Raw genomic sequence first — 576,716 nt, forward strand, 5'->3', positions numbered from 1 at the left:
GTCATACCTGGAGATGCTGTTCTTAACTGTCGGTGGCAAAACATTGGTACCTGCCCCATCCTTTACAAAATGTGGGCTCTTTAAAAAGAAGAAAATGACTGTCGGTAACTGGGATAACTGGTTGGAGCCCACAATGCCCCTGCTATTCTGGTTCTTGCTTCTTCAGGCATTCATTCCTACCCAGTTATTTCCGTGATAATCAATGGCCCACCCATCTTTGAGCTATATGGGTTAAGACAGACAGAATCTTAAAATATGGTGGATGCTTTTGCTCACAAAGGATATTACAATCTTTTTTTCTTGTCAATTTGCTTGAGAGAGATTAATGGTTGAGTGAAGGATGTTCTTTTCCCCTGATGTTTCTTAACATCCATGCAATTGAATAATTATTTTTATATGTATATATACACACACACATAAAGTTCTCTGATTTCCTGTTACTGATGGTTAAAGTAAAAGCAACGTTTATGCTGGATCAAAATCTGAGAAGTTTTACCCTTCAGAGCCTGAAATGTGAGAGAATGCATATACTTAGGCACTTGCTAGTTTTTATTGCTCACAGCCAAATTTTATTGTTCACAGCTTTTTCAAAGAGGAAAATTGAGCTGGGCAACCAGAAATTGTTTTGTAAAATATTTTAACCTATAGTGCGCATAAAAAATAAACTGTGTAGAACTTCTCATGTTATTTGAGCCAGATTTGGTGGGCCTGTTGATTGGGAGTAGTCTCATCCTGCAGGTATTCCAGCTAATTTGCAGGTATTCCAGCTAAATTCAGTACCACTGACTGGGGGGGGAGTTAAGAAAGGATGGAAAATGGTTTATAATTTGTTTTTCTTTTCTCTGTGTATATAACTTTTTTAAGTGATTGAAGCAATTGACTCGCCCTTTGTTACAGTAATAGTTAAGAAGTGTTTTGCTTGGCATCATTATTGTTAAATTTAAAAAAAATGTTCTTTTACCTCTTTACCATTTATATTATGTAGAAGCAAGTACCTTCTAGTATCTGTCGGAAGCCCTAATCATGGGCTCTTATTGTACAAGATGGTGTACAAATAACGAATGCAAAGGTGGCCTGTTTTGAGTGTTTTAGCACCTAGGAGCACAGTTAGGCAAGAGGACTGAGCTGATCTAACAGCTTGCTGCTGAAAGCCAGTTCAGCTCACTGAGCCAGCAGAGAACTGTGCTCTTGTTGTTGCTGAGTTAGGTTTTACCATGGTGGAGGGGGATTAGTGGACCACCAGAACCAGTGCAGGAGAGGAGCAAGAAAAGAGGGAGGAGGACAGGGCGGCCCCTTAGCTGTTTTATTTTTCCTGCATCCCAAGAACTGGGTATGAGCCATCGCAGATGACACGCATGGAAGCACATGCTTAACTCTTGTCAAGATTCTTGTAGCATTTATGGTGACAGAATATTTTAAAGAGGCTTTCTGAAGGCCCGAGGAACTTTTCCCAAGTCTGAGGGACTTGGGAATGAAAGAAAGCTTGATGTTACTTGTCTCATATCCTGGACAAGTCAAAGGCAGGTGCTGGTGCTGAATATAGGCAGGTACAGGGAGAGCTGAAATTGCTGATTATTGGTGTATGCCTGATCTGAGAGGTGAAGCCCACTGGAAAGATATGGAGAAGAGGGCGGCTTGTCCCAAGCGACAGATGGGGAGAAGAAATGTGCAGCATTGGGAGTGAGTTCAGATAGGCAAAGGTGCCTCTGTAAAGGATACAGAAAGGGGTGCGGCCAGAACTGAAAAGTGAGGTGACGGAATCTGCATGAGAGCCCTGGCCACGGCTGGGTAGGGCAGGGCAGGGCGGCCTTCCAGGCCTGGCCTGGGTGCAGAGAAATGAGCCCGGCCCAGCGAAGGCTGGTGTCCAGACTGGGGACCTGGATGATGAGTTAGGGCAGTGATATCGGCTGCGGTGATCAGGGCAGGAGGTAGCAGATAAGTCACTGACTGGTTTGGTGGTGGTTTAGGAGCTCTCTTTGGTACGTGCTGAAGCCTGCCGTCCTGCGGGTGCCAAATGGGCAGAATGCGATTTTAATTTGGGTAAGATAAGAAGCCTGGAAATAGAAAGGTAGATTGCAGACAGGCTGTTACTGTATGCGTACATTCCATGTCTGTTCTTCATGGCATGAGTTCGCCTAACAAGAAGTACAGAGGGAATGACAGATTAAGTGTCCCATTCAGACTCCCACTGGGAACCGGGAGTATGAGGAGGATACACTGAAGGGAGTGGTAAGGAGGCGATGCTGGGAGAGCGGTCTTGGAAACTGAAGGAAAATAAAATATCAGAGGTGATAGTTTTGACAGGATGGAAATGAAGCGATACTGCAGAGATTATGCCAGGAAGTGGCTATTAGGAACTTTGGCAAAGCAGCTGAGTGGGAAGGGGCAGGAGCCAGATAAGAAGGCGTTTAAGACAGGCGCAGAGGAGAACTGCAGGCAGCGGTTAAATCCTGTGCTAGGAGTGAGTGCGGGGATGACGAGCAGAGGAGAAGAGGATTATAACTGAGGAGGCCAAAGCAACCAACTGTGGTTTGGTGTTTGTTTTTAAAAAGTGGATAATGCTTGTCCATAGCTATATTGCAAGTGAGACATTAGGGGTAGCAGATGGGAGGGCATGAGGATGCGGACACAGAAGCAAGCAGAGGGGCCGGGATTAGCGGAGGAAACCTGGAGCAGAAATGTCTGCCCCTGGGCTTGGATGGCGAGGACAGGCGGGCGGGAAGGAGGAGGCCATGCTGGCGGCCTATTGGCAATTTTCTCTGGAAAAACGGGCAGACCTCCGTGTAGAGAAGGAGGAAGGGGGAAGTGCAGCAGAAGGGCGGCTGGGGTTGGGTGCAGGGGGATTGGGTTCCGCTGGCAGAGAGGGGCAGCTTGCGGGGAAGCGTGGCCGGGCCGAAGCGGGAGAGGATGAGCAGGGGAGGAAGGCAGAGCCCGGCGGGGATCTCCGCGAGGAATGGCAGGGCGGCGGGAGGGTAGCGCTGGAGGAAATGGATGCTGGGGGTGAGCCAACATTGTCTGTGCGATAGCAGAGGGTGTCAGAGGAGGAGGAGCGTGAGCTCTGGAGAGTCCCAATGCCCAGATAAATGTAAGGAACGGGAGGGAGCGCCGGGAGCCGGCGGCGGCCGCGGGTGCCATCCACGGGCGGCTGGGAGCGGGGCGCGGCGGGGCGGCCGCCGCACGGAGGGGGAAGACCCGGGGGTGAGGGCAGGGCGAGGCCCCCCCAGCAGCGCCAGGTGAGGCGGGACCCCCGGCCCCCTGCGCGCCCCGGGGCTGGGCCCGCCCGCACGGCGGGGAGCGAGGAGGGGGGAGCGGGGCCGGCCCGGGGGCACCTGCCGCCGCCGGGCCCCGTTCCCGCGCCGCAGGGCGGCGGCTGCCGGCGGCTCCGCAGGGCAGGGGCGCGGGGGCGGGGGGCCGGGCCTGGCCCCCGCCCCGCCGCGCTGTCCCCGCCCCTCGCCCCTCGCAGCCGCCGCGGCCGGCCGGGCGGAGCGCAGCGCAGCGCAGCGCCGCGGGGGCTGCGGGCGCCGCCGCTCACTCCGCGCCGAGCAGAGCCCAGCCGAGCCCAGCCGAGCCGAGCAGGCGGAGCCGCCGCCCGCGCCGCAGAGAGGTAGGGGCGGCCGGGCCGGGGGCGGCCCCGCTGCCCGGGGTGCGGGGTGTGCGTGTGCGCGGCGGCCCGGCGCGGCGCGGGGGTGGCGGGCGGATCCCGCAGCCCCGCCGCAGCCTCTCTGCTCCCGCTCGGCCGGGGCGGGCGGCGGCCCCGGGGCAGCGCGGCCTTCCCTAGCGCCCCGGCGCGGCGCTGCCCCCGGCCGGCTGTCAGGGCGCGGAACCGCCCCGCCCCGCCCTGCGGCGGCCCCGGCCCGGCCCGGCCTCTCCCCGGGGGCCGCGGCCGCCGCCCCTGCCCGCTCTCTGCGCCGGGGCCGCCTCTGCCGCGCAGCCGCACGCCCCGCCGCCCGCCGGCGCTCCCCTTCCAGTATTTTTTTTAATACATATATTGATATTTTTTCTCCTCGGGGCGCGGGGGTGCGGGCGCGGCTGCGGGGCGCCGGCGGGCGGGCGGCCGGTGCGCGGGGGCGGCCCGGCACCGGGGACCGGCGGGCAGGTTCTCGCCGCTGCGGGGCTTTGTGCTGGGCGACCTCGGCGTAATGCCGGCACGGAGCGGCGTCGCCTTTCGCAGCAATTAGATGCGTTGCTTTGATTGCTTTCATCCGCCGCTTTTATAGGTTCTTGTATTCCTTGAGCCGATGCCGGTTGAAAGGCACGATGCGTGGCCCCCGTTGCATTATCTCTTTAAGATAGCTCTTGCAGTTAGAGGGATGCAGGCCTGAGTTAACAAAAAAAAAATATGGCAGACTCCTGCTAGATACTGTAGGACTGCAGCAGCTCTGAAAAATCCTCGTTCATGGCACTGACGTTTTAGGTAGATGGTCCACTGTTAAGGCTGATCCTTTTGCTCTTGGAGCAATAATATAAATTCAGTCGTTCACTCCAGCTTTGTAATTTTGCTGTCTTAATTGTGAGTAAAATCGTGTTCTTGTTTAAAGAAGGTGAGTAGCGATCTGTGTTTCTAGATTGTACTCGCTCGACATTGTCCATAGGTATACGTGCTAAATGTTCAGAACCAGACACAGGATTACTGTAAAAGGAAATAAACATAAACTATCAAGATCTGGAGCATTCAGTACAGCCTTTGACCTTTATTGACAGGATAGAAATATTATGAAACCTGCTATTGAACTGTCTAGCCAGTTCAGAAAAAAACCCCACTGTTACTCAGCCCTATGAATTTATTGTGCTGAAAGACATCTTGGGGAACAATGCTCCCTAGTCTAAGGGGTAGAGAGGCAGGTCATGTAGCATAATTTATTCAAAGAGATACCAGCTATGTGAAAGCGTCAAGGGAGACCGTGACTCCTCAGGCCATTGCAGGAAATCTCTGCTGGATGAAGGACTTGCGTATACTGAGAAGCCTCTGGAGGGAGAGAGAGGAGTTGAGAATGGAATGGGATAAAGAGCCAGGAAGGATGGGTGATGGCAGCTAGATGCGATTTCTGAAGAATTGTTATTCTCTCTTGACGTTCTTTTCTCTCGCTGTTTCTCAGTAAAACAGAAATGGCTGTTGTGATGCCTACATGACTTAGCAGTGGTTGTAGGGCTATGGGGATGCACTAGCAGGCTCGCTAATGTGTCACAACCAGCGCTAGACAGGCAAGAAATAAAATAGGTAGGGAATATTTTGTTACTTCATGCAGTAGCATGAACTTAGTATTAAAAAAGAGGTCAGGTTTTAGAACAGCAGCCTGTTTCATGTTTTTCTGTAATGCAGGTTAAGTACAGTAAATGATATTCGCTAAAGCAGGATGCAGATTTTTCGGTGAAACAGGAGCTTGCAGCAGTTATGTGGCAAAAAGCGTTACGGATGCTGTTTCATCTCTGGTGGCTTGAATCCTGCAGCTTTTGGAATTAACTGTGTGTTACTGAATTCTGCCTGTACACAGAACCGGAACAGAGAAGGGGGCAAAACGCTCATGCTGCATGTATGGAGACCAGAACGCTGCTGCAGGTCTCTCCGACAGCTCCTTTTAAGTAGGCGTACCAAACCATTTTATGAAAGATGTTTTGTTTTTCCTTCGACATTTGTAAAATTTAATCAGTTAAACCCCATTTATTGGGTGGGCCTGTAATGCTCATTTATATTACGTCACTTGACTAAGGATTTGGTTTTAATGCAGGTCAGTTACAGGATTTAATATTCGTAGTTGGATTACTTGTAAAATAAGCGTTGTATTTCATTAGCGAGGAGTACATGGACATATTTTGTGGAACACAGATGAGAAGGTGTATTTATGCAGACGTTTAAGGTTCAGACTGCAAAAGTTGTTTAGACAGTTCATCTCTGTAGGCACCTAAATTCCTTAGTCATCTGATCTGGGCACAAGTTAAAAACCAGTACAATAGTTTATCATTGCCCATTACCCATGAGTCAGCTCCTAAATCTGGTTCAGGCTGGTATCTCTGACCACAGGCCTCCTCCTCACCATTTCATGGTTCTAGGAAGACCTTTGCAAACTGTGGTGCTCAGGCTGCGGGAGCTGGGCAGCCTTATGTCAGATCCAGGAGCCACCAGCAACCTCCTGGTTCTTTTTGACACTCAGCTGAACGAGGGGGTGTGAAGTAGAGCAGTGCAGGTTATTTTCTGTGGTGCATGATGCACACCGTGCTGTGGAACCTTCTGATGAGGTCAGGCCAGTGGTCTGGTCCATGATATAAACTGTGTAGAGCCATACAGGGCTTTTCTGACGTAGGAGCTTGCTCCCGTTCCTGACTGATGTAGCTGGTGAGTTTGCCAGTACGTTGGACCCTTACCTCTGCTTAAGCTCGTGGCAACTTTCCCAAGTTAAACCAGTGGGAATCTGGCCTAGAGATGTTAAATGTGAACATCTAGTTGCCTTCTCTTGATTTCTAGTGTATTTACACTGTAGAAGTTACCTTGTGTTTGATTGTTATCACCGAGTAACGCTCTCCTGCTGAAGTGAGTGTTGGAGCTGAAATGTGTGCACCGTCAAATGGCACCGAGGTATAATCAGTGTTCTGCGGAGACTGCATTGAAGACTGCTTTCCCCAGTGGTCGTGTGGTGGTTTGTTTTTTTTTTTTCTCCTTTCTACATATGGTTTTCATTTGTCAGACTTTTATTATTACTCTTAAAATGATCTGTTGTGAATTTGTTTTTCTAATGAACATGAATACAATGTTGCAGCAGTTACAGCTGGACCTTTGGAGGTTTTGCTTTCCTTTAATGAAAAAAGGGTTACAGAGATAGTACATGTAAGGAATTTTTTATGCCTAGTAGATCTCAACTCATTTAACATCTTTAACAGAGCAATATAGATCAATTCTATATATTTAAGCAGGCAGCTTTTTTCTATTTTGTCCAGCTTTTTTTTTTTTTTCTTTCATATAATTGTTAATCTCGGATACATTTTTTTTTTCTTTCTGTCCATTCCTCATTAAAAAGCCCGGTTTAGCATGAAAAAAAATTTTCGCATGTACTGTTTGCTGATGATTGTGTTCATAACAAATTTTACAGTTGTTTGAGAAAGATGGCTAGGGAGGGTGGAGTGTGTCTGAAAGGGTTATTTCTACTTGCAGTAAAGTGTATGTGGTTGGGAGAAGATATACACCAATTCTATAATCTTTGTGTTCAGGGATTGTGTACATCTTCCTATGGCCAAGGTCACATTAAGGTTGAGGAGTATCTTGAGCTGTTGTGTTTCAGCACCATTAACATTTTAATCAGCCCCTTCTCTGTAAGTTTTTTGGGGTTTTTTTTCTTGTTGAAGGGTGAAAATTTCAGGATGTCCTTACTTTTTCATGTCTTTTCACTTTACTCTTGTTGGTCTCTTAATATATTGCACAAACTTTTTTTTTCTTTCTTCCAAGCTGCATGTTGTTTTAGCACACCAGAAATGTCTTTGGCATGTCACCACTGCCACCAGAAATACATATTATGCTGTTGTGCAGTCATTTTTATTTCGCAATCTTTTGAATGTGCTAAGCATTAGAACTTTAAAAAGAAATGATATGTTGGTTTGATTTATTCAGCAACCCCTCACATCCAGAGGGCAGGAAGAACTGAACAAAAGAGCCACTTGGTGTGAAAATTGTGTGCCAACAGATGCTAACACACACCTGTTAGACACTACGAATAGCCTAGCGGGTCACATCAGTCATGCCGTTGGAACAGGAGAGGTATGCCACTAATACTCTGTTCATAGGTCTAAAAATATGCTGCTATGAAACTGTTCACAGGTAAATGTTCCAAATTAAGTAACTTTTCTGTTTACTGGGGTTCCAGACATAGGCTGTTCTCTTTTAAGAAGAAATGGCCAGATCCTGAAGTTACACCTGCTGAGCAATTTGCCCATGATCTGTGGAATGCATTCAGGAATGATGTTTTTGGATTTTTGTTCAAGTACCCACAGCTGTACACAAGAGGAAACCATTTTTCTTTCTCTGTTAAAGTCATACTGGTTGGAGTTAATTTAGTTGTAAGAACATGAAACAAGAATGCTTCTGCAAGTAATTGGAGTAACTGTGGACTTGCCATTGAAAAATACTCGCAAAGAGAAAGTAGCCAAGGTTGTTGGGTTTTTTTTGGTTTGGTTTATTTTTAAGAAAGGAATAGGGATTGGCTGACAGCTCAGTTTTTTTTGAAGTGACCACTGGGCTTGGTTTTGTTAATCACGACTCAACACAATTGTGAGAGTGGAATGATGCCTGAAATGGGCTTGGGTCAGGGACGGGCAGTCACTAGTCCTCTGTGTAAATGGGTCTATAGGAGGGTGTGTGCAGTATGTCCGGTCTGTGAAGACACCGAAGTTGTATACCTAGTTAAAAAGGTTTCATTCAGCTGGTGGAAGATGTAATCAGAGATGAAGATACGCAGACCTAATGGGCTTTGTTGCCCACATGATTGAATGGCACATTGGTTAATATATTTGAAGTAGCCAACCTAACGAATACAGCGTTTACGCTTCATCTGTGCAGTACCACTATAGAAAGTGGTTGAGTGAGTGGTGGTTGTGATCCTTTCTGGCCTTAGTCCATAGGGGCTACGGACCTTTTGTTCTGACTTCTTTTTTTACGTTTGCCTTGAGATTTCTTAAAACACAGCATCACATTAAGATAATGCCTGTGCTAAAATCTCATGGTTCAGGGCTTCAGTTGGGTGCCTGTAGTGGTCAGGAAGGCTCACCCTCCACCCCAAATTTTGTGGAGCTTTACTTTCTCTTTTTCCACTTTCTTGGGGGCGTTGGTGGCTGGGACGAGGCAGTGAGCTGGGTGGGAGGTGCTCTGGGGTGACGTAGATGCTCCTCTCGGAAGCTTGGCCCTGACGTTTCACGGTTACACTGACTGCCGAATTTGACAGCGGGTGGAAATTTCTCCCAAGCCAGACCAATAGGCACCTTTGGGAGGTCTTTAGTCTTCACTGTGGGACTCGGTCTCCAGTAGTGTTACAGTCCCAAGTACGTGGTTGAGGTCTTCTACAAGGCGTTGTGGGGACTCCTTACCACCAAGCAGTGATCGGGATCTGCATTTTTTGGTTTTGTAAGTCACTGCCGTTTGATCCTGAATTAATCCTGTTGTTCTGTTGATTGATTTATTAGAGAATGGCATGGAGTATCTGCTTTGGATTCTTACTTTTACATGATGAAAGGGAGCCTTGTGTTTCTAAGGGCAAGAAAGCTGTCAGTATATATTGTTTCTTACGGCATGGTGAGTGCTGGCTGACCGGGCAGCTCTAGAGCCTGGGTTACAGTGGGGTTGATTTGTGGTTACTGCAGTCAGTAACGCAGAATAGAAAATTTAGTTTTGTGCAGTATGACCAAATGCTTATTTTTTGCACTCATTGAATCGGTTTTGCTTAGTGCCTAGACACCACAAATACTCCAGCTAATTATAGGAAGTAGCTCCTCTGTTTTTTTTGGTGTAGAAGGGAAAAGGTGCTGCCTGCTGCTGTATCTAAATTAACCTAACGTAGATAAATTTATTTTAACACCCACAGGTTTTAGTTTGGGCGTCTGCATTTGAAAGTGTTGGCTTTTGTCTATAGATAAACTAATTACGAGATTTTTCTTCCCAACGGCTTTTGCTGACTTTTCTCTTAGCAAACAAATATTTAATTAAAGTGTTTAAGGGTGACCTGTAGCCAGTCTCTGCAGATGGAGAGCTCTGCACTGGTGGGTATGTGCTCCAGTATGCTAGTGGCATATACATTTATAGCAGCACTGGAATGCAGCATGAAACTAATCATTCTGGTCTGTGCTTGGAGGAAGCAGCTTTTGCCTCTCGCTAGCAAATTACTGGCCTTGGTGCTTCTAGAAGGGTAATTTGGGCCTCAATCTGCCTTGTGGAAGTCAGTGGGTGTTTTGATAGAGGAGGATCGTTCAGTAGAGCACCCTTTATTAGACCCTGTATCATGTGGGAGTCTAGTGAGGAAGTCAGGAAAGCTAGTCATCTTGTTTCCCGCTCGGCCACAGAAACTGTACAGAGCAGGAAAGCAAGGGAGCTGAGCAGCATACACTGGTTCTGGGCGCCTGAACTTTCAAAAAATACAGGGTCTGCATCTCTTGAAATTGGAACGGTCCTTTGGTCAGCCTGGCTCAGAGGTGATGAGCTGGGGGAAAAAAATAGGCTTTAAGGCACTGTGCTGCAGTTCACCTTAACAGGTGTTCCTTGTCATGTCGGGTCCATAAGCGGTAAAGATAGCCTAGTTAGTTTCGCATTTGCTTTATTTTTGTAACTTAAATTACCGTGGTCTTTTTTCTGGGCGTAATGCTATTATGAATAATTCTCTACAGTTTCAAGATAGTCAAGGGTGAACGGATTAACGGTTAACTTCTTATTTTTACCCTCTTTTTTAGTTTCATGTTCTTACTGTAATTTTAAATACTTTTAGGAGGCCGGATTCTAAGCCTGAGAAAAATCTGGTTGTCTTTGGTGGAGCTATGCTGCTTTGCACCAGTTGAAAATCTGTCTTGCAGTCTTTTAAGTTTTGTTAAAACTAACACTGGAGCATGTTGTATTTTATTCTTTCTGACTTTTTGGCATCAGAGAACCTTTTCCTGATCGTTTTTCTCATTTGAAGGCTGATTGTACTAAGTGACCTCTTGCTGCTTAAAGGGTGGGTCAGTTCATGGTGGGAAAGTCTTAGTCAAAGTGTCTGGGAGATAAGTGGGACTGCATCCCAACAAGTGTTGTGCATTAAATACTGGAATGTGCTGGGGATCTGCCAGGAGATTGGAAGCAGGACTATGCGACAAGCGTGAATGCAGTCACACTCTCCCTAAAATAGTACTCTGGATAACAGGAGATCTGGAAAGTTATCACTTACCTCATTTTAGCACAAATTCTTGCCTAAAAATGGATTATTGACTGAGGGTTCAGAAGGAATTTTTTTTTTTAATTTCTTTTTTTTTTGTAATATATTGCGTTTGCATCTGAAGAATGTTTAGGTCCCTCAAGTCTTTAGCTGAAGGCAGGATAGGACTGCAGGTGAGAATGGAAAAGTTAAAACCATACAAGTGAAGCCCAAACCCCACAATCTCAGCTTAAGGAAAGCTGTTTATATAACATTCATTGTTATCTGAATGAGAAATGGGATGGATTTTTATCTGAGTGTAGGTTAGTAGTAGTGTCTTCAAATGCCTCTTGAACTGTCTGGAAGCATCAAGGTAGAGATAAATGAGTTCAGCAGCCTCAGACATGCCTGGACTGGTTGTCGGTGATGGGATTTTTGCACAAGACACTGGATGCAAGCAATCAGTATTTGGATATTAAAATGAACAGCGGCTTACCACTGCAGACCGTATATGGTTTTATTTAAGGGTAAAAATAAACAAATTTGATTGTTGTCCCTGCGTCAAATTTGTCAACGGAAGAATCTGATTGTGCAGCTTTAGTCGTTGGCATAAGCCATTTAAACTTAAAACCTGTGATGCCTAAATTAGTTTCTTACGGAAAGAGGATGAGTTAGCTTCTAAATGGGATAGTGTGAGGAAAGTGCGGGGGCTGGGGTGGCTGATTGTTTGGAGCAAGGTTGTAATACAGTGAGTCAGCAGGTGGTTTTGTTTAGCCCTGGTGGGAATCTGCTGTAGGAAAGTACAGATTGAAATAACTGTTCCCTGGATGCCTGTTTGCATTGCTGCGGGGACCTGGTCAAGGAACTCAGTAAAAGGAAAAATAAAAGTGGAAATGTTATGGAATAATGAGGTTCAGAACAAAAATTGTGGGCTACTGTAAGTCACGACCTTTTAGTGCATGCGGATTTCAGGACAAGTGATGAGCTGCACTTTTTGAAAGGCAAAGGGATTACTTCATTTGTGGAAAAATACCCGTCAGCTTCTGGTCTGCACTACAAGCCCAGGATCAGTTGAGCTCTTGGGGACCACAAGATGGAACTTGCATTGCGCCTGTGCCAGAACTGAAATCTCTGGGCCCAGTATTTAGGTCCATATGGCCTGTGCTTGGGGAAGAGCAGTTTTATGTCCCCTGTGCCACAGTCCCTGAGCTTCTGCGTGGGGAGGAGGCACAGCCTGCCGTACAGTAGCAGCAGCAGCTGCAAGGCTGATTTATGTTATGCTGGTTTACAACACATCAAGAAAGGAAGGCTGTTGCACCGGCTCAGGATAAAGTGGGGCACAGTGGTTATGCTCCAAGGTTTGTTTTGGGAGAGGATGTGGCATACCAGATACACCCGCCCTGCACCACGAGGGGATTCCCTGACCCCAGCTGGCCCGGTAAGCCAGCTTTGCAGCTTTCCATCGCTGGAGTGTGTAAAGTAGCTTTATTGCTGGTCAGGATCTGGCTCCAAGCAGTGATGCTTGCATAAAACTCAGGTAAAAGGTAAATAGAGGTAAAGTAAAAAAAAAAATACAATGCAATCAAGTCTCACTGAGCTTTGGCTTTTTTGGTTTTGTACGCTTTCAGATTGTTTCTGTGTATTAGGAGGCATAACAAATTCCAGAAATTGCAGAGTTTATGTAAGAGATTTGAATAACAGCTAGCAATAAGTTAAACTGCCTTGAGGAGCTGCAAGATGGGAGAAGTAGGTTTTTTGTAGAGATCTGTTCCCATTGTATGCTAGACAAACAAGAATGAGATGACTTTGAGTTAAACACACACCACAAAGAACGGAAGATATTCTTTAATTCCAGGCAAGTATCAAAGTAACCATAGTGTAGTAATGGTCTATACTCTCTGCCAGATTAGTAAGGAAGCTCCTAACTGTATTCTTCACTTTGTTTAGTAAGAAAAGAGGGACCTCCTATGCTTATTCTTATTACAGTATTATGCTTTTTCTTTCTCTGAGATGCTTAGGAATGGAGGATCTGAATCCCCAATTGTACCAGGTTCTACGTCCCAGCATGTGAAGCTGTGCTGGTTTACATCATCACAGTCTGTCGCTTGAGGTTTTAAATTGTCTTCATATAAGCATACACAGAAGAACATACCTGAGATAATTTTACATCACTGAGTTACATTTCTGAACCATTGGGAAACATAAGGATTGTAAAAAACGTGGAAAGATACCAAAATGTTGGTAACTAACTCTAGGAGCGAAGGAGGATGCTCCCTCTTGGTGGGCAGGTGTGAGTGACAGGGAGCACATAGCTCTTGTCTGTGTTTTTAGTCTAAGTAATCCTAATCGGGCAGTAAATCCTGAGTGAGATTATGCTGCTGGAGCGTGTGTACAAAGATCAGCGTTTAGATACGCGGTAGGGGTATAGCAGGATCTGGAGATGCTTGTTTAGATATTTATTGCTGATAGGCTGAGGTAAACCAGAAGCTTGACTGCTTTAACTGGGATCTTCTTCTAAACAAGTGGAAAAGAAACCTGGTGAAGCCCTGATGATCTGTTTGCCGAAGCAGAGCTGACAGGTGAGGACCACATGGACATACCAGTGATAGGTGGAGCACTGAGTCTGTGGAGGGCATGCCAACCATTTTAGAGATGTTTCTACAGCTGTTGCTGACTAGCAGAAAATAATGTGAATCACTTGGGGTTGCAGTGGCTCAGTTTGCTGTGAGAGTTCAGAGAGTCGCAAAGTTCCTCAGACTCCTGGCGTGGGCCGATGAACCTATATGCCACCTTAGGGGCAATTTGCAGAGCAGTGTGTCCACGTTATCCCAGGGTGCCTTTAACGGTAGTACAGCTGTTTTCATTTTTTACTTCTGGTTGTCATAAGCTGTGGCAGGATGCCAAGGAGCCATGGAAGAGCTTTGGGCCTGAAATTAATTTTCAGCAAACTCGATTAGATTGGCGCCTGTAGCAATCTTAACGTTAGAAGTTTTATGTGTTTTTTGATATAAATGCATCTCCTTTCTGATATTTAGTAGCTTGGCTGTAATATCACTTGATGCTCTGAAGGGAGATAGGAGGGCATGTAAATATATAAAATAAGGACAAAAATAACTTTGTATGTATTTTTAATGTTCTGTTTTGTGGATTGATCAAAACGTTGCAGTTTTAAAAGACAAATGCTTGACAGTAACAAATGTTGAGAAATGGTCACTATGCGGGCAGCATGACTGCTTTATCAGAGGGGAATTTCCAAACTGCATTCCAAGCATGTTATTAAAGGATTAAAGAGATGGGAGATTCACCTTGAGCTAACTGTCCTGAAACTATACTTATGCTTATAATACATATAAATAATTATTATGCAAATATTACTATAATAACAAACCGTATTTTGAATTTGCTTTGTGCCTCACAGTGGTTCACACACTGGTCAGAAGTATTTGCAATATAAACCTGATAGGTCTTGAGGGAGCGTGTGTGTTGGTATTAGATTGTAGCTTTCATGTTTCTCTCTGACCTTTACGACCATGGGTCTGGTTGGGCAAAGGAGCTCAGGACCTGCTGGGTGAGGTGGGCAACGCCATCCTGCTGTGAACTTACTCTTTGTTGTGTAAGATCTGGGTCTTGGACCTCTTGACCATGCAAGAGACAGACTTGCACGCTTAACTTCACAGCATGCTTTGTCTGTGCTTTGTGTTAGTGTGCTGAGATCCCAACCTTTCGAACTCTGGCTGGGTTGCTTTCTCAAGCAATGAGGTGTTTGTGCCAAGGCGCTAACAGTGGCACTGCAGCAGGCTGAGGCTGGGATGTTAGCAAGTCTCTAGTCACAGTTTTTGGAACATGGAGTGTGGTTCCAGTGAACATTCCTGAAGATTTTCGTTGAATTGCTCTTGCAAGTAGCAAACTCATCTTTTTGTTCGTGTCCTAAAAATTGATAATCTTGTTTTCCCAAAACAGAAAGTACTCAAGTTACCTGTATATTGAAAAATATTTGGTGAAATGTACCACTTAATTTCTCTTTCTCTGAGTTGGCCTCAGTGTATAGTAGCAGAAGGAACATTTTATACATAGTCTCCTTCCTTGATTATGTTGTTAAAATTAAGGAAAACTTCCCATTCTTGTTCTCATCGGGAGCAATAAATTCTTGTTCCTTTAAAAAAATCTGTCCATTCTGGTTTTGACTTGCATTAACTACTGCCTGGAATATGCAGGCATTTATCTTCAGAGTACTGGAACTCTTTTCTTCAGTCAACCTGAAGGGCACAGTTTGCCTTTGGGAAGTGCCAAGCAGAAGATTGGTGGGTGCTGAAACTGCAGTGACCGTGGTTTTAGCAGTTCCAGATCTGCTGGCTTTCGGACATAAGTGCCAGGAAAAAACCTGCAGTATTCACTTCAGTGATCCAGACAGTTTTCAAGTCAAGACTTCAGAGTGTATCAGAAATCAGAGGCTAGATGGTTACTGGTTTTTTGGTTCTAAATGCAAACATTTCTTGTGCTGGTACGTGATCCTTGAATACTGGACCTTAGGAATTTGTTCCCCAGGATCACTTAGAAGACGCTTTGCTGTTACTCTGAGAATGAGCTGTCTTGGAGACATGATGTGACTTGCCAGAGAGAGCACCCTGTTTGCTGGCAGGGTGGTTTCTGAATCAGGGGGTTATGGTGGGTTTGGGAGGCTTTGATGCTTTTGAACAGGGTCACGGATGGTTTTTTTCAGATATTTGGAGCCACACAAATGTGGGGTCACAGCAGAAGAAAAGTGCATGAACCTCTGCTTGCCAGGAATCTGTTCAAGATAACTACTGTTAATTTTTACATCTGAAAAATGCTCTGCTGTTAGTGCTGCTTTCAAAAGATGTGATCTTAGAGGTTAAAGCCTAACAGCCTAGTGTCCAAACTTGTTGCAGCCTATTTTGTTCTTAATGATAATACTGTGAAGTAATTCTGTTAACAGCTGGTTCCTGCTTCTGCGGCACTGATACTGTATCAGTGGAGCGACCCAGTAAGTCTTGCCTGGGACTTGAGTTTCTCATACAAGCAAGGAGTGATGAGCCCATTTCCAGAAAAAGTGCCGTGCTAGGGGAATGATGCAGCCTCTGTATTTGGATGACTGGCACTTGGCATGTTTTGTTGTTGATTATTGCTAGTGGAGCCAGGACTCTGACAATGAAGAATTATCCTAGGTCTGTTGGTGCTGAGTTATTTCACTCTGGCCTGAACAAGGGCTCCTGCCGCTGGCAGCCTGGTAGCCATGCAAACCGGCCAGGAAGTACAGTGGGATTGATCTGCGTGGTCCGTAGCATCGTTACTGTTAGCATCGTGTCTGACAGTATGTTCTTTAAAAGTTGCATTTTCCTGGGGGGGAGAAACCAAAGAAGCAAAACTTTCTGGGCTTCTTCCAGAGTTACCGGGTTTAGAATGAAGGCTAAAGGCTATCTGTAGCGTCAACGAAAAGGGGGAGAAGGCTTTGTAATCTGAATATCATAGCAAAAAGAAACCAAACGAAAACCAGAAGAAATGCAGCTGAGAGAATTTTTATACAAGCCTACAGTTGATTTTAGCTATGGAGTTTGAGTTGGTTTTGTTTTTTTTTTGAAATCTTAATTTCAAGGACTGTTGAGGGATGAGGAAGAAAGGAGCTATTGTCTCAGTTAGTCACACTGCAGTATGTGCCTACCTCCGAGCCCTGTTTTTAGCTGTAGCCTGAGGTAACACCTGGCTGGTTTTAGCAGCTGGATGTGCTAAGAATCTGTCATAATTACTAATTTTATGCTTTTGCTGCATTGCATGGTGGTTTCTGTTGGAGACTACGATAAATCTCCCCAACTCCGTTTCCGTGCAGAATCTAAAATGGCATGGAAAGTGCAAGCCTTGTGCACAAAATTGACTGTATCACAGTCTCTTCTTTGATTGCCTCTCACTGTATTACAGTGCCATGATTGTAAGCCATCCATAAAGTCAGTGCATTGCTTAAAATAGGCCATTCCTTTTGCAATTGCTATTACAATTCCAATATTGAAATATTAAGCCTTCTCTATGACATTTCGAATAGCTGTGAATAGACTAATTCTTTCATTGGTTTCACCAGAGAAGTTAGATATTCAGTGTGTCAAAAGTTCTCTCCCAAGGCTGGAGCTATGTAGGACTTGAGCCGAGGCTTCCTCACCCCTGTTTCTTCAGCTCTAATCTGTTGTTACTGTTGAACAAAGAGTACAAGTGAGTGGGAGAAATAAAGAAGCAGGAAATGGATCAAAAGAAAGTGAAGAGTATCTGCAATCACTTGGAGGAAATGAGGGACCAGAAGGAATGCAAACGTGAAAATACAATTTTAAAATAGAAAACTGCATTCACAGAATTTCATCAGGACAAGTCTGATTCTGGCTTTGATGCAAACGGATGTGTAACAGCAGCTTGGGCAGAGGCAGCACCCTCTTCAGTGGGTGTATGAAAGACCTGCCTCCTCTCTGGAGGCTGTGGGTTCAACCCTGTCTGTTTGTGGCAGGAGGACTGAAAACTGTAGCAAGCCACTAATTGCCTTTTGGGAGGCCACTTACAAGGGTAGATGCAATCTGTATGATTGAGCTTGGTGGGAGGATCAAGGGCTTGGCAAGTTCAAATGTGTTCACTTAGTGCTGATTCTCAGCCTACATGCTATAAGAATGCACAAATGAAAGGCAGGTGTTTCCCCCCCCCCCAGTGTTGTTGTACATTAACTAATGTAAAGTTTAATAATAAAATACCATTTCAGCACAATCATTTCCTTAAACTTGCCATCAACAAAAGATGTATTGGAAAAGAGAATTTCCTCTAGGGTGAAATAAAGGACAAACAAACAGCAATGACCATTGCATATTTAATGGGGGGGAAAAATGTACTTGTCATGTGGCTTGAATGTCATCTTAATGATGTTACGAGGCAAGGAAAGGAGCCAAACAATGCACACCTTTTATCATGGAAATGAAGTCCAGAAGGGCTTTCAACAAACACTGTTTAGCCAAAATAAGGGGTTGAATTGTCATCTGCTGTAAAAGAAAATATAATTTGTCCACATAATGCTGTTGGTCCAGGTGAGTGATGGGAGTACTGTTCTTCTAATTGCTTTTGAAGTTCAAAGTGAAGGGAGATCCTTTTTTCTGTTCTGTACTCTATCCTGGCTTCTATGGGTACGGAGGAGACCAGCAGTAATATTTCATTTATCAATTTGACTTCGGTTGAGCCAGCTGCATTTGGCTGAAGATCGCTCTGATGGTGAGCCCTTATAAGCTGCAGTCCTCCTGGGGAAGAAGACTAGAGCAGGATATCTCCCCACAGTCCCCAGCTGGAGCACGTGCTGTGCATTTCCCAGCTGTGTTTCACAAAGGCTTTGCCAGTGTGCCAGGCATTACTGACCTTCTCTGGAACAGGGAAACTAAGGCAGAGAGGGGCCAGCTCATCGCGGCAAGGCTGGGCGTCAGGCCCCAGAGTGTCCAGGGCTCGCCTCAGCCCTCCGCCTGGCCCCACTCCCCAGTGAGTGCAGCACACCCCTGCCCTGCCACTTGGTGCTGCTGGGGCACGGAGGTGGGTGTTTGCTGGCTGGCGTTTGCTCATACTTGGCCAGGGTGGATCCCAGCAAGGCAAAACTGGAATGATTTTGCTCTCTGATGCTATTACATGTGGCGTAACGGGCTTGTCCTGGATTTACCCCAGGAGAAATGCCATTTTGGACTGGGTGACGTGTACTGTCAGATTGTCTGCCGGCGGTAAGTGAAGAGGCACGGTAAATCTCTGTGTCGTCAGTCTGTCTGGCTGCATCGCAGGGGACTCGCAGTACTTCAGCAGTGCTAGCACTTTCCCTCTGTGCCCCAGCAGCTGGCTTTGGAGTTCCCACCTTTAGAGGTGCTCCAAGAAAGGGGAGGTGTCCCTCTGTGTTCTCCCACCTATCCTGGCACCAAGCCATACTTCTCTGGTCACAGCTTTACACTCACCAAACTTGTTCTCTAACCAAAATAAAGCCCAAAGCATGTAAGCCCACAGGGGCGTGATCAAGCCGAGTTGCAGTCACAGGTGAAACACCAGGAAAAAAATCATGATTGGGCCGTACACCTAGCCCACACAGTTTGGTCCTGCTTACAGTGGCCTCTGGTTGCTGTTCAGGGTCTCTAAATTAGCCAGTGATTCTTCTCTTGACCAGATCACCCGTTGATGTAAGTGGAGCCAGTATTACTTAAGCGTGTCTGTTTGCCTCAGATCCCTGAGACCTAACGCTGTGCCCACGTTCATGCTCAGGGTGGCTTTTTTGCCTTGAATATAGACAGCAATGAATCTGTTACTAGTTACTCTGCCTTTAGTAAGCAAGGTAGAATTTAGCATGCCTTTGGAAGGTAACGCTAATGTGTGTGCAGTGTATGTCAGGGGTTTGTGTGTGCGGTGTGTCGTGCAAAGAACTGACTTGCAGGCTGTTGGTTTCCCCTTGTAATGTCTTTACTTGAGTCCTATTAATCACTTTAAATACAAAGATGTTGACGTACTTTTAATGCCATGTTAGCGCTTACTTGGGCAAGCAGTTAAGTGCATTGTTTTATTTCAGCAGCATGCTGAAGAGATTAAATTCTGGACACTGGCAGTGTTATCTGAGCAAAACACGCTCATAGGCTGTAACCGCAGGGCTGGCCTCCCGAATACCTTAATTCTTATTCTTCTCTGTGTTACGTTTTGTTTATCATGGAAGAAGACGACAGCTGAACAGCGTCAGCTCTGGACGGTATACCTTTGCAGGTTGTGCATTTCCATGAGGATGTGATAGCGCGTCCCCGTTGTCAGTGATGGATCCTGATGGCTCCTGTCATGTACCAGCTTCACCATTCTCTGACATCCCCAGCATCTTTTGTCTATTTCAGTTTCATTCAGTTAGACGTTCATTTCTAAATGCTGTTTGCAGAAGTGTGTGGTGGCACGTGTCTCTACAAGCAAGTAGTGGGCCTCATGAGCTTGCCGGTATCTGCCCAAGTTTCTGCAGCGGTCTTGAATTTTTTTAAATGACTTTTGGTGTGTACAAAAGTAGAAGTAGCTGAAATAGCTTGAAGGACCTTGGCTTCAGCGCTCGTTTTTCATTGACATGCACTTAATTTTTTAGCAACGTAAATCAGATCTTGGGAGGCTTATTTTAGGATCAGTTCCCATTCCTTCTTTCCTGAGACTCAGTGGTTCAATGATAGTGAGAAAAGCAGTTTCAGTAAATGGCTGGGCGAGCATGTGTGCTCTGCTACCAAAGGACTCCACATAAATCTTAGACTTGCTCTGCAAAGACATACAAACTGATCCATTAGCCATCTCGGAAAAACTGCTGTGTTTGAAACAAGGCTCTCCCTGGGCTCCTGCACAGCGTGCATTTCAGCTGAGCCGTGGCTTCTAAGCTATTTTTCTGTCTCCCCATTTTTTCTTACTGCAATCTACATGATTGCCATGAAATGCTCTTGTGACGGTCATTTTGCTAGCGCATTTTGCCATTCTGAAATAGCCTCGCTTGTTCTATAAAATTACAAGTATTGGTAAAATACCTGCTTACTTGGTGTGGCCTAAAAACTAAGGCAAGCTGATTCTTGCCAGACTAACAGAGATGTACTTCAAAGGTGGAAACAATGGCCTTTACGATAAATAACTTGATTTTTATGACTGCAACACATTTGACTTTTTCAAATAGCTGAACATCAAGACCAGCTTTGCAAAGGTGAGCAAAATTGAAAATTCTGTGAATAAGAATGCTGATGTTTTTTTCTGGAGAAGAAAAAAATGTATGTATAATGTTGTTTAGATTTGTGGCTGGCTGTCCTCTGTAGGGTTAAATTGCAGGTTCCTTGTTCCTCAACTTGCTCATAAACCACCTTTGATTAAATTAATAGCAGATTCAAACAGGAGGAAGGAGAGGGAGCTGTGCTAGCCTTCATGAAAGAAAATCTGCCCAAGGAGCAGGCAGTCCCAAGCGGTAATTCCTACAGAGCTTCTAAAATATCCCTAGATTTTGCTGATCCAGAACCTCTTTTCTCCTAATCTTTATATGGGTATCTGAAGGCAATTTGTCTGTGTCTTCATTTGTCAATCAGAGTAAAAAAAGTTCGGGTTATGGTAGACATTTGAGCTCCCAGTATGCAGACGGGACAGCCTTCTTACTCTGTGCTGGGGTGCCGAACGGTGCGGAGCAGCAAGTGGTGCAGCAGCCAGCCCTTGAGCTCTGCCCAGAGAAGCGCGGGGCCAGCATGGGCTCACCTGTGCTCAGGTGCCATGTGATCTGAGGGAAAAGCCCTAAATGGGGGGAAGGAAAACAAAACAAAAAAGACAGAAAAAAGCCCTAGCAGCATTCATGGAGCTAGAGAATTCCTGCATAGCCCTGTGACCACCTGATTCTCTTGGGGCCCCTCTTCTCCTGGGGATGTTTGGTGGCCTGGCTTCGAGTGTGTCCACTTTTCCATCTGATTCGCAGAAAATGAAAAATACTGATCGATGTGATTTTTTATTGGTGAAAATCTTTGTGGGAATTACCTGGACTTGTAGAGAAGGTAACAACCCCATTCAGCCTGCTCCAATTCTGCGAGCCTTCAGAAGGCCTCGGCAGGGTGAGAGGTCCTGAAAGCCCCGTGCTGGAGACTCAGCTGCTGTACACTGTAGTGTTCAAGTCAACGAAAGGGGAGCGATGGCAGTTTTGCCTTAGGCTTGGAGCATCGGAGACCCAATTCATTTTGATGGGAGTTGTTGGTGTCTAACACCTGTAAAAATTAGGCTTCTAGCATTACGCTGCAGGTGAGAAAGTTACTCTGGTTTTGAATCTTGGTGCTGTTTTATCTCAAATGAGGTGTATAGAGCATTTGCAGAGATTGTTACTTTGGGGGGTAAAAGCATTACTTTTGATATGTTCTGCTAGCTTTTTTGCTAAAGGGGTGATTATGGGGCTAATTTTTGAATCATCAGTTGAAATGGTTAATTTGTTGTTTGTGTTCTTGGGCTCCCTGTGCAGTAACCGCTGTCTCTCCCCAGATGCTGTTCTGTGAACTCTTGCCAATTCGGAGCGTGTGCACGCGCATCTGTGTGTCAAAGGGGCGCTTGGTATCCAGCAGTTGTGCCTTCTGTTAACACGAGCGAGCCAGGCATAGAGCTTTTCTAGCATCCAGTGGCAAAAGTCAGTAGAGAAAGGTTTTACACTAGTGGGGGTAAAATGATAACATGAGTATCCATTTCTGCAAATCTGCAGCCAGTTACCTTGTTTGTTCATTTACTCCTCTAAACGATTGACTCTCGTTTTGGACAATGATGACTGCTCCTTTTTAGCTAATGAGCTTTCTGCAGTTGGGTCTTTCTCCTGACTGGCACCTGTACGTGAGAGCTTAGACCCTCCCCTCGTGCTGGCTGGAGTGGGAGGTGATACCGTTTGGCATCGGGAGGAGACTGTGAGTAAGGAGTGATTTTTGTGCCATGAAATGACAGCCCTGGTATCTAGTTGGGTACGCCTTGGAGGTAAGGTGATCGCTGGCAACCATTGGCGTGTAGGGAATGTCTGAGGCGCTCTGTAATTTCCTGCTCTCCTGATTCCCCTCCCGCTCTGTAACCCACACCTGTACGACTCTTTGTTCTGGCTTTGGCCAGTTTGGAGAAGTGCCGTGCTTTTCTGCATCTGGTGCTATCGTTCGACACTACAGCTCTCTTAACACAGCAAATCCACCCAGGTATGCATATGCTTAAGGCCATAGAGTTACACCAATGCTGAATGTGACTTGTGATGTTTACAGTAGGTGCCAGAAATGCTTATTCTAAAATATAATAAGCTTCAGGGGAAATGACCTGTTTTAAATCAGTGTCATGTGTTCAGTGTTGCTGTTACCACCATATGTATGGGCTCCCAGCGTTAATGTGGGATTGGACAGTCCCCAGAAATGTGATAGTGATTTGGAGTATCACCCCCTCCTGTATTCCCTGCAATAACATCTTTTAATCTTGTGCTTTGCCAGGGTCCCAAGAGGATCTGATAGCAGCCGCTGGTGAAGTGAGCAGATGAATACAGAGGGCTCTTGTGCTGAGTGCCTTCGTTTTGAAGTTGGAGGCTTTCAGCAGCCTTCAGGAATTCAGAGGTTTTATTTTAAACCAGGATTTCTATCTGGTTTCATCTCTCAGTTAATTTCCCTGTTCTTGCATAAATTCACAGGTCGCAAAAAGATTCTGGAACAGTATAGCACTATACTATTTATGCTGCCTGTATCCATTTTACATTGAAACACATCATGATGGGCTCTGAAAAGCATGCAACAGAATTAGGTTGCAAAACAATCCCTATTTTGTTGTACAGAATGCGTGATAGTTTTGAATGGTATGAAGTTTTAATTGGCATTAAATCTCTGTAAAATACCCAGCATAACTCTTCTGTGCCTGCAATTAATAAGTAACTCAGCCATGTCAAAGTCAAGCAAGCACAAATCCCCCTTCCACACCACACTGTACCATCTGTCTAATCTATCTGTGTCAAATATGGCTTGTTTGGGTCTGTCCTCCTGCAATCTGTTCTGCATAGATTAAGTGAAAATTTCTGGTCAATGAATAATTTTCTCTTGTTTCTAACTCAGGTAATAAACATGTTTTTCCTGCTAGTTTTATAACTTATTTGGTAAACAAGAACGTGGCAGTCAGCACATACATCTTTTTGTCGTGAGTGGCTAGAGTGCTTTTACCGCTACAGCACCTTTGCAGCAGTTAGAGTACAATATTAATGTGAAATATCTGAATGAAGGGGATGTGCTTCAGGCACTTGCAGGGTAGCAAGCACCAAAATGGATAGTGTAGATTCATCTATTGCCTAGATCTTGTTTTCTGTTGATCCACTGCTACCCTGGAAAGGCTTCAATCTGTTTGCCTGGAACTTGCATTAGTTTTGTGGAATGTCAAAAATGAGTATTTGAAAGAACTTACTGTTTCGCTCCTATTTCATTTTGCCAGTCTGTGTGAGCCCTAAGCCATCCCTTCTAAATGCTGCAGGAGTGCAAGTAATAGTATTGCAGTAAGACAAAAATAAACCTTGAATTTTGCAGGTAACCTTTTCTTTTGACATCTTTCCAAAACTGAACTGATGCAATGACATACGTCCTTGTGGATTACAAAGGACACTAATGTGGCTGTAGCTCTACTGGCAGCTCCTGTCGGAGCGAAGGAAGCTCTGATTCGTGCAGTGCTGGCTCTGTGTGCTGTGGGCATTAACATGTGGTTGTATAAATACCGCGCTGTGGCATTGTCTGATGATTTGCCTTCTGCCTCCATCTTCTGCACATGGATGTGATTGTGTTTGAGGCAGAGAATAGCGAAATGTTCAGGGTTCAGAAATCCTTCACTGCTGAGGGCTGTGTAGGAGCGAGCCAGACGTCCCCATGCTGGCAGGCTGCTCCTGCTGCCGCAGTGGGTTGCACCCCCTGCTCTTGAGCAGTGCAGGGTAAGCCTGCGGGAGGGATGCTCAGGAGCTCGGGGTGGCAGTGTGACTCATGCATCTACGTGACTCGCAGGTTGTGTTGGCAAACCGTCAGCTTTGCACCCCAGCGCTGGTGCTCCTGTGCCACATCTGCATTGCCTACAAGTGTCTGCACACCCAGCCTCCGTTCTGGTGTGTGCCAGCTCACTCTTACGGCTTGGGAACTTGACGTTTCTCTCTGGGGCTGTTATTAAAGGCAGCATAGGTGCAGCCTGTGTTCATCATTACCCTCTCAAGAGAACCAGATTGCAGAGTTTTTCCTGAGATGCCTGTTTGGAAAAAGAAGCCAGGGACAATCTAAAAATTCTGCATTTTCACTTATTCATATTTCACATATTCACTTACTCAGTCCCTTACTGCGCTCTTCCTCTCGCCACCTTCCCCAGCGTCATTTATATATTTTTTTTTTTTTAATTTTTTCTTTAACCTTCATTTGCATGTGCTTTTTGTGGAGAGATTCCTGCTCTCAAGACGGCTGAGCCTGATGTGCAGTGCCATCCTGAAGGGAAAGCAAGCTCTAGTCGTTCAGGCATTAAAATGGCTGAATCACTGTGTGGTGAGGCAGTGTGTTAAGATGGAGTCAACCAAGCAGATCATTCTGGAAATAAGAGGGGGCAATTTTGCTGTCACTGTTGAACTTACGAAGCTTCTTTCTGTATGTTGTGTTGACATTGATGCCATCACTAGTAGAAATGCTTTATATAAAATTCTGCCTTCAGTGCTTCATTCTGTCAGGCCATAGTACCAAGTGTTGCACAAGTAGAAACTAACAGCAGTGTCCTCAGGAAAAGAAAGGGCAAAGCAATGACTGTAGGTCTGTTTTAACCTCTTGCTGTCTTTACAGCACAGGGGTTTTCGTGGAGGGTATAATAATTGAAAAGCTAGCATAGTGTAATCCTGAGGTTTATATTAAAGCCTCTTAGTAGTGCATCACACATTTCAAAACCACTCCCATTAATATATTCCCTTCAAGGAATGTACTGATCCAGACGTTTTCTGGTTTTATTATTCCAAATAAGGATGCTTTAATTAATGTTGACCTGATTCGAATAGAGGCTTGACTGATTTAATTTAAAATATTGATCGCAGTGCATTGGCTTGGTTGTGGTTTTGCTTTATTCCTGCAACAGCTACCATCCTTGCTCAAACCTGTGAGTTTAGATCTCACTTTTTCTGTGATGCCCAGAGAAAGAGAGCTTTAACACACGTGTGCTGGGAGGAGGGATTTTGCCCACTTCAGGGTCTTGGAGTATGTCCTGTTCGTTCCTGTCTATCAGTGGTTTTGGTCACGTGCTGTTAATGACGGGGCGCTCTGTTTTGTCGGGGATTGCAGCGTATTGAGCATGCTGCACCTCACGTGAGTAACAGTTGGTCCTGTTGCTGCATCACCTTGTTATTTCTGTCTTTACTGCACGTAGGCATCTTAGTTGTGGCAGGGAAGGATAAATTGCACTGCTTTTTAATAGGGTCTAAAATTCCAAATCAGTAACAAAATGTCTGAAACTTTACACACACTACATTTTCAGGCCAGCTATGTAAAAGTCATTCTGTATTTGAGTTTTCCTCTGTGAGCTGCAGGTGCCCCTGAGCATCTGGTGCCATGTCTGCCTGTCTTAGCCCATTCCCATCCTTCCCGTCAATGCAGGATCAACCTGGTCTTCTCAGTTAAAACACTTCTTGCGCTTTTATGTGTCGTTTCTCGCTTTTACTGTTGGTAGCGGACTCCTGCATGCTGCATCGTGGGTGGAGGGCCACTGAGAAAACGGTGGTCAGGGCTCCAGGAGACATCTGGTAGCGTTACAAGGAGCAATGCCAGCACAACTTGTGAGGTCTCTGGAAGCCTGCAGTAGTGTTGCACTTTCACTAATGAACTGTTATGTTGCATCTTTGGTGAGGAGGAGAGTTGGGCTGTCTCCAGATGCATGCAAGCTACAGTGCTAACATCAAAGCACAGCTGGCTGGTAACGGGGAGAGTTAGAACATTTGATCGCAAATAATGGTTCTATTTTTAAAAAAACACCAAATGACAGTGAATGTAATTTGAAACAAGTGATGGGGTGGATCTGTACAATATGTTAAAATCTATTGCTGGTAGGAGTTGTAAAACTAGTCCCACTGCCTTTAAAACTGTAAAACCAATGGTGGTTTTGATATTCTTCAAAAAAGAACTTTTATGGTCTGTGTTTGGTTTGGTTGTGGGTTTTTTCCTGCTTCTCTTCTCTGTACTCTTATTTGACAATTCTTTGAAAGCTTTACGATTTATTTTTTTGCATTGAAAGTGAAACAATGCTCAGTATTTCCCTTGGGGAAACAAAGCTTTTAGAGCCTGAAAAGACTGCAGAGAGGGTTCTCCTCCGGAGGTTGTTCTTCACCTAAGATGGCTGTCTAGAGTGATGTGTAGGAGAACCAAAAAACAAGAAGATCTGGAAAGCTGCCAAGCTTTTAAAAGAGCTGTATAGTAAACAGTCATTAGGTGGAAAATGATCAGGATTAGCACTTTCTAAATTGCTTCAGGGCTGTTACGGTGTTTCTTTTATACTGTAAATCTGCAGGTGTAAATCTTAAATATGTGAGAATCTTTGCTTTTACTTTTAAAATATAAATAACTTTCTACTATTTTTCTGCAAGTATTCCTTCATAACCATCTCAGTCTTATCCTTAAAAGACCCAGAGAAAAATGAAAAAAACCCTGCCATTATTATTTTCTAAACAATTTCAGAGCCTTTATCTTGATTTTTTATTTTTTTTTTAAATTATGTGAGAGGCAATGCTGCTGTTTCACAGGATAATTTATTAAATTGTATTTGCAGCGTCAAATTCTGTGCTCAGATGTCTTGTGTGACAAAGTGAGTTACTACCTGGGTTATCTCAGGTACGCGTACCAATTTTAAACATGGGATGTAATCACTCATCTCAAGTACAGTGAGCTATGCTCTGGAAGCGTTTGCGTTCCACTCATTGGACTTTATTTCTGCCTTGTAACTAGCCAGATTCTGCGTCTCCCTGCTGGTATCTTTGGGATATAATCCTTCTTGGGGTTAACGTTTAGTATCCATGGTAACTTTTTTTTTTCCTCGCCATTAATTCAAGAAAATGGTATGATGATTGTCTTTTTCTGGATAGGCCCTAAGCTGTTGCCCTAAGCAACAAGAAATAGTCCGGGATTCTTTTTTTCTTCTTCAGTTGATCACATCTATCTCAAGGCAGTCAAGGAATAGAAATAGGTTTATTGTGGCTGAGTGCTCTGTACAGCCCACAGACTGGCTGTACATTACTGTTCTTATTTTTTTACTCTTGTTGCAGGTACATGAAATAAGATAATATTGATGTAATCGCCAATCTGTTCAGTATCCAAGCAAGTGACATATGTCTCTTTCAGTTTCTTTCTTCCTCTGTGGCAATTGCTTCCGATGTTTCCATAACACAAGACAATGAAATGTGCTAAGGTGTTCTGAATTTCAGGGAAAAGATGGTTTTCCATAGGAAACCCTGAATATGCAGGGAGTGTGAATCAAGAAACCGGAGCTATAGTGAAGCTGAGTACTACTATCCATAAAGACTGTGCTGCAGTATTTTTGTCCTTGGAGGCAGTTGGTCAGATGAAAATCTGATGATAAAAGCAAACCATAGAACAGCCACACACGCACCGCACCCCCCGATAAAGTCAATGTAATTCTACTTCACACTTCAGGTTGGAATTTAGAGGAGTGGGCTTAGGTGGTCTGTGCAGGTTCTTAGGGAAGTGGCACTGTTCTCCACGATATCTGAGCCGCTTCTTACACACTTGAAAGAAACAAAATCAAACTGGCTGAGGATTCCAGGCCAGCAGTCCATCTGTTGGAAATGGTAGAAGGCAGCTCAAGAAGCCTTCAAGGAATGGAGTCAGTATGTACTGGAAGCGTTTCCTCCATTTATTCGCAAAGGAGGTGGAGAGAATGGGTCTGAAGCAGCAAATGTTGGCTTGCCGTCACTTCATGATGTAAAATGGAACTTTTCTGTACTCTTCACTACTTATTATTGCTTTTTGCCATCTGAATTCCCTGGGGTAGAAGGAGGAGTCGGCAGACCCTACCAGCATGCTCTCTTCAGTTTCTTTCTGCCCATGTTTAGTAGACATGGGGTGGCTGTACGTGGCATCATGGCATCTGTCACACCAGCCAGTTGGTGAACATGGGAAAACCCTGTAGTTGTCTGTGCTTGTGTAGACAGGGATTGTCAACATTCTTCTTTAAACTTCTTTTGAACCAAAAGTACAATTGTGACTGATAAAGTCTGTTTCAGAGCTGTAGGAAAAACTTAGCCTCTGTAGACTTTTTTCCAACCTTCCAAATTTACCAGATCTACTTTTTTTCAGATGGGAACTGAGTGTCTAAATCTGTAATGAGGTCACAACCTCCATATAATCTGTGTTGCGTAAGCCACATCATCGGAAAGGATGAAATCATTTTTCAGGAAGAGTTTATCAGCAGCCGTGGCCTGTGGGAAAGGTGAAGAGAAATGTCAGGTTATCTGCCCAAGTCAAGGGGGGTTTTGGGCAAGGAGGGGGGGGAGCCTGGATGATGCTTGCTTGGTAGTGCCTAAGCAGAAACGTCAGTGGTCATGTGCATTGGTTTGCAGAGTTGCAACCTTTTCCAGTGATTTATTCTCTTTTTTAAATTCTTGGAAAAACAACGAAGCAAACGTACCTTGTTTTGCCATTTTATGCTGGCGGAAAGAAAGCACTCCTGATGTAATTTGAAATGGCAAAACCATTACATGTCAGTTACGAAAAATGCCAGCGATTTTCTTGTGTTTTTTCTTTCATAGTATTTGCTGTCAGCTGCAGTACTTTCCAGCTTCCAACTATTTTGTAGAATAAATTTAATGAACCAAGGTTCAGAAATCTGGCTGGGACTGGGTTGCTTTTGTAGGCAGCTGAACCTGAGCATTGGCCCCAGTGAGGTTTGGGCATCTGTGTAGTACTGGGGAAGCAGTGGTCCCCAAAGATGTTGAACAGATGATGTTTGCCAGTAAATAGGGCGGGGGGGGGGGGGGGAAGGTGAAAATGGTTAGGTATTTAGAACAGTGTCTTTGGGATGATGAGATATTTTATCATGATTTCTAAATGCTGGGGATTTGGCATGGTGTGTCAGGTTTAGGTTTTGGGACATGAAGTAAGAATGAAATAGTCTGATTGCATTTGAAAGTTGCCAGATAATGAAAACAACCGCCAAGATCTTATTTAAATATGAAATGGCTATCAAGTGGCATTTATGGAACTATGAAGAGAGATCATTACTGAGAGAAGACAAGTGGAGATCAAAAGTTAGTGGTTTTTGAAGGAGGAATTCTAGAATGTTCTTCAAGGATAGCACACATAGTTATCTTATTAGAAACTCAGAAAGCAAACAGGTGATAGAAACAATATGTAAGATACTATCCAGTGGAGAGAACTTCATAAATCTTCAACATCTGTACCCAATTACTTAGCTTCTCAGGACATTTTTTTTTCCTGTAGCGCACATTTCTCACTATGAACTAATAGTACATAATAATAAAGTCTTGGGTGTTTGCCAGCACAAACAGGGTTTTGGCTAACTTTTAGAGTGTTTGTGGAAGTAGAAAAGCAATGCAGCTGTTGGGTTGGATACGTGCCAACTGAGGATCTACTTCCCAGACAAACCCCCTCAAATCAGAATGAAATAATAATCAGATATTTTACATATCATTACTTTATGCGGGTTTTTCTTCAGCTTTTGCTGCTGCTTGTTGTGAGTGTGTGGGATTTGGAGGCAGGTTTTGGGCTTTGCACCTGGTGACCAGTTGAAACCAAGTGATCACAGAAGAAATAAAATGTATCTGCCTGTGGTTTTTACCTGAGTGCTTCAGAACACGGGGTTTGAGACCTTAGTGTGAAAATACTTTGGACAATAGTGCTTTCCCTGTGAGGTCAATGCAAAGAGCCATAAAACTCTTGGACCAAATCATTGATATTTTTTTCTGTTGCCGCAAAGCAGTTTCAATTCCCTGGGTATATAGGGCTAGCAGAGCCGCTGTATGCAAATGAAGCTGTATTTACATGTAGCCAGAAGCTGTTTATAACAAAGTGCCAATAACAGTAGTTAGTTATTTTAAAAGAGCTAAATGTCATTACTTGGTTTATTTGCCTGTTTTACTTGAGAGTATTTAGAACTGTGAATAATGCACACCTCGGAGGAAGGTACCTTTTGCTCTGGGCACTTCTGGGGCAGCCCACGTGCGTGACCCCGGGGAGCCGCGGGTGCTGGGGAGCCCTTCTCCTGACCCTGATGCATGGCAAACATCTCATGCTGGTGGTGTAGCCAGCCAGCCAGCCAAGGCCCAGGCTTGCCGGGGTCAGCTGGGGCAGAGCTGGCTGGGCCGGGCTGGCCGGGGTTGTGCTGCTGCCCGGGGTGCAGCTTCCGTGGCTGGAGGAGCTGTGCTTGCCGGGAGTAGCATCTTGGGGCTAGCAAGGCTGTGGCTGAAACAAAGCCAGGGCCTTGCAGAGTCCCTGGGGCTCGCACGGGCAAAAATGGATTGTGGTGTCTGAGACTGACGAGGTCTTTCAAGTAAAACTCTGTTGTCTTGATCTGGTCTGACACCGTGGCTTTTTACAAAGTTATTTACTAGGCTTTTCTCATGCTGTCCGTAAGTATGAGTACTGATGTGAAGTTTTGGGGAAGAATATTGTGGCAGGCCTTTTAAAGCAGCTGAGGCAACTTGGGTAATTGCAGGAGTACCAGCCCTTTTCACAGAAAGGGCAGAAGCCTACAAGGTGGTACTCTTATGCTTTACCAAGCTGACATGAGAAACCTGGCAAGAGTCATCACTTTGTCATACATAAAATGATAAATATCATCTCTCTCTCACATGAAACAGCATATAAGGATGTGCACTAAAATACCTACACACAGACAGAGCACCTTAACCATATTTGAAACATCAAAGAACCAAACTATTGACCCAAGTTATTTAAGATCCAGCTTTTCTGGGCTTTTGCTCAACATCTATCATATTATTTCCCATGGTTTTAAATTCTGGCCCGCATGCTTTGTCCTCCCAGGATGCATCTCAAATTGTTTGGTCACAAATGTCTTGAATAACAAATTGACTTAATTTAGATGTCATTAAGGCTCTTTAACCTATTTTAAAGAGCAGGGATGCACCGATGACCTACAGGCATGCATTTCAATTAAGGCAGTAATGATATGTATTTCTCCTCCTTGCCTGAAAATGCCCGACTATTTTATCTATCCATCAGATGAAGGTTTAAGGGGAAAGGTTTCTGTTAGTCTTGTTGGGAGTTGGCCAAAAAAATGTGAAGAATGTAGAAAGGAATTAACAGCTGGTGTCCATTTAAAACTTCAATGTGAGCAAATGCAGGCAGTATGCTTAGTTTTACCTGTCGTCTTCCTCTGGTTAGTACCCACTAACCCACTAAAGGTTAGTGTAGAAGTGAGGAGACCCATTTGGATGTGGTGCTCTTAATTCTTCTGCCAAGTGACTAATGAGTGGATGGTGTGTGTTTTGTTACCGCTGGGGAGGATGAGCCACATTTCCTTCTCTTTGGGAATCAGCTGCTCAAGCAGCGTGTGGTTACTTGAACCAGAGATCTTGTTGGCCTGGTAGAATCATGCCATACACTGTCTGAAATTGGTGCTTGGCTTGTATGACGGCTGCTACTTCCCTCTTATGCTGGGGAGGGATCATTTTTTCAAATAGCTTTCAGCAATGTGTCTGGCTTTGCATAGTCAAAAACATGCACGTGCGCAAAGGGGACCTTGTCTCTTGGAGGGGAAATGACTGTGGAGTTTTGAAATAAGTCCTGAGTTCAGTGCTGCAACAGCTGCAGGCAGCGGGTTTGTGCCCGCTGGGCTCTGTGTGTACCCGTCAGGGCTTGCGCCTGCGAGGTTCACACCAGTGAGGATGATGCTGCTGGCTGAAGCAGACACACGCGTGTTGTCGGCATGCCCCGTCCTAGTCCAAGGCCTTGCTGGGGGCACCTGTCATCCCAATGTCTTGGGATAAAAAAATTGTAGGCTCCTTGTAAAGAGAGAAGGAAAACCCATGAACTCTGAGGAAAATACTGTAAAGATGGTACAATACTCTGATAGCTTTCCACTGAAGAGGAGCAGAGGGTGTAGTCAGCTTGAGAGGCTTCGTGTGCAGATGCACTGGGGCACTGCTGTTTCTTCCCAGGTCTTCACTGGTGGGTATGCTGGCCACCTTGTGTTGAAACTGTTACAGTTTGTGCTAATTTGCAGAACAATTTTTAATATGCATGTTTTCAAGTAGGGTGTTTAATATCAAACTGCTGTGCTCTGTTTCTCAGTTCACTTTCCAGTCAGTTCTGAATTCAAAGAAATGCTGGCGTTTCCTAACCAGCAGTCAAGCACTGTCTTCACATTATCTCACCAAAGCAAAAGTTGTCCCATTCTGTTAGTAATTCTGGTTTTATTTTCATTACAAAAGTAACAGCTAGAATTCATATGGTGCTTATAACATACTCTAGTGCTCCACTAAGTTTGGCCATCGAAAGGCAAAGCTTTGCATGATCTTGGCTGTGACTTGGGTTTCAACATCTGAAGGAAATGCTTGTTCAGAGCTGTCTTTGACAAGCCTCCTATGAGACCACCACACCGTCCAAAAAAGAATTCTTTACTAAGGCCAGTTCTTTGTCCAGACCTCACTGAGCTGATTAAGCATCTCTTGTTAAAGTAAAGAGTAAGCACAGCTAGGGAGGTCTCAGGAATCTCTGGTACCTGGGCGAAGTGCAGGTATGAGAGCAGATAGATCATCTCAGCATTGCTGTGGAGTAATTAGTGCTGTCTTCTTAATGAGAGTCGCTGGGTGTTCAGGCTTTGGGGTTGCTCTTTCGTGGGCTGGTGCTGGAGCTTATTGTGCTGCTGAAACCAGCTGTTGCTTTGGCTATGTTGCCTGCTGTTGCCTTACAAAGTGTGTTAGCAAATCTTTCCCCGTTCACGCCCCCAGAATCTGTTTTTTGCTGTTTGTTTGTTTGCTAATTCAAAACCTGCTGACTGTGTAACAGGTTATTTCTTCCACGCTGGCCCTTTAAATTGCTTCCATGCTCTGGCTGTGGAATATCACTAATAAACAAAGCCCAGAACAAAAGCCTACACAACAAAACATCCTTTTCTCCCTAGGCGTCTCCCTGGGTGCGGTTTCCCACCGCTGCTCTGCAGTTCAGAGGCAGAGCCAAAACAGCTCCTTCTCATTCTTCCAGCCCTGGAAGTTGTCATCAGGCAGCCTCCCCCAACCAGCACTTCCGAGGAGGGAGGGGGCCGCCTGTACCCAGTCTGTCTTTCCTGAATTTCTCCTTGGCTGGGAGCAAAGGAGCCTTTCTCTGCCTGTAAACAAAAAGCTCCAATGCAGAGGGGGTTTGTCTAGCTGTAAAGCAGTCTATCTTGGCGTTACTCCCTGGTTTTGTGTCCTCTCCCTCATAGACACACCTGGATTGCCAAGCTGTGAGTGTGCTCAGCCTCCCACAGCTGCATCTTGTTCTGGCTGTGCCTCAACTCAGTGTTGCAGCATGACCCGGGTGGGCGTTGCGTCCTCCTCCTCCCTGTGGGAAGGAAAACTGGGAGCTCACGGGGATCCAGGGGAGGGCAAATGATGCAGAGCCTGGGCAGAGGCTCTGGTTCACTCCTACTCATCTGCAGGTAGAACGTATGTTGCCTGGGCTGGGCAGGGCTGGGACCTGCATGTTACCCTGTTTCTCCCCAGCAAGTAAGCCTGGATGTACATCCAAACCTCTTAGAGCATGGTAGCCTGGGCCTACAGATGTCTGTCTTTCTCTAGCTTGAAGTAGCTGTTAGAGCCTGTTGCATTCTCATTTTGCTCGAGTTCATCAAAGGTCTCAGTGCTTGAAGTGTTGCTTAGGTCAAAAAGTAATTCTTTGCTGCACCCCTTTTTTATTCTGTGCTTTTTACTTCAGCATTCCAGTAGCTGGGCAACAGCACTGGAAAAGAGCATTTTGTATTCTCTGTACAGGCTGTATCTTTGGTCCATGCCCCTGACCTCCAGTGGTTTCAGTCACAAAGTCGCATATGTGCATTTATTAATTGTCAAAGAAGTTGGAAGATATATTAATAAGGTTAGGAAGGGTGGGGTGTGGAAATGGAGAGGGAAAATAGAAGTGCAAGAGAGACAGCAGTTGGCTGGCTAAATCCTCAGGCCTGTTTACTTGGCAGCCCTCCTCCTGTAAGGAGGTCAGAGCTATTGCATCTCAGCTTCCCGGAGAGATGCCACGGGAGGAGGAGTATGCTCGTCCTCTCATTGCAAATGTAATACAGGGCCGTTGCTTCTGCATGAGCCCCTCTTGGTAGGAGAGAGGAGTGAGGCAGAAACCTCCGGCTCCAGCTTTATGATTGAAGAAGACATGTTGTGCAACATCTCTAGTCCCTCTTCCATCCCCAGAAGCTTGGCTGTAGCTCTCTTCATTTGGATTAATATAACGGATGTAAACTTGTATCTATCTATAAATTACATGGTCACACACAGGCAATCACAGTGCTCGTTGAATGATCAGGTGGGTTTTGAGTTTCACACTTTTTCCTAAGGAATATTCCACTGTAGGTTACAGGCTAGCTAGGCACTTCAGCCAGTGCTGTTTCCATGGTGGCTCTCAGCTGTCTGCGATGGGCTGGACACCGCCTGGCACTGCCAGCTTGCTGGAGCACCAGTTCTGGAGCACTGTCGAAATAACCAGTGCTGGTTGCTGAGGGCATTCAGGTTGCCTGGGACTTCCTGCCGAGTTAGGGTTATGGCTAAGGTCAAGGGATTAAGGTTTTTCTGCTGCTCTCCGAGCACAGACAGTGATGCCTTCATCCAAAGAAGAACCAAATCTCTGAGGGGCTTCAGGCAGCGGGCGCGTCTCTGTTTTCAGGCCTTCGCTGACACACAGCTGGTTTCCAAAGCTCAGTGCTCTGTTTCTCGTAAGCTGGGTCATGCGAGAGTAGAGACCAGAAAATGGTAGGCTCCTTTCTGAGGGTAGCTGGGTTTTATTGCAACTCTGCTCTGCATGAGCACTTGAAAAATAGTAGAAAAGACTTTCTGTTTTGTTCCACTGAAGAAAAAGGTAAATACTGCTGTAGACAATTGCCCTACATTTTCACATTGTTTTGGTGAAGGTCAACCGGCAGATAGCCCCTAGAACATGGTAATACTAAATATTGTCCTTTAAATTCTCAGTGACTGTGGAAGGAATTTTTTTAGTAGTTGCTTTGGAAGCCTGCTGATAATTATTGAAATATGTCAGCTTTCGTTCCTGCCAGACCATGAGGAAAAGATGTCCCAGGTATCCTTCACCAGCTTGAAGACCCAACACACTCATCCACGAGTACTTTCAGTTGGACTTTTTAGAGATGTTTGGAATGCACACCTTTGCCTTGCTCCGTGATCAGAATTGAGAAGGCTCAAATGCAGAGACTTTACAACGTTGTTTGAAATCTGAATGCTTCTTTGAAACAAGATCCTATCTACATGCCATATCTCGTAAAATCTGCCGGGGTAGGCGTCCATTCATAATACGGAAACAGCCATCTTTTCACTTCTCTGCCTCTTCTGTTGTAACAATGAAACCTTTGAATTGTGCTAGAGCTAAAATGTGTATCAGAATAAATGTTATCTTGACAGTGAGAGCCTACGTAAGCAAGGTCCTTCTTGTAATTCCAGAAGGGACTGAGCTGACCTGGAGCCTTTTTGGTTTCAACTGCAGTCGATTTCTTCTTGTTGATTTCATTCAACTTACAACTATGATAACCCTTTGGATTATATATGGTGAACATATTGTTAATCCAGCCTACTCATATTTTTAATCACTTTATATTAATTTATTGCTATCAGCAGGTTTTTCCTGTTATGTTAGTTCAGTTATCAAAAATTTCAGGCAATTCCATGGTCAAATTTTTCTCTGTAAGTGTTTTATAGTGAAGTAAGTACATGGGCTGTAAAATTGAAGGGCTCTTGGCTTGCTGACAATCCTGTTCCTCAGAAAAAGTATTGGCATGCCAACTGTTCCTTACAGATGACCCCACAGATCAGGGCGCACAGGTGCACAAGCACGTATTACTTGTCTTGTAAAGCCCTAACAACATTCAGGTTGCTGCTCCAGTCACTGTCCAAAATATGGTCCCTGATTTTGCTGCTCATTTGTCACTTTTCAGTTTGGAAGAGACCAGCTGCATTTGCTTTTGGATGGCCAAGCACCAGAACATGTCTGCAAAGTTAGAACAGTGGATTTGGCATATTTATTTAAAACTTACAAATTGGCACTTGAATATTTTCATGGGGCCTAGGCTTTGCAAAAGGTACCTTCTGGATGGTTACCCTACGCAGAAACACAGCTTTTTCTGAAAGCGGGTGGGAGATCTGTTAACTGGGATGTGGAAGTTAACGAGTGATAGATGCAGGAATGGAGGTGGGGAGAGAAACCATAGAGCACAGCTGATGATCTGGCCCCCCAGGTTTTTTCCAGCTAAGCCATTTGCATAGCAGGACACTCCCAGGTAGTTCAACAGGCTGCCTTTGACTGACTGAGGAAAGACTCTGAGGGTGATGAAAATGGTTTTTAAAAGCAATTGACTGAGAGCTGCACAAGTTGAAATCTGTAGGAGTTTCTTTATTGACTTAATTATAAGCAGAAAATAGGATGACAGGTTTTAGAAAATGCCCAGTTGATGTTCCACCAGACAAGAGGTTTTGGGTGCTGAGTCACATCTCCTTTGGCCACGCTGGATATAAAGGTGGCTTGTGAGATGGAGTGAAGCTGTATTCAATCTATGGGTCTCACTTGAGCAGCCATGGACTAGCTCGTGATGTACTTACTCGAGCTGATCCTTACTCTCACAGAACTAAACTGCCTTTAGCCCTGACTGAGCTTGTGTAAACCTTGCCCAGCAGTGATCATTGAAGGAAAACCATGAGTACATGAGGAAAGAGTACTCTGTGTTTTGCTTAAGAACTGAGTAAGGAGGTGGTATTCTTTAAGCCTGGTACTAGCATTCACAGTATGTGGCGTTTTATTAACACAATCCTCATGCGTGTTGCGTGCCTCTCTGTGTAACTCAGTGCAGACTGTGCCACCATCCAGTCTCTGGATCCCCGTGGACTTTCCCTTTCAGCAGAGATGGAAGAACATTGCTGGCTAGAAGCATGCTGATGGCTGATTACCAGAGCCCTCCCCACCTCCCTCAGCAGCTTGACAAAATGTGTTTTACATTCTTCAGATGATGAGGGGAAAAGGAAGGGCAGTCCCAGAAGGGATCTGGTGCTTACTCCACCCTTAAGTGTTATGTGTGGTAATGTTCAGTTCTGCTTGATTTTTGTACTCCTCTTTATTAACTTGGTTCAAAACCCCACCACTTCTTACCTAAAATGTCTCAGTGTTTTTTGTGGCTTAGTCTTTTCATGGTTTGCATGTAGTTGGTGGAGGGGCATGGGGTTCTCTAGAGGACGGTTCAGAGGCAATATCCAATCTGGGACACTCCACAGGGAGTTACAAGAACCTAGAGAGTCTCACCCCGCAACTCCTATTACGTGTCTGATTCGGATGAAACAAATATGAAGCCCTCCACCCCCTTTCTGGTTTTAGGAAGCTTTTCAAATAACGTTGACACTTTATGGGTAGTATCCTCAGCTCAGTGGAAACTACCTCTGATGACAGAGGACAAATTTGGACCCTACGTGTCAATTAATTTTCTCTAGAGTCTTCAGGAAAAAATGCTGGAATCCAGATTTGCTGGGTAATGGATGAGAAATTGGATGACATTTTGTAGCTTTAAATGTGCAGAGAATCAGTCTAGGTTTTAATGATCCTTGCTGGAACTGAAAGGTTTGAGGCAGAGATGTGGTTCAGGTTTACTAAATAACTTTTTTTTTCCAGTTGTTATTAGTTCCTCTGTGCTCTTGGCTGGGATGCTGGGTGCTTAGTGTTATAAGCACTGCATTTGCTGAACCAGTTTCAATCTTTGTCCTGTGCGTTGCACATGTTGGTCACGGGTGTTCAGCGGTCACCCCTGCTGTAAAAACACTTGGGTTTCCAGTACAGTGAGTTGTATTTTTGTTTACAGTGAAGAGTGCAAACACTTTTTGAAGTTGTTTCAGTGCTTATGTAATATGTACCAGTCTCCCAGCTAGAGCATGATATCCTGGGGACCTCAGAAGAAAAATAAGAGCCTGTAAACCACTCTTAACTCCCTGGTTGCTGCTTTCAAATGATGGGTTATCCGAACTGTGGGAAGTAGACCTTGCTCATGAAGGACAGGCAGCATGATCTTAATGACCTTTGCACACTTTTCCAGCCTGTATTGGGAATAAAGAGGCTTCAGTCTCGCTTTGCTTGTGCATTCCTGAAGCATCTGTGCCCTACATGCTGATTGTGGTGTTTGACTCCCTGGTAGTACAGCCTGTCCGCCCTTTTCTTATGACCTTTCAGGGTGCTTCCAGCTCTCAGCCTCCACATCCTGAGCATGGACAGCCAGAGGAGCTGGCACCAGAAAGTGGGTTGACTCAGGAAGCAAACAGGAAAACAGACAAAACACGTGGAGTACTCTTGGGCTGGAAAATGCAGAAAGTGTGATTCTGCTTCTCGAAAGAAAGATGGGGTGGGGGGCCAGACCTTGCATGCAAGAGAGAGGATATTGGAGTTCAAGGGAGTTAAAGCTTTGCTGTATTAGTACCTTTATTATTTTACAATTGTTTTAGCAGCTGAAGCAAGACAAAATGTCAGCGATTGTGCTGCCCACGCTGCCCTGTGAGGACAGGGGAAGCTTCTGCCTCTGAAAAGCGTGTCGGGGTTCGTACAGCATGAAGCAATGGGCCCCGGGCTGAGCCTGGGGACAGGCTGGAAAGCAGCTTCTGAGGCTTCACGTTAAGTTTTCCTGTCTTTCTAAGCTCTGTGCTCAGGACTTCTATTTTTCAGTTCAGGTGTTATGTAGAGCTCTGAGTTTCTAACTAGTATTTTTTAAATACTTGCAGAATTTGATTTTTAGGTGTGTTTGAATATGTGTGTCATTTTGCATACAGTCTAGAGTTTCTTTAAAGGTGCCCCTATCGACTTGTGGTTGGGCTGGTTTCCTTTCTGTGGAAGCTAAAGTGAGAAACTTGCCCTGATGGGGAGACAAGATGTGGCGGGGTGCTGGGAGCTCAGAAGAATTTCCGTTCTCCAGCTTAAATATGAGTTTAAAGCGACATTTTAAAAAATGTCTGTTAAAAAATGTTAAAAATGTTTGTTGTGCTGCTGTTAGGAGGGAACTGAATATTGCTCAGAACGAGCACGGTTTGGTTACATTGTAACTAGATTTTCCTCCTTTTAGTAATAATAATTACTCTGAAGTGAATTCGTTGCTAAAGAGCTGGACTCATTACCCTGGTCCAAGTCATCAGTAGGAAAGAAGCAGTACACACTAGGAGTGAAAGTATCTGGAGGTGGAAGTCCTGCAGGAAGGGTAATTGAATTTATTTCTGTGCTTGTTCAGCCTTGGTTTCTGAGAGAGCTACCAGAAAGGAGGCGGTTTGTAATTTTGGTTTCTTTGATGTACATGTCTGATATGTAGGAAATGGAGAGAAACCGTTCCCTTTCTTACAGTGATTGTGTTTGTACTTGTCTCTGGACCCGTGTGGTCTAGTAACCAAGAGATGGAAGTGTCTGTATCCCATTTTCTGTCCTCTCAGCCATTCAGTCATATACAATTTATCTTAACTGTCAGAAAAATGGCAATAGGTTGAACTGTGCGTTAGCCAGGGAATAGTCTATTTACATAAGAAATGAGACCATTTGGGGATTGCTGTTCAAAATACATTTTCTTCAATCATAACACCATAAAAACCTCTTGACAATGCTTAGATAGTAAGAGTAACATGAAACCAATTGCAGCTTAGAATGCTTCATGGAAGAATAGTGACTCTTGAAAAAATAATGTTTACTTTAAAGATAAACGTAACGATTAGGAAGTAATTCCAGATGTGTGGTTATGGCAGAATTTTAGTGATTATAGTTTCAGTCTGTTTAGTGAATTACATTATTGCGTTTAAGAGTAGCCAATGGATTTTTTTTAAATGAATTCATTCTTCAAATCGTCTGAATAAAACTGTTTATTTTCTATTATCTAAGAAACAAACAGACCAGAATCTGGTTTATTTATGAAAGTAAATACAAAAGGTCTGACCTCTGGATATTGCCTTTGAAAATCATCTGAGAAAATGCTGTTCCTGGTAGCTGATTCTTTCTTTGAGCCATTTCTTCTTTTGGAAGATAATGCCAAACACCACCCACCCTCAAATTACGCAATATATTTTAAAGAATGCTTTGAAATGAAATGGTTTGATCTCTTTAGTCTCATGAGGTCTTCCAGCGTTCTATCAACTGCAGAAGGCAGTAGTGTGTTACATTTTATGAATGAAGACAGAAGTTTTCAAATTTACAAAACCTTTCTTTCCCCATTGTGGTGGGTCTGTGCTGCCTTGGGGACTTGAAGCAGTTACATGCTATTTATTAGTTCACCTGTGTGGTTGCTTATCCCTGTAGTTGCCGGCTACCAGCTCCAGGGCCCAGGTGCACCCAGTGCTGCATGTAAGAGGGATGTGGACTAGCTGAGAAATCTGAACGCCTGTTCTTTGTATTTAAGCCCTATATAAAGGTCCCGTAACGTAGAGCCTGTGCCTGAATTGCGAATGGTAATGACATTGGGACCTGCTGTTTCTAAAATGGTATGCTTTCTTGTTATTGGTGTGCTTATGTTTATCAAATTCTGAGAATGGGTTGGCTTGGAGTCCTCTGTATTAAGACTGCTCAGGATGACAGCTGAAATTCATGTTACATTTGGCTCTCCACAGAGAACATTGTTTCTTTATTAGATTGGTATTTCAGCTTAAAGCCAGGCCAGGATGTTTAAATTACAAAGGTTGTTCCCGCTGGAGCACAGGCTGTCTTCTGACCCTGTGCTTTCTGCTTGTGCTACATACTCTATAGTGATTTCTTCCAAGGGTGTTAGTGGGTGCTTTGCGCATGAGTGGAGAGCGCTGCAGTAAGCTAATGGCACACAATGCAACTGGCTCCTGCTTTGTGCTGACTACACAGTCAATAAAACAAATGTGTACTCACAAAGTACTTGTTGAAATCATCCTGCAGTGGAGGTCTGACCAGATAAAATTATGCTGCATCTTGAGCAGCAATTATGCAAGTAACATGTCAGGCTTAAGATAAATATGTAAATATACATATGTTACATGTATGTGTATATACACACGCAGAATTTTTTCAGCATATGTCTTTCAATGTAGGGCTAATTTTATGGATGACAGATTACGCTTGAGGTCATTAATAGTGAAAAGCTCCAGAAGAATTCTGAACCATTTTTCCCCATTACTCTCTGGGCAGTTGCAGATGGCACTGGTGTTTCTGTTTGTCAAATAGGGGCATCCGTAACGTAGAAATAAGATTTGCTGTTGTAGCTGAGCCCATCCGCAGGACCTCCACCTCATTGCTGTAGTATGAATACTGGAGGTTTCTGATAGAGCTTGTGTTTATCTTCCCTCTCTGTTCTTGGAGGCTCCAGGGGGTTGTGCTGGGTCAGAGCTGCAGCAGGAGTCTTAAGAGAAATTGTTTTTCAGCAGAGCAGAGGCTTAGCGTGGTGGTTGCACATTATGTAGCTGGGTCTTTCTTTGGAAGAAGGCAGGGCAGCTTATTTCAGTTAGAATTCAGCTCTGTTATCCTCACCTCCCCACAGAAGTGCTTTGCTGCAAGGTACTTATTTTTATCACTGCAGTGTGTGTCTGCTACCTCTCTCTGCTGTTCCTGTGTCATTGAGCTGCATCCCAGAAAAGGGACCTTGATGTCAGCCAGTGAAAGAGACAGTGCTTTTATTTTCAGTGTCTCTACAGAATCACAACAAGTATGTAAGTTTTCTAGCCCTATAGGTGTGCGATAACAGGCCCATTTAATGCTCAATTAAGCTTTATGTGGGATAGATTTTTGCTTGTGTGATGCTCAGGAAGGGTAAAAGAAGAGATAAAGCACAAGTTATAGTTGAAATTGATCCTGATGCATCTAAACACAGATGATACAGAAATAAATGGAATCGATGGCTTGTAGCGTCTATACTAAATTAGCGTGATGCAGCATCCTGGTTTTAGGGTGACTGCTTTAATTTTTATGGTTTGAACTGCTGCTCTTGCAGTGGCACATCATCTCCTCATTGGGCACTGATGAATACTGAAAGCTGAAAAGGTTGAAACTGATGCTGCAGAACAGTCTGATTCCACGCGTTGTTTATACCACAGCTGCTCCATGGATTTAATTGGAATTAACCCTGATTTCTGCCTGTGTACAGGAATCAATGGGAGGTTTTTGGCTAAGCTTGATACTAGATGGGGATCAGCTGGTGAATGCTGTGCAGAAAGGCTTCGAGTGGGACTTAATCCTGTCCTGGTCTGGGCGCCATCCTTTTGTCTGTCGACAGCGGCAGAACGCGGCCGGCAGGGGAAGGGCCTGGCCCTCGCCCGGGCTCCCTGCTGGAAAGCGCCAGCCCAGGCGGCTGCAGCAAAGGAGGGTCGTTCAAAAGGCTTTTCCCAGAGCAAGTTTGCTTCGTGTTCTTTCAGTCTGTTGGCAGCTTACCATAGCTAAAGCGATTTCTTCCCACCTTTTGTGAAGGTTGAATCGCTCGCAAACAGGCTTCGACAGCAGCGTCTTATGTGAGAGCCTCGAGTGCAGCCCGTTTTCTGTTTCAGTGTGAAACGGAGGGATTATTTTTGAAGGAGATAGATGAGAAATCTCATCTGCGGTGGGGAACAGGAGGGTGTCATGTCAACCCAGCCTTTTTATCATAGGCCCCTCTGGGAAGTTAATGCCTCTGAAGTGCGGGAGCAGTGATGGCGCCTAGGCCAGTTTTCCCCCGTGAGCTGGCGCCGTGTCGGCCGCAGGGTGGCTCGGCAGGGCCGCCGCAGCCTCCCGTTCCCGGGGCCGAGGGGGCGGCGGGGCCGAGGGGGCGGCGGGGCCGAGGGGGCGGCGGGGCCGAGGGGGCGGCGGGGCCGAGGGGGCGGCGGGGCCGAGGGGGCGGCGGGGCCGAGGGGGCGGCGGGGCCGAGGGGGCGGCGGGGCCGAGGGGGCGGCGGGGCCGAGGGGGCGGCGGGGCCGAGGGGGCGGCGGGGCGTGCCGGCCCTGCTGCCCGGCGCCGGCAGGTGGCACCAGGTGGCCGCCTGAGGCGGGCCCGCTGGCGGGCTGGGCGCTCCCCGCTGGCCGCGGCGGCGGGGGGCAGGTGAGCTGGGCGCTGCCGGCTCGGCCGCGGCGGGGGATGCACCGGCTCGCTGGCGGCGGGGGCTGGGGGAGCGGGAGCCGCCGACGTCCGTGAGGGAGCGCCCGGCCGGCGCCCCGGGGCTGCCTGCCTGTGGCACGGCGCGGCGGCGGGGGGCGCGCAGGAGCCGCGGCGGGAGCCGGCACACAGGTGGAGCCACACGGCCGGAGCCGTTTCTCACGCACGCTCCCGAGTCTTCCTGTCATGTGACCGCCGCTACTAGAACCTGGCCGTGCCCCATTTCCCAAACATTGAACCGCATTGTTTTAGTAACTACCACGTTTTTGTGAAGGCGGACCGTGTGTTTGCTGTGGGGGGCCGGTGTGAGCGCGGGCGCTGAGGGACGGGCTGAGGGCGGCCCTGGACCCGCCGCTGTGCCCCTCGCTTCAGGGCCTCCAGTGTAGCCGCCGTCTATAACCTCCCTCCTCTTCCCTCAGAGGAGGTGTAAGGCTCTTTTATATTTAGTGCTGATAAGTACATGCAAATTCCAATCAGAAAGTGGTATGAATATGCTAACAGTATCCGGCTGCCTGAAAGAGGAGAACCTCGTGTAAAGGGTTGCGTTGGTGGGCTACCATTTTGTTGCTAGGGAGAGTTCAAAGCGATGCCTCAGATAGTTGTTTTTATCTGGGTTAGTTCATAACTAAATTCCCAGGGTGGCTCACAAAGTCAGCATTTGCATGTGAAGAAAGAAATGTTTCTTCAGATACATGTTAAAAGGCTTCTGCTGGTCAAATGCTTATGTGACTTTTTAAGCATTTGCATTTTTTTCATCAGAATTTACACCGTTTTGTAAAGATGTTGAGGTCTTCTTCACGCTTCAGTTTTTTCGTAGCCGAGTTATCCACGGCTCCATATGGTTTAGCCTATATTCACAGATTTGTAAAACTGACTGGCTGATTTTGAACATAACAGTGGTGAAAGTATTTAACTGCACGTTTCATATGTGTTCCACTTTGTGCAGAGTTGGACATGACAATTCGGGATATGTGTATGCAGCAAAGCTGCTGGCTTGAAATCTTGCTTTTGTGAGGCGCTTCGTTTTTTAAGAGGACTTTGAGCATTCAGTTGCTTTCTGAAGGACTGGTTGGTATCTAACCTGTTCTTGAGCTTGTGCCCGGGCTTCAAGTAAAAGTCATTGGTTTTTGAAACCAGAAGTCTTGAGCTTGAATTTTATCACTTTCTTTCAATATACGTATATTATCTAAATTATTATGTGTGTTTTTCTTTTACAGAGGTTTTTAAGAAGAATCTGATGGTGAGAATAGGTTAAGAAGACTCAGGATGACGACAACAGTAGCAACAGATTATGACAATATTGAAATCCAACAGCAGTACAGCGATGTCAACAACCGCTGGGATGTCGATGACTGGGACAATGAAAATAGTTCTGCTCGACTCTTTGAACGATCCCGCATCAAGGCCCTAGCTGGTAAGCACTGACCACATGAGCGAAACTCTGATGCCGTATGTATGTGACAGTACGGACACTGTCTGTCTTCAGTGCCTGTGCCTTGTCAGTAAACGAGAGCTGGAAATTCTTCTGAGGTCAAGTGCAGCTTGCCTGAACAAGTTTTGAGATTGTTTTGTCCACTGACATTAGTGGGACACGATGGTCTCATGTTGCTTTGCAGGATGTGTTCATATCTGACGTTTTGCAAACACTTGGCTGTTCAGGTTTGCTGTTAAGACTTCTTTACTGTAAGCACAGGACGGAAGAGATTTAATCCAGGACAGAAGAGATTTAATCCAAGCACTTTTTTTTATTACCTAGAAGTTTGTACTGACTCAGTTTCTCACCTCATCAGTCTCATCAGATATTAACCTGTTTGGCTGAATCTTAAATTGTTTTGATTGGGTTTCTGTGAAGGGCTTCAAAATATCTTCGTTTGGAGGTGTTCAGAACATCTCACTTGTCCTGAAATGGAGGAATGTAGTAGGTATAGCTGTCATTTAGTAAATAATGCTGAAACTGGAAATTTTCCTGAGGAAGCAGAGCTTCTGAAATACTTGCTGTCTTCTGCTGAATTACACTCTCATTGGCAGAGAAATTAAATTTGATTGGGTCTTTTTTTTTTTTTAACATTTGATTATTGCATATTAAAGGCTGTACATTAACTAGATTTGTTTATGCAGCAAAGAGATTATGTCATGTCCTCTCAGCTCTGAGGCATTGCCCTGCAAAGAAATTTTTATGCGCTCTGTAAATGATTTCCTGACTCTTATGGTAGCATGCCCACATTCCTGACCTCTGAACAAAATGCCTCAGTAACGTGGGACATACTATAAGCATGGAAACCAGCTCAAAATGTACTGAATTTTCTGCTAGTGAAATTTTAGATACAAGGACAGTTTTAAACCCAACACCTTATCATGTGTTGAAGCAGGTTTGTTAAATTAACCATACTGAGACAGAGGTATCATCTGTTTCATTTGTGATTCTGATGAGACTGATTCCAGAGCGAAGAGTGCCCTTTGGCCTCTTGGTGCCGGCCATGGGGGCGTATTAGATGCAGAAACTTTTACATGTCAGGCACAGGGCAGGATCAGGTTTGGAGCTGAGCAACAGGGAAATAAAGTAGTTCACGCAGGTGGGCAGAGAGCAGATCACATATCTCCTACTGAGGATAGTAATCTTATTGACTTAATGGAACTGCCCATGGAAAGATGTGTGTTAAATTTTTCTATCTTTAGAAGACTTCTAATTACAGCAATTCTCATCACAGTGTGCATTTGAAATTACTGATGAAATGCCTGACCTGGAATGGGGCTGTGCTAAGTGGGGTCAGGAGCAGCCTAGTGATAGATTGGTGGTACACAAGAAGAATCTTGACTTGGGTTCTCTTACAGTTTGATCTTGTTTGAGGAAGCAACTCTATTTTACTCCTGCCACGTTAGTGGTTGCAGGTTATATTCTATTCCTTGGGTGGGCAGTGCTTTTAATACAAAGCTCATTAGCAGCGTTTGGGTCCAAGATCTAGCCTTTGTTGCAGTTGGTTGTTCCACTTAGTTTTATGGCAAGCAGAGGTCCCCACCTGAGTAATGAATAATAAACACGAAACTCTTATTTCAAGGAGAAGTAATGTAAGGAAAGTACTTGAATTATTTAGATAGCCTAAAACAAATACTGATGTCAAATCAAATAATTTTGCTGAAGATTCAATTCAGAGGCATATTTAAACATTTTCCCAGCGTGTTTATTTTTTGTTCTTAATAAGCATTACTCAGTTATTTTAATTTGATGTATTTCATATCTGTAATTCTCTGTTAGTGTTGAGAATGCTGTGTGCTGCCAAAACTTGGCTTAGCGTACTGCACTGCTGCTGCACTGCTTGAGAGCCTAATCATCATGCAGGGAGACAGGAATTAAGAGTGGTTTGTTTGTATTGCAGATCAATATAGTTAAAGGCTGAGCCATGGTACTCCTGGCACCTTTCAATGTATGTTTTTGGATATGCTGTCTGGTGGGCAATCTTCCCTTGCATCTCTCCAGAAAGGCACTTGCAGTTTTTTAACAGCTGCAGCCTGGAGCTGGGAGAGCAATAATCTCAGCCATCGTACTCTTTAAATCGAGACAGGCTCTTTCTGGAAAGGTGTACTCTAATTCAGCTGCTTGTCACAGGATCAGACACGATAATCACTGTGTGAAAATGCCTGTGGCTGGTAATGCACACAAAGCCACATCGGGTGATACCAGGAGGCTCTTCTAGGCTCTAATCCCCACAAATTTGACTTTCTATTGCAGAACTGCTCTCTCCCGGTATTTCACTGCACGCTGAAGCAGAAGGAGTTGTGTACCACCTGCAGGGCCCAGATTTACTGAATAACACTCCAGTCTGACTTAGATGGGCACTGGCTCTTTGTGGGCACGAGCTTCTTCCCACATCTCCAGGATTGGCTATCTTCTGACAACAGCATTTTTCTTTGCTGAGGCCTCCTGGCAACAGCATTTTTCTTTCCCAGGGTCCTAGGTTAGTTGTACCTGAAGGCTGCCTGTGGATGTCCAACTCTTTCAGAATGCCTGCCTTTCATTGAAGTGACAAGATATATCAAAAGACTATCAATGTGTTGCACTCTGCAATGCACATGCGTCAGTATCTTCTTGTCCTAGTATGAAAGGTTTCCAAATGAACAGACCAGGCAGTGGTTCTTTATTCCCTATCTATAAGATGCAACCCGTTGCATTCAAAAGTAGAACAGCCGTGGGCATTTTACACTCCCTGACTAATGGCTATATACTCAATGTGAATCTTCCTGTTAGTGCAAGTATCTTCCGTCCACGTTCTTCAACAAGTTGTGAAGTGTCTCTTCTGTGAAGCTTCCGTCTTGTGTTGATTCTTGTTTACTGTAATTGAAATAAGACTTATCTCCTTTAAGGTAAAGAAAGGTAGAGAGTGACTAGGCAAGAAGTGAGTTCTCTAGCCAGAGTCTGATACTCTGTTTTAGAAAGAATTGTAATGGCATCCATCAAGATGTTGAAATATTTAAACAGCAAAGCATGAGATGGTGGTCAGAGTAGTCTGTGATCAGAAGAGACAACGTATTAGAGAAAAGCTCAGTTACAGCAGGTATGATATAATAGTAGAAAAACACTACTGTCATCACAGCAGCTGGTGAGTGATAATACTAAAGCGGTCTGTATACCACGAAGACCAGAATGTGAAGGATTGTTTCAGATTAAAACAAATAAATGGTCTGGGAACTCAGCTTTCAATCAGAATCCAGATTTGAAGGGGTATGCAGTCAGATTGCTTGCCATTCATGTTGAGCTAACTCACTGTGCAACTGATATGAGAAGAAGGTAACTGATCCCTGCTTCGTAAAGTAAGACACCCCACTGCAGGAAGTAATCTTTCACCTGTCCTTGTTCTCTGTGGTTCTTTGGAAGGTCTTGCTGGAAGACCAGGTAATTCTACCTGCTCTGTAGGAGCTAGAAAGATATCAAATTTGTGCAAAATTCTTCATTCACAAATCCTCAAGTGTTGGATTTCGTCTGTCAAGGACCATTAGCTAACAAGATTTGCTGTGCAGCGCCTTGGTGCGTTGAGCTGTTATGAAAGCCTTAAGAAACAGTTCAGTTGTTCAGCAGAATTTTTCACATTCAGTCTGGGATTGTGACATTCAGATGTACCATGCTTGCTGTCTCAGATGCTGTTTTCAGGTAGCATGAGAATTGTCACCTCCAAAACTTTCCGTTTCTCTAGTTAGCTAATTCTGTGTTAAAAAATGCTTAGCTAAAGTTACCTGCTTTTCTGCTCATTTGTATTTGCTTTTTTGTCCTCTGGGTTCACCCGAGTTGACCAGAAGGTCTGTGACTCAGCTGTCTGGCATATGAATTAAAAAGTTTCAAAGTTTATTAAATAAGAGGTGTATCTTCTCAGCGCAGGGCAGATGAAGCTGTGCATTCTGTTTTCAGCTCCACCTAAATGATTGTGCTTATGTTGGGACACTTGCTAGTGTTGCATGTCACAGTGGTTGTGAACCTTACAGGGGAACGCAGGTAAGGAGACTGCATTCGCTGTGCAGCTTTCCTTACTCATCCCTATTGCACAAATTGAAACCAGGCTTGTAATTCACACCAGTAACTTAAATTCTCATAGATGCAAAAGGGGAAAACCATTGAAATTGTTACTGAAGTTACGCTACTGAAAATTTTTTCTTTTTAATATAGTGGAATAGCTGCTTCTTAAGGATAAAAAAAGACAGAGAAAACTTGCAATGGGAAAGTGCTGAGTACCATATGTAGGGCTAGTTAGCACTTTTGGCCTTGGTATTTGAGCCATTTCTCCCCACAGCTCTGGTGCAAAAAGTCAGCAGAACAGGCCCCCAAAAAAGCAGAAAGTAAGATACTGCCTGTAGTACTCTTTGAGTGTTGTGCACCTGCTTGTCCCTGCTGACTAGTATATCTCTCATAGCAAAGTTTCTGCTGTTTCCCTCTGAGTGCACACTAAAGATACAAAAAAAATCTGCATGGTCAGAATGAGGTTTTGGGTCTGAAATCAATAAAAAAGGACAAAATACAATGATTTAGAGCTGAAGAAGATAAACCTATGGTTTATCCTTGACTTTGAAAGAGCATACTGAGAATAATCTCTTGCAGGTACGTTTCATGAATATCCAGTACTGAGCTATCTGGGACTTAAAAATCAACAGCCTAATTCTAATAACAGCAAGTGGATAAGGGGAGAGGGCCCAGCAGTATGTTGATGCTTGTAAATCAAGTGTGAAGGGCATGTGAAGAATTCACTTGGCACTAAACAAATAAAAACCTTACAGCAGTGAAACTGCAGCTGCATCTTCTCAGCACTGGTGTGGCTGTGCTGGTTCTTAGTCTGTGTTTTTGTTTAGCAGCCGGAGGCCTAATACAGACGTGGTCAGGTGAGCATGAAAGGGCTTATTTTGAAAAATCTTACTTTGCTCAGATAAAAGCTGATTAAATGATTTCAAGAAAAGCTCTTCCAAATGTTGACCTCACCCAATGCTTTGCTTCTGGATTTTACTTCTGCAACAACTTCTCAGCTGCAGGGCCTTACCAGAACCTGTAGGAGGCTGGTGTTAAAAACAGGAGTATCATTCTGTGTGTTTGTGTCATGCGGGCATCAAGAGGAGGGAGCATGGCAGCGGAGAAGCTGCTGTACTTACGCATGTCACCTGCAGTGCTTGCTGTAACTACTGATGAACACTGTGCTCTTATCAGAAAACAAGAAAAAGCTTAACCCATCTGTCACTGCTGATTAATGTGTTAGCTTTTAAAGCTGCTGGTGGAGAACCGTTTCTAAAGCAAATAGCAAAAACCAGGCAATAAATTATATTTTGTTCTTAGCATTTTTATTTCTCAAGTTCATCAGTAGACTGACCAAAAAAAAGTGTCACGGTATGTCTGTGGTGCATAAAGTAACTTTCAAGTAAGCGTGAACAACTTGTATTCAATGATGTCCTATCAAAACTGTGATTTGGTACAGAGATCATCTGTATCTCATCGCTGTGGTAACATGATTTTTGGTATCAGTTATGCATAGTTTCAGGGTTTGCTCACTCTCTTTAGAATCAAACAAATAGTGTGCAAAGTGTGTGGTGGAGGTGTAGGTCAGATTCTTTGTAGTCTGATTAGGTACCAGATCTGTGGTCTAATGTAGCTTCTGGAGCATAGAGCAAAACTGCTGAAAAAAAGTACTGCTGAATGTAGCTTAGGACTTTTCTGGAATCATGCATGCTTGTCTGCTTCATGGGTAGTATCTGTGATCACTTAGTAACAGAGTGATGCATGAAAGTGTTTGCATCCTGGTGAATAACTGTAATCTGGCACACATCGCTCAGGCAGGACAAGTGGAGCTGGAAAAATAGGCTTTTTGCTTCTTTGGAGAGGGAGCAGGATAGGAGCGGTTGCTGGCAGCCTTACTCTGGAAAGTCTGACAGCTGCAGTCATTTTACATCTCTGATTAAATTCTTTCAAGACTAAGCAATATCGAGTTGGACATGTATGCAGGAGAACCCAGCATCTTGCCAGCAAGTAAGCCTGTATTGATCGATCTTTCGATCTCTGAATTCCTGTACATTAAGCTTCTGGACTGGAATACAGGTACCATATCTGTTTCTGGTGGAGAGCTCCAGCCATACGCCAATCTTTATGCACAAAGGGCTGACGCTGTGCTTGGACAGCAGTTCAGTAATTTAGCAAAGTAAGGTACAAGAGAATTCTGCACTGTAGTTACGAAGTGATTAAATATAAAAAGCTGTTTGCACAGAGAGGAAGAAAATAGAAAATTCATACATGTATGCTGGCTCCGTGTGCATACATGCATATGCTTTTAGGATACAAAATACGCATGAGGATAATCTTGAAAGCAGGTAAATCTGCTTTATCATACCTGGGTATTAGATACATTGGCACTGCGCTAACTTTCATAGCGTGCTTCCTTTCTTTCACTGATTTAGGTGAGAACTATGCCTTAATTCCCAGGCTGGCACAGCACAGCTCTCTCCTGTCTATTTTATTTTTCGTTTTGGCATCAGTAAAGAGGAAAAGCACTGAGGGACGTGCTTTTGGCTGCCTGCAACACTGAGATGAGTGAGATGCAGCGTTCTGCACCAGCTCAAGCAGGGAGGGACAGGGTAGGATTTGTGAAGGGGGGTAAAATGCTCTGGCTGCACCAGCTGCTCAAGGAAAGGAACAGTACTCACTGTGAGGTACCCTCCATATAGTCGGTGAGAGCTAAGCCAGGCACAATAGTAGAGCTGGGATAAAATCATGCTGAGGCTGATGATTTTGGAGGAGAGCTACCAGCCAGATTGTCAGCTGGTGTAAGTTGGCATTCTCCCTTGGCTTCTGTGAGACCATACTGACTTACACCAGCTGGAAATCTGACCCATAGCAGCCCATCACGCAAAACCTGAAGACTGAAGAGACTATAATGTTCTTTGCTGTTGGAATCAATGTTTTAGGGACACAATACAGAGAAACTATGAAACCCTTCGTTGAACTGATGACGTTGGTTTTGGATACTTTGCTGACTCATCTTAATGGGAAAGATTTCTTGTTTATAGAAACTTGCCAATAATGGCAATATTTTATTTTTGTTTTAAATTATGCCTTTTATCAAGGATGAGCTTGGCTGTGGATACATTTCAAAACCTGGTCATGAGCCTGTAATCCAAAAGTCTTTCCACAAAAAATGCGTATGTAGAAGAGAATGTTCTCATCTCATGTCTTTAGCATCTAACTAGCGATGTTTCTGCATTTATTTTATTTATTCAGCCAAATCTGCAATGTGCCTCGTGTTTTTCCTTCTATTTGTTGCTTGGATACTGCATGAAAGCACTCCCTGAAGTATAAATAATGTCTAGCAGAGCATACTGCAAAGCGAAATTCAATACAGGATTCAAAAATGTTTACTAATTTCTGTTAACCTTGGAGCACTTCTAATGGGGAAAGATTAGGGATGAAATCATTCTCTCAGATCAGAGCTTTGATTCTTATCTTGAGGTAATATCCTGGAGAGATATAAACCCAGATTGCCTTGAGACAAATTGTCTTGATGCGGTAGAGGCAGAAAAAACAGGAACAGGGATGAGGACCAGACAAGTAGAGAGGGTGATGAAAATCCACTTCCAAGTTCCACTTTTTGAGTTTCTAGCATTCTTTGTAACAGTTTTGAACTCTTCTATTAAGCAATGCAAACGCTACTTTTTTGCCAACCACTTTGTATGTTGTATGATTGGTTTTTGAAGCTTTGCTTCCTTTAAATGTTACTAAGCCTGTAAGGTGGATGGGCGTTAAGCGTAGACAGTATTTGACTACATCTAAGTGCATAATTTCTATGTGTAATATAAAAATGAAACATGTTTTGCTCTGGAATGAGTCTGAGACAGTTAGTACTTGTCAACTGATAACTAAGCTTTTCTGCAGAGACAGGCAATTCCCAGATGGGGAAATTTTGTGGGTGAGATTCGATGAAAGAAGTTTTTTGAAAATAAACAGAGAGATGTGTCTTTTGTGTTGGCTTTAAAAATGAGGCTTTCAGCTCATGTTTTTGCATTAAGTATATTGTTTTTATAAAAAAGCTTCCAACAATTATTTTTTTTCCCCTTACATTTTCCTTCTCTTTCATTTCGTGTGAACTACAGGATCAACACAAACCTGTACCGTTTTGGCTTTTCTGGAACTTTGTTGCTCAGGTATAAGAGGATCTAAAATTCTGTAGGGAGCCCAATTAACTTCAGAAGTTTCTAATTTAGGGGCTCAAGCCTCTCCAGTTATGGAACTGTCAAAATTGAGAGGTATTTTTTCATCCGTCTCCCCTAAACTGACCACATGGAAATGCAGCTGGTCACAATTTGTGAACATTAATACAGTTTATACACTTTCTGTTCTAGCTATGTGAAGCAGGGGAAATAGTTGAAATAAATACTCTGGCTTATGGAGGTTTTTTAAGATTGGTGTGTTCTGCTTGTTGCTTTCACCCAATTACCATTTTGCTCAGGAGTAGATTGAATTTTCATGCTGGAGTGATTATGGTGTAGCAGCAGTGCATCTTCTGTGTTCGTGGTCAAACTGGAAAAAAAGAAGAAAACAGTACAAAAGGATGAAAAGCAAAAGGAGGGTGGGAAGCTCTCTCTTTCCTGCATATAAACATAGATGCAATTCAGATAGAGGAGGAAAGCAGGGAGGGAGAGGCAATGAAAATTCCGGCTTCTAAAAAAACACAATTAAAACTCATAAAGAATTTTCTGGATGAAAATCAAGAAGTGTTTTCATGCCAAAAATTTCACAGGAGGAGGGTATTTTTAGTGTGTACCTGTGCACCACGCATGATTTTAATAGAATTTTTAAGGGTTATTCATCTAAGTCAGGGAGCAAATAGAGTGCATTTCGTAGGCCATGACCAAAACCTGTGAATATATTTACTACAGTTTTTCAGGGATGGCTTCCCTGCTTTGATGAGTTCATGGAGTATGGGAAGCAGCACAGTTCAGAAGAACCCGTTCGGACTGGAATACAAACCAATGCAAACCATGATTTCTTCCAAATATGAGTGCCTCGTGTAGTGCTTTTCTGTGGCTCCCCTGGCAAGCGTTCCGCTGTTGCAGTTAGCAAGGACATACTGTTACAAAAGTAATGTCAACTTTCCTGTTAATCTGGGACTTTTGTAAACTGAAACCTGAAACCATGTGGACCTGACCCAGTTTCAGTAATAAATTGATATTCTGGCCTGGTTTGTGAAAAGATTCCCAAAGGTTTCATGCTGCTTGGGTCATGGACGTCACAACGTACAGGTTTATCTGGAGCCCAGAGCTGGTTTGTGCCTGGGACTTGGTGCGGAGCAGCTGGAAGGCCAGCCTGGGCTTGGCAAAAGGAAAACATGTGAACGGACCATTCTGTATTAAAAATCCTTGTCTCCTACTTTTTAATCTGCCTCTTTCCCTTGCTTATGATTGCGTTGGCTTTCTCAAGCCCATGTGAGTCACAGAGAATATGGCTGGAAGGGACTTGGAGGACCAAATGCCATGGTATTTGCCACTGACCTAGGATCACCTTTAAACAGGAAAAATGGAAATGCTTTCTGAAGTGGAAATGTTACTTAGGAGAAGATCTCTGGTCTTGTTTGTATTTATTTCACCTTCTTCTGAGGCAGTTGCCAAGTATTGCAGGAAATGGCGGGTTTATAAGATGAATGGTTCTTGTTCCCGCTAATACCTGCAGAAGAGGTAATTAAGTTGGCGCGCTAATTTCTGCTTAGTGTGTGGGCTGCTTCTCTCTGTGTTCCAGCATCTTAGATGCAAACTGGAGGGAAAAAAGCTAATTCTTCAGGATTAATGTTATGCAAATTGTCCAATATGATAAAAATAACTATTTCCTATTACATTCTAGAACAATCCACAGAAAACTCAGTCTTTCCTTACTCTGTTGTATATATAGGGAGACATTCTGTGTTTACTGTGTAGACAGGAATATCAGCAGAGAAGTCAAGAAAGGCAAATGTGAGTATGAGTTTTCGGTTCTTAACTGTGGCGCTGAGGGGATGTGTAAGAACTTTACCCTCTTTCAGGAGAAGAGCAAATGTTATGTGATTTCTGTGGTATTTTACATTAATAAATCATCCTTTTTATCTTGTAATTTTTTTCTAGTTAGTCACCAACTAGAGAATTTACAAGAGCAAGTAAGAGTAAAGAGGAAAGACGAGGGTGATGTTTAACCAGACTTGTAATTATTGTAAGCTCTTGTGTGCATTCTGCTTCCCATTAGAAGGATAATTGTCTTTTGTGGAGTTGTAAAATCACATCTATCTTTCAGAACACAACAGTTCAAAGCATGCATTTGTTTTATGGTACCCAGGGAACATTTTGTGTATTGCTTTCTTGGGTTTTCATGCACGCATTAGGTTGAACATGTTTTGAGGGTGGGTCTGTTCTGGGCACGGAGCCCGCTGCACCTACTATCTTCATTGTTGACCCAGTAAAGCCAGCCAATACTGGTTGACTTGATTGATGGAAGATAGTGTGGTTCGATGGGGAATGTCCAGCTATTCTAATTCTAGTGAGGCTGTGTGACCAATATTAGCACTGTGCACCTACTGGTTATTTCCTGCAAGAGAGTTATGAGCTGGGTCCTTGGCCATAAATTTCTTAGAGGGCTTTTTTTCTTATACTTTTCTTGAGGATGTGCTAAAGTTTTTCTTAAGTGATTTCTTTTGGCTGAGGAAAGGAATAGCTTTGTTCCATCTTAGATACATTGATAATTAGGAATTTGGATAGTGATTTTTCCTAGATCTAACATTAGTTTCTTCCTTCGAAACGTGTTTTTTTTTCTTTGTGGTAGGAATGTGTTCACTTAGCAGCAATTTTCAGAGCCAGGTAAAGACAGATCCCAGGACAGATATTTTTCTGTTCTGGGGTAAGCACCTGCTTAACCTCCAGATGTTACTTGTACATTTATAATTAACTTCTTGTTCTCCTTGAGGCTTTGCAAAGCTCTGATCATGGCAACCGAGTCACACTTTGCATTATTGGTAAGTGGATAATCATTTGCGGTTTTATTTACTTTTAACAAGCACACAAGCAATGCAAGCCATCGTTACCAGTCAAGTCCTATGAGAGAGGTACCGCTCAAAGAATGCAAGCAAAAGTTATTTCACAGCTATAGGGGGGAAAAAAGTGAGAACAAAATTGGGGGTGGGAAGCCCCAACAAAACCCCCTACTTCCCTGCTATACTAAACTTAATGTATGATTTGGCCCTTATTTTCCTGCAGTGCTGTAATCAGTGATTAATTACACCATGGAGAATTTCAAACTTTGTTGAACTGATCAGTTACACTTGGACCAGTGCTCAAAAATTATCTGATCTATGGCTTTACAGCATTAATTCCCCTCCATAACATATTATCCAGTCAGTATTGTCAAGGGCTCAGTCAGTTAAAGAGAAACCAAGAAAATTAGTAGAAACCAGGTATAAAAACCATCTTTGTGCATGTGACAGCCATGTGACCAATTTGATGCCTTGCAACATAACAGCAATAAGCAAGTCTTAGGTTTACTAATTTGGAGTCAACAGCAAACGAATGTAGTATTAGGACTGTTGTGACTCAAACAGAAATGCGAACTGGCAGGATGCCCGTTTCTAAGAAGCCCTGCTACATATGGTGTAGCGTTTCACAAATACAGACAGATCCCCATTTTGCTTTGCTCTTTCTACAGAATTACCACCAACCTGTTAAGTGGAGCCTTCGAAATGTATGCCAGAGGCCCAGCAAAGCAGCAGTAATGCTTTGGCAGATGAGTCAGCAGCACCTGGCGATCAGGGCCATCCCCAGGAGCTGACAGGATCATTAACAAAGTCTGTCACATCTGTTGCTTGGGGACCTGTTGTTCAGCCCAAATGCCGAGCTGGACAGCAGCTAAAATGAGGTCAGAATTTCAGAGCGAGTGCTGCCGAGTTCTCCACACTGTGCTAGGGTCTTGTGTCTCTTTTTCAGACCTTGAGCAAAATCAGCTTAGTTCAAGCACTGATTCTTCCCTTTTCCTTTAGCTCACCCCCTGCTCGCTGCGTAGCCTGCAGTGCTCCATACCTGCTGCAAATCCTTCTCTTTTTAAAGTAGCATTTAGTTCGGGCAGGCCAGAACTGGGAGGGACAGAGAGGGGACACGGATAAAAAAATAATCCTCAAACCCTAACTTTTATTCAGTATTTCTTGGGAATCTTAAGCTTACTAGATTCAGTTATTCCACACTGAAAAATCTGAAGTGTAAATTCGTGTATGTGGTGTTAATGTTTTATGACCGGGTGGGGAAAGCCAGTCTGTGTTTTAAATGGGTCAAAGCCAAATGATTAGTTATTAATGTTTTGCTTTTGTAGTATTTTACAGTTTAATATTTTTAATAATGGCCACGTGCGTTAGTTTGTCGCCTGCCAAAGGTGTAGGGAAAGCTTTCAGCTGGGGAGAAGTTCCTGGCTCCTGATTTATGTCCTTCATGGTGTTAAAAATGCTCCAGCTCTCCTGTCAGTCACTTGGACTTTAGTTTTACCTTCTGAGCTCGCACAGCAACACCTGTTTGCTCAAGGTGGGACAGTAATAAGCTGATATGCCTGCAGGTAGGGCCTGGCTGCCTGCCTGCTCTTGAGGGGAAGGGTTTCGTTTAATTATAACATAGGTCAGGCATTACAGGCAAAAGCTGCTGTTGGTAGAAAGCTGCAGGAAAAAAAAATTGGGACGGAAATAAGCCTGTACTTGTGTGCTGGGTAAAACATGCTCCTTGAGCTTTGGGGGCGTTTGCATTTGTATATTAACGGCTTGGTTTACCGAGCTCTGTTTGTGTACATTTTGGAGCCATTTATATTTCTGTGTTGCCCTTCTTCCCTCCCACCCTAGCCTGGAAATCCCATGGCTGCAACTGCAGTGTGTGGGTCCCTGCGTGCTGGAGGGGACAGCTGGCTGTACAAAGATTATCAGGGGAAGGTTTAGCAGGAACAGGGACTCACAGTGCCACATCAGCGCATTGTTGTCTGGAGAGCAGCATCCTGCCTGCTGCGGTGACAAGTGCAGGTGCTTCCTCAGATCCCCTTTTTGCCTTACAAACATGCTTTCGGGGCACGAGCCTGCAGTACCTTGGGGTCCCCTGTACAGCGGTGGTTCAGCAGCCCCTGTGGACAATCGCTTTCATCTCTGACATTGGCAACTCTGGCTTGGGCAGCTGAATAGCCTTTAGTGGCCAAGTGTAGGTAGTGCTGAAAAGATTGAAGGCCAACTTTCAGAAACGTTTTAGGCTCTACTTGAGGTCTGCTGTAGTACTGAAAGTCTCGTGTAAATACAGCTATATTGATCTAAAGGAGTTCACTGAAATACACTAGTAAAAGCCCTTCTGAATCAACATAACAAGCAACTCTGGACTAGGGCTACCTTGTTGCTTTACGTAAAACAGTATAGTTAAAAGCCATAAATATTTTAAGTGTATTTATGACCTCGGGAGCAATGTGCCAGGCATTTTCAACAGTCGGTGTGTTTTTGGAAACCCCAGCTTCAGTTGAGAAGTGTTGACTTCCATCACATCTCCCTAAATTGGAAGCGTTGCTGGTTGGACTTCCTGTAGTTTGTTCCCGGGTGTGTTGGTCACAGCTGGTTGAATTTCCACCTGATGCCTAGCAGGAGCTAGGTCTGCAGCAAGTCAGCGGGGGTGGACTGCACTTCTCCCACAGAAAAGGTCCTCACATAAATTACTATCTGACTAAAACCTTGTGAAACAACAGTATCAAAACAAAGGCAACATTTTGAAATGTTTAATGAGGGGATGGAGTGGGAGGAGAAGAGAACATGGATTCCATTGGAAAGGAATTTGGAAATGCAAGACGAAAAAACATTTGTGTGAACAGCAGTTTTAAAAATGAACAGGCAAATGGTACATACTGAGAATATGAATGTGTAACTGACATTTTCATTTCACTTATGAACGAGTGAGGGCTAGGAGCTCATGCCCCTGAGGGAAAACTGCCATCCTCTGTCTTAATACCACCTGCAGGTACTGACTTCCAGTACCTAGCCCTGCTGCTGTTGTGTGCCTTGATATTACAGCAGGGTATTAAGGTGCTAGTCAGAGGTGAGGCATCTGGGTTTACTTTACAGTCCTCCCCCTCCAGTGCACAGCCCAGACAACCATTACTCTTGCAGTAACACCCAGCACACTGATAAATGGGCAAGGAGCCACATGCATAGGAGATGTCAAAATCCTTGGTATCGACAAGTAACATAAAACGAAGCGACAGGAATTGGCTGTTTAAAGAACCTTTTCACAAAGCTTTTGTTTGTTCCCAGTGTGCTGGAGCGTACATCTCTCCGTGTCCCCTCCTCGTCTGTTTCTGAATACTGAATGAGTGCTTCTGTGTGCGCGTGTTACTTCAAGTGAATAGTCTTGCAGATAAATAAAGTGCCCTCCTTTTCATGTGATAGTAATCTGAGACTTTTCCATTACATGAGGCTCTTAACAAAAGATTGTAATTCCACCAGCTTTGCTCGGGAAAGTACCACCATGTGCTGCGGGACGGCGGGAGCGGCGGGCTGGAGACCCCGCTGCCCCTCTGGCCCCTGGGCCCAGGGCAGCACGGCCTGCCCCAGCGGAGGAGCTTGCAGCGGCATTGCATGAGGCTCCGCTCTTCCCCTGCCCCGCCGCCCCTTCGCCCTTGGTACAGCCTTCGTTTCCTCCACGGTGCTGTATGGTAATCAAGTGACATCAGCTCGCAGCCGGGCGGCTGCTGATTATATTACAAACCAGCAGAAAGGTCTGAGGTGTGCGCGGCTCCTGGGAGCGCTGGCAGGGACGGCAGCGTGTGGCTCCATGCTGCTTTTACTTTGGGCTGAATCGCAGGCTTGCTTTTGATTTAGATTCGCCAGAGCCAGGCAAGCATTTGAAACCAGATTCGAGCACTTGAGAGTTGCCTGTAGTGGAGCGAGGAGGAAAAAAAAACCCCACCACCAAAAAAACCCTCATGGTGCTTTAAGTTTGAATCCATTACAGACAACTTGCCGCCAACCCACACTGCTGGATTTTGAACCGAAGCTGTTATTTACTTAGGGCTCAGTGAGAGCGTTTTCTCTAGGGACCGAAGCCAAACTACTGAAGAAGCTGGGATTTACTCAGATGTACGGTAGAGAAACCTGTGGTTCCTTTATGCTGCAGTTCGTCGTATCCCTGTGTTACCTGTAAATGGAATTACAAAAATCAAGCAGTATGCCCGGGCCGTTGTCCCCAGGATACGCAGCTCAAGTACAGTATAACTATAATCAGTTAGAAGGAAGATTCAAGCAGTTACAAGGTAAGCCCGTGCTTTTTTTTTTTTTTTTTTTTTTTTTGGTAGTTGTTGCTATGATATGATCCCTGTAAACATTTTAGTCTGGGCTTGTTCTTATTGCATCAAGGTGTTAATGAGAGAGGCCAAACGTGGTGCTGTAGGAAAATGTGTGGCTTTTATCTCACTGAAGGTGTCCTGAGTCTTACACAGCATTAGGGTGCGTGTCCCACTCTGAGCCATTCAGCATTACAGATGAGGACTAACCCAAGTCGCTTAGAACAGTAAGGGGGGGAGGGAGGATGTGGTCTTTCTATTTATTTTATCCTTAAATAAAACACACTCATAACTCTGAAAATTCGTCGTAAAATCCTAGCTTTGTTTGGGTGCAGTTTGCAGTGTGAGCCTTTTCTAATTCCCTGCATACTTCCTGTGATGGCGGGTGGCTTAAGTTCTTCAAAGGAAGAACAGTTGCAGAATTTCCAAACAAATTAGTTTGCTCACATTGTAGATCTCTGAGAAAGCATGAACCTACTTTAACATTAGCAGTTTTCCTAATTTTTTATTTCTCGTTTATATTTCTCATTTTAGAGAGAGAGAGTGTCCTTTAATGTCTTCCCATTAAATTCTCTATCTGTGTGAGAAAACCGAGGTTTCTTTTGGGGAATGGTCGTGTCCTTTCTAAAGGGTAGGCCTCTGACCTGTGCTGGAATCCCAAATTATTAGCAGTGCCGTGGAGGAGGATTGTGCCCAGCACCTCTCTAAATCAGACAGGGTAAAACATGCTGTCATTTCTCTGTGTAAGGCTGGTCCCAACGATGAATGAACTCTAGCACTGCAGTTTCAAAATAAAAAAGAATTCTTAACCAAAACCAAATGTCCTTCTCTACATCCGTGTGACTCCTTAAAGAATCCCAGAGAGCAGCCTGAGTACAGTGAAGTCCAGCCCTCCTGTGCATGTTTCTTATTTTACTCTGGTCTGTGCCACAAGTGTGGTCCTGCGGTTCCTGTCAGAGAGGGAGGAAGAGCCTGGTTAGCGCAAAGAATGTTCCTATTTGTTGGCTTAGAGAGGGAGGGGAAAAAAAAAATCTTTCATTCATAATACTTTGTTTATCTTGTGAACGGGTTCACAGTAATGGCTGCATACTGGATGTAATAAGATAAAATGACAGCATCTTAAACACTGGCAACATAGACATTCCTTAGGCAAGGCATGGAAAATCCAGGCTCTGAACTTGCACGAGGGAATATGTTAGAGGCTTTATCTTGGACATCTGTCAGATCTTAAGCTGCAGTACTTGCTTTAAAAAGAACGAGGTAAGTTTGTGGCACAGAAAAAAGAAAAGTGGCTCACACCTCTTTCTTTGCTGGTTAAGTTAGCAGTCTAAAGAAGGCAGATTTTATCATTTTCAGGGTCACTGCTTCAGGAATCCATTATCTGTGTGTTGACATCACATTGAAAGAGGAAAGCAGGCTGCAGTGTAGAAAGCACAGAAAGTGAGTTTTCCCTTCAGTGGAATGCACTGTGTTGACTTAAAAAAAAAAATTTGCAATGCTTTCCCTAAATGTACTGCAATTTCCTCTAACAAAAGAGAGAAAATGCAGTGAATTCACCTGCAATTGTAAGGAAGGACTTGCAGTAGACCATCCCATAGCTGTTTACTTACACTGCAGAGAAGGCAGGCAGGCTTGAAAAATCTTAAGTTCTGCCAATGATCCTGTTCAGGGTGGAGCTTAGGTACAGGAAATGTTTTAAATTATGCACTAGATACTCCGCAAAACGCTAAATGACCTTACAAAATATTGTGTGCAGTAAAGAGGGTGGCTTAACTCTGCCAATGCAGGTGTCTTTCCTTGGATTAATGGCACTTTGAAGAACATCTAAAAAGCCATTGATTTGTAGTTGTAAAATTTTCAGCTGGTTATTGTCCTTTTGCTAGAAGGCACTGGTGAAAACATTGGGAGCTCTGCGGCACTGGGCATTGCTCAGTGCACCTGGACTCAGACCTAGCAAGGATAAGCTGAATATATGTAATATTTTTAAATTACAAATTTATCACCAGTTTTACCTTCTTCACTGTGGAGGTGTACAAACAAGTAAGAGCAGGTATGTTTCAAACCTCCTTAGGTCTGTAGTAAAAGGTACCTTTTGAAGTTTTCCTGCCTTCTTATTTTTGCGTTTCGCCCCTTTATACCTGTGTTTCACCCCTCTTGCCTCCGGTAGGATGGCTCTCTAGAGCAGCCACTAGTATTAGCACCATACAGGCTTACTGTAGCCTCTACTCAAGTTCTTCCCACACTGAATTTGCCCCTTGTTTTTCACAGTTCCTAGAGTTTTCATGTGAATCCACAGCTTTGCACTAGCTTCTAGCAAGGTACTGTTCAGATCTAGTAAAGCTTGGGAGTTTTCCTCAAAAAAAGCACTTAGGAGCATATTGTTTTGACTAAAATAAAGAGAGAAAGTGCTCAGGCCTTGTGCGAAGCAGGAATGTGAATCAGCAATGAGCAGAGAACAACCCTGTCTGATCTCCCCTTTCCCAAGGCAATACCTTAGATTTGCACTGGCAACTTCACATGAGAAGAGGAGCCAAAATGCTAGGGATAAAGCAAGTTCAGATCGTATGTGATCACCTAGGCACTCCTACATTCCACCTCTTTTAAATGCCTCGAAGTGATGATTGTAAGGAAACTAAGTTGTTCAACTTGAGGAGTGTTTAAAGCAGATTTTCCAGCCCTGCCCGACTGAGGTGTGAAGCCAGCACAAGTTGTGGGACTGCGCCAAAGGGACCAGACTGGCTTCTTTTGCACCTGGGAAAGGGGCTGCCTCACAGGAGATCCCAGCTCCTCTTTGCCTTCGTGGGCCAGAGTGAAGCAGGATGTGGCAGAAGACAATGCTGCCTGCGAGTGAATTGAGGCTTTGTGTCAAAAGAAACCTTGAAGTCTTGTGTATGATAATCAAGATGATTAGCGTACTCAGTCCTTGTGCTCGTGAGAATGTCAGGAAAGGTGTGGGGAGAAAAATGCTTTAGCAAGTTCTGTTTCCTTTATTAAGTTTCAGTAAGTTCTTCTTATGTTTGCTCACCTAGTCCTGGAATGATAAGGGAGAGATAGTATCAGCAGTTGCTATCTTCTTAAACCTAGGTGTGGAGTTGTGTTTCTCCTGACCACTTGCTCAGTAGAAAGGGATCTGTTGCAGGGCTGGAGTAGCTCTCTGCAAGTAAAGACAGGACCCCAAAACTTGTTTGTGGCAAATGCATTGCCATGTAGCTTGTGCAGGGTGCGTCAGTGGAGAGAATTTGTCCAGCTCAGCTGAGGAACTAACTGAAAAGCAAACAATATATGTTATAATTGCAAACCAAGGCTGTCACCTGTGCTACATGAACAGGCAGTCTTGTGGATTGGCTTGGCAAGTTTGTAGGAGTTGGCAGGAAGAGGTTAATGCAAGCCAGGAGTTTGGAAGGAGATCCCTGCAGCTGAATCACCTTCCACAGCTAAGGTGGAGGGAAGAGGCCACCAGCCCAGAGAAGCTGCGATCATCACTGCTCGTGAGCTCCTTCTTACCACCTGATTAACAGGACAGAGTGGTATTTATTAAGATTTCTGGCATTTAGTAGCTTGGTGACTTTATTAGTTCCCGCAGTGTCATTGGAAAGTTGGGTCTCAGCTCTAATGCTGTGCCCTAGGTGTGAAATTTCCAGTGGTAATTACAAATGTAAAATCCTGGGGGATGGGGGTGAGCTAGATTTGTGCTCCTGATAAATCCCCAGAGGAAAGCCAGCTTTCAAAGGAGATCTGTGATGTACCCTTCTGTGTGGTACATTTTGATTTTATGTTTTTTTTTAATGTTGCCTTTCAGTTTAGAAACTGTTCATTTTTAGTGGGAACCTTATTTTGTTACTACTTTTGAGCCATGTTAGAAATAGTATGGTTTGAAAAACTTGACACCTAATGTAGTGAGCACTGAAATAAGCCTTTAGGAAAAGTGAGCTGTCTTTCCCAGCAGTTGTTCAAGCCAGCTTTAGATCAACCCCAAACTCTGTTTCACGGAGATGAAAGACTGACTAGCTACACAGCACTACCTGCACCAGAAAACATAATGCGATTGTGTGAGTATCTTGGGAGTCTGGGGCAAACCCCTTGCTCTGATAGCAGTGCTCTTCAGCAGGGGAGCTCCTTGGCTGTGTAATCCTTTGATCTGCAGTGATCCAAATAGGTTTGGTCTGGGTTCCAGTTTGGCATAAAGAGACACACACATGGTTTCTATTTTTAAGTGGTCAATGATAATCGGCTTCGATAATATTGGGATCTGTATGCATAGATTGGTTCCCATCCAGGCTGCAGAACAGCAGGAACATTCTCCTGTTTGTTTTTCTATCTGAAGCAGGGCTTCCCCACAGCTTTTCCTGCCATAACATCTTATCCCCACATCCCTGCCTATGCCCAAGGATAAACATTGCGCTCCCACTGTGAGCTGACAGGTTTGCAGGAGTTGCTGAACTACTGTCTTGTGCTAGGCTGCTGCACCCAGGATCCTCTGAAGTTATATGGGTGACCTTTGAAAAGACAGTTTCAACAGCTGTCTTCCCTGTTGCAAGATTTACTTTTTAAAGGATTTCAGTCTCTTTCTATCGGTGACCTGCATAGCTACAGGCAGTGATTACTGAATGAAGGACATCCTACTTTGCCTACCAAATTGGTCACTGGCACTTCTTGTCATGGTAATTTCTGTTAAAGGTGAAATGCAGGGAAGGCTGAATTTCATTCCAGATGAAATATGTCTGGTTTACATGGGTACTTTTTTTACTTCACCCTCTCAGATCCACTAAAGTGTGCATTTCTGTGACAGCTGGGCCTTTGTTCTTTGCAATGTAAAGATTCCTGCAAACGTATCTGAATCTTAGACTCAGCTTTAGGGCATTTTGGTGAAACTCTTCTCTGTCTAGAAATACTTCAAATTTGCAGGTTATACAGACGTTCTTGCCAACTAATTGAGTGTTTAATTTAGGGGTTTACTTGGAGGAAATGACTGGGCAAGTGTTGTAACTAACATGCCCAGGTTCTTCCTTAAAATGGACATTTGTAGCAAATCACTTGCCTAGGGCTTCTACTTGTCTACTTATAAAACCAACTGGTCAAATTTCAACTCTGCACATCCCCTTGTAGCTCAGAACCAATGCAGAGAATCAGAGTGAGACAAGGCTACTCTGAACCACCTTATAATTTCTGCACTTTCCAGAAGTAAAACCTACAGTTACATTGCAGAAATTTTGAAATGACATGTAGCAGGGCATGGGGAATTTGTTTCATGCCCTTCCTTCGGACAAGGACAGATGACATGAGTACAGTCAGAAGTGAAAGGCATGTTTCAGTGACCATGTGTGTTGTCTGTTAATTTTAATACATGTAAACTATCTATGTGTGTTGTCTGTTAATTTTAATACATGTAAACTATCTATGTGTGTTGTCTGTTAATTTTAATACATGTAAACTATCTAGCTTTGCCTCTGAGCTTTTTAAATGTTTGCCTAGATGATGTATAGCAAACCCATAGAAGAAGGTTTTGCAGAAGGTTCTGGAATAATTTTGTCTGTGAAGGATAAACTTAAAAAACACCCAGTAACTTAAAGTATTCAAACCTTTCACTCCTGTTCTTTCCCAATCCTGCAATTAATAGAACCCCATGAAACTAAATACGAGATTTTGAGGAAAACTTAACAGAAAGGTCTTGTGAAAGACTTTCTTTCAGGATGGACAGTGAGAAATAAAGTTATCTTGTATTTTCCCTGTTTTGAAGGGCTATTCAGGACAGTACGGCAATGCTATCTTTACTGCTAGATAAACTGTTACCATGGCTCAAGATTAAATGACTAAGACATTTCTCATTGTTAGAGGAATAAACCAGGTTTTTATAATCCCATAGCTACTGAAGGCAACGCTTGTCTCCAATTCCTGCTTTCTCTTGCAAAAAGCTCTGAAATTTCTTTTACGTCTTCAAAATTTCCAGAAATTTACTTTTCTGGTTATAGGTTTTGGCACTTCTGAATGTACAGAAGGCAAGTTGAAAGAACAGGGGTAAGGTATTTCTACTTTTACGATCAGTATTGATACAGTTGAGAAAGTAAACATTTAAATTGGATTTGACTCCTCACTGAAATAACGTAAAATTTACAAGTCTAAGCTGTTGCCTTGGGCTTTTTGTAGTCTGTTTTCTTCAGTTTCTGTTTAGATTGTTTGTAATATATATATATTTTTAACTGTGTGTTTAAGAAGCTTAATTTTAAAACAGATCTCTAGGCTCTGGAGCAGAATTTTGTTTAAAAAGGGGCAATTCTGTTACTTTTTGTGGCTCTGAAATTGTGAAGTAAACTAAGCTTGTAAGCAAATATTTTCACATGAGACAGTAAGGTATTTTGAATACCCTGGGGTGATTTGTCGCTGGAGTTAGAACAGTAAAATGATTTGTATGATGTTCTTAACTGGCGTCAGTCCCATAGCTCTGCAAATGTGGAAGCGCAGCTGTTTGTGCTGGGACAGGAACTGGCCCTTTTGTGTTTCTGCACTGGATGTCTCAAATAAGCTAAACATTACAGACCATCCCAACGTTTTGTAGGCATGTTGTAACCATGAAAGAGTACAGGCTCCTATTCCAAATATTTTTGCTATCCAAGAGCCCTATTCAAATTGATTGTGGGTTTTGCCATTAACTTGTGTGGAGAGTGAGGCAATAAAAAAAAAAAAAGACTATGGACTGAGATGAAAGTGGTGATAAAAAGCCAGAACAATGGTAGGCTTTCATTCCTGAGTTTTTCCTTAAATCTGTTTTGTGATTTCCTCCTTTTTCTTCTCCGTTTCTTTTGTCTTTCTGTTTTCTGTTGGATGCATGCTTTGTCTATTAAAGTGGATGAAATGCTACCTAACCTAAGTAGGAATGGTGAAGAAAATAAAATCACAAATATGCAGCATGATTCACAAAATCCCCATTTCCTATTCTCTGTACTAAACTACTCTTCCGTGATATCCCAGCGCAGGATGTGGGGTTTGGTAGGTACACCCCTTCTGCTCGGAGCCTGAATTTCATGTAAGAATTCACTGAAAGAGTATTTGGTTACTAACGGCTCTGAAGGTCTTTTTGTTCCTGTTTAAATTGAACTGAGAAGTATTAAGTAGCAGGGTATGACAATGACATATTTTTTCCTTATGTGAAAATGAATTTATCTTGTTGAATAGACAGGTTTGGGAAAACTGTTAAGCCAAATATTGGGAATTAGTCTCTGTAAACTTTAAAAGCTGTGGCGAAGGAGATAGAATAAGGTCAGGTGGTTTAGAATCTGCTTTGCCCTTCCCACAAAAAAATCGAATCTGGAATTTAGTTTGGAAATTTGTAGCTGTGTCTGGCAGGTAATGGTCCTTTTCCCAGTGTTGTCCAAGTGAAGTGACATAACTCCAAAGATGAAAATTATTTAATAATTAATAGGTAAATAACTCCCCTCCCAACTCAAAATCAGTCCTCTCAAAGTAAAGGGTCAACCATGGGGAAAGTAAGAAACCCATGGATTACTCTGCATTTCAGTAGCTCTGGGATTCAGTGCAACAAGGAAAAGGTGGCAGCCTGGCATGCAGAAGCAGAGGATGATGTGTGCTCCCCACCCGATGCTTTGGGGAGGAGGGCCTTGCTCTTAACTCAGCTTTGAGCATGTAATTTCATTCACGTACAGAACACAGTAGCACCCAAAGTAATTCTGGCTCTACTGTCCTGTGTGATAGCCTGCATGTAATTAAGGAGGGCATGTGAGCTTCAAATTGCTTGCTGCTCCTAAAAATGAAAATGACTGAGTCCTTGTGCTTCTCTCAGAGGAGAAAAGGCAAGAGGGATGGTGAGCACTCGTGCTTGTGACTTTTGATGTGGAGCCTAAGGTCGCGATGGCTGGGAGAACCCACGTTAACACAAAAGGCCTTGTACACTTGCTGCTGGAATGAGGGTATCCCGGGCTGAGAGCCTCCTTTGTTGAAAGAGAACTACTGTAGCCAAACTAATATTAACCAGTCTCGTAGACGTGCTGAATGCCCCACTGTTTGACTTGGAGAGAAGCTTAAAGAAAAAGGCCCTTCAGTTTTTGAGGGGAACAGTACAGTTAAGCAGACACTCAGGCAGTTGCTGTGGCACAGTCTAGGGGCCGCGTTCGTGGCTTTTCAAAGGTCTTGTGAAAGATCTGGCGTTGCCAAGTGGCCTTTTCATGAGATAACTGGAAATGCTGGTAATTCCATGTTCAGTCAAGTTTGTTTTGTTCCTAATGATATGAACTGGAACCCTTGAAAGCACAGGCCCAGTTACATGTACATGACAAAACGTACATTGAACAGGGTCAGTTTTCTGTTTGACATTATATCAGAATGCACGATCCTGCACTGCTTTTAATAACAGTGTATTAAGGCTGGGGGTGTGGAGTGGGCACGAGGTCATGAATTTGGTTTCTTATTTGCAGGTTTTGAATGCTTCCTATGTTAGCAAACAGGAAAAGTATCATCCCAAATGGCATTGCACAGGAATCCTATTTGGTGGCTTGCACAGACTGCAAACATCTCTGCCTTGGCTGTTGTCAGAATGGCCAGGCATATGTTTCTGAGGATTGTTTTGGTTGTTGGGGGTTGGCTTCTTTTTTCTTGTCTGTTTTAGTTCTATCAGAACTGAGTTTTCAGGCAGAATAGCCAGAGAATTACATACCCAAGAGACAGTGAGGAAAGTGTAGTGGCAAGGTACAAAAATTAACTGTATTACCACAGCATTGTAATCACAAGCAAGAGGGGTGGCCTTATGCCTGCAAAGATTAAACAAAACAATGTACTGTTACAGACAGATTTAAGAGGTTTTCTGAATGAAATAAATGCCAGCTTCCCAGATTTTTCTTGGAAAAAAACCCCTATGGTTTAAAAAAGATAGGGAAATTTAACTTAAGGTCTTGGCAAACTCTTCAGAAAATCAGCCAGTATGCGGATCACGCTTCTCAGATAATCTAAACCAAGACAGTCCCATTAAAGGCAATGAAACTGCGCAACAATACAGTGCCAAGGGACTTGCTCGTGGGATTTTCTCTCCCACCTACAGGCCTGCTCCTTCATTCTTCTCAAATGATGACTCTTCTTTGGTTCCCCTATGGTTGGCTTCAGCCTTCCCCTTCCAAAAAATCCCAAAGTCCAGTTCTTAGTGTTCATTTTGTCCAGGCAGTGTTTCCAGTTTTTGAAAACATGATGTGATTGTGATTTGTTTTCAGGAAAAAAGGAAAGTGAAATCATGGCTGTCATCTGTAGTCAACTAACTGTGTTTTACTTTGGGTAACAATTAATTCTGCATCTAGTTTAGTATCTTTCCACAGTTATTTCCAGGGAAACTAGAGTGTTCGGGTGGTGCAGTGGCCATTTCTTTCAGGGTGTGTTCTTCTTTTCAGCTTTTCCAAATTGTCTGGCAATATAATGATAGACACTGCTCTGAAATCACGGATGTGACTAGCTTTTGATTACAATTTAACATGAGTAATAGCTATTATGGAATGGCAATTAAGTAAGGCTCTGAATAAATAGGGGAGGTGTCTAGGAACATCAGATGTTGGTTTCATTCTGAACTTCTGACCTTTCAGTTATTCTTATGCATGGGGAGTTCAATAATTTGTGTTAACCTCTCTGTGTCTCATGTTGTTTAAATAAAAGTAATTCCTTGGGATGGCAGTGTCTGCACCCACAGTGCAGGTGGGTACACCCACTCTCGCCCCCTGTGTCAAGGGGGCTGTGCCATGCCCCTGCACGCCAAAGTTGGAGGCGCTGATGAAAGCCATGGGGTACATGGCAGGTCTTTGGTTAAGTGGATGACGTCTAATTGGATTGAGGCTCTAATCGTGGGCCCAAAGGAGAAGGAAAGGGTGTCAGGCACTGTTTTAGCTGTGGCTGTGGGAACTGCTGTATTTGCTTTCTCAGAGGTGAGTTGTACCCCATTCCCTCTCTCTCTTCACAGGATTTGTTCACCCTGTGGGGTGAGTGTTGCATTTCATCCTCATGGCCTCGCCTGGTAACAGGAAGCTGTGTTTCACTTTTAGCTCAAGGAAGTAATCTTAGAGAATTGGCAGTGCCCGTAGACAATTTCCTGACTGTTCCCTAGGTGGTGTCCTGGCCGCTGTCACTTCCACAGGTGCACTGTTAATCCATCAGCCTCTAATAGCAGATTATGTGCTGGTTGCATCTGGACGTGATTGCCTTAGTCCATACAGAAGGAGTTCACAGAGCAAGATACGGAAATCATGACACATTTTTTCCATAAATCCGCTGCTGCTCACATATTATTAAATGCTTCTCTCTCTGTCTCTGTCCTAAAATCAATATGTTAAGAGTGATGCCTGGTATGGTAAATTATAAACTATATAAAACCTTACTTACTGGAACATTTGCTCCTAACAGGTGAGTTGCACTGATATTTACCAGCACGTCGATGCTAATAATGCTCTGCCACTTGAAAGATGCTTATGTATTCTCTGTGCCTGGGGCCAGCTGTGTTCCAGCCAGTTCCTCACTGCAGATACTCTTTTTTTTTTTTTTTTTTTTCTCCTAAACAAAAAGCAGTTGCAAGTTGTCCTGGAGAACAGACAACACTTAAGGACGCCTAATATGTAAAATCTTTAGCCATGCAGTGTGTCCTGGCAGTGGCATCCTCCATAGGGATGAAACACAGTTCTGCACTGGTTCCAGGAGAGCTGCTGTCTCTGGGCTGGGTATGGCAGGGGTGGGACAAGCAATGCAGGATAATACAGCTGCTGAGAGGGGACTTTTCCCCCATTTTTCCTGAATCACCAGAATGACTAGACAGATTGGTGCAGTCTCTGCAGCACCCGTTTCAGTGGGCTGGGTACGGGGCTGTCCTGTGCCTCTCCTCCAGTCTCCCCGAGTGTGGCTGATCCCAGCTGGTTCCTAGCAGTTGTTAAGTGTCCGTCTGTGAACCACCTAATGCCAGAACACCTTTTGTTTTCTGTGCTACACAAGTCATCTCTCCCTTCTGGTTTAGCTCCTTTGCCATGTTTAAAAACATTTCCGTGGCACCAGCTGCAAGTCACTGTGGACTTCATATTCATAAGTGTATTCGCGGAGCTTTTTCCTGTGCATTAGTCTTGTGCATTTGACTTGGGCTGAAATGTGCCCATAGGTTTGGAGACCTGAAAATCAGAGAGTTGTCATGTCTCAGGCTTTAGGAACACAAATGAGGCACGCACGATCTGTGTAAGATGCCATAAATGCACTTTTATGCCTGTGTACACATGTGTATCTGTGATTTGGCTATGAAGGTGTGTAAGTGGGTATAGACACAAAAATGGTCTTAGTTCAAAGCACCTATTTGCATATGTAAGGCAAATCTGCAATAGTTTTGTTATTTTTGTTATAAAAAAAATAGATTTTGCTTAATCAATACTGGAATTATTTTTTTAATGACATTAATACTACATTAACAGATAATTGGGAGCATTAATCAGAGTACAAAAACTTCTGAAAGCTGTGTTTCCTTTATTAGTTGGCATGTTTCATAGTCTGTTTTTTAAACAAACAACACGTTCACATTTTAAGGGAGGGAAAAGCCCAGAGCATAGAGCCCACATGCAGTGTGATTAAGGAGACATCCGTGAAATTACTTTGAATCAGGAGTGTTTGGGTTGTTCTTATATATTGATTATGCTGAGCTGATGATGTCTGGCACTTAATTTTCTCAGTGTGCTAAAAATTAAAGTGAGTGAAGATAAATTATTGCGAGCTCTCATGGATAACTTCAACAAAAAGCTGCAACTTTGTACCCACGTGGAGCTTTTCGGTTTGTGTAGTCAATGCATTGCACAATCAGTACAACTCACAGGTCCACTTCTAAGACCAGAAAAACAAGTGATGTTTCTGGATGAAGATACAAGCATTGAAAGTATAATTTTACCCAGCTAATTCCTTCAAATTTGCATCACCTTTTAAAACTCAGAGACATCTCTGAGAGTTTGAAACAAAGGGGTTTTTTTTCTGGTACTGCTTTGAAAGTTACCACGTGGGCAGGAAATACTGTGCTGGAAAGGTATCGTTTTTTCCCCACTCTTGCATAACTCCAAAGGCTAAAATGGTTTTGGTTAAATATGCCACATTGTCCCACAAAAGCAGATCAGTAAATGACCTTTGGATTGGAATCAAACAGACCAGCAGGAAAATTTTGAGGTGAGGAATTAGAATGTATGTGCAACTTGTTCCTCAGAAGTCCCTAGAAAACAGGTATGGCATGAAAAGAAAGATTTATTACTTTTTTAATTGCCCTGTGGATTTCTTGAAAAAGAACTTTAATATACTGAGTGACTGATAGGAATGTGTGTGTTAAAGTTTACATTGTGGTTCAGTTTTCTGGAGCTTTTCTTAAGCAAGCAAACAGGTGGAGGCATCAATTCTGCCAGTCTCAAGAGACAACTCCAGGACTTCAGCTGGTGCTTTGCATGATGGGTTTGCAGATTAGAGCCAGAGAAGATTAGGGATTTTTTTTAGCTCTAATGCTTCTTATTAGCAGTTTGTTTCAAATCTCGTTAAAATTCATGCATTTTTAAAACCCCCTTCTTAGAAATAACTGCATGTTGTAAATGCCATAGTTCCTTCAGTTATACAAGTAATTTTTATAGTAAGCTACAATATTTTTATTGCTCTTGCTCATTCAGCTTTCACCTTTGGGATTTAGCTTAGATCTCAGACTTGCTGAACCATTGCCTGGCCTACCTGTGGTGTTTCTGCTTTTAGTCGGCAACCTGTCAGCATAGTGCATCTGACTCTACAATACAGCGTGCAATTAACAATAGTAAATTATTGTGTAACCATGGAAACTGGATGAACTCAACATGTTGTTCATCAAGGCTATGAAATCAACTGCTATTAATCCCTGATCAACACAGTGGTTGTTTAAATACATGTTCTTCCATTTAAAATGTCTGTGATAATGAAAATTATAATTTAACAGCAATTAATTATAATGATAACATCTCTTAGCACAGAGGTTTAATATTTTGAAAGGATTAAATTCATTCATCATAGATTTATTTATTTTCTACTCATGCTTTTCTGTCATTAAAGTGAAATTAGATTTAAACATGAAACAAACAAAGGTTTGGCATTTCTTTCATCTATTCTTCTTTCTGATTGCAATGAGTTTTTAAAGAAGCATGGTCAAAACATACCACAGCTTCGACTTTTCTCTCCGTGTAATGTCTCAACTTGTGCCTGAGATGAAAGAGAAGATCCCAGAGCTCTCTGAAATCCCTCAGTGGGTTTCCATAGGAATACTAGCAGTTCAGTCTTCTGTCCTATTCTTGTTTAAGCTTGCTAAAATTCACAGAATCACAGAATACTTTGAGTTGGACGAGTAGTTTATTTGGTCCAGCACACCAGCTCAAAGCAGAGTCAACTTTAGTGTTAGACCTGGTTGCTTAGGGATTTGGTTTGTTGAGATTTGAATATCCCTGAGGATGGAGATCCCACAGCCTGTGGGGGATCCAGTGTCTGAACACTCTCATGGTAACAGCTTTCTTCTTGGTACCCCATCAGAATTACACAGTCTTGCAGCACCAGCAAGTTGTCTTCTTCCCGAGTGGTGCATGCCTCTCTAGGCTTCTCTCCACAGTGTCTGGGTTTGCTCTGTAAAAGATGGATTTCAGCATCCATTCTGCTGTCTTCACAGTGAATGCTGAGACCTGATGCCCATCCCTTACTGACTCATCTCTGGTTAACAGTTACAATTTCATATTTCCAAATACCCAGATAAGGAGGATCCTAGTCTGGTCACATAGTTGAGTTGTAGAAATAGCAGAGTGCTCGTTGTCTTTTGTGAGTACTGTTGCATTACCTGCAGGAGAGGGAGGAGTACTGAAAGGAAAAGAGAATAACAGAAGTCATAAAGAAAACCAAACCAACTCCTTCTTCCTACGCTTGTTTTTTCTCCTATAGACAAGCGGGAATCCACTGTAAAAATCTTTCATTCTGCTGGGTTTGCTGAAAATGGGAAGAAATAACACGGACCTTATGTAGAGAAGTGCCTGTGCCAAGCCTTCCTCTTACCCTCACTAATGCTGCCAATCAGACAGTGGTTTGGGCAAGTATGGAAAACAACAGCACTACACCCCTGCCTCCCCAGAACCCCCCTGGCACTTCCCTGCATTATGCTCATAATGTTTTTTAAAGGAAACAGCAAAGACCCCACAAGATTGTGTGCACTTGAAATAGTGCAGTGACCTCAGGTTTTCATTGTTCTTCTGTGGGAATTTCGCAGTCAGTGTCCTGGGACAGGCCGATGCTTTTTCCATGCTCCTTTTAACTGAAGTGATTTGTCTTTTACGCAGAGGGAAAAACGGCAGTGAGTGTAAACCACTAGCATCAAATCAGCCATAAGGCATTTGTGTCCTTTAAGTTAAATGCTGACAACGCTGAGGTGGTTTTCATGCTGGTTTTTAAGGGAGGTCCATTTGAACTTTATACTGCACACTTATTAGGCCATAAATTTATTCTTTTATTCAACTGTAATTTTACTATTTTGCTGTAAGGATGGTTTTGTAATATCTTTCTCCAAATGCAGTTTGGGGATCAGGCCTTGGTCCTCTTGAGCATTCTTCTCATAATGGACTTCAACAACGTCAGTAGTTATATTTGAAGCTGGAAGATGGGTGTAGGTGTTTTCAAGAGCAGCACCTAGAAGTGTTAAACCATTTTAATAATCCACTAGAAAGGTTGCATTTCTGTAGCTGCTTTACATTTCATACAAAAGAACAAGAAGTCAGCTGGTGTCCTAGAGTACCAGGGGAAAAAAACTGAATGGTTAATGTTTATGAAACGGGCTGTGTGACGGTGTTTTCCATAGCAAGGAGCTGGTGGTCAATATGTGGGAGATATTTACACAAATTTGTGTTCCAGTTTTCCTCAAGTTAAACAAGCAGTTCACATAGCTCACACCAATGTAAGGAGTGCTGAGCACATATGTTCTCTAAATCTGCTTATATATGTCACTTCTGTCTTCTGAATTAATAATAATAAAAAAAGAAATAGGCTGAGTTCTTCCACCAATTTAATCTGTTAAACCACATAGCTTTTATGTTTCATTTATTTACTGTGGGAGACTGTACAGATGAACATAATCATCCTTCTACATGAATCCGAAGCTGGCTTTCAGGAGGTTTATTTTTGTATTGCTGACACCAAACTGCTATAAACTCTGTGTAAAAATAAAGACAATGAAGGGACCTGCCCTTCCACACCCCGTAATGCTTGGCTGGCTACCGGGCATTGTTCTGTGCATCATTTTATTGTGTGAGTGAGGTTTAGTGACATCAAAGAGAGAAAGCAGCAGAATTGGTTTTTTTCACATGCTGCATTATGTAGCTTTCCCTTTTTTCTTTTCAGAGCATTTTCAGTAGTGAAAGTAGTCACATGCTGTAGCGTTTAATAGAGAAGGGTAGATATTTAATAGGATTTAGAAGCTGGACGGTGCTTCCTAGTAAAAGAGAATGGATTGCTAAACACACCCCTGACTTCTGAACAATAGTGTCTGTGTAGCAGAGTCGGGAAAGCAGCAAGGATTTTGCTCCTAATGAAAATCACCAGCTAAACACAGCATGAACAAAATCGCCTCGTTGCTTTGTCATCTTTAGCATTCGCATTCAGGTTCTTGTCCAAGTCATGTTTGAGCATGTAAAAGCTTTGGCATAATCTCACCGTTTTTGATGGGGAAGTCACTCCACAGATTACTTCATGTCATAAAATAACCGTAACAAATACGTCCTACTTGCATCAAAGCCATCAGCTGCAGTCATTCTTCTATGTTAAACTGTCTGCAAGATTGAAGTAAAAATGGAGATGCCTGGTTTTTTAAAGTTCACCTGTTGTTTCTAAGCATTGGACCCACATGTTTCATGTTTTTTGTCGAAGGTGTGTGTTTGTTTGACTTCCTGCAGGTTTCGTTCTAGGCTGTTGCTTACCTCTGCACATGTGTGTTACAGACTTGTGTTTTCTACAGTAAGCTCCTTCTTGTCCATTTTCGTCAGCCCCCATTTTCAGTCCTGACCCGTTACCTGCAGCTGGAGAAAAGCAGCACAACTGTTCAGTGTTACTGCCTTACTGCTAAAGGGGAGTCATAGGACACTTGAATATTGAAATGAGTTTTATTTCCTTTTTTCTAGAGACACCTAATAGTCCTCCTGAGTGAGTGTTCCTTCCTCCTTCCATAATTTTCTTCCCTGTTGATTGATTCCGATACACTTGAATGTAGACTTTCTGTGCCTGACTGTGCATGCTTAGGCATTGCTTAGGCATTGTTCTCTTGGGCTTCTTACTGCCACGTGTACTGATATAGAGTGTATGGGGACCCTGTGAAAAGGCCATCATTTCGTGTTTACCCGACCAGATGTTTCTCTCCTCAGCTGATGCAGTACAGATACACAGAGATGCTTTTTTTCCCCCTTTGGGTTATATTTAGCGTTGCATCAGTTGACTGATGTGCATTGCCCCACAGCCCTGCAGGCCAGCAGTCCCACGGAGGGTCCCAGCCGAGGGTGTCGCCCCAGTGTGGGGTCCTGCTAGGCTCTCAGGAGCACACAAGCCCCAACCTCAGCGTCCTTCCCCAGCATGGATCGCAGGCCAAGGCTGCTGGTAGTCCCTAGCCTTCCTCTGAGCACGCAGCCCTCAGTTTGGACAGGAAATTTAAGGACCAGGAGCCACTGGTGGTGTTCTTTTCCTCAAGGCAGTTCTAGGGTGACTGAAGGAGCTCTTGCTTGGTCCTGTTGATCTGCTGAGGGGTCTGTGTATAGGGGAGTTATTTTGTATAAGTCTGTGTTCAAGCCTGCCTGAAACAACAGAGATTAGACCTGTATTAGAATTATTTCATGTTCAGAATTGGTTGTCTGCTACTGTAATGTGGTGAAGATTATCACAGTGCATGCATTCATGTTGTTTCCTGATAAAATCTTGTTAGATCACCACATTCTGGTCACAGGAGCTCATCTGCCATTCTGCCAGGCATCTTCCTCAATTGAAAAACTTCCAGGCATGGCTGGAATTTGTGAAGCTGTGAATATTACTGGCTATTTAACTCCATGTCCTTGCATCTATGAGAAAATGTAGAGTGATATCCTGCACCCTGAAAACTTGCAGTAAATGGGAATATCGTCCTGTGAAATGAAGCTCTGTTTTCCTTTTGCATGGTTAACGTAGGTTACGATCTGGGGAGCTCTGGGAAGCTGTGCATAATTGGTTATCAGCAAAAGTGGTGTGCGCCTGGAGCAACGCTCAGCTGATCTTTGTCTGAGTCAGTGTGTTTAGCAATGCTTCACATAGGGTGCACACTGGCTGCATTTGCTATAGTGAAAAATAATAATTTTAACCTGGAAAAATTACTTTCAAAATCAAAAAAGATGTAAACCTGCCGGAGACAGAGCTTTTGAAGTTAGGGATTAAGACTCATCCTTAATTTGTCTTGCTTGAGGTATTACAGGGATCCGCGAACAGTGGTGATGCATAGAGCAAGCTGTGCGCCGCTGGGCTCAGCAGGGAGGATTTCAGTGCTGCTGACGGCTGGGCTGTCCCAAGGCGGCTGCGCTCACACTAAGCGCCCAGCAGCAGCCTTAGACACTTGGTGCTCCTTTCAGCTTGCCTTTTGTGCTCTAATTTCTCCGTTTTCTTCAGTAGCATTTCAGCTCCTCTGAGAGCACCCCCTTTGCTGTTTATCTGACTGGGTGCAGAGGCGTTTGCTGTCCTGGGCTGGCAGGAGCTGTTGGATGCTTGAAGTAGTTTTACCTGCTCTGGGCTGGCAGCAGTGTGCGCCAAACATATTTGCCATTCAGTTTGAAAGAGGTTCAAGGTCAGTTTGTTGAAAATGTGGTTTGACCGGTATGGAAGGGAGCAGATTGACTTCAAGCTGTTTTTAGAAAACAAGCAGCCACACAGGTAACCTTTGCCACAGCAGCAGTTAGTGCTGCAGTCATGCAAAGGGACTGGGGCTGATAACGCTTTCTGGCATGTGGGAGTAGCAAAGGGGTCACGGGGGCCCACGTTCCTCTCAGCCAGCCTCTGCAGCTGTGCGTTTTCCAGGGCAGTTATTAAGACAAATTCACCATTATTCTGGCACAGCCCCATTGAGTTCACTGGAGTGAACTCAGTGGAGTTGAGCGTGTGACCAAGGGGGAATGGTGTATGTGACCCCCCCCACTCCTGCTGTCCCACGCTGGGGATTTGGCAACTGATGCTCTGGTCTTTCAGAAGGTTGACTATGTATTTGTTGGGATTTTTATCTCATCAGATTAGCAGAGGAAGAAATGAGTGACTCTCCACCAGCAGGGAAGGGGCTAGATGCCTGCCTGTGATCCCATCCAGCCCTGGCTTAGGCGCATTTCAGTGTACAAACTCCAGTTTATTTACTAAACTCCTAAACAAAGTCAGTCCTTGGTTTATCACAATCACAGAGCTGGAGTTTGCGAGCCACTGTATGCTAGTCGTATTGTCATGGGGGTTTCCGCATAAAGGAAATTTCCTTCCCAGTGTTGCTTCAAGATAAGTTGGATTCTGTATTATCGATACTGCTGTTAGACCGGCTTCCGTTTTCCTGCTGTGCATGTTCTGCATGTTGCGCATTTCTCTTTACCCTTGGGAAACAAATGTTTTCGCAAGCTGTAGGACACTTGGAGCTCCACCCATATCCTCTAGTTTTAATTAATCTTCAACATCTAAAACTGTGTTTTTGAAAGTATGAAGGACATTTGTCAAAATGATCACTTGAGATCATAATAGTGCTTCAGGGCCTGTCACTGATGTTAAATCCCTGGCATCGTCACTCATGGGTGCAGCTGGCCCATACTGTTTTTGCACAGCACCGCATGTTAAAGGTGTCATAGTTGTGTGCTGTGCTTAGCCGAATTGTCAGAGTGGTAAGCACTGCTTTTCTGTATGTACGTTTCTTTCTCTGAAACATAACCAAAATTCATCGGTTTTAATTCTGTGCATGCTTTAACCTGAAAACCTAGGGCAGAAAAATACAGCTTATCAGTTTGAAAGGGTTGGTAGAAGTGTTGCAAAAACCTCCAGTCATTATGAAACACCATGTAGAAATAATCAGGAGAGGTTTTAACATGACCAGCCCCAGTCACACAACTTTCAAAACGGGCTTGTTTTGCTTTCCCACGTTGTGGGAGCACAACAGGAGTTAATAGGTGCGGGGGCAAGAGCGGCTGTGCCTTCCCCCTTTTGCTGTCTCTATTGCTAATAGTGTCAGTGGGGAATTAGAGAGCCACGCTTCGCCTGTGCCAAGTGCGTGATAAAGGGTGGCCTTCCTGGGTGACCGGCCCATTAGGAGACTGAAAGAGCTGCTGTGTCTCTCTGGTGGCATTTTTCTGAGATAAGTTGCTGGTTGTCCCCAAAAGCTGGCAGTGAGCAGGTGGGAGCCTGGCTCTTGTGCGGTGCTGCAGGGTTTTCCCACGGGGCTGGGTGCTGCACCCGGGCAACCAGGGATCACGCTGCTCTTGGCCATTCTTGCTGTGCATTGGAGGAGAGATGGGAAGAGAACGAAAAGCCATTAATGGCTGCAGCAGTGAAGTTGCTCAGACATGTATGAAGAGCTGACAGTAGGCTCAGCACACGGAATCAGCGCTGAAACCATCGCGGCTGCGGTCTCAGTAGAGATTTTCACACTGTGTTTAGTGGGGCGAGCAGGGTGGGGGGACAGCGCTGCAGAGGATGGGTGGGGATCAGGTGAGAGGAGCAAAGATGAGACCACGTGGGGTGGGTGCGGAGGTTGAGGAGCCAGAAAAACCAACTGAACCCTTCAACCTCTCACCGTAAACAGGAAATTGGGGACCACAGAGAGCAGGGCAGAGGAAACGGGAAGGCTGAGGGGAGAGGCAGCAACTGCGTTTGAGCTAGAGTAAAGAAAACACGTGGAATGGCACCAAGCAACAGCTACCAAAGCACAGAGGGCCTCCAGGTAGATGGGGAGGCTGTGCTCCCATTCCCGTCCTCTTCCTCACTGTTAATTCAGTGCACTTAAGGATTCTGAGGCCACTCAGAAGAAAAGGAGTCACTGGAACTTTCTCAGGGCTTTTCCCTGAAACCCCACTGCCTAAAGAAGGCACATTCACGTCCTCTTTCAGGGTCACCAGTCATGCTGGGGTGGGAAAGCCTTTTTGGAAAAGTGACCCTGGGCCGTGTTGGTGCTGTCTGCAGGAGGGACCCATCTTCCCCCTCCTGGAGGGGCTGCCTGGAGCTGGCTGATCTGCTGAACTTCCTTTGACCTGTTTTCAGCAACAGAAGATCCTAAGCTGGTGTCAGTTAATACAACGGCACCGAAGTTCTCAGAACCTGACTTGGCATGTCACTGCGTCTCCCGCATCACGTCTTTAATCTGTTCAAAATTAGGCACTGACCCTTCCTTCTACTAAGACCACATGGATTTTCTTTTCCCACCCATTACTATTATTATGATCCTAAATTGGGAGGATTGTTGATAACTATAACTTTTGACCAAAGATTTTTTAATGGATGACTTCATTATGATATTTGATAGCTTTTTTGCTTTACATAATATTTTGTATATCCAACTCTATTTTTAGGATCTTATACATCCATATTTGTCTTTGGGATGAATGTAACCACAGGCATGTCTGAATATTGTGCTTCTGTATAGAGACTGCAGAGATTATATAAACTTGCTGAGCTGTTCTGGGGCTTGTTCAAGCTGGTGAATGAAGATGTGGTAATTTCTGTTGGAATTTTCTTTAAAAAGCACCAACTATTGCAAGGCTTCTCTTCTGTGACTCATTTCAAAAAAATACTTCAACTAAAAGCATGTATTACTAGACAAGCAGATATGCAGATACAGCATTCCCAGGAACTTGCTATAAATACTCCATAAAATATATATTCAAGGTTAGTAGACACTATATTTAAATCATTACTTGGATAGACAACTATTTCCACTAGTTGGATGAGCTGGACTTTTTCTGCTTTGATCCAAGTGGAACGAGCTATGTCGTTACACCACTGGTATGAATTGCAAGATGATTAGGAGGCACTGCAGCTTTTGACTGCAAAGATAATACTTATTTTTCTAGTATTGCCTTGCTGCGACAAGATTTGGGCTTTCTGACCGGCTGGCTGTTCTCCTGTTCGCACGGAGCTTATTAGCACAGTGGAGCCCAGCGCTGCTGTGCTGTTCTGGCAGTAAAGGGCACATACATCGTGTAGCACTGTCGGGCTCTGGGGCAGTGTGGGGGCTGAGGTTTGTGCGACCGGGGGGTGCACGTGCTGCTGCTTTTGAAAAACTGCCGTTGGCTCCTCTTGGTGCACTGGAAAGCAAGCTGCAGTTATTGCAGATTTCCTGTTTGCTTCTTATATCACAGCAATCCTCTGCTTCGTACAGAGTGAGGACAAACAAGACTGATCAAACTGTCAGTTCATTGAAAGCGTATTGATGTTCTATCACAAAACCCACCCTTTACATCTTTCCAAGCCCCATTTTTTTAATTTAACACCTTTAGAGATAGGTAAAAGCTGATGCAAATGAGATAGTTTCAGTGCCTTAGCTTTAGTCACATCCTACCACATGGGTAGCAAGAATAAATTCAGAAGTACATGGGAGGAACTGAAATCTTAGGGTGGGGTTTGTGTAATTGGGCAAATTGTCACTGAAAATGCTGGTCTGCTTTCCCACTCCTTGTGAGATTCCACTGTATGATTTCTTTTCTTACCATCTTTTTTATTTTACTTGTTTCCCAACTTTCTATCCTCTTCGGCCTCAGCTTCTTTATCATTCCTTGTCACCAAGATCAGATTTTTGCTGCTGTCCCCAAGGTCCTGCAGGTGTGGAGGCTCTAACTGGTTATGAGCACACTGGGATTGTGCCCCACCACACTGCGCTGCCAGGAAGGGGGACATCCTTCCTTTTGATGGACAGCATCCACTCAAACCCTGGGTAGTCAGATACACACTCTGCGTTGATCTACACAGTCGTTACAGTTTCTGCGTTTCAAACAACGTGCTCAGACTTCAGAACTGGACACGTTAAATTTTGATTTAGGATTTACCAGTCTTCATGTCCTGTTTCTAAATGTGCCAACAACTTTAAAGAGACCAATGGGAGGCTTAGGTGCTCAGCTGCTTGGGAAAGCAGTCCAAGTATGAGCACCTGTGTTTGGACAGATTCGGTCTGTAGTAGTTCCCAGCTCAGCGAAAGGACTTTTTGCTAAAAAGGAAGGGTTTCATCCAAAGCCCTTGGCAAAAGAATTTAACTGCAAAGATGTATAATATTTTCTGTCTGAGATTTCTCGGCTTGGCAGGTAGCTGTTCAGGAGTTTCTGAGTTAATGTGGACCGTAGTGAGCCTGTGCATTAAGAGAGCTCTCATAGCCAGTACTTTAATGTGTAAACAGTTGTGAAAGACTCTGGGAAGGGAAGGTGGAGAGAGCCTATTTTTATATGGCTTTAAATAAATGCAAGTCTACTTAAAAAATGCAGTTATGGAAAAGTTCATCCTGACATTGTGTAAATACAGTTACAAATGTTGAATCTGTAAATAAATATTGTAATGAGAAGGGGGAAAAGTAAATGGGAAGCCTTGGTTTCTACTCTCTTTTGTACCTATCCTAATCCAAAGTGGCTTCTAGTATTTCAGGGGATCTGTTATGGGATCTATTGTGGATTTGTGTGCTTATTTGAGAGCAGAAGTTGGCCTGTTCTTCCAGTGGTGGAAGATAACTCTTAACGAAATTACTGGACGGCTTGATCCATCCAAAGGGGCTTTTACATTGTAGCTCTATAACAGACCTCTTGACACCTTGAGAAAGCTGCTTATCTGAGCAGCAAGTAAGTCTGCAATCCGTAGTGCAGATTTATTCCATAGGTAGTAAAATGTGTAAAATCAGTAAAATTCCCACTGACATTAGAAAATGTCATAAAATAGGAAGATGGATTTTCAGCGTAAAGTCCCAGTTTCCTCAATGATTGTGCTAAGAAGACAAGCCTTACTTTCATTTAATATTAGACATGTTTGAACATGTTGTTTTCATGTAAGTACATAAACCGTGATTTATTTTGAGTAACACTGTGACGTTTTCCTAACAGATGAACGTGAGGCAGTTCAGAAGAAGACTTTCACAAAGTGGGTTAATTCCCATTTGGCACGCGTATCATGCAGAATTACAGATTTGTACACTGACCTTCGTGATGGAAGGATGCTCATCAAACTTCTGGAAGTTCTTTCAGGAGAGAGACTTGTAAGTGTTTATTAATATTTATTGTGTGGTTTTGTTTTGGTTTTGGGTGGTTTTCTGGTGAATCCTTGGCTCAGCTGAAGTATGGCAAAACTGAATACCGAGCACTGCACATGTCTTTGTCATAGAATCATTTAGGTTGGAAAAGACCTTTTAAGATTGTCAAATCCAACTGTTAGCCCAGCGCGGCCAAGCCCGCCACTAAACCATGTCACTAAGCACTGCATCTACATGTGTTTTTAAACACCTTCAGAGATGGTGACTCCACCACCTCCCTGGGCAGCCTGTTCCAATGCTTGACCACCCTTCTGGTGAAGACATTTTCCCTGATACCCGATCTAAACCTCCCCTGGTGCAACTTGAGGCTGTACCCTCTTGTCCTGTCGCTTGTGATCTGGGAGAAGGGACTGACCCCACCTGCCTGCAAACCCCTTTCACATAGTTATAGAGAACAATAAGGTCCCCCCAGGCTAAACAAACCCAGCTCCCTCAGCTGCTTTTTACATATAAAAGAAAAAAAAAAAATGTCTATTGCTTCAATTGGATGGAGACACCATTAAAATATCTTCCTGTTGGTTTCAGTAGGAATCAAAGGAAGTCTCCTTCAGAGGTTCTTTGCTGGTGAGACACTGAGTGCTTCCAGCAGCTCATTCCCTGCTCCTGAATCTGACAGGCACAGAGCACTAAATGTTCTCCAGCCCCTTAGACCATCTCAGTAATGGAGACTTAGATGGGCTGAGGAACGTTCCTGGGCACTGTGGCCAGCTGGCCCATTTCTGTGCTAGTAAACACAGCCGCCGGATGCAGGTGGCTGTGCGCAGGCTGCACGCCGGCCCGAGGCCTGGAGCATCCCGTTTCCCTTCCCCGGAGCGTGCTGGGGGTTGCAGAGGACAGCTGGTTGGAGAGGGCCAAGCTTGCCCTGGGAAGAAGCATTGCAGCAGTTTTAGCTGTGCTGTCATGGCACCCCACTGCTCGGGAATGCCCCTGGATGTAATTGATTTTACTGGGATAGATAAGGCTTGGATTTTCTTTGGTTAGGGGAATATCTAAAATGAATTCAAATAAATGGGTCAAATACTTTCTTTGGGTATCCTGAGAGAGCCCCCTTGATACCAGCACAAGGGAGTGGTGAGTAAGAAAATCCCTGTTGTGAAAAATGCTGCTGTGTGACAGGAAGGCTGGGTGTCAGGAAATGGCTGGGTATCAGTTTTTCCTTCAGTTCCTTAAATGATGGCTGTGCTCTTAACTACCTGATTTAAAGCAATCTTTTCAAATAAATACGGGTCTTTAGCTAAGACCTAAGGCTGCAAGAGGATGCAACTGTATAATCACTTGTCATCAAGCACTCCTATTAATGGAAGCTCCATGGCTTAAGACTCTGGTTAATGAATTGAACATATGGCCCACAGTGTATTGTCTGTACAGTAAGGCAAGAGAGGGAGCTTTCTAAATGCATCTGTGAGGGTAAGGAAGCTCTAACGTGCATAGAAGTACCCTGTGTGGATGAAGGCATTGTGTGGATGGAGGTAACAAATCTCACTGTTTGTCAACTACTATTTGCTCAAAACATGTTTCTCTCTATGCCAAATCATTTACTTCAGTGAGGTATTTGGTTTGACGTGTTCAGTGCAGGTAGCAGATGTTATTCCTACAGGAATAACTGAGACCAGCCATGCCCCATTATTTGAGGATTCAGAAAGCAACCGTGCCACCTCTGTTTAAATCTTCGTATCTGCCTGCCGAGATCTGACTTTTCAGTGTCAAGTAGCGGTGAAGCTCAGACCAGCCACGTGACTCCTGCTGTGTGGTTCATTTACATTTTTCACTCCTGGTTTTGATAAATGCAAACAGAGCTTACTCAGCTGCTTGGGTGGGGAGGGTGCAGGAGCCACCCGGTGAGAATGCTGGGTCTGCACTTGCATCATCATCTGCGTATCACATTGGCAGCTGCCTGCACCATCACAAATTCTTTCGGTAGCTTCCTTATCTCAGGATGGAGGACAGCAGTCTCTGTTTGAACAGTACATTCCACCACACCTTCCTCTGCAAACAAGGATACAGATAACGCAATGCACTAAACCTTGAGACAATTACACACACCAGAAATATTCCAGGAGGATTGGCACGTAGCATCCACTTGCTGATGTTCTCCAGCCTTTTGAAATCTATTTTAGCTAGTATTTATTAGGTTCTGCCATCTCCATGACACACAAACAAATCTAAAGGCAGCATCTTATACAGAGAGCTTGAAATCAAGACAAGAAACATCAATTGGTAAGAAGGCAATAAACAAATGCAGAAACTAGCCTAGATGTTTTTTGTAATATGCTGTGTTTACCGATGCAGTAAAACAAACAGGAATTGTTTTCTTGCTTTTGAAACTGGGATTCAGATTCTGGAGCTGGAGCCGTATGCCTGTGGATCAGAATCTGGGTTTTAAGATACTAATCAGGAAAGCAGGACTGCTCTTTGCTCTCTTAGGCCTCCAGCCTTATTTGCACAAACCCTGCATTTTTCAAAAGCTGTTGTGATTTCTGATGATGAAAACCCAGAGTCCTTGAAGGTGTGTTGGAGGAACTTAAAATGAGAGCATCCAGTGAGAGCAACATCTACATCTTCCTGTCTTTACTCCGCTTGATTCTTAATCCGTGTTTAGTTGAGACCTTACTACATGAGGTCCTGTGTAGAGCACACTGTTTGGAAAGAAATTGATAGCATGCAATAGTAGCACTGAGCGAAGTGGAAAAGAATCCACGCAGAAAAGACAGTTGTGATTTTTTTTGCACACACTGTTAACCAGCTTCTCCCCAACAGAGAAATACAGCTCAGATTTATTTTCAGCATAAGATTAAGCATTTAGCTCAGTTCCTTCCATAACTATATATAAAGGATTAGGAAATTCTTTGCAATTCCTGGATGCTCAAATGTCAAACCATTTAAGCATATTCTCTGTAGTGAGTTCTGTCACATTTTCTGTTGGAAAAGGGAAGATTTTTGATGTAAAACAAATTTTCCTGATAATGTGCTGTGATAATGTGAAGACTGATTTTAGATAAATACAATAAACGATGGATTCACTGGGCTTTCTTTCCCTCTGGTTAACATCTGGATCCATGTTAGCCCAGTAAATGTGAAAGTTATGTCCCGCTGTGTCTCATCTTGAGGCTGTGCAGGGGAGTGGCAGGTACAGCCACACCTTGTACAAGCCGGACTTGGATGCCTCTTCCTCTTTTTGTTGCAGAATGGTGGGTTGAACTGTATGGCCTGCCTGTGGGGCTGGCCAGGTGGCACTGTCATTCTCGTCTGTGCAGAAGTCTGAAGTGCTTTCTCGGACCGTTAATAAACTGCAGTTTGAACAGCCCTAGATGAAACTGCAAATAAGCTGTTACAGCCCTAATAGGGAATTTCTGACCCAGAAAACACACCTAAGTGCTGGAGCACTAAAAAAATAATGTCAGCCTGCCTCTGCTCTGCAGGGAGCAGTGTCCTGCTCAGGTTTACTCTGTGTGCTCTGCTGCTTCACATACAGCCATTGTGTTAGTGGGAGAAAAAATCCTGCCAATAAGCTGGACTCCTCATCGGGGAGCATGTCTTTGTACAGAATGCGGGTGGGAGCGGGCTGTCTCGGGAACTACATAAAACATCTGTTGTGAAGGGTGTTAGCTCTGCCACCTTGGTGCTGTGGAGATTCTGAGAGCACAAAGTTTTAAAAACCATTTTCTGCCCAGTCACTTGAGGCATTAGAGGCAGCGCAGTTACTGCTCAGGTAGGTGAGGAGGGCTGCGTTAAGGGGGCAGGTTCAGGTCTGCCACTGCTGCTTAGAAATGGCCACAGTCACAGTCAGTCCTGTGTTTTGGGATCATCATCATAAAAGTGAGCACACCTGGTAAAGCTGATCTCAGGCTCTCAGGTGTGGCAATGGGCTGGGCTGAGCTGTCCTGGGCCAGGCAGCTCCTCCACCTTCCCCTGCAGCTGGCTGCTCCCTCTCCCGCCCTGGCAACAGCCTTCCTACCCATATATTGCAAGATTAAATTAAACCTGTGGTCCAATTTACCACACTTCTGGGTGACTGATGGTACCAGCGAAAGGATGGATCCTGCATTGTCCCCACCGATAGCGAGGGACCTCCAGCTGGTTTCAGCCAACCATGTAACTTCATTCGTGCTCCCACTCACGCTACACTAGGGCTCTTCACTCGATACAGGCAGCATTTGGGGCGTATGTGCATAGGGTGTGCGTGCCATTTGTGCCTCTTTGGAGGGACTTTTATACCCAGAAGCGGTGGCAGGTTCCTGATTTTCTCCCTTGTGGGGAGTGGTGGGTTGACTTTCTCCACATCGTTACCCAGCCTCTGGAGGAGAACGGTGCTAACTGCAAGCTGAAGTGAAACTAATGACCTCAGGGGTTTATGTGTCCTGAAGGGCATCTTTCTAGCAAGCATTTATACACTGTTACGCAGGCTGCTGTTTCTAGGGTCCATAATATGGCTGGGGCGGAAAGTCTTCCCCTTGAATGCAGTCTGAGGCAGTGATTTTGACTGAGCTGTTTCCGTGGCCAGTTAATTACATTCACTGCAGAAAACAAGGGAATTATGTCAATTAGTAGCTTGGCTGAGTACCTTTGGTAACATCTTAGTGCGCACTGAACGGGCTATTCAGCTATAGTCCTTGTCTGCAGAACAGAGTTGCTATAATTTTATTTAATTTTTTAGTAGACTTCTACATGCTGTTAATATATTCACAGCTTTTTTTGTTTGCACTGGGCCTTCATAAAATTGTGTTACATTGGTGTGGCTGTTTTTTTATTATTATTGTTTCTACTTTCTTTTCCTATGAAGAAATTGTTTGGAATAAATCTCTGTTATTTTCATACTATTTATCCTACTTCAGCTGACTAAAAAAAAACAATGACATTTCTTTCTCAGGGACTTTTATTGAGTAGCTAACAGTCCAAATCTGAGCTGCCTTTTTGGAGAGTATGTATCTATATTTACAGATGCTCTCTGGAGCATTCATTACCAGTTCCCTCTATTGCGTGCATATACCATATGCCCGTTATCTGTTTGTTGCATATCCTTATCTTTACAGAATCTTCTTTTTAAGTGTTGAAGAACTTGTACTGGAGAAAAAAAGCATCTTGGGAAAATGTAATAGGTGTGGCATGAACCTAACAAAATAATTTATCTGCCAGCTAGTGAATGGATATACTAGACAGAAAAAATGAAGAAAGTAAGCAGGCAAAATACTTTGAAAGGAAAATGGAATGGGTGCCTGGTGTATGCGGTCTAGGATGTTGGCATTTCCACCGTGGTTTTGACACATCCTACCATTGTCCGTGTGTAAATGCGCTGTAAGGTGCAAGGAGTGGTTTTGTTCATTGAATTTGAAGAACAAATGCATACAGTGTTGCTGTCCAGGAGTTGACAATGTGAGGACTCACCTGCCTGGACTGAAGAGTTAGCAAACAACTTTCTGGGTTTTTTCCCTTCCATCTACAGTAATACACGTTTCTGTTCTCCCTTCTGCCTTCTAGCCTAAACCAACCAAAGGAAGGATGCGCATCCATTGCCTGGAGAACGTTGATAAAGCCCTCCAGTTCCTGAAAGAGCAAAGAGTGCACCTAGAGAACATGGGATCTCATGATATAGTGGATGGGAATCACAGGCTGACACTTGGCCTTATTTGGACAATTATCCTGAGATTCCAGGTAAAGATGTATACATACACAGATATACACACATTTGAGTTTTCCATACTTGTTTATAACAAACTTCATTGTGCTTTTTAAGAGTGGAATGCTCCCAGGCCCTCCGAGATGATGGGAGTGGAAAGTGCTTAGTGTCTGGCAGGACATGTTCCAGAGCTAAGGGGAGAAGATAAATCAGTCTTCATGGTGCTGCTGATCTGTAGTGGCAGCCAATGGGAGTTTCCTGTGTGGAGAGTCATATGGTTTTATTTTTAAATTGTTAATAAATACTAAGCTCCAGTCACAGACCTATGTGCTCTTGTAGACCTAGGAGGAAATTCTACCCTTGGCTGCTCTTCACCTCTGTGGTGATTATCGATAACCTGGCTGATTTTGCACTGAAGTGAATTAAGGGTGCCCACAGGAATTGTTTTAGTGCCCCAGCTAAAGGCTGAGATTTCTTGTTTTCCAGCAAATTGCTCGTTGGTCTTTGCCCTCAGTTAAAAAAAGCTGGAAATTCTTTTTGCAGAAAGGGTAATAACTTATATAATAAAAATATCATTTATAATAAATAACATAGTAATAAATATTTAATAAATTTAACATTCTCTTACTTTTGGTGTTGCATGGTTGTTTTCCTAATATGAAAGTGTCTGCCTAACTTTCAGTGACAGCGGTGGAACTCTGCTGAAGCTACAATATTCTTTCTAAAAAGCAGTGAACTATATTAATGAAATAGATATATTTGTCCATATGAAGTAAAAAGTGGTTTCCTTCCCCTCCCCCGACCTTTTTTAAAAAAACCTGGATATAACGGCCTAGACTTGAGAATATATGGTTTTTATACTGCTAAGGGCAAACACTATTTTCTCCAAGCTTGAAGTTCCCATGAATTCAACAAACAAAAAATTGTTTGCTCCCATGAAACTCCTGCTTAGCTTTTGCCTGTGGATCCCCTCAGGAGGACCCCTATGTGCTGCACCCCTCAGCTCCTGGATATTCTCAGCTTCCTGCGGGAGACTTCTCGCAGGGTGGAAACCATAATGCGGTATAGGGCAGGGTTTGCCTTGACAATTGGAGATAAATTTTCTTGTGAAGTTTAAACTGTTTAGTCAATGGACTAAACAAAGAGTAATCCTCCAGTAAAATAAGGGCAGATGAAGCTTTCTTTTGACATGAATGCTCTTAAATGAGGAAGAGTGTTCACCTACTTCCACCCGGCCTGTTATTGTAGATTTGTTACTTATATTCTGATCTAATTTCTTTCATCTTTTCAAAAAAGGCAAACAATGTGTTTTCTCAAGAGAAACACTTAATACTTCTGTGTTAATTTTAGATCCAAGACATCAGTGTTGAAACTGAGGACAACAAGGAGAAGAAATCTGCTAAAGATGCTTTGCTTTTGTGGTGCCAGATGAAGACAGCTGGGTGAGTGTGGATTAAGTCATTATTTCTAAAGCTCTTACAGCATTTTGAGTTTTCATTGAAATAAATTCAAGTGGGCAAACACATATCTCTCCTTAAGTAGATTCAACTAAGAAAGGTGAATTGTTGTTTACAAGTTAGAAAATTCTGAGTTTCTTATATTAATGCTGTGTGATAAACATAACAATCTGATAATTTGTGAACATATAGTAATATACTGACTCTTTTTCATCCTATTCTGAAGAAATAATGATGCTTCAGATGTTTGCAACTGGCTTTTCCCTCTTCCCATATATGTGAAAGTATTTCCAAAATGTCTTTCTCTGACAGTAACCTTCTTGCATAATTAAATATCCATTTGTGGAGATTCAGTATGTTTCCCCCATGAAACCTGGAGGTCCCTGTGATGACTTGGGGCACTTCAGCATTGTTCTAGTGGTACTTCATCATCTTCTTCCAAGAAAACTCTATGGTAGTGGTTTGTGAGCACCCTGAAATTTTTGGAGACTTGCCAAATACCCAGATCACCGAACAAATTAATTTTGCATCTGCCTATCCATTTTGGCACAAAGCTGGCTATCATATGTGCTTTGTTTAAAAGTCAGACAGTGATGAGAGTCAGTCCTTGAAGATGCCTGAGGACAGCAGACAGTTTCAAGGAGAACTTAATGTATCACTGCTCCCGTGGTACCTGTAGCCATCAGAAGAGGTTTTGCTCCTCTCTGTTCCTGCAGTTGGTGCAGCTTCTCTCTTGAACTTAATATTTTGAGTACCTGAAAATAATTGTTTGCCAGCAGATGAATCAAGAGCAGGCTTTAGATTTGAAGGGAAACTTCACAGGCTGCAGGTTGGGCAGGAAGTTATAAAACAGTAGCTTCAAGCTTCAAATTACTTTGAAGGACGTTTAGAGCTTTTCTCTGGATTGAATATCAATTACACAGGGTTTATGAGAGTAAGTGAGATGCACTTACCTCTGGTGTCAGTCTGTGACTAGAGAACTGTCATGATGATAGATCGTCGGTCATGGGATGGTAATATCCCACCCTTAGGTTCGCAGTGTACATAGCACTCCTGCAACCAGCTTTCAGTGACAGCGTGCAGAGCTGCAGCAGGGATGCTATATTGATTGTGTTCTCTTTGTTTTGGGTTCTGCCAGTTACCCCAATGTCAACATTCACAACTTTACGACAAGCTGGAGGGATGGGATGGCTTTCAATGCACTAATTCATAAGCACAGGTATGTGTGGGTAAATGTCTTTATGGATTTTGAAAGCTTGGACTGTTGCAATGTGCACTGGGTTTGGCAGTTGCCTTGCAGCTTGATTTTAAAACCTGAAGAGGAGGAAGCTGAAGAATTACTGAGAGTAATTACTGAGAGTTTTACAGCAATCTGCCTTGCTATAGAGCTTTACAGCTCTTGCAGTCACTGTGAGCTCATCTGGGCAACGTTTTCTCACATCACAAGTCAAAACAGGTTGCGTTTAGTTTCAAAAGAATAAATTATATGCGTGATTGTTTTGGTTTGTGACAGACCAGGTTGGAAGAAAACCTGCACTTTACTGAGTGGCCGATGATTGGGTCTGGTTGCCTAGAACTCAGGGGCAGGAGTGGGGAACCATGCACAACAGCAGCCTGGCGGGGAAAGAAATCTCTGCACAGGGATGGCAAAATAGACTGACATAGCTGGGGTTGCTGCTCGTCGGTAAGCTCAGGTGAAGTTACTGGGATGGCTTGCACACTTACATGGGCCTGAGGAGAGATTGTGTGACCGCAACTTTGTTACTTTCTTCTCCAGGGTCACCTTTACTGCTATTAAGCTGTTCTCCGTTTTGTCCCATGGGCTAGGTTCTGCCATGGCACGTGCTAGGCATCACTTCATTCCTTTAATACTGCCACTGAAATACACAGAATCACTGGGCAAGCAAAACCTTGGTAGCATGAGGGGCCAGGTTTTATGAGGATTGCAGATTTTGGTTCATTTGTTCACTTGAGGGTGCCTGCACTGTGCTTTGAGAAATCTAAAGAATTTTCCATCCTGTCTAGGCCTGATCTGATTGATTTTGACAAGCTGAAGAAATCAAATGCACACTACAATCTGCAGAATGCTTTTAACCTTGCAGAGCAACACCTTGGTCTTACTAAGCTCCTGGACCCCGAGGGTAAGAATTCCTGCAGTGTTTCAGCACTTCAGGGCTGTTTTCTCCCACCCTCCTTGTGGAAAGGTTCAGCTTTGTGATAGCTTTTTGTGTTAAAGAGCAGCTGGATGCTGCTGACTCACCTGGTTGATACAGCCAGAGAGAGGAGGAGAGAATGCAAGGTGTCTCCTGCAGAAGACTGAGCAGTAGGAGCAGAGAGCCCTTAATCCTGTGTTTATTTTCCCCTATCTGACAAGATCACTGAACTGGCTGTGTATACACCAGGTCATTCCAGTTAGAGGCATCCTTCTGATCTGCTCTGAGAAACACTCTGTGAGCTGGAAGATGAATAATGTGGATTTCAGCAAATAGTTAGCAGCTTATTTCACAGGCTGTCAGTGAGTTTTAGCCTGTGCTTTTGTGAGAGTGCTGTACATGCTCGTGAATTGAAAGGCGTGCTCACAGTGTTAGGACAAGAAACTTTCTTGTCGCAGGGCAAATAGAGGCTATGTGTTTGGGCAAGTTTCTTCTTGCTTGTTTTCCAGTGCCTCAGAATTGCTGCAGGAAAGGAAATTACTTGTTTTCCATCTGTATCTCTCAGAAGATTTGCCTGGACAGACATAATATTAGGTTTGAATTTCTCTTTCCAAATGCTGATACAGAATTGAAGTTCTCAATTAACAGTACTTCTGTCAACGCACATAGACACTAGAGAAGTTAGGTGGCCGTGCACGAGCTGTGGCAAGGTCTGACTGTAAGGCCCAAAGGCCCCTAACCCACAGACACGTGCTTTAACCACAGGCTGCACTAAGGCGAAGGGATAAAGCAGCACTTCTTAGTGACAGAGTTCAATACTGTACAGCACCAAGTAATCCAGAGCCTATCTAAAGCTGTTGAATTTGTTTCTGATTAGGACATAAATCTTAGGAGCTGCACTGCCACTGAACCTATCTCTCTGACTTCTGAATGCATCCTTGTTGCATTATTAGCTTTGTGGTTTTAACCCATGCACCCTCAGTATGCTAAGACACCTCTTGTTTGATTTGCAGATATCAGTGTTGATCATCCCGATGAAAAGTCAATCATCACCTATGTGGTGACATATTACCACTACTTCTCCAAGATGAAGGCTTTAGCTGTTGAAGGAAAACGTATTGGAAAGGTTTGCAAATTGAAATTAGAAATTTTTATAAAGCAGATGAAATCTTTCAGGGGTTTTTTGGGCGGTGGTTTTTTTTTCCCCCTCTTGGGTATTAGTTTTTAAGAATCCGCTATATGGTAGGTTTTACTTCTTTTCTTGAATGTGTTTAAATATTTCCAGACAACTGTGAGGAGTAATTTCCAGGTGCCTGTATTAGAAAACATTTGGCCAGTGTTTTATTTTTGCTTGTTACTTTGGCATCATTGCTGCTTGCTTTTCCTTTCTCATTAACTGCTCTTCATCCTCTGGGTCCTCTGTCTCTTCTGGAGCCCAGAAAAGTCCCTCATTTAAAAAAATGTGCAGTCATTCTCTGCCCTTTGGCAAAGTTGCCCCCATCTTTACAGCTGGCAGACTGAACATGAATCCTTTTGTAAGCCTCAGCTCTGCCCCCCTATTGCCGTGGGATCATGGGAATTCACTGCTGAAAAATGCAAAGCCCTCATTCCTCAGGGATCCCAGCCCCTGTGGTGCTCGGGAGTGAGTGGTCTGATTCATAAGTCAAGTCTCCCAACAGTTTCTTTTCTGTTGCTTGTTGGATTTAAATGACTGAAGAGTACTGCCTTTGTTACTCATGTTATGTTGTGCTGCTTGTTGCAGGTGCTTGACAATGCCATTGAAACGGAGAAAATGATTGAAAAATACGAATCGCTGGCTTCTGACCTTCTTGAGTGGATTGAGCAAACCATTATCATTCTCAACAATCGCAAATTTGCCAACTCACTAGTTGGTGTGCAACAGCAGCTGCAGGCATTCAACACTTACCGTACAGTAGAGAAACCACCCAAGTAATTTTAATCTTAGCTTAAACCAACAGTGGTCTTGTTTTGTTTAGTCAGTCATTGATTTTCTTAAAAACAAACACATCCAAGTAATTTTAATCTTGGCTTAAGAATTTATTTTTCTGAACAAACCCAGATATATTTCTAATTGGCACTCATCCTTTTTACTCGGGGCCCGTTTGCTTTATGTTATTCAATGTGCAGATAACAACAACAACAAGTGTGTCGCCTGCAGGATCTCAGAGTCATCCTTTTTTACTCGGGGCCCGTTTGCTTTATGTTATTCAATGTGCAGATAACAACAACAACAACAAGTGTGTCGCCTGCAGGATCTCAGAGTCCTGGAAGCTGCCACTTCACTGAGATGCCTGTCTTATGAGTGGTAATAGCATACCATGCTAGCATAGTAATGTCACCGGTCATGCTTGCTAGCAGTGTATAATACCAATACTATTGCTGCTATTAAAAGAACCTTACTGCTTATCCAAAATCAAGAGGAAGTGTGTCTGGCTTTGTAAAACACAGCTATGCTTACTAAAACTGATATAGCCAAGACTGGGCAACTTATTTCTGGAAAGTTTCTTTAACATTGTGATATCAGATCTGTTTATTATTTTTAGTATAAGTTCTAGTGGATAATAATCAAAATCTAAAACATTATGGAGTATCCAGACATCTTCTAGAATTGCAGACTATTCCCTAATGCCTATGGAGTTTATTTCCCAGGCATACGACTCAGGGAAAACAGTGGGAAGAGTTTATTGACTACAGTGGGCTTTAAATAAAACTTCCATTTCTTGTGTTGATAGAGTAAACTAGGACAACACATGTAGTAGAACAAAAAAAATGCAGTCTTCTGTCCCCCAGGGGGGGTTTAAATCTAAACACACAAACAGCTGACTTCTGTGAAGTTTCATTTGCTGTTTGACCCAACTGGTTCCAGGGGACGTGTGGGCTATTTCAATTGCTTCCAGCTTTCACACAAGATAAAGGTGTTTATCTGAATGCTCCATGCATAATGTCAATATTTTAAGGAAGTCTTTATTATACTTCAGTAGCAATGAAAGCTTTATTGTAACTCTGTTCTTTTGCAAAATTTCATTTAGATTTACAGAAAAAGGAAACCTAGAAGTGCTGCTTTTTACCATCCAAAGCAAAATGAGAGCAAACAATCAGAAAGTGTACATGCCAAGGGAGGGCAAACTCATCTCTGACATTAACAAGGTAAACTAAGCCAGCTCCTCCTGTGCAACTCAGGATTTTGTTGTTTTCTTTCAGTCTCTCTCTTGGCATGCTGGGAATAAACATCTTTGCTATCTCCAGCCTTGATGTGGGAAACCATAAGGGGTGGGTGAGTTGGGGTGACCTTTTCTTACAGGTGGCACTAACTGTTCTGAACCAAGTCCCTGGGTATCCTCAGCATCCGTCAGATCTTCTGCACTAGAAAAATGCTCAGTCATTCTGGTTATGGGTCTAGTCACCCTGCCTTGCTCCTCAGCAGTCCTGGCTATTAGAGTTAATTGACAGAAAGCAGCACCATATCTAGGGTACAGTAGCCCTCTCATCCCACTGCCCGCAGTGTGGGAGAGTGAAGGAGGCACCATGACTGATCTTGTGGGTTCCCGCTCGGGGTTTATGCAGCCATTTTTTGTGCTGGTGCAGCTGGCAGAACAGCAGCAGAGCTGACAAGCTCTCTCAAGGATAACAAACAACTCAAAACCGTGAGCTTTCCTCGTTTGTGTTTGATCATGCTTGGCATTCCCAGAGCAGCTGTCGTGGGTGTCTGTGGCCTCGGTCTGCATCCTAGAGAGTAGTAAACTGCACAGCTCTCATGTTTGCATTAACCCCCTGTGCCTGTGAATGCCTGAAATACTTGGGTTTCAGGCAGTTTCGTATCTGTTAGGATTTAGAAGAATTTAGGGTAGTTTGTGTTTAATTGTGGGTATTTTTGTTGTCTGTAAGAAGATCTGAAAGGTGATTAGCTGGCTTTCAGCATGCTGCTTAAGACTTTTATTTTTGTAATACTGATGTCATGCATGTGAATGGCTTTTGACTTTGGGGGAAAAAAGGACTGGTATGCACCAAAAGTAACCAAATTCTGCAGTTTTTTTCTTTTCCAAAGTGGATGTAATGAAGAACAACAGTTGTATGTTGATTTTAGAGGTGAGAAGGGCATGAATCTGTAATTCTTGTTTCCTAAAGGAGGAGGATAGAATCTGCTTATTTGGGAGCAGCACTCAAAAAAAATTTTTTTTGTTTTTAAATTAATCAAATGTTCAAGCCAGGTGGTTTGCTTAGGCTTTGTGGGAGACAAAAAACAAATCAACTTGAGAAAATGCATCTGACATAAACAAGTCTTATACTCCTTGCTCAGAAAATGAATGAATGGATTGAGAACAAATTTGAAGCCACACGCTTATATTGGTAAACAAGGTGTAAGGTCAGCCAGTGCAAACCAGATTTATTGGCATATAAATAAATAAGCTGGTTCTGTGAAACCTGGCTGTAGTGACTTCAGTCCTGATTTCATGCAAAAACATGTGATTTATCATAATCCTGTAAGAATGTGTGTTTAGAAGACCCATGTTTTTTCTCCACATCTTCAGGCCTGGGAAAGACTGGAAAAAGCTGAACATGAAAGAGAACTGGCACTGCGAAATGAGCTCATCAGACAAGAGAAACTGGAACAACTTGCACGCAGATTTGATCGCAAGGCAGCTATGAGAGAAACTTGGCTGAGTGAAAATCAACGTCTCGTTTCTCAGGTGCTGCTTTCAGAAATTGTCTGCATGACTAAAATTGTTCCCATGAGTAATTATAGGCTACAGTTCTTGCACAGAGAACATTTACTCCCCTGTGCCTCCTATTTTAGTGAATTTATGTATATTTGTATTTATTGTATGTGTGTGCAAATATATATTTAGTGTATATCTACTGCATGTCCTATCTTTAATGCATTTGGGTTATACCTTCCTTGAATCTATTAGTCTGTATTCAGAAGATATTGATGTGGAAATAGCCACCCACAGTCAATATCTTCTTTATCTGAATATTTTGGTCAATTCAGTGGAATTAGCGGAGGAATTAATTTTATTTTCTAATAATAGAGATAACTTAAAAGAAATCCAAAGCCCCAGCCTAATCCTGGTGGCCACCATGATTTTTTCCCCAAAGGCAGTAAACAGTATCTCTGGTTTTATCAGTGGTTGTCTGAGTGATTATTAGTGGTTATCAGAAGTGTCTCTTATTCTATTAAGGAAGACTTTTCAGAGCATTTTGAGATCCCAAATTTGCTAACAAGTGTATGCTGTGCAATCAGAGATCAGGAGCAGTAGGTCTTTTCTCCTCAGCAGCCATTACTGAAGAAGCGTCTCTTTCTTTACAGGATAATTTTGGCTTTGACCTTCCAGCGGTAGAGGCTGCAACAAAGAAGCATGAGGCCATTGAAACGGACATTGCAGCATACGAAGAACGAGTCCAGGCCGTGGTTGCGGTTGCAAAGGAGCTTGAGACTGAAAATTACCACGATATCAAACGCATTACTGCGAGAAAGGACAACGTTATACGCCTATGGGAGTATCTCCTGGAGTTGCTCAGGGCACGGAGACAGCGGCTGGAGATGAATCTTGGTCTGCAAAAGATTTTCCAGGAAATGCTGTACATTATGGACTGGATGGATGAGATGAAGGTAAGTGTTAGCCATTTCAGAACGTAGACCAAACGTCTGGAGAGGAGTAGATGTCCTTTTTTGTAAATCTTTTTAAGATTCATTTTGCCCATCTGGTTTAATGGACAAATGCAGAAGATCCACATTCAAGAGCAGTGAACAAATTCCTTATACCTTATGTTGATTTTTTTAAAAGAAAGATTAAAAACAAGTAAGAAAAAAGAACAAGTTCACTCCCATAAAAGGCCACTTTTCAGCTTCACACACGTCTCAAAAGGGCCAGAGGATTTGGTCACAGTGCTTGGGTAGGGATGATGATTTTGGTGAAAGGGATTAAATAATCTCTCTTCACCACAATTTACATGGGGAACAAGTCACCTCTTCACCTCTGTGCTTTAAAAAGGATGAATTTCTTCCTGTCTGTTCTCCTGGGATCTGGGAAGGGAAAGAACCGGGGCTTTGTTCTTGACCATCAGCCAGCAGAACTTGGAAGCTGTCAGAGGAAAGAAAGATGTGTGTAGCTCAGTGGCAGCTCACAGCACCTGGACTGAGTGTTTTTCATTGGTCCTGCTGAGCTAACTTTGCTTCTCATCATCCTAGACGTAAAACTGCATTAAAGAGCAGTCACGTTCTTTATGGCTGCTAGTGACTTTAAAAATACTGGCTCAAATTCATATCATCGATGCCTCTATACATTTGAAATCTCTCCCCATATAGGCCTGGTGTTTCTCTGGACTTCAGTCAGTGTAACAACAGAGCACAGTGTAATGCCTGGAGTCATTAAGAAACAAACAGCTTATGGCCTTCAGCCTGTTTTACTTGTCTTTTACATTTTGATCAGGTGCTTCTGCTGTCTCAAGACTATGGTAAACATTTGTTAGGAGTTGAAGACCTGTTGCAGAAACATGCTCTTGTGGAAGCTGACATTGCGATTCAGGCTGAGAGAGTGAGAGGGGTCAATGCATCTGCTCAGAAGTTTGCCACTGATGGAGAAGGTAACTACCAGCCAACATGTCCTCCTTTTGTCTTAATTACATATGAGGTTATAGAAGAGCCTCATTAGTTCTGCAAGGCACGTTAGGTTAAATTCAGAATCAGAGAATCCAGCTTCATTTGTTCCTCCTTTATTCACTGTGTCAATGATTAATTTGTCCCGGTACCTGCTCAGGAATTCATTGTGGCATTGTGTTTGCATGGGACGTCACGCTTCTAGCCGGCAGCTGCTGTAACTTCATAGCAGTCACTATTAATTCCCTGTCCTGTGTTTCTAATGCAAACAATACAGACTGTTGGACCCAGTCTGATATTTGTTGCCATTTATGCTATATACAAGCAATTCCACTAAACCAGTGTCATTAACTAGAGTAAACGATGTTCATTTTTTGCAGTTGTGTGAGTGAATCTGAGTAGTGAATTTTGTTTCACTGAAGAGAGTCATCAATATCTTTCAGGGGGGAGAGGGGGTTGGCAGCTGTTGTGTCATTATGCAAAGAATAGTGTTTTCTGATCTGTGTTACTGTATGGCGGAGCTTGAATAGTTCACAGTCACTTTCAGGAGACTATGCATTCTTTTGCATAAACTTCACAGATGGAACAAACAGGAGTTAAGAACTCTGTGTATGCTCCAGCTGTAGGGGTGAAAATGATTCAGTCCAAGCTGTAACGTACATTCTCTATCTGAACAGGTTACAAACCGTGCGACCCGCAGGTTATCAGGGACCGTGTTGCTCACATGGAGTTCTGTTACCAAGAGCTGTGCCAGCTCGCAGCTGAGCGCCGGGCCCGCTTGGAGGAGTCCCGGCGCCTCTGGAAATTCTTCTGGGAAATGGCTGAAGAAGAGGGTTGGATCAGGGAGAAGGAACAGATCCTGTCGTCTGATGACTATGGGAAGGACCTAACCAGTGTCGTCCGTCTCTTGAGTAAACATAAGGCGTTTGAAGACGAAATGAGTGGTCGTAGTGGCCACTTTCAGCAGGCAATAAAAGAAGGTGAAGACATGATTGCGGAGGAGCATTTTGGGTCTGAGAAAATCAGAGAAAGAATTAAGGATATCCGGGAGCAATGGGCTAACTTGGAACAGTTATCTGCCATTAGGAAGAAGCGTCTGGAGGAAGCCTCTCTGCTTCACCAGTTCCAGGCTGACGCTGATGACATTGATGCATGGATGTTGGACATCCTCAAAATTGTCTCTAGCAATGATGTTGGCCATGATGAATATTCCACCCAGTCCTTGGTCAAGAAGCACAAAGATGTGGCTGAAGAGATTGCAAGCTACCGGCCGACCATTGACTCGCTTCATGAGCAAGCAAAGGCTCTACCACAGGAACATGCCGGATCTCTGGATGTTCAAGGCAGGTTGTCTGGAATAGAGGAAAGATACAAGGAGGTTGCTGAGCTGACACGGCTGCGTAAACAGGCCTTGCAGGATACCCTTGCCCTTTATAAGATGTTCAGTGAGGCAGATGCTTGTGAGCTTTGGATTGACGAAAAGGAGAAGTGGCTCAATAATATGCAGATTCCAGAGAAGTTGGAGGACCTGGAAGTGATCCAGCACAGGTGAGAATGCCTTACCAGGAACTTTGGGGAATACTGGGTGGAAGCTTTTTTTATGCCCGCTACCTTTCTCAGCTTGCCTGTGGCCCAGGTTCTCTAATGCCTGTGTGATATTTTTTTTTTCCCCCTGCTTCCAGATTTGAAAGCTTAGAACCAGAAATGAACAATCAGGCATCCCGTGTTGCAGTAGTGAACCAAATCGCTAGACAGCTCATGCACAGCGGCCATCCAAGTGAGAAGGAGATCAAAGCACAGCAAGATAAACTCAACACAAGGTAGGCAAAGGCCTCATGCTCGTAAACATGGCACTGGCTGAAACAAGTACTGTGGGGTCACTTGTGTTTCTTATGTTTTTTTAAGATACTCTGATAGTTTTACTTGAAGTATCTTCAAGGTAGGCCTTAAAAGTTTCAGAAGGAAAAAGAGCTGTGTCTTTCAAGTATTTGATTCACATATGGACTTTTGCTATTGAATTCAGTCAGGTCCTGAGTGTATCAGTACCTTGATTTGAGAGCTGGAAATTTACTGTAATGACTATTACGATGGAAAAGAAACCATTCTAACTTCCTGTAAATTCACTTATTTTTAGGCTCCAAAATCAACAAAGAAGAGTACATTTAGTGTGAGAATTAGGTGTAACTAGCAATTTTTCATTTGAGGAAAAAATACTTTTAAGGACTTGGTGTTGCCTAGTACATGTCAAATTCTAATGTATGCCGTAGCTTGGTTAATGGTTGTTTTGCTAAAACTAATGGTGATATGAGAAGGACTGAAAAAACACAAATAGGTTATTTCATGGCTTACCAAGCTCATGTGAGCAACTGCTCACTCAGCAATGTTGCCATATCCTTTTTCCTTATTATATGCAAATCTCAATTTCTCTCCTTTTCTCTCCTCACAAATTTCAGATGGAGCCAATTCAGAGAACTGGTAGATAGGAAGAAGGATGCTTTGCTCTCTGCTCTGAGTATCCAGAACTACCATCTTGAATGTAATGAAACCAAATCCTGGATCAGGGAAAAGACCAAAGTGATCGAATCCACACAAGATCTGGGTAATGATCTAGCTGGAGTGATGGCCCTGCAGAGGAAGCTGACAGGCATGGAACGTGACCTGGTAGCCATTGAAGCCAAGCTAAGCGACCTGCAAAAAGAGGCAGAAAAGTTGGAATCAGAGCATCCTGACCAGGCACAGGCTATTCTTTCACGGCTCGCAGAAATCAACGATGTATGGGAAGAAATGAAGACCACCCTCAAGAACAGAGAGGAGTCGCTCGGAGAGGCAAGCAAACTGCAGCAGTTCTTGAGAGATCTGGATGACTTCCAGTCTTGGCTGTCCAGAACACAGACGGCAATTGCATCCGAAGATATGCCAAACACACTGACAGAGGCTGAGAAGCTGCTCACTCAACATGAGAATATTAAGAATGAAATCAACAATTACGAGGAAGACTATCAGAAAATGAGGGACATGGGTGAGATGGTGACACAAGGGCAAACTGATGCTCAGTACATGTTCTTGCGCCAGCGCCTACAAGCTTTAGACACTGGATGGAATGAGCTTCACAAAATGTGGGAGAACAGGCAAAATCTCCTTTCCCAGTCTCATGCCTACCAGCTGTTTCTCAGAGATACCAAGCAAGCAGAAGCGTTTCTTAATAACCAGGCAAGTAGTCAAGATATACCTTATTTCATTTCTACAGGTTGGCACCATATACTGCAAGCAATTAACAAACAAGGTCGTTTGACAGGAGAACTGTCCTTTCTTAACTATAATGTCTTTTGTATTTTACTTCTAACTGTTCTTGGGAGACATTTCTTTTCATATATGATGCACCTGTTGTTGGAGCGGACAGCCTAGCCTGAGTGTAATACTTTTATCTCTCTGCTTTATGCTTTAATCACAGGAGTATGTTTTGGCACATACGGAAATGCCCACTACCTTGGAAGGAGCAGAAGCTGCTATTAAAAAACAGGAGGATTTCATGACCACAATGGATGCCAATGAAGAAAAGATCAATGCAGTTGTGGAGACTGGCAGGAGGCTAGTTAGTGATGGGAACATTAACTCTGATAAAATCCAGGAGAAAGTGGACTCTATTGATGACAGGTAAGGTCAGAATAATGGCAGAATGTAGCTGTTCATACTTTAATCCCGTTCTCTGAGAGATGACCTTTTACCAAATTCCAAAGGCCAAGTAACATGTTAGAAAATGTCTGTTGCAGACTGTTTTCTTTGTCCTGTGGAAAAACAGAAACTGTAATGTTTCAAAAATGTGCTGGGCTAATCTTAATTAAATACTACTTCTCCCCATTTTCTAGCAACTTACTAGGTAATGAGCTCACTACCCAGAATTTGGCTATATGAATGTTGCTATGTAATTCTTGGCATATTAACAGATTTTATATTACAGTGGAAGCTGTAGCAGTTAGCTATATCTGGTTCCACAAGTCTTATTTTCCTCTGCTACCTCCTAGCTGATTTACTTGTAATCATGTATTCCTGTCCATCCTCTGAGGAAGGAATGTGGCTCTTCTAGAGTGTAATTGGCATGGTATCTACCCCACCCGCTTGGCTTTGATCGCATTTTCCAACTTGTCCAGCCCTTCTGAAATCAGATTAGGAAACACTGGTACAAATCTGCCTTTCATCCTAGAACAAGTCTTTTGCTTTGTCTCTTTAGCTGTGGCATGGATGCTATAGAACATTAAGAGTTCCTTTTTCTTTGAAAACCAAATGTTTGGTCTTGATGACTATGATTCATGGTTCTTTCTGCTTTTGGTTTGAATAATACTGGAGTCTTTCAAGGCACTTTTCAATCATTGGATATCAGAACACAGCAGTAAGCTCATACAGAACTGTTATGTCAAATGTTGCTGACGACCCTTCTGTCAGACTTGCATCCTCCCACAGCCAGTAAGCTCAGTTCCCCAGATGCCTTTATCTCCAAGGAGAAACTGAAGTAGTTCAGAAAATGTGCCTTTCCTGTTTTGGGAAACATGCCCCGCTGTGTATGCACCCACTTCAGCTATGGCTCATGACTTAAAGAAAGGTGGGTATTCTTGTTGCCAGAGCTGGCTGGGGGCCTCTGAGTCCTCTGACAACCTCACCCCAAGGATAGCTCACGTTTTCATCCTCTCTCTAACCAGTTTGACTCTTTAGATCCCAAAGATAATCTGCAAAGGTCAGGGAGAGGAGATTATATGAAGGCAATCAAGGGGAAAGCTAAGAAATTTATTTTCCTTATCTACCCTCTCTGACTTTCGATGACCCCTGGTGTAAGTTTTCCCATCCACTTCATAAGCAGGAGGACTTGATCCTGGCCTTCTGGTCAGGTGTCTTCTTTCTGCAGCTGTGGGAATAGTAAAAGATAACATCCAAGGACACAGTAGCAAACGGTCAGCTGCTTATTGCAGCCCTTTCTGAGGTGGCTGGAGTGGGAGACAGCTTCAGCCTCTGCTCCATGTGCTCTGCAGAGAGGTTCCTGCTGCCCCAGCTGTGGTGCTCTGGTGACTGTTTCCCCCCAGTACAGCTACTCCTTGGTGTCCCCATTGTCCTGTGGCCCTCCAGCCGGCCAGCTGGGCTGTCCTGCCTGTGGGACATGTGCTGGAGTTCCTACTCTAAATGACAGGCAAGTCCTAGAAACTACTTTTTTTAGGCCAGCTTTTTTCCAGCGCATTTCCTCAATTCCAGAGCTATTTATGCAGAGTGCTGCAAAAACCATCCGGTGCACTGCTATTCAGGAAATCCGTGTGATTGCTCTCTGAGTCTGTAAGGCTGATAAGCCTCAAGAACAAAGTCTTAGGGCTGGGTGTAGTGGGAGTGGTAGCAAAGGAAGCCTCTTTGGTTTTGCAAAAAAAAAATTGCTTACCCAACCAAGCTCCACCTGGATGTATAACAAAGGACCAAACCAAACAAGTACAAATATGTGCAGTGGCTCCATACTTCCCATATGGAGCTCTTTGTAGATTTTTAGTATTGTTAATTGTGGTTTTTTACAGTCATGCTTTCAAGCTATTCCAGAGGAGACCCTACTGCCTGTTGGTACAGCAGACAGATCCTGCCTTAAAACCGTTACCGTCTAAATAGACGTGGTAGGCATCAGGCTAAGGAAGGAGAGAAGAGGGCAGAAGCAAAGTGGAGCTGTGCAGTAGGAGATAAACACTTCCATCTTTTAGCGCAGTTCACAGGGAAGAATAAATGAGAATAAGGACATGGAGAAAATGTGAGAAGGAGAAGATGGGTTTGAATAAAGCTTACCACTAGCTAGCTTTTCCAGCTAGGAAACAAGCTGGTCTCCCCCGTGCAACTCTCACTGCTTTGGTGACTTCTGCTGCTGTTTCTGCCAGCTGGGGGAAGTGCTGTCTCCTCCATTTTCTTTCGGAAGAGTGTGAGAGGGCTGCCCTAGTCTGCATGCCTGCACGTGAGATTTAAAGACAGTGGCAGGTCTGACTCAGATTGTGATCTGGGTCTGTTTTTCATCAGCTTTTGCATTTGTGCAACGTTTGCTCAACAGGCAACATAAGTAATTTTTGTTCTTGCCTATTCAGAAAGGAGAGTGCCTCTTGTTTGCTGGAACAACTAAAGAAGCTAAAACTGCCTTGCATATATTTCAGTATTCGTAGCAGGCAGATGCATTCATGCTATGTAAGATTTATTATTCCTGCACAGACTTAGAAACCCACAGGCTTACAGTTAAACCACAAGTGACTTTGTCAGTTTTCAGCATTGTTAGCATTCTCAGGGGCTTCTGGGGAGACAGCATGGGAACGCTGTGGCAAATCTTGGTGCTCTGCCCTTGGATTAATTTGAGTCAGACACCTTCTTGTGCTGAACAGATATCATTTTCCTGTTTTAGATTCTTCGTAATGTTGCCACAGAAGGAAGATGCCCCCACGTTTTAACTGACTGGTACATCCCCTATCCCCTTTTACTGTGTAGATCTCGCTTAGCTTGGACATTTTGGATCTGAGATTGCCTCTTCAGTATATGCGTGGGGAAGCCCCCTTTTAAGGCAGGCCTGGGCCCTGCTATGGTGTAAGTCGTATATGTGATTATTTATGTAAACAGGCATACGAATTCAAAATCATTCTAAATAATTAGAGTCTGTAGAGCAAACTCTTTTGTGCAAGTGTGGGATATTCTTCCACAAACTATTTTAGCAAATGAAAAAGCAGTCATTGACAACCTTAGATGTGACAGGGTCAGAGTTTCTGGCCCTTCTCTGCCATGTGCATCTCAGAAGAGTAGGATTTTAATAGTTAGAACTGCAATCAGCAGTTAAACAGTAAGGTTTGCACTTTTTTCCACCCTTCAGTCATGGCCAAGTGCTTGTAGCCTTCAGCAGAGCTGCAGTCCAGCCTGTCCACCACCCTGACATGCCTGGCTAGCTCAGCTGGGGCCTCTGCACGCATGGCCAGGGAAGCAGGGTGACCAGGCAGCCTCCTTAACACCACACTCTTCTAGTATCTGGGTAAAAAATTGTGTTATGAAGGGGTTCTGTTCTCCAGTCTGTCTGCTTGTTCATTCTACCTAAAGCCCTTCTGACGTACTGGTAGTAGAGGGCAGGAGAAGCTTTCCTAGTGGTAGGGGAAGTTACGCACAGAGAATTCTGAAAACTCTGTCATCGGAGCTTTTAAAGAATTTAGGGAAACATGAACAAGGGATTAATAATGTTTTGATACAGACAGTCTGGGGCAGGAGAGCAGTCTAAAAGACTTCTTTAAGGCCCTTTATTCCCATAAAAAATAACATAAATTCTGTTGTGAAAATAACAGGAATTCCTGCCTGTTCCAGCACTGTCCATCCTCAAAATACTACAACCACATCTTCAAGTATCCAGTTTAAAACTTACTACAGTTCAGACCTGTTCTTTGTCAGAAAACACTCATCTTTCAGTCCCACTCCAGTTCATCTCGGACAGCTGACCAACCTGTTACAGTTAAATAGTTCTGAGTACCAAAAATCATATTTGTTATGCTGAGGGAAAAAAAAAAAAAAAGAAAAATGCTGTGTCATCATCTGTTTGATATCCCTGCATGGTTTCCCTTCGAAGTTCTTGAAGTTAGTATTTCCAGCACTCTCTGGGAGATACTTTTGTTAGTTTTTTTTAAACAATGGAAGAACAACTCTGCTTACTCTTAACTGTATTCAAATAAGTGTCATGAAAAGTCTCCTTTTAATTTTGTAACTTGTGTCCTCTCCAGAATGCATGAGTCTATAATGTAATCTAGCCTTAAAATCTATGAAATCATCGTAATAAAATCACCCAAGCAATCCCTTCCTTCATTTTAGCCAACTGAGTAATGCGCTGTGTTTGCCCAGGCATATAAAAACCAGCCAAGGAAGAGTGGAACCAAACCCAATGATGTTAGCTATATTATAGAGATTTTTCCTAAGGCACAATTTATGCATCCCTTCCTTTGTGCCCTCTGATAACGCCTGTCAAAACTTCAAGACTACCGGGGCTTGGACTCCAGCCTCTTGCTTTGATGGGTACATATGTTTTCCTTGCCATCAGATCTGTAAATCAGTTTTCTTGACCTACAGCTATGTAGATGGTGCTTGCCTGGTTATTCAGAGGAAGCTGTTGAGACAAAAGAGAAGCAATTTGTAGTCCTGTAAAGTCCTGTGAAGGCCTTCAGACCTATTGCTTTTACGTAAAACGTATCCCTAAGTGCTCTGTGTGTTCTAACTGTGCCAGAGAGCTCACTCTGGTAACTTATTGTGGATCAGGAGTCGTGGTGTCTTAATCCAGTTTTTGTCATCAACGTGTAATTTATAGCATTCTAGAATATCATGAGTCTCTGGAGATTTCCAGTAACATGGATTTATTTAGCTATTGCCAGTGTGTAGTGAGATCACATTGTGAATTGCAACCCTTTTAAAAGAATTTCCAACTCTCTATTTATCTCAGGTTATTAAAAACACCAGCAGTATTTCACTTTAACACCCTGTACAGTGAAATCTGAATAGATCTTAACGCAATTAGCAGTAAATAAAAATTATCTTTGCCTTCTCCATCTAAATCGCCTCATAAATAATGAAAGTACCGAAGGACAGGGATAACTACTCCAAATTAAACATCAGTTAAAAATAAGTTCAGAGATACCTTGGGAGTCTGCTCTTCAGACACCATGCCATTTGAAGAACCCACCAAGGCCTTTGGGACTGCCAGCATGACTCACCCATCCTTCAAGGGGCAAACAGTTACGAATTAAAAATAAGTCTTCTAGACTAACCTTTTCTTTTCTTCTGTCTGCTCTTAAACATTTTGGAGAATATGTTCCAATGCGCATAAAGCTTCTATTTGCAGAAACACACCTGTGTGTTGCTTGCGCTGTTTGTTCAGTACAGCATTTGGAAGGTTATGTAAACCACGCCAGCTTTGCTCAGGAGAATGAGGTGCTAAGCTACAGCAGAGGTACATTACGAAGAGCATTACAGCAAGTACACGCTTTGCAAGAGCCACATCACATGCGATCTTATTGTTGCAATTTTGCAGATATTTTTCTTATGGTTTTTGGCAAACAGTCTGAACTTCCCTGTGGTCTTGAAATTATTGGGCCAAACTCTGTACGTAACACTTGTGAAACCCCACTGACTTCAAAATTTTCTCTGTGTATTTAACTGGCCACAAAAACAAGTAGATGCTGAACTTAAGTAAGCACGTTAAATAACACAGCTTCAAAAATGTCCTCCATTTGAAAGGCAATAGAAAACCCACACCACATAATTACTCAATATGTGTATCCCAAAGAGGCTACAGAAAACAAACAGATGAGAGTTTTGCATGAAGTGCTCATTTCAAGGGTTTTTTCTCTGCTTTTTTGACTAGACATAGGAAGAATCGTGAAGCAGCCAGTGAACTTCTGATGAGACTGAAAGATAACAGGGATCTTCAAAAGTTTCTTCAGGATTGCCAAGAGGTAAATTACGTCCTTTCACTTTTACCACTAAAAGCTGCCTCCTGCAGAAAGAGCATTCTTACCCCATATTTTATGGGGACTGGTATACTCAGCATTTTACAGTCAAGTCATGCAGTATTATTTAGTGTAAACAATTAAATACACACACACCCCCCAAACCCTGCAAAAATTAATCTGCAAAAATTCAGTTTTGGGGTTTTTTTTCCCAATCAATTGCATTTCTTTTTGTCGTCTAAGCTGAAGACAGGGGAAATTGACAAAATAAGTGAAGATTTTCTATTGTGGTGTAAATTAATCATGTGGAAAGTGGTGGGATTAGCACTGAACTCGTTAAGGACTTTGTCTGCAGCTGTATATATGTGTGCAGCCTGGTGCAGGAGATTTCAAGTGATTTCTACAAAATGTTAGTCAGAAGAATAGGAGGTTAGGAGTAAGAGGGGAGCAGGATTAAACTGGATCATTTTTAGTGTGTTATTTATCTGATAGTTTGCATGTGTTAAAAATGCAGTACTATAACATTGAAAACAAGAAATCCTTTCCAGATTTTCTAGTGACTTACATGGTCTGTTTACACTGAAGGCAACATTTTAAAGTTAGGAATAATCTTGTTCCTAGCATGAGGAATTAATTGAGTAAATTTCAGGTTATTTCATGCAGTACTGACAGACACTGAAGGGTCTTGCCTGTGACATGCATTAAAAACCATCTATCCTTATCTGAAGCCTGCAAAAAGGGCTGGCTGTGACAGAGCTGTGTGTTTAAATTCGAGAGTTGTTACATTAGCTGCACTTCTTACCCAGCTACAAGAGACTGGAAGTCACTGCAGTATGTCTGAATGGAATTGCCCACAGCTGAGATTTCGTACAAGAAATGAATAGAATGACAGTCATAAACTGGGCAAATGATGTTTACTGCTCGGTTGCCTAGATGCAGTCTATTTTCCTGCATTGTGTAAGTCAACCATAAACTTGGCTTAAATTTCTCCTTCCTTGGTAGTAAAAACATGACAGGTTAGCAAAAATTCTGCTGTTATTAGCAGCAGCTTCTTCCTTCCTCTGTAACATCTCTGGTACAAAAATTCCCCTGGCTCTTGGAGCTCTTCTAGCCACTGTGTCAATGTGGTTGTGTTCCCTAGGATCTGGTTTTTTCCCCTGTATCATTGAAGGAAAAAGGAAAACATAAAAGCTCTGGTGTCTGGCTGCCTGAATGCCTTGCCTCTCAATGGTTTCTCTCCAGCCACTAAAGCGTGGATGTCTCGACTGTACGGTTCAAAGATAGAACTTACAATACCCAAATGTTACAAATTTCTGCAATCCTTTTTGAGAGGACATTAGCCTTGACGATAATTGAATGCTTGTTTTCTGAGAAGACAGCCATAATGAGACTTGGAGTTTGCATTAGGGTGATGACAAAGTGCCTACTGATACCTGTGTTGGGCTGGAGGGGTTGTGCAGTGGAGCACCACTGTCCTGTGAGCTGGAAGGGAGCCAAGGAAGTAGTTCGCCCTTTGCTTTTTCATTAGTGATGACCATGAGGCTGAGAATCATTAGAAAACAAGGTTTGAGCCAGTCTCTGTTTCACCTGGCAGTAATCCTTTGGCCTTCCTGCCTCGCCGCCTTAGGGGTGGCTTCCTGTCCGTCTGTAACTTGAGGAAAGGAAGAGTGTTTTCTGCAGTGTGCTCCTTCCCCAGGACAGCCACTTTCCTCATCAGTCACTTGGTGCTGAAGCATTGTTGTGAGTGTGGCCTCCTGCCCCTCGCCCCTTCCTGCCTCTGGCTCAGGCGAGGCAGTGAGCAGGGTCGGTGGCTCGAGGAGGTGGCAGGATCCTGCTTGGAACAGCAGCTCAGCAATGATAAACCTGTCCTCCCAGTCACAGGCGAGGGAAAGCACAGCAGATTTCCTTGCTTTTAGCAGTCGGATACACTGTCGCAGGCTGATCCTGGGATGCTTCTGGTTTTTGTCTGTTTCTCGCATTCATAAATACGAGTGTGTTAAATGTGCGGAGTGAGTGAAATAAAGAGTGACAGCAGAAAATCCTGAGAAGAGGAGATGTGATAAATTTTGCCATTTAGTTTCCTTTGACTTCCTGCTTTTTCACAGCTCACCTTCAAAGAGATTAAAGCTGATCTTCCCTCTAAGTGCTTAGAAGTCTCAGCACTGTCTGGGCTAATTTCTCTAGGGACGCCAGAGTGAAAGCATTTGGCGAGACTCCACACGTCAGAAGTTTTCTGCCTTGTTCATGGAGTGTGCCGGCAGGTTTTGTCATGCAGCACAGACGTCTGTGAACCTTACACCGCAAGATAGGCTGTGTCAACTTGGGTATTTGCAATGTCTGGGAAGTGCAGCAGCAGCCAGTGCTCTTTCACCTTCCCTTGTTGCTCTGCCAGATTTACAAGGGTTTTGTCTCTGCATTTCTCTTAGTTCATGCCTAGCTTTTATTGCAGAATGTTAACAGTCTTCTGGGAGCTGAGAGCAGAACCAAAAATTCATGGCAGAGGTGCAAAGGATGGGAGGAAGCGTCACAGCTTAGCTCTGCTGACGTTAACAACTGACTTATGGTTTTCTGGACAAATAAATACTCCAAGCATCACTCTGAGGCACTGTTTTAGGAAATTACTGTATTATTTTTTAAATAATTTTTTTCTGCACTGAAGATACTGACTTCCAGTGACTATAGCAGTACAAAACCTAGATTCTAATAGTCACCCCTTAAATGCTTTATTTGCGCTTTGTGTTACCAGAAGGAGCATACCAGCATTGGGAGAGTCAGAAATGAGGGTTCCATCCTGACAGCCACTGGCTGTGTACCAACCATGTATCATCTGTGTCTCGGTTCACCTGTTAATCTCAGTCATCTGTTAGTATGAACCTTTCCTTGGGAAGCACTTTTAAATCCTCAGAAGACCTAATGATGTGACTGAGTAAAAGCAAACAACGAAGGACAAGCAGTGCAATTTGCAGGGTATAGCAGCTGTCTCCTACCCGGAAAGGCAGAAGTAAACCCACTAATTTTGGGTTATGTAGTAATCCTTAACATATCCTTTGATTGTTAAGTAGCACGGCAGCCTGTTATAACTGTAAACTTCACTGCCTACAGAAGTCTTTATTGATGAGCATTTTTCTCTTCAGACTTGATAGCAAGATCAGATGAAGAGTTTCTCTGATTGCTCTGAGGTTTCCCTTGTGACCGCTAAATGGAATTTCTTGCCCTGTATCCTGAGCACAGAGCAGAAAATTGCAAGTCTCACCTGTGCTGTTACTCTGCTTGTCAGGGTGCTGCCCTGGCAGTACGGTGTGTGTTGCTGAAGTGGCATTCTAGAAACAAAGCTTAGATTTGTTTTGACATTTTCCACTTGGGTAGGCGACTCTAAATATGCAGAAAATGAATCTTTTTCGAATTCTATAAACATTCCTATGAATGTGGTTTGTTATCTACACCTAAGGGGTAGATAAAGCAGTTACCCTAGGAGGAAATTTGATGTTGGCTGCTATGATCATTTTCACATTCTGTTTGCCCTTGGTGAATAAGCTATGTTTTTAAGTATTGATTTTCTCTAGTGTTGATCTGGAAATTGTTCTCAGTGCCTTTGTATTTGCAGAAAATCAGAATGGAATCAGTCTTGAGTTTTATATAATGTGAAAAGGAAAGCCTCAAGTACCAAAACCGCACTGGAGATTGGACAAATAAACAAGTTTATTTATGTATACCTATATAGAGGAAAGACTATGGGGAAAAGTGCAAATGCGGTGTAAATTAATGGTACAAAACCATCTCTATTCTTAAGACTTTCAACATGAGTAGAAATACAGAATTTCTCATTCAATGTTTCCCTGAAAAATTTACCTTGGGGCTCTGTTTAATTCTGGAGACTGCCTTTTGTGTGCTACTTCCTTAGTGTGTACTTCTGCAGTGTCCTCAGGAAGTTAGTACGGCTCCACAGGGGCGTGGTGATGACGTTCAAGTCCTGGTCCTGAGTAGCACATTGAGTAATCTTGCAAGGAAAAAGCAGCACAAAAATACTTATTGGTCACAGTGTAAGGCACACGTACCTGTTTCTCTTGCGGTTGAACTGGGTGAAGCCAGTGTGTTTGATTTTGCTCGTCATGGACTTGATTCCTTTCTGCTTGAGTCATGGGTTATTAATACATTGGAGATGGATGTTTAAATTTTACTGTTAAAGAGGTGGATCCTTGACTGAACCTTGAGTAAAAGCAGTCTCTGAATCTCACACAACTCTTCTGTAGAGGCATCTCTTTCTCCTTGATCTGGAGGCATTGTGATACTTCGCATTATTTCACACTACAGATGTTTTCACAAACACCTGTGTATTTTCCTTTTCAGCTCTCACTCTGGATCAATGAAAAGATGCTTACAGCCCAGGATATGTCCTATGATGAGGCTAGGAACCTGCACAGCAAATGGCTGAAGCATCAGGCGTTTATGGCAGAACTTGCATCCAACAAAGAATGGCTGGAGAAGATTGAAAAGGTAACTAAAGAAAGTCTGAAAAGTGCCCTCATCTTTGTCGAAGATGGTTACGCACTATTCTGTTCCTCTGCAGACTGGTTCTTGAATTGTCTCTCCAGCTAAGGCAAAAGGAGAATTCGTTATTTTAGAATAAGTATCTATTATATTGTGTCTCCATCTAACCCATTTCACTCCTCATTGATGTTAAATGTTTTATATCCAAGACATTCTCAAAGAATAGTTATTGGCTAAGTTGCTAATTATTTGTGTAGTACGGCATAACCTAGTTTTCATACCCAAGGGGTAAAAGGGGTGAGTGTGATTTGAGCTGATAAAGTAGAAGTACTTCCTGGGAAATAACTGAATGTGGGTGAGTAACTGAATTTAGCCTCCCATGCTGGTTTTCATTCATTCCAGACTACAATCGGGCTGCCTTTCCCCATGCAAAATTAGTGCATGAGGTAAAGTACAGCCAGTTTTGTGATTAATTAAGATTCACAGCTCTGTATCAAGTTAGTTTGAAGGCTTTAATATGCTGTGATGAGCTGTACTGGTTTTTCCCCCATTTCTCATATGTGCAGCTCTGGAACACTAAGGAGGTCTCGTCTGTAGCTCTGACAGTGGGTTTCTGTTCAGTGTAAGTTAGCTTAATTGCTCGCTTCCTCTCCCACTTTGGCACTCTGTATCCCATTAGAGGCTTTCCTGTGATCTGCAAATAGCAGTACCCTTTAATGGTGTAATTAGAAGGCTGCTCTTAGTACTGGAAGTACTTTTTTAGTGATGCTAATACATCCTCACCCTTAGCCTCTGAAAAAAAATCAGATTGCAGCAAAGTGCCAAAGTTGCATATCGAGGCACAGCCAGCAATCATTGGGTTAATGTTACCAGTGGTCACAGCTATTAAATGTGCTGGGTTGTGAGTAGCATTCACATCTGAAAAGGTTTTGTCTTTTGTCAGCATTGCCCAGATGCAGAGGTAGAAGTATAATTCAAATTAAGAAAATATTGCCAAAACTAATAGAATCTTTGTAAAGGCAAAAAGACGCCTTGAGTCTAAGGGCTCTGCTGGTGCTAGGTACAGGGTTCCTGCTTCCCAAGGGAGGTTGTTCCTCTCTGATGCTAGCTTAGACCCACGGTAAGTGCTGTAACCCGTCGACATAGGCCTCTGCAGTCCCACAGCTCAGGTTTGGTGCCGTGAGCTCCCTCTCCCAGCATTACACTGGATTTTCACCGCTCTCCCACTGAAGTGGCCCACAGAAGCTGGACACAGCTTGTTCAGCTGCAGCTCCCTCCTCCGCTGTCACACAGGCGTGTGGCCTGCTCCACTCCTATCTGAGCAGTGTCCCCAGGAGCTCCCACAAAGGAACATGTAGTGGGGAAGAGAAAGGAGGCGTTGCTTGACCTTCCCATTGCCAAGAAACCCTCTTCCTGGCAACAGACAGACCTGGGAGCTGATGTTCTGGAAGGAGTCACTGGATAATTGGAGATAGAAAATGAGTGGTTGATGCTGCCAGCAGATGAGGAGTCCTGAGTGCTTCCTAATCAGAATAATTTAACTAGCAGTCTGTGAGTGCTCCTGGGGAGGTTCCATTTTGTTGCTCTTTGCTTTGCAGGAGGGAATGCAGCTCATTGCAGAGAAACCAGAGACTGAAGCCGTAGTGAAAGAAAAGCTGACAGGACTCCATCAAATGTGGGAAGAGCTTGAATCCACTACCCAGACCAAGGCTCAGCGTCTCTTTGATGCCAACAAGGCGGAGCTTTTTACCCAGAGTTGTGCTGATTTGGATAAGTGGCTGAATGGTTTGGAGAGTCAAATTCAATCGGATGACTACGGAAAAGATCTCACCAGTGTCAACATCCTGTTGAAGAAGCAGCAGGTAAATGGACCACCAGTTTGCAGAGTGGGCAGACAGCAGATACCTGCACTCAAAGGAATAGAAGGGGGATTCTTTCAGTTTAGAAAATAATTTATTTGCTTTTCTGTCTTCCTGTTATTTCATGTGTCTTTAAGAAGAACCAGAAATATACCCAGAAGGAAAATCAGTTGTAAATTTCTTGATACAATCTCTACCTCGTACTGCCTTCCTTCCCCACGTTAATATCGCTATTCTGTCTCCTGCTGTAGTCCTCCAGTCACTGGTCACTCCCTCTCTGTACGTGGCTGCCTGCCTATAACTCAAACTTGTCCGATGCTGGTCGGTCCCTGATCCCTGCTGTACGGGCAGCAAGGAGTAGCGAGGGCAGCGGGGAGCAATGAAGTTCTTGTGTGCAGTTAGCTGTGCTCCAGAGTTGTTCAGGGTAACTTGTGAATGACTGATAGAAGAGATTCTTCTGTGTTGGCCAGATTCCCCTTGTACACAAGCAGGCATCACTGAGGGATCTCAGTAGGCGGCCCCAGTGGTGAATCTGTATTCAAGCCCTGTTCTTGCAGTATGAATGCTATGGTAATTATTAATGTGGGAAATCCTTACTGACTAGCATCTGTTCTTCCTTCTTATGAAGCTGCTGACGTACCCTAGTTGTATCAGCTGCCTTTACCCCCGTTTTCAGGACCTCTTTGGCATGTTTCTGTTTAGATGTTAGAGAATCAAATGGATGTTCGTAAGAAGGAAATAGAGGAGCTGCAAAGCCAGGCAAGGGCTTTAAGTCAAGAAGGGAAGAGTACAGATGAAGTAGATGGCAAACGCCTTACTGTAGAAAAGAAATTTTTGGAGTTGTTGGAACCTTTGAATGAAAGAAAGGCAAACCTGCTGGCCTCCAAAGAGATCCACCAGTTCAACCGGGATGTGGAAGATGAGATTGTGAGTATAAAAGAAATCCTATTCCCCAGGCAATAGGAAAATGTCACACCTATTGCAGAGCTATCACAGGAAGAAACCCTTTGATCATGGCTTTCAATAGCATGTTTGAGTGATGCTGCTTTTGCATCTTGCATGCACCAGCCTCTCTCTGCTGCCCAAACTGTATCTGGCGTTGCTTGAAATCATGTGTGCTCTTCTTCTTTTACTTCAGTTGTGGGTTGGAGAGAGGATGCCTATAGCTACATCTACTGATCATGGACACAACCTCCAGACTGTGCAGCTACTAATAAAGAAAAATCAGGTAAGTGGTTGCTGTTAGAGCTCATAACTGTTATTTCTTTGACTAATTCAGGAAGGAACAGCTTGGGGTAAAACGGTGGGTGCGATGGTGTGATCACTGGGCAGTGGCATGCTCAGGGAGGGCACAGCTCCAGTTTGTCCATGGGAGCTGATGGCATTTGTTTTGCTGCCCTTCTGGAGTTAAGACCCTGACGACCATTTCTTTTTTGTTTGATGCAGTGTCTCATCAGTCTGCTTTTCTCCTGTGTAGACCCTTCAGAAAGAAATCCAGGGACATCAGCCTCGTATCGATGATATTTTTGAGAGGAGTCAAAACATCATCACAGAGAGTAGCCCTAATGCTGAAGCAATTCAGCAGAGACTTGCAGACTTGCAGCAGCTGTGGAACCTCCTAATTGAGGAGACGGAGAAACGCCACAAGCGCCTAGAGGAGTCTCACAGAGCACAGCAGTATTATTTTGATGCCGCTGAGGCTGAGGCCTGGATGAGTGAGCAGGAGCTCTACATGATGTCAGAAGAGAAAGCCAAGGTGGGCAGCTCCACAGTGACACTATTTTGATTTTAATTGCTTAGCTAGAGGGGGCAGGTGACATAATTTGTGATGTCGCTAATGTAATGGTAACGTAAACAAATCTAATTCTCTTGTGGAACCTCAAGATCATCTCTTCTATCTGTTGTGGCATCTCTGATAGTGGGGGGGATAGGCCTTGCTGTACTGAGTCAGCGAAGCATCCTCAGACTGTGGATGGCAACTGTGTGCCTGCCTTCGCTGTAAGGTCAGAGTTACCAACACAGTCCTGTTAGGTCGAGGATTCTGTTAGTTTTGAATCACTGGGGGCAACACAACACATGGGTCTGTGAAACGGGGCCTGGTGGTCAGTCAGTTGGTGCCAGTAGTCACCAGCTTTTATTCGCAGTGACATCAAATCAGAACAGCATCAGACCATACCAAAGAGTACGAGAACTCCTGTTTTTCAAGGCGGTGTTAGAGTGCTGTATCTTACTTGTGATTTACATAAATGCACTGTGTTCATTGCCCAGATAAAATACAACTCTTTGTTTTGTTTTGTATCAGTATAACACATTCTCTGGGTGTTCATTCTTCAGTTAAAAAGGGTTTATTTTCTTCTTTATATCTAAGCTATGCAGACAGAAGGGAGTATTAATTCAAATAGTTCATCATGGAAAATATTTTAATGAAAAGGCTTATTGACAATACCAGTTAACACTGAGAGTCGGGGGTTGTTTTTCTTAATCATAACAACGCCTAGAAAATTTTGACTGGAATTTCTTCAGGGACTTTGGGGGAGAATCCTTTGGCATGGGCTCTGCAGGATTTCTTTTCTTTGACCCAATCTGTCATTGAAGAGTCTGAGAAGTGATGTGCCTAAAACTGTTCCATTTTTCTGAGCCCTGCACAATCACCAGTGTTGTGTAAACACACAAAGAGCTTCATAGAAGAGGAAATTCAACATGCTCAATGCACAGCTGATGTAATTTTGTTCTGCATCCCAGAGGGGTGGTTGCATTCACTCTTTGACTTGTTATTTTGCTTTCTGTGGATACCATTTGCTGTGAACTCGACTATTAATACACCATTGTCAGAACAACTTGTCTTCAAGCTGTACTTGGGAGCAGTTCTTTATAAATGTTTCTGGCTGCCACTTTTTGCTCACGCACTGAGTTGAACTTGCTGTGTGGTGTCTTCCTCTGGAGTGGGGGGCTTGACTGTCATTTTCTGTCACCATTGCAGGATGAACAGAGTGCAGTGTCCATGCTGAAGAAACACCAGATTTTGGAACAAGCTGTAGAAGACTATGCTGAAACTGTGCACCAGCTTTCGAAGACCAGCAGAACTTTGGTGGCAGATAATCACCCAGAAAGGTATTAACTGCCGTATGTAATTGGGTCACAATTTCTTTTAGTAGCTTGGTCCCTTCATTGGGTCATTCTGACACACAAAGACTGCAGCAAAGAGTAAGTAGCTCAGAACAGCATACAGAGGAAGAGGAGTTCATCCTTACTCAGCTCAAGATGCATGTTGGACCGCATTGATTTGGCCAGAGGCAGGGTCCTGAACAGCTGCCAATTTCTGGATAGTGACACCTTCAGTACAAGTCTGTTGACTGTTTTATACAGGCCAGCAGTGTCAGGTCTGCAGCACTGCTGAACCGTACAGAGGTACAGCAATCCTGAGAGACAAGGGTCCATGTTCACTCTTTCAGCTTATGTCCAGCCCACAGGGTCACAGTCATTTATCCTTCTGTCTTAGCGCAGTGCTCCCCCAGATCTGCCTCCTCCCTTTGAGATTCTGGTAGAATCAGACTGGAATCCGATGCTTTAAGCACATTAACATCTTGGTTTGGGTAAATTTATCTCAGATTCCATAAATGGCTTTCCCTGTGGGAGAATTCAGGAAGCTTAAGAACTGTTTCGCTGTAAGAGCTGCAGCTAAGCGACTAGAATTCTCCGTTGGCTTTGATTGCAAGGCTGATTTGACTGTGAGGCCGATGTATTGAACTGCTCTGCCTTCACAGATGGGAAGATAGGACTGTCTTAGGAAAGGCACACTACCTCTGGTGGAAGATTGTTATTTAACTCAAAAGCACTCTCTTGTGGTCACGATAGCTTCTGATGAGAGTGAATTTCCTGGCTGAGCTGACTGAGTACTGGAATAACATAATCAACTTTACAAGGCAGAGGGAAGGCAATTTGACCTGGCTACATGGCTCAGACAAAATGTAGGCAAAAGAGACGGCAAGTAGAAATACTAATCACTTCTAGAAATACTGAGATTTAGGGAGTAAGAAACCCACGAGTGCTTCTGAACTTTGACACGGAATTCAAATGAAAATGAAATGCTGCTTGCCTCAGCAGCTCCGATCCTGTCTGTAATTTTGGGAGAAGACTCTGGTGTGCTCTGTGGTTAAAGAAATGGGGAGCTTTGTTCCCAGCTTCACTTTCTAACGCCGGAGGGGGTGCCACACGTACAGGGCAGAGTTTTCCAGCTAGTGCAGTCAACTGGGCCAGCAAAAGACTGGTCCAGTACATTTGAGTCAAATTCATGCATGCAGCAGACATACATTCTGTGGATTGAATACCCCAAGTGATTTTTATTCCTTGTAGCTTTCTCCCATTTACTTTTATTTATAAAAGACAAAAAGGACTCAGTGCTCTTTGGTTTTTTTCAGTGAACGCATCAGCATGCGCCAATCCAAAGTGGATAAGCTATATGCAGGCCTGAAGGATCTGGCTGAAGAGAGACGGGGCAAGCTGGATGAGAGACACAGGCTGTTCCAGCTCAACCGCGAGGTGGATGACCTGGAACAATGGATTGCTGAAAGGGAAGTGGTGGCAGGATCCCACGAGCTGGGACAGGATTATGAACATGTAACGGTAAGTTCTTTGGACTGGCTGCAGGTTGACCTTCCTTTTCTGGATGATGCCCACAGTAGATGGTTGATATAAATGGGTGGCTGGCTTGCTTGGTTTGCTCAGATCAGTTTGCGCTTGCAGCACTGCGTGATTTTGGTTTTCTGCATTTCAGATGCTGCAGGAGCGATTCCGAGAGTTTGCCCGAGACACTGGAAACATTGGACAGGAGCGCGTTGATACCGTTAACCACATGGCAGATGAACTCATCAACTCTGGACATTCAGATGCTGCGACAATTGCAGAGTGGAAGGACGGACTTAATGAGGCCTGGGCTGATCTGCTGGAGCTCATTGACACGAGAACACAAATTCTAGCAGCCTCTTATGAACTGCACAAATTTTACCATGATGCCAAGGAGATCTTAGGACGTATTCAAGACAAACATAAGAAACTGCCTGAAGAGCTCGGTAGAGACCAAAACACAGTGGAAACACTACAGAGAATGCACACGACGTTTGAGCATGATATCCAGGCGCTCGGCACCCAGGTGTGTGGCAAGCGAATGGTGCTGTCTGTGGGAATAGGAACGGGAGCTGCAGAGTTCTGCTCCTGCTCTTGGTCCCTCCGTGGCTGGGAGACAGAGTGCTGCCAGCTGCTGTCTATGTGTATTTCTGTGGGAAAAACTTCACCTGCGTCACTTTATCTGTCTTTCTGCTTCTCTGTCATTGCATTACGTTAATTAGTTTATCTAAAATAGACATCCATAAGTGCACAGACTTTTGAATATGTAGGTAATTGTTTAACGTCATTCCGTTTCCTGTCCTTGGTTGAAGAAGAATTTGCAAAGGCAGAGAACTTCTGTATCAGTTTAAAGTAAAGCAGCTCCAGACAGTCTCAGCTTGCTGTGTGCAGAGGAGGAGAGTGGATGGAGAGGCACAAGGGTAACACACTTCAGCTCCTCAGAGGACCTTTTTCTGATTACCTCAGGCAGCAGCACCAGCAGTACACTGTGGCTGATACAATTGGAAAATAGCTTACATTTGAAGGGAAAAGGGTTCATTTGACTTTAACTTGCTGTCTCTTTAGTCAGTTTCTGAAAGATGCTGAACAGATACTAAATCTGTAATTAATTTTTAATATACCAGGGGTAAGAGGAAATACAGGTTTCAGATTTTTCTGTCCTTAACGTTGTTCTTAGGTGTTATGTTAATTGTGCTGGAAACCACCTTAGATTTCCCTGCTTCTTACGCCCTGCTCACCTTGGTGAACAAGACACAGCTATCCTGTCCCATGGAAGGAATGATATTCCAAAGAATACTTGGAGGACAGGTGTAAATATGAAGGGATGTGTCAGTCTGGATGGCGTTTTTTGGTTTGTTTGGGTGTTTTTTTTTTTCAAAAAACACACAAAAAGCCCCTGTCAAACTGTGTTCTGTCAGGCACTTTCTATTTTTCCTTTCTGAGAGGCAAGGGAAGCCTGAAGGCCTACGCAGAGGTTTTCTGGTTTGGCTATGAGTCTGGGCATTCTGACTTAAATATTGTTTTTTATGATGCTTCCTAACAGCAGTCTGAAGAGATTTAAAGTACATAGTCCAGACTAAGATTTTTAAAAGCAGCCAAACTTGATCTAATTCTGAATCTTTTGAAGCTAAAGTATGTTAAATAGAAGGCAGCAGCCACTTGTACAGCACACAAGGGATTCTAAACCAAAAAACAATATTCAGCTGCCAGAATGAGAATTTTGGAAGGGAACAAGTTACTCAAGGAATGGAGGAGTTATGACTGACTGCATTTATCCCCAGTAGGGCAGAAAAGATAGCTTTTATGGCCAAGCTGCCTGCCAGTTCTTGATTATGTTGCAATTTACATATTTGTTTACACTAGAATAAAGGGGATATAGCAAGCATTTGATTTTTCAAGTGTTTTCCTTTCAGAGGCTGTAGATTTAATACATAAAATGGGAGATATTCACAAAACACCAATCCCAGTCTCTCAAAAAGGTAATTATAATCAAAACCTAAATGAAGGAACAAGTAATCATAGCACAGAGCTGTGGTGAAAGCACTTAGGATAACTTTTGGGTGAAACAGCTAGAGCACCGAGATGGATCATTATGTCAGTGGCATGATCTCTGTGCCTGTAGCTAGAAGGCTGTTTAATTTGATGTTTTAAAAATAAGATTAAATTATTAGATGAGCTAATAGACTATTTCCTATCTTGAAAAAGATGTGAAACACTCGAGAAATAGCATTTGATGCAGTGTTTGAAAGAAAAAGAGATTTCTAATAGTAGAAGGATCTTTGAATTTCCAAATTTTCTTCTCTCTGAAGTCATTATCTAGATTTTTGAAAAATCATCTAGCTGGAGTAGTGGTTTTGATAGAGGAGTTCCTGAGTGGCATTGTCACTTGTGAGAGGAAGAAAATTTGATTATGAAAATGGTCTCCTTTTGCCCTGACTTTAAACAGTCACTTAGTATTGGCACCCAGATTTACAGGAGGTTTAGGCAGTGGCAAATCTTTGCGATTTTGGGGGCCCCTTGACCCAGCAGTCTTCTCTAAGAAATAGTCTTACAGGGACATACTGACATAGTAACAGAACAAACCTTTTTAGTATTGACAGGCCAAATATATTCACAGTGACCTTAGAAAGCCATTCAGATGATGAATTGGCAGCTAAAACATCACCATATTTGTAACTTGAAGCATCCAAAAACTAATGTGTTTCTCTTACATCTCGTGCCAGGTGAGACAGCTGCAGGAGGATGCTGCACGCCTTCAGGCTGCCTATGCTGGAGACAAAGCTGATGACATCCAGAAGAGGGAAAACGAGGTCCTAGAAGCGTGGAAGGCACTGCTGGATGCCTGCGAGGGCCGCAGGGTTAGACTGGTGGATACGGGAGACAAATTCCGTTTCTTCAGCATGGTTCGTGATCTCATGCTTTGGATGGAAGACGTTATCCGACAGATAGAAGCCCAAGAAAAGCCCAGGTAATGTGAAGTATCTTGTTCTCCATCAGAAGATAAGGCTGCGGGTCAGCTGAGTGGACGTCTATAAGACTCGGTATCACTGAGCCAGAAATTGAGAGAGAGGCAGTCAGAAGTGAGTGGTGGTGTAGCAGCTTGCTTTTCTGCATCGTTGCCCAGCAGAGGCTGTGCGGGCTACTGAAGTAATTGCAATGTTAAATTGTGTTCAAAGAGATTCTCTCACACACTTGTTTTTATTTGATCTCTGATTCGGACCAGAATGGTGCCTTTCCTACGGAAAGGCTGCTAGCAATCTTGCTTCCTGAACTACAAAGACAATCTAGGAATTAATTTTTTTATCATACAGTTGTGGGTTAGTTTACTAGTTTTGAAATGTAACAACTGTTAGATCTGGAATATGTGTTTCTGAACCATGGATTGGTCATTGTAGGGATGTTTCATCTGTTGAACTACTAATGAACAATCACCAGGGTATCAAAGCCGAAATCGATGCCCGAAATGACAGCTTTACTACCTGCATTGAGCTCGGCAAGTCTCTTCTGGCAAGAAAACACTACGCATCGGAGGAGGTACTGTGCTTCCTGAACATGTAACAGCTGCAGTGCGGCTGGCCTATAGGTTTTGTTTCAGTTGGAGAAACTTGCATTGTTGAATCTACAGATTAATAAGTTGCGTGTTTATAATGACATGCATGACTTCAGGGACTGTTGCACTTATTTGTTATTGTGGAATTAGTGTGTAATTTAACTCTGTGAATTTATGCTGGGTAGCAGAGATGGCACCTAAATTTAAAGTATCATTTTTAGTCCAGGAAATGCAAAGAAGCTGTTGCACGCAGTTCTGCAGAGAGAAGGCTCGTGGATGGCTGTTTGGAAAGGTGACTTCTTTGAACAAGAGGAGAGGTAGCCAGGAGACAACCCGAATTCTGCACAGGGGAACTGGAATGTTACGAAAAGGCCTGCTTAGGGAAAGGGGCAGGAAAAAGTTTCTCTCACAGGGAGTAAATCCAGGCAATGTTAAGAGAAAAATGTATCCAACTGCTTAAGGCCTTGATTTACTTTCTGATTTGTCTAGGCCAGAGGATAGAGGCTTAACCCATGTTTCCTCCTGCCTCCCTTGGTGGAGGGGGAGTAACCAAATGTCATAATGTACTGTCCCCTCAGGGAGGTGGTATCTTCTGTGCCTGCCTTACACACCGGTGCTGTGGAGTATCCTTGGAGAAACATTTCCTCAGGCACTGGGAGGTCTGCTAGCCAGTGTCCACCCTGAGAATAACAAGGGGCTTATGCTGGCATGCCAATGTTGTTAGCACAGGTAGCTGCAATCTTTTTGTAAGTCATGAGCAGCACATTTTGCATTATTAGGTAGAAAAGGGCAGAAGATAAAATGCATGATTGCATCATTTAGATTTGTCCATTATACTCTTTTTCTATCAAATATTCTTGGTGCCATAGTTCTCAACAGATACTGAATGCTTATGCAAATGTGATATTTTAATGCAAATGTCATATTTATTTATACTTTGACAAGAAAAACAGCTGTTGTATTCATGTGTTAAGTCGCTTTCTGACAATCTAGCACAATGGATTTTGTCAGTGCCTTTTGCTGGTGGTAACAGCTTACGCGGTGTGGTCGGGTGAGCCTGCTGTCTGGTGCTTGTGTAACAGTCCTGCATTCTCCTCTTCATCCAGATCAAGGAGAAGCTGCTGCAGCTGACAGAAAAGAGAAAAGAAATGATTGACAAATGGGAAGACAGATGGGAGTGGCTGAGACTGAGTAAGGACATCCTTGGATTTCTTTTGGGCAGAGCCATGTCTAACTTTCTCTTCACTGCATCTTTCTGAGCGTTGACAACTGCAGCTCCTTACTTTTTTATTAACAGTGCTTGAAAGTGTTTGTACAGTAATTGCTTTAAGATTCACACCTATTGATTGTAAAATAATGGAGAATTTGAAACCAGGAAACCTGCACCAAAGGTCTTAGTCTATATGCTCAAACTTAGAGCTAGGTGAGATAGATCTACCATATTTTGCAGGTGTCACATTCCAACCGTGTATCTGCAAAGGATGCACTACTGAAAAATAGGGAGATGTAAAGCCCTGCTACCTCACACGTGTAACGTGCCAGTGTTACCTGAGAGGCTAGGGTGCTGATGAGCAGTTTACTGACAAAAGGTGTACTTTTAAGCGTTGCAGTGTTTTGCAAGTTTTATGCCAGCAGCAACCACCCAGTTCTGATACTCCTAACAAGGTGATCCACATCTCATAAACAGACTGAGGCCTTTGCAGCAGGCAGTTGTCCAGGATCTCAAGACATGTAGTGCAGTGTGGTTGTTTCGTGGGGTTCTGGGCCGCTACGTATACATTCTTTGTTTTTTTCTGAGCCTCAGCAGGCTTTAAGAAATACAATAGCATGGGCAGTTGTCCCTCAGTTTGGGTGTTTGTGCCATGTTACTCTTCAAAATTGCTTGATCCAGTTCACAAAAACAGTGGAAGCTTTTTTTCAGCTGCGAAGACAGAAGGAAGGAAACCTGGGACTGTAGCACTGTAGACAGACACAAAGTACAGAAATACTGCTTGCCACAGGGAACTACAGCCTACAGTCTAGCTGTTCTGTAGGCAGGGCAGTCTGAGGAAGAAAACCAGCAGATAACAGGCTTTCTGCTCTGAAGTTAGTGGAAACAAAAAAGGAAACACTGGACTTGCAAAATGAAATAGTCTGTAGGAGGAGTGAGGGTGAGCTTTAACTTTTTCTTTTTCCCCAAAGCCAAGCCAACAGGATAATCTTCTGTCTTTTAAACGATTAGTGAGCTTAGTTAAGGAAAATACTTAGCCAAATACATTTACTTTTTTGACATTAATGGTGCTGATACCTGTACGTTCTTTGCTCAGTTTTGGAGGTACACCAGTTTTCAAGAGATGCAAGTGTGGCTGAGGCCTGGCTGCTGGGACAGGAACCCTACCTGTCTAGTCGTGAAATAGGTCAAAGTGTTGATGAAGTGGAAAAATTAATTAAGCGGCATGAAGCATTTGAAAAATCTGCAGCTACTTGGGATGAGAGATTTGCAGCGCTGGAAAGACTGACCACGGTGAGTGCTATGGGCGAGAATAACCTGTTTTGGCTTCGTTCTCCTTCATATTGGTGCCAGCTGATTGTTCGGAATAACGCCCAGCATCACCAGCCTAATCTCCATTTGTTGACCAACCTTAGCCAATCACCCAGAGCCTGAAGTTTCATGTTCCAACAATACTAAAACCCTCTCTGGTTAGTTTGAACTCAACAATCTGCAAGGAAAAAACTCAAATGGTAAATGACCTTGGTAGTCAGCAAGAGCTGTCCGGGCCCAGGAGTGATGGTGACCCGGAAGCCAATGCAGGAGCAGAGCAGTTTGCTCCAGCCCTCTGCCATACGGGTTGTGCTGCTAAAAGGGAAGGGGGATTCTGAGTGGAGAAGACACAGATCCATACACTTGAAATTACTTTTGGTTAAAGATGACAGTGCGAGGAGACAGTGGTGAGGGGAGGGGGGTTCAACAAAAATGTTTGTTGTGTTTTGACTGCTGCAGTACAAGGCTCTATTGTCCCCTAGAAAGACATAATAAGCAGAAGAAAAAAAAAGCCCCCAAAAATTTTGAGCACAGCTGCCATGTCAGTAATTAATGTTTGGAGAGCATGTTACCATCTTTGGAGAATAATTTTACTTTAGACATTAAAATTGAAGTGGCTTGATTTTTCACACGCACTGAGTGTCACAGCTGCAGACAAAATGAATTTGATGCTTCTCAGCATCCGCAAAAATCAGGCTGGTTTTATTTAGGTGGTTAATTTCAGGGATTTAGATGTGGAGCACTATTTCTATGTGTGGCAAGCAGACAAGAGGATGTCACTTTTCAATATTCTAATAGCTTGGGCTGCTTTCTTGTTTGTGTTTTTTGTTCTAATAGGATGAATTAGAAAAGAAACTTGGACAGTGGTGAGCTGCTGCCCGGGCACTCCACTTGATGTTAAAGGGTCTGATACTGTATGTCTTTACTGACAAATTCAGTGCAACAAACTTTGCATGATTTTTTAAAGACTGATGCCTTCAAGTTTTATTCCAATTAGCTTTAATTTCCATAATGTTTCAGAAAAATGTACAGAGTAACTTTTAGTTCTAGAAATGCTCCTGCAAAATGTGCAGTGCTTTTAAATGCACAAAATGTTGCATTTCTCAGTTGGAACTTCTGGAAGTACGTCGACAGCAAGAGGAAGAGGAGAGGAAGAGACAGCCGCCCACTCCAGAGCCCAGCCCAAAGGTTGCAGAGGATGCAGACTCCCAGCAGCAATGGTAAGCCCAGGATGCGGGAAGCTGAGCTGCGTGCTTCGTGTGGTTTCTTCAGGCAGAATTCTTGGGCTGAAGAATTACTGTAAAGGGAGAGCCTGGAGCTTGTATGGTTTTGTAATGTGACCCTTTCTAGAAGACTTGTTGGTTTACAGGGGCAGGACCTTTTCCAGACACCTGAATTCACTCCCAAGCTGAATGTTCCAATTATTCATCACGATGCAGTGTTAAAACTGCTGAAGTGTACCTGGCCCTAAAGTAAGAATGCTGGTTTTACACCCCCTATGTTATGAATTAAGATTTCTGAACAGTCATGGCTTTTTTCTTTGATGAGCATCAGTTACAGGTAGAATTCAAGCCGTGTCCATGGAACACTAACATTTATAAAATTACTTATGTGATAGGAGTAGGCTTATTTGTAAGGTAACTGTCAGAAAAGTCTGGGTTGATCTCATGTAACATTGGGGTTATTCAGCTGGGCCTGAGGATTTTAGCAATTTGCTTGAATTTCTGAGGTGTGCAGTGTTCAGTCAAAAGATCTCATTTTGGTGAAAAAGCTGGGTGACTTTCAGGAACTTAATACAATTTCTCTTCTTTTTCTTCTCTCCCAACAGGGATGGGACAAAAGGAGAACAGGTTTCCCAAAATGGTTTGCCATCAGACCAGGAATCTCCACGGGTTAGTTACCGCTCCCAAACCTACCAAAACTACAAAAACTTTATTAGCAGACGGACAGCCAATGACCGGTCGTGGTCTGGACTGTGACATACAGAATCATTTGCAGCAAAAGACACCTTTTTTCAGTATGGTTTACTGGTACTGGTTTAATCTTTTGACTTCAGATTTCCCTGCTGCTTTTCTCTTCCTTCCCATCAGTTGACTTTTATTTAATTAGCAGCCCCTTGGAGATATATTTGCTTCACTTTAATCCTTGTTTATTTGAATCTCCCCACTGACACTCAGTTCCTTTAAGGTGACACATTTATTTCATGTTATTTACTGTGAGTTTTTCATGTCGCTAATAGTATTAAGATTTTCCAGCTAAATCGTCCTTTATATGAGTAATTGAGATTTAATGAGATTACATCATAATGAAGAAGAGAACTAGAATCTGACAGGTATGACGCATCGAGTTATACTAACAGGTTTCAGCACGGCAACATTATTAAATCAGCTGCATTAGCAAGCGAGTTATTTACAAGGCCAAAGATAATACATGCAGGTGAGCTCAGCAGTAAAGGCTGGGAGGGAGGGGAGAGTTGTAACTATCGACAAATAAAAGCCTTAAGGTTAGTTGTGTAACATTCCATGCAGAATGGACTCATTGACTGCAGATAAAAATAAACGTGAAATAAAACATTAAAAACTAGTATCTAGATTTATCTTGGTATTTAGTCCTCATGAAGAGTTGTGATCTTGCTGAACAGCTATTCTGGGGGCCCCGTTTTGCCTTGGTCCTGTCTAATTCACACTACAGCAATTTGATTTATGATATCAGAGAGACAGTGGTAGAAATGAGAGCAGGGTGCGGACCCTTATGGAGAGACTGTGATACTTATCTTTAAAAACTAAATAAAATACATTGGTCTAAGATCCCAGCTCTTTATTTTGTATAGATGGAGGCTGAATGGGCCATGCCTTACTCATTCCTTCTTGATAGGGGATGTCCCAGTGGAGTCAGGATGCATGCCAATAATCCTAATGTGCAGCCATAAAAATACCAGTAAATATGTATATACAGTTAACGCCACACAGTAGTTGAAAACTGCCTTACCTCTCCATAACCTTCCTGCAAAGCCTACTTGTTTCAATTAATGCTTTCAGTGGTGAGAAAAATGACACTTCTTTTTCTTACGATTTTGAACCTCACTCTCTGAGGTGATACTAAGTGCAGGAAGGGCTCCTGGTGGGCTCAGAGTGGTGGAGATTCGAGCTCTTACCCATACTGCAAAGGAAACACCGGCCTCAGTCTAGGGCTCGGGGAGGAAATGCCTTTCAGCATAAGCTTTATCTTTCAAAAAGCCCATCCCAGTAACTTTTGGGTCTGCACACAGACTCTGTCAATGCTGCAGGATGCTGAGCAGTTCTGCCCTTTTCCTTCTTTAATTTAAAGCCTTTTGGCTCATCTGTAATTTTAAGTTGTGAAGTGAGCTGTCTATTGTACATTCTAATGTTTATGGAATTACATATAGTTGTGGCAAGGAACGTGAGGTGGCCTGCAAGCACATCCCAGATCATCATCGTCATCATCTTGTTGGTTGCCACAGCCTTATACATCACCCATGTGCTGCTTTTTTTTTTTTTTTTTTTTTAATACAATGATACATAAAGCATTTCCATGTTAATCTTCACCATCTGCGCTTCAGTCTTTCACGAGACCTTTTTAGCTCGGTTCATTGAATCTTCTGTTGCAATACATCAGATGTGCACAGCTGTGTTATTTCTGATTTGAGGTGCAAGATATGCTGCTGTTGATCAGAATTTCGACTTCTGACAACTAGCTGAGCGGTGCAGCTGAATTGTTCTGTATTGGCTGAGCTTGCAAAGTGAGAAAGGTGATTGAAAGGATGTGCTTCAGTAATTGTACTGCTGCTGTAACTTGTCTTTCCACTTCATGATGCATGTGTTGTTTTTTTTTTCTTTTGTCAGGATAACAACATATAGCTTCTTAATGCCTTTAAAAGTTACAAATTTATGCAAATGATCTGGTGACTACCTACACCAGTGCTGGCTCTCTGTGCCTGTAAGAGTATGACAGTTCTCAGAGCAGTATAGCTGTAGCTTCAGACTCCACCATCTGGGAAGCCTTTAGATGTGTTCTGGCTAAAAAGTAGTATGTAAAAGCATTTTATATAGGTGCACTTTTTTACTTGTATTAGTACACTTTCATATAAAAATTACACTTCTATGATGAAGAAAAATGAATTAAGTTATTGATTAAGGTCATCATTTCAGGCACAAGAAGTGTAAGATTTCACCTATTTATTACAGCCTATGGTACTGGCTTAAAACATTGAAGTGGTACTTATGCCAGAGCAATATACGGGCTGTCATCTCTTTGCATCTGAAAAAGGCAAATAGATCTCTGTTATTCAAGCTGTGGTGCAGAGTCTTAAGTTGGTGAACTGAATATAAAGTTGCTTCATGCACTACGAGAATAGAAGGGATGTCTCCAGTCATTGTCACCAGCTGTCTTGTTGCATGTTACAGTCCTGATTTAAGTATCTCAAGAGTAGTCTTTAGCCACTAAAGCACTTGCAACTAACCTCTCAGTCACGATTAAGAAAACTGAATTCATGTACGTGAGAACTGTTTTGTTGTAACAGTACAGTTTGCTATTAATGTTTGTCCTCCGTTGCGTTGTCTCTGCATGCCCGATGCATGTTTCCATTAAAGTTTGTTTAGCTCCTGTTTTTTCTCTATTTTCATGACACATTCTTCGCATAGCTTTTGATGACTCAGATTCATTTTGCTTGTTTTCTGTTAATTGTAGATAACACATGAAAAGGAAATAAAACCTGAAAGAGCATCAGAAAGGCTTTCGTAGCCCTTTTACAATCAGTAGAGTTGAGTTTTAAGTAGAAGTTACAGGTCTGATTGTGTGATTAAAGTTGGCAGTTATCTTTTAGAAACACAGGGTTGCAAACTGCAGCACTGAATTACAAGTTATTTCCCATAAAAGCATGTTTAGAAGCTGTGCAGTGGCAGCTGTTTTGAAACTGGCCTCTTTTGCTTCAGGTTAGTGGTTATAGGTACCCCAAAACCAGTAATTTCACATCTTTCCGGTATCACTACAGCAAACATGCTACTTTCAGCATCGGTTTAGGTGACAGGTAGTTCTGGGCCATTTATGGAAGTTGTTGAGATAAGGTACGGAGGTCTCTGTAACTCCTGGTTGCTGGTCACAAAGGCTTCATGTGGCTTAGACAGGGATCCAGCCGCTGAGAAGCAGAGTTGGCGGTTCAGGCACTGTCTCTGGTCAGAAAGATTTGCCAAGGGCTCTCCTGTTTCTTGAACGCTGTCTGTTGGCCATTGGTGATCAGCACTGGCGGTGGTTGATTAATTGAGCTTTCTTTGGTGAATCACTGGTTATTTCATTACCTGTGTTATAGTAGCTGTGCTGGCAGTGTTTGGATAATCTTCAGCCTCATCTATTTATTTACCCTCTCCCCCCTTTAACGCAATATTTTTGTTCTGTTTTGAGATTTGGATACAAATAGTGAGGTTTGATGGCTTAGATTTATTAATTGTGAAGAAGCAGCGTCATTGATTTTTACTTCCACTGGATAACAGTGCAGCGTAGATGTTTTCTCTTGCAGACTAGGCTGTAAGGCTACATGTCTTTAGGGACAGAGTGAAAAAACAACTGAATTGGAATGTGAGCTGTGATTCTTTCCCTGTTTTAGTGGTGTAGTGTCTGTACTCTGGAGATTTAGATTGCTTAAAGGCAGTTAACCAATCCTTCCCATATTCATAGCAAGTCGACACTTAGATCTTCCTAGGCCGATGTGTGAGGTACAAAGGTGTGAGGTACAATAACGTATACTTGGCAGGTATAAGAAGTTCTAGCAAATGGTGGCAAAATTTAGTTTGTTGCATAATAATTCGGCTGCTTTTGAATTGTCCAGGCCATGTGCAGAAGTGGGAATGTCTAATTATTGTGCCATTCACAAATACCTGCTTGTCTGCATAAAACCAGTCCAGAACGTTTGTAATCTACTAGAGCATTAGCAGCACTAAGCTTTAGTAACTTGCTAATAATAATAATACTACACACTGGTTGTGTAACTCCTGAGCTGCTACCAACGGCTCTACATGTCAAAGTAATGGTACAAGAAAAAAACACACCAAAACTGGGACCAAGCTGCATTTCAAAAGCTTATAGCCATTAGGATTCCAATTTAAATGATTTTTGGATGAATGGCTCCTGAAGACGTCGACAGCTTGACCAGTCAGAGCTGCTGGAAACATGGCTGCTCTCTAGGCTATCTCGATCACAGTGCGACAGGCAACGCGATCAACAAAGCAAGTGATGGGCAAGGCCTTGGTTCTGTCTTTGTTTGGGGGTAAATAGCTGTGTGATGTTGTGTGACTGTGGTGGTTTTCAGTTCCTTTAACAAAAATCCAATCCACCTAATAACGCAAGTCTGAAAAAGACCTTGATGAATTGACACGTGACCTCATTTCCCTTGTCTTTAAGATCCAATATCCTAACTGGGATGGTGGAGATGAAATGCATGGTGTAATCTTTTCTAATTTCTGCATGTTTTGATTTTGTTGTGTCACTAGGGGAATGGGGAAAGCGGGAAAGGAGCTTTTACAGAAACAATAAATTGCACACATTTTTGTAAATGCTCCTGGGCAATTTTGACATATTTTTCTGCTGACTCACAGTTAATATCTTTTATGGACTTGAAATATCCCAGTAATGCCATAAATGTATTTAAGGTGGCTGATGTGTATAACTTCTACTGTTCCTCTAGGTTTGCAGAAAGTGTGATTGTTACTGTTCCAAACATTTGAGTACTTGGCAACGGAACTGAATGCTCTCATTTTAGGAATAACAATATATAAAAGAATATGAATTGACCAGCAGAGCAAAGCACAGTAAAATTCACACTGATGTTTAGCTGCTCTTATTTTCCCGTCTCTCCACCTATAAAATGGGTACTAATCCATTCATACCTTCTAATTTCCTTGGCCTTCTGTGTCTCCATGGAGTGTGAGAAAGAACTTACTGGCCTGTGTCATTCTCCAGGCAAAGTTTATACACAGCCACATTGTGCAGGGAAACAGATTAACTGCAAGATAACTCAGTGGTGTGAGGCTTCTAGATGAACATTTTTTCCCACTGTTCCTAGGTGGCAGAAACCGCAGAAACAAACGAAATGGTCAATGGAGCTGCAGAGCAGAGGACAAGTTCGAAAGAGTCTAGTCCTGTTCCTTCTCCAACGGCAGACCGCAAAGCCAAGACGGCCATCCAGGCCCAGACTGCTGCTACCCTACCAGCCAAAACACAGGAGATTCCTTCAGCTCAGATGGAGGGCTTCTTACATCGCAAACATGAATGGGAGACGCACAGCAAGAAAGCCTCGAGCAGGTAAAGTACTCAGTGCATAACGCAGATAACGGCGTCCGAACTCACCAGGACATAAGACAGTAGATGTTAGCCCTGCTGCTGTTGTCTTCTCACAGCTCCTAAAGACCTTTCAGGCTTATGCTCCTGTTGTTGTAGGAACTGCATATGCACGACTGAACAGTATATTTGATGAAGTTGCAATCTAAAGATGCGTGGTAGAAAATGCAGCGCTACCCATATTTGGAGGGTGGAAAACTGAGGGGTAAAGATGCCATGAGTTTCCCACTTCACATGATGAATCTGTGGCAGTAGTGGGATTTGATTCCAGATCTCTCAAGTTGTATGTTACTACAAGAAAAGAAAACCACGTAGGTGTGAGAATAGAAATGTGCATATTCTTCTGACATTTTCTGTTTGCACATTAGCACTTCCCACCTACTCTCTAATCTGTTCAGAAGAGAAATGCAGGTGAAGATGATTTGTGTGCCATAGTTGATTCCATTCCTAAGGACCCAGTCCTGCGGTTCTCAAACAGGCAAAATTCTGAGATTCCTGTCTGCACTGGAAAAGCAGACTGGGCTCCTTTGTGACCCAAGAGAGCTCTGCGAAGCAGATTTATGTCTTGTCTGACAAGGAAAATGTTGACTAGCAAGCCAGTGAGCTCCACCAACATCTCTAAGGGTTTGGTAGGAACCGACATACTCGGCACAGCTGAGTGTAGGTTGCAAATGAGTACAGTACTACCATGATTATTTTTTTTGACCTAGGGTTGTTCACACCAGAGGACTACTCTGAAGTAGTGACAGCCACCAATACTAATATCTAGGGACTCCTTATTTCCAGTAATCATTGACTTTTGTAGCTGTATTGGAGAATGAGGCTGATAATGCCAGTAAGACTACTTGTAACAATCAAGTATTTCACATCTGATCCATTTGATAGTTTGCAGCACAATGAGAATTCCTTATACAATAAGGCACCGTCATTAAAAGGTCAATCATTTTCTCTCCCACGTATGCAAACTGCCTAGTCTGCCAAGCAGTCCTCCCACTGCTAGGATATGCTTGTGTGCTATTGCAGAGCGCTGGAAATCTCTATTCCATTTGGCTCACAGTCAGTGCTTTTGTCTTGAAGTTGTGCTTTTATGCGAGAATTCACTGTCTGCAGCTTACAGGACAGCGTAGGATGTATTCACATCCTCAAACTGAATGAGCCTCCACTTCTTATAGAAATAATCGTTTGGATTCTCCAGTTCCGCAAGTAAGAGTATTAGATTGATAAATATTTCTGTTGTTTTCTGTGTCTTGAAGATCATGGCATAATGTGTACTGTGTCATAAACAACCAAGAGATGGGCTTCTACAAGGATTCGAAAGCTGCTGCTTCTGGCATCCCCTACCACAACGAGATTCCTGTCAGCTTGAAAGAAGCAGTCTGTGAAATAGCGGTCGATTATAAAAAGAAAAAGCATGTGTTCAAGCTAAGGTAAACCTGTTGAAACATTTTGCCATCCGTAAAAGCTCTGGTGGGTATGTTCACTGTGTGAATTCATGGGAGGACCCAGCCTAAGAACTGATCATGAATATTAACTGCAGCATCTATTTTTCTGAACAAGCTCTTCCCAACACTGAAACATGGTATATTTATCAAAGGTAGCAAGCACAAAACAGGTTTGAAATAATCAGTGCACTTTATTTATGGCTGGGACAAGACTAGACATGTATGCCTAAAGTTAGGAGCCTGCATTTAAAAATGTTGGTTTTTCAGCTGCTCCTTCTGGAAGTAATTGAAAAGAGCTGAATGTTCGTGGTTCTGCTCTTTTCAAAATCAAGCCCATTGTTTAATTTTTCAGTATGAATGTAGGAGACTGCTGAAGACATGTATCACGTTTTCAGGTCTAGAGCTTAGTTACAGACCATCTAATTTTGAAATACGTGAAGTCCTTTGTGTTCAGAGGTTAAAAAAAAAAAAGGCTTTTTGTTCCAAAATTGTGCGTGTGTTTTACCAATCAATCGTTTAGTGCCAACATTTAATTATTTTTTTTCTATTACACAGCTACTAAATAATTCTGCCAAAGGAGGCTCACTTCATGAACTGATCCGTTTGTGTATTCCAAGATAGAGATTGGGGAGCAGGGGGAGCGTGTAGTTTTATATTGATAGAGGAATCCTCTAGAGATGGTAGAATCCATATCTGGGAAAATTTGCTTTATAGCAAATATATAGGGAAATATATAGCAAATATTTAGGGAAATTAAGCTTTCTTGAAGGACAGGCCTGCAGCTATATGATTCATCCTTTATACTATTTTAAACATCTCTGAATTGATAATGTAAAGATATGCTGTTCCAAATACAAAGTTAAGCAGAAAAATCAATTGCCTTTCTTTTCACAGTACCTTGTCACCTGCATCAGGCCTCTCGGGTAATGGCATGTAGCATATTTTCTTTACTCATTCTGATTAGGAGAGTCCCCAGAGAGTTCACCAGCTTGTCATGGCAAATCTCTCTCTCCCAGCTGAGAGAGGGTACGTTGTGGAACATCTGAGAGGTTCACTTCTGCAATGACTAAGGTCTTCACAGACCTCGTGTGCAGGCACATCTCTCACAGAAATGTCTAGTTGTGATCGCTGGAGAGTACGCTGGAAAAATTTTTCTTTATTTTTTTAAAGAAGAAAGGAAGGAAATATATTTTTCTTAGTATCTGTCTGTGCTGGTATTTTACCATTTAATAATTAGTTTCATTTTGTAAAGAGATTATTTTAAAATTATTTCTTTTGTGGGGGAAGATCAGGAAGCCTGCAACACTGCTCCCACTGACCCTGCCTCCTGTGTTGTTCAGTCTTTTTTTTTAGTTAATATATATCTTCACATACATTGTTAAATGTATCCCAGTTAAACCATCTGAGTCAAATCAGCACAGAAGGAAAAGAGAAAGGAGACTGTGGCATTCAGTGTGAGGAGGCAGCTATTCATAGATAATACACAGTGTAGTTTCTTAGAGTCACTACCACAGTAGTTATGACAGCAGAGCAGCTGCAGAATTTTGCTAGGTTTCCACAAAAGCTGTGAAAACCGGGTGTTGCCTGTGGCTTTTGTCTTTTTGAAGTATTACATAAAGTTTTACACTGTCTTTTGCAAAAAAACCAAAAGATCTGCCTGAAAGAGCAAGTACTGCAACAGCAATCGTCAGCTGCTGAAGATCGCAGCCTCTGCAGTGCCTCCTGACATACTGGAACACATCCACTGTCATAAGCGTGTCTGGAGACCCGAACATGTGGGGTGTGTGGCTGTGTCTGCCTGAGTGCAAGATACCAAACCACGAGTTGTCGGGGTGTATTGGTGCACGTGTGGATGTTACGACTGTCCCGTGCAGTCCCGTGTGTCTCAGTCCGATTACGTACCATAGCTAAGCAAGGAGGAGTTGATGCAGTGTGACTACTGCTAAACTAAATTCGTGATGGTTGTTTTTCTTTACAGACTGACTGATGGCAACGAATACCTCTTCCAAGCCAAAGACGATGTAAGTTTGTTTTTCATATTGTTTATTACAGATGTGGTATCTGATCTTTTGTACAGCAGGAAGAAAATAGCTGCTAAGAGCTCAGGGGTGCGCTTTGATTTCCTGGTCTTTAGTCTTGTGCATACGTGTGCATAATGCGTAGATTCAGCAGCTCCCACTGGCACCACCTGGGCAGCTGGGCTTTTCAGGTGCAGCTTCTAGTAGATGCCTTCTGCCAGTGCGTAACCAGAGGAGTGCCAGATGACGAGTTAGGACGGTGTTTCCTTTCATTTCCCACTTCTGTCTGTTCCCCTTCCACAATGCTGAGTGAATTAGAGAGGGCGCGTGACACGCAGATTGTAACAGCTTTCTGCCTTTGGTGCTTCTTGAAGGAGGAGATGAACACGTGGATTCAGGCCATCACATCAGCTATCTCTTCTGATAAAATCGAAGTGTCCCCGACCACCCAGAGCACTCCAGCCTCCAGCCGTGCCCAGACCCTGCCTGCCAGCGTCACAATAACCAGCGAGTCCAGCCCTGGCAAGCGGGAGAAGGACAAAGAGAAAGACAAAGAGAAAAGATTCAGCCTTTTTGGTAAAAAGAAGTGAACTCCATCTCCACACACTGCACTTCTCTGACCGTTCCAGTGGAATTCCAGCATGCGAGCTCAGAACCAATACGTTACTCTCTGTGCCTCATGTTCCTCAATGTGATTGACATTTTTTTATTTATAGAGCGTTTTAAAATAAAAAGCCAACAAAAAAGAATCTAAAGTTACAAATGTATGAGGTGCATTGGGCAGCTTCTGTAGGAGAGGGAGGACCAGGTTTTGGGGGTTTGTTTTTGTTTTTGTTTTGTTTTTTTTTAATGAAGTTAATGTAGATTAGATCTTAATATTTAAACTGTTCCTCAATTTTGTGAGGCTGTCTTGGAAAATAACCCACTCCTAGTGCTATTGGTATGCAAGGCAGCGGTGCTTTCGAATCTACTGTGCACATCAAAAAACAATGTACAAATTTTCAAAAACGTTTACTTCCATTTAAGGTTGTTATGCTGAGTCTTGACTAGTAGAGCCTCCCATTACAATTCTAACATTTATTAAAATGATAGTGTATTATCTTTGCTGTAACAGAGTGCAGGTATGCATTGACTTACAGACAAACCAGTTATATCCTGGCATTGGTTATTAACACAACCTGAAGCTTTTCTGCATCAAGTACGACAGATAAGAATGTTGGTGTACAAGGTGGATTAGCAGACTGATACAGTTTTAAATAATCTGTAATTTCAAATTTTTTTTTTTTTGCTGAAATACATTATATTGTATGTTTCAGATAATTCTAGTACAAAGTATAATAAGACTAGATGTATAATAAACCCTTTAAAATCATGGATAAGTGTAAAAGTGGAACTGAAGCATTTACTGGAAAAGTAATGTTACTCAAATGGTTACTTGCTTGTCAGCTGCAGCACTGTGTGTTATAATTTTGCTACATTACCTTGCTCTTTGATACATAGTGTGCATTTCTCTGTCACTGTAACTATTGTAATGAAAAATTTCCATCTTACTGCACAATCAAAAATTACATTTAATAGGAATGAACTTTCAATGACTGGGCCTGTAGTCAAGAGTAGTACTGGAACTGGCTTTCAGTTGTATCGAACTGTACCTCTAGACTTTTACCCTATCTGTTAAATATATGCTATGTCATTAAATGCTTTTAAAACTAAATATGCTGGTTAAGTTTCTTATTTCATTTCTGATGATGTTAAACCCTGATTTTGAAAGAGGATCAAAAATAAAGTTATTTTAAAATGTCACCTCTCCTGTGCGCTGAAACTAATGTCTTCAAACGTAATTCCACTTTTTTGTGCAAAAGTTCATGCTGAAATAGTTTTCTCTCTTCCTGCTGTTCTTAGCTTTCCTTTTCCCTTCACTCCCCACTTGCCCTTGCTTTCGTCCTGCCCCCCCAAATTAAGTGCCAAAGAATAGAGAGGGAAGGAATTAAATCAGTTATTTTGTCAAATATTTTGACATAGATATTTTTTGTTTGAAATAAATCCAGCAGAATCAATGGGACTAAGCCATAAGCTAGGGCAATTGAACAACTTACCTGAACATCGTCTCCGCTGGAAGTAAATACCAGTGCACTAGTTTGCAGCAAAATAACATTATTTTGAGTAAGCGTAGTTCTCCAACTTTTTACCTGCCTTTTGCTCAAGTGCTTAAGTCCTCAGTAAATCAGGCAGTAGTTGAACGCTGTGATTTACCGAGGTCTTGTTGTGCTGCCCAGTTTAATTTTACTGGGGTTTGTAATGTCAATTCTTTAAAAAACATACCTCTCTTAAGGTACAGCCGCAGTTGCACTTCTGTGTTGGCATACATTTAACGCAGCTAAGGGGATTCCAAAGCTCACTATTTCCTTGACCTTGTCAACATTTCAAACACTAGCATCTTCTCTGAATTTTCTTTAGCTTTGAATGCCTTCTAGGGAGCTATCTGAAAGGAACAGAGGAGTAGCTCCATTCCTGCCCTAATACATGTTAGAAGTTTTAAAGTCAGTTGAAGTGTGAGGAACCTGGGTTTTAATTTTTTGTGATTATTAAAACACACTCAAGTGTGATTTTAGATGGAAAGCAGATAAACTGCCAACTAATGTGTTTCCAAGTGACACTTTCCTAAACATGTGACCAATGCGGTGTCTTAATTCTTTTCATGGAGTGTACTGTGTTTTCTGGGTGGTTCTTGTTTTCCAAAGCTTTTGGTTATTAAGCAGTGGAATATTCGTGCACATGAGTCTTTACTTCTGTAATATTGTATTGTTACAGTCTAATTATTAGTAAAATGTAGGATAACACCACTAGTCTTGTGAATGTGAAATTTAATACAAGATAAAAAGCTGAGGTTTAACATTAGAAGAGAATATGAAACGTTCTTCTTTAGTTGATTAAAGTACACAAAAATGTTGATGCCTTACCAGATTTGTCACGTCATTTAAGCTATTATGATGAGTAGTTTAACAGATTGATCTTGGTTACCTGTTTTGTTTAACTGTGTAGTGTCTTGGTTGAACATGCCTTCAGAGTTGCTTTTCTTGTTTGTCTTGCCTCTTGCTGCAAGTTGTTCCTGAAAACTATTTGAATAAAAATCCTTTCTGCTTAGGAACTGATTTCAAGTTGCTGAGGAACACGAGTGAATTCTAGTAAGCCTTGCCTGTTTTCCCTTTTGGACCGTAAGGGCGCAGTTTCCGTGCAGAGGGAGTTGGTGGGTCAGGAAGGGCCTCGTCAGACAAAGCCAGGTCAGACAAGTCAGGTCAGTGTGCACAGCCAGTCCTGGCTGCTCTGCTTCGGAAGGGAGAAGGACGGATGATGGACGGTGTGGGCGTGTGGAAGCGGGACTGGAATCGGAGCGGGCGTCACTGCCACCCGAGTTAAGTGTTGCAGAGGTGGCTGTATGACTTTCTGAATGGCACCGCTAACCGTGGTTGGGGCCCCTGATAGATGAAACGTTCTATTCCTCCTTACTGCTGTGCTGAAGAATGAGGATTTAGAGTATAGTTTAACACTCTACTGCAGTTTCCTTCGTTAGTTGTTCTTTTAAGCTAACCCATATTTAAGTTGTTTGTATTTCCTTGGGAAATACGTTGCAAAAGTAATACAGAAGTTGAACCCTAAAATTTTCAAAGAAAAGTCATTAAGGCCAACCACTTCTCAGCTACATGGCTGTCGTTATTAAGAAGAAGAGGAGTCATCCTCTAGTCAGGTCAGTCTGCCTTTTTTTCCTCTTGATGGGAGCCTCACATTGCATCTAAGTTGAGAGACTATCAGAGAGCGGCACCTGAAGGGTCCTTTCCAGGCCCTGACAAATGAAGTGCAACAAGAGGGAAAAAAAAACCCCAAAACTCATTAGCCATAGGAATTAAGCATGTGTTGGGTGGGAGGGTTTTCTTCTAGACTGATGCAAATTGTTAATCCATCTGTCCTGCACAGAGAATATGTTCTGTTGTAGGGTTGTACTCTGTATAAGGAAGATTAATGGTAAAGGAAAAGAAACATACAATTAATCTCTGTTCTTGTGGAATACTGTATTAGATGGTGCTTCACTTCACAGTGTTCTCTTTTTTGAGTTCACTGAGAATGGACTTTAAATGTGGAGGGTCTCTAAGAATATACTTTTGTCATAAATAACTTGCAGGTATGATAGAGTTTTGCTTTTTTTGGTGTTTTTTTTTCCCTACCTTAACTAATCACAGGTGGCTGAATAAATATAGAAGCTTAAATTAACAATGGGTTGAAACAAACATTAGTCCTTTCCATTAAAAAAACCCAAACTATTCAGAAAATCAGGTTGTGCTAAATGACTGACTTAGCATTAAGAATTAAATTACTGAAAAAAGCAGAATTCAGCTTTCTAGTGCTACAGCTCTACCTGTGGACTGAGCAATCGAGGCCACCTGACAACAGGAGGAGCGGGAGCTCTCGGTCTGCAGAAGTGAAGAAGGATTCAGCTTGCTTTTTGATGTCCTGGTATTGAGAAGATATGTTTTGAGGTCAAGCAGAACAAAATTCAGGTAACAAAGCACTGTGTTCTCAATCCATTGGGATCTGAGTTGTCCCGCTGGCTACGGCTGTGCAGGGCCTATTGAGGAGACCCTATTCCACGCTTGAGACTCTTTATTTCCTTCCTTACTACTGATTGTGATTTATCCCCTGTCGTCCAGGGCTTGTTTTCTCTAGGCTTGTGACAGCAATTCAGTGAATATTGTGGTAGATTGCTGTTTTTTGTTTCAAAGGATTTAAAATTATTAAAGTACAAGTAAGGCGAGGCATAAACCAAACCCGTGATGCAGTACTGTAAATGCTGCAGTACATGGGACAACGAGTGAGAATGAAGAGAAATGTATTACAACATAGAGCAATTAAACGCAAAAAGCATAGGAGTTAGGAGGTTTCCCTCTAATTCAGCTTGTACCCTTTGTTGCTGTGCATTCTGACAGCAGCCTGGTGGGGTGAGGCGTCTCATAACGTGCTAAAGCTATCGAAGCAAATCTAGATGAGTCGCATGTGCTGTCACCTGACATCTGAGTCACTCGGTGTAGCCGAGGCAGCGGAGTCGCTTCAGCAAGGCCACGTGGTCACATCTGCAGTGCGTCATAATGCAGCATATGCAGCGTGTGCATGGAGCACGGAGCAGCCGAGAGGAGAGCCGGTACTCGGTCATCGCACCTGCAGCAGGGTCCCAGAGCAAAGGATCAGGAGACCTAAAACAGCCTACTTTGCAATAAAGTGCCAATTTATTCTGTACAGCATGAAATGAAGGATTTTGTGGATAGGTGTGTAACGAATCCTCCCTTGCTGCTTAAGCTCGCCGTGCTGGTTAGTCTGACGACGGTGAACATCGAATCTACAATGCAGTTCAATTACATGTGGTGTTCTATGTTTGAAGTATCATTTACATCATAGATCAAAATAATGAATTTCCCATAATAATCTTTAACTGTTAGATGAGGTGCTGTGGTGGTTCATTGCACTGTAATGGTAGCAATTGTCTGGGCCTACCGTGACTTCTGTTACTAGTTTCTTATTAATGCAGCTATTTTTTTTACTCCCACAGCTAGCTGAGAAAAAAATTCCCTTGTTCACAGCGTGCTGGCATTATCCATGAGAGGTCACCCTGTCCAGAGAGATGCTTAGCTGCAGCAGATCCACTACCGCCCGCACAGTACACCAAGTAGTATTTGTGCACTGGAGGGAATTAAGAGCTTGGATGAAAGATCTCTTAACTTGGAAAAGTCAGATATTGAAAGAGTTATGTAAACTTGTGGCAAGATTTAGTCACATCTCACATGAATCATCGTAGGAAGGAAGCAGAGTCAAGTATGGCAGCCAGAATACTGAAAGGTGAGGAACACCACCATCCTTGCTGCGGCAGGGAAAATTAGACTGTGGTTTCTGTGGGAAGATCAAGATCTCTGCGGTGGTGATAGTGATTTTAAGTCAGTCACTGAGGCTCCATAAAAAGCCTACAGAAAGCCAGCCCCATACGCAGGTCTGGATGAAGGCAGGCAGCAGCCTGCCAGAGGCTGGATCTGCTGCTGGGCCTGGGGTGCCCTGGGCAGGAGGTGCTGTGTTAGCCAGGGGCGGCTCGGGGGGGCTCAGCCAGGCTGCCGCAGGGGCTGGCCGGTCTCTGCGGCCCACCCTGCGCACTCTACCTGCAGACTCTGAGCAGGGATGAGCGCGGTAGACTAAGACAGGTGTTTTTTATTGATCTGCTGTACGTGGCAGTCCTGGACTGCACTTAAGACATGCAGCAAAACAAATGTATTATGGCTGGTCAGAAGGACTTTCTCTCCGGGCTAGGATTTGAAAGGCTCTGCTGTGTCTGATCTTTCAGAAATGAGCTTGCTTTGCATTTGAGGATGGAAAAGACTCATTTTTTTCTTTTCTCTTTTTTTTTTTTTTCCTAACACTGTTTCTGGCCAGATCCTAGCATTTCATCAATGCAAATCAGTATTTCTGCCCACAAAGAGTAAGAGCTTAGAGCCAATTCCCCTGTTATTTATTTTGTAGTTAAATTGTAAAATCACTGAGAGGCATCAATCAGGATTGGATTAATGTAATGCCAGGCAACAAACAGAAATAGATCACAGTTCCTGCTCCTGATCCCTCCCCCCAGGTTCTTATAGATTTTATATAATTTAAATATTTACAGCTCAAATAAGATGTACCTGTTTTGACATACCAATTAATATGCCATCTCTGTGCATCTGCTATACATTCATCCATAAAAATAGGAGTTATAAATGGTATTTTTTGTAGCAAAGATCTAGGGCATAGCACAGATGTTTCTGGGAGGGAAAATCTCAGTGTTTATTGTTAATCAGAGCTCTTAGATATGTATAGAGTGGGCAGGATATATCACAGAGGATTGGAGTTAATTTGAGATCTGGTGCTTTTTGGCATCTTCTGTACAAGGCATGCTTTAAAACAACAACAAAACACCACCACCACAAAAAACCCCAAAGCCCTCAAAAATCCCAGCAGCAGTGAAGGGTCCCTTTAGCAGAGAGCGATTGTGGTACCTGTCATTCAGGTACTACTCATGCAAGATGCTATATTAGGGGATTTTGCATTTAAAACAAAGGAAGTAGTAAATGTCATGAGATGTATGTTCTAGGCTAGGCCAACAGGCTTCTTGCCACTATGAGGAGGAAAAATGGTGCTATTGCAAATTTTTATTTATCTTTTGATTATGTTCTTAAATATATTTTGAAGAGTGATTTTTACAAGAGTTACGTTAAATTGGAAGTGCATTCAGACTACTCTTTTTCAAACATAAATACCTTTCTGTACTGAGGTTCACACTGTCTTGGTTTGTATTCATCCTTCCCAGCCTTCCTCATATTTGTGATACTGAGAACTCCAGAACCCCATTTATGGTTCTTTGCAGCTGCCAATCTAAAATAAAGCATATGTTATTAGGCCTCTAGCTCAAGAATTACATTCAGTTAGATTTATACCTAGTGCTAATGCTGAAAAGATGATGTGAAAGTGTCGGTGATATTGGCGCTGTTCCGAGGCTGAATGGTAGCTTGCAGTATCGAGGAGTGCTTTTAGTGACATGACAGCTCTGAATAGGAAAGCAATAATGCCTTCATGTTTTGTAATTGGAAAATAATACAAAAATACCATGTCACAAAATCCTTGAGAGTACAGATTATAGGAAAATAAGTAAAAACAGCTTAGAGTTCCATGTGTTTAGTTTTAAGGTTTTTCAGAGTGTTGCATCACGACTAGCGTACTTCATTGCTACAATAATGATAATGATTTATAACACAATTTTTTGAAAACAGAGGGTATATTTTTAGTAAAACATGTCTATTGTTTAATCCCCACACACTTTGACAATGCTAAATGGCTCCCCCCCCCCGCCCCCCCCCCCCCAAAAATCAACCACCCATAGTTTTACTGAAGGATGAAATCAGCTTGGCCACCGCTGCTCACAGCAAGATAGCAGCTGTACAAGCAGAGACTTGAAACTAGTTTTTTGTTTGTCCTTGTTGAGTAGGTGAGGAGCCTATTTTTCATCTGTATTAATTTTTTAATCAGAGTTATTCAGTGTCACAGCAAATGTAAAAAAAGAAGGCTAAGATCACACGGAGGTTATTCCATTACATAGTGCTGAGATGAGAGAGGATGAAGAATTCATAATTCATTGGAAGTCTTATTAGATACCCACATCCACTGCTCGACAAAACAATTTTCCACATTCTGATGTTTCAGACCATCAAAAATAAAATAATGAGACTGAAATTTTTCCATAACTACATGAAGATAATTTACGCTGGTTTCCAGCACAAGTGGGTAACGCAACACATGGTTGCTTTAAAGCTGTTCTTGCTTCTGTCCTTCTGAGGCTACACAAAGATTATGAAACACAAAAGAATGTGAGAGGTTATATCAAATTTCTCTTCTAGGAGAAAAAGCACCTGCCTACACGTGGATGGCTGTGGCAGCGTTGTCAGTGGGACCACCCAAGTTCGTTACATGACCTGTTGGGGAGTGGTGAGCAGATTACAAGTCAACAGAACGCTAGCTCTGTTTTATTAGCGGTTTTGTCATCGTTTAGCCCCAGCTGGCAACTAAACCGCACACAGCCACTCGCTTTGCCCCCCTGCAGCGGGGTGGGGAGCGGATCGGAAGGGTGGAGGTGAGAAAGCTCGTGGGTTGACGTAAGGACAGCTTAATAAGTAAGGCAAAAGCCGCACACGCAAGCGAAGCTGCTCCCCACGGGCAGGCAGGTGCTCGGCCATCCCTGGGACAGCCGGGCTCCATCACATGTAGCAGGGACTTGGGAAGGCAAACGCCATCGCTCCGAATGTCCCCCCCTTCCTCCTCCCCCCGGCTTCACGTGCCGAGCGTGAGGCTGTACGGTGTGGGATACCCTGTGGGAGCTGGGGCTGGCCGTGTGCCCCCGCAGCTCCGTGTGCCCCCAGCCTCTGTGTTGGCGGGGTGGGGTGAGGGGCAGGAAAGGCCTTGGCTCTGTGTAATTCTGGCCAGCAGCGACTGAAACATCCCTGGGTTGTCAGCGCTGTTCCAGCACAGATCCAAAACAGCCCTGTAGCCGCTGTCGTGAAGGACATGAATTCTATCCCAGCCCAAACCAGCACCCTTGTGTGGTCCGGGGCATCACAAGGTTCTTCCAAGAATGAATCTGTAAGAAAAGAAGTATCTTAAACCCTAAAGGGTTCCTTTATGATAAAAGTTAAATACATATTCATCATTTTAAATACATTTTCTAAAAAGAAGGCAAGACAGAGGGTTGATTTGGCAATTGCACATTACTGTAATTTTCAGTGTCTAAGTTTATTTCTCTAAATGAGTGGGAGATAATCATAAAGGCACTCAGGAAACTGCTGCACCCTGTATGAATGTGAAATATTTTAAATAGCTCTTAAAACCATTCCAATTACATGCAGAACTGACTTTTAACATCGGTAAACAGCAGCCTTAAAAGTCTTTGCGACTAGGTTCCTCAGGGACTGCTGGAAGAGGGTCTTTTTATACAGGCATGCCAGTCCCGAGGACCTGGCATATTACCAAAGGGAAATGAATGAAAGATCAAAGACTTGTCCCGACAGATTTGAAATGGCAGAGATCAGCACACGAATGTAAATGTATTTGCTGTTTTCTGTGTTATCATTCTGTTTGAAAAGGGCTTTTGCAGTAATGGATTGTGAGCTCGGCCACAACGATCGCCGTGCTGGCAGTCCAGGAGCGCACAGAGCAAGGTGTGTATGTGGCTGCGTGACTGCTGCGATTTGCCCAGCGACCTGCTGGAAAATCCAAGTGAATGCAGCAAAATGTGGACTGCAAAGAAAGGATGGACTCATTTTGTTGTACCTTCGTTTTCCTAAATTCTTGTGAGACTTTTGGATACAATTGCAACAGGAAAAGCAGAAAGATGAGATTTCTCGTGTGCGTTTGCATATGGCCCGTGTAAATACGCAGCACGACTTCTGAGGGAAGGGCTGGGGGCAGGTGCGTTCAGCGTCTGCCGCTCCTTTTCGGCTCGCCGGTGGAAGTGCCTGCGCGAGGTAACCCCACGCACGCCTGCACACGAGCAGCCCCCGCCGCAGGACGCGCCCTCGGCACGGCGGGAACGGCGGCGCGCGGGCGGGCGCGCGTGGCGGGCGCCGGGCGGGAAGGGCTCGCGCCGCTCCCGTTGCAGCCGGGCCGCCGCCAGGGCCACCGCCCGCCGCCAGGGCCACCGCCCGCCGCCAGAGCCCCCGCCCGCCGCCAGAGCCCCCGCCCGCCGCCAGGGCCGTCCCGCCGCCAGAGCCACCGCCCGCCGCCAGGGCCGTCCCGCCGCCAGAGCCACCGCCCGCCGCCAGGGCCACCGCCCGCCGCCAGGGCCACCGCCCGCCGCCAGGGCCGTCCCGCCGCCAGGGCCACCGCCCGCCGCCAGGGCCACCGCCCGCCGCGGCAGAGCCGTCCCGCCGCCAGAGCCACCGCCCGCCGCCTCGCCGCGCGGCGCCCTGGGAGTCGTAGTCTGCGCCCTCGCGCTGGCGCCGCCGTGAGGCGCCGCGGCGGCCCGGCTGAGCCCCGCCGTTGCCGCTCATCGCGCTGAGGGAGCGCCGGCCTGTGGCGCCGCCGCCTCCGGTGCGCACGGGGAAGGGGCGGCTGTCGTCGGGCGGCGGGGGAGCCGCCGCTGCCCGCCCCGCCGGGCTCCAGCTCGCCGAGGCGGAGGCGCGCTCCCGCCTCCCGGCGGTGTCCGGCCCTGAGGCGCCGGGGGTGGCCCGGCTCGCCCGCCCCGGGCGGGGACGTTGCTGCGTCGGCTGGCGAGCGCCAGGCTGATCGCGGTAGGGGCCGGGGGCCGTGAGAGGCGATACCCTCGTGGCGGCTGTGGCTTTGGGCGTGATGCCAGGTTTTACTGTAAGGTTTGCCCCAGGTGTGGAGCGCAATTCACTCGGGGCAGGTGGTGCCGCTTGCGGGTTATGTTGCCTGCGTCCCGGGGAGCGCTGCCGGCGCCGTGGCCGTTTATGTAAGCCGCTATCGACACGCTGCTCTTCGGTTTGGGCAGACAGGGAACGTGAGGCAAGTTGTGTGGGGAAAGGTAAAGGGGTTAGCCTGCTAGCGGGCAGTTGATCCTTCCCTTCTCCCTGGCGCTATGCTGTATGAATGAGCCTTCGGTTTTGCTCCTCTGATTTTAGCGTCCTGTTCCCTGTGGTTGTGGCCGAGTTTCCGGAGGGTTGGGATTGGTTTCTTGTTGAGTGATACTATAAAGCGCTGGATACCTTATCACAAACAACATGCAGCAACCTGACGCAGCTGATAATGACAATACAAATCTTGCTTTAGAAAAAGCAGAAGACAGGAAAGGAAATTTTTCCTTGGTAATATTCCAAAGGATGACAGTAAATAAAAACACAAGCCCCCGCTGCTTCGTGGCAAATTGGAGCGGTTTGTAACTGAAAAATGGGAAACGCAGTACTGTTTTAATCACCTAGTTGCTGTAGACTCCAAAAGAAGGAAGTGTTGGGTTGCTGGGGGATAAGGAAAGGTGGGGTAATATCACCATGTTTATGCTGGATGTTCTATATGAATCCTCTCTTCTCATATTATCTCATACGAGGACTCAGAGCATTGGATCCTGCTGGAAAGGCTTGAAAGACCCTAGACCACTCAGAACTGCCACAGCATGGATCAAACAGTGCCCCCCCCCCCCCGCCCCCCGCCAGAGTAGTCCCTTTGCATTTGAAATACACATGCATTCTGCAATTCAAAACCACGGGTTTTGTGTTTTCTGTCTTTCAGTTTTGACCCAAAGATAGCTATCTTAAAAAGGAGAGCTCCCAGGAAGCTTTTTGCAGGAAGCCAAGAAGGTGCAATACGGGAGATGCAGCAGAGAGCCTTTGGCAGGTGGTGGTGGTGACGCACAGAAGTTACTTTGCCTTCGGAAAGAAAAAGCCCTGTCTGCTGCTGATGTAGGTGTGTTTTTGTGATCTCCCTTCTCCCCCAAGAAGTTGCCTGGGTCGCGCAGCGGCGGGGAAACGGCAGCTGCTCGTCCTGGGCAGCAGCAGCAGCAGCAGCAGATTATGGTGGCAGCGCAGCGGCGAGAGCAGCGGCGGCGGCAGACCTGATCCGCGAATGCGTTTTCCACTTCAGATCGTCGCTCGGAGGTGCCACCTGAAGCTTCTCAGCTGGGCAGGGATCGCTAACGTTTGAGAGCGGAAAACCCTGGAGGGGGAAGGAGTTAAGGGAAGGAGGGGCAGCGCTAGGTTTTGTGTGTGCTTGTGGGGAGAGGGGATTGGTTATCATGGCGGATCGGACAGCTCCTAGATGCCAGCTCCGTCTGGAGTGGGTTTACGGGTACAGGGGTCACCAGTGCCGCAACAACCTGTACTACACGGCAGGCAAAGAGGTGGTTTACTTCGTGGCTGGAGTCGGCGTGGTTTACAACACCAGAGAGCACAGCCAGAAATTCTTCCTCGGGCACAACGATGATATTATCAGGTAAGGGGGCTGACTTTTCTGCTGGTGGGGTGGGGTGGGGTTTAAAGGGAAGGGAGGAGAATGTAGGGCTGGCAGAATACCCCCTCCTTGCTGCATACAGCTCAGCTTGTACCTGTCGTTTCAAAGCAGCTCAGATTTGTTAGCAGCAGGGTCTGTGAAAGCTGAATTTCTAGATACTGTTGATCGTCATCATCTTTGTAGCAAAGCTTCAAAATGTTGCACTAAGAGAGAAGATAAGGTTTTCTATGGCACTGCACCAAAAGGAAAGCACTTTGTTTCGGTGTGGAAATGCACTGGAAAGGTCTTGGTTCAACAGTGCTGCAAAATTGTGGATCCCGCACCTTGACCTTTCCACAGCTGGGACCCTGGCTTACTCATTCTGATGTCTTATAGAAGGCAGGTGTAGCTCACCTTACACTCAGCAAACCTCAGCACAAGTGTGCCAATAATTTGGCACACAGGTCAAACTAATATTTTTTATTATTATTTATTTTATATATTTATATATCTATAAAATCTGGAAAATTTAAATCAAAATCAAGTTTAGCTTTTTGTACTGCAGCCAAAAACTCCCAAGCGTGCTGGTGCAAGATGGCTACAGATGCCCAGGTCTTGCTCCTGGTCTGACCGGTTCTTTGTCTCTTTCTCTTAAATTCTGCCCAAGAAGTGAATTTAATTGATGATGTTGTCCTACTGAAATACTACTTTTGTTGCATCTCACAAAAAAACACAGTAAAAATGTGGTTACAGAGTAAAAAGGTAGCCTTTTAACACATCTGTCCAAAATACAGAAATTTACATCTGTAAAATAGAAAATGAATGTTGTATCTACTACTTTATGACAGAAATCTGAACCTAGAAAATCCTTATAAAGGATGTTGTGTGGTAATGATACTCCTTTGAGCATAGCTAACTGCTGCCCTCCCTATTCACCTAATTCAGCATGAATGAAGTGTTTTCCTGATGATGTGAAACCAGAATAGTCCCAGGTGACTCATGGTGCGGTAGTACTGTGGAAACATCTGCTGAAGTCAGAGTTTTGACACTCAGTAGCAAAATCACATAACTGCCATGTAATCATTCTGGAACCTTGTTTACAGAAAACCATCCACTTTTCCTAGTGAGAGCTTGTGGCTGCTGTGTATCCTCATAGCATTCTTCTCTTTATAATGTATTAAAGCAGTAGCATTTTATGAAGTACGGTGGATGTTTGTAAAAGTTTGTTCTGGTTTCAAAGGTATTATCAGTTCCAAAAGGCTGTTTATATAGACACTCAGCTGCTCCAGACCTTCAGAGAAGAATGAGTATTTTAGCTGTTTATTTTAGGACATCTCATATTAGGTGACTGCTTTTGGCAGCGTCACATTTAGAATGTACCATGGGAATAGAAAGAATATCGGATTCTGATATTTGTACTTCGATACTGCCTATGCCTGTTCTCTTTAAAGAAAACTAGCAACCACCTCTTCAGGCTAGGAGGTGTTTTGAGGGACTCGCTGTATGTCCAACTAATGCTTTGGAAAGATGAGTTTGGTTTCTGATATGCAATGAGATCAAAATTCTGTAGGACAACTGTAGTTTCTATAAAGGATGAAACATTTGGGTCCAGAGAGCATGAGCAGGACCCAAATAACAGTTAATTTCACCTTTTAGTGGCTGAGAAATGTTGCTGTCGCATGGGATTTAAGGAAGTAGAGAATCTCCAAAATACTGCTAGAATATTCTATTGTTTGCAACCATTTGTTTGCCTCCTTTGCTGTTGATGCACTTTGCAGTCCTTATTGATGCGATATCCCATCACTGTAAGCACTTTTAAGTAGATGGTTCCTTGTGTGGTTATGTGGTATGGCTAATAAATGCGGGAATTTAAATTCTCATATTTTCGGCTTCACAGCTCTCATCCAATTGAGATGAATGGGATGAATGTACTTATTCAATTTTTCTGGTTTTGTTGGTATTTGCTTGCCTGAGACCAGCTTCTAAACAGCAGGGCTTACATTCGCAGTCCAACATGTTGTAATTTCTAAAGAGATTTGAAACACCATTTAAAAAAAGAAACCTTGCAGATTTTGCAAAATACCGCAAAATCAGGAAGACTGGAAGACCTTGAAGTGGGAAGATCTTCCCTTCTGAGGACTGCCATTAGCCATTTCTGTGTTGAAAGGTTTCAGTGAATACTATTTTGTGGAAAAAAACCCTAGATGAACCCATAATTCAGAGAGTTGAGAACCTGTGTATTACCTTGAAGTATTTATTAAAATCATGAAAGTGGATATTTGTCCTTGGTGAAAAGGTCAGATGTTCAATGTGTTTTCACAAGATAAATAGTTCTGCCTCTTGTTTTTGTATCAAGATAATGCAGTTGGACATAATTTAGTTTGGCCTAAGGTAGACCAGAATGTATGGGATTAATGGAGAAATACCATTTTTTTTTCCCAAAATTTGTATTTGAAAAACAAGTTCTGTTTGTATAAAGAACTTGACCTATGCACTCAGCTAATAAGGTGGAGGTTCAGAGTACGAACAGGAGAGCTCTGAAGCATCTGTTTTCTGTGCAAAGCCACTGCAAGGTGTTGTGCTTCCAAGTTCTTCCTCCTTTTAACTTCAGGATGAGATGAGGTCCTGAACTACCCGAATTAGCTTTGAAGTGAGCCCTGCTTTGTGGAGGGGTTGGACTGGCTATCCTCCAGAGTTCTCCTTCAACCTAAAGTGTTCTGTGACTCTTTTGTTATTTCCAGCCATATAATACAGTTCTTTTTGCATGTTACTTAGTTCATGCTATTGATTAACAAGTACTGTCGTTATATGTCCTTACTTTGGATCAACACGTAGTTGAAATGAATAGAGTTGGCTCCAGTCTCTGAAGTCTGCCAATGCATTTTGTTTAGAGAATAAAAAGTCATGTCATTTATGAAGTTTACTTTATAATCAGATCATGAAATACACCCTGTTCTTCTCCCTTCCTCTTTAAAAAAAAAATAAAAATTAAAATTTTTGAGTGAAAATCTTTGATTCTTGAGTGCAGCCTGGCAGCTCTGGGGTGGTGATGGTCAGAATGCTCCTCCTTTCTCTGAGCTGTGAGCCCTACAGTTTACCCGACAGTCTGTGTTACAGGCTACAAAGCAATCGTGAAGTGTCTTGCACGGTAGTTCTACATTTGATTGTTCTGGAAAGGTGATCTAGCTGAAGCATCATAGCTAACGTGTAATAGCTAGGTAAAAGCATAGCTATTGCCACGTTTTAATGTGGAAAGTGTCATGTAGCCGTATCGTTGTGCGTGTAACTGATTTTCACTGAATTCAGTCATTCGTGCTTGGCAGGATTAGGTATCAGAAGCTGTAATATTACCATATGGGGATTGTTTCCTTCTTGAGTAAAAATGGCCTTTTGCAGCAGCTCATCATAATGGCTGTTAGGTTGATGTATTAATGAGAATCTTGCAATTCATGCAGTGTCACCACCTTCAATGGAATTCATGCAAGTGTAGGATCTATGTTTAGCATTACCACTTGCAAGACTGGATCGTTAGTTTTGACAGTAATTGAACACTTTCAAAAGAACAGTAGGTTTTCTTACTTCTATAGTATTACTTCTATAGCAGCAAGCAATTAGATCACTCCTCTTTTTTAATCTTGATGAAATATTGAATAGAGGCAGTTCTTTCCTCTAATTTTTCTACAATTTCTGCATGTGAAAGCCAAAAAATCTTGCCATGGAAAACATCAAGAATAAAAATATAACCAGCTGATACACTTTCCAGTATAATTCAAAATACAGTTGATTTTATTTATTTTTACAGAATTCATTTGCAAACAGAGGTTCCTAACTGTGAGAAAATTTTCCAGTGGTGTTATAATAAAGTTATATCATATGACCCTGTTCTTGTAGTTCTAAGAAATTTTGCAGTATTGATCAGTATTCCTGAATATGTCGAAACTTACTGAGAGAACACCTTTGACAGCATATTGAAGACTTCACCTACCTCAGTTTCTTCTGTTATCTGTTGTAGTGTTACACACTTACAGAAGCACATTTTGCATTCCAGTTGCCTTCAGGCAAGTCACTGGTGAGGCAGAGTGCCACAAGAGACCGTTCCCTTTCTCAGATCTCTCTGCAGTGTTTGCTGCCTGGGCATGGTACCTGGAAAGCCATCCTCTTATCTGTGGATACCAAAGCATGTTGTTTGTCTAAGGCTGCTTACAATGTAATAGCAATGTCGGATTTATCGGAATACTGCTGTAAGTATGCTGGGGGGGGATGTTCCACTGTGCTGACAGATTGAGATTAAAAATGTGGATGTGCCAGTGGTGATTAGATTTACTGGGCTGTGAGAGTGACTAGAGGCCTGGTTTGTTCTTTGGAGCGATTGTTTCAGGAGACAGGATGCATATTGGAACATGACTGCACGTTTTCCTGACTTTCTGCAGCTTGGAAAAAAGAAATACGATGCTTGAAGCAATGTCATATATTGTTGGCTGTAGTAAATCAAATTTTGGAGTAAGTAAATTGATGGCAGAGGTATGCAAATCAAAACCTCAGAGTTAAAATATCTAAACTATACTTTAATATTTTTACTTAGAATTGTGTATTATAATATTTCTGGTTATAGGGTCGTGCTTACTTGAAGGGATCTAAAATACTTTGAATTTATGTTTAGTTGCCACCACTTGGATGGTAAATGACAGCACTTGTTTGCTACAGAACGAAGCTCAAGTTGCTGTGGTTATAAGTGCATGGAAGACTGTACTGCTTGTGGCTTGTGCTAAACCTTCACAGAAGGTGGACATACAGGACTTCTGAAATGTAGTGACCTAAAAGATAGCAAAATAGCAATGAAGCAGTCGGAGGTTTTCAACAACAGAAATTCCAGACCTGTTTCTTATGTGAATGCTATGCAAGTTCCTGTGCAAAGCCATTAAAACTTGAAAGGACTTTGGAACAGCTAGGGCGAAGCAGAATGTGAGATCCACGTACACTAAGGTGCTTTGGGAACTGGTTTGAGACAGTAGGTTGTTAAGAGTTTCATATTTGAGAAATTAATCCCCCATAAAAACTCATCTAATCAGCTTATTGCTTCTTTTGCTTTCCATCTCAAAAGAAAAAAGGGGAAAATGCCATTTTTTTCATGAAATTCTGGTGGCCACTTTTTGCTCTGCCTCATTGCTGTGCTGCATTTAGATTTTAAGTCTTTTCTGGGGCATGAGCAGCTATAAATATTTGTTTCTTAAATATCCATATTAATGCATCAGACATGTTGGAATATATAGTTAGAGTATCTTATTGAATGTTATCTTAAAAATGCATAGATGAGTTAAAAGTGTAGAGAAACTCAGCAGGCGTTTGCAGCAATATGTCTGGGAGAACAGCTGTCCTTTAACTGCAGTATTTCAGCAGACCAGTCCACATGAATCCCAGTGGTAGGGGATGGGTCAGGTATGGTAGCAGAAGAATAAGTAAGATCTATTGCTTGTCCAGCCACAGCTCGCTTGCTTGTTTGGACAACTGAAAATATGTTTATTATTAAAAATCACAATTAGAATTTTGAACATTCAAATAATCAAATTGATTTAACTCATTTTCAAAATGGAAAAGAAATTACCATGTCCAACAAAACAGGAAGTACTTGCATTGCTCTGTAGAAAATGTTTGGATCTTTATTATGATTTTAGCTTTTCACAGCTGAAAAAGACAAGTGGTTAAGTCTGTATCAGATAATATATTAAATTTCTTATTGGATTTCCATGAATAAACTCATTAACACGCAGAACTGAGTATCTAGCTTATTAAATATCAGCGTTTTCGTATGTGTTAGTCTTATATTGGTATTTTGCAGTTAGAGATTTCTCTGTCACATTATTTCACCTTACCCCTGCCCCTTCACTGCTTACAGTATCTTAAAAAAATTAAACTTTTTTTTTTTTTTTTTTTTTACACATTTGCTCTGCATTAGCTATCTGCAAGTCTTTGCGGTTTTTATTTTAATTTTATCAGGTAGTGGTGTATAATTGCTGTTTTAACAGGATGAAAACTCATGGAAAACATTTTGATATGAATAACCAAATTATCTTTTTTATTAGAAGTATAGGGGTGGGGGGAACTTAGAGGTTAGTTTTATATTACCATTTTCTACTATAAAAATTCCTGCAAAAGTATACAAATTGTAATTTTTACAGAAGTTTATAAAATGTATCTTGTAGGACAGAAAAGATCAACCTCTATGAACTATTATTTGTATCTTTCTTACTGACTAAATAGATGTCAGATAGATTTACCTAGGCAATTTCCAGACACGCAGTTTCTTCCAAGTCTTGATTAGGATTTTGCAGGAAGAATCATATCTCTCTTTTAACACTTAATGGAAAAATACTATTGTGTATTTCAGCAATTAGGATTAAAAATTCATACTTTTGCCTGTAATAACTTGTTCATAACTGGGTATCTCAAGAAAAAGTTGTGTCTGGTAGGGGCTGCAAGCATCCTTCCAACATATTCACCATGCAGACTGGCAACTAGGATTTTTCAGATGAGGAGGTGCAAGTTGCTGTAGGCCAGGCTTTGGGCTTTTCCTCAAGGACACAAGGCCTGCACTTCCTTTGGTGAAACTAGAAGAGAGAGTGTTTTGGTTTTGTACTGCATTGCAGAAGAAAGCTCTTTTGCTGTAGTATATTTAGGAATAGAAACAGGGTTTTCAGTTTGTGGAGGCTGTTACTTATTTTTTTAAAAAAGTCTTGGATAAGAAGAACTGCAGCAATATTTGTAGGAGTACTTCTGAAACATCTCTGTAGAAGGACAAACTGCTGGCACTGTTTTCAGGTACCATAAATATTCTATGAAGTATCCTCCATGACTTTAGTACTAGGCTTGTGGCTGGCATCTATGTGCTTTCTACAGCTCCAAGGGTTTGAATGTTCCTCTGCAAAAGTAGGAGGGGTGTTAAGGTCTTCAGAAGTTTTCTGCTCACTTGCCTACTGCTCAGGCTTTTAGGAACCTTGGTGAACAGCAAAAATGCCTACTTTTTTTCCCGCTTAAAGTCTCTTCTTTGGAATAGCAGCTTGTTTTTCATGACATGCATTTCCACCCCAAGGACATTTAGTTGTCCAGAGTTTCTGTCTTAACACATGTTGAATTGTTCTTTAGAGGTGGTATTTATAATGGACTTGGAATGAGACCTCCAAAGCTTTAGGTAGGCCTGAACTTAAGGCCAAGTATAAACCATATGTTTATGTCTGTCTTGAAGACTGACGCGATGAACCAACCCATGGGATCTCTAAAGGAGACACCGTTGAACCCTGCTGTGTTTCCGGGGACAGTGGCATTGGGTGCACCCCGGGAAGAACATCACAGTGCTTTTGGCTGGGGTCATTGGTAGTGCAGGGAAAGGGTTATAGGCATTATGCAAATATGCTGGAAAGAAAAGTTACTGGTTTAGTTTTCACCTCACTTCTATGTTATGTTCTGAACAAAATTGTGAAAGTTGTTAAGAGCAACTTAATGATGGTGTATTACTCAAACGAAGCAAGGAGGTGTTGCTGTTTGCGTGACACTGCATAGTGGTGATGTATATAGTGAGTTGTACACTGGCTTTTGCAACCTCCTGAGCTTTTTGCGCTTACCGGTGCAGTCCCACTTACAGCGTAGTGACTCAACTCCACAGTCAGAGATGGACGTGTTGATTCCAAATGTTGGTGTGTTGTGTTGCTATCCACATTCAGATTTCAGAATTCTTGAGGTATTTTGTGTGTACTAATGTGGTTTTAATATAAAATGCATCAAGTTTCTTTAAACAGCCTAACAGTATAATGAACTTTGGTATGCTGTATCTTGGTGATATAATTTCTCTTGATGCTGGCACTGAAGCCTGTTCTTTGTTTTGTGACAGATGGATTGGAATACACTGAACCTATGGTATTGAAATAGAATATGAAATAAACTATACTCTGAGAGAGATATAGCAACCCCTTAATTTTGGTTGCTTGACACTCCTTGTTACAAAAGGTGTTACTGAATTTTTACCGGGAATTTTGAGCACCTTCATTATTTTTAGCAGACCTGCACATTCAAGCAATAATCCTACATGAAAGTTACAGACTAGTAATATAGTTGATGTATAGGCATACTAATATTGATGCATCTACATCAAAATTGGACGTGTATTTATGCAAAACATCTGCTTCCTCATCTTCAGAAATTGTCTTCCATATGCAGGGATAAAAATTGCAAGTGTCACTTACTCTTGTACTGTCTTTAGTAGTAACATTACTTGCAAATATTAATTGCAAAGTAAGGTTATCTATAACAGTTTAGGCCAAGATAAGCTGAACTGAAGAGTTCAGGATACAGTATAATATTTTCCCCGCTCTTTTTTTTTTAAAAGTAATGCTGTTAATTCTAGAAATTATTTAAGTTAACTATAGTAAAAAGAGAGAAACACTAAAATATCCCTTCAGTTTATTACAGCTTTACTTGCAATTAAGGTTAGAGTATTTTTTCCTGTCGCCCTGACTAATCAGACCATACTTCCTTCTATCTTAAGCTGTGTTTAACAAAAGGTTAGTCACTGCCAGCTTCTGTCTGACCAGAAAACATGTTAAATTTCCTTCATTTTTTCTTTCATATCTTTATTTTTTGAATACTATTCATAAAGCATCTCAAGGAACTTCTGGCTTAGTTCTTCAAATGCTGGTGTCTATGATTAAGTAGAAGCTGAGCTTTCTTTTTGGCCTTTTATCTGTCAGAATATAAGAAGGATGATGATATGTATGTGACAAGTTGCACTAACAGGGCCAGCTCTTTGGTCCTGTTTACACTGGTCTTGAGTATGTATTAGTGTGGCTGCATTTAAACAAGATTTTAGCAGTAGGTCTATAGCAGAAACCTGATCCCTCTAGGATTCCGAGATGTTTAGAAATGATACTTTTTTTTTTTTAAAACATTCATTGAAATGCTGTTCAATGAAGCTACTCTTTCTATTAGCAGCTGTAAAACAAGTTTGAAATGTGCAATTATGCTCCTGATCCAAGGTCTTACGCAGGTCCAGTGACTACTGCGTGTGGACTGGCTCCACTACTTTGAGGTTTGCATTTTTTTAAAAATACCTGACAAGAGGAGGAGGCCACAGATGTCTAAAAGGATATTGCATTGAGCCTTTAGGAAAACTGTCTCTTGTTGAAAGAGCCATTTTAAAACTTTTGCTTGTCAGACAGAAGAGACTTGATTACATCTGGGAATTAGATACAACCATCGCAGTTTGACAAGCTGCCTTAAGGATGGGCAGCTCTGTGCTATATTCCTTGTAAGACTGCTTATAATGCAATCCCTCTTTCCCAAGAGGTAAATACTGTCAATGTCTTTTGCCAGAGAGTTCTCTTGGCTGTTTGGTTAAGCATCTGGAGGTGGCCTTGCACTAAACCGTAAGACTGTACCTGTGTTTTCCCTGCGTCTGTGCAGCTGACACCTTCAGTGTGGTTGCCTTAGGGTTGGCTATGTAAGTTGCGTTCCAGCACCTGTAGTCCTGATCTGTGGCATAAGAATGTAATGGTGTTGTACAAATGAGGATCTAACCCAGAATTACTTCTGTCGGACTAATCTTAAAGACATACTCTAGTTTTGGCCTGTAGTGGCTATTTTACGTCTTAATCCAGGAAACAGTTTTTAAAGAATTGCCCCTGAGCTACGTGGTTGTGGAAAACTGCATTTTGCAAAAGGTGCTTAAAGCAGGTAGCCCACTAAAATCACAAACAGGAATATTGCTTTCTCTTCTTAGAAGCATGTTAGTTTAATGTAACACCATAGGTCTGGCAGGTAAGTATCATTAATTGGGTAAACAAGTAATAATTCATTAAACATTTTAAAAAGAAATGTACCCCAGAGAACTTTATTACCTAGTAATAGATACATGTCTTCCTTAAGTGGTATGTTTTCACAAAAGGTTTTACCAGAACTTGTTCAGGTAATGCTGTTTCAGGAAATTTGCTAGATGCATCTCTTTGGATAGAGCCACCTGAAAGAAATAGAAAGGGATTGTGCACTAAAGTTTAACATAGACATGACATTGATAATGATAGAAAAGTTGCTTATCCAGACGCTTGCACAGAGCCTTCCTGGATATTTTTAGAAGATTGAGATTATTGGACATGGGCTCAGGATATGAAACTCTGCTCTTTGACACTCAGTAAGATTTTTGAGTGGTTAATGTTGCTAAATAATGGTGTTAAAAAGAAATGCCACTGTCTTTTGTGCATTGTCACTGTTTTTTAGGTGCATGGCACTTTCCTCCTCTTTATTTCCCACGTCTTCATTTAATGAATTGGTTTCTATACCACATGTCATGCTATTCAGAATGTAATTACAATTGGGGGGGGGGATTCTTTTGGATATGGGACTCTTTTGAACATAGAATTTTGAATATAAATTGTATCACAGATCTCAAAATAAATGTTTCCAATTAATTTCAAATGAAAATTTGATACTTCATATTGTGACTGGAAACTTTAGCAAGGACTAGATTTAAATCAGAGAGCTAATGCTCTTTATTTCTCTTCTATGAAGTGGAGATAGAACACCTTTTTTAAGAAATCTGCACATCTGTGTTAGGTTCATCTCTCTTCCATCCACTTCAGAGGAGCCTCCTTCTCTCTGCCAGAGAAGCTGGGGGATGCTAAGGCTTGCTAGACTAGAGCTGGCTTTTGTGAACATTGCTGGAGCCTGACGTTAGCTACTAGAGCTTTTGGATTCCTCCTTTCTCCTTTGTATATACTCTAAAAAGTTTTGCAATGATAGTTCAAGAAATGGGTCATGGTGTTGCTGGAGTAGGCTGAAGTTCTTTGGGAGCAAATGGGGGGCGGGGGGGGGGAAGCAGTCTGTGTGATGTATTTTTTGAGATGTGACCACTACGTAAGTGACCTTGGGATAAATGGAAAATGGGCTAGCAGCACTGAGGAGGATAGTTAAGATTATTAAGTGAATAGGCCGGTAATAAAGTGGTTATTGAGCAGTTTGTATCCATTTCCTATGCATCAACTTGTGAACTGTACCTCCGGACAGTGTTAAGTTGGCCTAATAGCCAGTAAGGAGTTGGACTTGATGATCCTTATGGGTCCCTTCCAACTCGAGATAGTCTATGATTGCATGTAATAGGTACTGGTAGCCTGCTGCATTCATAAAAAAGTGTTGATGATTAAGGTAAAGGACAACAAAGTGGTTTTGGAATAAGGCTCGTGTTAGCCATAATTGGTTTCTGCATTTTGTTACCTCCTGAACAGCACATCGATCCCATGACTTTCTCTGAATCAAAGAATATACAACTATTGCTTTGTTCCAAGTGAAACTTCCTTAATCTACCCAATAACAAAATTTTTGCCGGTGCATTGTTCACAGTTCAGAAGAGTTCTAAGAAGCAGCTGTGCAGGTGCTGATTACTTTTATTTCAAACTAGAAACTTTAAAACAAGCTGTGTAGGCCATGTGACAGATCTGTGTAAATAGGCTTGCTGTTTACAGGTTTGGTCTTGCAAATCTTTTTGTCTTGGTGGGAGGTTGGTGCAGTCAATACAGTGACAGTGAAAGCTGATGTTTGAGACGGAGGCAGTAGCTGCAAAGTATTTTAGACTAGACTTCTTCTGGTGATAGAGGTCTGGAAAAGCTGATTTCTCTGTAATTGCCACATTTAAAAATATATTATTTTGTAACCTGTGACTAGTGAGGACAACTAGTGTGTAAGATGTATGCATTTATTAATGGTCGTAAACCATTACTTTGGATCCAGCTAAAAGGGTGAAAGCTTTTACATTTCTGCTGTGAAATGTGTTTTGAGAAATAGATGAAAAACGGGAAGAGTTTAATCCACTATATAACTATAGCCATTGAATGTTGATAACTAGATTAATCCATCCAATATCCTCCATAGCCTCTAATTTAAGCTTATACAATGGATCAGTGAACGTACTTCATTCCTTGCAAAGGTAAATATCATTACATCTTTAAAATGTACATACACCTTTCTAAACTAAGGATAGTAATCCTGAGTTCATTTGGCTAAGTGGTAGTTGGTTTTGTTTTTTTTTAATTTCCCTGCATGGTCATATTTCTGGTTCAGTGAAATTAATAATTCAGAAATAGAGCTAAGATGAGAAAATGTTCAGGGATCTGCATCATAAATCCCTGTAAAGGGAAAGACAAGATTAAAAGACAGTAATAAAGCATGCATGCATGTGCACACACACAGAGTGTAAACATTGTTCTAAAAAAACCTGGGGTGTTAAAGAATTTGGAGATGATGAACTCCAGATACTAGCATTTTAATGAAATTTGCATTTAATTAAATCCCTCAAATTCTATCCAAAGATCGAATACGATGAAAACATGTGGGGTTTTATTTTTTGCTGTGACCAAAATGTATCGGGCTGTGTCTGGAATTTTGCCCAGCCAACCAAAAGGGAGATTTTAATTATTGGAAGGGGTAGAGGCACTGAAATACCACAGTTGCATTCTGTTTAATTGAGCAGCATATTTGTATCCCTATTCACTTTATATCACAGCCTTATATCACTAGTATACAGGTTTTGGACTATTCTGGTATTCCTATAGCTTATAGATTGCAAGCTTCTTAGCTGCTCTTGTACCATACTGCTTCAATTAATTATATTTTAGATGATGATGAATTGCCAACAAAATCACTTTTGATACTAAAACATTTCTTGTATGAGTGATGTCCTAGTCTGTATGGCAGCCTAAAATTACTTACTGCCTTTTAAAAATTATTCTTTTATCCTTTTAAGTTTTCTTATATCCTTTTTAAAATTACTTTTCATAAATTCAGGTCTTCTCTGGCAAAACGCAAATAGTTCTATCAAAAAGAAGTGCAGTTTTATCAATAATTACTATCTTAAGGAATAGATATAAAGTGATTTCTTTGAGATAGAACTGAGCTAAGAACTTAGTTTTGAGGTTTTGAGGCATTTGCATTTTTTGTTTTGTTTTCACGTTTACTTTTCTCTAGGTTTCTATCAGATTTTCAGATTTCTAAGTTATATTGCTTCTCTCCTTGTAAGGAGATTAATTTCTTCGAGAGAGAAATAAAATACAGCATGAAAGAATATCGTATCATTTTAGTTATGTTTGCAGAGTGAGTGGAGTGCATGGCGCTAGCTATGCTAGTCTCCTACCAGTTCTTGGCTACTCACCTCCAAGGCATCACCACTGTATTACACAGCTAGGAAGGGGGCAATAAGGAGTTGTTACAAGCAGCCAGCAGTATCATTATAATAGAAGCTATAGAAAATAATTCCTCTCTTCATGTAGCAAGAAAATACAGAAGTTGATAAATGTTGGTACCTTTAAAGGCTTTTAGCAAAATATGACCTATTGTTTTATTGCCTGCTCTGCAGATGTAGAGAAGAATTCTAGAATAGTAGAACTTCAAAAGCACGTAAGGCAACAGCCTCCTACAGTTTTCAACTCTTGCACCAAACTAACAATGTCAGTGTGTATTTTCAATTTTTTTTATTGCAGTATAGATTAATGAATTACTGGAGAAATTATAAATAATAATATAATTATACAGAAAATGCGTGGCTCACATTAACAATAAATGCCAGGAATGGGATATGTTTTTGGAGAGTCCACTGTATTTTTTTGCTTAGGCTTATACTGAAGAATCAGGTATGATATATCTTTTTGCAATAGGTAACTAGCATGGATGCAGTTTAATTCTCAAAATTCCTTGATTAAGAGAGGTTGTTTTGCTCAGGAAACCTGTAAGAGGACAGAAGAGTAAGTAGATATCTGAACTGTATAGAAGGACACATGAAATCTTTAAGAGCTTGTATTTTTCAAAGCTCTGAACTAGCTCTAACTAGTATCTTAAATCAGTAATGAAGACCTGTTTCTTTGTCTGCCCACAATTAAGTCCATTGTTATTTCACACACCTGGCGGTCTGCCATCATATGGTTAAATCTGGATGTCTGCTAAGCCAAACTGAATGCAGTTGATTAGCTTGTTTTATTGAAACTGCATTCCTTTAATCCTAAATTGGGTTCATGCTCAAATAGTCTGTTCAGTTTTAGCTTCTGAGTATCATATGAGTTATTAGCAAAACCCACTTTCTCCGTGTAAGGGGAGAGTGTAATGCTTTGTCTACAGAGGCAGAAGTAAATAGAAAATAAGGATATGAAGAGGAAGATGAATTTAGTTCTTCAGATGAGCCTGACAGTTGTGGCATGAAGCCTGCTGTCTCTCCTACTGTAATGTAGAAGGCAAAAACCGCTGTAACATCCATGATGCCATAAGCTAGAGAAAAAACAGAGTATTAGAAAATGACAAGCAGTAAACCGGATTATAACTGCCTGAAACTACATGCTGCCAGGCAGCTACATAATTGCATGAAACTATTTAGTCTCCCCTGCAGCCCTGAACCAAAAATACAGCAAAAAGGTCTCTGATGAGGTCTGCTCTCTGAGATTTCACAGAAAGCAGAACTCCAGATTCAGAATCTCTGCTTTGAATAGTTTGCTAAGAAGTCAAGAGAAACAATAATAGGCAAGAGAATGAGTCATAGTGCTTATGTAAAAAAAAACCCCAAACAAATATTATGACTTTTTAACTCCTAGTACCAGACTCGAAAAAGAATAATAATAATTTAAAAGGTGTTCTTTGGATAACTGTAATCTCTGTCAAATACAGCACTTAATGGATTTTGGTAGTGTAATAACTTTACAATACCTGCTCTTTCATATTTGTATCTGTGGCTGGCTGCACATCCAATAAGACACAGATAAAATTAATAACTATATGGATAATTAGTAACTGTATATTGTATAAAAAGATGCATGTGTTCTGAATAATAGGGTGTCTTGTATTATGAGGGTCCCTAATGTAGCTGCTCCTACTGAAGAAAAAATAAGCTGAAGTGGTTTGTGTATATCTTCAAAATGTATGATCAGTCATTCACCAGAACATGGAGGTTAGTGAACACTTCCAGTGATACCCTGGTTCCTCAGATATTTAATATTGAAAATTTTATCTACGTATGTAAAGCCTAAATTAACTACATGGCATTACTTTTTATTTGAAACTTACTGTATTTGCATTTTATAACAAATCAAAGCAATCCTGCCAACACTACTTAACTCAAGATAAGTCAGTATCAAGTGAGATAGTGCGTGTAGCCTGAGGGCTTTGAAGAGCGTGTCAAGTATTTATGTAGTTTCTTTCAGTTATTTAGCTTAGGTGCTACTTGAGTCAGGAGCCCAAGTTTATTTGGTTGTCAAAGGACTGTTTCCAGTCAGGCAATTCAAACCTCTACCAAGTTTGTTGCCTAAAATAACCTTAAATAGAGGTACTGAGTGATTTCCCTTCATACTTTTTTTCCCAACTATCCATTTTGTAGCCAGCACAGAAGAGAAGTTACCTGATTCAAAGAACATGCTAAATTTCCAAACTCCCTCTTCGTTTTTTGGATACTTCTCTTACCATTCTGTAGAGTTGCCACAGATGTAATTTGCTTTTCAGCTATTGTGATGGCTCTGTGGGCACCACCCTATGTGCCAACATATGAATTGCTCTGTTAACACAGATGGATCATTTTAAAAGTTTGGAAGTAAATTAGTCTTCAATTTCTAGAAAATACTTGAATTTCCAGGAGTTATTTGTATGCTATGATGGAAACTAGGATGTAGATCTTTAACTGTAAAGTACTAACACAAGTAATCTAAAAATCTTTACCCTTTTTCAAACCAAAAATCTTTATGGTTTACTAATGTAACTCTGCTGAAACTTTCAATAAAAATTTCTGTAGTTCAATTGACACTGAACTTAGCTCTTAATTGCATGATTTTAATATTGATGGTGAAGCTCTTCTCTTTTAAATCATCAGCCTGAAATGTCATTCAAATTAGAGTGTGACAGTGATAAACATAACAACTGCTAGAGATGGTGGAAGTCCTGGTGTGTGTAAATACTTCTGTTTAGCTGTCTATGTTATATGGCTCTTCCTCTGTTTGCTAGCAATGATCGCACTGACTCTATCTGCATGTGATCTCTGCTGTTCTTAGAGTACACTGGTTAAACCAAGTTCAAAACAAGTGAAATCAGCATACTAGATTTTGGGTAAGAGATTTACTTTACAAAATCTGGTGAATACTTGAGTGTGACTAGTCATGTAAGGAGATCTTAGATCTACCTAGAAGATGGGTGACAGCTGTTTATTTTTGTAAATGCCTATCTAAGAATATTTTCAACCTGAACAGATACTATTTTTCTCTGCAAGTTGGCATCATGTGAGATACAATTTTTCTGTAAGAGAGCTGAGAAAACAGTGTCCATTTATCTGAGCAAGGAACGTTTTGACACTTGTGTCTACATCAGTATAATTTTACAATTATATTTCAGTTAAATGTTAGACCTGGTGATGGGTCATAAAATAATTTAAATTAGGAGTAACCATGGTATTTTGTTTTTCAATAGAGGACAGATGAAATCAAATATGAGTACACTGCTGTTAAATAAGACAGCTCTTTAGAAAGTGCTGTGTTTCTTGCTGTATTGAATAGTTATTTGATGGAAGTATTCTGAATGTGCTCTGTTCATAGTGTATTGCATTTCACGCTTTCCCTGTGGTATCCATTATTTTTCATTTTGAATCTATGAGATGCCCTACTGCCTAGAGCTAAATGTTCTTTTACCTCATCATTTAGTTTGTTATGAATTACTTTATACATGGTGACAGTTAAGTGCTCTGCACAGATATTTTTTTTTTTGCCTTCTTCCTCCCTAACAGATACAACTATTTAATCAGCCTCACCCCCTTGAAATGGAGCATTTTCTGCAGTTGTCACAGATTACCATCACTTGCACTATAGTTTCTGTGTACCGATCCCCCTCAATCTTTTGTCAGGATTGCGTTCTGGTTTTTAAGTATTTTTTAATATGTATATGCACACACAAATATCTGTAGTGTGTGTGTGTATATATATATATATGTGGAATGATTATATAATTATGTAGATTTATATAATACATAAATATGTAAAATATACATATTTGCTTTTCAAATGAATTGTTGACTAAATCTTTTACATAAACGTTCAATATTACAAAAAGCCCCACACCTTTCTTCCATGTTACAGCATCATCTGTGCTTTGGATTTATGGACAACTGAGCTGATCATGGCCACAGTCTATGTAATTATGAGTTACCCCTGGCTAAACAGGAATATGTCTCTCCCAGAAAGATGTGTGTTCATACAGCAACAAATTAGGGAATGAGCTTCCCTTCAGCTTTCCAAAAAGTCCATTTCACCATAATTTCAGATCAATAGTGTTAGAACTCTTGACAATGAAATCATACTGATTGTGGCTGCCCCAGATTACTCCTTTAACTTCTAGACACTTCTGTCCTGGTGGTAGTAGTGATGCTGTCCCTTCATTCAATTCAGGAGTGTACTGGACTTCAACCTGGAATTTTTAAGCAGTTGGAACTAAATAGAGATGTTCAATACTGGCAAATCTGAGACTTTTCTGAGTTGTGACAGAATTTTAGGCTCCTAGGAAACGTTACCAGTAAAAAATAAGCTCCTGCAGTGTGACAGGAGGGGGTTTTTTGGTTGTGGTATGTGATAGAAATTAAAAAAAAAAAAAAAAGTGATAGGCACCAAAAAAAGTGACAGTCACAACCATATTAGTTCTTTGTGGATTGATCTACTGGCTTTTACAATGACGTGTCCAAATCTAGTTTATTGGTAATAGCATACATACTCTCTAAATCACAGATAGAAGAGCTTCACTCTATTTCAACATAATTTTAAGGCAAGAGCCTAAGCGATTACATTCTGCTCAGAAGATGATGGGGATTTTTAGCTCTTCATTTCTTTCTGAAGACAGATAATGGTGTTTCACGTGCCATTTCCAGTTATCTTCTGTACTGATTATTCCTGTGGGAATGTTACCATACTCGTTCTAACATGTTGTACTTCAGTGTTTCTTCTGTCTCCATTGAGTCAGTTAGGTAGAACAAGTTTCCTGTTTCCCTTGGCATCCACCACCCCATGTAGAATAGCGTCGATGGAACTGTAACTAAAGTACATTTGTCTCTCTCCTGTTTTGTTCTTGGATTGCTCACGGGTGTGGGACTTCCCAGACTCAATTGTTCATACAATATGCCAACATATTTTACCAATCTTATTTTGAAAATTTTAGCATGTGTCTTTGATCAGCTGTTTCAGAAACCAGTAAAAAAGCCCTGACATATTTAGTTCATAGAAAAACTTGCCAGCATATCATAAGTTTTGAACATAATTTTCTTGTTAGATATGTAATCTTTATTTTTCTTGATTAGTCTTCATTTATATTTTAAAGTATGCTTCCCTTGATTTAATATTTTTTCCCTTTTTTTCTCAAATTTATTATACTTCTTACATTGTTGTAAAAAGAAAGCTTAACTTTGTGAATAACACTTTGTGACAGTGAATAAAAATGAGTGCTTCTGGCTAGCCTTTAGGGAGATGACTTCATAGTTATCAATTAAACTCCCACGCAGCTGCAACAATCTGCTTTGACTGATGACCGAAGTCACCTCCCTAAAGGCTGGCTAAAGGTCTCTCTTCTCTACACTAACTCAGAGACATTCTTTGACAAGTATGTGGAAAGTTTCCTTGCTGTGTTTTCTTTTAGTTCTGTTCAGCTTGCAAGATTACATCCTTTTTTTTTTAAAAAAAAAAAAAGAAAACAGTATCTATTTTCACTCTTCTGTGTTAATCTAAATATTTATGTTATAGTTCCTTCTAGTCAACATAAGACGATACCCCTTGGGTAAACAATAATTTGTTACAAATCTGCATTGTTTCACCAGATCTGTGAGAGTTAACTCTTAGCTGTGTAAATCAGGATCTGTTTCTTTCTCTAAAATGAGGTTCTGTTGTTTGTAATTTTTCTAACACAAGAGAGTGCTGTTGGGTCAAGGGGCAGCTGACCGCTTGTAAAAAAGAGATGAGGCGTTTGGTTCTCCAGCCTTGAGAACAAATAGCATGGTACAGCTTGCATCCACACACTAGCCTGGTTTGCTTCCTCAAAAGAGGTGACAGCAACCAGATCACAGGAAATGTCCGTGCCACGTTTTTTCTTCCAAACCTTGTTCAGGCATTGTATGGGAAAGCACTAAATGCCATGGGCCAAAACTGCTGCAGTTTCAGTGACACAGATCGCAGCGGGTCAGTGCTGAATCCATGTTCTGGCAGTGGTTTATTTGCTAGTATAGACATAGCTATTAACACGGTTTATGCTGAGGGCTTGGCGATTAAATATCCAGCTCTGAATAATAAATCAGGAAATTGCTATTGAAGACCCTTTCTTGGTGGAATGCTAGGGTGGTAGCAGACTTCCATCAGGCCGCAGTACTAGAGGTCCTGGAGGTACAACAAGCCAGGTTGGGTACAGAACTGACAATTAAAACTTGGTCACTTGTAGAAGCTCTCAGGATTGTGCTACACATCTAGATATTTTCGCATTTGTAGAAGTAAGTAAAATAAAGCCCATCAAAGTGTAATCTTTTTCTCTTCTTTGCCCTCATACAAACATAACACAATTGCATGTATCCCTGAAAATTGCCTGCAGTACTGTTATGCAGATTTCCAGGAAGGATGGCTTTCCCAGAAGAGTGCTGCAGAAACTTTTGCTATTAATCTCTCCCACACTTCAGTGGCTGAACCGTTCTGTCCAAGCTATCCAGGCTAGTGTAAAACACAGAAATAATGGCACATATTCCCTGTTCGTTAATATTTTTATTTTCTGTGCATGTCCGTAGTCTCTTGCAGTTTCAGTGTATGTTGCTTACATTCAGTTGTGCACCAGAAACTAGTGACATGTTTACCTTGTTCATCAATAGAAGTGTTTCTCCTGAAGAAGGGACCTTGTTTCTTTTGAGGATTGTTTTCAAAATACTCAAATGAAACCTAAAAGAGATTATCTTTGTATGTAACAAGCTATTTCCATCTGGCTAGGAGGAACTGTGACTCAAATGCGTGCATTATCTGTAAAGAGATTAAACGAAAACTTAAAAGGGGCCTCTTTCTAAGCCTACTATATAGATATGATGATGGTTTTTAAATGAGGAATTGTTGGAAAAATGTATGGCAATCTTCAGGTTTGGGTTTTTTTGTTTAATATTGTTGAACTGCACCAGAAGGGTTATTTAGGTTTGTTCTTGATGCTTATAATATAACCAAATTACAGATTTATTTTGTTGTGGTCAAGAAACCAACAAGGGGTGACATCCTGTTGGACCTCATATTTACAAACAAGAACTGGTCAGGGATGTCACAGTCAGGAGCAGACTTGGCTGCAGCAACCACCAAGGTATTCAGGATCCTGAAAGACAGCAGTGAGGAAATTAAGCAAGATCACAAACCCAGATTTCAGGAGAGCAGACTTGGGCCTTTTCAGGGATCTGCTTAGCAGAATCTCATGTATCAGCATTTGATACATAGTGCTATTGCTCGTCTGTTTTTTGCTTTTAGTTTCGAATCTTTATCTTAAATGTGGAGCACCTCCTTGTTTTTATGTTGTTAGGCCATCATGTATAGTTTAAAATTTGTTTTAAAAAAAGGTCCAGTGAGCCATATTTTCAGCCAAATAGGATAATTTTAGTATTATTAGACTTAAATACAATCATTTCAGTCATTTTTTAATTAAATAAAAAAATATATATTTATCTAATGCCATGTGAAAAAAAAGACACGAAACTTTTTTTTTTTTTAAAAGGTGTGTTCCAGTCAGGTTGTGAAGCTCATTTCCAAAGTAAAAATGCAAATGTTTCTAAATATATTTATGACTTTGCTATGAGATCATAAAACCCAAAGTATATAATTTTAATATTTTAATCATGAATATGAAATAAAACTTTGGCTTACAATTTTTTTTTAATTCTGAGTTGATTACAGATCTTTTTTTACTTATTCTAGCTGCCTGCATAATACAAAAATGAAATCAAATTTATGCAAAATGCATTGAACAAATTAACATATTAAAAATCTAGTTGTTTCTCAACTAGTCTGATATTTTTGCCAGAAAGAGAAGAATGTGGATAATGTGTCACACATCAGTCAGATGTATTAATCTTTTGCTTTCAAAAATACAAATGTAATCAGAAAATATTCATGGCTGTATTTTTGGCTGAACTGCAAGTATATTAGTACTGCAGAGTATAATGTTCCTGGAGATATTTTAAACTAGCTAGCTTAGGTACCACTAGCACGGAACTCAAAAAGGGCAAACTTATCCTTAGTTTTATTATTCTTTCAGTGGCAAATCTGGGAATTCCTCCAATGTACCATTGCTTAAAATACATCTGCTTCCCATTTGATCTATTTGCCTATACTGAGAACACAACACATGAATACCCAAATCAGCTCAGAAGCTGTTTTGCCACACAACATTTTGAAAGCTATACCCTGAGTATGCTGTATCTATGATATATCCCGTAGACCCTGTAGATGCAGTAATTTGAATTAGGTGGATTTATTGTATTAAAATCTTAAATTAAATTTTAATATGCATGTAAAAAGTTATGATTGTATAAACAGTTATTGGTAAAACAGCTTTTCGATTTATTTCACTTGTAGAAGTTGTATTTGCTGTCATACGTTTCTGTTCTGAAGCTAATGAAGAATGAAATCTGTATATAGTTTTTCTAGAGTTGCATATGAAGCTTGGGATGTATTAAGACAACTTATACCTGGTATATCCTTCTCCTTTATGGAATTCTGCATTTATGAATCCAGTGCCAAATAATACATTTGCTTTGTTTCTTGAGAAGAGGTACTAGTCACTCTCATTCAGTTCTTTGATTTGTTCTGGTAAAGTATGAGGCTGTCCACATGATATAAGAATTTAGAGAATTTTAATTGTCATTAAGGTAGACAGCTTGAGGCTTTTTGAACTTTCTTACCCATCATCTCTATTGCTTTTAGCAATACTAATTTATGGTGCCTCCCTGTGTTAGGTCAGAGACATTTGGGAGAAGTAGATTCTGCTGTCATCTGTAGCAGAGGAGCTGGTGAATCTCGGTGGCAGAGACAAGGGATGTCTTTTATACAGTACCCAGACTACGTACAATGGGCTTTCTTAGATACAGACTGCATAGTGACTTGCGTGTGCATACTCTTTATGTTGTATATATGTTATTATGCACATAGACATAGTCCTGATATGCTTTCAAACAGTTATCACATGTTCTTCCTGAATATCGTTAAAATACTATGTTTATGTTAGTATTAACTCCTGATTTTTGGAATTATAATCTCAAGGATAAACTTTTATATCATAGAAGTCTAAGAAGTAATTTGTTTTTCTAGACCTGCTGAACTGCAGTGTCTCATCTGAAAGCACTGCTCATGCCCACATTACCCTGGAAAACAAAAAACATTGTTAGAGCTTATACAGTCTTCTGTGGGATTCCAAAAGGCAATAGCAAAGAAAGATTTTACTTTGATTTGTGTAATTAGTATAAACATTTACAGCTGAAGCTGCTTCTTTCTTTTCCTTGGTTAGACAGTGGGTTGATGGAATAATATAATTGACTTTCTAATGGACTTTCTAGCTCCTCAGGCAGTCTGCTTTTGTATGGACCACCTGTCTACAGTGAACTTGACGTACTGAGTAACTAGTAAAGCCATTTACTTTTTCTCCTTGGTTTCTCTCTTTTTTTAGAAAAGCATGAAAAGTACTTACATAACATGGCAGTAAATGACTTAAAGGAAATAATACTATCAAAAGAAAATACTAAGGGTTAAAAACAAATTAGAAGTGGAATAATTAAAATTTTTTTTAGTAACCATACAAAGTTTATTTGAATATTAAGCATCATAGAATTATTCTAACACATAAAAATGATCAATGAATCAGGAAAGACATAAGAAAATTAAAAGAAACCTACCTTCCTGATTATAATTTTTCTATACAGTTCAGTTTTAAAAATGACATAAGTGAATTTCTGTCTTTCACCAGATACAGGTGTGAGATAAATTTGTTTAAATCACATAGTTTTGGGTTTTACACTGCTATGGCAAAGGGTAATATTTTCATACTATCTTAGTGATTTCTGTAAAGATAAAATCAATGTTTGTACATGTTGAGTGAAGCAAGATTTTTAAGGGCTTTAATGTGTTTATCTAATTCTTACGGTATTTTTAGTTGTTTTAATAGGAAATGTAGGTCTCAGTGACATATGTCAGTGTTAGGTTTGTTTCTGTTAGCCAGTAGCCGAAAATATAACTAAGAAAAACTTGGCAGAATCTGACTTTTAAGTAAATTTGGAAAAATGTCAGTTTATTGAAATACTTTGAGTTACAGTTCTCAGATTGACAAAGGCCACAGGTTATATGGCCTAAATAAAATCACCATTTACCTACAGTTTGTGAAGAAATAACTTTACAGATATATTTGGTATCTGCCCTTGTTTGTAGTGGATATATTTATATGTACTGCCTTCAGGAAGAAAGGCTGCTTCCTTTATTACTGTGATGAAGAGGGAGGCACTAAGCTAACTGTACATCTGTTTTGTTATCTTTTACATAGGCTTTCACAGTCCTTTAACCTTCACAGTGCCTCTCTGTGATGAACAGCTAGAAGGAGGTGAGATAAACCCTTTGCTAGTAAACTTCCATCTAGTTGGCAGCTGTAATGTGGAGCCGGAGAAATTTTGAGTTCACTTCCAGTTTCTGAGAAGAAATGGACCTTGGTAGTCCCACAGATTTCTGTTGCTGCTAGATTAAAGAACTCTTAACATCTTAAGACATTTTCACCTCCAGTCTCCCTGTTCCCAGTTCCTGCATCTAGTGTAACAGTCAGAGATGGAGCAATCACAGCTGAAGTCTTGGTGCCTGTGTCCGAGATCTTCAGAGAATTCCACTAGCAAATAGATGTCTTGATGGTGATTTTCTAAGACATGTGAGTTGGCCATATGTAGGCATATTTTCACAGGTGAAGCAAAACACATACCATGCTTCAGTTTGAGCAACTGAGCTTTGGAAACATTTTCGATTACTGCAGGCAGTGCTATGAGCCAGATTTCTGTTGAAATTGTATCCTTTGATTACTTTTGATTAATAAGGTTTTTATTTCAGTGTAAGACTTCAAAATTATCTTGCTTTACCTAGACATCGGAAAACCTCCACCTGGCAAAGTGAACACCTTAACTATGCTTAGTGTGTAATGTCTGTGTCTCAGGTGCTAGAGATTCCAGTGGGGAAAAGACCTTGACTGTAGAATGAATTCTGTGATATCAAATTTATGTGGACTTGAATTTTAGCTTTTTCTAATGTCTTTATATTGTGTCCTGTGAGGATTTTCTAAAGCAGTTAAGCACACATTTTTCTCAGCTGTGTCTTTCACCTCTACTTCACCTGCTGAACTTGAAAAAACAGAAGTTTCTACTACAGCATGATCAACAAAGATTAGCTGCTTTTTGCAGCAGTTGGCTAATGTAGATACTTCCAGTTCCTGTGTACTGTGCAAGATTCTGCTCTTCATTATACCTAGAGGTCGCTTAGCTTATGGAGGGATAACTGGCTGCAGAATATGGATAGTTGTCATTCAGAAAGTACAAAAGTAAACTTAAATCTAATCTCCACCACAGGAAAATTTTTTATCTCCCTCACTGTGATCTGATGATCCAGAGTACAGTCCTATATTTTTGAAAAGTAACAAAATTTCTAGTCTTACCATCTCACAGAAATGCAAGGCCAAGAAACGTCAGCTGGCAGTGTTCAAAGGAAGAAAATCCATTCTTAGTAGCACTGAAAACTCCCCATAGTTCATGGCACCTAAAAATTAATCTTTTTTCTCCAGCCACGTTTAGTGTCATCACATTTATCATTTCTGTAGACATCTGTAGACATTCTGTGTAAAAAGAATCATCATCTGCTTCTGACTGACTGAATGCAGCTCTGCGTGCATTCGTTTGATATATTATTGAATCAAGCTCTTGCTGTTCTCTACTTCTTTCCATTAAAGTGCTTAAACTCAAAATGTTGTATGACAGCGTTATTGTTAGAAGAATGCCTAAGCAGGATGCATCTGTAACACCATGCGTTCATCGTTCTTCAGGTAAGAACAGTTTCCCAGTTCTGCTTATCAGTTAAAGGCAAACCTATACAAACAATATTGTTATCCCATGTGATTTTTTTAGCAGGAGCCTATGAGTTTTGTCAGATCATACAGATTGTCATAGATGTGAATGCTCAGGGTGAGATGGGATGATGAGATGAAATCTCTTAAAATTAAAGTGGGAGTGATCCAGAAAAGTTATGACACTGGCTGTTTTTTTCTGTGGTCTCAACAGTATTTCCTATTTCTCCTTGACTGTTGTTCTCTGGGCTTTTTCTATTTATTTTTATATCCTTTAAAAAAGATTTTAATATTTTTATAGTCTGTTACATATTTTTATATTTTATGTATTATATATTTATATTTAATTTCAATATATTTTATATTTTTAGTTTTTATATAGTCTTCTATATTTTATTGATTTTGTAAGTCCATCTTGATTCCTCCTTTTGTTAGCTATATCTATTTATCTGTCCTTTTTCCATGATTTTCTTTCTGTTTCCTCTCTCCTTTTTCTCAGGTGTTTCTGCAAACATTTTGACTTGGATTGTGTCTTGGGTGATCTGCATACTTAACACCTATATTCACTGCCGGTTGTTAGCTATACAAAAAATAGAGTAGACCCAGGAAATCCCAAAGCAGTTAATTACTGAATTAGCCTCTGGAAGGAATACCTTCAGCAGTGCTGTCAGGAATAGGACCCATCTGCAGCAGCACTAGTACAACTTGATTGACATCATCATTCTGTGGGCAATTAATTATCACACAGATATTTGCTGTTCATTGTGACCACCAGTTTTAGAGCTGCTGGCTTAACCTTTTGCCTGCATTATGGTCACATGTCTGCATTTGGGAGAAAAGGCACAGCTCCGTTCAGTCCAGTTGTTTCAGCCCTAGAGTGTGATGAAATCAGAAAAATAAGGAGTTTGATTACTAGTAGCAGTGCACAGTTCATGTCATCTGTTTTGACTGCACTTTGAATCTGGTATTTCAACACAGTCAGACTGAAATAGGGTGAACACAGGAAATAAAGGAGGCTACAGCATGTGACAGTGGCTGTGATTTCTTAACTTAAAAATTTTATCTGATGTGTAAATTGCATTTTCAATCACAGTGTTCAGAGTGGCTTTAAAATTCTTTATACCAGATGAACATGAAACTTTTTCTAGTTTCTGTTGAGCAATACTAAATTTACAGCTGTGTGTAATTAGTTTTTCATGTATTGAAAAATCATTGAGTTAACCTGATATCATTTATGTTACTGTTTTTATCTCAACATCATAGACCAAATATCTACTTGATGTTTTACTATGCATTTTATTGCAAAACATTATACATTGTCCATTTAACTGTCATAAAAATTGAACAAAATAGGGTAGGGGGCAAATGAAATGCTGAACTGAAAGTCTTCCCTCTCTCCTGACCCTCCATTTTTGGTCTCCAATTGTAGCATGTTTTTCTTTACAATTGATTTGATTCAGCTCTGTCTTACTGATTTTGTCAAATCACAATGCTTAAGTCAAGAAGTGCCACACATATCTGTCTTGGGTATTTATTTACTCATTCTTTGGCCAAAGCCTTTACAGTCTTGTCACCATTTTTTAGTGATTGCTATGATTTTCAGACTTACATGCCTATAATTTTCAAGCAGAGCAAAGAATGAGGCCATGCAGGAAGAGGTTATCCAGAAATTCTTCAGGTATCTGAAAAGCCTATTCCCTCTCCTTTCTAATTTATGGCTTTGGTAGTTTCCTGCTCTGTTTCTACACCAAAAAAAAAAAAAACAACCAAAAACCCCAGTAAGTTTTATTTCAGACCAGAAAAAGTACTATAGCTGTTCTGGCTAAACCTCGCACATCAATGCAACTTTTTCCAGCTCATGTTTGTTTAGCAGTATCTCCATACTTCTCTCAGCATGGGCCAAGGCCCTCTCTTTCCAGTATAGCTTTATAGCTTTAGGTCTTTCTTGAAAAAATACTCACACCATGCTACATATGAAAAGTTCTGGGAATGTCATAGTTGTGTCATTTTGGGGGTTATTTTCACATGTTGCAGCATGCTGCAATCAGCATTGTGAATGCAAATATGATTGGACTCAAATGGAAACTCTGTGCACTCAGTGAAAGCTGAAGGGGAAAACTGCTATATGGTAGTTTAATTTCAGAATTGCACAGTGGGTTCTGTTTGGTGCAGTGCAGCTAATATGAAATACTGTCTATTTTTCTGATCACTTGTTGCTCAAAAACCACATGAAGACATCAACTGTGGTTTATACTTAGCTTTCAATGTCACTAAATGGGCGTTGGATAAAATCTAGGACTACTTTTCACTGGCAGAAGCTTAGAGTTGCAGAACATACATGAGATATATGTGAAGTAAATATGCATGAGAAAAATATGTCCTTAGAGAACCGTGTGACCTTTGTGTTACTGCAGCCGTGTGTGATGAGGAACCACTGTGCTGCAGTGCCATTCCCTTTTATTGAACCTGCCCAATTTTCGTCTGTGTACAGGTGCATGAGTGTAAATTGGAGCTGGCCTTAATTACAGCGCAGAATAGTTCTGCTCAAAACATTACATTTTAAAGAGTTTGTTTTCTCTTGCTTCTTTTCCCTTCTGTTGTTGGGGAAATCTTAATCATTTGATGAAAAGCAATTTAGTCTTTAAATCTGGACTGACACTGTGACCCTTCTGTAGCTCTGCAGCGCAATCACAAATTCCATGTTCTGCTAGGTTGCTTACACAGCCTTTTGGGCCTGATCTGTCAAGACTTCTAATAAGCACTGAGCAGCTGAACAAATGTTATTGAAATGTGGTGGAATAACTCCGTAGGCTTGAATAAGAAACACTGGCACAGGGAGCAGCTCAGCAGTAATTTCCCCAAAGACAAAGAGGAGTAATTTTAGAGTGGCAGGAATGGTTATAACTTTGCATGCTTTTGTCACCATTCTGCTCCCCCCCGAAGTGAGTTCTGGAAAATAGAAATAAAATCCTTGTCAAAATGCCCCTTGCATTTCCAGGACACTGTAAGTATACTTTAGCATAACAACAACTATTATACTTTAGCATAACGACAGCTATTACTGTGTGTGCTTCAAAGACCTGCATCAAGGCCAGCTGAGCCGAACATCCACCTCATAAATGATTAAACTTAAGACTCAGTTTGTGACCAAGACCAGTTGTGAGCACCAAGCCTAAACCAGTGATTTTCAATCACAGTCTGCATTGACTTCATTCAGAACTGTAGGTGTTTACTTCCTCTGACAAACAGATGGTAGCTGTCTGAGGCAGGCCACCAAATTCAGAAATTGCTGCTGAGAAAGTTAGCCTGTAATGACTTGTTCTAGGTAGGAAGCCAGTGCAGAATGACAAATAAGTGCTCGAACCTCTAGCTGTATCACTCTTCTTCCTACACAGGGAAGATGGAAGGGAAAAGCAAGCAGTGGAATAGTTAGTAAGAACGTAGACCTAAAAAGTGCCTTACTTGCCAGATGATCTTAAAAACATATTTCTGTAGCCATATGCTGTTCTGTGATATATATATATATAAAAGCAAGATATTACCGAATGAAAATCAAGCCAGTAAACTAAGATTTTGTCATTGCCCTTACCCAGTGGTGTTTCCATCAATATTTATATTCTTATTTTTTCAGGACAAACATGTTCTGTACTTGAGTTGTTTGCAACAAGTGTGTGGCAATATTTTGTAAATTTGAAAGTGTTATTACAGCTATATGTTCACATGTGTAAAAAGTAATTCATTTGTATGGGTGTGTGCATTAACTGTGTTATACACACACGGTCTGTGTGTGCATCAGAGCTACCAGGTCACTGTTGTCTGTTCTGGCAGTGAGACCTGCAGCGCACTCGCATAGCCTGTCACCTGCACTGTGGAACGTGCCAGATATAATTGGTTATCCTGGTGTGTGGTCTGCCCGCCAGCTCTTTACTGCATGTGGGGGTCACTGCCTTGCACTGGAAGAGCAAAATTTGGGAGCTGTGTATGTGCATGAGTAGCCATCACTTTCATTATTAAGAGACTGATTTTCCTCAAATAATAGTTGTGGTGTTTATGTTTCAGAAGTAATCTGGGAGGAGATGATATTCAGAATAAGCCTGTCAAATTCCTGGAGTTTTCTTGTCAACACTCCTTTTTGTTTTTACAGCATGATCTAGTGGGGTTTGTGCAGGTTGCTTTGTTCTTGCCTTGTTCCACTTCCCTTTTCCTCACTCCCCTTTCCTTTCTCTTGTTCCCTTGCTCCTGCAGGCCCCCACATTTGCTTCCATTTAACTGCTGATCTTTATTCCGTTGCTCCTTTTCATTAGGCTTCGTTATGTTTTGTGTTCTATTCAGAAATGGGGATCAGGCTGCGTCTTGCCTTACTTTGCTCGTAATACGCTCTGTCTGTACAGTGCATTACAGTCTTCCCTTTGGCCCCAACAGCTGAGGAAAGAAATTAATTTTGTTCTGTGAAATGAGGAATTCCTGAAAGAGCGTTTGTGTTCTTTGCTGACATGTGAAGACAGCTCTGTCCTTAGCACCGCATGAGCAGTGAAATGTAGCTGAAAAGTTCCCTGGTCTTCAGACATGCCTGCTGGTCTCTCAGGATCTTGAAAGTGTCACTCTTTCTGCACTGAGAACTAAGTGGCGGAGCTGAAGGAGGCAGCAAAGTAGAAAATACCTACTGGCACGTAATGGCCTGTTAAGGGGCAAGCTTGGAGCTTCTTGGAAATATTCTTTCTTCAGAGATATTTTTTTGCTGCAGAGAAAAGAAAATCATAGTTGTGTTATTTATCTGTCCGTCATTCAAGCACAGTGCAGTCAGTGCCCCGAGTACTTTGCTACAAGTTTGGCCTAAATTCTGAGGAAAGACTGCTATGTTTGTTCTGCAAAACAGTAGGGTTTGTAGCAGGTTTTGAGCAAGAAAGCATGAATTCTTTCATTAATTTCTGAAGAAAATTAACATATACAGACAGTATCTAAATTGCTATGGAATTTGATTTTAAATTTACCTCACATTTCTCCCCAAGTCTTCATTATCATTGTATAGCACTGTGTTACATAAAACGGCATAATTCTGTAAATGTTTGTCTAAACATGAAAGTTATCCCAAATTTAAAACAGGATGGATTTGAAGTAGGGAATAATTTATCTGTTTCTAACTATCTAGAGTTATTTTAGAACAGCATCAAATTGGCGCGCAGCTTTAGGGTGCACAACAGCCCTAGCACTGGGAATGACATCTTGCATTGTCAAGAGATGGATACAAGTCCATCTAACGCGGTGATTGTCAATGACAGTCTGCATTGACTGGATCCAGAACTCCAGGGGTTTGCTTCCCCTTTCAAAAAGCAGTTCTTGTTTGTCAAGTGGGGCATTCTGGAAACCTAGGTTTAGTTTGTATGAAAAGTGTATTTGCTTGATTTATGCTCACCAAAGGATAGTTAATAGGATGGTTACAAAAAGATTCAATTTAATACAACATTCATTAATACAAAACAAACCATGAAAAATTACACACTCAAAATTTGGAATCATAGAAAAGTTTAGTTTGGAAGGGGCCTCTGGAGATCATCCAGACCACCTTTCTCTTGAGAGCACAGCCTTAGATTAGGTTATCCAGGGTCCTGTCAAGCCAAGTAAGTCTTGAATCTGTTCCAATGGGGGAGATTGTGCCACTTCTCTGGGCAAACTATTCCAATCTTCAATTCTTCTTGTGGCGAAGAATGCTTTTCTTGTATCCAGACAGAATTTCCCATGAAGCAACTTGTGTCTCTTACCTTTTGTCGTCTCACCGTGCATCCTTGTGAAAAGGGTACTCCGCCTTCCCTGTAACTGCTTTTGATGTTCTGGAAGACTGTCATTAAATCCACCCTGAGCCTTCTCTTATCTCCTTGAAACTTCTCTTCCTCAACCGTCATCTGTTCCCTCATCCCTTTTTTGTTCTTCCCAGTCATCTATTCTTTCTACCATCTGTAATCCTCTGGTTCCTTGACTGTGTGCTTTATGAAGCAAAAGTTGTTGTATCCACAGTTTGGGAACAAATTAAATACGGAAATTACAATTTAATATTCAATGTAATATTCAACTATTTGAAGTAGCTTGCATTCCATATCTAAACTTTTCTACTTAGCTCTGTCTGTTTTAAACTTTAAATCTGTATTATATATACATAAGCGTATAGAACCTGTTGCAGAAAAAAGACTTATAGACAAGAAACAAATACTTTCAGTGCCTTGAAGTTCTCATGTGGTTATAAAAGAGAAAGAAAATCTTGGAGCGGAATGTTATTGCAACAGAAATTGCGGAGGTAGTAAGAGTTTACCATCTGGCAGGGCCCCCAGACCAGATGGATCCACTAATGACTTTTATAAAGCATTTCATCAGACCCTGCTGGAACACGACTGGCATCTTTAATTATCCTAAATTAACAGGGTTCCAGCCTTGGATGCTGGATTCATGATTGTTGATCTTGGACGGGAAGGAAAAGGAAATGTTCCCTGAAATCTCTTCTTCCTAACAGAGCTTTTTATTAATGAAGTGTAATGTTAAAATATTACCTAAAGTTTATTGGTTCATCTTAAATGGATTGTTGGCTTAAGAGAAGTGCCTATCAAGGTACTTAAAAGACATTTTTTGCAAACATATCAGAGTGGCTTTGGTATTCACAGTTAGCTTTATGAATACACAAAAGCATTCAGCTGCCCAGAAGAGCAGACTGCCAGGAATCCCCTTGCTTGCTTTAACCTTCCGTGGAAGGAAGGGAACATACATTTCCAAAGCAGTTATCTCTGCTTCTTACTTTACATGTGCATCTGCTCCTGTTAACTGTTGCCACAGAGAGAGGGTCGAGTCTATGGGGAAGTGGCTGCCACTACCAGCGAGCAGTGCCAGCAGCAACTGCTGCTACTTTTATCCTCTCTTGTTTCCACCCCAACTCTTTAGCAAGAGAGCATCCGCTTCCTTTTCCCACAAACCTGGAAAGCAGGGACAAAGTTTCTTGTGAAATTTCTTCTGCCCTTCCTGCTTAGAGCTTGTGGGACTACATCCTGGTCAGCAAGGCTGCCCTTGGTTTTCTGCTTCTTTCCCCTTGGAGCAACCCTTCTCTCAATGCTCATTGATAGTAAACCCTTTGCTAGTGTAATTTGTGGTTTGCTTATGGGAAAAGCACAAGAACTACGCGAATTACATTTAAGAGAAATGCTGATTTTAAGGTGTAAGTCTTGATTTTATTTTCCCATTTTATTTATTTTTGTTATTGGTTACTGGAACTGTTAGGTATTCTCTAAGCTGAGAACAGGTCTGCAAATGTACATACCCTGAGAAGACTGGGCAGACGCTAGCGGATGAGCAAGCAAGGGAGTACAGGCACGGGGAGGTACCATTGTGTGGTAGGGGGTGTGGGAGTGAAGAAATTCATAGCTTACTCAGAGGTGTTAAGTCTTCAGTGGTCCAGCCATTCAGTTTAGTCGAACAGCTCTGTTGTACAATAATGCATCTTGAACAGCTAATCTGCAGACCTGTTGCCTGTGACTTGCAGAAGAATGTCTGGTTGCATGATAAATACTTTTGTTTCTAGATGATCTTCCTGTTGGGAGGAACAGGAAGTAATTCCCTAATAATATTTTTCTATATCATAAATTTATGTTGTTTAAATGCTTAATCTATTCTAATAATCTGTTCATACTGCACTAATACCATAGTATTTCAGTATCTTCCCGTGGCACAAATGGTGACGTGGTATCGTTATAAATGGTATAGATACAGGATAGGATGTTTGCTTAGAAAGGTTGAATAAATGCACCTAACAGTTCAAAACACAAGCATTGAAGTTCATATTCATTTTAAAAGTCAGGGAAGGTCACAAAACCTGTGCCAGCAGGAAATCTTACAGTCCGAAGACAGGAAGTGACCCATGCAGCAGGATATATTTTATAGGTGTACATATACTTTTTATATTTTAACACACAACAGATACTTAAATCATATACGGGTTTCAAATCATCACCAAGATTTGTTCTTGAAATTGGACTCCTTTTCCTTACTCTGTAACCCACTGTTCTGTCTGCCAAAAATAAATGCTTGGTTATCTAACAGCCAGACTGAACGTAGGCAGTTATAGTGCATTGTAAAGGCTGTTAGCAAGAGATGAATGTCCTTAGCGGTTCTGAAAAATCAGACTTCTTATTTAGGTGCCAAAAATTGATATTAGTTCCTAATTTTAGTTCCCCCACTAGTTGACTTCATGCATCAAAAACGATAAAAGAAATAACAGATACATTAAGTACAGGTGTATTTACGTTGTAGGAAATGTGTTCTTGTTTTTAACGTTATATCCTGGAATGGAAATACAAAACATAAAATAGGAAGTTCTAGTATGTGAAAACTGAACTGTGCAAAACAGTGGTAGATGTAATTAAGCTGCAGTTCTGTTCTAGCAGTACGATAGATGAGCCCAATTAATCTTTTCCATCTGGTTCTTAGCATTGAGGGAAAGTATTCTGACTTAATTATAGGTATCACAGCTTAAGTATGGTGGAGTCATCCTTTATTCCCCTTATAGGTTTAGAATTGAGGTGAACTAGTTGACACGCAGTTGTAATGTAGAATCCAATCCTATAAAGGAAAGGAGGAATGCACAAGTGCAGGAGCAGATAAGACAATTTTACTGGGCATTGTGCTGAAATTGTTCTTTTTGCATGAATTGTTCTTTAACATGAAAAACTGAGTACCTATGTTTGTGACACTTCCTTAACTTTTTTGATGAATTCTTCTTAATAATTAGAATTATCTACTCCTGGGATAGAAGACATATTCAGCTTCCCTAAGCAATCTGTTGAATGTCAGTTTATTAATAGGATATTTTTCCTTATTCCATCTGTAGCTCACGTACTCAGACATTGTTCAAATTTGTTTCCTGGATAATAGTGTAAAACTGTCTTTGTATTCATATTACTTTAGGGAGGGTTTTTTATTAATAAAATCCCCAAGTTAGATTTTTTCAAACTAGATCCTCTGGGTTTTGGCAAAGAGAATACCTCAAGGGTTGAAGAGTAGCTTCATAATAGGTCAGAATAATTGCAAACAACAGCTTCTGGTACTGTGTCACTACTGATAGCCTGCATTCCTCATGTTAATGTGCAATGAGGTTTGCTAATTGGTGGCCTTTCGTCTTTTGTGTTACAGTGAAAATCTGGTATGTGTGATGAGCAAAATGGAATTTATTTTTTTTAAAATGATGCTACTGCTCGGTTCCAGAAAATGTATGTAATCTAAGAGAAATGCTCCCAACACAACAAAATGGAAGTCAATACTAGTGTTCATACTTAGGCAGGGGCGAGAGAGGATAGTGTGGGCTGCCTGGTGGAGATTTTCATGTATGAGAGATTGTGAACAGAAACCTAGTTTGCTTCTGCTAATAGAGCCAGCATTAGAGTGCAGCTTGCAGTAACAGATCTCTGTACAAATACTACACAGAATAAAAAAGTTGAGTGTTTAATATGTTTAATAAATGTATAAGAAAGAGTTGGCCAAAACAAGTCTTCTGAATGGTGGTAGTAGAGTTAATCGCTGAAAACCAGGAAACAGTTTCTGAAACATTGGCACCTTTCTTGGATTTAAGTAGTGGAAATAGTGCTTGATGTGAAAGTTCTTGTGCAAAGTACTGTTTCTAATTGGTTGTTAGAGAAAATGAGGTAAACTAATGGTTACAGTAAATTTTATCTCTCCGTAGACAGCAGTAACTTCAAGTAGATCTTAAAATACAGATCATTGTTCTTCAAATGTAGGAGAAACAATTTATTTCTCTGTCTCTTCTGAGGCTACTACCTTTAAACATGTAAAGATAAGAGCATTTCTTGCATGTGTTTTGCATAGTGAAAAATATTCATTAAACAGCCACTGGTCCATATTTCAGAATATTTGAGCTGATGTGTGAAAGGGGAATAAATTGTACAAAATGATCCACTGACTTCATAAAGCTATGAAAGACTAAGATAAAAGCCTGTGTGTTCATTCAGCTTATCAGTCAAAAGTATTAAAAAAAATTCTGGTTATGTTTTCCTTAAGTTTTCTAGTTAAAATATTATTATGTGATAAATTGTATTCAGCACTAGTCATGTTGGTCTACGTAAAACATATTAGGTAAATAATGGGATAAACTGTGTTTTGAAGACAGTCGGTGTGATCATTTCAATAAATCAAAAGGAGCTCATAGTTTTTGAGAATTAAAAAAAATATTACTTTTAAATCTGATTTTTACATTTTATACTACTTTACTGATCCAGAAAGTGTAATTATAACCAACTGTGTTCTATTTCAGCCTTGCAGTTCACCCGGATAAAACTTTAGTAGCTACAGGGCAGGTTGGGAAGGACCCTTACATTTGCATCTGGGATTCCTACCGTGTACAGACTGTGTCTGTTCTTAAGGATGCACATACACATGGAGTTGCCTGCTTAGCTTTCGATTCAGATGGCCAGGTTTGTATATCTTATTTCTCTGTGAAATTTCTCCGTGAAATCTTATTTCTCTTTGAATTTAGTTTGATTTCTGATTCTAGATGATATGCCCATTAAAGTATTTTATGTTTAGGTAGCTGTATGGCTGTAGCACTGAAAGTCCTATTACAATTAATTTTTTAATGCAAGGACTGTAAACATAACTCCTTCAAAGATGATGTTTCTGAGGCAAAAATCATGATGTAGAGGGATTGGGTGTTGGACAAATATCCAGAGAAGAAACGGCCCTCTGGCTCAAATGTATTACCTCCACCACATACTTGTCACCTGCTGTACAAAGAGATCAGTTCCTGGCAAAGTTCTCACAATCCTGCAGCTTTTTTGGCAGAGGAGCTCCAGCGATCTCACTGCTAGGAGAGCTCGTTGGCTGGGGTGTGCAGTCAATTTAATTGAATAATGGGGTTAGGACACAGAGTGTGTGGCTTTGTACAATGTGATTAGATTATATGATATTTTGAGACAAAATTGAAAATATAAGTAAATGGTGGGCTATTCACAGCTAAGCACGTTGATTTCCACACACATACACACACACAGAGGCAAACTGTTTAAAGCATTCAGTTGTGAGTGAAGTAGGACAATAGAGCTACGATTCACATAAACCTGAGAAATATTTCACATTCATAGTTTTATAGATACTTATCTGTGCAATTTTGTTGTTATTGATATCCAAACGAGCTTTCTGCTGTAATGCTGTGGTCATACTTTATAGATGGTTGCTGAAGTATTTTTTGGAATGCTTTGATTAGCTGATACCTGGATTCTTGCACAGATCCTGATTGTTTTTTGTATTTGCTTGTGTACCTCAGATTTACATCCCAATAGGGTGGAACTGCCTTTAGATGATTTTCTTAGAACAGCTGTACTAGATGGTTAGCTGTCTATTGAGAAGTGTGTTATTATCATGTGCCTAGCTACTCTTCCACTGACCCCACAGTGCTTTCACTTTTTACTCTTTCAGAGAACAGAACTGGCCGTGCAATGCATAAAATGTATTCTCACAGGAAACAAAAGTACTTTGGGGGGGGCGGGCATTATCTTGTGTATTTTCAGTTTAAAGATTAGTCTGAAATGAAGGACACCAACATGAGCAATTGCCTTGAACGCCTTTAAAAAGCATTGGGTAACTTGAATTACTGAACAGCAGTATGGATTGCATTTCCCCATTAAAAATTGGAACTAGCTTTCTATTTTAAGCCCAGTTTTCAAATATCTTCCTCCAGTTTTCTTAAAAGTAAAGCCATTTCCTCTGAAATCTCCTGTGCCAATTATAATTAAAGAAAAAGGTGTTTCTGGGAATTGTGGAATAAAAAAATCAACAGAACAAAATTTCTAATGCTATTATATTTTTAAAGACATTGCGTGTTCAGAAATACCTGTTTTTACATTTTTTGCTTATTCTGAACTTTGTAAGACTGGTAGATAAACTTATTTAAGCACCTAATGGGAATAAAGCCTCACAAAAGAGCCTGGTCAGTATGAATTAAAGGTGGAGGCTCTTCTGAAAATCCTGCTGGGTGCTGTGCTGTAATTTAAAACTGAACTTTCTGTGGTGTTGACCTTGCAGAACAGTAACGTTCTGTTTCTGGAAATGCTGGAGAAGTTGCGGTTTGTTCTGGAAATAAAAATTTGCATGGGACGCTTTTATATCTGGAGCAAGACCAATGCTGGAAAACATAAATATGGATAATGTATCTTGGCTTTTTGCTGCTCTTTCTGGCTTTGCAGAAGAAGCTGCTGTGCTGAGCCAAAATCAAAGGGCATGGTAGAAAGACGTTGAGTATTTGGAATTCAGAGCTGCTAGCAGTTCCAGTTTATTTAGTCAGCACACCCAAGAGAGCTGGCATCTTGTGACAGGGCAAAACAGACTCCATACATTGCTTACACCTTTCCTTCTAATGCATATCTTTATTTTATATTGATTATCTATTAATATCCAAGAAAGATTGGTATTTTAGTCCCAAACCACAAATAAATTCAAGTCATGTAAGGTATAGATGCAATAAGAAATGTATTCTTTTCTCTGCTACCTCTGTCAGCTGTCCACTTTCTAAATAAAAGTGGACTGAGGAAAAGCCCAGATAATTCTGCTTCTCTACCTGAGCTGGATCCCTATGGTCAGCTTGGCTTCCTCCCACTGCTGTGCACAGCTTCTAGTTCCAAGGGTAGCTGCTGTGTTGAGCACCACACAGCTCCAGAATGTGGACTTAGTGTGGATCTCAAAATAGTGACACTGCGTCTATATTTTAGCCAAGTTAATTAGCTATGCTTGTACCAGAAACTCTAGGGTGTCTGTTTCAGGCATTCAAATGAATTAGTTCTGAAATATTACTCCCTGCTGGACTTCAGCTGACCCTGCCTGGAGACAGCATAGTAGTTTCTGTGGTGCTTGCCTGGCATAATTTACCACAAACTGGCTAACGGAGAGTAAACAGGGTTTGTTATTTTTTTATACTATATGAAGAAGATCAATATGCAGCTTAAATGAAGGGATAGCTTATATGCTTCCTTTATTTTATGTACCTTCAATATGGCTTTACATTTGGAAACAGATATATTTTGAGTAAATTTTCCATTTTGTATGTTACGTGTAATTATTACTGTATTTTAAAAGTACTGATGGGAGCTGAATATCTTGCAGAACTGTTGCTATTTGAAAATACTTTTTTTTTGGTGGGGGGGCCTTTTTTTGTATGGTCAGGAGGTGACATTTGATGGGAGGCAAGCTGCACTTTGGTCAAATGTTTAATGAATAGCTGTCAGTTTGCCTATGATTAAAAACATCTTTTGTTGAATCGGGAATTAATTGCAGTTTCTCCTTAAATTACTAATACCTACCCTTCACAGAATTACCTACAAGGCTGATGTCTTTTATATTGAAGTATTTCACCAATACCGCACAGTTCAATTTCTGGTCTGAGTTATTCTAGATGAGCCCTTTTGTGTGCTTTCTAAAAATAATACTTTTTTTTTTTAAATGAAGTGAGGAGGGCACTGCCATAATACATACATACACTTCCAAATTTGGCATTAGGTAGCAGTAAGCTTCTTTAGCCAATCTTCTAAATCTGTGTAGATTTAAAAATAATTGTTTAATTATGTGCGTAAACTACTTGGCAGATATTTTCTTCTGGTAGTTCTGTGAATACTCTAAACATAATTCTGTCAACTTCTCTTCCAGAAGGAGGACTTAAAAGGGTGTTTCAACCAAAAAGGAAATTCTGCGTTTATCACTTTTCTGCCAGCAAGAGATCTTCCTCAGTAGACCTATGTTAAAAGAAAATATAAAATATTTCCTAATTTCCCCTAGTACTTTCACTGTCCATCTACCGCCCTAATGGTAATTTCCTGACTGGTAGTTACAGTTCAGATCTGCTGTTGTTCACATTATGAATCTAAAAGATACTGTAAGTACTGCCATGGTTTCCATGGTGAAGAGGGAGAGTATAAAAGAGGTGAGAAAAAGTTGGAATCGGTGAAGGTTCCATGAAAAATATCCTGTGTTTTGATCAGTACATCCAAGCCCCTGGCTAGGTGTAGATTGCTCAAGGACAAGTAAGACTTCTGCTACAACAGTCTTTTCTGAAAGTAAATGTTTCTGTGTTGGTAACTGGCAGGAGCAGGTTTCTTTCCCATATTTGATTTTCTTTTTCCTTCATGACCACACATCTGATAATCAAGCATGTTACCTTTGGTTAAATGTAGATATTCAGTACACATCTGAGATAGAACTCCAGATTTTGAACCTACCTTTATCTGCCATTTCAAAAACTCACATATGGTGAGTCTTTGGGCAGATTTTGTGTTAATGTATCATAATCAAATCTTCCAATTATTTGGTGTCTTGCAAGTTCCTGCAGTAGATTCTCACGCAGTTTGGTTTTTCAAGACCTTGAGTATTTTTATTTCAGTGAATGACAACATAAAAGTAGGCTGGGCTCAGAGATATTTGTGGCATGAATCTGTAATTAGGTTTTTGGGTTTTTTTGTTGGTTTGGTGGGGTTTTGGGTTTTATTTTTTTCTTTTCATTAATACCATGTTGCTTAGTACATTTGCTGGTAAGATATTGGTTGGGTTATGCATTATTCACTAGGCAGAGTTCAGGTATTATATTAGGCATAACGCATGTTGTCAACTCCCATGAAACCAGTCAAAAAAGATATATTTCATTGCTCTGAAATAAAGGAACTGTAACTGTTAAGAAGGCAGTGAAGGATGCATGTGGGCCTACTGCATTTAAACCAGAGCCTTTTGGTGTAGTGGCTGGCCTAAGAAGGAAGACGAACACTATGTTTCTACACTTTAAAATGGTGTGGAAAGGCATGGAGTACCTGGTCTCTGAATTATTTTGCTACAGAATGAAAACCAGAACCTTCTGTTTCTTTATGAATAATGATTTATTATCTCAGTTGTACAGTAGTTGATAGCCTTACTGCAATTAGTATTTTTTCTAATGTAGCATTTCAGAGGAATCTCTGGTAATTATGCTTGTTTTCTTTGCCAGCTCAGTCTTTTGGATTATCATAGACATCTCTAGACTGTAAACAATTTGCCTATTGAAAATTTGAGCCAAAAAATAGTGGACATTTAGTTCAAGGAAATCCAGTTGAAGAGATTCACTTTGCAAGTCATGTTCTTGAAGCAAATCTTGAGGGAAAGGATCTGGTCAATCTGATCTCTGAAGCATATGTCCCTTTGGACCAGATGGTTCATCTGCTGATCTTTGAGGCAAATAGAAAGGTTTCATTTATTGCATGTTCTTGAAGTGCAGGCTTTCCTATAACAGAGCAAAATGCATAGAAGTTTCAGTTGGACTGTTAATTCCTTACGATAAGAAGTTATTAGACAGGACAATGAGAACAAGGGATAGGCAGTATGGACACAACAGATCTGGCTGTTTTTAAGAAGTCATGTTACTGAGCTGCAAGATTGTTTCCCATAGAAACAGCCTCGCCTCTTCCCAAGGGGCAAGTTACTCAGGCATATTCCTTTTAACTAATGCATGTTGGACATATCCATTACATACCCCTATCCACACGCATTGGTATCACATCCATTATGTACACTTGCAGTTATGTACATTTGGCATTGGCTTGGTCTTTGGTACAGATCACAACACCCAGTTGTAACATCTCTGATCTGCAGTCAAAGCTTTCTCACCTAATAAGAAATCCTGGAAATAATATAAAGTTGGACATAATTAGTGCAGTCACTGGAAGGGAAAAAGTCTACAACCTTCACAATAACCGTTGGTCATCTGGGTATGTTGCAGATTTTCCCTTCCATTTTATTTTATCCTTTTTCTTTCTTGCATTATTGAGATTTATAAGTGTTAGAATTATTAGTTATCTTAATTGATGATTAATTAATAATTTTAATAATTTTAGTTACTTTGGTGGTTAATTAATAATTTAAGTTATTTTAATTGGTTTGATATACTAAGCTATGTAAAAGGCAATTATTAAAATTATATCCAGTTCTGATTCTAAAGGTCAACAAAATGAGCATAATGAACAAAATTGTATTTGGAAATAAGAGGGCTTCTATTTCCCCTTCACTTTTATTGTGAGATTAATAAATCAAATGCTAGAATGGTGTGTACCTGAAACAAACACTTCAAGTATTTCATTATAAGGATTGTACTTGAAACATTGGTAACCTGAAATCAATGATCTGATTTTTTAGAAAAGATGAGACATTTCAGTACTTTCTACAGGGAGTAAATGTTAAGCGCAAGTATCATGATGGTGCCTTTGTGATGTAGTTCAAACCCAAGTCACATGTGGGAAAATCAGTTTGTACACCTAATAATCTGAAATACAGTAAAGTGATTTTGGAGTTGTTTTTCTGTTAACTGGATTACTATTGTTTTTCCTTAGCGTTTAGCTTCAGTGGGACTGGATGCCAAAAATACAGTGTGTGTTTGGGACTGGAAGAGAGGAAAACTACTGGCAACAGCCACAGGCCATTCAGACAGGGTAATTGTATGAAGGATTTACTGAATTTTTTCTGGGAGTTGCAAAATTTTATTAAAATAATTTTGGTTTGTATTAGGTTAATGCAAAGATGATTTTGATCATTCTACCTGGCTTTTAAAATACTGAACAAGGTATTTGTTTATTCTCATTATGCCAGATATAGCATGCAGCACTGTGTTAGTAACTGAGGCGCATGATGGATCCTTGAGCTGACTAGTAAGCCTAGGGAGGAAGTACTTTGTAATTGCACACTGATTAGGACGATTTAGTGCTCTTTACATGAGCTGCGAAATGCTATATCAATGGACACAGATAATGTTCCTTCTGAATATGTCAAAAAGACAGTTTATCCTGAGGGAAAGTTTAATTCTCTCTTTTATTTTGCTTAAGAGAGTTACCTGTAGAAGAAACACAATTAGGATAAATATTCCTTTTATATCTATTAACTTCAGGTAAAGGATCATAAACCCAATAAATAGGAGAACTGAACAGGTTTGAGTTTGGAATATTATTCAGGATTAGGAAATGTTTAACAGGTTTAGCATAAGTGGAATACCTCCCCAATATATATAAGCACTAGGATGCAAACATTAAAATAAATTAAGGACATGTTCTGACAATTTTTCTTTTATCCATATTATGATATTATAGCATGTTAGAATGTTATAATATTGAAATAGCATAATGTTTTACTACATGTGATGGAGTATTTATATATGCAAAGCAACAGACTAAACCCTTCTTTACAGTTTGTGCGCACATGCAGTCTATTTGCATCTTCTGTGTCATCTCAATCAATCTGGTAGTTAATTTTTACTTACAGTGTTCACAACAGAACAGAATCTTTGTCCTTATTCGAATTTCTCTTTCAGAACTGATTCACTTCCAAGTTACATCAGTGGAAGTTTTGCTACTGACCTCAGTAGGTACAAGATCAGGTTCTGAATTAGCGGAAGACTCCAGGACAGGCAAGAAGTACTAAGATCTTAGTCCCAGTAGAGTTTCACAACCACAAAAAGGAGATTTTGCACTGAAGAGGGAGTGGGAAAGAATGCATATCTAATTAGGGCACAAATTCTGATGATTTAGCATGCACGCATCATAAAGCATTTCTGGAGTTGAAGTATCTTCTGTGTTCTAACAAGATTCAAACAAAATAGTACTTGAACTATTGTAAATCCTGATGATATCTTTATAAAGAAAACAAGTAGTTTGCAGGAAGGCATTGCTTCCTCGTGTATAAAATGAACGATGGGTAAGCTTAAGATAGTATGGTCCTGTAAGGTGATTGAAATTCTCTTGTGACTTAGCTCCTCAGCTAGCTGTTAAGTATATCAGAAGCAAAATGTCCCATTGTCTTTCTCTACAGACATACATTTCCTGAAGTAATTTATGGTTGTGGTAACCTCACTGTTTTTCAGCTTGGGTGTTGAAAAGCTGAATGCCGGGGGTAAAAAGTCTAAAAATGACATATTGTTGAAAATCTGGGCCAAATTACAAACTTTTTGTTTCCAGTCTTTATACAATATTCTTCATTTGTCATAATCCCATAGGCATAGAATAGACTGTAAGTTTGTTCTGGTAAGCTACGCAGGATCTGATACTTCATTTTTTGATGTGTACTATTAAAAATGTAAATGTAACATTAATCAAAACGAAAAATTCAATTTTAACTCTGTAGATTAGGTCAGATGAACTACATTCACTCATTTTGTCACCATGGTCTTCCATAATCTTGTTAAATTAGACACTGTACCTTTTACCTAAAATAATGAATAAAGATAAATATACTGATCTTTCATCCCTAAAGGAGAAGAACGTTATATTACACTATAATTCCCATTTTATGTGAGACAGTAAGTACCATTTATTCAGTAACACCTTGGAGCTGGGATAGATTGGAAGTGTGAAGGCAGGAATGAGGTGTGTTGACAGAACTGTGTGAGGAAGCCTGCATATTTGCCTTCATCTTTGTTTACAAAGAGTTCCAAATTTACCTAAATATCATTCTTTCCTTTTTAGTAGTACTTTGTACAACAGAGATTATGCCTAAAAATTGGTGGAAGCTAACTGACCTGAAATGCAATTAATGTATAAATCAGCTTATTGTATTTCTTAACAGATATTTGATATTTCCTGGGACCATTATCAACCAAATAGAATCGTCAGCTGTGGAGTAAAACACATAAAGGTAAATAGTTTTTATTGCTTACTTGTTAAAAAGTAAATAAATATCATGAAATAAAATTGTCCTCTTACATGATGTAGGCTTTAAATATAAGATTATATATATTTTTCTTTCTTTACTCTATAAACATTTTAGCAAAACTTTTTGTTTGAAGCCTATTTAGACATTGTGACTGAGGCACAGATCCACTTAACAAGCAAGGAAGGAAGATCATTGGTACAGTTTTTATCATTATATACTTGTAATTTTGGGGTTTTCTGCTTTCTCCATTCCACCTAAATTGTCTCAAAATTGTCTCAGCTGTTAGTGATTTCTCTCAGTTACTGAACAGGTATAGGAGGAACTAAGTTAAAAGAATGAATTGAATGAACTGCTTGCTATTTGGCCTATCATGCTACCAGCATTTGTAGCAGTACCAAAGAGAAGGTATGCAAGACCTGCAGAGATGAACAGATGAAAACTCTAGTGCCCCACTATTTGCTCCTTCTAAGTCACCTTTTCTGGAGTTGTTTTAAATATGAAAATTAATATATACTATAGTTTAGGACACAACATTCTCATGTCTGTGAAAAGCTTAGAAAGTAATCCTTCTGTTTGCCAATATTCCTTGCAGGTTTCTAGTTTTCTTGTGTCTTATCAAAAGCATTCCTAACAGATGGCAATTATTTCACATGACTGGGGTGGGAAGAGCTTTAACTGGAAGTTTAGGAAACCCGTTAATATCTCTAGTTCTGGTTACTGAGAAGCTTGTGCCCTTAAAACCACCGCTGCTTTCAAACTGTGGGTGGTTTTGACAGCAATGATACCATCTGTTGTATTCTGCAAGCTGTTTTCCCAAACCTGTCATTGTTTGGCACCTGTATTCTGTTTAAAATGGCCATAATTACCCTGCACATGCATAATACCAGGCAAAGTAAATACGTATAGAGGCATGCCAAAAGAAAAGAAAAGAAAAAAATAGTGAGGAGGGGAAATGAATCCTCTCCAGTTCCCCTCCAGTGATGCTCAAACAGCAGTCTGTATACTTGCCATTTGTTGTAAGGCTGTGGACATGTGATAATTAACTTGCAACAAAGCAAAAGAACAGCTCTAAAGTAATTGTATGACTGTGAGAATTGGAACTAATGCTTGGGAATAGTGCCATTTATTCCTTTAGTGTTACAGGTCTGTTGGCTTATTTGGCTGAGCAGACATTAGAAGCTGTGGTAAAGCCTAGGAGCTGAGGAATCTCACACTGATCTCAGGATCCTCCCTCCGCCCGTTTCCTAACACTGCTACCCGCTCTCTTGCCCTTCTACAGCTAACCAGAAGTGAGGCGAGTATATGTTTTACTCACAGGATGAAAGCCCTGGGGAAGTATTCCCGCTGTCTTCTCATAAATTGTCTTAAGAGGCAAAGGGAAAATTTAATTGAATTAGAAGTACAGAAGGATCTGAAATAAAAAGTCTTGATCCAAGGATTTGCTGGAATTCAGCTTTATAGGAATTTTATAGGAGTGAGTACAGAGAGGAAGACCTAAGAATTCAGCTTATAGCCATGAAAAGATGTAGGCATATAAAGCAGGAATGAGATAGACATTATGCATCTATGTTAGACATTTCAATATTCCTGTCCAGTCCCTGACAGTATCTCTGCAGTGCACAACAGACCACAGGGCATAGATGCCTTGACTAATAAAGACCTGAGCTGGCAAGTCCATTCAGGACTGTGCTACACCACGTAGATTTACTGTTCTGTTCCTGCGTGTGTCCAGAACGTCCTAGTGCTGGCAGGCCTGAATATTTCAGCATGTCTCTTACAAATCTAATTGAAATGCTTTTTGCCTTCCCAGGAAAGTCTGGTCCTTGAGAGGGAGCTGAGTACATGAACTATCCTCTCTGCTTGATAGAATTAATGTTTATTTTTTAAAAAGGGACTCTGATTCTAAAAGAAATAGTATGGTATTTCTAGCCCACCACTACAGGCACCCTTCCAAGACAAACTTTGTATTGTCTTGACTCTTTTTCTCTTCCCCAGTCAGTCTTACGTTCTTTTTTTGCAGAATGTTACTGTGTCTGTGTAGACGTAGAGAACCTATTACTCTCATAGTTCGAGAGTTGTTTCTTATACAAGCATTTGCAGTCTCCATCCAGTAGATGGTTACTCAGTAAATGTAACTATATTTGAGGGATGTATATCTCTCAGTACACTGGAAAAGGGCAGAGATGTCTACTCCAGGCACATAAATTCTGTAAGATAAAGTATTTTATTACTTCAGAACTACACCTGTATTTTAAGTTTTGCAGGCAAGAAAATTGAGATGTTCCTGGCTTTAAAAGGTGTGCATTCTTACTGACAGATATCACTGAGCAAAACACCGTAAAAGATAGTGAGATAATGAGAAGGGGTAGTGTAGCAATAGCGAGTCAGAACTGTGCCTCACTTTCTCAAACAATTTGCTTATTTTGGTTTATTCTTAGACTTACTGCGTTTACCTGGGGGGTTCCTTGGTTAAGTGGGCAGTTTTGGAGTAATGGGCAGCCTGGTAGGACTACCAGGAGCATGTCTGTCCAGATACTGCTCTGTAAGGATGTACATCTGTGAGATCTGCATACTAATATGAAAAAAACAGAAATTGTGCAGAAATTTTTCCTAATATGCCGTTTACATTTCACAGTTTTGGACATTGTGTGGAAACGCACTGACAGCAAAGAGAGGAATATTTGGTAAAACAGGAGATCTCCAAACTATACTTTGTTTAGCATGTGCAAAAGAAGATATCACGTACTCTGGTGCTTTAAATGGAGACATCTATGTTTGGAAAGGGCTAAACTTAGTCCGCACAATTCAAGGAGCACATAGTGTAAGTTATGGTTTTAATGTCAATTTCTGAAATTATCTTTTTTTGAATTGAAAAACTTCTTGAAGGCTTATCTACAGAGATGTTCTTCTGTTTCAGGTCAGAAGAATGTCTAAGACTGTTTATCAATTAAGAACTTATATGTAATCTTAGATTTGTTTACATGTTGTCAACAGATGCTAGCTGCTGAACTGATACTGACAGGACTGCTGATATTTATAGCATTGATTTAACCAAGCAGACTAAAGTGACCTGTCTAAATCTAAAGTTTTACAGATTGAGTAGCTTCAGTTATGATCAGTTTACTTAAAAATAGTTGGTAATTAAATCATCTTATTTTAAATAGAATTTTATCACTAAAATTCCCAACAAAGAAGACTGACTCCTCATAAAAGCTTCAATGTGGAGTAAACCTGTTTAATCTGTGAATTGCACTCCAGATATATTCCAAAGACAGTTTACTCCAGTTGGCTTTGTAACACCACCACCACCACCCCTCCCAGTTTGGAGCACTTATAATGACAGAGAGAAGGGGGAGTGCATTGGATCGATTTCTAACCAGTCTAATAAATGTGTATCTCTGTTGTTGCTGCAGTAAAGGCACAGTAGGATGGTTTTTTTTTTACTAGTTTCAAATGTATTTGAGAACTACTCCAATTTTGAATATGATTGTGGCTAATGGCATTCTAGCAAGGGGGGGGGGGTGTTGAACAAAAGGAAACAAGTGTATTTTCCTTAGGAGTGATATGAAATCTAACAGTTGTTGCTATAGTTTTCTTCTAGAACCTTTCTAGAAATAGCACTGCAAACAACAGGGTTTTTTTCTGATCTTCCCAAATTAGTTACGTTGATAGTGAATCAAGATTCATAGTAGCTCTTCAAATTAGATCTAAGTGTTCAGGAGACTAATTGTTATTTATAGATATAATCCCTAGTTTGTGAAAGCAGTCAGACTGAAGTCAGTGGGACACCTTACCTGCAGAACTACTGTGTACTTGCCAGGTTGTGGTTATGTGCAACTGCAATAACGTGGGAATATCTTTGGCAAACGGTAAACCCCGGTAGTATGTTTGCAGAATTCTGTTTGCAGGATTTTATTTAGATTCATTAGAATGATTAAATACAATCTCTTTCTATATAATGTGTTCTGTTTCATCATTAGAAATTATGGGGTTTGCATAGCTAACGTGCATTCGCTTGCCCAATTCCTAATCTCCATGTAATTGATTATTAGAAATGTTCATTTATTAAGACAATGAACAAGGCCATTTTGAAAACAGTTGTTCATTGTATTAATTTCCATGCAGTTCGACATGTCTCATAACTGAGAAATGTTCCTAATAAAATACTGAATCAGCAGGCATTCCATGAGCTATTCCAATGTAGTACAGCATACTCATCATAATGAGGTGTTTTCAAAAATGAAGAAGGAATTCAAACTGTAATAGAAACTTGTCTTTCAACAAAGAGAATGAATTGACACTCTTTCAGTTCCTGTCAGATTCCAATGATGTCTGAATTCATGAAAGAATGTCTCAATCGTCTCTGCACCTGTAAGAATATTCGTATTGCTTGTTTGCTTGTTTTTGTTTATTCTGGGTAGCTATTTATTTTAAGTGTTCCATTATTTATTTAACAGTCCTTATAATAGTATTAACTAAACTAAATTTAAAGTTCTGCAAATAGGCTATATCACTGCTATTTGTACAAAAATTTCTACATAAATCACTGAAGTGGGAGCACTTGAAATAAAAGTATCCCCCTGTGTTTGCTGGTTTGCTTTCTGGATGGACAACATTTTGCTGCCTAGCAGTTTCTAGACTTTAACAAGAGTCTGTTCAAAAACATTTGGTTTGTGTGTTTAAATCAATTGTAAAGAACTTTAAAACTTGTTATACTGTTGGTTAACAGGCTGGAATTTTTAGTATGTATGCTTGTGAGGAAGGTTTTGCCACTGGAGGGAGAGATGGTTGCATTCGGTTATGGGACACTGAATTCAAACCAATTACTAAAATTGATCTCAGGGAGACTGAACAAGGATACAAAGGTAATGAGTTATTACTTTAATGGTTTTTCACACATCTAGATAATGGATTATGACACAATTTAATCTGAAGCATTAATGTATCTGCATACTGCTGATTTTCTTAATGACTGTATTTACTTTTGAGATCTGTATTCCCCTTTTTTCTCTGACAATGATGTAGCCTGAAGAGAAGGGGTTTCCATGTTTTGTACTATAAACAGAGGGATGCTTATAGTTGCAGCTCCCCACCATGCAAATAAAAGAAGATAAGTAAAACTAATTAATCACAAAACAATAGGAGAATGAAGTTGGCCAACCTTTAACTTAATTAATTGCAATTTGTTTAACTAATTGAGATTTCTGGAACCTGATATTCAAAGATGCTGACCATCTTAGCGCTCTATTAGGTTCATTTGGAATGGTAGCACCTGGCATATTTAATAGAGAGAATGTTATTAAATTCTTGACCATCATATGCTTCCTATGAGCTTAGTCATCATTTCATTTAATGATTAGACTCTCGGAGCACTTATAACCTCCATAGATCATAATGCATGCTTTATCAAGACCTTAGTCTTCTGGGAATTCTACTCTTGCATTTGGATTGAGAGTATAGCAGTCTGTTGGCTGGTTTGAAGCAAGCTTTATACGCTTTTGGCAGCCAACTTTGTAATGGCTAGCGTTAATTTCCCCTGCTTCTTGGCTTGTGTTTTCAGACCTAGTCTTCATACTAAAATTGCCATTGAAATAGTCAAGAGGCCACTAAGAAGGAAAAAATTTTCTTTCTCAGTTCTGGATATTTTGGCCTGTGATCTAGTAATGAGCTAGTTATGTTTATTTTTCATCTTAAACCAAGTGAGCTGATGATTCTAATACTTGTAAAATGCATAGGTTTGCAATATCTAGGTTCATCCAACAAGCAAACTGCCAGCAGCCTTAGATGAACACTGCTCCAACAGTGCTTACTGTAGTGTAAACTCATGGAATTTAGCCCTTAAGAAAGTCAGATACCCAACCAGGAGTCCCTTTGCTCTCCTGTTCTGTCTTTATGTAGTTTTTTGCAGCCAGGATCATAATGTTTAACATTCATTTCTAGAAAACAATAGCAGTACTTTATGACCATTTACAGCAGTTTTGATAAATTTAGAAATACTTTCTAAAACTGTGGAGAAATAAGCTTGTATACCTGGGTTAGACAGGTCATTCTGGCTGATACCAGTCTTGCAGGCCATCTGTTCCTAATAAAAGTCAAAATAAATAGGAAGGGTGACACAGAGAAAGCAGTGCTCACCAGTGAAACACGCATCTTCAACTTCCTTGGTTCTTTGTGAAGTGATTCTGGGAGGGAGATTTATCCCACACATTTGTGAGACCAGAGTAGAAGCTTTTTTTTTTTTTTTTTCTCTCACTGCTGCCTGGGATGTGTCAACACTGAAGGCAAAACAGACTTTAGCTAACTTCAGTTACTTTTAATTGACTGTAGTTATCTTCTGTGGCAAATTATTACTTCAAAATTATAACTTACATTACAGAGCTGTAATGTAGTCATAAGGTATCTTCTTGCTGCACGTTATCTGCAGAAAGCACCTAGCTATCCTGCAGGTTGCCTAAGAAATTTTGATCTTGATGGAAGTGAAATCAAGGAAGGGCTTAGTGAAGGTGAATTCTCATTAGACACGCGATGGAGTGATTCTAACTTGATGCCGTTATTTCTACCATCTCTTCAGTGCTACAGGATATAGAACATATAGATGAGAGCAGCTGAGTAGAACCAGGCACTGTAACAACAGCGATATGGCTGAGAGACAGTCAGTAGAGGTTTTTGCTGTCTTCTTACTCAGGGAAAGTAGTAGAAAATTTCATTTCCAGAAAGTGAATTGAGTTGCCATTTAGACTTGTATGTAGGTGCTAACAGTTTGTTCAAAATTGATACATTAATTGATTTCTAAAAACTAAAACTAGAACACTGTCCAAATTTTGTCTTCGAAGTATTTATTCAGGTTTACGTTTGTTTGTTAAAATAAAAACATTGCCTGGTTTAATGGCAAGAAACTGACTTAAGCAAAATTTATCAAAGCTTAGGCAAAGACGGTGTTCCCATGAGCATAATCATTGAGACTAAGTAAAAAGACATAATGGTGTATCTGTGAAAAGTGTGGTGGGACTGCTGATCTGACTACAACTATAAAAAATTAGTGCCTTGAGGGTGACTGCAGGTCATAATAGCCAAGCATACACTTACACCTTGTCACCACAATTTTTTAAAATCTTTACCTTTTTCCTATTTCAGGGTTTCTTCTCTCTCTGTTCTTTCAGTGTGATGGAACTCTTGCCTGCAATGTTTCTGTTATGTCTGTCCTTTTCTGCTGTTTCTGTCTAACATGTCACCCACTGATGATCACTTCCATTTATTGCTTGCTACTAACAGACTGTGGAAATTCTGTTTCTGTTTTCAGTTATGTCAATGGCACTGATTAGTTTAAGCACATATGTAACTTCAGGCAATGGTGGTAGCCTTAACTGCTTACCTATGACCTTCTGTCCCTCCTTTCCAATTACCTTTTCCAAAGCAGTTTGCAAAGGCATCAGCTTTGAAACTTAAAACATCTTTCTAGGGTGCCAGGAAGACTTTTTCCCCACCCTCTTATATACCAGTCATCCTGTACTGAAGGGTACTAAACACCTGTTAAGTGAGATGCATCACCAGTAACAATCTGATCATGGGCTTGGGTTTTGTATTTAAATATATATATATTAGTAAAAAAATCTAATACATAATCTTTCTTTATGTGCAGTACCTCACAGAAAACATTACCTTTCCCACATCAAAAGATGTACTTTGTATTCTAAAACTTAACAGTATCCATTTTCCACTTAACATCTGAACATCATTTATTGTGTGGCCTTTGGCGTGTACCAAGAAGATGTAAGTCATAACTTCAGTTTTAATTTAGCTAAGTCACAAAACGTCATTATCAAAAGTAAAAAGTACAGGGAATGGACAAGACAATAAATGAAAATTAATTTGCCCTTCTCAAGAGATGACACAAAATGCCTACAATGTGTTTTATTTATGTGACCAGTAGTTAATTGCATTATGTATTTGGTGCCAAAAGATGTTGAAATGATGAAGTGGTTGACAATGACTATGCGACAAATGGATTTTTTTATTCATTCACATCTCACAGCATCTAGACCCATTATTCAAACTTTGATTTCCATATACTGGAACAGAAAATACAAATGCTGCAGGCAGTTCACCAGAGAATGCTATCAAATTGCTCAGCCACCTAAGAGGGTATTTTTAAGATTGTGGGTAGTAAAATTCCAGCTGCTAAGTTAGGATCAGATTTGTGGAATAAGGTCAAGTTCTCTAAAAGTTATGCAAAGCAAGATTCTGTTGGTTTGGGGTTTTTGGAGGATTTTTTGTTCATGGTTTGTTGGTGTTTTTCAATAATCTTTTGGGGCTAAAATGGGGAAGCATGGTAACGTCGGCACAAACCATTTAAGTTCACCATTTGAATTTTATTCAACATTTTATTTAAATGTGCAAATAAGAAAAGTACTGATAAAAAGGAATAAAACCAACTTCAGTCACAGGAAACTACTCTAATCTAAAATTTAGATTTTTAAATCATGTGAAATTAATTGTTTTTTTGAATTCAGTTCCCAAGGTGTGCACAAAGCGTAAGAGCTTGATCCATTGAGAAACTGGCAGCAGCAGTATTAGACACTCAGCATTTTCGCAGGATTGAGCTTTCTCTCTTTGTCAGGTGGAGATAATGTAACAGAATTGTTTTGAGATTTTAATCAGCTGTCATGTATCGTAGGACTTCAGTGTCAAAACATAACAGTTGTTGCAAATTAACTCTTGAAGTCTTAATGATCTTCATTGTGCTATCACTTTGTCTTGTCATTTCCATTAATCTAAGATTATTCTGTCCCCTGTCAGGTTTGTCCATCCGAAGTGTCTGTTGGAAAGCGGACAGACTTTTAGCAGGGACACAGGACAGTGAAATATTTGAGGTGCTAGTAAGAGAGAGAGATAAACCCATGCTGATTATGCAGGGCCATTGTGAAGGGGAGCTCTGGGCCCTGGCGGTCCATCCAAAGAAGCCTTTAGCAGTCACAGGCAGTGATGATCGATCTGTACGGTAAGGCTAGATCTTATTTATTTTTTATCTATTCTTTCATGTACACATTAATTTGTAATTTATTCATTTTATGGCCCTATGTTATGACTCCACCCCCCTTATTCTTAGCAGCTTTGCTTTTTCTTGTCAGCCCTCATATTTGGGCTCTACACATCATGCAAAAAGTATTCAGAATTTGTGTTCAAAACATGTTGGATTTATATACTCTGCTTTATGTACCAATTCATTACTGTTCTGAACAGCAGATGTAGGTATCTAAATGGAGAATGGTCACCTCATACTTCTCTTCTGTTAATAATATGCCACAAAGCTAAAACCTGAATATCTTTGACCGGTGTTTTACACAGCAGGTGTCTGCCTCAGCCTCGAGTATTTAGAAAATTTGATCTAAAACCTATTCAGTTAAAATGCCAGAAAATGAGATTAATGAAAATGGGCTGGTGTACCCCAGTGAAACAGATCTGCCTCAAGGCTTTGTAGCAGAGATTTGAAATTTTGTACACATTTGTGGGAATTGTTGCAAAGTCAAGGATGTTCCTTTTCCTGTCCCTGTTAAAATTTGGCAAAGTGATAAGCCTCTGAAAAAAACCCTCAGCATTTTTAATATGCTTAGTAAGGCTTTACTGTAAAGGTTAGAAGTTAAGCTAAGATTCTCATTGTAGTGGAAGTACTCCCATACCCATGCAGCCGTTGTGTGGTGTCTCAACTGGGCGTGGACACTACGCATTGTGACTTACTGTTTACCTGTGACTAAAGAGAGTGAGATTTTCCTGACTGCCAAAGCTACACAGGGGGACTGGAGAAATTTTGGGGAGACCTGGCTTTATTATGGCAGTCTCTGGAGTCTTTCATCAAATTGTGGTTCTGCTCTTGCCCTGAAGCCCTTGCAGCACAGCGCATACAGTGGGGTTCATCACAGCTTGGCTTCCCAAGCTCTGATTCCCCTAATGTCCTTCTTAGTGGTTTCTCCTGACCGTACTATCCTAATTTCTAGTCCCTCCATCAGGTTTTTCTCCAGCCCTGTGCTAGATGGATGATGACTGCTTTTCATCTTTTGTAGATAATTTGAGTGTGTATTTTCAAATCAACCCCAGGCAGTTACCAAACAGTTTTTCTTTTTTTACGGGCTACTGGTCAACTTATTTCAGAGACGTACATGTGGATTCTACCACTCAGCCATATTTCAATAGGAAAAAACAATCTCCTGCCATACGTACAGCTTCTAATTTATGCTCCTTCAGATTACACATTATGATTCACCTCTGCCATGAAGCTTGCTGGTCAGTTGGAATTTCTTTTTCGCTTTTCTTTCTATCTTTTTACTTGTACTGGTTTCCTGTCCCTGCCATCCCTCATCTCTTTTTAACCATAATTAAAATCCAGAGTGTGTTCACTGCAGTCTGTTCACTGTACTAAGTTCACTGCAGTCATGTTATCTCCCCATTTCCTACATATTAGTATTACTTCTTTCAGTTGATAAAATGCATGAATAGTCTCTTCTGCTTGGGTTTGCCTGCAGAGTTTTATAGACAGGCACAAATTCACACTGCCTGCTTTCTGATAGGGTGCAAGTCCGTTCAGAAACAAGAGCTGCAAAGCTGGGATTAGTATTGTACTGCCCTCAAGCTAATAAGCCATGCTAAGACTTTGGATTTATTGTCTTGGACTCTTGGTTAGCATGGTAATTCAGCTCTGGCTTGGTGCTGGATAACGTACTGCTACTGAAAGTGTGTGTGAACAAACTTGTGCCCCTGCCCCTCTATGGAAGACACTGCAAGCATGCTCTTTGGGCACATAAAGCCTTAATTAGTGGTGCTCTTATGATTATTATTATTGTTTAGTTATTATTATATTACTGATGCCTTTGAACACTGCCGTTCTATAAAATGTGTGTTTGTTAACATTGCAGGTATTTTACTGCACTACATTACACATCCATTTAGGTGTTTAGGCACTAGAGAAAGTGGGATTTGAATTCTAGTTCAGACAGTGGTATTTTTTTTAAACTATGGCTTCATGCAGGGAATTCCAGTGAAATATATAAATATTTTCATTAAGATAAAGAAGTACAAAATGTTTTCTTACAATTCTTTTTTCCAAATAATAAAGCTGCATTGACAGGAATGTTTCTGTATTGCTGTTCATTGTATAATTTTTATTAGTATTTGGTTATCACATTATTTTGAAAAGAATGGCTATATAAATTGCTTTACAAATAAAAGTATTTAGTGGCCCAGGTTATATACTCATGTCTAAGTGAGGTTCTAAATGAAAAAGACCTCTGTGGAGTTAAGGGGAATTACCGTAGATTTTCCCTAGTGCAGCTGAGAGAAGGCTCTAGCCAAATACAGGTTTCCTACATTTTGAACTTCAAAAGCCTATCAACTAGGAAAGCTGCCTGCTTCCTGTCTCATACAACAGGAACAGGAAAAAAGCATCATTCTCATCTGAGTGCTGAGGCATACAAAATTATTACATTTGTTCCGTGGACCCCATGTGTCTTTTTGTAATGTAACACTAGAAAGTCTGGCTGCCAGACCAGAAGTAGCTGCTGTTCTGGCAGAATATCTCTGCTCCACTGTCTGCCTTCCTGAATGATCTCTTTCTGTGTTCCTGCATTTATGAGAAGATTGATTAGAAACCTGTTTTTATGTGAATGCATTTGAATATTCATATCTCTGATTTTTGTGTGGAATATTGTTGTGCCAGCTGAATGTAACAAAGCGGCAGTAAAGCTCCTGTCATCAGCCACGGCTTTTCCTGCAAATGAAGTGGTTACCAGTAAGCCTTTGGGGAGGCTGTAATCTGTAGGTACTCCAATAAGCAAACTCACCTGTCAGGTATATGACAGAAAAGACCAGAATACTGACTAATAAAATAATGTTTCATCAGCCTATCTGTGTTTTTTTAAACAAACACATAGGAAAGTTGCCAAAGAATGGTGGAAACACATCTTTGCTTTATTTGGAAATATATACACTATATGGAAATTGTTTGTTTGTCTGGCTTTTCCAAAAACAGCGTGCAGAAGTATTTTGCCAGAAAAGATACTTTTTCTGGTTTTGTAAGCAAAGCCAGGCTTTTATTTTGTCAGTGGTGTAAACAAATGCCTGTATGTATATGTGTCGTGGTTTAACCCCGGCTGGTAATTAAGTACCACGCAGCCACTCACTCACTGCCCCCTCACGGAGAGGGATGGGGAGGAGACTTGAAAGGAGTGTAAAACTCAAGGGCTAAGATAAGAACACTTTAATAATGTAAATAGAAGAAAATGAAAGAACAATAATAACAACTATGACAATATCAGTTATAATGAAAAGCGGGAGGGAAGGAATAAAATCCAGAGGGAGAGGAAGAAAGACAACGTGCTGCGCAAAGCAGCTGCTCGCCGCCCGCCCCTGACGCCCAGCCAGTCCCCAAGCAATGATCTGCCCGCCCGGGCCGGAATGACCTCCCATGCTATGTTTGGGTCACCTGGGCTGGCTGCATCCCCTCCCAACTCCTTCTGCCCCTCCAGCCTTTTTGCTAGCAAGGCCTGAGGAACTGAGAAGTCCTTAGTATAAACATTACCTAGCAGCAACTGAAAACATCAGTGCATTATCAATATTCTTCTCACATCAGAGCCAAAACACAGCTCTGTACTAGCTACTAAGAAGTTAATTATCTCCATCCCAGCTGAAACCATGACAATGTGTACAAAATACTTTTTTTTCTGTTATGAAATTAAAAAGCCAATATTTGAGATTACCTTTCCATTAATTTGCAAAGCTTTTTTGGTGGGTTTTTTTTTTTTCTTGTTTTTTTTTACAGAAAATTGAATCGTTCTACTTGCAATGCCATTATTGCAATTATGCTTCTAATGTATTGGACAAAGTGATTCACATGGAAACAACGTTTTGGAGGCATACTTTATCTTGGTGTTTCCTTTGAAATCTTTGCAAATTCTTTCTGGTTCATTCCTTATTGTATTGGGCTCATAGCTTCTTCCTAGCAAGGCTGCTAAGATTCTTGCATCTGATCCTACTTCTGTTTTGTCTTTGAAAACATCTGTTTTTTCATGAGGAAATGGTACTTGTCAGTTTTTTCCACAGAAAAGCCTTTCAAGTTCTTTCTCATCCTTGAATTCTCTCAGCCTAAGAGGAAATCAGCATCATTCAGGGTTGTTGATTCTCGACTGATCCTGATAAACATTAACCTCACAAGGCCTGAAGGGTTTCTGTTTGAAAAGAATTGCTCAAGTCATAGGTTACCACCCTTTCCCAATGCAGGCAGGCAAAGCCTGTAATGTAATCCTCTTACTAAATTTATCAAACTTTTCTTTTTTCCCCTGTTACTCCAAGACTGTATCTAAATGTTACTGCTGGGGTGTCAGAAAATTCCTTCTTTTCAGGAGATATTCATGTTCTGTTTATGCTATTTGTTCTAGTGCCAACATGTTCCTTCAACATAACTTTTTCTCCTTTGACGTTTATCCTACTGATGTATTTTTCGAAGCAATGCTATCTCTTCCCAGCCTTTGTTTCGCTCAGGTATAAAAGTTCAAGTCTTTTGATCTTCTTTAATGTGATACAATCTTCATTCTCTTATTCATCCTAATAATCCCTCACTGCCTCTGTTCCTGTTTTTATTCTGATTTCTTGAGGTAATTCATAAAGAACGTGCCAGATGAGGTCACTATGTGTTGTGTGCTATTGTTTTCATGTACCTCCTGGAATAGCACCCAGGATATATTTTAGGATCAAATTTCCTTTTTCCTGTCTGCAGCTCACTTGTGGATGATGGTCATTCTATAATTGAAAAGTAGTGTGAGATCTTACTCCTTTTTGCTGGTTCCACTTGTGTTTCAAGCTTACAGCACCGTGCTAGGCATAAGGCTCTGAAAATAGGGCTTTGGTTAAATTTCATTCCATGTCTGTTTGTTTCATCATCAAGAAACTTCTGTTCCTTCTGATACAATAAATCCATCCCTGGGTTCACAGTGCCTCCCAGCTTGCTGTCCATAGCAAATCTCATTAGCATTCTCATCTTTTGTGCCAGTGTCTTTAGTGAAAATATTAAATGTTACTATTCCAAAGCTTGTACCTAGAAATCTCAGTAGTATCTTCCATCCAGCCTAATTGTTTCTTTCTGTAAAGCTTGCTATAAAACTTCATTCAGTATCACATTGCACTTCTTGTACAAATTGTCATTTTCTTGAGTTTAGCCAATAATCACATATGCTACGATTCAAATATTTTACTGAATATTTTATAAATCTTGTACAAATGCATTAATTTATGACACTGTCCTCAAAATAAAGATAGTTGGGTGTTGATGACTTAATTTTTCTACCCCAAGAGGTCTTTTGTGCATTTTGTTCTGTACTTTATTAATTATCCTTTTCTTTAAATTTTTTTCTAAATCTTACATGCTAATGAGATCTGATTAACCAGTTTGTAGTGATCTGGGAAACTCCTTCCATTCCTTCTTAAAGACATGGGTACATTATTTGCATTTCTCTATCTTATGGCATAATTTATTGGTTGATTCTTTTTATTTAAAATTATGTAAATGAGCAAATCAGCATGTGGTTTTGTCCATTAGCTCATTCAGGGTTATGACAAGAAAATTTTCCCCACAGTGGGTATGTTTATGCTCTGAATATTGCTTTCACTTTTAGTGAAAATTTTAGTCTGATCTGCATTGACCCTTTCTGTCTACAGAAACTGCATTTTTTTATTATTCATCCAAGGGAGTTCTATTATACCAAATACAGTTTGGAGATAACACCAAATGATTATGTAATTTAGCTTCACCCTGTTTTCTCTTCTGCTATCACAGATGTATGTTCAGGCCTGAGGTGCCATTCCTGCTAGAACTGGGGACAGTAGAGACTCCTTCATTTTTGAAAGAATTTTGAACCTGGAGCTTCACTTGAAGGTGTCCAAAAGCTGCATTTGATAGTATTTGCCAAGACATTCAGTGCCACTGTCGTGAAATTCTGTGTTCATGTATTGATTCAGGCAGTCGTTGTACACCCTCTTTCTCTTCTGGATTAATAAGCAGTTTTGAGTTTTTGTGTAAGTCTGTAAGCTCAAGTCAGTGAAATTATCTTCGTTCCATGGTTGGAAAGGAATCAATACATTATAAAATCTAAATATAAGATATGCATTTAAATAGGCCTTTCCCAGTTGGGTTAGGCTTTTCCTTTTTTCTCTTGATGATACTGAAATATTGCACAGCCGGGAAAAATCTGCTACTGCTTTCAATTTCCCTTGATGCAGATTGTGGAGTCTTGCTGACCATGCCTTGATAGCTCGTTGTAACATGGAAGAAGCAGTGCGGAGTGTGTCTTTCAGTCCTGATGGATCACAGTTAGCACTTGGAATGAAGGATGGCTCCTTCATTGTTCTTCGAGTGAGGTAAGATGGAAAATTCTTACATTAGTTTCTCATGTTAGTGGGGTTTTTTTCTCTGAGTAACTCAAGATCATATTATAAAGTCTTTTATTCCTATAAAAATAATAAAAAAAAATCATCGGGTATTTTATCAGAAACAGAGAGTAAAAATTGAACATATGTTTCCATAATATCACTTGGTGTTTTAAAAGTTGGTAGTTTGGCAATGAGGAGAAAACCTGTGCTTTATTTAATTCCAAATATTATGTCTTAGTAATAATGTAGATAAAATTCAAGATTTTCAAGTTTTACTTTTTTCCTTTATTGAGAAATTATAGAGATATTTTGTGAAAAGAAATGTGCATAACAGAGATAACAACATAGTTTTGAGAGGGATCTCCTTGATTAAGTGGTTCATTTCCTGTCATTGACAAGAATGGCTGATTGAAAGACTTTGAAGCATTTGCAAGACACACGTGAATTCTGCTTTTCATATGAGATGGCAAGTGGGTTTTTGCATGACTCCATCTTATACCGCAGATGTTTTCTGTCTGTAATTCTATTATGGAAGACACACAAAAGCATGTAAAACATAAAATTAGCCATAGAGTGAAATAGCCAAACAAAATAGTGTGATTTCAAGACACATACGCTATTTTAATTGATAATTGGAAGAGCTTACCACTTATTTAACATTACTCCATATGTTTGGTAAGCATATATTTAAAATATTTTGAACTACTAGCCGATAGGAGGGAAAAGACTGTCATCAACAGAAGATCTGTGAAATCTCCTGTAATGCGCTGCTTTAATGACTTCAATAAAACTGATCTGTTCATATTAATTTAAAATCCCTTTCAAAGACCAGTGTTTTTCTAAAGAAGTTAATCTTCTTTGTCTCACAGTAATCTTGTTTTTGCTAATGGGCCTGATTCCTAACATTATTCATGATTCAGCTGGTGGAGACTGATAATGATAAGCCCAGCAGTATTCCTTGACAGTGGCAACACCCTCATGTAAGGCACTGAATGCAATTGCTTCTCCACCTGTTCCTTTGCCATGACAGGTCTTCTGTGAGAGTAACAGATCTACAGCCTGTGATCCAGGAAAACTAGACAATGGCAATGTTGGTTGTTGGCATTTCTTTTCAATCATGCACTCAGCAACGTGAATCTTTATTCTCATTTTTCTTGGCCATAAAGGATCTGGATCTATGGAAAAATCCGGAGAATTATCTGCTCTTCTCAGTAGCAGTATTTACTGCTATGGAATAGTTATGTTACTAGTTTTCAGTAATAAGGCAGAGCTAAGAATATTTTTCTTTTCTAAAATATATTTTGAAGGGAAAAAATGGCTATGAATAAATAAGAATATTCCCAGCAAAATTTCTCCTGTTAATTGACTTTTGGAGTTTCACCTTTTTAAGAGAAGTGTCTAACAAAATTATTCTGTTAGATTTTTTTAAGATCCTGATTGTCTGCAATATGAACCTTTCCAATCATATCGGCATTTTCCAGAAATCTTTGTCTTCAGTTATAGATTATTCTCCTTCCAGGATTCTGCTTGCAACAGTTTTATGTATCAGTGTTTTTAAGACATATTAACAAAAATTATTGTTTTTTAAGTAAATTCAGGTATTTTCATAAATTTGATACTACTAGCCATAATTAATTAAAGCAAGGATCAGGAAGAATACTTAAAAAGCTTAGAATAGTAACAGAAGCATGACACCTGCAGAAGACACTTCCTCCCAAAATTTCTTTACAGCACAAATGTATAATCTGGTATGGATTGTCTTTGTAAATACATAATTAATGGCACTGAGACGACTCATTGTTCAGTCAACTCAAGAGAAGATTTGTTTTTGATTTAGTCTTAATTTTTTCCTCATAGCCAAAGAATTTGGGAAACGTACTTGCAAAAATTTTGTCTGCATTCACTAGCATTGCAGTTTTTTGTTTCTTGATTGATAGGAAAAGGGGTTATATCAAATGTAATTTGATACAGAAGAATTGAATATATTTTTGAAAACTATACTATATAGCTGCCTCTAATTTTTTTTCAAAGACACATGCAAGGTATTATCCCTTCTCTGTTTTCCCACTGTTTGATGATGGTGGTGCTGGAACCTCAAGACCTGTAGCTGACTGGTCATGGTGTGTGGGATTAGTTATATCTAACTTTAGCCATCTTAATTGTTAGCCTTTAATCTAAACTTTTCTTGTCTCCCCAAGAGTCAGTGTGGAGAAACAGGTATCTCTCTCCCACAGGCCATTTCAACAGGGTCTTGCGAGAGACAAGGTAATTGCTTTTTAGATAGAACTCTCTTCCCTTTGTCTGTGTAAAACAAACAATAAACCCCCCCAAAAATGTAACAAAGAAAGTCTGGTCTGGTTTAGATTAGATAGCTAACAACATTACAGCTAGAATTAAGTGAATAGAATGAAAAGTATCGTTGACAGCTAAAGTCATCTCTTGTCTTTTGCTTTAGAAGTGTGCTTGTAACCAAAGAAAGCAATAGGAACTTAGCAAAAAAAGGTTTTTAGTGAAATCTGTTTTTTGTTGTACAAATAATTCAGTGCATCTATTTTCATAATTGTCTTAAATATTTGTGGATTGTGTGTTCACAAGTTTACAGTTCACGTTTTCACTATTGTTTCTTGCAGAGACATGACAGAGGTAGTTCATATTAAAGACCGAAAAGAAGTGATCCATGAAATGAAATTTTCACCAGATGGCTCTTACCTTGCTGTGGGTTCTAATGATGGCCCAGTGGATATCTATGCGGTTGCTCAGCGATACAAAAAAATAGGAGAATGCAACAAATCTTCTAGTTTTATTACTCATATTGACTGGTCTGTGGATAGTAAATTCTTGCAAACCAATGATGGTGCAGGAGAAAGACTGTTCTACAAGATGCCGTGTAAGTTTGCAAGTGGCTTATGTTATGAACAAGGAAACTTCAGTGTGGAGTTGCAGAGAACAACAAAAATATAATAGTAATAGTACACTTACAAGCAGAGTTTCTTTGCTGAAACTTACATAAATATTTACTGTTCATTTTTAAAAGCAGTGTTCACAGAATATACCCACCTTCAGCTTTGATTAGGTAAAAGCTGCCTCTGCATTTACTGTGCATAATTGCATGTTTCTGTATAGCAGCTTTAACAAAATGACTCATTTTTGCTTTGTAGATAAATACCAAAAGCACCTCTGTCCTTGTTGTAGTTCATTCAAATGATGAACAATTCCAATATTAGTGATTAGAATGTTTTTAAGAATGTAATAACTAAAAATGGGAGAGATGATTGGGTCAAATTATTTAACTGATTAAGTTTTAATGTTAAAATTTGTTATTAGAAACAACATTCCAAACTGATAGTACTAAACTTTGACAGGCCAAGTGAAAGCCCTGAAAGCCACAACCAATATGTGGATCATAGCAGGGAGTGTGCAGCAGAAATTGAGAACGCTGTTGGTAACGGCTGTGACTCGAGTAGCACAGCCAGAATTGCAGAAGACAATTCAAAAGACTTCAAATAAATTAGAGATGCCTCTATGGCATCATACATGTTACCTCAGTACCTCTTCTGTTATTGCAACAAAACTCAGAATTCTAATTATGGGGTTGTGATAACGACATAGAACGGGCTTAGAATGAAAGTATGAATATCACATTCACTTGTAATGTGGGACATTGATATTCACATCATCAAATTAAAAAAACACCCCACAAATTCATGTATACCAAACGTGTAACCTTTCCTTATATATTTGGAAGAGTGCATTTTTCATTTGTTGGTAGCAACCTCAACTTTATATATATATGTCATATATATTAAGATCTATGCCCAGTACAATCGCACTACATGCCCACAATCCAGCTCATCACCTTTCAGGATGATTGTCCTGTAAAAGTATTTTTAATTAATCTGTAACAGCTTGATAAATAATTGATTTATTCTTACTCTTATTTGAGAATGCTTTCTAATATTGAGAAGCAACTGGCATGGAACAGAAGAGAGCTTTAGGAATAAGATTTGTTCTTATTTGAGCTAGTTTGGCAGCCTTCAATCAACTATAAAGCAGACTCTGTAAATGAAAAGTACCATAGTACGACTGGCTGACCAGTTACTCAGATTTGAGTGACTTTATATGATTAGAACGAAACAATTCCTTCTAGCACATGTAGCATTGTTTTAAAATGTGTGTTATTATAGCACTGGAAAGCGTTCTAGGAACTCATGTTATGTAGATGTACTTTTTATTGAAGACATTTCTTTGGTATAAGTGATGTGGAATTACAAAGGTTTTCCACTGTTGTATGTTCTTGGCATGTTTCTGTGCAGCTGCATTAGAACTCGTAAGATGTGTGATGACCTTAAACATCACAAATGTGAGATTATACAGATTTAAAGGAAATTGTGAATCTTTTTGATTAATTTAGGTTAAAAGACTATTTGCAATAAAATTACACAGGTAAATGATGAAAAGAAATGGAGTTTACTGAAAAACAAATGGATTATTCACTTGTGTGTTTTCAGCTGGGAAGCATCTAACTAGCAAAGATGAGATAAAAGGAATTCACTGGGCCTCATGGACCTGTGTGATAGGATCTGAAGTGAATGGAATTTGGCCGAAATATGCAAATATTACAGATGTCAACTCTGTGGATGGAAATTACAACAGCTCAGTGCTAGTGACTGGAGATGATTTTGGGCTCATTAAATTATTCAGATTTCCATGCCTAAAGAAAGGTAAGGCGGTATTTTGTATTTCTGAACAGTGCAGTATTTACCTTGATACCTTGATAATCATGCTTTCTAATGGTGGCTTTTGATTCTTGTGTATAATTCAAATTGATGTGTGTACAGTTCATATTAGTATTAATGGACATAAAGATGAGCATTTTACCCTCTATATATCTAGCAATTTCCTGCCAGTGTATATGTGCTTCGTTTGAGAACTGTTGCGAATGTGTGGTTTAACGTGTGCTTATTCTGATACTATATTTTCAGAAATTAATTCAGTAAGACTTTACATCACATCAAAATTGTATCAACACCAGACGCACTACTATAATTCGTCCATGTTTATGCCAGTAACAATTTCAGAAACTTCAGTAGGGTTTCACTGTCTGTTAGCACGTGTCAGTGTAGCTGTGTGTGAACTATTTGCTTTGTATCTGTAGTAGGCTTTTAACATAGGTTGTTTCCCCAGGATTTGCACTGTACCATGCATAAAGCCAACAAAACTAAATAAAACAACCTTTTGGCTTTCCATGATCTTCAGTGTTTAATTTGGTACCATATTGGTATGCTTTCTTACAGTGAATTTTAATTTATGTTTATTGTACTATACATAATACATGTGTAATTCCTTTAGCAGGAGTGGCTATGAAGGTGAAAATCAAACCCTATGTGTATCTGGTACTTCCTGTCAGGATTTAAGTACTTTTCTGAAAACTGAAGTGAATATATCATCCATATTATTTTATGCCATTTATTTTACATTGTAATTAATTTTAGTATCATAATATCAAGAGACATTTAAGTATTTTTTTGCATTCAGTTTTCGTAAGTGTGTTTAGACTGTGTTTCCATTAAAAGCCTAACATTATAGTTACAGTGTTACATACCAACAACTCTATATTTGTTTTTTAGGAGCTAAATTTAGAAAATACATTGGCCATTCAGCACATGTAACAAACGTCCGTTGGTCCCATGATTTTCAGTGGGTTTTAAGTACAGGAGGTGCTGATCACTCTGTTTTTCAGTGGCGATTTATTCCAGAAGGGATAACAAATGGCATCCTTGAAACATCTCCGCAAGGTAAAAATGATCTCTTCTGGAGTATTTATAAATAAAACCAACATAGAATGAAGCGCTGGTGGGAAAACTTTTACAGAATTGACAGAAAATATTTTTATTGCAATTCCTGCAATTACATCTACTCAGCATGTTTGGGACATTTTACTTTTCATAGACAACCATTTTTTTCAGGGAAGGTATATTAAAAACTCCTCTGCAGTCTGTAATATTGTTTGTTTAGGAATACACAAGTAGTATTCATTGAAGTATGTGGAAAAAGACATTTAGAGGGAGATTACTAGATCAGATTGAATTGTCAAAATCAGCTATCTAATTTGCATTCAGAAGTCTCACTGCAGATGCTGAATTGTTTAATTTTTTTGATGCAATTGTACTTTAGAACTTTTTACTTGTTATATTCATGATACTTACAATATTCTACAAAAGCTGTGTGAGCTACATAGTGGTAGTTGCTGAAAACTGGATTCCCTTCAGCAAAAGGGCGAAACTTCATGCCATTCCCACACAATTTGGTAAAATATCTATGTTACAGCAAATCTTTTTAAACACAGGCTGTGATCACACTGAAAGTTTTTTATTTACCATTTCTGTATGTTTTAACTCCAAAGCCTGTTAAGAAAGCAGTATTCTCTGGAAATGTACAAGTAACTACACAGTTATTCTGCTTCCCTCTGCCACCTTCCTGCCCCAGGCATTGAAACAGGAGAAACAGAAGTGAAACCTGACAAATTAAGTCATCCCCCTGATTTTTACAAGATGCTTAAGCTTCCAAAGCTCTTGAATGCTGCGTCGCACATAGTCCAAATTATATAAAAGTATCACATACTATTTTCTTGTGATGAGATGCATTCAATATATCGTTTAGTCTGTTGGTTGTTTGTTGTTTTTTTTTTTTGTGTGTGTGTGTGTGTGCAGAGGGTGGCGTTGATTCCTACAGTGAGGAATCTGATTCAGATTTATCTGATGTGCCAGAGTTAGATTCTGACATTGAGCAGGAAGCTCAAATCAACTATGATCGACAGGTGAGTAAAAATTAACACACTATCAATTTATCATAACTATTCAGTAAAGTAAAAGAAGTTTGCATCATCAGACTACTCAGAGAAGATTATTTTGATAGTATTCAGCTGATTATGCAACCAGTATACAAAAAACAAATTTACTTTAGCTGGAGATGAGAATTTAAAAGGGTTTGGAGAAAAAGCATTGGTATATATACTACTATATGTTAGAATAAAGAATATATCTTAAAAAGCACAAAATTAAACAAGAATTTGTGAGAGCTTATTGCTATTGCTATTCCCATTCCCAGGTAGGTGCTTGAGAAGACTTTTCAGTCTTCTCAAATTCAGAATCCCAATTTGTGGAATGCAGCTCATGGAGGTTTTTTTAAGACTTCTGCATATTCAAAGCAGAATACTCTTAGTATGAAGCCTGTATAATACATTTATTTGTGACAGATTCTTTTTTATTGCCGAGGATGACCATGTCTCAAGAATTAAAATTGCCATAGTTTATGGGAACCAAATAAAACTGGTCTTTAATAATCATTTAATATGCTTAATCTTTTTTTCTATTTACACTGCAACTATATTCTGAGATAAATTAAGATAGATTGCTTCCATGCAAGAAGAAAAGAAATCAAGTTTTCTTTACTGCATTGATTTTTTTCAGGAATGGTAGTATGCAATTCCACTCTTTACCCTGAGCTTTCAGTGTTGATTTATGCTGTCACTATGGGCTTGCCTGGTGATCAAGACTGTTGCCTGAACTTGGTTACAGTCACCAAATCTGCTGAGCTCATGTCACTCGGGCACTGTGGGACTGCACCCATCTCTGGAAGGGCATTCTCTTGACTGCCCTTGTTACCATGCTCAGCTCTTGGCTCCTTTTCTTTTACAAAGCAGTTTTACTTTGCTGCTCCCTGATGCAAAGTTTCTCTCAACCTGCATCATAACAGTTTGCACCCACACTATTATTATTCAAGTCACAAAGTTACATGACGTTTAGAAAATGCCATAATAGAACACAGTTTTACTCTTTTTGGGTGCATGGATTATGATTACACATTTCTGCAAGACTTCTACTTCATTTGGAGTGTGGGATATTTAGCTCTTGCCTAACAAGAAACTATTCAGTCCGTTTTCATTCATCAGGCTGTTCCATGGCCATCTTTATTGCACGTTGCTTGAACATGTCTCTGAAGACAGAATTATTTTCCTCGTGGTTCTTTCCACTCCATTCATGATACTGAATGCTTTGCGAACACTGATCTTTGCAACAGTTTGATGTGGAAAGGTGCTGTTATCCTTGTTTTGTAGGAAAGGAAACATTAACGTAGAATTCTGCTGTAGCAGCTGTAGCTACTGCGAATAGAATATTACTTGTTGCCATGTCCTGTTACCTTATCAGCTGCATTTGTGAAAGGTCAGAACTTCCTCAGACCAGAACTGGGATCTGGTACTAAACATTAAAAATATGCAATAAGCCTGCTTTGAGCTGGTTTGAGTAGTGCAATGGCTGATACAGAGCTGCTTTCTAGAATGTGGAAGGAGCACCTCTAATGTTCTATGCTTTAGCCAAGGACCATCCTTTGTCTTTTCACCTTACCTTCTAGATTCTGCAATAAATGACATAGGTCCCTCTGACAGCAGCTTATTTTACTACTTTATTACAGAGATCAATTGTGTTTGCCAAAAGAAACAGAGATTTTGTCAAATTTTCTACCTCCTCTCTGTCTCACTCCCAAGTCTCACTGGAGTGCTTGTCCCATCCTCTTGCTCTTCTCCTCCTGATTTTCCATCTGTTTTCAAATCAGACAGCAGCATCCTCCATGCTGTCTATGTGTCAAAAAGGACATCTGGGTTTAAAAACTAAAAGTGAAAAAATAGTTGTAGTCATCTAAACAGCAATATTCCAGGCAGGTAATGCATGAAAAAAGCTAGAAGCAACTTAAAATAGAATCTTATCTAGAAAGTGTGAGACAACCCCAAGCATAAGCTGCATTTTACATTTTTTTAAAGGAAATAATTTGCAAAAATCACATGGTAACAAAAACATTAATCTTTTTTTGGTAATTGAGTTTGTTTGGGTTTTGTTTGTTTGTTTTTTTAATCTTATGGATGAAGCAGTATAGAGGATTCTTGATTTTTGAGATGCATTAGAAAATGATGATTCTATATTCTGTTTCATTGGTAGCATTCACTGAAGAACAAGAATAAGTGGATGAGAACTCAGCATAAAGTGCAATATGTATGAGTGACAGACACAATATGTTATGCTCTGTGTGCCTACCATTTCAAAATCTCAGCCCATTATATGAACACATTTCTTGTAACAAATCCAGTGTTCCATCTTTGCAGTCAGGAGATTTCCATGGGAATGGCAATTTCATTGTCCTTTTGCAAAATCCAAGAAACATAGACCCAGAAACCAAACAATAAAGCTGTATTTCAGCATTATAATGGATTTTGTTTGGTACCACAGCTTTGAAGATGCTTTGAACATCTTTAGCAGCTCCGCAGAGTTTCAGCATTTGTGAAAGATTTAAACACATAGTATTTTATGTCTTTAGTCTATTTATGGAGCTGTAGTTCTACTTCAGGATTCTGGATACTTTGGAAAATCACTTAAGTGCTGTTGGTTACTGTATATTTCAATATAATCCCTAGATAGAATTAATTCATTATGTCCAGTTTAGAGTATGTACACTCAAGCACATACGAAGTTAAAGTGACATTTAAAGAGTTCCAGTCAATATTGAAATTCCTTTTCACTAAGTGATGCTGGAATCTTCTAGAAAAAAATACACTCTGTGCTACTCCAGACTAATGTTCTGGGTCACTCACATGTCAGGGGACTTTATTGTTTGGAAAAAAATCATTATTAACTGAAGTTCTGTATGGAGCAATAGTGACGTACTCCATGTTGTAACTACTGAACATCACATTAACATATATTTAACACTTAAAGTTACTTTCATATATACAAATATTTCAAAAACAGGAGATGTGCAAGTAACTTTAACAATTATTCTTCAGGTTTACAAAGAAGACCTACCTCAGCTGAAACAGCAAAGTAAAGAGAAAAACCATTCTGTGCCCTTCCTTAAAAGAGAGCGAGCGCCTGAGGACAGTTTGAAGTTGCAGTTTATACATGGGTAGAGTAATGTTAGATAATACTTGTTTTTTCTGGTTCTTTTTCTGAAACTTCCTAGCAATGTTAATCCATTCGTATCAGAGCATTTAGCAAAGCATTTTTCAGTGTTTACCAAGAATAATTTGTCATTATTACTGTGGGCAATTTTTTGAATATCAGACATAGATTTTCCTTTTTCAGTTGTATTTGTTAAGGAACAATAATAATAATAATAATACTGTAGCCATATAATAAATAATGCATCAGCATTTTATAAAATTATATTTCTGACTAGCTGTTTCCTACACATTATGTTTCCTGGAGCAAAGATTCTCTGTTAAGCTGATCATGATTGTTGTGATTTGTAAAAATGCCCAATAGCTTTCTGCTTGAATCCATTCCATGTAAAACTTACCTGGACACAATTCTATGTGAAATATATATTTTTTTTGTGAAAATAGTACTAATTTAGGAGTTAGGTGCAACGTAAACCATGAGAAGATTCATGAATGTCTGCTGTTGGTGGGAAGAGCCTGCCTGTGTGCTGTGAGACTTTTGGTATAAAGCTGACACCACAGCTATACTCTTTTCAAGTTAATGCACAAATTGTCTGCACAACTTGTTACAGGAGTTACCAGAATAGTTTTGGAACAGAATATAACTTGTTTTATATTTACTTCAGTTACAGAGGCTACGACTGTCGAAATAACTTGTTCTACACACAAACTGGAGAAGTAGTGTATCATATTGCTGCTGTAGCTGTTGTATATAATAGGCAACAACACACTCAAAGGCTGTATCTTGGTCACGATGATGACATCCTCAGCCTAAGCATTCACCCTGTGAAAGACTATGTTGCTACTGGACAGGTGGGTATTTAGAAGTGATGATTTTGGCAAAATGTGGAAATAAAATCCCTTTACAATATACAGTTAGGAAAAATGTGGTTCTCGTTGTCCTTCAGTAGTATAGTGTTTCCTCCTAAATACAGGTGAGTTGTGTGTTGTTTCCCATATCCCTGCCAACCTGCTGGGGAGTACTGGACTGGAAACTATTTGAGGTGATTGATAAATCATTCCTGTATAACAAAATCTGCCAATTTTATGCTGTGGCCTGGCAAAAAATCTTACATTCACTCTGAACCTCTGTTTTCATCTGTAAATACAGGAGCTGTATTTTATCTACATCCTAGGAGGATCTGGGGTTTCATCGGTCAGTCTCAGTATTTTTGTACTGTAGTAGTGTTCAAAAGCCTTGTTCAGATAAAGGCTGTTTTATGTTGGGCACTTTACTGATACCTGGTACTGAATATGATATATTCAGTGTATTCATATATATTCATAGATCATGATAAGTTATATCATTAATGTGATACTGAATACTGATGTTTTAGAGACTATCTACTGGTCTAAAAGAGAAAATAGATCTTGAAAAAGATAAAATAAAGCAGTTGGAAAAGCAGTTACCTCTGGAGTGTTTTGAAGATACGATAGGGCTAATTACTGGTACTGGTGTGCTTTGCACTTCTATGCACAGATATTCTGATTAACTCTCTGATTTAGGTTGGAAGAGATGCTGCTATCCATGTTTGGGACACGCAGACACTGAAATGTTTATCATTGCTCAAAGGCCAGCATCAGAGAGGAGTGTGTGCACTGGATTTTTCAGGTAAGCCATAACCTGCATTTATGTAAACAATCAATCGAAAAGCAATCCTTATGATGAAATCTGAATTTGAATAGCTAGCCAATTTTACAACCAATACAGATTTTACCTAAAAGTCTGCTGACATTTTTGATAAAAATAGTGTGTGTAGTGAAGTCAGTCAATGGCCTTCTGTCAATCGATCAAGAATTGATTTTTGTGATGCATAATACATAATACCAAGTGTACAGCTGGGACTCTGGTAGCTATCTACATGGTGATGTAATAATTTAAAAGCAAGCAGGATAGTGACTTGAAGCGTATAAATGAGGTGGAAATGTGATCTCTGGGCTCATACAGTTCTTCACATTTGCCAACAATTCCCACATTTTTCAGTGAGTTTACAGAAGTAGTAGATATGACAAACAGTTGTCTTCTGTTTCTCCTGTCTTTCTGGGATGGACGACCTAAGTTGTCTCAGTTCTCAATGGGTATTCCCTGTTTCAGCATTGAAAAACATCATCCATATGGTGGTGACTTACATACTTTTGCATCTTTATAAAAATGCTTACAAACTCATTCTCCTTTTTTCTATATTTTTTAAAAAATGAGATTACTTTAGCTGAACTATCCTTTTCTTAATCTGAATTTTTTCAATTTAACATAATTTATTTAATATTCTCTCTAGAAATGTGGTAAGAATTCATTAGGACGTAGATCACATTTATGAGACAGGATTATTTGAAAGAAGTTTTACTTCCACAAGGTCTGTGGTACCGAGTCATACTCCATTATGAGAAGAGGAGCCTTGGTGTTCATCCAAGAGCTGGAATTCAAATGTGAAATTGCTGATCCACTGTGGCATGTAACGTAGCTCTGAAAGTAGATGCGGTACCAGAAGAAGGGAAAATTGATAAGGATGATCTAATTGACATCATGTGCATAGCTGTTAAAAAAAATTCTCATTAAGATCCCTAGCTGAAAAAATGTTCATATATTTAGAAAATACTTTGTGGTTTACTTTTTAAACACAAATTAGATTCCTGTTCTACGTGTACTAGAATCCATGTACCTCTATCAAAGCCTAAAGAATAAGCTGGCCACATTATTCTGAAGACACAAATCTGTAAAAAAATATTAAAGCTTTTCCTAAAAGTAGCAACCACGGGCATCATTACAGCATTGCTTTAGGACCTGATCCTGAGAATGCACATGCTGCATTACTCACTGGCTTCAGTTAAGATTCTTGGCATAGGGAGGAGCAGACAGGTGTGCAAATATGCACCTCACTATGGGATCAGAGTGTTACTTTGGTCTTATGTAGGGAGTTTTCATTGTGTTAATAACAGATATTTCTAAATTAGGTTCAGGTCACACTACTTGCAGCTTAAAGAAAGCCAAAATTCCCAACCTTTTTGGGTTGGGTGGCTGACTATACTGCCAGTTCTTTCTGCACTTTCTAACACCTCTGCTATTGGTCATTACTGAAAAGAGTGTACAGAGCTAGATCACTTTTGTAGGACCATTCTGATGGTGTTACGATTTGAAGATTAGAATTTCATTCATGCAATGTTTGGTTGTGCCCTCTGGTGGCTAATTTAACTTCTATAGTTTTGGATGTGAGTTGGCTTGTATAGCCCGTATTAGTGCAGAAAACCTCCTGTTTCAAGTGAATAAAGCTTAAATTGTATTCTTACCAACATAATTTTGTCAGCCATGCTCAGTTTACATGATTGAGTTACCCCTAAAAATAACTATCGTCGTCAAAAAATACAAATATACCTCCTAAACATTACATATTACTGCACGTTTACCTTTCCTATCAGCTATCACCACAGCATTTTATCTCACTAAAACTGAGATATAGAATAGTATAGGTATAGAATAGTTCTTACTGCCTCCTTTGCTTTCTTGTCTCATTAACTTTTTGTGTTTCCTTGTTTGTGTCTTTTTTTTTTTTTTTTTTTAAATAAACTCAGTTTTGGTTTCCTGTCCTGTGTTTCAACTTCATTCCACTCTGCCTACTTACGCTCCTTCCATCTAGGCCTATTTCATTCAACTGTGAACTCTTTCCCTCTTTCTGTGATTCCCCTACTCCTTGACTTGCTTCTCATAGAACTCGGTTGCTAAATACTGTGAGCCCAATCTCGCTGTGAGGGCTTAGTCAGCCTTGTGAGCTTTGATGTAGTCCTAATGCAGTAATTTATACCAGTGGCACTCTCACTATTCTTGAAGTCAAATATGCTTAAGCGGAGAGTCTTTACCATCTCTGTTAACTTACAAGAAGTAACATCCTCAAATCATTGCTTCCGTTCACTCTTTTGACCATCTCACCAGTGCTCTACCTCCTCCAGCTTTAACTTTTCTTCAGTTAAAAAAAAAATTAGGGAGTGAGCTCCTGCTACAACCTATAAAGTTCAATTGTCTTGTCATGTACTTCAACAGTTGTGGTTAAGTTTTTAAAATTTTTTAAAATTTCATTATAGTAGTTTGTCTCTAAAGTTTGTTAACAATGGTCTTGTTTATCATTATTTCATACACATAGCAAGGATGCCTAGGTGTATGATATTGTATGTGTGTGATATGTACGTATTGTATGTCTGATACTCTGTTCTTGGTTTTCTTCTTCTTGTTATCAGTAGTTCTGTGTATTTCCTGCAGTAGAAGAGATGATAGCCAGCAATTAATTTTAGCCTTATAGTTTCTTATCATATTTATAGTTTCATAACATTGGCTATTAACTTTTAACCACCCATTTCATTATACACTAGTAATTCTTGTCACCATTTCAAGCAGAAGAAAGGAAGCATAATCTGGTCAGAAATATTTCAAATAAAATTATTTTGGAGTGCTAGGATTTTATGAAATTGACTTTCATTGTCTTGTTTCACCCTACCTACCTTCCTTGTACTTACACACAGAATGTTTTGTTGTCTGCCTTTGGGAAAGGTCAATGGTTTGATAAGGAATACAAATTTTAAAAAAACTAAATTAGGTCAGACATACAAACATAATAGAAGATAATGAAGTCAAAAGAACACCTTTTCTAGAAAAGAATAACCTGTCTTGTAATCATCCAGTTAAAAATTGAGCAGAAAAACCTATTCTGTCTCTGATAAGGGTGATGCCATATTTAAAATCACCTTGGTTAGGTAATGGATTAGTAGTGTGCTCTGTGAAATCTAGGGATTCCAGTTTGATGTGTCATCACCCAATAGGTACTCATTTTGGTGCTAAATATTGCACTTGTGAATAAAACTTTCAGCAGGTATAGACCAGTTATCTTAAGAGTTTGGACATGCTGACTGTCTCAGTTTGTTTAATTCTGTACGCACTCTGCTTTGGGAATTGAAGGCCATCAGTGAATCTGAACTCTCAAAGTATTAGTTCTTTTTTTTTGTTCTTTTTTTTTTGTTTCATATATATACATATTATATACATAATTTGAAATTCAGGTTACAGTGTATTTGTTATGTTCATTGCATGTTACATTTTCAGCTAAAGACTTAGCACCTTTAACATTAAGTATTGTTTCTGCACAGCTGATGGAAAATGTTTGGTGTCTGTTGGACTAGATGATAATCATGCCATTGTGTTTTGGGATTGGAAAAAAGGAGAAAAGCTAGCAACAACCAGGTAAGAATACATTCCGGTGTGTCTCCTGTGATTATGTTTTTCTGAATAGCATCATCCACATGTATTACTTTGCTTATAGGAAAAAAACTGAATACCTCTCTGAAAACAGAATGGTGTTTCAGAGCAATATATCAAGACTAAAATCCTTGGGATCTACAGCTTAGTGTCTGGAAATCCTGTGAACTGTTTCTGTCAAAAATTCCCTAGCTTTTCTGTTAGGATAGCTACTTTGATATTGCAGTTCATTTAATGATTTTCAAGTTAACATTTTCTTCCAATTTTATTCCTGATTCAGGGCAAAGTCATCAGAGAGGTCACATTTTCCTTTATGTATTAAGATGATATGCTGGGTTTCATCAGTATACATAACCAGATCACTTTTCTAAAAAGAAAAAAGAGTTCCCTCTAATACAAGTATATTTTTCTTTGATGAATATGATCTTGACTTTCTTCTGAGTCAGCTTTTTCTGAGATACTTGTTCTATGCAGTTACTAACTGAAGGCTTAGCTAATAACCCGACAGTGAAGAAGCTTCTGCAATTGCTTGAAGGGACCAGTGCTGGGAAGAGGAATGGATTATGGTTTAAGTGTTTGCTTTATTTCTTCTAAAATATTGAACTGCAACATTTTCTTTATACTGAACTAGTTGTACATGTCAGAAGCATCAAACTTTTTGAAAGCTTGGTTTCTGTCTTACATTTGGACAAATCAAACATACCTCTGATGTCAAGATACTAGAATTGTATAGAATTTGTGTAAGCATGGGCGTCTGTACCAGAAAGGCAAGGAGTTAATTTCATATGCTGCCTGCAAGCATGTAACAACTAGCATTGGTCAGTAGAAATTGTAACTGCAAAAAAGTGCCTGTAAAAGATAATTTACTTTAATTACTATATGGCGACTAGTTTCAGAAGGAATAAGGTTTTCTTGTGGCCACACGATCTGTCAGTAGTGTACCGTTACTGAAGAAATAAATGTTTTGATCCTAGTATGTATGTACCATAATCTATATTAGCTATATAATTTTATCTCAGACATATAGTTTATTAGGCAGCAAGATTTTAACTCCTGTTTAAAATTTGCGATGTAGGGCTTGTTTATCAACAGTGTTATCTGTGTTGTAAAACGTGATGTTTTCATTTGCTTTGCAATCCTAGTTTTACTGTCTCCAGACAGATTGTGCTTCATACTCACACGTGGAGAAATACCTTATATATTCCCATAGAGACCTTCTCAGCTTTTAAAAACAAGATAATGATGGGCTGTAATGGCTACCTGTCTCATGTTGCTCACAGGACAGATGTAAGATTAATTTCTCAGGTTCTTTTCAGCGTATAATACTATATGTACCCAATGTATCTACTATTATTGCTAATTTTTTTGTTTTGCAAATATGCAGGGTCCTTGCAGAGAACATAGAAATAGTTTGTCTTCTAAAATGTTCCAGTTTAAATTATTGATTATATTTTAGCAGTGCCTAAAGGCAAGTCCCTCATTCTGGTGAGCACAGTAAGACATATAAAGAGAGAGACAAAGGCCAATACAGGACGATTTACATCTAAATTTTAGACATGACCTTTGTGGCCTTAGGAGACAAGAGGAATAGGACACCTCCTTTTAATCATATAGATCCACAAGAAGAATTCATTTGAAGGACTAATCTGATTCTGCAGTTCTTTTATATATATTTTTGTTAATATTATTTTTGCTTAATCTTATTAGGATTATTTATTTCAGCGTGACTTCTCAGTTTTCTTTTCTGGTTGCAGTGTTCAGAATATATGTATATTTATTTGTTTTAATTGCTTCCTAGATAAATTATACAGCTTGTTTCCCATTCTTGGCTTCACAATCTTCTGTCTAGTTTCATTAAAATCCTTACTGAGTAAGCGTATGCAGTTGGAATCAAAATCTATCTGAGCTTCTTTTGCTAGCTTCTTATGTCTTATATGCTGATACAGTGCTGGTCCTGTTTGATCCTTGTGCTTTGTGTTAGTGGACAGCAATCCCTGGGGGAGCTGAAGGAGGGCGTTGTCAAATTTATTTACAATCTAAATCAGCGAACATCATGCTCTTCTCCTTTCTTTACTCTGTAAGAGTGAGTATCCTGTACCAGTCCCTCAGAACACAAGGACACAGAGGACATTGGGGTGGCAATGTAGGCCATGCAGTCCAAGTCTCATGTGTCAGCACTATTCATCCTATCACAGATGCAGGCATGCTCTTGTCATTTTATAGGGACACCTGCACTGGGATGCAATTAGTTTGATTTTGCACTCGAGGCAGTACATTTTGCTTTCCAGAAGCAGCAGTACAACTGGCCTGAACTGAAAGGCTGGGCATCATTATAGCAAAGTAGGGGAACAGGAGAAAAAGGAGTCGCAAGAAGATGTACTTCAAATGTCAAAGGTGTAAAGGACTGGTTTTCATCTAAACTGATTCACCAAAAGAAAATACTGAATCCAAGGAGGTTATCAGAACCATGTGATTTTCCAGACCTCCTAAACCTGTCAGACAAAGGTGCACCCTCAGCAAGTTTGATGCTCAGAGGGCTGGAGCCTATGAGGACAGGCTGCGAGAGATGGGGCTGTTCAGCCTGGAGAAGAGAGGGCTCCAGGGAGACCTTAAAGCAACTTCTGGTACCTAAAGGAGCCTAGAAGAAAGATGGAAAGCAACTTTTTACAGGGACGTATAGGACAAGGGGTAACAGTTTTAAACTGGAAGAGGGGAGATTTAGATATTAGGAAGAAATTCTTTACTGTGGGGGTGATGAGGCACTGTCCCAGGCTGCCCGGAGCAGCTGTGGCTGCCCCATCCCTGGCAGTGCCCAAGGCCAGGCTGGACGGGGCTGGTGGGAGGGGTCCCTGCCCGTGGCGGCGGGTGGAACTAGCTGATCTTTAAGGTCCCTTCCAACCCAAACCGTTCTGTGATTCTGTGACATTATCACAGCACAAAACCTGAAAATTGGAAAGCTAATGATTTTTTCTTTTGGTGTTTTATAAAACACTGAAATAGAAATAATTTCTACTTTACATCTAGGAATATTTTTTGCCATGGTGAAAATTAAACTTACACATTCCCATAAATACATACTCCCAATAATAAATTTGATTACCTGACAACTGAATTTGAAGGTGTCTATGCTGCTGAATGAACTGTTTCCTAAATTACAATTTTATAATTTTTTTCCTCTTGAAGCACAGTAGGTTAAAGACTCCCTCATGTTCCTTGACAGAGCATTTTAAATATTTATTAATTGAGTTCTTATCCATTTAAATATTTATGTTGCTCTTTGTAACTTCTTTTAATTGCATTGACCTTTGTTGCCTGCTTCTTCATTATGACTTAAATGAACGGAAATTCAGTGGGAGACAATTTTTATTCACCATGTTTCTGTAGTCTAATTCCTATACTGCATATGCTCAAATATATTCTGCCAGCCCTGCGGGGTCAGACTCCCAAGGCTAAACTCTTGTGGGTTAGAAATACGGCACTCAACTTCTTGTTAGATGGGGTGACGATGCTGGGACTTGTCTGCCAATCCTCCTAGTGTTATGGACCATGCTGTTGTATTTGCACCGAGACTATGACAGTCATGGTGATAAGATTCTCATTGTTAAAGACTATGTTTGCTTATGTATTTGCATATTTCACAATATATTGCAATACATTCATTGAGATACAATGAAATGCCTATTCAAAAGAAATTAGTTTGAAATAAAGTCATTCCTTACTGTGTTTTTTAATTTTTATTTTTATCGCAGGGGCCATAAAGATAAAATATTTGTAGTGAAGTGTAATCCACATCATGTAGACAAACTAGTCACAGTTGGGATGAAGCACATCAAATTTTGGCAGCAAACAGGTACTGTCTTGAATATTTTCTATTTAATTTATTTGAGACTGTGTATTTTTAATACTGGAACATCATGTTCTTGGTTTAAGAATTTTATTTATTTGTAAAGCAATTTTCTAGTTAACAAAATACCGAAGGGGTGAAAACCTACCTCTGAATTGGCAAATGTCACAATATTCCTTTCTCTTTAGAAGTCATTTTGAACTAATTGTTCTTTAACTCTAGTCATACTATTAAGGATTTCTCCTGAACAGGCCTCCTTGGCTCACAGAAAACATGCAGTCCTATAATTCACTTAGGCAGATTATGACCCTTGTGAAAATGCCAGCTGGTAGCTAAGAATCTTAGGTGCCTTTGGCATGCTGCGAAAAATGGTAGTGTCTGCACTTCAAGTCAGCAACCCTTCAGTTTCATGACAGAGCTGTTTTTCAGTCATCAGAGATGATTTACAGAGATGGAAACATATTTCAAGGTGCCAGGCTGGAAAGATAGGTTTCAGGATGGACCTTAAAATATGTGCCTGGGCAAAACAAAAAAGAAATAAAGAATCAGGTATTTTGCAGAAGTTCAGTTAGAGTAATTTATGTTTTATCCATTGGGCTAAAAATCACGATATGTTATCATAAGAATCAAGATATCAAGGCGTGTATTTTTTGTATGACACAGGAGTTTTGTTTCCTTTTCTAAACAATGAAAATTGAAAATGCTTTTTTCATTATTTATAAACAGGACATGATTCTGCAAACTAATAAGCAACATGTTCAGAATAGAAAGTAGCTCTCAGTCTAGACTGTTCTGTCAAACTGAGAAAGACAGCAAAGCTGGTTTCTCATTGAAGGTATTTTTTATGCAGGACTGGGTTTTTTGTTCTTCATAACTTTTAATCCTATACATACTACATGAGTACTCAGTAAAAAGATTTCAAGGAGCATCTGTGTAAAGTTCAGCAAAGGTAGGCAGCATAAGGGCAGCTAAATATAGAACTCAAGGCAACTCAAAATTAGATAGTTTTAAGAAGTTCATATACTTATACTGTAGTTTACAGTGTTCAAGTGTTTCAGGTGCTCTCAGATTAATATTTTTTTTTTTACATTTTTTATGTTTGGGCTATTTTTGTAGTAATTAAATAGGGTTGCATTGCTGTTTGCAAAATTCTATTTCAAGAATTTGCATGAAGCAGTATCTTACTCCAAGAATAGTCTCTTTGGTATATTTTGGATTAAGACTTGGTCAGTGGAATTGTGACCATCATTCTGGTGTTAAAAATTAAATACGTGATGCCATGATGCAAGGACAGCACTGCCTATATTATTTTGTAACTGTATGTGTATTTTTGTCTATAAGCACTCAATTTATGGGCACATATGGCTACTTCTGCTGTCTGAACCAGAGTAAGGCAATTTGGTTTTCTGACAATCAGAAAAGAAGCACATCCTGGCATTTATTCTCCAAAGCTGCTGTCAAATTGTCAGGTTGCCAGTGGACAACTAAAACAAACCCCTAGCATCTCATTTATAGTTGTGGTCACCCCTAAAGAGAAGAAGCTTGGTAGGCAGTTTGCAGACTGTTCTGTGCAAAAAAATACTCTGCCAGCCATTGTATTAAGTCTTTTTACACAGTTTCTCACCAGAATTTATCATTTGCGTGGAAATCACAATCGGGAAAAAATAGAGCCTGTACTGCTTCAAAACTGTCATTACTAGATAAACTTTCTTCTATTATGTTTTTCCCTTGTGCACTGTGTTTTCAGTATTTCTAGTATCTTATGTCCTAGGCAATCACAAGAGATGATGGGGTCAAGATATTTGTCCTTTACAGCACTATGGCTACAAACCGAAATAGAAAAAGACTTACTTTCATTTATATTGCAGGTGGAGGCTTTACATCAAAACGGGGAACATTTGGAACTACTGGAAAATTGGAAACTATGATGAGTGTTTCGTATGGACGAATAGAAGATCTGGTTTTCTCTGGTGCTGCTACTGGAGACATTTACATCTGGAAGGATACTCTGCTGCTTAAGACAGTGAAAGCCCATGATGGACCTGTATTTGCTATGCATGCATTGGATAAGGTATTTATCGTCTTAGGTGATCCACTCATCTTTAATACTTTTGTTGCAATAATGGATTTTAGAAGTGTATAACTAACATATCTCCTAATGAAGTTACTCAGGTTTTGTACATGTTTGCAAGCAATATATTGTTCTGCATTGCACTAACATTGAAGATGTTTTAATAAACAAAGGCATAACAGAAAACAAGTTGCACTGGATGAATCTGAATGTGATTAAAATCACAAAACCAATATTAATGAATTCTAGATATGTATTTGTCTGCACCATGTTGTATGTGCTTGTTACCTGGCCAATAGACTTCTGACCTGTAAATGTGCAGAATTTGTTTCTCAATGAGCTCATGCGTGTCATTTTCATATTTTTAAACCACAGGAGAGTAACAGGTAACATTCATTGCCTCTTCAACTTGATCCCAAAAATATTTCTGCATTATCAGTTCCCAAAATGTGAAACGTGATTTTTCAATAATATTATCCGTGTATCTTAAGCAAACAAGGATTTGGATATCCAAAGGTATTGTTTTTTCTGGGTTAATTATTCCAGATATCAAAAGTATTTTCCTTCAGTTGCATCAATAAATATTGAAAAGAAACTATGGCAAAATATGTTATTGACCTGACATAAACAAGGTTGGGGCAAAGTTTTGCCACTTGAAATCCACCAGCAATTTGAAGATGTTGATAATGGAATATCCTTTTGAGATTATTGTTTCAATTTTAAAAGTAGAGAAGAGCATGAGAAGAAGAGTATTACAATTTTTATATGTCAAGGTCAGTTAGGATCCCTGTGGCTCAGTCCCTCCTGGCCCCAATCAATTGTTCCTAGCTTTTTCCATCAGTTTTTCTATTTGATTTTGGGACTTTTATGTTCTGAACATCCTCTTCACTTATGTTTTTGTTGGTTAGTTGTTTACACTGTCTTTTGCACTCACTTGGCACAGATAAAGAGAATCTACTAAGGGAATTAATCAAAGAATTGGTCCTTATGTGTTATTAGAACTCAGTTTGAAGAATCTATTAAGTCCATTGAATTTGGAATAACTTAAAAGCCTGTTACTACCAACTTACTGCCTCTTCTAAGGATGAAGCATGTATTTTTCCATAGCTTATTTCCACATGCATAAAAATGTTACAGTCCAGCATTACTATGTAAAATGGTACACACTCTGCATGGTTATAAGTCCTTATAACCCTTGAAAAGCAACTTTCTAAATCTTATCCCTTATATTTTTTTCTTCATAGGTACAGGCTCTAGTATTTTTAATCTGACATGTGAATAAAATGCAGGGAAGAATTTATACTGCCTTTGGATATGTCTTTTTAAATATTAACATATGTATGCTGACGTGTGTGTATGTTTTCATATTGTGATTGTTCAGGGTTTTGTAACTGGTGGCAAAGATGGAATTGTGGCGCTTTGGGATGATATGTTTGAAAGGTGTCTGAAGACATACGCTATTAAAAGAGCAGCACTATCTGCTAGTTCTAAAGGTATTATTTTTCAGTGTGTTTTAGTAAGGACTGTATGCATGACGGCTGGTAAAATGGCAGTAAGAGGTGTCAAATCTTACCAGAACACCAAGGGAGCAGGAATACACTACTTAATACTCTGTGCTGTATTGCACAGTCTTTGCCATTTATAGTTTGTTCTGCTATTTCCTCCTCTATTCTGTGACACTTGGCTTTGTTTTCACGGAAGAAGTGATTTTTAAAAGAAATGTCTCAAGCTGAGACCAGGTTCCTTGTGAGCTGGAAAGGCCTGTTAAATTCCCCAGGCATCCGTGTGGAAGGCTGCAAGGTGATATTCACAGAGGATCACAGAATTAACGTCCATGTTGCTGTAGCATCTGAACCCCTGATACACTGTCACTGTTGAAGCAGTAAAATATCAATCTTTATCTTACCACAGTATAGACTACCACAAGCTCCCCTCTTTTGAGCTATTAGTTACCTCTAGTAGTTTGATCAGGCAAGTGTATCTCATGTTTCATGATTTTAAACAGATTTTAATTATAAGTGATATAAGCTGTATAAACTATAGGTTTCTATTTTGATTTCACAATAAAAACCTAAAATCACTATCTTTCTATTCTTCAGGTTTACTTTTAGAAGACAATCCCTCTATTCGAGCCATCAGTCTAGGACATGGACATATACTAGTGGGAACTAAAAATGGAGAGATACTTGAAATCGATAAAAGTGGTCCTATGACTCTGCTTGTTCAGGTACTGTATGGATCTTCCATATCAAAATATTCCCTGTAGAAATACAAGATACGGTAAGATTTTCCTAGCAATTTTCTTTCTGTTTTCGTTAATCCTGTTGGCCACCATTCCTTTCTTTGCTCAGGCAGAAGTTGATTCTTTCTTACGTAAATGACTTTGAGATTCACTGTGCGTTACAGAATCCTGAAGGTAAAACAAACAGTCCATTAAGTTCAAAGGTTGATGAGACTTCTTAGGATTTTTTCAGACATTTTAGTTTAGGACCCAACATAAAAATGAAGCATAGAGCTAACGCAATTTATTTTGTTTTGACAGTGTGCTTCCATGTATTTGCTTTTACTGAAATAATACAGTATATTCTGAAGGATCCTATACTTTAACGTGTGAAAAACTGCTTTAGAGTTATGACAGTTTACTACAGTGACACACAGTTCTCATTGCATGTGCTGCAAAGCATAAAGAGACCTCTTTTGCAAGACAAAGGATTTTGCAAAATTTGGTTTAAAACATTTCATATTTACATCCACTGATGTATTTGATGTTGCTTTGACTTGGTGTCCTGAATAACCCTCATGTCTATATGTAGAAAATTGTATATATCATTTGCTGAGTTACAATTTATCAAGTTTTTACTTTTTGTTTGCTTTAACTGACTAAATTAACACTTTTTTTACAAAAATACTGTTTCTTTGCTATTTTTCTTTCTAGTTAGTTCTGATCACATAAAGTAATCTTTCAAATTTATATTGCCTACACGATAGCCTTACTAACCTAAACGTGCAAAGTTTTATTTTATAAATTATTTAACTCATTCCCTAATTTAGAAGGGCAATATCATCCTAATATAGTTGCCTTCACGTGAATACTAAGGTTACAAGGTAATAAAAATACCTTAAAATTACCTGATTGCTGTCAGTTTTGTGATAAAGAGAAGTGTTACAATTGTCATCCAACTTACATTACATGCATACATGCATCAACTTGAGCCAACATAGAAAATATATAAGGTGTAATCAAGGTGTCATGACAGTTCCTCCCCTTTTTCTTCTTATGGTATTTTTCCATCTCAACAAAAACACCAGTTACAAAACTGAAATCCAGGCTGAGAATAGTCAGAAATGATTTAACCTTGAAATGCAGTGCCAGCAAGCTGTATGCAAGTTGAAGGAAATCTAGAAAAAGCAGAAAGAATGATTAAAAGGTCTGAAAACCGAGTTCTGAGGAAAGATTACAAGAAGTAAGTATGTGTATGTTGGGCAAACATGTTCTCCAGGATCTAAATTTATTACATGAACCTCGAAGACAAATTAGCCCGTGCTAGGATTTCAGGATACAGTCCTATTTGGGGCATAAATATTTCCTGTTCATTTGAAGTCTGGAAGAGAGAGAGTATTGGAAGAACGTTGGAATTACAGCTAGTAGTAGTGGACGAGACTATGGAAAAGTGTATTTTAGGTGGGTATCAGAGGTTGAAACAGACAGGATATTCAGGTCACTCTGAATGTGGAAAATTTTTGAGAGGAGATGGTAAAAGCCTTATTGTCCAAGACTTGTAAAAGGAGGCAGGGCAAATGTTAGAACATACTACATAAACACAAGTGCATTGTTTTATATTAAATTATTTCCTTTAGGGACATATGGAAGGAGAAGTCTGGGGCTTGGCAGCTCATCCTCTCTTGCCTGTCTGTGCAACAGTGAGTGATGATAAAACACTACGAATCTGGGAACTTTCTTCCCAGCACCGCATGCTGGCAGTGAGGAAACTCAAAAAAGGTAATTCTCATTTGGCCATACACTGTGAGGGTAATGGTACTATTCTATGTCTGTAACAGTTCCATCTTTGCTTTTGGTGCACATCACAGGCATTAATTAGGTAGGAAGAGGACAGTCATTAAGAAATTGGAAGCATAGGAGGTAGATTGTCTTTGGCATGTGTCAAGTCAATGAAAAGGGTAGAAAGAAAAAGGATTATAATCTATTGTAATGAATAGTAATAAAATTAACTTTAATCTCTTTTCCTCTGATTCCAAGGGGAATGAGTTGAGCTCAGAATCATTTTCCTTCCTAAGAATACTTAAGGCCAGTGTACTCTTTGCTGACATTAAGAAGTTTCCTTATAAAGACAAATGTAAAATTTTCTACATGTTGAGCACAATCAGCCTTCAGTGGCCATATGAACTTTACATGTTATACAAACTTCTTTGAAAATGAACAGGTTTCGTGCCCTCACGTCTATAAAATTAGGTGAGCTATGTTGAAAAGCTGCCTTCTCAAAAATACTCTTATTTTGTTTACTCATTGATATCCTTAGGAAATTTTACAGTGTAAATTCAACATGCTTCATTTTCAGTGACAGATCCAAAGCACAGGAACTCTAAGTGGCTGAGGGAAAACAGAGTCAAATGTTTTGGAGAGGTGAACTCGGGGATGGATAAGGATTATCTGTATGAGACAGTATGGTCAGAAATAATGTTAAGGGAAAAAGTAAGTGGAGGAAGTGTAGTACATCTCTGTTTTAAGTGTGCTCCACCTGAAAGGAAACATTATTCAGTCATGTAACAAAGAAGCTTTCAAGTGTAGTATCCCTGAAAGACATGTAGTTATGCTGCCCATAATAAGTCGTTGAATTTTCCATCTGGCTATCCTTTCTGTATGTTGTGGGGGTTTAGGGTTTTTTCCCATTTTATTTTATTATAGTTCTATCATTGGTGCATTTAGAACATAGTTGGAAGGTGATATTTGCACCTAAACCCATTTCAAGACTGATCAAATCACCATCGTCAACTCAAGAAGAGCCTATACAGAGGGTACATTCCCATTTAGTAAAACATTGATCATAGCCCTCCTATCACATAATATATTTGTTTTAATGAATAAAAAAATCTATTTTAGAAGTATACCTTTCAGTTGCAGTTTATTGATGGTTTTCTCAATCCCAAGTTTGTAAACCTTAAGATACTCTTTTCCGTTTTCCTTTGTAGGTGGACGATGCTGTGCCTTTTCTCCTGATGGGAAAGCCTTGGCTGTGGGCTTGAACGATGGGAGTTTTCTGGTGGTGAATGCTGACACTGTTGAGGACATGGTCTCTTTCCACCACAGAAAGGAAATGATCTCAGATATAAAGTTTTCACGAGGTATAATCACATGATAAGGTGGAAGGGGAGTGTTTATCCAGGAGTTTGTTTTTCTCCTCTAGACAAAAGATAGAATGTTCAGAAGGTGGTCTGGCTTTATATGCACTCCATGCATTTAAATACTTTCACTTCTGTGTGGTTGTATGCAGCCTCGTGTAACGGGGCCCACCCCTAACTGGTGCATTTGGATGCACTACAGTAGTAAAAATGTGTAACAATAATAATTATAACATGTACACCTTTAATAACCTCAGTGTCTCTTCTTTACAGAATCAGGAAAGTACCTGGCTGTGGCTTCCCATGATAATTTTGTAGATATTTACAATGTACTTACCAGCAAAAGAGTTGGCATTTGTAAAGGTGCATCTAGCTATATCACACACATTGACTGGGACTCGAGAGGTAAAATGTTTGAGCAGAGATATGGATTTAAAATGACTATAAAACAGAATATCAGAAAACTGTTCTTGTACCAGTTACTAAGATACACTGTAACAACTAATGCAAGTGATTTTTCAGCATCAAGCACCATATGGGTGCATTGCACTTACGTTTGTTGGTGTAACTCGTCCCCCCTTGTAGCATTTGTACCAGAGTATGTGCTACTTGACTGCTGACAACGTACGACTAAATGTCACTTACGAACATAGCGTTGATTTCCTTTGCCCTGTTCTTTTTATAGTTTTGTAGTGTGCGGCACATTCTTCTTTTCCACCTTTTATGTCCAATTTCCTTTCTTCTTTGCTGAGCGTTGCCTGGCAATCACTGCAATGAAGTTAGAGCGCCTTATTGTCACAACTAATTAAGTCTAGCAGGATCAATAATGAGCTCATGCAAATAAGCCTTCCTAGACCTAATATGATTTTGTGTGGAATCACCTGTGTGTCTGAGCCCTGCTTCCCCTGTTGTGCTAGTCCCAAGATGTGGTGCGAGCTCACTGACATCAACAGAACTCCTTTCAGAATCTGTCCAGGTCTGGGTTCTCGAGCCAGTAAGCCATGCTGCAACTGAGCTGGCACTGTGTGCCTGCTTCCAGTCCTGATAATCTGACTGCTGATAGTTACAAACATGATATCAGCAATTTGTCGCATACTACCCGTATATCTGTAGTAGCCAGTTCTGGGATGTGTTACATGTACAGATAAAAGAAAACTGAGAAGTTTTTGTGTCCTTATTGGTATTTATTGCACTAATTCTAACTGAGCTTCTAGCTGTAAAGGATTAATATACTAAATTGTATAAGCTTGTGTTATGCAGGTCAGATGGGAAGGGCATGATATTAATATAGCCCCATATTGCACATCTTGTGGTCAGTGATTCCAACGGCCTGAACGTATCTCATGTAACAAAGGGTAAGATGCCCAGCCAAAGTACAGCAATGTTGGAACTGCACTAGTTCATGTCGGTTGATAATCTAATTGAGCATTTCTCAGTAAAAGGTGCTTTCCCTGGCAGTTATGCAGTTTAGCTATTGTAGAACTGCATTTACGATAATAAATCCCTGCAGTATTTCTTATACTGTTATAGTTGTTATAATTTGAAAAAAATCAGAAAATGCCTTAATTTTCTTATATCAGAAATATTCTAAAACTGAATTTGAAAGCATTTTTTGCTTCATCATTCACAAATGCTTGCCAATATACTATCAGTTGCATGCAGGATTATATTCATGATATCACATTGTACGGGTGTAGTAAACTCCCTATGCAAGGACAGTTTGGTGTGTAGCTGGACTGTAAGCTAGTTAGGCAGTACAAAGTAGACAGGTGCTTACAATGTTTCTAGCTTTCAGCAAAACAGTCTTGCAAAATCATTATAAAATAGTTATGAAAATGAGTAGGACAAGGTTTTTTGAGTCTTTGGTGGTTTTTTTTTTTTGCTTTCCATTATCATGATGATGAAAACACAAGCAAAATACTTCTTAACAGAAGAAAGTGATTTGCTGCAAGACAGTAACTTTTTAAGGATGTTGGATGGTATTTAAAATATTACTTCGGCAGTGAATCAGGAGCATAGGATTCTTATGAGAGTGATTCTAAGCATCTGTTTTACTTTTGCTATGAATAACTCTCTGGAGGATAATTTCTTAGCTTATCCCCAGAAATCTCTTCACTCAATCAAAATAAAGTTGATAATATTCATGTTAATGAATAAGATTCATAATAAACTCTTGTTTTGTATCCAGGAAAGTTACTGCAAGTCAATTCTGGTGCCAAAGAACAACTATTTTTTGAAGCACCAAGGGGGAAAAGGCATATTATAAGAATTGCTGAGGTACGAATTCTGCTTACTGCATTTTTTTAACTGTGAAAGTTATTTTTCTGGACTGTTGAAAAAGAACATGGTTTTGTCTTCAAATGGTATATTTTTCCTTTTGAAATACTATATTTACAGTGGTTAGAATTAGAATTATTTAATGATTCTTTATAATGTCTTTCCTAGCATTTGTGTGTGGTGGAACCTGCAAGTTTCTGCTTGTGTATCTAAATTTGTTGTTTGTTTAATAGCAGTCATTTCGCATAATCCCCTTTCCTGACCAATCGCCTGGTTTCTGTGTAATTGGTGTGCATACAGGTTATAAACCATCTTTAGACACGGCTTTTAACAATGTTGATTCTTCTACAGAATTGCCAATGTTTAGCACCTCAGAAAAATCTTTTAAGGAGATTTGTATTCAAATCATGCTCTGCCTTGGGAAAGCAGGAATGTTTAGTTTTAAGCCTTTTGATGAGGATATGCAGTTTGTATATTAAGCTGGAAACAGTACGTAGTTTCTAAAAACACTGAAAAAAAACTAGTATCAAACAGAAAATATACATGTGAAACCAGTGTGAATTTGGTATGTATTAAGATGACTTCTTTTGGGGAAATTTTGATTGCAGATAGAGAAGATTGAGTGGGACACCTGGACATGTGTTCTTGGTCCTACTTGTGAAGGAATTTGGCCCATCCACAGTGATGTCACCGTTGTAAATGCAGCTAGTCTTACAAAAGATGGAACACTATTAGCTACAGGAGATGATTTTGGGTTTGTGAAGCTTTTTTCGTATCCAGTGAAGGTAATAAGCGTATTTATTTCTGAGACTAGAAACTGCAAAAGAAAAAGAACTAAGGAAGACACTTCGCAATATGTCAGATTGCTAATACAGGAATTCTTTGTGCTGCAGGGCCAACATGCAAAATTCAAGAAGTATGTGGGTCACAGCGCACAGGTAACCAACGTGCGGTGGTTGCACAATGATTCTGTGCTGCTGACTGTAGGTGGTGCTGATACAGCTTTGATGATCTGGACCAGAGAATTTTTGGGCATTCAGGAGAGTAAGCTGGTTGATAGTGAAGAATCAGACACAGATGCAGAAGAAGATGGAGGTAAAAAGGATTACCAAAAATACGTCTTTAATTTAGTCTTTATTCCCCAGGGGCTCACACAGGTGTTTAACTTGAAGTGGGCAAGAAACTTTTCATGTGCTAATGTTCAGTGTAGGGAGAGCTCAGTAGGATTTGTTTCCTTCCTTTTATTGGCGCAGATCTTGTTTGCTACTCTTCCACTATGAAACAAGGGTAGTCTGTTTTATTTTATGTTTTATTTTTCAAAGGTTATGATAGTGATGTTGCAAGAGAAAAAGCAATTGACTATACCACTAAGATTTATGCAGTAAGCATCCGAGAGATGGAAGGGACAAAACCACATCAGCAGCTGAAGGAAGTTTCAGTAGAAGAGAGGTATGTCACACAAAGGCATTCGTTTCCAAATGTGTGTTGCATTCTCTTGAATCTCTTTGAATTCAACTAAAATTAGTCCCTAGAAAGAAGCAGGAATTTTAAAATTCACAAGATAATATTTAAAATGGTATTCATAGGGTACAACATGTTAATGTGATAGAGAAAAATACATGTAGGTAAGTAAAACACCAGTGAGTGTTTTGTTCTCTTCTGCTGTCCACACAAACAATTATATTCTTTCCTAATTAGCTTGCGTAGCTGTGCGTATGTCTACAGCAGGACATTTGTGGTTGGGTGAGCTTGTAAATACTTTGCAGTTAAGGCTTTTGGTGATGTTTTGGTTGAAAGATTTTCAGTGGCTTGTAATTGTGTCAGGTTGTTACCGTTAAAGCTGAAACTTCCTACGGCACACATGGACCTTAGGCTGAATTATTCTGAAAAAAAATGAAAAGCAAAACCAGCTGGAAAAACACTATTGGAGAGGACAGTAAAGAAAAGGGATAAGAGCTAAGCACAGAGGGTGAGGTCCAGTGAAACACAAACGTAGGGGAGTGGGTGAGTGAAAACTGACTGGGACAGGACTGCTGGGACAGAACAGGAGTTTCTATAACCAGTGAAATACGTTCCTCTTTGTAATCTGGAACAGTAAATCTACACCTGCGAGTCCAGTTGATGACTCAGCTGTGAATCCATGCAGTCTCTTTCGATAAAATTTCTTTTTATAGGTGGTTGTTCTTTTATCATGAGTTTTCTTGCTTTTGCCCAATGTTGGGCACTGACAGAAAGGACTCCTGAGGGTTAGCCCACAGAAAGAATTTAAGCCTAGTTGTTTCCCCTCAGTTTCCCCAGGATGCATGACTAGTAACAATACCAGTAGTGTGATGGCATAGTGTTGTCCCCACAGGCATCCTGCCCTAGTTAGAGAACAGGATCCCTAGTCCTCGGGGAATACAGCGGGTGTGGAAGTAAGCAGTGCTGTGCTGTAGGATCCCTCCTGCAGGTATTGCAAAAGATAAGAGGGCTGTGTGTAGGAAGAGGCTGGGGTGGCAAGAAGAGAGCGCGCTGGAGCCTGTGGAGAGCTGCCTTCTTGTTCCTGCTTCTGTCACAGAGCTTCTTGTGATGGCTGGCAGATAGAATATTTTGCAGGCAGCCTCTGGCTCTGAGTACCACCTCGTTTCCTGCTGTCAGCCGAGAGGAGCGTGGCTGAATTTGCAGAAAAACTGCATGCTCATAGCTGCAAGTGGAGATCATATAAGCGGTTTTTTGAACAAACACGTAACACGTAATTACACTGAACAGATTAAGTGGCTGCTTCTGAGATTTTTGGCTCTAAATCTCCTTGGTGTCCTGATTTGCAAGATACAAAATGGAGTTAGGAATACTTCCTAATCTCCTACAGACCTTTGAAAAATAAATTAGCTTCTGTTTTTAAAGCTCCCAAAGAAAGCAGTGCTGAGCATCGTGGACAGCAAGTAATAATATTTTTTCACTTGGTATTTGAATAGGAGAACAAATGTTGAGTATGAAAAATGAGAAGAATAATGTTGCACACCCCCCCTTTTTTTTCATCACAACATTTTAACAAAAACATGCAGCGGAAGGATTAGTGATTTTTTTTCAATATAATGTTGGACCATAACCATTTCTTTTCCCCTTCTTTTATGGATATCTCTTTCCATTTTCTCATTTACTCCTATAAAGTCTTTGCTCCTCCATTTTTCTATGAAAAGGCATAGTGTATTATCTAGTAAACATGAATGTTTTGAGATTGAATTAAAAAAGGAAAAATATTATTTTATTTTGGGCAAATACTGCTAAATCATTATTACACATGAAATAACAAGTGCCAGTGGTACAATGGCCAGATGTTTTACACCAGCAACCCTTGTACCCTGCAGCTGCTTTATTCTGCTTTGATGATGCAAAAGTAACTGTCGAGTGAGTTTAATTGACCAATTAAGCTGGGCTTACAATTGTTTTGTACTAGTGAATTGCCAACAATATGAGCATAAGCATCAGCCTCTTCTGCAGCTTTTCAGTGCTATTTTCAGTCCAGGAATGAAAATCATTGCAGTCCCTTTGGGTCCCTAGGAAGCTTTTCTTCTCTGAAACCTGGCCACGGGCCTGCTGTCTGATGCAAGCCAGTACTCTGCTTCTCAGAGGAGCATCTCAGTCTGCCACATACACGTCAGGCTTCCTGACTCGAGTCTGTCCACATTCTTAGTCCTGCGCTGGATGAGCTGATTCAGCTGAGCCTGCTGTGTTGCTGTGGAGGAAGGCACCCCCTGAAATAAACAAGCCGTTTGCTTTTTTTCAACCTTTTAAACCAAACCTGCGGTACCTGCAAAGCAGCATGTAAGAAGAGAAACGAAGCAGGCTTCCCATTTGTCACAACGACACTGATCATCCTTAATGCCGGGAAAACATGCTTTGTGCTATCCAGCACCACAAAGCAACACTGAGGCTGGAAGCTCCTCTAGTATTTCCACACTACCCACTCTGTTTATAGCTGGTGCACCTAATTACATGGGTAGGCACCTCCTCTGTAGTGAGGTTGCCTCCGATTTCCGTAGTAGTCTCTTCGTAATGACTGTAAATGAAAATAGCATACTGTAGCCTATCTGAAAGAATAATCTATCCTGTAACAAGCTCTAGACTGAAGAGAGCAAAAAGGAAAATGTTTACATTCTCTGTACCTTTTTTTCTTCTTACTGTCTCTATGTAATCAACAGTTTTGTATTTCATTTTAAAATAGCTTAAAAATAAACCCTTGTACCGTCCTTTCCATCGTTTATGCTGAAGAGTCACAGCTATTCTACACGTTCTTTATATGACCTCTAGGGCTACTTCAATATAATCACATCTTTTGTATTTGGAATTTGCTGTTCTGTTACATTTGTCAACAGATCCCATACTTTTCATATATAGCTTCTTAGTCAAAGATAAATTCCCTTCCCTTTCTTCATCGGATTGGTGTACATTAGCAGAATTTATAGTCAAACAGAAGCAGAAATTATATGGTGAAATGCAGGCAAATGCAGTTTCTGAGGGTGTTGTGCTGGGATAGAGCCTGAGGCTGTGAAAGGTACTGGGTTTTGGATGCAGTTAGAGGAGATGAATGTGTTGGCGACTGCAGTTGTCAAAGGCTTCAATTTTTGGCCACAGTTGCACTGATGTGTGCACAATTTATGCAGAATCTTGACACTCCCTATTACGAGTGCTTCAGGGTGAAGCTCGCTTCCCTCGTAAGACATAAGGATTAGGAGGGAGGCTTCATAGCTGTGCCACGTTCATCTTTTCAGAGAATACAAAGACATGCAGCAGCTAATGAAGGGTTTGTCTGAGCATGTTCTAAAAGCTTCCTGAAAGCACTGGGCTGACTTTTCTTTGCATCTGCAAGGGTCCAAAGTGACAGTCAATCAAGCCAGATGAAATTGAAAGTTTACAAGTACTCAACTGTCAGTGTTAAGGAAAACCTAAGTTCTAAATCAGCAGGTCTTCAAGACATGGAGTCTTGAAATCTCTCTGTGCACAGAGCTGAGTGAGATGGCAAGGAGTGATACTGAAGCCAGTTCACAAAGCTTTAAAGCTTCTGTAAAGGGCACAGCTGAAGTAGCCTCTCCCAGTCCCTTCAGATACGAAGAAGGGAACCAAGAGGCTGTATTCCATTCTCTTTCAGGCAGGTACATGTGAAAACCTGGTAGTCTTTTCAGGGGGAAGATTGTCTGGAGAAGATATTCTAATCCCAAATCTTTCGTCTTTCTAATTGTGCCGTATATCTGTATGAAGACCCCAAAGACTGTGCATTTGACGGGATTTACACACTGGGAATATTCTGAGATTGTTAACATACTGTCTAAATTTTGAAAAATATGTTACAAGCTGGAAGGCCACTTAAGATAGTTAATCCCAAGTCCTGAAAAACTGCTGGTCCACTTTCACTGCAAAATGCAATAAGGATCTGAGAAGTATCCCCCTTCCTGTATTTTCATTGCATGTCTGAGACGGGAAAAATTGTGAGATATTCAGAAGTATAGTGAGTAGAAACCCAGAGTTAAACAAAGTAGATTTAAATTAAGAAAAGGAAAAACAGAAAAATAAGCATCCAGCTCAAGCAAGAGGCAGGAATAGCTAGGGCTGTTGCTCTGAGCTTCTTCTTGGGAGCAAGGACTTCAAGATAACGATGTTTCTTTCTTTAAATAGTAATATTTAGAAGGTGAACTGTTGCTGTGAACAAGTTATTTCCCTCCTTACATAATACAAATATGCTTTGAAGGTACTATGTGACACCTAGTAGACAGTTTTGGTTCAAGAAGATGGCTGTTTTATTTTCCTCTTCATTATAGCTACATTTCCATCTTTTTAACATTTGTGTTCGCTAGAATAAGCTTGCAGGACTCTGTGTTTCTGTAATATTAAGAGTGGTGAATCTGAAAAACTGGAAGTACATTATCCCTCTAGAAATAACGAATCGTTGTACAATTCAGGAGGAGTTTGATCTCAAGAACTGAGATGTGTCTCCTGAGAAGATTGCAAGTATGTGGCTGAATGCTGATACAGGCAGCACCGGGTTATGAGGGGAGAGTTTGCAACAAACACCACCCTTCTGGAAAGGAATCAACAATTCACAATGACTCCCCCAAAATTAACGCAAAGACTTACTCTGCTGTCTTTTTGTCAAAAGAGATCAGCCACTAATTCGCCCTTCTCTCCCCCATCATGGGAGAGAGTAGGGGGACAGACTGGAAGTAATACTCGATACCAGATAACCGCCTTTGAGATATCTGCAGTTACCTGCTCTGCATCCTCTAGTACTACCCAGCACGTGCTCTGTGCTTAGCGCGATCCAGCAAGGTGAAAAGGAAATCTGTATTACACTGGTCTTCCCCAGGGTATTGGGCCCCTGAGCAAACAGGGCAGAGAAATTTCATTATTATAAAGGGCAAAAAAAACTTGTATGTGACAAATTTGGGGATAATATTAAGGTTTTTTTCCTTAGAAAAGAAAATGAAAGCACTTTATCAAATGTACTTTTCCTGTCTTATTTATTTACATAATGAAAAAAATGATGATTCCGTTAATACCTCCAAGGAACATAGAAGTTACATGATAGATTTTACTTGCAGGATTTGAAATAAGTCATGGTCTAGTATTATTGAGGGGGACCCAAGGTTTACTGTCTCCGTCAGCAGTTACAGCTTTAGGATGGAAAAAGAACAGAAGAGATGAGGCTTAGGAACAGTTTTAAAATGTCTTGCTGTTGTACTTGTCAGTGCGTTCGGTTCAGATAATTAATTGATTGTTGTTTCTCTCTCCTCTCCCCAACCTTCTTGTTTTTCTTCTTCTCCCTTTCCATGTCCTTTCCTCCCCACCTGCCCTTATTTTCCTCTTCCTCTTTTTGCTCCTCTGATTGGCATCCTCTTCGTTGCTCTGCCTGTAAGGTACCGAAGCGGGGGTGCCAATGAGAGGTGCTGCAGGAGCAGTCTCACGGTGTGGGAGCTCCAAGAGCAGTGCTCCCACACCATGGGACCACTTGGTCACTGGTGGGACTATCCCAGACAATCCAGGACAATTGTAAGCTATACTGCGTGTTCCACAGGCATTGTGCTTTATTTCAGAAAAAGGCTGACTTTTGAACTGGGACCGGTTTAACTGGCAAAGAATTTATATTATAAAATTAAAACCAGCTTGCGTGAAGACTACACTTAATGTTACTAATATGAAAGGCAAAGATTTGTTTGCATTTTGCATTCTATTAACCACTAACATGTATCCTGTTTGCAGCTTTCATTTAGTTTGATTTGCATGATTCTACATAAACTGAAAACTCTTGTAATACACCTGGTGATGGAAACCCCTTTAAAGCAGGTTGAATGTGTAGAAAACAAAAAGCAGCATTAGCATGTTTGTCTAGTTTTCTGTTTTCTTAACATGCTTGTCTCCCTTTCCGTGGGTTATCTGTCTCAGAGCCTGTTCTCGGTTGTGTTATTACACGTCATTTGTAATCATATGTTCTGATAAAGAGGAGAAGTTAAGGGAGGTTAAGTTGGATTTTCTCTCTTCAAATATTATTCTCTTGATTATTTATTTCTTTAAAATTATATGAGCTGAATTATATAAGCTTTCAAAATAGCCCCCACACGTGGCAAGTACAAGCCTTTGTATCATAAACTGAATTATTAGACATATGGTTACAAAATTTGTTCACGCAGTTTTACATGCACACTGCTGTGGGCGCAGTGTAAGAGCTTTGAATGTAAATCTGTGTTGTATTGATGTGTAGGTGGGAGCTACTCAAAATGTATCTGGAAACACAGATCTCTGGGGTGGAGAAAATAACTTGGGCTTATTTCAGCAAAAACCCACTCTTTGAGAATGAGTAGCATCCTTTGGAGTATTCACTTATACCTCCTCAGCAGCATTATGTCAAGTTAATGCATCCTAAATGGATTTGGCAGCACACTGGTTTCATCACAGTTGTCCCCAGGCTTGAACACATTGTGCCTGGTATTTTTACGATCCCTGCCAACCTACTGCAGTCGGAGCCAATCTCACTTCTCCCACAGGTCAGCACAGAGCTGGCCCAAAGGCATTTGTGTGACACTTGGTGGGTGTGGAATTGAGGGATGCCAATGCTGTCACGACACATGGCGTGTTACCAGTGTTTCTCTCTCAGAACCTGAGCGCTCTCTGTGCTGAGGTTGATGCGAAACATTCAGCTTTGTTTGAGAGTTGTTGTGTGGGTTGTAGTCCAGGACGGATCAAAAAAGTGTTGTTTCCGATAGGTTTTGTTGTGCAGGGGAAGGATCTGTCTAGTATGTTTTACCTCCAGCCCAAAAGTTCTCCATATACTATTGGTTAAATATTTTTACTTGTACAATAAGCACAGCTTCCAAACAGGGAATCAGAGTTTATGTAAGGAACAACAAAAAAATGGAAAAGGCTCTTCCTCTCGAACATGATCACACACCCCAAGAGACATCTAAGGAAAGAGAGAGACCTTCCAGAACATGCTAAAGTTGGGTTGATTCTGATGCTTTGGGAGTGTATGGAGAGAGTTCTCCCGAAGTCTCATTACCTGAGGTATTTGAAACTTTTTAGCCCAGGCAGAAACGTGGGTTTTGCCTAAAGCACATTATTGCAGGGTGTTCCCTGAAGCCGGTTTTGGCAAACAAGACTGAAGGATCTTCCCAACAGCCCTGCCTGTCCAGTGTGTTGCACGTATGGCCCATCTCTGCACAGCAGGGCCAGCCGTTTACAATAGCTGTTTAAACTAACAGCTTTACAAGATGTTTTGAACAATGACCTTGTTAAAAAAGAAAGGCCTTCAGATTTCATTCAGAAGTGATTACCCGTCTTACTAAGCTGCTTTTCTCCTTGGTTCACATTTGGAGACTGAACCAGAATGACATGTGAATGCAATGACTAGCTTCCCTTGCAAAGCACAAAAATGGCTATCACTGCCATATGTTCTGCAATACCTTTGGGGGGGGGGGGTTGTTGGGTTTTTTTTGTTTTTTTTTTTAAAGAGTGCATCAGCATACATGTGAAATTATAAATACTGTAACCATGCTAAGGCTTTTTCAGTGCTACACTTTTAAAAAATAATTTACACTACAACTAATGTTTCCCTCTAGTTTTGTTTCAGCTGCACTTTGGTCACTGTGTCAGTCTCGGCTATTTTTCCTATTGAATACTATTCCTTTTTGTTGTCTCGTGTTATCTACAAAATGTAAAGGAAAAGTAACAGCAGAAAAGTTATATGTAAAACTCCTATGTATGTTGGCATGGGAAAATGCAAAGGTTTAGAATTCACAAAATCTTTTAATCACTTCTTACAGCTCTTGGAGTTTTGCAGCAGTTTTAGGGTGCTTGGGAATTCCCCTCCTGTCAACTAGCAGAAGCACACTTTTAAAAGCTGCTTTTGCATTTTTTTTTCTGAAACGAACAGTATTATTTTCTTTAAAAAAAAAAAAGCTTGGGTTTTTTGTTCTGTTGTCCAGACACCAGTAGTAGATTGTCTTACCTCTCTTCAAACCTTGCTTTCTCTTCTTGGGAGCAGTCCTGCTTCTTTTTGTTTTTGTGTAGCATCCAAGTATGTTCCCTCTCCAGCAAGCAGCCATCTAAATTCACGTGTTAGTCTCCCTTTTGGACTCTCTTTGGTTTCTTCTCTACCCATGCCTGCTGGGCCCAGCCCGTCACCTTCTCAGTGTCAGGATGTTTTTGTCCATCTGTCCCTGCTCCAAACCTCATTGTTTATCGCTTTCATGCAATGTTGTTTTTGAAGATCCAATTCTGTTCCCGTTGGTGTCAGAACAGAATATTTGTGTTCTTGCCAATTTATTACTGATGCAGACATCTCTCACCAGAGAAGCAATTATGCCATGTGCTTTAAAAACATGAGTTTGTTATCCCTATCCCTTAGAATTTATTGTAAAGATTATTTTTGGTCTGGTTTTTCTCCATTATTTTCAGTATAAGTGGATCTAACACCATCCCCCTGCTCCCCACCCCCACCCCTGCACTTTGGCCCTGTTCTCGGACATCCCTCTCTCTTCTCCCTCAAGGTGCCCACTGTTCCAGAACTCCATTCCCTGCCCCCCCCCCCCCCCCCCCCAAGCTCTTGGTAAGTCCATCCAATTTAGGCTCCTCTTCCTGCTCCCTGGTCTTGGCCATTTCGGATGGCCTTCTCACCTGGTGAGAGAGTGAAAGAACTGTCACTCACATTTCTTTACATTTCTGCATGCATGAAGACAGTGGGTGAGATTTTTGTCAGTTTAAATCTGGAGTTAGCACACTGATTTATAGCCGTGCATACTTGTGTGAGTGTATCCTCAAAATAATCGTTAATAACAGGAATTTTATTTGCTGTATTCACAGTATCTAAAGAACTGAAAACCTTCTAATGTCTGACTGTGTCTTATCTTTCCTGGAACTCATCCATCCTGTAACATAATATAAGCACATTTATTATAAATTACTGGAAAGAAACCGTTAATGCTTGTATTATGTTTTAACTTGCTTTCCTTTGGAGGCAGGGAATTGTCAAGTAAGTACTAACAACACAGAGCACAGATAAAGCACAGCTTGTGGTGAATGTACGATGCAGATTGCGAGGTCAAAAAGGGTAAATATATGTAATTTTCTGCAGAGCAAATTTCTTGTCTTGACACTGCCGCCATATGTATGAAAATAAATCAGGTGTAGTCACAGACTTGTTCAAAATGAAATGACTTCTAAAAATGTAAAACATTTAGTGCTGCTTTACATTTGTTTTATTAAGACGATAAGGCAATGAATGCATACATCTGTGTATATATACATGTATATATGTATATATGAATGCACACAACGTTCGTGTTTGTGTGTACTGTGAATAGATATATATAAAAGTACATGTGTGTATGTGTATGTTTCCAAATTAAATCTCATGCTTACAGTCTAGTGATTATCAATCACGTCATAGCAGTAGTGTTCTCTTGCTTTCGTAAAAAAGTTTGGCTTGCTCTTGTCATAACTCTAACTGATATTCCTAGGTAAAAAGTGTAAAAATGATCCATTTTAAAATTACACTAAAACAGAAAAAAGAGCAGGAAGCGTGCAAGGAAATTATTTATTCTTTTCATAAGTGCTGATTTAAAGGCCCTAGTAAATCTGGGCTGAAATGAAATAAGATAATTAAGTTTTGTAACCACTTCCTCCGCCCTTCTCTCCTGGTGACTGCACTGCTGAGCGGTCCAGTTACCGCTGACGGTTATGTAACGTGGCTTGACCGACCGCTTTCAGAGAGAATAAAGGTACTTGTTTCCTTGCGAACAAAAAAGTACAGGCTGTCCCCCAAGTGAGCTGGCCTACCAGCGAACAATTACCAGGCTAAATTGCAGGCTGAGCTGGGATAGAAAACAAGCATCCATTGTGTGCGTTCTCAGCAGTGCTTATGAGACTGTCACGTGCCTACCAGTTTCCATCCCTGTCAGGCACCTGCAAATAAACAAACGTGCGGAATCACGTTCTCCTTCAGTATAAAGCATGCAGGAAGCATGGATGTAGCTTCCCTTTTTTCCCTCCGTCCTGTAGGATCTTTAGTTCAGAGTATACCCAGGGCTGCCAGAGTATGATGATTCCAAATTGTAGACTGGTGCACTCTTTAATTTCTGTTTTAGTTCATGCTGGCATGCTCAAATAGCATGTTTTGTGCCACAAAGGAATGACTGATCAACTCTAAAAATGCTTGTGCATGAGTAAAGTGGTCAGAAGTACACCTAAACTGTATTAAGTTTCTTACTTGGCTTTGTTTGCTGCTTACAAGGGGATCAAGGTAACTCTTTTGCTCTTTTAATGTCGCAAGATCCACCTGCTAATGTCCTTTGCTAGTACTCAGTGAGTTTGCTTGTTTGCTTGAGAAGTGGGATAGTTTGTTTACCTCCGGCTTTGTGTTCTGTATTTTGTAAAGCTCAGATCTTCATTCTACTTACTCCTGCAATAAGTATTCTAGCTGTGTAGCAGTGTTCTAGCTGTGCGTTTTGTCAACTGTTGCCCTTAATACCTTCCATAAAAACCACAATTCCAGAAAAAGCAGCTCCCCCTAAGTGAAAGGGATTTCATTCTTCTGCAGTTAATTTTTGCAAAATGAAAATTAATGGTAGTTACAGGATAAGGAGATCAACAACCTAATTTTCACAGCATATATGTAATGTACATCAGGTTCGAACTTTTTGAAATCTCAAACTGTGGAAATGCTTTCCAAATCTGAGTGTTTATTAAGTAAATTGAGGCCAGGCATTTTGGTATTTTACTTACAGAGCCCCACTCTGGTTTAACCCCGTCTCCAGAACCTGCAACTGGAGTTTAAAGGCATGCAGTGGGGGTGGGTTTGTGTTACTGACAGCAGCCACTGAGTGATGTTTTGGAGCAAGTGTTTAACCATAATACCTCATTTTATTCTCCTGCCATCACCACTTCTGCCCCAGCCTTCTAGCAAGACCTGTTTTCTAAGTCAAAGATGATCAAACGTAATTAAGAATCCAGGTCAGATTTCTATGAGCTAATTTCTCCAGTAATCCGGTGCCATTTTTATGGCGCTGTTCCACTGCTGACATGGTTACAATTAGCCCTCATGGATTTCCCTTAACAGAAAGCGAGAATCATTGTGCTTAAACTAACACAATGGTCACCTAACGCGGAGGGAGCCTGTGCAGCAGGCGCTTGATTTTTGCAAGGTCATGAACTTCCAGAGACTGAGCTCCCTCTACTCCTCCTAGGGTTGTGCCCCTTCTTTTTCTTTCAGAAGGGTCAATAGTAGCAGTAAAGGGTATCTGTCCATAAAGACCATTTGCACAAGTCACATTTTGTTTCAGTCTGTTCTACATTTGTCTTTTAACAACTGTAATTACATAAAAATGCTTTGCTGGCCTTAGTCTCTGTTAAATTCACACGGATGAATGACTTGTACATTTAAAAATTAATCACTTCATCTTTAATGTGATTTTGAGGAGATTTTAATAAATCATGTCAAGGTTGATGGGCTTCTCAGAAGCAGCAAGTTGGGGAAAGGTCAACTGCTAGCTGTAGAAAATGTTTTAGATCATTTCTGAAAGCGTCAATTTATTGTCATTCAGTATTCAAGGATTTTTCCATGGATTGAAGTCATTATGGTTTTTTTTAAAAAATGGTGTAAGGCGTTCTGTTCTGCCACTCATCCACAAAATCTACATCAATGTTATTTCTGCTCTTTCCATCGAAATGCGTATGATTTTAGTCAGTTTATCGTACAACTCTAAAAAAGCTAGGAATTAAGCTAATATAGTTGCAGTGGGGCATTTTCTGTTCACATACGCTATGGTTTTGAAGATTTTTATCTTGCTTTCAAACATATTGATTGTATTCTTTTTAAAATGTTTGTTTCAGGCCACCAGTTAGCAGAGCTGCTCCTCAACCTGAAAAACTGCAAAAGAACAACATCAATAAAAAAAAGAAACTGGTGGAGGTAGGCTTAATACTTCTTCATTTGCTTTAGAAACAATAGGTGCTGGGTGATAATCATCCGTGTTTTGAGGGCAGCTAAAGTCACGTGTAGGTAGAAGAGAGCGCCATTCCGAGACAGTGCTTTCAGCTCTGGTGGCAAGCACCAGCAGGTGATGGTAGACAGCAGCCTCTGTCAGACAGAACCTGGGATGCAGGGTGGCAAAGCTTGCCTCTAACAGCAGATCTCTGCACACCCAGAATTTGTCTCCTGATTTGAAGGGCAGGCAGAGCCCATACTCACTGCGTAACCCCAAGGTTATGGGCAGTCAGAAACCACACTTTCACACTCATGTGCAGGAGTTTGCACAACGTTGCTTATTTACTTTGGAATGCACCTTTTTCCTCAAACTGTAGGGCCCCCCCCAAGCAACTTGATTGAATTTCCCCGTAATAAGCTGAACAAGGACTGTTCCGTGATCTGTGTGGAGCATTCGCAACAATCACTTGGTCTGTCAGTGTAGCTTGAGTTGTTCCAAGTAAGCTGTAATCGTGTTTGGGATGGATTCATGAAGTCTGTCTTCTGGGCTGTAGAGGCAACTTTAGCAGCAATCCATTAACTATCACTGTTTTTCTGGCGGAAATTTTCTTGGCAATTGCTTATTGTAAGCTGAAATTACACCTCTGATTAATATTTATAATTATAGAGTTACTTATAGCTTGCCCTTGCTTCATATAAGGACTTGACGGTCAGAATTTGGTCTGTTAAAGTTTGGTAGTTTGTGAGAATGATTTTTGAAGACTCTTGAAGTAGAAGTCAAGATATTTGCAAATATCTGATACCCTATACGGCTATTAAACTGTGATGGGCAGATTAATAATGTTGGGCCTGGTTTGTAAGTTGTATCTATTTTGAATGGAAATTTACAGAAACCAAACATTTACAGCCAGCTGAATTATTAGAGAAATAATAATATAAATGCAGTGCCTTAGTTTACCGATCAAAGCATTGTAGATAGCCTGTGAGAATGTCATGCCTCAATAATTAGCAAAAGAACAGGGATAACTGATGAATTATTGTTTAATTATTCTAGTGCCTCTACAAGTAGCTTGTGTAATTATTTTAGAACTGTGCTTATGTGATCTGAACTCTGTAGTTTCCTTTTTTGGTCTTTCATTTCACTCTTATTCTTTCTTCTGTTTTACTTCACCAGGAGCTGGCTTTAGACCATGTCTTTGGATACAGAGGATTTGATTGTCGCAACAACCTTCATTACCTAAATGACGGTGCTGATATTATTTTCCACACAGCTGCAGCAGGCATAGTTCAGAATCTTTCTACTGGTAATTCAACTTGAAACAATACTTTGAGATAAAAAATGCTTTACGAGTGCAGTATTTCTGATTGAAAGCCCTAATTTTTTAAGATTCCTGTAATTTTCTCACATTTTGCATCTTGATAAATAATGCAAAAAAGTTTTAGGTGGCTGTTGTATCACATCAGCAGTTTCTCCTGTTGGGGTCATCCTGTAGAGCCATCCTGTTCATTTCAAGAGGTACAAGATTCTGGGAGGAAGCGAAATAAAACCCAGTTCTGGTCCCGCAGCTGTGCCGGTCTAAAATCCCTGCTGAGGGCACAGGAGTGGGGTTCTCAGGGGGGAGAGCCTGGGTGCTGAAACGACTAGTACCCGCAGACATGTGAGGAGCTCTAACATCTGTCATTTCACTTTGGGATGTTTTCACGAAGCTGTTCTCCAGGGAAGGGCGCATCCTGATGCAATAGTGTGAGCAAATTGCTCTGTGGAAGGGGTAGAAATATTCCATGCCTTTTGGGTAATGAAAAGGAAGAAAACTGCCAAAAATTTATCTGGCTGTAGGATGTAGCACCAACATACATATCTAGAGAAACAAAGATAGAAATTAAAGGAACTTTGGCTTTATTATATTCCCTCTTCGTGCCACAGTGAACCAGAGGGCCAAGAAGCGGGGAGGCAGAAAAGCTGCCACATCTGGTGACCTGTGGGGACCCCAGTCCTCGCACAGCCTCTGACCTGGGAGGCTGGGAATATGCCTGGGGAGGCTGGGAAGCTGTTCTCTTTGGGCCCTTCCCCTTGGGAGGATACTGCCAAGCACAGACGTCGCAGGGCTGTGCTCTCGCCTGTTTCCCACTGACTGCTCCCGTGTGCTGGGGAGCCTGGGCCCTGCCTTTGCCAGCTTTGCTTTTTCTTGCAGGTACAGGTGGCTACAGGATGATTCTTGAGCTGATTCCTGGTTCCCTGGACGTAGCTACTTTAACAAATATTGCTTTTTATATATATGTGTGTGTGTGTGTGTGTGTGCATCAACAGTTGCGTTCACAGTGCGTTCGGTCGTGGCGCCTGGCAGTGAGAGCGGAGCAGGTGCTGACGTAGTTGCGGCCCTACCCCCAGCATCCCCGGGGAGTACCGCCTGGCAGCAGGAGCAAGCTGCTCGGATAGGCTTTGCTTCAGTGCCAGTTCTCTTTCTTCGATCCTGTTGTGAATAAAAACATGTCTGAATTTTATTAGGTAGTCAGAGTTTCTACCTGGAGCATACTGATGACATCCTCTGCCTCACCGTGAATCAGCACCCGAAGTATAAAAACATTGTGGCTACCAGCCAGATCGGTAGGTGACTCTCCATATAACAAAGTTTTACTCAAAAGTTATCAAGGGCGCTGATTTACTTTGGGCTTTCTTGTGTAGGAGTTTGTAGCAGGCCATGCCAGTGTTACTGTCCTCAAACTTTTCCTTTGATTTCTTGCAGTTTCAATGTCATCTCTGATTGTGAGGGGTTTTTTTTAGAGTTAATTGCAGTATAATCCTATTTCAGAAAGCAACCTTAGATAAACTGTGCTAAATCATCTCATTGATGTGTAGGCATAAGATTTACAGAATGCCCTCTTTCCTTCGTGTAGCCAAGGCACTGTTTAGCAGTGAAAACACAGCAATGAGAATTTCCTGTGCAGGAGAACAAGAGCTATACGGAAACGAAAGGAAACGGAGTGAAAGCTCAGCAGAAGTTGTGACACATGGCAGGGGCCAGTTGTGAAGCCGCGTGTGTTTAGGTGTTTATTATTTACACGGAGGGTCCTGTTGGGACTCTCCCATACAATGTTTACTCCTTTCGCAGGACTAAGCATTGGATGGGAAATGCAGGCTTGTTTGTCCTAAAGCTGGAGAAGGACCTGTTGCCTTCCACTTAAACCAGCTCAATACTGGAGTAATTAACCTCATGACAAAGAATGGTGTCATTCTAATTCACATCAGTCTGGAAGGAGTCCATGACTTAACAAGAGGCAGAAAAGTGGTAGTAGATGAACGCCTGGACGGGGCGCTGTCATTTCAATCTGAACGTTGAGTAAACACAAAGATCTGGACGTGTTGTCAGAGCTCCAGTTCCAAATACTGATTTCTATGACACGGAGAAGGTGCCTGTTCAAGGCCCTTTTCCCAGTCTGCCAGTAAGTGCCCATGAAATCAGTTTTTCTGCTTTTGGTTGCTCTTCTGTAGAACTACAGATTGATTTATTAATTTTTAAAAACTGCATGTCTTCAGCATTTCTTTTAAATAGCATTTTAAAAACTCAAAGTACTAAATATTGTTGCAAGATTTGTGTATAAAAACCAATATACCCAAAAAAGTTCAACAATATTCCTGCTTATTTGTTTTGTTGATTTAATCCATATCCATTTTCAGATTTTTAATTTTTTTTTCCTTCTGGTGCCGACGCTGGCACTTCAGCATTAGAAACATGACTTATTTCACCTATTGTTTTCCCTTGGTGCTTCCTCATTTGCCATTGCTCTCACAATGCAGGTGATATGACAGAATTTCCAGGTAAGGCTGATTTGTTTGTGAATTTTAGTCAGCAGAGTTATGTAAAAGTTTCATGTTACCTCGTATCTGTGAATCGCGGATACAAGTGAAACATCTACAGACGATTTCTTTTGCATGAGGCTCTTCACGAATGTTATGCTGTTCTTTTAGAATCTGTCTTACTTCATGAAATACAATGATTTCCCCTGTGTTTTGCAAGCATTTATGATTTTTTTGTTTTATTTTTTGAGTACTGTTAAAAGAAAACAAAGCCCCGCAACTTGTAAGTGTTTGTTTAGGTTAAATGTTCTTGAAAAATGCCCATTTTGCATTGAGACTTTCCAGATCCTGAATTAATTCTTTTCCAATACATCTTTTTGCACGTAGGTACAACTCCCACAATTCATATATGGGATGCTATGAGTAAGCAAACGATTTCAATGCTACGTTGCTTCCATACCAAAGGGGTCAACTATGTTAACTTCAGCGCAACTGGCAAACTTCTGGTTTCAGTGGGAGTTGATCCAGAACACACTATCACAGTGTGGCGGTGGCAAGAAGGTAAGACTGGAAAAATCATGTTCCTTCAGCCTAACGGAACTGGGTACAATTGCTTGCTTTCCCTTTCAAGTCTTTGAAATAGATTTGTGTTCTTAGTCTGAGTATCATGGCTCCCTAAGTCAAAGTCAGTTAAAGGAGATAGCAAAGTACTAGAAAAACATCAATAAGAAAATAAGTTTATTGTAAGTAGAAGTAAGTTAAGAATGTTGTTTAATATAAAATTCCATCAAATTGAGGAAAGTATTTTGGTTTTCTTCCTAAAATACTCAAACTTGAAATTCTGCACTGTAGCTAGGCCTTTGGGAGGTCATTTCCAGAAAATAATTACCATCTTTTGAAACGGTGGGGAGGAGGGGTGGCTCAGCTCATTAGATGTGTCCTTGTGCATTTCACCCGATGGCAACTCACAATTTCTCTGTTGCTACTTCACTGACCAAGGAGATGGGTCATGCTGTGAAGACGTAAATTTGCATTTCCTAAAGCTGTCAGATGCAGTGGAATACACAGGGCCCTTGCAGGTTGCATGAATTAAGATGTTTGATACGCTAAATAGTGTTGGGATTTGCAAAAAATGATGTTAGCTTTCAGCATCTGGGGCACAGTTCTCTAATCCAATACCGGGTGAATTTCTTTTATAAAATCGTGTCAGAGCTTAATTTTGCGGGTAAATTTAACTGTTTTTATCCTTTCCTAATCAAAACAGGGGCTAAAGTTGCTAGCAGAGGAGGACACCTGGAGAGGATATTCGTTGTAGAGTTCCGCCCAGATTCAGACACACAGTTTGTATCTGTTGGTGTAAAACACATGAAGTTCTGGACGTTAGCTGGCAGTGCTTTGCTTTATAAGAAAGGAGTCATTGGTTCCATGGAAGATGCCAAAATGCAAACCATGCTTTCTGTTGCCTTCGGAGCAGTGAGTTCAAATTACTTGCTACAGAATTTTATGATATATTTTTATTAAAACTGCAAGTGTAAATTTTCTTTGTTAAAATCCAGTGCAGCGTGGACCCTGCAAGACCCTGGAGCTCTTGCTTAGCAGTTAAACTTTTAATGTAAAACCTGTCCACCTTTAGATCCTTATGTAAGTTTTCCAAGCCGGGTTGAGTTTCTCTGGTCATGAACGTATTTTTTTTTTAATGTCTGTGCATACCTACAGCATCAGCTGCCATGGCTTTTACTTTTTTACTTTGCTAGTTCTAGTTAAGTTAGAAAAATGCCATAGTTATTTTGTGTGTAGGCTCTGCAACCTTTTTTCCTGCTAACAGTACTTGGTATGACACATGCTAGTGATCCAGCTAACGGTGACAGCATAGAACACTCTCCAGTATGATCATTAAGGAAACATAGCACCATGCTTTAGTCTGCACAGTTAAGGAAGTTAATACGTGACAATAGTGCAGAAGCAATGTTGCCATGATACCAAGGTCTGAAGTAATTTCTGCTTCATTCACAAACCCTACAGAAATTACCTTTGCAAAGGTTAATCACACATTATACAAATCACCAATTCAAAGAAACGCCTTGCTCCTCATTATCCACCCTGAACAACGGTACCAATGTGTGAAATGTGAGCGTATAAAATCAGGCTCCCAGACCTTCATCCTTGTGCCCAAACAAGTGACTTTGTTGTCAGGAATTGCTTAGTGCTAAACATTTCTTTCTATTCTGATGGCATTAGAAAGAGCATTAGGGTGCAGTTATTAAACTCATTGAACTCATTCCCTTGATGCAGATGGGTTTAATTCCTACCTTCATTGCATAGTTGACTTTTCTCGGGAAATTCAGTAGCTAAAAGCATTTTCATTCAAGCTGAATGAAAAAGCTAAGGTATATGTATTACATCAGAGATTGTTGCTGTTCTTTGCAGAATAACCTTACATTTACTGGTGCCATAAATGGAGATGTCTACGTCTGGAAGGATCATTTTCTGATTAGACTTGTGGCAAAAGCTCACACAGGGCCAGTGTTCACAATGTACACGACTCTTCGAGATGGACTCATTGTCACAGGAGGGAAGGAGAGACCGTAAGACATAGAATCTTCCTAAAGCGCACACCTCTTGTCTCTTGCACATTAGGGTGGTTCCCCCCGCCCCCCCCCCCCCAGTTTATCTAATACTCTAGACATACACAATACTTCCACAATACTTCCCAGGGACAGATGGTATCTGTACTGTAGCTGTTTCAATCTAAATTTTACTTAACATGCCCAGGTGTCTTAGTAAGTAAAGGACTAATAAGTAGTGCACTCGAGGGTCACAGTAACGTACGTTACACACAAAGGCCGTACTGAGCTGCAAATTAGCCATCAACAGGAACCCCTGTGTAAGCTTCTTGTTGCCTGGGCTCCCGCCAGCTTGGCATAGGTGGGTTTTTCTTAATTTTTTTAATTCTGTCAAGCTACAGACAACCTCTCCCAGGGGGGACTCTGTGATGAGCAAGTTCTTTGAGTTCCTAGAATTAACGTATGTGCCAAGCTTATCTTGGTGGCAGAGATTTGAGATTAAGTGGAAGAGAACAATTTGGGTTTTGGAAATGAGGCACAACGCTGTTTAAAACATGAAGAATGATTTAAATGTTATTATCTGATTTCTGTTGCACAGTAGTGACGCGTCTCCATATACAATAGCAAGTGATTCGATGTATGTTTTATTATTTAATTAGAAAAATACCGATGGGGTTTACATATGGGATTTGTTGTAGCCTATGCAGGAGGAGACATCTGGGTAACACAACACGCTTCTTTGCAGCACTAAAGAAGGGGGAGCTGTAAAGCTATGGGATCAAGAGATGAAACGGTGCCGCGCATTTCAGCTCGAGACAGGCCAGCTCATCGAGTGCGTGCGCTCCGTCTGCAGGGGGAAAGTAAGTGAGCTGCCGCGGCAGATGTTACGCTTTGGCACGCATTGCTCTGTATTGGTGGAGGCTGGGTGGGAAATACCGGGGAGAAAAGTTACGTGAAGTTATGGAAGGAGGCTTTGCCTGCCCACCTAGTGACATTTCCTTACTTGTCTTCCTGAGCTCAGCCATGGGCTTTAATCTGCGTTCCTCATGCTTAGTGCCTGCCGTTCTCTGCAGTCAGCAGGGAGAGGGGAGGACCTTTAAGGCCTCTAAGGACAGTGCTAAGTGTCGGAACGTGTTTCACCAGGGCAGGCCCTTGTCTCCTGCCTTTCTTTTCAAGAAACAAAAGGAACTTGGGTACCTACTCTACAAGGCTTGCTGCTTCTCGTGAAATGTAGGCACAGCTCGAGGTGCTTCGGTGAGGCGGAATGGACCCTAGGTCGTTTTTTGTTGTGGGTTTTTTTTTAAGTCACAAATAAAACAAGTTGCCACTGAGAATTAGTGATGGACTTTAAGTTTTGGTAAAGCGGAAGACTAGAAATAACTGAGTAATTTGACATGCTAAAGTCACTCTTGCACGTGTTTCAGTAGTGCTTGCAAGCGTTGTGAAAGGAGCATGCGATGGTGCGGGAGTGTTTCTTCATGTGATAGGTATCTGTCCAACCCAACACTTCACAAAATGGTCTCTCTCTACCTTCATATATCAAGTCTCAGGAATTTGACATGCTCTTTGATGACACCGCCACTGAGGAATGTTGGTTTATATTTCAAATCAAAGAGCAGTGAACCAGTCCCAAACTGTACCTATCTGTGCTTTTTCCAAGTATTTGGCAAGAGAGCTCTTGTGGTTTGGTCAGTGACAGTGCGGCTAGGGTAGATACAAGGTGTTCTTAAACAGCCTAACTGAGCCTAAATCCCTGTTTTGATCTTTTATTATTGCCCAAATATATTTCATTACCTCAGAGGTATGAGAATCGTGCTCTGCCAACTTGTATGTAAACATTTTGATCTGAATTAAAATCCTTAATGGCAAGACAGAAGCCCACCACAGTCCCTCAACAGTAACACCAGACGATGATATCAGATCGCGAGATGTGCAAGTGCCAGTGATTTACTCTCCTGTTTTTAAGATGCTGCGTGAACAGGCAGTATAAATCAAGATGAGTTATCACAGATATTTCTGCAACACATCAGTATTTTACTGCTGTTGATCCTGTCTGTTACACTGACAAACTTTCTCTCATTCTTTTTTTTTGGGCTACAAATAGGGGAAAATTTTAGTGGGAACAAAAGATGGAGAAATCCTTGAAGTAGGAGAAAAAAATGCTGCTTCAAACTTGTTGATTGACTGTCACATGGAAGGGGAAATCTGGGGCTTAGCAACTCACCCCTCAAAAGACATATTTATCTCGGCAAGTAATGATGGGACAGCAAGAATCTGGGACCTGTCTGACAAAGTGAGTGCACTAAATCTAAAAGTGTATGATTAAAAATGATCATTTTATACAACCATGCATTTTCCCCACTAAATGACGTGCCAGCTACGTACACCCCTTTGTGCAGCCACGTAAAGCAAGCAGGGGTTTTCTGCTGTTTTGGTACGGTTCTTTTTCTTCCTGCTATGTGGCTGTGTGAAAAGGTGAGTCCTTGGTGGGGTAGCTGCTCTTTCCAGAGGCAAGCAATTTGCAAAGAAATGCAGTTATTTAAAAGCATTCATGCTGATGGGATGCCTTTTCTTGCGTATCACTTATTTTGATCTAAAAGTACAGGCTGGCATGGATTAAGAAGCATTTTAATTCCATGCTGTCGGACTGGGTGGCACAGACTGTCCTGTCACCGACTAACAGGCGGACCCTGACAATGAGCCCGCCGGAGGGCAAGCGTGGCCCCCTCCTCTGCAGAGCCTGCCTTTAGGACCAATCAAGTTGCATGTGTGTGGTTCAGGATTTTTTTTTTTTCCAACTCAAATTGTATATCAACCACCATTTTAAAAAGTAACAAATCAATAAAATGTTTTTTAAAAATAACAGAAAGGTCTCTGCTTATGCTAACCTACGTAAACCTTTTCAAAAGGTAGTTACCTGAGCTAACAGGAATGGATAAGTATGAATATATTATAAATATCATCAGATAAGTAAACATGCAGGTTTGTTCTAGTATGTTTTAACATCGCAAATCAAATGGAAAAAAACCCCTACCCTGAGCAGCAGGTGTAGACGCTATCGAAATCACCTTTCCAACAAAATGGGAAATGGATTTTTCAGCCTTTTCTGCTAAACAGTATTCTTCCTGCTGTAAAACTTGAAGTCACCCTGCAACAAGATAGATGCAAACATGAAACTCCCATCTGAATTACAGTATTTTGAAGTCTGTTTTGTGACATATGCCTAGTGGGATGTGATTTTTTTTTTTTTTTTTAATGTGAAATTTCAGATTTATATTTAGAGGAAACTTTAGACAATTTGTTTTTAAGAACTCACTTTTATACTTTGTGTTTGGAAGCTTTCCATTTGCTTGGTAGCGTTCTCCAGGAGGAGGTGTGAGCCATTTGCTTTTATTAATGCAGAAACTGCTGAACAAAGTGAACCTAGGTCACCCAGCAAGATGTGCCACGTACAGTCCCGATGGTGAAATGGTTGCCATTGGCATGAAGAATGGAGAATTCGTTATTTTGCTCGTGAACAGCCTTAAGGTTTGGGGCAAAAAGCGAGACAGGAAGTCTGCAATTCAGGATATCAGGTGAGATTTCAGTTCAGGTTCCCTAAACATGCAGCCCTTACGCAAGAATAAGTCCATCAGGTTTCAAGTTGATTTTCAGATTTTCCTGTAACTCTGCATTTGTTGAAACCTGCATGAAATCATGAAATGCAGTTACTGGCTGACTGGTGGCTTTACGTACACCTAAAGTTATGTATCTTATATGCCACACACCTTTGGTTTTCCTGTGATTAATTCCATTATATCCACTTGACTATAGCCGGTAATTTGCACGCTGTGGGGCCGTGATTATGGGAATTAATCTTACAGTTTATTTTAAAATTGCAATACCTGTTGCTTCCTCACAGAGTATTGGTGTTACTCTGCACATTGTGCTGTGCGCGTTATGCAAGTGCGATATTAACATCAGTTAACGACATACAACGTCCTCAACCCTCCTCATCTCTTAAGCATCGCGGTCTGGTTTGGATTCAATCTAGCTGCTGCCAGGAAGGTGGTTCTTGTTTTCCAGTGAAAGAAATTTGTTCTCTTGTGTTAACCTGAGAAGCAAAAGAAAACCTGGCTTGCACAGAACAGTAAATTATATCCCCGTTCTGTGTTTTGTTGTCTAGGATCAGCCCAGATAACAAGTTTTTGGCAGTGGGCTCACAAGAACATACTGTAGATTTTTATGATCTCACTCAAGGTACAACCCTAAACCGAATCGGCTACTGCAAAGACATCGCGAGTTTTGTCATACAGATGGATTTTTCTGCAGACAGCAGGTACATTCAGGTATGTCTCGGGCAGACCCCTGTTTGTGTTGGTTGTGACTTCCCTGTTAGCAGATGTAACAACAGGATGGAGGTAAGAACGGGTGAGGGAGGCTTTCCAAAGTTGTTCTGAACCTCAGGTGCCCTAAATCTTCTGAGGTAGGCCAGCCAGCCCTGGTTGCCTTCAGGATGTTCACAGAGCTGTTTGCTTTCTAAATGCTCGGGTCTTCCCCCTGGGTTCTGCATCGCTGACTGTGGCAACATAGCTCAGTTCCCTGCAAGGTTCGAGCGTGCTAAAGGCAAAGTATTCTCTCGTTTCAAGGGAATGGGTACAACACCGAGAAGGAAATTGTGGATCGTAACAATGTAGAACCGCTTCTCCTCCTTCCCCTGCCGAGGATGGGATGCGTATGATAGCTGAACTAATGTGTGCGGTTTCCTTCTGAAAATTTTCTGATTTAGTAGAATTGGGTTGAGATAAACCACAGAGTATATTAACTAAAAGGAAATCTATCAGCTATGCAATATGCATTGGAACACATCATTCGGTTATTGTCCTGTAACATTGTTATTACTTCATATTGTACATAATTGATTATGATAGCTAATTAGGGAAAAAAGAGAAAATTTATCCTAGATGTTTATTTCCTGATAAAATCTGTAGAGACTATTACTGCTGGAAATTTTATAAATATTTATGGCGAGGTTACTAGCTTTTTCCTTTCCGGCTTTCAGGTATCAACGGGTGCCTATAAGCGTCAAGTTCACGAGGTACCACTAGGAAAGCAAATAACAGATCCTGTGTTAATAGAGAAGATCACATGGGCCACGTGGACAAGGTAAAAACCTAAACCCAGCGTTCTGCCTGATCGGGGACGGGTGTGATACAGAACCAAGATCAGATTGTGTAAATGAAATGCTGGGGTTTGGCAGACCTGGCAGAACTCTCCCTTTCCACAAAGCTCCATCAAACACCTTTTTTTATACACATTTGTAGCTGGTTGGTGTCTGGTGATGCCAAGGGCTGTCACATTTGTGTGTGTGTGTCTCTCTCCCCACAGCTGTTTGTTGCCTTTGGTCCCAGGCTTCGCCCCAGCGAGGGGCAAGGCCCCTCACACCGCTCTGTGCTTCAGGCTTTGCTTTTATTGGCAGGCTGGTGTAGGTGCTGCCTTATCCCTCATCAGCAAACACAAGCAGCATAGGAGGCACGGAAACGTGAGCTGACTGTGTTAAGGAAGGAGTTGTGGGTATCATTAAAATATATTTACTGGCCAGGATTTATATAGGACCCTTCCAACACGCTTACGAAACACTGTGGAAAGTGGAACAGGCCCAAAGCAATCTGACAGTAACCGGTGGGCGGTAACGCCGGCGGGCTTTGCAAGGCGAGTGGGAATCCTCCTACGCTAACTGCTCTGCTATCAAGCAAGCATAAAAATCTGCCCCAAATTACTCTTTCCTAAGGACTCTTGACAGATTGTGGGAGTGGGGCAGGCGCACCCGACAGGTAAGATGCAGGTAAAGAGGAATGATTATAAAGGAACTTAAACTAAGGAAGAACAGCCGTTTTAAGAAATACCCTACGTCCAAACAAGCACCCCCTCATTCAAGAACTCCTGGCCCTGAGAAGAGAACATCGCTGTCAAAAATCACCGTGGGAGGGCACGTACTTGTCCACAAGGAGGGGAGGGCAGCAGAGCTGCACAGGCCGCTTGTGTAAAACGGTGCGAGTGGTTTTGCAGGAAGTAAACCTTAGGATCTCAGCTGGAGATGATTTGGGAGCCACACGACAAAGGGGTATTCATGTGGTCTTCCCCAGTGATGAGATCGCGCTCAGTGCAATGATTTAGAGGGAAAAAGACTTTGATCTCAAAGGCAGCAACATTTTTTTTTACTGGGCTGTGTTTATTACTGAGCAGCAGCAAGTAAGTCTTACACTCTTTTTTTTAACTTGGTTTTGGAACAGCATTCTTGGAGACGAAGTCATTGGAATTTGGCCGCGAAATGCAGATAAAGCAGATGTCAATTGTGCATGTGTGACCCACGCTGGCCTAAACATAGTCACAGGAGATGACTTTGGTCTGGTGAAACTGTTTGATTTCCCATGCACAGAAAAATTTGTAAGTGGCTATTTTATTTTAATCTAAACAGCTTCCTTCTCCCCATGTTCAGACTCCTTAGCACAGGATTTCAAGATGTCCAAACCACACGGTCCCACGGCTCATCTCCAGGCAGCTCCCGGCCAGCGCCGGCCTGGGAGTGCAGGAGCACAGCTGTCCCCAGGTCAGCTCGCAGGTGACAGGGTAGCTGCCGCCCAGGAAGGCCGGTGCCGAGCTGGGATTGCCGAGCTGGGATTGCCAAGCTGGGATTGCCGAGCTGGGATTGCCGAGCTGGGATTGCTGCGGGCTCCCGGCACCAGCACTGCCCCGGGGGGATTTCGTCTGTACTCGGAGGCAACTTTGTAACTCCGCAAGGCAGTGCTACCCTACCAATTCCTGAACTTCTGCTCTTTGCCCAACAGGCCAAACACAAGCGGTATTTTGGGCACTCCGCGCATGTCACCAACATACGCTTTTCTCATGATGACAAGTACGTTGTAAGTACAGGAGGAGATGACTGCAGGTAACTGCTTATTTATTTTTAAAATAATCAAAAACCGGGGCTGTACTTTTCTATGCCAAACCCAGAGCCATGCACTGAACACCTTTCTCGCCCACTTCACATTCACTGAAGCCTGCTGATGTGTGACGGTTTCAGCTTGTTTTTCTGACTGGAATGGCTGTATTTTATGGTCACTTACACCCAATTTGCTCCTGCCACCTTGGCGCCATTCACAAGGTCATCTCTACTGGGTACGGTACCTTGCATTTGGGTCTCTGTGTTTACCAGGCACCTGGGGGAGGGCAGAGGAGGCAGGCCCTCAGTCCTGGCTGCTGGCGCAGGAGCCCCTTGGTGTGGCTGAAGAACAGTTAGGTGAGACAAAGACAGCTGGTGGAGCGTCAGTCACATAAAAATAACTGAATAGCTCCTGCCCAGCAAAGGGTAGACCAGGAATTGCAGCTGAACAGAAGGACAGATAGATTTAGAAAGACATTTCAAATAACAGGAGGCTTGTCCAAAGGTGCCTTAAGTTTGTGTTGGGGTGTTTTGGGGTGGGTTTTTTTCCTTCCTTAAGTGGGGGGGGGGGGAAAGGGCAGTACTGTCAAGCAAAACAGAGAGCAGGAAGGTGAGGAATTACAACAGCAAAACGTCACACTAGAAAAACTGAAAAGCAACAAGGTAGGAAATGAAAAGGCACAAATTCTCACAGGAGCAAGTATCAGGAAGCTGCATTCAAGAACCAAGTATTTATAACTGCTTACTTGGCAGGAAAAATAAAAGCCAGAGACTGCAGGACCAAGTCATTTTTGCCAGTGAACGAGACTGTGCACCTTTCCCAGAAGCAGCCTCCCTCCATACTGATGTGTGTTCCCTGACAGGAGGCTCCCCTCAGGGAGCTGCAGCGCCTGCAGCAGATACTGCCCTTCCCTTGGGTTTGTTCAGACCATGCAGTCGATCTAACTCTTGCTGCGCGAGATGAGCTGTTCTTCAGATTTCGTATTCACAGTCTTTTGCGCAAGCCTGCTGGTAATGCAGCACCCCACACCCCGAAATAGATGTTATCATTTTCCACTTTGGGAGAAAAAGAAAGGAGGGGGGTGGGGGGTGGGGACACCAACAAACCCTTGCAAAAGTGGCTGCGCAGTGGGAGAGCAGGGAGCTCTGCCGGATCAAAAAGCGGCTGCACAGGAACAAAGGCTGCATTTACCTCAACTCCCACCCTGCAGGCTGCAACTTACATGAACGCAGAAAAGCTTATCAGCTGCCTTAATTTAGACAATGTAGTTCTGGTGAGGATCTGATGCAAAGCGTAACGATACAGAGTAAAATAACCATTTCCAAGCTGCAGGCCTTCACCAAAGCCTGCACGCGCACTAGGTACAATGCTTTAACTCTCGCCTGAGCCAAGTGCACTCGAGGAACTCCAGGGCTTCACGTTGCTTTACCTGGCATCCTGCTGGTAAATCTACATTTATGACCATGTATGTATGTATGTATGTAATGCAACCCCTCTCTCGGTATGGCATGCTGGAGGTTGTCGCCAAGTTACTCAGAAAAGTAAGTATGTCCTCAATTTCCTTGTAGTGTATTTGTATGGCGATGCCTTTGAAAGGAGACTCTTCTGCCGCTGTTACTGCCACCACCAAGGGACTGCTCTGGACTGGACAGCCATGAATGCCTCTACCCCTCCGGCTGCTGTCATTTCCATATGATGCTGCATGGATTACACATTTTCAGATTACTCGTACAAATTTACTGAATGTGAATGTGATCTTGCATTTGAAAGACCAATATCCTTGAGAAGGAAGCTGAAGTTTGAAAGGGCGTCCTTCTGTAACCTGGGTAGGCCGACGTGATGAACAGTTCACTCACGAAGCTGCTTTTGCCTAATACTGTGTTATTCAATCCATGTCTGAAAAGGGAGCACGCTGAGAAAAGGCTGGGCCCTTCACAATTTGCATAATTTCAAAATTTATGGCTTGAACATTTGTTCAAGGAAGTTGGTGTCTTTTAACCACACCTGCTTCTTAAAAACTCAAATTTGGTGCAGAGTAAAACTGCAAGCTTTCAATCAGCATGCTGGGGTTCACACTTCAGCTTTCAGTAATCGAAGGAGCAAAGTATCATTTTTTAAGTCCATTTTATTTTTAAATGTATGTATTTGGCAAAATTTTCTATCCATGAAGTGCCTTTGAATAATTTTCTAGTAGTACGGGCTACAGTCTTACCTCCCACCAATTGCTTTCAACATACGGTGCTAGAACTTTCACAGGGAGGAGGGCTAACCATTAACACCTTTTCCAGCTGTGTACTTACATTATCCCTGCTTTCTGCTTTGGTTTTTAATAAATACCTTCACGTGTGAATTCCAAAACGTTTCCAGCAGCAAGAAGCTACGCGCTCTTATAAGGACAAATTCCTCTCGGCATTACACCTCTTGATAGGCTGTTCACAATTGGTTTGCGATGGTAGTAGCTCGACTGCAGCCAGAATTTGAAGCTTAACTCAAACGGTGAGTAGAGGGGAGAAAGAGTACGGTGAGACTTGGTTAAAGAAATTTTAACACAAATATTGAGGAAATTGTTCCCCAAGAGTTCCAGCACAATCCCCGTCTACGGGAAAATGTGCTTTATAGGTAACTATTTCTACAGGCAGTGGCCACGTAGTGTATTTGTATTTTAGAAGCGGTTTGAAAGCCTCCAGGAATCATCACTTCCCATTCTGGAGGGGCTTCTTGAAGATGCCCAAAGGAACACCTGGTACCTCCCTAGCGGGGACTGCGTGTACCCTCCAGCAGGCAGCTAGTCCCATCCTGCTCAGAAGCAGAACATAACTCCCTCCTGACAGCAGAACCTTTACCTGTCCTCGAGAAAAGCATGATCTTTGCTAAATTTTGGCTCCTCTCCCCCATCACTGCTTCTCGTGCAGCCCCCTCGTCTGGGACCGGGCTGTGGGCAGCAGGCAGCTGAGGTGAGAGTTGCCTCCCTGTGGAAGTGGAAACTACGAGCTGATGTTCACAAAAGACCAGTAAAGCCTTTCGACATTTGTTAAAGAACATTTTGTCAAAAGCAAAAACTACAGGGACAGTGGAACTGGAGACAGCAAAAGTAAGTTCCACTTTTTCCAATTAAACTGTTTAGGGAAAGGAACAGAAAATGCAGGCAATGTCAGAAGAAAAGATTGTAGCGATTTCTGATACTTTGAAATTACCTTTCTATTTAAAAGACTGTTAACCGAGAAAAATAAAGGCCAAAAGAAAACATTTAGACTTACGTTTAGTCTTTGAAAAGGAATGTTAAATAGTGCTTTAGTCCCAGTTCAGGAAAAATACTATTTTGAACTGTGGAAACTTGGAAACTTCCTGCCAATCCACTCCTGGCGCCCACTGCATAAAAAGGTAGCTGCTGGCTGCAAGTAGTAACCAGTTACATGTACATTCAACACACAAAAGTGCTTCAGCAACCTCAAAGAATCACCTTTTTTTAAAATTGTATTTATTAATGCCTTATATTACTATACAGAAGATCAGTTTGTCAGATACACAATAAGAGTCCCTATGCAGTCTTTTTTTTTTAAAAAAAGAAACCTTCTTGATCATATAATGTATCATGTTAGGTGGTGATGTCAGTGAGCACCTTCTTTGCCTATGTTGTAATAACGTTTGCCTTCCTTTCGCACTGATTGTATCCCAAATAAAACCAGTTGTGTGGCAGAACGCATTGATCAATGGTGATGTGAAAAAATATCTTAAAGCAATAGTGTCTTGTCAGGAAAACACTTAAAATTTGTATGTTTATATGGTTTGGGTGTAAGTATAAAATGTTCGGAAGTAATGATGTATCATACTGTAAACTAAAATATTAGTGCATGAATTTATTTTTCAATGATCAAGATGCCATTCATTCAAAATCTGTGTCTCAAGGAAATATGGATACAAGTTTTCAATGTCCAGGTCTCAAACCAGATTCAGCAAGTTGATCTGAAAAGATTATTGGACTTGCTTCACCATTTCCTTCAAACTAGAATATGACATCATACATTACTGTCTCAAAAATAAAAGAAACCAAGGATCTTCACTTTGTTTAGCAGAATCTAAAATTTAGTCTTTCACCATTTTCTATCACCGACTACTCACAACACTTAAGTGGCGTCTGACACTCCGTGTCACTGAGCTGTCGGCACAGCTGGCAGCGGTAACAACGGGGGCCTTGAGCATTCAGCACAGTGGCCTCCTCGCCGCCGGCGGGAATCTGCGCTACATGAACCACACGCCGAACTGAGCATCACCGGCCGACACGGCTCCCTGGGACATCAGCTCTGCAATGGAACTGAACAAACTGCTTCACACTGCACATATGAAAAGAAAAGGGATCCTGGGAAATCCACCTACTCACATTGCTATACGTCTGACAAACTAGTACTTCCACCACCATGTACAATGGCTATTTAATCACTATGAAGTTAAACAAAATAAACACAAATATATTAAACTTGCCTCAAGAAAGCAAAATACCAATATCATTTTATGTCTATAAGCTTTATTGATACTTGGGGTTTTGGTTGGTGGGTTTGTTTTTGTTTTTTTTTTTGCTTTTTTGTTGTTTTTTTTCTTTACATTTCACAATGCATTCCACAGACTTAGTTCAATACAGCTTAAACTGCAAGTGTATAAATTTTCACTTATCATTTCTTGCATAACAAGGCTTTAAGTTTCCAAACAACAGTTGCAGCATTAGATAATCGGTCCACAGATTATCAGAGTTTGAGAGACTGTAGATTTGCTCAAAATCAACTACTGTACGTTTGTGCAACAAAGTGTATGCTGTAATTATCTTTTAATGTATGTGGAGGTTCCTTTGTTCATGTCTCTTTTGTTGTTTTAAACAGATGCTAGTGTTTACAGACAACGTTTTAGTTTTTCAAGCTTGTGTGCTATGGAGCTAGTCCAGAAATCAGTCAATTCTCTGAAGTACGAAGCACTGTGGAGCAGCTGAAAGATCTAAGCTTTGTGAAACACATATATATATATATATATTGGCAATTGATAAAACAATAAAATCACAATACAGCTATACTCATACCAAAAAGGCAAGATTTTTCAAAACTTGCTAAAATGGTATATTCTTCTAAAACATCTCATTTTAGAAAATCTGCATCAATCTACACAGACCATACACAGTGCACAAACTGGGAAGTGTTACCCTCCGCTCCACCTGCACTACCTCTTCTGGAACGCAGCAGGGACTACCTCTGATGAAGCAAAATGTACAGCTTTCTCAAATCTTTTGTATTAGCCAGTGCTGCACACAGGATAAAGAAAGATGATTAGTTTTAGATCCATACATAGCAGCTTACAATACTTAAGATGATGAAACACATGGCAGTCAAAACAGTTATTTTTCCTTAAACACTGCGTTGCTAAAAAATAAAGATCTGTGAAATTGCACTGCAATGTCAAGGGGTTTGCTATTCCCTGACCCTCCCCATGTAAATCCAAATGAGTATTTTTTCCCCCTTAAAAGATGAACTTCCTATTGATAAGTTGCTTCAGGCTCTTTACTCGGTTTTGCGCTTCAACCCAGGGATCTTTGCTTGGATCCTGCAAGAGGAACAGGAGAGGAAAAAGAACAGCGTTTGAGTAACAAACGAATAACAAGTAGGTGTCAACACAGTCTTAAAAACAGCAGCACATAAAGATCACAATCACGGTGACCAAAACTGGTAAATTCTCCTTCATTTAGCCCTCGGGTGCAGCTGCTGAGGGTCTCATGAGCGGTTTCAAATACACAGAATTCTATCAGAAATAATACAGGATTAACAGCCTCAGCAAGAAAGGAGCTGATTTCGGAACCATTCCAAAATCAAACAAAGGATGTTCTCCTCCCAGGACTAGCGCACGTGATGCATTTGTTACACACAGCAGTACCAGACATACCAAGAACTGTAAACGTTATAAAGTGAAATAACAAAAAAACCAACTCACTTAGCCATCGCGTCTTTGACATTCTTGTTCACGAGCCCCAAATAATGGTCAATTTGGGCCTGGAATGGAAGATGAGAGGTGTCAGAGCCAGCTCGGGAGCAGGCACCGCGGTGTGCCTCACACAGAAGACCGCTGGCGGATGGAAGGGCTCAACCGCGCTCATTTCCAAGTCTGATGCCAGAGCTCCCGCGGCTTCAGGCTCAGCACACCCTACCTAGCGTCTGCCTCCAGGCGTGCACACAAAGGCAGGGAATAGCAGGCAAATACCCAAACAGATTCACCCCGGCTTCTGCACGTTCCACCGAACAGGTCACCAGCGTTTCCCTTGCCTCTTCTCGAGGGCGCGCAACCTGGGCCCTCGGTGAGGGGCAGACGGGCAGCGCGGAGAAGGAAAGCTGCTTAGATGGGCCAGGCCTCCTAAACAGCTTATGCCTGCCGAGAGCAGCCTTCAGCTTGTCAAGAGGATTGAGGAGACCAAGCTAAGCCACACAAATTGTCCGTCATCTTTCCTTGGGGCTACAGGATTTCCTTTCACTGCAGCGTACTTTGTCCTTTCCTGGGAGCTCGGAGAGGAGCCCAGGAGACTCCGCCATCTGCTCTGGCCCCTTCTGCCTCCCTTCCCAAGTCCCAGGCTGGCCTCCATGAGCAGCGTTGTTTTTGAAAGAGGAGAAGGAACGGCTAAGCCAGAGCTGGCCTCCCCCCTCCTGTGCTATGACCTGCTGAAGACAGTCCCTGCTCAAGCTCAGCTAGAATTTAATCATAAGCATTTTATTTTGGCTCCTTCTTACCTCTTACTTTTACATTAGTCTCTCCACTGGAGAGGCACCGGACTGTGCCAGGCATCTCCCACCTCCTCTTTTTGCCAGGGCTACAAACTCCACAGGGCTTCAGGACACGAATCCTGAAGATCAGCTCCAAAGAGGTTTCTTCAGAAATTGTTTTAAAAGTACTTACATCAGGACTGACTGTGCGGGCTGCTCTTTTAGCCCTGACCCCATCTGGATCAGGAGAGGAGGCCTCCAGGTTAATGGGGCTTTTTTTCTAACTGTTTGCTGGGGAAGCCTTCTTACACTTCCACCAAAAAGGAGGAGGGGAAAGCACACGCAATCTGGACTTCAAAGTGAACTTGATTTTCTTGGCCCCAGCACTGACTCCTGGTTAAAGGCCTATCTTTTAAAGGCTTTAAAGATTTTCGAAGATTGAAACAAATTTTGGTTTTACTTGCTTGTAGCTTTGCTTCAACGGAGCCAATTTTATGAAACATTTCACAAATCACATTAAACGCTCACCTGATGTCTCTCATAAATAACAGGAACACTGAAGAGTGAAATCAAAGCTGGAAAAGAGCACATCAAAGGTATGAACAGACGGAAGGGATGGTGTTCAGGTAAAACAAAGACTAGTTTCTACACCTTGACATTTATTTCAAAAGGTTGCAAGAAAAAGATATAATTAAGCCATGTACAAAAACTGTTGGCTGGTAATTTAAATAATCCCTCTTAAGGAGAAGCTGGGCTGTTCTCCAGGTCTCATTAACAGTACAGTAAGTCTAGTCACAGGTCACTTTTCCACTGTGGGTTATGCAAATTCTTCTAAAAGGATGCTCAGGCCTCTGCCAGCATCAGTCGGTTTCTGCCACCTGAGGCCAGCCTGCTCTGGGGTGCAAGAAATAAAAGTGTCTGCGCCAGGACACGGCCAGGGGCAATTTTGTACCTCCTCCAAAGCTCAATGCAGCGATGGTATTCAAGTCAGGCTGACCCTGATAGGGACAAGCACAACCACAACTGCTTTCAAATGATACAAGGTCTGGAAAACTGACAATCTCAAGGAATTCAGCAATCCAAAATGGCCTGTTCTGCAGTGTTATCAAGGTCCTGGAAACAGGACACAGAACTGTAACATCTCGCTACGCTCCAGAACACAGGAATAGTTTAGCCTCACAGTACTGAGCAGCTTCAGTGCTTTTCCAGAGTTATTTTGTATGCCAGTATTTAACGCAACTCAAAACACTTACCCAGAATCAGTAATGTCAGACCATTAAACAAGGCACCGACATAGGTGAATACCCACATCAACACTGCGAACTAAAAAGGAAAAAAACAGCATGTCAGCCCGGCGTCTGTGTCACCAGAACATACCAGTCACAACAGTGAGGGGCCTTCTCAAAACACATACGAAACTAAAATGCCCCAAACGCCACTTCCCCCTTGCACATCTCATGTAATTATAGATGAGTGACACGATGGCTGAAGGGCTCAGTAATAGGATAGTCTAGGTCATCGGGCTGAATTCAGCCCGAGTCAGCAGTGACCACTGTTAGTACTCGGTGGCCGCTCAATGCCCTCTGCATTCATACAGCACTTCCAATTCCGCGTTTATTAACGATGGGCAAACGCCATTCCTACCTCCCACCCTTTGAAAAGACGGAACTAGGCAGGCAAGTGAGAGGTTAAAGAGCTGGCATGTGACACAGCACTGGGTGACAGAGCCAGAAAGAAGCAGGTCGTTTGTTTGCGTGGCAGCGCAGCAGCCAGCACACCAGCGCATCCCGCTCTGGGCTGTGGCGCAACCAGCAGCGCCAAGCTATCACAATCGCACTTGGCTCAGCAAAGGTCTCGGTGAAGCGCTGACTAGGCAAGGCAGAGGTTTCTGTCACACCAGGGGAAAAACCTGTGTGGAAGGTGAAGTAGCAAGGTTGGCTTGATTGGCTTTTTTCCCTTAAAAGAAAACATAGGAGAGCTTTGAATATCAAAAAATTCAGGAGACAGAGGAATGAACAGTGCCGTAAAATGGAAGCTGGCTCTGAGTCCTAGAGTAACTCAGAAGGAAAGCCATCCCTTTGCTTCACTGCTCACACTGCCACAATTTCTGGCTCCATGTCCCAGCCCCTAACTCATACCCAGCGGGGGTTCCTCCCCCACCACCATGCTGCTGCCTGCACTTGCAGAGCTCCCTGTGCGCTTCACCAGCTTTACACAAAGGTCTGCAGAAGCTCAAGCCCCTCAGCCTTCCGCCAGGTGGAGAGTGTCCCAAGCACACCTCTGACCTATAGCGGGGTGGGCGGGGGCTGAAGGCTGCCAGCTCTATTTCTGTGTAGGATTCCTCCCTGAGGAAAATCAGCCAGTTTCTTCTAGTGTTGCACAGCTTGTAAGGAGCTGAACAGAAGCCAGGATCTGGATGTCAGAAACACTGGGCTTACCAGTGCTTAGTCCTGGCTAAGCACTGAATTACACTCTGTATTGTGCGGAGCACACAGATGAGACCCCTAGCTCCTTAATCAACTACGCACATCTGGTTATTTTCTGTGCAAAACACTGCAAATTAGCCAACAGCTGGACAGACATGGTGGGAGGCTGCTGCTGGCATCAGAGAGAGAAAGCCTGGGCACAATTAACCACCGGAGGTGAAGCACTTTGGTAAGCTGGAGGAACATGCAAGGAAAAAATGGATACAAAGCACTGGAAAGAAAAAAACCGCATGTCAAAGGACTGCGGGTGTAGGCAGGGCTCTAGCCTGCAGCCAAGTTATGTACCCCAACACCCATCTTTAGCTTATCATAAGATGCAATAAGAGACCAATCCATCGTAAGAGACCAAACCAAATCAACAGCCAACAACAGGAAAGGGCATGACAATCACTATGAGTTTAATTGCATGAGCCCTGCACTGACATGAAGTTTACTTCAGGAGCTGCATTCAGAGCTGATCCCATTCAAAATGCAGGAGGATTAACTGCAAGTGATGCAGCTCTTTGTCAGCTCTTCCCAGATGCAGTGCAAGCAGCACTAGGGGCACAAAGTTAACCCTCAGGCAAGGCTGCGATGTTACCATCAACTGCATTCCGGCTGAAGGATTTTGGCAGGTTTATCAAGAAAAATAAAGCAGATTTCTCTAAACTCCCTCATGATTCATTCAAACCTTGGCCCAGTTCTGCTCCCCACAATGCCAGGGTGAGAGCTGGCTGCCAGCCCCTCTGCACAAGGCACTTTAATGGAGCAAGCATTTTCCCTTCAGAGCAAGCCGGTGCACGCAGCACGTCCCCCTCCCCAGCCACGGGAGGGAAGTCAGCAACCTCTACTACAGCAAAAAGCCCCCAAGTTTGTGACCATTCAGAACAATTCCCTTGCAGGCTGCGCGGTCCATATAAACTAAGTATGTCGACTTCAAGCGCACACAGCAAAGCATCGTGACAGCTATCCAGGATCTCCCTGCACAAACACAGCTACCGAAGCTAAGCACCGCCCCAGTCTGGTGACAGTTCAGTAATATTGCGGGAGGTTATCACCAAGGCAGAAAATGTGAGTTTATGTAAGCAGAGCGGTAACAGATACGAACCAGTCCCAAAGTCCAACAATTAACAGAACTATCCAATCCTATTTAGTGAGCACTGAATTTACGGCCTGAGAAAGATCAAAATCCAGGCGTTAACATTTGACTGACACAGGCTCTGCTTCTCCAAAAGTCTCTCCAGAGCAGCATCAGGGTCTAACGACGAACTGTGGTACACGCACAGCTTCTAATCCACTTCACTTATTCACACGAGGCGGGAGAGGGAACCACGGAGCCCAGCGAGGCCACCCCCCTCTCTACCGCATCCATGAGGGACAGCTACTTTGAAGGCTGGGGCTACCAAAGTAAATGAAGTTCAGCAAAAACCTCAGACCCCCCAGCTCCCACAACTCCCATCTCTCTTCACACCCTTCTGACAGGTAAAACAGCACTCCTGGGACTGACTGGAGCTGATCTCAATCCCACACTGGCGTACTGGTCTCTTTTTTTCCCCCCTTAGAAATGAGACAAACTCAGAGAACCTTGCAAATGCAAAAAGGCTTACCCCTGAAACACACGTCTGAACACTTTAAGCTCTAAGATGGAAAAAAAAGCAGAAGGCATCCCAGGATTGACCTACAAAGATAATATTGCTCTTCCCACACACTTGGGACACAAGGAAAGCACAGGGCCCAAGCTCAGCCTGAATGTTACGATACAGGAAACCAGTAAAAACCCCTGTGTACCCAATGGAATGAACCAAGTTTTTGCCTACCTCATTCCAATGATTACTGACTCCCCAGTACCCAAAGCATGCTGCAATGTAATGGCAAATCCAAAGATGTGCATGTGTCAGTTTCATTACTCTAAACCAGTTCAAATATGGCAAAGAGCTCTGTTTCTCAAAACATCAGTTAAGCAATGAAAATTGAAAGCAATTGTGCCCCACTGTCGGAATGGCTACCACCGCGCAGCTGGGGAAGCAGCACTAGACTGCTATCCATCACGATAAAGTGCAGGTTTCTCCCGGGGCTCTGGCAAGGGCTGCTCTGGAATTGCTCCTCAAGAACTGTGAGGAACTTCTGCTGCTGCATAAATATTTAGAGTTCATTTTAAGACTTCCATGACTGAAGCATTGTTTAATAGAAAAAGAAAAAATCTTAACAAGACATTTTACAGCCAGAACTATTACACACAATAAACTGACCTGCAGACATTTTCTAAATTAAAGCTCTGTAACTTTTAATTATACATAAACATGCTGTTTCCTACAGTGAAGATGTTTAAACTACACAAGCCAAGGTATTTTTAAACCAGGGCCATTACATTACGTAAGACCCCAGCATCTTAATGTTCTCCTCAGGCTCAGGCACAAACCCTTCAAAATCAGCCGCTTGTGCTTGTGAACTGTCCTGGCATTCCCTGGTTTCATGTAAGGGTTGCTCTCTACTATGATAAATTAAGACTAAATAACCTACATAAAACATTTTATATGTCAAAAGAAGAGAGGGGAAATTAATTAGTTCAGCTGAATAAACATGTCTTTCCTATATACCATAGTATTTGGAAAGTGATTAGTGCCTTAAAGACATTCTGACTGGAATTAATTCTAACATAATTCCTCTGAAAGGCCTCATTTTTAAAACAGTGTTAACTGGAACAGCAGTTGGCTGTTCGCTGCTTCCTTTACTGTAAGGGATTGTGATCTCTAAACAAATGGTGTGGAAATGCTTATAACTCAGATGAAGGAACATATCACAAAGGGCTTAATTATTAAAGAAATACAAGTGACCTTGTGAGTGCAAGTTTTTCTGTGATGCTTGTTGTTTAATCAGATCCAAACATGACTTAAGGAAAATAACTTCTCTTTGAACACTGAAACTCAATGCCCTTAAACACAATAAACAAAGAATATGTTCCCTTCCTCCCTTGCACATCCAGTTTAAGTTATCAAAATGCAATTCTAGCCATGTAACAGCAATTCTTTTGGTCAAGGCTGTGGCCTTGAGATGCTGCAGAGATGAATCCTAAGTACTCAGTCACTCAAGTGTGAAGGCGAGACACAGCTTCTCACAGACCAGACTGGTGGGCAGTGGGCGAGAGGATTTAGCCATCAAAATGCAATCCCTGTGTGGAAACACTGGCAAGGCACAGCCAGTAATGGCCTTATTTAAGCCATTTTACCATAAAACGACTGCAGCAATATCAATCACATCCAGAAAAATGACCAGAAAGTAAGAATGCACAGCCACCTCCCTAAAAAAAAAAAAAAAAATTTACAGCCAACCCTTTAGGATCAGGAAGATTATTACAGTAAACCTTGGGGTTAATATCCCATTCTCCTCTTTCCCTTCTGAGAAAATTTATCTTTATCATGAACAGCAGACCCCAGGAAACAACCCAACAGCCTTATAATCTTTCCTATCTCCAGAGGGAAAGGACTCCCACTACAGGAGACCAGCACAGCATCAGGTACAACTTTCCTGGCACAAACTCTATGATCAAGTTGCAGCATAACAAGAAACTGGGTCTAGAAACTCTGCGTAAGATCCCGAGATCTGCCTCCAATTTCTATTCCACACATATAACAAAGACTTCTAGAGCCTTCCTATTTTTCTCCAACTGTCACTCGAAAGCCCCTCCCCCAACCCCACAACTCAAAGGACTTTATAAAGCAGTACGTAAGGGATTTACTGGAAGATAAATGCAACTATTTCAAGAAGATTAAGCAAACTGAAAAAGAAATGGACAACACATTGGTACTCAGTAAAGGAAACAATTGTTTGAAAAATGAAGAAAGACGATTAGCTTAAAAGGAGAGAATATAATTCTCACAGAACAAAGCTGAAGGGGTTTCAGCCAATATTTTTATTTTTTTTCCCCGCAGATTTTTTCTTAATAACTATTCTTCACTGTCAGTTTTGCTCTGCCACCTTCAATAAATTCCATTAAATATTACTTGGACATATTCAAGATACCTGTTAAGCAGTATTGCACACTTTAGGTAAGGTAACCTGCAAAACCCATTGCAGTGATTTGCATCACTAGAAGCAGCAGCTAGTCACACCCAAACCCAGGGACTGAAACAAGTGTCCACCTCCCTGGTAAAAGAAGGGCATTGCTCAGCCCCCAACTCTCCCAGCAAAAGAGGCTGACACAGGAACTCCTCCTGTTTAAGGCAAGGATCGGTACACTAACCACACGCTGGTCTCTGGACAGAAACAAACACAAAACCCAAACCAAACCAGACCTGTGGCAGTCTAGCCCAAAACTCAGGTCTTCAAGAAGGACAAATATATATTAGTGACACATTCTGAATGCCTGTATTAAGAGCACTAGCGAGGAGGTTTAACAGCTGAACTGCATGCAGCCAGAAACTATTTCAGTTTTCCATCTGTTTTTATTATACTGTCAAAATAAAGTGCAGAAAGTCACCCACTACTACTGCACACAGAACTTTATACTCAGCTCCGTGGCTAACAGAAGGCTATACTTCTTGAAAAACAAAAAGGCTTATTACTTCCAAAAAGCAAACTAACACTCATTCTTTACTTATACAGAGCCAAAGATGCTATTGTTCATTCATGTTTACAAGGACTACTGGGCTTTGCTAACCTAGGTCAGCAAGGAATTTACACAAGGCTGCTGTATCTACAGCTGAAGCAAACTTACCTTCAGAGAATCAACTAAGTCATCGACTAGGAAGAGACGTCTCAGCTCTTTGACTGTGCCATTAACGTGACCAAGCACAACGTTACTGTATTTCTGAATAAGCTCTTCAGACACAGCTACATCAGACTCCAAGTAGGCCCTGCAAGAAAGAAGGGCTTATGAGACTTTACTGTAAAGACTGTTGTCAAAGCGTATCAAATATATAGATGTTATATATGCAATATCAACATACCTTCTTTTTATGTTATAAAAACAGAAACCTTCCCTCATCAGGAATGCCAAAAGGATAGAACAGAACTAACCTAAGTTACTCTTAGAAAGTAAAAGCCAACCTCAAAAAAACCCCAACCCTACAACCTCTTAGAAGAAAAGAAAAAATGTTTCTTTCTTACTCCTATGTTGTGCTAGTGCGTTTATTAAGTCACACACAGTCTTACCTGGCCTACACACAAAAGGCGCACTGGCTGACACACAGGTGTGACCAGACCAGGCTCGCGAGCAGCCAGCACCACTGGCCATACGCTGCCTGGTCTATGAAGGCTCTTCCTACTCCTCAGCATATGCTGTAATCTAGAACACTTACAACAATGACAGACAGCCAGGCTGGGGGGCATTGTGTGTGTTATTCTCAGGTTTTGCTGTTGTATGAGGCAGCCTGATATTCTACCAGACTTGGTATTTCATTTTTCAAACTGAAAAAATCCTGCACAAGTAACATTCATTCATACCACTGGAAGGCCGTTCTGAAGTCACCATTATGCTGTAAGAAACACACTAAGGCACAGTAAAATGAGCAAGTCTTTCATCATTTGCTTAAAAAAATAGAAAAAAAAAATCCTTACAGTTAGTGACAGCAGTTCTTTTAATAGAAAGATATAAGCTCCTATCTGGCTAAGCGTTCTTTACGCTACAGCGTTACTCTTATCTGTATCTGCAGCGGCTATCGCAATTTAGTATCTTGAAATTGAAAATAATTTATCTAATTTGCATGTTGGAGAGGGATGGAGCAATGCAGCACATCTGTAACAGGGCGCTCATTTTACAGTTACTACAGTTGTTAAACTTTTACTTTCATTTCTGCTTTGGGGTGGTTTTGATTTTTATTTTTTTTAAAATAAAAAATGCACAGTGGAGGCTCCTATGTACATCATTGAAGGTGAAGCTAAAACATGGCTTTGTGGCAAGTCCGGCACAAATGAAAATACTTTAAATGGTAACTACAGAGGGCAGCCATTTCAAGGCTACATTCTGCCATCCACACTTGGCTTGAGTCTGCACACCCTTCTCAACTCATCAGCCAGACAGTCGGTACCTGAATCATACATGAAACTGATCTCATGGATGTGCTCTTCACTGCCCAACTAAATTCAACTAAAAATACCCTTCTTGTAGTTGAAGCTATACAGATAAAAAGTAAGCAACCACGTACGTTGGACTAAAACGCCTGGAAGCTTCTTATGAAAATCAGTATTTTTAGAAATAAACTGCAGAAAGAGCTCAGGTAGGAAAAGTTCTGCCTGTTCTTGCAAAGAAAGAACTTGACTGGTAAACTGGAAATGCTGTTTGGATACTGACGAGCACTACTGGGTAGAAGCTCCAACAGGATTTTTGCTGGGAATTACTCATCCTAATGATGGTGAATGACAAGAGCCATACAGGGCCCTGATGGTTAAAAAACCCCACCAAAACAAACCCAGAAACCTGAGTTTACAAGAAGATACGTATTTCACACTGCTATACTGAATATGGTTGCCAATTGTTCAGATGTGGTTTTTTTATATTAGATCTAAGCTTGAAAGCCAATACTCCCTCTTTTCCCAGTTTTTCTCACAGCTGTTCTAGGCACAGACTGGCTTTCTCTGGGTACATGGTCCACTACACGTAGTCAGGGAGGAATGGAGGTAAACCCAAGAAAACATTTTGCCCGCTTTACTGAAGATGAGAGGAAAACAATGAGAATAATTAGAAACACCACAAAATTAGTAAAAGAGCTGTAAATAGGAAGGCATGCGGGAGTTTCTGAAAGGGGCAAGGGAAGCTGAGATTGAACTGCTTCACTGGTCAGTTAGAGGAGAGAAGCCAGTCTGAGCAGTGTGAAACAGGGCTGGCATGGGAAGAGGAAACATGCACATAGTAATAACACATTAATCAGTTTTTACTTCTCTTAAGATGCAGCTCCGCAATAGTGGGCACCACCATACTCGCCGCAGGAGAGGATGGATGCCATGGATACCGTGTTCCCACACCGCAGGAAGTGCACACAAGACATGCCCCAAGGACTTGGCTCACTCATCACAAACTGCTCAGAGGTCCTCTCTGAGGGCCTGAACCAATCCTATGATTCAACTCCTCAAGCCTTAGAGTTCAGAGTCCAATTTTCTGGATTTCTGATCTGAGCAGGCTGCAATGAATATTCTGCTGATGACAAGGCACCCTTGCATGTGGAGAACACAGCTATTGCTGCTTCATAGTAAAACATCTCATTTTAAGAGTATTCTTAAAAAACAAGTTCCAAAAAGATAAAGATATTCCCTGTGACATTTATGCTGATTTTTGCTACATATATTGCATTGGAAGTGCTACATCTGCTGGGTATTCTTTAGATTTTGTACATCATCTGCCACTGGTTCACATTCTGAAGACTATGCCATTCTAAAACACTTATTACTTCATTTGATTCAAGTACTTAATTTTTTGTAATGTAACTCTAGCATTCCAAAGGAAACCTCATTTTGTTTTCTTTATCACTGTGTATGCCTACTGAGAAAAGCTGAAAGAAGAGTAGTCACAGGCTGGGTAACAGATTTTTCAGTACAGACTATTTACATTATTATGCAACATATTACGGCATATGTCATCTACTGCTTCTAATGGCACCAAAACTGCCGTTCCCCAAAACAACACACTTTTTCTTAATTAAAAGAAAAATCTCACCTAAACGGGTGGCCTTCATCGGACTTCTGGATCGCCTGGATAACTCCCTTATATATCCTAAAGCTGATGGTCACAGAAAGCAGGGCCAAGGCAATGTAAGCTGTCACACTCACGATGCTGAACACTGTTAATGAAAGCAGCAGGAACAAGCTGGCACCAAACACCACTCCCGTCTTCTTAATGTCTCGCCAGTAAAGGAGGTCAACAACTAAAATTTAAAAAAGGTAAGAGATTAGAACAAGTTACCTTTTGCATCCATACGAAAACAGTAAAACATGATTCACTTGACTGCTGAGAGTCATCAAGAATGGAACTTGCGATCTCACTGTCAAACCACAGCTGAAATAACAACTAGAAATAGGTTATTTTAGCACAGATTCTGCACTGGACTTCAGATTATTGGTATTACTGTTATTAGGATTACCTCCAACGTAATTGCTAAAATTTACGAACAATTCTGCCCTTCAGCAATGTCAGAATTAATCTCTTCAACTACCGTGCTGTGTTCTGCACCAGAACCACAGCAGTTTGTGCTTCATTTCATTTTATTTTTGTGCATTTTGCGGATGTTGCTCACTGAAGGGACTTATTCAGATCCTCTGTTAGGACAAAGGACAAGACACTAACAGATCTCTAAACCGTTTTATCTTTGCAAACCTGGTAAGAGTCAAAGGCACTGCTCAAGAGTCATTAACAGTTCATTTGGTTTCCTTTTGACTGAAAACACATCAGTGGGAGTTTATAATAGTGTGCTCCAATGCAAAGTACTTCATTTGTAAAGTAAGTTTATATTTTCCTTAAGTGACCCTCATGAGAGAACACAGTATCATGCCATTTTTAGCATCACTGTTTAAAGTAAACTGCACCCTTGCACAAGTCATAGGTAATGACCTAACACATCCACTGCAGATTTGTTTGTTTTGAGGTGCTGCTGCATCCGGTGGATTCAAATCTGGCAAACATCATTCTCCATTGCTGAGTACAGAACTGGGCAGGGGCATCTAGTCTAGTTTAACACTTCATGGCGAGACAAAATAAAACTCACTCTTGACAATTTCTACTTCCACAGCTGATCAGATTTTCACAAGAAAAAATTCCTCTTCTGCATCAAAACTGCTTGTTAATAGCAACAATGTATTAGATACAGAACTCAAGATACATTACAGAAAAATTATTACTATTACATCATCAGTTTAGTAATCCTCTCTCATCTTAAACATCACAAAGCCAATTGTAAAATAGTATATCACAATTCAGAACACTTTTTTTATTCTGAATGACTGTAAAAGAAAATTTTAAAATAAATTTGACTATTATTTCTCACAGGATGAAAAGGTGGTAATGCACCAACATTAAATACTCAGTAGCCTCTGCAGGGAAAAAGTCTGCTTAATCCCTTTGGAGTTACAACATGAAAATGCCACTGGGGCTCTAGTGCAATTTCACTGTGTTTCAGAAGCTGAAGTCCCTTCCCAATTATTTCTGTAGGGAAACTGTACTGAGCAGCAAGCTCTGGAAAGATGAGAACTCTGGTCAGAAACTTAAAGCCATCATTTTCATAACGCAAAATATTTTACCCAAAAATTTAATTCATGTTTTACTAGAAACTTCCTGAAGTTCTACAGACAGAACCAGGTTACAGTTGCATGAACATCTTTGTATTTATCACGCACCAAAACTGCTGTGGAAAGAAACAGCCTCACCCCTTCACCAGCACTCAGTTCCACTCCTTTCCTCTGCATGGCCACGTACAGAACCAGCCCAGTTTTCTGCATGCCACTGACAACTACTGCACAAAAAAAATAGAATGAAAACTAAGCAGCCAGCCAGATCAGATTCTGGTTGTGGTTCACCACGTGACTCCACAAACATATGGGGTGGGAGATAGAGCAGCCAACTGAAGGAGGCGACACTCCTGCTCTGCTCTCGGAACACCACCAACCCTGAAGTCCTGTCAAGTTGCAGCCCAACCTACCTGTGCACCCTGTTGACCTGTTATTCCGCTGGCTCTCTTCATGTTACAAAGCTGCACTCTATTTCCCCTGTCAATCACATGAAGCTCTAAGCAAGACAACTGTTCTTTAATGTTTGTAAAGATCTGTCTTGGTTTCAGCTGGGAGAGAGTTAATTTTCTTCCTAGCAGCTGGTACAGTGCTGTGTTTTGGATTTAGTAGGAGAATAATGTTGATAACACAGTGATGTTTCAGTTGTTGCTAAGTAGCACCTACTCTAAACCAAGGACTTTTCAGTTTCCCATGCTTGGCCAGCGAGGAGGTGCACAAGGAGCCGGGAGGGAGCATAACCAGGACAGCTGAGCCGAAGGGCTGTCCCATACCACAGAACATCAGGCTCAGTATATGAACCGGGGTGGGGTGGGTGCGGGGGTGTGTGTCTGGCTGGGGCCTGCCGATCGCTGCTTGGGGGCTGGCTGGGCATCAGTCAGCGTGGGGTGAGCAACTGTATTGTGCATCACTTGTCTTTCTTGGGTTTTATTCCTCTTTTTCTTTTTGTCGTCTACTATATTTTTTTTCCCCATTTCAATTATTAAACTGTTCTTACCTCAGCCCATGGGTTTTACCTTTTTTCCCCCCGATTCTCCTCCCCATTCTACCTAGGGGGAGTGCAGTGGGTGTGTAAGCAAGCAGCTGCGTGTTACTTAGCTGCTGGCTGGGGTTAAACTGACAAAATAAAAAAAAATATTAAAATAATCAAGTCATAGCAGAATTCCTTTTGTACAGGACATAATCACTAAATTTAACATTTTCTTTTGTTTCTTTGGCTTTGTCTCTAATCACAAAAGTGTCTTGTTAGCATCTCTGTACACCTTATGTTAAGCAAGTTTAGCATGTAAAAGCAACTTAGGAACAAAATTGTGAGCTTGACCTAAAAATCATTGTAAACCGTAAACCTCAATCGAGCTGCAAGTATCCACAACACCTGGGTGAGATTTTTACTAGTCTTGTCAAAAAAGTTGGTGGATTTTGTGCTCCTAAATCATGCAGAAATTTTGGGGAAAACTCCTTTCTTTCTGAGTATTTGCTGCAAATACTGAAACTGTATTTATTTTTAAATGCTGCAATTTGAGCATCCATACATTCAAATCTGGGTGCTGCTCCCATATCATGTGACACATTAAGTATGAGCCTTACTTGTCTCCATTTGCAGACAGTATTAGTTCTGTAAATGAGATACCCCCTCCTCTGTAATACAGTTTTAAAGGGTCTCCACTGATAACGACTTCTTACTGCTTCATCAGAAATCACTTACTACAAGTAGTAAGGCATTTTACCTGAAGCGAGTTATAAGGAATGTGGACAGTAACTCATGTGTATGACAGTTTCCAAAACACCAGAAACAGAGGTAAATTGCTGGAATTAAAGCATACCATTAATGCCAGACAGCCTCTAGCAACCCATTTTCAAGTCTTTTGTTCTCAGTAATCAATAAGAAAAATCCCCAAGCTAGTATATCCCAGACCAGAGTTAAGCAGCACACAAAGCCTTTTTCCTCACTCTAGTCTCAACTCCATTTGAAGAACTACCAAATCAGCCTCAGCTTAATGACACACGGATCTGGTTTCATTGTAAATTCCTCAAATGGAAATTCAGTGTTAGAAGTCACTGAAAAACTGATTTGTAATTTTCAGTCCAAAAGGGCACACAATGCAATTGATTTCTATTCTCCAACTGATCAGAAACAGGTAATTTGCATTTCTTTCTGAAGTAAAAGAAAAGATTAAAAGCATTACTAGAAGCAGCTTTCTGGCTTTAACTTATACATGAGATATTCACAGCACATAAAAAAAACCCCACCAAACCCTAGCCAATTCTCAGGAAGAACCCTGCCAATCAGCATTTTTCCTCACGGAAATGGTTTTAAGCTTTATTTTATACAACATGGAACTATAATCTCACGCATTTAATGCAAGTATTCCAGGCCTATTCTAAAGCAAGAACAGCTGCCTACATTTGGTAAGCACGAACTGTCACTTGGCACGTCTAAAAATAGTACTGCTAGCATCCGTGCCTTACATGCAGCACTCATCCAATTACATTTTGCTTTTAAAGCGAGTGCTGTGATAGGTTTATCACTGTATTATTTTTTTAAGTCTTTTTTTTCTTTCACAGACACTTAAAACCGAACGATTCTTAACGTTTTTTGATGACAAACCCAAGTGGTTTAATATATTTAACCTGATAATCCTCTTTTAATAAAACCTGAACGCAGCAATCCTCTCCTTTTTTTGACAGAGAAATTAAAAGCCTCGAGATCTACAAGCGCGTTTACTTCACATGTATTAAAGAAAACCAAGAAAAAGGGACTAACCCATTTTGGCATCCATCTTGAGTGCGGCTGCACGCCCCAAGCTCTCGCGCAGCTGACTGCCCGCGCCGTGTCACTTCCGGCGGGCGCGCGGGCGGCGGCGCGGCTACGCAACGGGCGGCGCGGGAGGCGCGCGCGGGCCCGGCCGGGCGCCAAGGGCCGCCCTGTCAGCGCTCGGGGACACGGGGGTGCACGCCAAAGAAAGGCCCTTTGTGGAGAGGGATGATTAAAAAAAAACAAACCAAAAAACCGCAAACAGCGTACGATTTACAAACGTTGTACGAACGAGGGCCGTCGCGCTGGGACCTCTCAGTAAGCTGAAAGGTAAGCAGAGATTCTTTATATTCTCCCAACAAAAACCGTGCCGAGGCGCGAATAGGCGCCTCCTCTGCATCAGCCTGGGCACAGGCAGCGTTGCGCTAACACGGACATGTAACAGAAGCGATGGAAGCTGGCTGCTTTCAAACGCCGCTGAAGCGCACCGCCGCAGTCACCATAGCACCGCGCAGAGAATTCACCGGAGACCAGCAAAAACCAGCAGCCGGGCACCGACTGGCGAACTGCTGCCCGCGCTGCTCAGGGGCACTTCCCAGCTGGCGACACACACCTGAGCGGCCTCCGGGCTTTGCGCCGGGCCCTTCCGCGGGAGCCCGGCCGCGCCGGGTGCGGGGCAGCCGCAGCTGGAGCCCCCGGCCCTGGGAGCAGCCCCTGACCCCTCCCGCGGGCACAGGCGCACGCAAACAGCATTAGCAGGCCGGGGCTTTGGCATTTTCAAGATTTCCTGCATCTGAACGACCACTTGAAATCACGGGTGACATGCCAGTGGGAGCAGACCGGACCACAGAATCCAATCCTCCTTCTACCCCGATCAGATGTGCTGGAAGCCAGCTTGGAGGGCCCTTGACAGCCTTGTTGCAAGTCAGTAACAACAAAACAATCCCAGGCTGGTGAAACTGGGGGGGTTACAGCATGACTACAAGCGGTGCCGAGCACGTGGAGCTGACTTCAACCAACAGAGCTTTCCCTGTCGCGGGGACAGGCACCACGAAGGAGTGCCACATCCACGGGGCTGACAGGCTCGTCTGACTGGACCCTTAGGGTCCAGAAAACAAGTCTGCACCATGCACGTTTCAGACTTGGCACATCTGCCCCACAATCCCTAGCAAGAAAAAGCAATACACGTTTCACGAGTACATGCTAGAATGAAAGCAGAGTCTGACACGACAAGACTGTCCCCCAAAAAGGCAAATACTACCTAGAAATTACTAATGAGCCAAAGCGGAATTTCTTTCGGTTTTACTTAATCATACACCCGCGCATGTGCGCACAATGTAGGAACTGGGAAAATTATTGCAAAGCCCTGATTACTCACAATAAAAATTTTAAGAGATCAAGGACTGCACAAGCCTAAGCAACCTTTTCCACCATTTAACTAATCTGAACCAGAATTCAGATAGATTTTCAGCACATTAATACAATAAATAAATAAATATATAAAGTCAGGATAGCCTGAGAGTATACCTATGGTGCTCATCCTACCATTAGCATTATTTGGCTATTAAAACCTGAGAATTCAGTGAAATAATTAAAAAATAAATATTACATTTTAGTACCAATTACTCCACAGGGGCCTGTCTTTAAAAGTGCTAAAAATAAAAAGTCACGCCATCCCCAGAATAAACCTACTTCATCCTGCCTATCTAGATGATCGATACCACAGGTACTAATACCACAGGCTGTACCACTTCCATTATGCTGCTTCCTCAACTACTACAGGTGTAGCACAAGAAACAAGCATACCAAAACTGAGTTAAGGATTATATTAATTAGAAAGTAGTGCTTTAGCTGGAAAGTCTAACTATGAACCATACTTTTGGCTCTTCTCTGCTTTTAGATTTGATGATTTTTTTTAAAAGGTTATTTTTTAGCATGGAAAGAAACATGTTGCAATATTTGCTTCTATATTTATTTTGGGGCAAGACAAAGAGTGTAATCTGTCCCTGAACTTTACCCATAATTTTCCACGCCACTGGAGCCTGACCTAACGAAGGAAGACATGAAACAAGGAGTCTTCATCTTGTTACAATAAACAAACGCTACCAGAAACCACACTGAACCAGGATTCAACAACAGTTACAAAAGGAGAACCAGACTCTTCTGCTTCCTCAGAAAACCTTCTTCTTGCTCTGCTTCCCTTTTCTTTTAGACCTTATTCCTACCAATTAAATTATAATTAAACCTCAAGGCAGTAGGGACTTCTTTGGAAGGAGAAATAGGCACTTAACCAGCTTCCTCCACCCAAGGGGATATCACTATGCAAACCCAAAGAATTTAAAACACTGCTTGAAGCAGTTATACTAGCACAAAATACCCACGTAGGATGGCTTGAGGTTTGCTTACACATACAGTAGTGCTTACACACTACTCGGGTCTACATTCTGCAAAGAAGCCAACTGCACACACCCCACCTTACTGGCCTCCCTCCTGGTGGGCCATACAGGCATGCTTACGATTGGCAACTCGTTAATTTTAAACCAAGAAAGACTCCATTATTCTCAGGGCCTCAAACTGTAGGCTCAGAAATGTCTGCCTTCAGTTGGAGTGAGGGACAGACCACCACCAACCCTGCTTGTCGGGTTGTGGAAGAAAACCTGAAAATTGGGCCTGAATACCAGAAGGTAACTTGCCTTTCACGTTTTAGAAAAATGTTCTGACCTCACCCCCTCACCCTCTTCCCCCCGCCCCACTCCCCCCCCCCCCCCCCCAACCCCAAGAACTTCAGGCCTGACATACGGGGCGCTGAACATTTAAACTAGTCACACATCAAGAACATGTTACCAAATGCTGCAGTATATTTTTTCCTAATATTTTACAGCCCTTTAATGAAAGGTTAGAACTTTTAGAAACGTGTTTTGTAGGGGCAAAGTTTTTTCCCCTGCAGGCTTTTTTGCTACATATTTCAGTTTTGATAGAGCATTCAATAGATACGAGACAGCTGGCAATTTTGTCCAAGTGGGAAACAAACACAGATTTTGAACAACAGTTAGAAAAAAAAAAAAAAAAAAAAAAGAGGAAAACTTCACAAGTACCAAGCATGACAGGGCCCTTTAAGAAGACATTTAAGTATCTAAGGATGATTAAATTTTTTTAAAGCTTGTTTTGTCAATAAAGTATGAAGATTACATATTCAAATAAGGCTTAAACTCTTACACACTGAGCACTAATGTAATGATCCACAGAGATTTACACTGGTGATCTCCCATTGGTGGTTACAGGAACAAAGGTCAGAACCACACTAATTTAAGGTTAGCTACTTATTTACCTAAAACAATTTGATAGTATGGCTCTAAATTCTGAAAAAGAATCAGTTTTAACCTAGAATCCAACAGAATTATGAAAAATCCAAAGCAAACGTGATTAAGGGTATACTCGAAACATGCTATGCCAAACATAAAAAAACAACCACCACCACCCTGCTGTAGTCCGCATGCGAATTCTCCTCATAAAATTACTGAACTACATGAACTGCATGCAGACACGACATTCTTTCAAGTTAATGGTTAGTACTGTTATATTATTAATAATCTAGGAATTTCAAAGGCACATCAACTAAATTCAGACTATGCTAGCACTTGTCCAGTGCGTACCAAAACAAGCTGTTCTTCAATATGCTCTGTAGGACTGAAAAAGATCTGCAGTGTCACACAAGCTATTTCACCTACATAAATAATTTATTCTCTGCATTGCTCGTATTTACCCATTTTAACTTCAAGCTTTTGCATTTTTGCATATAGCATGCACATATCTTACATCTTCACATACATTTCACAACCAAATACATGCTACAAACACCGTTTCCTAAAAACAACGCGCAGCTTCTTTACCTTTAAAAAAAGAAAAGGAAAGAAAAAAAGGGAAAAGAACAAATACCCTTATCCTTCCAACTGCTTGGCTGACTGTCCATCTCTCCACAAACGATCTACCCTCCAGCTGTGATTATCAATTATGCATACCAAGAGGACAGCTGCAAGAGAAGAAATCTACAGCCCAGGATGGGAAACATGGGCTTCCCCAGCAGCGTCTGCAGTCTGCTGCTGCACTGGTGCTGCAGGAGCCCGGTCAGCTGACGGCGCGGGGTGTGGAGCACTGACGCAGTGCAAGCTGTCACCAGGCTCCTAATGCTCCGGCACTAAGACTAAATAAAATGCAATCCCCAACTGGTGCAGCCATTTGGTTCTTAACCGCTTGCCAACAAAACCGAAAAGACACAAGGCAGTGAAAGAATTCGCCGGCACGAGGGGAACAGCTTCTCCCTGCAGAGCAGCACCAGTGCATTGGTAACACCAGTGCATTGAAAATGCCACTGCTGCAAGGCTCAGCGCAGACTAACAAAAGCCAAACCGCCCTAAGCTGCTTTTCACAGCAGAGCAGAGCTAAAAGTAGTCACCAGACAAGCTTTGAACGGAATGCTTTTCAAACAATGGTTAAAGCACATCTACAAACCTCCTAGATATACCCACTCACTCGTGTTTTGTTTTGTTTTTTTAAACAAATGTCTGACTGTCTAGAAGACTAACAGAGACACCTTTGTAACACCCCTCTCCCTTTAAAAAAAAAGCTTGAAGGAAAACAGAATAGGACCCTTTCAGTGCCTGTAACAAAAGCAAGAGGGCAATGAAGAACACAGTAAGTCTTTCTGCTGATATTTTTAATCCTTCTGAACTGCTCAGCTGTATTTATTCTTAATGGAGGCTTGAGAAGAACAGTTACCTCTAGCCCTCTACCCAATTCCTACAACCACCTTCCCCCTTTTTATTTTACATCAGCAGTTTCTTTTGTCAGCTGCAGATCTGACAATTAAACGTTCCCTTCATTTAAATAAAAACAAGAACCTGGAAGTTTACACTGCTAACATACAGAAAGTATTGTGCAGACATAAGATAAGCATAAACTAGAAACTCAAAATCTAAAAGAGAAAAGCTGTGAGAACAATGTTGTCATTCTGTTTTCCATCCCTGCTGAAGAAAATATGACTTTGCTAGTCTGGAGTCTTTGTAATACCTAGGGCTGACAATAAAATGCTAAAAACTCCCCAGCACTGCTCCAAAGCCTCTTAAACATTTGATGCGCCATTTTCCGAAGAACTAGAGAAGGGCATTTATAAATTTCCACACAAATACTGTGGACTGGCTAGGATGAAGATCCTGCTTCGGTCCTTAAATAGACAGTTTTACTTTCCATTAGAACAGTCAGTCTTACATGGAGAAAGATTACCACAAATTTACCTGAAAGCCCTATTTATTGCTTCAATTGCTACGTAAATGTAAGGCCTCCTTTGACAGCAACACCAGTTACATGTATTTTTAAGTTATGCAAAGATGTGCATTTCATTCACAATTTCAACAGGTAAATCTAAACACGTACTATAGAAGGGAAATGGGAAGTGTATATTAAAATATCATAGCGCAAGAAACTTGAAAAGTTGCACTGTACAAAAAAGTACAAAAACACATCTGAAAAACTGCTTCTGTCTTTGAGCTGAAATTCTTAAGATCAACTGGAAGCCCAAACTCTCTGATTTCCCCCCCGACATTTGTTTAGATGACTGCATTGTCACTGAATTAGTCAAAAACTTGATGCTTTCAGGAAGTTCTTCTCACCAATTGTCAAATTTCAAAAGATACACAGTTAAAGCCTCTTCCTTATCTTCTTCCTATTCTTTAGTTACATACTCAAAATAGTACACTTGGAAAGACTTTCCTAAACAGACATTTTGTAGCAGCAGCCATACAGCAGCCACGGCAGATGAGCAGCCGCCAGAACATGGACAAACACACAGCTGAGCTGGGAGCGCAGCTGCCTTACCAGTCCCTGTCCTGTGTCTCCAACGGGCCACTGACTCCCTCCACAGGAGCTTCTCCCTGCCCTCAAGAGTCTCCTTTACTCTTTGCATACTCAAGTGTTTGCTCATACCACTCCACACAAACGATACCTAATACGAAGTCTGTATCCCTCTGCACTCACATCTCTTATTTCAGGTGAGAACACACCCGTGTAACCCCATTCCACACATAAACTGAGTACCAGCACTGTCAACAAACTTCAGTATAAGCTTTATTGTTTCAGTAGGGAAACTGTATGCCTGCTTCTACACCAACATTTAAACAAATACTATCCGACAAACAGGCTACTTACAAGATGGTATTATCAACTCACCCAGACAACCAAACCAGATGCAATCAGTTCTAAACATACTGTTCTACTGAAAGCGCCTATGTTCAAAGGGGCTGCATGCCTGCAGGCTGAGTACTTCACTTGCTACACAGACGTTAAATTATCCTGAGCAGACGGACTGACAACACTATTTTTGCCCTGAAGATCATTCCTGACTCCGCACGGGAGCGCATTTTGGATGACTACCTAAGTCTGCTCTCACCGGAAGCCTCATTCAATGCTGGCCGCCTCCCTGTGCTGCTGGGAAGGTCGATAACTTACCACGAACGCTCCATTTTCTCCATAATTCTGCCACTCTGCAAGTAACTTCCCAAAGGCCTTGCTCTGTTAGTGGTCTTAGCTATGCAAGCCTTTGCCTCTCAACAGGGGAGACATGACAGCTCTAATGAAACGCAGCCTAGGTCTTCCCTTCAGAAAAATTTCACTCAGGGTTGTTTAGGCCTGTTTTCTTTCCTCGTTCCTCCTACTCCTCTGCAAATTCTCCACCCTGGAACAGAAGTCTGCAATTTATTATTATTTACCTGGTAGCATAAAGATGACCTGAAGAATCAAAGAATCTAAGAATCCCATCAGATGAAATTAAATCAAGATTTTATGTTGAGTTAAAAAATATTTTAAAAATAATCAGCTCCTGAAGGAAACTCCAGAAGCATTCCAAGGTACTTCTCCCCCAGTGAAAAAACAAAACAAAACAAAACCCTTCCCATCTGCTGAATAGCTCTATTTAAACAACTATAAATACAGGAACCGACAGAAATTAACCAAATGGGCATAGTGCTGGTGTAAGGCAGCATTTCTGACTTATTTTAAGCTTTTCATAACTGTAATGACCTGGTCTGCTGTTACAGAATCATGGGTAGTATTTTATTTCTACCCCCATCATTTAGGAGCAAAAAAGGAAAGCTTCATCATTAGTACTACTCATTCAACCTCTCAAAGTACGTTTCCCACGTGGACTTCACCTTTGAATTTGCCCCCTCAAGAAAATCTGAGAAGTGTAAGTTATCAGTAATTAGCTACATTTCTATAACTCAGTTACAGAATGCCCTCCTATAGCAGGTATGAAAACAAGAGATCTGTGAAGCCCTAAGATTTAATTGGAAATGAATGTCTGCAGAGCCGGATGTTCAAAAACACTATGAAAGAGGGAGTCCCATGAAACTGCCCGCCTCAATAGTAATGATCTCAATGCCATTTTCAAATATCATAACACTGACCATGAACATACAGAGAGGTTTAATTGAAACTGCCGATGTGGTTACATTTCAGTACACAACTTTCTGCCATGGTCAGAAGTTTAGATTTCAGGGGGCTGCGGGGTGTTCTATAAAATACTTGGATTTTGTAATTCAATAATACGAAATCCTCCACACCCCCCAATCAAAAAAAGGTTTCTGGAGAGCATGGTTTTCTAGCCTATTTGGGGAATTAATGATGTTGATATAAAATAAGGGGTTATCAGTGAAGCAAGTACAAGAGAAGGGCCGAGATACATAATACATCTATTTAGCTTTCGATTCAAATGTACTCAGTTTAACAGCTCCGTTTCTCAAAAGCTGGGATGCAGTCTCCAGAAGGCACAGCGTGCTCAAGCTACAGCCCATTTACAAGCACTAGATGGCATCAAAGCCCTCCCCGAGGAGCACGCCGTGACATACGACTGGCGAGTCCCTGCCGCACCCTGCCGCTGCCCACCCACAGCCCACCAGCACAAGCCCTGGCACAGCTGGACGTGCACCAGCCGTGGCACAAGTCAGCAGCATCTGAACTGTCAGGAAACATCCAATCTGAAGTCACATCTTAATATGCACTATTTTTATGGAGATCAGAAATGTGCGTTTTGAAGTCTGGTGAGAGTACAGCAGGATTGTTATCTGCTAGAAAGGCAAATACAGCACATACTGAGAAACAGAATGGCAGCGGGAGGGGGGAGAATCACTGGATCCAAGACAGTAGGAACTGCTGGTGGTGTGTGGGGATAGCTGCTGTTGAAACTGCTATAAATAGAAGCTTCTAACAAGGAGAGGCATTTCTTTATAGTTAACTACAGTTCTGAATTTGGTTTGGGGTTTAGTTTTTTTCCAGACCTGTGCAGCTATAAAGTATGAAGTCCCTGTGGTCCAATACCATTACAAAACAAAACAGGTTACCCAAGGGTCTGCCAGGCAGCTTTAAACAAACCTCATTCTACCCTGGAGGCTGTTCAAAGCTTTATGTTTGCTTTATTGGAGGGGTGGAGGTTTTTAAAAAAAAAAAAAGTCCACATCCTTTTCAGGGTTTGTTAGCTCCCTGCAATCCGCTGGGACTCCTGCAGTTACACTTGCAGGTACACATAAAGCATGTTGGCACTTCAGTTAGCTTTCAGAAAAACAGGACTGTTAAATTAAGGTCCTTGAATGTTAAGTGCATCAGTAAGGCAGTTCAGATTAATGTTCTAACAAGCATCAGAGTCGTACAATCACACCAACTGATTTCCAGAAGTCTTGAGGCACAGTAAAACCTATTTCAGTTCCACTGATGGGAAGACTGAAAAAAACCCACACAACAGAATTAGACTCAGAAGGCCAAACACAGGCACAGATCCATTCTTTGCCTTGTGATGAATTAACACTCCTTTCTGAGAGTATGGAAGACAAATGTATGTATCAGTTCTTTAATGCTACTTTGAAATTGTGCATAAGTAGCGTGGTATTAAAATCAGACAACTGATTTTGTTTACAGCTTGTCCTTACACTCTTCAAGGCAGGTCTCAGAAGTCCAGTTCTGTATTCTATAATACAGCAGAAGCAAGCAAAAAAGTAAACAGCACATATTGCTGAGAAAAATATAGGAAAAAATGCATCACATTTTTAAGTTCATATTCTATCTATTTAGCTTTAAGTGTTCCTCCACAGTAAAGCAAAAAACAAGATTAATTTTCCTTCCCAAACAACACAGCATGTCCAAAGTTAACATTGCAACTGCTTTACAGAGCAAGCACAACACACAGCAAGGCTGCAGACAGTTCCACCAGACCAGCCATGTGCCTGGCCCAGCTCCCGCCCCTCAACTAACGCCACTGCCGGACAGATGAGCGCCCTGTCCCAGCACTGTGCTGCTGGATGGGAGCACGAAGACACCATGCAACTCTCTCCTCTTCTGCTGTGGCAAATGGTTTTATGTGCAGCTTCTCTGGCAGACAGAAGAGCAGCAGCTGTGTCCTTCGCAGACCCAAAGCAAGAGTCTTTCTTCCCAAAGCAGTGATTTACCACCCCCAGTCTGCTACATCTATGCAATGACTAAATACACCTCTGCAAAGGCTTCTTGTTAAAAGAACTAAAAAGCTAGTATACCAACTGTAACGTGGGGGGGTTGTTTGTTGGTTTGGTTTTAAGTAGTCTGATCTCTAAACAATTAACCCTTTAACATGAAGTATAGATACACAGCAGCTGTTCTCTAGGCAGTACTATATGCTGGAAGTCTGAGCGCAAGGAGAGAAGTCTTCACAGAACACAAAACACAGTGTTTTAACAATGCAGGTGTCGCTGAAATTTCACCACAAGGGAAAAGGGAAACTCTCTCCTCTCTGCCTACCTGTAGGTATAGAAGACAAATAGCAACTATCATGCGAAGTTAACATTAAAACTACATCTTCTATCTTATTTTCCAAATCCTATTGCAACTGCAACAACACCCTGATGTTCCCCTCCACACACGCCTGTTACTCCCTTCCAAAACACATTTGATGTAGAAGACGTACAATAGGAATGTAGTATTCTATGAACTGTAGACTGCAGCACCTGCAAATATACCAAACAAACATTTGGTCTTCTGTTTAGAACAGAGTCATGCTTTCTGCAGTAGCTGTTTTTAGCAGGAACACTTCTGGTGCAAAACTCAAGTAGCAGCAGAGTGTTGCAATATCAAAAAGCAAAGTACTCCTCTAGCCTACACAAAGAGCTGGAATTTCATGAGGCATTCACTTCAGAGAACTGAATGCAACAACAGTGGTCTTACCCTTCCTGCAACCTTCCACTACTTTAACTACAGATTATTAGAAGACAAAGTAACTACGCTGAAGTGCAAGCCCCACCTGCAAAAAGAAATGGAAGTTAGTATCTGTGCTGTGTATAAACCCATTTTAATGTTTGCAGGATACTCTTGCTTCTTAATGGCTACTTTCCTAGTAACACCAGTACTAAGCTCCCTCACGTGCACTATTTTATTTTAAACCACTGGCCTCGATCTAATGCAAGCTGCAAGTCACGCGAGTGGAGATGCACGGGTTCTTTTCCAGACACGTACAGCAGCAGCAAGGGTACTTTCCTAAGTTTTGACATCTGATGTCTGAACTGTGTATGAAAAGAAATGCCTCTTCAAATCACATACACACAGCAGACTGAAATACCATCTTAATACATATTAAGAGCAAATTTGGAAGGCCATCTCATGCCCAGCCTGTAGACAACCACAGAAGAGCTTGCAGTGAGTAGTGACTATTTCTGATCAACAGATCACCAGCAGGAGAACTGAAGAAGAAAACAGGAGACAGTGAGTCCATCCCTGATAAACAGAAAAAAAAAAGTACTAAAGCAAATCAGAATATGAAAAAGGTAAAAGTGCAGGCACTAACATTTTCTGTAAACCTTCAGCCTACATAGAGAAGTTTACAGAAAGTGACTTAAAAAGAATGCCATGACATGCTTAAGTTTAGCTAAAGAATTATGTAGATTAGTGAACTGGAAGACAGCATACACAGATTACCTGAAGATTTATTCAGCTTTGCTGAAAATACAGCAGTAGGTTTTTCCTTTTCTTTAACAGAAGCAGCTTCTCGCTCAGCTTCCTTCTCAAAAGCTTCTGGTTTTACTACACTGACTATCTCTTTTTCAGCAGGTAAAGGTGAGGTATCTGTGGCCGGTAAGGACATCATGGACACTTGAGGCACTTCTCTCTCCACCTCCTCCAAGGACTTTTTCAAGGCATTAGTATCTTCCTCAGCTTTTATTTCTACATTCTTTATAGACAGATCACAGGGTAGCTCTGGGCAAGGCAACTGCCTCTTCTCACCTTGGATTGCCTTACTGATCTCTTCACTTTCATCTTTGTGCATTACTTCTCTGTCAGTGGCTTCTGCCAAAAACTCGGGAGCAGTTTTAGGATGAGCTAACATCACAAAGTCTTCTTCCACTGGGACTGGGGAAGACTCCACGGGTGAGAGAGCTTTGTTGTCTCCTGGTTTTGGTTCTGTAGCAACAGATACATCAGCTGAATAAGCCAGAGCACCCAGCTCTTCCATTTGAAGAGGAATCTTCTCCGTCTTGGTTATTTTTGTAGGTGTTGGCTCAGATGGCAGAGCAGCAACAGTTTTGGAAGAGTCCAGTTCGGGTTGGAAAGACTCCAAATAAGGCTTGCCTGTGGCAGCTACAGAATCCACCAGTCGTTCCTCATATTCATCATCAATTACAATGTTCTCAGTTGATTTACTTTTTAAGACGAGAGATGGATCTTCACTCACTTTCTCAGTGAAGTCGGTTATCACCTGGCTGTTGAACAAGTCAGATTTTCCAAACTGTGGAGACAGCTTTTCAACATGTTCCTTGTGTTCAGGCACATCCTGAGAAGTGCATTCTGTTATTAGTGTCTTCGAATAATCTGTAAAGGATGGAGAAGTAGATTCACCAGAGGCCTTTGTTTCCTTAATTAAGTCACATGCAATAGATATATATGGAGTCTCTACATCTTCAGGACTGACCCTACTCTCATGATCTGTTTTTTTAAACGCTAATGCCTCTTTTGCTTCTTGGGCCTGTGTCAGTGGTACATTCACTGCCTCTTGGTATAAGGGAGGTTTTTCAGTCTCTTCTTTTACATTCTCATAATTAGCAATAGGAATAAATGTTTCTAATGGGGAAGCTTCAAGCTGCACAGCAGATGCTTCTGCACTGGCAGCCCCAGTGCTTAGCGGGGCTTCCATAACAATATCTGGCAGTATTGGTGACGGAGCAGCTTCCGACCCTTCAAATGAGGGACAGAGTTGTGTCACGGGTTTGAGAGTCTCTTGTACTGACTCGGAGGTTTGAACTAAATCAATCTTTGTTTCATAAGCAAGTTTTGTACATGCTGCATCATGCATTTCACTTTCATACGCTTCTTGTACTAGATCAGGAGTAAGACCTTCAGGCATATTTGCTGCAGTGTCAGATGGCACTGTTGATACATTCTCTGTTTTAGCATAGTCAGCTTCCCGACCTTCCTGCTTGCCAACTGCTGGAGCACTAAAATTATCTTGTTCTGTGCTTGTCTGAGCTTTCATTTCTGCGATTTTTTTCTCATCATCGGTTCTATTTTCTGAAGTGCCTTCCTCTAGTGGAGAAAGAGATTTGGCTTTGTTACCATCAGGACTTACAGAGGATTCCAGTTTAGTACAAGTGATGTAAGTCTGTGAGGGTTCTTTTACAGCTTCTGGGGTACTTGGGAAAGAGCGATCTTCAGTGCTGCCTTCACTCTCTCTTTCGTAATCCTTCTGCACATTCAGCTTACCTACACCATATTTCTCATCTAAACTGCTTTCTAGTTTGGCATCTATTTTACTTCCAACATCCTCTCTCACACTACTCAGTCTGTGGCTAGCACCTTTTACTTCCCATATTGGCTCAAACGGTTTGAAGTCTGCATATTCTTCACTCCTAAGAGGGTCTTCTTTCAGCGCCCCCTTTTCACCATCATCACCACCTCTGTATTTGTCTTTGTCGTAAAAGAGATCTTCCTCTGTTTTCTCAAACAAATCTTGAGGAGTTTCTGGAGACATTTTCAGCTGCTGTGCAGGCATTTTCTCCAGATTAGGTAATTCTTTAGGGCCCTCTAGCTGTGTTCCTTCCTTCGCTTGAGATAAAATGGCTGCTTCTGCTTTAGCAAATGGGGATTCTGAGTATTTCATCTCTGAAATGTCTTTTTCATTCCCCTCTGCAAGAAATGGATTTCTTGCGTTTTCCATAGTTTCTTTATAAACCTCACTTGTATTTTCTTTGTAAATGCCTCTTGCAGTTAATCCACCTGACAGTGTATCAAAGGCTGCGTGCTCTTTAAAGGGATCAGCTGAGATAGGAGAGAAGGAGGGAAGAGAAGGAGCAGTATCAAGCGGGACTGCAGTAAAATCCTCTTGACCAAGCGACTTAGTGCTACCTGGCTGCTCCTGCAAGTCCATAATTTTTTCTGTGACCATGGACAGAAAGGAAAGTTAGAGAATGCAAGTGCTCTTAAAGTCAATACAAACTTTCATGACAGGTTCACATGATGGTAGTTATTAAGAGGTTCTTCCAAGTTCTATCATAAATACTACTAGCCATTAAAACAAAGTATCAAGTTAAAGTATGTTATTCTATTTCATTTCTAGCAGAGAAGTATGCGAGAGCCTACAGAAGCAGCAACTTTATGCAGCGCAAAGGTCACAGTAAAGCTGAAGATGCCAGACAAGTGCAGAGCATCCAAGTACAGCAGGCAATATTAACAAAGTAAGAGAGGGAGAGTGGGGTGGCAAGATGAGACAGAGGGTATGTGTGTATGCTTGTGCATAAACACATGCACAAATGTGCATGCTACGAAGAAGTCTTCTTATTAAACACTTTTTTAAAAATGGGAATTTGGTAAACAGTGTAGCTAGCAAAAACCATTAAAGAAATACTACAGGTACAAATTTTACTTATCTGAAATACTGCAGAAAGTTTTACTTTCTGCTATATCAGCAAAGCAACTATGCTTTGATGTGTTAACCTGTTAATAGTATCAACTTCTCTCCTACATCAAGGGTCCAAGAATTCACAGATGGCTGTAGCTCATTTGTAAAACAGTTTACCATGTCAAGAAATGAATGTGTATTAAAATCTTGAACAGATCAACTGAAAAGTCAAAACAAAAACATGACAGAACAAAACAAAATTATTCTTGGACCCATGCTGACTTTTAGTAAAGGCAGACTAACTACAAAGGGTTAATGAGATCGGGTCAGAAATGCAGGATGTATTCAGACAAAGGTGAGCAGAAAGAACTTGCCTGCAGAGGAGTGCATCAGAGGCGCAGATGTAGCAGGAAGAGCAAAAAGGGTCTCATCTGAAAAACAAACAAATAACCTCAGCAGAAATAAAGGGCTAGGTTGAAAAGAGGAGAAAGCACGCAAGTAGTCGGTTCCCAGTAAATCAAATAAATATATAGCCAACCTCTACACCCACAGAGAACCACAGAACTAGATACAAGCCAGGTAATTTGAAAGAGACAACGCTCAGATCTCTCCATTTATAATGGGATCTTTACTGAGGCAGCTCAGGGATCTCCACCCTCCAAGCCAGCGACCAATCTTAAGGTTAGACACACCATAGTAGCTGCTCTTTATTTTCATTCTCCAAACTTAGGCTACCGAGCAGCTACAGTGTCTCTAGCACCAAAAAAAAAACCAACACAGTTGCCATTGACAATGTTACACTGCTCTTCATCAGCTCACTTTGTCAGAGGGTCTACTAACACCAGCTTAACAGCAGCCATAAGGAGACTCAACCAAAATTTGTGAAATGTTAAAATGACTGAACTAAGCTTTGAAAACTTCCCACAGAGCACTGATCCGGCATGCTGATACTGACTAAACCGAGAACAGTAACTGACACTACTATTTGCTTTATGTTTACGTCTTTTACTATTTTTATTGTCTTATAATGTAGAGAAGTTTCCAAATGAAGGCATTATTTTTAAAGCCTTCTCTGGCATGACCCAAGGAGCATATTTTGCTTTGCTGAATTTGTTTTAATTCTGATATTTCACAAAGACAATCCCAGTTCCCCAATTTTAACTTGAAGAACTAAGTAAACATAAGGAAGGACACCCTGCTTCCAAGCTAAGGAAGTCACTCCCTTTCACTAATGCACAATGGTGAGAAGAGTTTCATATTGCGCATTATCTTAAGTAAAAGCATACAACCATGACATTTTTACTAAACTGCATAAAGCATGTAATGAAAAACCACTCTAGAAGCAGCAATACCAGCAGTTGTGAGCAACCAGGCAAATCAAAAACAGTCCTTCTCTGGATTTCTGTGTCAGCAACAGTATTTTTCCCAGGTCCACTGTAGCCTGTTGGCATTATTGTGTTCATGTAAAAACAGTAGCATTTAGATAAATATATTTCATTCTGAAGAGTGCATCAAATTTTCAAATTAAGGCTGTTAAAGAGTATTTGCAATTTACGTCAATTGTATTATCAGACTGTAAAACTATATTAAAGCATTGCAATTAGATTTTGAATTTCCAGTACAGACATCAATAATCTTTAGTTTTGCTATTTGCCTGGACAAAATCAAGTACTGAAAAAATTAAGAACTTGGGGTTTTATTAAAACCAAAGAAAAACAGAAGCAATTGATTTAAAAGATGAAAGGCAAGTAGTAAGAAATATAGCAGACACAGCAGCACATACATAATAATCAAGTAAAGCAAGGCATTAAGGTAATTTTTGGTTTGGCACTGAGCCATGACTTTCTGCAAAAGCAATGCCACTTCAAGATACTCATGACCTGTCTGTCTTACTCAAGTTAATCCCACCAGCAGGTTTCAAAAACATCAAGTCTCCTCACAACCTATGTTTCCTGTCACAACAAATGGTGGGTTGGTTTTGTTTTGCAGAACATTGTTATCTTCAAGTGATATTTATAATCCACAGAACACAGCAAGATACAAGAAAACTAAGTAATGAAGGTGGAGCGTAGGACTCTGTATTTAGAAGCTTCCTAAACTCCTGCCGGGGCCAAAGGGATTTCTGTTCAGTTTTCTAGAAATAACATTTTCCTATTAAGGACCACACAGAGAGAAACCTCAATTCCAAATTTAGAACACATTAAAGCAGCGTTGCAGTTCAGTGGTGGCAAAAGCTTTTAAGGACAAAAACCCAAAAACCACACTGGAGGACAACTGATCAATAAGTGACATTTAAGTCACAGAACTGCAATGTGCATCCATACACTGCCAAGTATCATCACATTCCCTTTATTTCAGCAGATGCTCAACTCTGCATGCCCTGGCTCGCTGGGATCCCTTCTGCAAGCAGACCACTTGCATGGGGCCCACCGCCCCGCAAGACAAGTTAGCAAGTCACCTGGTCTGGAGAGCAAAACAAGGGGCTTCAGTAAGAATGGAGCCTGGGGTTCCATTCCAGTCTCCAGTCCAGTCTAGAGAGCTGCTCTGCCTTCCTTAAATGAGGCTTTTGGCAGTAACACCAGAGTTTTTTCTTCAGTTCCCAGTGTGCCTGGTCCATCAAGGATTACTGCTGAGCTTCATATTTTAGACTAGCAAGCCTTCGGGTTTGCACCAAGCAGCAGCACACTCTCCTTCCCTCTCAATGTTAGGCCCAGGTGGACCAAGGAAGCACCGTCTCCCACCACAAATGCAGAACCGTCCCCCTCTATGTGTGTACTGGATGCTGATCCTGCTGAAATACCAAATCACTTGGTGGTCAAATGGAATAGTATTGCCCACATACTCCATGCTTGAGCCAGTGTCAATCTATCACCTCAACTCTTACCCACCTGTGGCACACTGCCCTCGGAGCACTGCGCACAGATACCAGGTCCAAAGCCTCAAGGGACCCATGATATGGCAGTTCACCAGGAAGCTGGTAACAGAGGCTGCAGGCTGAGGAGTAGCCTCGCTCTCACCTCCTCCGAGTCATGTCACAGCAGCATAACCTTTATTTGCTGGAAGGGGCCTACACTTTGGAGTGGAGAAGGGAGAAAAAGCAGGCTGCACCTGATGAGACCAGCTTGCGCAGCATGAAGACAGACACCCCTGACAGCCCAACAGAAAAGAATCTCACAGGGAAACCAAGAACAAGTCAATGAATTGGAAGGGCCAAAAAAGCAGACATAAAAGAAGGGCAAAGAAAGAATACGGAGTCCACTGGGGTAAGGAGATGAAGCTGAAAATGCACAAGTCCCTGAAGGTGCAGTACTATTTATGCCCGAAGACCAAGAGCAATCTGTAACCAAAATTCTAGACTTAATCTATTTAACACTTCCGAACCTCAGAGAGAGAGGTTTCAGTTTCTGGTGAGGAACACTGGTTTTAGGAGCACGGGCGCTGGTTTTTCAGTGCTCCATTACGACAGCACAGTGCAGAAACTCCTCAGGTTTGCCTTCCATTTACTCAACACAGAAACATACAACAGCTATGCCAGTCACTGAATTCCCAGGTTCTCTTAATGGGAGGATATTATGCCCACACCCAAATTTTATTTTCCACATCTAGCTGGAGTGTGAAAAGAGATTACATAAAAGCAGTATTTCCTAACCAGCAAGGAGAACCACCCACTTGCCCTCCACCCACATCAGAATGGCACTTCTACTGCTGAAAGGAAGATACCAGGTCCTTTCCCTGCTGTAGGCCCTATATGACAACTCCAGCCAAGGAGGGATAACAGAGTAGGACCTCTACAACTTCCACATCAGCATGATTGCTAACTGAACCAACCATTCTCTTCAGATCGTCATTCAAATGCCATGGTGAAAGGAATGGCATTTCCTTTCCTTGTCATTCTTTCCACCAATGACACTTACACTGAAAAATCCTTTCCTCCAGTGTTACATGTAGAAACCTTTCAGAAACAGAACTCTGTGCTTCAGTAGACAAGAGAAAAAAACCACATCATGTATCAGCCTGTCACCTGGCATACAGTAAGGCTGCCCAGGCTCAAAAGCATACCACAGGGAAGGTGCAAGCCACTCCAGCCAATACTTGCATAACCCTCTAGAGAACTGGCCGCCTCTTCCCACCCTTCACTCAAGTGGTAGCACTGGTAACAGCTGACCACAAGTGTAGTAAGTTTTGTAATAAAGTACTATGTTTATCAGAATAACTTCATTTGTTAGAGAAGCTCACAGAAGATAAATCACTGAGGGTGGCTTTTCCTATTTGCATATTAATGGCAGAAATAAGGCAATTGAAACAAAGTAGTAGTACACTACTACTAGAACCAAGTAAAAAAAAATCAGAATAGACCAAGCTCTAAGGAAGATTATTTTCAAGTAAAGGTACATATTCAAAACTCCTTTCTTGATCCATGAAGCAGGCCTTTGTTACAGCAAAACTTCACCCAAAGATACAAAGAAATCTAAGCAAAGCAGTCTCCGGATTTTATGAATCATAACAAAAAAAAAAATCAGTAAGATGAACTGCTCAATTATTGTTTCCATCAGAAGACAGATTTTGTTTCATGAAATATAGAATGAGACCTCAAAATGAACACTAAATCTCCAGGAGAAAAGTCTTTACTCCAAATTTCATCTGTCAAAAATCCATAATGGTGCAGGTTAGTAACTTACCCTCAGCATTACCATTACAATAAAGGCAGATGACCTATTTGTGAATGGCATTACTATCATATTAGTTACTGAAGTAGTCCAATTGGTGGGTTTTAGAGAGAACTTTATAGACCAACTCAACCTTGCTCAGGTGATTTTACACCATTCAGTAAAATACTAGTAGTATATTCAAACATATACACCCACACATCACCAAATCAGTAACCGCATGACTGCTGTTTGCCTAAAGAGAGAAAGTTAACAATTTTGCTCACTAGCACATACTTGCCTGGCTTTTTTTTTTTTTTCCCCTCAAGCCACATATACAAACATATTCCCCTAATGTGAAATGAATAGCATTTATGAAACAACAAAACAAAGTGAAACACAAAGTGATTCATTCTGATTTCATTCCTACTTTTTTTTAGCCAAAACCATTCTGCAAATTTTACCTTGGCTTTCACAACATAAAATTTTCACAAAATAAGAATTCCCTCAAAAGAAAAAAAATCCACCCACAAGCAACCCTGTACCTTCTCCTTTCATTAGCATGATCTTTCATACTTTAAAGCTTTGTATTATGGTTTCAGCTAAAAGGTAAGTTCCACTAATAAGAAATAGATCTCAACGTTTTTTTGTTTAAAAATCAGCTGGCACCATCACAACAAAGAGATATCATTTTAAACTCTCATTTTAGTTTTTGCCAATTGCCCACTACCTGGTGTTGTTGCAAGATACTGATATTACCAACATAAAACTTTAATATCAAAATTTTGGATAAAAAGCAGAGAAATAAATGGAGAGAGATTTTTTGGACAACTAAGAAAGAGAAAGTAAAGTTAGTGGCAAAGGTTTCCAGAGAAAAAGAGAAGAATGCTTAAAACTAAAAACTAGCAAACTGACAATTCCAAGAAAAGCAATTTATTTAAAAAAAAAAAAAAGCGCCTTTTTTTTCCCCCCTTCTTCCCCCCAAAACACACTTGCAAACAGAAAGCAGAGGACTTAAGTCTACTCATAGAAAATAATTCAGCAAGAATGTGTTCTACACCCCATTGCTGGATTTTTGGTCCAGCTGCTCTCACATGTGACTCCTCCTAAGCATCTGCAGCAGGTCTGTGATAAGGTAGGTTTATTAATATGATACTCCATTTTTTAATGTGTGAGCTCAGCATTAAAAAAACCAAACTAAAATATTTTATTTTCTACATATAAACACCAAGTAAACTTAATCTTGATGCACAGTTTAGGTTTGGTAGAAGACTATATTAGGCTGCTAGATGGCAGTTTCGATATTCAGAAAATAAAAAACATTTCCTGGATTAGTTTGCTGGAGAACGTATGCTATTCTTAAAACAAAAGAGAAAAAAACAGTTGGCAAGAATACAGTTTTTAAGAAGCTACTTCACCTTTAGAAAATTAGCAAAATGCCTAACACACAACACAGGAACTGCTTTTATCTTACAGGAGCTACCACAATGGGACACTGATTGCGAAGGGCCTCTCTTGTTAACATTTAATATTGCCAAATATTTAACAATGAAAGAAAACCAGGAAAAATTAATACTCAAACGAATGGCATATCTGTGACATGACTCACAGCAGTGTAAAAGTTACATTTGTGGCAATCCCTCTAGGGCAGATTACAAAATTCTTCAACCCACCCAGTTGTTATTTGCCCATAATGAAGGCTGCCCCAAGCAGCATTTCTGATCTCAAACTAGTATCTAAGCAATAAACACATATGTAGTACCGTGAAGTTTTACACTTTTACTAAAGAACTACAAACACCTCAAAAGGCTTCTTCAGACCCATGCAGTACCCTCACACTTCATAACCACAGGGAGGAACTGCCATGGGGTTTTTATCCTGCATGTGTTGATGTCAAATTATATACAAGCAAGTTGTTAAGTCTTGGCATGAAATGTCAGATGACACATGTGGTCATTTAAAAGTTAAATTAAATTATTTCAAGGGAAGTTAAGTTCTTGGATGCCTAATTTCCTACTGTAGCAGGAAACAAGGGCACGTAACTTCACAAGAATTTCCTGAGAAAAGCTGCTGCCTACACAAACTCCATTGAAATCATATACTGGTATGATGCAATTGTTCTAAATTCAGTATTTCACCAAATATTTAAGCCATTCAAGGTTAAGAACACTAACTGTTAATAGCATCCTTTCACATCGTTAGATCAGGCTGCAAGGCCACAGCAAATAATGAGGTTTTCTCATCTGGCTCCTTTTAGCTATACATGCACGTTCATAAAGAGAAGTTTCCAGTTTAGGAAACCCTGCTTGTAAACTACTTCGAAATCTTTGAGGAAAGTATACAAGCTGCTGCAGAAGATGGAGACTGCTGAAGATTAAGTGAAAAAAGGAGCTCCATTTTTAACATCTTGAGGGTATCACACCTAGGATCACAAAAGGATCCAGGAGTTTTGATTATTAACAGGGGCAGCTGTAGGTCACCTCAGGTCTTCATGGAAATTACTGCAAAGTGGTTTTACACATCCCTTGCAGAGCGAGTTCCACCAAACTGCACAGGAGAGTTCTCAGTTAATGTTATTTGAGATAAAGAAAACCAACCCCAAACAAGCATTTCAAACAATGCTTGCTGCTTTAAATATTCTGTTCAGGGAAAAACTAGTCTCCAGAATGAAGCAAGCATTTTCTTACTCTCTAAACAGAAACCTATAACCAAACTGGTTTAAGTAAGGTTTTGTGGGGTTTTTTTTCAATATTATTTATATGGCCCAACTTGCAACAACTTTTCCTTTTTTGGAAAAATTACACTTGAGGCAAGTGGCCCAGCAATGAAGATACTCTGCATCATACAATGGCAGCACTAAGGTATATGCCATTTCATCTTCCTCTGATCAGCTAACAGAGGGAGAAGAAAGACCCACCCACTTCCCCTGCAACACCCAACTGCCAACCAAAGCCAGAACAGATGGACAAGGAAGATATGTCAACTCTGGCTCTGTTGCAATTCTTTCTGCTACAATTCCCAAATCACCAAAATAAGTACCCACTATAAGGATGTTTTTAAAGGGCCATTAAATACTTCTGACACGTAACTGCCAGCCTCACCTCACTCTTTCAAACAAACATTTTGATCAATAACGCTATGGACAGGATCCAAGCAGCATTTCAGAAGATGGTTCTACAATGCCACTTCCTATTAAAAGTCCCTCATCCATATGGGTGTTGCTGTATCTCCTCAGAGCAGGGGCAGAATTTTGCATGCCATGTTTTGTTATTAAAAGTAAACAAGTCACACAGGTCAGCTCCAAAGAAACTTTTCGTTATTCTTGTAAGTATAGCAAGAGAACAGGGAATTCTCAGGAATAGGATGCACATACCTATGACAGACCAGCAATTCAGTGGCTCATCATGAGTAAAATTAAATCCTCTGAAGAATGAAGATAAACCATTTGGCTTCTGAGCATAAACTAAGCTCACAGACAATTAAAGTGACACACAGGACAAGAAACGCCACATAGATTAACTGTGCCTTCTCCCCCCAATTTATCAACTGACCTCACCACATAAATTCTGCCTTCTTTTAGAGTCAGCATCAGGTGGTGGGTAAATAACTCACTTTAATAAAGTCAGGTGGACACAATAATCAACTACAACTGTTCACAGCCCACCTGATGGCTGGAAATACCCACTTCACAATCACAACTACATTTAAATCACAAATACATTTACTAGCAAAGCTTGGAATGAATTTAGAACAATCTCAGATGCGAACATTCACAGATCCAGCGTTTACAGTCACCAATTTAGATTGTTTCCTTCTGCTTCTTTCTCTTTAATATATTAAAATAATCTAGCCAACTGCAAACACCTGTCCAGCTAGACATGGCTTCAAAGATATGTATTCTGTCTTTGGCAATATTTGTAACCAAAAATATACCATGTAATTCCTCTAAAAACTAAATTAACTCTTCCTTAAGACCCAGACTCTTTAACCACATTTTGAAATAAACAGAAATCTGAGTTCTGGCAGTGCCATAAAGCAGAAAAATACAATAATTACCCCAGAACTTAATCAAAGGCATGAGGTCTAAAGAGCCATGCAAATCCTATCATTATGCAGACATTATCCAATTTAATTTTACAGATTAAACCAATCATAAGATTCCCTTTCACCGATTTGTACAGATGGAATTTTTCCCTGCTTTCCCCATAATTAAACAAATTAAGCAGTATTTAGATTAGCAACTTTATCATTGCAGAAGAATATATTTATTAGCTCAATTAATCTTTAAAGAATGGAGAACAGATGCTGCAAGATTTCTTTTAGCATCTATTCCCAAGACATTACCTTGTGTGACAAGCCTCTGATATAAGAGCTTACAGTCTGCAAAATAAAAACAAATCGATGCATAAGATATCTTCAGGTCAAAAGAGGGAACATGGACATTCATTAGAGGATTCATTATAGCCACTAGCATTTGTATAAGACTATCTTTACATGAAATGGATAAGGGAGTGGGAAGATTGCACACACTGTCCTGATGTCCTCCTCATCAATAAAGATGACCAGGTATCAAGCAGCACTGCAGTAAGATTTTGACCAATACAGGTTTTAGCTATCCACTTTTTTTGTTTGTTTTAAGTTTTTAAGTTTTTGTTTTAAAATTTAAGTTTTAAGTTTTTGTCACTTAGACACAATCCACATAAGAAAATAAGTTTTCTGGTGTATCTGATTATGTGATCTTTTAAAGAAAATGTGGGCTTAAAACACTGAAAATTCATGCCCTTGCCCCAGGAACAGCATTTCTCAAGCTGAAGATGAAGAAAAGCAGCAACTTTTCTTCCACCACTACCACATACATTTTGCTACTTCCTCCAGATCTTGCTTGTGCCTTTCAGTTCTGCAGCTACAACCTGCTTTTGAAGGCCTCACACATGCTCTTTCATCTGTTTTACTTGGCATTCATTTCCTTATGAAACACAAAGGACAGAGAAGGATAGGCATTAAGGAATTTCACCTTCTGTCAGAAAAGAGGGAACAGCAGAGTTAAAAAAAAAAAAAAAAGACACAAACCAGTAACAACTGCTTAAGTACTAAAATTTTGACATTAGACCAAAAGCATCCAATAAACTCAAACACTTTTAATTGACAACAGAAAAGTTTATATTTATCTCAGTCTTGTCTTATTTAAAGACATCTTAATTAACATATTCTTCAGAGCCGATGAAGTTGATGACATGATTACTGCGTTCATTAAAAAGCTGCAAGCAGAAGTTCACAGTACATGCTGAAGACACAAAGCAAGCCTTCCAGCAAAACCAGGGAGGGTCACACTGGTATTCCTAACACTTCTACATGTCAGAGGAGGGGGCACAGAAGTATTCTTCATACATCAGAAAGTAATAAAGGAGACAAACCCATTAAAAACCACAGGTAAAGGTAACAGCAATAATTTAAAAACATCTGTAACTTAAAATCTTTGTTTTGACAGCTACAGTTAGCAGCAGATTGATTATTTCCATTTGAAAGAAAAAACATTCTACTGAGATAATTTGATTTTCTCAGATTTTGGGAATATTAGTAACCCCATTATTTTTATTGTAATAGTTCTCATTGATGGAAATACCAATTTAAAAAAAGCTATCCACCAAACTTACGTCATATTGCTGTAGTCCAGTGACGTCAGTGCTAGTTGTACTGTGCTTCCCTAAGAACTGTCTTAAAAACTGGAAAACGCTATGCAGTGTTTTCAAAGCATAGCAGGAGTAATTTCTATTTTAGATCACAAAAGAAGAAACAAACAAAAAAAAGCCACATGAAAACACACTCAACTATTCTACTCAGAATGGGTCTCACACTTTACTATTTTTTACCAGGCACAAATAGCTTTTTTTCTTTCATTTCTAATGCAGCTTGATAGTTACACCATTTTCCTCCTACTTCATGCATAAGCATTTCTGAGTATCTCAGGACAACTCATCTGTAAACTATACGCTGCTTTACATTTTCTAGCCAGCAGAAGATCAAGAACTATTTCCTTGCTTGTACAGTATCTAGAACCCAAAGGACAACCATACATTTCTGATTTTTTGCATGCGAGTTTCATAGTTACTATAGTAACATGCCAGCTCAATTCAAAGTATTAACAGAAAACAAAGAAACATAACTCAAAGACACCAAGACATGCCTCAATTTGTGGGTTAACTGTCCTTTGTTATTCTAACACCTTCCTAGCTCACAAATCCAGACCGATCTAGTAAGAGTCACCAAGCAGTTGGGTGTGGCAAAATGGACTTTTAAACAGGCAGTCAAAGCCAGTAACCTCCCTCAAAATCAGGTGGCAAGCAGCAAAGCCCCCACAGAATTCTAACAGGATGGAAAAAATCAATCTCCAGGGTTAGAAGAATGATGCCTATATGCCTTCTGCTAAGTAGCCAGGCTCCCACACCGAGTGCTCTCCAAAATCCTCATCTTCCCCATCCTGAGCACTGGAAGAAGAAGAAGGAAAAGCAAAGCAAACATCCTCACGATACACCAACCAGAAAGTTACACTAGAAAAATGCATCACAAATTACTGAAATAACAAGATGCATCTGCAAGCCACTTAGAAACCACGTTTTTCCAGTCACTAATCTACGTTTAAGATTGTCTTTTCACCATGCTGAATGCCAACAACCACAGCTTATTTCTCTCCTCGTGAGCTGCCAAGTTTGAGTCTCTTGACCTTAGGCCTTTCTATTCCAACCGCCACACATTTCTAACCCATCTGCAGATCAGCTGTTGCAAAAGAACTTGACGCTTTCCTAGCAACATTGTACTAGTCAGCAGGAGAGAACCACTGACCAGGAGACTTAAACTTTGTCCTCAACTTGTTAGCAGCTATCTGTGAGATAAGAGATTCAGTGCTCACCAGGTGGTGATGCAACAGAACGGACAAAATTGTGTAGACATGCCACAAACTTCCTTAAGTACAGATAGGAAGGAAGGGAAATAAAGGGCAAACAAATAGTAGTTCTTCACTGTCTCCTAACTTGTGGTTTGTAGGATTTCATCGCCAAGAGGAAAACTCCCAATGCAATTCAAAACTTCCCTGAGGGCTACATCATTATATAGTAGGTGGAAGCTGTGTGGTTTTTCCTGGAAAGCAAGTCAAAGATATACACCAAAGCAAATATACTATCAAACTTGGCTGGACTACCCTTGCACATACTTCTGGTTAACAGAATAGATAGATGTTTGGCTTTAGAAACTCTTACACCAGCTGAAATACAAAAGCAGGCCCCACTGTGCTAGACATTGCACACGCACATGACACCAAACCAAATAAAAACCAAACCAAATAAAAACCAAACCAAATAAAAACCAAACCAAATAAAAACCAAACCAAATAAAAACCAAACCAAATAAAAACCAAACCAAATAAAAACCAAACCAAATAAAAACCAAACCAAATAAAAACCAAACCAAATAAAAACCAAACCAAATAAAAACCAAACCAAATAAAAACCAAAACAAATAAAAACCAAAACAAATAGCCATCTCTAGGTGAGCCAACTCACCTAGATGAGAACATGAAATATGAAAATGAAGTTACTAGCTTCACTATACCAGTCAAATTGCTGGTTACTCTCCTCCTTATATGTCACTATAATGGAAACTATGTAATAGAAATAAAAAAAAAAAAAAATCACAGTCTACCTTTGATATACCTAGGTCATAACCATGTCCGTTACAGCTTTACTGACTACACTTGGGCAGAGAAAAGGTCTTGCACCTCAAGGAAACACTGAATATCACTGAAGATCAGTGGGAATATATTTTAATAAATCAAAGTCACCAGTGGCAGTATTCAAGGACAGCTATATTTTTTGCAAGTTGTGCTGCATTCCATCCTTAAAAAAATAAAAAAAACCTGAGAAGCATATATGCTGCTTCAGAATTTGTATAAAATGCACACTACAGGATCCGCATCTTCCCACTGCAGGATAAAAGGTACAGTCTCTACGAGTAAGCAGAAGTGTGCATAGATCAGTCTGTATAATCACCACCTACTGAGGGTGAACTCTTAATACGGAGCAGCTTGCATGCTCCTGGTACAGCTTGGGGCATCCCTGCTGACCTCTGCTTGACAGTCTGGCACATAAACCATCTGTTCATGAAACCTCCCTCCTCAATGTTGATGAATTAAAACCAGGCCCTATAAAACTAAATGGAAAAACAAGATTAATTAATAAACATTTGCGTATGTATTGAACCGTGGCCGAGTTGCAGGCAACTGACACACAAGGAAATGTATTTATTCACTTTGGATGTTGGTCTGTGGGCAGTCTGGTGTATTTAGTAGATGGGTTACTTGTAAGTGTGGTTTTAACTTCAAAACACAGTAGTTTCTTCCAGGAAAGTGATACGTGACCTTCCTTTAAAAGCGGGATCTAGTACTGCTAGGATTTAGGGCTTTAAAGATGGCAGGCGTTATCTTCTCATCATTTACTGGTTAATCTTACTTTGGACAGCTAGCAAAGAAAAAAAAAAAGCGCATTACTTTTACCACGTAACACTACCTCAAATTTACTCTTCTTTGCACTGCATACAAATTTAGGTAATCGTAACATCTTAGTAGTAATCTCTCAAGAAGAACTGCAGGTTTTGCTACCCACATAACTGTACGTAGCAAAAAAACAGAAAGCATGCAGGGGAGCATAAGTTTTACTTTAGTCCTTGTTTTCTTCTCCAGCAAATATTTGTATTAGCTCTTAAGAGGATAGGCTGCTGATACACAGCCAGAGACTTGGGTTAGATATAGTTATGCGACAGTCTCTTACAACGATAATACTGAATACTCCTAAGTACACAACCAACAGAAATTACAAAGATAAACTGCTTAAAACATGTTCAGGTATATTAAATAATATATTTTAATGGGCCATCAAGTCATCCAGACGTTTCCTCTATCGTTATACTGACAAAAAACAGCACCATGGCCTACTGTTGCAAATAAAAAAATCCCTACTATTCTTTGCATACTGGCTATAGGCAATACTGCTTTCTTCTTCTCTTGGAGATAGAATTTCAAAGTTATTTGCTTCAAATTCTCACTAAATCAAAGCCTTAGATTTTAAGTATGAAGAGAATGGAATATTTTCAGGTTTTCTAGAATATGAACTCCAACTCTGTGTTGTATTTTAAACTCAACAAACAGAGCTGAAAGTGAATGAAACCGTAACACTCCAGAAGAGAGGGAACCATCCCAGCCACGTGACTATCCGTACCACAGTCACTGTGCCACAAATTGTGGGCATCAAATTGATTTTGCCAATTCCACAGCAAAACTAAAAGTGAATTAGTTTGAACCCAACTTAAATATTTTGATTGAGAGAGTTCTGCATCTAGCAGCTGGTGTTAAAACTAAAAAATATTTGATGTTTAAATAAATACTTGACAACTTGAAACCAAGTACTCCTGTCATGAGAGGACCAAGGCATTGGTGGCGTAACTAGACAATGCTTTTATAAAAATAATTTGTTCTAGTAGTTTCAAGTACTTAAGACATAGCCTCCAATATTCCAACCCATCGTTAGATGGGCATTATGTGTTACAACACATTGTCTTGGGAAACCAGGCCTCCCAGAGACTCCAGTCAGAGCTCTAAATTAATCATCACTGATGAATTGAAGTCACTCTTCAACACCATCTCAGCTACACTATCCAGTTCTCACACAGATTAAGTCTCTAATAAGAATTACTGTGCTTTTTGCCTAACACTTCAGGGGTCAGAGAGTAGAAAAAAAAAAATCAGCTCTAGAAATCACAATTTTATCCCTACTTTTCAAAGCAACAGCAAGATTTGGTTGATCCTATTCCTTCCATTCTGTTTTGTTCCAGTCACACCTTCCAGAGCTCCATTCAAAGAACCTGCCTCAAAAAAAAAAAATCTGTTAACCCATCATATAGGATCCCTCCCCTTAAGTCCTTTGCGAGCTTTTGTCATCATCTGTCCTCCAGACTGGGGAGGGAATTCTCCTCAGCGTACTGCTATAGAGAGAGCCACCAGAAGAACAAAAAAAAGTAGGCTTCATGAAAGACAAGAGCACAACTGACCACAAAGTCCTATTGCATATGGAAATAAAAATGCATCGTGAAACTGCCCCCCAACAAAATTGAATTCAGGTTTAACAACAGGCCTTTTTTGTTATTGTTCCAGATGCTTTTCTAGAGTAAGTCTTGAGAATCATGCCCACTCATACCATGACATCAAATTAGTACTGAAATCCTGCATCTTTTAAAACCTATACAACGTAGCAATATGACAACAGCACAATGAAGACAAGAATGCACCATCACGATGATAAGGCGCTTCGATTTGCTCATTTTCGCTGTTTTAATAGCCTCGAGTTAGCTCTTGTATTCTGGACTAAGCAAAAGCAGAGCCAAGGCACAATCACAGTCCCCATGCAACACATTAGTCATGCCGGGTCAGCTATCAGACCTTGCAAGAAGGGGTCTGGCAGCAGCACCAGCAATTGTTGGGGGTGGGGTGGTGTGACACGCCCTCCACTACGGCAGCTCTGCACTCCGGAGGACCCCGGCCCGCAGGGGCGACCCCCTCCGAGCAGCCCCGGCTGACAGCTGTGGCTACCTGCAGCCACCCAGCAGGCATCTGCAGGGCCGGAGGCTGGTTATTTTCCTGCCACACCTACGGCAGCCTCTACGCCTTTTGTGCTTCCATACGCACTTCACTAGTTTACGCTCCCTTTTGGGCCTTACGATTCATTGTCTGTACCCGGAGAGCAGCGCTCCCCACACCGGCCCGCCGGCCCAAGGCCTGCCGCCCGCGCCAGGCCCGCAGAGACGCCCATCCCCTCACCTTCCGCCCGGCTCCCGGCCTCCGTGAGGCGCGCTCAGGGAAGGAGGGCGCGCTGCTCCCCGATTCCTCTCCTGGCCCCTCCCAGCGAGGTGACTCGCTTAAAATGAGTAAGATTAAAAGCAGCTGTCTCCCTCCCCCCCTCACGCTCCCCCAGCCGCCGCAGGGCCGCCCGTCGCCCCCACACACGGGGCCGCGCCACGGGCGCCGCCTGCCCGGGACGACGCGCCAGGGGGTCGGGGAAGCTGCCGCCGCGGGCAGGTTTCGCGCCAGGGGAAGCAGCGGCCGCTACCTCAGGCGCTGCCCCGCGACGCGGCCGTTGCCAGGCGGCGGCGGCCTCGCCCCCGGGAGGCCCATGTGCGAGGCGGCGCTCCCCCCCTCCCGCCATTAGCATAACACAGAGGAGAGGGGAGGGAAAGAGATGAAATTAAAAAAAAAAAGGGGGGGGAGGGGGAGCCCTTTTTCCCGCATGAGCTGCGACGGGGCGGCGGGGAGCGGGGCCGCGGGGCGCGGCTAAGGGGAGGGAGCGATGCTGCAGGAGGCGGCCGCGGGCCGGCAGACAAAGGGAACCTCCCGGCGGTGCAGCGGGGAGTGAGAACGGGATCGATTCGGGCGGAGGCGCCCGGCTTGCGAGGACCGCCGCCCTCCCCGGCCCTGGGGCGGAGGTACTCACCAGCCGAGCCGGAGGAGGACCCTCTTCTCCGGGGCGCAGCGGCGGGCTCGGACTTAGGCGGCTGGGGCTGAGCGGGCCGGGGGGGTGCCGAGGGCTGCTCCTGCGCGGGGGACGGCGTGGTGGCGGCGGAGGAGGAGGAGGAGACGGCTCCCAGGGGGCTCCAGTCGGGCTGCGGTGGCTCCGGAGCGGCGGGGCGGGGCGGCTCGGCGGCGCCGCCGAGGTCCAGCAGCTGCGGCGGCCGCTCCTGCAGGGCTGCGGCGGGAGCTGTGGCGGGCTTCCTCTCCATCACCTCTAGCTGCTCGTCAAAGTCTTCGTCCTCGTCCTCTTCTTCCTCCTCCTCTTCCTCCTCCTCCTTTTCGTCGTCGAGCACGAACTGGTAGTTAAACTGGGGCTGCTGCGGCCGCACTGGCCCGGAGGAGGAGGAGGAGGAGACCAGGGGTGACTGGTCCAGCTCGTCCATGGTGCCTGGAGCTGGCGGAACAATGAGTGTGCGGCGCTGGGGCTGTGCCTGTGCCGGCTGCGGGGGGAGGGCGTGAGCTGCGCTGCCGCCGCCGCTGCGGGACCCAGACTCCACGCCCTGGTGAGTCACCGCCGTGGGCGGGGGTGAGGCGCGGCCGCCTGCAACGCCCCGCCCGCCGCGCCGCTGAGCGACGGCGCCTTCAGCCAGTAGGAATGGGAGAGGGGCGTGGGCGCGCCAATGAGGCGCGGCGCTGGGTGCGGCTGCCTCATGCATATGCAGTGTTGGGGTGGGGCGCGAGGGCTGGCCGGGCGCGGAGGGAGAAGTCGGGTAAAGTTCAGCGCGCGGAGCGCGGCTGGGGCGGGAGCGGCCCCCGGGGCCGGGGCTGGGGCTGGGCCCACTCCCACCTGCGCGCCCGACGGGCGCCCCGCGGCGGGGGCGGGGCCGCGGCGCCCCCTGCGGGACGGGGCGGGCCCGGGGGTGTCCCTCCATCCATCCGCGGGCCGGGCTCGGCGGCGGCGTGACGGACATCTTGTGAGCGCGTGTGGTGATTCATCGCTTTCCCCTGCCGGGACCGGTGTTCCGTGGTTGCTGTTCGTACAGCGGGCGGAACCCCTTCGCGCCCGGGGCAGGGGGAGAGGGCCGCAGGGTTCCCCGCGCCCCCGGGCACCGACCCGCCGCGACGCGGTTCCTCTCACCCTGGGTGCGACCGAAGGGTCCCGAGGCTCCTCCGCACTGCGGGGCTGGGCGAGGCTCCCTACCGCTCCCGCGCCGGCTCCCCGGGCTCCGCGCGGGCGGGGGCATCACCCCCGGGGTGGGCAGCGCAGCCTCCCAGGGGCATGGGTGCTTTAACCAACACATGATGCAAAAAAACCTGCTGTGTCTTAAAACAAGAGTGAGACATTTTCAGAAGAGGCAAACTTGTTTAATCCCTGGCGTAAGTCAGCCATCCGAACAGATCTAACCAGCTCTTTAAAAATTTAATTATGCAACTTGTGCGGGCGAAAAAAAAAAAAAATGGCAGCTTGTTCACAAAGTGAAAACTGGCGTCTGTGTGCGTTAGGCTCCGGTGTGGTCTCTTGCTTTCTGCTCAGAGACGGAACGCTGGCCACAGCCCTCAGGGTAATGATTTAACTTAAACCGTGTATATTTGGATGTGATTTCTACCCACACGGCTACCACAGTCAGACCAAAAGGACTTATAATTCTATATTTAATACTATTCCAACATTGTTACAGATTCTTAACCCACAGATGATTTATTCTCCCACATATGCCAGTATAAAGAGTTCAAGGAAATGTTCAAAGCAAATTGCAAGTTCAGTGAGACACAAGAACTTGAACAACGCTCGCATTGCTTCCGCTGCTCTGTGCCCAGGTGAGCCGCCCCGCTGAGCAGAACGCCCGATGCCCTGGCACCAGAAGCTCCCGAGCAGGCCCTGTGCAGCACACCTGCGGTGAGGGGCAGCTGCGTTTCACGCTGCAGAGGGAAGAGTCTCCAGCAGGAAACTGGGGTTAGATCTCCAGTGTCTGATGGCTTCCTGAAACACTGGATGGCAACACATGAATGGTGGGGCTCTAGGGGTCCCAGCACTGAGTCCTCTCTTGTCTCAGAAAAATATATCATATTCTTTGCGTAAACTGAACCCAAATATTTGAGCATGGGGTGGTTTGTTGCTGCTATTTGTATTGGGAAGGCTATTCTAAAATACCCCCTTCCCCAGTCTTAATTTGCTCAAGGCCAACACGTGTCCTATTCCCTTTAATTTAAATTTTTCTTTTCACTGACACTTAATATTTAACAGGCTTTAAAGAATACACTTTGTCCAGCCCTTGCTTTCTTAAGCTAAAACTAGAAGAGCTCCGCTGTCACCCTTTCTCCTGCTCCTCTGAGCAGCCTTGCCCTGCACCAGATCCAGTCTCAGTTCAGGCACAGGAAGTTCCAGTTGAGATTTTTTGCAGGAATGACATTAACATTCCCTATCTCTACCATAAATTACTAGAAGGAATGTGAAAATTATTTTTATAAATACAGTGAAGGCAACACTGTTGCCCCAATGGAGATAAAAATTTCGCAGCAGGTGAATAAGGACTTAACAACCTGCAAGGTCTTCAGACTTCACTCTTCTCCACTACCATTTTGTATCTCCTATTGACAAATTATCATGTATATTTTCAGGTCAGCCCTTCTGACAGTGATATAAGGGGTGTTACAGTGGCAGCAGGATTAAATTCCATGTTTTGTAAAATTCAAAAGTTCTGGCTAAATTCTTTTCCCAGATTTATTGTTACATCTCTGTTACCGCCAGTGGACTATGTATGAATAAATAAAGACAGAAGAGGCTCAGTGGCTCCCATCATGCTCACTGAAATTCATATTGTACCACTTAGGACAGAGTGTAACCCAACATTCAGCTCAGTCAGCTTAGGTATCGACCCTGAATGCCACCTAGCTGTCAATTATCCCTGAATGATATTCCGATCTGGTAGAAACAGTGGGTCCTGACATGGAGGATCACAGATCACAGCCCTAGATCTCTGCTGTAACTCCAGTACCAGCACTTCTACTTCCCCAAGCCAGTAATTTGGTTCCTGATTTACGATACAAAGTGATACCTGCACTCTTTCCACTTACCGATTGCTATGCCTACCTGGTGTCTTACACCAGCTGCCACAGGGTAAGTACATGCAAAGAAAATCTGAACACCGCTTCCTTTCTCTTCCTACCAGCTAGTCAATTCGGAGAATGTACGTGGGGGAGAGCACTCACTTCTGGGTAATACAAATTCTCAGAACATTTTTACTCTTTGAAGAAGCTTAATATACTAAAATGTATCAAGAAACGAGTAACAATCTAGTGATGGCTTTTATCTGAGAAAAAAGCCAGGCGAGTCTTAATGACCTTATCAATGAATAGAGAGAGGTCTGTAATCTTCAGTGGCATTTTACCCTGTTCACAGTAGATGACTGGGCCTGAAATAGTTTACTAAAAGGAAAATTCAGCTTTTCTGTGTACTTATTTATTACATAGCAGGAAAGTAAAGGGGGGTGTGTGTGTTTGTCTTATTAATCTGCCGTTTCTGTGTAGCAAATAAAAGTACTTTGACTGAATAAAGTCATTATAATTTCACTAGCCAATCTGGTTTTTGCATCTCTTGGTTAAACAAGAAAATGGAATTTTAACATTCCATTAAAGTATACCCTCAGGCAACAAGGTACTTTTGAAAATTTGTGAAAATCTGAGTACAAACATAGCGCTGAAACTAATTTTAACATATCAAACTGCAGTGATTTTTGTTCATTTACAAGTAGGAAAAAATCTATATATAATTTAGCTGATTTTATCAGAATGCTTGAAAGAGAATCTATCATCAGTTAAAGACAAATGAAAGGGGTTTTTATTTAGAGAAAGGAAGTGACTAAAGGTCTTGGAGGGAAACAGGAAGGGAGTTCCAGATAGCCTCAGCAAGTCAAATTAACAAGCCAGAGGAAAATACAGCTCTCCAGCACTGAAACTATACTGCGAAACACCCTTTCTTTTAGCTCTTTAGAAAATTATTTTACAATTCTTTTATGAAGGATTGTCAACAAGTAGGAGTACTTTGCAGATATTCAGCAAGTTAATGTACAACTTGGTTTTCGTGAGGTGTTTTTACATAGCAAACTTAGGAAAAAAAGCATTCAGCACGTGAAAGAGAAACCAGTTGGTATGTTTCTGCATTTCCACAGCAGTGCTGACATTGGCTACGTACTGGTTGGATTTTTGAACTTCTGCTTGATCTCACACAGAAGTAATATGATATCACAGCATATCGTAGGCTAGGAAAATAATTGTGATGGGACAAATGCAGTATTACCACTTCACAGTGGGACCAAACAGAAGAAAAAATAATTTGGTCTCAGATAGCAATTTTAAAAGATGGAGTTAAAACTGCAAGGGTGGCTGGATTTCTGTCCCTCCTTTTAAGCCTGAGGTACAATCCTTCAGGTTTCAGGCATCATGTCTTTATCTCTGGAAGGATAAAACTCCGATTCTTTTGCTTTCAGATTTTGCCTGTCCTCCAGTGCCTTGGGCATCAAGTATATTTACCTAGCAAGTTTGTCTTTGAACAACTGCTGTACTTCTTTTCAAGATCAGTGCTGGGACATTGTGACAAAATCACTGCTCCGTTTATTAATACAAATGCAGCACATGGAAGGAAAAAGTGTTAAAGCAACAGTACAGAGGGATTACTATCTCTTGATGGTAACTGAGTCAGGTTCAGCTTTATCAGAATCTTCTGTGGGGCCTGCCTTTCAGCCTCATCCTCTGCAATAATTAACATTTTCTTGAAAACAGCTTTTTAAACCTTTTATGTTCTTGTTCCAGGCACTTCCTATTCTGGTATTGTTTCTAACATCCCATAGGCTGACTGAGATGAAGCCAATTTTTCCACTTTTTTTTTATGCCTCCCAAGATCATCTTGATAAATCAAAACAGTCGGTTTCTACAGTAAATGTCTCATAACCATGTCAATATGCAGTATCCTGATCCAGATCTGTCACTAAGCATTCTTTAAAACTTCCTTCAGCCAGCCAGCCAGGTGCTAAGCCAGGCCATCTGCATAAAGGAGAGTGGTTTAAGAACAGCTCTAAATTACACCAACTGCCATGAGTGAGAAGTCGCCATTAGCTGTAGCTTTAATTTCCTATACCTGGGTGATTTCTTCCTAGGCCACAACTTGGTCTGTTTAAGCTTTCATTCAAAGGAACTAAAGCTGATGCGTAACATTAAAATCATGTTACAGCAGTGAACAAGAATATATTTGCTCACCATTAAAATATACCAGCATTTGAAGTGAATCAAAGCAATGACAATGCTCTCCAGCAAATGAAACTGACATGAGAAAGTCATCTCACTAAAACTGCACAGGAATCCACTGTTAATTGAATTTTGATCTGTCGACTCTTTTCCTTGAGAAAGAACCATTGGGTCTTAAAAGACAATACATAGTTAAGATACCAATTTTATGTCTTACTGACGTACAGAACCCTAAGCAGTGGCATCCTTCCACACCCAAAGAAGACCTTGTTTACACTGAAGACAGATGAGACTTCGGTGCAACATAAGAAGTCTCAAACATTTCCTGTAGCGCTTCCATGTTCCTAGATAACCTCCTATCTACATACTGACCCCAGCGAAGGCTGCTTAACTTGCAGGACTGACAGGTTCCCAACGAGAAGATAGCGTGGATTTAAAATAAGTATTATCCTTGAAGTCTTTTCCTTTCTGCCCAGCCAGGGGGCTGAGGATTGGATACTTTGAGAGACCAGGCAGTCAATCAGAAAAGTCCTTAAGTGAAAATGAAGACTAAAGATTGAACTTTCATTATGAAATGACGTGATATATTAATAATAAATTGTATCAAATGTGTCCATTCACAGGTTAATAACAGTGTATTAGGAAAACATGACCATGGGAATGTGGCAGAACAATTGCTAATACTACTTTCTAAATTAATCAGATTACTGTAGAAAATTTAAACGTACAAGAATGTGAAGTCTTCTGAGACTCTCTGTGAGTATTCATTGATTTTCTAAGGAATTAGAATGAATGGTGAAAAATTTTCGCATTACCCAGAATACAGGCAATTCCCCACTTTAGGGTTAATATTGCTACTCTGCAACTCCCCACACTTTCAAGAAAAACAATTAAACTCTTCACTTACCAGTTTGGCTATAATGCTGTACACTCTCCAGAAACACAAGGACCACCAGCTTCCTTGGACCTAGACAGAAAAAATCCATTCTTTATTAATACTTCTTGCAAACAGATCAAGGTAGTATTATAACTGCTTTTTCTAATTCGTGTTTTCCCCTCCTACTTTTCATTTAAACATCAATGCTTAAAATCTGTATCGAGTTTAGATCTCAGCATGCCTAAATCTATACCCATGGACATGGCTAAATTCAAACTTTCCAGCCTTAATACTTAGCTTTTTTTAATGTTTTTATTATAGTTATGTTCTGTATTATGTGAACATCCCCCACACTGTAATTAAAAGTAATGAACGAGCAACGATTGTTCCCTGTGTGCCTGAGGGCTCAATGGAGGGAATAATGGCCATTGATGCCCAGGTACCTTTTGGGTCATTTGGACTGACATATTTGTGACATTTAATTCCCAGGGAGTAAAGGAAGAAGGATCTACTCATTACATCACAAACTAGAGCAAGGGCAGGACAGTTCTACAAGTTACAGGTGTAGTTTTAGAGCAGGAACAGAATTTGGATGGTGTGTTCCAGGCTCAGAATATCTAACCCCTCTCTAAATCAGAGGTGCTCAACCTCTGATTTCTTAACTTGGAACATACAAGTGATTGAGCCAAATTAGCTGAACAAACCAATTGAGGAAAGTATGTTCCCTGCGTATTCAGGGGAAGATGCAGGTGGCAAGAGCTGATCTGGCAGCTCCACCATTCTGACTCCAGACACTGAGCTAGTGCTGCTACAAGCTCGATGACTAGAATTTACAACTCTAACAGCAAGAATGACCTATCTGAAATCATGGTATTCTATCTACATTATTTTAATAGCTTTTTGAAAACTTAGGAATTCATGAAAGTTATAATAATTTGGAATTAAAATTGGTTCATTTTTTAAAAGGAAAAGTGCATATAATTTAAATTAGAAATCAATATTTGGTCTTTTTCAGCATTGATATTTAACCACGTAGGAAAGAAACAGCCTGGGAACCAACATTCAGGGTTATTCCCTTGGCTGCCAAATATGCCCAAGGAGTAAACAGATTGGTAACAGCAATATTTTCACCATTACTGTAGACAAGGTTGGTGGCATTGCTACTGGGACTATGAAACTTAAATATACAGGCAAAGTTTGCACTGGAAGCAACAGTACTGATTTTAAATGGCTCCCATTTGAAAGGTAGGAGCCCACCATCTTCTAGCACATTGCTCACTGCTTAATGACTTGTCCTTTGTAACTGCTTTTATCAGATTACAGCAGCTGGAGTCTTCACTTGAGTTATGGTGGTGTTTTGGGGTCACAGTGCCTCTTTGACTTGCAAAGGCAAAACGTATGGCAGCTTTGGAAGACGCCACCAAGACTGTAACTGCTGCTTCTTTCTTATGAGCATTTAGGGAGTTCTTCCTTTTATATGGGTGAGACAAAGACAGTACAGCAAAAAAAAATTTCAACATGACTACCCTGGTTTCTCTGTATCACATCAAGCTGATCATCCACTGACTCCCTCACCTTTCCTCACATAAACCACCCCAGCTTTTGAACACTTTGGACAATTTCAGTTAACTATGGCAGTGGCAGAAGATTCAAGGATATTGAATTCCTGATAGTTGTGTAAAAATCAGCAGCTGGCTAAATTACAAAGAGCTGCCTAGCTCTCCTGTGGAGAGGGAGCCAGGAGAACTTGGTTGTTACCCATTCCATTTGGGAGCCATCAGCTAGTATGTAGTTTCCACAAGCCTGTCTGTCTTTTACCTACATGCCAAAACCAAAGAGGAGGATGAGAGAGATGTGAGAATGACTGAAGATATTCCAGGATAGAGATGCAAACAATGCAAGACCTGAAGCTATATGAAACCTGAATTTTCTAGTTTTACTGGTTTTGGAACTGGTTTCTGACTGTTGTAGATAGGGATGTATTTTAGGTGAGTCACGCCAGTGGAACTGTGCTACCTAGGTGTAGCCAGTTTTAGAAGGACAGGAAAAAAAAAAAAGATATGTCTTGTAGGCTGAATTCTCTCTGATATATCCTGTGAAAATGAGCAGAAACAAAAGGAAAAGATCCTGAAAAAAACAGCACATGAAAAAGAAGTTACACAGGGCTACTTTATACCCCAAAGAAAATCGAGGTGCTTCAGACTTTCTAGGCCATGGTGTTTAGCAGGTACTACCTATTCTGTTTTCAAATGTCTTTTTTTTCAGTGCAAATACAGGTTTTGCTCTTCTAACTTGTGAAAAACAACATATTTCAGTAGAATCTGACTACTTGAATACCATGTAACACCTGCTCAAATTACTACTTCAGCACAGGCTATTAGCTAAAGTTAAGTGGTTGTATTCCATCAGGTAGAATCAGGTTGCTAAACAGTGCAAGTTTTAATGTATAAGCCTGGAAATAAATATAACTTGAACATATCCCGGGCAGAAATGCCCAGGATAAATTAAAAAAACCACAAAACCCCACAGTTTGGCTTTAGAGGTAGCTAGCTATTATGCTATTTATCTTTCATCCAAATCTTACCCACTTTAAGCTTTAGGAAATAAAATCAGACTTTAGAACTAGCAGTCTTTAAGATTTATCCAACTAAATTGATTCAACAGAGTTCTTGTAAATTTTTCGTTGTGCTATTGTCAAGTTGAACAGATCTCTTTGATGGAGCACATCACCTTCCTGAAGCTAATATATATAAACTAAGATGGCAGGCGCTATCTACCATCAGGAACTTATTTCATTCTCCATTTCTCTTTGCTTGCAATTTTTATTTTTACCTAATCCCTATTCACTCAGATGTTTCATGAGAATAATGACTGACTTAAAATTTCTTTCTTTTTTTTTCCCGCCAAATGTCACCTGCTGAATCAGCTTCAAATGACTGCTGCTAAAAGAATAAAATCATATAATGCTTCAGCTGTGTAGTCTGCTGTAAAGCCAGCCTCACTGAGTGATGACAAGTAGCTTTTGACATTACACCAGTAGTAATTTCTTTTACCTAGACTATAATCTAGACAAGAAACAAGTTAATAAGGCATACAAATATGTGCATACTTATAGGCAGCCACTGAACACATGTCAATTTTAATTACTCTTTCAGCACATTGTACTTCTTACAGTGTAAAACTGTTTCGTAAGTATCCTAGTAAAAAGAATAAACTTTAAAAAGGCCTATTGATTTCCATTTGAAATAAATACTTTTGATGGTGCGAAGACAGCCTTCTTGTTCCTGTTAGTTAAATCTGAGAATTCCTCTATTTTACTCCATAGCTGTCTGATCACAGACCATATACAAGCAGTTTCTTCATGGTTTGGCAAGCTCATGTGGCTGATGTGATGGTAAGATATATGTCTGATGACTCATGTGGTCTCTTTTCAGCACTTTAAACCAAGTGCCATGCTTACCTTCTACTCTTGTCTCAGAGGAATTCCCAGATTCAGCCCACCTTTAGACAAACGCCCTCACCAGATCATCACTGCCATCAGGCTGCGGCTCATCTGACAAAATAAAGCCTGAAATTCATACAGATATTCAATATATTTGTACTGAACTCTTTCTTTGAAGCAAAGTATCCTTCATTTTTCTTCAAGAATATAACAAAAAGAAAGGTTGTAAGACACCAAGATGTAGATGCATTTAATATTAAATAAATATAATATTTCATCCAAACCTCTATCCTGGTTTTTCTGCAAAGCGGGTAGTGGTTGCTATCTCTGTAGATTCAGCCCCTCTGCCCCGATCTTAGGCACTTCCCCCTCGCCCCACCAAATCCATTCTGTGGCTGCCCCAGGATGCTGAACTTGTAATTTCTGTATCCCACTGTGGGATAAGAGGAAAGACAGCTGGGAGCAGACAAAAAGGGATGCTAAAATGGACTAGACCTCCAACTGCTGTCCCACAGAACAAACAGTACTGTCAACTGCCACAATCTAAAACAACTAACTTTAGCTCCCTCGGACTAAAACAGCCCAGGACTGGTTAATTCTTACTTCTTCACATAGCATCCATCTAACTGCAACCAAATAAAAATAAACGTATTATTCCTAAAAATAGTACAGGATATCATCTCCCATATTTTTCAGAAATGGCAAATGCTATTTGAACTGCTTTAACAATGAAATTGGGTGCCGCCATATAAATACATAGTATATGATACATTGGTTCAATTACAGATAATTTTATGGCAATTGAGTGACATTTAAATTTCTATTGCATTCCTACCAGTATGTAATTTTTAAACACACTGTGTTAGGGATTTCATCTTCCTCTCTGCTTGGAAATTGTGGTTCAAATTACAGATATTCCTTCAGCCTAAGTATTTATGCATTTATAGTTGTGTGTGGCATATATATGTATGTATGTATGTATAAATTCATATGCAAAATGTGAACCAAAAAAGCAAAAGATACTGTCTCTGGCCTGACTGGCTGTTCGGCTTTAATTAGGTTCATGTTTACGCTATGGAGTGCTTAGGCTTCTCAGTCAGGTACCACGACTCACCGCGTTATGCAATGTACTGGCATGTTAAGAAGTCGATTCCTCCTACACACAGCTCGCAAAACACAATACAACAGGTGGATGAAAGACATGTTGTGTGGGAGTGTTTTGGAAAAATGAGGTAACAACAAACCAAAGAGGTCAGTGGAAAAAGAGCAGTCAATTTGCTACCTACCATTATTGGTTAGTCGATTTCTCTTGCACATGTTTTTGATTTGCTTGGATTTGAAAGACATCTAGAAGCAAGCAAGGAAATATATACATGGATTGGGAAGACAAAAAGAGTAAATAAAAAGATTTTCAGTGAGCCAAGAATAGTATCCCATAATATTAAATTTAGATACATAAGCAGACCAAAATATAACAGATAGCATATACAAGGCACTATATATTATACTATACATAATTGCACACATTTCTGTGAGTCCTCCTCTGTTGTAAGGTTCTAAGGCAAAGACTGCATAATCTCCTATTTACAGAGCGTAACACCATGAACCCACAATCCTGATCATAGCCCCTGCACAATACATAGATATTATAAATACCTCCTGCCAGGGTGGGCTTTTTCTTTTTTTCTTTCTCAATCAGATTTCTCACAACTCCGCAGACAGGCCAAACACGTCAGCTGGAAGCACTGCTGAACCAGGTGCTGGTAACCCACACTGCAAAAATTCACAAGAATCATTACGCCCATGAAGTCAATGGCACAATATACAGAACAATTTAATTTCCATTTATTCTGCTTCATGTCTAGCTTCATGTCAGCACATGACTGATTTGTTTTAAACTCCTGAGTACTGGCAGCACACTGATGTGTGGGATACGTGTATGCAGTGTTTGTAGCCATGTCACCTGGGGCAACGTCACATGGGATTGGACAAGATAGGCAGGTTTTGCAATACTTGGATAAGGAACTCAGAAGATTACTGCAAAAGATAACATTGGGTATTTGTGTTCTCATACACAGAAACTGACACTGCCACAAGCTGGGTTGTACTCTTCCAAAGATAATGGCCATCTAAACCAGCATGCACAAAAAATGGCTGGTTCTTCCTGTCCATATGTCTGAATAAAGTTGTTTTCTTAGGAGGAACAACCAATACTGAAGCCAGGAGTTTGGGGGCTTGTCAGTGATGGTTATGCGGGGAAGAGACTTAAATGGCAAAGGAGGAAGGTGGGAATTTGTGCACAGAAGCTGTGAATGGTAGCTGAGCAAGCTCCCAGAGCTTTGCGGCCTGGATGGCAGAACAAGCCAAGCAGTGTCAGTCGGCAGCAGCCAGAGAAAAAAGAAAATGGGCAGAACAAAATGGAATCTGTATCCCTACATTTTTGAAAGAGTAGCCTGTGGCCAGACGTGAGAGGGTTAGGAAGAAAAGAGTGAAATGAATCATGAGCCCAATATACAGAAATTGTAAAAGGTGAAGACACAAAGGAAAGGGCAAGAAATCCCCTTTCCTAGCACAAAAATAGATAAGGCAGGGAAACAACGAAAAATGTAATTTCAGGTTACCTTGCTGCACTGCATGTATTAATAGTTTGATTCAGTTCTGTTATTTGAAATGAAGACAGAAGAAAGGAAAGGGCATAAAATCCTCCTTGCAAGCAGGAAAACAGATGAGGCAGAAAAACAACAAAAAATCTGATTTCAAGTTACCTTGGCAACTTTTTTTAATAGTTTTTTTATTATTTATTTAGTAGTTTGTATTTATATCTTTATTCCATTGTTATTTATTTCAGTTATACATTTAAGCCTATATTATTCACTACTCTCTCATTCAAAACTTATTTTTAAAGACCAGTTTTTCTCTCAGGCATCTGCATGTAAGCATTACTACAGTAACATACAGTTGTTTATGGGTGACTGAAGGCAATAGGCCTAAAACCTGGTGCAAGACAAATTAAGAGTTTTTTCGGGTTTTAGTATGACGAGGACTGACTTTGCACCTTTACCTTCTGCTTTTACCGTTCTGCTTCTTCTGGTTGTATGAAGATATTAAAATAGGAAGGTGTTATCCTAAGTTAGACAATTTTCTGAAACAACCATGCATTCATTTAATGAATAATAGCAAGCTGGAGTCTCTGCATTTATGAATACCGTTCAGATTAAACTTCTTGTAGACTAATCATTTACCCTCAAATTACTATTAAGCAAAAAAACCCACCCACAAATAAAAGCTGAAAAGACATCTGAACGTATAACAATAGTAATAAGCAAAAGCCTTACTATGATTAAACCTTTAATGTGATTAAAGCATTTTGGAAGGATTACACCTAAAACCTAGAAAGCACAATAGAGCTGGGGAAAAAATCAAAAGGTATTCAACTTGGAAAGGAACAGTTCAAGAGATGCAGCCATTTAACTCATGGCTTCCTCAGCTGCAGGAAGTATGATCCAGTACAGCTGCTTCAAACCTAGAGACTGGTGTAATGAAGTGAGAAACACAAATGAGCTGAACTGACAAGAGTTTGGGAAAGCAATGTGAACCTCAGCTAGCAGGGGGAAAAAAGGACACTTAAAAAGAAATTGATGTTGTCCTAACATAAAGTTACCAATATTAACATAATCCTGAGTGCTCATGAGGGTTTGAAGTACCACAAGAAGAGATCTGAAACCCTGCTGCATCGGTTTGAGAACTGTGGATTGTGGACCACTTTCTGGGCATGCAGCAGCCCTGCAGAAATCGTCTCCCCCTTGTTTCTCCAGAGGGAGCTTTTCTTCTACACAGCTCTGCTGTGTAAGGAGCACAACCTCATTCTAAGAATACCACAGCCCTTTGTTGCAGCTTTACACGTTAACGACATTGGTAGGCTACGATATTTTCAAAAGATAACCCCAGAAATGTGTGAAATCATGCAAATATATATTTTCTTCTGGAAAAGTGAAGTGATCCTTAATTTTTATCAACCTGGGTAAAGATCAGCTCTAGAGAGTTCATATTATGTATTTAAGAGAATTGTCACTAAAATCAGATTGAACCTTCTTATGCAAAGAGTTACTGGCTTAGATCCTCAGCTTGTATAGATTCAGGTTGCTTTATTGAAATCAAGATGCTGTTGGGAATTCATGTTAGCTGAGAATCTGGCTTGCTACAGTTAGGCTTAAGAGGTTCAAAACTGACTAAATGAAGTGTGGGCTACATGAAAAAGCACGGTGTCAGAAAATATCTCTGTGTAGAATAACACTCCAAGCTGAAGTCTGATACCAAATCCACCATACATCACAGAAACATGGAAGTGGATCTGACTCCCAAAGTCCGCCTTCCTGATGTTTAGTCAAGAGAGGTCAGAAGATCATCCATTCTTCACATACCCATATATCACAAGCTAAAAAAATACTTCCCAATACTCTGCTACAAGCTTTCAGCCCACAGCAAAGACCAAAAGCTAGAACTTGCAATATTTTTTATATGAATGACAGTAGGTCTCTTCACAGATAAATTTTAAAAATACTCTGCCTCCAAAACCAGTTACATTGTTTCCTGTTATTGTCTATAATGCCCTACAGCAATTTTCCTCTGTACATTTGAAAAAAGCAAACCCAAACTGGAAATACTGCTGTTTTTCAAACTTGAGCCCGTATTCCCACTACTTTAGTAATACAGTTTCTATTTGGGATGATATGCAACACTGACACCAAAGAAATTAAGAGATGGATTTAGTAGGACCATGCTGTGATCTTAGGCTGACAAAGAACAAGCCATTAAAAGGGCTCTGCAAAGTCTAAAAAAACAAAGAAAAGAAACCTTTAAAGCAATTGTTGTTCATAATCTTTTTTTAAAAAAAATGTATACTAGGGTTTGTGCAACATGCATTTTTAATGATATCTGGCTTAACTATTAACTGTGTCTTTGAAAATAAGTGAATGTTGCCACTGTCAGTATTTTTCAGAAATTAATTAGATGGGATGTACCTATAAAACCATCTTTTAACTGCACCCATTTTCTTGTATCTGAAGATTTCATCTAGTCTTTGTACTTGATTCTAAGCTAAAGATTCTCCTGAATAAAGTCCACATATTTCTAAGAACAAGCAGTTCAGATATTTATATTCTAGTTACCACCACACCACAAGAACTGAAATAGCATCAATTAAAATTGTCATTGACCTCTTACAGAGCACTGAAATAAGTGCCATTCTCCCTGTGTCCCAGCTGCTTTTTATACAACGGGGTATTTTATTTCCTCTGAACATTTGATAGGAAGATTAAACTGTCCAGTGTTTCCAATTAAAACCAGTTTATGTACTACAGTGGGTTTAACTACTTCATTAAACCACTCATTATGGATCTCCTCACAGCACTATTTTCAGTTCTTTCCTTCAATCCATAATTTTTTCACTTATGGATCTAATAAAATCATCAGGAAGCTTAAATTTCATTCATATGCCAAGTATCACAAAGATGTAATTAAAAATTATTACCACTATCCCATCTGCCACTTCTGTGTGTTGTCAGTGCACCTGACTCCTCTGTGCGCAGAGTGTTAAGAAGTCTGAAAATTAATGCAGTATGAACAGAGAAAATGTCCGTGTTTTCTAGATATAATTTAAACTGCATTTCTTTTACAACACCTTATGCTGCTCCTTCCCAACCCCAAGAATCTCTGGTGTGCCAGTGGGCCTTCATGGGAGAGAAGTGTTTCTCCTTTCTCTTTGGGAATACTGCCAATACACTTCCTTGCCTCTTTCGGGTGCAATTGTCTTTCTTCATGTCTATGTTTTGTTCCATTTAGATCAGCGTAATGTTAGACCCTTTCTGCTGATGTGTATGCATGCAGAATTAATAGACTTCATCTACTACAAAAAGATGTTGGCAGGAGTTTTGTTGGCAGCAGACAGAGTAAGCACATAACTCCCTTAGTGGCTCAGTTACCCTGGTTGCCAGCCACATTCAATATTGGCCTCAAGGTGCTTCCTCTTGACCTTTAAAGCCTTGTGGAATCTTGACCCGACTGCATTCTCCAAGGCAGCAATTCCCTCTCCTTCCCGAGTACTAACAAGCTTGCCCAAGTCCTCCCTGTCTCACTAGCAGGTATACAAATACGCCCAGCTAACTAGCAACTTGACTGCATCTGCTATCTTTTTGCTGCACAATGTCCAACCTACTGTGATCACCAAAGAGATTGTACTCTTTTTGCCCCTTTTTTCCCCAAAAATGCTGGTTTGGCATCCAAAGTTATGCTGATGTCCTTAATTTTTATGTAAATGCTACATCTGGTTGTTATAAATTGAAATACAAACTGAAGATGTCACCTTTGATCACATTCTTCCCTCATCAAACCAATACTGAGATTTAAGAAACAGGTGACAAGCATACACTGCTCCTGATGGCAATTCATATTACTGGGTGAAAAGATTAAAAAGAGTGAGCTTTCTTTAGTGTAAATCGATCCACACAATCTACCTTTATTTCAATTCGGTAAAACTTTCAGTAAGTAAACCACGGTTGTATGCGTGATGTAATTCAAGGACAACACCAGCTCCTAATCCTTTTGACCCTCACATCCATGAATGAAACCAGAAGCACTATCTTTGCTTGTGTGTCAACTAACAGGTCTTGAGCTTGAGCAGTGCTTGAGGTGTATGTGCGTTCCCCTTCATAGTCACAACCTGCCCTATCTAGTATCCAAAACTGTGCTTAGTAGCAAAGTATTTGCTGGACTGGACCTAAGAGCAAATTTATATTTAAAAAGTTTTTACTTTAAGAAAATTAGGTTATATTCTGAAAATAAAACACAACTTAAAACAATTTGTTGCCAGCTTTGGGGGAAAGAGATCCAGATTAGCACTGTGACCCCTTTGGCCTTTATGGCACTTGCGTCAATACTGCCAATAGTAACAAGCCACAACAAATAACAGAGTTTGCATCTATAGCCATAAAGGCATCTGCAAAACCATTGTACGCAAACATGTAGTTAGAGTTGCATTTCAAAATACAATTTTAAACACCAAACTCAAGCTAACTGAAAAGACCGTTTAAACAATAGTCAATAAATATGTCACTAAAATATAGATATTTTTTTCTGTTTACTTTTCAGGGGATTTGCACATCAGTCCTCTCATGAAAATGGTTTTCATAGATAAAAATTTTAAGCTTCTTTTTAACAAGTCCATACTTCAGCTTCCCAGTAAGAGTTCAGCTTTTCCAAATATCACCCCTTGGGGAAAAAAACATTGGTTCCAGAGAAACACATAGTTGTGTTTGAATGGAGGGCACAGCTTCTGTTTTTAAAATCCTGGTTATACTTAACAAAGTACTGACACAGGCCTGCATTGCAGACGGCTTATTTCTGAGCATAAAAAGACAGCATAAAGTGAGAAAGCTGATACAGGCCTCTTTTTATATTACTGGAAAGTTTGGCTCAACTCCAATCTTCCCTCAGTTTAGGGAGTACATGTCAGTATAAGAAAACAAAATTATTCAGACACTTTACCTTTCTAACATCATTTTCCTTGAGGTCTGTCTCCTAGTCTTATTCCACGTGCCAGAGCTTTCTGTGACAGTCACAGGTTAACATAAAGTGCATGTGATAAATACTGCAAGCGGTACCTTCACTGTAATTGCTGCTATAGGTACAGTGTAATTGCTACAAATAAGCAATCATTTTTATCATAGTAAAAGAAGGTGTGGTTTAGTTTGCACTTGTCAGAGGGTCTGTAGGAGTTTTCACAACAGAGAATCAACACTGCTTTTATTTTAACAACAGGAGCTGTTCAAGTGATGGTATTTAAGGAATGAGGTCACATATTCAAGCTGTTTAGATACAACAGTGTTCAAAGATGTCAGTCAGGCTCCAAAGTAGATAAAAAGTGCATCAGCTTATCAGCCAGGCATTTCTAGTGCTGGTGTGCTTCTCACATTTAATAAAGCAAGGCATGCAAAGTGAACTCCATCCTGGCACAGAAAGATGCTTCTAAAGCCACAGTTAGAATTAAAAAACTTGACACATGTCTCTCAATGCCTACACTTCAATGGTTCAAGAAAAAAAAAATCAGTGTTCTTACCTGAATCAGTTGTTTTTCTCTGTATTAGGAAAGATCTCAGTAAGATAAATGTTGCAGCCGGAAAACCTAGGCAACTAAACATATTTCAGTCACTATATTGATGAAACTTACTCAGCAGTGTAAAGTACTAATCTGACTTTATAATTTAATCCAGATGTATTTGTCTGACATGGAAGATTCGGCCCAAGGTTTTTTGCCAATGGCAGAATATATTTGAGTTTTCCCATGCATCCACATAAAGACCAAAATCTACTCCTTTCAGTATCACATTATTTGAAAAATTGGCTTGATGGCTGGCATGGTCTGAAATTACTTGGTATGACTGTAACCTCAGAAGAAATTTGCTTGATCACAACTGGACTTAAATTTGATCTTTTGTAAAAAAGATCAACAAATTGTTGATAGTCAAGTGGTCCAAATCTGATTTACCATATGCAGTTCTACTAAAATCAACAGGATTATAAACACTGATACCAGATTGTATTTGGCCCACAACCTTTGCAATAAATTTCTTTTCAAATATAGGCAGTTTAAAAAAAATCTCCCTTGTCCTAAATACATGTAGCATGATTACACAGACAAGTTTATCTGAAAAATTTAAATCTTGTGTCCCAACATTTTTACACTCCTGTGAATTTCTTCTTAATAGTTGCTAAGTGGTATGTCCTTTCTGAGAACACATTTTAGAGAAAGTATTTGCCTCTGAAGTTTTTACAAATATATTTCTGATACATGTCTAAATTACCATTTTTGTTAAACAGAGGCCAAAATGAGGAATTATAATCACTTCTCTGGAGAATTTACACTGAACAAGGCTCCACATTGAAAATATTTACATGCATGACTTCAATAAAAGTATTCATATAAATAAAATAATTCATGTGTATAAATGTTGCAGACCTCAGCCAAAAAGACAATAGCACTCAGTGCAAAAACCCTGGAATCGTCTTTAATACACACAGGATAAACCAGGCTGTCAGGCAGTGATCTGTATTAAATTTTTATGAAACAGTTGATGCCAAGTACATTTCCTCTGACTTCATAAAAGGAAAACAATTTCTTTCCAGGCCTCAAACACCTAGCTGATACTTACATTAGGCTTTAGCCATTTACATCATTACAAAGATATCAAGATTGGGCCTTTGCACTGAAAAATATTTTAAAAAATATTATTATTAAGTTTCTAGCTTCCCCTAAATTGTATTTCACTGGGCATTGAAGCAACGAGATTGCAACAGTGATGAAAAATATTTACAGCCTAATTGAATTTACATTGCTTGATGTTTACACAGAAGCCAAAAACATTCAACAAGCCTCACCTGTCCATGTGATTAGTGCCCAAGGAAATACCCTTTGTTGCTTAACAGCAATACTTAGGTACATGAAGAATTAGCTCCAAAGAAAGGACCTGAATTTCAGGAATTAGCCCTGAGAACTTGCTGCAATGCCTGCTCCCATTATTTTTGTACAGCTCCAAGGGACTGTAGAATTAGGCCTAGTATGGTACCAGAAGTCCAAAAATAATTAAGTATAATTTGAAAATATCACAACTTCAGATTTTTCCAAATGTGATTTTATTTAATATTTGTTATGTTAAAGAGGAACAGAACATGTAGGGGTAAAACCCTTTAACAGGGACTTGATTCACAACAGTCATGTACCCTGCATGACATAACCCTTCAATGCAAAATATTTTTCAACCATAAAAAATATCAAGCAGCAAGTTATGCAGACAATTATTTCACTAAATTTGAAGCAAATAAAATTAGCAAATCAGTAACTGTTGCTTACCCACTTTTAACCTGGACAGCAACCATCTGAACCGTAAGATATTCAGTATTTATCTCTACAGAAAAGAAGAAATGTGGAATGTCCAACTGTAGACATGATCAGTGAAAGTACTGCCACAGAAAGTGAAAGTACTGAAGGCAGCAGCCAGTGTGTAAACTGAGACAGTTAAAACTGACTATCTTCTGTTTGAAAAAAAAATATTTTCACTGACATGACTAAAACTATTCTTGTTGATTTCCATGCTGTATCAATCGCTCTTTTCTTTCTCTCTCCCTCCACCAACAGCAGACATAGATAATTTTTGTCCTCTCCTTATTCCAAAATGAAATTAAAGCCTGTCTGGAAAAGCCTGATTTTTCTTTCAGGAACTTTCATCTTGTTCTTTTGGCACTGTTTGTTGTCTCTCTTGTTTAACCTGTGCATGTAGTCTACGTACCTGAACCTGCCCCAAAACAAAATTATGATTTAGGCTAAAAATAGAAAGCAGATTGTATCTAGACTTCCTGTTGGAAGTATAAATTGTTTATGTTCATTGAAAAAGAGGAAAACCTGTTGCTAGCTACTGGAAATAATCTTTCCAATAGACAAACCTGACTGAAAGACAGTCTCCCTAGAAAGTAAGTCCCTGGACAGTCTCCCTGCTCTCCAGGCTCCCACTGAATATCCTCCTTCCTTTTGAACTCTCCCCATGGTGGAAGGTGACGCAGAGACTGAGGTCTTATTAAGGAGCATTTACATTAACATTGGTTGTACACGTAGATTGCACTCAAGATAGCCAACAGCAGTAAGTTCGTCCCTCAATGTAAGCTGCCATGGCAACACTTTTGGTTTGGGTTTTTGGGAGGATTGGCTTTTGGTTTGTTCAGTGTTTCTTTTACAAGTATGGTGGCATCACACTGAACATCCCTGTTGAGATATGACAGGTTAGAGGTGACAATTGCTTAGTTTCTTAGAGTCATCCAGGCTGCAGAATTGTTATCAGTGCTGGAAATACAGTTTTCAAGTTCAAAACCTTATTACACGGCACCAAGGCTATGTTAATAAGGTTTCTGTTGAGCATTTTTTCCCCAAAAAGTTTTTGACCAAACTCACTTGTCTGTATAATACAATAAACATCTCAAAAACCTCCCAGACAAATGAAACCTATCTTAAGTTGTCCATTAAACAATTTCCAGCCAAGGTAATTTACTTCCATTACAACCAATTACTAGGGAACTGACAGCATTTTACCACTTCATTATTTCATGTTATCAAAATGCTGGGTGACCTACCATGTTCAAACATCTCATTTCTTGGCTGAGGAAAAGCTATCACAGTTATTTTACATACCTGATTCAGAAAATCTGCCATTGCTTCTTAAAAATGGAGTTCAAATAGAAATGAATGATTCTATTTCAGTTGTTTACCAGAGATACTGGTAATTACAAGTGTTTCTAATTTTCTGTTTATTGAAGGTACATTACAATTGTGCTACATGCTGTAGTACTTATTTTGGCCAGATCCTCAACTACAATAAACCAGCAAACCTCACTTATGTTAATTAACTTGTGCAATTTAGGCCAACTGAATGTAACTGCCTTCTGGATTTTTCTGTATTTTTACGCTTGCTCACATTAATACACTTGTTTCTTGTGAGAAGCAGAATTACTAATTGTAAATGCAAACAGAGCAAAGTCCAGAAGAGTAAGCCTGGAATAGCCTCTTCATTTCTCTACTGTGATTGGCTAGACATTACACAACAGCTTCAAAAAGAAATACCCCAAAACCAGAACGCGTTGTCATCTTTTGGTCAGCTATAGTATATATTACCTCACAAACTATTCTTCCTTTTGACAGCCCCAGCAGAGCCTTCTCCTGTTTGAGCTTTTGCCAGCAAAGCTCTGAAAATGGTGTCAGGGAACTGATTTAGCCCAGTCACACAATGATGCTGAGTAACTCTGATCTTCACCGGGAGTCACTTCTGCTGCTGTCACTTCTGAGTCATGACCCTTTCTGAGGAAGGAGCCTTTGCTGCTAGCTCAAACTTTCTTTGCGACATCAGTGCTGAGTTCAAAGTGGCAACTTCCCACAACAAAACAAAAGGTCCAAATAAGTTCCTTTGGGGAAGAAACAATCACCAATCCCTAGCCATGACTTACTAAATACTTCTACTTTTTTATTGTTTCTTTTCTTCACACGGAAGTCAAATTGTCTTTGAAAATCATACATCCAAATCCGCAAAATGAGAACTTCCTAAAAGCAAGTTCTGACCTCACTTCAATACTCTCTGCCTTCATTCCCTTTGGTCCACATCATCTTCCTCTTTTCCTCTATAGTTGTTTCCATCTTTCTATGTTTGTTTCCTTCAAACACCTTCTAATCTTTTTATGGTTTTTAAACAAAAACATGTTTTCTTTTTTTTTATTTTGGGAAATAGTGGTAAAATTCATTGTTGGATAGTAAGGAGGACACACAGCTTTGAGGTGACTGCAGATCTTGCCTCCCAGCCTTAGACTCCAGACTACCCCAACTCTGTAAAGAATTTTTCCACTGAGTTCAACAGACATTACTAGATCTCTATGGCTTGACTTCGCCATCTTACAGACACATACAAGGCTTTATTCTAAACTATGACATACTTTACTGTTCTTTCTGGCTTACTTTTAGAGTAGTAAACGGGAGGATTCATTTTACTTCTACTACTTGCCTTCCCTTGTAAACATAACATTTATCTCCATATGTTGCCTAGTTAAACCAAGTCAATTTATTGTTTATAACTCTGGATTTCTGATTCAGTGCCAAGAGAGATGACAATAAAAAATCATTGAGAGTGAGTGCTCTGGGAAGCTACTTCCAAACAATAGATATTTACAGATTTTGTTAATTTTACAGGCAACTTAAGCCATCGTGCAATCTAGAAGTACTTGTGTCTTCAAGTTAGGTAACTTAGATCACTCCATGCTAGGTAAACTTTTACATGTCACTCATTCTATGTAGGCTGCCAACATTTACGTTCTTAGACCGATGAAGTGTTCAAACCATAAGCACAAGCATCTGAATTCTTTCAAAAAAAGGATATATAAGCATAAGACAAGGAAGAGGCAGTCATAAGAAGTCTTTATCAGCTCTGAAAATACTAAGTCATGCTCTGAGGAGTGCTGAAATTACTTTTCTTTCTCAACCCACCTATGTAATGCCTTTGCAACACTGGCAAACCACAGATAAGCTTTCTATAACTCCTTTTTAAAACGTCACACATCTGTGAGAGTCCAAGTAGCTGACCAGTGTTGTCCCACTTCAAGAGTTGGTTGGGGTAAACTCTCTCTCCCTTGCAGTGTGCTCAGAGTTAATCACCTCTTCATGAAACAAAACAAATTTATTTGGATTGAGCTTCAAACTGACAATAAGCTTACCACAAACTATTAACAAATAAAATGGTTTTTGTTGCAAAAAAATACACACACCAGGATATCACTCAGCTTTAAGAATCATGCCATGTAAAGTTCTCTTAAATATGTCAGATGTAGTAAGCCAAAAATTGTAGCTTAAATTGTCTATACATTTACCCTTCTGTGCAAGTAGGTTTCTCTTTTCCATTCCCCATTGTCCGTCGCACATTTTCACCTGTCAAAGCACATTTTTAAAACCAGCACTGGGGCAATTTCTTCCCACACACAACCCAGTAGGAATCCCCAACTAAATAATTTCTGCATTCTCTCTTTCACCACAGCATAGCGGCATAACCATACTGGGCTTCTGAAAGCAGTTGATGGCTGCATCTGTTTGGAGACTTTGAAAAAAGCCCACATTTTCCCAGGCTCTTCAGCTTTGAAAAAAGCTTGCCTGTATTAAAAGCGTTTCCCTTTCCTGCCTTATAGCAGGCCTTACAGCCTCACCAAAGTAAGGACATATCATCAATACAGACAACATTCTTTTCTAATTGAATTATAAATGTTTCTTTTTTTCTTTTCCCATATAGACAGCAGTATTCTCAGTTCAAGTATCTCCCTCATTCTTTTTTCACGACTTCAAAAGTGAAATATTGACCCAAAACACTTGCTACAAACACTGTGACATCGCATACGCCAAGCTCTCTGCAAACAAGGTGGAAACATAGGACATCAGGGAACAAACTTCACAGAGTTTTCCTTGAAGTTGGAATGACTTGCTAAGCCTGAAGGATAAGCTAAAATTTTACATTTCTTAAACTTATCAACAAAAAACACTGTTTGTTATACACGTTCTAGATCATGAATATCTGGAGATCTGAAGCCTTCTAAAAACGCAGAGGGTGGGCTAAAACAATGTAGAAAACGTGAGGGTTTGCAGTCCTTTCTCTGCCAATGGTATTTGCACAGCATGCTTGACTGTGCACAGATGCAGCTGCTTAAAGAGGACCCAGGTAGTCATGATGGCTGCAGAAACAGTGTCCAGAGCCCGGCATGTCACAAGCAATGAGGCAAGCCATGTCTTGTTACTGCCTTGGGGATGAACAGCAGTGGGGCATTTTTTTCCCACAGACACCCCAGTAGGAATCCTCACTTGGTAACTGAAAAGTCTCCTTGTTACCTCTTGGTCTTACACGGTTACAGTGCAAGAGCTGAGCAAAACCCTACAGATAATGACTAATCATCTAAAAACATACCATGCTGGTTTTCCCAGTGAAATGTAGCAGCTACAGAAAATCCATTTACAGCCTGTCAAGGATGGGTGAAAGAAAGAAAGGAAAATCACAAAGGAGCTAATTCTTCATCTTTTTTCCTTTTTAGTCATTAGTCAGAGCCCATTAAGCCCAGCTACGAGTTCCCTATTAAGGACAGAAGACCCCTGCAGATATAATGGGGAATTTGAATGTGAGGAGACCCTTTGCAGCAGTCTATGCACTGCCATCTGCCTACCACCAGCTTACTGTTGACAATGCTTCATTACTGTGAATATCTTCGATTAGGGATCTTGAGTCAGCTGTGCCCTCTTGGTTTAAGTCTTGCAATATGTCACTGCAGCAGTACAAATATAGCCAGTCCATTACTCTCAGGTTGTTGGCTGACTAGGCAGCTTTTGGCTGAGAAAATGTTCTGTTATTTCACCACTGCGACCAAATTTTTGTTTCAGATATAATCCTGCTGTCTTAGCATTTCCTAGTTAGGGCTACACTCCTAAATATCCAAGGACAGACTTGGCCTTTACTGGGTAAATGCTGGTGAACAGCTTGGAAAGGAATCCACAACTAAGCCTCTTTTTTTTTTTTTTTTCATCCTGAGAGTTAATAAAGGGATGACAAGACACGCAAAAATGGACAGAAAACAAGATGTTAAAGATACTAAAGGATCAAATTCTGTTCTCAGTAAAATATTAACTGCAGATATTCTGCAAGAATTTACTAAATCTAGCACTAAAACTACTTGTCTTTTCAAGGGTATGGAGAAATATTCAGTAACCCTGAGTCAGGTGTTCCTGTTTAAAAGACTATACAATATACCTGTAATCCCACATGCAGTAATTTAAATACAATATTGAGTAATGCTTTGGAACATAATAACGCTACCTTTTTATTTACTACTTAAGAATATGGGGATCATGTCTTCAGAAAAACTTCCTGACATAAAATATATTAACTGTAGAAAGGTTGCCTTTCAGGGTGGTAAATCTAGTGCCAAGAAGTAAGTAACTTTTTGTGTGCATGGAAATAATGTGGCAAGGTCTTGTAGGCTGACTACAGATATCTCCCTCTTTACATTCTGCACACACTCAGCCCTATACTGCATGAGCTGTTTTTGTTTGCAGATGACAGGGTTTCTCAGCAACATAAGAATGTGAAGTAGAAACAGCATGTGCCAATAAGAATAAAGCAAAAAGTCAGTCTTGGTTTCCTTTCACAATCTGGTAGTTTTCCTTTCATGCATTTCCCCTAGTATGCTTTTTGCCTGCAGATTACCCAACAATTTTCAGAGCTCGTCTCAGGTGCACTCCTGCTGCATACACAAAAATGCCCCAAAAGAAAAGGGGAAATAAAGGGCATAAATGTGAGTATAATAGATGAAATGGTTATGCTTCACATGCACCTACACAATATAAATAAACAGATCTAGATCCTATTCGGTGTCACTGGGAAAACTCTCACATCGGATGCAGTTTTAGGTCTGTTGATAAGCAGACTTGCAGCTTAGAGCTTAGCCCTAATATTCATCCCACCTGGGTATTATGAGTGCTTCTGAAAACCATACTGGTTTCATCTGACCCAAGAGTGGGTAAGTTAAAAAGGAACCTAATGATCAGTTTTAACGTTCTGGGAATATGCAAGAAAGCCATTCAAAGCTTTTTTTTCTTAATGGTTATGTCTTGGAGTAGAACCATTGGTCTCTTTGGCCACATTTGACTGCAAATAACATTCCCTAGTACTGATGTCACCGTATTAATTAGCTTTTAAACGCAGCCCCCTAACTGTCACTGAGAGCTGCTTCTTCACTGTCACTGAAATTAATTATCTTTTGCATCAAGCCTCAAATTGATAGGCAATGAGGTGAACTACCAAAAAAAAAAAAAAAAGGCCTAATGTAGCCAACACCAAAGCGCTCTCTGTCATTTATGCAGCCTCTCTTCAGCCTAGAAGAAGCAAGAGCAGCCTTGAGACTCAGCACGTTTGGGAGGGTCCAGCAAGCTAAGCCATACTCACTTACCAGCTCTAGCTTTGTTTGCAGAAGTTGAAACCAAGTGGAAAACAGTATCAACAACTCCTCACCGCTCAGTTCGATTTGTCCTCTAATGGCTTACCTTGGGGAAGGAATGAAACTTGTTGCTGGACACCCTTCACTCCTTCACAAAAGGAGTACAAAAGAAGGAAAGACGTCATGTCTCAATTTCACTATTCCCAGCAGGCTTATGTCCTATGTACTGTCAATCCAGTCCTGAATATTTATATCACTACCAGTCAACAGACTGTGTTCTTTCACAAACTGCCAGCCAAAGTGATTTCTCACAGCCAAGCAGCTGCTATTCTTCTCTGTCCTTTCCAAGGGCTCAACTTCACAGTCGCTAGATAGAGAAAGATCAGGCTAAACAAGGGGAAAATTCACATGTTCTTAAGTCTCAAAACAAGAAATAAGACAGATTCATTCACAGTCACAAGGATCAAGGGCACAAGAAGCTATCAATTTTTTTGATCCAAGGTCTTTTCGAAGAGGAGTTGCATTAGGAGACTCTATAGAAATAATATTAACATTTTGGTAGCTAAGTCTGTGAAGAGGGTGGTTTGGGCATCACAATAGAGATGACATTTAGCTGGCCACATGCCTGCTAACTTGAAGGGATCAAACACTCTGCCTGATAGAGGAGGTGATGGGTTTCAGAACAGTACAGGAATTATAACTCAGCACTTCCAACACACTGGATGTCACCCTGATTGTTCATCTAACACGTCTGCCACATGACTAAAGAAACCGCAATGGAAATTCTTTTTGTCAGTGTCATTCCTCTATTTTGTCATCTCTGAAATTACCATATGACCAGCTGGGATAAGTGTCAAAGTTTTAAATCTGCAGCATCTGTCTCACTCTTTCTTAGCAGGATGTGGGGAATACAACATTTTACTAGTGATACTTGAAGAAGTTATCTTGAACAGAGAGTCACAGACCTGTTCTGTGACTCACTTAACAGACAAGGGCTAATTCAGCCTGTTTATAGTATGATGCCAGAATCAACTTCTCAGAATGTTTTGTTTTGTTTTCAAAACTTTCCTCTAATTGAGGCAATGTACTGATCCAGGATAGTTCAATTTTATGTTAATAAGCTGTCTTCTGAAATTGTTATGGAATTTCCTCACACTCTGCAGAAGCAGGGTTCTCCTTACTAATACCAAATACAAATCTTGGGATGTTGATTTTTATTCCTCTCCTAGGCTGTCCACTGTTTTTTACAGTGAGCCAGACTCAAGGACATTATCACTTAGAGAAATTTTCAGAAAAGCACATTCATTTTCCTATTCTTTAGCATGGTTCACAGACTCACAACAGTGGCATTTCCACAGTAGTGTGACTCTAAGGTGAAGACAGGATCATCTTTGAAATGTGATCTTTGAACAAATAGAGATTATTATATATCCTCTTCATTGTTCCCTGGAGATTGAAAAGCGCATCATTTTGCTAAAACTGAATGCCTAATATAAAGACTTAAAAATGATTATACCACTGTATGTGTATCTCGGCTCTCTATTTGTCTAGAACAATAAACAGAAAAAAATATTGAGGAAAAGATTAAAGTATTTTCCCTCCTTCTTTTTAAAAAGCCAATATTGAGTCAGTTGTGCTGGAACAGGCCCTAGGACCATGGTTAGATCAAACAGTTACAATAAAAATTTGGAAAATATAATAGCTACCATCCGTAGAGCAAACTGTAGGGCCTGTTCAAAGATGGTAAAAAGAAAAGTCTAGAATATAAACCTTACTCTTTTTCTGCTTCTGAAGCAAAAGGCAGAATGCGAATGAGTTCAACCTAGTCCAGTCACTGTTAGATGATGGATGACTTCATTCATTCAAGTTGTAGCATTCCCTGAGGTTGCCAAGACTCAGAGGAGACAAAACCTGCTCCTGCAAATTCCAGCACAGGTCCACAGGCTTTGACCAGAACAAGACAGCTCTGCAAAGCCTGGTGTTTCTTTACTTGGGAAGCACTCTGGTGCATGGGAGAGAGAGATTACAGAAACTCTAAAATGGCCAGGTGGATCTTAACAGAATTGGACACTGTTGGTTTTGAAAAAGCATGGAAGCTGTAAAGGTGCGTTACCAGATTGGGCCAAGTTAACTTCAGACTTGGTGGTTAAATCCCCAGACAAATGGATTCCAACAATACTGTTTTTTCCCGCTCCCAATGTCTTCTAGCATAAGCAGCAGTGCAGTTTTAGGCTTCTGGTTCTTTTATGCAAGGGAAACCTCTGTTATTCTGATGCTACTGAAACAGAGAACAGTTTCTGCAAGCAAAAGAGGAAGAAAGCTGCAGTCACATGCAGTGTCACACGGATGAAGTCATACACTGGCATAACAGCAAGTGTTGTCAGTTGTCAAAGGCCATCTGTAGCCAGCAGACTTAAACTGTCATCCTGGAAAAAGATGCAAACAAGCCTAATGGGAGATTGCATTATCCTCTCCCTGGCATTCAATCAAATGAAGCTTGTTCCCTGAACAGATACAGAAAACAAAGGGCCACATTCTTTCATTTCCTTTTTTTTAAAAAAAAAAAATCATTATTTTTTGGCAGTTGATATATTTGCAAAATGACAGGAAAAATAGGAAGAACCAAAGAACTCCAGAATTGAACAGCCACTTGTCAAATGCAGGCCATATATACTCATTTGCTGCTACTGGAAGAGAGAGATTTTGCTCTGCTGTTTGCTCTGCAGAATTGACGCACAGACTTTTCATTTGAAACATTTAGGGGTTTGCTAGGTATGTGATTTGACACTCTCTTTGTGTGCTTTCTCTTTTGGGGGATTTTTTACAGTGCCAAACACACAGTGGGAACTGCTTTAAAAGGATACTCAATAAGAGATCAATTCCTCGCAGCAGGAAATGGTTATGCGCTTAAAGATGATGCATGAAGCATTCCTGAGGGAAAGTACAGTGATGGTTCCCAGTACCCTTTTTGTATCCTCCAGCTGGTGTCAGATTTCCAAACCAACCTGCAACAGAAGACAGAAGATATGCTTGGAGAGAGGTATGCATTCCATCACGTGTAGGCCCCAGTGATGCAAGAAGGGAAATATTCCTATTCTGTATTCCAGGAGGCAAAGATAAACGCATTTCTTTGGTTGGTTCTAGTGCAGGCAGGGGCCAAAGAAGAGGAGCACTGAAAACTGAAAAATGAGTCTTGGGATCTGTGCCTGGTACTGATGCAAATGAAGGTGAAACTATACAAACAGCTACACAATCAGACCATTCATCATTCCTTCATTAGCAGCTTTTCTTTGCAACACCACCACCAAAGAAAAAACCTTCCCTCTTTTTATGAACAACCGAGAGGACTGAAAAGAAAGCCTAATTGGTGAGCATACAGTATGCACACTGTAAGACCATTTGTTACACAAATGAGATAGTCCTGAATCCATAGGTGGTGGTAGTGTAATACAACTTACACAAGCTTTGTAATACAGAAATTTACTGAGTATGTGGTATGGAATCTCAGTTTATGGCAAAACAGTTGCCTGCTAGAACAGAAAAGCTTCCAGCCGCAGTGCTAAGCAGATACAAACTACGCTCCAGATTAAATCAAAGACATGTTAGGAAAGGTCAGATTTCCATATTACTTGCAAATCTAATATGCTAGTCTTGCTTACCTACATGAACATAATTACTATTAGTGAAAAAATATTAAATTGTTTTAAAATATTTTATATTCCTTTAACAGAATAAAAGTCTTTCATGTTCTATTCCCTTGGACAATCTAAGATTAAGGTTGAGTTTTCATATGTGTGTATTGTACTCTGGGCTCAAAGAATTCCATACTGTACAGCTGCCTGCCACTCCCCATTAAAACAACTTGACTTCAGCTTCTTAGAAACCTTTGCATCAAAACTTTCCATGGCATTGGCTGAAAATTTTGGAGGGCTTTTCAGCAAGAAATGATTCAGCTGTTTCCCAGAAATCAGTCAGAGAGAAAAATACACTGTCATGGTGATATTAAAAAATAAATCTGAAGAGGATTGAGTTTGGGTTTTTTTGTTGTTTTGGGGTTTTTTTTAAATCTTGAAGAGCATATAACTGGTAAGGTGTGCATCTTATTGTCCCTGAAATAAATCTACATATAATCCTCAGAAAAATTCTAACTCATATGTACTTTATACAGATTCTTGAATTTGAAGCTACTAAATTTCTAGAGATCCCGATGTCGTTTACAAGTCTGTATGCAATCAGACTGTGGAAGCACTACCCGCTTGCAGAGTCTGATCTCCAGGGACTCACAAGGACTTTCATCCGTAATTGCTGAACCCAGATGCTAGAAGGCTGGGCACTAAAAATGAGGTCAGGAACCTCCCTGTCCTGCTCACCATAACCTTCTCTTCAGTGCAGCCAGCCTGGAGAAGGTAGCCGTCTGCTTCAGAGTGCACGTGGGGGGGACAGATTGACACAAGGACCTTACAACGGAAACGAGCAGTGGGATAAGATGTCTTGCCTGCACCGCAACAGACAGCTGATTCTACCTATTAATATAAAATAAAGCATTGCCAGGTTACCCACAAAGATCACAGATGAGTACTTCGGGCAGCACAGCTTGTTTCTTTACTTCCCCTTTTTGTTTCAATTGTAGTATTTATAACACTTACTAATGCATCACACTGACTAAACTGTTGATCTGCGGAATAACAGAGCCAGGAAGATTTCTGTGCTCAGTTTCCAATTTTTAACCACAAGGAGACAGGGAGAAAAGCAGAGGCTGTGTGTGCAGCTTGGACTCTTTGGAGGAGTGCCTTCTATCACACTGGGATACTGCTTCCGGACCGACAGAGTAGCACTGATGCAATTCAAAGTATGCTTGCTTGTCAGCTGAAAGAGAGTACCACAGAAGTAAGATTCAGTGAAATTAGTATATCAAAAAGAAAGTGCAAAACCACCAATAATGCGTGAAATAAAATAAAATGATGTGAAGGACTGCTTCAGAAAAAAAAAACCAAACAGCAGCAGAGATAACATTAAATTCTGCAGAGGCATAAGAAGGAACAAAAGAAACTTAAGACAAAAAGGGATTAAGCCTTTGGAAACAGACCAACAGTCAAGGATTCTTTGGATTTAAGGTCAGCCTTACCCACTGGCTGCATTGCAGAAATCGTATCTGAGCAGATTAGAATAAATGCAGATTTCAGCATTGTGGTGCCTGAGCCTGAATACTTGCCAGCTCTGTCCTTGATTTGACTTATGCTCAACTCTAGGCCAAGTCTGAATAGCACTTCTTCAAATCATGGCTGATCAATAAGGATCTTTAATGCATGAGCTGCCCTATTATAAAATATACAATATGGATAACTGACAGTAGGAGACAGATGAATTCACAGAAGAAAGCTGAATTTGAATATACGATGCACTATTAACTTATGCGGTGCGTGCTTGTGTGCCTGGATCTTACAGCTAGCTGGTAATATGGATATGCATGTGTTCCCCAGAATCAAGTACTACTACAATAAAGAAGGTAGATGGAAGTTTGATTACAGCTGGAGGTTATCTGAGACAACTGTGCCAGACACAAAAGCCAGAGTAGCTATATAAAGATGACCAGTTCCAGAAATTCACAAGTTGTTCTTCCAAAATATTTTGTCAGTTCAGAGGCAACTAATTCCTTTCAATCTAAAGCTGGGGTTACAAACAAACAAAAATCAAAAGTGGATAAATCAGTTCAGATGAACAGTCCATGATGTTCCTAAAACATACAGAGGTTCAAATGGAAAGTTTTCATTCTAGCTAAAATTAACACATCTGCTATTTGTCAACCTGGATTTATTTCAGATTTGGTTTTTACATGTACCTTTACACGAAAATAAACATGCCTGTAGAACAATTTAAAATGCACAGCTGCTGAACTGGTTCAAGCATGACTCAGAATGAAACATGAACTGCAATGCAGGAAAATATAGTCCTTGCAGTGGGATTTTACAGTCTCGGATCTTGATTTTCCATTATTTACATATCTCCTGACTTCAAGAAGACTATGCTTAGGCGATGGCTAAAATGCAAGTGACCATATTGGGGCCTAAAAGGACACAAACCAGGATCAGGAACAAAGCAGGGTGCTGAACACTGGGACAGTTTAGTTCACCTCACCTACAATTTAAGTCTTTGCAAATCAGAATTATATGCAAGGTGCAATGTGCAGTTCTGAGAAAGGGGAACAGTGAGGAACAGTAACTAGCTTATACAAGGCTTCAGATGGCCTGGACGGGTAAAGGCCTGGGGAAAAACGTGTCAGTTTGGCCATCTTTATTCTGAATGCTTGTTTTCATCATAAAAAACACAAGCCCTACACAAAGGTAACAGGGCCTTGCACATTTTCCCTGCAGGATCTGCTCATCACCTTGCAAAGTGTGGCACATATGCACAGTGACACCAAAAGCATGTTTTTATAATTCTGTATCATTTCTGTATGTCAACTGTTCTCAAACGCAAAGGATGTGAGATTTATTTATTTCAAGTTTGCTTGTTTTTCCTTTTTTAAGTGAAGCTTACTCACATTTTCTAGATTATTAACAAACAAATTTTCAGGAATAAAATAAAAAAGGTCATAAAGAAAACTAATTAATATTTCTGACAGGTATTTCAACCTTAAAAGATCATTTAGAGAAGACCATTTAGAGAGAAGTCTGTGAGAATAATATGGTCACATTTGCTCTTTGAGTTAAGAGGCAGTGCTAAAGCCACATGCAAACATAACCGGATTTAAAACTGGATACCTAATTAAACCCCACAGATTAGATCAAATGAATTAAAACAATTTTTTTTCTCATGCATCTTTCTCAGGAATTTAGTTTAGTAGTACCAACAGAGAGTTACCGCTATTTCAATGCAGTTTCAACACCTCTTCTCAAAGGAGAATGGATACAAGACATGATCCCCTTCTACTTCAGTATACCTTCTTGCCTAGTTGCCTGATACTAGTCCAGCCCTTAAAAAATTAGACATTCTACAAAAATAACTAGCCCCGCCTAACATTTGTTATTCATAACTGATAAAGCTTTTCCTGTAGCACATACAACATTTTCCCTAGATTAAACAGGGAAAACCAGACCTAGATAGATAGTTACTGAAGCTGAGATACAACATATATATAGAAACCAAAACAAGTTTTAAATGAGCCCAGCTTGCTTGAAACCCAGAAGCACTCCAGCTACAGCAATCCTGAAGAGAGTCTGCCATGGGCTAATTTTCCCTGTTTCTGGACAGTCTAGTTCACGGTCAGGCTGAATACCTCTAAGCTACACTGCAATCTCCAGGGCAGACATGTCCTGAGGGAGAGAAACAGTCACTTACTAAAGCCGATACATTCAGTCTACAGTCATCAGTACCATCAGGATTACACTACCTCTTGATTTACTCTTCCTTTTTAAAAGTTTTTTCAGATGCTATGGCTCAAAAATGAAGTAAAAGAACAACACCACAGGTACATCGGTTTCTTTAGTTCAGGGACACTAACTGTGGTGAGCCATTAACAGCTCTTATCAACAACTTTTTTTTTTTTTTTTTTAATCCTTAAGAATAAAAAGGAAATTAGTTATTCTTCAAAAGTCCTTGTGGACAAAGTAATAACGAGTACTGATGGATACTTTTTGTCACTAATACATGCTTGAGAAGCTCTTAGACAGTAGCCAATATGATTTATCTGCAAACAAGATGCCTTTTTGACTGGACGTTAGTCTGCAAGAAGAAACCACTTGTAAAGCAAAGGCACAATATGACAGTCAGAAGGGAAAAAGAGTATTACCTCAGGTGCCTAAGAGCTTGTCATGTGTTAGCACTGCAACAGGAAAGCCTGATAACTCAAGTGCAGCATGAAATGTTTCTGGAAACCAAAACATTTCCATGTACTCCCGTCCCCCATTTCCCTGGACATGGAATAATTTATTATATATTATTTTATATATATATTATTATATATATCATTAAATATGAGGCATAGTCTTTCTATACTCCTGACAAAAGTTTTTCTCATACAGGGCAAATGGAAATTCCCTTAACAGGCAAAATGAAAGGTTTCCTATTCAGTCAAGAAGTCTGCCAACAGTGATGTCAAAGACAGAATATATACTGGAAATCCAGATTGAAAAAAATTTCTCCTTATTTCTATTGTAAGAAAACTAGAACTGAAATTCAGAAATTAAGCTCATAATGGGATTCACAGAGACCTTCAAACAGCCCCTACATCTGAGAAAAGTTAAGATCCAAATTAAAGCTTCTCTTTCAGGCCCACCCGTATGCTTGAAGATATCTGCTATACCACATACACAGAATTATCCTCTCCTGAAGCGCAGTAGTTCAGGAAGAAGCATGAACATCTCCCAGGACCACACTCAAAGCAATTGAGAGTGGGTCCTCTCTTGGGGAAGTGAATTCAGCACCTGCCAACACCAATCTCGCTTACTGGTAGAACTGCAGCAGCAACTATTGAAACTATCATGCCTATGTTCCTTATATTCAACTTCTACATTAAACCTACTAATAGTCGGTTATATTACTTGTGACTAAAAATGAGAGTAAGCCAAATGAGTAAAAGCAGCAAAATTACAAACAAATTTCCATTTATAAGTAAACTCTTTTTAGAGATTTCAGGTTAAATGAACCACAGATGCAATTTGTTCATAACCATATTGTAAATGACGGAAAGACTGGAAGAGCAGAGCCCATTATCTACCTGTTTATTTTGAATGAACACGGTTTGTCAAAAGAAGAGGATGCTTTTGTCAGTGTGTGTACAATGTCAAGGACAGCAGCGCTTGGCACCTTAGCTAGGCCCTCTTAGTCTATCATGAGAAAGATTAAGATATATTTCTGTTGGATCAACACTGTCTCAGCGCAAGGGAAAGATTTATTCTTCCAGTTTCTTCTAAGATAGGTGCAATTACTATTCTAATTTTACACAGGGGAGAATGCCAACAGAGACAAATCAGGTCACTTAATTAGCAGCCACAGAAACTTGACAGCATAGTTCCAGGTTAAAACTTTATTCTGTAAGCAAATATATTTATTCAGCGTTTATCTCTGTCTTTATCCCAGGAGACTCATGAGCAGCTCAACAGGTATGTTTGGAAATTGCTGTTTCTCTGTATTCGAGGCTTCAGCAACTGCAAACTGATGTGCCCTGATGCGCCCAACTGGGCAACACAGAGCTACGGCAGTCAGAGCTTCTAAATTGTTAATGTTTTAGACAAGGACATTTTCAGTCACATGCAGTTATCAACAAATCCACTGGGGCCCAGCTTCTTACAGATAGTCCAAGCAACATTTATATCCACTGACTTCAGGGGGAGACACACTTAGCACCTCAGGGTGTCATGCCTGGAAACTAAGTTTCATTCTCTCTAGCAGCAAATCTACATTGGTATTTACTGCAGAAAGCTATTACAAGGGTTGCATAATGCTAGTAGAGTGCTGTGAGCATGAAATATGCCTTGTATCATTAAATATGTGACAGATGTACCTGCAGAGAACTCATTAATTCTAATTTCTATTCCTGTTAGTCTAGAAATATTAGCATATAATTGTTAGTTTCTAAAATATTCCGGCAAACTTTTTTTAACTGAAAAACTGTGTCAGCATTTATTTTGGAATATCAGATGAAGTCTGTTCTCTTGTATGCCCCTCAAGTAATGTGCTACAATAACCTCAATTACCTAACAGGAAATGTTAAGGCCTCAGCAAGAAGCCTTTCTGCAAGACTTTAAGTAGGAACTGTGAAATTTCTTCTCACTAAACCTAAATGAAGAAACCTTCAGTATGACAAGAAAATTCAGAACGGACTATTTTGAAAATGAAAACCAAAACCAATGCATGTGCAATACACAAACTGTATGGCAATACTAAATGTATTTTGAGATTGCATTGCAGTGTCTATCATGGAGCAAAAAGGCTGAGTGAAGCAGCAGCCAGCAGTAGCATGCTGTAGGCACATTGTTAGCTGTAACTGCAGTCTGATATAAAGAAATCCAAAGGAATTGCACATCTTCCTCCCCAAAGAGTATGCAAGTTGAAGAAATACTGAATTTATCTCTTCTGTTGTTTTCTTTTTCCCCTGGAAGTCTCAAGATCATTCTACACACATTCTACACAAAAATCAAAGCCTGGAAGTAGTATCAGACTAACCAATAGCTGTATACAAAAGCCCTGTAAAAATGAACACATCCATCTTAGTGACAGAAACCACTCACATTCACAAACACTGCTTCCCTAGTAAGAAAGGGGAAGACCACTTGTTGTTCGGTACAATAGCATATGGGGACCAGGATTTTATTGTATGTTTCCCCAAAGTGCAGCTTTGGAGACAAAATCTTTTATCAGCTTAGACCTCTCAGGCTGCCTCTTTAGCATCTGGTGACTTGAAAGCCTGACAAAGGAAAAATTCATTTCATCAGAAAGATACCAAAAGATGGATGTGCAAACAAAGCACAGCAGCATCTCTGCAAACAATGCATAAGAATATCAACTGTGTATGAGAAACTAGACTATGAAAAAGAAACATAGCTTCAACTCTTTCATAATGCTTAAAACACAAAGGTTTGCAGCAATTACAACTGCAGCCAATAGCAAGGTTGAAAGTAAACATACTGGCCAATAGATCTTTGCTGGAAATAAGCTCTTTTATTATTATGGGAGGAAGTTAAAGAGAAGAGAAATGCATGAAATCAGTATGTGAGAATGTAAATACTTGCATAGCATGGTATCACAAGTGTGGACAAGAGCAATCACGATGTGGTTTTGCTGAGCTGTTTCCCACAGCATGCAATTACCTGATTAAAGGTGATATAACCACCCATGTACACAGAGGGGATGAACCAAATCTGCATAGGCAAATCGGGGCAAATTCCCCTCTCTGCTTACTTATGCGTACCTCATTTCTGATTGATTATTTTTTATTTCATTGTACTGTTAACCTAGAATACAGATCTGTCTTACTGAAGCTGAGGGTTGGGTTTGTTTATGGAATAATATGATCAAACACTCTGCAGCAAAGTGCCTCTTCTAGTTACTCCAAAAGCACCTGCTACTCCGAGTGTCTTACAAGGTTTTTCCTCCAAGTATGCAGACTGAGTTGCAATATTTTGCATAGGATCTGAGATGTTTTATTGCTTTGGTTTTTCTTTTAATTCCTACTAAATATTCACAGACTGCACATCTACCTCAGACTTTTTGTTTCAGCTGTTTTTTAAATCAGCACAGTGCGGCTGGCATCTTATCATGAACAAGAGTTCCCTGTCTGCTTAAGATTTTCAGGCAGATTCCTACAGCATCTTGCACGCTGCAATTTCATAGGAACTCAGAGTCCCAACTGAGTAGGATGAAAGTCTTTGAGACCTGTTTCTAAGCAATATTGTAACTCTTAAGCCTCTAATAATACTTGTATTTTGAAAAACCAAACAAAATTTGGTTTCTTAACTAGTATCTGGGGGGAGGGAAGGGCATTTTCTGTGAAACAGATCATGGTGCATAAGCAAATAGCCTAGTGCATTTCTGAACAACTGCTAAGTATGGAAGCAGGCATTATGAAAGGATAACATACATTAAAGTGTAGCACAGCTGAGAAAATGTTTTTGACAAGTCTGCATGATAAACTTCTGTACATTTTCTTTGTGCTATCCTGAACTATACTGAGAATTATAAGGAGCACTTTTAAAAGAGTACATACGGGAGAAAAGAGACAAGTAAAGGGTCATTTAGTTTGACAGAAGCCATGGAATAAACAGACATTATATACACCAATTTTATACTTTCAATCCAACATGGAACTTCAGTAGAACAGTGATACACAATTTATGCTACATATTAAACATACACAGATAGTTAACATAATACATGCTACAATACATTGACAACAACATATTTTAAGCAACTAATATTCTGTGTACTATGCAGGATTTTATCTGTAGGACTAATGAAGGGTATTCATGCTACTCTGTCACAGTAAAGCTATTAGTATAAATGGGACCAGCTCTTAGTGTCACAGACAGCATAATGCTAAAAGGTTTAATAGGCTATTTGGCAGGAGACAGACAGAATAGATTCAGCTGCTAAAATTGTGACACTGACATTCTGCCCTTCGTTACCAGTGTTCTTATCTTTCCCCATAGAAAAATAAGTGCTGGATGGTGCAAGCTGCTGGTCTGTTGGTTTCTAGTTAGGCTGCACGACAATAGCCCTGCTTCACAAAGAGCAATTTATTTCACAGGAATATTTGTAATCTGTTGCTATTAAAGGTTTAATTAAATATAGCTTTAGGGCACTAATTAACACATAATAATTACATGCTCTAACTATCCTCCACACCCATCACCTAGAAAATACACAAAAATAAATAAAAATGGGTGCAGAAAGAACATACATGTACTAGCCTCACCTCCTTCCCATTGAATTCAGCATTCAATTCTACATAATAGTTATGAAATTATCAGGCAGAGAACACTGCCCTAGAGAACAAATTGCCTAAAAGTAAAATTCTGTGTCTTGAAAAGTAGGAATTACACAAGAGTGTTAGTATTAATTTATGTATCACAGTTTTATTGCCAGTCCTACTGACATTTTAAGGCATATGGAATACATCAGGGAAAGGATATCTGAACAGAATTGTGAAGACACATGTGGGATACCCTGAAACAGTTAAAAAGACAGACTAGGGGGACAGGCCAAAAGCAAGCACCAACAAGAAAAAAGCTGTGCATTAGAAAAAATGCCAATATAAAAACTGTGCTTTTCCAAACCCGAAAAGGGTCAGGCATTTTTTTGCATCCTTCACAATTAATAGGCCAGAGCACTGCTCCTGGAGTTCTCAACTCCCTCAAGAATGCTTATCTAATCCACTTTTTAATCCCTCTGTGAGCTTCAACTGAGTGCTGAGAGCAAGAGAAGAAAGCTCCCACATCTAGGTGTCCTATCTTACTCTCTCCGATATTATGAGAGTAAAGAAATGCTTGAACATATGTTGCAGAGCATGACTAAGCAAAAAAAAATCATTCCTCACATACCATCACCATTACACCCACCCAAGCAATTATTTATTTGCAATTAACTGGTCTTCTGCAAGGCTTTATAAGGGGTTTATTTACCATATGCATTTGTTTCACACATGTCACTACTTTTGAAGTGAAGCCACATCTGGAACGGGATTTTTTTTTCTTCCTGCCACGGGCATTAGCCTCTAGAATCCTGCAGTGCTTCTCTTCCCCTGTCACTAGCGTTACAAAGCCACTTCTTGCCACAACCAACCTCCAGACGGTTTCGGTTCTTACACGTAGCAATGGGTGGCTGTTGATTGATGCATGACTTGTTGTTCTATGAATTAATTTAGGAAGACATATTATGTGGGGCTTCTGAAGAGGGGCACGTAAGAAAATGGTCAGGTAATACACCAAAGCAAATGATACTGGGTGACAGTGGCTCAATATTCGTGGGCGCCATCTGCCGGCATTTTATTAATTACTGACACCTCTAATGACATCAAATGCCCACATCAAAGAAAGGCATTTTCTTTTCCAGAAGTGGAAGTATGTTCACCTGTAGCTTCCAGCAAAGGTCTGGAACACAGATCTTTCTAGCTTTCCTCCAGTCCCACTCATGGCAGCTAAAGGTGGGCCGGGAAAGCCCACGCAGCAGGGGACACAAGTCCTCCGTCAGGTAGAAAAACCAGGTAGCTCCTTAGCCTTTCATTACAAGCCTATGACTTGCAGCCAACCACCCCTGTCTGTTACACTGTTGCACTAGAGGACAAAATTCAGCAATGCCAATCTCTGTGCTCAGACATTTCCTACCACCACTAGCAAATCATCGCAGCAGCTGAATATGACTCTTTGTCCAAGCTACTAAAACCTACAGTATATTCTATTTATACTGCTGTTGTTAACCCACTGTACATCACACACATTTAGACAACAGCTGATCCTAAGCCACAAAACGTTGGTCTTGGCTATGAATATGACTCAAAGTTTGCAGTCATTCTGACCAGCAGTGAAGACTCTGATTCAGCCTCTTAATAAGAGCTAGAAGTGTGTATTGTGCCAAGATGTGGACTCAAAACCCTGAATCCCCATTTCGTGTAACTCAGAAACACAGATGTAAAATGCCAGTTCACGCCTATTCCTAGTCTAGATGTATTTTCTCTTTGCAGACAATGGCACCACACACTGTTCTAGAAAGAACAAACTGTTGTTTGTAGAAGTCTCTGTCATTCAAAACCCCACAGAATAAATACCTCTAAGAGTCAGATATTCCTATTAGGCTCAAGAGAATTAGGCATTATTCATGTGTGACAAACAGAATCTAAATTTACAAGTGTATGAATCAAGAAGGGAATTTCCAGAAGCATTTTAGAATGAGAAGACTATTTAGCTGTCCCTCTTCAAACAAACCTTCTGTCACATGTAGGCTCTGCAATGAGGAAGAAATCCACCTCTAAAATTCTCTGCCAATGACACAAAACTCAATTTGGAAACATTAGCTGATGAAAAATACAAACCTGTTCCTACAACCACAGCTATGAAGACAAATTGAGTATACTCACTGAATGAAAATTAGAAGTATTTTTAATAGCTGGGCTTAGCAGAAGCAACTGTACAACTATTAAGCCCTGTCATACATTTTTTTTGTTGAAGGATCAACCCTAAGAATAACTAAAACCCACCACTCTAAGTATCTCAATGTACAGAGGTTTTAGACATGTGCAACTAATGATGGATGTATAAATCCTTACACATAAGAATATTTATGCCCATACTTGGTGCAGAAGGAAAATTCTGAATATAACCTCCTCATTCAAATATTCCACGAGCAGCTGCCAGTTTTTGATTGCACACTTCAAATCCCAGCCTGGAATACAACTGTTGGGATGCATATTCAGGCAGCATTACTTGTCTGAGTCAGATACAGACCTGCTGCAAATGTAGGTAAAGCAGTCCTGGTTCTGCTGCATATGACACAGCATGCCAATTCTGCATCACCCCTGTTCACAAAGAACATTTATTAAATCACCAGTTGCCTTTCTGGTCCTCTATCCAATCCAGTTTCAAATATCCTAAAGAACAAAACCATATTCTCCCTTGAATAACACTTCCATAATACACTGTTAAGAAATACCTCCTCACAATCAGAGTATTTTTATCTTTTCTGAATTTTTTTATTTCAATACTGATATGACTGTAAAAAATTGCATTCTTTCTTTGGGCTTCTATATCTCCTTCTACTGAAAAGCTCAGTGAAAAGAAAGTACACACACGCACAAAAAATAATAAAAAAAAAAGACTCCCTATAGGAATTAAAACTATAGGAATTAAAAATGAAAGGCATAAAAGTTATACATCCATCAGCTGAAGGGCCACTGGATGACAGTCTTTTCTATAAGAAAAATAAAGATATGTCTGTCTTCTGACATTCCCTCAATCTTTTTTTATGAATTCATGGTTGCTTTCTTAAGCACGGCCTGCTGTTTACCCAGAAACATCTGCATTATCTCTGTTTCTCAGCTCAAAGATTGCCTGCGCTTCCTTAAATTTCTGTATCTTCTATCCTCTCCTAGGGCTCTCTGCTGTTGGGTTATTTCTGCTGTCTGAAAGTTCAGAAACAATATTAAACCTTCCTTTTATCTTTCCTCCTTCCTCACTTCCATATGGATCTCCTCTTTCAGCTTTCCTTTCCACATTCTCCTTTCTGTGCAGCTTTGTCATCCCTATATGCAACATACTCTCTCTCCATTCTTCCTTTTCAGGAGCCATCAACCTTTCACTGATAAAAAGGGTAACAATACAAAAGCAACTATTGTACCTGATGACATAAACATACATTTTTGTGGAATAATATTGCACATTCACGGTACAAAGTTGCAGCTTTCCAACAAATGTGAGATCCTGATGTTCTGCTATAAGACATTGAACAACAATTAAATGCCTTGGATTACTAAAGTACCTTGGATTCCTAGCACAGAATCACCACCCCTTTCACCAGCTCTCATCTCCTGTTCTTTCCATACTGCTCATTACAGAGTTCTTTACTTCACCTTCCAGGTGACTCTTAACTCGTTTCTCTTCCCCTTCTGATATCTTTCCACTTACCTTACCACTTCCCACCCTGATCTAATGAAATATATTTATTCCTCTTCTGGATTCTAAACTCTACATCTCATTCCAAAGTATTCCCGCTACCAGGACCGATACAAATTGACCCAGCTGTTCTTTTCAAGCGATGAACTCCAAATGAGGAGGCAAGAGTAAAAACTTTAATGAATATTTGTTCCGAAGCAGTAGCAAAACCACTTCCATCAGCATACTGTGGCTTTTGAGAGTGCTACACAGACCAGCCCAAACAGTGTTAACATGTCTGTTAACATCGTTCTGTTGCTGCCATCTCTACCTATTTTAATGGAAAAATGTACAGGACTAGGTTATGATTTCTATTACCATGCTGCACAAGAGCCCCAGATATACACAAGACTTCATTTGCAGGGTACTATATGTAGAACAAAACACAACCAGTGCTCTGAAAAATTTCCTAAGATGAGAGACAACACATGTACATTTTCTACAAGGGAAGTAATGAGATAATGATGGCCAACACAATACACTTCCAATCAAGATATTTGTAGCCATAGCTACAAATATGTAAGAATTTATATCAGAATTTTCCAAAAATGACTACAAAACCAAACAGGTTGATCCAAACAGTATCATTCATCACAATTACAAAGAAAAATCAAGTTGTCGATAGACACTTTGACTGCAACGCAACTTTTAAAAGACTACAATGCTGCTTCTTCAAATGGACTGTGTCAGATATAATGTAAAGCTTTTTTGCACCAAAAAGCTAACACAGAACAGCAATAAAATGTACGTGAAGGAAAACCCGGATCCTTCATAAGATGTGATAAAAGCAAACATTAGTTCAGCCAATAAGTATTAATTCATTGGAAATCAAAATTGCAAAGACAGAATGCAGTAATAGCTAGAGTATTCATGCTCTGCTACCGATGAAATAAAAAATAATAGCTATTAAAACAAAAAAATAATGAAGAAGCAATGTTTAGAACTAAGAAACAAGTTTCTTTTTCAAGTAACAAGTCTTCATATTTAACAGCTTTGATAATGATATCAGTACTGCAAATGCACTTGTAGAAACACTAATGAAAAGTGTGTGGAGTGAGTTTTTTTAATTTATTTTATTCTCTCTGCTCCTAAAAAAGGATGATCACAGACACCATCTTGATAAGCCTGTTACCGAAAATCTTCACATGGCAAGAGCCCCAAGACACATACCATGATTTCCTGAGAGCTAAAAGGTAGAAGATGCCCTGAGTGTTGACAACAGCTCCTAGGGGTCCTGTTGGTCCTCTGAAGGATGTGAGTGTGTGCCAGAGCAGCTTTGCTGTTGGACTATCACAAACTTCAGCTAGATCAGATGCCTCATGCCACATTTACCAGATAAAGGCACCTAAATGACTCCCTAAGAATGCTGTTCCAGTGTACAGAAGGATATTAACACTATCCAACATCATGTACCTCATTCAATCTGCTCACCTCCTGCAGAAACCAAGAGGGAAAGAAACTACTCCAAATGGGGAATTTAGGAAGAAGCTTAACTGAAGTACTTCGAAGCAGTCTCTGGCACCATTGTCTATGCAACAAGGGCAAATATCTTCTCCAAGACACGAATCAATGTTCTCGCTCCTCTTTCCTCCATCCTTTCTATAGCCCCTGGGAAATCTCCCTCCTCCCACTCCTTACAACGTTTCCTTCTGTGCTTTTCTGCCGCTGAATGATCTTGTTGCCTGAGCAACTGCAGCTGAAGGGGAGCAGGGAGCAGGTTCTGGCCTAGTTGTGTGCTATAGGCAACAGCACTGCATTCTGACCCTGTGACACACAACAGCGATGGTAGCAGCCTCAGGAAATTAGCAGTTCAGGTGAGTTAGGTGCCTTGAGTTGGGTGTAACCTTCTTACCAGGTGCTGGGGATTTTGCAGCCACCCTATATTTTTGTTCAAGTACGAATAAAATAAACTAACACGCAAGACTGTCAAACAAGTAGTTATTTAGCTCATCCACACACCCAGATTATATTCACAAAGCAGCCACACCCCAATTCTGGTCCTAATAAAACTCACAAGTACAAATTAACTAGTAATTAATCTCTAAAATCAGAATTATCTGCTCTAGAAATTTCACATTATTACCACGTGTCTCTCTCTCCCTTTGCTCTTTTCATTGTGTATTTTAGAATTCAGAAAAGTAACCAGAACAAAACTACCTATCAATGACCTTTCCAATCCACTTCAGTACTTATATTTTGCTTTCATCTTTGCTGTCTGTCTCTTGGTATTTGAACAATAAGTGGTAAAATGAGAACGCAGTCTCAGTGCTATCCCTGTACAAGAAAGAATAATCTCTGCAAGATATCCAGCAGAGACTTCTTTTCTAATATTGTTTTATTGGAAAAAAATCCTTTTATTTTAAAAAAAATAGAATTCTGTTTATAAGGTTTTGTGTTGCTACAGTATATGAAACACTACGGGTTGCCCCCCCCTCCCATGATGGTTTATGATCAAAATGGTTGTAACTGACTACTTGCTAGTCTGCTGATTGCAGGAGGGAGGGCTCTGCAGCTCTTTCTGCATTTGAGCAAACCATCACTGTGAACATAAAGCATGGAATAGTCTGCGTCAATACTTCTTAACAGATATTAGGACCAGTCTTGTTAAAATAAACCAAAAAACATCAGGGATTGCAGACCTGAATGAGTGTAGCTGCTATGACACTTCACTTTTTTCTTATTATTTAGTTTTTACTTCTGAAGCAGAAAGGTAGTTAGTTAAAAGTTCCAGTTACATCAGGGGTTAATGGTGAGTTACTGGAAAATGACTTGACCTTTTAAATTTCGTATCAATGTGAGCTTCATTCAAAATTAATTTACTCCAGCTTATCAAATCTGCCTTCAGCAGCTGCATGCTTGCTAATTCTGTCCCCTGTACTGTATTTATAGCATTTTTTAATTTAGTTTTTGGACTATGTTTATTTTTGTTGAGCATAAAATAGAGAACAACTGGAGTTTAAGCTTGACAGAATCCAACCACAAAAGCTCAGAAACTAATAATTCATTTTTTGCTCTATTATCTTCAGAGATAACCTACTTCCATTTTCAGCTATTCAGCAGAATAGTCAGGGTGAATATCACTGGAGCAAAACACCGTCCAGATTTTATGTCTTACTAAATTCATTGAAAAGTTTTAATTAATGAAGTCTGGAGCACTATGACTAGATAGCAGATTCCATCAATTCATTTGGAATAAAACTATCAGGATTTCTCAGAAGTATCTGGAAGTTTCAAAACCACCTGTCAAAACAATGTTAGTACATCTAGGACATAAGTAATTTTGCTTCAGAGAGCTTAGATCATTGGTCAGGTACATCCAGTGCTGCCTCTTCAATAGCTCCTTCTGACTAATGGCTTCAACAAATGATGCAAATTAGCTGACTGTATATACAGCTTTCAAAAACAGAAGGGAGGCTCACAGAGTCATAAAATTTAGGGACAGAAAAGGCATAAGGCCAAACATCCTTAGTGTGACTCATGGATTTCAATGGGATTACAGAAGGATAGAAATAGACCACATTTACCATATTAGGTCATCATGCAAATATTATTAATCTTCTGCCAGTGAAAGATTGCTTCCTACCATTCTGTGATTTAAAGTATGAGGATAACTGGCCCACAAGGAAACAAGACAGCTAGAAGAAAAAAAGCGAAATAATGGGAAGAGCCTCAAGAAACAACATAAAATATTTTAAAATTGAGCATCCTAATTTTCCCTAAAAGGTCTTAATGGGTATCACTGGTGGATTCTTACCAGTACAACTCTTATTCAATATCATTTATCTATTTATCAATACAAACTCTTTTGTAGTGATGACCCTCTACCTGTGATTTGCACTTTGTGAAAGCTGTATCACAAAATTTTATTTTGCTTTTGATAACTTCAGAAAACCTAACTCTCACATCACGTAAGAGTTTTGTGATTAAAGCATGCAAAAGGCTATGTTACGGCTATCTCCTCTCCATAAAACTTGCCAGAGTAACATAAAAAATCCCATCTCACAAAGACAAGAATGCAATAAAAATAGTATTATCATTTCTTTAAGCTCTAATGAAATTTCTCAGGGCAGATGGAGCAAAACCATCTTCTATGTGTTAACAGCACTCACCTAGGAAGTGGATCTTGGATGGGCTAGGCTTTGTACTTTTTCCAGTAAATAAAAAAAAATAATTTAAAGACAGAAAATGAACAATGAATTAATTTTAAGACGGAAGAATTCCACACAGCACAGTCCTTCTTCAGGTAAGTGTCCTGGGCACTAGGCTACGTAACTAACCTCACCTTTCCTCTCATTTCAGTATCTTTAATCTCCCATTCAGCACCTATCTTGTAAGAAGCTGATCTCTTCATTAAATCAAGGTATAAATCTGTGGCTGACCTTTGTGAAGTTTGCATTTGAAGGAGGTAACTGCAGCACACCAGTAAAGGTAGGAATTAAGTCCTAGCTAGTCAAAGCTTGGAAATAATAAATTACCTAGGACCATGATGCTGTGTACCTATAAATTTTGTTCATTCTTGAAGTATCTTTAAAACTCACAACCACTTTATTATATTTTGACCAACTGTTTTATCCAAGTCAAAGTCTGTCAAACACTGGGAAAATGATAATTTCTGAGTTTGATTAATAAATAAAGAGAAAAAAGAAATATAAATACTGCCAGTACCCTAAATGTTTCAGAATCTCTCTTACCAGCGAGGTGATGAGACAGCTCTACTACTTCGTCTGTGAAACTGGGTAACTCTTCTTCAAAATAATGTCTGAGTCTGGGGACACAAATTTTTGTAAGGAACGGATTTTTAATCTTGCTTAGACATTTACAGATGTTTCTAGCTTTTTGAAATTCCATCTCTATATGCAACTTTGAGTGTTTGAATATTATTAAAATACTACTTGGCTTTTATGGACATTTGGGTAAAAGTATATTGTCACCTTGCAAAACAGAATTTTTAAGAGTTTGTACAAGATGAAGAGACTGAAAATTCTTGAGGTTGCTGAATAAATCACACAGGTCTAAATAGCTCTCAATTCCAACACATGATTAGCAACTGACTCTTGGGGTGGGAGACACCAAGTTCTTCAGAACGAAAATAAGGTATAATAAAGCAACACCAGTATAGTCCTCCCCAGTAACAGTTGTGGTTGCTTTCAAACAAAGTGACACTGCACTCGCATTGTTTTTCTTGTGTAGCATGATTTCTAAAACTTCCAGAGAATGCTCAGTATGAAACAGCTAGCTAGTAAATAAGCCAACTAAAGGAGCACGTACCTCAGGCCTGCCATTTGACCATGTATCCTTGCTAGAAATCACTTCTGCAGAGTAAAAATAGCTATAAAGAAAAAGAATAAAACTTTGTTGTTCAGCCCATCACTATCCTGTTCAATTTAACAAGCACCTTCATTTTTCAGCTGCTGCAAATATTAAGCAAGAACCATGAAATCACTCTGGGGAGTATCACAGTTACATCTGCACTGCTTTCTTGTATGTTGTCAGCTTTTGTGCAGTACGATGTCAAGGATATTTTCATTGTTTTCACCCTTTTGGTCAAAATCCAACGTATGTTATGCTGTAAACAGAGTTACAATATATACAGTGTATCTGAGGTCAAACACCCCATCTTATTTTATAATCAGTGTGACAACTAATCAGATAATGATCTTTTGTCAGTCATTATATAAAAGAAATAGCACCATTAAAATTAATATATATCCACCAGAATAAAATGAAATTAGAAAATTGAACCTTAAGTTTTAGTAGGCATAGCAATGTATAATAATAAATCCATTTTCATCTAGCATGGACTCTCCATTTTTCGATAAAGGGGTGTTACTACTTCTGAGAGTTTACATCTGCTCTCTTTTCCCAGCACACAAAATATATTTGGCCATTCTTTCTGATCCCTTGCTTATGCCTGGTATTTGATTATACTTCAGATTTGAACTTTACAATGCAGGCTGGTAACAAGTAAAATTCTAGAACTTCATAACTAAATTAAGTTACGTAAATGGGAAACAAAATGGCTATCGACCTCTGCATTCATCATGTGTGATGATACCAGACTCTGGAAAGCTCTCCTATGGAATTCAACTGCTCCGCATTTCATAATCAAAAAGTGCAGACATCTGTGGTCACTCAGGTGGTGTCAAGCTGAGTTAAGGAAAAGATCAGGCGTCAGTTAATGAATGTTCTAGTTCTGCTACAGAAATAACAGTCTGGACAGCTAAAACAATCTCAATTTGGAAAAAAAACATTTTGTGCTCCTCATGTTTCTTATAAAACCAGTCTTCAAAGTATACTAGCCTGTATTCGTAAAGAGCATGCAATACTTCCCCCTCCCCCCCCCCCCCCCCCAGTCATAAGCACTTGCTTGGGGCTCTATTCTGTAGATGTGCTGTGTTCAGAAAGCCCACAGAAGCCACTAGCACTGACCTTTCACCTGACTGCTCTTGAGTATCTGCATTAGCATATATGTTCATAATGGCAGGACTACATTAATTTCAGTAACATGAATCACAAAAAACACTAAAAGGGAAAAGTACATTCTTAATTTGTGGTCCATTCTCAGTAATTCTGGGAAAATGTACTTAAACATCAGCCAAAATTCAGCTACAATGATATGTAAAGTAGACATCACCTAAGTCATTTATTCATGAATATGTTCTTTAAACTGATGCTTTAATAAGTATTTTAAATCCCTATTCTCACATTCTTTTGACAGTATCACCTCTTTCTCCCCCCTCTCCTGCAAACAGTCTTGTATCAACTGCCTTTGACTTTTAAAAATGCTAGAAATTCCTTTTCAGCATAGCAGATGGAGTACAGAAAATGCTGCAGCAGATTAAAAAAAAAAAAACAACCTAGGAAAAGATGTGTTCAGCTAAGACAGCAACAGCATCCTGGCAAAGCCCTACTTCCCAGGGTCGCAGAACTTACCTTTTTCTACAGCACTGAACTCACTTCAATTGCCACTAAACTGGCCAGTCTTTGATAGATTTGAACCACTCTTGAGGTAGAAATTCTAATGCTCCCTACAAGGAGTGTATCCTTAATAAAATTTACATAAATTGCAAGATCTTCTGAGCAGTACTAATCTGCAAACATTTGGAAACACACTACTAAGTGGTAGGCATTACTAGAAAAAAATATTTAACACTAACTTATTTAAGAAAATATCTCTAGGTTTGCATATTTAAACAAGGGTTATATTTAGAGGACATATTATTCTTCATGTTGTAAACTAAACTTGCACACCTTTCCCTGTTCCTCATGCACAAAATTCTTCAAGTATCTGTAGACTTGTAAGACTTGTAATTCTTCTCTCTTCAAGAAAGCTCTCTTGTGAATCCTAACTGCAGATTTATCTGTATAATAAATGTGGCCCAGCAGGCCTTAAAAAGTGCCAAAATAAAACAGCAGTAGTTATATCTAGCTTAATTATAGAGATATCTGTTATTTGGGAACATGTAGCAGAGTGAAAACAGCAAATGACATTCAGCATTCTTCCTGTTTATACTGGCTGTAGGCTGAAAGCTAAAAAGAGGCTCTGCCAACATGCACCCAGTGAATCTGCTGGCGTATGACTGCAGTTGGACACCTTCCTTTCCCTAAGGCTGAATTACCCATCTCTTAACAATCAGTCTAAGCTAAGTTCCTGTACTGGCTCTTACAGTGTAATATGTTTTACACAATTCCCACAGCAATCCAAGGATCAGGTGGATGCATGTAACCATGAAGCCTCAGTTTGTTCCAAGTAGACTTTGTGGTATTTTGGCAGGCAGGATTTGTTAGATTATTGTGATAATCTAACTTGCACTATGACTCCAGTAATGGCCTATCAGGAAAAAACAAAAATACCAAGGCATCAGGGTATGCCTTCACTGCACTCCCTTTGCCCAGCTCTCTCAGAACAATGATCCACTCAGACCAGTTTCCCCTATCCACGCTGATTCTAAACCCTGTGCAGTATCTCTCTCCACTACTATACTAAAGGCCAGACACTAGGTACTGAAGCTGAGAACAGGATGTAAAGTATATGCATACCACCATACCATTCCAGAGTACAACATGATGACCGTCTTCTACACCGAGAATATATTTTCAGTTAAACAAAAAACAAACCCGCACACATTCTCACAGAGACATTTTAAAAGGGACAGATAACTGATATTTGATGGTAAAATAATTCTCAGCACTGCTCTTTAGCATGCTTGGTGTTTACTGTGGTTCGCGCAGAGCTAAAAGGATTCTTCTCTTGACCGCTCTAAGAGCTCCCTCTGTTGTTACACAGAAGTACCACCGGAAGACATGTTCCATTATCCTCGCACCTTTTTCACCTTCAAGTGGCAAATCTTCAAACACTCCATCCTGATAGGTGAGAATCAACACGATTTTCTCAGATAACTTTTCATGCTTATTTTCTGCACAGGAGACTGCTATCTTATTCCAGTCTTCCAAAGTACAGATGGTATCAAGTAGAATAATCTGTCCCAACGCATCTAAGAAAAAAACAACCATATGTAAAGATCCTGCATTTGCCCTAGTAAGCTTTGTACTATTCATATTAAGCACATCACACAAATCATTCACTGTTTTTCCAGATGGATTACAAGTCTTAAAACTGAGTTTAAAAAAAAAAAAAAGCTGATGAAATTAAAGATCCGTAAGAAAAACAGCGTTTATTTTAATTTAAAAAGCTTAAAGGCCAAAATCCCCGATTGCACTCAAAATCACTTCTGAAACCCCCATGAGCAATAGAATGACAGGGGAGTTGCAGGCACTGAAGCTAAAGGCAGTTTATTGGGCCAAGACACAATAAGCACAATAGACGCAAATAACCATCCATGGACAAAGAAAACCTCATTTTCAGAAGTATAATCTTTAAATTTAAGTACTTTCTTAGCTAAGTCCAGGCAGGTAAATATTAATTTGTCTGCACACTAGTTTTTCAGGACCTGGCACTTGCTGCCCATGTGGTTTGTTGCAGCTGTCTGCCCTCGATTTGACTTCATGTTGCCTGAAGAGTTTTTGCCATTGTGTCCAGCAGTGTAACAACAACAACAAAAAAGTCCAAAAGTTCCTCTGAAAACTTACAAATCTTACAACACCATAGGGCTTTGTGTGTGTGTGTGTGTGCTAAGCAGGAAGCACTGAAGTTGCAAGCTGCCCAAGAGCCAGCCTACAGAGGCTCTGCTAGAAGCAAGGCAAATGCCTGGAGTTATTTCAGTGGCCGGGTTGCCCCAAGGTTGCAACAGCACAGACTGACCCTGTGTGTGAGGGCAGGCAGGGGGGGCCTTCAAATCTGACACCATGACTCTCATCCCTGTGGGTGCGCTGGAAGATGTGAGAACACATGGTTCAGCTGACTGTGAAGGAAAAGCTTTTATTCAGATCACATTATAAACTAGGAACACTGAATCTGAAGTCATTTAAAGGCTGAAATGGGAGTTGAATTGAAATTTCAAGTTAGAAAGGTTCTTACTAAAATTTTGCTGTGCTTACTCTTCTTGCTCGTTTCCTCCAATAGCTAAAACCCATGCTTTTTGTGATCAGCTAAGATAAAAGGCAGGACTGTAGCCCCCATAGATGAGAACAGTCATTTTCTAATCCACTGTTGACAGTGAATTAATGCAGGCTAGGACAATTTTCCAAAAGAAAGAAGTAATCATCTGAAAAGTCAAATACCAAAATTATGTATTTGCATATGGTTACCTCTCCCCTTCCTCACCATAAAAATCCACCATGATCTTGACTGATTTCCCTGAACACTGGGGAAAAGCTAGTGGTGACATTAAAAACTAACCTTCTTTTTTACTTGGAAAAAAAATATATAAAGAGTATTTTTTTCCTGTAATTATTTTAGAAATCTCGTAGAATGAAAAAAATCAACAAACACTAAAAGAGATGATAACCTGAAAATCCTCCCTCAAAATCATCTGAAATATGGCCAGGAAATAAAATAAGAATGAGAAACTGTACCTTAACAGAGCAACAACAGTCTAAGCAAGAATACACATAGAAATAGAAAAGGACACTGCCGGAAGGCACCTAAGTAGAAAGAAACCTAAGAAAGAACATAAGGCACCCTTCTTTCCTTTCACCATTTGATTAATGAACTCACAATGCACCAGAGAGGGCCAAATCAACCTATCAGCCTTGGGTTTGGAACTGCAGGCTATGAGAACCCCCACAGATTCCTACTGGGGTCCTTCCCAAAGTGCTGTGGAGATTTTCTAGCAGGTGTACAAAAACGATTTCCTTACTTCATCAGAGCATGCATGTATTGGTATTATGATAAAATACACAGTATTTAACAGTACTCTTGACATCTTGGTAAACACAATGACAAACATTCAGATATTTGTATTCACTTCAAATGTTTTCTATACGAACGTGGTCAAAAACATCACCGTTAAACCTGAAGTAAATACACTGTAGAACAATCATGGAAAAGAATACAAATGCCTTACTATTCACTTAACGAAAAGTGCTCCAGTTGCCAAATATAATCCATTGCTTCAAAAACTCAGCCCCACTTATATAGGCACAGAGCTACATTTTTGTGTGTACCAGACTGACCATACGCAACCTGAGCCAAAGCCAGGCATTTTGACTCATTGCTTGGTTCCACCTTCCTATAGTTATAAATAATATCTTCTACTGCCTCAGAAAAGGTAAACCTGAAGAAGACAAGGTAATAAAACCAACCAGTGTCACTAATGTGTTACATAACTTTGTGTCGTGGTTTAGCCCTAGCTAGCAACTAAGCCCCACACAGCCACTGACTCACTGCCCCCTGCCCTGGTGGGACAGTGGAGAGAATCGGGAGGGTAGAAGTAAGAAAACTGTGGGTTGAGATAAGAACAGTGTAATAATTGGGTGGGTGGGTGGTGGCGATTGTAATGAAAAGGAAAAGAACAAAAAGAGAGAGAATCAAACACCAAGAAAAACAAGTGATGCAAATGAAAAACAGTTGCTCACTGCCAACCGACCAATGCGCAGCCAGTTCCCCAGGAGCAGCCCCGGGCCAGCTTTCCCCCCAGTTCATGTACCGAGCATGATGTCATATGGCAGGGGTCCTCAAACTTTTTAACCAGGGGGCCGGCGCGCGGATGAAGTGGCAGGAAGCCATCTGCGGCTGCTTCGTTTCCCCCCCCCAACCCGCGGCGGAGGATGGTGGCGGGGTTCTGTAAATGCCAGGGGGCGGATTGAGGACGCTGGGGGGCCGTATCCAGCCCGCGGGCCATAGTTTGAAGACCCCTGTCATATGGTATGGAATATTCCCTCAGCCAGTTTGGGTCAGCTGTCCTGGCTGCGCCCTCCAGCCTCCTCACTAGGGTGGTGTGAGAAGCTGAAAAGTCCTTGCCTTAGAGCAAGCACTGCTCAGCAACAACTAAAACATCAGTGTGTTAACAATGTTATTTTCACCCTAAATCCAAAACACAGCACTGTACCAGCTTCTAGGCAGAAAACTAACTCTATCCCAGCCGAAACCAGGACACTTGGGAATATTTCAAAACAAGCTACATGCAGATTGTGTAGATGGGCATATTTCTGCATAAGTGTTTGTAAAGGAGTGTTTCAAAATCAGTACAGTACTTTACAGCTTTGGAATAGGAGGTAAAGCTCCTATTGACCTATACAAACAAGGCACCATTATATTTCAGTAACAGAGTATTTTTCAACAGGCTTCTCCAGCAAACAATTAAAAGCAATTTGCAGATCCCTGACTACTGTAAACATCTATAATACTTGAAATTAGAAACTACAGTTGCTTTTCACTCTTCCACCCTAGAGGAACTAAGCTATTGTCTACTAACACTGCATTTAGTAATATTTTATGATTCCCAAGGTGGTCATAAAGCATGGCTTGAGAAACACTGTTTCACTGTGATGATGTAACTAGCTAGGTCTTATTACTGTAAGAACAATAATGATTTCAGCATGTCAAAAGAGCAGGCTGTAACTGGTTTTTTGCATTAGTAGGCTAGGTTATGCGTTAGGACTGCAATAAAGAAGTGGTATTTTGATCCTGACACAAGGTGGGTTAGAATCTCAATTTAAAACTAAGATATGGACTAGCGTTAAAGAACGCTGTTGCTCCTCACAGGAGTCTTTCAGCATGAGAGAGGCACCCATTAGTTAAGTTAATACCAGACCAGTAACATTTTCACCTTTTCAAACAAATCTACTCTGGATTAGGAAAATGTATCTCTGACAGCTTAATGTCTTCTCCAAATAAAAAAATAGAGAAACAGATGCATTTCTAGAAACTCAAATATGATTGTATCCTATCCCCACAAATGGGAAGAAAGAGGTCAAGTGCACTTACGGGGTTTACACTTTAAATATGTTTTTAGTGCAATTGTGTTTGAAACTGTGGATCTGGTACTGACATCAACAACAGAATGAAAGAAATTAATATCCTAGTGCTTGCAGGTTTTTAATACACAGAAGTCTGTGAAAATTTTATATCCATATAGTTTTTATGTACAGTTTAAGAGAAAAAGTGGCTCAAAACTGAAGTCTACAATGCTGTAAGAAAGGCTGATAGGAACCAAAACAAAATGTGCCCTTCCAAAGGAGCTGACGATATTGTTTGGTCTACGCTCATACCGAATTCAGGATTTAGTAAAAGAACAAAAAAGATTTCCATTAATGTATTTTTGCTTGTGTTTTGTTTGAAAGGATTTACTTTGAAGAAAAGGCAAAGCCCCATGACTTGGGAAGTAAAGGAAGATGGGATGGCATATCACAAACCCATGAATCTCGGTGCAGAACCCACCACATACTTTTTCTGCTTAACCCCACGTGTTAACTAGATTTAGTCCCTTTCCAGATAATGCACATTTGATTGCTTCCAGAGTTATGGCTGAACTTGGAAGGTGTCCAGCTGCAGTACTGGAGTTTATCAGTTCTTTAAGGCAGCTAACAACTAAAGGGATGGAAACAAAAGTCATTGGCTGAGCACCCAGAAAAGTATCTTTCACTGTTTATGACTTCTTAAGTTCTAGACTTTGTTTGCTGATACCCACCAATTTTTACCTCAGATTTAATAATCACAGATGTTACTGAAAACTAAGGCAACCAGTACTTCTGGAGCAACCATTTCCATGTAATAAAAGGTATTTTCTCTAGATGGGCACTAAATTTCCTTAGCACTTACAGGTGTGGAAAACCAAAGAAGCAGGGGCTGTGCATTTTAATGTCTTAAAATAGCAGTTTGACTCCAGATTTAAAAGCAGACTCGGTAATCTTTATTCCTATCCATCCCAAAACCTAAGATTCTTTATTCTTGGCATCTCTGTCAGTTGTCTGAAAAAGGCAGGCACAATCAGGCAGGCAGGAGTCCTTCAGCAACTTCAGCAATAACCTTTCAGCTGAACAAAGAGTAAGGCTAATACAAGGATACTATGGGATATATGGCATGGGTCTTTTTAGTTACATAGATTTTCTCCTGGTTTAGGACAGCTTTATGTTGTTTCATCATTTCAAAACTGCCAGAAAATTAGAAAAATGGTTATCAAGCATGAACCTTACTGTAACTTCTAGTAGTACGAATTCATTGTAGTGGACTCCATTCGGCTGCAAATGGGCACAAAACCAGCAGAAAATATACCCATCCTTGATTTCTGTAACAGTGCCAACAGCTCTCAATCAGTCTGCTTATACCTTTTTCCTGCCAGAAAAAGCAGCAACAAACCCCTTTTTAGTTATTAAGTATTGTTCACTGCTCATTTACCTGAAAAATATTTGTTACCTCGCCAAATGCATTACGGTATATAATGTAACACTCCTCAGATGGTCCTTGCTCAGCACAATCCACTTTCTCAGTTTCTGTCAATATATATGCTTGTAGAATACCTAGAAAACTCCTGTCCTTCTCAAAAATGGCGGGATGGAAGTCAGTTTTTCTCTGCTCCAATGTGATAGCATGGCATAGCAACCTAGCACCTTTCTTACACAGAGTCTAAACCTCTTTCCTCCTTTGTTCAACAACTGCCTTCAGATCAAAACCTGAAAGAAGAGTTGAAATTGTTAAAATAGCATCAGCTGATACTCATGTATTCAAGTGAGCCTTCATCCTGCTTTAACCCTCCCCATATTCAATTCATAAGCATAAGCCCACCTAACAAGTAATTTCCAAATTTCCAGTGCTTCTCTATCCCTAATTTACAGCTTTTCCGATCCTAGAAATATTTGCCCTATAAACCCAGATACCTTTCGCACTGACCCTGTGGAATCTGCAGGTGGCGAGGTAGCTGTGAGATGTTTAAACTGCCTCCACAGGGACTGAGGGGAGAACACAGATTTCTGGGATTTCCCGCTGTAGCGCAGACTGCGGTGGCACAGCTACCTGAAAAACCCGCAATCCCCCGAACAGCCGCCACCGCCCGGAGCAACTACAAGGCGCACAACGCGCCCCCGCCCCGCCGGCCCGCCCGACGAGCCCGCTCCCTCACGGCCGCGGAGGACGGCGCGGCGCGAGGCGGGCCGCGGGGCACTGTGGGAGCTGCAGTCCCGCTCCCCCTCCCGCGGCGGGACTGCAGCTCCCAGCATGCCGCGCCGCCCCCCGCCCCTCCGCCGGCGCGGGTGGAAACCCCGTGCGGCGCAGCGCGGCGCCCTTTCGGCGAGCCGCCATTCTGGGAGCAGGTCGCGGCTGAGCCGTCGCTCCGCGGCCGCACGCGTGGCCGCCCCGCCGCCGCCCTCGCCATGCAGATCTTCGTGAAGACCCTCACGGGGAAAACCATCACGCTCGAGGTGAGCCGCCGCGGCCCCCCACCGCGCTGCGCCGTCGGGCGAAGGAGGCGGGAGCGGGGCCCGGGGAGGGCTGGCGCGGCGGAGGCGCGGGCCGCGGCCCGGGGGTGAGCCAGCCGGCCCGGCCCCGTTGCGGCCCGCGCCCTCCTCGGGCTTCCCCGCGGCATGCAGCGCGGCGCGGGCGAAGGGAGCCGCCGGCCGGCCGGGCCCCTCGGCGCACCGGGTGCACGGGGAGGCGGCTGCGGGCCGGGTGCGCCGCCGCGGCCGGGGCAGCGTGCTTGCAGCTCCTGTCCCGCGGCTCCTCCGGGCTACCGGAAAGGCAAAGCGCGTTTTGAATCCATTGTTTTGTTTCATACCAGGTTGAGCCTTCTGATACTATAGAAAATGTGAAAGCCAAGATCCAGGATAAGGAGGGTAAGGTCAAGATGTGCCTCCTATTCGCTTTCGGGTCGATGTGTATCTTGGCAGAAGCGATTGTCTGCGGCAACCTATTATTTCATTGTAGAATGTCATCGTTCGTGTTCCTCGTTTAATCTTGATTTATGTCACCGTTAGGCATTCCTCCTGATCAACAGCGACTGATTTTTGCTGGTAAGCAGTTAGAAGATGGACGCACGCTGTCTGACTACAACATTCAAAAAGTGAGTAGGAAAGGCTGCAGCACTGTTGGAGCAGGCTACCCTTTGCTGCTGAGCCTAAGAAACACTTTAAATGGATTAAACCAAATCAGCTGATTTGGGGCTGGGTAGCACTTGTGATGGGGGAAGTAGTGATGCTAAGACTGCTGCAGCCCAGTCTAGTTTCAGGTCACAACATTGCTAACAGCTTCTGCTGCCAGCCCTCCCTTCTGTCAGACCTGGCGTGCTGCGGCCCGCTGCTCTGGGGGCTAATGGGACAAGTCCTGCACATTTCTGCCAGCTTAACCTGACCAGTGAGCGCCACTAAAAAGGAGGAGCTACAAGTAGCTGTTGGTTCGGCTTAGTTGTACCATGAACCTATTCTGCACTTGCAGTTAGAACCGAGGAATATAGTCACAACGATATTTTACAGTAATTAAACCTTATGGGGATTGAGATGCAGCAGCCCACTGTTCTCTGGAGCCAGTTCATTTGCAGACTTGTAGGGAATAATAGTCTTGGAGCTTTCCTTATTGCCTGGTGCTTGAGGTCTACTTTCTGTTGATAAAAAGCCTGCTTAATACTTTCTCAAGACGAGCAGCATTTTTTAGTCTATTTCATGTGCTTCACAAATAGGAATCAACTCTTCACCTTGTGCTGAGACTTCGTGGTGGTGCCAAGAAAAGAAAGAAGAAGTCTTACACTACTCCCAAGAAGAACAAGCATAAGAGAAAGAAGGTTAAACTTGCAGTGCTTAAGTACTACAAGGTATGTAGAACTAACTATAGGTGAAACTTGGTGAAAACCCAGCCCTCACCAGGAGGGACGTAAAGGCTGTAACTAGTCTGCATGTAGCCTGGCGTATTTAATTTCTTCTTATATTCTTCTATTTGCAAGTATCCCACCTGTTAAATAAAAGCGAAACCGACGTTTTGCAGCTGGGCATTTCAAGAAGTCGATGTAACTGTCATAAAAGAAAAATACTCAAAATTTGCCACCTTTTAGCGCTGGTGATAGTATATGAGATGTTGCTTCTTTGCCCTTCCCAGGTGGATGAGAATGGCAAGATCAGCCGTCTGCGCCGGGAGTGCCCCTCTGAGGAGTGTGGAGCTGGAGTTTTCATGGCTAGTCACTTTGACAGACACTACTGTGGCAAGTGCTGTCTGACATACTGCTTCAATAAACCAGAAGACAAGTAAATGTACTAAACAATAAAAATTTGAAGTTCTGTACGGCTTAAGAATTTATTTCTGCTTCTTGTGGCATTGTTTTTCTCTCTTATCAGCAGAGAGGAAATAAGCTGTGAAACTGGATGCTGATTGCCAGCTGGGATGAAATACTTTGACTGTAGACTGGAAGCAGTAACTTCTTTTAAAGAGTGGCTTTGATTACTTAGTCTCCTTCAAAAGGAGATAATGGGTAGTAATAGCAGAGAAAAAACTCCAGCGCTAGCTACACTTAGAAGTAATCTCTTTAAACATGAGGAGCACAGTACAGTACATCTAATCCAGAAAAACAGATGAAGGGGTCTGAAGTCATGTCTACAGAAAACAGAAGAGCCCTGCTCACAAAATGCAGTTTTTCAGTATGTAGCCTGCACAGCAGCACCAGGGAGGGGAAGAAGATGGTTCAGCTATTTTGGAACCAATAGATAGTCATCAGAAACATTGACACAGTGATAGTTTTACACATGTGAAATGCTTGCAATTAATTGCTGTAGGTTATCCCATATTCTAATGAGGCAAGCTGGTTGCTTAACAAGATTTAAGAGTAGGACATCTTATACGAACATCAGATAGAATGAAGCTTGTACACCTCTTAAAAGTTTCTTTAATATTAAAGAGTTGAAGGCCAGCCAGGAATAATACATGTCCTTTTGTGTTAATGTATTCAAATGTATTTTAAAATCCTGGATCCCAGGAAGTTGTCTGTTGAACTACTTTTTCTTCATAACAGATAATTTCGTCTCCAATATTGAATTCTATATGGTTTTCCAAACTCAATCCACAATCCATACCCATTTTTATTACCTGGACATCATCTTTATGATGCTTCAGTGATGATAAAGATCCTACAAAGAGAAAGTACATCAAAGAGCACAGAAGTGTTTTGGTTTGCCCTTCTTAAGAGAACTAATGTTTCACCTCCTAGCAACAAAATGAAAGCAAAACAATGTAGGGATTGTGTGCACTTGCAGCTAATGAAAGTCAGTCCTTTTCTGCAGGTAAACCCTGTGATGCTCCTGCTTTCCTACCAGAGCTGGTGGTTAGAAAAAGGTCTGGATAACAGCACAGTGGCATTTTGCATTTTTTTGCTAGTTGGAACAACTCCATCCTAAACAGCGTACAGGATTACCCTATGATCAGATACGTGCATTTTGCACTAGCTTCACAGGGAACTAGCAGTGTCTTAATATTCTACAAATACATGTTTTGTGGCAATTACTCTTACCTTTCCAAATAACATCCCCGTTACGGATGAGCTTAAACTTCATTTTTTTGTCTAGCAGCCCCTTCTGTACTCTGCATCCAGCTACTGGAATTTTGTTTTTTCCTACTGTTACAGAGAAGATGTTGAGAACAGAAGCTTCCCCTAAAAGAAAAAAAGTTATATGAAGTATACTAAAATAATAAACTGGCAATAAGTGGAAGCAAGCTACACTTTTGCTTAGCAAGCTTTCTAACAAAACAGAAAAGCAGCTACAGAGGAATATAAAATATTTGATACGATAGGAACACTTCATTGGAGAATAAACTTTAGGCTACATTGCAAAACAAAAGTTTATCAGTGAATGAAAACTCACCTATTGTATTCTCTACCACAGAGGGGGGTAGTCTGCTATTTATCTCTTCTTTCACGTCATCAATAAGTTTGTAGATGATATTGTGAAGTTTAATTTTTACTCCCTTTTTAGCAGCCAGCTGTTTAATACTGTCATTGGCTTTCACACTGAATCCAAATACAACACCTGATAAATAAAACAATCAGCAAGTGATGACTACAAGAGAGCACTCCTTAAACAGTATGTGAAAGCGGCTGCTGTGTCTATTCTGTAATGCTGAACTTGCAGGGGAATTGCTGGTCAGCAAAAGAAGAAACTGCTACTTCCCTTTACCGGAGAGGCTGCTTATTTCTCCCTCTATTGCACACTGCTACTAACCTTGTATCAAATGGTTCAAAAAAAGCAGTCACAGAAAGTTCCCCAATGACAGAACTGGAGGTATCAAAACAAACTAATGCTCACACACAGCTCACCACAGCTCATGCGAAGGACAAGGTCCTCACATTTTTGGGCCAGAAAAAAGTTTGGCTGTCCAAATTAAGCTGGAAGTGTATTCTTAAATCATTCTCATCCAACTGTGGATGGACTATGGCAGGTGAGAATTACGGGGTAAAACCAGGAACGACTGACAGTCCTTCCAGTCGTGTCCCTGAAGAAAAGGAAATCTGTAACCTACTTTCCTAGCTTTGCCTGGTTTGAGCATGAGAGTAACCCAAGTGAGAGTCAGAGTTTAACCTTAACAATTCAGCTACTGGCAACAGCTTCTCAAGAGTCCTTCCATTTTCCTGACATGTCCAGCCTTCCCCACCTGCATTCCTGTTCCATGTTAAAGGAAGCATTATATTGTTTACCTTATTAATGCTGCTAATTATTGAGAAAACAAAGCCAGAATTAAGGCCTTCCCATTTCAATAGTTTGTACAAATTGTAATTTGATTTTTAAACACACACCATTAAATGCTTCAGCCAGACTTATGTCAGTTTCGCTGATGTCTCCCATTCCAAAATAAATGATATCCAGTTTACATTCACCGTCACCATCATAGCTGTCCAGAATGTTCAAAACAGCTTCAACAGATCCATCCACATCACCTGTGTGTACAAATGGAAGTACTGCTGACTTTGTATGTATCAAAGAAGCACTGAAGTAGAACTAAGGGCACGACAACTCCATGCTATGCAACATGGCCTTTTGACATCTATCATTCTTATTATATTTTCAGTAGCATGTTAAAACACATCTAACAAGTCTATTAATTCAAAAAAGGAACTTAATAAATACAATAGGACCAGAGGCTCTGTATTTGCTGCCATTTTCACGTCAAGTTTGCATAGCTCCCTCTGTGCCACCTGAACTAATACGTAATTGCTCTTGTCCTCCATTTTGCTGATGCAGTACTGCTGCTCATATAGCTTGTATTTTTAATTTTTTTGTAAATTTATATATATAGGCAATTGTATGGGTTTTACAAGTGCCTGTATATTATAGGCTCATAGATTTTCCTGTTGCTCTGGCCCTGCTGGAAGCACATCCTTCTGACCACGGAATGTTTTCTGATGCCCCTCCCCTTACTGAAGAAGTTCAATAATCTGTTCAGTTTAAAACTGATGAAACTTCTGGTAACAGAAATTTTGTTAATAGTTTAGAGCTATGCTTTCAGACTGAACATTTGAGAAGCACAAAAACAACAGAGCAGTAAACAGGACAGTACCTTTAACGACTACCGATAGCACGTTTTTGTCCATCTCTGTTCTCTCTTTAGGCTTTGAATACATTAGATGCTTATTGGCCTTGTACAGCACTGCCTTCCTCTGTCTCCAGGTCAGATGGGCTAGCTTCTGTTGCTTCTGCTCATATTCCATCCTGTGCTCCTTTTGCTTTGCTTCAATAGCTTCCACATCCCTTTTCATCCTCTCCTGTTGTTCAACATAGGTTCTCCAAGCCACAACTTCACGTGCCCTTTGCTGGGCAGGAAGACAGAAACATTACCTTTCAAAGCACTGCATCAGAAAACACACTAATGCAGTTTCATCCTTTTGCATCTTCTCTACAGGCTCACTCATTTTCTTTCACATTTAACAACAGATTTTGCTGCAAGGATGGCAGAGAATGAGCACAATAGCTCCCTCCCTGGGCTACAACAACATGACTCAAGGCCTGTTTCTATAGTACGTCTGCACTGCAGAAAAGAATTATTGTTAATTCTTTCATGTGGTAATCAACCAGCTTTCACAACACCTATTTCAAACATACTTTATTTATACGTATTATTTTGTCAGAAACTAGTTGTCTCATTCTAAAATTAAAACACTGATATCATTAGGTATGGGATGTTCTCCAGGTAGGGTGACAGTGTGATCACATAAAAAAGAAAAAAGCCTTCTGCACCCTTAGAAAGGGAACACGTTAGAACATATCCCAGCTTACCCCAGCAGAAGCCACTCAGGACTGCAGCCACTGCAAACAAAGCACCAAGGAAGGCAGGATGACCATGAGCAGCAAAAGCATGAATCAAAAGGTGACTCATTTTTAATTCCAGAGGCAGCCTGCTTTCTTCATGTGATTGTAAAGCAGGTTAATCTGGATGCATGGAGATGAGGACAGTCCGGGAGATGAAAGGTAGGGGCAGTGGAAAAGAAAGAGGTAACGTACAAATCCTCATTCCTCTTCTAGAGCACCTAGCTCAGGTCTCTTATTACCCATGCCTGGCCTTCATCTTTCATCAGATTATCCAGGTTTAGAATGAAAGCTATCACTTTTTTTTTTTTCCCTCAGCTCCTTCCCATCCACCTTACTGCTGTGTGAGTTTTGCATTAAACAGTTCTTTCTGTACCTCAGATTCTACTTCAAGGATTTCATCTCCTGCTGAAGGGACTTCCTTCCAGCCCATGATTTCCACTGGGATGCCTGGAGAGGCTGCATCTACAGCTTTGCCGTTCTCATCAAACATGAAACGCACTTTTGCCCACGTCTTCCCTCCAACCAGGACACAGCCTTTCCTCAGAGTTCCTCTTTGTATGATGGCTGTGGTAACTGGACTAGCGAAAAGCAGAGGAGAAAAATGACAGACAAAATAAAAGCGACTCTTCTCCCTGTTTTCATGGTTAGCACAGGTACGCAAGCAAACCAAAACATGCTAGTGATTGATCACAGGCAGATATTCCTGTGACATTTTACTAAAGCACCAGTAAAATTTTAAAGTGACTTGCAAGAGGCCCAAAATGTGTACTGTACTCCCTTCATTTCTGCAGATCAATACAACATTTGGCATTTGTGAGATCAGCAACAGACTGATTTTACACACTGACTCCCCCACCGCCCAGAAAAAAAAACAACAAACAAACCCCAACAACTTCCTGGAATTCAGTTCATTTTTAGAGGGGCAGAACACACCTTGTTTGCAGTGAACCTGCAAAAGGACTAAGACATTTAAAAGAGTAAAATGTCATCTTACTCACAATTCGCCCAAAAAAGCGTAAATATTATCCTATGACTATTAACTCAATAATTCCTACTTTTTTAGTGACATTAAATAAAAACACATCTGCTCTAGCATTTTAAACTATTTCCTGTGCCAACAGGATGTAATTTCAGTGATATGATGAATTTTGCCCTATCAGTTTGTAACTTCTTTTTCTGGCACTCATTGCTGTAGGGTAACATTTCAATGCTTGATTACAACCACTGCAAAGAAACCATTAGTTTTATTTAACAACAGCAACAAGAAGTTCAGTGTTAAACACAGAGGTACAACCTCCGGAACCTCCTGCTCTGTTACAAATTGCTCCATCAAGTTGTAAAGGCAGCAGATCACTTACCCTTTCCCTTTGTCTTTGCGAGACTCAATTACAGTCCCCTCTACCAGACCTGTGGGATCTGCCTTCAGTTCTAACATCTCTGCTAAAGCAACAGTTGCTTCTGCTAAAACCATCAGGTTTTCACCCTGTATAAAACCGTACACAAAAAATATAAATATATATATATGTGTAGAGGAAGTGCCCTATTAAAGTAAGATCAGAAGTTGAAATCTTAGTGCCAAATTCTCCCTTTTAATTCAGAACTTCTAACAACACAATACAGTCCAACAGCACAGATCCCCTTGCCTTCAAGGCAAGCCAGCACTGAAGTAATAAACTATTAAAACTCCTGCACAGCTGGTCCAGACTGCATGAAATATTAGGAAGGACAGTTTCCTTGCTTCTCTGTTCATAGCATCCAGGTTAATGACGCAGAAAAAGACCTTGCAATATTCTGGTACAAGTTTATTAGGAATGCAAATTAAAAAAAACCAAACGGCAACCAACAAAAAAACCCCCACAGCTAAACAGACAAATCAAAATTGATGACACCTACCACCCAGTCAAGATTCCAGGACATCAAAGAGACAAAACAGTTGGTCTGTTTTCTTTTTTTCTTCCCTTGTTCTAATTACATTTTATTTTTGAGAACAGATACAACAAGCTAGCTGTCAGCAGATCCAGATCTACAGGAATTAAGGCAACAACAGAGGTGGGTGGAGAAGCCACTTTTATGTATACCTATTTTAAAGTGTAAGGGCATGACTTCAAAAGGTATTGAACTTGTCAAAATTTTAGAAAATTACTTGGCATGCATTTAGAAAGACAGCAATAAAGCTAAGATACTGCTGCATCAGTTTGGACAAAGCTGTTCTGGCCACCACAAAACTAAAGTTCAGATTTTAGTTCAGTTTTTAGCTATCAGTTGTTTGCAAAGCTAAGATGGTAAATCTTGTAAGACCACCACAAAACTACGTTCCTGTGATTAGCCATGTTTAGGAAAATACTTACTTACTCTCTGATTTCATACAAATGAGCATATGTAAGAAGAAACAGCAATTAAGATTAACCTGAAAAACAGCCACTAAATTTCCAGAAGAAAAATGAGGTATTATTATTGTTCACTGAAGGTCTGAGCCTCAAAATATGATACAAGTATGTTTCAAATTATTCCAGTGAGACCCAGCAGCTCTTAGCTCATGGTAAGGTGTCAAATACTAGGAAAGTAAGCATTTTATTTTTCCAGCTGCCAAATAAAATGCAGCTGTATGCACATACTAGATGCCCATGAACACCCTTTTTTCCACCAAAACCTTACCTTGAGTGCAGAAATATTTACAGCTTGAACATCACCTCCAAACTCTTCACAGACCACATCGTAAGCCAGCAGTTCCTTCTTTACTCTTTCAGGATCAGCTTCAGGTTTGTCACATTTATTAATGGCAAGGATAAGAGGAACTAAAAAGAGAACACACTCATCACCAACATAAGCAAAAACTTGCTGCTACTAGTACAGTTGCAATAGAAGATTAGAGCAGCTTATGAGCATGTAGAACAAATCATCCCACTTGCTGCCTACTCCCTGAGCAGCCATTGAGATCTGAGCTACCACAAGTAAGCTGGAGGAGTTACCCTAGTAGGGAAGGGGAAAAAAACCCAACAATAAACCCCACACCCCACCTCTGTAAGTGCTCCTCTCACGAACTGCAAGTCCTGAAAAAATTATTTTAATATCTTTATGTAAAACTACAACATTCAGTACATTTTCAAACTCCTTCCCAGAGGAGAAGGAATAGGACTACAACAGTTATATCCCAAGCTCTGTGGATTCCAATTCAAGGAGTCTCTTTTGAGAGGTAAATAATAAGCACTTCACTAACGTCTAATTGAACTGCATAGGAACACACACCTTTATTAACTTTGTGTACCGGGCTTGCCACTCACTCCAGAATGTCATGTTAACAAGTCAAACACCATACCTCCTGCATTTTTAGCATGTTGGATAGATTCTACAGTTTGCTGCATTACTCCATCTTCTGCCGCTACAACCAGTATGACGATGTCAGTAACGTGGGTACCTCTTGCTCGCATGGCTGAAAAAGCTGCATGTCCCGGAGTATCAAGAAAAGTTATTTTTTCCCCAGAAGGCAAATGCACTGTGAACAAGTATATATAATACATTTTAAAATCCACATTTCACATAGCTTTATTTGACTTGTTGTAAATCAAGCATCATTCCTTTAGGAGCTTTTTTAGTAACAATGAGGTATTTTAGGCAGACAGATAACTGTCAGCATGCAGGTCAAAGAAAGCACTTTTAACTCCTCAGGAAAGAAAAATCATCCTGGGATCTTTCATAATCCAAAATAGTCTAAATACAATTTCAACTGCACAGGCAATCCACTTCAAAGTTCCATCCACTTAGTTATGACAGTTACCACCAGTTATGGTTTCCTTTTTCACTGCTTATATAGAAACTGTTCATGTTGCAACACTTTTCCCCAATGAACTGACAGCAAGTCAGCCCCTTATGCAAAATTAAGCGTAAACTGTTTTATACGCAAGCACATACACTTGAATCATACCCAGAAAAGCACCAATGTGTTGTGTAATGCCTCCTGCTTCCATTGACGCCACTTGAGTTTTTCGTAGACTGTCAAGTAAGGTCGTTTTCCCATGATCAACGTGGCCCAAGATAGTAACAACTGGGGGCCGTGGTGTTAGTACTGCTGGGTCTGCAGGCGGCCTACAATTAAAACAAAAATGTGTTTTGTAAATACCAAAGAAGTTCACTGAGCGGCATACGTGCCCACTACAGCTAACGAAGAGTCATTTATCAGAACTCAGTGATGAACAGGTAAGCCTAGCTTCTCACCACTACGATCACAAATTCTAGCTACACCACACAGTTAGCCCTCTTAGTACCCAGCCTTATTGCTGCATCAATTAATACTGCAATTCAATGTATCAAAGAATTGGCTTTTCTTCAGAGAATGGCATAGAAAAAGCTCACCTAGAACAAATCGAATCTGACTATCAGTTTTACCGCAAAAGAAATCAAACTTTATCTCTTAAATATTATCAGGTTGCGACTATATCAGGTATTATCAACATACCGTCAGAACAAAGAAAATACAGTATATGAAAAAAACACTTGCAGCAACAAATAGGATAAAAAGAGCACTTCACAACTTACCTTTTCACAGCATCTGTGTTTTCTCTTTCTTTTTCCTCTTTCAGTTTTGCTGATTTATACTTCATTCCTGATTTTTTAACAATTATCTTGATATGGTCTTCATGTAAGGTGGAATCTGGTTCTAGTGAAGCAAGGTCAATGTCTGTGTACAGCAGCGCTTGGTAAACATGATCTGTAAAAAAAGATAAGGACATTTAACAATTACATCCACAAAAACATGGCACACAAAAAACCCCACTTCATAAGACTTTCTCATTAGTAGTTTATAACGTGCTAGTGAGTTTCACTCACAAAGCACTTTTCTTTTAGTTAATCCAAGAGTTCCTGTTACACTAAGACCTTGATTCAGAAAGATTTACTGAAAATGACTGCTGTATTAGATGCTACAATGTTGATTCTCCACTTAGATTTTCATTGCTTGCTTTTCAGTTATCCCCTAAGAAGAAAACAACAAACTCATCTAAACCAAATAGCACAGAAGTGACTCAAGGAGTCAACCGGTTCATAGGCCACTTTCTTTGGTAGTAGAAATACAGAACATATCGCAGTAGTCAGAAATTGTTACATGCTATCTCAGGAACATACAGCAAGACGCGACAGAACTTTCTGCTTCTCTCCTCACTGCCTAAAGGGAAGTTTGCCAGAAAAAGTACCCAGCTGGATAAAAAGAGATCGGAGATAGGTACAACACAGCTATGGAATTATTTCAAATGTGGACAGTTAAAACACGCTAAACCCCCTAAAACATCATTGAAAACTGCTCAAGCTGAGCCACTATACAACCAGGCACAGTTCGTGGAGTTAAAAGAACAAGCCTGCTTCTGTAACCCAGCTGCCAGGGTAGTCACCTGCAGAGGCGAGTGTTTCCAGACTTTTTTCCAGTCCAAATGTTTTTCTCTTTAGTCTGCCACTGCGTCTACCAACATTTTCTTTGGTATGCCTTGCTACGGGAGGGAGGGAGGGATTAGCAACTATTAATGCCATCATAGGCATCTTTGCCTCTACCACTTGCAAAAGCGGCATGATAGATTTTAGCTGTTGTGTTTCATTTGATTTCAAATAACAGAGCAGGCTCTCACCTATGTCTTTACCCATAGCTCGAGCAAGTTCCTCAATAGTCATCATCTGCTTTATCTCCACTTCACCTTTTGACAGTGGCATCTTCTTTCTCTTCTTTTTTGTCTCCTAAGTGGAATTAGATACATATATAGGAACACATAGCTGGCATAAACTAAAAAATAGTAAAAACTATTAAAAAGGCAATGATCTCAAGCTATATGATGTAAACACATCTTTTTTACATTACTAATAAATACAATAAACAAATGACTTAACACATCACACTGAATATTTAAAATTTATAACATACTATACTTAATCTGTTTTTACTTTTAAATTTTCGAAACAAGGAAACAAAATAATTTCCATTTAATACTTTCCTCCTGCCTCTGCAAGATTTATGATGATGCTGGTGTAAGCACTTTAAGTCAGTATTTGAGACGGAGTGTGCTGGTTTGGGCTGGGATAGAATTCATGTCCTTCACGACAGCGGCTACAGGGCTGTTTTGGATCTGTGCTGGAACAGCGCTGACAACCCAGGGATGTTTCAGTCGCTGCTGGCCAGAATTACACAGAGCCAAGGCCTTTCCTGCCCCTCACCCCACCCCGCCAACACAGAGGCTGGGGGCACACGGAGCTGCGGGGGCACACGGCCAGCCCCAGCTCCCACAGGGTATCCCACACCGTACAGCCTCACGCTCGGCACGTGAAGCCGGGGGGAGGAGGAAGGGGGGGACATTCGGAGCGATGGCGTTTGCCTTCCCAAGTCCCTGCTACATGTGATGGAGCCCGGCTGTCCCAGGGATGGCCGAGCACCTGCCTGCCCGTGGGGAGCAGCTTCGCTTGCGTGTGCGGCTTTTGCCTTACTTATTAAGCTGTCCTTACGTCAACCCACGAGCTTTCTCGCCTCCACCCTTCCGATCCGCTCCCCACCCCGCTGCAGGGGGGCAAAGCGAGTGGCTGTGTGCGGTTTAGTTGCCAGCTGGGGTTAAATCACAACAGGGAGTCACACTACAGTCACACACTAACTACATTTTACCTATTAAATGTAAAGTAAATTCTCTATATTCATTAATAAAGCTCCTTTTTTTTTTGTAATTAAGGTTATCCAATGGAGTTCTTGTACTTTGACATTTCACACAAAATCTGAGATTATTGGGTTTTGTTAATTACCTCCTTTGTAGCTAGATGTCTGCGTTGTGATAAGTCAATACTGATTAATTTGTCTTTTTGCCAGAACCGTGGATACAGAATGGACCACACAGGATGTGCAGATGACTGCACAGGCTTCCATTGTGCTCCGTGAACTTTTCCGTAGGAGAGAGTACGCAGCTGCTGGCAGGCACCACGTAACTGGACCAGATTTTCAAACTTTAGTATCAACCCTCGATTCATTTCTACACTGAAAATACAAAGGACACATTGAAATCAGTCTCAAAGCTGAAAAATATTCTTTTCTATGATAATACAGACAGGAACACAAGGCACAAATGTTATGTTTCAAAACAGGGTTTTTAATGCTGACAAAATTGAACAGTTTGGTAACTCTTCCAGTTTTTCAGTTTTCGTAAGTGCTTCACCCTTCTCCACTATCCCACTGCAGACACACAGATCTACTAATACCGCCACAGCTTACAGATCTTTCACTTTTCTCCACTGATCTTTAACATAAACTACTGAAATCCCATTTCAGGTTCTTTAACACTACCTAGAGAAAAAGGGGCATTTGCACTCCTCATGCTATACTGGTAAGTTATCCAGATGTGACCCAGCTCTCTAGGCCAGTAAAGCACATTCACAAAACCCTGCTTACATGGGCATGTACCAATGCTAAACGACTACAGCACTGCAGTAATACCGCTGCTGTCACGCAGAGAGACGTTCTTTGAGGCTGAACGCTGGCTTAGCAATTAAAAGTTTCCAAGGCTCTTCTGTCAGATCATCCCGCATCTTAACTATCTTAACTTTGGACTGAGTTATTTTACCAATTATGCCACAAAACTGTCTCCTATTTGAACATGTCTTGTTCAGAGTTGTCTATTTTTCCTTCTGCTCAGTGATGACATTCTCTATACCTTCTATGTCTTCTCTCAAAGGTGGCTTTGTACCATCTTCCAAGCAGCTCCAAATGAGTGAAATGCTTTATCAGTTCCCCTCAGAATGACTGAGATCTATTTAAAAACTCTCCTGTATCCCCATACCTGCAAGAAGTGAGCAGATGACAAACCAATCAGCCAAAAACAACTACCTCCCCCCCTCCCCCGCCAAAGAGAATTTTAAAGCGGCAGAACAGCTAAAACCGAGGGACCCCCAGGAGCTGCCCCTGGACGCTGCACACACCGAAAGGCAGCACAAGGCCAAGGAGAGGCCGGACAAGCTCGCAGCGTTGAGATCCATGCAAGGTTGCTCACTGCAAAGAAACCACCCTGGCTCTCGGGGCCCGCGGGCCACCAGCGGCTGGGGCAGACACCCCTCTGGCTCGTCCCGCTCTTACGCTCAGCCTTTCGGCCAGCGCTGAGGAGAAGCCCACAGGCCACACGGGCCTTTCGCCTCACAAGCCGCGCTCACCACCGGGAGGCCTCAGAAACAGCCTCACCCCGCTGCGCGCCGGACCGCACCGCAACGACGCGCACCATGCGGCCATCAACCTCCCGGACACCTGCCCGCTGCAACCCTCCCCGCCGTCGCAGCCCCCACACCCCCTTCTCCGAGCCTGCAGGTGCGGCGATCGCAAGCAGGCGGCCCGGGAGAGCACTGGCCGCAGGCGGCGACCCGGCGGCCCCCGCGCCGTCAGCCCGCTGGGGGGGGGGTGTGGGTGGGGGTGGGGGGGGTGGTGGGTGAGGGGGGTGGGGGGGGTGGTGGGTGGGGGGGGTGGGGGGGGGTGGGGGGGCCCGGCGTCCCCCGCGCCCGCCGCGCGCTCCCTGCCTCGCGCCGCCGAGCCGCTCTCTGCGCAGGCGCCGGGGCGCGAGGGCAGGCGCAGGCGCGGTGGGGCCCTGGGCGTGGCCGCAGGGGCCGGCTGGGGGCGGGGCGTCTCCTCACAGCGGGCGGGAGAGCCGCTGGCGGCGGCCTGGCGTTCCTCAGCCCTGGCACCCACCCGAGGGCTCGGCATGCTCTTTTATAAACCGCTTTAACAGGGTTTTCTCCAGCCTGCTGGGAGATAGTACCTTTCCCTCGCGACGTCCTCCCACCCATCTCCAATCTAAAGCCTTAACATGAGTGAACCTTCTAAAGTTCTCTCTTAATTTGTCATCTCTGAAATGATACCACTTAAGAGACAAGGAAAAAAAATCTAGGGGCAAGTGCTGTAAGTGGTTTTTGAAAAAGCCTTGGTGTTCCCTCATTAATACCATTTGTAAAACCCAGAGATAATCCCAAATTACATCCCATGACACCCTTTAGCCTTGGGGGTCTGCTTGGGACAGTGGTGCTCCTACAGTGACCTCCAAGCAGCTGCAGGTTGTAACAACCCTAATTTCCTCTGCGTATGTGTGAGCTGTGTATTTTACATGCTTTGCCTGTAATGGGGGACTTGCAGCAGTTCCCACTGGTGGTTCTTCCACACGCAACAGGCAGTGCTATGTGTTTTGCTGCCCTCAGGATCTTGCCACTGCAAGTATTTGCTGTTTTGTGATGCTGAGTATTGGAAAAAAACACCCATGTCCTGTTTCAAAGGCACCGTCTGCTGACGAATGCACCAGGTACTAACTGAGACGTTAAAATGCGCAGGGACCTCGAGTGTTTCTCCAGAGGTAAAATGCGAAAAAATATCTCAAAAATAAACCACAGTAAAAAAAGCTTAAATACCAAAGGATGTACAGAGGGCATTAGATACAGCCTGTTTCTGCACAGGGAGACAAATCAGGCAGAAAGATGGTGCAGAGCTGCCAGCCTGCACGCCGAGGGCAGCGCGTCCTTCACGCGATGGGGCTGTCTGGGGACCCTGGGATTGACCTGAAAAACGTTTTATTTGAAAGATAAATTTAGCACGCAAAACAGTCGCCAGAGTTTACTGCAAATCTGCTTTTTGAGTTGATCTTCCGTTGGATGTTGCCTGGAAATCTTTCCGTGCACTGCTGTAAGGCTCTGGGAATTAGCGTGGGATCATATTTTATCCACATGTCTCTTAACCACAAATTCATACTGTTTAAATTTAAAGCTTTATTATGGATTGCCTGTTTTCCTGAAGGGCAAACTGAAAACAAATAATTTCTGATGTCATAGGTCAGGATGATGGTTTGGGTTGTAGAAATATTTTCCACTTAACTATGTAGCTGTTAATGCTTGGCTTTATCCCTTAGTTGCAATTCTCGATTATTATTGGTTGCCTTTAAAAAAATAACACATTTGATTATGCAGTTCTTTTTAGCGTGTATCATTAACTAAATAGTTTACCTTATTTTCATCTTTCTAGCTTTGAATTTTTCTTAATGTCCTTATTTAGCTGCAACGTTTTCAGCGTAACTGTACACAGGCAACAAGCTCGCAGCTGAAATTACAGTAAGCACATGTACAAAAAATGTAATAGGTATAGATCTGAGACAAATACCTGTTTTGAAACCAATGTTCAAACCAAATACAGTTCCCGTTGGATGCGAAAACCTGATGTATGTCGAAGCATTGTTCCAGTGTCACCATTTGACAAGGAAAGAGACGGATTGTTTCAAGAAACTTGAGATACTGAACTGCACGGGAGGGGAGGTGCAGGGAGCTGTACGGAGAACGCTGTTCTCCAGCTAGACGTGTCCGAAGGAGGGTGGCAGTAGCCTGCGGAGCTGTGAGGCGGGAGGGACAGCCGGGTTCTTCTGCCCTACGGGGACGGCGAGCTCTGCCCTCCGGTGTCACAGGGCCCTGAGCCGCGGCAGTGGGCCCGTGCCTCTGCAGGCCTGGCTCGGCAGGGCCTAGGCCAGCGGGCCCCAGGAGCTACACAGCCACAGCCTCAGCCCTCGCAGCCCCTCTGGGCACCCTCTTCCGCCGTTTGGTTTTGAGGCGAGAGCCTCGGCAAGCGGCTCCGAGCCGCCCCGCTCCCAGTTTGCCCTGATGGCCCAGGCCGCTCGCGCAACACGTGCTCTGTGTTCACACGCTACAGGCGGCAGAACCCCTCCGAGCCACACCAACTTCCCACCTAGAGCCGTTACATCCCCCTCTGAAGCCTGGGGCGGGGGGGTCCGTATCAAAACTTATCGCAAATATCCCCGCTTACCGCCGGCTTCGCGCTCCAGGCCCTGGCCGCGGGGCAGGCCAGCGCCACCTTGAGGCGGCGGGGCGGGGCAGCACGGGCGCCATCTTGAGGCGGCGGCGGGGCGAGGCGGGGCAGCACGGGCGCCATCTTGAGGCGGCGGCGGGCGCGGGGCAGGGCGGGGGTGGCGCTGCCCGCCCCTCCTGCCCGGCCATGGCGGCGGCGGAGCCACGGCAGGCGCTGGCCCAGCGGCTGCGGGACTTGGGCATCGCCACGGTCACGGCCGAGCACCCCGAGGTAGGGGCCGCCGCCTCCCCCGCGCTCCCGCCCGGCGGCCCGAAACGGGACGCAGCAGGCTACAGGGCAGCTGTGGGCCCTGAACGGGGTTTTTTAGCGTAATTCACTATCTGCGTGTAATCTCGCCCAGCGAACCTAGAGCCTGGGCCAGGCAGAAGGTTTGGGTTTTTGGGGGGGCTGAGCATTTTGAGCACAGCCGCCATTCTTTCCCCTCGTTCTGTCCCCTGCCTCCCCCTTGTCCCCTCCAGCTCCCCAGCGGCTGCAGGAGCTGCGGCCCGTCCGCTTCCTACCGTGAAGTCGGGCATCCATGATGCTTTCCAAATTTTTTTCCCCACTCCCAGTTAAAAGTCCACGTGTGCCACATCATTCGGCTCCGTCCATGGTGGAGCCACAAAAATGACTGCTGTCAGGGCTGCCTTTTGCATTAAAGAAGCGTGAGGTTCTTGCCAGGTACGCGAGCCAGAAATGATTCAGAAAGTGCGCAGGAGCACTATGTCACATTTTATTTGTGTTCTTTTAAAACTTATTCATAAAAGGGTACAGTTTTCAGGCAGAGTATAACATTCAGTATTTTCTAAATATTTAAGCAAAAGATACCTGCCAGTACACAACTAAAAGTCTAATGGGGTATAGAGTCTCACACTACACCGGTGATATTTTCCAGGTGTTCACTGTTGAAGAAATGATGCCTCACGTCCAACACATGAAAGGAGGTCACAGTAAGAACCTTTTTCTTAAAGACAAAAAGAAGAAAGGATTCTGGCTGGTGACTGTTCTGCACAACAGGCAAATTAATTTAAATGATCTTGCTAAAAAACTGGGTGTTGGAAGTGGAAACCTAAGGTTCGCTGATGAAAATGCCATGCTGGAAAAGCTAAGAGTGGGCCAGGGCTGTGCGACACCACTAGCCCTCTTCTGTGACCAGGGAGATGTGAAGTTTGTGCTGGATGCTGGCTTTCTGGAAGGTGGCTACGAAAAGGTGTATTTTCATCCAATGACAAATTCTGCAACCATGGGCTTAAGCCCTGATGACTTTTTGAAGTTTGTGAGATCAACAGGCCACGAGCCTATCATCATACATTTTGATTAAGATCTTAAGTAGACAAAGTTCACTTTTCTATTACCAGGCATAGATTTTGTAGAGCAAAAGAGCAAAACTGGTGAAAGTCTCATTACAAATAAAATCTGAAAAAACAAGGTTACTCCTTTTTTTATTTCTTCAATTGGGTAAGGTTATATTGTATAATCTGTTGAGGAAAAAAAAACACCTGTCTTTGGGTTATCAGAAGTTTAACAGAAAATTCTTAAAAAGACGTTTGCAGTCTACCACTAAATAACCAGTAAGTAGAAGAGGTGTGATTTAAATAATGTTACAGTCTTTATTAATAGAATAGATAAAATTGGAACTTGCCGTGTGTGGTACTGGCCTTAAAGGTTTAAACTTAAAACAACATCCTTAGGAAATAACAAATTAAAGTTCTAAAATATTTGTCAATACGCACAGGACAGAGATGTCTAGATTGTGCACCTGTACCCTTTTATACTCTACTACACATTGCTTGATTTTTATTATTATTAATCTAGAAAAAAAACCCCAAACCAACTTGCCTACACTACAGAAAACTCACTTGATTGTCTATGGTTTTAGTTGCATTTTCACTTTCACAGTATCCTCCCCTTGAGAAATACTACATTAAGTCTTGTGGCGATGGCCCCGTCACGACAGGTGCATGCCTCACCCATTTCCAGAGCCTCTCCAGTGCGAGCAGAAGGCACGGGAGCCACCCCAAGGCAGGCGGGGCGGAGTGGGGACCCCGCTACCAACCTCTCTCCTGGCAGAAGAGCTCCAAGGAGTAATGTTACTGCAGGTCCCTGACCAGGCGTAGTATGTCCTGGTGGCACCTAGGAGGAATGTTAATACAGCCTGGAACTGTATTAACTTCTGGGCACGATTTCTATAGATTCATGAACCCATGGAGGACACGCATCTTCTCTGCTCCACTGCACCTTAACCAGCACCTATGGAAACGGAAGGAATGGTACAACTGGCTGTACTCGAGCTTCTCCCTGCAGGAGGGGCCTGCACACACAAACATCCCTGCGTTTAAGAGGTTGAGGAGAGGCTGATTTGGCTTTCAATAGCCGATACACATTTAGTATAGAAAATCTACTCTCACAAGAACAAGACCAGTACATTCTCAACATTGAATAACGTAATTCTCTCTCCTCCTTTCTCTTGCCCAAAAGAGTAGCACCCCCTTCAAACATCGTCTGTTGAAGACGGAAGCAGTAGAAATGCCACAAACTCCAGTAAACATACTGTGGCAACAAGTACCCACACAAAACCCAAAGACTGGGGAGTAGAGGAAGCGAGAGATGAGGAAAAGGGCTTTTGAACACAGCCTAACGGAAGCGTCACGTACAAACTATGCCTAAAGGGCAAGCAACAGTGTCAACACAAGCTGAGACAGAACTGAAATAAAGAATACTGAAGCATGAAGAAAAAATACATAACAGGACTTGCAATCTTGGGTGATGATTTGCTACCACATCGTGCTAAAGGATGCAGTACTAACAGTGAAAAAGGGGAACACTTCAAATGAAACAAGGCAAAAATCAGCCAGTCTGACTCGGTTTCGTTCCGTATAGCCAAGACCATTCTATGAGAACATTAACATTTGTGTGTTGAGTTGGTGGGCTTTTTTCCCCCCATTAAGGAAATGAAATCTTTAATTCTACAGAATGAAGAACTACCACTGAGTAAGAAAAAAAGTATCTTCTTGGGCAAGTTATTTCACAAACATCCTTACCATGGTTTCCTTCATTTTGGAAGGATTTGGCACCTTTCTCAGAGATGCAAGCTTAACAACAGAATATTTCAAGATACAACAGTTTAAATTCTCCCCTCCACCTTAGAAAGACACAAACCAACCCCATCTATCACGGCAGTCATGTCAAATGGGAAAAAAGTGACCTAAAAATATTGAAGCTATAGGAAGAGTCACTAGAAAGATGTCCAGATAAGACATATTTTGCATTTGTTGTCAAATAAAAGACTGAAAGGAACATCTGGTATTTAGACATATTGGGTTGATTCATGAAGTCTGGATTGACAAGTGCGTTACTAAATTAGTGAGATAGTAAGATACAGTCTGAAGTGTCTTTAAAAGTAAAATTTATCTGACCCGCTGCCTGCCACCAACTCTCCCTCCCTTTTAAGGCTTCTTCTTTGTGGCACCCTAAAATCCTCTATCACTTAACAAAAAAAATTAAATTTGACTTGTCAAGGTTTTTAAGTCCAGAAAGCTTTCAATGTGAAAAATTGTTTTAAAGACATGTGCAGAATAGCAGTTTACTAAGCTTCAAGAATCTTAAAATCCGTACTACCTAAAATTTAGCTACCTTTGCCCTCAGAAGAGATTCAGAGGCTTGTCTCAGCAGAAAATGATGACTGAGCAAAATCAAAGCTTCAATTACTGCATTTGGCAAATCTATAATGATTTCTTTTAGTATTTACCTATGAAATTAGTGTCTTTTTAAAATAATATCAAACTAGTGTACAGTTAAGATCTACACAGGTCTACACAAATAAACAACACAAAACAAACTACACACTGTCCAGAAAAATTCTGCTAGAGTTTTAGCTGTTTCCTTCTGGAAGAAATACTCACTGAACACATCACTGACCACAATGCTGTTACTTAACACCAATATCCTTCCGGTAACATCAGTTTCCAGTAAAAGTGTGTATAAATGTACACACAAAATAAGAATAAAAATTATTTGGTTTGGCATTTTAATATCATAATTAATAAATGTATACAATGGCAAACATTTAAAAAACCAGTATGTAAAGGAAATTACAGTTTTAAATAAGAGCTTTTTAAGTTTTGTTTCACACCTAGGTACATTCCTTTAAGGCAGTTTTATTAATATCAAAGCATTATTTACATACGCATTTATCATCTAACTCTAAAATAATCATACATGAGCTCCTTTGTTGAAGCTGCATCATGTCTTGGAAAAAGTTTAGAAATAATTACGCATTGGGAATGTTACTAAATCCTCAGCAGACTATCAGAAAAGTAAATAAAACATACACTGTGTAGTACTACAGCCTTTTTTGTAATCTTGAACTAACAGTGGCAGATTTGGCAACTCTCGCAGTAAAAAGTTGTGTGTGTGCTCTTGTATGCTGTCTGACAGCCACCGCACGCTTCCCCTGGGAGTTTGTGTTTCAGAAAATGTGTAGTGGCTCTCAAATTTATATTTTGATTTTCTTTTAATTTTAAGGGCACAGACTGGGAAGAGGAAAGAAAGGAAGAAGAAAATAATTTCAAAATGATCAGAGCACAGAGAACCTCCTAGCCACTCTTCTGCTCTGACACTTCTTTGCAAAAGAAAGTGCTGGGAGTAGAGTCTGGTCTCTCAAATGCAAATGCATCTCTGGTGCTGCTTTATGGCCAATTTAGCAAATACAGCCCCAAGTCCCACCCCGTACTGATGCAGCTGAAGCGGGCTGAAACCTGCTCACGCTGGCACAGGCGGGCACGAGCCAGGCCTTGGGCACACACACCCGCCCTCCGCTGGACTCTGACCTAGCGGGGTGAGTTCTGCCCCCAAACTCCTGCCGATTCTCTCACGCAAGGGAACTGTGCTTAGGTTTGCGGGTGAGGGGGGGTTGTTTCTAATACACATGATCAGTTAAATAGTAATTGTAAAGTCTGAGACTACACCCTGGCTACAGTACAGATGCTTTAAGGTGTAATAACATGCAAAAAGCAAGCATGGAAGTTGTGATGGGTCATCTTGGGCAACTTAATGAATGCAGACAAGAGCTGAGCTAGTAAATGACATGTCAGGAGGTGCCCACGTGATGAAAACGACACAGCCAGTTGTGGGGGGGGCTGGTTACACATGCCCAGCAGTGCTCTTTGCAGAGAAGCACGTGCAACGCAGTCGTGGCAATATGCCACTCCTGCCTGATTCCCAGGGTCTCAGAGAGCCTACCTGAACACATACAGCTGCCTGGATTCTGTGAATACAAACAGCATTTGGCACTACAGTTTAAATCTGTTAATTCAAGACATGTGCGTTTTTATAAAAATAGCAACGCTACTGAATGGTTAGGGTTTAATAGTTTGAAATGCATCAGCCCTCTGCTGTCAAAGACAGCTAGGAAAAATCCAGTCACAATCACACCCTGAAATGAGCTTGAAAATATAATGATTTAGAATCAAGAGATATTTTCCTTACATGTTTATGGTATTTCAATTCTCTTTCGTAGCAGCTACGTCTTTAGTAAGGGCTACCGGCGTTCCAGATTTCGTGTCTTTGTCTGTGAAACTGTTTCCTCCAGCCTCTGTGGCTCTGCCCGCATTGTGGTACAGGCATGGCAGGGAAGCCAGGCTCCACCCTAGATTCTCATTGCTTCGGATACTCCTCTCGTCAGGGCTCCCTGGCACAATTGCTATCGGGGGAGAAATTCAGCTACACCCTGAGCTCTGAGGGCATACAGGAACACACCGGTCACCTGCATACAGGTATACAGGCCTTGACACACCGCACCTCTTCCAGCCGCTGCCATCCGTCCCGCCCGCCCCTCTGGTGGCACCTCATTGCTGGCTTGGAATGCCCCGAATCCTCCTCAGAAACGTCACAGTTACCGGTTACAACGTGGGAAGTTATTCCAGATGCAACTGAGTTCAGGCTGCCTACAAAACTGTTGTGGAGCTGGAGGGCAGGAGGGCTCTGGGCTTCAGATCACTCCTGGGACTGCTGACCTATGGTGATGCTCTGCAAAAACCACTATGAAAATCCTGACGCTGAGAATAAGGGACCAGAAACAGATGCTAGAGTGGGTTGGTAATCAAAATAAACCAATTATTTTCATGAAATACCAGAAACATCTTCAGAAGAAGAATGGAAATTCTATGTGGTAGAGAGCTGCAAAATTGGTCCTATTTCCACTTAAGAAAAAAACACTGAAGTGTTTAAGTTCTCTGTGACAACAATCCCAGGCTGAACCAAGTATTTATATCATAACACCAAAATACTCTGTTCAGATCTAAGTCTTTTAGCACATCTTATCATAAAGTGTTTCAGAAGGGATTCGCATTAAGGAAGAAAACACAAGAAAATTTCCACTTCTAAAGCTTACTGACCTTGCCTCTTTGTTCCCCTTTCTGACAGGAGTTCAGTAAAATAAAGAAACGATTTGCCAGTGTGCTTTCAAATCTGTTGAACTGCCTTCTCTCTCCAGTGAAAGATGATTCTGTTCCAACTGTCCCTGACAGCCTGAGCCTTCATAAACGCCAAAACCTGGGAGCCTCACGAAACAAGCTGTTCCCAAGCGGTAGCGGCTGTGCCACAGTCCGGGCAGCCTGCGAGCCCAGCGCCGCATGCAACTGTGCTTACCTTTACTCATGGGAGTGGGGAGAGCTCTAGGGGAAGTTACACACATCCCTGTTGGAAGACAGGACACTAGGAGGTTACACAGTTAGCTTAACCCTTCAGAACGGGAATATGAACGTGCTTACTGGTTTGTAATAAAATATAACTATGGTAACTCATTTTGGATCTGCTTTTAAGTTCTTATACACTTCTTCTGAGCTCTCTGCAGATGCTTTCAAGACAACAAATATATGCAACCACTGAATGTACCAATAACAGTTGTTGACTTTAATATAAATCAATAATGAACAAAATGCATCTTACTAGTAAAAGATAACCTTAAGGGGAACTGATTGTAAAATGCATATGATATTATTTACATTTCTTTTTGCCATCAAGAAACCTCCTAAGCCACAATCAGCTCATGTCAAAAGACAAACAATAACAATAACAAAAAAATTACTCAATACATAAACATTGTAAGACAGTCTTATCCTGGAAATGCCATTTGTTGAGAACAGCCTTATATTAAAATAAAAGTTATAGAAAAATCATACCTGACAATTTCCTGTCAGAATCATATGAACATATATACGCAGAATAACTTGGGAATGTGAAAAACACAAATGACAAACAGTTCTGTATCATACGATTATCCCATGACTCCCACTTCGGTTAGTCATCCAACTTTCTCATGTATGTAAACAAAGTTTTCTCCTGCAGTATGCAACTAAAATCAGCATAAACCTTTTTAAGAGCAATTTCATGCAGATTATGCTAACCCAATAAGGCAGTGAAGTGCCAGTAAGTTGTGAGGTTGTTGTATCTGTATATACAGTCATTTCAACAAAATGCTACAGCATTTATTTTAGATTTACAGAAGCAAATATAAACTGCTAGTTATGGGATTTTTTGGCTAATTATTAGCAGAAGCTTAAGCAAATCAGTGGCTAATTTCATAAACAGAAGATGAAAGAAGTTTTGTTTGTTTTTTTTCCCCTGGAGTAATTCTTGAGACCTTTAAATTCTTGGTCCTTAGGGAGATGAGAACTGTCCTTTATTCAGTAGATCTTAACAGTGCAATGTGCAATAATTCCTAAGACCATCTACAAATTTTCGGCAGTAGACTCCAGTAGAGCTCCTTGATTCAAGGAAGGAAGGAAGGTAGGTAGGTTTTTATTTCCTGCTCTAGTCACGAAGAATGTAAAAAATTCCCTTAATTTTTATTAATGATTCCTACAGTCGCTGTCTTGTTACTTCAGATATAAAGGCTTCATACTGAGATACTGAAGGACACTTTTCTCTCTGTGTTCAGTTGAAAGGTAGAAAGAGAAAAGAACGTAAGAAAAGCTTAAAGTGTAGAAGTATAAAATACAGAGTCAAGTCACTAACAGAACTAACAGCACTAATAGCATGCACCAAAGATGTTTTAATGAAGTCAAGAGAAGGACAGAATGCCAAAGACAAGCTTCATAAAAAAAGGCAGTTTCCTTGTAGCATAGAATACTTTCTATATTTTGTTAAACTACTCTTTTAGATTTATCTGTCCCTTTCTAAGGACTTCAATATTACTTCTTAATGTTATTTCTTTGATCTTTCTTCTTCAAGAGATTTGAAAAATGTGTGTAATTTTTACAGGCAAAAGGCTAAATGGGATGAAGTTCCCTGCCTACACAGGCAAAATAACTGCTGTAAAACAACCTCTTCTGGCCTAACTAGTAAGCAAGAGAGAAGCCAGTTAAGCAAGCAGTATTTACATCTGGTTAATGCAATGTGCACTTGTTCTTATATGTAATGCTGTTAGTTTGTTGTAAATGAAATTAATCTCATTTACATTTTGGGCAGGAAACTCACCACTTGGCCCACATCTCATGTAGTGGGTAATAGAATTAGGAGCTTTGTTGCTCCCTAGACCTGCTTTTTGAATTTCTGCTTTCAGGGATAGCTTCCACATCTGCAGAGAAAAGCATTTCATGTTATTCATTGTGTTTACCAGGACATGAAAAACACCCTCATGCATTAAAATACATTCTACTTATTAGTAGAGCAAAAGAATATACAAACACTTTTTTTTTTTTTTTTTTTTTTTTTTGGTAAGAGGAAAGGACGGAGGAGAGAGATAGGAAGAAACTCACTGGAAGTGCCTACTCAACTACACTCATTAAAATTAATCCCAGCATACAGAATAACAAGGTATTATTATTTTCAAAGCCATAATCAGATATACTCAACTTTTAGATACACTAACTCTAAATTTCTGCCTGTATGAGAAGGAAAAAAAATAAAAATCAGATGTAATCAAGCCTGACTGAAGCTAGTAGCAAACTTAACTCGTCTTTGCATTTTTACCTGCCACACATTGACAGAAATGTTCACATTCAGTTCTGCAAAACAGAAAATGATCTTTGCATGCAACAGTTTGAACATGCAAAATGCAGTATCTTAATTTACTATTCATGTAAAGCAAAGCATCAAGCAAACCTTTAATGCAAGCAAATTTTTGAGCCCGAACAACAAAACCCTTTTTTTTGGCTAGCAGCCACAGGTTTAGTGTTTATAATTACCATGCAAAGCCCTAACTTATACTTTTTAAATGCAGCAGGAAACCAAGGAATAAGCAAGCACACCAACGTTTTACGGTCAGCCACCTGAACGGCTGAAGAGCAGTAGCGATTAGGTCTGAAAGGAATTTCACAGATCCTTCCGCTATTTGAACATAGACCAAGAGAGACATCCATGATGTTCCAGCATAAAGACCAAAAAGTGCAGGAAAAATAATCCTTGAAAACATTTGTTTCCTTTCAAAGATAATAAACAGATGTTGACAATTTATTATTCAGGAACATTATAAAAATCTTTAGCAGCACGCTTTCCCTGCCGCAGCTGAAAATTGAGCAAAAATAGAGGCACAGAAAGATATTATCTTCAAAACTGAAGTGCAATTCATTACAAATTTATAAAGCAATGCAAAATAGTAGCTTGAGCTGGACAAGGTTAGTCTACAACTCACGTAGAGGACATGAGACACTGGCGTTCAAAGACACTCACACTCGGTTATCCTGAAGCCCTTTGTGTATAAGGAGAAGCTGTTTTAATGCTGCCCCCACAATGGAGTTAAGTAATACACAGGCTGGAAAGGCATTAAATATCAGGCATAAATGTTTACCATCAGATTTGGTTTGTATGCAAAAGTTTGGTGCTGTGAAAAGAAATGAAACAATGCAAACTGAAGTGTCCCACACGCAGTGGCTGGGGAGAAAAAGAAGACCAAAAAAAAAAAAAGTATTTTGTTGCCTTAATACCAAGCTTTAACTTCACTTTACAGGGATAACCTTTAAAATTTCTCTTTAGACCTTGGCCTTGCTCATGACTACAATCGGGGTTCAGTGGTCATGCTGGAGGGTTCGTAATACACCTGGAGATAACACTGGTATTTTTTGCAGCTGTGGCAGTCTAAGGACCTAAGCAAGACGAGGCTGGCAAACAAGGCAATAGCACGCCTGAAAGCTTCTCTGATTTCTTGAACAGCCGTTGATCTAAATAGAAGACAGTGCCTCTAGCTACCGATCCTGTTCGATCAGAACAAGCTGGCTCACTGCAAGACACAGGCTTGCAATCAGTTAAGAGAAATACAGCTACTGGTAGCACAGTATGAGTTTACAACAAGCACTCTCAGAGCTAAGGTTTTCTCCATCACTCCTTAAATAACTTGCAAAATGTATTACACACACACCACTTCAGGTAACAGCACTGTTCCGCTCAAAGCTAATTCAAACACGTCTACAGATTAGTAGAAATGAAGTCAAATGACATGACCCAAGATCAGAACACTGATCTTGCTGTGTGAGAGCAAATGCGTGTGAAGTTACCATTATATTTCATATTTGGTGGGGTTTGGTCAGGGTTGGGTTTTTTTGTTGTTGTGTTTTTTGTTTGTTTTTTTTTTTTTTAAATGGTGAGACAATTCTAGAGGGAATACAGCAATAACTAACAGCACACTGTGAACAACACTGAAGAGAAGCGAGAAATTTATCAGCCCAGTAATAATGGATGCCTGCAGACATGGTGAAGGATGGCTGCTTTGTATTTTCAAACAGTAATTTTACTCTCCACAGAATGTCTTTTCAACGTCTAATCTTCTCCCTTCATTCCTTTTCCCCACCGGGAAATGTAGCTGGAGCTCTGGAAAGGGCCATCTCCACATGTTATTAGCTATTCTCCTGTTTGAAATGGCAGCCTTATAGATAAACATATGGGATGTCTGCTGCTTTTCCTGGGGGAACCGTGCATTTGCTACCCCTCCCTAGATAAACACCGAGGAATTAAAGTTCAACCCACACAGAGTACTACAACCGCTGCAAAACTGCTGGCAAAAGAAATTTAATTGTAAAAAAAATCAGCATATAGCATTCGTTATTTTCAATATTTATTTTCATTTTTAAATATTTTTCCTCTAGATTTATTTGCATTGGTTTTTTTATAGCATATGTAATTTTGGCCTACCGTAACTGTCAGTAACTATGTCCTCTTGCAAAAAAGTGCTAATGTCTGAAGCCTCACATAATCATAGTTTCAGTACAATACAATTTTAAATTCTATTTATGTTTACCATTAAGAAGTTCCAAGCAATTGCAGAAACAGTGGCATATTAAGTAATTACTTTTCAACATTTCTCTTTAGCTGGTTACTCGCTTAAGCAGTCCTACGCTCCCATAACTTTCCAAGCAATTTTGGGGTTTTTTTTTTTAATTTATTTATTTAACTGTGGTATAGTTTAACAGTTTTTCTGTTATTTTGTTGCACATCTTGCTTTCTATTATATCAGTGTTACTTCTATTGAGAAGAAAAAATGAATTTCCACCATAATCAATACAGGTCTTTATTACCATACATCACAAGGAGTCTCATATTAACTCTGTTATTTGACTCCTAATAAAACCGTACACTTCACCACATTTGTACACCAGACGTGGAAAGACAAAGCATACAAAAGGGAAAAGGTGGAAAGGATCATTTTTTCATTACAAGTGCTGCATATCATGTGACTATTTATTACCTCTTTATAAGAATTATCATCTATGTTTAGGATTATGAATGGTCTTTGTATTTATCGATGTTCAAATATTTTAATAAGGATGAACAGTAATTTGTTTTTATTGTACAAGCTAGAGGCGCTGAATTATTGGGCTAGAACTTGTTCCTTGTGCAAAGCGCATTTATGCCAGGACATGGCATAAATGAAAGGGGTAAGACACTGAACTCTCTCTAAATGCTTCTTTTCATTAGTATCTCGGTTTTGAAAGGGGAAGGAAAGACTTTTACTCCAGATACATAATCAATGTGTTACTGACACATCTGAAAGCATGAGCACAACTGAAGAGTACTGTCTTTGTACCGGCCGTTCTGTTGCTCACGGGGCCATTTTTGGCAATGCAGCATGCGATTGGTTTAACATGCATTCAGGAACGTACAGGAAAAAAACAAAAATATTTGTGATGCGTGACAAATAAAAATATAGCTGGTATTATAAAGACTTCAAGGCATGCAAAATATATACAGTGCAATTAATGTTTCATGCAAACTTTGGTGAGGTTACAATTGTACAATCAATCACACATGCTAGAGTACACAACTGAGCCCTGTGCCGTTGTGCTTGGAAAACAACCCACAGACCTAACAAGAATTCGCTTTTTTCATCGTAGTGATATTTTCTCTAAATTCAGGAGACGTTGAGAACACCTAGATGTCACATTAGACTATATATATATATATATATTTAATAGCAGAACTTCCTTATCATACACAACCATACTCATACCACACAGTTTTATTATCTTCAGAAACCAGTAGTGGGGATTCAGCCCCACTGGAGTTTACACAGGTGGTAGGAACAAGTTCACTAGTTAGAACTGACCATAGGTCACCAGGATCAGATTTCTGATTAGCTGAAGGCTGTTGCTGATTTTTTGCTACTGATCTAAATGCTGACAGATTTGCCTGATCAGCTGTTTTTGATGTAGTTCTCTGGGGCAATCCACTTATATTACTAACTAATTCGGTGTTAAGGGATAAAAATGGCTGAGTCACAGTAAATGATCCTGTGCTGTCATTACCAGATATACTGACTTTATCATTAAACACACTTGTGCTTAGCAAAGTTCTCTCACGAAAATTTGACCTTTCCATCCTTGAAGTCTTAGGCACATCAGAGTTACAGCCTAAATTATGTGGTTTAACAGTATTAGCTGCATCACTCTGTGGAACACAATCTACTCTGTAAGCCACACAGTGAAAAAAATTAGAGGATAACTGGTGTGCTGAGTACTCACTAGAGGTTGATGGAACACTCCTGTCAGCGGTGGACGGTGCTGGATCAACTGATACCGGTTGCCTACTGTCCTTAGATAAAAAATCGTGAATGCTTGTCCTTCGAGTAGTTCCTTCTGCTGTAGAAATCACGCTGCTTGCACGAGGTAAGGTAGCATAAGGATTGCAATCTCTTGATTGTCGCTGTGATACAGTTGCTTGTATCTTTTCTTTAACTGATTTGGCCTTCCCTTGAGTGCCTGATGTAAATTTTATCGGAGAGCTGGTGAAGTAGGTATCTTCAGTTTTACGAAGGCTGGGCCTTACAAGTTGTTCTGGTTTAATGGATCGTCCATCTGAGAAATCAACTGTATTTTTTACACTTAATGATCTCACAATACCACAACCGGCAGATGGCTTTCTCAGCTTTTCCTTTCCTGTCAGCTCTGCGGACTCAGATAAGCTTTTCATGACTTCATCTAAAAGATTCTCTTCACTTGCAGATTTCATCTGTCAAAAACATGGAACACCTTATAAATTTTAAAATATAATTTTGACCTTTTCTTAAGCAATCCTTGTGGTCATAAATGAAGACCATTTCTAAGCAGCTGGCTTTTTGGTTTTATTTTCTCAGATCTAGAAGCAGTATTAAAATCTACAGTCACACTCATGAGTTTTTTGTACACCTTACAAGTACTTTCAAAACTAGGCATCAGACAGACCATGACGATCTGGAATTAGTTCCTGTAATACTGATTAACTCAACAAATCAGATGATCAGAACTTCAAGTTTATCATCATCTCACTCGCCCTCTGCCATCACTCATCAATTCTTCCTAAGCGATTTCATATAGACTATTAAATTTTAACTTACACCGATCATCTGGAGCTAAAACCTTAAATTTGCTATGCGCTTAAATAATTAAGACAAAAATGAGACAGTAATACAAAGCACATAACCTTTAGGCACCCTTGGTGCCTCAGTTCAGACCCAACAGCTCCCAGTTTTTTTCTTTTTGGAGAAAAGACTTAATAGCTAGGCTAAAAACCGTTTGTGATTGCTATCTACAGACTCAGTGGAAAAACGCCGTAGTCGTCTTCAAAATGGTAAAAGAGATAATTTGGAAAGAATTAAGCTAAAATCATTATGGAAATGCTCTGGCAGAAGACTTGAAAGAGACCTCTTGAATACCCTTCTAACCTGAATGATTCTGTGATGCTATGAAAGGGATTCTGTGATTCAACAACAGCAGTGGACTAGACTTGATGACTCAGGTGTTTTATTTTATTCCTACTGCCAGAAGAGTATTGTCTAATGCTTAAAAATCAAAAATCCTTGTCAGAGACCACAGGGAAGAAGTCATTTTAAGCGCTGTAACAAAAGAAATCCAGAAACTTAATCGAGACTCAAGTCATGACCCCAGACAACGCCAATCACAATTCAGCTGTGAAAGTGTATTTTTCAGTTTCAATTGTGTTGTTAAAAATAGGTGGAGTCCGATCCTCACGCTTGGTAATCCCTAGTCACAGGAACCAGCTTGCTTTTATCCTAGAGCATGTCTAGGTTTCACACAGATCTATTCAAGAACTAGTGGTGAAGAAATTAAAATATTAGCAGAGACAAGGGGATTCTGGGCTTCTAAAAAACTGTCACAGATTTATGGAAACGTTCTCTTTGTCTTATTCCTCTCAGGTTTCAAGGGGCTCCAAGGCCTTTTTTTTTTTTGCCCAGTAGTTAAAAAGATGAAACTGAAGCAGACAAGAGTCTCTCCTCAGGGAACGAAGTATAGCACCTTCCTGTTGATGGAAGACAGATCTGACAACAGCTCTTACTGAAGGCAGGTGCTGAGCTGGAAGAAGAAACGTACACCTACTTGGAGGCTGCGGCCTTCCACCTGAGCTCTGACGAGCCTACCACATGTCAGCACACCAGACATTCCCGTGCAGTAGGGATCGACGTTTATACCCAATTCAGTAACCCGTAAAGGGTCAAGCTGTGAAATTTCAAATGATCTGGTGTATGATACAGCAAGGATACAGCCCACACCACTTCTTAATGCAGGTGTAACCAATCTCCCTACAAAGTTTGAAAGCAGTTCTACTCACTGTAAGTCTTCTATTAATTCTGTGCCCATATAGGATAATATGTAGTTAAAATATTTTATAAACTAACCTCGCTTGAGGTACTCTTGTTGCTTTCTTCTAGAAACTGTTGCAAGGTAACAACTTCACTTCCAGGAGAACTGGTTTTGGTCGGTTTTCCACGACTATCCAGTGTTTCTGGCATTCTTTGCTGGAGCACAGGACTAGACCTTGTATGTCCTTTCAAATACTGAATAGGACTGCTGCTGCTGCTCGACCAAGCCTCGTGTTCATGTAGCAGACTAAATTCTCCGCTGCTGTGACTTTGCGGCCTGCTTTGATTGTGAACTGCACCTGCTTTTGGGGTAAATGGTATTAAGTATTTCCATAAGAAAAATACATGAAAGCTGTTAAACAGTGTAACAGTTCTCAAATCTGGAACATTATCAGATTCAGTTAACAATAATTCTATTTAAGAGACTAAAAAGTCCATTCGTCCTTTTTTACTCAAGCCAGATGTAATTGCACTCCCTTGACTTACCTCTTTCAGCTCCTTACACATGACATGATTTTTTGGAATGAAAACTACCTTTCACTTATCATCTGGGCTTCCACCTACATAATGCTATATTCCAGGAGACTTAAAGAAAACGCCTCCATTCTTGTTCATCATCACTGTGAGGCACGCATTCTTAATATAATATTAATGAGTTTTACATTAAATGAAAGACAAAGGATGTAACAGAAAGAAAAGATTGTCTTCAAAGTAGTTCTTCAACAAGAACTACTGCGGAATGCTGCTTCTCCAGCAGGTTCTGCCATTACTTCTAGTTTACTATAATTGTGACCTGAAGAAAGCATATGGCATTAAATGCAAAATATATGACACACACCAACTGTTTTTATTTTTCAATAACTGTGAATTGCTTAAAAAATACTGATGAATAATCAAGTATTTCCCACTTCCTGTTACTCCTAAGAAATGAAATTAAGTTTGAAGAAAGATGAATTGTTTACAGCAGAAATTTCTAATACGGTATTAGAAACTAGGGCAAGGAGTACTTCAGAGAATCTTTTACAGAAGGGAGTAATCAAACAGAAAGTAAACTAATAAAGCATTCATCTCTAAATTTCCAGACAGATACTGTTTAATAAATGCAAACCATGAATAATAAATGAAGTCTTGAGTAGGCAGCATTCTAGTCTAGCAGAATGGCCGTTACAAACAAAAATACATCAAGACTCGAAACATATGAAATTTAGGTAAGACTGCTAAATCCAGGAACGTTATTAATCTTTTAAAAATAAAATATAAAAGTTCACAGGATGGTATCCATATGCCATTTTGTCCAGTTTGTGTTGTGTGCTACACAGCTTTACAGCAGCAGTACACATGTAGTAGGGCACTAGGAGAAAAAAATGGAGCAACTTCTCTGCTTAAAACCAAGTGAATTTGAAGTAATTTGGGGGGAATTCTTATTTTGTAAGATTATTAAGTGGGTTAGGTTTGGTTTCATATAGTATATCACCCTTTTAATATTCATTAAAACTATAAGTTGTATTAACACTTGTATCCTTTCTTATTTTGTGGAATCAAGGCTATATAAAACACTTAAAGTAAAACATGCTGTGGTGTGTTGTGGGAATTTTTGTGGTTGGTTGTTTTTTTTTAACCTATGTAGATGATCTTACAGAGGAAAGAATGGAAATGAAGCATGTATGCAAATTCACCTACAGCATACCTTTGACTTCATGGAGTGAAGCATTGTTATTGCTATTGCTAGTGGATGTTCTGCCACTATCAAGGCTGGCTGGTCTGGAAGCTAAATTGAAAATTAGGAGACACCATGATGAACAAACTTTTAGCAGACAACACGGTACCTTTACATTCTGATCACAGAATGCTCAGAGGCAGGAATCATGCACTATTTCACAGGCTGAGCATGCCCATTGTCAACAAAGTGGTTTCTTACAGATCAGAAAGCGAAGGGATTTCCAGGCAGTCCAAGAGGACGCTTTAGAAAAGGGCACTACAGGAATAGTAAGGTACAAGGGAGAGGAAAAAAGAAATAGAGTGTACATTTAGAATTGAAACTGACTGGTTAGTGGGAAACCAGGATTTTACAGATGAAAAGATGGGCATGCAGAAAGCTGCTTGTGATTAGGTCACTTACAACAGATTTGACAAGGAACCTTGCACATTGTTGAAATGCCACGAACAGGAGGAGCAAGAGCATCTGCACAGATAATGTCCTGTACTCCTATCCAATACAAGGGAAATGTGCTGTTATTATCTTCAAAACATATTAGGTGTTTAGTAACTAGAGTTAAGCCTCCAATTCTAAATAAACTGTTATAGCTTTCACTTCATAGCTTTGCTTGAAGGAACACGTAATGATTTTATAAAATACAGTACAAGACAAATTTAGGTTTCAGTGAACAATAAACACTGGAAAGTAAGGCCAGATTTGGGCTTTTTAGGATTGAAATTATACCTTCTTTTTATTTTACTATTAACTCCAAATAAATTTTTAAAAGGGAAAATGTTTTGATCCTGTTCAGATGCACTTCACAGATACTTTCTACTAGAGATATAGAACATCTATCTGATGCAGTAGTTAAGAAAGAAAAGAATCATCTGAAGAAATGATACTACTATACATTCAAGAGATATGCAAATCACAGAAAGCATGCTCACTTGTAACAATGCCATTCACTTATTTTTCCAAACTTCTTTAACATTCAGATAATACATCCTAAATTCATTTAATTAAAGTTCACATCTTACCATGAACTCTTGATCCTGTACTAGAATCATCACTAATACCTTGCGGACTTACATCTTCAAAGGATGTAGTATCTATACACAGAGATATAAAAGCAGATGTAAAATAAAAACAAAATTAAAAGATTATTGAAATACTTATCTGTAAATCATACTGAAATATTTTTTCAAACCCATCCATTTTTACTTAGGTAACGTTCTGTAGGAAAAATCCTGACACATTTTATAACTGCAGTTATTAAATCCATTCAGTATCTTAGCACTGCAACTCAATTATCAAGGTTGCTTTTTGCTGAAAACTTAAAATACAAGTAAAACCCATATTTATATGAAATTGCTGTTACACAATCACATCACAGTGCAAAAAGCTTCTACCTATACCTTTATTATTTAGCAACTGCTTGGATCTGAAGCCTGTAGAAGAGTTGACAGTGGCAAAGTTGATAGCTGTAGTAGAGAAGGCCATAGCTCCCAATTCTTTCCTCCTTTTACCCGTAGATATATCATCAGGACCCTCCAGATGTTCAGAACTACCTGTCCATTGTCCTCCTGCTAGGACCATGGACTGCACCAGGTCATTCATGGCTGGGATGCAAATGAAAGCAAATGATCAGCATGGTCAATGTATTTGCTTCTGTTCTTATTTTGTATTGCAAAATGTTGGACAGTTTTCTAAGCATTAAAGTGTACTGAAACTGGAAGACACGTAAACACAAGATCATCCACGTTATGACATGCAATCAGCTCAATGAAATGACAAGTGTTGTAAGTCAGAGACTTCTTTCAGCTCAGTATGGGTCTTAAAACTGATTTTATTAGCTATAATCGCCATGCTTGCACTGCAGTGGTATGTAGTATGTGTGTTAGAAGCTTTGGTACACTGTTTGCAATGATAAAATGGAATGAGTAAGGATAAAATGAGCAAAGGTGCTTATACGATACAATGTCAACAATGATACGGGATCCTTGTACAGTGCAGGTTACTGCAGGGATACTGTATTTTACATAATAATAAATAAAAGGATCTGAAAAAGATGACATCTGATGATATCCACCTTTACTTCACAAAACCAGAGAAAATCATCCACCCCCATTATAAAATAAATCAATACAACATTTTGGCAACAACAACTGATGAATACTTGGAGTGACAGACCACCATACAGCCTTGTGCTATTTTCTACACTCTCTTTAACAAAAAATTACAGTGGTTTCTTAATAAAAGGCTTACAAAATGTGTAATTTAGAACTATTTAGGTTAACACAGTGCACTGTAAATTTATATACACATAAGAGATGTGTATATAGACAACTATGTATACAAATATATGCAATCACAATGCACTGAATATATATATATATGTATGTGCGTGTGCTTGTGCATGTAAATGTGTGGGCATGTGTGTGCACATGTGCACATATATAAAGTATTCAGTGCCAAGGTTTAAAAAAAAGAAAAAGAAAAAGCAAAAAGAAAAAGCTCCAGCTCCTTGTATTGTAGCAGGACTTGCACATCGCAAAATAGGAGGAAAAATACAGCGCAGTCCAGGGAGAGGTTAGTGAAAAATTAGTAATGGAAGCCAGTGTAGCCATTTAAAAGAAGCTGAACTGTCATAAAGTCTTACACATGGAGCGACGGTAGAAGGCCTTCATTTTGTCTTTTTCCTTCGGTCTGTTCCTCAAAAAGGGCAGTCTTTTCAGTGCAACCACTTTTATGTCATAGCATGAGGAAAAACGGAAACAGGGAAATGAAAGAAAAAAAGGGAGAAGAACAGATGGAAGTTAAATGTTGAAACTAAGGACAGAAATGAATGTCTGAGTTTAAGCTATGTATGCTATGCTAAAAGCTATCATTCTCATGCTTCCATGTGTGATAATGAAATATGAAAACTACACTGAAATATGAAAACTACACTATGAAAACTTTAATATACTCAGCAATGCACCGAAAATAAAGGTGAAGAGCCTAATACAGTTTGAAAGTTCTAACTGCCAAGCTCTTGAAAAAAATAAAGGTAACTTCTTTGCAGACGATTATAGAAACCGACAATTATATAGCTTTTACTGTGAAAAACAGTATTTCTCGAACATAAAAATGTGAAGCAGAAAAAGCTTAAAATGAAAGCAACTCTACTTTACAATATGTCCACATCATTATTTTTTGAGATTAATAGCTTTTGTAATGTTTTGCTCTGCATCTCTAGTAGGACACAATCTCTTGTCTTCATTTGCTCCATTTTGTGCTCATTAATAATTTTGGTCATCTACTGCCTTGTAGAAAAATTACATGGACCTTATGTTCAATCTACTGTTTGTGTGCAGTGATTTTAATATTTTACTGAAATAATCCACTTCAAATCTGTAACAATAAAAATAAAATCAAGATTTATTGGCCGAAATGGTATACACCAATTTTTTTTAGCTGAAAAAATACCAAAGATTTAAAAAAGAAATAGCAAAAGAAGATCCAAATATGAGTGTTGCTGTAACATTTTGAGACAGCTAAGAGAAAACTGAGATACATAATGCTAGGAAACAGAGTTAAAATTAACAACAGTATTAAAAGATGGAGGAGGGGGAAACCACAAGTTAATCTTGTCCTCAGGTCCAGCTATTCTGCATTAGTAACTGATTACTGGCAGACACCTGCATTTTGAAGCATCAGATATATGTGTCAGCTGGCTGCCAAGCATACAGGAGCCACATGCAAACAACTGGCATGTAAAGATCCGGAAAGAAATGCATCATGAAGTTATCAAAATGGTCTTATTTATGCAGATATGAAAGCAGTGTAGTCCAGTCTTATCAGCCCAAGATCTGCTTATTTTATCTCTCTGAAGTCACTTTTGGGACACATGCTTTGTCTTTCACCTTGGTTTTCTGCTCAACCAGTGGCTTGCCATAGAGCAGTTTCTATTTGATACAGCAGTGCATATATAGATACGCATTTACAAGTGCACATGAACCACCTTGAAAGAGAAACCTCCCTCTCCACCGTATCATTCTGCATTTGCACTTCTAAGTAGTCTACAATGCAATACATTTTACGACTTCCCATGAATGCCTGACTGGCATAGCCACAAGTGCCAAAAATAAGCACAGGTTTCCACAGTTGCAAAATACAACTCTATCTTGACCAGAGGGGGACAGCAAACACCCTCCTATGTCCAGTCCTTACAACGTGGGGTGGGGAAGAACAGGGAGAAAAGGCAGGCACATGGGCTACCTATGTAAGATAGGAGTACACAAGTGCAATTTCATCGCTGAATTACTCACTACGTAGGTATACAGGTACTTTTTATTATGTACGTACATACGCTTGTAGATACATCATAATAACCAGGGTTTTTTGGTTTGTTTTTTTGCAGATGAAGAAAGTATTCTTTCTCTAGTAGATCCTGAAACATTAAGCCAAAACCAACTCAAACATACGTGCTGCCTGGCTCAAAAAAAAAGCAGAGGCGCTGCTAAACCTCCCATAAAGGAGGCACGCGCGCTGTCGATCTAATTGTATATGACAGTACATAGCTGCCAAAGGAATACGAGGCACAGCATCAGACTAGCTTGCTAGAAGGTAAATTTTCCAACAGGTAACTAACTAATCAGTATTAGTATTAATGCCATCAAACTAAAGCGGTAATTCTGTTCTATTTCTACTTTTTGTCATCATGGTAAAACATGACTCTCCCGTAACTTCCATAATCCTTTACAGACAAGATAACCGATCCCTCTATAATCCTTTACAGACAAGATAACTGATCCCTCTTAATTAAAAACATCCACCCTAATCTTGTTATAAAGTAACCAGGGGATGTTCAAGAATCATGTGAGTCTTCCATGATTCTTGTTCATTAACACAGATAACCTCCAAAAGGGCTGGACTTACAGCTCTCAGCAATTGTACCAAACACAAAACCTCACTGCAACTACTTGCTCCTGAAAATCATACATCAAAACCTGTCCGTTGGTAAAATGCAACCTCCTTCGGAGGAAGAATTATGGAAGTTATTTCTGCACAGAATACGACTAAAGAAATGTCCTGCAAAAAATAATGGAATGGCAGAGCTACAGCAGAAACCACCAGGTCACCACTACATTTAGCTCCGGCAGCTTTATCTCTCTACACTTTTATTCCAACAGACGTTAAAAATGGGATGGCAGGAGGGCTATTTTGGTCTTAAGTAATCATCTACTCAAAGAACTCTAGTTATAATTCATTAACTTTTCTTTTCTCTTTTCAGTATTCTGTGAACATATTCTCAGCTCTGAAAGCAAGAACAAGTGATGAGTCTTGCAGAATTCCTCCGCTGATCAGGAAATCTCCCACTTTATAATCCCACTGTTTGCCAGAAATACTCGGGGGAATTCTGTATGGACAGTATTAAAAGCCTCCAATCGTTTTGTTCATGCACACAAGAAAGGGTTCAGCAGACACCTTCTAAATGTTTTGGTAACAGAAAATGGAGCCCAATGTACTACCTCCACTACGATACCATGTGTCTGCTACTGGTCCTACTATTTAAAGATGACAGGCTTACTGATAGCCTTCATTCCTTGGGACATTGTTAATAATGTGAAACGTCTCCAGTGGAATCTAGCAAAAGTACTATGTTTTGCTCCACAGGGGGAAGAAAAAAAAAAAAAAAAGTTTCTACTTGTCTGCCCTGAGTCTTCTAAGCAAAAGCTCAGAAAGGTATCCCATCCCCTCGGAGGAAAACAGGCCCTGCACAAAGCCAATGTCAGATCTATGGTATTCACCTGATCACTAAAAGTGTTCAATAAATATTTGTGTTCAGAATCTGGGAAGACTGAGGATGTACTTTTAGCAGGTGAATACAGATAACAAAAGCGAAGGCGAAACTCTGCAGTCAGAGGAGCAACAGTATCCACACCGCCTGCAAGATCTAACTGGTGCTGCACACCGCCACAGCCTACGGGCACCCCTCCTTTCCAGAGCCCCTCTGGAATTTGCCAAGGGCTCCAAGCCCCCTGTGACACCGCAGCTACTGTTTTCTCCGCAGAACAGGGTAACCTGATTTTTGTGTCAAGATCACCTATCTTTGTAAGATAATAGGTCTCTTGAAAACATTTGCATGAGAAAATGTCCTGTATTAGGAAAACAAGTCTCCACCACCACCTTCAAAAGAAGAAAATCTACACATTTCACATAGCAAATCCATTTATCAGTAGTGGTAGCAGCAGAATAATTCATTTTGGAATCAATATCTCCTCTTGCTTTCTCAGACAGGGGATACGGGGCAGGAAACCTAAATCTCTCAAAGATCACTGTGTCAGATAGTCTGTCCTCTAGCTTTTCAGAACAACTGATTTGTGCCAGTGACTGCAACTTGGAGAAAGTAAACTGCCTTCTCTTGCCAACTGAAAGACACGCAGGACATTTCACCTCAGCAGTTCCCTCTGGAACCACCTCCATTCCCAGAGGCAGGGTGGAACGGGACGTGTCTCTCCCCGTACCCAGAAGTGGCTGTGACGGGCATGGAAAGCTGCAGTACCTGAGCAATTGCACTTCCAGCTTTTCCATTTCTTTGAGTTTCTTTCAGTGCAAGCCGCTAATGCCAAGCCACTTCTTACAGAAAAGAAAGGAGCCACAGTATCTTGGTATTTAGGATTTACAGTCATTCTAAAAGCAGAAGAAATAGACTGCAAAACATGTACCATTATCTGTACTTCTCACACTGAGATACTCTCTTAAGTTTGTGAGACAGAACTGTCCCAGTAAGATTGTCAGCATTGAACTGGCACATAATTCAGCCAAATTCTATCAAAAACTGTGGTTTCCATGGCAACATGTGTACTGGAGGAAGGTTAGGATCCAGAATTAGATCAGCCCTTCCAGTTTGTGGATAAACACACTGGGATTAAGGGCAACATGAACAAGGTCCATGGAGTAGAAAATTAATGAGGTCTGAACAACTTCAAACCTCTTTTGAGGATCAGCCACCGTAACTTCAACCATAGCTTCCCCAGGAGGGTAACTGCACACTACAAGGTCCCAAGTATCATGCAAAGAAAACTGTCACATAAAAGAGCCTTTCCAGGACATGAAATCGTTGACACAGATGCAGATGGTCTGAACCAAAGCGTGCACACTCTGGACTCAAACTAAGACACTTGGAAACACAACCACTATACCTCCAGTCACTCCTGAATTCCACAAGACTTCCAGTTTATATGTAAAAGCAACAGTTGCTTTTTTTAAAATTCATAAGTACCTGTTTTGAACCCTAATAGACCCTTCCACTGGAAAAAAACCGTTTCCCAAATTGACAAGTTTGCAATAAAAGTGTTAAAATGTATCCTTATACTTATTTTCTCCAGTTATTAAAATATTCACAAATCTGATTTTAAGTTTCCCTTAAAGAAGTGGATTTAGATGTTTTAACTTTGACTAAGCTTCTGCAATAAGCACAGGAGAAAAAAAATTACATTATAATGGCTTCAATAATTTTTAACACCACAAATTCTTAGCTGGCACAAAAACCAGAATTGCAATCTGCTGCCTTTTAAAACCCGGAGACATTAAATTTTTTAAAAAATACTGCAAAGATTCTGTGTGAATGTAAATACACATGTATCCTGATGCTTTTATATGCACAGCCAAAATGCTTTTGGTGCATAATTAACAAATAGAATCATTACAACCTGATAACTTGGCTGCAATATTATCTCTTCAAGTTGTGAAAAACTGGACAGATTATGATTCATGCCAGAAGTGGGTTACAAAAAAATATAGATAATAAAGATACATGCTGCACTGAATCTGGCCTTTTATACTGTGAGCATCCTACCATGATGGCTATCAGGCTCTTTCAAGGTTCGCAAATGGTGTCTGGAATATTTCATCTACCCACCTCTCTGTAACCCCCCCGCAGTCTCCCTCTCAAGCCACTTAACTCTAATCTTCAGGATCAGTAGCAATATCTTTTCAACAGCTTATGTCTCTACATTAACTCTTCCTATTGCATATTCAAATATCAAAACTCTTCATTGCTGGTTTTGGGAGATGCTGCAGGAACACCTCCAGACCGAAGGTCTTTCTAGCAACTGAAGGCTGTTAGCACAGCCACAGCTTGGAAAACCCTTCCAAGACAAGGGGAAAGATTCATGCTGGGACAAGAGGAAGAAACAAAAAAGGGTACTAGTGGTGGCAACTGACCCTCTGCCTAAAATTCTGTTCACCTGGCCCAGTAACAGTGCTTGCTTTATCTTACCCAAGCACCATAAACATATTTTAACACTGAAATTCAGAGCTATACAAATGCTAAAAACTACTTCCTGGCCAAACACTCAAGGAATTTGCAAGAAGTCAGTATAAATCTGTCATTAATAAATTAATTCAGGCTTCATTCCTAAAGACTTAAATTATCTTTAAAAAAACCCACACAGACTTTTCCAGCACCTCTTAATTTTAATCATATCAAAAAGACATTTAGCCAAGGATTATTAGAAGAAAAAATGTTTTGCAGTACTCACTACTACTCTTTTTGGTCCCCAAGGTCTGGCCATCTTCAAGAGAGTTTGAGCCCACAGAGGAACTATCCTGACTGTCCTGGTGGGGCAGCTGAAGAAATCCTTCACTGGATTCTGAACGGGTAGGTGTAAGGGTCACGGACTTCAAACGTTCTCGATTAACATCCTTCTTAGATTTTATCAGCTTCCTCATTTTCAGAGTAATCCAGTTGCCCCTTCTGTTACCAATAATACAGTACATTTATTGCATTTATAGTGTGTTACTTACGCTTTAAGACCTTTCCTAATTTGTGTACAAGAACATAGACATGATTCTGCTCCCCTGAAGTTTAAGGAAACCTTGATTTTCAGCTGGAACAGAACAGGTATGTCATGCTTTAGATTTGTCTTTATATCACGTTCATGAGTACCTTCTTGGCGGAGATGGTTCATAAAATTTATACTGATCCATTATCTTCTCCTCCAGTTTCTCCTTCTGTCGCCTTAATTCATTTAGCTTGTCACTGTAAACAGAAATTAATGATAATGTATGCTTCGAAAATGTATATATATATATATAATGTTAGTAGCATGTTCCTTTCGATATCTGTTATCTGAAAGTTGACACCCTTCACGAGGAATTCTTATGTAACACTTGCTTCTTACTGAAAAATCAAGAAAGAGATACAGCAAGCAAGCAGTCTTACGTTTAATGGCATCATACAAAATTTAAAAATTTCCATTTGCCTTTGTTACACAACAGAATTTCCCCCCTTTTTAAATAGCAATAAAGGGCATATCAGCTTTAACAGAATCATTTAGACAAGCACATTTTCTCTCCTCTCAAATTCGCTAAAAAAGTTCAGAGATTACAAACAAACCTAGAAACTTTGCCTGCAGTAGAATGAGGAATCAACAACATTTTTGTTTCCTCATTTGCATCGTCACTAATGAACACAGTTGCACTGATGCTTTAGAATAAAAATGTAATGTTTGTAGTTTGTTATCTGATTTTCATAGATAATTTGTTTTTAAAAGAGTAACATTTCAGAAGTAGCACACGTTAATGTCTACATAAAACAGAAGCTTTTTTTAAAAAAATACAGGTATTAGCATAACTGCCCTAATCACAGTAATTTTATTGTTTTAAAAACTCACATGTACTGCCTTTGCTCTACATGGAAGAGATCCTTGCTTTCCATATTCTGCTCAAGTAATGTTCTATTCTGTAGCATTAATGTCTGAATTTGATCTAGTAGATGTCTGTTTTCCTCCTCCAGATTTCCTTTAAGCTGGCTAAGCAGCTGTTAAAATACATGAAATGGTACATGTATACGTGAGCATAATTTACGCACAGATGAGATTATCAAGAAAATCTACATCTACAAAGGTATTCTGATAGTCAAATCAAACTGAAAACTTTACTAAATCATGATTCAGCTGATAAAAGCCTCTTTGATGCTTTAAATAATTTAAACCAGTTTACCTAACACAAGCCCCAGTTTTTGCGTTGCCTATACAACAGGCAAATTGCTTTAAGACCCACTTCGTTATCTATAAACCAAATGACTCAAGCACTTTATATAATGAGTCTATAAATACACTTATACAAATATTACAATGATACCAGTCATGAAAAATAGCATAATTCTCACGTACCTCACACTGATTATTTAGTTTTGTTGATGTAATATCCAGTTGTTGATACTGTTCTCTGAGTTTAGAAAACTCAGCTTCTAATCGAGTTTGTTCTAGTTTGGAATTATTCAATAATGTTTTCAAATTCTTATGATCAGTTTGGAGAACTTCGTTCTCTCTCAGGAGCTGACTGTATGTATGAGTAAGCCTGGAATTAAAAGACACCATAAAAGAATACATGCAGATAGAAGGAAATGTATTCATTACCCACATTCCTACTGAAATGTACAGTTTCCAAGGCTCTGTACCGCTCCACAGAACACATACAAACATTTCTTACTATCATCCATGGTAGGTAAGTCATCTCAGTCTCATTTGCCTTGCTGTGCATTCTGCCTTTAGGCCAAACACCCTGGGTTCTCCATACGTTTGAGAATAAAGCAGGATTTCTAAATGTGGACATTCCAACTAGTCTGAAGATGCCACTTTTCAAAATACAGGAATCTTACAAAACACCTAGAATTTCATGCCAACACAGAACAGTAAGTAAATGGGAATGGTCCAAACTTTGGCAATCACGGAGGTTACATATATTGATTCTTGGGCTCTCTTTGTCCCTGCTGGGCCCTGCCACGTCCCTTTCAAAAAACAACCTCCAGTTGCTACTAATCCTCCTCGCACAACAGCAAAGGTAGGAGGCATTTAATTGTGAGCCTCTTTATCAGACGAACACATCTGAACACTTCTTCTTGAGGTTGGGAGTTTCACGCTCTGTGAGTACTACTATTAAACCTGACTACTCACGGCAAGATGTACCTCAGCTGCAGGGGTCAGGCAGGGCTTCAGCACCCACTGCATTTCTACTCCTGCTGGCATCAACCTCAGGTATCTCACCCTTTAAGCAACTCATGCAGAGCGGCTTGCTTCCTCTACAGCTCACAACCATACTGCACAGTGCTTAGCATCTTGAGACATGCCAGACCATCTGGAAATTCAGTGTCCTCAGGCTATGATAATTATTTTTTGTGGGTTTTGGTTGTTTGTTGGGGTTTTTTTAAAATTGTTTTTCTGTTTTGTTTTTCTAAAATTACTATCGCAGACCAACACACTGGAGTTGCTGTAAGCTATGGATCAGTAAAGTCCTGAATTGCAGCACCAGGTATTAAGAAATGCGAGAGCATGCAACACTTGTTTAGATTGTACTGGCAAGTGCTCAGAACTCTATTAATATATATATATATCTCTCTCTCAGACTTTTGCTTTACCTTTCATTTTCATGACGAAGTTTTTTATACTCTGTTGCTACAGTTTCATGTTTTTCACTTTGTTGCAGCATCTTCTCCTGTTCTATCTTGAGTACTTTCTCCAGTTCTTCCAGCTGTACTTTCTGTTTCAGCAACTGATTGTACCTGCAAACAGAAGTAGCATTTAAGCTTCTTTTTTTGGAGTGACAAGAAAATATGGAATTTTTTTGAAAGGGTGATCTTTCAAAGTTTTAAGATCTCAATGTTATATTTAAGCAACACTAATTTTATTCATACTAGTTATACAGTGTTTTTTGCTTTCTGCTCAGGAATCTCAGACTCTTAATTCTACTCGTGCATATTGGTATTTACCTATCTTCTAAGTCCTTATGCTCCACCTCCAGATTTTTGTGTGCAGATTTAAGACTTCCATGTTTAGCAATCAGAGATTCATACTCAGAAGCTTGGCGTTCATGTAGGTGTTCAAGTTTTTCATGATCTTTGAGAAGCGAATCATACAATGATTTCAGATCCTCATGTTCCTTGAGCACACATTCATTTTCATTTTCCAAAGCAGACTGCTGAATCAACAGCTGTGCATTCTGATTCATAAGGGATGTGCTTTGAGAATTAAGGGTAGAATTTTCAACCTGCAGTTATAAACATTTGACAGGAGTTGCAAATTAATTTCATAGTCTGGATTATTTTGTCTATCTCCTCCTATTGACAGATTTCTTAAGTGTAACCCTTAGCATCTGAGCAACTTTCTAGTTGTTCCATTACCTGAAAACCTTTAATGGGAATAATTTTTTTCTTATATCCCCACAGACAATTCCAAATCAAAATATTCCAGTAATATTTTTTATAGCATTACTGCAAGACAGCACTTAAGAATATGCTTAAATTGACGCTGCAGGGGGCAGAATAAAATTATTTACCTTCAAATATCTGTTAAAGTGCTATCTAGAAGAAAGGCACATTTTCCTTTCAGCACTGATAGCTGTAGCATCACAATACCTCAGAGAAATGGATCACCAGTGATCCTCGTATCACATAAGCCAAATCTGTGACATGGCTAAACTTGCCTTCCATATTGGCATAGATTTGTTTTAGTTTTTTAAAATCTTGACCGTACAGAATCTCTATTGTCACCACAAAATCCTTATTGTACCTATATATGCTTTACAATGAGGCTTCAAACAGTGGTATCCATTTAACAGAGAGAAAGGGAAATAAAGTAATAGCACCTGGAAGGAACTACCCACATTCTGTGTTACTGAGGAACTGCCATTCACGGTTCTCTTCCACCAACAGTAAGGTCAGCTGATCACCTTACGTATGTGTTGTGAGACCTGGTGGAAAGTACTCTTCTAGAAGAGCACAATTTCTTCTCCAGCAGTTATGGTAGCACAGTATTAATTTCTATTAACACATTACAGCCTTCAACATTAGACACACGAAAAAAATCCCAGAACACCAAACCAAAACCAACTTAACTTTGTATGCTTTTGGGAAACGAAATCTAATCCTTTGATATCTTAAAGAGAATTGACAATACCTAACGTGTTTGTCACCTGCTCTGTATTAGGCTTGTTTCCTTCTCTTTCCTATTCAAGAGATTAAAACCACAAACTACTGAGGCTTCTAATACCCTCAGGGTATCTATTGGGGGGGGTGTGGAGAAAAATCTATCACTCCAGTGCACGCTGTTACTAAGGAACAAATCCCTTTCTGTTGGAACTGCAGCATTCTTTGTTACAGATGAGAAAGCTGAACCTTTCACTGGAAATGAAGTAATGTCTGATGGCATGTGCATGCTGTGAAACTTCCCTTGACTGAATCACCGAGTTTGATTTAGTTCACAATTCCCAGCTATCCTTTAAGACATCTTTTCTCTTGTATGTTCTTTATGGGTATCAGAAGAAACACAATTACCTAAGAACAGTTTTGACTTGACCAAGTCCATGTAGAACAGCTTAGTTTACACTTCAGATTTAGCTAATAGTTAATCACGCTTATTACATATTTCACCTTTTGTTCTGATGTACAGTTGATGGAAAGTCGTCTTGCAACTTGCCTGAAGCTACGAGCAAAACAGCTGAATTCTCAAGGAAGGAGAACAACTCCCTTTCTCAGCCTGTTGGGTGTAACATGATTTCGTCATCCCCAGCAACAAAAATTACATTGCTTGGTGAGGTTCACCGCAATAATTTTAAAAAATGAAAGGCGGAAAATGCTTCCTTCTCCCAACTCACTGCCCCATTACTTTCAAATATCTACAGTTAATTAATTCTCCAGGTTTTTCAGATAGCAAAGGTCTGTGCCGTTGTACAGTTCACAAGGCAAAAAAAAGGAACTACACAGATATTCCTGTTTTTTTGACAAATGGTTTGCAAAATACACAGAGAATTCTGAGTCCCAGAGATATATCCTCATCTGTTTAAAATAGTGCATCTCCATGCCTACATCCACTAATTTTTAACAGCTAGACAAGACACAGTGTGTGCACCAATGTTCTGTTTTGTTTGTAGGCTCGCCAGCCACAAAGAGGAGTACTGTTCACTAATTAGATTTCAATGTGGTAGACAGAAAGTGCATCTGTGGTACAACTAAGTTCTGCTTTCCAGAAAGAGACAGGATGATAACTTGAGACATTCACAAAATGCATTATTTTACACATTTAAAGACTCCTTCGCTCTTTGATTTTTGTCCACCCCAATATTGTTTACTATTTCTGCTGAATTGTAGACTTTGTATTCCCTCTTTAAGTAGCTTCAATCCTTATAGCTCCAAAAAGCATTAGATCCACTAACCACAATATTTCATTTACGGAGGGACAGAAGTATTTAATAAAGCTGTTAAGGTATGAAGAACGACACCTGAATTTTGGCCATAAGAGCTGCAAGACTCTGTGGGCAACCACTTTTATAATTTCCATGGTCACACATTACCTTTTTTTTCCTCTGATTTATCTGAATTCAATCTTCACATTTTATGTAGTTTTCAGAGGGTTTTTTTCAAATCTTCTGTACTTACTAACATCTTGATTTTCCTCTTAACTATGGCTTTTACTTTTTTTTTTTTTTCAACTCTATTTATAAAAATAGAGAAAATACTGAATTTATTAGAGTCTCTTTGGACACACTATGTCCCTGACCTAATTTAGAAGTAAAAAAAAAAAGTAAATTAAACAAAATTATCTTAGAAGACTGGATAAGAGAATCTACCTCCTAAGTATAAAGTCAAGAGTTTAAATTGAACAAACATGAAGGATTAATACCAACTTCTAGAAATGTTACTATTCATCAGCAAAGTGTCATTTGAGAGCTCATGCAGATTATTTGCACATTATTTTCTTTTCTATGTCTGTACCAGAAGTGAAACGTGATTTACAGTACATTACTGCCATTATCTTTAAAGCTTTCATGTGAAAAAACTTTGAATTAATTTTATTTTTGAAAGCAAAATAGGAAAATATTACCTGCAGCTTGGCATTTTGAGTTTGTAGAGTTGTATTTTGTTCCTGTAGAGAAACAGTCTGTCTCTGAAGTGCAAGAATCTGAGCCTGCAGATTACTATTCTGTGTCTCAAGTTGCTTTAATTGTGTCTTCAGTGCTTGCTTCTCTGCCTGCAGTGTAGCATTCTTTATATGTTAAAAAAAAAAAAAAAGAAAAAAAAGAAAAAAAGAAAAATTGAGTTCATGGCTGTTTACCGAACTTTGAGAAAACCACCCCTTGTTTCTCCAAAAGAAACAGAGCAGCATGACTTCGCAGAGATTTACAAGGTGGAAGTAACACAAAGTGGTATTATCACTGTAGGTTAAGATTGAAAAAAATGGGTAACTAATATTGTACCTATGGAGAAATAGTAGAGAAATCTCCATGACTCATATAAGTAACGATTATGTAAGAGGGATTTAAGAGATATCAAGTGGGTTCAAAAGGGCCAATGTACATTTCCACATTTCCTTTTAAACGCTGGTCAAGTGCTTTATGAAATCCCTCAGAGCAGAATCCAGCTGCTTCATGAAACTGTATTTAATTCAGGTTCTGCTTGGTGTGTAAACTAGGTGATAAATTGTATACTTTCTTAACAATACTCTCATTCGTATTACTGGAACAGCTCACAACGAATAGTTAAAATCAGAATAGTATTTAAAACACATCTTACATTCCTTTCCACTTCGATTAATCTATCTTTAACTTTCAATAATTCTCTAGTAGTTTCCTGATTTTCTTTCTCCCACTTATTGACAGACTGATTTTCTTCTCCACTTCTTGGAGGTGAATTCTGAACCATCCTTTCCTCTTCTTGTCTTTGCTTGAGAGCTTCATAGTTCTTCTTCACCTGAAATTATTTAGGACAACTTCCATTAGGTTTAGAATTTTTCATTGTCTACATCTTGATTTATTACGTGACCATACCACTTCCCAAAGAACAGTAAGTGCTACATTACTGTATTTCCACATTTGCTTTTTGTATATGTTTGGGGAGATGATGTACAAATTATTTATGGATATGGATAGCTTAACCCTGAGAAACACTTGCCTAACAAAGAGACCTCTATTTTCTGTTTTATTTCAGCACTTTTAACTGTATCCCCCAACTTTGTCCTACAACCAAGGAGATTGTGTTTCTTTTTTTAAACCAGTCCACTTGGGCTGTTCAAGGTAGGTCAGAAAACTGAAAATGACTACTTTTGGCATCCCAAATCAAATCAACTTCAGATTATTTATCCACCTGACATATTCAATGACCAATGAATAAACTCAACAACTTTTCATGTGATTTCTACACTGTGCCTGTATTACTGCAGTCTCTAAAAAGCAGTCATGCCTTTCTCCTGCTTTACCTTATCCGAACAATGCGCATCTTTTGCTGTCTTACACAAAAGGTCAAATGTAGAAATAACAATAGCTGGTATAGGAATACTTTAATCTTACAGAAAAAAATGTCATTCTCCTTACTGTTTTAAGTTCCTGACGGAGTTGCTGGTTTAGATTTGTTGATTCTTCTAAACGAGCCTCCAAAGCAGCAATTTTTTCTTCCTTTATTTCAAGAGACTTCTTAAGTGTGGATTCTAATTTTGACTCCAAAAGCTTGTACCTACTGGTCAATGACATCACACACACAAAAAAATATCTGTATTTCAAAAAATTGAGGTATTTAAATTCTAAAGTGTTCTGAAACATTTCAGCATACATTTAGAATACATTCAGAAATGCTTGAATGCTGACTCTATTCAAAGCATGAAGACACCTCAGTACTAGTATCAAGCCCTATGTTTAAAAACAGACATAAAATGGTAGTCAAAAACATTTCTGAATCCTTCTTTCTTTTAATTAGATACACAAAAAGCCACGTTCAGCCACACCAGTAGGGTGCTGGCTTTATTTGGATTGTTAGTGTGTGTGTGATGACAGCACTCTTCCTTCTGGCTCAACTCCAGTGAATCCAGCGGGGACCCGAACCAAATTAGAATGCGAAATATTTGGAGAGTGAGATTTTCCATTTCCATTTCCTGCCAGCTCACAAACAGGAGGACGAGGGAAGGAGACGGAACACAGTACTTTGCAGGTGCATACTCATTTGATGTATGAATGTACAAATTGCTCACTCTGCCCAGCTGCTTGATATTTTAAGACTGTTACCACTCCTGATGTGCAAAGCTTCCATTATTTGCCATATTTACAACACTGTAGGGCACCTAAAAACCCCAAACCATGTATCTGGGAAAGAAGTGGTCAGATTTAGAATATATTGGTTTAGAACAGCATCTCCTTTTAAGAAAATACTGAAAACCCACACTAATTAATCACTTTTAAGCACTAAGTCACTGTACGTGTACTCAGAATCTGGAAAACATCCCACATCTCTTCACAGTGGGATAAAATAAAATAAACCAGACCACTAATATCCCCCTTTTTAATCTCAACTGCTGAAGAATCTATCAGTTTACTCAATGGAACAGATTGCAAGAGACTCCTGAATGGACAACAGCATTAGATCTAGTCAGGAACTGGAGCAGAAGACCAATGGTAAGTGAATTCAGAAGTAGAAAGCTGTCCAGTAGCATCATGTAGTAGGATGAGAAATCCTAGATTTTAAGGTATGACAAGTAATTCACAGGGACTTAAGAAGCAGTAGGCAGTCTATGACTAGGAGAACAGATAGCATTTCATCTTCTTGAGCTAAAGCATGTATTCAGCTACAAATAAGATTTTTTTTTACTGAAAAGTTAACACAATTATACAGGAAACAAGAAAAAAGATTAATAGCAGAGATCCAATATCCAGTTTCCTTTTGAACACCTGAGAATGAAAGATGGTACAAATTTCCTAATACCATTGAGATGTGGTAATTTCAGGTTCAGGGTCAAAATCCATTTGACTAAAGACAATAGCCATTTGAAAGGCAAAAGAAAACTGGTCTCTCCAATCAGGGAGAGAGAAATTGTGCATTTTTCATTTCCTTCATCAAGATGAGAGAGGCTGACCAAAAATACACTGAGAAGTAATTTTGGCTACAAGGCCTGAAGAAATAATTGCTAACGCCCCACCTACGTCATGATATAAGGAAAGCAACCCAGGTACCTTTTGGATGAATGGAAAAGCTGAGAATAATGGAAAGGCAGGATAGTGGCAGAGCAAAATTTCAAATCAGCCAATGTTTCCCCTTTGAAAACAAATATTGCCTATTCACAATTCTCCAGCTCTACATGAAGTTTGAGAAGAAGCTCAAACAGTAGCATAGCCCAAATTCCTCCACATCTAAAACTATTTGGCCACAAGCCTGAGCTCAGAGGTAGGCTAATGTTCTGGGTAAGCTTCAAGATACAATGCTCACTGCGTACCTCCCCATGATCAGCCTGAATAGGCACATCATACTCAGCCTGATATCCAAGTATCTTCTAGCATCAAATATTCCATCTGCTTTTGTGGTGCTCTCACATAATCAGTGCTCGACAACCAAGTTTACCACAAACACCTTTCTAGACAGGCATTGTCTCCTGCTGCAAAGCAATCTGCAAAGAATTAAGCATGAGCTGTTCTTAGGGCAGTGCAGCTGAGCAGCACCAGGTTACAAGAGATCTAATGCCAGTAGCTAACATTTGCCAAGTGCAGGTCAACCAACATGTAATGCTTGAGCCTGCTCCTTGGTCTGGGCTCTTAATACATAATATATAGGTAGCAAAAAAAATGAGCAGTGACTCCTTGAAAAAGGAATAGCCGTTAGAAGAGAACTACGGGGATGCGGGGCAAATGAAAGGAACATTAACTTATTTGTTTAATTCCCAGACACAGCTAACCTGAAAGCAAAGGAAGAAATTAAACCAGTCATGATAGGTGCCATAAGTATGTTAAAAGTTCATTTACAGATTGTAATACAACGAAATCTGGATAAACCTCTCTATTCCACAGGGACACGTTACTCCAAATCTTCTTCCAAATTAGATTTATAGATCCAATGTAACATCATTATGTAAAATGTGAAGGAATCACTAGTATTGTACGGCCCAAAATCATAATTCATATAATGTCACAAACCTACAAGAAGTGAACCTACAACATCTCATCTTCAGAAATACAAGCACTTGTAAAGGGTAAGCGCTCTTGTCTGGGAAACAGAAGTAGACTCGCAAATCCTCTCATATAGTATAATTTGCAAAAGCACCTTTACAGAACAATATTAACTCCCTTTGCAGAAGCACTCCAACCACTTGGAATCTGGAACATGATTCAGAAAACTGTTGCTCAGTCTAGACTTCGTCGTCTAAGTAGTTTAAGCTTCAACTCAGCTCAAGGATTAGTTCTTTGTACAGTATATTGACCTAAGGACAAACCAAATGCATACTATGCACTGTATGCTACACAGTAATGCTTAAATCAGAAGAGATCACACTAGTCAAAGTTCTGAGGACTTTTCTTGACAGAATTTCTCATCTGTGAGCTGAGAACAGTGGATGAAAGACACCACCAGAAAACAAGAGGTGGTAACAGATTCTCCCTACAGGATTCTGGCACCACCCCAGTAACAGAGCACTGGAAGCAAGAAAGGGAACTGAAGGAAAAAAAAAAAAAGTTATTTGGTTTTATTTTTTTATATATATATAAGGCCCAAAAATCAATCTAAGTGTTCACAAAAATCGGTTGTTAATAACAGATCATGAAAGCAGCTTTGTTGGTTTTGTTTTTAAAAAGCACAACTGAATAGCATCGTGAAATAATGATTGGCTAGAAGCCCATACTAGTCTGCTTTTCTCCTGTCACAAATTTTCCTCAGATCCCTGCAGGATAAGACAGAACACAACATACAGTAGAGGAAACAGATGTCAGGATAGCAGCTGCTTTATAATGGCAGGTGCGGTAGAGTGATAGAGCCCTTATGAAGTTTCAGAGACACTCAAGAAGTATTGGATACTTCCCAGCTTGTGTAAACGGGAATGCAGTTTCCTTTTGGTAGGAAGAACTAGAAGGGAACAGTTGTAAGGAAAGAGCAAGACAGTTTTAAGGTATTTAACCCATTTTGTGACAAAAGTGTAAAAACCATTTCTATCAGTCAAGCAGTCTAAAAGGAAAAATCCCCAAACTTCGGTCCTAGTATCTTTTACTGCTACTGTTCCAGCTGCTCATTAGAACAGAAAACATTTTCATTATACATTAACTGTATCTACTGACATACCTCAAGAAATTTCTTAGTAACAAAAACCAGCAACTCCCTTTCACAGCCAGCTGAATTTTTTACAAGCACATCAACTACCTTATTAATTTCAAAGAACAACAAGTTCCATTTTGGGTCTATTAGTGTGCCTTAAAAATCTAAGGGCATGCATGAAACCAGTCCATAAAACCATCTGCTCTTTATGAATAAAAAAAGACCCTCACTTCTATGCTGCTGCAGGTGGGCATTCTTACCTGTCATCACTGCTCTGCTCATCATGCAAGAGACGCTCCTTGTTTAAGCCTATTTTTTCAAGTTCATGGGCAAGTTTTTCTAGATCATTGTTCATTTGTTGAGTCTTTAATTTTTCATTCACCAAGTCCTTATGCAGAAAAAATTACAGTCAGTATTATCACATAAATCAATAATGTAGCCTTAATCTTAGAAGTGCTGAGGCAAGAGTCTTTTATCGCTACATGACTGGAATAACTCTGCTTTCCTTCCAACTGTTAGCTTTCAAGCTATATTAGACACTATATTGCAACTGTTAATGTGAATTCACTCCCTCCCTTCCTGTAGAACTCGCCTTTCAAATTGGGTCTTGAACATTACGGTGAAGGGGAGGTGTTTCAGTCAGAACAAATACTAACATGAAGAACCTGAACAACGTTCATTTAACAAAGGCTCCATGGCTGCCTGTACGCAACCTTACAGAACGAGGTATAATATGGTTATATTATTCCATTGTTTTATTATAATTATATACATTTTGATTATCTAAAGCTTTCCCTACTGTAGCCATTAAAGATGTTAGTAGTACACAGATTAAAGCATAAGAAATACAAAAGACAACCTTTTTTCAAAAATACAGATATAATTTCTCTACGTTACAAACAGATTATGACTGGAATGGTAACTAATTTCTGCTTACCTCTCGTAAAGTGACAAGGGTTTTCTTATCAATGGTAGCTCTTTTCACGAGTTCTTTATTTTCTTTTTCTAGTTCTTTCAGGCGAACACATGACTCTTTATATACAACTATTTCTTTAAATAGAGATTTATTTTCCCTTTCCAGATTACTAATTTTTACATTGTTTTCTTCTAAGGTACTATCTTTAATTTCTGCTTGTTGTCGAAGTCTCTTATTTTCTTTCTCTAGCTGTTTCTTATCTTTTTCCAGTTGAGAAGTCTCTTGTTCTAACAATTTATTCTCCTTTTCTAATTGTTCTAGGCGCTTACTAGAGATTTTCAACTCTTCCAAGTTCTTTTGCAGAGTCTGATTTTCAGACTCTAAATCTTGTAATTCACTTTCTAATTGCTGAATCTTCTTATTGCTGTTTTCAAGGGCTTTCTGTAGCCTTTGGTTTTCTGTGTCCAGGCCTTGGTAGCTGACTTCCAAGCGTTCAGTTTTCTTAAATGAGGCTTTCATGAGTTCAAGGCTTTTTTTAAGCTGCTCCTTTTCACTCTCCAGTTCCTTATTTTCTAGTTGTAACTGTGCCACTTTAATGCTTGTACACTTCAAGGATTCAATTGTTCTTCTTAATTCTAAATTTTCCTCATCCAGTTGCGAATTCTCCTTTTCTAATGATTCCAATTGAAAAGTGAGATTTTTTAGGCTATCCAAAGTTTTTTTCAGTTTTCTGTTTTCCATTTCCAGGTCTGAGTTTTCTTGTTCTAAGGCCTCGATCTTCTCACAAGTAATTTTTAAGTTAGTAATTTTTTTCTGTAATAGTTCATTTTCCTTCTCCAGACGATGCAGCTCATTCTCAAGTTCTTCTGCTCTCTCCCCTTTCTCTTTGTAGTGTTCCAGTTCTTTTCTGACTTGTTTTTTTTCAAATTCAATCTTATTTAACTTACTACTGGTCTCTTTAATGGACTCATGAAGGATTTTATTTTCTTTTTCAATTTCTTTCATTCTCGCTTCAGCACTGATTTGTGAGCGTTGTCTCAGAGAAGCTACAGTTTGATTCAAATGTTCATTTTCTTGTTCTAAAAGCTTAATCTAATTTGGGTAGAAAATTTGTAAACTCTGGTGAACAACTTGCCAACAAGTAATTACTTCCATATATAAACTGAAAGTTACTAAGCTAGTAAGATTACATCATATTTCCCTTTTATTTTAAGTTTTTTAAAAAACAATTCTCTTGCTCTATTGGTATTTAAAGCATTACAAACATTGTGTATGTACACACATGGAAGTCTGACAACAAAAGAAGTCAAAGTGAATCTTCAAATATCTTCCTCTTGGATATTAGCAAATAAAATAAAAATAAAAATAACAAAGCACAACCCAAAAGAAAGCTGTATCTGTTTTTTAGCATAATTTCATTTTCATTTGCATTTATCCAGATTTAGACTTTCTTTTTTTAAACTCTGTAATTTCCAGAGATGCGTGTCCACAAAGAATGAAAGTGTAGTCAAGTTCTAAACCAAACCTGAGATGCAGGGAGGTGTGGGATCCATAAAAGTGTCTTTATTTCACTTTGAAAAAACAGAGGTGATTGGTGGGCTATGAGGGCATCCTGATCAGTCAATAACATTTTGTGAAGGAACACATCAAAGTTACATTAGTTTTCTGAGTTAAAATGAACCCTTGGACATGCTGTTCCAACAGCTTCCAGACAAAGTAAATCATATTATAACGGAATTGTTTTCTTAGGTAACATACTCCCATATCTACTTCAAGGATAAAGGCAACATTTACAGCTTAATCTTAGTACATCTTGACTTTTACAGTTACTCCAAATAATTAGAAATTATTTGGGTATGTAACAACAGGCAACAAAATCCAGAAAACTGTTTAGATCAATATTTAGGAATACACTAATAGCATAAGGGATGTTTCAACAATAAACTGTTTTGGAGAAAGCCAAAAGTGTCAGTTGCAATGATAAACAGACTGAGAAAATTACAGACTGTTCTTTCATATTTAAGTCTGAATGTAACTATTAATTATAGCATCTGTGACTCCATTCCCAGCAATGACAAACTTCTGAAATGATTAACGAGAAACTAATCAACAGGTGTGTAACACCACAACTTTGTAACACTTCTTTACATAACCTTGTACTTTACTGAACATGTATAATTATTTTCCATGAATTCTGCTCCTATAAACGAAAAAATAATGATCAATGCCTCCATAGTTTCTGATTAAATCAAATGACCCCTGTATAGTCAACTCACACTAAGCTTCAGCACAGGATTTGTAAAAGCCACAAAAGATGCTGCTAACCCATCACAGCTCTTAAGAACATTATTTTTAAGCAGAAATAGTCCCACTGAAATGTCAGTCCTACTCCAACACATTTTAAAACAATATATGTATCTGTGATGGTTGCACTGGGACTTAGGACTTACTCCAGAAAGTTTTGGTCCTTTTTTCCTAGAGCATACTTCTAATACAATGTATAAATCTATTACTGTAACAATGAAACTTCTAAACAAGTCAAGCTGGCATATTTTCCATATTTTCTTTAAAAGTATCCTTAAATGAAAGTAAAGCTTCAGTGCTGAGGGTTTGGGGTTTTTTTGGTTTGTTTTTGTTTTTTTACTTTTTCTCTCTTTTCTAAGTCTAGAATTTCATTTACTGATTAAATTTGGCCTTTAAAGTTTTCAGGACTTTTGAAATATAATATTCTGTATTGCAACATACAAAAGATAACTACAGTTCTAATTCTGAAAGACTTGATTACTAAATGGGGCATATTTCCAGAGTTTCCATAACTCTTGCTTTCTAGTGGCAGCCTTCCACAGGTCCTCTGAATTGCTCTGCAAAGATCTTTAGAAGGTGTCAGCACCCTTAGATACAGATACGTCAGTGACATTCAGTACCCACCCCAATACAGCTCAAATCACTTACAAAGACCCAGATGCCTGTTTCTGGCAACCAAAAATAAATTCTGCTAGCCACCCACAAGTCACAGCTAGAAAACATTCCACTATAGGGCAATATTATGAAACTGGACATGATGGTTCCTACCCCAGAAAAACAAGACTGAACGACACAGGAAGAACAGTTTCAGCAGTGGAGCAGCAGACCAGCTCTGCTATACCGGTCTCTGTCTGGTCCCTTCAAGGGACAGGCTGCTGCAATTCTCATTAATACTCCGACATTACTTCAAACACTGACCAGCTGTCTGGAACCTGTTTTCCTCCATTGAGCGGCGTCTGGCTTACCTCCAAAGTTCCCAATTTTCTATTTTGGCTGAGCTGCACCCTTTAAGCAACCATAGCAAACGTACAGCCCAGGAAAGCCACAGAAGCCTTACAAAACACTAAAAAGTTCTAAAACTAACAGTGAAGCCTCAGCTAAAGATGAATCATGTGTCTCACTGGCTGCAGGTCTTAGACAAACAATTGTGCTGCAGATGTGTCCTTTCAGCAAATCTGCTCCATTTACAACACTTTTGTGCCTGTAAAAAAAGTACAAAAGGAGAACAGTACAGTACAATGCAGCATTAAAACTTGATTTTGCTACTCACTTGTCGCTCTGAGTTTTCGCGAAGTGTTTCAAGTGTCTTTTCAAGCTGTGCTTTTTCTTTCATCAAATCTTTGCTCAAATTCTCACTGTTCTGAAGACTTTGTTTCTCTTGACTAATTTCATTCTCTAGCTCTTCAAGCTGGGGAAAAAGAAATACATTTTTTAAAATGTACTTAAAAATTACAATAGTATTACTCTTAGCTAGGTTGAAGGTACCCCAATAGCAATGAATTTGTAAATGAAGAAGGTTGAAGGAAAGAAGAAAATGGAATCTTCTGTTCTATATCTGAAACAATTCATCTCTTCTTTACTTCTGCCAGAATTTTCTCCCTGGCTCAGAAGACTGTATCTATAATGTACTTTTGCATTAAAAAAAAGGGTCAGATTTTATTAGGCGCTGGGTATTTCCCAAGCATCTTTTTTTCTCTTAAAGTTCCATTTTAGTAAGATTTTATACTGCTTCGCGAAGTCCCTTTTAACTTATAAGGACTGAATGTTGTTTGATCTTACTCAACTATTTCAAGAGATACTTATGACTGTTCCTTGGGAATTAAATAAACAGGTTTGTTTTGTCAAATGGTTCCAACTCACAATGTCACCAGACAGCAAAACTCTTTACAAGTGAAAAGAAGCAAGTGTGATTTTTCTGTCACATGTAAGTTATAATTACTTAGAATATAAACCTTCCAGCAGATGATTGCTTCGATGTCAAGCCCATTGTCCACGTGCTACCCAGTCCTAGAGAAGTCCAGACATAACTCAGACCCCAGGCAGGGGGAATACTTTTAGAAATAAATTATCTTAGTTATATACATTTAATTGCTGCTAAGTAATACTGAGAAGTAAAATCACAAAGAGGTTGTAGAATGGAATTTGTTACTCCATGAAGCAATTTGTTGATCCAAAATATGCAAAAAGCATGGTATCAATCAGGCCAGAACCTGAATTCAGTATTTCTCTTAGGATGAGAATACTAGTGTTTGACCAGCCTTTTGTTTCCTTCTCCTTCCTTCTCCCAAATTCCAGTTTTCCCGGTCCCTTGCTTAGCAGACCAATGCATATTTTACAGGGATATTGGCACTTTAATAGGTTTTTGCAAAGGAGAAGTAACTGGCTCAATCGCCCTAGCAGCAATGCAGTCACCCTCCACTTGGGAACCAAATTTACCCATTGCCTGACCAACTGCCAACTGGGCACTGGAACTGTAGTTCCTGTGGTCACTTACCTTTTATTTATAAGACTATTATTGGTTTGTTTTAAGAGAAAGCGTGTCCAAATACAAGTAGGCTATGAATACAGGATTGGTAACAGGCATTTTGTTCAACTTCATGCTTTCTACTGAAGTGATCACTGTTCAAGTATCATTTTTAGGGGCAAGTGAGAAAAAGGACTTGTCACCAGACATCTAAGGTGGTAAGAACAGTAATCAGACAACCACAAGGATCTACTGCTTCTTATACCTACTCCTTTCTTTTGTATCCTCCTAGCTGTCTTTCTGGTACTATACAGAAACTCAAAGCAGCACACAGGCTGCTGCAAAAACCATCATATTGTTGAGAAATCAGAAAAAGCATGGAAGTATGAAATAAAGTAGGGATTTCTTTCATATATTTTTAATTATCTCTTGCCCACTCTAAGAACAGTCTAACACCTGAAACATCTGAAGCAAAAGCTATTTCAGAAACTTTAAGACATTTCACTTCACTGTAATTAGTCCCCGTTTTTCTCAAATTTTTACTCTCTATAGATATCACTGAATAAACTATTTGATAATACGTAATTTGCAGAGTAAAATATTGTAGATAAATCTGCCAAACTCCTCTCATTCATTTGCTCATCAATTCCTTGGCCCGTGTTCTCTCTTTCTCAGTTACAAATGAGGACACATAACAGAGTTTTTCTGCTTAGACTTACCAGTCAATCTCCACCTATGTACACACACCTTCCCCTGATTACAAAAAAATAGTGTTCTCAAGTATCATAAAAGTTTCATTACTCATTTATGTCCCTAATATGTTAATATTTTTCCCCCTACTGGTGTAAGACCTTTCTGAATATAACGATCGCATTCTTACATCAATAAAAAAGCATCACTGAAAAAGAAAAAAAAAAAATCTCTCAGAGGTTGTTTTCTTTTTTACCATAACCTTACAGAAACTGTAACACAATTTAGACCCCAGTAATACTTTTTCCAAAATAACAGGAATTCGTAAAATTATCCTTTAGAAAGAAAGTGGCTAGCAACATTATGCAACTCAGACAATTCAGACATACACTGATGATTACCTTTTTGCTAAGTCTTTGGTTTTCTTTTTCCATCTTCAGAATCCTCGAACTACTGCCTTCTACAGAACCCACTGCACTTTGCAATTCTTCCACTGTCTTCAGCAAACTTTGGTTTTCCATTTCCAGCTTCAGCAGTCTGCTTGATGTCAGTTCATTTACTTCATGGCCAAGTGATTTCTGTGGCACTGTATGAGAAAAACACCATAAAGAAAAAAAGGTTACCTATTACCTGGTCTTCTTGGACTTTGCATTTTTAGACTTCGGGGATATAGAAGCCTTTGATGGTCCTCCAATGCTTTCTTGGTGAATAGAGCTAGTTAGGATTAATTACCCATCCTCCTTACCTAACAGGTAAGGCTGCAGATGCATAAAAGGAAACCTTCTACTCATCCTAATGTTCCTAATCACAGCAGAGATTTGTTTCCTGAAACTGAGGATGTATTTCTGAATTTCCACAAATCCTTTGTATGGGATCCCATGTATGACCAAGCATGCTATATTGGAAGAATCAAAACTTTTGCCACAGCTATCTCTGCAAACTATTACTCTGAGAAGCTTTAACAAAACTTTCTTAACTTTGGGAACAGTAAAGCAAGTCTGAATGGCAACACAGTATAACTCCAAGATATTTATGGGGTTCAGTTAAACAGAGATACAAACAAGAAGCACAAGAACAGGGACATTTCATGTAGGCTCTATCTCCAAGGATACATGGGAATGAGCAAAAAAAAAAAAAACCAAACAAAACCAAACCACAAGAAACGCGCCCCCCCCCCCCCCAAACTGTCACCTTCCCCCAGAGAACAAGACTCTCTACTTTAGAAATAAGGACCTCTAATTTCCTAATGCTGTCCAGCCTCTGAGCTTTCAATTTTTCTATTTTATCTGTTTGCAAGTATTACTCTGTTTACCTTCAGAAAGTTCAGTAGTCCTATTTATCTGTTCAAGTTCCCAGCCAAGATGCAATGATTCATCCATACTTTGTTTCTGAGCCATTTCTAGAGTCATATTTTCCTCCATGAGCTCCTCAATCTTCTTTCTGTCCATATCACGTTCCTTAAAAATTATTTCATATGTAACATTAAAAAAAAGTCTCAACATGCATAAATTATTTTAGTATCTAGTATGCCACAGAGGAATGCAAAGTGTATTTTCTGATTTGCTAATACACAGTAGGCAGGGAGGAACAGACAGAAGTATGGAGAACTTGCAAGTGTAACAACCAGTAAAGAAAAATATGCAGAGAAGAACCTCTTCTCATCTTTTTCAAAGTTCACTTCTCTCCAAGTACCAGGGAAGAAAGTATACATAAGCACAGCTTGGTAGCACACAAAAAACCCCAAACTGACAAAGAAGCAAAATTTTACCTTCTCTAATCTATCCTAAGACTACTTTGATGCAAAAAAGCTGTAACAGGACTCAGTCTGTGATGAGAGCTTCTCACCTGGCTCTTTACGAACCCCTTCACCCAACACACTAACAGGAATAAGTTGCAGCTGTAACTCTCAACATTTTGCAGAAAATGAAAATAAACAGAAGGTAATAATCTGCTGTCCCTTACAGAAAAGGCCCCCCAACCCACCTACCCCCGGCAAAATATGACTATATTTTGGAATACTTATTTTTGGAGAAAACCCAATTAAAAACAGAATTATTTTGCGAAGAACCTTCTGATAAATATGTCACCATATTGCCAGAATTTGAAATACGAATCGCCTCTTTTATCTATGTATTTAAGTGACAAAAGACTGCCTTCACATAAAAAACCCCCTCATCTTATTGTTCTTACTAATGAGTCTTTGTATTTCTTATCACTGTAATTTAGCTACCCAATTAAACACTGTACTGCCTTTTAAGAAGAGTACTGCCTTTGCAGTTTTTCCTTCCCTAGGAAACTATCTGAAAAGCGTTAGTAAATCAAGAAATACCCTCTTCCTCTCCTCGCCACTATTTTGATTAGAAATTCTTTCATTAAAAAAAAATTAATTCAATGCACATCAGTTGTCTTTGTTATCCTCCATTTACACTTACCATCTCCATATCATGCAATTTAGCTTTTAATTGTAGATTCTCTTTTTCTAACTCATGTAATTTATCAGAACGGGCTCGGGTCCCCTCTAATTGATCTTCCAACATTGTCTTGGTTTCTAGCAACACCTGATTGTCTTCCTTCAATTCCTACAAGAATAAGCAACCACAAAACCTCAACAAAAGCATTTCCTTATTCATACAAACTTTGATACACATAATCACTAGTTTTAGAAATGTTGCTCTAATGCTAAAACACTCTTTTGGAAGCTGTAACAGACATTTCATAAAACCAAAATTACAGGAATTTCACATAACTGTAACTTACAAAACTGTTATGAAAAGAAAATTCTAATTAAATATATATATATTTAATAATTAATAATATAATTAATAATTATATAAATAATAATTAATTAATATAAATCAAATAATCCCTAAACCATTAAGAATAAAGTATTTGTAATTACAATCAAACCATAAATATCTCTGTGATTTGAGATGTGATCTGGAAAGGCGTATTGCACATGCATGGATTACAGCTAAACAAAAGGCTGACATCAATAAAAATTAGAGGTGTCTGGCTCAAAACAAACAAAAATAAGTACTTCACATACCATGTAACTGAACTGCGGAGCTTACTGTACATAACTGTGTAGATGAAAAGGCTTACATGTGTTGAGAAGTCATATCATTCATGCAAGAGGCCAGAAAGCTCCAAATACCACCTCTTACAATGTTAAGCATTGGAACAGGCTGCCCAGGGATGTGGTGGAGTCACCATCCCTGGAGGCATTTAAAACATGCCTAGCTGCAGTGCTTAGGGACATTGTTTAGTGAAGGACTTGGCAGTCCTGGGTTAACAGTTGGACCTGATGAGCTCAGAAGCCTTTTCTAACCTAAGTGATTATACAATTTTATGATTTTGCCGAGCAGAGACTGCTGGAGGCCAGGAGAGCACAACAGGAAAGTATCACCAGGTACTTGCCCTGTTCTTTTACTCTACTCTAGGCATCTGCTATTGGCCACTGTCAAAGACTGGAGATGGATGTAGGCGCTCCTCTTCAGTCCATAATTTGTTTTATTATCAGACTGAACTCCCTCATCTTTGGTTGGCAGGAAATTGAGAACAAAACTGAAGAAAATAATTTTCTACAGGCCATAATTAGGTTTACAGGCCGCTGGGCAAACTTACTTAAGCCCAAAGTAAGGACATGATGTTGAAAATATAACTGCATTCTCAAACTACAACCAGTTGTATTCAAAAGTCCTAAACAGCTTTAGTTTATGTACATGGAGGGTTTTTTTAATGGCATCTGATGAAAATAATAATGTGTAAAATCATACAATTAACAATTTTAGTCATTATATAAATACAAAACTTTTCCAACTTCACTATGCAGTCAGCTGCAAGATCTGAAAAAAGATCAGTGAATACAACATAAATCTTTATCCTTCAAACTCCTCCCTACACAAATATTAAGTTAACTTATAATTATTTTTAAGAAGCAAAGCCAACTAATTAACATCTGTCTCTATTTGAGCATGCTTGAAAAATCAGACAGTTAGAAGCTATGAAACATGTAAACAAATTTCAGGTTTCTTACTAGTTTAAACATTCTATGAAAATGAAATTTCTACTGTGCAGTCTTTTACACTAACTTCTTCCTTTGCCAATTTTTTTAACCATATGCTTTCAGTCTCTCTTAGAACAGTAGTAGATACACACATAAAGTCATTCACATAAAGATGATTTTCAAACAGCTCACATAAGGTTTTCTTGTACGCAGTCAGGCTGATAACAGTGTTCGCCACTCACAGTACCTGATTTTCCAACAGAGCCAAGTATGCTACCCTAGTACATCATATATAGTTAACAGCCAAATACTCTGAGGAAATTAGAGACCATAAATCACGGCACTGGACCTCTATTGCTGAGCTCAAATTCTACACCAGTATCTTGTTTAAACTACGTCAAACACTTAGAAAAGATCCAGAGTTGGAAAGTGATTACCAGCCTTTGTTTTTAAGTGGCATGCAAAGGCAGCTTTGGAGCGTCCTCAAGAATGGATGTTTCAATGACAGCTGGTAAGGTCCATATTTAGTGTATCTTGAGAAAGTTTCCGCCAATTTCATCAGACTATTTCACATTACACAGTAAGATGATAAAATTATTTCCACGAACAAGGCTAAGAACAAGTCATCTTAAAAAAAGTAATTCTTGGGAACCATGACTTTTAAGTTTCAAAAATGCCTGAAGTATTTTTAACAATGTTTTAATCTGCACCATGCACCTTGTCTCTCACCACAGTCTATTAACTTTTTTACACTGCACTTTGCTTAGAAAAACTACCAATCTCATTTTGCATTAAAAAAATAATAACTCCCATGTCAGTTGATATGCTTTATTTCTGACTAAAAGTATTGTTGCAAGTTTTTGATGAAGGAGCTGCAACAGAACATTAAAAACATTTGGGTTTTGCCTTGCAGTTTTTCCCCTCTCATCACAGTAGCTTCTATCACAGCAGTAGCTATTTTATGCTGTAACATATGAAGTATACATTCGTTAAAACATTTCAACTTTTAAACATTCAAAGTAAGAAGTCTCTTTCCAAAGGATGCCATATCAGTGGTAATGAGCATTATTTTTTCAGATGCGGTAACTAGAATGTTTGGGATACTGCATCATGTCCAGGCAGCAGTTCACTGGGAAGAAAATCTATGGAGGTTCACAGATCACAATGTTGAGATGTTGCTTAGGAGTTACTGTATTAGAAGTTGTATAGAAAAGTCACTTCTCTACTGTATTCAGAACTGATAAAGCGATAATTAGAGTATGAGACCCAGTCTTAGGGACTCCATTTTAAGATATGAATTAAGACAGAACCCAGAGAACAGAAAAAACACCTTGTAAGGCACACCGTTGTGGGGCTGCAGAAGATGAGGAGCTAGAAGAGAGGACACATAACACAACACAGTCTTCAGAGAAGAAAAAAGCTGCTGCAAAAGGCTGCCGACACTTTGGTGTTAAAGCACCAATTAATGCCAAGCATTCGTTTGAAGTGGTATGGGTATATAAAAAATAGGACTGAATGAGTTCCCAAGACCCCATTCAGGCCTGTGAATCCAAGAAGCCACATTAAATGAAGGAGTCAGGTAAAAATACGCTGTGTCATAGTTTAGCCTAAGATCTTGTTTTCACTTTTTGGTCATTTTTACACTAAAAAGCGAGCTTCATACCAGTATCTCAACAACTGCATCTACGCAACATAGTATTTTTAACAAGCATTTATTTGGAGTTGTCCCTGCTTTTCTAGGGGTACGTGGGTGGGTTTTTTTTAATGACCACCTTGACAATTTCTTTAAACTTTCAGTAGTTTTGACTCCCATATGTAACTGTTTCTTTCACAAATTCTGCCACCTTGGCATTTGCCCAACAATTTTGCCATTTACAGACAGAACGATGGCCTATTAAAATCCTGCATGCTGATTTGTTTCCCGAACTTCTAATTCATGTCAGAACTGTAAGTGTCTCATGCCTGGTGTCAACGCATCTTTTTTCAGTACATTTTATCCATGGAATGCAGTCATGCTAAACTCATTTATGTGTATAGCCAGCATTTCCTCAACACTTTACTTAGAAAATTATCTTCTCTTAGGAGATCAAAAAGAGGAGAAAGGTTATTACATTTATAACACATTTTTAACTAATTCCTCCTTGGGTTTCTCAATACATAGTATAATATCCTAAACAGAGGCTCCTACTGATCTTGCTAGCTTACAGCTACGGTGAATACTGCTGACTTCAAATGAAGCTGCATGCCACTACACACAGGGACTCTTACCCTAAAAACTGTAATTTATCACAAAAAAATGACTATCATATATCCTAGAGCAAGAAGCTGTAACACTGTTTTCACGCCCCAATGCTTAAGTCATCAAAGCAACTTTGAAAAAGCCACAGCAAACAAAAAATGATGGTTATTTGCTATTTTTTTCCCCTGAATATACCTCCACTCTAGCTTTGTAGAATTCAATATCATGCAGCCTCTCTTTATACCGGCTGACTTCACTTTCAAGCTTGTCGACTCGAATTGCCTTTTCACGAAGGGCATCTAATTCATCTCTATAGACTCTGGCAGATCGGGCATCTGAGAGTAAATTCATATTCTGGAAAATATGAAAATACAGCAATTAAAGGCAAGAATAATGGACAGTACATGCTGAAGGATAACATAGCTGCTTCAGTATTTAAATCAGGGTAATGCAGAGGAATTAATTCTGAGAAAGGTAAAAAAACCAATTTTTTTAGAGGCTCAGTCCAGATAACGTATTTCCAAGAAAACAGCATTGGCCTTTTTCAAGGAGAAGTATGTACATATGCGTTACTTTCAGAACAGTGCATTCCTTTTATGGATAATATTCTCAAATGACCCCCAATAACTTCATACACTCATATCCTAATAATAAATCAACCAGGTGTTTTCCCTCATTATCAACATACAGACTCAAAAATATAAAGAAAACCAGACAAAATTTGAGTGCATTGTTTTTAAGAAATATTCAGCGTATGTACAACCATGGGATCTGTTGGCGGTAAATTGCCTGAATGCAGAAACAAAGAAGTTAGAGAAGGAATACTAACCTAACTCAAAATATTTTTCCAGCATGCTAGACCAGATAAAGGAACAAATTACACAAGACCATGTTCAAAGTGTGAAATAAAAAAAGCATGAAAACATAGTTCCTAATAAAAAAAAAGGGGGGGGGGGGGGGGGGCCAAAATCGTTCTGATGGTGGCAACTTTTTTTTTTTTAAACACTAGATTTACAAAAACCATACCTCTTGCTGAAGTCTCTTTAGTTCTGCTTCCATCTGTTCAAGTTCTTGTTTACAGTCAAGCAACTGCTCAGTCTTTTCCTCACTTAAAAGAGAAAACATGTTTCAGTTAAATATGACCGCAAAACTTTGTAATTGTCATCTTGTATGAGAATGAAATACTGAGATTCACGAGACTTCCCTCTTTTAATCTAGAACTTCACGGACATCAGAGTGTAAAACTTAGGTATATCATTATGCTTTAGATATTCTTTAGGTCTTAGTCTACATCTAATCCTTTAAATTTGGTCAGATTTTTCATAGTCCTTTGAATTGTTGTTCACTATGATTTCCTACGTATGCAGGGCAGAAAGCATTAGGGTGCGATAAGGGATCTTTTTGTGATAAGGGATTTTTGTGTTAAAAAAACCCAGACAATACACATGAATGTGTACCAGGAGATTTACATCCAAAAGTGAACTTTGAATAATTTCAAAATATATGTTCAAAAGGTCCAAATATTTTCCAGGTGAACCAGACAATGACCACCAATGCATCCTGTCACAGATCAGGTAAAGCCAATTTTAAAAGCATTTTTATACTTTTGTAATTACTCTTTCTCTTACAGAGAAGAATTAAGATTTCCAGGTGTCTTTTTGCTCATTAAAAGACGATATCACTTCATAATCTTAATTTTATGAAACACATAATGAATTTCAATTTTATGGGAAGAACACAGTATCTGGTTTAGTGTTTTCAGAAATTTATAATAAAAACAATTTCACATAGAATACTACAATCCTTACAGGACTCATTTTTAATTTCCAGCTAACACTTATTTCTCAATGCTCAAAAAATAAGTTCGTTAAAAAAATGAGTTTGTTAAACAATGAGTGAAGTACAAGGGAAATATTTAATTCTCTCCAAGACACAGAATACCTAATGCTCAAAATTCAATTGCACCTCAGAACAAACTGTATTCACTGTTGAAAAAGCTGCCAAATCCAATATTGTATACTCATAGAAGATATATCGCACATTCAAACTTGTTACTATATTATTTAATATTTTGCAACACAAGTATGAAACAGAACAGAAGTAGAAAAGGGGGAAATAAGAGAGCCTAAGGTACTGAAATGCATAATACAATCTACAAGTAATCATGCTAACATACATATTTGTTTTAAACAAAACCGAATCAGTTGTTTTTAAAAATAAGCCAGTCTCACAATGAACGACCTTTTTGCAACCACATAGCTTCAAAAAGGTTATTGACAGCCTACAAGTACACGAGGGTTCAACTACATACAGCTCACTGCAACATCACTGCCCACAGCAGATATCAAAGTTTTCTCTCTATGTAGGTGTTCAGAAACCATACAGAAATAAAAACGTATTCTGTATTATATTAGATTACTATAACTTTTCCATTAACATTCATATTCCTGTGTTATCATTCCACACAGAAACACACAGGACTTAACATAGAAAATTAGGTGTGCAATTTCCGTTCCAGAGTTTCTATATTACAAGCCTCAAATCGCTGTTTTGCATCCAACTGAAAAATAATCTTTACAGACCTTTTGTAAGAAATTATATTAGCTTCAGTGCATATTAAACCAGGTATGAAGGTTCGTTGCCAAAGCCAGATTATAAATACATTTTAAGATTAACATTTTTAACTTTGGAATTAATCTAATTTTTAATTTATCAAATAAATGCAGCATTTAATACCAAATGCTAGAGACATGAGTTAATTTATCAAAGTCTAGTGTTTTAAATATACTGCTAAGTGTAAAGGGAATTTATTTACAAATTGAATTCAAATAAGAGTGCAAAATGTGAAATGTTCTGAGCCATCACTGTTGCCCTAATTGCATGCTTCAGCTACAAACTAGAGAGGATTGTACTAAATTATACAGAACATACCAGTGTTCACTGTTTAGGCTATCTATTAACTGTCAATCAAACTAATAACAGCAATTTTTTCACTAATTTTCTTGGTGCAGCTGTTTATAGAATATCCTGGGCGGGCTCATTTCAGCAGACACATAATAATACAGACATCAGAAAAAAGGAGCTGTATCTTTTTGTCCTCTGTTCTTCATGAAGACAGAGATTTAGTGGGGGAAGGGGATCCTCCGAGTAAATCAACCAGATACTTAATCCAGTCAGCTAGAGATGATCTGATCTACAAACTCTGATAAGAGCAGACCAGCCTAACTGTGACTTATGCTACCTTCAGCTTTTAATTTTACCTTTCTCCTCTCTCCATGACATGCTGGATTAAAAAAAACCTGCTGTATTTATGCTGTTTCTAAACTATAGGCAAGTTACTATACATATTGAATCTCTTCAGATTTAACATTTGTATTTTAAGTTCAGACTGCACATACTTCACTCTGCTAAAACAACATTACACATTGCTACAGGGAGAAACAGATTCTCCACTAGACTATTATTGTTCTTCCCTTTAAACAGCTCTTCACTACTGCTCAGATTTGTTCCTAGGCTATGAAGACAAAGTACCCACTGATACTTAGTGAGTCAGTTCTCTTCATAAAATAGAAAGGATAAAAAAATTTCATTAGCATATGAAAAACAAAGAAACAAAGATCTTGGTTACAGTGGGAATGATTTTTCACAGCACTTGGATGAGGTGAAGGAGGTGAATGTACACTTTAGCTTAAGAGCCAGGAGTAGTAGAAAGCACTCCCTTAACTGGATGAATGTAGCATGAACGTAGGATGAACCTTAACTGGATCTAACTGACCCAAGCTGTAAAATCTACTCGCTTTACAAATTACACTATTCCTTAGACATAAACAGCCAACCCCTGCCAGTAAATGCAAAGCCTGTTTCACTGCATAGGTTTGCAGTGGGCCAAGAGATTTAGTGGAGTTTGGTTTGCATAATTTTTTTTCTTTCTTTCATTTTTCTCTGTAGAGCAGCATGGCAGACAGAAGTGGAACAGTACTGAAGGGCATGAGCAAATATCGTGCAGACAAGGAAACCTCTACACAGAAAGAAAGAAAGAAAGAGATGGGGGACAGGTGATTATGCTAATGATAATTTTCTTCCTATCTGCAACAAATGTAAACATTTCATAAACTGTGAATGAACTATAGATGGCTCTTTCTTACTCTGTTTCCAACAAGAAACAGGTAACTAAATCACGCTGCCAATAAGGAATCACTACAGCACTATCACCTTTTTAAAAGGACCGTTTTGCCACTAATCCTCAAATGGTCAGGACACGGCTTTTGTCTCCAGTCCCTAGCTGGCTGCCACATGTAATAGTTCAAGTGTGTCACCCCATAGTTGCCTCAAATCACAAAATCACAGAACGGTTTGGGTTGGAAGGGACCTTAAAGATCAGCTAGTTCCACCCGCCGCCACGGGCAGGGACCCCTCCCACCAGCCCCGTCCAGCCTGGCCTTGGGCACTGCCAGGGATGGGGCAGCCACAGCTGCTCCGGGCAGCCTGGGACAGTGCCTCATCACCCCCACAGTAAAGAATTTTTCCTAATACTTAACTAAATCTACTCTCTTTTAGTTTAAAACCATTAGCTCTTGTCCTATCACTACAGGCCCTACTAAAAAGTCCATCCCCATCTTTCTTATAAGCCCCCTTTAAGTATTGAAATGCAAAGCTATTCTCTTAGACACATACATAAATACAGATATATTAAACCCACAGTCAGACATTCATTAATGATAACAAACAATAAGAGGAAGCACAAAGAACTTGCCTCTGGAATAACAACATGGACACAATATGTAATAGAAAAAGATAAGGCTGCATTAGATTAGCTGTATTTCTAAAAGACCTAATTCATGTAGAGCAAAGAGCCCATTACTGTATTGTAATAAGCTCAAGAGATCGTTCAAACAGTTTTTCAAAAATTTCAGAGTGCAAAAGATACAAAATTACCATAGCACTAGTTCACCAGTTTCACTATGTTTATGGTTAAAAAACCCAACGACATAATGCATAATACAAATTAAGACAAACACCGATGTATTTGTCACACCGGTTCACAAATATGCTTACATTATCAAAATATGCTTCCTGGGGTGCAATAGCTGAAAAAAAGCATTTAAAACATAATTTCACATTTGAAAGAATGAAGAATTTGTCTAGTACTACTGTTGTGCAAAACCAACATAATTTTAAAACCCTACAACTCTCAACACACTTCTGCATTCTCAATGTACTCACAGCTCTTGCCTAAGCCGCCTTATCTTCGCTTTGGCATCTGCTAGCTCTACTGACAGGTGCTGTCTGCTTTCAGTGCGTTTCATGCCAGGAGATCCACAAGGTGATTGTGCTGCTGATGCATGAGGTAGAAAACGGAGACAGTCCCGTTCTTCTGAGAGTTCTATGATAGTCTGAGGGGGGGGAAAAAAAGCATAAATGCATTCAGAGAGCCAATTCTATATCACAAACTATATAATTCACTGCCTTAATAAAATGAAGGCTGAAATGAAGCAAGAATAATGGAAAAGTTTTGCCATGAAAGAAGTCAGAAGCCCTACACACTATATCTTGAGCAGATAAACAGTCACAGCTATTTAACAGTACTGTTTGGCTATTCTTAAACTCCTCAAATTTAGACTTTCAAGTCCACAAAATTATCAGTGCTCAAAATGGGCTGGGTGATGAAAGGGCATGCATTCCTTGAACATGAGAATAAATATGTATCTCTAAAGAAACTAGTGTTCTTCAGTGAGCAGCAGCATCCTAGGATAATAGGAATATTCCTATATCATCATTTAAATACAGGTGTTATCCTAGTATGAAGATCTCTTGTATTTTAAAGTCACTTTTCCTTTGCGTTGCAAAAAAGTATTACCACATAACCTCTTCCCTCATGGTTAAGTTTATGGTTTTACTCTTATCAAGGCCATGAACTGGAAAGACTAAAAGTTGCTAACTGTCAAAGGAGTATTTGGAATAATTGCAACATTAACATATCCACACTCTACTGAAGGGCAAATCTGGGACCACCACGATGATTCGTAACTTGCAGTTTTTGTTAAATACATTTCTCTATCTTGATTCTCACACAGTGCGATGGTTGTGCCTCATGATATGTTTGTAAAACCCCTCCTCTCCTAGTATGGACTCTGCTCCAGTTCACTCAAACCTATACCAGGGGATACTGTAAAGTAACAGGTGTCTTTCAGCGACTGACTTGCATACTGATAGGTTACTGACTCCTGGAAACTTCAGCTGGTAACAGCATTGGATTTTCTGTTTTCAGCTACAGATCACCTATTTAAAGTTCTTTCAGACACTGGTTACAGGAAAAAGATAAACTGTTACTACCTTTTCTAGTTTGTCACAGTATTCAGCAACTAGTATGCACACCATAACTATGTGAGACTTCCTGGCAGTAAGGAATCCTTGCTTAAATATGCTAACAGGACACACATTAAATTATTAGTTATAAAAATGGTAAGTTGTATCATCTTAAAAAAATATTTCTTATATTTCTCTTAAGTAACAAACCACACCCATACCTCTGAGTGCTCATCTCTTTCATCTATAAGTCTTTTTAAATGTAGCGCCATATTTTTCAAGAGAGGTTCAACATACTCTTGTGTCAATACAATGACATCCATCCACTGCAGGTCAAACACATTTTCCTGATTATGAGTTACCTACACAGAATGAAATGGAAGAGAAAAAAAATATCCTCTTTAAATTGTAAGCGTAGGAAGGAAGCACAAAGAAAAAAACCTTGAAAATAGAGGAAATTGTATGTAATGGAATAGTTGCCTGTCTACCTGGAAGTAGTACCTTGTACTTATGGCAAAATAAAAAGCAAAAGGCGATTATTTCATTTTTTATATATTACATATCACATACACAGGATTTGAATTACGTTTTATAAATAAATTCACATACAAAACTTTCACTTAACCAAATTTGCTGTAAAGCAACAAACTTGCTCCCTGGCACTGCATTAACAATGTAATCCAAAAGAGCTCGATCATGAAATCTTTTTTGTGAATCAACTTAAAAAAGTAAAGGCATTTTTTCCTTACAAAAAACACTAGACACACAAATCACATATTTGATTTACTTGCTTTTGACCAGATGCCATTATTCTTCTTACAGGACAATATTCCACCTCTGAAAAAAATTAAAAACACAAAAAACCCCAATGTACCTCTTGAATATGGGCTGCAACAGCTGCTCTAGTATCAAAATCCAGACTTTGGATTCTTTCAATGAACTCTTCTTTCTTCTGACACTAGAAATGAAGACATCTATTTTATACATTCATATATATATACACACACACACATAATCACAAGTATTTTCATTCTTCCTTTGTATTTCTAAGAGCTAAAAGTGATAAAGCTGACATTATAATGATCACATTACTAAATTATTATCCAATAATTTTGTTGAGCAATAAATACTTGATTTATGACATGTCACAGTAATTGTAACTTTCAACATTAATACAGTGACAGAGAAAAAACAGGTATTGAAACGGAGCAAGGAAAAGGTTTCTTAAAATAGCTACTTCTTCAAATTTTATGATAGTGAGTTCCACAGGTTTTTTTTTTAGCGTCCTTCTCTAGTTGCTTATTTAAGTTGTTATGAACACATAACTGATTCTATTTTTTCAGTTTAATTAGCTGATGGTTCAAACTTTCCTAATAAGAACAGCATTCTATCAAAAAAGTTACTAAATACATGAAACAGTTTCAGTAAGATATATCAATAGGATAATTTTTCGGTACTTTACCATTTTCTTCCTTTCTTTACAGTATCAGGTAAATGGACAGTATTGCAATTAATAAAATATTAGAAATCCCACATACACAGTTTGCTATATTCGTACAATAAAATGTAAGAGGGTGTACAGTTGTAGCCATTTTAACTGTAAGAATATCCAAATTTTCAAGGAACGCAATGGTACCACTAGAGGAAGGAAGTTACATACCACCTCAGCTATTGTCCTGGTTTCAGTTGGGATAGAGTTAAGTTTTCTTCTTAGTAGCTAGTACAGTGCTGTGTTTTGGCTCTGATGTGAAAACAACGTTGATAGGACACTGATGTTTTCAGTTGTTGTGGGGTAATGCTTATACTAAATCAAGGACTTTTCAGTTTCTTGGGCCCTGCCAGCAAGAGGGCTGGGGGGCCACAGGAAATTGGGAGGGGACACAGCCAGGACACATGACTCAACTAGCCAAGGAGGTATTCCATACCATATGATGTCATGCTGAGTATATAAACTAGGGGAACAAGAAGGAAGCAGGGGCCATCCAGCATTACGGCATTTGTCTTCCCGAGCAACTGTTACTCATAATGGAGCCCTGCTTTCCAGGAGATGGCTGAACACCTTCCTGCCAATGGGAAGCAGTGAACGAATTCCTTGTTTTGCTTGCGTGTGTAGCTTTTGCTTTACCCTATTAATTTTTTTTTATCTCAACCCTTGAGTTTTACATTCCCTTCCAATTCTCCTCCCCAACCCTCTGGGTGAGGGCAAACGAGCAAGTGGCTGCATGGTGCTTGGTTGTCGGACAGGGTTAAACCACAACAGGTATTAAAATAGTAAGAAAAGAAATCAGTAACACTTAAACCATTTCATACAGATATAAACATAATTAAACTTACCTGAACCGCACAACCAAGTAAAAGCAGGAGGAGTTTTTTTATTTCTTCAGTACCTGGCTCTAAGAAGAAAACAAGAACAAAAAAATGGTAGGTGCAGAATGGTTATTTGATCTTCTTCCCCTACCCTTCAGAAAACATCAGGTTTTCTCATTATTTTCACATGTTAACCTAGTTTAGAAAATAAAAAGATGAAGAAAACGCCGTCTTTCCAGCTTTCAACTTAGCCTTTTTGCCATCTAACTGCCAACTTTCACTGTTCACAAACAGGGTTAAGATCCATAATAGTTTCAAATGGAAAAAAACATCACTTCAGTCCCTTGTAAAGCAAAACTTCAGACTGGCATTTTCAAAAGTGCTTTGCAGACCTACAATCAAGTTTTCACTTTCTCAGTTATCTCAAGGTTGTTACAAAAGTGCTTAAATGATCTGCCACTCCCAAGCCATAAGAGTTAGGTGACAAGTTCATTTAGAACATTTTATAAAGCTGAATTAGATATTCATCTGCACATCTAAAAAACAAAATGTATTTCCAAATCTGCTCTTAAGCATCTTAATCTCCTAAAGAAGCTTAAGTTAAAGAACTCTGTTTACAGATTAGTAAAGATGTTTCTTACTTTTTACATTCAAAATGTCCTCATCTCGCTACTAAATATATGCTATATCTAGAATACAAATGCCATAAAGTAAACACTTTAAGGATGGCAAAATAGCTTTAGGCTAGCTGGAATTAGATTATTTGTAGTCAAATATAATTTTGCTTTACTGAAACAGAAAACACTATCCATTGGGCTACCTAGGAATAAAAGGGTCCTAACAGCATCCTTTCTACAACATACTCTGGGTTTTAGCCAATAGTTTATGTCATTGTTAGCTAACCAGACAAAAGCAATGCCATCAAACATAATAACGCTGGGTCTGGATAGAAATCTGACCTTTATTCTGCAAAACTGGACTCCTGAGACACAGCTGACGTAACTACTGCTGATAACAGATTCAGTCTCCGCCCAAACAGCAAACGGTGAATGTCTGGCATGTACTGAAGTATGCACAGTCATTTTTGACCCTAACCTAAGTTACTGAAGTCCCTTTTTTTTTTCCCCCCCAAAGGTTTCAGTTTGTAATCACAGATGATTCCAGTGACCATGAGACAATTATAATAATCTAAAAGAAAATTCAACCAGAACCTTCCTTCTGAAATGGCAGTTTGCAATCTTCTTCTACATTGGGCAACTAGGTCTGTTTGGGGCAAACATCAACATCAGAAAGATGTAACCAGTCACTTACAAGCACTTGAAAAACTGTCTCCTTTGATGTGACCCATTTTTGTAAGTGAAGTAATGTAAAATCCTTCTCAAAAAGTTACAGATCTAAGATAATCTTGATCAAAGGAGGAAATTAAAAAGCAACATACAAAAAACCTAAACAAACAGACACAGAATCTTCAATGATTTTGACTAGCTTTCAGTAAAGAGTCAAGCCTGCTGCCATAGAGCAGAGATGAGTGACAGATGCTAAGCTTCTCCACCTTCCTCATAGCTTCAGCAGTTCTCTGTGCATTATAACATTAATTAGAGAAACTTTTTTCCACTTTGACTCAACCTACTTCTCTTAGAGGGAGATATGTATAATCCCAATGAACATGTAACGTTTAAATTTTTCAAAAGAGGTTTGTCAAGTAAATACGTTACAAAGAACAAGGACTCAAATGGGGGATCTTTATTCATTTATACGGACTTCTTCTATCCCAAAAATTCAAGTTGTGAAGTCTTTCATACAGAAATAGAAAATACTGATGCACATTTCCATCAGAAGCATGCTACTTCAGCTAAAGAAGGGGAACTCCACCTGGCTGCCTGTCTCAATCAACAAAGGTTAGCAATACTGTAGCTGAAGGAATGCAACCCAACATCTCACATCCTATGTTCATTTACCCCAATAAATTCATCACACTTTTTTTTTTTTTTTTAAGCAATTCCTGAACTCTTTGGATGCTCATTTGCACACTGCTTAAACATCTCTTGACTGGCTTTTAAAAGCCCATCTGAATATCGTTTCCATGTCTCTCCCCCACATTCCCTGAAGGAACACAGCAAAATACCGAACCACCCCAGCCTCCCACTGCTACCAACCATCTTGTATGTTTTTCTTCCTTCTGCTCCACTGTAAACACAGAAATTGATCATTCTCTTCTACACCCTCCAACCTGCTGCTTGAACTTTGTCCCTGCTCTATCCTATCCTTCGCTCTTCCCTGCACTCACTCATACTTTCATACCCTCTTTAGCCTTCCATCCTCCCCCGGCTTTCTCCCTCAGCAATATGCACTTGTTTTAATCTTTCTTCTTCCTCCACTAAAGAACACTTGCCTCATCATTTTCTCCTTTCTCCTTTCCTCTGTAACTTAACATTTACAGTCACAGCCTGTAGCTCTTCTCCAGTTTTCTCCTCAAACTGGCCTCCTGCCAATTAGCTCAACTGAAACATTTCTTGATGAAGTCTCTGATGACCTCTTTTTTTACCAAAGCTCAAATCCAGTATTCTATCTGCATTTTCCTTGATTAGCCAACTGCCTCCAATATAATCAAACACGTGTCTCTTCCTGAAATCTTATCTGCCCTTGCCTTCTCCAATTTGTCATCCTCTGGTATTTCTGTACTAAGCATTCCTTAAGAGCAAAGAAGTAAACCTGGGAGACATTCCCACAAAAAAATCACAGCTACAGTCTAAGCTTTAGTGGACCACATCTGAAGCATTAACAGAGAATCCACTTTTGCTATGGGGGCTTGCCTTGATGCAATCAGATTTACACAGCAAGTCTCTTAAAAGGTCACTGAGGTTTGATTTTGCTACACTTGCCCACCAAAGGAAAAAGCTTAAAAATCCCTGTAGGGACGAGGTCCTTTTCAAGTTAACACAGCAAGAACAGTCCTAATTTTCAAAGGGGAACGGTTCTGGATGGACCCCAATGGAACAGATCTATCTTCTGATTCAGATCAAAGTCCATGATGAACTCTGGCAGGAATCCAAAACACCTTGAAGAATATTGTCCATATATAACAATTATTTTTTTTTTTTTTAATATGTGGGCTATGCTACAGTAAAGTCTTTATTTTCTCACAAATCCAGTAAGGTCCCCACAGGAGAGCAATGTGTACACCAGCAGAGGTTCCAGTTGCCAAACCACAAAAGCTGCACAGACTTAGCTGAGGTCCCAAAACAGGAAGAAGCCTTCTTATTAATGACTAAAGCATAGGGGTAATGTACAAAAATAAATACTAAGCTATCTTTGTGGGGTTTTGTAGTGCATTTTTAATACAATATCAGCATACTACACAATATTGTTAAAGACATATTTTGCCTCAGTATCTTGAAGAGAATAAAATAAAATGCCACTACAAAAACAATACTATGACATGGGTGGATTAATGTGTTTTTTCACTAAATCTGGTTTCTAGGCAAATCCGTGGAGTCTTTCAAAAACCTTAAGAAAGTCTGGAATCAAAATGTAAAAGTACAATGCATTCTATTCTTTTGGAAGAGACCACATTCACACTTCTTGGTGCATATGACAGATTACAGTATCTACACATATAAAAACTTAAAAAGGCTGTGACCTCAGAAGCAAAAGCAGCAATATTCAGAAGCAGAAAGTAAAAATAATAATAAAATAAATTAAATCAAGATACCTACATAAATGGGATATATGCAGATGGGATATGGAAAGTATCAACGTTATGAACCCTGGAATTGAAAAGTGAGGTAACACAGATGGTTCTTCTTGCTCATGAGAAAAGTCTTGTCTCACATACACGGAAGCATGGCATATAAGACATCTTAAATAAATAAAAAAAGCCAGGGGAAGCTACACAGCCTGTTAGAGTAGTTCCTAACCTCTCTGCTGAGGTGCTAGAACATCAGAAGTAGAACACCTGGGACACATTAGACCCAAGTAAATAAATTCTGCCCAATCCATAGTGGCTCCATGCAGGCCAGGTGTGTCTGCTCCGTGCTTCTGGAATTGAGAGCATGGTGCAGAGATTCCCAAGTGGCTGTGGATAGTCAGCTGGGTCCATACAGGCTAATTTTCTTGGTCTGAAAATTGCAACTCTCAGAGCTGGAAGCAGAGAAGGTGGGAGCATGGAGAAGACAGCGTCAGTTCAGGGGAGAAAGCAAGAAGGTAATTGCAATATTTTTCAGGTAACGATGTAAGAGAAGCAGGAGAGTTTTGGGGAAAGAAAAACAAGGATCAGGAGTTGGACCAAGTGAGATGCACTGAACTGCCAATTTTCTCAGGGGTGGCTTACATCAAGGATGGTTAAAGTACAGTAGTTGTGAATACATGAAACTTATACTTTGTCATATCAATAGCTCACTGGTTGCTGGGAAACGCACTTTGTTTCAGTATAAATCCTAATGACAGCCAGTGCTGAGGTTTGGACAGAACACATTTTTGTAAGGCGTGGACCTTTGGTGTGAACAAAGAAAATGTTACTACTCATTATTAAACCACTTATTTGCTAAAAGTATTTACACAATCTTCTGTTGAAAGGCTCAATCCTATATGCATTTTATTTCCAGTGAAATAATACAAATTATTACACTGATATAAATTTTCATCTCAGTTAAAAATAAACTTACCAGAAAAAGGATTTTTGCCAATTATTAATACATTTGGCAAAGACATCATGATCAACTGCTGCAAATTCTCCTATAAAAGTTAATTAAAATATTATTTAAATCATGTATTAAACAAAAGCAAACATCAAATACTACCCACCACTAAAGAGAAATTAGTATTACGTAAGTAGTTTAAAATTTTTCAGGTTTTAATACATACATGTTCAATAATTAATTATTTGGAGTCTAATTAAAATTTAAAAAAAACTTACAAGTAAGAATTACTTCTACAAAAGCCTTGGTTTACTGGTTTGCAAAAGCATCTCAGCATAGTAAAATCCTCTCATAACAATGAGCTGGCTTACAGATCTTAAGCCAACTAGATCCTGTGCCTCAGAACGTAGCAAAACTCCAGTAAATTATTAGTATTCATGTTTCTCTGGCTAGCTTATTGATAGTGCCAACAAAATCTAAGTTGCATTTATACTATAAAAGATTGATTTTCTCCATTTCATGTCCATAGTCTCGGTGGCCTTGCCAAAATGTGCATATGAAAATTACACATTGCAAATTTTTCTGCTGCAGATACGCTGGGCCAGTCCTGAATATAAAGGTACAAAACCCTGTCTGCATTATCAGGCAGAGTTTTAGTTTGGTAAGTCCCACACACTCAAGCAGCAGCTTTGCCTATCTATTCTATAGATTGTATCAGTGGATAGTCAGCCAGTAATGGCTGTAATCAGGTCAAATCCCCAGTCTAGACAGAGCATATAATTCTTCTGAAGCAGAATAGTCTTCCTCCTGTTACCAGATGTTTATTCACAGCAGATGCCATCCTATCAGCAGCTCTGGAGTCATGCTTTTTGTTTTCCCACAATGACAGATTCATGAATACATAAAATGTTCATACACAAAAGCAATGTATTCCAGAACCATCACGGTTTACATCCAAAAGGCACATACTAGGTGTCAAGCCAAAAGCCTAACATAAGAAAAGTGAACTTGCTCCATGTCAAATTTAAAAAAAAATGACAGGATTTCCTGAAAAACACCTATAGCAATTATTAGCTATAGCTATATTTGAAAGGTGTCACCAGTTAACATCATACATAATTTTATCTGAATTGATTAATGTTAGACTGAAAAATATGTACTGTCATTGCACATGCCCAAGACATATTATAAGGAGGGAGAAAATAGCTTTTTTTGCTATAATATAATAAAAATAGCCCACACTAACTAGCTGTGACTTGTACTGCTGAGATCTTGATAAAGAAACTTTTCAAATTAAAAGAAATTAAGTGCACCACAGGAAGTTTTAAATCTATAGAAAACATAAAATGTAAGAAATTCAATGAGTGTTTATAGCTACTACAAACCAAAATCACGTATTTTAAGAAGGGGGGTGGGGGTGGGGTGGGGGGGGCTTTTTTATCGTTTGTTTTTTTGTAATAGCTCAAATAATTCCATGCTGCTATTATAAAGCTTTTCTTACTGTGAAGCAGAGCACAAGCATGGATAACCAAGAAATGTGTCTTCTGTGGACTAGTGACATTATCGCCTCTTTTCACACCTCTACCTTGCTTCACAGATGTCTACCACCTTTTCTGTCACACAGTGCGAACTTCATCAATAAGCTTGGTGCAACTGCTCTCTATCTGTGTTTACTTTGAAAATGACTGCTTCTATTAAAAACCTGAAATTGGAACCTGTGTCCCAAAATTCACAGAGTTCTATTAACTGTTGTTTAACCTGCAAAAAAACCCCACCCTATTTACAAAATTCTGCCTTGCTTGTACAAACTTTTTACAGTTCATTGGCATTTTTTTTATTAAAGACTCACACATCTGTCAAATCAGGCTGACAAAGCACCCATGGGAGTCATGGAAGCTCAGGGCTTCAAAACTCCAAGCCTACCAAAACTTATAAGGTGGATCAGTTCTCCTAAATCAACTGCTGAGAACAATTACACACTCTTATGCTGCCAGGAAATGGATAAGCTCAGAAGACTGGTTTGGGATCTGGTAAGATTCTAGTGATGCTATAAGGAAGTGAAGCAGCTTCCCTGGAAAAAGACGACACAATTGTAATTGCAGAGAAGAACAAAGATGATGCAGGAACCAAAAAAAATGTATAATCTCACAAACACTTTGATTTTGAATGTTATATGCTATCGCTGTAGTTTTTTTGATAAGTACATATACAACACTGATGCAATTTTTTGCTATACTTAGAAAATGCTTTCCACAGCTGTTATAAAAACACATGGAATAAACTAGCATGGACAAGCTCACAATAAAAAAAAAAATAATGTTAATGAGTTAGGATAACAATGATAAAAATTAAAAATCCCCATATCCATTAAGATCTTATTCCTGCTCTAATATTCCAGATATTAGCCAATCTCAATACAGTGGATACTTTCCACATTTCACTACTCTCAGATCTCGGGCATCCCACTGAGATCATATACCAAGCACAATGCCTGTATGGACAGCTTTCCGAAGCACCCAGGTGTGAGGGCTCATGCCTCTGTGAAGGAGTAACCCAGGCTATGAGAGACTTCTCAGATGGATGCCAAGGCATCCGTCAAGCCCTAGCCTTTCTGCCTTGGGTAATTTCACAGGTGACAGGAACTTAACTGATCCCTTCTTGAAAACAAGTTTACTGTGCTACCTTGCTAACCCTTGCACAGGCTGGGGAAAAGTACCAGCTGCCAGGCTGCAGTAAGTCTGACAGGAAACAAAGACTACAGTCCATCTCTTAAAACTTCTCTCCAAACCAATAAATTACCACAATGTGTAAACCTCCCCGTATGCATGTGAGCTTGCCCGAGTCAACACCAACACATGCAAAAAGCAATTTTAAATTTGAACAAGCATTCTAGTTTGGCCTTTACCCCTGCTAAAATGCCAGACCTGCAATATTTGCAAGTTCCCCCTACTTGTACTGTCTGCAGAAGTTGGCATCTCACAAGACTAGAAGACAGACTGGAGAAGGAAATGGGGGAGAAGCATAGAAGTTCTATATAGCTTACACTTACCCAGGACAAACTTGAACCACTAAAGGATGGTGACTAGTTTTACCATTGATTGAGTAAGAATACTTTTTTGTTTTAAAAAACTGTAATAAATAATTTCTCACACAAAGGCTTGGAGTGACATTCACAATCCTGAATAGTTTAAAGGTTAAGCTACATAAATGCAAGCAATTCTGCCTGATACTGCTGCACTAGGACTGGCAGGTACCATAAAGTCAAAAAAGCACAGGGAACGCTTTGTATTCAAATAAGGATCAATCCTGTCAGTGTTTGTGCCTTCTGCTGCACCAGTTGTGAAACACTAATGCCTGATCAAAAATGACTACCATCAGGAGATGGAAAAGCATATGGGTCCCGGCAGGCAGCACTTACACCCACATGTAAGAGCTGCCAAGAAAAGAATGATGTGAATACATGCATACATGTGAAGTGCTAGCTAGAAAGATGTACAGTGGTTGACCACTGCAGTAAGTGACAGTTGAGGATTTTCACTGTACTTTGGAGTTTTTGAAACCATACACTACGTGTATACACGAGGAAAAGCATGCATCAGTACAGGCTTTGCTGTGATGCTCTGTGGGTGGCAGATCAAAGATTTTCTCCCAGATCTTGACTCTCCTGGCAGAAAGGAGCAGGGAAGGGTGGAAGGGCACTAGAAGACACACTGTAAGGGACACTGGTGAGATGTGCAGTGTCCTACTACAGCATGTCCATGTGTACACCACTCTATCCAGGTTCTGCTTCTAGAAGGCATAGTAACCAGCTCCTACCTATCACACAAAACACACAAAAATTCAATGGCTATTTTATAGCTCTAAATTAAGTCATCACGGTATTTACTATGAATTCCCATTTGATTATTTTCACCTCACTGATTTTTTTCCTACTGAAAATCAAATTAATTCTAAAACCAGTAAAATTAATCACATTCTTTTTACAAAGACTCCATTGATAAGACTAAATGCACATGTAATAATTTCTCATAGGCACAAAAGTTGCTTCAATTCAGAAAATACCAACCAATACCACTTAATATACTATACGAGCAACTGAACATGTAGAATATCTATTACATAAACAGATCATTGCTCACATACAAGTGTTTCCAGATTACTATTATAGCTATAAATAGTGTGATAAAAAATTTGACCAGATTCATAAACAACCATCCATACAAGTATCTCAAAATATTAATCTCATTTTTGTTACACTTAAAGGCATAATTATAAAAGAATACTTAGAAATAATTCTAGGCAAAACAATACAAGAAAGAATTACTGACCTGATAGTAAGTTTTAATTTGTTTCACCAAAATAGACAAATTTTGAATCCTTAATGATGCATCGTTGTTCACTTTTTTGTTTATCCTCTGATTAGCAGACTTTGGATTACTGGGGGGAAAAAAAAAAAAGAATTAAACATTCTGAACATTAATCTTTAAAGTTCTCTATATAAAAAAAACTGCACAGTTAATATGTTAGTGTAACAACTTCTTGTCTTGGCTACCATGCCTTTTTTTTCCCTCCAGAAGTAAATAAGGAGTTGTGGAAGTAACTACCAAAGGCAGAAATAAATACCTGGAAACATCTGTCCCTGATACAGCTAGTCAGACCAGCACCCTTTTTGGCTATTAACGCAGTATGTAACTGGAAGCACCCATCACAATTACCGGAGAATGAATGGAAGTAGAAAGTTTTTGTGGTTCTGCACTTCTCCACAACCAGCCTCATCCCTGACGGAATACAGAAGGCACAACGCAGCTGTAACGTAAATATTCCAGCACATACTGCAGACATAAGGAATCATTCTCACTGATGCAGACAATTACGAATAACAGAACTCAGTCTGGCTACATTAACAAATGTCTGCATACTGAAAAACTACACAATGTTGTTTTGCTACCATGAAGCACAAAAATAGAATGTAAGTTCTAACTTTTAGAAGAATGAGGAATATGAAATACATCGTGCTAACACACACTATATTATTTTAAATTTATTTACAGATGACTGAAATCTGTCAACAAAGAGATTATTAATTGGAGTTTGTCATGTACTTTCACATTCTACCAGATTTTTCTCTGGTTTATCTTGGCTTCAGAAAAGAAATCAATCCCTTTTTCCTTTACAAAATAGAAAGGATCTGAGGAAATGGAGATGAGTTGCCCTTTTTCAATACCTCATAACATACCAAGTTATTAACCACACACAAAACAGTGTGACAACCATTCATAGTGATTTTTCAAGAAAAACAATGCAGATTCAGTGCAACTCCCCCACAACACCCTGTAAAAAGCTTAGAGAATTCACAAGGGACAGCCCATGTGAAATTCCTTAACTTTTACAAAGATACTTGATCCAGTTGCACAATGCAACTTTTGATATTTAATGATACTATTGTATTAATGATATTATTGTCAGATAAACATGCAGCTGGCTGGAATACTGCACTCACACAAGAAACTACCAAATTTTCACTGTCGAATTGTAGGTTCCTGCAAGGGTGTGTGTCTGCTGGGTCTGGTTTTATTCAACATTGTCATTAATGATGTAGACAATCAAATACAAAACACACTCACCAGAACTGCTCTTTCCAAAACTTGGGGGGGAGGGAGCCCCCAAAAACATAAAAACAACCCTCAAAAAAACCCCTTCAAAGACCACTATAGCAATTGAGAACGATCCTGATAAAGTCCAAAAGTGGTGTGACAGCAGTTCAATAACAACTCGTACAGACCAAGGATTATACCTGGGAATCAAAGGCATAAAGAGGAGTAACTTGCTGTAACACAAAAACGACCTGAATCTTGCAGTGGGTACAACCAAATACCAAGGGAAAAGAAATGCCATTGCCAAAAACCCGCTAGTTCATCATTTTTCATACAAGTGTTGTCTAAAAGAGAGGTAGTTACTCTACACATGGTACAGATGATGCTTCGGTTACTAAAAAGTCACACCTTCAGGGAAGGTCTTGTATTTGTACTTTTTCCACAGGTGAATCCCCTGGGTTCTAAGCAGCATGCAAAGGCTCACCACAGGCCCTCCCTCAACTACGTGGGCATACCGTATTGCCAGGTGGTGTACAGGTACACCTGCCCCTGGAGAATGGGAAGTGCCTGTCGAAAAGCACATCCATCACAGAGTGTACACCTGCAGAGTTCCTTAGAAGGACGATGAATGGAGCAGGTTACAGGTCAGCATGAACTGCCCTGGCAGGACACCGAGGACCTGCAACCCAAAAGCCACATGCTACTGATGCACATAAACTGAAGGCTGTGTAGAGGACACAGAAAAAGAATATGCATCTTAGAGAACAAATATATATAGTTTCTTTTGACAAAATATGTAAGTAGTCTATAAGATCATCAATATAAATATGATTCATACATTTCTACACAGATACTCGATTCAGCTGTAACGCATAAGTGTGAAGAACCAATACCTCAAAATGAACTCTTTCCTCTACTCCACTGAACACAGCAGTATCGTGACTTATTTTAACGCAATTTATCACTTCGATACGTAGTTTCACATATTCTTTGTATAAGTGTCACTGTAGACAATACTTACAACTTTTTCATTTAAGTTATCTAAACAAACTTTTATTTGCCTTTTACAGCTTGCTTTGGGTTTAGCACATTAGAATTTTTAAAACATGTATTTATGTCTTTTCTTCAGTTTATTGCTATCAGATTTTCCTGGCTTGTAAGCATGAATAGAAATAACATAAAAAACCACTACTGCGAAAGAAAGTCAGATCATATATAAAACACACTTCCAACACAATCATTTTTTGAAAGAAAAGCAGCAAGCATAGCATCTTTTTTCTCATATATATGAAAGTAAATCCAGGAAAATTAGGACATGGATTCTTACACAGGAAATTGCCTCATTCCTAAATGCTCATCACCACGTTCCTAAAAATATTATTGACAACTGAAGTATATTTTAGGATATATTAACCAAACTGCATGACTAAAATGTCACCTTGGATTTATCAATTCAGCCAACCTACAGTTGCAAAAGAAACTAAATGGGCTAAAAATTATCGTACTTCGCAGATGGGCAGAACTGAACTCCTTTCCAAACTGAATTCATTCACATTTCTTAAAATTCAGAAGCGAAAATCCAGGATAAATCCTGCTGACCTGATGGCATACAGAGATCAGCTGAAGTCTCCTATTTCTACATTCATATCTCCAAAAGGCTGATTTGGGCTCTTAATCTTCATCTTTAATCTTAATGACTATCGGATTATCTCAAGGCTTTTTCATCATCTTCAGCAGCGTTTCTATGGCCATACATTTTAGATGACTCTCCCTTTAGAGCACTCAAAACAGTGGGCACTAGTTTCCTGGATATTGTAACAGCTCTTATTTTAGTATCAACACAAAAATTAGTGTGCAACCACAAGAATTCAAAACAGCAATGTCAGAAAAGTTCAGGTGTTACACTTTCTCATTTCAAAAGCTGTACTAGAAAATTTAGACAGATCTCCTAAGAACAAAAACTTTAACATTTGCATAGCACTGAATTTTTGCAATGGCTTGTAAACATAAATCGTTACACACTTTTAAGATAAATTGTTTCTATCCCAATACTACAAATAGGAAATGAACACAGAAACAAATTCCTGAACAACAGCAGAAACAATCAGTGCCGAAGATATCTGTGTGGAGGAGGAAAAAGAAAAGAAGGTGAGGGCAGTGAGAACCCAAGATTTCTTAGGGGACAAATTCTTAGTTCCCCACCTCTGTCACCACTGCCATCTTCATGTTTTGCAGAACAATATTTCACTATGGGGACTTGCACACACCAAAGACACATCACATGAGCACTGTGTTTTATTTGATGATATGAAAATAAAATTTTAAAGTCAGAAGTTATAACATTTGGGCAAGATCAGGAACTCTAAGGTGTCATTATACTTGTACCTGGACTTTGCTCCTGAATACCATCATTTCAAATGATGCACTAAAAGGTACTAATGGAATCTGAACACTTTAGTGGACATTTGGCAACAGTGCTACAGCAAGTGATTCTTATGTTTCATCTTCTCCATCTTAATCCTTAGAAATCCAACAGAAATCAACTCTACCAAATAATGCATTAACAAAGATAACCAGAAATTTGGTGGTATTAGTCTTGTGTCAAAGTTAATGTCGATACATATTAAAGGTACTTTTAATCTTTCAACTACTGTTGAAAATAAAGTAACTTAGTAACTTTATTTCCACCAATCACTCCACATATCCTCCCCCCTGCCTTTTTTTTTTTCCCCCCTTTTGTTATGTAGTGTGTATCTTCATCTATCAAAACCAACTCAATGGCTAACACACATTCTTTGTATTTAACAGACATTTCAGTTTTGTTTTGTTTTGTTTTTTTATTATAAAAGTTAAACAGTTTTGGGTCAAAATGAATCATTCTTATATCTTAAAACGGAAAGCATTCAAGTGTTTGGAGATTTTTTTTTTTCTTTGGCATTAATTGCAGGAAACTATTTACGAAACTGCAAATTTTGCCGAGAAAACTTGGGCCACAGATGTGCTCTGGAATGGTATCTTTACCACTTGAAAAAAACTCACAGTTCAGTTATACAATACTCTGCTAGTACAGAGTCAAAAATTACAATCAGAACATCAGCCCCAGGACAATGTGGTGCAGAGCAGATTTCTTTTAATAACTTTAAATTTTTCCAAAGATTATGGTGACAGGTCCAACAGAAACCCAAAACTCAAAATTCCCTTAATAGTTTTCAGTTTAACCACTTCCTTTTGAAGACCAATAAAGTTCTGTTACTTAAATATCACTACTAAACTCTACCAATCATTTTTAATGTAATTGAACATGTACCCTAAGTAACTCATCAGAACTAGTATTTCTTTGATTTTGTTGCTTTCTTGTAAAGATTGTCGTAGTGGCTCGTTATTCTTCAAACACAGGAGGTAAGTTGCCTTTGAGACTCTCAATCAGTACATGCTTGCAATGACTAGGATGACTTTGACTTAGAAAAAAAATTTTCTAACTCTTCCCAAAGTGAAAATCTGCTCTCAATACCTTCCAGTGAAAACCAGCCTTTAGCTCTGTACACGGTAATTTAAATCTTTCTAACCACGTGATGTCACTGAATGATTATATTTAATATATTATATTTAATAAACACCAAATATTAATAGGCTACCTACTAGAATGACCCACATGTAGAAGCGTAAACGTTTAAAATCGAGACCACTGAAGAATCCTTCAGTGTTTGTATTTATCAATGTTCCCTAACCTTCAGTCATTGATTTCTAGCTTTCAGATTATGTCTGAACTGTCAGTTTTGGATTGCAATGTACATTGAATAGCCAAGAACAGGCCTGACAGATCACTTCTCACACCATGTGCTGTTACCAAAAGGACTGTGATTAGGTCCTTCAGCAGGACATTATTTTAAAGATAAACTCACCTTCATTCCCAATACTGATAACCAGGCCTCATTCTCTCAAAGCCTCCAACTTTAAAGCTCAGTAGTCTCCTTAATCCACAAAACACCATTTTAAATAATCTTCATTTAGTCAATGTGGTCCATCTCAAGTATTGATGTCTTAATTCGTTCCTCTCAAAGAGGAAATAACATAGCATGACGTTAGCTACACATTTTCTATCACAGGTTGTTTGTATAATTGTATTTTGTCAGACTGGTCCAAGCCAGGAATAAACATAGTAATTTTCTTACCAAGCATTTGAAATAACTGTATTTCATTAGTTTTTCTCATTAAAGTCCAAATATTTTTCACACAAAGATAAAATTCTAAACATAAATTGCCAAAATCTGTATTGCTTTCAAGAGCACGCATCTTTAAGTTAAATTAGTTGCCAGAAAATATAAAGTATTAGAGATTTTAATAAATTACCTGTATCCCTATGTTGAATTGTTTAATTTTTACGATCAAGAAAATTTTGGTAATAATTACATTTTTATTAATACTAAAAAAATCTGCTTATTAGAATACACTTGGTCCAATACCACTGAAATAAACTAGTACATGGTGTTGGGAATAGAAAAAGATGCAAATGAAATAATTTTGAAAATAAATCTGTTCTAAAATAGACCACTGTAGAAGACAACTTTAGAAAACAGGTTTTTTTAAAAAACATAGGATTCTAGTGGCTACTGTGCTAGTTACACTATAAACATTTTTAAGGCAATGCATGCTCTGAACTCTGAATTGCTCCTTTTATTAGGTGGACACTGAAGTGCTTCAGTGGCAAATAGCCTAGCAAAATAGGGCAAATCTGTCTAGAAGTCAATAGGAAGCAGAGCAGTAAAAGATACCCTTAAGCAATTTTACATTTAAGAGCAACCTACTTATGACAAGATACATTAATTTCAATAGCAATAAAAACAGATGAGAGCATCTATCCCAATAATGCATTAGTTTAAAAGTACTGATTACAGAGAACTTCAGTGATTTTGAAATACTATCAGTGTCATTAATTACAGATTGAGACCTCATATAATCAGGGATTATGTGTCTTTAATTTTTCATTGACCAAAATCTATCAGAAATGGGAATGTGATAGCTTAATGGCTTCATGCTTAAATCTATGCAGACTGCAAACCAGTTGTGTCCTCTCTTGCCATCTGTTCCTTGATGGTACTTAATCATTAAGTCTAGTATTACAACAGACCCTAATTTTAAATATATCGTTGTTTGAATGTATTTGTTAAGTACAGCGAAATGCTGAAACAAACACTCTGGGAAAAAAAAAATCTGCACAAGTGTACATCTCAAAGGGTAATAAATATCAACTGTAACTGTGATTTAGCGTACAGTAGCACAGTATTCATTTTTACACATAAACACTGCTTGCCTAATAAAGTTATATTTTTTGTGAAGTCCCTTTCATTGGAATACTGAGGCTCACTCTTGCTCTCTGCCAGATATTTCAATAATTACTGATACCAGAATTTTTTGATAATTTCTAATATTCAAGCAGCATTTCCATTATTTACTGTAAGCAAGAAAATCATCACATACAAAATGTATTTCACAAAGAAATTTGATACAGCAATGTCCTTCTACTGTGAATGTTAAAATATAACCAAGGCCTTCACTGGAAAGTAGTTGATACTCTGTAATTTGCTTTAAACACCTGTAGAGACACCAGACAAAGCAGTACCTTAAGGCAACAAAGTTACCAGAAGCACCTCTGCATACGGGGCAAAAGAAGCAATTTGATCAGTTTTAAAATCATCAATCACAGTCAAAGGGTCAGTCTGCAGGAGTTACAGTATCAAAAAATGGCACAGGTTCTGAAGTACAATATTGTCAGTGTGATCTGAACCTTGTGATCACGCACGTTCTAGAAACACTAGTACAAGACGGCATACATCAAACTCCTCCTGCATCTATCAATCAGTATGATCAATTTCTGCTGCCAAAGAGTATTTCCATACTAAACCTATCAAAAAGATAAAGAAAAAATAAACTGCACTCCTTTTCTATACCTTTGGCATATGTTCATCAGGATTTCTGTGTTGATAGAAATGGATTTAAATGGATGACTTCCCTAAAGAATAATTCACAACACAAACTATCCACTGTTGAAGGGTACAGAGAACTAAATCATTACATTTTTATCTGAAAAACAGATGTCAATAGAATCCTTCCACCTCTTGAAAAACATCATGCAAGACATGCAAGCCCTGAGGCTGCAATGATTGACAATACTGAACGATGTGATGGCCCAGTGGTATTACACAATGCATGCATGACTATTATAACTGCAGAGCCCCAGTTTGACTTGCTGAAGATACAAGGGACGTACGTTCTAGATTTGCTCAAGTGTTCACTTTTGAATCCTACTTAGCCATTGTATCTTTGTGTGCTTACACAGGATCCGGTAAAAGGATGCTCTAATCTTAACTTGCAATAAGCAAGTGGTGTGATTTATACTAACCACCCTTCTCTAACTTTTTAGCAGGCATTTATGACAATCTACCCCTTACTTGTAGAACACCTGTATTTCTACCCCTGGGACAATACTGTTTGAGCAGCGATCACTGCACAGTTAAGATGGTCATGTAGTTCTGCAGACATCTACTCAAACATCTAAAGGTATCATTACAAATGCCAAGATATCCTTTACCACAAAATAAGGTGCGTATTAGCATCTCAATTAAGGACATTTTGCTAACTCTGCACTGACTGACTATATGTACCCAAAGTTCAACAGTTGTATTGAAGGTTTTTTGCCTCATGCCACTGAGTTTTATGAAGTAGGCCTACCCAAAAGCCTTTTGGCCCTTGCACAAAACCCTGCTTCCTAGGATTATGTCCAACACCACGAACTGTTAGGAGGCTGAAGTCCTATATCTACTTTAAAAAAAAAAAAAACCACAACCAAGCAGCCTACAACACATTGACTGGCTGGTGAGGAATCACAGGGAACACTGCCAAGAACATATGAGTAGATACAGAGCATACGCAGCTTTCCCACTCCCTGTCTTAGCTCTGCAGCATCTGACCAGGCTGAACTACTCACAGGGCAGCTGCACAATGCCTAAGCTCTCTTGTTGGCGCTCACTGCAGAGGAGTTGCCTAATTACTCATGGTTGAAGTGAGCTAGAATAGCAGTATCTGAAACAGTGCCACAAGCCCTTACACCGAGGAACCTTGTCTCTCCCTTCTCCATCAATATGGACCTGCTGCACCTCATGACCTCAGAGCTGCTCTGACCAACAACCGCTCTGCTGGTTGGTCTTACTGTTAGTGATTACGATTACTATTTGCACGAAGAGACATCCCCTCACATCTGTACGCTCGCAGGTTTACACATCAATGTGCACACAGTCAGACAAAATCATAGTAGATTCAAGTGGTGTGGTGACTGATCTGTAGTTTCTCCCTCCCAGGGTTTTAAAGAAAGCAGAATCCAGAACAGCCCAGATTTAGTGGATGTGCTTTCTCTTTTCCTTAACATTGATAAGGAAAAGCAAAATGTAGGAGAAAATAAGACATGAAATAAAATAGGTCAATAGTCATTTACTCAGAACACACTTGCTTCACTGAATTAACATAACCCCCAAAATCCGTAACTTCTAAACACAGAAAGCAACAGCTGTCTTTATCATCAGATAGTATGAGACAACTTTACTACTATTGCTTCAACTTGACTCAGATGTATACTTTTTACATAATACCTTTTAGTGTGATGGGAAAAGTAAGTTTTCTGCCAAAGATTGAAAATAGGGAATCACTTACTACACCAAGGAACCTGGGTGAGTGTCCTGCAACAATCAATGAGAATGTGGAGTAGCCTCTGCTCCACAGCCAGCAAAAGGTATGCTGGCAACCGCCACATTAAAAAGTTTCACTGATTGAAAGGAAAATCTGTAAGTTTCAGAGTGTCACAGAACACTTAGCACTATCACACAAAATAAACACTCCTGAGTATTAAATAACTCAGAATTCCTAGAAGAAGCGACTTTAGAAACAAAACTTTTTTTGAGCAAACAGATGAGAACCAGAAAGCCTGACAAACACTCTTTACTACTTCAGCAAACCTAAGTATCTTAAAAGGGTCATCTTGTTGGGGGTTTTTTGGTTGTTTTTTTTTTTTGGGGGGGGGGGGGAGTGTGGGGTGTGGGGGGTGTGGTCATTGCTAAAGGCCTAGTATCAACTATTGTCTGAAAAGGTAGAATTAGACTGTAGTACTTGCACTACACTACTTTCCATATTAAAACAAAAAGGCAGCAAGAGGACAGAGTCCACAAAGGACAAGCAAGAAAGGAGATGGATATTCCACAGAAAGTTTGGCTTTCTACTTTAAGCATTATGTGTTTTTTTCCCTTTTGGGGTGAGGGGGTTTTACTTCTGAAATGAGTTCAAATGTTAAGATCTATTCAGTCCAACACTAATTAACAGAGTGACTGAAAACTATCTGACTTTGTGATTAACACCTCAATGTAACTGACCATTAAAACACTGCAAACATTCACACCCACAATAATCCTGTGACAACAGTAAGATTAGCTTCACATAAGTAAGCACGTTCAGATTTGGATTTGGATCACAAGGTGCAGCGTGACTTGATACCAGAGGGCAATAAAGTGAGAAAATGTTTTTACCATCTACCTTGGAAAGAACATTCTGCAGACATACAGGTAAGTAGTTTGGAAGAAACATCAGAAACAGTTATACAAGAAACAGAATAGAGCCAGCAAGTTGTCATCACAGATAGGAAGCAGCGAGCAGCACAGAAGGAAAGCAAACAAGCACTTATTGCCCTCAGCAAATGACATTTGCGGAGCTAACACACTTACCAAGATATGTAAAATATATTAATGTAAGGGAAAGTAATGTAAGCAGGATTTAAAAGCAACACACATTTATAAAGTCTTCTTCATTTAAGCTTAAAAATAACCTCTTAAAAGATTATTGTTTGTATATACAAGTTTTTCTCTTCTACTCTAACCAACTTCCAACACAACAGCATGGGCTTTGCTTTATTTGATAATCACAGCACTACCTTATAGTAGAACTTGGAAAGATGTTCATTCATTTTATCCTTTACTCTGAACTCTGCTGAAGCTATAAATTCTCAAAAATAATTAGTTAGTTCTTTGAATTCAAAATTGCCTGACCATAGGTAAACATCGCACCCAGTAGTCAAAAATGCATGAAATACTGATGTGAGATCAGTCTAATGAGATGACATCAAAGCTACCTGACTATTGCACTTTTAGTGACTAAAAAGATCTTAAGTTGTAAAAACAGTGCCACATAGATTTCCGTTACATACTTTAGGTTAGAACATTATGACTCTAGAATTTCCCTTTCTTACCAAGCACAATAAACCTTCTCTAAGTAAATCAATAAAATATACATCTTCATCTTTTTCCTTACAAATTTTTAGACCACCAAGTGACAGATCTGAGCCCTTTGTATAGATTATTACCAAGAATGAGACAAATTCAAATACAATGGATAGAAGGGGATTGCCAAAGCCAGTAAGTTGCATTTCTTGTAAAAATTTTATCTATGTGAACAGCTTCACTGCTTCAGCACACTAGCTGAAATGTGTTATACATTGTGCATGTGCATCAATTCATGTGCAAGCTCCTACTGAATTAGATACAAATAGAACAGTACATGAAGGACCTTACCCCTATTAACTACCAAAGCTACAAGGTAAACATACATATAAGGGCCTGTAAAAGTGCAATTTTTCATCTTAAAACATAAATATTAATATTCTTGCTAAGATGCAAACAAGCACTTTGTAAGTATGACACCTGTCTACATTCTATCATACATCAACTAGTATCTGTATTTTGTTTCTGTCTGGCATACACAATGCCCTGAATATATAGCAAGTATATTCCCAAAATACCAGGAAGTGACACCAGACTTTTTTTTGCTCAAGGGCTTAATTAAGAAAAACAGGTATCACACAAACAATAAAGACCAAATATTTCCCTGCAGTTTAAAATAAGATTAATTTCTGTAATAAACCTAAGTGGACTCTATCTCCTATCAGTATAGAAAAGGAAACAATTTTCAAGTATATCTAAACATGCAACATGAAGTTTCAATCAACAGCCAGGAATATGATACAAGCTGCTTATGAGTTCATCACTTACTATTTCCCAATCCAAAAATACAACACAAGATAATTTTTGCATTTTCCTCAGAGTAAGCTAATGGGAAAACGTACCAACAGAGTTTGGGTCCAGCAGTAGCCTTGCTTTGATTCAGTGCCTTAACATCAGTTAGTCTGATGAAAGAAAGTGGGGGCATTTTTTAAATACTGCTTAAAAACAACTGTCTCAGAGGCCCTGCCTCTTTGGAGCATAAATACAGGGCTCTCTAAAACAAAGCAAACAAACAAACAGAGACTCCCACACAGTTATTACCAAATAATCTCTGACCACTGAGGTCATGTGCTCTAACAAAGCAACATTTTGAAAAAAAGTCTTGATCCCTGAATAATTACTACAAAGGAAAAAAGTCGCACAGTGTAAAAGGCAAGGAAGGGAACAAATTGGTATTTGGTTTACAGAAAAAGGAGGAGGAACCAAAAATAAGAATAACATATGAAAGAACACAAAGCTAAAAAGCCCCTTCTTCACAGAACAAACAAATGAGGAAAATCTAGAAGCTTCACAAAGTTAGCATAGAATTAAGATGCGCCTGATTTAGCAACCAGTTTGTCAGTTAACTAGCTTAGTTTTTAAAAGAAAAACCAGAGCACAGCAATACTTTGCAAAGGTTTGTGGTATAGAGATCCCCAAACTAGCCATATGACCTGAAGAAATATAGCCTTGCCAGCGAAAGATGCGAGCTGATCAGCTTAGGTAAGGTATTCGTAGCTGACTTAAAACTGGAATTTACTGCTGCTATGCTACCAAGAAATATGGCAACATTGTAGGGTAGCTTAAGGTGTCTCAGCCACCTGAGCAAACTGACCTTTCTGGTATAAAAATCAGAGCAAAACAAGTTGTGTATTGCCTTTCCTTACAACACAGGGAGACAGAACGCTGGCCACACAGAAACAGAGGCAGGTAAAGAGCAAAGCCAGCCCTGCAAACAGAAATACTACAGGCAGCCATAACCGGAACTGCAAAGCTCACCCAGCCTCAACTCTGGGTGCTGCTAAGGTCAAACGATGCTTAGATGAGCCAGCCACTCAGCCATCACCCCGAATGGCTAAAGCTCGCAGCACAGCTGCTAGCATGAAGCTGGGAGATGTCTTCCTCTTGCTCAAAGTCACACTCATAGCATTCCCCACATGGTCCTGTGATTTCAGCTAAAGCCACCTCTGCCCTATGTAACAGCAGCTCTGTTCAGCAGTGCTGCACTGTGCTCTGTGGCTGTATCTGCTCTGTTACCTCACACAAGCATCTCTGCCCTGCAGTCTTCAATGTAGTATAAACGTGTCTTTATATATAAAACAGCCTTTACTGAGCTATGTCTTAGGAGACAGCTTGCCAGCACACTCATAACTTAATTTTCTTGACAATGAAACATACAAAATATATGCCTAGAAAGCTACGAGTAAGTTTATTTAGTTTTTTCATAGAGTGCTTTGAAACAGCACATAGAATGTGAGTGAAATGCAAAATACTCTGAAAATAAAAATATAATGCCATAGTGAAAATACATTGTTTCCTTGACAGAGTATTTTCAATGCTGGAACAAGTTACTTTGATACTAGATCTTCCAACTAAGGTTGTTATTTATGGAAGAGGTGGATACACTCAATAAAGCACCTTTGTATGTATTAAGAAATGTTTTTTAACACAAACTTTTATTCCCTGGCCCCAGCTGCTAGCCTAAACTAAGGATGGCCTAAGCAGTATGCCACCAAAAGAAATAAGGAGACAAAGACAGCTATGCAAGATAGCACCAGAAGAAGAAAACAAAGAAGTGGATGTATACATGCAAAGGAAGATTAGGTTCTTTACTTCCTAATCTTCAAAATGCTGTAAGAAACAAGAATGAACCACAGAATAGTGGGCTGCATGGAAATAAATCACAGCAGACAGGATGAAGGAGAATGGGCATCACCTGTGGAAAAGGGGAAAAAAGTATAAAAAACGTAGTAAAATGGAGACATAAGCAAATATCAAACACTGTAAGCGTTCCACATTGACCCACACTCTTTTTCCCTTTAGCTGTCAAAAAGCCAAGCATCTCAGAAGTATCAGCCAACATCCACTTCATCTGCCCAATATAAGTCTCCCTGCATGCAGATATTCAAGTCCAAAATTAATCATCATTACACTATAAGAACTATCTTTTCCTTTTTTGTAATCAAAAGGTTCCAATACCAAGAATCTTGACCACAGTGCACACTGTGCTGAACGAATTTATTAACAAATTTGTTTCTTAATTAAAAAAAAAAAGTGTTTTAAGTTCAGCTTTCCTTAAGAAAAGTTTAGGCCATACTGCTGCAGAACCACCCTTAAGAAGAACAACTCTCACAAACGACTAGAGTGACATCTACCTCACATCTGTGGAGGCCTTTCAGAGCACGTCTGAAAACTGTAAATCAAATCCATTTGCTTCATGAAAGTGAGAAAGGTGCAGAATTTTTTCTGGGATACGTGCTTGTATTTTTACTGCCAAACCCACCAATTTAATTTACCCCAAAACTTTTTTCCATTTCCCTGCCCCGACAGAACCTGGCTAAAGCTGCCTCTTGCTATTTGGTCTTCTTCACCAGAAAGAGTTAATTGGAGTGCATGTTCCTGCACTCTTTCACAGAGCCAGGCAGCTGGCTCAAGCACTAGAGATGGAGTCCAGTTTTCAGGAAAAGATATAGGCCAGAAGTATGGGCTGGCAAGCTCAACTGTTTGGAAAAAAGCGAACTAAAGACTAGGAGCTCAGAATAGGAGTCAGTGAAGCAGTCTACACATTCTAGGCACACACCACTAGAGCAGTGGAAGGAAACAGTCAGCTGCTACACCTGGAAAATTCTATGGGCATGAAAGGACTGCATGTGGATCCAGTCAGTGAAAAACAGTGGGAGAACAGCAAATGGGAGAAAAACAGGAGCATAATAAAATATTTCATCCTTTGAAGTAATTTTCAGCATGTCTGGATACAGCAGTGGATAGTATTGAGTAATATATTCAATGAAGACAAACGTTACGAATGGAAGACTGTGATGAAAGTGGACAGGTTCTCCAGACAGTGGATTAAATGAACTCAGTTTCAGAGTTTGGTTCTATATATTACATATTCTGCGTACAGTATTGTCCAATAGTTCCTTTAAAACTGACCAATTTCCACAAATACATAGTGTAGTAAAATAAAACTATTAAAACTGTAATATGGTTTTGAGTGTTTGTTACTTGACCAAATATTAATGGTGGTGCTAAATGTAATGAAAGTCCCCGTCTTGCAAGTACTTGCAGTTGTCTATTTTTGTTCAAAGAACCCAGTAAGACTCTTGTTAGTTTGGGAACCACAGTTTGTACTATGAGACAAACTTCTTACACAATCCTACTGGAATTCAATTAACAAGTATCAGAGAACAAAACCTATTAGAAATGAAAATTAAACACACTCAGAAAATGAGTGTGTTTGTAAGAATACCTTCATCTTTTGGGATCAAAAGAAGGGTATATAAACACTACAGTGCTAAAACAACAACAAAAAAAAAATAAAATGAGGTGTTGTTAGGTTCTAGAAAAATACATCTAGGACAGCTAAGAATCATCTTACTGTAATTGCACCATTTGTTTTAGTAGCATACACATTTTACTCAAGCACATGAGCACTTCATAACGTCAGAAGTATTATGATATAGAGGTATATTAAAGGTATGAAGTATTCTTGGTATGTTCCTTCACGTCCCTGCCACAGCAGAACACCACTGCAGTGGATCTCTTGCTTTCTGATTTATTTCCAAGAAGCATGACCCCTTTTTGTATCAAAGAACACACAGATAAAGGCTCAGATTTAGAAAGACAGATGGGTTTCTATCCAGAAGTATCAGATACTGACTGATCCCAGCAGAAGGTAGGTAATCAAATACTTTTGAAGAACTGGACCTAAATTTAAAGGGGAAATGAGATAAATTCTCTCAAGTTAGGGGCTGATATTGAAACACAGGAATTCTCCACATGTAAAAATAAAACAGAATTTAAAAAAAAATATTAAATTGGTGTGTAACATGTCTAGCAAAGGAAGAGCTCTTCAGATGTATTTGGATACCAAACGGAATCTGTGTATTTTCCCATGTACTAAAACGTTCAAAAAATCAAAAGCAAAAGACATACAAGAATATAATGAATTATTCTTTCTCATATATGAGGTACTAATAAATTCAATGCTGATAAAACCTGACCACCTCCACACCATTATCCTGCAACTATTCCAATGCTGACATCTATTTCCTGTATCTGAATCATGACAATCATTGAAAATAACTTCGGTGCAGACAAGCACAAGGCGGGAGAAATGCTGTACTAACAAACTCTTACTTGCAGCTGAAGGTAGGCAGAATTAACTCTTTTTAAACTGAACAAAAAGCTTTCTCTAAGTAACAATGTCACTTTTTTTGATAGCATAACTGTTTACAAACCTTTCTCTAAGTAACAACACCACTTTTTCTGATTGTGTAACTGTTTACAAACCATGCTCAACACTTTTATGGTCACAGAATTTGTTTTTCAACATTCGGCAAAAATAATGTAAGTATTAAAAGTATGTATAAAGCAGCACCACAGCACCTCTAACAGCCTCTACTTGTTCAATCCTTTAAGGCCCTTTAAAGCATCTGCAATGGCTTTCCAACCATAGGAACCAACCTACACCACAACCACATGACAAAGCCCTTAGTTGACAGGTATACACTAGCTGTATTCTCACACCAAAACACGAACAACCTGAAGTATCTCAAAACTAGTCTAAATAGTAAGCACCATATAACACAACTCATGTAAAAAAAACACTCATGTAAAAAACCCCAATTTCTAGTGGTGCTTTCCACATATTTCTACAAACGGCACTCCTGGTGACTTCTGCAAGCACATTTCTCTATAGCTTCAAGCTCCTAACCACAGACCTCTAGTTCTCATGTGAAGTACGTAATTGAGAGCTTTTAAAAAAACAAAACAACCCTCAACATTCTGAAGAAAAACATTTTCCTTTTGAAGTCACATGATACAAATTTTTCTGCCACATTTCCTCAACATATGGTAGTAAAGACTGAAAGAAAAAAAAAAGGAAATGGAAAATACTGCAAGTTATATTGATAATTGGTCAGATCTGCGCCTCTTAAATGTTTTTGCAAATGAGGACACATTCAATGGTGGATATTCAAAGTGAATAGGACTAGAAGTTAACACAGGCTTCCACAGTGACTACACTACAGATAGAATTAGTCTGCAAAACATGAAAAAATGTTTCCCCCCTTTCAATCCTGGCAAATAACCCAAAACAAACTAAACATCCCCAAAGAAAGAATACAGTTCTGGAAACTTCAATTCTAAGTAGTAGTCAATCATAATACACTTCAGTCACCCCAAAAAATTTTAAATAAAATACACCTTCCAGTATAGTTACATATTTCTAAAATCAGTTTTATTTGTACACCAGTTTATTTACACACAAACTACCTTAAACTAGAGGTGTAATTGTTCTGACTACTATTTATTTGAAACTTGTATCTCTCATGTGGGTTGTTTTGTGGGGTTTTTTTTATACATACACACACAACTCCTAAGCAAACTACAGTAATCATGATATAGGGTCAAAAATGCACAAAGCCAAAACCAAATTCAACACACAGTGCCTTAAGCATGGGAATGATCCCTCTTGGCAGCTTTCCATTTTACATATATGTATCCCACATATGTATCAGATATCAACTTATACTCTTAGTATTGAAAAAAAATACTGATAAAGTTTAATTTCAAGATTATATTCTTTGAAATCACCTTGTTTCAGTTCCAGTACTAAATGTGCCTTCCAGCTGTCAAACATTTTCACCAAGCGGAAGCTCTATGTGTTAAATGCATAGTCGTAATTGACAAGCTACTTAATTTGTGTAGTCCAAAAAAGTAAAAATTGCAAAATAAGAATAGTATGCTTCAGTGAATGTATCACTTGAAATTCTTATGAAAATATGCCAGAAATACACTCAAGATTTTTTTCAAAAATTTCAATTTCACCAGGTTTTCCATGTTTCTCAGTATTACAGAAGTGAATACTTGACATTTTAGTTGCACAATAGTAGGTGACAAAGAAAATACTGGTTTCAAAAGCATGTGAATTCAAACTTAAACATGGTAACATGCAGATCTTTTCACACAGATTAGTTATACAAGCTGAATCCCAACAGCAAAAGCTTTTAAAGTCCTAAAGATGAGTAAAACTATAAACAGAGTAAAAGGTTGCCCATCACTGAGCAGTGTTCCTGCTCAGTCATCACTGAGCTGCCAACACAAGCTGCTCGTGCACTGATGTATCCATCCAGACATACATAAGCCTACATTTTTTCATACCTATACAAAAGATATGTCTCTGTAAAGACCTAAAATGTTTAAAAAAAAAGTATGGATACTTTTTTCCACTAGTAACACCTTTATGATTCTATCACTAGACACTTGACAGAGGTGCTACTCTCTAGCATTACAGTAGCAGGCAACATTCCAGTCAAAACTGTGATTAACAGAAAGTAGTTATAAAGAACTTTTTCTAACCATCAGTTTCCAATAAACAATTTATAAAACCATGTAAAAATGTTTCTTCTGCAGTTCATACCCAGAAAACATTCTATACTCACAATTAAAGCATTAGCTTTACTGCACAACTGCTATCTACTCTAATTTGGAACTGTGAAAAGTGAAAAGGAAGGAGTTAAAGAATGGTCCATTTGCTCAGTAAACAACATTATGTGACTAGCATACGATCCTTAAGTTATGTGTCACATGAACTAAGATATGTATTAGAATCTTATTAGCCAAGCAAATTTATTCAGAATTTTGTTTATGAGCGTGACTTACAGTAGAATGAACCTTTATGCTTCTCAGTGGAAATCTGGGAAACTATTTACAGTCATCCAATTTTCCAGTAAGTTCTACATATCATGATTCAGCCAGTATTACACTGTACATCCTGCAAATACATCACTTGGACATTAAACTGTAAAGAGTATCTGCTATGCTTTGAAGTCTCCTCTTAACTGACCACATGACTCCTTCAAGTATAAAAGAAATCAATTTAAGGTCAATGTAGGGGGGAAAAGTTTTCATAAGAAAGCAAAACATACACAAGAAACAAGATGACAGTGAAAAAATAAAGCCAAGGCACAATTTGCACACTTACATTTGCAGCATGACTTCGTTCAGAAACACGCCATCCACTAGCGCCACATATTCTTCCAGGTTGGTCCCATTTCCTCCAGCTAACGGTCCAAACGTCTTAACCTAAAACATAATCATCACCACCGTGACACTAACGCCACCTTACTCTCTGCCGCAAGGCATTTATCTTCAAACAATGAGCAAATGAATAGTGTGTGAGGAAAAATGAATGCTTACCCAGGTGACAAGAGGGCTAGACATGAACTGCTCCAAAAGGGGTGTGAATATTTCGTTCTCCATTTTACAAAAAAATTAACATCAATGTAGCTCCTCTGATGCAAAAAATATGAAAGTCCTTCACTGTAGCAACTCTCTGAAATGCTCCAAGGATTTAGCTGAAGTAAGCGAACCCCATTTTCACCAAGCAATGCAACAGCAACAACAAAAAAGTCAGTGCACTGGCAACTGGGATTTGTCTTCCTCTTTCAAGAAAAAATGCATCTGAAAGTCCATCTACACGTATTTCAGCCTTTCCATTGATGTCTCTCCCTTCCTACATACCGAACGGGTAGAAGGAAGGAAGGGAAGAAAAGAGGGAGGCTGCCTAGCTACTGGGATTCTGCATCAGACAAAAAAAGAAAGGAAGGAAAAATCTGCTTCAGCAGCGGCAGCACCTCAGAAAGGAAGGAGAAATTCCAGTAAAACTCTGCAAGCTCATCCTGCCCCTTCCTCACAAAAAAAGAAATCCAGGCGAGGGCAGGCAAAGAGGAGCAGGGACCCCCACCCCCACTCACAGCAAAGCCCCCCCGGCTGCTACTGCACACAAGAGAATCCCGCTGCCCCCCACCCACCCCCGCAATGGCACAGGCAGCCCACAGAGAGGGAACCAGCCCCCAGCAGGGATGAGAGGCTATTTTAAATCAGTTCCCTTTTTTAACCCCTTCCCTTTTCCACTAAACTACGGCGCAAGACAGCGACAGGACCGGCACGCGCCGCCTCGCCTCACAACCTCGCCCTTCCCCCCCACCACCCGCCCCCCGTCCTCTCCCCTCGCCCCCCGGGTCCCCGCCGCCCCCAGAGCCCCCCAGCCCTGACGCCCAGCTCCAGCTGTTCGCCTGCCGCCCTGCCGCCCGCCACAGGCTCCCGCGGCACCAGCTCCGCTGCCCACCCCTTCTCCCAAATAACGGCCACCTCGCCTCAGCCAGGCCGGCCGTGCCGCATCACTCGCCCCCTCTTCCCTCCTACACCGACGGGCGGTTCCAGCGTATGGATCCCTCCGCTCCGGTCTGCGTGCGGCAGCCGGTTATCCCTCCGCCAGCCCGGGTCCCGCCGCCCTCAACCGCCGCTCGGGGATGGCGGCGCAATTAGAAAGAGGCGGGGCCGGCGGGAACCGCTGCAGGACTCGTTCACGGGCGCTGCGGCGACGGCGGCGCGCGAGCCCAACGGCCGCGCCGCGTGAGGCGGGAGGGCGGGAGCCGGCGGGCCTCTGCCCCGCAGCGCCGTGAGGAGAAGTGGCGGGGTCCGGCGTGCGTAGGTCTGCCCTCGCCCCGGGGCGCGGGAAGGGAGGTGGATGCTCTTCGATTCCCCCTGTGAGGGAAAAAAGGTGCCGGTGAGGAAGAAAGGGGGGGGGGGGGGAAGGGGAGTCGCTGACGCCCTTGAAGAGAAAAATGAGGGTTTATGGCCCGATCCGCCCCCCAGCCACACACTCCCGCCAGCCGGGGAGGGAGGACAGGTTTTCTCCTGAGGTGAAATCCAGACACACCACGTTAACGCAAAATCCAGCTTTCTGGAGAGGTTTAGCGGGGGCAGAGGAGCACAGGGAGGGGGGCGACCTGGTTACAGAAAAGCAAATGATGACAAGCAATTTGCTTGCCTAAGCTATTGTCCTTAAGCTATCTCCTGCCACTTGGGTTTCAAATCTCCAATGCTGCATCAACATACGGGACCGTATCTGCTTAATAGATCATGTAGTTTATTGACAAAGCATTTTGCAAAAATCTCAAGCTAAGTCCAGCTTCTCTCCTATGTAGTATAAATTACATTGCAGCAGAATTTTTCCAAATACCTTTAGTTTTACACACCCAGTAAAAAAAAAAAAAAGACACCACAAAACAGTGCAGTAAAAGTGACTGAAATTAAGTCCTTTTGAAAAGACATCATAGTAACAGCTAAACAGATTAGGGTTTTTAACCCAAAACTGGATAGTGTTTGTCCTAATGGTCCAAGATTAGGAAAAAATTCCAGTCCTAAGCTTTTCCCCATATGTGAAACTGAATAAAATGTCCATGTAAAAGATGTTAAAAAAATTATAGACCTTGAAATATTAGTATGTAATTTGTATTCCAGGGATTTATTTTTTAAAAACAAAGTTGTATAGTTAAAAGTGACTTTGTTTTGATTCTCACAATTATACATTTTCAGCAAAAATCAAGTCATTCCCTTCCAAGACAGGTCTTTAGAGTGAACTGGTAGTCCTCCTGTGAAACAAAAGAAATAAGGAAGGGAAAATCTGCAGTCTTGGATCTGAATAAGAATCTGGTGATCCAGTGGGTGAAATAACTGCCAATAAACTACTAGTCCTTAAAGGCAACTACAAAAGCATTTTTGTAAAAGCCTGACTAACCAACCGCTAAACTCCCTGTTTCTGGCAACAGTATATAATTGCAATTGTGCATGCAGTACTTACTATGGAACTTCCCTGGCTCATCAGTTTGTTCTTGTGTGCTCTAATTAGGCAGTAATGACTTTGGCATAAAGCAGTTTCTAGGAATTAAGAGACTGGCTAGTAGAAGTTGATAGCCCATGTAGTAGTCACATGTCAGTAACACCAGCTGGCTCATGAGTTCCTGAAAAACATTTTCTACTGAGATTTCATAACATAGAGATGAAGATTTCATTAAACAGTTTTTACTTCCATCCACACCATGCAGTTTGCATGCATTCTCAGCATTGCTGGTTGTCACTGTTCCTTCAGAAAGCCTATTATATTTTAGAGAAATATTGCATAATATCTTCATGAAACACATTGTTAGCAGTTTTGTCTTACATGATTTACAGTTCCTTATTAGAACTGACAATTAGTACAAGAGAAAATTTCAGACAAGGTATCCAGAAACATTCATGTGAGTTTTGGTTTGTTGTTTGGGGTTTTTTTTCAGACTAAGAGCCTCAAAACCTGTGAAGAAGCTCTATAGTTTCTGTAGCTTACACTTTGTCAAACCAAGTGCAAGAATTATTTACCTCATTTTCACATATATAGATATCAATCAGAACGAATTGCTGAAAGGGTAGCTATTTACAATGTAGTAATAGCTAGAGGAAATTGGACGAGCTAGAGGTTATTCAGTTGTCTTTGGTGTTCATCACATAGGCACTGGCAGGATACCTCTACATGGCAGGGACATTGTTAGTACCTACTGGTATAGCCAGGCTTGTTTGGCTGTGGCTTTCCTGGACCAGCTCGCTTGCTTGTGCTCAACCACAGAGAGATTCAAACTAGTTATTTAAAATGCAGCCACATAAGGGAGGTGAGACAACTTGCCATAGGACGGGAAGCTGTCTACCTTTAATTGCTGAGCCCTTGCTTCACAGACAACCCTTGAAATGAAGTAAAAGGTAGAAAGAATTCTTCGTCTCGAGTTGTTTTTCTGATTCCAAACTGAATATGGAAGGCATCCATTTTTAGCATAGCTGTCAGGAGTCTTCAGGACTATTGATCCAGGAAATGCTAAGAAGTCACAGCTGCACTTCAAGTGGCAGGGCAATATCACTATAATCTGTAGCTTGTGATATATTTGGCCGCATTGGTTTAGCACTTTTTACGTGGGAAGATTCCTAAAAACAAGTTTGATGACTACATTTTCTAGTGATAAGTCCCAGAACTTTGTTACTGCAATTCAGAACCGGCTGAGGAAGTTGGCAACCTGAGTTAGAAATAGAGAAAGCTCGTGGCTGCTTATGTCTCAAAGTGGGAACTGACTGAAATCCTCCTCCCTCCACTCCTTCACCCCCTGGGGTGGAACTGGATGCTCAGCTGTCTGGTGAAGTGTATGCTTAGACCAGTACCACTTCCTAAGTTAGCAAACCAGCGGGCCACCTCAGATAGTAAGAACCCATCTTTGTGCCTCTCCTCTCATAATCCCAGAACTGTACACCTCCTAAAAATCACACTCCTAGCTTTCAAATTTCATTAGTGTATATGCAGCTTTCCTAAATGATATGATTCAATTTGAAATTACATCTCTATCTTCCCCTTGGAAAGTAACATATTCTATTTTGGCTATAGTAGAAGCAATAAGATAGTTTGAATTATTCTTTTACTTTGAAACACTAGGTTTAGTAATAATTTTCCTGCATTTAAGTTTTAATAGTTTAAACTATTCTAGAAATGCATATTCTGGAATATTTTGGAACTAAAAAATGCAGAGAACCGTCTTTCACATCTCCATTCTCTAGAACAGTCAGTATTTAATACCATGTATGGCCTACTAATTCTGAAAGAAAAGATTTAGAGATTAACCTTGTTATTTGAAATTTAGTGTTTGTTCTTCTATGGGTAAAGCATCCCCATCTTATTTCTATTGGTACCACAAAGATTCTACACAGAAGACAGGGAAGTTATAAAGAATCTGTGCCTAGACCCCAGATCTGCAAATTACAGAATTACTCATGATCTCACTTTAACTTCTTTTCCCTCATAGCATAATTTCCTATGCCTGTTGTTGCAAAATAAAAATTGAAAAAGAATGACTAGAACACAAAGTAATGCCTTGAGTCTGCATACAAAGTGTAACTGTGTACAGCCCCATTTACCTCCTGAGAGTTTGAAAAAAAAATTCTGGTCAGCCCTGCCCACAGTGAGCCAGGGGAGGAGCCTGGTTTTGGAGAAGATCTACCCATCTTTAGCTGATGCAAGAGACCGTGGTTTTCTCTTCCTCTCCTACACAAGCAAAGGAAAGCGCAGCAGAGACAAAGCTCTTGCTGCTGTTTTTGCGTACTGATCTGCACAGCTCAGTTGCTAGGCCTTTGCCTGGCCTGGCAAAACATCAGAAGAGGGCAAAACAGGAACCATGGATGCTTGGGATCCACAACAGCGTTATGAAAGTGCAGTCAAAACTAGAATTTTCTGAATATGGGCTGACTTGACAGGACAGTGGCTGGTGAAAACTGCAAACTAATGATAAGGACAGTCACCATCCTTGTCCTATCTTTGCTCCCGGAGAAACCTGTTTCCCTGTAAAGCCAGGGCTATAGGAGTAGATGAGGTAATAAAGGGAAGAGTAAGGGCACTGAGGGGTCGAGTCTTTTTAAGTGTGGCTAGGAATTCCCAAAGCTCCCACAAGTACAGTAGACTAAAAGTTACTTCTTGTTCCACAGGAGTGGAAAGAAGGGGAAATCCCACAACAGTTGCTGAAGATTTCTTCCCTGCTACTGCATCTGCTCTGATGTGACCAAAATTCCCCATCAACTTGAAGGGAACTTCCTGAGCAAGGACTGTAAGTAACCTCAGAATTAGAGTATTTGGAGTGAAAAATTAAGAACAAAACAGTAGGGGGTTAGGGAAAGTGGCTGTTTTCCATTTAAGGTTTTTCCAGAGATCCCAGACATTTTACAGTTTATGTCCAGTTTTACTAAGTAGCAAGAAATAAGTACAGAGACAGCAGACAAAGAATATCCTGTACGGTTATCTGTGATTCAAGACAGTTCCCCACATCAGTGTCAGTGCAAATGCATCAGAATTTCCTGTCAGATAGAATGCTAGTCGCAGGAACAGGTATTTACAATTTCCAGCCGTGGCTGGCTAACATATCCACATCCATCCAATTCCTTTTTAGCCATGTGGATATTGAATCCATCATTTTCAATTATTTTACAATTAAAAGTGCAATCTGGCACGTTCACACAAATCTAGCAGTGACTTCCAATAATGATTTTTTGTTAAACAGTGACTTGATTATATGAGGTTCTAACTTGAAGTACTTAACTACGTTTTTTAAATACACTGCATTTTAAACTCAAGAGAAGTCAATGCAGTATATTGACAGGGGTAGAACTGCAACAGTAGAGCCAAATTCTAACTCCTACAACATTGCACATTAGACAAGTCTTAATTCACTTGAAAAACTACATGGGTACTTAAAACTGTGAAACAGTTGGGGAAAGTGTTATATTTAATACTACTATTGAGCTGAAGAAGGAGGCGCTTACAGCTTTTTGTTCCTTTTCAATCAGTTGGACTGGCAGGAAGGATGTTACTGTGGCAAGTCAGCTGATGTGATCAAAACCAACGAGGTATTTATCTTTATTTTTGAATTTAATAGCCATTCCTAAATGTTTGCTTAGGCCCAGACTCTTAAGAGAGTATCAGACAAATACTGCCTTACAAAAAAAAAAAATTTTGAACTTAGTATTACAATTCAGATCTTTTTCCTGCCTAGTCAATAAAACATTTATCTGCGTTTCTAACTTTTATCTGTGAACTACAAGACTGTCTAATAATGTTGTCCATGAACTTCCCTTTGTTATTTGCTACATACAAGCAAAGTAGATTGTTTTCTTTGAAAAGCAAGTGTTAAACGTTACAGCAAGGACAGCAGTTACTTAGGACAATAGCTTTGGTACTAACTGCTGTTGTGGCCAGTGGAGTGAGACTGAGCAAAAGCTCTTGCTGACATGCCTTCTGTCAAACAAGTTCCTGCCAGTATGAGCAGCGTTTCCTATGAACTGGGTCAGAAAGATGAATTATAGGGCACACTATGCATTTCCTCTGACAAGAAGCAAAGCGCAGCCCAGTCTGCTAATTGTTAGCAATTACAGCTAGCTGTGTATATGCAGATCAGTGGCTAGAAAAGCAAGGCACTGTAATTGTATCAGCAGCACTATGCCATCTTGGATCTGTAACATACAGAAACATTGAGCTGATTTTCTACTCCAGTGTTTTCCTTTAGTATAAAGCACACTCGCCATTCAGCTTAACAAAACGGAAGAGGTTTTGTATGCCTTGTGACAAGACTTTCTTACCTCTTCAAACTCCAGTTGCCTCAGTTTCATTTTATTATGACATTGTTTGCTTTGCTTCACACAGCACCACATTACGGGTAATTGCCTCCCCATCCTTTGCCACAGACTCTTGCGGGTGCCTCCCTACTTTCATCCACGTTTTTGCAGTCTTGATGTCACTTGACCCCAGTAGCTTGGGCAATGCTGTCATGAAACCCCTATTTATTAGCTCAGCAGAGGTTATTAGCTTCCATTTCACATAGAGCCCTGCATCACCTTTGATGTTAGCGTGTCTCATTAGAGAGGCATTCCTCACCAGCTGGAGATGGTGTTTAGGATCTTCCCAAAGGTCAGTAAATAATGAGCTGGATGGAGTACATTTCTGTTTTTGAAATTTCAGTTTGTGTACATGGACTTTGTAATGCCCACAAGAAGAATGAAAAATATACAGCACTAAGAATATAATTGTAGAATCATTTCAGTTCAAATGTTTTCTTCTGAGCTCCCTTCTCTCAGGATTATCTATTCATTTTCATGTTTGAATTTACCCCTGGTTATTTGTCAAATTATATAAGTCTCAAAACAGCTTTTCTTTCTATGAAATACTAGTGAAACAATTAAAATAATTTAAGAATCTCTATTTTACCTTTGGGAAAATCCTTTGACAACTTGTAGAGCAAGAAAATACAAGTTACTCTTTTACATCATTACATTAAAAAGACTGATATTAAAATATTTGAACTAATTTATAGAAAAAACCTAAAGGTCACAAAAAAATAACTAATGCTGGATAAAAAACGGTCATTACACTTACTAGATAGCATTCCTGATTAAGCTTCTTGCAAGAGTGTGGATCATGAGCCACCTAAAACTCGGAACAGCCTACTCATTCACACCTCTTTCAGAGGCCACTGTTAACTGTAAGACTCCTTTGTTTGCATTATGTCCAGATGGTTCAATTCACTGTGATACCAGTTTAATCATGAATTCAATTAAATTGGAGATGAACACAAAATTGGTATTTTTACCTACTTCTGTTCATCTTTGGAAAATATGCCATAAAGATTTTGTCCTGATTTCAGCTGGGATAGAGTTAATTTTCTTCCTAGTAGCTGGTACAGTGCTGTGTTTTGGATTTAGGAGGAGAATAACATTGGTAATACACTGATGTTTTAGTTGTTGCTGGGCGGTGCTTACACTAAGGCAAGGACTTTTCAACTTCTCACACTGCCCCACCAGCAAGGAGGCTAGGGGGCATAAGAAGCTGGGAGGGGACACAGCTGACCCAGACTGGCCAAAGGGATATTCTATACCATATGATGTCATGCCCAGTATATGAACTGCTCGGGAACTGGCTGGGCATTGGTCAGCAGGTGGTGAGCAATTGCATTGTGCATTGCTTCTTTTGTATATTCTTTTATCATTATTATTTTCCCTTCCTTTTCTGCCCTATTAAACTGTCTTTATCTCAACCCACAAGTTTTATCTGTTCTCTGATTCTCTTCCCCATCCCACTGCAAGGGAATGCGTGAGTGGCTGTGTGGCATTTAGCTGCCTGCCAGGTTAAACCATGATCCTCTTTTTGGCACCCAACATGGGGCACAAAGGTTTGAAATAATGACAGATCTGACCAGAGCATGTTAAAACAAATTTGTTACTTGCATTCATTATATTAGTTTAGTAGTTGCTGGTCACAATGTTGATTTATTTGCTCTCAGAATTGTGCTTGTTCTCAGAACTGCTTTATGTAACACCTTACTTGCTGTACGTGTTCCCTGTTGTGCTATTTATCACCTCTGGGGGCTGGATTAAGGTTATCATTTTGCTGTACAGCTTAACACTGGTTTATGATATGATAAAATTACTGGCCATGAGATGGGTCTGGTATTTGTACTTAGCATTGCCGTCATCTCCATACTTTGGGAACCATCTCTTGGAAACTCCTAAGAAGGGGAAGGAGGAAGAAGTGGATGAGGCAGGCTACTCTAAAGCAGGGCCATCATGAGGAGGAGGAAGAGGCAGAACTCATAAAACAAGGCAATAGCCACCCCATCCCTATCCCTGAGTGAGCTTCAAGATATGCAAAAAGATTTCAGCTATTGTCCAGATGAGCATGTAGTCACCTGGCTGCTCCGATGCTGGGGTAATGGGGCCAGTAGCCTGGAACTGGAGGGTAGGGAAGCCAAGTAAACCACAGTAAATGCTAGAGCTCTTTTCAGTAGCGCACAATTACTGGCACGTTCATATCAGCTTTACTTCTGTTACGTCTAGTGAATGAGCTAGTGGTGTATAGTTACAATACCTAGGTTATTTTCTGTAGTCTGTTAGAAGTAATCTTGAGAAGAAACTCAGAGGTTCTTATCTATATAATCACAGTGTGATAACTACCATTATACTAAATAGAAAAAATGATGTTAAGTAGAAGCAATTAAAATAGTGACTGCTATCCCATGTTAACAAATCTGAACTTCTTAGCTATTTCCCTTTCCCTTATTTTCTTATTTTTACCTTACCATTTTTAACCCAAATCTACCCCATTTTTAGAATTTTTGTTCAAGTATTTTTCTATGGCGGCTAGTTTTTCTTCTGCTGAAACCTACAGTGGTACATTTGGTCATTTTGTTTAGGCTTTTCTGAAGCACTGTCACATCAACAGCTGTTTCCTGTATATTCCTTTCCAGTGTCTAATATCTTCCTTGGGTGGATTCTTCTTGACAGCTATATATACACACACCTATAAAATGCTATATTTTTTCCCAAGGTGGACAAACAATACTGAAGTTCTTTATGATTTTTACATACTACTCTGTAAGAAAATTTCTGATATTATCTAAATTAAGGGTATAATTTAGTGTGCTGGTGGCTTAAAGGTGAAAGGATTGTTTGGCAAAAAGAGTAATCTTCCCCTGTGATCTCACGCTGATACTGAGATGTCAGATTTTTTTCCTTAATCTATTATGAAACAATTTCACATACTACTGATTTTTCAATGCTTATATATTAAGCAATCTGCTAAAATTATTTGATTTTTTTTGGTTTTTTTGATAACCTGGGTAAGATTAGAATTCCAATTTTTGTGTATATCTGTCTCGATTCCAGGTTGATAGTTCTAGTGTGGGCCAGAAAGTATTTTTGCTTAATATTATTACTTGTAAATATTAATAACAAGTCAAAACCCATATAAAATATTAATCAAACAGAAAAAACATTGTAACCCATTTCACAAGTTTTTTCAGAAAATGCTATACTAAAATAATAATGGTTCTAAATGTATTCCTTACAATTACTTTTTGCTACTATGACCTATAGGATATTTTTTATCATAGAAGTAGTCCACCTTAACAGTCTACCTTAAAAAGATGAGATTATTCAGCTTGTTAAGTCTGTATCTCTGTAAAAGGAAAACACCTTAACAAAGAATGGTTTGTTGCTGACCTGCAGCTGGTTATGGTATTTCATGTGAAAGCCTATTTAAGTCCTTAATGGTAACATTTATTCCCTCTCCCTCAGAGGAGTATTTTACAAACAAAATTAATTAACAAACGAGGATAGCCAATTTTGTGCTATAGTTTAGGCTGACAGTCACCCAAAAGGGGCGTTGGCACTAATAATCATCATTATCTCAAAGTATCAAGAGGTCTTCTGACTCTGATGAGATCTCTGCTGGAGCTGAAGCTTTCATCCTGGAGTGATGCATGTGGAGCACAGCAGAACAGATAGCAGCTGGCAGAAAAAGCAGCAGTTCTTACAGAGGGCACAGGAAATAGCTTACAAGTAACCTCTGACTCAAATTATCAGCACCTGAACCCTTGATACTTTACCTAATCCATCCGTAGTTTCATTAAAAAGATGACTGACATGCTTCCAGCTTGTGAGGATTTTTATTTAACATTGCAGAGCTGATCCTTCTACGCTGAGTGCATATTTGCTCTAGCAAATTATTCGGGTTGACTTGACTTCATCATAACTGTGCTGCTCTGAGCTCAGATCTTTTACCCTGCATAGTTCTTTCTCTTACTGCTTCTGTCTTGTCTTGATGCAGTTAAGTGGAAGCATGTAACAGTGAAGTATGAGAAGTACTGTAGTTTCCTTCATAGCAACACAGACTGTGTTTTAAGAAATTAGTCAGGCATTTAGGAACTGCTAATCCTTCTTGTGAAGAATTCAGGGCTTGTTTCTTTGAAGGAATTTCTCACTTAAGGCCCAAGACATAGTTCAGTTTTACCTACTAAATGCTTTTGCAGCAAGACAATTATAAAAATAGTAAAAATAGGGGTTTAGTGTTATTTTCATTCCTTACTGCCAGTTTTCCTTGGCTTGTTTTATGATGACTTCATTATCACCGATAACATCATATTTATATGTCTGCTCTTTGAAGAGTTAATAATTATCCCAGTGCTTAATAACAGTAGTAACAGAGAAATCCAGCTGTTCGAGAGGTAGTAAAAGAAGCTTAACAGCATACATGTTTAGAAATAAATTGCAGTTGAGTTATCATGGGTTTGGGAAACAGACACCAAGCAGGAAGCTTCCTCTAAATTACCAAATAAATTCTTCCTGTATCACATTTTTCACCATCAATATGGGTCTGCTCAATTTATATATCCTAGTGTCTAACAGCAGGAAATCCAGTGTCGCATATAGTAACATTTGATTTCCCCTCTGCTTTTACACCAAAAAAACTTGTAGCTGAAGGAATAGGAAAAAAAATGAAACAGTAAATACCAAATTTCTAAATAATAAGCCTAGTATAATCCTGTTTTAAGTGGAAGTAAAAATTCTGGCTGTAGACATTATGTAACTAGATTTACTTTATACCAGACTTATAAAATTGAAAACCCTTTACACTTAACCCTTAACACTTCTTTTAGCTTCTTTTAACTTTGACTTTAAAAGTTATTCTAGGAGCTCCTTAAGCTTTTTTGTTAATGTACTACACAGGAAAATCGAGCTGAAACTGTACCTGGTCTATACTGTGCTTAAACCAATAGTGCCCCCCTGAGGAGATTTTATTTCATGTGTGCATAGGAGTAGATGGCCTGATGAGGATGACTGTTCAACTACAAGGTAAAATAAACACAGTACTTTTATCTATAAATAAGCCCCACCATTTATGACATTTCTATAGATTAGATTTTCCATTAGGCTAATAGGGATGCAAACAAGCCTTGTTGTTTCCAAACCTCTCTGTAATTTCGGCTCTTCCTAAAAATGTGTAACTAAATTGTTGTATCCAACTATGGGACAAATTCTGCAATCTTGTATTGAGGATTATACTTGTAGGACCATTAAACTAGACAAAGTTGTCAGACTTCAACCCTCTGCCATCCCACCATCTTGAGAAAATGACATTGCAGATCCTACATGCCTTCTACTTCAGCCTGCTCATGTCAACAAGGCACTCATTTGGCTCAGGGTACATCTGTCTGCCTGTGCTCAAAGTTCTGTCCAAACTGGAAACCAATAAACCGGTTGAAATACTAGCAGCATAGCTATAGTAACTCTGGATTCAGCTGCTGCATGTTTACTGAGAGCCCCTAGTGAGTTTGCGTAGCCTCTACCATTATAGCTGAATTTCTACTAGTATCTGAGCAGACTTTATCTAAACCTGTCTCAGCACATCTACACTAGCTATTACCACATTGCTAAATAACTATGTATAGCTACCATCAGAGGAATACAGGAAACAATGACTGAGAGCAATGAATTTTCCCCCCACTTTGAACATTTGCCATGCTATGAAATATAAAACTTACAGATGAAGAAAAAAATACTTTAAAAATGTTTTTCAAAACTAAGAACCACCCTAAAATGCCAGCCTTCCAAAACCAATGTTCTCTCAAAAACAGGAAGAAAAAGTCTAACAAATCTTGAACAAAAAATAGCAATGCTGGCTTGCAGTAAGGACCAATATAAAAATGCTTTGCTTCAAAAGATGAGAGTGGGGGAAAAATAATCAGAAATTTGGGCAGGTAAGAAGGAATTCAGAAATAAACAGGCAAGATGTATTATGACACACCAGATTACTAGAAGAACAGGAGAAGGCATGCTAAAACAAAAGTTTCCTGACATTGAAAAAATGCAAGAGAAATGCCATATGAGAAATTCTGGAAGCATCATATATAAAAATTTTTAAGAGAACTGCTGATGTTAAAATCAAGAGTTGGTGCTGTTACAGGGTGTGCCCACGTAGAGGAATGGAACCAATTAATTTTACTGAGCTCAGTTATTACTTAATGAAATTATCTGCATCCATGCGATGCAAATCTTAGTTTGCAGCAATTGGCAAGATTTTACACATATGCTTCTGTTAGAAAGTAGTCATTTGATGGTATAGTAAGTTAGCACTAGCTTCCATGTTGATGTCTCAGAGCTATACATTATTTTTCTTTAACACACAACTTTCCTTCTCATAACACCATGCAGTTTGCTTCTGTGATTTAGTGTCACAATTTGAGCTCCACCATCCTTTGTACTTACAGGACTCACATTAGATTCAAATCATGCAAGAGACTGGCTGAGCCCTGAAGGAGAAGCAGCATGCTGAAGTAGACTCCAATAACAAATCTCTCAGGCCTTTTATCTGCCAGCTGTCAATTCCTATGCACATCCAAAGATCCAGTCCTGCAATTAAGACCTTGGCTTGTTAGCATTTATCTTGTGACTCATTACACCTGCCATTGCTGTTATGCCATTAGCATTGCACTTCATGGTACAGACTCAATATGCACCTTAAAAAAAACCAATCGCCTCATATTGGGTAGTTGTGAGTTTTTCTTCCCCAGTCAGGTACATGTAAGCAATGACTAGAGAGAATTCTGTTTAGAATCAGTCCTGTCCTGTCTATCTCATCTGTTTCTAACCAACCAAAGCATCATTCAGCCTGTCACAAATTATCACCTTATCTTTGAGCTCCCCATCCTGACTTCTTAGTGTCAAACCCACTCACTCATGTATTAAGTGGTGAATATACTGAAGGCCTAGCGTAAAAAACATCACTACAGTCTTCAGAATTAAATAGTACATTTTGCTCAATGACTGACTCAGCCACCATCCCATCCCATCCTCTCATGCTGGTTTAGCTTCAGAGTGTGCCACTCAAAGTACTTCTCTTTGCCATCCGTTATTCCCTCTGGCATCCTGGATTTACAAATGAAAATTCTACCACAGAAAGCGTTTGCTGGGTGTATAAGCAAGAAGCTAAACATTTTGTGAAGGTCAGTTTGAATCACTCCATCATATTACGGATTAGTATACAGCACAGAACACTACATGAGGCCTTTTGGAGGCTTTTTCCAAGTATTGCATTTCATCTGTACAAAAGCTTTCAAGACATTTTTCTCATATAAAATTATTCTGGCACAAAAATGCATACAAACAGCAAGGAGCTAATAATATTAATACCAAACATGCTAAACTATTTATTTCACTGCAAACCATGTGTATTTCTGCAGGGAATGTAAAATTGAATTTTAAGTACAGGAAGTGCTCTGTTACTGCTCTGGCAGTTGTTGGTGGTGTTTGCTCTGAAATAGTATGGTAAGCCTGTCCAGCCAAGAAAAGTGTCAGAAAGGAGTCATCTATCTGTAGCACCAAAACATACCTTGCTGGTCTCTTGTCAGCTCTCCCAAACAAGCATTTTTTCTACTTATCATGCTGAACACATTACCAGTATTAAGACTCCCAGCAGAGTCTCAAATGCAATTTCTAACCTCCCCCCAGCCCTTGTCCTCTATCCAACTCTCCTCATGGGCTAAAGTCCTGCCAGGATTTCTGCAAGAGTGCAAAAGCATGGATTAGTTTCACCCCATGAGCCTCAAAACCCTGCTTGCCAGCCCACTGTGGTAATATGCAAAACAGCAGAACACCATAAAACCTTGCAGAGAGCAATCTACTACAGCCAACCATGGCAAACATCTTAAGAACAGATACTGAGCTCTGAGGAACCTTGGCTGTGGCAGTATCCCAGTATTAGGAACTGACTAAGAAAACATCATAAATGTGCTTCCCTCACCCCCACCTCAACCCCGCCCCCCCAAAAAACCCTAAACAAACCCCAACCACCAAAACAATAAACCACCCCAAAACCAACAACACGCTCAGAGGGAAGGAATTATAAGCCTGGTTTTACAAGGTCCTTGAGGCCTCTTCATACTGGGAATAGCAGTTTATCTTGAAGACTGTCTGACCAGCCTTTCTACCTACAAATTATTGAAAACAAAGGCTAGTTGCTGACCTATGATCCCTTCAGCTGAAAAGCAGGGTGGCTTTCAGTCTTCTACCCCTCGAGAAAGTAGGGCTGAGACTAGAAAGAAAAGGCCACAGCAAAAGCTGTATGCACCAAGAACTTCACACTGTCTGTCTTCCGTTGTTACCAGTAATTTGAAATCACTAGTTTTTGTACCACTCATTGCACTTAATTTCCTGTCTGTTTTCTACAAAAACTAAATAGCCTGCTTGCTCACACCTTTGTAAAGAATGTTTAGAGGTTTTATACAATTGCCATACTTAGGAAGTTTTATAAGGTTAAAAAAAAGCACGAGTAAGACATACAGTGGGTGAATCAAGTCCCATGCAATGACAGCATAGCTCCCAGCTTTGACTTCCACTGTGAGGTAATCCATGACACAGTCATGAAATAATCCACACAGCATCACTTGATAATGAACTTTCTAAAAAGCACAGTTACCAAATTGTTGTTGTTTTTTTTTTAATTGTAACATTAAGGCACAAGTAAAAAAAAAACATATCCTGAATACATAATCCACAAATTTAAGCTACTTAATAAATAACTCATGGCGCTTTCATAAAAATCAACTATGAAAAGTTACACAAAGCTTAATGAAAACCATACATGCACTGGAATTCTACACTCGGTTTGTTGTCCAAGTAGGAACACAAGCAGCCCTCCTTGTGCTACTATCATTTAGTCTGTTTATAAAGTTGTGAAAGGTTCCACTCTTCATCTCCCAACCCTGCTTTATCGTGCCTTCCTATTGTCACGTGTACTGGTATGGCAGTTGTATTCAGACGTTCAGGGAAATGCTGCTCAGCAGCTCCTAGCCACTTACAACACAGCCTCATCTCTCTCTCTGTTCCAGATGGATCCCCTGGTACAAGCCTGATTAGATGGTACCTTAGCAGACACTAGAAAGGAAATACTAGAGCAGGAGTGAAGTACCAAGACCACAGCAACGCCATTATTCTTCACAGTGCTGTCTATGGTAGCAAATCTTTTCCAGTGATGCTAGAATCAAATTGTTCCCCTCACCTGCCTTTATTTGTAGCGGGTAAAGTTGGCTCACAAGTAAACCTCTCCAGAGGAGAATAACAGTGTAGGTTTTTCCTACTTACAGATTGAGAAGCCTAACATTACAAGTGGGAAGAAAAGTAGGAAGTCTAGTTGTATCTGCTGTCTTAAACAACTGGAGAGCCCCTTAAAAACCTTACTGACTTTTGGGAGGCCAGTTGGAACAGTAAATCTCCAGAAAAGTCACCTTGACACTACTGTGTCACCCTGAACATGTGGCTTAATCATAACAGTGAGCTGCCACAGCTAGAGCATTAACTGTTCACATGGAATCTGTTCCACACCTGGAAGACAGATAACACACTGGCAAATGGAACAAAGTTATGCTCTCTATCGTATGTCATTTGCTAATCTAATTTGCATAATTATTCCAATATCTGAATTGCTACAAGTCCTATACATCTGAAAACTATGAAACAGGACAGACTATGTTCTATACAAAACCACTTCCATCTGTATCTCCGCGGAAATATTTCTTTCTTGTATATCCAGTTGATTTTTCTGTTTCAGAAATATAAAGCACAGTTTCTGCAAAGCAGTCTAATACACAGTCTGTTTTGGTTTTCCTGGCTTTTATAATCAATAATACAATGTGATTAGCCAAAGTTCTTGGGGGCAACTGAAACATGTGGATAATAAAAATCAGAAATGCAAACTCTACTTAGGTTCTTCCAAAGAGCCCCCCCGAACTTCTGTCTGCACAGTCCTAAATGCCTTCTTGAAAGCCAAGCCCTGCAGTGAGACTAAATGACTCAAAACAAACCCATGTCCCTAACTGTGTTGCCTGTAAAATTCTCCTTTGCACTACACAGGCTATGAAACTCCAAGGCTGGGCAGCCTTCAGAAACTATTCTACTTTCACTCTCCATATATCCTCAGGTAACACTTCAGTAATCCTGATATTGAGTAGCCTTTTTTAAGGGAAGTTCTGAAAAGAAATTAAAGTGCGTATTTCCTCAAGTGTTAAAAACAAAGAGAATTTAAAATTGAAAGTAGTCTGTATGTAATGGAAGTCTTTCTGCTTACCTTGCATGACACTGGGCTGGAGATGTTAGAAATTCAAAAGAGAGATCTGGGACTTGTATAGAAAATGTCACAACCTCGAAAACAGACATGATCTTTCCCAAAACCCTTACACAATTTCTAAGGCTACAATTTTTTTAAAACTGTTACTATCAAGGGTGTGTGGCAATCATGTTCCCTGACCTTTTCCTACTCTTCTGCAGTAAGAAAAATGCCCTTGCATCTGGCATTTTATTACTGCATTCTTTAGATTAGAACATGGGACACAGTATAAGGCAATCGCAGGTTTTCTAGTTAGGCAAAAATCAAGAACAGTGTTGTGCTTCTGTCAGCTCTGAAGGAGTTTAAATACTACCGTGTTGTCAGTAAGGTTAACAGTGCAGCCTATGACAAAAGCTAAGGCTGTATTAGTTACTAATTTAGTACAATAAAATAAATTCAGTAGACAGTGCTGAGAATACCATGTGCGCAGTTCAAGAGTTTTAGCTAAAAGTCATTTTAGTCTGGTCTCCCTCAACCAGCTCAGGCATAGTTCAAAGCTGGTGCAAGGACCAGACATTGTTTTGGAACTTTAGAAAGTGATGACTTTGGTGTTCAGTTGTGACAGACCTTCTGGTGGACTAAACCAAATCACCATGCAGTAACTGGGCAGCCTGGAGATTCACTTCAGACCTGCAATAACGCTCCAAACCCAAATATTTATGCAGTTTAGACTGTGTAAAAGACATTTTCACACATATCATACAAAACTGAGACATAAAACTCCAAAGCAGGGTGTATCCTGCCTATCTGAGGAAAAAAAACCAAACATTTGCACCATCTAAAGAATTCTGGCACAGTCTGTCACTGAGCTTGTAGCCTCTATTACATACTAACTTTCTGCTCTAACTACATGTAGTTGCAGAGCAGCAATGAACAGCTCACTTCATGAAATACATGAATGATGCTTGTTTTCAACACTGAACAAAGCCTGAAAACCCTTATACAGTATATTTAACTTGTAAGTGTAAAACCATTCTGAATATTTCATAGGGAATAACACTTTCTTTGTAAGGTACCATTATTTGTGAAAGGCTGGAATGAGCAAAGGTTGCGGTAGACTTATTTAGATTTTTACTTTAGATGCACCTAAAATACAGCCATAGAGAGCAGCAGAAGCAGGGCTACTCCAGAGGAGTCAGGGGCAATAACCACACAAGGAGGGACACAGACCTTACTGACCAAAGTCCTGCAGCAGCCAAGCAGGGCAAAGCTGATAATAGCAACAGATGTTGCCACCCCCCCCAAAAAAAGCCCCAGACAGTGCAAGATAACAAGCAGAACCAGAAGGCACCTCAGGAGCAGAAAGAGACTCAACTGAACACAAACCTACCAACAGCAGAGCTCAAGCAACAGGCCAGCATCTGAGCAAACTCAAAGAGGGTCCCAGGCCCATGAGCTGGGGGAGCGGAATGGGGGGGCGGGGGGGCGGGGGGGGGGCGGCGGGGTGGAGGCCAGGGAGCTCAGGTGAGGCTGGGAAGGGTGATTAAGGTACACCCAGGGTCCTGGAAATAGGGACAAATCAGCCAAAACCAATTTTATTTACTGGGTAGTATATTTTACTTTAGGAGTTGTTTGAAAATACAAAATTAGAATGTATGCCATATATATATTTCCATGATGCTGGGTAAATAAAGATATGAACACATCCTGAGAAAGTACTATATCTAGGAACATCTTAGATTTTTTTATGATAATACTAAATTAGTCAAAATACTAAACTGAGTCAAATAGCTAACTCTGGTGGAGAAATGATGCTGTGAGTAAATCTTATCAAGAAAATAACACAGTTGCTACATGAACTCAGGATTCTTAATTTAGTTTTTATTAAAACAAGCGAAGTAGTTTGAATTTGCTGGGATGGTATCATCCTGCTTCCATTAGATTTGGGATGGACATGTGATTTTTCAGGGCCTGATTTCCCAGAGGCAGTAACTCTTCCTGTCTCTCTCTCTTTGCACTCTCTGAGAACTTTTCCTGCGGCAGAGAAAAGCAGATTGTCTGTTTCAGTCAAATTCTTGCTGAAAGAAAGAGCACCTTGTGAGAAAAAATATCCTATTTTAAACCTAATTTTTTTTAAAAAAATCACAGATAGTATACTTGTGCTCAGGATTTATGTTCAAATTTAAAAGGGAAATGACAAAACTCCAGTCAGAGCAACCTCCAGAGCCCTTGACTGTAACCCATTACACAACAATCAATCCTAATCTAATTATACTGATTATATGAAATTGCTGGTGAGACTGAAATACGGTATTATCTCACAGAGTTGTTCTCCACTGTTTACACTGCTGTTTTACCGCAGCTATAAGCATGGAGTGATATACTACTCATAAATGTCAGAAAATCCTTTAAGACCACTAGATACCCTGCTGCGCTACAAACTTCTGCCGACTATGGTAATGTGGACCCAGAATATGCTGCTTCTGCTTGTGTAATACCAGTGCTCAGATCGGGCCATGAGGCTTTTTTATTGACAACAGCTACAGCACTTCGTAACATCGGCCACGATGTGCTGACAGCCTTCCTGGTTACAGCAGGACAGTGAATGGCACTTCTGAACTCCAGAATGGCAGGGAAACTCTTCCACGTGTAGTCCAATTAAGGGTCATGTCTTAATTTGTAATTAAGAACGAAGAGTCAGGAGGGACCATTTCCCAATTTTGCGAATGCCTGAGATCAATTACTAGCTGAACAATGAGACCAAGTGTAACCCTTGCAAGAAAGAAGTGCTGCTTATGAGAAAAAAACACTTCAAAATGCTTAGAACCATTACAACAGCAGTCAGCTTCAACTCAATGTATTTCTGGAATTTAGATTTAGACTTGGCAATGATTATACATATTTTTAAACCTTTAGACTGGAATATGGCAATAGTATAAAGCAGTGAAAGCATTAACCTTAGAAATTTTGAAGTGCCACAATCACAAGGTGAACTACTCTTTTGTTCCATTCTGTGCCTCTGGCTGTAATTTCACATGAGCCAGCTTCCACCCCTTTCTCCCTCCACTCTCCTGGCTGCCAGCATCAGTCAGAAGAGTCCTTTGACAATTCAGAGAACCGTTCCTTAATTTTCCATTGAAACAGCTAGAGGATACCAATTTGTTTAAAGCATGTCTCTTCAATATAGGTTAAACTTCAGCAAAGTTTTCTCTACTTTAGGATGGAGTTTCTTACCAGGTTCTTACCTTCTTATGGGAGATTCTATCTAAATGGGAAAAAAACTATTCCCAAGCTGCAGGAAAATGGTTTTCCTTATTTAGTCCAGTGACTTTGAACAGCCACATCCCAGATCTTTTGTGTAACCTAACTGCAAGGCTATTGACTACATTTAGCTGGGTGTTTCCTGCTGGACCTATTTTATGTATCAGCTGAAAAGTGAGGACTGGACCCTGGTAACCTGTGCTCTAAAGATTGCTGCTTTAAAGGTCCTTCAGTTCTTCTGAAGGTGTGACATCAATAGTTTTACAATGGCAGTCTAGAACAATCTTTTTAATTGTTGTCATTCTTAAATCTTCCAGGACTGGTGCATGTCAGAAATTTGTAGGTTTATGTGTATGTCAGCTTTTGTCACTTGCACGGTTTCCCACAACAGCAGTTTGGCCATTTTGCCTTCACAATATTGTCTACAGGGGCAAAGAGGGAATGGAGAGGGGAGAGACAGCCAGAGAAACAGCTTATTTTGAGCTATCATTCTCTGAATTGCTCTTTATTTGTATAATCTCCTTTTAAATAATTTCATGTGTTCAGATGGTAAAGACTCCAGTAACTGTAATAAGAGAATTCAGTAGTTATTTCACAGGATTTCCAATTGTCACACAGAGGAAACAACTGGGAGAATAAATAACATGTTTATGTTCTGCAGTGGCCAATGAGTTTCAGCATTTTGCTCAGGGTTTCTAACCATCTCATACCCTTACTGATGCCATTCCACAGTTAAGTTAGGGCTTCCCATACTACCCTTCCTGATTCAGTGAAATTGTCTAATTCAAAATAAAGGTCAATAGAGGTCACAGGGCTTTTTCTTTCTTTTTTTCTTCTTAACTCGCTCATGGCTGCAGAACTCCGTGCCAGAAAAGATTTGAATAACAAAGCTCACAGGCTTCAAATCAAACCATAGAATTCACCTTGCCCTAGTTCATCTTCCCTCAATAACAATCAACAGAAACTGGACAGAAAAAGCTAAATCATTACAAGGTTTTTTAGAATTCAGGATGTGCAGACACCACAGAAACATTAATGGTAAAAGCCCTACAGCAATTACTAAAAGACTGCTGAAATACTTAGTCAATGTGTTAATGAAAATTCCTAGGGAAAGTATACATGTATATATGTGAATAAATCCTATTTTTGGTAAATGAACAAAAAAAATTGTTTTGGGAAAATATATGAAATCAAATTTATGGATAGACTTTTGGATAAATATGTGGGTAAAATATGCATGGTTTACAGTTTGTGGCAAGTATATTAATGAAAAAAAAACCTGTAAGAGGGAAGAAGTAATTTGCACTTTTTAGTGTCTCTTATGTCTACAAATTATAAGGGAAAGCATTAGATGTTGGTCACCTTAGGTGCTTTTAAGATTAGATAATTTAGCTAAGAAGCATTATTATCATTATATGAAAAGCTTAAAATATGAATCATAACGGCTCTTAAAAATAAGACTTAGGAGGATTGGAGGCAGCAGGATCAGTTAGTTTCTTAGTAATAAATCGGTCTGCTCATTTTTAATCAAAAAATTAAATAGTCATTTCTGACATTTTAATTGGAGAAGTCAGTTGAAAAATATGACAGGATAAAAGAGAAGAGGGACTGCGTTAAGAATATTTGTATGTTTCTATTAAATCCTCCTTTTGTACTTAAGCACAGATTTAGTAGGGAGTAAGTAAGTAAGGAGCCATGTTGCTATCTAAACCCCATGTTCATGGTGGAAAACAGTTTTGGTTCCCTCTGTGGCATCTCAGCGATGGGAAGGTGTCGATAAGCGAGCAGCAGAGGCGAACTTGTACCTTTAGCAGGGCTCTCATATTGGCTTGCTCTGCCCTGGGGCAAAAAGGAAACAGTTTGCTGGACAGTGACATTCCTGGATGGGTTTGTTACTGGCCCTGCTCTTGGAAGAGCAGAGCTAGAAATAGCATCTGACACAGGAGGAATTCCAGTGGAATGGCTGTACATTTGTACAAAATGTTCAAGTCTCAAGAGAAAAGACAAGCTTTATATAATGAAAGATAATGACCTAAATAGAAAGATCTTTAGAACTTCCTGTGGGAGTTCAATATCCTTAAGGGGAGGAAAATTAAGATCACTTGTGATTCCTTATTTGACTTTAAGCACTTCTTCAATTTGTTTGCATTCCTTAGAATGAATTTAATTTCTATTTTAACTTTGACTAAACTATACCATGTTTGACAAAACCCCCTTATCAATAGGTAATTGCAAATAACCCCAGAATTATTAGTATTTTAACTTTTGATCTTTCATGCAAATGTCACATTAACTCTGCCTATTAGACTGAAGAATATTACTGGGGAAAAAATGGGAATGTTCAGGTGCTAAATTAGATGCCAGAGACACCACACTATTATATAAACTTACTGATATTGGCAAACAGCTTAATTAAACGTTTTATGTAAGGACTGCTGAATACTTTCCTAACTGCATGTTAATTGTGCACATAAACCCCCCACCGCTTGCTAGAACATACTCAGTTTCTTCCTGGTGAAAAATACGGAAGAATAAAAACATGAACTTACATTTTTAGTGTATTTTTGCATGTGCTGTTGTGTAGGGGGAAAAAAAAGATCGGTGCAAGGAATTGCCAGGGAATATGTATGTTGACATTCATGTGAGACCTATGTATGATAAACAGGATACAGAGCTTTAGCTCTGACCATAATGTTTGCCCTGTGAATCAATATACATGTGAGAAGATAGTGTTTGGTAGATGTTTTTTTGCTGTTTTATATAAATATAGATTCCTTTGGATGAGCAGTCTTGCTTCCATGGTTTCTTTTTTCTCATTGTAAATATTTTGCAGCTGGCTAGTCAGGAAACAAATCTTGACTGAGTTCCCAGACAAAAGAATTGTGCTACTCCTTAATCATCTGGCTACTGACTTCAGGCTGCTATTTTCTGGAGGGGTCAGATACAAGATGAAGAGAAAATGCACGCACATAAGCATGTCAATCTGAGCAAGCAAACTTGTAGTTGTAAGGCTTAACCTGACAAACATAGTCCAGGGTGCCACCCTGCTGACGTGAGAAGCTCTGCCCATTTTCCCCTGACACATTCATATATATGAATAAATGTTCTGGCCTGAAATTTGCAAAACTGTTTCTGTTTTGATTCTGTGGAATAAAAATAACAGCTTAAAAATTTATGAACTGCACAAATTTAGAGGCCTTAATAAGTCATACTTTGAGCTTGAAACCTATTTAAAATGTTTTAAAGTAACACAGTAGAACATCACAGTACTTTATACATTTTAAATACAGTGTATGATGTACTTTTTTTTCCGCCACATTGTTAAATATACAATTTCACTGTTTTCCCATAGCCTTTCCATTAAATTTAATAACTTTGTGGATCTAGTAGGAAAAATTGGATACAAGGAAGGGTATAGAATGTCTTTTATTAGAAGTTTTGAAGAACAAGTTAGATAAAAATATGTCAAGGACGGTCTAACTGTACCTTTGGTACACAGGAAAAGTGCTACACAGCTTCCCAGGGTTCCCTCCCACCCCACAGGCCCACAGTTTCCATGAAGAAAAAGGACTTTGCACCACCATTTTCCAGAAGATCACTTGAGATCAGGGTTCTCTTTGTCAGATTTATAAAACAAGACTGGAATTTCCTTTCGAACATATAACTATTGTCTAAAGAAATCCCCCCCCAAACTAAAATTTATAAAAACAAATTGGAAAATTAGTGACTAGGGTGAAAATATGTATAGTTGTTACAGTTGTAAGACTATTTATTGGATATTACAAATTAGGTGGATGGAAGAATTAAAGCCTAAAGAAAAGAGTAATAATAAGTTTTACTAGGTATTGCACCTTTGCCAATATCCTCAAAATTGCTCAAACATCAACAAAATATCCACATTGAAAAGACTAAAAGGAAGAAATTAAAGGTGATGTAAAAACTAGGGTTTTTTTGCCAATAGCTAAAAGCTCACCTGCCTCATTTTTTGCCTTTGTATTTTTATTTTTCAAAGTAATTAATTTTGACTATCTGCAATAAACTTAAATTTAGGTGCATGGATATACTTTATAACTTTTTCAAATACCAGAACTAGCACAGATAACACCTGGACTGGCTATCCTGTAAATATACAGAGGGCCTGAATATACACAATAGTTAAACAAATACTGTGACACAGTGCCTAATAAAAGAGGGGAGATTGATATTTTTTTTTTTTACCCGAAGACAAATAAATTAAAAAATGCATTAATAGATCAGCAATGGCAATCACCAATAAGAAGTCAGATAGTCTCAAGATTTTGGCATTTCAGACTCCCTAGTTGTGCTATAGGTCTAAGTGCAGACACAGAGCCAGCATTAGACATATCAAGATCAGTCAGAGCAGTTAGCAGAACTGCTTTCCTTTTGATCTTATTTGCTTTTTTCAAGGCCATTTTTTCCAGCAGAAAATATTCACAAGTTATGCTGCTACTATAGTTTTGTATTTTGATGCTAGAGAGGAGTTAGGCCCTTAATGCAGGCTTTAGTTACATTGATGAGATGCAATCCAGTAAAATGTTCATAAATTGGCAAACTATGTTTGGATATAGAGCTGTACTTGGACTATAACTGTGCAGTATTTCTGTTCTAAAGACACACGCAAAATTAATAGTCCATAACCTTCATTTCATACTTAATTAGGATAAGAAATAACTTTTAGGAGGCATTAATAGAGTAACAAAATTATATACCAGCGTATTTTCCATATACTTGTGAGAAATGAAAAAAATAATGCAGCTATTAGTTCAAGAATTATTTCCTAAAAGAGAGAATGAAGAAAAGATACTTCGGGCTTTGTGATTTTCTGCATTATGCATATGAGTGGAACCCACCGGAGGTGAAGAGAATTAGGTATTGACATAAAGAATTCAGCGGTATGCAGAGACTGGAAAGGCTTGACAAAATTTGCTTGTCAGTATATATAAAAAGCAATGAACCAAGAGTACGTCAAAGTGTCTGATGGAGTAACTTGTACAGAGAAGACAGAAAATTAAGCAATAATTGTTCTTTTGTGAATCAGACAGGAGAGCATTTCCTGCTCTGTCATTTGTGTTATTAACAACTCCCCCTGACGCTGAAGAACAGAACAGAGTAATATTAGGCAGTTTCACATGAGGTGCTAAAATGGTTTTGATTCTAGTGGACAGAATTCCCTCATATTTGTTACTCTAGCAATTTCTGTTGTAACTATGATGAAATAATTTAGATTTTATGCAGCAAATAAAACATGAAAAATAAGATTACCCATGCTGAAAGAACAAGTAGATTTTTCTCAGCATTAGAGCTGTGTTAGAGACATCTCAGCTGACCTCAATAGAGGAAGCATATTGCTAGCAGAAGCAAGAAAAGAGATGTTTTTGCATGCCCTATAATAAAGCTATGTGCACTGATACGTAAGTGTGTGATGCAAAGAACAACATTGGTTTTGCATTATGACTTCTTTTTTACAATTAATCTCAGCATCAATAGTGATTAGAGAAATTATGTGACTCTAAGATTTCAAATTAATTCTGCTAAGTGAGGTACACATTGTGAGCTCTCTGGTATGATGTACAGAAAAGCCTGTGTCTTAAAATACATGCTACATTTTTTGAGAAGTCACATCTGAATGTTAGATGCTCTTTAGTTTCCAAGCATACATTTCTGTTACGGGTTTTTACCTGCATGATTCCTTTCTCAAGTTTTCCAGTTTCATTTCATGTTGGGCGTTTACTGCCTTTACCTTGCAAAGTTGTCATCAGTAGGGATTTGCCAGCACAGTGGTGGGCTGAAGGAACCGCTGACAAGGACCACAGGGGTGCAGTGGCAGTGGGGGGATGTGGCTACACATCCTCCCACTTGCCTGACACTTTTGAAATCCGTGTGACCAGTGGGAAGGGATCCCTGAATTGTGTGCCATGCACAAGGGTCGTAATGCTTGGCAGGGATGCTAAGGGAAGAAGAGCTTACCGTGGTGCGGAGACTTAAGGTGCCAAACTACTCACAAAGCAGCTTATTTTCTGAAGTCATTAATTGTGCAGCATTACAAGAAGTGGGCCTTAGAGAAAGCAGAACATATTTTGGAGAAATAACCAAGATAGAAGCATTGGGTTTTGCCTGTGCAAGTAGAGCTCGCATAACCTGACATAACACACAGTGACTGCTGGCAGCTCTACCGAGCAAACTTAGAATTATGTACTCCTATATGATAATTTATGGCTGATTGAGTATGCAAGAGGTGAACATACTTTACAATCATGTAAGCCTGAATTAGTAATTGAATTATGTGAACAATGAAATCTGAAGTAGCTCTTCTATTACTTGTAGACAAGTAATACCTTCATACTACTAACAGACCACAAAACTGGCTGTAGACATGGAAGCACTGATGGTGTAAAGGTGCAAAGTGACCTGCGAAAGGAAAATTTGAAGGCTTTCCAGTGCTGTATCTTATTAAAATGATGCAGTTAAGCACAGCTGATCAGTTTTTTCTCTGCAGTGAAGACAATGTTACCTTTGAGATGAAAATAAATTGTCTCCTCCCAGCACTGAATCTTTATGCAGGCAACACCTTGTTAACAACTACAGGAGTTTTTCTTGAGCAAGAACAACAGTGCCTGATGGAACTAACTGGAACCACCACTGTACCACTTGTTCCCTGCTTGCATAAAAACCCCCTTCTAACCAAGGACAGAGTTAAAAAAGGATAAATAGATCTCAGAGAGTTTTGGTTGGTTTTGTTGTTTTGGTTTGGTTTTTGTTTTTTTTTTACTTGCCAGTTACATACACAATTGAACAGTCATACAACATTAGAAGGGAAATAAATGTGAACATTAGGAGAAACTTTTCAGTCTTTCAGCAATGTAACAGGTGAGGACAATGGCAGAAATTACATTAATTTTAGTGGAGAAAAGGAATGTGTCCACAAATGCTGGCCCCAAGAAATACCCAAACAATGAAGTTTTGATATAAACCTTCTTACATACTGCCTTGTGAAGTATTTTCTAATTCGTACACCTTAGGGTGACTACACCCTACTAAGGTGTAAGGTAAATCTACTGCAGTTACAGATTATGCCAATGTATCTGTGTTCCATGGAGGCCTGATGAGTGATTAACTCCAGCTATCAGCAATTAGAGCACCAGGTACAACCGCTAAGGAGGAACATAGGAGTTACTGTTTGCTATGCAATGCCACAGCACTCCATGCATGATAAAGTACCGGTTATCAAGAATTTTCTATGATGTAGATGCATCCTCCACATCTTTGTTGCTATATAACCCAAATATGTAAACCAAACTTTTATTGTACCGTAAAACTGTGATTGGCAAGAGTAATTGTAATAATTGGGGATCTCTGGAGGGCACAGGGACACCTTAGATGAGGTTTCTCAGGGCCTTGGCCCATCATATCCCTGTTCGCCCCAAGATAGGGAAGCCACGGCCTGGCTGGGTGACTCGTTACTGCGCTTGGTTACTCTCACTTTGAGATGGGCGAGTAAGGAGCGTTGTGAGTAGTTCTATTCCCTCATTGCTCCGCACTGTGGGAGGCGCGGCGCGGCCGGCGGCCCAGCACCGGCCCCCGCGGCGCGGGCTTGCCCCCGCTTGCGCTCGTAAAGCGGCTGGGGCCCAGCCCCCACGCCGCACCGCACGGGCTGGAGCGGGAGCTTCAGCTAGGCTCGGGCGGCGTTGCTCGTTCCCGCTGTGCAGCGCCCGTAACGACGGTGCCGCCAGAACCGGCCGCCGGCCCCCACCGCAGCGAGCGCTCCCGCTGCCGGGCCTACGTGAGGCGCGCGCGTCCCCTCCCCGTGACGCCGGTCGCTATAGCGACGGGCGGGCGCTCCAGCCGCCGCACCGTCCGCCGTTCCTCCCGTGGCGGCCGCGGCGATGGCGGCGGAGGAGGAGGGCGACGTGGAGTGGGTGGTGGACACCATCGCCGGGTTCCTGCAGGGGCCCGCCTGGTCCATCCCCATCCTGGAGTTCATGGAGCAGAAGTGCGAGGGTGAGCGGTGGGGCCGGGGCGGGCCGGGCTTCCCGTGGGCGCAGCCCCTTCGCCCGCGCCGGGCCTCGGCGGGGGGCTGCGGGGCGCCGGGAGGCTGCTGGGGCGGGCCCGCACGCCAGGCCTCGCCGCGGCCCAGGCCCCCGCCTCCGGCACCGGGCCGCGGTGTCCCTGTGGGCTGAGCTCCGTGCGGGCAGCAGGCGCACCCCCGCCGGTCCGCAGCGACCCCCGGGAGGGCGCCCCGGGCTCCGCGCAGCCGGCGGCGCTTGCGGGGAGGGGGCGCCTGGCGCGGGCGCGCCGGCTCCCCTGAGGCAGGCGTTGGGCGGGATGGGGCGGGTGGCGTCCATTAGCTCGTACAGGGGATTACGGCATGCGCTTACCGCGCGGAGCCCGGGCGAGCCCGCGTCCCGCGGCACGTAATGCCCTCACGGGGCTGGGGCGCGGCGGGAGGCCTGTAATGCTTCCCCAGGGCTAGGTGGTGTGCCCTAGGAAACTGGGCAGTACAACCGAAATTGCCGTCTGTTCGGTGGGACGGGAGAGTACAAGGCCCAAGTTAAATTCCGGCAATTTTGCAAACGTTGGCTGTTAAGAGATGAGAAGCTGTTCATTATTACCTCAGAAAAACGATAGTCAGCACTAAAAAGGCATCGGTTCGCAGTTACGTTTTGTCGGTGGTCCTGTGCGTGAGTTTAGCTCAGAAGCAACTCTAGTTAAACTGCCTTCTCTTCCTCAAGAGGAAACTGAGGGAGTTGTGGAGTAACTTGGGGAACGGCCTGAGTGAACTGGAAGCACAGGCAGTGAGGGGGGCACTGGGGTAGGCCTGGGGCTCCGTGTGAAGGTGCCTGAGGAGACCCGTATAGGGGTATGTATGTAGTGAGGAAAGGAGGACATGGGCTTTCTGCTTCAGGAATTTGGTTACGTTAGTTCTACTACTTACAGAATGTTTTTTGTGCTGCCGGAGAATACCTGTATCCTTATGGTAGCAAAATAGTTACAACTTCAACTTGGGCAAGTCTGAAAGCATTGCTGAAGTCCTTTAAAGAAAAAGGAAAAAAAAAAATAAAGGAAGCTTTCTTTTGTGATTTTTGCAGAAAAAGAACCATGTTTGAGTTGAGAACATGATGGCCTGTGGTCCTACCCAGCCTGCAGACGTTCACGCATGAGAAATATTAAAGCATGTTGCCATAGACTAATTTAGGATAACTTTATGTGGTTACTGTGGATAAGATCTGTTCTTTTAGTATCATTTGACAGGATGTAGGATTAATTAATAATTTTAACTTTAAAATACTGAAGTCATGAAACACAGGCTTCCAAACACATTTTACTTCTAGGGCCTTACTAGTATCAAGCTCAAAGTAAATGGTTTTTACTATTAAAGTATTCTGCCTACTCACACTTAACTCCTTCCCCTTCATCCTCCTGTGGACTCCAGAACAGCTTCTGTAATGGTTGGCCTCAGTAGGGCCTGGCCGTGTCTTTTGTTACGCAGTCATTCTTGTTAGGGTCCATTAAGAATTTTTATCTCATATTCAGTGAAGCAACACACCTCTGATTCAGATCACAGCTTCTAAACGAGTTGCTTCTTAGTTACCCTGAATCGTTTCTACCCTTTCAGGAAATGAGAACAGGAAGGCTGCTAGACTCTTTAGAGCTAGGAAGCAACAGAGAAATCCAGACTAGAAGTCTTCTCTTGGAAAGTCTGCCTAAATTTGAGCTCGGTCAGCTATTTTGGTTATCATGCAAAGGGTCTAGGTTTAGGAATCGGGGGAATTGATTATCCCTCTCTGGACCAATGATCTCTCTTTAGAAGGTTGAGAGGAATTTACTGGCAGTAAGAAGATTTATGGAACCTCTGTAAATTTCCATGTAGTGTGAGGCTGACTTATATAATGGTTGCTTCCTGCCTGTTTGTTTCTACATAAGAAATTGGAGGAACAAAGTAGAGAAATCATTTGCAGTAAATGATCTTCCAAGGTATCACTTGTGCTACAAGAGTGCTGTGTTGGACAACTTTTGGAAACTGTTGAGAAAAAAGGCTCAAGAATTGTTACTGCAGTGCTAGGGTTGCCAAGAAACACAGTTAAATTTGAAGTTTTAGTTGCAGGTATCTGTGCTATTTGCTTTTCCTCGCTATAAGTGTACTGTGCTGATTACATTGCTGGTTTTTTGTTTTTTGGGTTTTTTTGTACTGAGACGTTTTGTCAGAACAGAATTATTTTAATTCCCAAAACATTTAGTCTTTGGGCTGAACAAGCAAATTAGCAACACTTTGATTAACTGACAGTAGCTAGTGATTCCTCAGAAATAGAATTTGAGTTTTGGTATTTGATAAGGGATTGAATTTTTTGGAACTGTAGTTACTTAGGCCAAGTCCTTGCACTTCAGTTTATAAACAGTCCTGATGGTTTTCTATCTGTTGATAGCTTCCTTTCTCTCTCTCTCACTTTCTGGGTACTTGATTAATTTCTTATGGCTTGATTCCTTTTATGTGGCTGTGAAATTGAAATTAAATCTGTGAGTATGTATTTGGGGCAAGAGGTCTTCTACCTGTTCCAAGGTATTAATTGAAGCATCATTTGGACAGGGATAAGCTTGATAAGCTTCTGAGCACCAGAAGATAAAGACAAGGTACAAAAGGAATAAACGGATATTGTTGCCTGTGACTCCCTTCCCTCCCAGCACAGAGCTGCTTCACCAGTCAGTGAGGACTGGGGGAGAAAGATGAGAGTTTCCTCAGGTTTGCTTAACTGGCTCTTGTCTGTGAGGTCAGGTGAGTCAGTGGTATAGTCTAGCGGGGAGAACTCAAACTTGAGTTAGCACTCATCCCATTTGAAGGGTCATAGCAATGATTTTCAATTTGAACAGGAGAATGATGAGGTTGCCTCTCAGGTTATCTGGGTCTCCCAGCTTAATTTGAAACAGTGGTTCCTGTAGGACAACCAAAGACTCTGTGCAGAAACTTTAAGGACGATAATGACTACGTGATTTAGAAGCCTTGACTCAAGAAAATCCAAAATCTTGATTCAAAGTACTCCTTAATGCCATTTAACTCAGAGGGGAGATGCTAACTGCAGCTTGCTTTACTTGGCATTTCATCCCGGTTTTGTTCAGAGCTTGAGAACAGAGAGCAGTTTGTGCTGGCTTTCCACTCTGCATTCCATGTTGTCCTGCAGCTGTGGGAGGAGGAGGAGGAGGACTTGGAAGCATCCCCTTGGCAGTGTGAGGCTAGCTGTCTGCATGGATACTGAGGAGTGCCATCCCTGTGTCACCTCCGCTTTGGGTGCCCAGTGTGGGAGGAACAGTGGGAAGTAGAAGGGAACAGAGAAACTGAGACAAAGATTGGGATCTGCAAGAGCTGTAAGGGACATCCCTCGGAGGGGAGGAGATGCAGAAGACAATAGAGGCAGTTAAGTGTCTTCACCCTCTTGGGTTTGGTAAGATGATGGTCACCGCAGGAGCTGAACATTTTTAGAGTAAGATTTGTAGTACTTTTTCTACCATTTGAATTTATTCCTACATATTTTTAAAGCTTTTCTTTTTAAAAAGAATCCCTTCATTAAAATAATTTCCCTTGTGCAAAAATGAAACGGAAGCAAATGCTGTTTTCCAGATTATGTCATTTAAAAAGCAAGTTTCCCTTGCTTATTTAGAGGGCCTGAGTTGTTTGATTAGATTTCTATCATTGCATTGCTGTAAGTTGTTAGGAAGTGGTGCAAGTACTTTGTTTTAGGAACAGACATCTTGCATCATGCTTTTATCAAGGTTCAGAGTAACATTGCCTCAGGGCTGTCACAGCTGGGAAATAATGCTTTCTAAAAGTAATTCTAAATTTGAGTGAAGGTTATACTACTTCTACGTGCGTCAGTACCACCTACCATCAGAGATGATGTGTGTCTGTATGAAATAAATCACACTCACCAATTTAAGCAGAATTCCCATTCTTCCAATGACTTCAAAGAATGCATATGGGAAGTGACTTGTCCAATATGTAGTGGCTAATCTTGACAGGGATTGAGAAAGTCTTACTTATAAGCCTCTGCTTTAATTGCTAGGTCTTATATTACCTCTGTTCTTTGTTGACTTGAAAAAAATGTAAATTAAAAAACCCCAAACCCTAGTTTCCAGTTTCTCTTATTTTCTGCTTCTTCCATCTGTCCTGCAGTGTAGAGATCATTAGTTTGATATTTCCAGTCGAGAGTTCTTAATATGAACTTATATGCATATAATTAATATGGTCCTTACTATACAGATGCTCGTTTTGTCTAAATCAGGATAGATACAATTAAAAAAACTTCCCTGCAGCAGATTTCCTTTTTTGGGGTTATCTGTTTTTGTGCAGGCATGGTCTCATTTTCCTGCCTCACCTTTAATTCTCGCTAAATGAATGGCATTGTAAAAAAATTTGGTTTAAGTCATTAATACATCCTCCATGTAAATACCTGGGGGAGGGGGGGGGAAGAGAATCTTCCTGCTTTATATCTGTTCACCTGCTGTCTTAGAACAGCCTTGCACAAGTTCATATGGTAGTTCTTACAGTAAATCTTACTTTTCTTATACTAAATCTGGCTTTTTAGTGTATGTGTCTGCTGAATCCTCAGCTTGCTTAGAAATCTGCTTCTGTTATTACAATAAGTTTTCCTGGTATTAATTTAATTACATTAAATTACCAAAAGTACGTGCTTAGCCTGAATGTGTGGAAAAATACATTATTTTAATCAATAATGGCCAATTATTTCATGCAATTAAATATATTACCTTGTAAAGGTTAATCTTTCGCTCTAAAGCGTAAGTTAATTTGTGGTGTGTAAACTAACCCCAAAATGTGTGTGTGTTTTGTGTTTTTATTTTTCCCCACAGTTTTTGATGATGAAGAAGAAAGCAAGTTGTCTTACACAGAAATTTATAAGGAGTACCAAGCTCTGGTGAGCATTATTCCCTGTTTGTGATAGATTTCTAAGAAATACAATTTAAAGTGTTAAAGCAGTATTTAGATGAAATTTTAATTGTGCTATCTTTTGTTATTTAGTTTTCTAACATTGCCTGTTATAATTGTTATTTAGAAGTCCTTTGAGTCGTAGCCGTCTTACGCATTTTTATGCTTAAACACAAGATAGTAGAAAAGAAGCTTCAACAGTCATATCTCTTATGCCATGTTACTTATTTTTCATTAAGATTAATAAATCCACGAGCTAAAATACTGTACTTAGAAGCTTGATAATATTCAGATTTTCTGTCAAGTTAAAATGACAAACAGCACAGTGTCTGAGAAATGTGTATAACTTCTATTTTGTTCACTGATGAGCCTGGTAAATCTTTTGAGTTAACTTTCAATTGTCAGAAAAAACTACAGGAGATGTGTGGAGCATGCTTAAAATACCTATAAACCAATGCATACTGATTTCTAAAAAAAAATTTTTTTCTAACAAGGATTAGTAATATGTGGTGTTAAAAAAGCGTCAACTTAATAAATACAGACCAACATCCATTTTTGCTGTGACCCTGGAGGGTTTCAGACACACAGACTGACAACAAGTGCTTTTACCCACAGGGCAAAAATTGGTGAGGAATACTAGCCAGGAGTCTGGGGAAAAGGTGGAGGAAGAGAAATTCTTGGAAATTGGAGAAGCTAAATTAAGTAGTTACCAAATTTAGCAATGAAAACAGTTCATGAAAGTAAACAAGGCCTGATGTATCAGAAAAATCAATTATATTATTGCAGTGATCTTCATTTGAGTTTAAAAAAGACAATGCCAGCAGAAAAGAATGTACAGTTATAAAAAAAAAATTAATACGATCCTTAGGGAAAAACCTCTTAGAAAGTAAGGCTTATACTTTTTTATAGGTTGAAAAATTATTAGAAGACTATCTTAAAGAAGTTGGAATTAATGAAGAGAAATTTCAAGAGGCTTTTTCATCTCCTCTTGCAAAGACACGCACTTCACAGGTATTTTCCTTTGTTAAGGAAGGTACAGATTCAATTTTTAGCTTTCTATTTTCACTAATACAGCAGGGTAGAGATGAAACTTGGAAAACTTTACTTGGTAAAAGTGTAGTTTTCTAAAACATAATGTGTGTGTTTGTATTATGAACTTTGACCAGAAAAATGTGCATCTTGAAAAGAATGACAGATACTTGTGTGGTGTCAGGCACCTTTTGAGATTAATCTTCTGTGCTTTGTGTGTTTTAAAACAAACCTCTAAGCTTAGGGTATTTCTGCCACCTTTATTTGCTTATTTGTCAGTTTTAGTCTTCAGTCTGTTTACAGCAGCAGACAAAGATTAAAACAGTAGACATATTCCATGAAATAAAAAATGTTTTCCTCTGTAATAAAACAGTAAAATCTGTAAGACAAACATTGGCCTTGAGGCATGTTTAGGCAGCCCTTCACCTGCCCAAAGATATCTTTCAGAATATTTTGGGTATGTCGGGCAGAGGAGTGGGAGCTTCTGCTGCTGGTTTAAATTGGGCTTTGTTGACATATCTCCTCCTAGATGTGTAACAAACTTCTTCAGAGTGTGCATTCCTCACTCAAGCTTATGCATTTGTTCAGGAAGTCAAATGAATTGCAGTTGTAATCTTAGACAGGGGACCCCTCCAGGTTTTGTGATAATATTGTAGACATGTTAATCTAAAGACATAAACCATCAAATTATCTTCTTGACTATTAGCTCAACTTGTATGGCTGGAAAAAAAGACAGATAGGAGTATTAAGTATAAGTATTAAAAACATGCTCCACTGAATTTAAATCTTAACCATCTCAGTCTGCTTGAAATTATATTAAGATTTCTTTAGGGGTTTTAATTTTGTGCATATCTTCCCACCCACAGGCCATTTTGCAAACAGTGTTGGCAGCAGAAGATTTTAGACTATTTAAAAAAATGATGGTACAGAAAAATATTGAAATGCAATTGCAAGCTATTAGAATCATTAAAGAAAGAAATGGTAAGGAGTGGTAAATGTGGGGTTTCACTTCATCCTTTTTAGCGTTCTTTTGATGACTGTGTAATCCATTTATAAGCGAGTATAGAGTACTGGTTCAGTTAATGAAAGTAATTCAGTTGATTTTACTGGGACTAGGATTTCATTGCTTAGTCCTTGGCTTGCGTTCTCAGTGACAGCTGTCTCTATGTTCCTTTCTAAATTAACCGATTTTCCAGTTCTGTTTGTGTAATTTTTTTCTGTGAAACTTGGCTTAGACTTAGGTTTTGTTAATGAATTTTTGTGCTAATTTTGAGTGTTAAAGCAATTATTATCAGTTCATCAACAAAGACAACACTGATAGTTTGAACTATGCTACTTACAAAGGAATGATGCTGTGCTATCTGCTGTGCCTAACTTTGCAATTCACACCGTACAGTTGCATCTGAAAAATCCATATAGAAAGCAGAAGGCTTTCATTGTGCTAATACATGCACACTTTTAGAGAAGAGAAAATAATTTACATCCAACTTTGCTGGTCTGTTGATGTTTCTGAAAGAATTTTCATCTACCCACTCCTTTCTTCCATGTAAAAAAAAAAGTTTTACCATTTTGTTTTGACTTCTGCATGCATGTTTTTTTCAGGAAATAATTTTGGAACTTTAACTTTCATACAACAGATAAATTTGAAAATGGTTGTTAGCCATGGCTGAACTGCAGTCTGTAGGAAATGCCATATAGTGGTCAATGCAGAGTATGATTTATGCTTTACCCTTAGACGTCAAATCATTGTTCAGAAACCTTTGCCTTTTTGCTGCTAGCAGCTTGATGCCTAGGATCCAGAATCCTTTTGGAAACAGTTAAAGGAGGAAGACTTAGATGGGGGTTTTTTGTTTGTTTGTTTTTGTTTTTTCTTTGTTCTCTCTGTGCTCCATTTGGCATCATTCTTCAGGCAAAGTAATTTTCTTTAGAGTAATGCATAAATTGTGCTATGGTTTTTTTTATAGGTGTGTTGCCCGACTGTTTGACAGAGGGTTCTGATGTATTCAGTGAAATTGAAGAAGAAGAAATGAAGATACTGAGGGAGGTTCTAAGGTACAAAATGAATCTGTCCTTCTTTGTATGTTACTTTAAAATAAAAAATAAAGGTATGTAGGACCTAACTCTTCTAGCCTTTTCCAGGAGGCCACCTTCATCACACAGATGACATGAATGTTCTTGTCAAAATCCTACCTAAGAGAAAATGAATGGTGCTAGACAGTGGGTGTGATCAGGAATATTGAAGACTCAGGGAGAACTGCTCTGCCACGATGAAGTGTCTTGATGATGCGTAGAATGACGTGCAACTTTGAGCCCCATCCTTTCCATCCTCCCCTGAATCTCCAGGTAGAACTAAAGTTAGCCCTGGGGTCGATGTCTCTGGACATAGCTGTAATTCATTCAGGGAACACCCTAAACAATAAAGCCTTGGAAAGGCAAATTCTGGTTTTGAAGTAGGCCTTATACCTTTCTATAGCTTCCTTCTTAGTTGAGTTCAACGACTGTCGCTGTGATCTAAGATGATGTGTGAGGACTGACACAACTTCTATAGGTTCTCCTCCACTCCCAGTTCACATATATATAAGCATAATCTGAAATAATAGCAGATTAATCCATTTACATTATATTAATTTATGCTATTTTCCCTCTGTATTCTGGAAATGCTTCCCTTCCTGTCTTTAAATGAGCAGATGAAACAAGGGATAGATAAGCCCTGGAAATTCTTACGCTATTATTTTTGCACAGAGAAAGGTAGACTGGGGATGGTGGCTTCTGTGTGTTTATCATAATTATTTATTTCTATTACAAGTGCCTTTTCACTTAAGTCATGGGAGTATTTTGGATACTAACAAATTTGTATTATGTTGTAATTGTTTTGATAGCCCTCAAATATTTAATCAGTGCTAGATTTACCTACAAGTCACTAAAGAAGTTTTGAGCATTTACTTGTATTTTGTGTTACAGAAAATCTAAGGAAGAATATGAAATAGAGCAAGAAAGAAAGAGGACTGAAGAAGTGAGTATCTTACCTTTCCAGATGAGTTATATTGATGATTAAGAAATACTCTGATATTCCTGTCCTGGGTGTTGATTCTGTCACTGTAAGGCACTGTGTACCATCCTCAGCAAACAGTCTCTCAGGAGGGTCTTACTGATGCTTCCTTTTGAAAGGTCTGTTCTGTTGTTTACGTTTTTTCTGATGGTATCATTGACACTAGCGCTATACATGACACCGTTAACCATCGGCCATTTGGCAGAGCTCATGTGGTAAGCGTATTCCCTCTTTGGTATCAAAATTCTAAAATCCTGATAATGGATGTCAACCTTTTGGATCCAGAGAACATCTGAATTACTGATATTGTCAAGATCAAAGAGACTTCAAAGTATAAGCTTCTTAGAGATTATAGCATTCATAATCCTTCAGGAATTTTAAGGATCACTTCATGGGCAGTAAGTCTGCACAGTAGTGCCAGAACCTAATCACCAGGAACCAGAAATCCTCTCCAAGTTAGACCATCATTTGGTCTCCATCAGAGTAAACCATGTAACTGAATGTAAATGGGGACTGGCTAAATTGCCATTTGTTCAGCAACTGAGAAACAAATTGAAATTGAAATAAATTGCAGTGGAATCGTGGCAATAAACCTCCCCTTCATTGGGAAAACATACAAAAATAGCTGGGATTGTAGGCTGTTTCAAAAGGGAGCAGAATTGTTCTTTTGTTCATTTCTGTCATTAGGGAATTGAGCTTGCTAAATTTGAAAAGAGAAAGTGCTGTTTCTTCAGCCTGAACTGACAAAGGAAACTGCCTGGAGACCAAAAGTGGCTGCTGTGGAGGTTGACACTCCCCAGTTCAAAACCCATGATAGGTGCAGATGATGGCTATGCTATTGAATGCAAGACTTGAACAGCTGGGACGTTCTACCAAACTATACCTCTCTCCCAGTGTGTGATGCTGTGGAAAAGTGGTGGCAAAACTTCTTTCCGGTATTACTATGGTAGATTCCAGGAAATGAGACACCCATTCTACTGGATTTCTTGCAAAATAACCGGGAAACTCAAGCTTTGGCTCTTTTAAGAATTCCAGTTACATTAGGATGCAGGCTTATCAAAATCAGCCAAGGCAAATTCAAGCCAGCCAAGAGTATCAATATTCTTGATAAACAAGATAGATTACAGAGGCCCCAGTCAAGTTCATCTGGATGGAGAAGGTGATACTTACCGTTCAAGAATACGTTTTTGTTAGAAAATGTTTTAATATGAAATAATATTTTCATGAATGCTGGGGTGTTCTGACATAAATTAGATGGTTGATGAACAGCATGGACACTTTCTGGGCAAATCCCAGCTGGCTTTACAATTTTGAGAGGTGGGCTACATTGTCAAGATTTCCCAGACAAGTATAGGAGTGAAACAATAGTGTCAGAGATTATCCAGACCTATTGTTTCCATTCAGCTGATTGTTTCTCCGTTTCTGTGGTAACTTGGGTGTACGTTCCTGGTTCTCTTACTGTATTGTATTTTTCTGGTGGACAGAGGTCTGCTTGAAAGTCACAAGCAAAGTGTGGCACACACACACACACACACACACACCCCCCATTATCTGTTTGTAGCTGGGAAACAAGGTACTAATTTGCCTAATATGCTAAATTCTGGTGATTGATTAGGGAACAGGTTTTGAACTAAAATAAGAAATGCTGACTGACAAGTCTAAGCCAGTAAGAACCTTCCTATTAGTAAACCAAAATAAGTAGTTTGCTTTTGTTTGTTTTGACTATGTAGTGTAAACAACACAATTTTAACTGAAAGTCCTTTTGGGAGCTTTCTTGCCCCTGAGGTGCAGTGGCAGGAAAATGTAATGCTTGGTTTTGTTTGTTTTTTAATTTGAGGCACGTGGTAAACTTAAATCACCAGATGTTAGCTACAGTTCTCCAGGAGATTCAAGAGAAGCCATAAAAGTGAAGGAGTCCATGGAGGGAGCTGATGATTCTGAAGGAACTCCAAAACTTCCATTAGGTAACTCCATGGGGAAGTGCAATGCTGAGTGTGCAATATGATACTATTTTCAAATTATTGGAGTGTTCCCTCATAGCAAGGTTTTAAGAACTTGGCTGGATGAGGCTGTGAGTAAACCATCCTATCTTTGAAGTGAGCCCTGCTTTGAGCAGAGTATTTGTGCTGGGTGGCCTGCAGAAATGCCTTCCACCCAGAGTTGGTATGTTACTCAGCGATGTTCTAAGTCGTCTCCAATTGGAGCAGAAACACAGGAGTCCAACAGCAGTTTTCTTCTTTCAGTTTACTGTGCTTATGCTGCCACGACTGTTAAGTACAATGTTTCCTGTAAGCAACTATGAATCATTTACTTAAAATATTATGCTTTCTCTCCCTGTGTGTGGCCATTATAGATTTAATGTATAATTGTACAACACTTCTTCATAGCAAGCGAGCATTTCTGAAGGAACTAACCTTGTGCTGTCAAGCTGAATTGTCAGATCACCAAACTGAACCTTTTTTGTGTTTGGGTCAGGTTCTTGTTACTCATTTAAATCTTTTCAATTTTACCTTTTTGTTTTTGAGTGGGATTGTGACACTTGCCAACTCACAGTGCCACGGAGAGCTCTTTTAAGTAGTTTTTACCCCAGTTATGTAGTGAAAATGGTCTGGATTGTTTGTAGATAATTATTTACTGGAGAGCATGACCAAGCCAGTGCTTTTAAGGGAGGAGAATAAAAGGAATCGCTGGTTGTAATGAATGCGCCCTTGGTATGTTTGTGTTGCAGCTAAAGCACAAGGGTGCTGACCTGTTCAGGAAAGCAGGAAGATTCTTAGGTGGCAAGAAGCATATATGTGTGTGTGTGTGTGTATACATGCACACGCACATATAGGTATGTATGTATACACACACACATATCTATGTATATGGGTGTACGTTGTCGATGTTCAAAACCAGGTTGCATCTCAGTGGGATCTGCTGTCTTAAGAGGTTGTGAAAAATTTGTAACGATATCCTAAGGTCGCTTAGAAGAAGACGGTTCCAACCTTGGGAAATAATAGCCTGTGCTGTCTTTCAGTTACATTTTTCCTTTCTCTCTTACTTGTCTCTGTATGCTTTCACACCGGAAGTTTTCATACCGCAGACACTTGAGCTGGATACTTTTAGCCTTGGTAGTACCTTTGGGCCATACTTGCTCCTTGCTTTTTCGTTTGATGGCCATTAACAGATGAAGTGGTTGTAGGACCCTCTTCTTTTGAACTGAATTAGTGTCTTTCACAGTTTCACATTAGGAAACTGAAAAAAAAAAATTGTCACTGACCTTTTTAAATATGGTTGTTGTTCCCCCTCCCCCGCCCCCCCTCCCCCGTTATCCCTTCTGTCCTTTGGTTGAGGCATTTATTTGAACTCTTCTCTCCCTTCCACCCTTGGAAGTATGCAAAAGGCCTGCAGGTATACTTGCACTCTTCTCCCAGCCTGCTCTTAGTTCTCTTATTTTTCGCTCAGTAGTGCCACCACTAAACTATGTCGGTCCTGCAGTGGCTGCTTCCCTGATTCATGGGGAAGGCACATGAATCTAGCAAACACCCAATCTGAGGACTTAATCCTGGGCTTGAGAGACAGGAGGTCGTGATGCTCAGGAGTCAGGACTTCTCTGCACTTGAGCGCAGCACATCTGTGCTGTCCAAGTGCCTGCTCAGCTGGTGCTGAGCATTGCCGTGCTCTTTAAATGCCAAAGAAGAGACAGGTCTACAAAAAGTTCAGCTTCTTGGAAATCTTCGTCCTTGCAGACCTGGCATCTTGTGGCAGCATAGCTGTCCAAAGAGGCTACTGAGAAAGTTTGCCACAGCTCATCCTCTAGTATTGTCTTCTAGAAAAGTGGTTTTGGGTAGTGGTGGCAAAAATTAAGAAGAATCTGCATGGGGAATCTTCTTCCATGCCCCTTCCTCACAAAGAACTGAGAGGACCAGCCTCCAGAGCAGCCTGTGATTGCCCGCCTCTAAAACCTGGGCTCCCAACTAAAGGTTCGTCTCGGATAATGGGATCATATCCTCGGCTTGACTGACTTCCTCTTGGTGCCAGATACAACTCTGGGAACAGAAACAGCAAGAACCTTTCACCAAGGGTTTGTGCCCTGGTCTTCTCTCACCTGGGCTGGTCCCTGACCCTCACAGCCCACCAGACCTATGCTTGGGTCCTGGCTCTGCGTTATTACTGGCAGGGTTGCGTTACCAAGGAACAGGACAGCTTGCCTTTCTCGACCCAAGCATGGGGGGCAATCCTGTACCCAGGGACTGTCATCTGCCTTGGCAACATGGCCCTCGCATGAGCCAGCTCTCAGAAAAACACTTTTCCTTTTCCTTTGTTTTTTGTTCCCTCCAGTCCGCCATACGTTTCTCTCCCTTCAGATACACAGCACTTTTATTATTTTTTGCTATTTCCCCTTCACCTTGAGACCCAAGATTTCAGTTTGTGGACCCCTTAAAGTTTTCCACTGTATGATGAATTCAAATTTAATGGTATTTGCCTTAATTTTCTTAATTTCACTTTGATGAGCTCCTTACAAATGATTTGCAGGTTAGGGCTTGCCAAACCATTCCTGCTGTACTTTGACCACCTAACTTGTGCAGTGTGGAGAGATCAGAAGGGTGAATTTCATAGTAAAGGTCGTTCTCAACACTTTGGAGTGCAAGGGACCTTTCCAGCATTCTTGGAGAACACTTCCTGCTCCAGGTACCTGCAGGGCAGCTGCTTCAGAAGTTGCACTCGAGTTCGCGCTGAGCCACGTGTATTGTGCTATCGATAAGGAGGACACAGCGGCTGCTGGAGTGGTCCTGCGTGCTTGCATTTTGAGAAGATTCTGAAGTAATTGTCCACATGGAAAAGTGTGTTGCTTAGCCACCCACAGCGTGAATGTACATATAGACAAGTTCTCAAAGGAAAAAAAAAAAGTTATGTACCAGTAACTGTAATTCTTTGAGATATGCTGTCTATTTGTAACTTCACTATACACCCTCCTCCCCCTCTCTTCTCAGTATCTTTTCAGGTTCATGGGTTAAGTGACACTGAGGGTCCTATAATCACATCCTACAGGTACTGACTGCTAAGACACAAACATCTCCAGTTTGAGTGTTTGCGGTATGGACAGCCACAGTGTACACTTACATACACACCACACATTTCAAAGAGCTGCTTTCTGGTAAGTAGCGTTCCTTAATCATCATGTTGGTTATAGTGTAGGTATTTGGCATGCAGTGTGTGCTTTTGGGGTTTCTTTTCCTCTGCTTTTTTAACCAGACAGCTATAGTGTGAGGAAATTTTTCTAGCAATTTTAACTCTGACCTCTCACAGTGCCTCTAAGAACTTGTATCTGTCCCCAAAAGACATTCTTTAGAGCATCAAGACTTCCAGCAGACATAATTCAGTGAAATGCAAATTCTTCAGCCTGACCTTGGTTTTACATTTCTGTCCTGGTTTGTTTTTCTGTACTTTGAATAACATTTCCTTTGCTTTGCTTTTTTTCCTACCTTTTTGCAACTATGTATCTTGTAATTTTCTGTACTAAAGAAAGCAGCAATGTTGAAGAGCTAAATGTATGTTGCTTGCTCTAACCTAAAGAAACAACTGAGTGGCGTTCACCCTGCACTAGCGCTGGTGGAGCTAGCTTTGCCGTCTGTTCCTTGGTAGAGACCAAGGAGAGTACTTGTACCTTAATCCTCATGCAAGTTCTCAGCATTACAACAAAAAATTACAGCACTGTAGAATTATAATCAGCTACATTCAGTTGTATCAACTTGGATATAATGGATGGACTCAAACTGAACACAGTAAGATTTGTATTTCACTACCTGGATTCTTGCCTTTATGTGGATATTTTCAGACATAGTTTAAAACAGTCAAAAGGCTCTTAATTTTTAATAAAAATACAGTAGGAGCAGCAGCTTGCCTTACTCAGGAGTAGTAGTAGGTAAAGTCAAGCAAAGTCTTAGTAAAGTTCTGAAAACACACCCTGCTCTACAGCCTGGTGACTGGAGAGGCTTTGACTTTGACATCAATAACCTTGATGACTCCATGATCTCCAAGATGGCAAGTGGGATGCAAGGTACAACTAACCTTGGTCCCTGTGGAGGTATGAGGGGCACAGCCGGCGTCGGTACAGGCTCACTTTTCTTTTCCAGCACAGGCACTTTTGGTCTTGGACATATGCCAGGAGAACAGGATATTGTGCAGGACTGTGATCTTGCACAAGGCTTGATAGGGAGGGGAAGATACTCGCTACAAGAAAGTCGTGAGTGGCCCTGCACTACTGGAAAGACATTGAGGTGCTGGAGCGCCTGATTCTTTGCTGTGAGGCTGAAGGCTGAAGCGGTACACTCGTACGTGCAGTGGGCTGAAGCGTGCCTTGCCTGCTGCCCATCAGCGCCTTGGCATGCCAGACAGAAGTGGCAAGTACAGTCTCAGTGTGAACGGACTCCTGGAACACTGAGCGTGACGTCATACTTCCAAGCATTTAACAACTTATAATTCATTGCAGTAGAGGTACTTAGGATGTAAAGTGTTACTTAATTGCTTCCGTTGTGCAAATACAATATCTACGTTAGTTTGAAGGTAAGTTTTATTAATAAAAAGGGGAGGAATGTGTTGGTTTTTTAAAGTTTTCCATTTAATCAGAAGAGACATCTAGGTATCGGAAGAAACACTGATAAAATTTTCTTATGTATTTCTATTTTTTCTAATTGCTTTCTCTGTAAAAATTGCTGCATAGAGGAATCTCAGAAATATGCAAGGGAGGACTTAAAACCAGTGCGGCCATTACCAAAAGGAACAGAAAGCTTACCTCAGCCATCTTGTACCAAAGGGAAAGACGACATTAAGAAAAGGTCAGCTGGAAAATGTTCAGAAAATGCAGCGCAAAAGGCTGGGATGGAAGGACCTGTAAGTTTAAAACAAACAAGAAAATCGCCCAAACATAGAACTCGAAAGCAAAAAGATAGGATTACATTTAGAATATGTATGTAAGACAGTAGTTTTTATATATATATATATATATATATATATAATATTTTTCTATTATTTTAATCAGGTGGTGGGTTTTGTGGTGTATTTCTTTTTTTTAAAACCAGCATGCAAATACTGTTTTATAGTATTAGTTTAATTTGCATAAAGTTCAGATTATCATTCCAGTTTTAGGCTAGAATTCAGCATTCAGCCTTTGACTGGTGATGTTTTCTTAGTAGAGTGCTCTGGCTTGAAACTTCAGCTTGGATTTTTTGTTTGTTTGTTTTTTGTTAGCTAGTCATTTTGGAGGCAGATATGATGTAAATGCTTTTATCTTGCATAACATGCAGACCAAAAATTAATTTCAAAATGTATTTGAAAAAATAATTCCAGAATTTGTCAGAACTTGAAAAACAGCAGCTGAAGCAACGAGAGGACTACCTGAAGAAGAAACGAGACATGCTGATGGCTACAAAGAAAGAGTCAAGAAATAATGTACTGTCACCATCAAACTCTGAGCAGAAAGAAGAGGAATCGTCTCCTAAGGAGGTGAAGGATTCAAACATTTAAATCATCGTGACCACTTTATAGAAGAAACACAGATGATTTCAGTGACAATGTCAGTGTTGCTGCTGAGTATTGCAGCAGAATAAGAAACCCAAGTGGGGGAAGCAGAGAGGAAGCATTTCCAAGCTACTCCTTTTGCAGAAGCTTATAGGCTAGAGGTTTTAGTGATTGTTAGCATTATTTTGCTTCTGTATCACCAAATCCTCATGATTAAGTTTATGAACGGCTAAAATACTGGTTTTTTCCTAAGCTGTGACCTACTGTTTGGGCTCCCTTAAATCTCTGGGATTTTTTTTTTCCCCAGCTGAAACAGGAGAAACATTTTTCTTTTGCAAAGTCTTATTTTACAGAGGTAACAAATTTGCTCTGTTCTTTTGCTCTTTTTCTTGAGAGTTTTGTGCTTATTTAAAATGGAGAAATCGTTGATTTCTGTGCATCGAGCACTGGAATGGAAGCACTGTGGTGATGGTACCTTTTAGAAAGACGAGGCCCTCTGAAGGGTGGATGCTGCTGTCCACCCAGTTGCCAACAGAAAAACCAGGTCCGTGGGAGGGCTGGAAGCGTGGGGCAGGAGAATGCTGTGCTGCTGGAAGCAGCCCCGCTGGCAGTTTGCCCATTCTTCAAGGTTGCCTTTGTGCAAAGGCTGTTCTCTGTTCAGAGGCGTGTGTGAAGTTGCTTAGGGAGTGAACAGACACGTTCCTTGACTTGAAACAAGTGCTAAAATCACAAAAATCCTTGAGCTGTGGGGATGATAGAAAACCTAGTTTGGGGAGAAAAAGAAAAGGTAAATCCTATTGGGGAAAGAAAATACAGCCATAAAAAATCCCCCAAATCCCTACTGATACAGACATCTTTATCAGGAAAAACCCAACTTTTTATTGTTAATCATCGTTATGGTTACCACAAGTAGGTTTGATCTACATTTATATGAAAATAAATGCGTGAAAGCTCTCAACACAAGTAAGGAAACGAGTAGATGACATTATTACATTGTTCTGTGCAGGTGTTACTGTTTTGGTTTTCTTTGTTTTTTTTTTTTAAAAAAAGTAATTACTTTTCTTTACAGAACCATGTATTTAAGACAGAGGGCCTCCTGTCAGCTCGGGTATTTTTCAGAGTGGCTGAGCATTTTATTATGCTCAGAACACTTGATTGGGGAACTTCAGGAATGACTGGGCAGCCCCAGGTTAAGCTGAGGTGTGGAAAAAAGGCAGATTGTGCAGAGCCAGTCAGCCGCATCCTGTGATCTGCTGCTGCAGAGATGGAACAGTAATACTTTTTTTTTTTTTTATATATATATATGATGCTGGTGAGTGTGAAGGACGGCTGCTGCAGCCTCAGGTTTGCAAGTGGTGTTACCAGCCCCCCCCCCACGCTCTCACACCGGGGGAGCGGTTCACGTTAGAAGTCAGGATGTCTCCCAGGAAAGCCACGCAGTTTATCAGTGTTGTGTTTCTTTCCACTTTGTCTTTAGGAAATGTCAGAAGAGAAGCAAAGGTTACTGCAGAAGAGGAAAATGCTTGCAGAAAAACTGAAAGAAGAAGTTATTAATAAGCGGTAATTTTAAGAAGCTCATTGCAGATCTCAAGAACACAAGTATGTCTTTAGAATCAATTATATAATCAATAATTGAATGGATTGTTTTCCAATATTACTTTGTTTTATAGAACTTTCAGACAAGCAACGCAGTACTTTTATAGAATAAGTATTTAAAATGTCACTGGAATACACTAAAACCAGACTTTCCAGAATGCTGGAAACTATGACTTTCCCTGGCCCCTGTTCAGCGGCCAGGCCCCTGACCATCACTGCAGCGTGCAGGCTGCCTCAGTACTGACCTCAGCCACGTGATGGCAGACGGAACAAAAGCAGATACTGAGATCTGTTAAAATAATTCCTCTGTGAACAGTTCTGAGTTAAAAACTTTATTTTTTTTATTTTTCAATTAAACAACTCTGTTCCTTTTACTAGAATATTATAAAAAATTTGCTACTTTTCAGCTGTGCAATGTAATAAAGTCTAATTCCACAAGAAGTGCAACTATGATCATCTTATTTTTCTGAAAAATAATGCAGTTTGGGGTCAAGACATTTACAGATGAACTCTGGATTACATTGTTTTCCATACTTTTGGGGCAGTTTACTTGTCCTTAGATGCAACTTTTAAGTAAAGTAACTGCTTTATAGTGTCATGAGAAATTCAAAGTAGAAATCTTTTAAAATCTTGTTTACTGGTTTGGCTTTGACAGACTTGAAGCAGGGAGAGGCTTTTGCAGGATGTCCTTACATGGCTGACTGCACCAGTAACTCACATTAGAAGAAACAAAACAACCAGTTCAAGTTTCATGTAACTTTTTATTAAAATAGCATTTATAACTGATACATGTTGGCAGATGTTCTTTTCTTTTCCAAAAAGAGCGGTACTGGAAGGACCCCAGGCACAGGAACGCGGCTGCCCCCAGGCAGCACCCACCAGGTCAGACGGGGAAACGCCATCTACGGGGTGACGGCCGGACACAAGCCAGTTAGAGACAGTGCTGCACGTCACCTCCTACAGGGAATTTAGGTGGTTTATTTTGTTTTAAAATGAGACATCTAATGCCACTTTACACAGTCTTTTTCTAGTAGCTATAAAAATTCATGACATTCTTGTTTTTGCTGTGACCCCCCCCTCATGCTGGTCTGAAGGTATTTTTAAAGCTCCTGGCAGTACTTTGGGGAAGAGCTGGGGTGGTGGGGAGCAGAGCAAGGACTGACACGCTGCAGTCAGAGACCCTCAGAGAACGTGCTTTGGGTGGCTGTTACAGAGAATCAGGACAGCTCGGGTCCGCAGAGCAGGTGCCACAATTTTTCAGCCTCAGGTTAGTAAAGGCACATACTGCGTAACTGCCGCTCGAGTAGCGTGTGCGGTGCCGGAGGAAGGTAATCATCTTTACCAGAGGAGAGAAAGGACGCGTCAGGAAGAAACCCAGGTGATGGTCAGCAGGAGAGTGAGCACACAGCAATGATGCAGCAGCCATGCTTTACCGGCAAACACTTCCTCTGCTGCTCTGCGTTTGGAGCTGACTGGGTGCTTCATCACACAGGTGAAAACTCAGGAGTCCCATTCCTGGCTGCCTGGTGCCGTGAAGGGCAATACCACTGTCCCCAGGTCCACGCACACGAACCGTCATCCCTCGGAACGCCCGTGTCCAGCTTCTGTGTCGGGAAGAGCTCACACGTTCCCTGTGGGATTTCATCTAGTGGTATAGAGTTACTTTTAGAACTGCACGGATAACTAATCTTCAAAAATACTCTAAAATGGCCACATTTAAAATTCTGAGTTAACTTACCATGTGTAACAAACCAAACAAAAGCAATAATTATGGAATTACAGGGTCACATTTTAATTCCTGAATTTTACAGTTCAGCATTAATATCACCACATGTATACAAATGGTGTAAAACAAGTACAGTGGTATTTTTAATACAAAATAAACTTCTGTTTTATGGAAAAAAACTATACTTCATATCTACACAGACAGCCCATCTTTTTCCAAACAATAGCTAAAATTAAAACTAACTACAAAAATCTCCAAAACAGAGAAACTGCTTCAGCTTAAACTATTCCAGGAGAAATGGACCCATAACACGTATGACAAGAGTGATCTGTGTGGTGGATTGCAGCTGGTTTCATATTTCAGCGTTTCTGACACATCAATTGTCGCTGGGAAACTTCCTCTCATCATGATCTCAGATCACAAACGGGCAAACTAACATTAAAATATTTACAGTTCGCTCGCTGCTCTTGAAAATAAAACCTGGACTGTTTGCCTCTGTCAACTCATCTATTTTTGTCACAGTTTGCTTACCTACGTGGAATGTGCTTTTGTTTTTTTAAAAAGCAGCTTTCGGATTACACCCAGACTCGGGGTGCTGCTTGTTGATTCTGCCTCGGAGAGCGGTGTTGGGTTAGTAATCGTTCTGTCTTGGTCCAAAGTGACTTTGGTGTTAAAACGCTGCTAAATTCATTGCTATGAAAAACCTGTTAGTGTTTCGCAAAGGGGAAGCGGCGGGCTGCTCCAAGAGGCAGCTCCTTTAACACCACAGAAAGTGATTCAAATGCGGCATCTTCCGCAAGGCGAAGGCAACAGCTATGGCGTGTGCCGTGGCAGCCACCGCTTTGACACCAGCAGCTCCTGGAGATATTTTGGAAGCAATCATTCCTTGGCATAGACATTGCCGGATGTCTGAGAAAAAAACCCAAGGAAAACCATCCATTTTGAATCCAGCTTCTGTCTTCTCCTCTTGAAAAATAGAAATTAAAACTCATTTTGAACTGCTTTCAACAACTCAACATGCACTATAACTGCAGCGTCCCTCCCGCCAACCATGAGAAATGCGATTTCATTGGTAATACATGGTCCCAAAATCTGGATTGTTCTTATGCAAACAGTTAAATTTTCCCTTGAATTTTTTTTTAAAAAGAGGCATTGCTAAAAGAACACAACTGACAGCACCATTACAAAATTAAGATTACTGGGTTCAAAATTTTAGCTTGAATTATTTTTTTTCTTAGTTCTGTTAAACACTGGGGAAACCCTGCAATATTTTTAAAAAAGTGTTTACCATACCGTTCCCTCCCCCTGCCCTCCCGACACCTGAGACTTTCCTTGCTGAGAAGCCATCATCCAGGTTCTGTGAATACTAACCCACTTTTTAATATTTTTATATTTTTTTTGACAGCCTGAATGGCAGACTCCTTAATAACTAGAAAGATATTAAGTTCCTTGGAAGCTTTGTGTTTACAGAACTAACCCTTTCTAGCTGATATACTGAGTTTCTTTTGCTACTCCTTGCATTATCTTATATACTCATGGGAGAAAGCTTTCTGAATCAGGTTCTTTTTAGCTCTTAAAACAGTTGCAGCATTTGAAACCCCATAATAAAAGTTTTTATTCCAAAGTTTTGGTTTCATTTATGAACCCAGACGTGGTCTTTTCCTTGGAGATGCCTCCTCTTCTTCATCATCATCTTCATCATCAGGATAATCCACTAGGCCAACTAGACTTCCCTGCCAATTGGGAAAAAAAAAAAAGAAAAAAAAAAAAAAAAAAGAAATTTGCACACTGGAAAAAAATACCCAGGAAAGTGCCACGTTAGTCCATTCCTCCCCAGCCAACCTCTGCAGGACATCAAGCCTGCAGCAGGAGGTTTCTTCGCGATGCCTTTTTCATTCAAATACCCACTTGTCTTGAGACGGTTTCTGAACCTCAAGGTTAAAAAAAAAAAAAAAAACCAACGCTGGAACTTCCTTGCTCTGCTGCATCTGGCCTCAGCATTATTTAAAAAAAAAAAAATCACTTTTTAAGCGCCCCACTGGACAGCCACGCAAGCCGATGTGTACACTGCACATCCGCTTTGCTGGCAAGTCTGTGGTGTGTGCAGGAACATTTCTGCCACACTTTCCTGCAGCCTCTTAGGAGTTTGCACAGGCTAGAGTAAAACAATGCACGACTGTATGACATAAAAGAGGTATCACTATACTTCATCTCCTTAAAAATGCGTAATGGTTGTCCACCAGGGAAGGCACTAACGTAGTTCAGAAAAAAACCCAAATCTTGTCTGTATATCACACACAGCAGCACCTGGGCAGTTTTAAAAGCTGAGGAGTGGGAACAGTTAAATTATGCAGAAGATGCGAGATTAAACTGTGCCCAGCAGACATACCAACAGACCCCAGTCCCACCTAACGCCGCCTTAAACCTCACCCAAAACTACTGAGGGCTTAACGAGACAGGGCCTTGGGTGAATTGATACCTAAGACCCTGCCTAGAGGCTAACGCTAACCTCACGCCGCCGCCCCGCTGGCCTACGCCAGGACAGCAGCTTTTGTGCGAGTTCTCCCACCTTGGTGGCTGTCACCGTTGTGGTCAGGGTTGTGTTCTTTGAAGAGGAGCCGTTGGAGCTTGCTGGTGACGTCTGAGCTGCCATGGATTTACTGTTTGCACCGTTTGCACCATTGGCTGCGCTGGCTGAGTGGGAAAAAGTGAATTTGAATCCCCCAGCTGAAGTCCTTTTTGGAAGATTCTCTTTGTCTTCACTCTCCTTAGCTGAGGGACAAACATTTTCGTACTTAAGTATCAGCTGCACACCATGGAGTACAATCCCCATCACAGCATAATCACACAGCAAAGGTTGCCCTTTTTTTTTTTTTAAAGTTGTTTCAATCAACAGCTCATCTACTAACCTCACCCAAAGCACGCCAGCATTCGAACCAGGAATGGCACAGATGCTGCGGACCTGGGGACATTGCTCACTTGGCGCACACAAGCACAGATAAAGTTTTGCTTTTGAATGTCATTTAAACCAGAGGCATGCTTGGTGCAATTTAACTCAGTATTTTAACTCTAAACTAGCTTGCAAATACACGTTAGGAATTCATTACTTAATTCCATGCAATACCCCTACTCCTGCTTATGATACAGAGCACAAGCAACAGGTTTGTTGACATGGCATCTGCCAGAGCGCACTTCCAGTACCAACCAGCTGAAGTTGTGTAAATACCTTTTTTAGTTTCCATAAATTTTTCATAGCTATCTGGAAAATCATCCTCCTGTTTTGACTTCTCAATTGGAGGCACAACAGCTTCACCTTCTTCCTCTTCGTCTTCATTGAACCACATTTCTTCATCCTCCTCTAAGGCTCTTGCATCTCTGCGAAATCTATTGCTACGCAATATAGATGGAACACTGTAAGAGACACATGACAAGCCATTCAAGTCTTGCCTGCTGTTCCAGACTCGGCCAGGACCGGAAACGGCTCCTGCTGCTTCAGAGTGAACTCAGTGCGTTTGGGAAGGCAGTCCAGCTCCCTCCCCGGTTCTACCATCAGCGTAAGCGTCGCCAAAACCCCAGGTGGCAGACAGAGCCCCAGCTCTGAATGACAGAAGAAGATTCTGCCCTTCGTAAGCTGAGCGTTTTCCAAATGTATCATTTAATATACTCACAAATATGAACTCCACTACAGTAGGCCCCAAGGGAAGCCAGATGGGCGTTACTCTAACTGAAGAAGTTTTCATCGAGACTGAAAACCAACCCCAATCCCAGCCTTCAGCCGCTTCTGCCCTCTAGGAAGGAAAAAAACTGGCCAGCAGTACTACATAATGGCACTGTCATTTACCTGTTCAGTTTCTGGTTTTGTCGGTCTTTTTCTTGCTCGTATTTTGTCTTCAGTCCCTTGAATGTCTGAACATATTCGATAGATTCAAGTGCATTATAAAAGTTTTCAACTATATGTGCAATAAGGGACTTGATATCTTCCTGCATAAGAACAAAATGGCATTTCAGTCTCAAATATTAACATGCAGAAGCCCAAAAAGCTTTAGAGTTTGCTTTTAAAAGTAACTGATTCATTATCCCGAGTCGAAACTTTATTGTAAAGAACAAACACGAAGTAATCAGCTTCTTCCTTAATAGAAAAGCTGAGATCTAGAAACAATTATTGAATTTCCCATATAAACAGACCATATGCTCAGTACCGCCCCAATTCTATCGGTGACAGTTTGATTAAAGCATGGCGCTTGCTATCTAGAATTGAGCCTTCTTGAGAGAAACACGAGCTTAGCTGTGCCTCGCTCCCCCCAGAGTTGCACCCCTCTTTCTAGCCCCCAGTAACTGCAGCCGCACACGCGGGATTAGGCACCTTTTGGTCACTCATCCTCTGACACATCCCGCTGTCTCAGGCGAACCTTAACGCTCATACTGCGCCGGCAAAGGCACCCAGAGACACAAGGCGTTCTCCTCTGGCTGGAGAAAGACACCAGCTACGATATCCCATGACTAAAAACTGCCCTTCATTTTCACAGGCCACAAAGCTTCCCCGAGACTTCCCTGCATCAAGGCATCCACAGCTCAGGAGGGGTTGCAAGTCCTTGTTTTCCACCCCAGCAAGACAAGCAGCCGGCTGCCCGGCCTCTCCTGTCCACGCTCACATTGTTCCCACAAAGCTACCGATTCCGAGCTGGCACTGGCTAGGAAAGCACACGTGTGCAGGATCTCAAAGGACAAGGATCATTCAAATTTACGGTCAAACTGGCCTCGTTTAGACCCAGTAACACCCAGCCAGGCTTATTCACATATAACATATGTCACTTAATTCCTCCCTTCAAGGTTTGGCCGACGAACACCACAGTCAAGCACACAGCAGAACTTAACCCACAGGGTACTTTATGCAGACTTGCACATAAATGGGGCCGACACAGACTCTGTACCGGGACAATCAAGTAAAACCAGCGTGAGGCAGCTTACTGGCTCCGTTCTATTTGGGTATTTATCTATGGGATTTCCACTTTTTGATTTTAAGTATTAATACACTACTTCAAGGGAAAGATTGGCATTTTGTATTATTTCTACCTGAGATGTTGCACACGTGTAAGAGCTGAAGAAGCTGCTTAACTTACCACTCTGATGAATTCAAACAGCTCAATCACAGCAGAGTTGAGCAGATTGTATCTAGTTCCATTATCCAACAGAGCATTTATAACTGGTTCAAACAGGTTTCCCTTGGTGATATAACGGTTATAAAATTCATCTTTTAGACCAATTATTCTCCTCATAAAGCGAAGAGCGCCTGTATGAAGAAAGAAATTCAAGAATTTAATAACTACATGCCAGGGCTGCGACCTGCTTCTCTTGGAAAGAACGGAGCAAACCTGATGTTAGAGGAAGACACATCCCCAAACCAAGAACATTAAAAACCACTTCCTCAAAGTTCAGAAGAAACATTTGCTGACAGGCAGCCTTTCTTCCGTTCCTTGACCTTCCTGGTATTTGAATGGGATCAGGGTCCATGAATTTCTTTTTGAAATACGACAGCAATAAACTTTAGCACACGTGAAGTTAAACTGTTAGCTCCTTCCCGTTCTCTTCTGTGTTTACCTCCCAGAATCAGCCCCAATAGATACCAAGGTTCACAAAATGTCATTCGCTCTCCACCAGGAGCACTGTATTTATGATGTAATTAAGAAATGGCAGAATTTCCATTTAAATGAGATAAGACAGCTCATATGACCCTTGCTCTCATAAAGACTTGAAAGGATCACTGCGGGCTTCAAAACATACAACAATCCTCCTCCCACCATAAACTGCACTGGTCTACATCAACAGACATCTGCTGCCATTCTTCCAAAATTACCTAACAGCTAGTCAGTAATAAGTAGGAAATGAACATGAATTTTGGATTTAAGTATACACTTCTACTCATACACATCCCACGCAGTACCTACAAAGGGTTGAAGAAAGAAATCACAACAGCTCCATACTCACACAAGGCCAGAAATGTGTGTTTTGAATTCATCAAGACCAGTACTCTTCTTAGCAAATCTTTGTTCATAATGTAATTCTTGATGTGATACGTGTGGTGTTCCACACAAAAAGTAAGCAGCTCCAAAATTAAGGCAAGTAGTTGTGCCGTTTGATAATTATCTACAAGAAATATTAACGCCTTAAGTTATTAAGACAAAAAAAGTACTGTCATGCACCAAATCATCACCAAGCTCAGCTGCTACTGCAGTTCCTGACATGTTTTTAAGGGCACACTGGATTGCTTTAGGAAGCGGGACACTGAGTCAGAACAAACCACCACACACAAATTTGGCTTCCCCCCCCCTCCCCCCCCCAGTCACAAAAATCACCCTAAACTGGCAGTGGCACTTCTTCCAGGATCAGCAAGTTCCAGCTTACTGCAGTCCAGACTAATTAGCAACGTCTTCATAATGCTCAAAGAATAAGCCCACACAGATAAAAATCCCAACTGCAGAACTCGCCTACGTCTCTTTGCTCCATATTCTGCTAACAGTGATTTAAACTTTCAGTGGCAAGGCTGACTGGGGTGGGGGTGGGGAAAGTGAAACTCAGTACAAAAGCGGATGAAAATGTTTCTTCAGCTTCCTGTTGTCGAAAGGGAAGCAAAGCACCTACATCTCTTCCAATAAAAAGTATTTAAAAAAATAAAGAATGGACATATCTAACTTTTTTTTAAAAAATAAAACCACTATACACACCATACAAGTTTCAAAACTCAAGGTAAATCAAAACTTACCAGGACAAACTGTATTACTCTTAGTGGACCCAACTACTGCATCTGATAAACAAAAGAAAAACAAAAATCAGAAAAAGATTTTCAAAGCACTGTAAATATTTAAAAGATGGGGATAAACAATCAATTCTGCCAGCTGTTCACACTTTTCATCAAATCAGAAGTTTCTGTAAGCTACAGGGGAATAAACACACAGCAAAAAAGCAAGCGGAGATTTCTGTATTCAATTTACACTACAAAGTTTTAAATTCAGCTAGGTGAAAATATGTGACCTCATACTTAGGAATATTATTCCTACCTAGACGAAAGTGACTACTCTAAATTTTTCAAATAACATTACAAAATGAGTAGTACAGATATTCTGCATGTTTGGGTTTTTTTGTATAAAATGCATAAAACATTTATTCTTCTGACTTAACATGGGAAGATGGGTAAGACCAAAGAAATGTTTTTCCCAAATACATACTGGTCTGATTTGATCTCTTTGAAAGAGCACTCAGAAAAAAGTCTGACTCGAGAGACCGTGATGATGTTAGGTTTCTGTCTGTACAGTACTAGAGGCAAAAACTGCTGTTATTTGTGTGTGCCGGAGATTTCCAATTCTTTTGCTGTCACCAGGAAAAATTAAAAAGGAACAAGACGAAAGAGTTCCAAGTTGTATTTCTCTGAAGAGTTCTGTTTCAGCATTTCCGTACTACAGCCAAGTGAAAACGTCTTCAGAGTGAATCACCTGAGCACGCCGGATGCCTGGACTCATGTAACCACTGATGAACATCAAAGCATTTTGTAAACTTTTAGACTAGTATACAATTAACAACACACATCAAAGAGATACATATTTTACAAAGCACAGCATAAAGACGTGTTACCATTCAAAGCTGCAGAAAGGGCTAGCCAAACGTCTGCTCGCAGAACCGCTATCACGGGAGAAACAACAGTTTTCAGCAAGCGTCTTCCCAGCTTGCAGCACAGGCTTATCACTGTTACCAGGACTGTAAGTCCCTTGAGAACTTGGGGGGAGGAACAATAATAAAAAACCCCGACCCAGCATTACCTTTTTCACATTTATCTTCCGATGTATTAGCCAGTAGCGGTGCAGTAAGGACGTGCATACAATGGTTGTAGAAGAAATTGAGAAATTCACTTTTTTCTGTTTTCTAGAACAAACACAACCTTATTAAATACAAGCATTTGTATATAACCTTTTAAATAAAGAGCAGTAACATAAGAAGCAGCCTACAACTCTGTCGACTCCTTCAGGTCTGCCTGTGTCTCTTTGGTTGGGCCTGTAACATTGTCTTCACTCAATGAAGACATGTGTCTTTATTTTGGGAAAAGACCTGCGAGGCATCAAACCAACCTAGCTAGCACCAAAAAAAATCCCTACTGCGGATGCAAATATATACTGCAAATACATCAGCGACTCAACGCGTGTCACAAAATTTGCTTAAACCCTTGTTAAACGCAGTAATTTTATCCATAACAACATGCAAACCTTTCTATGCTAAAGAAAAATTACGATCTGGTCCACTTCACTACATTATATATAAAGATAGGTGTATCAACATACGAGTAAGATTACAACGTGTTTTCCTACATGGAGTATGCATTAAATTACAAATACATTGTACTTTGGTTTGGATTCAAAATGTCAGCAGCTGAAAGGAAGGAGCGATCCAAGTTTTAAAGCGAACTGCTACAAATCTCCTATTCTAACTTTGCTGTCTAAACACACATGAGCAATTTGGAATTCAAAAATATAAATACATCCTCCACTAACTATGGCACCAGTTGGATGAAGCTGCATCCTTTTTGTGCCATTGGTATTAAACCACTGATTTGGTTTCAGGCAGACGCTACTGGACTCTTCTTTCCCCATTTCCCATCCAGCTCGCAGGAGCCGTGATCACAGTAGTGCTATTTCCCAGAAGCACAGGACCGCTTGGTTTGATAAATACTTGCACCACGTCACATACGCATATCTTTTATTATCAGAAGTTAATGGAAAATTTTAAGCTGATCAGGCCACATACAACACTCAAAAGAAAACACATCTTTAATCCTCAGACCACAATAACAGTAACAGAGAACATCAAGTTATTAATTTTGCTGAGACAGTAAAGTGTCTTTACCCCTTTGTATTTTCTTACATTAGCTGTGGCCAACATATTCTCTGGGTCTATCAGAGTACGCAAAAGGCCCATTAACTGAACGGCTCCCCCAAGTTCAGGATCAGTATCGCAGATCATCTGCTCAATGACCACATTGATGAGGAGGATATCCTGCAAAAAAAACAACCCAAACCAACAAACCACAAAATAACTAGACACGGTTTCAATAGTGGAATGACTTCCCTAGTTTCTGTATCAAGTTTCTTTTTTTTTTTTTTCTTAAGTGAAACAGAAAAATTGTGTTGTATTTAGACACTGGCATTCTGTCAAGCACAGCCCCTCCCCCCCCCCCCCCGAAATCACTGCTAGGCCGACCTACAATCTTACTGCTGTGAACACATGGAAAACCAACTTGCTCAGACACTTCTGTATCTTACATCTACTTTTCCCTACGTTTCCAGTATCTACATTTTTCGGCACATATTGTATCCCAAATTCTGGAGAGGTTTGTTGGGCACATATTGTATCCCAAATTTGGAGTGGTTTTTTTCTTCCCCCCGCCCCCTCCCATTTGTTTTTTTTGTTTGCTCTAAAATTAGTCTATTCAGCAAATGCCCCAAACACTTTTACTTACATCATCACTCTGCTGGGCCTCTTGCATTACAAATTCTCGGACCATGGATGGACTAAATTCTACCAGATAAGAAAATATATCTGTAGCAGCAGATCTAACTTGCAGATCATCCATTCCCTAATTAAAAAACATAAATAAGCAATTTATTAGAATAAATCAAGTTTGGTATTTATGATCAAGTAAAGCTGCAAAGAATAGGGAATTAAAAGTTTTGAGAACATTTTATTACAAAAGTTTATATGAAAGACACAGTAATTCAGTTACAGAACAAAAATCAATCCCCAGCAAAACCTTTTCCCCACTATTTCCCTCCTTTAGAAAGAAGGTAAGGTTTTCTGTGAATCTGCTAGCCCTCATTTAGGCAGGAAACATATTGTGCTGCTTACTAGAATATCTAAGGTGCTGATATTCTGTACCCATTACCCACAGTTTATTGATTTCGCATAAAAGGACCAACTGTACAAATCAGTTTGTACAGAAGTTTCTGTACTTACTTACAGGCAACAAGAATTAATAATTTTACTTAAGGTATGTAATTTCCTGTGGTAACCGTACAGCTTCTAAGCCTAAAATATTAACGTAACAGGAAATACTGGGACTGGTCTAGCCCTGGAAAAGAATAATGAGATTAGGGTTTATCTAATCACCAAAAAGCTGTATGACTTTTATAGGACAGTCGGTGTCCTTTGCTAAGTTCAGAGACTGTTACTCTAGAATATCAAAACCCTTCAATTTATAGTTTCTGGCTAACATCAGCACTGATATATGATTGCAAAGGTCAGGCAGCAACAGCTGCTGGAACCAAAGGAGTGAAAAAAATTATGTTTTCACATAATGATTAAGCTGATTAAGATAATCTGCTTTATACCTCTGAAAAGACAGGATTACGTGATCTTTCGGATAGGAACAAGCTAACAGTTCAAGATTATCTAAAAATACTTTTTTGGCACTGTTCCAACAACAACAGGAAAAAAAAATCAAGCTGCCACATTAAAAATTGAAGGGTACTCTTCCTCAGCTACATTGACAAAAGGACTGCATTTATCACAGACCTCTCCCTCATGTAAAGTAAAAATAACATTAGCGATAAAGTCAGGCTACTTCTGAAAGATGTCCACAGTTTTCTGATCCTGAACGTTACAATGGATTTCAACTTCCAGCAGAACAAAGCTGTCCAATCAAACTTGCACAAAGATGCTTAGCAGATCCAGAAAAAAACTGGTTAAATGGCTGTGGGTTTAAAACATTTTATTAAAATCAGCATTATGTTTTCACTTACCATTACAATTTCAAGAGCTGGAAGAATTCCCAACTTTGCCAAAGTTTTGAAAAATGCATCTCTGTTTTGAGGTTGTAACGTCTGAGAAAATGCGCAGAATTCCTTGAAAAAGTTAACCTGTCATATAGGAAAAAACAACCTCAGGTGTACTGGATTCAGAAAACCCTGCAAGTAGGAAACTGTTACAATTTGTATCCATTTGTGTACTGGCTGGTATGCTCCTTCCTAGAAAGTGGTATCATTCTGGTTCTCTCTCCCCCAGTCTTCAACAACAACAAAGGAAAGCAAAAGGAAGTAAAACCAACAAAAAATTGCCACCAACTTAAGGGGTGAAATTTACTTCAGAAACAAGTCGCCTTGTAGCTATTTTACCGCACCTGGCATATGAGGGATTTACACTCCTGTCCGGTGTGCCTGTTGTTTGCTAGAACAAAGATGCTTCTCTTGCTGAAAGCAAGATTTTAACAAGGCATTTTAAGCTGCTACAAGGTTCAATAATGTTTGTGATATAACTATTAGGGACTGCTGGTAATCCTCACAGTCAAAGGACTTTATAATCATTCAAAAAGACCTTTTAAGTACAGTGAAAAAGGCAGTGTTCATACGACAAATGTAAGTGACGTGGTACGTTAATGAGTACTTGGGAGAAAGTATAACTTGAGGTCTAGGACGTCAGCTTAGTGCTTTCTCAACAATAAAATAATTATTTAGAACAAATAAATCAGAGCTTACCTTGCAAGAAATACCTTGCTAGTGAGTACATAAAAGCTACAGTCGAAATGATTCTAGGGTTACAAAAAAGTGACTGCAGAACCAGAACAGTTTTGGTATTTCTACCTAATCCAGACCTGCAGTTTAAAGCATTCAAAGAACCACCAAGACCACTGACTTACCAATTCACATCGCTTGTCATCATCTGTAGCTTCATCTGTTAATTGTGCAAAAACTTCAGACAAAAATTTCTCGTCTTCCTGTGTAACACATAAGAAGAACACACCTTACACAATGCTTCTTAAAAGTTAAATCATAGGTCTGTACTGGGTCCCACACTGTAGGAAGTCAACTTACTTTAAGCTTAACTACAAACAAAAAAATACGCATTAGTAGATTTGGTAAATAAGGGTGATTTGGTCCCGTGTCTGCGTCGCCGTGTCATCCCCGGCCCCCTTCCCCCTTTTTTTTTTTCTCCACACCTCCGTTATTTTATCACAAAAAAGGGAAATGCGAGTACGCATTCCAGAGGATCATTCCCAGGGCCCTGTTTCAGTGCTTATTCTGCGCGGTGGAAGCAGGTCCAGACCAGAACCACACGTTAAGCTGAGCACAGGTGATGGTTACTACAACTGCCTTCTGAACCACTGCTCTCTAAAGAACATGTCATCTCCTTTCCTTCTCTGCCATGCCACCCGCTGTGGTTTTCAGCTCTGCCCTACCCCACACACTCACGGTATGATTTGCTACACACCCCCACGCACCAACGTTACAGAAAACGACAGCCTTTGTTCCAGGCTCCCGCCCTGCAGGTAGCCTTCCAGGGCAGCAACCGATGCACTTGTACACTACAATCTACCAAGCAAAATACAATTTTTACCATGCTGTACTCCAGTTTAACACCTCCTGCGTATTGATTACCCTTTTCTGGATCTGCAGCACTGCAAACATTTCCTCAGCCCACCTATGCTAAGGTGACTAGATTTACACATTGCCAGGTCGCTGCAGCCATGTCCCCGTTAACCTTACCCTCAATGAAACAACCTCTCCCACTTGTAGAGGTTTGGATTTTCCAATCTGGGAAACTTTTGAGTATTACTTGCTTTTCTTATTCAGATCCTCTACTACCAAGACATTTATTTTTAAGTATACATAGGAAAACATTTCACTTCTTGTTAAGCATTTCAGTTAGACCACTGCCTAATACTCAAGAGGTACAAGAAAACCAGGGTGAACTCCATCACCTGTCAACTGGGCACTTTCTGCGCTCTCTGAACGCTGATTTCTCTGTGCTCCTCCATGTGGAACACAGTGTTGCCATTCTCTCAAATCAAATGTCTCTGTTACTTTTTAAATACAATATAAATCTTAAAGCAAATAGTAACATTATGTTACAGCATTACAAAACTATGCATCACTGCACTGATTCAACTCTATAAACTTTACTTACGCATTGAATAAACATGAATGGAATAGCAGCATTCCAATAAATATATATATATATAAACATTACATTGCATAACATAGAGGGTATTTTCTGTTTTTGTGTGCTGTTACTAAAATCCGTACGCTTTATTAGACTAACATAATACAGAACTTTTACAATTACAGGAAAGCCTCACAGATTTTTTTTTCCTGAGTATTTTAAGATGTGGAGAATGAAGTGCTTTACAAACAAATGATACCTGGAATCAACATCAGAGCAAGAGCGCAACATACACAGACTTAGTAGTTTATTCTAAGCTTTGCTGGCTTTAACAGCTTAATTAAGCCAGTTTAAAAAAAAAAAAATGACCATACCACAATTAACCACAGATAGGCTAGAAAATCTCCACTACAGAACACCTGGCAACAGAAAGATCTCTTGCTTGTATAAGGCTGCCACACAGTGCAGGCCTGACGCCCTAAAGCGAGGCTGGACCTGGGTTTGTTTTCTGTGCTCACTCGGTTTCCCACATGCTGCCCTTCATGGACAGCAGCACCGGGATCTACTGCTTCGCAGCACGTAGCAAGGAGCTTTACTGCTGCAGCAAACACAATCTCTTACTCCTATAAACTGCATTCTCCTAGGGAGCTTTGCCAGTGTATTTAGGGTAACAAGACTCCTAACGTGTACACCAAACCCAAAGGAGCTTTAGAGTTCTTGTGCCACAACAAAAAGCCGATTTACACCAGGGGACTGTGAAAACAGTCCTGAAGCTGGGGTCTGTACCACCATGTAATTTTCCTCAAGCGTAACTATCAAAAACACCTCTTCTGTGTGTGCTTTCTTCTTAGCTTGTATTCTCAAGGCAGCTTAAACGATGCAAGTATCAACATTAAGCCACCATGCATGCCTCGATTTGTCTTTAAAACAGACAGGCAAACCTACGTGCCAGATACTCTCTCTACTGTGGCAAAGACAGCAGTGAGAGAGCAGCAAAGAACCATCAGAGGACTTCAGAACTTTCTTCAGAGAGTACTAGAACCAACAGGGAATCATAGCTTTCTGTTACGGCACAATTAAATATTCAGTACGGTAAAGCCTAAATGAAAAATAATGAACTTTAAAGAGTTAAAAATCTCTTAAATGGAAAACAGGACCGTGGCCTCAGATGATAATACGGAAATTATTTTTAGTTTTAGAAAAGTAACGTATGCAAAAGAATGAAAAGGAAAATCTTTAACACAACGTCATTAATTTTACAAGTGGGATTTACTTCTGAGTTTCTTTCTGCTATTCAACCACAAAGAAGAAACCAGAAAGAAGCCTGAAAGCTTATTCATGCAATTCTCTGCAATTCTGTAGTTTTGATTTTTTTTCCCCAGTCACCTACTGCATTCTTTAGAAATATTCCTTATGGTAATGTTATTTCTCCAGTGCCCTGATCTTTCCACAATTTTAACTACCTTCCCCCTTGATACATTTTCCTATTTCACCCTATTTTACAGAGACTATCCACGCCCAAAACCGACAGGTTTATCATGTTCTATTCTACACAAATGAACCATTTTGCTAAGGATACAGATCAGAAACAGAATAAAGCCACTCTGGTACCCATCAGTTTGCACAACAAAATTGAATTGAAAATACCCAAAACGCCACGAAGTTCACATGCAGCTCTTCACCAAGGCGCCATACACGGTCCAGCTTGGTTGTCACACAACTACTTTTAAGCCTGCTTCTGGCTACGAAGTATGCAGTAATTTTTTTGATATAACGACATATTGGTTATTTATTAATTATTACTTCTGGATGTCAGTATGAAGAAAAAAAGCCCAACAAACTACTTTATACTGCAACATAAACATTTGGAATTAGTACCATAAAGTAACAGTAGTATAACAGGAATGGTTCTGAACATGCTCTTTTGAATCAGATTCAGAATTTGTTATACGGACAGCACACATGTGCTTGAGATAGAATACAAGAAGTTGCTTGTTCCCTAAATACCTAGACAAAACCAGCTCAAAATGTGTATGTTACTTGTGAATAAAGGAGAAGAACCTTTAACTGTTTACAAGCCATTAAAAAATATTAATATACTCACCTGAAATCTACGATTTTTAAAATACAAAATAAAAGGTATCAGAAATAAGGGGAAGCATTCAAAACACTACGCAAATGAAAGCGTGTATGATTAACTTACACAATGTTAAAAGAGCTGTAATCAATTTTGTAACTACAGCTAGAGGTTTCTATACATAATCCATCTATACCATACTAAACCCACTTACCTGCAACATACTGACAATCTCAACTTTGTTGAAGAAAATAAAGGAAGTGAGGGTAGAAAGAAAATTCTCTTCAAAAACAGATGGTGTCGGTAAGATGATGTCCTGAATATATTGTACCCTGTAAGTCTGGTGGATTTTTTGCCTGAGTTCAGAGTCTGTTATAGGAATAACCTCCTTAAATTTTGCTGTTTTGGTCAAGAACTCCCTGTGCCGTTTTGGCTGAGCCAAGGAAGGATCATACTCAAGGCATCCAACAACATCCATAATACACTCATCGGAAAACATCACCTCAAACAGAGTTGCTTTGTTGAGGAACAAAATTCCTCTAATGATTTCATACAGATGATGTAAGCCTTCGGTGTTCTCCAGATTCTCGCAGACCTGGAAAAGCTGTAGTAGTTTTTTAATATAGCCTTCATTCTCCAAGGCCAGCGCTAGCTTTTCTCTACGGATGGGTGAGGAGAGAACAGAGGTAACTAGGTCAGCAATCTCTTCAAGTTTGTTGAGTTCACAAGTAGGAAGGTCAATCAAAGGACTAGTTTCAGGCATTTCTTCTATGTGTTCCTCTTCTGACTCAATAAGGTCCTGCGTGACTTCCACTGAAGGATCTTTACCTTGAACCTAAGAAGAAAGCACACATAATTACTGTCTCATCCCAAAACATACATAAAAATAATCAAGTCAGTAACAAGAATAACAGGCACGTAAGCCCTCCTATACCTTCTTCAGTTGCCTAGAAAATGTCTGCCTGTGCAGAAGTGTGAGTTTGCTGCCTCTAAATTCTACATTTAAAATTCCCTACCGTTATCCTCAATAGTACCCTAGCAATACCTGTGCAGATAAGAAATCTGAAGCACCTTGGAGACGAGCACAAAATAAGAGAAGGATGTACCAAAACCTTTCGGTGTCTCAAACAGAAGGACATGAAGCCTTAAACTCATAGGAAGAGCCCACAGCTATACCAACATTAAGTGAAACAACAAAAAGACCAAGAACAGAGGCAGGAAAAGGTCCCAAGTACTGAAATCGAACAAGAGAAGGAAGCTATTGTGTCCCACTATGCTTTCCTTCCGCCTCATCTGTCCCTTTAGCTCCTTTTCCCAGTCTTCCACATATCCTATACTTCTCATTGCCCCCACTGATCCAGAATTTGTAACCTCCTGTTGTTAACTCCTGCAAGGAGGACTGCATGTTATGCAGGAGTCTCAAAGGACAAAGCAGGAAGAATTCTGGAGTCTGATGGCAGTGCCTAAGGTGTACATCGCCTGAGCCCAGGGAGACCTCCCCTCACACCGGCCATCAGCTCAGCCCCAATTTCAAACCAATTTAAAACCTGGACTATTTATTAGGCACATACACTTGCGGTTACTAGGATCCATTACTTTCAGAACTGGCTGAGAAGACATTATACCCCAAAACATGCTAAGATTAACAATGCATCTAAATCGCCTAGTTTTTTCAAAGGAAACTGCTAGGAAATCTGAATTCTATGCTTCTTAACAGCTTTACATTGCATCATTTCAATATCTGAGAAGGTTATGACAAATTCCAACATGAAAGCCCAGGTTTCCTCTTTTAAGTACACACAGGCACAACGCCATTGACTTCTTACTTCCAGAGTTGAAAACATAAAACCTACGCTGTTTCATAATAAAACAATGACGACTGAAATACCTGTAACACGCAGATGGCCTATAAGACTTGGGTCTTGATGAAAAAAAGTATCACTGACATTGCTGTGCTCATACAGCAATGCCACCCGTGTCTCTCACGGTGAAGTATCTAGCCTCCTATGCGTTACAACACATTTTCAGTTCCACTGCACTCCAACAAGTCACCTTCCTAAGGCTGCCGGGCAGAAGAACAATGAAAATGCAGTACTCTCGATTTTCCCTTTCTAATAAAAACAACCAACCCCTAACATGCCTAGCACCTGAGTTTCACCATTACATTGATTTTTCAGAAGAGTGAAATTCAATTATGAATGCAACAACTACTGTTCTAAATAGCAGCAACTTAAGATCTTCAACAGAACAGCCACAGAAAATAATGACGAGTATGTGCTTCTCTTACAAGTAGGTTTAAAAATTACAGCCAATACATAAAGTCACAGAAGTCACAAAAACATCTGGAAGAAACAGAATATTAAAGTTAACTGTACCTGACAGATTTTTTCCCAGATTTCATCACAGCCAGCTTTTTCTTGAAAACTCAGTGCTAAATCATAATTTTCTGCTTCTGACCAAACAATCAGGGTGTCCTGTTTAAACGAAAAACAAAAAGAAATAACTGTTTCTGAAAGAGGTCTATGCTGCATATTAATCTGCATTCCACCAAATCATATGTCTACAGAAGAAATAATTTTAATTTAGAAGTTACACTTGTCAAAAAAAGAACATAAGACACTAAAATATTAAATCACCTGTTCTGCCATAAGGGACATCGCCCTTCTTTCTTTGCTATTTTATGACCACTACCTCATATATTATGTATTTAAATATGCCTTTTTTCATATCCAGAGCACTTATAATGGTATTTTTCTGCAACACACTTCTAAGCCAACAGCCTTGAAAAGGGAAAGCACACGTTGTAGGAGATTAAGAAAACCTGCAGTATAACAATTTAAGTCTTTTGAGATTTAATAAAGTAGAAACAAAACCCCAGTATTACAGTGTTTCCTCCTCAGAAAGGGTTTAATACAGCTTTCACAACTTGAGAAATAATGCCTAACTAATGTGAAAATACTCTTTTCTAAATTAAAAGACATACAGCCTGAGTAATATAAAAATTCTTTAAGTTCTTACTAAAGTTAAAAGCATCTTGCCAACAGGTATTTTTGTTTGAGCAAGCTTCTTTTTCTCTGTCACTACTGCCTCCATCAATTCAATTTCACTTTCACAGTATATCTGGAAGATTCAGCTAGAATTTCTGAATAGAAGATTTTTTTATGACATATTAGGACACCTGCTGCTGTACTGTAAGGAATGTAAGCCTGTGCTTTAACATTCAAACACATAGTTCAGCATCCTACAGTAAACTCATCTTCATGTTAAAATGTTCAAACTGAATGGCTCTCTGCTAATTTTGCAGTACATGTCACAAGCTCCAACAAAATAGTTCAACGTTCTGCCAAGTTTGTTGACTTCCTGAACTGTTACCACATCTTTTTTTTTTTTTTTTTTTTTTTTACAAAAAAAGAAAAAAAAATCCAGCAAGCCCTTGCTTAATAGTCAGTAAGGTAATTTACTTCCCACATTTACAAAGGTCAATAGTCACCACACAGCTTATCAAGGCTATGAAGTCTTTACCTTATGCATCACTTTTACAGTAAACAAAATATTCAAAGTGATATCTCCAAGCTTAGCAACCAAACTCAAACAAATATATGACTGGCTTAAAGATACCCAGTATACCTCAGGAAACTCCAGGGGCAATAAGCAACAGATGCAGCTGTCATTTCCCCCTCGCATCTTTACCCTCAAGATACTTCTTGGTTCCCTTTGTGCACCAAAAGACACGAAACAATGAAACTGATCAATTAAAGCGTTCACTCTGCTAAAAGGCCAACCCATGACATGGTATTGTACAACCATCCCCGTCCCTCACGTACCCACCAAAGACAGGACAAAACTATAACTAATACCCAAGTGATCACTGCTACTCATGAACCTACTGTCAGACAGCACTCTGTATATGTTTTTGATAAACAGGTTAGTTTAGGTGGTTTAAACAGATGTTTGCTAGCACAGCTACCCAGGCTTAAAGAGGGCAGGGACTGCTTGTAAGTATTTCCGCTGGCAGATGTGAGGGGACTAACATTTGGGACAGGACTGCTGACAAGCAGCTGGCACGGGACAGTAGGTAAACTCACCAGCATAGCTATCTGAAAAACACACCTCTGTCTCAATAAACAACTAACCAGCTGCTACAGTTACCACTCTGGAACATGAATGAAAATCAGCATCACTGATACGGCAGTAATTCTTCAGTTTATTTCTACGGTAATCTTAATCTCTTAATATCCATGTGTAATTGCATGTTTTGGGGGTTTTGTGCTCGCCTTTTTTTTTTTTCTTTCTTTTAAAGTTTACTATAACATCTTGCTCTTACAGCAACATTGTTGACAAATGCCCACCAACTGATAAACTTCCCTCTTTCAAAACATAATCACAGGTCACACACACCAAAACCAGCAGCACTCCCACAAACTCCTTTTTTTTTTTTTTTTCTTCTTTCTTGTTTCTACATAGTCCTTTAAAGTTCTGGAAAGAACTGAGCTCACTGCACTATGGTCTTAACGCTGTTCATGAGAGTTGTTTATTTATACTACTGTATCCTATATTACACTTGCACCTTTATTCCACAGTCACAAATATTAATAGGTAGTATTGCTGCTTTTGGGCTCTGATTCACGTGCGCAAATGGGACAGCTTCATATAGCTGACACGGTTTTTGCTTACAGCTGTCCACCCTCATCTCTGGCTCCTGGACAGCTGAATCTCCATGTTTACAGGGTGCCATTTCAGTGAGCAGTTAACTGGGCTTCAAGGAAAAAGCAGTAACTGTCAGCTGTGGGCACTGAAAAGTCTGATCAGCTCCCTGATCTGGTTCTCTTTCAGACATTAATCAAAAAATAAGAATTCTTAAGTACAATTCTATGGCTGTTAGAGAACTCTGAAATGCTTATCGTGAAACATTCTGTGGAATTACTGATGCCCTGACACTCAAAATCGATACACTTCCAGGTAAGCTGAGACTCAGAGGGGGGCCACATACATGAACAAAGAGGGACACACACACGAAGAAATCCTATTCGTAGCCCAAAACGATTCAAGTAAGAGAAATAGTGCAGTAACTAAAATGACTGCATACATCTATAGATACTGCACTCAAAAATTTTGTGAGAATTCTCGAATTACTGAATGGTACTCATTACAATCTGTACTGCCCACACAAGGCAGAAGTTATGTGAGTTTCTCCAAAAATATTTCTGAAAGACTGATAATTTCCTAAGAAAATATTTGTCCAATACCAGTATAAAACCTACTTGTCTGGCGAACACTTCCTGCATGACCTAGGCCGGCCCACAAAGCCCACAGACGGACATCTTCCAGGCCTAGCTGCTGCGAGAAACTACCACTCCCACCCGCTCAGATTAGCACTCGCGGTGCTGCTCCATCAATGAGTAACAGCAATGTTCCTGAATTTACTCAAACACAACATACAGACAAACAAAAGAAGAGATATTCAGAACAACAATTTAAACTAAGACTAGTGCAAACCTCTCTTCTGCGTTGGTACTGGTTTGCACAATGTCTGCCTCGCCACCTCTCCTTGTTCCTGCACTAGCCCTCAACCTCACCACACCAGCACGGGTGTGCTGTACAGTGAACCAGACAGGGGAACGTGTGCTGATAAAAATTAACCCAGCAGAAGAGGTATTTCAACGGAATCAGTTTCTTCACCTAAACTGTCATGCAGTAACATGAATACTCGTGCTGGCATGAAAGAGGAGTGAAGAAGCCCCCCTGGCAACTGCTCAGGCTGGTTTTAACAGCACCCCTGCAAATGTGTTAAATCCTGGCCTCAAGGAACTCCCACTTTGCCTCAAGCAAATTTTTCTGTTCTCAGGAGAGTGACGGCAACTCTGCAAAAGACAGTATTTGCACACGTTCTTCCTCTCAAGTCTGAAAACAGCGCGGACCTAAAGGACAGTGAACATCAGAAGGCAGTGTTCGCACTAAGGATTTCTGTAGCAGTTTAAAGTCTTACAGCCGTGGAACTGAGAATTACTGCCTGCATAACTGCGCTGGAGGAACAAAGCACAGGATGGACCCACCTGATTTCTCACTGAAGACACGCTCTTCTGCCAGTTTTGCCAGGGAACAGTAACCTCAAGCAGAGGGTGGAACAACAAATGGGTGTGGTAACAACTTTTTAAATTGCTCCTGCTACAGCTTCCAGAACACATCTGACCCTGCCCTTTGGCCAACACAGAGTGTCCAGTGGAGTTATGTAACTCTCAAAGCCTGTGCCCCAAAATATAGGGGGATCTAAAGCTCTCCAGGCTCTCACGTTCTTTCCATACATGTAATAGAGATTCTTCTATGTTGTATGCCGAGCTGCCCAACACCTATTGTCCAACCCGAGTCCTATTTCCCTTGAGAAAGAGGTCACGATTACAGCACACCTAACACCTTGACAGAATTGGATTCTGCACCAAAGCTAGTGACCACAAACATGATTTGAGAAGGCAGGTAACAGGCCTGCCCTGTTTACAGTTAGTTAATAGTTACAGTACTACTTAGCACAAGCAGTGTAATACTGGGAATCAAAGGATGATGCACAGCAACTAAAAACCAACTGGTCTTTCTTTTTTCACAGGATGTTGTGCAAATCACAATTTAATTGAAAACTACCCTATAAACCCATTCAAATAATTTATAAGATGACAGATGCACAGGCAGGGCACGTTTCCCTTCCATCAAGCCACATCATCTTGTGGCTTTCCCCAAAACCAAGATGATCAGCACCTTAAAGAAAATCCACAACTGAACTCTGGCCAGTGGAAGACAGAGCTCTCCTCCACGCTGCCATTCACCTGCAATCATCTGCCCTGGGCAGATCAGTACAGCCTCAAGTCTTGAGGCTACCCTGTAATAGGCTTCCACATTCAAGTAGCAGGGCGCTGGGGGAATGACTGCCTCTCTTCATCTCTGGTTAACCAAGACATTCTGCCTCAATCTTACCACCATTTTTAAAAAGGATCTGTTCCCAAGACGCCCAGGTGTGACTACTACATTCTTTTAGTGATGAGACTGAAATCTCACAAACTAAGAAAAGCATGGGGATGTTACATTAAGGTCTGCTTTCTGCTACTCCACGCGGAAGCACGTAAAACTTGAGGACAAAGCTCCGTCAACCAAAAGCTGTCTAATTTCACAGGTTAGCTAAACCTAGAACCTGTCTCTGGAAATCATCAACTGTGATTCCTCTTCCAAAAAAAAAATCCCAAACCAAACTTCTTCAAAAGAGTGAACAGTGAAGCAAACACTTTCAGCCATGAGGTCACAAAAGCATTAGGGTCAGTAATAAAAGCCAATCAAAATAAACCTCAGCCCGATTTCTTCAAAACTACAACCTATAAAGACTTCCACAAGAAAACCAACCACAGAAGCTACTTAAGTTACTTGAAACTTTGCTACCAATTAAGTAAAGAAGGCTTTCAAATAATCAGTTGTATGAAGTTTCGAAAAACAGCCTGCAAAAGAAAGCACTTTAAAATTTTACAGCAACATAATCTGCATTCTTATTTCATTATGTATTAGTTTCCTCTGCTAAACAGGAAGGAATTCAAGGCTCTTGTCTTTGAACTCTGCAGAGCTCCATGAACACCATCCTCCTTCCTCAGCATGGCCCGCCCCAGGAGAGCCTGTGACTGTCATCCACCTGACTAAAAGAACTAATACCTCGTAAGTGAAAAGTGGAAACCACAGGAAACAGAGCTTTCTGAAAGGCTAGGTTCCAGACTCTGACTCGCTCCTAACTTAAAAGTGAGCCAACCTGTGCTTGAGAGCTAACAAAACCTCTTTCCTCAAATTCTCGTAACGTAACATGTCACTAAAACAAACAAAATCCTTAAAGATTTGTCTCTTCATGACTTAGGAAGAACACAGTTACTGTTTTCTAGGGCTGAAACACTTCTGGATACCATAATGATGAAAAGTACTGAACAAAAGGAACAGAGAGTCTACTGAAGAACAAAGAAACAGACAGAAAAAAACTCCAGTAATAACCATGAGAACAATGCAGTTAGAGACACCACAAATTAACGCAAAAGGAAAAAGCAATAAAAGCAGAAGAGACTTAGCAAGCTAATTTTTTTAGTGGATTAAACAAAAACGACCTATTAACATCGCTCCCAACTGTTTTACTTCTTTGTTTTGCAGAAGGCTTACCCCTAGGAAACGCAACCGTGCAAGTAAGTCTCACCATGGCCAGCCACTTTGCTTAGGATAGCCGAAGTTTCCAAAGCTTAAAACAAAAACTAAACAGCAACAATGAAAGAAGTCCCACAAAGACAAATTCCATCGTGTTATTTCCAGAAAAAGAACTTAAGAAGTAAATAAGCTGTAGCAGAACTGGCCAAAGTTTTGCCTTCTTAATTGGGCAATTATTTCATACTGCCTGGGATAGGAGACAAGAGTTACACGTGTATTTTTCTAACTATATTTCCTGTAATAAGTTCAACATTTATCCAAATTGCATACATTCTCTTCAAAGCCTGAAGTCCAAAAGCGTTTTTTTTGGAGGTCCATACTTTTAATTTCTAGAACGTGAAGTATTACAGCACCCACACGCTTCTAAGCAAGTTTTTCACCTTTATGGAAAACACCATTGACAACTCCATGCCATGCTGTCTTCCCTTTTTTTTTTTTTTTCTTTTTTCTGGAAAATGCAATTACTTTTGAGTGTAAAACAATTCTTCAGCATCAGCAATCAGAAAAAAATAAAGCTTAGCAATAATACTTGCCTGCTGTTTTTGATATGCAGTATTTGGATTTATCTTCGATTCTAACAGTAACGAACCTGGAAAAGTTATGAAGACATATTTACTGAATTTACAGAATCAACATCACGCATCTTATAACCGCCCACGTGCCAGCCAACATGTGCTCAATCTAATCTGTATCTTACAGAAAATCCAGAAGAACTACCTTCTTCAAACCTAATTCCCTAAAATAAACCAGGTAAGAGAACTGAACAGAAATATCCATATTAAGATGTACTTTTCTCTTCCAATTTAGACCAAAATTCTCTGTAGCCATGTTTTTTCTCCTGAAACCTGGTGGACAACTAGCTTGTTTCAAGGCCGCTTAGCAAACCTACACACATTTGCACCAGGTAACACGCTGCCCAACATAAAAATGTTTTTGCCCATAGAAGCCACGTGGGCCATTTGCTTTTATTTCCTTCAACTGTCCTTCAGAAGTGAATCATCTAGATACTATAAACCTTTACCTTGTGTATGCAAGTAGTGTATGTATCCTGGCAACAGCTTCAGAGTAATTTATACCAGTCTTAGGTGGTTTATTTAGCACATTAGCACCTGTCGGCTGACAAAGTGGCATGTACCCTCCTCCCCCCTCCAAAACAGACCCTTAAGGTGACTTTAAAGCGCAATAAAACACGCGGAACACCAGGCAACTCAAACACAATCGGTGAATTTCTAAGGGTAAAAAACCAAAACCCACCAACTTTTTACAGTAGCAAGAAGGGGAGGAAAAGAGCACTTCAAAAGCTAGCAAAATCATTCTGAAAGCGAACAAAATGTCGCCTCATGTAATAACAACTTTTAACTCCTTTCAGTCAAAAGCGACGGAGCCGTGCAGGGGATCTGGCAGCGAAAGGCTAGGGCCGCGGCCCTAAGCACCGCTGCGGCTCACCGGGGGAAGGGAACTTCGAGCGGAGCCGCAAGCTACAGGGAAGAAAGGGGGGCACAAAAATAACGATCGCTGTCCTCCGGCGCCTTCCCTGCCGACCGGGGAAGGGGAGGAAGGCGCCAGCAGCCGGGCCCGGCGGCGGCGGGTGTCAGCGCGAGCGGGCGCGGCGGGGAGGCCCGCGGGGCCGGGCAGCGAGGGGGGCAGCGAGAGGGGCAGGCCCGGGCCCGGGCGGCCTAGGCCTCCGCGCAGCCCCGGCCACGCTCTCACCGTCCGACTCGGCGCGCACCAGCAGCGACATCCCCTTCAGCCGCTCCACGTAGGTGGAGGAGACGTGCCCGGTGCCCCTGTCGTCCCATTGCCGATCTTCGTTGAGGGTGTAGACCTTCACCCGCCGACGGGTGTCCGACATGGTGCAGCCCCGGCCTCGGGCCTCCGCGCCGGCCCCGGGCGCAGGCCCGGGCCCGCTCCGCCTCCGGGGGGCGATGGAGCGAGGGCGGGGGGGGGGGGAGGAGGGGGGAAGCAGGGCGGCCGGGCCGCTCAGGGGCACCGCGGGGCCTTTAACGCGCCGCTTTTCATGGCTCCCTGAGGGCGAGAGAGCGACGCCGCGCCCCGGCTCGGGCCCTCGCTGGCGCCGCTCCGCCGCCTCAGCAGCTACCGCCGCGCCGCCGCCATCTTGTAACCCGACTCTCGCCGCCTTTCTCTTCCTCCCAGCCCGGCCACGGGCTCCCCTCGCAGGGGCTACGGAGGCCGGCAGCTGCCGCCGCGCCGCCGACGGGACGGCGGCGGGCGGGGCGGGACGGGGCGGGGCGGGCCCACCGCCCCTCGCTCCCCCGGCCACTCACACGGGGCTGCCAGCGCTTCCCGGCTCTGCCCAGCCGTGCCTACCGCCGCCCTGCACATTGTCGAGCAATTTCACCCGTGAAAAAAAATTTAAAAAGCTTGAAAAATATTATTTCATTGTTAGAGCCTGGGAGCTGGCAGCAGCACAGACACAGCCTCCCCGGCGGCAGGCAAGGGGCCGGCGCCATGACACAAAGCGAGGGCACAGCGCGCAGCCAGGCCCGGGGAGGGGGCAGCTGTAACAGCTCCGCTTGCAGCGCACGCAGGGCGAGGGGCTGCAGGAAAAAGGTGTCCTTTGCGAGCACCGAACGGCAGCAAGGTTATTCCGCAGCATCTCCCGGAGCTGCTGTGCCCCTTGGCCGCCGCAGGGCCCACAGTCATGCCTGCACCATAACGTCTGTTCTGGTGCCAGTTCCCGTGCTTGGTAGAGCTGTATGGGGGGGTTGGGGCTACAGCTGAAGCTGCCCAGTGAAGCTTCGCAATTCAAGAAACACCTTCAATTAGTTCTTACAAACACAGTACAATTTAAGGCAGACCACTTTCCAGGCACTGTGGAGCACACAAACGCTGGTTTTCCAGCCTAAAAGCCTTCCTCTGTACTAACAAAAAAAGTTACATGTTAGCATTCAGATAGGAACAGGGGAAGAGGAGACAAAAGTGGGCAAGAGGCCAAGCTGTGTGGAACAGCGGGACCCACTGGGAGAAGGGGAAGCCTGGATGTGCCTCAGGACAAAAGCCCTCTGGCTCTGAGGGGGCAGCGAGAGGGGCAGGGAAGTGCCCCCCAGGCCAGGGCATGTCTCACCCCCAGACAAGGCAAGGCCTTTCCAGCCCTTGTCTGAAGGAGTAAGCAGTCACACCAGTATAGCTCTTTCTTATGAGACTGGTGTTTCGCTGGTGTAAGCTCAATCTTGGTCTAGATGAAGGGAAAGAAAAAGTTTACCACACAATGCACCACCTTAAGTAACTATGTGCAACTTTCCCATACATTAGAAAAACATTCTCCAGGCAGATTTGGAAGTGTTACATGGATGTTAATGTTAAGCTTCAGCTCTCGCTCTGACATTCATTCTGACAGGCCTTTGCAAGACGTACTGCCATGCAGCACACCGAGTGTGACCGCCCCTGAGCATTGCTGGGTACAGTTTTCAACCAGCTGCACTGGTGTAGCTGAACTGCTGAAGTGTCTTTTACATTCCTCAAGAGGCAGGGAGCAGTCAGCCCACATCTGCAAAACAATCCACCTCTAAGAAACATTAAGAGAAGCACCCTTAATAGGCTTCTGCAGAACTAGGGCTCAATCTCTATCAAACCCTTATTTTAATTTTTAACAGGGGCCACTGAAGATGCACAACCATGACTTTTCTTTGCAGAAGACAGCTACTGTAAGATACGCCTCTGAGAACTGTCATATACACCTGTCTTTAGCTGTATACATTACAGGAACATACTTTAAGATACGTGCATCTTATCGTTACACATAAATATATCATTAACTGTACAAAAGGCCACATGATGTTAGTGGTTTCACCAGCTGTGGTTTGAGTCTCACATCAAGCAGTTTACAGTTGAGTTCCACACAAGCCTTCCCTGCTACACGTTAGTGGCCTTGTCTGCATTACATGGCCTGATTCTCTCAAGGTTTTACACATAGGGCATATTTTACTAAGCTTTCACTGAGGCAGAAAAAAAAATAAACAAGAAGAAACACGAAACCCATTGGTCACAGCATATTGCTGCTTCAGGACATCTGCCATTCACAAACTTTTCTTCCCTCTGCGAGACTTCCCTGCGCACGCTCTTCAGCTCTTCAAACCAGATGCATAAAATTAAGTATGACCTCTCCTACTCAAGATTAAATGCACTACTTCTCCAAATATGCAGAACAGCAAGAAACCACAGCAGAAGACTCTGGAGTAAATTCTTATCTACCATGGTGAACAGCTACAGGAGTATAGGAGATACCCAAGCCAGAATTGCCATGAAAAACTGTTTCTTCTGCCTAAGCTATGAAATCAATCTGTGACCTCTCCAGGCATGAAATTGATGACCTCTATGGGAAAATGCCACTCCAGAATACACCCAGACTGCATTCAACTCAGACAGGGGGCTCCTTTTTGCACAGAACAGCATCCAGGACTTTGCAGCCTAGGATGCTAGAAACTGCAGCATGATCTTGTCATATATACCAATTAAAAAAAGCACATCAACTCGGGGGAGCTTTGCCTGAAGAATATATGCAAGACTTGCCCCAACAGCTCTTACATATCTAATTTAAAACCAGCATAAATACAAAACCAGGAAAGCAATACATTTGAATCTCTGCATTGCAAGGTTCAGAGAAAGCACAGCAGCACTTTTTCATTGTGACGTTGCACCTGCCAGTAGCTCACCTCTCCTCCCCATTATCACAAAAGTGACAAGATCTAGCTGTAAGGTAGAGTTCTGTTCTTCATCAAAACATAGAATTTTGTTAGGGTAGGCTGCAGACAGAGCAAGTCATCAGGTATCACAACTTGGAGCAGCAGGGAGTTTAATTTTTTTGTTGTTTTCAGAAGTGAGACAGACAACTCATACCTAAATCACTTAATATTTCTTGGACTGAAATTAAAAGACCGTATCATTCATTCCCTCTGGCATGTAATCCCAGTAGTACAATTAGGCCAGCTCTTATGCTTTTATTATAGCACTTTTAATATTTATCGTTGGCATTTAAAGATACCCCAGTTCCTGATGCTTTGCCTCTGAAAATTTCAGCTTTGTCAAATAAATGCATTTCTAGCCCTCCTGACCTGGTGTAATGCTGCAAATGCCCAGCTTCACTTTCGAAAGCAATTCCTTTCAATGGCTGCATTTAAGATGGGTCATTACAGAAGCTAATTATCTAGGGCAGTTGAGACAAAAATCACTATTTCAAACGTGAAGAAACAGCTACTACAACAGGGCTGAGCTTGCTCTCTCAAGCACTCACTATTAACCTAGCTGCACTCTGACACAGCTGGTATCATCTGAGAGTCAAGTACCTCCTGCCAGGGTCCAACCTGCCACTACTGTCAGCTCTCGGGTGAACTCAGGACATCTGAAGCCAGCCTGCCTTCCCCTCCAGGGATGTTCTGTGTACCACACATTTACTCAATTCTTGGCTCCCATTGAGCTGCTCTCCTCAGGTAAGAGCAGCTCGTTTGTGCTCCTCCCAGACTGCTATCAAGTGTATTTTTTTTCCCCCACCCCTTCCCACAGGGCCTAAAACTTGTTATAAGTGCAGAAAGTCAGGTTGATTATACAGGTTCTGCTACAAGAACATACAACCTTTTTCCTACTTTATTATTTAACAGAAACCCGCCTTGCACTTTAAGAGTTGATTTATCAAGACCACCTATCACACAAAGCATTAATACTTCTGTTACTGTAAGCAAGAAAATACCTTTACAGGAAAGAATGGGATTCTTTTGGCTCCTAAATCATCAGTTTCACAGATTCTAATGCAAGCATCCTACTGGTAATGTGCTAGCAAAAAAACCCCACAAACCTCCAAAGTTAGTATTTTATATGGTATTTTGTAACTAGAGCATCCAGTCCTACTGCATCTGTTCTACTAGAAAAAGTAGCCCTACAGAAATTATTCTACAACAAAACCTTGGAAAACCACTTAGATTGGTGGTGGTGGGTTGTCAGTTTCTGAGAACAGTTAGGAGAAATGGAAACATGTCAGCTTGTGTTTAGGCACTTTTCAAGTGCCTAAATAATTTGCCTAGATAATTTCATTAAGCTGTCCAGGATACATAATGAACAAGATAACAGTCAATTAAATCATAGTAAGCAAGGACATGAGAATTCTTACTAAGAAATAACAATACAGTCCTCAAAGAAGCAGAAAACATTGCTAAGGAAAACTTTTTCGATCTTACACGATGAAAGACAGACAGCTAGAAAGAAGCAGGCCAGTCATTTCTTTCTTCTTTAATATCATTTCTTTCTTCTTTAATATTTTAACTTAGTTTAAAAAGAGTAATTTTTACCATACATTCACATTTTTCTTCTCCCCAGCGCTTTGTTTTTTTGCTTTCAGGAGGTTCAGAGCACACTTGCCATCACGTGGGAAGCCACTTTTCTTATTAGGTCTGCATACAAATTGGTGAACATCAGAAGGGACACCTCTTTGATTTTTAGTCTGTACCTCACAGCAGAAAAACAAGTAGTTCTCACGAGCCTCTGGGAAACGTTTTGAAGTCTAAAACAAACCAGTGAACCCACTGATGGAACGTAAACGATAGAGGAATTCTGACAGTCTTAATGAGGCTGTCTTAGGGGGAAGATTTATCACATCAATTGTTTATGCCAAAACAATTATTTTTATCTATATATTTTAAAATTCAGTGTTAATGAACCCAGATAGTAAATGACGATGTTTCAGCCAGGTACTTTTTTTTGTCCCTCTTCTGCTCAGGTATTTTAGCAAGTCTGAACCCTATGACAGTTATCAATGTATTTATCTAAAAAAAGTGTTGAACGTGTTAAAGGTGGTATCTCTGAAGTCTGAAATGTTGAGCAAAACATAAGATCCTGTACACTCAAAAGCCCGTAAAACTTTGGCCAAGTGTGCCACTCAAGCAAGTATACAGGATAATTCCTTCTAGGAAATAATTGTTAAATACTGGCTTCTCATCTTTACATTTTTATTTTGACATGATAGTGAGAAGAATCTTAAGCACTGAAATTAATCTGCTTTTCCGTCTATACCATTCCACTTTCTTAGATTCTTATCTCACCCTTGCTACACAAGAGCATTGGTTGTTTCTGGTTTTATTTTAAGAGTTTTTAATCAATTCAAAGACTTTCAAGTTCCACATCACCTTTAAGCATTCTAAAAATATGGTTCACTACCATCCATCTGTAGATTATTGCGAAGACATCAACAGATTCTAGCAAAGGTCACTTGTATTTTGATGAACTACCATGCTTTTTTCCTGAAAGAGATGGAGAATATTCCGTAACCAACTAGTTATCAAGGCATGACATTCAAAAACATTTCTTAAGAAACCATACATTTATTCAGTGAATTTTAATCTCTTCTAGTGTTGTGAATCATTCCTAGAAGACTGTCACAGATTGCCTTAAGTTATCATCGATGAGTTGCATTTCCATTTGCCAATTTCACTGTGTAACTGCTCTTGATTTTACTATCAGACATCCTCCTGTTCTAGTAGCTTCCCAAGGAAAAAAAAAAAGTATACACCATTCTGGGAAAAGATTAGGCATAAGTCTATTGACAGGCAAACACATGCTGGGAAACTAGTTCTAGGGAAGAGCTCTGGGTAATTGACTCCACTAATTGATTCAAAATTTTCAAAAAAAGCAGCTCTTTTTTTTTCTTCTCCTACCCTGCCTTTTTTTTTTTTTCCCCCCCTCCCCTTTAAAAAAAAATAGTGGCACGACAGAGAAGAGGGAATGCTTATATAGATGTTGTAGATTAACAAATAAATTTGTTCTGGAGAAAGCAGACTGTCTAAGATGCTTGAAACTGTCAAGTCATTTGAACCAATTTTACAATATCAAGCTCTTTACGACCACAGCATGTGAAAGAGCACTTGCTAACTTACAACATGCTGCAACATAACTGGCAAGCACTATTTACCCACCGCCGAAGGGTAACTGTACAGTATAAAAAACCACCAACATATTGATATAATTCTTTACAATAGTTGTAAAGAAAATGCAGTACTGAGTCCCCTTAAGTTGTTCCTATGGTCTTACTTGTCACTGGGATGAAGTAGATGACTGTGGAACAGTACCTCCCAGGACAACACTGTTTTTGTCAGGTAGGGTTTTAAGAACAGTTGTGGCTGGTGACTGTAGAATTTTACGTGAAAGCCTCATTCTACCATCAGTTGGATCACGTCCAAAGTATTTAACCTGTTAAGAAAACAAATCATTTTAAGACTGACCAACTTAAAGAGCTGGGAGTAGCATTTTTCCTTAATAGGTGGTGTTTTGTGGGTTTTTTGTTGTCTGTTCCCCCCCTGCCCCACCCCACCCCCCAGTACGATGCTAAAAAAGCCAGAAACAATAGGCACTGTTTAGCCAATATTGGTCTGTCAAATTAATGTGGTGTGTAGACAGCAAGAGTATGACACTAAATAAATCGCATTTGAAATGATCAGACCTTTAACTAGCACAGAAAGGGAAACTGGTATGGCAGAATATTTTCTTCATAAACACAAAAAATTCCCACAAATTCTAAAATATGAGCAACAGTTTGTTTGCACTTTAAGTTAAAAAAGAATAGCTACCTGAATTTCTTGTCCAACTTCTAATCCCAGGGCACTAGGATGCTTAATCTAGAACAAAGAAAAATTTTTCAGAAAAGTTTATTTCAGTGTAATTAATTTAATAAAGTTAGTTATATAAGTTCCTTCCTTTAGGGATTCCTCATGCTAACTTCAGACAATCATAGTGGCTCAACACTATTGTATGAAAAACAGGTTTCTAAATGTTACATAGAAAAGGGTACTGCAGATCTAAAGAACTTTGTGATATGCATAAAAGCATAAACAGTAGGTTTGTAGCAGGCATATAGTTAGATTGTTTGCATCTTTAAGTACAGGGCAAGCAGAGGTTAAACAGAAAGGTGCTGCTAATCCAACACAGCTTTTAACATGAAAATTGACTACAAAACAACAGTATGTGTGTTACAGTTAATGCAAACTAAGTTTATTGAGAATTGATTAAAAACAAAGTATCTAAGTTATACCTGTTTAAGCATGTATTACCTTTCTTTGATCAAGTTGTGAATTATGAAGTAACACTGGAGTCATGTTTGGATACAATTTTACCATTACTCCAGAATCTCTGCAACAGAAAACAGCATGATTATTTCAAAATACTTTAGTAGAAGTCTGTAGGTACTGTATGCTGCACATTGACCCCAAAGCAAACATTAGTAAACTTTTCATAAACAAGATTTCACTCCTCCCTTTTGGAAAAATCTTATATCAACCATAACATGTCCACTCATTTTTCCTTAGTTGGAAGTGGATGGAAATTACTTACTTCGGGACAGTGTGTTTCAGTAATAAGCACCATGCAAAAAGTGCATGTAATTTTTGCAAGACAAATGTTGGATCAAAAAGTGAAAAGCAAATTCCTACCATCTCTCTCAGACATGAAGATTAAAAAAGACCTTAGGTTTTGTAACTTAGAGACATTACAATAACTAAACAAGCAGCAAAAATAAACAGCCTTATTTTGAAACATTGGCATCAGCATAAGTCTTGCATCCTTAAAAATCAATTATTTTACATGACACTTAGTTACCAGGAATATAGCTATTAAATAAGCTAAATTCTACTTAAACTCCAGGGCAGTTTTCATACCTTATTTCAGTTATTGTAGCTGTATAAACTGCGCCAAATTCCAAGTTAACTTCTTGCTGTAGGGGGTGGGGAAAAAAAAAAAACACCAAAGTGAACAGTAAGACGTAAACTCACAAAACGAAACCGAAAAGCTAACATCAAAAGCCTGTGCTTACATCATCTTTGCAGATTTCGTGGATAAATTCTCTTGCTTCATGCATAGCACTAGGCGTGGGGGCAAACACAGAATATGTCTCTTCATCCAGCTGACTTAAAGTTACACCTTAGGAATAGAATTTGAGAGGATTTACTGCTACTGTTTCAGCAAGCAGAAAAGTTACATTCAGTAAAGACTTGCAAAGAGCAAAATTATTTTCTACAGACTCATTAAGATCTCAGAGTCCTAATAATTTCAGATTATCTTCATCAGATGAGGCATTGGACGGTTTTATGTGCAACTGAACAGAAACCACATTACAGGTATACTTGCCAAATACCTGGACAAACTAGTGTTCCATACAGTAACACAATATTATTATAATAATCCTTTTATGGCAGGAAAAAAAAAATCTTGAAAAAATTTTGGTATTATGAAAGAATCTCAGCGTCTATGAATGAACTTCACAGATCTTTAATAAAACTACAGCTTTCATTAATAGCTGATGGAAATTAAAGTCTTCCAAAGCCAGAACACAGTAAGATTGCATTGTAAAATTCTTTATACCTCTACATTAGTTTTCTGGCTAGACTGCATAGGCTTGCAACCAGAGGGAAGTATGATTGTTTTCCCCCATTTTCTCCATCCCAATCCCCTGAGAAGCACTAATCAAACTAACCAGGGCATTAAGAGTTTCAAGACCAAAGCAGTTGAAGCAGAACATCTACTTAATACTCTATAGATACCAGCCTTTTTTAGTTTTTAGCTTTCTAGAAGTAGGAAACAAGTGAAAAAGATTTACTGTGTTAAGCAATAAAAGAAAAGAATTTACATTTACAAAGAAGTGCTCATAAAACAAGTCTGATGTACTTAATATCAAAGCAGAAATTCACATCTGCTACCACAGCTATCCGTTGAACATTACCTTCATCACTCTGAGACACAGTAAGGGTGGGCAATGTCTAATTTCACTGGTTTGAGTGGTTTGAACAAAAGGTTTTAATAGTGTAGTCTCTCAGAAATACTTAATACTTCACCAATTCCATTTATTCATTTCTGAGGGCAACCACAATATCAAGGTATAGGCCTAATTTGAAGCAACCTGTCAGGCTGCATTGACCTCAGCCAAAGAATCAATTGCCCTATTCACGTAATGGTGGCAACAAAGGCATTGACTTTGCATTTCATGCTATAGGCCAGGCAGGACAAACCACTGTGCAAACAAATAATTTATGCCATGAAATACAACAAGGTCAGGAAACTTTTGTCACACTACTCACTACCAGTTTAAGCCCCAGTACAGGTCACTTCTGCAACATGATAGGCAAGCTGGATGTCTAACACAAGCCAGCATGTTAGTGTATACAAGCTCTTCAGGGAATTCCAGGAAAGCAGTTGATGTACACTGTAGGGAAGAGCTCAATGCCCTCTCTTAACCACAACAAAAGAGGCTTTAGTTCATTGGAAGAGAAGCTGCACAGATTTGGTCTACACTTCGGCATATTCATGATTAGACTTGCTAGACCTCACATCTTTCAATCAACACTGTCTGGGCCTAGATGAACCTTTAATGGCCTCTTCTGTAAGCCCTGAAAAACACCATCACATGTTTACCAAAATTCTGGTAATTCCTGCTGTAAAACAAATTGCAAGCACTTTTACAGAGAGAATCTACACAACCAAGCGTAGCTGAAGTGAGCTTCACCTAGCTCTTCTGAACACGTGCATCTCCTACCAAGATACTGCAGACTCAGTTTGTACTGAGCACTGCAACTGCTAAACATGCAAGTCTGAAAACAAAGGCAAATACTGTTTTGCAGTCTGCAGCATGAAGCTCAAATTAAGAATACCCTTTTCTCTTAATAGTTCTTCCTGTCTACTTATTGGGTTGTTGCTGCTGAAGCACAAACGCCAGTTTTATGGAGGTGGTCTACAGAACAATTTTGGAAGTTTTTGGCTAATTCCAGTTTTGAAAGGGCATAAAGATAGCATTAAGATTCAACAATAGCTGTGCTAATAATACCTGTGCTACCAAAATCTACAAAAACTAGTTAAAACTCCACACTAGTAGTATTCACATAGAGAAAAGCAGCTAATAACACACTAAGATAAATTATCACAGGAAGCAAGAATGTCTTACCAGTCTGTGCTTGAAGTTTTTTCAAATTATAGGCCCCAGGACCAATGAATCTTAATCTTTTTGATAATGGAACATGGATAGTTTCTGAAAGAACATTTAAAACTACTTTGAAATGCTAAATAAGATAATCTTGAAAGGTATCACATAAAATAAGTAATTCATTTAGGTTTTAATCTTCTATAGCTACTTCATTATTTGCTGAACATTGATGTAATTACACTTAAGAATTGAAATAAATGAAAACATAGAATACAAGTACTTTGATGAGTGTAAATTACCTTAAGCCATAAAAATATTGATATCTGTATCCATTCAGATTTTGTGAGTGTCACATAACTTCAGTTTAATTCTGTTTTCTGGTTTAGAGTGAAATAGTACAGTGCTGCCCCACATGACAATAAAAAACCCCAAAATTCACCTCAAAATACCTAAAGGAAAAATAACTTCATGGGGCAGGGGCAGAAACATATAACAAACATTCACTAAAAAAAGCTGTTTTAAGCAGCACCTTGATGTTAAAAAGGTAATTATAAAAATATATGAATTCACATCAATATACAACTAACATTACCTACAACTGGTCCACTTTCTTTTCTGTTAGGTCTGGGTTTTGCCAGCGTTTGGTTCATAATTTGTAAAATCTCCCTCTTCGCAGCTGGGGGGGGGAAGGAAGGAAAAAAAAAGTTTCATATAAGATTAAAATAAATTTATGCAGTTTTAGTTATGAAATAGATGTTTTATGAACAGATATTCATAAAATCTGCCTCCTGCCTAACTTGAGAGTTTATCGCAGTAACTTAATACATGTCAGATAGCACATGGTTGTTGCAGTACAACATTCTGCTCTGTATGTATACATTTGTTTTGTATACAAAACTTGTGCTTTCAGCACATTTATTGATTTTATGCAGCCTAGAACATCACATACAGTTTCAAGGTATTTAAATAAATCAGAGTGCCGGTAAGAGCAACCAAGTGTAGCTTTGATAGTTAAGTTATGACACACTGGCCTGGAACTTCAGCTGAGCTGCTTGAAGTGATACACCATTGAATAGAAATTACTAGTTTTCACATTTTAATAAGCGTTTTCTTACTGAAATGTTGCTATTACAAGCAAGTTGAAAATTTTCTCTTCTAACTAGTTAAATCCTTATTGAAGATTGTAGCTTCATTTTTTCACATGGCTCAAGAATATTTTAGCTGTACACATCAATACAGGTAGTAAATTTCAATAGTAAACATAGCTGAATTTATGGTAAATGAGAAATATTCTGCTTTTTTTTAAGATTATTCTGTTGGATTTAAAAAGTGTCACGTAATAGGATGTTTTTATGCAAGTGCTAATCCACTTGGGTGTTAGGGAAACACTTCATATGTTTCACTAACAACAGATGGCTCCTCCCTCTCCCAGCTTTCACCAGTTAAAAGCAATCGAGAGTTTCAGTGCTCAAAGCTGCACTTCAGCCTTTACTACCAGTTACTCATAGGATATCAAGCTGCTAGATCTTAACCATGAACTCCCTCAGATGACACAGACTTAGAACTTAAGTTCTAAGAACTCACTGCTCAAGAGACATTTAAAAATTGGTCTGAAGTTATTTAAAGTTAGTTTGGAGCTTATTTTTAACAACCCTTTCTACTGATTTACTGCACAGCAAAGAGCATACCTTTTTTCCCCAACTTCCCATGTATGATTTGAATAAAATACGAAAAAAAATTATAAACTGATGTGGCTTAATAATATTGTACTTGTTATCAGTCAAATCCAAGATAAATGTAAATATTTCATAATACATTCCTCATCCCTGATGTTGCTCTTTTGTACAAGTTCCCCCCTGCTCCACCTTTGCTATGCCACTAATTTTATTGCAGTTTTTCAAAACAAGTTACCCATGGCGCTCAACTGGTGAACATTAGTATCACACTTTTTATTTTGTTTTAATAAAACGTAACCTCTAGGAACAGCAGACACTTTCACTGACATTACATACAATAATATGAAATCTAAGTGTGGTGGGAAGGGCCCGGCTTTTGGGAGATTGAATGCTCTCCTCTGACACAAAAAGCTATTTATTTTGTATGAAACTCCTATATTGATGTGAAACAGCCAACACCCAAACCAGACCAGTTTTTCAAAGGTAGCAGCTTTTTTCCACAATGAGAACAAAAAATTAGTAATATATTATTTAGTTTCATAGAACTTAGAATTTAATACAATTCATCTTTTAATATGATAAAACGGGTACAAATACAAACACGGACCTACCTGTAGCTTGCTGAATTGCTTCCATTACAATTTTTATTGGTATTCCTGGCAGTTTTAAATCAACCTAATATGAGAAGAGTTAAGTGACATTAATACACAAGGAAAGCTTTTTCAGATACATTCTCAGAGTTTCACTTTAGGAAGATTTAGCGTTACAATACCTGCAAGGCAGTTATTCCTTTATTAGTACCCGCCATCTTAAAATCCATATCACCATAGTAATCTTCAATTCCCTACCAGCATAGACAGAAAGAAAGCAAGTTGGAGTAACTTTATCCCAGCACCAAGTCCCTATTATACTAAAAGTACATTCTAGGTTTCAATAACCCTCAAAGTAGTTCTGCAGACTTGGATTTACTTCTGAGACCCACATGTTTTCCTTCAGCCTTATTTTGCTGTTCAGGATTAACACTGTTCCTATCTCTCTTTAGAAATTAAGAGCTTTTGTGGACTAGTTTCTGAACAACAGATCTACAGTTGATCTTGTACAATCAGTGGCTGCCACAGGAAGAAGCAGCAGCAGCGTGGCTATGTGCATCGCCACCCTCCCTGCCCACGAGGAACTTTGCCCAGTGCTTATTCTCCACACAATATAGTGTATTTTTCAGTAAATTAAAGTATTCAAGACTTATGTCTTTTTCCCCCCAAGAGAAAAGACAAAATTCATTGGAAAGAGAGACCTTATGAGAGCTTAAAAAAATAACTGAAAAAAAAAAAAAAAGGAGAAGAAACTAGACTGGACATTTCATAGAGATTTTTTGAAATAAGGGAGGAATTTGGGAGACAAAACAGAAAAGATAAAACTACTCAATATTTTCAGTAGCGTATGTTCCAGAATTAACTGGGTAAAAACATTAGAAAAGAAGGCCGTAGAGAATATTTTACAGAATTAAGCAGCAACAACAATGATGCTAGAAACACTCACCAGAATGTCTGTCAGCAAACGATAGTCCTCAATATCTCCTTTTTCCAGACTGCATTTGGTAATGAGACCTATTGCTACACCTGCCACTGCACTTGATACTGGAACTCCTAATAGTGGTAAATAAAACCACATTTTTAAAAACTCTGGTCATTTTCAAATCCTGTAACACATTATCATATGTAGTTTATTCTCATAAGCATCATATTTTGTACCTGCATCCATTAATGCCAAACTTCCACCACACGCAGAAGCCATTGAAGAGGACCCTACAGAGTTAGAATACAGGGAAAAAGAAGTATTAAACATTTGTCAAAAGTACCTGAAACAAAATTTGCAAGTGATATTCTTTAGTGACGGTCTGAAATTGAACTTGCTGCTAGCTAGAAAATACTGTGCAGCAACATAGATACTACAATAAATAACTGCAATTAAGAAATTTTCTTTAGCAGAAGCATTTTTAACACGAAATGGGTAATATAGTTCGAATCTTTCATAACACTGATACAAAAAAAGCTTAACAAGCATTATGTTTAATATCAGATATTCTAGACAAGAAATCTGTGGGCTTCACAGGAAGCTCACAAATAGGACTCCATCCCCTTCTCCACTAACACCTTCTCCCAGCTACCTGATCTCACTACAGTGCTAGGAAATAGGAGATGGACCTCAGGGAGCTTCTTGCCACACAGGGAAATCTGCAGAAAGGTGAAATGGATAGCTCTCTCCCAAACTGGGCAGATGGGAAAGAACAAATACAGACAGCCAGGAGAAGCTACCTCTAAGTCAGTGAGGGTACCAGCTGTGATTAAACACTGAAGAATAGGTCTTAATACATGCCAATTTATTTTCCTTACTCTGTAGCATAAAAATGCCCCCAAACACCATTTTATTAAACTCAAAATAAATTCAAAATGTTTACATCTCATACTGATTATGTACTGTTATAGAAACTGAAAGAAAGGTCCATTGTTCATGACTATGTATTTTTATTTTAAGTACTTCAGGTAATAGAGTTATCAAGATTAAGAACATTAAAAATGAAATCTATTACCTAAAATATCTACAACTCAAGTTTTTCAAACTCTAGCTTTTTTTAAGAACCAAATTTAGTCTCTAGCACTAGGTTCAAAATAAGAAAAATCATCATACCATTTGACTCTAAGACTTCAGATGTAACTCGTATTGTGAATGGGAAATCCTGGGGAATAATTGGTTTCAAAGCTCTTTCTGCCAGTGCACCTGTTCAAAAAAACCCAACAAGCACAACACCAAGTAATCCATAAATAAAAATAATCAGATAAAATATTAAAACTTACAGCATAGGACTTCTCTAGCCTGAACTTACCATGTCCAAGTTCTCTTCTGTTCATACCAGTAACTTTGCCAATCTCATTAGTTGCATAAGGTGGAAACTATGAAGTAAAAAAAAAAAGCGTACACAGAAAATTCACTAGTGTGTGGGTTTTTTTCCATTTGAAAACATACACTTAGGAAAAAAAATGTGAAGCTTTGGTGCATGTCAAGGTAAAACCCAAATAATAATAAAATAAGCAAATAAATAAATAAAAATCAAACCACCACATGACTAGCATCAGTTAGTTTGCAAACCAGGACCAGTTTAGGTAGTGTTTATTTCTACTTCCACAGAACAAAAGAGAATAAAGCAGTTGCAAGGTAGTTGAGAAACAATGAACAAGCTTACTCCAATTAAACTTGTCAAACAATGTATCAGAAATCTTGTTTCTGTCATACACATAATGGAACAAGATATGCCTGTTGCCAGTATATGAAATACTGCGGGCAAGTTTCAAAGGCTGAGAGAGACCCAAGATGTAAAAGCACTTATTTACTACTGGTGTATCGTGTCAGTTAAACATATTAATAGAGTTTAGTAAACATAATAGAGCAGGTTAATGCTGCTTTCAGTAATTACCCATTCTTAAGGGGCTAACCTAATGTTAAGATATTAAAAAGGCTGTACAAAATGGCAATTTACAAATTGTCTTGTGCTTTCTTAAGAAAACAGCACTGTTGTTGATAAACTGCAGTATAAATTCACATACGAATTATACAATTACGAATTATCTGTGTATTAGCTAAAATGTTTTATCCTGGGAAGTGATCAATTTCACCTTTAAAAGCAAAACATTAAGTCCTTCTGTGAAGGATGCAGAAAACTGACACAGCAAAACTCACCTCATAATGCAGCATGAAGTTTTTATCTTTTATTCCACTATTAATTAAAAACAAGACCATATCACAAAAGAGCAACCCTTACATACAATAGGTAATACAGAAGATTATATTCAGTTATGCTTAAAAATATACCCAGCCAAAACAACAAACCAATAGAATTACTCATCACCCACATTCTTCCTAAGGTTTTTCTACATAGTAAACAAATAGAAAGCATAGTCTACAAAGAAAAAAACTCATGTATTAATCATCAAACATTAAACTTGTGAGAAATAGATTAAAGGAGCAGAATAACTATCAAGTTCCAAGTATGCTGATAAATACATGGAACAGAGAGAGCCAACTTTCATCAATTGTTTTATTTAAAGAGACTTAATGGTTTTACAGATACAAGAGTAATTCGCTTTTTTTTTTTCCTCTCAAAACCAAACTGGACATTACTTGTAATACTCTCCAAATTCAAATGTATGTCTACGGAATTAACGTCACATTAACAAAAAAACAATTGCCAAGGTCTCTTGAAAACAGACCACTTCAAAGTCTAACTTTACACATTTTTCCAGTCCTAATGAATGTCAAAGTTCAAGGAACTTTTATCAGATGTGCCCAAGTGCTCTCATCCTCTTTTATTACTACTGAGAAAACACCAAAAAAGATATACATACCTCACTGCTGTTGAGATAAGATCTGATTTTACGCTTGATTCTATAGAGTCAAACGTAACTGTACAGAGAACCTAAAATAAAGAGGGTAAATAAACTGCTGTTAAACACTTCCACCTTTCACAATTTACTGCTTATGAAGAATCTAAAAGAACAACTTCAGCAACAAATATTATGCCATCACCTATCACTCCTGCAAACTCTTTTTTTTCCCTTCATTGCACAAACTTATTCATAATCTGTAAAGATTATATGGTCTTACAAGTGATCACATTCAAAAATACTCATCTAATGCTTCTTAACCTGTTAGAAGCATAGAACAGCGTGTTCATCAAGAAACCAAACTGCTTCATTTAAGAGCCAGGGCTAGATGCAGCCACAATGTTGTGCAAAAGAACAAGCCTGTTTATCACATGAACCTGCAGCTTGTATTATTTTCAGTGGTTAAGAGGGAACAACACTGAGGAGTAAATCACTCTTTGCAACAACCCATGTACCCTGTAATAAGTCAGATCAATAGCTGACAGTCTTCTAGGAAAATCAGCTGTGAAAATACAGGAGACCAAATCTTGCATAAAGTCTTAATTCAATCCACCCAACACACCTGACACTTGTAGCAAAGAAGAGAAAAAATTCTCATTAATGTGATTTTTTTGGGGGTACAATTTCCCTATTTATTCCAGGTTACATATTAAGTTTCTTTTAAAAAGACTTCTCAAGACACGCATAATTTAGCATTGCTCTACATACCCATTAAATGAGTCACCCATTTTTCTAAAAATGAAGAGGACTGTATTTTACATGAAATGCTTTTCTTTCAACACATATCTTTAACATAAAAGTCTACATAGAAGGATGACTTTATTAACAAGCAATTTTACTTTAAGCCATCCTGAATTGTAAAGCTTTCTTCTCAAACAACCTGCCCCCAAGACAAAACCCAACCAACCAAAAATGCCCCAAATGTGCCAACCTGAACTGAACAAGGGGAAGCCTTACGGCTTCTAGCTTTGGTTACCAGACATTCTTCAGAAGGTCTGATGATGCAGTAATATTTACCAGACTCTTCCCGGGCACATACACTTAGAATTTTATCCTAATATCTGTGCTGTTAACATAGCAAGGAGCCAAGCTTTATCTATTGTCTTAACAGACTTTGATGTATTTAGATTAAATCTAAGCTGTTTTCTAGTTATTACTATTTGAATGTGAAGAAAAATGAAACTATACATTTAAATGAAATATACAAAACTTCCAGCTTTTAATAAATTAATTTATAATTTCTAATGTTTATAGACACTACCTGTGTTTGACCTCTCTGAAATAAGGCTGATCCATGAAGCATTTTAAACATGTTCACTTCACATTTAATATCTCTGAGCGAAGTCAAATCTCTCCCATCACACCTAAAGTTACAAGCAGAAATTATGAGATCAATGGAACTACAGCGTTGGATTAGAAGTTGACAGAAATATTATTCAGTAGGAGTTTGATATATTTACCTTCTATATTCATTCAGAGCAAGATTTCTAAAAATATCCTTTGAAACCACATTGAAAGATTCCATGATTTCAAAAGGCTCAGCCTCTGGAAATTTTTCTGGGTATAAAAAAATAAAATAATAATGCATCTGAAGTTGGAAAATTGATTTTGTAGAACTTTTACTAAAATAGCTTGACCAACAAAGAGCACACTAAGTAGTGCTGCTCCATTCAAGCATTCTCTACATATTAAGAAAACAGAAATACCTTTCAACTGTTCTTCTGTTTCAAGCCGTATTTTGTTAATTGCTTCATCTCTAGAAATCTAGAACACAGGATTTGCAACTAGTTAGTCTCCAGGGCAGAGTAACAAAAGAGGTTTGGATTGTCAGGTTTCTCTTTGTTTTAAAATTCTGTAAAACTCAAGCAATAAGCAACAGGATTGTCACACAAATTCAAAGATCCATTATCATAGAATACCAGAGTGGAAGGGACCTCGAGGGTTATCTAGTCGAAACCCTTCTGACAAAAGCACTGTCTAAAGATGGCCCAGCATCCTGTCCAGCTGAATCTTAAAGATGCCCAATGCTGGGGAATCCACTGCTTCCCTGGGGAGATGATTCCAATGGTTGATTGTCTCATTGTGAAGAATTTTCCTCTTGTGTCCAAACGGAATCTCCCCAGGAGTAATTAGTGGCTGTTGCCCCTCATTCTTTTCCATGTGACTCCTTGGAAGAGGAGTCTCCATCTCAATGTACTGGAAACAAATATTCTGGTAGGTAAGAATTTACAGAGTAATTTATTATTACGATTGCAAATATATGCCGAGAAGGAGAAGAGTTTTCATTAACAATAGGAGAAAGAACTAAATCTTACTACAGTTTCATGATTATATTAATTAAAAAATAATTATATCATGTTTGAAGTGATTACTTACTTTATCATGGCTAGAATCTGTGAACACCGCATAGATCTTGTTAGAAGCAAGTCTTTTGGAAGAAAAGAAAGCATTTTTTAAAACAGAGCTTAAAACCTGCTTGTTTATTTTGAGGACTAAATGTTTGTTTTCATCAGCAGTATGAAAGCACCAGACTGACATTTTATAAACACTACTAGCTCCAGCTGTCTGTCCTGCCTGCCTGTTCTCCTGCCACCTCTCTGAAACGAGTTATCACTTCCACAGCAAGGCTCATACACGCTAACATCCTGACTCCTCTTGTCACCACGCCACGAGAATGGCATATTAAATTACACTGTCTTCACTGGGTTTCTCACAGTATTTGTTTTGCCCTGTTTTTCTTACCAAGTATAAAACAGGAGAGTTGAAGGCCATATTCCTAAGTTTCTACGGAAAATGCAGCAACTAATGCATTTTGAATCTGACCATTCAAAACATGCTCTTTTGTTAAACAAAACCCCCAAACTACCTGCCTAGAGCTCATCAAATTAAAATAATTGTTAAATAAGCATTTTGAGTCATTTAACAGAATTTAGATCAACATTATTTGATCTGAACTTACTTATTTGCACATTCCACAATCTCTTCAGGAGCAAGAAATAACTTCTGAACAGTTCTCTTGACAACACCCCGTTCTTTCACTAGTTGTTGAATTCCCTGGATTATCTGCTGGGTATGCTTCACCCCTACTTTGATGGCATGACAGAAGTCTTGTTGCAATATATTCTCGGCAGTTGCTTCCAACATAACTATCAAAGAAAAGTTAAAAATTAAGTAAATTACTATTTTATTGTTCAATAGCAATCTAATTCAGCTGAGGAAATACAGAATAATATTAAACTGCATACATATAACTAAATTTACCTAACAAAAGTTACCTAACGCATTGTTGTTTATTCCTGTGTGAAAATACAAGTTTCAAAGATTAGGAAAATATCTGCAGAGGCACCCAGTTGATTTTCAAACACTCAACAGATACTATTAACCTACTTACCAACTTGATTTTGCTGAGCTCCAGCAACAACTAAATTTAAAGTACTAGAAGACATCTGTTTTCGAGTTGGATTGATGACAGTTTCTCCATCAACCAGTCCTACCCTTACTGCACCTACAAAGAAACTCCAGAGAATTATTATAATAAGAAGTTCTTTAAAGTATCATTTTACTTTGAAAATTATACACGTAAAACCAGTAATTAAAGCTATGGATTTTTAAAAATATTAGCACATTAGCTATATATTAAGGAAAAATCTGTAACGCAAAATTAGCTCTTCTTGAATTTCTTTTGGGTAGTGTTACAGGGCAGGGTATATAAAGCTACGTAGCATTATACACAAGGCTGTAAGTCTACTGGTTGGGGTTTTTTAGTCATTTGAGCACATATTTTCTAGAAAAAAAGGCAGGTGAAAGGAAAAATACAGCTGAGTATTTGTTCTGGGCTAGATCTTGGCTTCTCTTTCCCCAAAATAGTCACAATGGAATAAAGCTCTTCCTGAGTTCCTGGAGAAAAAGTATTCTTATCTGGCTATTTTCTGAACAACGCTTTTCAAGACCCAAGTTTCTCTAAAGAAAAAATTAAGTTACTGGTCTCTACACCATACTACTTCTGGATTATAAATCCTTCCAAAGTATATTTAGTCCAGGAAAAAATAATGCTTTGAAGTGCAACAATCCTATCGATTGTAAAATTCCATTCAGTACTTGAAAAAAAAGACAGTGGATTTTAGATTCAGGCTCTTGTTAAAAAAGCATGAACTGTGGTCTAAGTCTTCCATTACTCAAATCATCCGTCACTTGAAAATATTTACTTACCAATAGGACCATTCCATGGGATATCAGATAATGCAAGTGCTGCAGAAGCTAGAATGAGGAGATAAAAATCTGTGTTAGAAAAAAAATGGATTGCATTAAATCACACATAAGCAGTAGTTTTTATCGGTCATCTTACCTCCATTAATTGCCAGAACATCAGGGTCATTGACACCATCTACTGCTAAAAGATTACAAAGGATCTGGCATAAGATAAAAGACAATGAATAATTTTGATGTATACATTTTTATTAGCTGTCACTACAAACGTAAGGACAACATAACAAAACATTCTATGTATTTGTACATGTCTATACTGCAAATGAAAATTTGTTCAGGTATTTAAACTAGAAAGCTCACAGAGTGTAGAGTATCATATCATATATAACATATACTATTAGCCTTTCTTTCCTCTATTGTACAGAGGGTATCTGAATTTTGTTCCTGTACCTCTACAATAGAATTTGGAAACTAGCATGGAAGAAAAGTAATTTAAGGCAAGGAGATGACAAACTACAAAGCAGCATTAGAATATTAGACTGTTTTTCAAAGTTTAAACCCCTCCTGGAAGATAATGAAAATTGTTTATCTTAAAACAGTGCCTACATCACATGAAATTTTCAATTGATATACCCAAGTTTTCCATTCTGAAGGTAGCTATAGTTAGGGACAGCAAGCATGACCTACCTGTGTATCGTAAAAGTAGCCCACTGGGAAGAGTGGTCTGATTGACCGATCTGGAAAAAAAATATTCAAAGTCTAAGAAGTATTCAGCTTCCAGTAGTTAGCATTCAGTTTGTCTTGTGTAATAACCCCACAAAAACCATAAAATGGTTTACATGGAAGACCCAAACAAACAAAAAAGGCAGAGGACTCAGAAGTAAATTTAGCATGACAATCAATTCTAAAGTGTCAATAGCACTCAGAGTGAAGTAAGAGTTATTTGAGTGAGCATACCCACTGTCAGGTAACACAAGGTAAAAACACTGAAGAAGTCTTCTGTGCTTTAGGATTCAAATAATCTATTAAATAGTATTTGACCAAAAATATCTTCAATGAAAAGACACAGTCCTCCAAAAAATTAAAGCAACAAAAGCATACATGTTCTCAATATTGCATTATGTCCACAATGCAGATTTCCTACTTATTTCAGTCCAAAGTGCACAGGACTGCGTAACAGCCTAGGCCTTATAGGCTATTCCCTCTCCTAATTCTTTTCATCACAGTCTTCAGATGCTGATGTATCTGACATCAGTTTTGTATAAATGTTGACTTTCAAGGCATTATCTTATTCATAAATGGAGATCACTTTTCAAGCAGGACCAAGAGGGAGAGAGTGAGTATCTATCAATCAGTAAGTCTGCCTCTCTGTATTTCAGTTTAGTTTGGTTGTCTCCTCCACTTGTTCAGAGAAACGTCCAACTGCAGAGGTAACATCTCTGCAGTTAGCATGAGAGCTTGATATGAACAGAGGTGACAAGATTTCTTGGAATCCAGGCTTATATATAAAGGAATAGGCACACAGCCCCAGTTGATGTATCATTTTAAAAATCAGTACCAATAAGCAAGAAACTACAAGTCTGTTTCTGCGGTAATGTCAAAAGAAAACAATCAACTCTGCAAACCGCAGTTATAAATTACCATATTTTCAAACATTCATGAGGATATTACAACATATTTAAAAGACATTGTAAATAGAATATTTCAGTCTACCTATTACTCTGCTTGTAAGAATTTCTTTATCAGTGGAACCAAGTTCTCTTCTTAAATAGTTTGTAGGAATTCTTCCTGCTGCAGCAGCTTTCTGACGGTAGTCAACCTTTTAAAAACAAAACAATGATTCCTTAACACAACAGTTTACTTAATTTTAGAGCCACAGAATCATTCAGGCTAGAAGGGACACCTCCAAAGTCTATAATCCAATCCCCTGCTCAGAGCAGGGTCAAGTCTGAATTCAGATGACATTATTCAAGGCTGTCTTGATGCCCAAATGGCCCCTCCGTTCTGTGGCATATATGGACTGCCCCATCAGTCAGCCCCAGCCTGAACTATTGCAGGGCACTAATGCACCCCAAGTTCAGGGCTTTGTTCGGCCTTACAGAATTTCATAACATTCCTGTCAGCCCATTCCTCCTGCCCCTGGTCCCTCCAGACAGCAGCCCTGCTTCTGAGTAGGCCATCTGCACCCCTGCAGTGTGGTGTCATCTGCAAACTGGATGAGCAGGAATTCCAGGTCACTGCTACAAGTATGAAACAGGCTGTGTTCCAGGATAGACCCCTGAAGAGCTCACTGTCATTCAGCTTGAAGTTAAAGCTTAATAATCACAGCCTTTTGAGACTCATAACCCAACCAGTTTTCCCCACATCTAAAATACACTGCCTGAATGTGGATGCTGTGGTGGACAACGTTCACACAGCTTTTGTGGAAAGCCTTGCTGAAGTCAAGGTAGATAACATCCAGTGCTAACGCCTCATCCACAGGTCTCGTCATCTTATCATATACTGCTGTTCTGAAGTTCAGGGTCTGTGGTCTGCTATATCCACCCAGCATCTTGAACTCTACCATTTAACGATTACTACAGCTAAGGCTACCCCCGATTATGACAAAACTAATTCTGTCATTAGCACTTACCACTAATGGCATAAACTGAGATGCAGAAGGCTTAGTTTTACTGACTGCTGTGACCATTACTGCTGTGTCACCTAGCTGGATTAAGACAAAAAAAAAAAAATTGAAGTTACCTGCAAACAAAATATTGTCTTAAGTCTTAAACTTATGCAGAAACTAGAACTCTGGAATATTCTTTGAAGGAAACCACCACATAAATCTATGCTTCACACCATTACATTTTTTCTTTTAAATAAAACTTTTTTTCCTACAAAACACAGCTATACATTCATTAGGGATTAAATTGCCACCTGAGGCTCTATATTCTTTTAAAAGGCTCTGATGTCGCAACAATGAGTGCAGATACAGAAATTTTCAAGTTGTGCAAATAATTTTTTTTCACCTGAACAACGGCAGATCCGTCAGCAAACCTCGCAAGCTTTCCAGAAGACAGTTCCATCTTTCTATCAGAAAGAAATAATCTATTACTCATGCTGAAGTCAAGTAAATTTTCCAGTAACGTCTGCATTCATCGACAGCATCAACTGTACAGAATGTAAACTACACCTCGTATTAGACAAAAAACCCCTCATGGCATATGGGAATTGAAAGGCTTTGACCAAAAGCCACCAAATACCCTTAACTTTAATGTGCTTTTGCCTCAAATGTCCTGCCTTTTCCACCTCGAATGAAGACTTGCAGCCACACTGGATGTCACCTGAAGTAACACAGAGACAAAACACTCCGCGCACACTGGAAAATGAATCCACCACTTGTTCAAGCTGGGTTTTAGTCTTGCCAACAGAAAAAGCAAGCGCACACCTGCTGTGCCCTCACAAAAACCGGGGAGCCGCTTGTACGCCCGCAAAACACCTTTTCCCGCCACAGCTGCAGAACATTCTCCCTCCCAGACACCTGCTGTTCACCCGCTGCGAAAGAGGGACAGCACGCAGCGACGTCAGCGGCAACTTCTCCTCACGTTTGTTGCCCCGCGCGCCCCGGACAGCTCTCTTCACCGAGTCCCCCGGGCCGACAGCCGCTCCGCAGCCCCGGTAACAAGGCGCAGCCTAACGCCACCCCGCCGCTCCTCAGAGCGCGGGGTGCCCCTCACCTGTCCCCCACATCCACCGTCACGGTGCGGCAGGGCCCGGGCCCCGGCAGCCGCCGCACGCAGCCGTCCGGCACCAGTAGCCGCCGCCATCGCGCCGCGGCCCCGCCGCCAACAGCCAAACCGCCGAGGGCGACGCGGCGACAGCTCGTGGTGGCGGCCATGGCGCCGGTGGGGAGGAAGGGGCAACCCCTAAGGCATGCTGCCCCCCGATTGGCTCTGGGAAGCGGCGGGGGGCGGGCTTCCGCTCAGTAAGCTCGAAGCGGATTGGTTTTCGTACCGGTGGTTTCGTTTCGATTCCTCGGCGCGAGCGCGTCCCTGCGCCCTCTGGCGGAGTCCCGCCGGCTTACGGCGGCTGAGGAGGGTCAGGCGGGGCAGAGCGCGCGAAGGCGGTGTCTCCGCGGTGTTCAGCGGGGCCCTGCTGAGAAATCTGAGGTAAAAAGTGGCAGAAAAAGCTCCGTCGCGGCCCCTGGCTATGGCTTTAGAGCCAGCTCCGACTACAATCTGGGGGGACACCCCCCGACTACTGTCTGGGGGCCCAGGCTGAGGGAGGGGGCACCTGCAGCAGTGCCGCCTCGTTCCCGCCATTGGCGCCTCAGGAGACACCGCGGCTTTGGCGCCCGTGAGGCCCTGTCCGGCGGCCCTAGGCCCAGCAGCCGGAGCGTGCGCCGCCGCCAGGCCTGGTGCGGGAAAGGTGTCCAGGTAAATATTCGGGGCCCTTCCTTTAGGAGCCTGGCTGAATGCTCAGTGCCAGCTTAAACTCACGTGAGAGGAAAAATACGTGTATTTGGAATTCATTCCCCCAAAACACCTCGTTCTGTGCTTTTTGTTTTCAAAACTATAACACATCCACCACCCCACCCCCCATTTCAAAACAAAGAATTGTAATTAACCCCCTGAATCTTTTTAGTAATTAACCTTAAAGTTGTATTAACCGTAGATCCCATAGCAGGGTCTGGCAATTGGAGCATGGCAACGGAGTCAAGAAATTAGCACCGAACTTCAAGGTCATGCTCATCTCAAGTCACTGAAGGGGCTGTTCCGTCATGCCATTCCTCGCATTTCTCCTCAATAAGGCAAGAATAGTGATCCTTAGCACTCCTTTAAGCCAGGAATGTCAAAATAGTTTTCCAAGTAAGAGGAGGCTTACAACAGTTGTTACTGCTTATCACAAAGGCTTGCCAGTTAAAATATTTGTTGTGCTGTAACATGCTTAGAGTGCAACAGAATGTTACACTTATGGGACAGTGTTTATCTTCTCACGTTAATTATTCCTCAGATTATTACTCAGTTACATAATGCAAAAGAATTAGTAATTACTTCATTATTATTTATGTCTGTGAGCATGAATGGACAGTAATGTGATCATGGAGACCTGATCACCCCAACAGTGAGATTCTTGCAGGATTCAGTTAATAGAAACAGTCAAACTTCATCTCAAACTGATCTGTCATCTGGAGTTAACAATTTAAATTTGGGAGATATAATAAAAAAAATAATGCCATTTACTACTAGTTTGTTTCTAATGCTATTTTGGTATTGCTTGTTCACTAATCTTTTCTGTTTAGTTAACTGGATTTTTCTGTTAGAGCATTTATAGAAAACAGATTCATTGGCTGGGAGAACAGTCCAAGTAATAATTTTCCTTCTGTGCCAACACATTTCTTATCTTTTTGGCAAGACACAGAAGAAAGAAATAAGATGAGTGATCCAGAAACTTAGGATTTGGCCTGGGCAAAAGTACAGTTAACTTTATCCAGATTCAGAATTCATTGGTGCAGTTTTATTTGGTACAAAAATATATCAGGTGGCAAATCAAAAATGTTCACCATGTTTGCCTGATTTCCCATTTGCTTTGCAGCAAACAAACAGATGATTGTTCGGAAAGTTTTTTATGTCATTATTACTCATTAAAATTGCTATTCTCTAGCTTATGGCAAATAACCATTCAGAGCTCTATACTGTTATAAAAATTATTTGATTTTGTAAGAGTGATAAAGAAGTGGTTAGAAGCATTCATATCATGCAAAAGACATGAGCAACACAAATCGTAACCACTTTCTGTGCTTAACAGAAGACGCTTAGGGCTTTTTAATGTGTAAATTCAATTGGTGAAGCCAACATACTTAAACCAGAGAATTACATACAAGTGACAAGCAGAGAGGGAACAGCAGGAGGAGAGAATTCATGGAGAATGAAAAAAGTGATATATATATGTTAAGGCTGAACAGACTGATGCTGCAGATTTTAGAAAGAAGCATAACAAAGGTGCAGAGGAACATGTAAGGATGACCTAGAAGTGATCTAGAAGCAAAGGTGTTTCTAACAGACACTGTCCATTCACCATAAAGGACAAAACCACACAGAATTTGTGTGAAAAGCGTTTTTGTTGAACACTTTTCCTGTCAACAGTAACCAGCAGACAACAAACACTTCTGCATCAGTTCCAAATGTCTCAATACTTTCTCTGTAAAGGAAACCATGACGTTCTGTCCTGCTGACTTCTGTCATCAGCAGTATTACACAGTCATAACCTGTATTCTGTCATTGTTCTGAAATCTCAGAAATGCCATAACTTTTAAGCTCTTGAAAAGCAGCCATGCAAAATATATGCTTCAGCTTTTAAAAAAGACATTCATCCACATTACTTATATCAAAGAATGTATTCTATAGCTGAGATTACATATGGTTGTAAAAAAAAAACCTCCAGGACAAACAGAAAAAAAATTTTTTTCAGATGATGCGTTTAAAAATAATGATTAACTTTGTTATTTTCTTCCATTTGAACATACATTAGAAGATTTAAAACAGTTCACAAACAGCATTAAGCATTGAAAATAGATCTTTTGAGTGAAACCAAAATTATTAGATAGCTTTTTTCCCCCTCACCAAAATGAGAGGCCTTAAGTATATGTGCTTTACAACTGTCATGGGCTAATGTGTTACTACCGTACCACTGTAACAGAAAAAGGATACAAGAACTCAGATATAATTCAAGATACTAGGCAGCAAACAAAATTAATGTTTAACCTAATGAAAAAGCAAAAATACTATTTATTTATTAAGCAATATTTACACCTTATCACTCTCCATCAATTTTTTTCTCTGATATTTTTTTCCACCCAGATCCATATTCAGTTTAATGATATATAATAAACACCACCCAAGAACACACATCACTAATTTCCCCATTCACATTTCCCCCATCTAGTTGGGAATAAGAGACATGTTTGTCTTCCTAACTTCTGCTTATGGACAGCAGATGCCAGTAAACTGGGAATAAACCTGTTTTGCACTGGACCTTCAAAACTATGGCTCTTGAACCACCCATCAACATTTCAGTAGGCAAATGACCACTGAAAAGGTGTTTTTACAGTGCCCTTTAACAGATATGCTTGATCTTTTCATGCTATACAACACTGCACTCTGCATATAGGACACCATGCTCATGAGATCGCTTTCTACAAGTAATCTCCGCAAACAGTCTTACTCAGGTCTCACCAGGGGACATCATGCTTTACTGACTATATTTCCCCTTATTGCCTTGCTAAAACAACACTGAATGTAGCAGATAGATGGTCCATGCACCATGCTCTGAAGACCAGCACATTTGGACTCCTCATCAAGAGAAATAACAAGCTCCAGAGCCAAGGGACCTCTGCTGTGAACGCCCTACCCACAGATGTTCAGCAATCATAAATAACACCTAATCTCATCTCTGGTGACAGCATGTGTGGAGATAGATTTCTCTTTGCTATTTTATTGAAAATTTATCCATCCAAAGTCCTAAGGGCACGCTGAAAAATGCTAATTAAGATTAGTATACATATTCCTTGGAACAACGTCTAGGACTAAAATCCCTCCTGAAATCTTTCTCCACCCAGAAATCAGAGATCACCCAGGCAGGCTGTTCTCTCCTGGTAGTCTTGAGGTTAGGTTAGCCAGGCTGCCCTCATAGCAAACCCCACAGAGAGGGTGCCTGGAGGTCAAAATCTCTTTCTGTGGGGGAGGTTGTTCCCATTATGCTGCAATGAGGCATGCTCTCCCAGAACAGCTCCCCCAACTGCCACCAGACCCTTTTCTTATGCTGCAGTCTCAGTAGCTGCAACTGTCACTATTTACCCTTTTTCTTGCCCCATTCAGAAGGGCACCCACAGTATGTGTTCTGTTTCCACTGACTGTGGCTTTATGCTTAGCTGGCAAAATTATTGCATTTGAAAGCAAGAGGAATCAGTTGGAAATTAAAAAAAGCAAAACAAAACAACAACAACAAAACCCAAAACAGTCACCACTACTGTCAAGACCAGTGTATATACCTGCGGCTATTTAGCATAAAAAAGCTTGAGCCCGCCAAGAATTTTTAGTGTCCATCCTTAGTACCTCCTCTTTGTAAAATGGGATTTCAGAGTAGAGATTTATTTGTTGTATTTGAAAATTTAACCTCCATAATAGCATATAAATGCAAATTTCTCGAAAAATATTATATGGCTTCTTGAGAAAGCTCTGCAGTAACCATTTCAGTCTCCCAAG

At 40.4% G+C, this 576,716-nt stretch overlaps 11 protein-coding genes and 2 long non-coding RNA genes across 46 annotated transcripts; 6 read left to right on the forward strand and 7 right to left on the reverse strand.

Annotated features, from left to right (window-relative positions):
• The first annotated feature begins 2,406 nt into the window (after window positions 1–2,406).
• On the forward strand, window positions 2,407–138,715 carry SPTBN1 (spectrin beta, non-erythrocytic 1). 5 transcript variants are annotated; one of them, XM_027814566.2, is made up of 36 exons: window positions 2,407–2,529; window positions 44,878–45,074; window positions 83,546–83,697; window positions 89,227–89,400; window positions 90,716–90,807; window positions 91,961–92,041; window positions 92,848–92,963; window positions 93,989–94,101; window positions 94,738–94,925; window positions 96,026–96,143; window positions 97,526–97,684; window positions 98,305–98,607; window positions 99,428–99,581; window positions 100,272–101,142; window positions 101,277–101,414; window positions 102,048–102,804; window positions 103,046–103,248; window positions 108,977–109,067; window positions 113,409–113,555; window positions 115,148–115,411; window positions 116,111–116,335; window positions 116,547–116,636; window positions 116,886–117,164; window positions 118,389–118,519; window positions 119,827–120,031; window positions 120,183–120,557; window positions 122,755–122,999; window positions 123,427–123,565; window positions 124,688–124,772; window positions 125,888–126,084; window positions 127,210–127,322; window positions 127,931–127,994; window positions 133,178–133,416; window positions 134,706–134,879; window positions 136,873–136,915; window positions 137,287–138,715. In XM_027814566.2, exons 2-36 carry the CDS (start codon window positions 44,927–44,929, stop codon window positions 137,500–137,502), a joined length of 7,089 nt encoding a protein of 2,362 aa, XP_027670367.1. In that variant the 5' UTR covers window positions 2,407–2,529; window positions 44,878–44,926; the 3' UTR covers window positions 137,503–138,715. The 5 variants fall into 5 exon arrangements, with proteins under 5 accessions (XP_027670367.1, XP_055581429.1, XP_055581428.1 ...); XM_055725454.1 differs by lacking the exon at window positions 2,407–2,529 and adding an exon at window positions 3,100–3,233; XM_055725453.1 differs by lacking the exon at window positions 2,407–2,529 and adding an exon at window positions 3,452–3,604.
• Window positions 138,716–148,684: 9,969 nt separating this feature from the next.
• EML6 (EMAP like 6) lies at window positions 148,685–267,742 on the forward strand. 2 transcript variants are annotated; one of them, XM_027814576.2, is made up of 42 exons: window positions 148,685–149,410; window positions 184,827–184,986; window positions 190,906–191,004; window positions 193,127–193,195; window positions 195,849–196,034; window positions 197,943–198,078; window positions 202,010–202,211; window positions 208,475–208,612; window positions 211,255–211,511; window positions 213,133–213,345; window positions 214,252–214,419; window positions 215,335–215,441; window positions 218,460–218,578; window positions 219,239–219,425; window positions 220,119–220,224; window positions 223,743–223,836; window positions 227,601–227,701; window positions 229,564–229,766; window positions 231,148–231,259; window positions 231,866–231,993; window positions 233,625–233,766; window positions 234,975–235,127; window positions 235,398–235,529; window positions 237,313–237,401; window positions 238,010–238,186; window positions 238,295–238,496; window positions 238,724–238,850; window positions 250,758–250,836; window positions 252,026–252,155; window positions 253,358–253,456; window positions 254,648–254,668; window positions 255,035–255,208; window positions 255,912–256,120; window positions 257,075–257,232; window positions 257,957–258,071; window positions 259,316–259,504; window positions 260,614–260,786; window positions 261,377–261,539; window positions 262,253–262,356; window positions 263,484–263,637; window positions 264,039–264,139; window positions 265,703–267,742. In XM_027814576.2, exons 1-42 carry the CDS (start codon window positions 149,214–149,216, stop codon window positions 265,725–265,727), a joined length of 5,898 nt encoding a protein of 1,965 aa, XP_027670377.2. In that variant the 5' UTR covers window positions 148,685–149,213; the 3' UTR covers window positions 265,728–267,742. The 2 variants fall into 2 exon arrangements, with proteins under 2 accessions (XP_027670377.2, XP_005445680.2); XM_005445623.3 differs by lacking the exon at window positions 254,648–254,668.
• Window positions 267,743–267,976: 234 nt separating this feature from the next.
• On the reverse strand, window positions 267,977–315,966 carry RTN4 (reticulon 4). 5 transcript variants are annotated; one of them, XM_055725462.1, is made up of 9 exons: window positions 315,367–315,966; window positions 299,564–299,620; window positions 296,276–298,726; window positions 280,976–281,183; window positions 278,042–278,180; window positions 272,116–272,185; window positions 271,391–271,437; window positions 270,102–270,160; window positions 267,977–269,717 (listed from the first exon to the last, which is right to left on the reverse strand). In XM_055725462.1, the coding sequence occupies exons 1-9, from the start codon at window positions 315,824–315,826 to the stop codon at window positions 269,675–269,677; spliced, it is 3,534 nt and encodes a 1,177-aa protein (XP_055581437.1). In that variant the 5' UTR covers window positions 315,827–315,966; the 3' UTR covers window positions 267,977–269,674. The 5 variants fall into 5 exon arrangements, with proteins under 5 accessions (XP_055581437.1, XP_055581438.1, XP_055581439.1 ...); XM_055725463.1 differs by lacking the exon at window positions 296,276–298,726 and having other exon boundaries at window positions 315,367–315,945; XM_055725464.1 differs by lacking the exons at window positions 296,276–298,726; window positions 299,564–299,620 and having other exon boundaries at window positions 315,367–315,943.
• Window positions 315,967–319,875: 3,909 nt separating this feature from the next.
• LOC129737246 (uncharacterized) lies at window positions 319,876–326,988 on the reverse strand. Of its 2 annotated transcripts, none has more exons than XR_008734856.1 (4): window positions 326,600–326,988; window positions 326,230–326,290; window positions 324,962–325,054; window positions 319,876–321,591 (listed from the first exon to the last, which is right to left on the reverse strand). It is a non-coding gene; the product is annotated as an uncharacterized LOC129737246 (long non-coding RNA). The 2 variants fall into 2 exon arrangements; XR_008734857.1 differs by having other exon boundaries at window positions 324,962–325,069.
• Window positions 326,989–364,355: 37,367 nt separating this feature from the next.
• Window positions 364,356–372,341, reverse strand: CLHC1 (clathrin heavy chain linker domain containing 1). The gene is made up of 6 exons (XM_055725993.1): window positions 372,228–372,341; window positions 371,387–371,596; window positions 371,191–371,305; window positions 370,438–370,615; window positions 368,158–368,342; window positions 364,356–366,125 (listed from the first exon to the last, which is right to left on the reverse strand). Exons 1-6 carry the CDS (start codon window positions 372,339–372,341, stop codon window positions 365,845–365,847), a joined length of 1,083 nt encoding a protein of 360 aa, XP_055581968.1. The 3' UTR covers window positions 364,356–365,844.
• Window positions 372,231–374,248, forward strand: RPS27A (ribosomal protein S27a). The gene is made up of 5 exons (XM_055725854.1): window positions 372,231–372,387; window positions 372,744–372,798; window positions 372,940–373,025; window positions 373,638–373,769; window positions 374,051–374,248. Exons 1-5 carry the CDS (start codon window positions 372,340–372,342, stop codon window positions 374,198–374,200), a joined length of 471 nt encoding a protein of 156 aa, XP_055581829.1. The 5' UTR covers window positions 372,231–372,339; the 3' UTR covers window positions 374,201–374,248.
• A 567-nt stretch (window positions 374,249–374,815) lies between these two features.
• On the reverse strand, window positions 374,816–386,615 carry MTIF2 (mitochondrial translational initiation factor 2). Of its 5 annotated transcripts, none has more exons than XM_055725851.1 (15): window positions 386,432–386,613; window positions 385,821–386,036; window positions 385,009–385,237; window positions 383,856–383,961; window positions 382,777–382,948; window positions 382,166–382,326; window positions 381,560–381,736; window positions 380,899–381,038; window positions 379,602–379,726; window positions 378,617–378,821; window positions 377,495–377,747; window positions 376,734–376,874; window positions 375,805–375,969; window positions 375,453–375,593; window positions 374,816–375,072 (listed from the first exon to the last, which is right to left on the reverse strand). In XM_055725851.1, the coding sequence occupies exons 3-15, from the start codon at window positions 385,228–385,230 to the stop codon at window positions 374,903–374,905; spliced, it is 2,178 nt and encodes a 725-aa protein (XP_055581826.1). In that variant the 5' UTR covers window positions 385,231–385,237; window positions 385,821–386,036; window positions 386,432–386,613; the 3' UTR covers window positions 374,816–374,902. The 5 variants fall into 5 exon arrangements, with proteins under 5 accessions (XP_055581826.1, XP_055581825.1, XP_055581827.1 ...); XM_055725850.1 differs by having other exon boundaries at window positions 386,176–386,613; XM_055725852.1 differs by having other exon boundaries at window positions 383,856–383,958; window positions 385,821–386,615.
• A 2,541-nt stretch (window positions 386,616–389,156) lies between these two features.
• On the forward strand, window positions 389,157–390,505 carry LOC102056857 (prolyl-tRNA synthetase associated domain-containing protein 1-like). Its single transcript, XM_055725366.1, has 2 exons — window positions 389,157–389,308; window positions 389,973–390,505. The coding sequence occupies exons 1-2, from the start codon at window positions 389,225–389,227 to the stop codon at window positions 390,396–390,398; spliced, it is 510 nt and encodes a 169-aa protein (XP_055581341.1). The 5' UTR covers window positions 389,157–389,224; the 3' UTR covers window positions 390,399–390,505.
• Window positions 390,506–395,962: 5,457 nt separating this feature from the next.
• On the reverse strand, window positions 395,963–475,953 carry CCDC88A (coiled-coil domain containing 88A). Of its 14 annotated transcripts, XM_027814534.2 has the most exons (34): window positions 474,843–475,401; window positions 474,628–474,728; window positions 456,079–456,187; window positions 451,778–451,847; window positions 447,141–447,199; window positions 445,681–445,764; window positions 445,028–445,168; window positions 443,724–443,893; window positions 439,527–439,608; window positions 438,696–438,854; window positions 434,688–434,834; window positions 433,568–433,712; window positions 432,657–432,841; window positions 430,372–430,509; window positions 426,819–427,889; window positions 426,142–426,269; window positions 422,194–422,335; window positions 421,397–421,573; window positions 420,708–420,869; window positions 417,599–417,876; window positions 417,248–417,391; window positions 416,004–416,190; window positions 415,503–415,648; window positions 414,776–414,868; window positions 414,369–414,583; window positions 408,500–408,583; window positions 407,256–407,459; window positions 406,878–406,949; window positions 406,264–406,350; window positions 405,832–405,912; window positions 404,181–404,446; window positions 402,031–402,517; window positions 397,556–397,655; window positions 395,963–397,006 (listed from the first exon to the last, which is right to left on the reverse strand). In XM_027814534.2, the coding sequence occupies exons 1-33, from the start codon at window positions 474,903–474,905 to the stop codon at window positions 397,591–397,593; spliced, it is 5,742 nt and encodes a 1,913-aa protein (XP_027670335.1). In that variant the 5' UTR covers window positions 474,906–475,401; the 3' UTR covers window positions 395,963–397,006; window positions 397,556–397,590. The 14 variants fall into 14 exon arrangements, with proteins under 14 accessions (XP_027670335.1, XP_005445675.1, XP_027670336.1 ...); XM_005445618.4 differs by lacking the exon at window positions 406,264–406,350 and having other exon boundaries at window positions 422,194–422,332; XM_027814535.2 differs by lacking the exon at window positions 406,264–406,350.
• Window positions 475,954–479,534: 3,581 nt separating this feature from the next.
• LOC129737245 (uncharacterized) lies at window positions 479,535–498,277 on the forward strand. 2 transcript variants are annotated; one of them, XR_008734854.1, is made up of 4 exons: window positions 479,535–479,869; window positions 479,982–480,100; window positions 486,546–486,671; window positions 488,087–488,321. It is a non-coding gene; the product is annotated as an uncharacterized LOC129737245 (long non-coding RNA). The 2 variants fall into 2 exon arrangements; XR_008734855.1 differs by lacking the exons at window positions 486,546–486,671; window positions 488,087–488,321 and adding an exon at window positions 498,014–498,277.
• A 4,567-nt stretch (window positions 498,278–502,844) lies between these two features.
• CFAP36 (cilia and flagella associated protein 36) lies at window positions 502,845–523,698 on the forward strand. Of its 2 annotated transcripts, XM_055725364.1 has the most exons (11): window positions 502,845–503,199; window positions 508,057–508,121; window positions 509,042–509,143; window positions 510,028–510,142; window positions 511,126–511,213; window positions 512,123–512,174; window positions 514,048–514,174; window positions 518,917–519,086; window positions 519,543–519,698; window positions 521,191–521,312; window positions 521,965–523,698. In XM_055725364.1, exons 1-10 carry the CDS (start codon window positions 503,085–503,087, stop codon window positions 521,275–521,277), a joined length of 1,077 nt encoding a protein of 358 aa, XP_055581339.1. In that variant the 5' UTR covers window positions 502,845–503,084; the 3' UTR covers window positions 521,278–521,312; window positions 521,965–523,698. The 2 variants fall into 2 exon arrangements, with proteins under 2 accessions (XP_055581339.1, XP_055581338.1); XM_055725363.1 differs by lacking the exon at window positions 521,965–523,698 and having other exon boundaries at window positions 521,191–521,750.
• PPP4R3B (protein phosphatase 4 regulatory subunit 3B) lies at window positions 523,078–548,414 on the reverse strand. 5 transcript variants are annotated; one of them, XM_055725355.1, is made up of 16 exons: window positions 547,955–548,414; window positions 546,778–546,833; window positions 540,406–540,504; window positions 538,245–538,865; window positions 534,710–534,787; window positions 533,817–533,933; window positions 532,538–532,654; window positions 531,925–532,074; window positions 530,847–530,949; window positions 529,796–529,837; window positions 529,021–529,179; window positions 528,156–528,325; window positions 526,877–527,016; window positions 526,262–526,446; window positions 525,605–525,729; window positions 523,078–524,768 (listed from the first exon to the last, which is right to left on the reverse strand). In XM_055725355.1, exons 1-16 carry the CDS (start codon window positions 548,094–548,096, stop codon window positions 524,673–524,675), a joined length of 2,400 nt encoding a protein of 799 aa, XP_055581330.1. In that variant the 5' UTR covers window positions 548,097–548,414; the 3' UTR covers window positions 523,078–524,672. The 5 variants fall into 5 exon arrangements, with proteins under 5 accessions (XP_055581330.1, XP_055581328.1, XP_055581329.1 ...); XM_055725353.1 differs by having other exon boundaries at window positions 525,605–525,807; window positions 526,262–526,425; window positions 547,955–548,413; XM_055725354.1 differs by having other exon boundaries at window positions 525,605–525,807; window positions 526,262–526,425; window positions 531,943–532,074; window positions 547,955–548,412.
• A 4,076-nt stretch (window positions 548,415–552,490) lies between these two features.
• PNPT1 (polyribonucleotide nucleotidyltransferase 1) lies at window positions 552,491–572,381 on the reverse strand. The gene is made up of 29 exons (XM_055725356.1): window positions 572,190–572,381; window positions 571,482–571,542; window positions 571,103–571,177; window positions 570,184–570,289; window positions 569,158–569,207; window positions 568,610–568,673; window positions 568,474–568,521; window positions 567,656–567,769; window positions 567,224–567,410; window positions 566,641–566,692; window positions 565,971–566,028; window positions 565,725–565,821; window positions 565,526–565,628; window positions 564,226–564,296; window positions 563,561–563,597; window positions 562,710–562,776; window positions 562,514–562,603; window positions 561,577–561,630; window positions 561,365–561,471; window positions 560,601–560,672; window positions 560,440–560,503; window positions 558,745–558,828; window positions 558,174–558,257; window positions 556,053–556,159; window positions 555,898–555,953; window positions 555,295–555,373; window positions 554,815–554,862; window positions 554,279–554,437; window positions 552,491–553,491 (listed from the first exon to the last, which is right to left on the reverse strand). The coding sequence occupies exons 1-28, from the start codon at window positions 572,348–572,350 to the stop codon at window positions 554,282–554,284; spliced, it is 2,352 nt and encodes a 783-aa protein (XP_055581331.1). The 5' UTR covers window positions 572,351–572,381; the 3' UTR covers window positions 552,491–553,491; window positions 554,279–554,281.
• Window positions 572,382–576,716: the final 4,335 nt, after the last annotated feature.

Source organism: Falco cherrug, chromosome 13, assembly GCF_023634085.1.
Source record: "Falco cherrug isolate bFalChe1 chromosome 13, bFalChe1.pri, whole genome shotgun sequence".
Classification (NCBI taxonomy): Eukaryota; Metazoa; Chordata; class Aves; order Falconiformes; family Falconidae; genus Falco; species Falco cherrug.

Excerpts from the sequence above, each read along its gene's own strand:
- SPTBN1 (XM_027814566.2), top strand. The coding sequence starts at position 44,927 with ATGACGACAACAGTAGCAACAGATTATGACAATATTGAAATCCAACAG. Across the intron at positions 99,582-100,271 it reads GTTTGCCACTGATGGAGAAG|GTTACAAACCGTGCGACCCG; the intron begins GTAACTACCAGC and ends CTATCTGAACAG. Across the intron at positions 116,336-116,546 it reads GGGATGTGGAAGATGAGATT|TTGTGGGTTGGAGAGAGGAT; the intron begins GTGAGTATAAAA and ends CTTTTACTTCAG.
- EML6 (XM_027814576.2), top strand. The coding sequence starts at position 149,214 with ATGGCGGATCGGACAGCTCCTAGATGCCAGCTCCGTCTGGAGTGGGTT. Across the intron at positions 223,837-227,600 it reads GAAAAGCTAGCAACAACCAG|GGGCCATAAAGATAAAATAT; the intron begins GTAAGAATACAT and ends TTTTTATCGCAG. Across the intron at positions 258,072-259,315 it reads GCTCCGTCTGCAGGGGGAAA|GGGAAAATTTTAGTGGGAAC; the intron begins GTAAGTGAGCTG and ends GGCTACAAATAG.
- RTN4 (XM_055725462.1), bottom strand. The coding sequence starts at position 315,826 with ATGGACGAGCTGGACCAGTCACCCCTGGTCTCCTCCTCCTCCTCCTCC. Across the intron at positions 298,727-299,563 it reads TCTGATGCACTCCTCTGCAG|AAAAAATTATGGACTTGCAG; the intron begins GCAAGTTCTTTC and ends CCATGGTCACAG. Across the intron at positions 272,186-278,041 it reads ACTTAGTTGATTCTCTGAAG|TTCGCAGTGTTGATGTGGGT; the intron begins GTAAGTTTGCTT and ends TTTCCTTTTTAG.
- RPS27A (XM_055725854.1), top strand. The coding sequence starts at position 372,340 with ATGCAGATCTTCGTGAAGACCCTCACGGGGAAAACCATCACGCTCGAG. Across the intron at positions 372,388-372,743 it reads GGAAAACCATCACGCTCGAG|GTTGAGCCTTCTGATACTAT; the intron begins GTGAGCCGCCGC and ends GTTTCATACCAG. Across the intron at positions 372,799-372,939 it reads CAAGATCCAGGATAAGGAGG|GCATTCCTCCTGATCAACAG; the intron begins GTAAGGTCAAGA and ends TGTCACCGTTAG.
- CLHC1 (XM_055725993.1), bottom strand. The coding sequence starts at position 372,341 with ATGGCGAGGGCGGCGGCGGGGCGGCCACGCGTGCGGCCGCGGAGCGAC. Across the intron at positions 371,306-371,386 it reads ACCGTAATGCATTTGGCGAG|GAAAAAGGTATAAGCAGACT; the intron begins GTAACAAATATT and ends TTTTTCTGGCAG. Across the intron at positions 366,126-368,157 it reads TCTGTGCCTATATAAGTGGG|ATGCGTTGGGACAGATTATT; the intron begins GCTGAGTTTTTG and ends TTTTTTTCTTAG.
- MTIF2 (XM_055725851.1), bottom strand. The coding sequence starts at position 385,230 with ATGAATCGAGGGTTGATACTAAAGTTTGAAAATCTGGTCCAGTTACGT. Across the intron at positions 383,962-385,008 it reads GACATCTAGCTACAAAGGAG|GAGACAAAAAAGAAGAGAAA; the intron begins GTAATTAACAAA and ends AATTCCACTTAG. Across the intron at positions 376,875-377,494 it reads GCTATCGGTAGTCGTTAAAG|GTGATGTGGATGGATCTGTT; the intron begins GTACTGTCCTGT and ends TTGTACACACAG.
- LOC102056857 (XM_055725366.1), top strand. The coding sequence starts at position 389,225 with ATGGCGGCGGCGGAGCCACGGCAGGCGCTGGCCCAGCGGCTGCGGGAC. Across the intron at positions 389,309-389,972 it reads TCACGGCCGAGCACCCCGAG|GTGTTCACTGTTGAAGAAAT; the intron begins GTAGGGGCCGCC and ends GATATTTTCCAG.
- CCDC88A (XM_055725347.1), bottom strand. The coding sequence starts at position 474,905 with ATGGAGAACGAAATATTCACACCCCTTTTGGAGCAGTTCATGTCTAGC. Across the intron at positions 443,894-445,027 it reads AAAGAGATGAGCACTCAGAG|ACTATCATAGAACTCTCAGA; the intron begins GTATGGGTGTGG and ends CCCCCCCCTCAG. Across the intron at positions 421,574-422,193 it reads TCCGTCAGGAACTTAAAACA|GTGAAGAAGAACTATGAAGC; the intron begins GTAAGGAGAATG and ends AAATAATTTCAG.
- CFAP36 (XM_055725364.1), top strand. The coding sequence starts at position 503,085 with ATGGCGGCGGAGGAGGAGGGCGACGTGGAGTGGGTGGTGGACACCATC. Across the intron at positions 509,144-510,027 it reads CAAAGACACGCACTTCACAG|GCCATTTTGCAAACAGTGTT; the intron begins GTATTTTCCTTT and ends TCCCACCCACAG. Across the intron at positions 514,175-518,916 it reads AACTCCAAAACTTCCATTAG|AGGAATCTCAGAAATATGCA; the intron begins GTAACTCCATGG and ends ATTGCTGCATAG.
- PPP4R3B (XM_055725350.1), bottom strand. The coding sequence starts at position 548,096 with ATGTCGGACACCCGTCGGCGGGTGAAGGTCTACACCCTCAACGAAGAT. Across the intron at positions 532,655-533,816 it reads CAGCTCTTGAAATTGTAATG|GGAATGGATGATCTGCAAGT; the intron begins GTAAGTGAAAAC and ends TTTTTTAATTAG. Across the intron at positions 532,075-532,537 it reads AGGCCCAGCAGAGTGATGAT|GATATCCTCCTCATCAATGT; the intron begins GTAAGTAAAAGT and ends TTTTTTTTGCAG.
- PNPT1 (XM_055725356.1), bottom strand. The coding sequence starts at position 572,350 with ATGGCCGCCACCACGAGCTGTCGCCGCGTCGCCCTCGGCGGTTTGGCT. Across the intron at positions 562,777-563,560 it reads ACTTCATGCTGCATTATGAG|TTTCCACCTTATGCAACTAA; the intron begins GTGAGTTTTGCT and ends TTTACTTCATAG. Across the intron at positions 558,829-560,439 it reads AGCAATTCAGCAAGCTACAG|CTGCGAAGAGGGAGATTTTA; the intron begins GTAGGTCCGTGT and ends TCCCCCCCCCAG.